Source organism: Tyto alba, unplaced genomic scaffold (assembly GCF_018691265.1).
Source record: "Tyto alba isolate M040663 unplaced genomic scaffold, T.alba_DEE_v4.0 Super-Scaffold_38, whole genome shotgun sequence".
Classification (NCBI taxonomy): domain Eukaryota; kingdom Metazoa; phylum Chordata; class Aves; order Strigiformes; family Tytonidae; genus Tyto; species Tyto alba.
In genome coordinates, this window is record NW_024881313.1 from 4210689 (window position 1) to 4787404 (window position 576716).

The 576716-nt window shown below is 40.0% G+C and overlaps 4 protein-coding genes across 7 annotated transcripts; 2 read left to right on the forward strand and 2 right to left on the reverse strand.

Annotated features, from left to right (window-relative positions):
• Positions 1-58758: 58758 nt before the first annotated feature.
• JAZF1 (JAZF zinc finger 1) lies at positions 58759-267618 on the forward strand. Its single transcript, XM_032991773.2, has 5 exons — positions 58759-58985; positions 170544-170616; positions 236131-236327; positions 257854-258023; positions 265236-267618. Exons 1-5 carry the CDS (start codon positions 58871-58873, stop codon positions 265410-265412), a joined length of 732 nt encoding a protein of 243 aa, XP_032847664.1. The 5' UTR covers positions 58759-58870; the 3' UTR covers positions 265413-267618.
• Positions 267619-268706: 1088 nt separating this feature from the next.
• TAX1BP1 (Tax1 binding protein 1) lies at positions 268707-332108 on the reverse strand. Of its 4 annotated transcripts, none has more exons than XM_032991518.2 (18): positions 332003-332108; positions 328853-329036; positions 313558-313660; positions 309910-310097; positions 308244-308402; positions 298593-298741; positions 298364-298454; positions 296888-297073; positions 293289-293516; positions 291806-291952; positions 290465-290558; positions 288953-289071; positions 287576-287701; positions 286919-286990; positions 280916-281090; positions 280418-280566; positions 270594-270679; positions 268707-269871 (listed from the first exon to the last, which is right to left on the reverse strand). In XM_032991518.2, exons 1-18 carry the CDS (start codon positions 332032-332034, stop codon positions 269670-269672), a joined length of 2490 nt encoding a protein of 829 aa, XP_032847409.2. In that variant the 5' UTR covers positions 332035-332108; the 3' UTR covers positions 268707-269669. The 4 variants fall into 4 exon arrangements, with proteins under 4 accessions (XP_032847409.2, XP_032847408.1, XP_032847410.1 ...); XM_032991517.2 differs by having other exon boundaries at positions 331999-332108; XM_032991519.2 differs by lacking the exons at positions 296888-297073; positions 332003-332108.
• A 17920-nt stretch (positions 332109-350028) lies between these two features.
• HIBADH (3-hydroxyisobutyrate dehydrogenase) lies at positions 350029-436629 on the forward strand. The gene is made up of 8 exons (XM_042802190.1): positions 350029-350160; positions 358664-358824; positions 363761-363870; positions 366344-366465; positions 422581-422714; positions 423285-423361; positions 430198-430354; positions 435643-436629. Exons 1-8 carry the CDS (start codon positions 350076-350078, stop codon positions 435799-435801), a joined length of 1005 nt encoding a protein of 334 aa, XP_042658124.1. The 5' UTR covers positions 350029-350075; the 3' UTR covers positions 435802-436629.
• Positions 436630-558898: 122269 nt separating this feature from the next.
• Positions 558899-562478, reverse strand: EVX1 (even-skipped homeobox 1). Its single transcript, XM_042802142.1, has 3 exons — positions 562043-562478; positions 560218-560468; positions 558899-559429 (listed from the first exon to the last, which is right to left on the reverse strand). The coding sequence occupies exons 1-3, from the start codon at positions 562476-562478 to the stop codon at positions 558899-558901; spliced, it is 1218 nt and encodes a 405-aa protein (XP_042658076.1).
• Between the last annotated feature and the right edge of the window lie 14238 nt (positions 562479-576716).

Below are 576716 nucleotides of genomic sequence, written 5' to 3' on the forward strand. Positions count from 1 at the left end.
AATACTTTTCAAGTAACTAGAAATCTGTTCAGTAATAGCAACACGACACAGGATAGGCGTCTACTACTCGTGTGGCAATTCATCCTCTGGAAGAGCACCACTGCCTCCACCAACTACAGAGGAGTCTGGATAAATAGCATAGATGAGATTTGTGTAGGTTTCAGACACACGGGATAGTAAAGGTGAATCTCACCTGTAGTTTATCTAATACTGGCAATTGACTCATCCGTTTCTTAAAGTCTGATCTCTCAGTACCAATAGACAGCTACACTTGGCCACTCTCACTTCCAAGTAAAAAAGGTTGGAAGACCCAGCACACATCTCCCCTGTGCAGTGGGAAGGCACGCAGCAGGCAAATCTGGCTAGCGTTAACTGAGCTGGTATGTCTGCACGGAGAGGTCCAGAGCCTGCGCAAGGATCCTACCTCTGTCTTGAAACCCAACGTAGACTGTGAGTTCAGCCTCTTACCAGGATGTATTGGCTCAGGCGAGACATAATGCTGACGTGACGGTGCTATCTCTGGTTTGGGTCACCATTAGACCAGGCATCTGCACGGTACCTGTCGCCAGTCTGAAACAGACACAGAGGTTTGGACCAGAATTTCTACCTTGAGTTTATGAAGCTGACTAGCTTGGATCAGTGCACAGCTGATCCTGTGTCAGTAACACCACAGAAAGCCACAGACGGAGGTACTCCAAAGACCATGTCAATGGCTTCATTGAAAGAAAGAACAAAGCTTCAAAAATAAGCTGAAGTGGTCCTAACTTATTTTCTTACCTGTGTTCAATTAAACAAGTGCAGTTATTTTCTATTTATTTATAGATGACATTTTTGTTATGCCAGAGTTTTATTCTATGTTGTCCAGCTTCCAGAGAACAAAGGAGTGTGTTTATAGAGCTCTTACCTATAATTAGTGTCACCCAGTTAAACAAGGCACCTCTGTTTTATAACTGCCAAAAGCTGTCACGCTTTTTTTCAGAATGAATTTCAGTGATGGACTACTTGAGCCACAGTTTCTTTAAAAAGTAGCATAAAAATGTGTTACTACTCTAGACCTGCTATTCTAACCAACCATATCAGGTGGCAGGCTCTGCCCACAGTGCCAGAACGCAGAAAATGCTTCCTCTATTATATTTCCACTTAATTATTCTTGTACTTTTCAATAACTTTGTGTCATAAAATCATGGCATATAGTCGATTTGGATTAGCTTTATCCTACCGAGTTATGACAGACTTTCAGCCTAGTCATTAATCTGTCGTCATAAGTTTTGGAATCACATAGACATGAGAGCCAGCCATATTTAAATTGGGAAGGTATACTTTTTTATGAGTCTACATTAAATTAGAGTTCCAATAAAAGTGACAGATCCATTTGAGGCAGGCTTAATATGCTGAGTTTTAACTTTTCTTTGAAACACCTTTCTCTTAAAGAGAAATGTCTATAAAGAAAAGCAGTATTTTCTCCAGACATAAGAATCTTCTTGGCCTTTCCCAAGGAAATACGGTCCCCAGGGAGAAGGCCCCAACTGATACTGCAGCTCAAGAGGAGACTTGCAACAACTCAGCTTGAGTCTATCACTTCCTCTTGGCCATTTACTCACCTGCTGTTACATCAGCAGTGTAAAAAGTGAATCAAGCTTCATGGGGACAAGTGTGACTGAGCTGTGTTAGGTGTTACCAGTGCTGCTTCTGCTGTGCAAAGGACGTCTGAGCAGGTGGTAGATTTATCCATGCCCCACACCTCCTCTTCTCCACTCTACATACCTCTCTGCTTCACACAGAGCTCAGAGGGCCCCTGGCTGATGTTGCTGCCATCACCCACTGCCCAGGATGCTCCTTACAGATGAAGGAGGGGGGAGAGAGTGATGAGGATGAATTTGGATGGCACGGGCCATAGGAAGAAGAGGCAAGCCACAGTCAGAGAAAGGATGCACAGGTAGGCTCTGCGCCTACCTGCTTCCATGAGCCACCAGGACCCTCACAAGGCATTTCCTTCTTCTTCAAATGAAGCTGTGGGTTGATTTCCAACCTGGTTAACCACTCCGTGCCAAGAACATGGGATTCTGATCCCTCCAATAGTCAAGGAAACAGCCTCTGCTTTTCATGGCCACTCTATCACAGCTCCCACAACACTTTCTTGTTTTCCTGGCTGAGGCAACAAATGGCCTCTCTGTCTGAGGGCTTCAACTCGATCGGAATCCACACTCGAAACGCCTACACCAAACTCACCTTCTAACCACCAGACCTGTAGTCCCTTGGATGGAAGGACACGGGATAGCAGCATCGCCAGCCTCAGCCAGTCTGAAACATTTTAATTTACGTGAGCCAAAATAACCTATCAAACTGATGCATTTTTAAACAATTCTAACAGGTCAGGTAACATTTGCTGCTTTATAGTAGCTAGTATTTTTCCCTATTAAAACATAACTTTATTATAAAAAAATAGGCCTGCTTAAAGTTACATTTGATTTTATAACACCCTACATTAAGGCCAAGATTTAATACCTGAAAACTGTTTACGTACACTTTAAAAATATACTGAATCAATGAGCTCTCCTTAAACTCCAATGAGATAAAAGGTGCTATTCTTTAGTTATATGTAGTTAAGGAAACTTTTGAGGTCAGCTCACCTTATAAATATGTTGCAAAGTCATGTACTACATTAAATAGTTACATTATTTTCAGTCTTTGCAACTGAGCAAGTTCTGATATTTACATTTCTCCTAACTGAAAGCACTTTCAGACTCTGTTGTACATTAAAAAAAAAAAAAAGTTTGCCTGAATTTGCCGTGAGCATTTAAGTTAGCTCAGAAAAGTGGGAAGAATCTTTATTTTATTTGCACTGCTGAGAAATGCATGAGACAGCTGAAAAAAAAAAAAAAACAAGAAAATGGATTTTCCTGTTGAAATCATTTCACAGAGAATATCCTTCATCAGGATCAGACCCTGGAGGAAAAGCACCCACTTTTCAAAGGCATGAGAAGATACCAAGGTTTCAGAAGGTGTGATACCTACTGGCTTCATCCCTCACTGCTTACTGTGAAAGCAGCTGGGCACTGAGCTGGCTGGGCACTTCCAGAAATCAGAAATCCTTCCAAGGACAAAGATTACCTTACATGGCTCTTAGATTCTTAGATATCATGTCTGTGGTGTACAGACCTAGTCTGAGAGATCATTGTGGCTTCTTTCAAAGAGTCATTAGCTCTATTAATTTTACAGGCAAAACAATGATTTCTTAAGTTATCTTCTTTACTCCATACTTTCTGAGAAGTGAATGACTAAAATGAATAACATCAGCTTTTGACCATTAACAGTCAAGTTACAGTTTCCACCTAAATGCAGCTTGATAAAATCCCCAGTAAAAATTACTATTCTGTAAATAAGACATGCTTTATTCACCATTTCTTAAGATGAGGAAATGTAAACACTGAGAATCTGCATAAACATTGAACTCTTTAATTGCTTAAATAAATATTTCTAGATGAATTGTGTTCTTTTTGGCAAAATAAAAAAAGAAGTACTGAATCGAGCATGAAGTGCTCATTTGGTTTAATTGATTTTCTAACCAGTAAAAATGAACCTTTTATAGGAAAAGCAGAAAGAAAAAAAAAAAAGCAGAACAAGTTTAAGCATCACTATTTTTAAAATAGAAGCTTATTTCTTATATCATTGTTAAAACTGGTGATTCAAATTACCAAGTATAGGATTCCTCTGATCAACTCTAGTAGAGGGCACTAACTTTCACTGGGAACAGAGAGGTGCTTTTAGGGCACAGTTCCTCTCATCTGAAAGTAGACATCTTAAATCAGATGAGATGTACAGCATTAGATATAGAGTAGTTCAGTTGGAAGGGACCTACAATGATCATCAAGTCCAACTGCCAGACCACTTCAGGGCTGACTAAAACTTAAAGCATGTATTAAGGGCATTGTCCAAATGCCTCTCACACACTGACAGGCTTCAGGCATTGACCACCTCTCTAGGAAGCCTGTTCCAGTGTTTGACCTCCCTCTCGGTAAAGAAATGCTTCCTAATGTCCAGTCGGAAGCTCCCCTGGTGCAGCTTTGAGCCATCCCCACGCATCCCGTCACTGGGTCCCGGGGAGAAGAGACCGGCACCTCCCTCTCCGCTTCGCCTCCTCAGAAAGCTGTAGAGAGCAACGAGGTCTCCCCGCAGTCTCCTTTACTCCAAACCAGACAAACCCAGAGCCCTCAGCCGTTCCTCACAGGACATTCCTCCCAGCCCTTTCACCAGCTTTGTTGCTCTCTTGATGCCCCCAGGGTGCGGTTTGCCCTCCTGGCTGCCAGGGCTCGCTGCTGGCTCGCCTCCAGCCCGACGCCAACCAGCACCCCCAGGGCCCTTTCTGCAGGGATGCTCTCCAGCTTTCCTCTCCCAGTTTGCACTTGTGCCCAGCGATACTCTGTCCCAGAAGCCCACATTTGTTCATGTTAAATTGATGATCGCCCAATGCTCCAATCCACCTAGATCCCTATGCAAGGCCTCTCATCCCTTGAGTCAACAGCCTCCCGCAGTTTAGTACCATCAGCAAACGTGCTGATGGTGCATTCATTCAGCTTCTGCATCCAGATCATTGATAAAAAAATTAAACAGAACTGCCCCTAGAATTGAGCCCTGAGCACCACCACTGGTGACTGGTCACCAGCCAGGTGTAGCCCCATTCACTACAACCCTTTGAGCTCTGCCCTTCGGCCCGTTCTCCACTCAGCGCACCATGTATCTGTTCAACTCACAGTTGAACAACTTGTCCAGAAGGATGCTGTGAGGGACAGTATCAAAAGCCTTACTAAAATAAAAAGAAAAGCTATACCCACTGCCTTTCCTTCATCTACTGATGCCTGAGCTGTTTCCCTCGGAAACACATCGCAAACACAAGCGCCTGAGCACAGCGCTGCTCCACCAGAGCAGAGGCCTCCAGGGCGGCCACCACAAACGTCCACAGAAGCGCAGATGAGCAGAGCAGCTCCGCTTCTGTCAGGGTCCCGGGGGGGCTCGTGGGCCTCAGGGGCTGGGACCGGCCTCCCCGGGCCCCCCCCCCCCACTCTCTCCTGCCAAGGGCCCCCGGGACGCGTCTCAGCTCGGCCGGAGGCCTCCAGCCCCTGCCCGAGCGCCGCTCAGCCGCATCCATGTGCAGGACACGGCGTAACTGTTCCGCTCTGCCCGAATTCCCTGCACCCCCGTGGGCGGGACAGGGACGGGACTGGTGGCTGCCTGAAGTGCCAGGGGTCTTCAGCTCCGAACATACTTTCTACTGCACAGGCCTGAAAGATTGCAAGTGGACACAGGATTTCATTCCACTTTATTTTATTGTATTCCATTTTATTGTATTTTAATTTTATTATTTTATTTTATTTTATTTTATTCCATTTTATTGTATTGTATTTTATTTATTTTTTTCCATTTTATTGTATTGTATTTTATTTATTTTTTCCATTTTATTGTATTGTATTTTATTTATTTTTTTCCATTTTATTGTATTGTATTTTATTTATTTTTTCCATTTTATTGTACTGTATTTTATTTTATTCCATTTTACTGTATTGTATTGTATTTTAATTTATTTTATTTTATTTTATTTTATTTTATTTTATTTTATTTTATTTTATTTTATTTTATTCCATTTTATTCCATTTTATTCCATTTTATTCCATTTTATTCCATTTATTTTAATTTTTTAAAAATTATGTTAGTTGATTTTCTATGATTTTATGTCATTTTATTTAATTTCTTTCTTTGTTTTATTTTTCTGCATCTGTTTCAGCGTCAGTACTCACTAACACGATGAGCACGTGCAGCCCGGAGGAGGCTGATGTTGAGCCTCAGTTTAGCTTGACAAAACACCCCTTGCAGCCCGGCCAAGGAAAGCCACCGGGGTACAGCCAGCAGCAGCAGAGCGGAGCCCAAGCGCTCCCTGTTTCCCGAGGAGCGGGAAGCTGGAGAACGAGGACCGTTCCCAGCCACACGCACAGGACGAGAAGATGGGGACGCGCGTGGTGCCGTGGGGTGTTTTCACCAGCGCACCACCCGCTGCCGGCCGTCCCGCTTTCTGCCTCCCACCCGCGGCTCCGCTGCGCCTCCGGGCCGGCCCCACGCCCACACCGCTCCCGCGCCGGCCCGGCGCGCGCTGCACCGGGGCGGCTCGCGGGGCTGCAGCGCGCCCGGAGCCCCTTCGCACGCGCCGGGACCGCGCGGGGGAACGGAGCCACGGACGGGCGGAGCTCGCTGCCGCCACGCGCGGGGCAAAGGGACCGGCGGGAGCCGGGGCACCGGGGGGGCCTGGGGGTGCGAGAGCGGCGGGGAAGGGCGGAGCCAAAATGGCCCGGACGGGGGGGGCTGGGGCGGGGCTCCGTGCGACAGAGGACGAGAAGCAGCCCCCGGGGGGCAGCTCCGGGACCCGCCCGGGGGGTCTGGAAAGCTTCCTGCCCCTGGATTCGGGCACGAGGGGCACCTTCGCGGAGCCAAAATGGCCCAGAGGAGGCCTGGCAAGGGGCCGTGCTCAGCGCTGCAGAGGAAGGCGAAAAACCCCGAGATGCTTCCTAGCCCACCTGGGGGCAAAAAAAACCCTTCTCCCCCTCAGCTGCAGGGCACGAGAGGCTGTCTTCGTGGTACATAAGCAGCAGGCAGTAACCTAACCAAAATGGACAACAAGAGGAGGCCTGACAAGTGGTCACGCTCAGTGCTGCAGAGGAAGGCAAAAAACCCCTGGGCACCAGTGCCAATCTGCCCCGGGGGGGAAAATTCCTTCCCGACCCCAGAGCTGGGCATCAGCTGCTCCCTGAGCATGGGAGCAATGGGAGCAAGACCTGCCCCCTCCTCCCACAGGTTGGTCAGGCCTCCCAGGAGGCCCTAGCACTGCCCATCCCCTTCCCTCCCTCAACCCGGAGCCACCTCAGCAGCTTCCAAGAGTAGCAAAATGCTCCCCCCCCCCCCCCCCCCCCGCCTGATCGACCTCGGAGGCAAGAATCTTTCCCGTGCCTGGCAGGACACCAGTGGGAGCTCCAAAGCGCTGGAGGAGGGCGCTGGGACATCTGTGCATCCCGTTTCTTAATGGCTGCTGCCACTGGCTCTGCAGGGGATGAGGACAGCGAGATTCTCCAGTGCTCCTCAAGTGCCAAGAAGGCATTCCCTTGGTCCTGCCACTGCTACACAGTGAAAAAGCCAGAGAGGCTCGGGCACCTCCAGGGGTTGGTGTTTCTTGTCATCCCCTGAGGAGCCTGCCTCTGTTCCCCAAAGGCTGAAGCAGGATTTCCATCCACCAGATGAGTTTTGAATGTGGCCCCATCGGGAGCCGGTGTTGGAGCAGAGGACCTCCGGCAGCCTTGTAAACTGAAGGAAACGACCGATCCAACATAAATAAACCCCCAGTTGAGGAAGATCTGCACAGAGGAGCTTTGACAAAAGGGGGAAAGGGACAAGGTCTATCCACAGCTGATCCACAGCATCTCTGTCTATCCTGCCGCCGTGCCTCAGCTCATTATGCAGAAGGTTTCATCCCAAGCGATTAGGCAGCAGTGACACCTAATGCACAAGCTGGTAATTCCTTTTAATACAAAAATACTGAAGGCCCCTCTGCCTGCCCATTTCTAGAATCAGGGCGTGCCTTTAAGTGCAGTTGTCAAGTTTTAGTGAGTTTCCAAGTGGCTGGTGGACACAAGCCCATCAGCCAAATTTCTGAGCACTTGCTTATTATCAAAGACAACAAAAGTCTATGAAAAAATAGCAAACATGCTTCTGCCATATAAACCTGGGTCTTATTTATCGCTTTCCTTTTAAAATTTTAACTGCTTAATTTGAAATTATGGTCACCTACTTATCTCTTTCAAATTCAGATTCTAAAAATTATTTTTAAAATAATCATAATAAACACATATTTGCTGCTGAAGCTTTTTTTTTAAAAGATACCAAGTACTGAGTTGGAGGAGTCTTTTCCTTACCCCATGGAAACTGAATATGTTAAGGGATAAACTCACGACCAATATAGGCTCTTTTACAGCTCCAGAGAGAACATCCTCCTCATTTCTATTTATTCAGTTTTGCCAAGTCAATAATGAGTTCATTCAAACCGAGAAACTGATTTGGATTTGAATAGTAGGAAAATTTGTTTTCCTTTTCCAAGCTATGAATAAAAAGTCTAATGGGCTTGGACGTGCTAGTTCTAAAATTCTGAAGGACTGAATGACCAGAAAGAATAAGTTGGTAGAATTTCTTTAAAATAAATCAGTTTTAAATTAATCATAATTTTTTCTATGCAACCAGCACATTCCACATACTTTTTTTTTTTTTTTTTGGCAGATCAGATTGTTTTCAGAAAGCTGATTTTCTGCACTGTTACTTGAATTTCTCTTTCTATCCAAAAGCATTTCTACCCAAAAGTGAATAAGAACAAGTATTCCAATAAATAAGAGATATCATTTACTATTTTTTAACATAATAACATCTAGGAATTTTCCTTTAGTTTTAAAAGGCAAGTTCTATTTTCACTTACATATAAAAATAAAGCATTCTGGTGGTTAGCAAAAAGAAATACTAGATGAAGCATAAAAGCAATCTTTAATTGTAAATCAGTATATATTAATGTTTACCTATCAAAAATGTAACTTTCTTAGGAAAATAAAATATACAGAGGCAAGACAGGATGAATGTTGCTTATTAAAATCGTGGTCTTCTGAAGGTTAAAATCTTTTATTTAAAACAACAAGCTCTGCTTATTACAGCTGAGCTATTTGGGAATAAAGGTATTTCTCTGGGCATTGCTATATCCGTTTCTGTGGTTCTTTGTACTTTAGTTTGGAATTTTGAAACCTGGTGGTGATTTTGAAGGTTGATCACGATACATGGTTTTCCTCCATTATGAACTATTATGTAAACCTAGCTTGAATAAGCTACATAATTTTGCCAAATGATTCCTGAACCTTAGCCAATAATCTGATTAAAGAGAGCAAGAACTCACTTTTTATATTTAAAAAGTGTGTTTGGAGAAACTCCACTGGTCATTCAGATTTCATTAACCTCCAAGTTAATAACTCACATTCTGTCCATTATATTACATTCTGTCTTCAGGCCAAATTTACCCCTGGTATGTTCAAACTTGGGGAAAAGTCACTCAGAATGACTCTACTTGCTCAGAAACAAGTAAAACTAGAACAAAAAGAATGAAAACACACTACATCGCAGGTCCTTTCCTTAAACTGCTATAAATGTGCTCTGCTGCTGCGAGTCTCCTCGAGAAGGTTTACATAGCAGCAGCTCTCAGATGAGAAGAATAATGTAAGAGTGAATTTAAAAACTAAGACATATAAGACGGCTGCACAGAGCAGGAACTGTAGAAAATAGCTTTCTTACCTAACGTGCACCCAAAGCATTACCAGCTATGCAGAACTGAATTCTGCACACTTAGAGGAGCAATGATGATTCATAGAAAGATAATACACTGAGCTATCTCCAGCGGAGTCCGTAGCAGATCTTAACAGATGGGACAGATCTCCCAGTGTGCTCCCCCGCCAGCATCCATTACCTCTATTGTAAATACTGAGCCAAAACATTACTCAGTGCGCGACCTGTCCATTCACAGAAGTCATATGCTCCTTTGAGAAGACCCAGGGAGTAGAAGCAGGAGGGAAGGCAGATTTTACGTAAGTCTTTTTTTTTTTTTTTTTTAAATGCTGGCTGCAGTTTCCTCTACCCTGAATCCCAAAATGTGCTGCTTCCGTGTTCCACTTATTCACACTGCAAGAAGTATTTGGCCTTAAAGGCATGCTGAGCCTTTTGCAGAAGAACAGCTTCACTAATGCTCATTTATGTGTACAAATAAGATAAAAGTCCAAAGGGCTCAAAGATTATTTTGGAAAAATATCTAAATATTTATATGCATCTCTAAAGTCCCAGACTGGGATATCATGCCTTATCCCCAAGGTTTGCTTGTTCTCACCCATCCCCATCAGTGATGCTTCGTGCTGAAAGTCTTCGAATGAGGGAACAGATTCAGTTTATCCGTTCTAACTCAATTGTGGTAAGAGCAGGCCAATTCTCTCCCTTCCTCCCTCCCCCCCTCCCTGTCTTTGAGCTTTATTGGTAGATACATTACAGTAGAAAGCAAAAAAACAAAAAAAAAATAGTCTTGATTTGTCTCAAGTAGGATGACTGACATCTAGGTGATAGATGGATCCTACACAGTTCTTCGAATGACTCTTGGAAATATTGTAGTCCTTATCACCTAGAAAAAAAGCAGTTCTTTGCTTATTTTTGTTGATCAGGTCACAAAAATCCAAGACGCTATTTCCATGGAGAAAAGAAATCAAATAATCTTCAACCACCATTTCTGAGAGCAGGCTAGACTTGAAATGGATAACATATAGTTTGAGGCTTGCAGTTTTTTTCACTTGTCCACTCCCTGCCCAAACACTCAAAGTCAAATGCATCCATATAATCTACTTATAAATGTTTCCAGACTTCCAGACAATGCAAAATGATACTCATACCCAGCTCTGACAGCCTTTTTCACAGATATTGCAGAACATTTTCCAAAATGTGCTGATTTGCAGACACTTTTCATATTGAAATATAAGCAATTTCACATCAAATATTTCTTGTAGGTCTAATTTTAGAAAAATTCCTGAAGACTATTATAGTGTAACAAAATCTAAAGTGAATTAATATGACCTAGCAAAGCAAGTACAAAAAGCCTGTATTAATATTCAAAAGCCTGGATATTCGGTTCTTAGAGGTCTTTCTTTCCACCAGCTTTTGCGACGCTTTAAAAAGTGGCAATAAGAACAATAGCCAAAAATTAGGTTGTTGGGGTTTTTTTAATAAGCTAATGTGTGGGAAAAAAAAAAAAAATACATGCCTAATACACCTGGATGACGTATTCATACACATGGCTGCCTTACGTTCCTCTGAAAGTGCTAATCTCATGGGAGTCTGTTTTACAGCCTTTTGCTATCTGGCTATTGACAAGTCTTAGTATCAGGGCAAGTCTGATTTACATTTTTAGTGCCAAATTTCTTAAGAAATCATGGGTGGAATCAAAGCAGTATGTTTGATATCATACAAAGTAGTATGTTTGATCTACCAACCATAAGAAATCTGTGTTGTTCTGCCTTTTTTCCCATGAAGGATGCAATGAAATGTAGCACTCACAAGAGTAAGCCATCAAGAATACTGTTTCATTGGGGATTTGTACCAGAAATTATCTGATTTGGATTGAACAACATTATTATAAATACAAAAGGATGATGAGTTGACAATATCATAAGACCATTGACAGAATCCAGCAAGTCAGCCATAAGCAGTTTCCAAAGATACTCCCTATCTTTTGTTTTTAATTTCCTGATTATGATATAGATACTACCAAAAAAGTAAAAAAATTAAGTCCAAGATCACCTCTATATTGCTGCCAAGGTAAGCAGACAGTATTTCATTGGAAATTGTTTTGTTATGGAAAGGCATACATATTTTGCAATAACTGTATTTTAGAAAGAGTTGAATAGTGGTCCTTCCTTTGTAATACTGAAGAAAGAACTGACAGATCTTTCACTATGAGAAGTCAGGGAAATATTCCTGAAGGGTGAAGAGGACTTCAAAAAACACGGGCATCTCTCGAAAAACTGCTTTTTCAAGCAGAAGGAAGCAGATGAATATGATTTACATGCATTCAGATTTATGTAGTTGACCCAGAATACCTTTTCTCAGAATACAGGGACGCAAAGCTTAAATTAAAAAAAAAAAAAAAAAAAACAAACAAACATAATAAAAAAAGGGAAAAACAAGCAAAAGCATCAAAGCTGCACAGCAGCCCTACTGAGTCAATTCTTATGGGCTGGAAACAGGACCCTATGTGCTAAACAAGAATTGACAGATTACCTGCTATTTAGACGAGACCTAAGAGCAGTAGTGGATCTGCAGATCAATTCACAATAAAAGTCGGTGCGCATCACTGAAACTGCAGGTGCCCGTGCAGCTGGGATTATCAGCCTCTGAGTGGACTGGCATGAGCAGAGAGCTGAGGTGCAACTCATGCTGCTGTTGGGCAGGGACCAGAATTAAAATCTGAAAGGTTGTTGGGCACCCAAGCCAGGCTGCTGCCGGTGTTCAGGACGTGCATAGGACTTCCCAGTTTCCTAGCTTTATACTTTGAACACAAGGTTTCTTCAGCTACTTTTCAACATCTGGACTGTCCACCTTTTTAAAGGGATGGGGGGATTTGTCTTGGCATATGGTGATATGATTACTTTAGCCAATCTCAGCAAAAAGAAAAGTCTAATACTGAAGAAGTGTTCAAATGCAGGGCTGATTTGATGTATGAAGAACAATAAAACAACAGAAGCTGATTATCCCAACAATGGAATGGAAAAAAAAATCAACACTAAACTAGAAATGAAAAAAAAAAAAGACCTTTCATTTGGCAATATGTCCAGGTAGTATCAAAAACTGTGTGCTAATATGTTATCTCTTTGATGGCACGCACCCCGCAACAAAACATGCAAGAATAATAAACTGGATGTAGCAAAGGGACCCCCCTAAGTAGTAAAGCTTTCATAAGACCTGACAAAAGCTCTGAGAAAGGTTCTGTTAAACCTAGAGAAACATTTTCACATGACAGAAGTTACACAAAGACAGCAGCAGATACCCTAAGTAGGGATGAAGAACCAGGAATTCCCTGAAGAACCAACCCTGCTCTCTTCTTTCCCCTGCGGGAAGATAAAGGGAAGAAGGAACAGGGACGAACTGAGGAATAAGGGAAATCTCCCTAGTTTACAATGAATATTCTAATGATCCCTTATTACTCGCCTGCTTGTCTACATGGAGTTATATTAGAAAGTGTCATTATAAGAAGAAAACAGGAGACAAAGCCATGAGAGATCATGTGTTCGGTAAGAAACACAATGATACTTAGGAACAGCTGGAAAAGATACTTACTGGAAAATAATCTCTCCATATATCATCTGTGTGTCTTAGTCCTAAGACAGTGCCCTAATAAAATAAAAATTTAAGTAAATAGAAAAGCCTAGAGAAAAAAAAAAAAGGATGTAGGGAAAAAGCTAACAATCACTGAGATAATGTTTGCTAGACAGAAGGGAGGACATATAAGCTAAGGAGTAGAATTCACCAGTCTTTACAGTAAAAAATAAGATTTATTAAGAATCAGTTGATTTTGGCTTCTTTTTCCGCAGATATCTATGGATGGATAAATAACAGGGTTTTGTGAACAGACAACATATTAACAGACTAGATCATAGGCCTCTAAGCAAAGAGGACTTCTGATCAGGTCATACCCATGTGGGATGGTCGTAATGTCTGGGAAGTGGGAGGACGGCTGTTCAGTGACCCAGTTCTGGGACAGAGAGAAGGAAGTTGCACAGGATTCCTCCATCAGACCGGGAGCCGAACCTGTTACCTGGGAGCTCAACTCCCAATTCAATCGAAGCTTGGTCTATAACTGTGGCATGCATCATGGATCAAGCAAGTGTCCCAGATATGACCCGTGCACTTCAAAGGCTTTGGTGCAGCTAACACATCACAGTCATTCAATAACATATTCTGTAGACTGGATTTCCAGTATAATCCTGTGTTTTCTTAACTTTCTGAAACCTTTGCATTTTGGGCTAATATCCGTTCTGGGGAGTAGTACTGCTAAAATAAAATAAAATAGTAAAATAAAAAAATAAAATAAAATAATAAAATAAAATAAAATAAAATAAAATAAAATAAAATAAAATAAAATAAAATAAAATAAAATAAAATAAAATAAAATAAAATAAAATAAAATAAAATAGCAAGCAGAATGGGTGTGAAAACTTTCAAAATGAAAAAAAAACGTTGCAGCACAGGACTGTATAGAACAGTCATGTTTTTAAATTTTGTATTTGGAGTGGTGTGGCACTAGTGCGTTGCTGGTTTGAAGAAAATGTTAGATTTTTTTTTTTCTCATATAATGTGAATATTGAATTATTACATACCAAGCACGCTCAATAAAAAGACTAAAATAAAAGAATCCATAGGATCACCTAGAAAGAGAGAGGCACCAGATAGATATTCACAGCTGGGAAAGCATGGACTAGTCACTAGTCTGTATTGGTATTAGGGGACTTTAAAACATGACAGGGTAAATTGGCTATCTTTATCTCAGCTAAGTGTGAGTGCGGGTAACTAGATCTGTGGCAGAGAAACAGAATGATCCCTACTGAATCTATGATTCCAACAACTGAAATGGACGTGTGTGTAGGCCTGGAGGAGGAGCAGGTTCAACATGTATACTGCTACCTCTAGTACCTGTAACCTTTTCAAAGTTCAGCAGTCTCTTGGAATGTACCTGGTGTCGCAGAAGACGATTAACAGACAGACCAGATGTGCATATATACATATGTAGCAATCACACTCTACCTGGCTCATACATATTATGCTGCATAGAAGCACTACTTGCTTATGAACCACAGATCCCCCAGGCTTCAAAAACTTCTGAAGGAAACCAGTACTGGAATTGTACAGGGGTCTCCATGTTCATGAGCAACACTTGCAGGTTGACAGATCAAAAAAGTTGAAACCCCTACACTTAGAGAACTAATGAACAAGAAGCATGTTGTCTTACTTTGTAAACAGAAACAGGTTGTATTCACCACGGCATAGCTTTCATTTTTATCTTTTCCTCTTTGTTGTTCTTTCCAGACAATAAATCAAAATATTTAAATAAAATTAGTTGGAAGAAAATGGGCATTTAAAAGAAGAAAAAAAAAGTAGCCCAGTTTTGTCACAGAGCTCCAATTCCAATCCATTATTGACAGTACCTTAGGTTCCAAATAAAACTTCGCCAAGAGTGTCCTTGATAGGATTTGGGTTAATGAGGAGAAAGGGACCTGCATTTACAAACCAGGACACACTGAAGATTGGGGTTTGTACTGCACGGAAATACAGCGGATGTTTGTTCAATATTTATACTCACAAAAAATGGTAACACTCTCCCTCTAGTATAGAAGTTGGTTAATCATGACAAGATAAATTGATCAAAGGTCTGCAGATCTGAGTCACTGGGAGCAGCTGGTGTTTAGCAGCCTATGTGTTAGATACCAAGGAAACCTTAAAAACAGGAAATATCAAATACAACTCAAGAGAGTAGAACTGTTGTGAATTTGTACTTTTCTGATTCATTCAATGATTTGCAGATGTCCTCCAAGACCTATGGCCAAGTTATAAGAAGCTAGGCAAGCCTAGTCTTTAAATGAAGCTGACCCATCAATCACTAACAGCAGATCCAAGCTAAAATGCTACAGATTTTCTTCTGCCAGTTAAGACAAATGAGTTTCTAAGAAGTTTCAAATTACTTTGTTCTTAAGGAAACCTACATCCCAAAATCTATTGGTTAAGGAAGTGGTAAAGCATCTGTTATTATTTTTAGAATTTCAGTAACTAATTACAGTACAGCGCATCAGCCAAATTCAGACCTGCAGCCAAAATCTGCTCGGCTACATCGGTGTAAATCTGAAAGAGCCGACCTGCTCTCAGGGAAAATTTAAACTGATTTCACAGAGATCATAATTTGGCCCCTAAAATCAGCAAGCACAACTCTTCATCAGCCCAGTTCGATCCTGAGGGCTGTTGGAAAGGTTGGGTGATTTACTCTTACTTTGCTTTCAGGAAATGTACAATAATGTTGAACAATTTGAAGGGCATTACCAAACAACACTGGTATCAAGAGTCTCAGGAGCAGTGAAGAGGATTGTTAATCCTTAGAGCAACTGAGTAAGCAAATACATACATGACAAAGGAGCTTGTTCTTCCTCTCCCCCCCCCCCCCCCCCCCCAAAAAAAAAAAAACAACACAAAAACCATTAATGACAAAATCCCTGTCTTAGGAGAGGGAATTGGTTCATTACTCCAATATTAAGTATTGGGAAGAGGAAGAGAAATTCCCTCCAGGAATGCAATTTATTTACTGTGCTTTCAGCTGGACAGAGTTTGTTTCACCCATATGCTGGGGAAAAATTAAAAAAGACTTTCTCTGTTCTATTTTAATTAGAGATATGTGCACGCACATGAAGACCTGCAAATCCAGCTGTCTTTTGTTCCTCCCCTCCCCTACTTCAAGCAAGCTTTTTTTTAAAAAAATGATAATTTTGTAATTAACAACTACACAGGAAAGCAATAACCTGAATGCTTTACTTTGCAAATGAGCTATTACTGACCTAAAACAACCTTTATTTTAACATCTGAGAGAACAGTATACTGAATTAGAGCCGAGCACAGCACTAGCACCCTCATATATAATGCTGTCAGAAAACTTCTTAACCTATAGAGAATAAAACATTCATCCTCTCTCTGGAGCAAGTTCTTCTCACCAGCTCAGGAGGTTTGTTGACTAGTTGTTGTGAGAAACATTAAAACTATCATGAAGCCTCTTAAGCAGTAAATAAAAGAAAAATCAAGGAATTTTGGAAGAGAGCCCACCATCCGTGGGCAGACAGATTTAAAAATAATTCCCTAAAGACTACTGGGTTCTAAATTGACAGTTTTATTTAAAGCGAGGGACCCAGACGTTGCCCTGGACAGCCAAGTCACTTTAATGCCCAGATAAGATCAAAAAAAGCAAACAAAAGGTAAGAGGGCACAAAAAATGGGGGGTGAGAAATGTTGCCATATGAATGATGCCATTATTTATATCAGGAGTTCATGCTCCTCTGCAAATACAGTCAGTACTATAAATGCTATCTTAATAAAGGTACTGCAAAATGAGATGGAATTAAGAACTGGAAGAGAAAAAAGTCATGAGGAAAGATCTCATAGAAAGAGAACTTGAAAATGTTGGAGTTGTCTGCTTCAAAGAGAAAACTACCTACACGCCATCATAATAAAAAAAACGTAGATATTAATTTACAGTATACATAAGTAGGCAATCAGTGAAAAAACACAAGGTAGTAAATGCAAAACTGCTGAAGCAGACTTTCTCCATGCACAATACATCTGCAGAACTTTCTGAAGCCAAATATTCAGAAAGGAAATGGAAAGACAAATGCAAGACAAAAAATTTATAGAAATATTTTAAAGCACAAATGCTTCATTGATACTCCAAAGAACACAGTACGAGTCTCAATTCAAAACTTTCTGAAGTCAATGGAATGTTTTTCCATTCGTCTTGAACTCAGATGAGCCTATTGTTATGAATTTCCATGATTTGTGAGAGAGGATATAAATCCCAACTTTAAAAGAATACAAATGTAGTTTCTGTGTTATTATTATTTCAAAAGTACTTGTCTTGGTTTCTCCCTTGGGGTAGATAATGGAAATGGTATAAAAGGAAACATAATGAAAATGAAATTTGGAAATAAAATTTACCAGAAAAAGAAGCAATATCAAATAACAGCACTCCCCAAATTGAATACAGTTATGGAAAGTTGCCATCTGAAGAGCTGACTTGTTCACATCCATTACTCAGAAATCACTTCGAAGATGGCAGATGCCTAAATGTGTGATACTTAGTACTTCATAGAAATCTACAGTAGACGCAGACACATGTAAGAAGTATTTCAGCTGTTTAAACAATCTGTTTTGCACAGAAAAGCTTTTGATCTTTTGGCTGGTAGTTTTCATGAAATATGGGGGAAGAACTTAAATGTAATAACACCATTAGTGAAAACAGTACTTGGAGGCACCTGAAACAAAAACATACTGGTAAAATCAACACACACACACACTCACGCACACAGAGAAATACTGGAATATAAAATAAAATAAATGTAATTATGCACCTCAATTCACACAGCAACTGGACCAAAACCTTCATTATTTCAAATACTTGCAGCATGGTCCCCCAGTGAGTCAGATGTGTGAAAACTGTCTTCATGAGAACTGGAATCTCTTTGCACCTTAGTGACTAATAACAAAAGCAATGCTCCTTTGTGCTTGTAGCAAGCATCATGTGGGCCTTTATCTCTAGCGCTGATCAGCCAGAAGAACAAGGTGGAGAAAGACAGCAGATGGAACAAAGGAGCCAACAGCACAAGAAATAGGAAATGGAAGAAAGTGAGAAGAAATGAAGGAGACAGCAACATAAGCAAAAGACATAAAAAAAGAGAAACTAATATAATATCTACAGATGAGGTGACATTTCATTTTAAACTCAATTTTTTGAGGTCAGAGAGGGATTTTCATGGCCCGTTGCCCTTGTGCTCACCTTTCCCAAAGGGCTCTGCTTCATTCACCATGCTCTAGAGCTACAAGGACCATGAAGTTTGCTTAACAAAATTTTGCAACAGTGCTAATTGCTTTGCAACTTTTTCACCAAATACTGAAACCATTTTTGCTACAGGTGTTGTTCCCCACCCTGACTTCTTGTCCTAATTCAGTATTGTGGGGAAAAAAAAAAAAAAAAAAAAAGATATAACCAGAGAAAACTGTTCAAACACATAAATTCAAAATATTTGCAGAAGAATGAACACACATATACCCACTCAATGAAAACTAGGTGGGCAGAAATAAATTAAGCTTATGGGATGGAAAGAAGTCTTGCATAGAAAGCAAAATACGGAAAAAAGACACAAGGTTCTGTGGAGACTAAAAGAAAAAATATGACACAAGAAAAAATATAAGGCAACAACTGCTGATTTCGTAAGTGTCTAGAAATATAATAAATATTGTAGCTACCAAAATCTGAGATAATCCTGAATCTGACTCCATAAATTTTCCAGCTTGATTTAGGAAATGCTTTAAAATGGATTTGCTGGCATTTAAGAAACATTTTCAATCAGTGCGAGGCATACCATCTTGAGTTACCTTGCAGTTGCAGAGGGACAAGAACAAACAGCCCGGGGGGTGATAATTTACTGCAGCTTGTTTACTCCCACCCTGCCACCCCAGCCAGGAGCAGGGCAGCTGGGGGGGCAGTGGGGACAGCCTCAGCCCTGGGCATGGGACACCTCCCTGGGGACTGAGGCTGGACCACCATGTCCACGCGTGGGTGGGGTCAGGATCAGCAAGGGGCTGTGACCCAGCAGGGCGCCTAGAGCTTTTCCAGGCCCTCAGCAATGGCTTGAGAAACAAGACTTGCTTCCCCTTAAGTGCCTTTCCTGGCCTTCTTCCCACCCCAGAGGAGAAGGGGTTGCCTGTGGAGGGTGGGCTCAGAGCAGGTGGGCTGCACCGGAGAGAAGAGAGAGTCCACTATCCTTGCAGAAAACAGACTAAAGAAAAGGAGGCTCCATGCTCGTGAAACAAAACTGAAAGGGCGTCCCAGAAGTAGAGGCAGAAAGAGAAAGCTTCTTGGAAACCCGCAAATCTGTCAGCTCTCTAATGGGCTCCCCCACTCAAAACACTACTAACTCCACCCAGCCCACACCCTCAGCAAAATCGTAACGCAAAATTTTGTAGCCTCTCCATGAACAGCACTACAAAACCCCTAATAACTGTTCCCAATCCCCCCTTCCCTCCCCCACTCTCCTTTACCTGCTCCAAAATTTCTCACCCACCACTGCAAGACTGAGTCATTATGCTGCTGAGAAACTTTGAGCCAGCTCTGGGACCGGGTCCAGCAGCAGTGCAGCTGCTCTCACACGATGCTGAACCTGAATCATTAAGCTCTGCCAGACATGAGCCACAAGGGTATCTCGGCACACAGATCCCCAGTGCTCCCGCTTGTCAGAGTTTATTAGCCGAGGCAAAGTGCCAGACCTTGGCAGACCCGTGGGTCTGTGGAGTGCAAAGCTTCAAGGTGTGGGAGCACTTCGTGCTTTTCCAGGTTTTCCATTAATTGAAGTTAAACTGAATTTGCCAAAGAGGTGACCGATCTTGAGCAATTTTTCCCTTTTGGTTATTTTCTCTATAAACAAGTTGACTTAACTCAGCACCTATTATAATTCTTTCCATAATAGGTTAGAAAACAGAATTCATGGATTATCACTGAAATGCTTTGGATCAGTCTTTCCACCTGCTGCTCTGGTACCTGGTTCAGTCATGCTTTTGATCAACTGGTAGCCAAGTTGGCATCTCCAGTTCAAACCGCTGCACCTACGTGAGCAATTCAGTTGTTCGAAGATAATCTAGAGACCTCCAGAGCAACCCATGTAACGGATCCAGTGCACAAATCTCCTCCTGTCAACCTGGTGATCATCAGCCCAGTGTCCACTCTCCAACTACACTCCAAAAAGAGGACCCTGGGGCAGCTTAATGACTTGTATGGGTATGATACAGTAAGGACTTGGGTTACCAAGCTGTGGTGATACTCAACCCTTTTATTCAATTTCTGTATCAGCCCAGTTGTATATTATTTGGAGTTAATTTGGTTGTAACATACCCAGGTCCAAAGGAAAGCAGCATCATCGTAAAAGAATGATTTGTCAGCATGCTTTCAGAGGTTAGTAGGAAAGAAGTCTTTAAACTCAAAGGATAAACACAAAAGATGTTTTGCTTCCTCCAACAGATAGAAAAGTAGAGACAAACTCAAAAGATAATCTGAAGTTATATAAATAATAAATACAACAGGATTTTGTGTTATGTCGGAGGAGGAGTATATGAGAAGCAGTGAGCCATTAATCCCTGGAAAGACTAAGGAAACCATGTATTTTGTTGATTTTATGAACTAGGCTTATGGCTTGCCTAAGGTTTCACTATTTTCATAGATTTTGCTTTACCTCGAGTGTTAGAGGCTAAACTGACACAACTTTGGAAAAGGAGGCGATGAGGCAGCATGTCTACCTGGTGAAAGAATGAAAATCTACTGGATAACAGCATTCATGTTTTAAAATTACTTCCGCAGTCACCAAATATACATCTCATCATTTCTAGAGCTTCCTCTTCATGTTCCCACCGAAAGCATATAGTTGAAAGTAACTAGCATTACCACTACAGAAATAGGATTCCCCCATTCTCAATGTGGAAAGTATTTCAGTGAGATTACCTAATCATAATGGTAATGACTGTAATGAGATTCACACTACATCAATTTAGTCTAGAAAAGTGACTTTACCACCTTTGTCTATAGAAATCTATTACAATTTCTTCTGTTGGTACCTTAAAAAAACCCCAAACCCTAACTTTTAGAAACTTCACACACTTTCTCTCAATGAAGTCTTCTATTACATTTATCACCATGGTATCCAAACACAAAAGACTTTTAAAATCTCTCTGTAGGAGCTCTGGTGTTCTGCAGACCAAAACGGACACCCTGTGAGTAGAGGAAGGGCAAGAACCACAACGCTAACGATGGCACAGGGGAAAGGTGGGACTGCAGGGCGGCATATCAGAAGACAGACTCTGCCGTGTGACAGTTTTTCCACCTGCATTAAGAGCTTATAGAGCACAACCATGTTTCTAGAGTGCTTTAAGCTTTACAGAGAAGAATTATTATGGAAACAAGAGAAGTTATTACCCTACCAATAAGAAGACAGTGACGGGAAAAAGGCATAAGAGCCCTTCTTTGTTGAGCTTGAGCTGAGTTTCAGGTTTCCACAGTGCTACTCATAGTGAATCTCCAGGCATCTACTCTCACTTTCTCATTTTCACTGTTTGCATTGAAATAACTGCTGCTGGCCATACTTTACATCAGACAAAACAACAAATCACACTAACTTTTCTATCTCAGTTTTTTCCTAAGCATTATACTCTGGATGACTACTGACTACCGGGTACAGAACAGAGTTCCAAATTTTTCACTGGCCACCTTACATTCTCTGACTTACTCCCTAACAACTGTCTTCCCCAAAACCAATAGGACACTGCGAGATAGTCCAGAATGTAGACTTTCTCAAACACTTCAGGGGAAGCATATTAAAATGCTTTTGCATGTCAGGGAAAAAAAAAAAAAAAAAAAAAAAAGTGTTATAAATAAAAAAGGAGGAAATGCGACTGGAAAATGTGCCAGAAATTGCCTCTCTCAAAGTAACCCTTGTGGCGTCCTTACATTTGGTGTTATAATCCAGATACCCACTTTTCAGTGGCACTATGCCATCTTCTGTGAAGTTGTAAGAGGGAGCATGTTTTAAACTATGTAAATAGTGGGCTCTTGGAACATAGGAGGACATCATTATCATTAAATAAAATGATCCTACTTTTTTAAGTTAGGACATAACATAAGTTAACACCCAATATTGTCAGAAAGCAGACCAGACAAAAATGTGATTTCTTACTGGAAAGGAAGAATGAAGATAAAAATAAGCAGGTAAGGGAATGGGTGCACTTTGTTTATTCTCTCTAGCAGTACTTCCATCTAGCTTTGACTAGTTACCTGGATAATTCTGGCAGTTTCTTCTTTTATTTAGCAATCATGAAGAGAGATCTGTTTTCTTTTCAACTCAGATTATCTAGGAGAGATTTCTGCTCGGATTGACTACCGGTCACCACGTACAGTCACAAAGCAGCAGCATACAAGCCTTCTTAACAACACTGTTCCACAACAGTGACTTTCAAGAGAAAAAGAGGGTGTAATTCTAGTCTTCTGTCTTTGCTGAGACTTGTAAAAGAGCAATTACTGAACAGAACAGCTGCCAGCTGAGAAATGGAACTACAGAAGCATATGATACACTACCCATACAGACAGCGATCATTTTATTCCAGAGATTAATTCAAATTAAGATATGGTTCCCAGGACAGACACAAACTGGTGATTTAAAGGTGAAAAGTTTTAGAGCTTATAGAAATGATGTACCTTTTTGCTGTACAAGTGATAAACTATATGTTGAAGATGTCTCTGACCTCTGGAGGGAGGACCAAAAGCGTAGCAGCATGTTCTGACCAAATACAAAATGCAGCTAATAGGAATATACAATTCATCCCTCTGTTGTAGTTCAGAGCTTAGAAGCATTTCAGGGTAATTCTCTCAGTATTCAATGGAATCAAAGGAAGTGTAATTCTTCCTGGTAAACCAGAGATCTCTTTATATTAGTTTGTTTTTTTGCTAAGCACATACTCCTGTCATCTGATATTTTGTTATTAGCAGATCCCAGGGTTATTCTGAAAAGGTAACTGCAAATCCTTCAAACTGATTTTTTTTTTTTAATAAGTAAGGGTTGATTTGATTTGTTGCAATTTTCTAATGAAAATGGTAATTTAAAAAATCTAAATACGTTTTTTCCTTACCGATTCTGCTTTATAGCTGAAATGATGCAGCAAATATCATTATCATTATATGTCTTTCTCCAGGTGATGTCTGAAAAAACTATAGGTTACTTTAACTCTGCACAAAATCAAAGTCAATGATAAAATGGAAAGTGGAGATGGTGGAGGAAGGAATGAGAGCAGATCAAGCCCGCTAAACCGTTGATTTATTAGCATATAATACTGAAAACCTTCTTTTTTAAAAAATAGCCCACAAGGTCTGGTTTTGATAATTTTCCCTAGAAAAGAAAATTGACATATAGGGATATGTTTTCAAAGCACCGCACAAAGTTTTAACAACATGATTCCCATTGACATTAATGAGTCACATGGCTGAAATCCTGCACACTGCTTTGAAAATATGCCCTACAGCCTTTTAAGCCTGCTTTTGGGAAACCAGAGCACTTGTCTCCTAAGTAACCTTTTGGTTGCAAGTCCCGATGACAACTACGGGCTCTGTTCTTCACCCGCCAGAGAAAGCTTCCCATGGTGTGTGAAGATGGCCGTAGCAGAAGTGTTCTGTGGGTGTGCGTGGAGCTGCTCCAGTGACAACCCCACTCCTCCGTGACCAGGAGGGGGGTGTGGGTAGGGAGAGGAATGTGGTCCGATGGCAGCTGCCATAATTGGAAACAGCTTCCAAAATGTTTTTAATTACGATGAGATTTGGCCTGGCGTTTACTGTAGCCAGATTCAAGACTGCCCAGACCTCTGTCTTGAGCTCTCACTCTTGTAGTGCAAGATCTTCACATACGTCACCAGGCTCAAGAATTGTGATTTTTTTTTTCCCCTCTTCTCTACTGAACACTGCTGCAAAAGGAAACAAACAGGGAAGTTTGCAGGGAAATGTGGCAATTGTATTATACCAGCTGCTAATTTACCCCTTCACACAATCTCTCCTACCTTATATTCCTTAGTCCATCATAGCAATAACCTCACTTCCTCATTACTTTCTCACCAATAAAATGAACATTTGAATTGAAACAAATCCTCTCTCGTGAGACACAGGAAGAAGTTTCTCCTCTCCTCTTAAAAATGGATAAATTTATTTTGGAAAGCTTAACATCTTGAAATCTAGAAATAGAGAAAGCCAGTAACAGAGCAAATTTATTTGCAACATGCCTTTGCTGATGTTAATTAAACTGAATGCTATTTATATCCTGTCAGACATAAGGAGAGGATCTTGCAAACCTTTGAAATGCTAGACCTGGACAATCCATAGACGCTACAGAGGAGTGTGGGTTTTGTTAAGCCTGAACACATTTGGCCATGCAAAACCAGTAAATACTTTAGATATATATCAAAAGATGATGTAGTTAATGACTAAAAACGATGCAGACTTTGGCTAAGCTTTGTGGCCAAAGTACAGAGCACTTTTGGTGAGCTGCTTGGTTAGATCCCTTAGCAGACCAGCTATGCAGAGAAGCAACATTGCCTCTACCTGGGACACCAGCACCTTTGAAAGGCTGTTCCAGGATTACTTTCTGTGAAAGGCACAGGATGGATTAAGGCAAGAAACACAAATGGAGGTTTGGATTTTTGCTGTATCCTCTTTCCAGCAGGTGGCTGACCAGTGCTGTTCAGCTATTAAAAACCTATTTTCTCTATTAAAAAAACAAACAAACAAACAAACATTAAGCTTGCATGATTATTCATAGAAAAAAAAAAATTACAGAATCAGTACGGAACACTAATGACATGTTTCTGTACGTGAACCATAAAATTTGTACTCTGAAGACAGACTAATGTTGATATGTTATATAGTTCTGTATACATAGCTTAAAAATGCAGCATTTACCTTCCTAAATGCACGTGAAACAACAACAACAAAAAAGGAATTCATTCTCATTCCTAGTCCACAGCCAATGCAGCATAAAGCAATGTAGCTTAGTTCTCAATAGGCATGTTACCTTCCATCTGCTGTGGTCCTGTGGTACACAAGGACAATCACTCAGACTCAGCTGGGGCTTGGTAACAGGTTACCTTGGTCATACATTTGAGAAACTGGAAAACAAATAGCAAGGTAGGTGCACAAAAGGGTAGAGGTTAGTAACAAGCATTCAGTCCTACTTCTTTGCCTTTCAGCATAATCTGCCCAGGTAAAGTAATGACACATAATTTTTACACGGCAGTGGCATTTGCTTGCATTGCAAGCGTTAACCCTTCCTGGGTGAACTTGTTTCTATAAGCTGCAATAAACACCCAGTAGCAATGTACAAATTAAAGCACTGCCTTCTTCTACACAAGTATTTTCCTTTTTTTTTCAGTTTTCGGGTGAGTCCGGTTTTATCTGTTCAATACATTCACTGGCATACATCACGACATACAAGAAGATAATACGAAGGATTCCATAGTTACTAGGAGCCTTCTTTAAAAACAAAACAAAACAAAAAAGACCACTTTCTATTTTAGCAAAGGTTCTATAATGTGACCATCTATTTCTTCATTTACGTGTTGGCAACACCATTTTCCCCAGCAAGCTGTGGTAAGCAAAATGCAAAGCAGACTGGGAGACCTGTGACATGACTTGGAACAACGTATGAAGTTACTCCATCTACCTGTTAATTACTGCTTTTCAGCAGAAGGCTACTGCTCCCCGAGACACAGGACCTAATAGCACGGATGCTCAGTCTTCTCAGTGGAGAGTAAACCAGGTTAATTTGGGTTGTCATCAGTGGAGGAGACCATGAAATTCCCACAAGTTCTGTTTCTGCTTTGCAGATAAGCTTCATCTAAGGTAACAGTGCCTGTCAGTTTTAATAGCAACTTTATAGCAGTACTGTGTTTAAGACCAATATGGCACAGATACATGTAATAAATAAATAAGTTAAGTAATAATTCTTCTGGGATAACATTATCTTTAAAATTTCTCTGAATTTTAACATGTTTTGGCAAAGCCTGGATGTGAAATATTTCCTTCTATTTTAAGACTTCTTTAATTCAGTATTCTAGGTTAGTTTCAGGAATAAACAAAGGAGAAAAGGAAAGACAACAACAAAAAAAAAAGTACTGCTGGTTTCACACTTGTAAATGCAAGCACAAACAACAACAACAAAAAAGAATTTGCTACACTGCTTTATACAGAGGACAACACCACAAAACAGATTTTGGAAATCATTTGTTTCAATATTTTGAGAAGAGTCAAGGACTTAGCCCAAAGTCATAATTTTGTAACAATGCCATAGCCTTGTGTAATAAAATGTTTAATTTAGATGTTCTAAATACAGGAAAAAAAAATATTCAAAATGATGGATGTTCCTAAGATGCCTATTTTGAAATAGCATAACAAACTTAATAACCCGTTAAAAGTAATAAGGACATCATATGAAGTAGTTGAGAAAACAGAGAGAACACAGCAAGCTCAGACTTTATCATCTGAGAAAGTTGCAACACATATTCCTGGTGAGCAAACTTCATGCCCCTTACCAGCAGCATTAACATATTACAGTGTAATTTTCTCATTTCTAGAGTCCCTTAAACAGCAAACAACAGTAGATACATTTGAAGAAAACTGGCTATTGAGTAAGGCCCCCCAATCTAGAATTTCATTAAAAATATTATGCTCAAGGATTCATACAAGGATGGCGTTACTGAATGTCTCAATGCAAATCAAGTTACAGAACCAATAATATTTGAAAGTAATAGCACAAAGCAAACAAAGAAAATTCACACAGTTCTGGAAGTGGCCAGTCCTGAGCTTTATCTGGCTCTTCTAAAATCCTCAGAAATAAAAAATACGTTGTATTGGCTTTCCTGCAAAACATTGGCTTAGACTATTCTGCAGTCCAAGCACTGGTTCATAGATCCCTTGCAAATCCCTGGGAAAAGGAAATCCCTGTGAGTACCAAACACCATCTCTGTGCACAATGAATGTCCGGCATATTACATGCACCGAGCAACTACAGTGAGCAAGCGTAGGCTGACACTGATACCAACAGCTGTGCTGACTTCAGATATCCACATCCTTGCACACATCATAAATCTCTGCATGGGCTTGAGCTTTTTCATGCAGCTGAAATGTGTTGTACCTGGCAATTTTGCCACTGCTTTGGATAGTAGCTTCATCTGAAACATTTTATTAAACGTCTGCGCTCACCAGTCACTCTAACAAAGGGTGCAGCCATGGGTGGACACCAGCTCATTCAATTTGACCCAAGCCTGTCCAACTCTGAGTCTGCTCTAAATCATTTGCAATACAAATGATCTACTGTAAAGTCAGACCTTTTGTCATTGCCCATCTACCATAACCTGTGGCCCACCCAGATTTCTGTTCCTAGCTAGGCAACTGTTTCCAATGGCAAAGTTACAACATTATAATGTACTGAATAACACATTTAACTTGTCTCAGGTGATTTATGACACTAATACTTTTGAATCCCTCTTCTCATAAATAGTGGAAATGGAAACTTTTTACTTTATTTTTCTTTCCTACCAGAGTTAACAACACTAATATGTACAAAGAACATCTGAACTGGTAAATAACTAGGACCTATTCAGAATACCATGCATTTTTGGTTTAGACTATAAACCTTTTTCTTTTAATTAAAATAGAAAGCAGACAGTTAACCATGTAGGTCCTGTCTGATTAGGTGCAGATATCGCTTAACAATTATGATAAAACAAGGGCTATGTTACAAGAGGTTGGGAAGAGAAGGCAGTGGTCATTATCCAGAGTGTGGTTTCAAGGAGATGCAAACTATTCATTTTTCCTGGAACACCAAATACAAACAGAGCAATACTCTTTGCCATATTAAACGGATATCTGTATGCTTTTCCTTACAGTCGAGAGCACTGCTTCAGAGCTGTACAAAAGAGAAGAGAATGAGAAAGAACACACAAGTAACCTGAGAAACCTGAGGATGGTTTCCCTCTGGCTGGATGCCCTCCATGCAGAAGGGAGTTCAGCAGTATGTCCCATCGAAAGCTTCGTGCAACAGACTCATGAAACAACATACCATCGGATGCAGACAAGAGGGGGCTCCATAATTTCAATAACTGTTCCAAATCACAATGAAGATCCAAGCCTTATTTGCTGTATAAACATATAATAAAAGACATTTCCTGCCCCAAAGAGGTCACCATTTAAGTAGACAAGACAGACAAAAGCTTCGGCAAGAATAATATTTATGTTTCCCTAACACAGTTGGGAACTGAAGCACTAACTGATGGAATCCATTGTAGTCCTAAAATACTATTCATATTACAGCCTACACCAGGTCAAAACTTCAAAGTAGCTTACCTGGGTTGTGGCACACAATACTTAAATACATTAATGGCACAACATTTAAATCATAAGTGTTACCTAGTAAATGTCTGTTCACAGACCCAAAGGGATTATGGCAGTGCACTGAAGTTCATGCTGTCATTCTCAACAGTTATGACTGATTGAGCTAATTTAAAGTTAGCCCACGTAAGTAAACCCAAGGTGCAATTACACCTCTAGATAGAAGTATACCTATTCTCAGTGACTTGCCCAGTGTAGGAAATAAAAAGACTGCAATAAAGCTAAGATCTGAACAAGGATATTTGAGTCCCCGCCCAGTGTCTCACAAATCTACCCTTACTCATTAAGGTCTTTTTAGGTGTAAAAGTTTGTTCTTATATCTGTAAAATTCATACTGCACTAATATCTCTGACTATGGCGTATGGGATGTAGAAAGCACATGACCTCAACAGCAGGAGAAACTCTTTTCCTTCCCTCAACATTCAAGACAGAAACAACTTCACTGCCAAGGAAGCCGTGTAAGACATGCCTGAATGCCCATACAATTTGGGTGCCTTGTCCCATGGCAGACCTGGCTCCAGATTTATATGGCATTAAAACAGGAGGAGGGAAAGACAACACAAATTAGCTTAGGTTGTCAGTGATGATTCTGGGCTTGGGCACTTGTACTCTTTATAGTTTGGTGTTACTTCTAGATATATTTCTTTTAAGTTAATACACTCAATAAAACGGCATGCCTTTTAAAAATAAGCTTCCTTTAAAAGAAATTAAATTTCATGGCAGCTTGTTGATTAAACCTTTAGCTTTGTGGAACACCTGAGCAAACAATAGCAGCAAATTTCTGACACTAACATAGGCAACTTTCTCCAGAATAGCTGCTGAACTACATCAGGTGATAAAATCTGTCTCTCCACTGATGGCAATAAAGGCATTTTCCTGTGCACCCCAAGGTGTGCCACCCAGTAGCCACCCTCTTTTGGTGAGACTCGAGGCCCCTGGCCCCCTCCCTGCCCGCACTGGAGCGGGAAACGTGCATTGTCTGAAGTGCTGTTCTAAGGTAGCTCACTGACAGCCAGAAGAGCTGTCTTGCAGAAATATCATTTAACTATTTATAGCACAGACATTTAGTTGCAACATTTTCTTCCCATGAGAGCATGAGGGGTCAGTATCTCCCATCAGTATTTTGACAGCTTGTGAGATGTGAATATAGCTGGATGACACATTACAATTCTGCACACCTACGTGAAGAGAAGGGATTTTACATTTTACATTCAGAAGACTGCACACTGCTGGCTAAAGGATTAAAATACAGATTAAATTTTGATAAAGAATGAAAATACTTTTTTCAAGTCTTCCCATCTTTGGATTTTAGAAAATTCTAATTGTCTCTCTGTTTTTCTTTCTTTACTTTTTCTAAAGTAAAATATTCATTTTTAAAATCATACTTAGAATATTTCTTAAATCATTATTTTTAAAATGAGCTCTTTAAAGATATCCACAGTTCTTTAACTTCAGTTAATTTCCTTCTAATATCCATCCCACAGAAGTAAGACACTAACAGAACTTTACCTTTTCAGTCACACCTTTGATAAAATCTCACCTTAAATCAACAGGAGACAGATCACCTACTCAACATGTAGTTCAAAGAATTTAACAGGGGTATCTTCAATTATATAAAAAAGAATTCTCCCAGAGGCAAGAGCCATCTTATTCCTTCTCTCCTTGTCCAGAGAACTCTGGTGGAGAGGTCTTCAACCACCTTTACAAAACAGCTCTCCAGGGATGGGAATTAGGCCCCTGCATCTGAACTCCTCTCCAGAGCCGCTTGTGATTTGTCACCCAAGTGAGCTGCATGCTATCTGCTCACGTTGCTGCAAACGGTGCCTTGTGAATATTATTCTACAAGCGTGCCTTGCACCTTCCACCTCTTTGCTCTCATTCCTAATCACGATGCCAAGTGGTGGGATGTGTTTCTACCACAGAGAGCAAGCGGCTCCAGCAGGCTTGGCCCCACACCTCACACGTGCTCTCCTGTTCACCAGGAGCGGCAAAATTCACCGAGGCCAAACATTTACTTGTCCTTTCAGGGACACTGGGGCATATTCAGTTTAGGACACACCTGTGACAGCCAGGAAGAATGATGTCCGTGTTTCTGGATGGAACTGCACGTGGACAGCAGGGAGAGAAGCAAGTGGACCTGGGGGCACAGGCGCTGCGTTGTATCCTCTCTCCGTTGTTCCACAGGCACGTGAATCATAGCAATGGCTTGTATTATAGAGGATCCTGCCAAGTGTAGCAGAAATCTTCTTTCAGACGTTTTTATAGGGAGGGAGGAAGGGCCAAACCTAGTTGGACTGAGACTAATTCAGGTGGCAGACTTAGGTCATTTAAAATCACAACTATATTTGATACTCAAGACCAGTCCATGGATTGACCTTATTGAAGCAACGGCAATTCCAGCTGGAGGTATGACAAGTAGTGACCAGATCGCTGAAGACTTACGTGCTTAGCTTTGAAGGCTATTATCCTTTGGGCATATTGCACAGTCTGACTCAAAGGGGTGGTTGTAAACACATACAATGAAGACCTCTGTATTGATTTTACAAAGCTGTTAAAAAGCACTAGAATCTGTTTTTTCTAGAAATACACTGTAAGGTAAAGTGATTTAATAAGCAGTAACTTCAAGACAATATGCTGCTAGGCACCTTAGATCACACTTGCATTCAGGCAGGAGCCATGCACACCTTAACTTCTTGTAAAGTCTCATGTGAAAGGGGAGAGTAGATATCTAACTGTCTCTGATGTAAGACAGAAAATAAATACAGCACACCCAAAGATTTTTCAGCTAGAATGCTGACATGTTCCTTAAGGAAACTGAGGTGTGACCACACAAGCATATCCACTCCTAGCCCTACCTGTCTGAAGTGATTAGGCTGCTCAGAGATCACTGGGCTCCTGGGAGAAGACAAGGGGAGGAAGCTGATGGCTGTAAGACAGTCATAGGTAGTGTGAACTGTTGTGTTAGTCTGGGCTCCTTCACCCAGGTTGCCCTTTCCTCTTAGGGCTGAATTTAGGCCCGAGATGGCCTCTTACTGACTGACCCTACTACTGAGCAAAGACTGGCCAAGGGAGATCCGTAGGAGTGAGAACTCAGTCAGATCTTCTTAGGAAGTGTGAAAAATAATTTGGAGTCAACCTAAGTGAAATAGGTGTGTCTGTCTTCCCCATTGGAGGCGGTGGCACAGTATCAAATACAGAAGGGGTGCATGCTTATAAAATTCAGGACATTTTCGTTGTAACTAGTCCAGTCATTATTACGCTACTTGTCTTTATCTATTCAAAACTGTGACATTTACAGTGGTAAACATTAAAAATACAATACTCAATAGTGACCAATGTTTGTGCCTCACAGTATTCAGAGGACAGAAGCTCCTTCAGAGGGTCTGATGATTGGCAGCAATAACACTTTCATTTATACTGCTTCTTTGTGTGAATATAGCAGCTGGAGAAAGTCTTTGACTGGTGTTCTTGAGACTACAGACACTAGAAGAGAAAAGCGTGGTCATATAAGGAGATTTGTTTTGCTGCCCTGCCAATATGACCATGTTTTACTACACGAATTGTTTATAGGAAAAGAAATGCCATTCTCGTTCCTTTGCATGAGACATGTGTGCTCCTCCTCCTCTCTCTGTAGGCAAGGCTTTCCAGCAGTTCCTCTTGGGCCAGCACAAGGAAAAATCTCCCTTCTTTTTCAATCTACTTCAGCCACGACCTGACCTCAAACTTTGATGAAAGAACAGTGTTTCTATGGGGCCCATTCTGTGTTTGATTTCTCTGCTGACACTGCTAGCAGCCATGCTCCCCATCAGGATGGCTTTTCCAAGGACACTTCTACGCTCTAGAATTGGTAAAACTAGTGTTGCCTGCCATCCTTTAGTTTGCTCTTGCTTGTTTTGGTGGTTTTAGACTTTTCTTGGGGTCTTAATCAACTTAGTCAAATTAATCCAACGTAGCCAATGCTGCATCATGCTGTAACTTAGGCGAACTCAAACAAGGCTGGAAAGCAAAAGGAACACAGCAGAGGTTATGGTGCCTATGCAGATGAGATACGGTCTTTCAACAGTGCTAGCCAGGCATTTGGGGAAGGTTATAGAGACAGGACGTGCTTTGCTGGTTCAAGTTACTAGGACCACAAGTGTTATTGCCAAAGGGGCTGCACCCTGCCTAACCTGTGAGGTTAGGGTGTAAGGGGATGGTTTTCATATTTCTCTTTAATATTCTGACCACTTGAAAAGAACAAACTAGCAACACAGTAACAGCTATGCCTTACTTAGCACTGAGGATGTTATTTCTCTGTTGGACATAAAGGCTTGATAATACCATTTTAATGGTTTTACCTACATTTTTAAGGCACTCACAAGAAGCCCTACTGCCGATCTTTTAAATCTCTGAACAGATGGGAGAAACCAAAACACTACAGTGGCAGTGGAAAAAGCTACTGCAGAAATGCAGTTCCACTAACTTTGCTGTTACATACCTGTGCATCTTCAAATAGTGAGATTTAAAAATTACCTTGACGAAAATAATTGGTTGCAATACACTTCTTCTAGAACTTATTGAAAACAGACTAAGTATAATTTAACCATTCCATTGCCAATCTTCTGAAATTGTTCCAGGATCATCTGAAAAGGTAACACAGAGCTGAGCTGAAAATATTAAATATTCCAACAACTTGATTGGCCCATCCAATTTAGGGTCTAGAAGGTCCTGCTTTGTCCCTCAGCCTCAGACTGAGGAAGGAATGAGTCATTTAGGAGAACTGAAAGGTTATGAGGAGGTGGGATGTAAGAATGAACTTCTGAGGATTGCTGGGAGTTAGGAAGTGTCTCAAAGAAATGGAAGAGAAAAAGGTGATATATGGGAACCTTTTTGGTTTTATTACAGGACATCTTATGTAGTAACATTTGCATCAGCCTCAGTTCAAGACGAACTCAAACCACAAGCAGAAGGCTCAACTGGTTGTTACACTAGGTATACAACTTGGTTCCTCTTAGCTACCAGAGTTATTTTTTATACTATTAGAAATGACACAAAACTGTCAAAAAGAAAATACATTTGGTTTTTAAGCTACCTGTCTTTTGATCATTTTCTTCAAGGTGTTTTTGAATCTCAATAAGCAAAAAACCCCACAAAAACACAGCTCATACTGTTAGTATTAGCTATTTTTTAATTTCCATCTATTATTACAAAAATGTATAAAACTACACCGATGTAGTCCAGTTCCTCTTAAAAACAACAGGAGTTTTCAACATTTGATTAGCTCACAATTTCACATGAGCAGGTTTAAAGAAGAGTATTTGACATATATTATATGCCAGCTAAATGTAAAGGCCTTCTGATGTAAATTACTGCAGTCCTGTCAAAGTCAGCGACACCAATTTAGGCTACCAGATAATAGAGCCTTTAATATTCTTAATAGTGCAAGCTGATGAAAACTGACCTAAAGCACCTGGTTTTAACTTTGCTGTTCTAAAATCACTCTAACTTCACTCTGATATGCATAATAATATGAATGAGATGGGTCCCAACAGTATCACACTGCTGCTTCTTGGGGTACCAAGGAATTGTTGCCGCTGCTGTTGGTTAGGCTGTTTGTGGTTTTCTTGCCTCAAGGCCAGCTATACTCCAGGTATACTGGTCTAGCCTGCCTTCAGAAACAGGACTTCTTGATTCCATACATATGCCTTACGAGGACAAGCCTTCTGATATTAGCAGATCTTATTAATTCTGTAATAATCTTAACAATTCTGCTCTATCAGTATTTGAAAAACCTAATAGTGAGCCATGACACTAGTGTGCATTAACTGAACACAACCGTTTCTGTACACCACAATCATCAGCTCTTTGTACCAGCAGTCAGAGAAGCAGAAGAAATATAAATCTAATATATCTTGGACTATGATATTATGATGACATAATATTTGTGACATCATCTGAGTATAATAAGCAACACAAGAGAACCATTTGTCACTTGCATTTTCTTAGTAAATATTACTTCTCCTTAAGCTCGGAAATATTGCAGTTGAAAACCAAACCCATAGTATAAATAGTTCAAAAGTCTTTAATTTTTCATGCACAGTTCCAAGCACAATGTAGAACAATAAATTGCCCTGCTTTATCATACTTTTTTTTTTTTCCCCCTCAGGCATTTCTTAAAAACCACAGCCTATACCTGGAATCCCCATTTACTCCTCTGCAATGACTTAAGAAAACTAACCTTCTAGTAACTAAATTTAAGTGTTATACTATCTACGTAACCACAGGTTTAGCCAGACTGCCATAGGACAAGTTAAATTTTACAATTCACTTTTGCTTAGAAAAAAAGTGTTACATTTCACAGAAGCCACACAAAGATTATTGTTTAAAAAATAAAATCAGGATAGGTTTTCATGGCAGTAGCCACCAGTGAGTTTTCACAGAAGTTACTAGAACTGTGCCAGTTACTTCATCACATAATTTAGCCCAGAATTTCTAATTATTACAGTAACTTTTGGGTAGCACTAGGTAACTCCTGCTGATCAAATTTATTCTCATGAATGCTGAAACCTCTGCAGGCTTCTAATATACTGGTTAAGTGTAAAATTTCATTATTAGAAAAAGTTTAGAGTATCAGCTGACATCATACTTTGGAGGCAAGATCTGGGACATAAAACTGGAGTTCTGTCCTAAAATGAACAGAAAAATCTTCTATGTCTTTCAAAAGTTAAGCTACACAGACTTTCAGAACAGATTGAAAAAATCAAATTACTTTCTTTTGGTTTCCTCTACCCCCTAACTGCTGAGGGACACAACTAAGGTTTAAGATAAAAATTAACTTCTGAGAGTCTGCAGAGTAGGATTTTTTTTTGTTTTTGTTTGCTTGTTCCACAGATAGTACACTTCTTTCCTACACCTACACAATTCGAGCACCTGTCTGTAGATAGAATTGGCTGCACTTTATAGCTCACGCCAGAGGAGCATCATTTAGAAGGGCGTAACACCCTGATGGTATAAGTTTATTTTTGCATTGTGGAAGAAGGGGAAGAGTAATAACTATGTTCTCTCCTTCTGGGTCTCAATATACAAGTCCTCATCCTGAACAATAAACAATCACAGATAGCAGACACCTATGATTTACTAAAGTTAAACTAAATTTGAGGCATGGTAGTATGTGTCTGCTAGTGCTCATGCCAGTCCTTGTGAGGCCAGGCACCATCTTCCGGGAAATTGTTTTTTGTTTGGTTGGCAAGAATTTGACTTTATTAATAAAGCAAGGGATAAATACAAATACAATATAATTATTTACTTATTATTTCTCTAGTTTCAGAAGTTCTTCTGTGTTAAATCACAATTCCCTGGTGAGTGAGAAACCCTGCAGTAAGTAAACTTCCTATTTCTATGGAGATCCTACTTTTCTGTTACTAGACATACTCTTTGAGATACATTTAGTGAAGCCAGAGTGGTTTTCATTGTGCAAGCAATCAGTAATGAAGAGCTCTTGCAGTTTCGCTTTCTGCCACAAAGTCTGAATTATATTTTTACTGCATTTACTGCAAATTCCGAGAAGGAAAGAAAGGCTTTGGATTTGTGATACACTAACAAGTGGTGAGAATTTAGTTTTCAGTGGCTGTGAGAGTAGCAACTCAAAAGAAGAAACTTCTGAAAGGAAACAATTCTTTCTTCCCACAGGAGCCTGTTGTCCCAGGGGCAGACAGCATGCTAGCTGAAGCCCAGCATGGTGCTAAAATAGCTGTACCTGGCCCTTGCTCACAGCTGGCTTGCAGCCAGTAAACTTAGAGTGTGGGATGAGCACCCTCCGTCTGTCTGCAGCTCTCTATACAGATATACCCTGAGGCTTCCTGGAAGCAGCTTCCAGCTTCCTCAATTTTCAGAGCTCATACAGGCTTAGAAATGGCCATGGGGTACTTTTAGCAATGATATTAATTATTCTTTTCAAGCTAAGGAATATAAAAATGTAGCAGTGGTCCATTCTTACTTCTCTCACTTTCTGCACTCCCTCCTGGGAACCTTTGATAAACACTTGGTTTTCAGCACCGAACTTCACGCACACACACACACACACACACAAACACACTTCACAAGTCTCATTAAGTGAGATACAGGGTCATTTTGCAAGACTCTAAGGAACTATAAAGAATGGGAGGGGCTCATGGCATCACGCATCAGCCAGCTCTGGCGGTTTTAAATAGAGCTTGTACAATGCAGTATTTGGAAGAGAACCACTGACAGACCTTGTCCCTTCTGAAAAGCTACAGAACGTTCCCTGGCTCTCTCCTGCCAGCCACCTCCTGCACACACCTCAGCTGCACCATCTGGGGGGACAGATCTGAAAAGCATTTAAATGTCAAAACTGCAAAAACCCAGGAATCAAATCCTTGATTTCTTTTCAGCGATCCATGTTTGGCACCAGATAACAGTACAGGGGGAAGCACTCTTCTCCTCAAATACACCTTTTTGTGATGAGGTTTAGTAATTACTCCATTTGAAGAACAAAGGATTATGAGGATGAAGGCACTTCTTTCCCCTTATCACCACCTGATACAATGGGCACCCCTGCATCACATGATACAATCACACAACACAAAGTCCTCCTCCTATTGCCCTAGAGAGTTTGATTTGCCAAGGCGAATGCAAAGCCACTCTTAAAAAGCAATTGTTAACAAATAGCCCTATTAACATCAATAATGTTAATGCACAGGATATAGTGTTCATCAGGCTAAGAGCAATGCAGGCTCAGAGACCATGACATCTATTTCTTAGTTAAAGGCTCTATTTCTAATAAAAAGTGTTAGGATTGCTGTGCATCTGCCGTGCATGTTTCTCTAATTCCACTGTTTCACCTCTCTTGGAACTGCACCCTTGAAATTCATTTGTCACCCCCAAAAAGAGATGAATCAGCTGAGAAACACCTTAAAAATCCACTTGGAACAGAGCACTTCCAGAATTAGGAGAAAGGACTTTCCGCTCAGACTGTCAGAACAACTGAGAAAAATCCTAAGAGAACTGACCATATTGTTCATGACACTGGATGTCTTTCCAGGGCTGCAACTAATTCCCAGCCTCATTTAACACTAAAAATGGATTTCAGAATTACTCAGACTAGGAAAATACATCGCAAGGTGAAACTTGACTCATGAGCTCATCCCACGTTTAGAGAACAGGAAGCATAAAATAGTCAAGAAGTCTCTGAAAAATGCAAAGTAGAAGTGGAAAGATCAAAAAGGAAACCACAAGAGGGCAGATAGACTACATAATGGATGATGAGATGATTAAATACAGAAAGAAAAAAAGGCAAGGTGTCCTATCTCTTAAGAGAATCCTGATCTAGGGAAACAAGTATTTTATGCAGACGACGACAAGTTAGGAGGATGAAGGGAATTCTACTTTTTCCACTTAAAGACTGCAGAATTTTTAGTAGCTTAGCAGTGTTATATGAATGCTTATGGAGATTTGGAGGTCCTCCAGTTATCCTTGGGAATGACTGACTTATACATCTTCGCTCCCACACACTTTAGCCTCTCTCCAGGGACTGGCAAGCAAAGTGACAATTAAATCCTTGGTCTTGTGACAGAGGCTTTTAAATAGTCACCAGCAACGAAATCAGAGCTCAAATGATAGGCCAAGTCTTTACTCACATAAAAAGTCACAGGAACCTAACCGATTGGAAGAAGACTAGTTAAGAAAGGGGCTACTTGAAGGAATAAAGCATACATAGCTGGGGCCATATGCTTACAGAGACTTTCTTCACTTATAGACAACAATGTGATCTTGAAGTCCATGTTAAAGCGCTCCCTTACTTCCATGGAGTAGCATTAACCTGTATTTACTCCTAGAGGGCTGGTCAACCGCTATACAGGAAGTTTTTAGCACATTTTGGCTTTATTGTGCTTGAGCTCTGGATCAGGCACTTTCAGATTCTGAATTCTCTAAGGGACACTCAGCTTTGGGGCACAGCAGCTGGGACCGTGCCAGTTCCCACTGGTGCTTGCTCAGGGAAATGGTCTGGGCCTGCAGCTTTCCTGCTAGGGCAATCGGGTAATTCTGAAGCTTTCTTAAAAGGGATAGAAGCAACATTGCCAAATTGGGTGGTACTAAGAGGAGGCTCATTTTATAACCTGAAAGATGTAGGCTAGATGCCTGCTTAGCTATTTCCAAGGTCCTTGACTAGAAAAGCCTAAAACCACCAGCTGCCACTTCTACCAAATGCAGATTGTTCACCTTTCATTAAGCGTGGCTATGTTCTCCACATTAAATCATTACAAAAGCCTCTCAATCACATTTCCTATCTGCTATGTAGCTTACTGTAAATGTATTTGAGTAATCTGTAAAACTTCTGATTTCAAAGGTCACTTTCTTTTGAACATTCACTCCACTGTCTTTTTCTTATACTTACTCCCCTTTTAATCTTAAAGACATACAATAAAAAAGAAACACATGCCTATGCTAAAGCTTCAGTCCAAGTTCTGCTTTAATTCACAAGAGTTTTCCTCTGACTTCAGAGGGAAGGGATCTGATTCCCAAAAAGAATGTTTAAGAAAAAAAAAAAAACATTTAGTCAGATTAAACCCAACATTTCTTGACATCAGTTCACTTTGCTACACAGATGATAATGTGAAGGTCATGTGCTCTGAACTGTACAAATATTCTCAGCATGACACAGCAACTGTGCTAATATCAAAATCTGCAGACAAATTATTTGGAAGGGCTTGTACCAGGTGTGAAAATGGGAAGTATCCTCATCAGGAATGTGAGGTGTCTGTTATATATAGAGATCTAAAAATCAGATTGCAAACACTGTAGGAGTAGAAGGCTGGATTCTTCCCTGGTTTATAATGTTTTAAATCAACAACTTTAATTTCATTAGTTATACACTGGCTTAATCAAGAGTTGACTCTGACACAGAAAATTTCAGGATGTAACACAGCTTGGTACTTTATAAAAAGATGCTTATACAATATATTCCTAATGTCACTTACAAAACCACAGCACCCAGTGGAATGAAGGCTTTATGTTACAGGTGATGGGACCTGAGATGCTTCAGCTCTCGCTGCTTGTTCCAGTCTAGCCTACATAAGTATGATCAAACCACTTACTAGCCCACAACTATCTCATGATCCCTGTAAAATGGGCTTGTTGTTAGCTCAGCTGCTAGCAGATACCTGACAAAAACACCACTGCACCTTAAGCTTTTATTGTAAAATCTCAGGTTAGCACTTCTAAATGGATAACCTTAGAGATAGCCTCCTCAGATATGATTTGAGATATACGCATGGGGCAACATAGAAAAGCCTAGACAGCTGATTTCTACATCCATACGATCCATGCCAGAGAATCTGAAATTTCAGGGACTATCACAGTGGCATGTCTGACAGAACTGATGAGAAAAGGTAGGTTAAATAGTCCCGTATATACTAGGGTAATGGAGGAGCTAAGGAATCGGAGATAGCTGAGCTTGCCTAAATGTTAGCAGAACAAAAGCAAGAGCTCCTTGGGATGTTGTGCCTCATACGTTGCTGACACATAATTTCCCCACAAGGTAGCAGAGCCCTCAGGAATCCCAGCCACCATTCTCTGCTCCCACACAAAGTGCTTCCTAAGTGGGAAGGATCCACAGAGATCTCTCTCTCTCCCTCTCTCCCTCAAGCAGTACAGAAAAACCATCGTAACTTCTGACCCTCCTTCCAAAGCTGAGGGAGAAGGAAAGCTGGGGAAAAGACTGGCAAGTGGTCACTTCTTAGCTGATCATACATGATTTTACTTCAGGAAATTAACTAAAAGGTGGATCAGTTCCAAGTTATGGGATATCAGTTAGGTGGTAAATGTAGTTTACTAACTGAACAGCTACATCAGGTACCCTTTCCTTTCTTTTATTCCTGCGGGGCTGTGGCAAACAAGTTTATATACAACCCTAATACTATGTTTCAAATTTCTGTTTTCAGTTGTTCATAATTTTGCTGCAGTCAAAACAACGTTAATTAAGTTAAGTTGCCTGTGTAATAAATACTAAAAATGTCAGAATTAACTCTGACCCTCTATGTATAGTAGAAAACAGGCTATCATATAATATTCTTTTCCTGTAATTCATTTATTGCATTGGGAAAACTGTAAGCTACTCTTTCTAAGGCACTGGACCGGTTCCAGGAGATCTGTTTCTCACCCTAATTCTGCCACAAAGATGGTATATGAAATATCATCATGAAGGTGCTTTTCTATGTTTTAGTCGAAGGACCTCCTAAGCTTCTTGAAAAAATCCTGGGACTGTCTTTTGCAGCACTTCTATGATTGTTTCACCTAAGTAAATAGCTAAACACTCAAAGTTTGGGTTTGGGCACTTTGCTTGCTTTGTTGTATGTACAGTAATACAGGTGAATAGTTTTGCAAGTCTTAATGTCCATCAGTAGATCACAGATCACAAGTTAAAAAGCATGGTACTTCAGGATTGTCTTAAGCTTGTTGTAGCCTTAATTTTGACATTTACTGACCGAGGCAAATGATTTTGAAAGCTTAACATTTTAATGTTTCTTTTTTTGTTGTCAGGAGGTTTGATGGCTGGGCTTGATCCCAAGACACTGTCTCTTCAGCTGCTTCACCTCTAAAGCAATCAGGGCAGCCATTTCCCCCAAATTCTTATGTATAGATGGAATCAGTTCAGCTTTGTGCAGTGTGGTAGCTATTCACAGAGAGTATCTTCAAAGAAAAAAAAAAAAAGAAATACTGCTGCTTTCCTATTGTTTCCTGCATTCCTATAATTTGCTTTGTTTTTTTTTGTATCTGATACAACTAAAGATTTTTTTTCCCAAGCAGAGGTGAAATAAGAATGAATCCCTGTGATTTTGCCTTGTCTCTGACTTCAAGACTCCTTGAAGTTCCTCATTCATGAGGTGAAAAAAATCTTGTCCTAGGGGGTAGACTGTATTCCCTGACCCACTGATCACAGAAAATCCTTCCCTCTCAGGGAGTTTTCCTCGTACAGAGGAAGCATCCATGCAAGATTCTGCTGAGAAGATCATTGGTATGCAATTTGTAGTGAAATCACTTATCCACCCACACCTCTTGAGCTCCCAACAACTTACACACAAAAGCCCTCAGGTAATGGTCAGGGGACACACTACCTTCTTCCTCACCAGCCATGAGTGTTAATTCTCATTCCCCTCTGAATTAAGGCAAGTATTTTGCTTATAGGAATCCAATCTTATATTTAATATACAAAGTTATGGCAAATTACTATGTGACTATCAGAAGGCTAATTTATCTCAGGCTGAAAGTATAACTTACAACAATTTATGACAACCTTACCCAGAATGTTGAAAATGGTCTTTTTGTCTATCACAAAACTTATGAAATAACATTTTCAGGAATTAAAAAAAAACCTACAAAACACATCATGCCTCTTTAAAAGTTCATGAATTATTTCTTACATCGAGTTGTAAAACAAAGTGAAAATTGGAATTGAAGTGCATGATCTCTAGTGTCAGACAGCTTATATTCTTGATGTGTGAATGAAAGGAAAAATAAGATGATGCAGTGCTTTCCTGATTCTAAAGGAGATTCCAGCACAGCTAGCATCAGAACTGAATTAAATTTAATTCTGTCATTATACTGTTTGAGTGTACCTAGGTTAGCAATTTTTCCACAGAAACTTTCTGTTTAGATTTCTATTTTTTATGTAGCCTTCCTTTTTGAAGTTACAGTGAGACATATACTGAATAATTAGTATACTACATAGTGAATACTGAATATATTATCTAGTTGAGTGTATAATTTTATTATTTTTATAAGTAATTTCACATCATATATACGCAACTCATCCCTTCAAGAATAACATGGGACAGCTGATTGTACAAACCATTTACAGAAGACAGAGTTATTTTACAAGGTCCTGGTTATGTATCCATGAGGTGGATTTTGTAAACACAAATAAAAAGGCAAAGTTTGATTTAATAAACCCATATTTCAAGAAAACAATGCAGAGAGAATAAAGTTACCATTTACTTGTGGGTGTTATACGTTAAGTACTGCAAGTGAGGTATAAATTACTAATCTGAGTCAAACCAGAACAACAAGCCTACTTTATTCATTTGGTGCTTTCTGTTCCATCTAGGAGATATGACTGTTGGAGAAGCCAAATCAGAGACTTACACAAAGTTTTGAACTCTGACATACTCAGCAGAGAGGCCAAAGTTCCACAGAGATTAAACTGTTCCCATTAGAAGGTTCAGGCATGCTGTCAAGGCTGGCAGTATAGGAAGTTCACTGCAACAGCTGTCCTGTAAATAAATAGAGGACAATATTTTCCAGGGATTTGAGATCTTCACCAACACTCATCAAGATGGACTTAAGCCCACAGAAAAGCAGTCCTCTGTAACAGTGATTTTTTTTTTGCTCTGGACCACGTGTATTTATTTACCCAGACAAGTTTAAGTTTCAAGTACCCTATGCTGGTTTTGAGAAATCCACTGAATCATCTGCTGTTGCCCCTCCAACACTGAGTACGCTTAAGTTGTTTCACATGCATAGATGACATCAGTCCATTTTCCTGCTCTATTCTTTTCACCTATCTTGCAGTAAAAATGGACTATCTTCTTCAGCAGTAAAGCTGTGGTCTTTTTAAAGTAAGGATTAAGTTTGCTATATGCAGTTTGTTTGCAAATACACAAAACAGCAATAAAATGGTTCACAGAAAAATGCATGGATCAGGAGTTATCTGTGAAACCTTGGGCACAAAAACGGAGCCACATTTAAGCCACAGCAAAAAAAACAAAGCAAAGTCAAAAACTTAAGACCCTAAGAATCTAAAATGTATCCCAGCATAGAGGCTGAAAGGTCCCATGGGCCTTGAATGCTCCGCAAGAGTTATAGAGCTTATTTACAGTAAATTACAGGTTTTGCTTCATTCGTATTGTCATTCCTAAATGAAGAAATGGGGGAGGTAAAAAGTATTGACCTATGAAAAGCATAGCCATTGGGCAAATACTGAAGATCAATAGGGCCTTACTCAATACATTTACAGACCAGTTTCCATATCACAGAAGCTCATTCAAAGATACATACACCACAAGAAATAGTCTTAACATCTTTAGAGAACCTATCAGAATTTTAGTTTTAACTGGTATTTGCAGTGAAAATATAAAAGGCAAAAATCTATGCTTATGAAATGTTCAAACTGATATTCTTCAGCCATATTGCAATCCAAACTCCTATGGTTTCCAGGGGCTACAAGCATGAACAACACTTAAGGAATGTGCAGTATAATGAAGGTACTATTTCAGCAGACATCTCAAATAAAATACCATAGGCCAGCTTTTCCACTGCAAGGAAAAAAAGATTTTTCTGAAGGAAAATAGTACTTTGTGAAAGAACTCTTGCCCAAACAACACAAAGGGTGCCATCACCTGTCTCAGTAACAGACTGGTAAAAGTTACTTTAGTAATTACAAATTATAGCAAGACTTTTAAAAATAACAACTAGACTTTTAAAGATAATAACCCTGTACTTTATGTTGTAAACTACTGTTCATATTTTTTCCTGGGTCAGCTTTACTGTACAGAGAAGAAGCACAATCTTCTTTGCAGCTTTTGAGACTGTAAAAGGCTTTTCAGAAAGAGAGGAGGTGAGTAGGATTGCCTAACTACTTAGGCTTAGAGTTTGATTAGAGCAATACGTCATGCATCATTAAAACCACAGAATCACAGAACGATTTAGATCGGAAGGGATCTCTGCTTAGCCCAATGCCCTCCCAAGAGCAGGTTTCTCGGAGCCTTGTCCAGCCAAGTTCAGGTTCTCTCCAAGGATGGAGATTGCTCACCCTCTCTGGGCACCCGTTTCAATGTCAGACTATCCTCACGGTAAAAACGATTTTCCTGATCGGCATTTCCCATGATCTGATTTGTGTCTGTTCTCACTTTTCCTGTCACTGTAGGAGGGTCTAGCTCTGTCTTCTCTGCACCCTCCCATTAGGTGGGTTGTGAGAGTAATAAGGTCCCCTGTCAGCTTTCTCTCTGCAGGCTGAAGAAAGTCTCTCCCCGTACATCATGTACAATAGTCCCTGATTATCTTGGTTGCCTTCTAGTGGACCCACAAGAGTATGTCAGCATCTTTATACTGGAGCGTCCAAAACTCAGAAGCGACAAGTAAAGGCTATTATGCATTCTATACTGTTCATGTACTACATATGCATACATATATAAGCATATAGAAAGAGACAGAGGGGAAAGGCAAAAATACTTTGTATTCCAAAGTACTATTGCCTTTTGATTAGACTTTCTTTTTTAGACCCTCATTACTTTTAATCAATTATTTTCACTGTAAATTTAATTACATTTTGATTGTATCTGAGAAAAAAAAAAAAAAGTCAGTATCTGTGGGTCTTAAACTGCAGGCACATTTAATTCTGGGTGAAAAATCATACACACTGTAGTTGCTTTTCCCTGTTGAAGGCAGAAAGGTAGAAGCCAAACTCTGAAAATGCTCAAATTATTTAAAAAACCATTAAGCGTTAGGGAAATTAGCATGAACCACACCATTATTCCAGAACACACACAGTGAATGTTCATACAGCCACCACACATAACAAACGAAACCAAAAAACCACCAATGTTCAGTAATGTGGGCTGGCAGTGACAAGCTAGAGCATTCCCCTGCGGAGAGAAGGCCCTTTCTGAAGCTCACTTCCTTCTAAGATAGGATGGCTTCTCGCCTCTGCAGGCTGCAGATGAGGTCTGTCCAAAGAGCTTGTTTTCAATTTTGTGGTTAATATACTTCCAAGAATTATTATCCCAACTGTGAGGGGGAACTCTTTTCTTAAGTGATATAAATTACCTTGTGCAAAAAGCGGTGAGGACAGTCCTATTCTGATCCAGGCTCAGCTTATTTCAGTTTGTGTTACATCAATTGCTTTAACCAAATGGAGACCCAAGTCATTTCTAAACCAAATAAAGTGCTTTGTAGAGGTTTGCAACTGCATAACCTAAGCAGAGCAGTTTGAGGTGGATATAATACAGCAGGCTAAATTTGTGTAAAATTTTAGATAGTATAATAAAAATATAAATGGGGGTGGGAGGTTGCATTAGGGGAGAAATCACTATTTTGCTCTTTTTTTTTTTTTTTTTTTTTTTTTTTTTCCCGCTATTGTCATTCAGCTTACCAATCAATCAGGACACTCTTCACACTGCCATTGTGAAAAAGTTGAGAAGCTTCCATGGATTTTATTTGAAGAAACATCTTTGTTCTTTCTTCTTTACCATCCAGGCATCACTTCCAGTGATTTAAATGGGGCCAGAATAATATTGCAGGTATTTTCAGAGGTGCTTGAGATAGTACTTTAAGTATTTTCCCCAGGCAGGATTCCATCTTCTGCATGTGTCCATTATTTTACTTCTCTAATGCCTTTTTCTCTTTCTGATCACACTAGTAACTAGTCTCTGTTCATTTTAGAAGGAAAAGACTTCTAAAGGATATTGCGCCTTTCCCGGGTGCTTATTAATGCCTGTTCTTGTTCTGTGATTATACAAAGATTGTTTGTACAAAGAAGTTGAATTGGCTTGAGTTAAATGTTGGGTTTATTTTTTTTTTTAACAAACAACAACAACAAAACCCAAAACAAACAAACAAAAACAAAACAAAACAAACAAACAAAAAAACAACCAAACAAAAAACCCCAATGTATTCAGGTCAGTACTCTTTAGCTATATAAACTTCAAATACTTTCCTGAAAAAAAAGCAGTGTCAACAAAAAAACCTTGTGCTAAAATAACAAAATTTTAAGAAACCCAGTTGCACTTCTGAGTAAGTCAAGCCTGGCAAATTTCCCCCACCTAGTTTTATTTTCAGAGAAGGAAGTGTCATGTTTAGAAGGAAGCACCTTTTCCCACTACTAAAGTTGCACAGCTGTAACCAATTGCTTTATGAGCATGCAACCTGATTGCTTTTCGTTTGCTTGAGATGGAGTTGAAAGGAACGGCTTCAACTGTAGGTGAACTAAATTCCTGTTTACGAAGATTTAGTGATTTTTTGCTTCTTGTTGAAGGGTTTGGAATCTTGCTGGAGCAATTTTTTAATTACTAAGGAAGAAAATAGGTTCCCAGAGAGACAACGACCAAGGTGTGTTTTATCTGTATTAGGCAACATATAAACCTAACTCAACATAATAGATTTGTAGTATTTTATATAATTTGTTAATAATTACATATTTTAGAAGTTTTACTCCTACACTTTTTGCTGTATAGAACCACTGCATCATTTTTTTTTTTAAATTCTCCTAGTCTCTGGCATTATTGAGGCCTTCTAATTATTTCTTGACTCTCCAGTTAGCACTGTGAGGAGGAGCAAGACACTGTTCTGCAGTCCTGAATTACAAACTATGATCCCCTCTCCCTGCTACGTTAAATGGCAGTTTCATCCTTGGAACACCATGCTGTCAGAAAACCCAGGCACTCCACTAAACAAATAAGCAGACCTATCAAAACCCCATTACAAATAATATAAGCATATATGTGTGTGTATATTTTTACACATATATATGTATATGCATGTATGTGTATATACACATAAAAATGTGTGTGTATCAAAACAATATAAAAAACATGACTTTGTGAACAATTCCCAGAATCCCAAACCTCAAATCCCTGCTCAAGCAACGCTCAGCTTCTATAAGCAAGGGAGAAAAGGTAGACCTGAAATATTGTCCTGGGTCTGAGTGAGTGGTGGGGTTTTTTGGTAGCAGGGGAGGAGGCTATAGGGGTCCCAAGCCTGGCTCATTTGTCCCTTCTCATCGCTGGAAGAGAAGGGAAGAATGAGAGGCTGCGTGGTGGTTGGCTGCCGACCAGGCTCAAACCATGACAAATATAATAATCTTGGTTTACTACAAACCAAAGAAAGAAGAAGATCCAATGGCCCAGGTCCCTACAGAAGACTGACTTGTCACAACTCTTTCTTTAGACCATTCGCTCTCAACCTGCTCTAAATTTAGGGATGCCAGAGAATCCTTGTGCTATTTCTGATGAGTCCAAAGTAAAAAAAAAAAAGCCTTTGTCTGAGCCTTTGTTAAAAAAGCTTTAAGGGGTCTGCAAACATTAAAAAATTATGGGTTTCAAGCCAGGTACCTCAGCTGGCCTCAGGTGCGTTAGTATATTATAGAGTTGGAGTAAATATCTCAGCTAAGTAGAAATCGGGTCATTTATAGTTTTACAGATCACAACCAAAAGTTAAAAATTAATCCACAAACCATAAGATAGACAATGCCGACCATAAAGAAGACTTAAAATGTAGCTGTGAAAGAGATGCTGCTTAATAAGCAAACCATCTATTTTTTCTGCAGTAGCTTCAATTTGTTTGAGATGAAGTTTTCTCACAGAGTAGTCCACTGGAAAATGACCAGCGTGTATAACAGATTATACAACTGCACTGTCCTGCTGATTTACAACACCCTCACAATATTCTTTGTACTGGTTGTCTGCTCCCCTTTGCACTGGGCCCTCTGCCCCATGGGTTCATGTCTAAAGATGGAATGAGATCGATTACCCGAAAAAACCAAAAGTACAGCCTTACCATCCTTGAACAGGCAGCTTCTACCCCTGATGACAAGAGAGGAAAGAACGAGCAGCTAAGTGTCTAACAGGGTAGTCCAGATGTCCTGAAATCAGTGAGACAGAAACCATCGTTATTTCTTCCAGTTGTTGTACCACCTTGCTCTTGCCTTGACAAAGACACAACTGCTGGTCCTTATCCATCCCAACCACTCTCTCCTGCCACTAATAGAGCCAGCTTGGTTGTCGGGTGTGAAAACGGGGTACTGAATGTGTACTCTCAAATGACCACTTAAATGCATTAAACAAGGGGAAACAAGCAGGTACTGTATGGCACTCAGTGAGGAGACAATCTTTGGCCATTGGAAATGCTCAGCAAGGTGAGAATACCACCATCCAAAGGGTACTTCATCCATTTTCAGTAGCAAATGAGACAAAACCATTTTGTGATCCAAGGCAGTGAGAGGCTTAATACCATCAGCATAGATCCTAACCCAACTCCAGGAGGAGATGCCAGTGTGCCTCTGTTCTACTCACCACTCAGAAACACGACGACACGGGTCAGGCAGCACTGTGGCCAAAAGACAGTATGTTAACTGTCCCCATACAGCCTCAAAACTGAAATGGAAAAACACTAGGTAACATCTGGTAATAAGAAGAGTACTGGGTAATAATTAGCAATAGATTATTACCAGACACTAAGGAAATTGTGTGCTTCTTCAAGTTGAAAGTTTATGGTCCTTAAAGAAACACTGACAGCTACTGTCACTATGGGACCTGACACTTCCCCATACACTTCCAGAAGTAAAAAGGAGACAAATCTCAAACATAAGAGGGAATTAGAAGTGCCCCCCAAACTTCTATTATTCCATTGAAAAATGCTGGCAATGAGGACGTGACCTTCCTACTCCTCCCCTGCAAATGAACTGTTCTAACAGAACTGAGTGGCATCACTCACAAAGTAAGAAGCAGTTTTCTTGCAGTGAAGGATATTTAAACAATTTGGATGAGCAATGATGGTCTGGATTTACTTAACCTGTCCAGCAAAATCAAATCTGCTGATTACAATTATGCAGATGCTGTGGTGACAGCATAAACTTCCTCACTTCTTAAGCATGAGAAGTCTATCCTGATGACTCCAGAAATAGATTTAGCCTGGAGCCTTCTATGAAATAGACCTCTCACCTGAAAATAGCCTGCACAAGTACCAGTCTACTTTGTAAAATGAAGAGGGGTACTGGAAATGTGCTTAAATCAATAATAATGGTAGTTTTCAGGGATAAATAGTACTTAGATTCACTAAGGTCCTTAAGACAGGTCTTTAAAACTCACTTACTGTGTCAAATGCTCCCACTTGGAACTTAAACAGTGGTGAGTAAAATAAAGGCCGTTTTCCTCCACTTGACCAAATTTTCTACATTTCTTGTAGAGCAATAAACTGCCCTTCTTTCTGGTTTTGATTTGTCCTGGCCTATTAAGGAGACATACTTACAGCAGAGAAATACTGTCACCTACACTAGCCTCCTCTGCCCCTCCAGAGATCATTCTTTTTTCTCTCAGATGCAATGCTGGGAGGTAGGGGAATACTGTGTGCAGGCCCTTCTCAAGGCTTATCACCATCTTTTCACCAAGAAAACCATGCTCTCAAGAGTCAGGTTGAGCCACCATCACTGTTCTGCAACATCAAAGGTGCACAAGACAGTCACTGAAGAATCAAGGGCACTGCCTGAGTACTAATAGACTTTTTAATATGTTTATCAAACAAACCAACATCCCAGAGGAAGAAGGAAGAAGTATTTGGCTCCTGCTTTCCCAGACAGTTGAAACAAAAGAAAATCAGAACAAAACCAAAACAAAGTGAATCATAAATTCCCCGCTGCCAATCTTGTTAGTTTGACACTGTCGATTAGACAGAAGAACTGTCCTCAGAAAACATTAATGCTGCAAAGCAGCTGTGAACGGCATGTAAACCCATGGAGGTGTTGAACCCCTCCTACTTCAGCTAGGGTTAGTGAAGGGATGGGGAAGGAAATCCATCTGCTTTCTATGATCAGGGCCTAAATCAGGAGTGGAAAACCTGCGGTGCGGAGGCTAGGGTATGGCCAAAATTCCACATCGCACGGTCTGATCTACTCTTTTCTCTGAAATTCCACCCCAAATGAAAGCTCCAACAACTTTTATGGATCTACGATAGATTACTTTGGCTGAAAGAGTCCTTCTAATCTACATAATACACTGAGTTTAAAGATTAAATTATTCTTTTATCCATATAAAGATTATTGTGACAATGTTCAAAGGACAAAGCAATTGCCAAAAAAAGGCCAACCAGCAACATCTGACTACTAAAGCAATAAGGAGATAGAAAGAAAATATTGTTACATACTAAGTTTTTACTTAAATTGTATTTTTAATATGTTTGTACATTAAAGAATCATTTCAAGTTTAAAATTTAAGAGGCAGTATTTATGTGTACTTCCAAGACAACACAATGTGAATATGCAGTTTCTCAAGCTACAGCTAAGCTGGAAATGTGCCACACAAACCAGATGAAGGCAAAGGGTGAACTTGACAATGCTTTTGAGTACATTTTTACTATCATCACAAGGAGTCACATCTGTTGCCCCTAAGAAGCCTCTAATTCTACTCTTCAATATATCCACACATCTGTATACCCCAAATCTATAGAAAATGAAATACTAAAAATAGATGTAGGACAAAAAAAATCATTACATGTACACACGGGTAAACCTCCTTCAGAGAAAACATAAGCAAGTTTTTTGTTTATTAAGCTTCCCAAGTCTTTTTTCTGGTACGATTTTGGGTATTCAAATTATATGCTGAAAGATTGATTAATACAGAGAACGAATTAACAAGAGCAAGAAGAAGTGAGTGAGCTCTTGCAATATCTGTTCTCTTTGGTCCATGTACAGAAGAGCCGGGATAAGGATTCTTGTTCCACTATGTTCTGGGATACTTTTGTGAAGCTGGCCATGGTCTAGTTACAACAGAAACACACAGAAGTGGGAAAATGAAGACGTTGGGACTGTTATCTGTAGATATACATGGAGACTATTACAAAGATATATTCCCATTAAGAGTTTTGTAAGAAAGAAACTAAAAATGAGTAGGTCTTAGGATACGCCTTTGTTTTTTTCTTCTGTAGGATTAAGTATCTCCATGCCCATTGAACATTGTTTCTCCTTTTACATACTGTAGTTTGAAAAAGTTGTCGGACAGTCAGTAATTTGTTTAGGTTGAAATATGGTGAATTTGCAGGATGCAGATATAAAAGCTAGAAATAAGAAGACACTTTAGCATTCTACCAGTGCTTTATAATACCTTATTAAAATACCACAAGTCTATCCTATTTTATTTTACACCTTTCCTCACTAGGAGTTCCTAGCATCTATAATGTAGAAGCATGTTAGCTTCTTTTGCTTCATACGAGGTAACGGAATCAGGAGATGTTCTGAAGAGTGAGTAATGTCCAAGTGTGTTTCCAAATACTGCATTATGCACAGGCATTTCTGTTTGTTTGTTTATAAAGCAGACCCATGACTTTCCGAGACTATGATGAGTAGTTTTTTGTTTATGTAAAGCAGAAGCTTCTGCAGCTGTTTACAGATGAAATTCTGCAAATCCCTGAATACCTAAAATCACACTGAAGTCAGTGGGTATACACAAGTCAGAATATACACAAAATGAGTGGGGGTTTCAAGTAATTACGTATCTTGCAGCTTCCAACCCTTATACATTGTTATGCAGATGAGGAAAAGGATAAATTTTGAGGAAACGTGACAACTTTTTTAACATACAATTTATGATGTAACATACATCGAAACGTATCGGGAGAATGCTTGAAGCCTTCACGATTATGCATTCCCCTGAAGGAAACAAGGGAGCCTTTGGGACGGACATCTTGGCACTTTTCTTCAGCAGGCATTCATGTTTTCTATGATACAGAATTGCACCTCTTGCCTAGGATGGCCGACAGCAAATGCTGTCTTTGTGGAAGTGTTAGATCCCCATTCTTGACCCTCTGTCCTTTCCCGTGTTTCTCTCAGATAATTGGTCACATATTTTCTCCCCATTCCTTTTGATGTTTTCTTACTTTTGTACTATTTACCTGCAAGTTTCCTCACTTTGGATTTTTTGCACAGCACCATTTTAATGCTTTGTTTTAGCGTTCCAGAGATTTTGCTTCTTTCATTCCTGTTCAATACCTACTTCCAACGATGCAACGTATCTGTGGATTTGAACAGGTGATTCCAAGTAAACCACCTGTAGCAATCAGCTCAGTGGAGGGCAGAGTCTCTTCACAGGTCCTCAGCTGCTACTGGAGAACTACATAAATTTTCACCAGTTGACGTTCTTCTGTCCTTTTGTTCAGAATTGTAGTGGCTATATTCAGTCCTCATGATCTGTGTGATGATAACAGTCTTGTTATTTGTACCTCCAATTTAAGCTGTCACAAAACCACGTTTATTCAATAAACCACCCTCAGTGGTGATGGCAAGTGTTTTGCAATATTCGTGCAGCTAAGCTTCCGACAGTTCGTTTGCCACAGAAGATCATTTGAGAGGTTTACTAAGATGGGGGTTTGTTTAATTTGCCAGCAGATCTTATTCTGAACTGTGGATCTCCTTTCCAATTATGTTAGGCGCCACAGTCAATGACTGCCAAACTCCTGTTAACAAAGTTACCTGATTTCCTTTTCTTAGAGACTGCAAACCATCCCTAGTGCTGTAAAAGTTAACTTTATGCCACAGCCGCCTTCTCCCTAACCTAACTTGAGAATGTGAGAAAGGTATGTCTTTTAAGAACAGGAAGAATTCCCTGTGTAATTGCCTGCTTGAACACTGGGGATTCTCCAACCCTGTGTGATTTAGCAAGTGGATTTTTGCTGGCATCTATGCCTCCGTGCAGAATTCTCCCTGTCACCGGTATTTTTGGCTCGGTGAAGAATATTTAAATGGGAAATTCTCAGGCTAAACAGAAGAGAGTCTGTTCTGAATTTGCAGGCTCTAAAATACACAGCTCCCTGCGACTGGGAGATCCAGAAATGAAGGACCTGGATTTTCCTAGGTAAATTTTTATTTGGGACAGAGGAATATGCGAAAAGGAAGGAAAACATGAGATGGCATGAAACCACGTGGGATTTGTGTCCCATGTGTTCGCACTCCAGATCAGATGCAAGTCAGAGCTGCTTTGTGATTGCTTTAAATCACCTTGTAACTATAGCATCCTAAGTGATCTTCAGGGTCAGGGGATAAGAGAGTTTGACATGCTGTCATTTGTGATGACACTTCTACTCCAAACAAAGAAAACTAGAAAGTGCTCATGCTAAATTAAGAGTTATTTTTGTGAAAATTATACTATAAATTCAATGTATTTTGGACTGAATTTGCCTTTTTTAATTGACTTCATGAATTACTATGTGAGTAGATGCCATGAAATCCAGTTACAAGTTGGGTACTCAACTTGGGAATTGAAAGTGGAAAAGGCAAAAATTTCAGAATTACAGACTTCTGCATTTTTGAGATGCTGTAAAAGCTATTAAACTGCAAGTTTCACCCTCTACTATTAACCTTCATTAAAGAATAAGTTTACCTTTCATTGAGATAAACTTACAAAATTGTGTTATTTTTCTAGCCAGTTATTTTAAGAAGTATATGTTAATTATCTCCATTTGTCTGAGTGAAACAACATAAAAGGTTTTCGTAAAGTATTTCACCATAACCTGTAGTAAGAATAGAGTAGGTTATTCAATACCTATGTAATTATGGGTTCTTACAAGAGACCACTGAAATAACTTGCATTTTATAATTCCAAGGCAGACTAACACTGTAACAGTGGTTTACGCTATATCATGATGTTAGCTCCAAATTTCCTGAAGGAGTCAAAACAAGACAGAAAATTCCTTTTTTTCTATGCTGCAGGTAACTGGAAACAGAGAAGCAGCTTTGATCTCCTGTTTATCTGAAGCTTTGCCCTTTTCAAAATGTGGAAGTCTCTCAGAAAGTTCAACTAAGAAGGATTTCTATCTATTGTTTTGGGGCATCTGGAACTACTGGGAAATACAGTGCTTTCCCAGCTTAACGGTTTGTTTTTCCATTGCACCCTGAAGCTACACAGTGCAATGCCAAGAGAATACTAATTCAGCAGTATAAATTAAAAATAGGATTCTCGTGACACAAACTGCATAAGTATGTTTTACTTGTATAATTATTTTGCAGCACTGATGTGTCTCTGTTATGAAATCTTTCCAAATTGTGCGACATTTCTTATATGGCCAGTATGCAGAGGCAAGCAGAAGTAAAATTATTAAAATTGTTATTGAAAAATGAATCGGTATTTTTTTTAGGGGAGGGTGTTGCCAACCATTTCTTTGTAATTATCTTTGATTTATTTTTTCTTTAGAACAAACATAAGTAGATATTTTCAAGTATGACTTCAATAGTGTAAAAGCCAGAACTGCAGTCAGACTGTAATTTAAAAAAGTTTCAGATTCATGTTGTCCTCATGCAAGAGTCATAACAATCTTCTCAGTAACGCCCCACTATTAGAAATGCAACTGAAAACAAGTACTTAAACTATGCTTTAAATAAGACTCTGACGCAAGTATTGGCTTTTCCTTACTATCGGACAGAGGGGTGGTGTTTTCAACAAAGTATTATCACCCTCAAAGCACCAAGGGCAGCAACTACCAAGTTTTTCAAATTCAGACAACTAGCCTTCCAGAGAGCATTAGGACAGAATAATCAGCTTTTGGGAATCCAGAACACTATGAGTGGCTGGTAGCAATCTATCCTCAGGTAAGGCCCAGCAGTTATTTACCACAATATAACTACTAAGTTATTAGTAAAACTTGGTTATTAGAAAGAACAGCAATCAAAAGTCATTGAAAAAGTTCTAAGAGCCAGACCACACAAGGAGATAAGGGATCCAAGACCATAAACCATCAGTTTAAGGAAGAAATTAATTAGAATTACTCTAAACATGTTTCTTACTTTATCAAAATGGACAGAAAATAAGGCACAAAGATAAGAAGTATGTGAAGAAAAGATGCAGTCCTAACATACGCATTTATAATCAGATGATCTAGAAATCTACTCAGTTAATCAGCTTTTTGTGGAGGTCTGAACAGCAGCATATCCTTCTTCTCACACTGCTCTCAGTTGTGCCTGAGTCTGCCTAAGCTGAAATGATTCTTAAACTAAGGGTCTTAAGAGCCTTCAAAATAACTTCTTCAAAACCAAGTAAAACAGGGCCTACCAGCCACCTGAGCTTTTTCTCAGCTCAATTTACTTGAAGTATTCCTTAAGATAGCTATTATCATCTCTGAAATGCGTCTACTCAGCAATTAGCCCTGGCCTGACAAATCAATGGGGTCTAATATCCATTTATTTCTCTCACAGAACAAAATGATAGGGGCGACTTCTGAGCACTTTCTCTCAGTCTGCCTGTTTGTCGTATGGATACTTCAGTTCCCTATCCTAGTAAAGTTTCAATAAGACAATGGTCATTCATAATAAAGAACTTTAAAATATATTGGATGGGGTAAACTACTGATAAGTTTGATAAAATTACTCTATCTCCTGCGTACTTGGATGAAAGGACAAGTACATGGGGAAGAGCACATGTTCTTTCTACAAACACCACTTATTATCAGGACATAATGTATTTTGTCTGTAATACACCAGTAGTAATGACAGCAATGGTGAAGCAGGGATGAGAAGAGTTAAATGTGGGACATTCTTCACTGGGTTTGTTCATGCCTGTCTGTCATGAGCCTGGTCTCTTGCCCTGACACCAAAACCAGGGGCAGAAGGCCCTTAACTATGCTGGGAAGAAAACTCTCCTGACTCTATGGGAGGAAAAAAAAAATAAACAAAACAGGGAGACTAAATCATAGGGAAAAAAAAAAAAATGAAGTGGTTTAACTATCCTGACTCCAAGTGAAGCCATCAAAGCTGAATATCTACAAAATCATGCCCTACAGAATGGGAGGAATAATTTCATCAAAAGATACAGATCTGAATCCTTACCTTATGGGATACTAAATAATTCCTGGCTTTCCAGCTCGTCCTTACTGCTGTAAGAGTTAAGTGCTCTTCCTGGCTCAAAAGGTCTCAAAAATTCAGAGAATTTAGACAACAATGAATGAAAAGAGACCTGCAGCTAGCTGAACAAGTTCACACATCAGAAACCAATCATTACATTGTCTATTACGCACCTGAATGTTTATTACTTGACAGCTATAAAAGTACTTTGATTTCTTTATAGGCAACCAGTGTTCTTTGTTAATAGCTATTAAAAGTTACTGATATCAACCCAATGTCCATCACAGTTTTATTTCATAACAAGTAGATTAAATCACACATCTACTGACCTTGATAGATCAGCCACGTGAAATTCTTATATTTAATACTCATTCTGATTAATCTTGATTTCCTGCCTTAGAAGTTTTCTATTTGAATTATGCTGGTCATCAACACTGAGCTAGTGCCTACTCATATGCAAACAAGAAGGTAAAATCTACAGTCCTGAGATTGTTAACAGTGCTGAGGAATCATGTTTACCAAAACCATTATGGATTTAAAAAGGCCTATGTGTTTGACGATACAGATTAGTCTCCAAAACTTATTAGGGAAGATGCTTATCTTACCGTTTAACTCCTCTTCCCCACACGCTATTTATTGCTTTAGGTCTTGACCACACAAACACTTGCATATACTTGATTTTGTGGCATTGTTCTCGACAGCAGCTTGAGTGGCACGAGTCTCCAGGATCGCGGTCTTAAGCAGGAACAACTCCTCCTTTGCTGAGTCAGCTCACAGTGAACAAGTTCCTTCGATAACATGAGAAAGACTGGAGAAATTAGAAGAATAGTAACCTGTGAAGTAACTATGCTTGAAACAGGTGGATCAAATGACTGATATCTGATATCAAAACCTTCTGTATTATTCAAAAGAATTACACATTTTCATGAAATGCCTAAGAGCTCCAGTTCCCCAACCCTCTGGACATGTTGACCGTAGTCAACCCTGAAAATGTACTGTGGATTACCATGTGCCTGTGTTACCATTTTTTCCAAAATGTAAAACCTACAACATTGCTACAGTTACGTGGTTCAGCATCTCATGGCTATGCAAACTCTTATCTACACACTCTACCTCTATGTGTTGTTCACATGGTATTTTCCTGGAAAGCAAGGCTTGTGCTTGCTTTGTTTTCTTTGATATAAACTAAGTGGAGTGGATTCATACATCAAGAAAAATATAATTGGATGAAGTCAAAACACCAGAAAAATAGTAAAGTGAACGTGAAAGAAAATGACTGAAATAACCTGGAAGATAAATCTTGTTTTCTCACCATGAATGATAGGTTCTGTGATATACAGGACACCAGGAACTAGCTCCAAGATTTTTCATGCTTTAAGCAAATGGGCAAATACTCATCTTTCCCTTCACTAACATTCTACTGCATTTTTTCGCTTTGCTATTCTTTTGCTCCCGTAGTAACGCTCAGAACATCCTCACCTGCAATATAGTTAATAAAACAGGCAAGGGCTCCGCTTCTTCTTATTCACATGTTTAATTTTACAGAGATGAGAACAGCCTGGGACTGTTACCATCAGCAGGATCAGTAGAATCACATCTGTACAATTACGAGAGCCTTATACAGATTTTGGTGGTTTTTTAGTCACACTTTTCCACAAAATCATTAATAATATTGTAGAACTGCATAAATATGGACAAAGAGATGATTATAAAACAGAAGTGGGGAAAAAAAAAAAAAAAAAAAAAAAGAACCTTCCTGACAATCAATCTCTCATTTCCCCCCCCCCCCCCCCCCCCCCCTTTTAATTTTAAATAAAGCTGTCTGCGAATTTGAGCCTAGGGAGACCTTCATTAAAATCAATTAATCAGTCAGCCTCTCTGCTGAATAGCTTTCTGGAGACAAAAAGTCAAAATCGGGTTTGAGAGCCAGGGTGGCGTTTGTGCGTGCGCGACTCGGGCCAACTTTCCCCCCAGGGCCGCAGCCTCACGCCCCTGCCCCGCCTGGGCGGGCGTGTCGGCGGCCGCCGGGCGAAGGCGGGAAGGATCCGGCCCGCGGGCGGCGACCGGCTGCCGGAGCCCACCGGGCGGCGGGGAGACCCCGCTGCCCCCCGAGGCCTGGCCGGCCGCGGGGCGCGCAGGTGGCCCGGGCCTCCGGCTCGTCAGCGGGCAGGTGAGGGCTGCGCCCGGCGGCCTCGGCTCCCCTCAGGGAAGAAGCGAACCGCCCCTCGCTTTAGCGACCTAGGCGAGGGCTGGCTGCTTCCCGCCCCCCCCCCCCCCCCCTCCGGTGCGGCGAAGGTAACGGCCGCGTTAGGAACCAACTCCCGGCGGTCGGGAGAGCCCACCCAGGGCGGCCACCACCTTCCCGGCCCCAGCACCTACCCCCGGGGGCCGCTCCCCTCCCCTCGCCCCGCCGGCCGCTACGGCAGTCCCCGGCCCCCCGCCAGCCCTAGGCTGAGGGGGAAAGTTAGCGGCGGGGCGCGCCCTCCTCGCCTCCCTCCCCACCCCCGCTGGGTGCCGGCCGGCAGCTTCCGCCGCCCCCGCGGGCAGGCGGCGCGGGTGTCCCCCGGCGGAGGGCGGCCCGGGTGCCCTGCTCCTCCCGCTGCCGGCGGCCGCCGCCGGGGCAGCACAGCTGTTACAGAGCCGCGCTGGTCCCTCCTCCCAGCTGCGGCTGCCTCATCTCCCCCCACCCAGCCCGTCCCTCCCCTCCGCCGCTCCCGACGCTGCTGCTGCCGCCGCCGCCGCCGCCGCCACCTCCTCCTCCTCCCCACCCCCACCCTCTCTCTCTCCCTCCCTCCCTCTCGCTCCCCATCTCTCTCTCGCCGTCCCGTTCCCCCCCTACCCCCGCCTCTCCCCGCCCTGCCGCCGCCGGCCCTGGCAGAGCAGGCACCGCAGGGGGATCTCCATGTAACACCATGACAGGCATCGCCGCCGCCTCCTTCTTCTCCAACGCCTGCAGGTTCGGGGGCTGCGGGCTCCACTTCCCAACCCTGGCGGAGCTCATCGAGCACATCGAGGACAACCACATCGGTGAGTGCCCGGCGGGGCCGGGGCCGCGGCCAGGGCAGGGCAGGGCGGGCGGCGGGGGCGCCCCGCGGCGGCGGGCACGGAGGGGGTGGGGTGGGGTGGGGTGGGGTGGGGGGGGGCGTGGGGGCCGCGTGTGCGGCGGCGTGGAGGGGGGCACAAGGTGTAGCGGGAGCCGGGGAGCGGCGGCGGCCGCCCCGGGGGAGGCAGGTTGGCGGGCGAGGAGTGGCAGGAGCGGTCCTGCGGGCGACGTGGAAGGGCTCCTCGGGGAGGCGGCGTGCGGCGCGGCGGCGGCGCGGGTGGGTGCGGGGGTGGCGTGCCGCCCGCCGGCCCTGGCGAGGGGGAGTTAGTTTGCATTGGCAGGAGGGAGCGCCGAAGCCCGGAGGAGGCGGTGGAGGAGGGAGGAGGACGGGCACAGCACGCCGCCTGCTGCTTCCGCCCCGGCTCTGGCTGTCAGGGCTCCGGGGAGGGAGGGAGGGAGGGAGCGAGCCGCCGCCGCGGCAGCCATTCCGCTTCCTCCTCCTCCTCCTCCTCCTCCTCCCGCCGCCGCCGCTGCGTCCTGTCAGCACTGTTGCTAGGTGTGGTGGGGAGGACGGGTCGCGCTCCGGCCGCCGCAGCGCGGGAGGCGCCGCTCGGCGGAGGGACGGCGTGAGGGAGGCCGGGGCCGGCGGCGCGGTGGGCGTGGAGGGAGGGCCCGCGCCGCCGGTGCACGGCCAGCGGCCGCGCCGGGACCCGCTGCCGTTAAGCCGCGGAGCCCGGGCCAGGCCGCGCTGTATCATCACCTGTAGGCTCCCGCCGCCGCCCCCCTCCCCTCAGCCGCCGGTCCCGCCGGGGCCGCGGGGGCGGGGACCCCGCCGGGCCTGCGGGGCGATGACTCGTCAGTGCCTTCCCGGCGAGGGCGCCTCATGGGCGGCGGGCGGGAGCGTGCGCAGGGGCCGCCGGGGCCGCCCCTCGGCAGCGCGGGCGGTGCCCGGGGGAGGAGGGGGCGGCGCGGCTCCCGCCCGGCCGCGGGCGCCAACTTTCCCTCTTCCCCGCTCCCCGCCTGCGGCGGGACCGGCCTGCCCGCGCCCGGCCGGGCCTCAGGCGTGCCGGCTCTGCCGCCCCGGCCGCTTCGGGCGAAGCGGCTCGTCCCCAGCCCGGGCATGGCGCTGCCGCCGCCCCGCGCCGTCTCTCCTCGGCCTCGGCAGGTGTGCTGCCCCGCCTGCTAGGCTGCTGCCCCTCTGAAACTGCTCGGCTTTCTCTCTTTGCTAATAAAAACGCAGTGCTGAAGCTGGCAGAAATCGAGCTAGTTCTGTGAGGCAGGCCAAGTTCTAAAATCGGGGGAAAGACACAAAAGTTTTAAGCGGCCGGGGACCAGAGACTCCCGCGTTTCACTAGAAGTATGAGGAAACAACATGCTGCTGCAAAAGCTAGCGTGCATTTCAGTTTATTAAGTTTTAATAGGCAGGCCTGAATGCCTGAAGATAATCACTGAAGCTTAAATTGCGAGTGTAACGTTACATTAATGTAATGTTACAGGTCAGCGAGATGAAAGGTGTGGTTCTCATAATTATCACGATGCCTAGTATGAGGTAACAAAACCACATACCACAAAACTCTGTAATTTATGACTCGACGTGGTGCAAGCGTACTGTTGTGATATTGTTGGGGTTTTTTTTTAATCTCAGATTCTTTGCTTTTCCTACACCGTGCATCACGTAACACCAGAAAAGCTTAGCGGAAAGAGGTTCCCAAAGTGAAAGTTCTAAGTCATCTTGTGTGTCTCAAGTGGATTATCAGCCCCTAGGTGCCACAGCCCACAGGATGTCAGGAAAGATACAGTCCGGCCTGTGTGGTCTGTGCGTTGCTGTTTAATTCCCGACAGGCAGTTCTGAGACTTCTCTGCAGAGAGGAGAACTTTATGCTAAAACACTGTCATTGCTTAATAACTGTATATTTAATTCTATAGCCAGTATTCATTACTTTTTTTTCTTATCTCAAAGTTAAAGTATTACAGGGTGAACACCCACATAGGTTCAACTGAGCGTGTCATTTGCCAGGACTTGCAGGACACAACTGAAACTTTGCACGTATGATGTCTCACATGCAGCTGATTGAGTGCAAGCTGGTGGAGAATGATGTCAGGTTGGTCGTGCTCCATCTTTAATGTTTATCCTCAGCGTGATGGCAGGTTAAACTCGATCTGCTTGTGAATACAAGATGCGGGTACGTTATGTTACTCACCTCTATCAAACACTGGAAAAATCAGTAGGGAGCTGCACCGGTGACACCAAGTATGGATCCCAGATACCACGTGGAGGCTCAGCTTTACGGTTTGGTGCATGTGAGGGGCTTCTGGCACAGCCTGAAGGATGAGAATCTGTGAAAACTCACCAGATAAGCGCTCAGCCAAAAGGTGATTAACCTTTCTGAAGGCAGCTGGGGAATAAAGGAGTAAACGTCTGAATAGGAGCCTACGTTGGAATTACTTTCTCAGTTATTCTGACACAAACAGCATCCAATTTTTGCTGTCATCCAGTTCTAGAAATGTGCACTGAAATTTGTTCCTTTAAAAATTGACTTGTTTTTGGCATACAGAGCAAAGAGTAAGATGCCATATAAAAAGTACATTGTTTTGGGCAGCCTGTGTGTGCTGCAGGAATAAAGAAAACTTGATTGAGTTATATTCTGTTATTAGTTTAAATTGAAGTGGGCGATTGCTGGGCAGACAGTGTTACAGTGCAGATAACAGACTGGATGCTGCAAACGGCTCTGTGTGGGGAGGCGTGTATGGCACGGGCTCTTGGTGCTCTGGCTGCTGCAATGCTGCCTCTCTGCTGCATTTCACAGGATGGGTTAATAATAGTTCACACTATCAGTGGAGTGCTGGTAAGAATTTGGTTGGTTTTCAGAGCTGTATCGCGTCTCTGAAAAAGTGGGAACAAACACTTATCAACGGATCTTTTTTGGTCAACCTTGCAAATCAAGCTTGACTTAGTATACGGAAACACTGTTCTGGGAATAGAATATATTTGGTTTCTGAGGGATTCTGTAGTTGCTTTCCTTACTCATAATACTCATGAATATTCATATGGTAATGAAATAATCCAGTGTACAGTGGTTTGGGGTTTTTTTTCTCCCACATTTTAGTGGCTGCCTGATAAATTACCAGTTACTTGAAAAAGTATCAGTGCAGATAACCCGAGAGAGTTGTGCCTATTGAAATATTCCACTCAGGTGGTGCTACACGTGCCCATCAGCATATCAGCTGCTTTCTGGGTTTTGCATTTAAGTATTTAAGACTTGTGAAGAATTAGGCTAGCTCAGGAGCACTGCTCTGGGGTCTTCTGTAAGGCCCTACTGGTGTCTTCTGCCACGAGACCGTGTTCTGCAGGAGGAACTCTTTAGGTCTGTAGCAATACCATCAAACAGTGTATTCATGTCTTCTGTGGCTCACAGGTGAAAACAGACATTGATTTAAAGCTGCTGCTAAGTAAATGCTTCTCTCTGAGCTTTTTCTACCAGCATGTTGTCCAAGCAACCTGAAGTGCTGTTACCTTCTCTGCAAGTGTGCCAAGAAGCGGGGGCTTTTAGTCTGCCTTGCTAGGCCGTCTCCCTGCCTCTTGGTTTTGGCTGCTCCAGTCCCTTGCAGGTAGTTTGTCTGACTTTTCTGATGTCTCTAGTCTGGGAGCAAAAGGCCTAATTTGCTTCTGTTTGCCAGATTCACACTGTAGAATGGAATGGACTTAATGCAGTCAATTCCCCAGAGTACTGTCAAGAGGAGGGCAAAAACCAACCAAACAAAAAACCCCCAACCCTGAACTGCTGAGTATTCAATTGTGGCAACATGGCAAATTTTACTGCATTTCTGCAGTCCTGGTAGTGTCTTCAGCTGTGATGTTAGGAACAGCACCTCTGGTTCCGCAGAGTGTTTCTGAAATGATGTTTAAGTCATAACTTGGTATAAGTAATCTTTCGGGGCATTTTCAGCTGTTCATGGAAATCTAGAGGGTCACACACACTTTGGTTTCTCATATTTTTTTTTTTTTAGGGGGGCAGAGGGCAGGGAGGGGGAGCTTTCTGTCCCATCCTGTCTTTCACCCTTCCTCTGCCACAATTTGATTCTTCCTCATTCTACCCATAGCTGAACTGCGTACTCTAGAGTGGGGGATCAAGTAGCTTCTTAAAGCTCATTGCTAATACAAAGTTTACTATGGTGCTGAAGAGCCAATATTTAAACTGAATCTCTTAATCAGATGTTGTGAATATCAGTTTAAGTTTTGCTTTGTATTTATAGCAGAAGGGTATTTTAAATCACGTGTGCAGATGAGACTGTTGCTTGTATGAGCCACTGTGCATTCACTTGGTTCATGGTGAGTACTGACATCCTCCCGCACCTGTGTAGCTGTGCGGCTGCTGCGAGCAGTCCTGCTTCTGTGAGGCTTCATCGAGCATTAAGGAAACGGATGTGAATGAAATCAGTGTCTGAACATATGTTGGCCTGAAGAGATGGAAGAGTGGATAAGAAGAGATACAAAAGATAAATCTGAAGACAGTATTACCTTAGTGGAAGTAGAGATTGTTAATTGTATTGCACTGAAGCTGCTAGAAGAATTTGAAGGGAAAATTAAAAAACAAAACAAAACAAACAAACAAAAAACAACCCCCCCCCAAAAAAAAACCAAAAAAACCCCAAAAAACCCTAAAACAACCAAACCAAAACCAACTGCTTACACAGTTATTATACAAACTGAGATGATCTACTGTCGTTGAACATTTCGTCTATAACTTTGTAGGAAGTCCTGGTATTCAGTAGCATCCAGTGAGCTCTTTGTGTAGTATTGCTGTCGGAACTGGGAGCTATGATGCTTCTCATCAAAGTTGACTGATTCCCAAATATTAGAATGGGTCCCACAACAAAACAGTACTTTCCGTGGGAGCAGAGGCAGCTGCTTTCCTAAGTGACCAGATTAGTAGGAAAAATAAAACTTCTGCAGTAAAAGAGTATTTGCAGAAGACAGACCAAAATCTTACATATAAAATACTACCCATCTGGAAAGCTCAGGTGATATGGAGGGTGAAAGAGGCTTCAGAAATTCCATGTCTGGTGGCAACTGTGACAACTGCTATCTTCAGTGACTTCAATTCTCATTCACTGTTAGGCAGTCAGGGGGCCAGATTCCACAGCAGAGACCTCAAGTGGTTTAATAATCCATTGGCTGAATGCATGCAGCTTGCTTAAAGTTGGCCCTTTCAATATTTTCTCAGAAATGCTAATAATGGTTGTGCTTTGTCCTCGCTTTGATAGTAAAAGGTGTTGAATTACAAGCTAGCTGTGAGCACATGCAAAAATAGCATTTGGTACTGCTAAAATGTGTGCTTTGCTCTCTCTCATGTGTTGCCCAAACTTCCACCAGCATGTTGGATAAAGTGCAATATGACATAGATGACAGCTTCTGTATTGGAGCCCACAGTATGTTGTGTAAAACAAGAATAAAAAGGTGCAGCCCTTTTATGTTGCTGAATATGAGGATGAGGGGCTATACGCCAGCATTTATAGAAGGCCTAGCAAACTTAAGTTTGTATGAAAGATTTTTGTTTGCTTAAAGCTGAGCTCTTCAGAAGAGTGTGATCGCCGTTGAAGTGGTTACCATCATTAGACTCTCTTTCAGCATTTGCTCAATGTGTAATTTAACATTCAGAGTTGAGACTGGCTGTTTTGAAGAGGTGGCAGATCTTAACCCAAGGGTTCTTGCACCCAGAGTGATATGGCAACTAGGTGTATGGGATACTCTGTTCAGTGTCTGGAAATCGGAGGACAAACCCATGCTAAGCTGTCAGTAACGTGCATGGGTGTGTAGCCTTGCAAAGTAAATGAACAATTATGTGTGTTTACCTCAGCAGTAGTACTAATTACTGTTCATGGAAAGCAACTTGCTGCATTTATGGCTACATTTATCTTAAGTTCATCCTCTATCCAGTACTTCTACAGCTGTAATTTTTGTTATTTATTGAAAATGCATTTCACAGTGATGTGGAAGGATGTATGCTCCATGGATGTTGGTTATTAGCTTTGCATATTGGTGTGGTCAGGAACAGTATTCTATTTCAGGAAGGCTTTTCTATCACATAGAGTCTTTTTTAATTAACAGTTCTAATCAGCACTTTTTTTCCCTACTTGTGATCTTGAGCAGAGCAGGTTTTTGGATTTTTTTCCAGTTCCAAGTCTGGTTTCCTTTGCTCTTTGGGTTTGAATTTAAATTGTGATAAAATGTAAGTGCAACATTTGTAACAAATTCTAGGCTATATTAATCTTGGGGAGGAAACTGGAACTGCCATTTAAATTTTAACTAAAACGTGATTTTTAATGCATCTGTGATAGGAAATTTGTTTCTGTTCTGAAGTTATCAAGTACATCGAGGCTAAGGCATGAAGTGTTTTTAATGACATAAAGTGCAAGTGGTATATTTTCTAGGAAGAAAGGGCTGAAAACAAGCATCTGTGAACTTATTGCAAACTGATTTTTTCCTTTTTAAGTTTGAAGGCCTCACATAAAGCCAGTAGGGATCTTTCCTTTTTCCTCTGCCGGCTTGAGTGGCTTTGGTTGAGGCCCATTGCAGGGCCACATCCCTGCCACTGGCAGGGATGGCTCCTCTTGTATGCCAACAGGTCTACACAAATACAAGTCAAAAAATGAGAAACTGAAGAAACATCAGGTAACTCGTAGCAGTAGTGTTGTACTTCACTTACGTATACTTACCTTTGGGGGGAAATTCATAGTGATTATCTTGTCTCCTCTTCAGGGCATGAGAGGATGTTTTCGTAGCTGACCTGCAGTCCTTACAAGAACTGTAAAATAATCAGGTGGCTGCCAGTCAAATTATCTTTTTTTCACTTGGTCATTTCTTGGGGAATGTGAAAAAGCCAGGAATCATATAATAAAAAATAATTTAAGGAAGAGGTGATGCTGAAAGAAGAAACATACTTCTTCAATTTGGAGACAATCTTACATACCATTCCTTCCTCTTAGATAATATAATGTAAATATAGACAATAATCAGAAGTATTTTTTGTTAAGCTGCAGAATACTTTAATGCAGAAGATAAGCACTGAAGGCCAGCTGTTTCCAGTTTACTCTTTATTGTTGCTCCTGAATATGCTTTTTCTTTTTTGTTGATAGTTTGTTTTTTTTTTTTTCTGAATAGGCTGTGTTTCACTGAGAACTCATTTTGCCTCTAGTAAGCACCAGTAATGCAAAATTTGGATGATAAACATTTAAGTAAATAGCAGCTATATATAATTTGAGAAAGGCAGAGACAAAGGTTTTAGCGTTATTTTGAAATGGTGGCAATTAGAGAATTGATTTGATAAATCAGCTGTGTTTAACAAAAAAAAAAAAAAAAAAAAGAGTCCTTGGTTTAAAGGGACTGCCTCAGTGAATAATTTCACAATTAAAATTAAACAACCAATTCCTGTTACTTAGTGTCTAATTCTGTCTTGAGACTTTTGGAAATGCTTTGGAGGAGTACATACGGCTTATTACACTGTCCTCTAGTTAAAAGAGGCTGAAGCAATAGTCTGATCTGTAGAATAGAAGAAATATTCCAGTTTATGGTTTAATGATTTTTCTTTGCTATTAATATTTGCATTTTTCACTCTGAATTTTTAGGAGGCTCCTTCTTAACTTTGTGCTGTGATAAACAAGGAGAATGGATTCCTTCACCAGAGATGCTGATGACACTGCAGTGCTCTTTGTGTCTCTGAGCGCCCAGGATAGAGTACATTACTGCTGTGCAGTTTCATTTAAGATATTGTAATTCATTAAAGATTGAATCGACTTAAATAGAGTTGTTAGTTATATCTTTTAAATGCTGCATCTTGTGCTACAAAGGATGGAGTAGACATAGAAGAAGAAATTTATCAGTTTAAGGGAAGAAAATTGAGTGTGATTCTGAAGCCAAGCTGGTCAGTTCTGTATGGCCAAAAGGATTAGAATTTAATTGCGGATGAATTTTGAAACATTTCTTAACAATTGCTCGAAAAAATTTCACTGCATGCTAATGGAGGCCTTCTTATTTTTTAAGAGTTTTTGTGAAAAGCTGAGCACTTTCATTTTGAAATGTTGGCATTGCTGAAGTTGCTCCAACAAAACATTTTTTTAATTTAGGAAATATTTGGACACTTCTGAGATTTTGCTCCCCCTTTTTCTGTTTATTTTTTTGTTTTGTTTTTATTTTTTTCCTCCCCAAGACTACTTATTGAACTCGACCGATCTGCACTGCAAATGTTTCTGTTCCTTCTGGAAATTTATTTTTTTCACAACATGTTTTGTCAGATAGTAAATATTCATTGAATAAAAACAGAACTGCTGAATATCTGAGTATGCTGTGGAAAGGAGAACTACATGTAAACTATCACTTATTTCTTCATCAGTGTGTAATATAGTCACCATCTTACTTTCTGGACATTATCCTAACAGAAGCAAGCGGAGCTGTAACCCAGAAACTGGAAGGTAGTACATTTAAGATGCAGGAGATCCAATTTCACTGCTGATTGCCATGGGTATATGAATGTGAACTCAGCCCCTTATGTGGTAGATGACAGTGGCACTCAGTGAATAAAACAATACTATATCATTATTTCAGTCATTTATTTTGATGCGGTCATGCTGTGTATCTTCATCAGAGAGCGTGTGTGTATGTGTAGTAGCATTATGGAAGTGGCCTCAAAATTAATTTAAAGGCTGCATGTAGACTTCAGATGCTTGCCTGCTTGCATGTGAAAGCTGCATACCAAATTACTGAGTTCTACCCTTGCTTCCTTTATCTTCAGATCAAAGGACTGACATTGACCCAAGTAAATTTGGTGACAGACTTGTAGGGAAACCCTGGAAGTTGACATATTTTTGTAGCAATATGTTGGAGAAGTGTTACAAGTTCTGTAAATTGCTGTTGAGTAGAGGAATGTCTGCTACCTCGCAGGCATCACTGATGGTTGTACTGGGTCAACAGGGGTGAGAGTTGTTAAGGTCCCCGTTTTGATGCAAAAAATAAGTGAAACACTCACATACTCACCTCTGTTTCAGTTTGTGGCCAGGGAGCTTTTTGTCCTGTTTATCCTGTTAAGCTCTTGCCATGCCCGTAGAGCCTTGCTATTGAGGCATCAGGTCTTCATTATCTAAACATTTATTTTTGCATAAACTAGAGGGAAGGGAGAGATACGTGGAATTCTAAGGAAGGCCCCAAATAACTGCTTTTCTCCATAAATTTGTTTGGGCCATATTGCAAGAGCTTCCTGACTCACTTAACGAGTATGCTAATGTGAAAAAGATGGATTTGTGGAATGGTAACAAAAAATCTCAGCAGTGACAGCACAGAACGGGGGAAGAGGCTCAGGAGTATGCTCTTGTGTGCTCAGGCTGGGGGTTATTCACTGTAAAACAGGGTACCATGGATGTGGCAGGGTGGACCAGGCAGTTGACAACTTCACTGAGGAATGAATTCACTAAAATCTGCTTTGAACTACTATGATATTTGGAGGGAAAAGGAAAGCTAAAAGGTATTTAAAATAAAATCCCATGGTTGCACAGCCTTCCAGGGAGTAACTAGGATGATCTGGGATTCTCTACTGTAGTTGTAAATGCTCTGTGCTCCTGGGAAGGTACAGGGTAAGGTAGTGGTGTGGTTGGGGAGAGTGGGAAATAATGTTACATGGAGTTTTTTGTATGCAGTTTCATTTCACACAGCCATGCTAGGGAGTCTTCATTTTCCCAGGCTCAGTGTAAGCACTTGCTGTAATTTAGAAGGACTTGCTACCTGTGCTGTAGGATTCTTTCCACACAGCCCTACCGTTGGTAATAACTGCATTTTCCTTACACCTCAGAAAATCTCTTAAATTGGCTAAATACTCCTGAACTATGTAAATGCTCTTAGAGATGGGAAATGCCAACACTGTAGCTGTATCTGTCCTCATGCTTTATTTTCAGCAGCTGTGCTTGAGGGTGGCTCCAGATTTTCATCTCTGTCCTAGGGCAGCTGAGAGTTGGCTAACTACCTTATATCTTGATCTTTCAGGGTTTCAGAATAACCCTTTTCTCGCTGGCAAGTTTGCTGTGAGATTGTGAAGAGCCTGTCTTCCGAACAGAGCAAATACCCTGTCTTTGCTGACAGTTACCTTGGGGCAATTACCCAGGGCTCTCTTTAGACCAGATTCAGCAGAGAGATAAAGTTTGTGTTGGGCACTGTGATCTGGAACATAGCTGTATGCCCTGGAGTTTTAGTGTCTCGCTGAACCTGCTTCCAGAGCCAGGGTAAATATCAAGAGCTTGTTCAGGTATACAACAGTAACTGGTTACCCAGGATGGGCAAAAGGTATTTATTACTGTTACCTTCTGTGGATATTTTTGGTTGTATTCTTGTATTTGAATCTTGAGTGGTTTATCCAAATTGCTTTTGAACCGCCTTTTCCTGATGAACTTTAGTTCTGTAGCAATTTTCATATCTCTGAGTTACAAATTATCATGAAAGAGATGAGTGAAAAATTCTACATATACTCTTGCTGTACCTGAAATGTACGTAGAGCCTCAAATGCATTTCAAATATTGTAACAAAATAAAAATGAACAATAATTTATAACGTAAGTGTTCTGGAGATATACTGGGTTAATTGATAGCTGCATTTTTTTTTTTTCCTCAATGGCAACCTGACTTTTTATTTTCTTTCCTTTTTAAATAAAAAGTGCAGTCCCTGCAGCAATATCACCCTAATTCTATGTTACTTCACTAACCTTGGAAACGTGGTGGGTGTACAGCTAGTGACCCCTTCTGCCACAGGATTGCTTACTACCACCAAGCATTCTGGAAACGAATAAATGCTTATTCTTCCCTTACCCTGCCTATATGGAAGCCATAACATTTGCATTTGGAAACCAGATCCCCTTGCTCCACCTCCCAAGCCCCAACCCCTTAATATTGGAAAGGAGTGGAGTTTTGCCTGTAGTGATGTAGGTGGCTTCTAAAGATACACAGTGCCCCATGAATTCAAGATTGAGCCCAAACACATAATTTTGCAATTGCTTGTTCTGTAGTAACAGGTGTGCATAAATATTGAAGGCATGTTAGTATTTGTTTATAATCTCTAGTGGTGTTGTGTGGCGAGAACCATGGCATGGAACTGAGTATACAGTTTTCTAGAAAGTCTTGTTAATTTATGTGGTGTAATAATTTAAATTTTATTATGCAGTCATTGTATTCCATTAGACTTGTTACATCAATAATTAGGAACAATAACTCATGCTGACCTTTCTGCATGCGTAATTTTAAAATACTATTTGTAATTGAAGACCAAGTAAGTTTTTCTTTCAGAAGTCTGCAGAGATACAGTTGGTTAGGATAAGAAGTGAGAACTGAAGAGAAGTGGTTAGGAAGAGCCCACATACTTAGTTTGGTTTTGGCAAATTGACACAAGATCGTAAACTGCAGAGGTAAGAAGTTAAAAACCTTCCAGTATCTGTATTTTGGGAAGACAGTTACATGGAATTAGTCATCCTTTCATGACTGAAAATACAAGAAACAAACTGGGGGTGGAATCAAAAAAAAATCTTTTTTTCTTACTCTGTGTTGACCTGTGGAGTAAAGACAGACCTTTACATCTTCTGTTGTGTCCTAGCTTTGCTTCTTCAACTCCCCTCATCACCTGCTGCCTTTCTTCTTATCTGCCAAGCCCTGACTGTTGGTGGAAGGAAAGTGATTATAAATTCCACATCTACCTGTTACTGACTGTGGAGGAAATTCTGCTCCACTGGTGTTTAGCTTTTGATAAGCAGTTATGTTCAGCAGAGCATTCTGCTACACATACAGACTGCAGACTTTGTTTCTGTGTGCCCCAAAGTGGTATTCCCTTTGCATAATAAGTATCCACCTAGAAAGGTGCTACACGAGTCTTCTGCGGTAGAGTTGGTGGGTACCTGTCTTAGGCTTTTTAGGGAAATCAGAAATTGCCTGCTGTTCTGTTACTGCATTTAAAAAAAAAAAAAAAAAAGCCTCCAGCCGGTGTCTGTGCTCACCTACTGCTGACCCTTCTGACTGTTTGTTCTGTTCTCCAGTTGCTCCACAGATGAGTGGTTTATTGGAGCTATTCTATCACGGTGGCTGCTGCAGCTCCTCTGTCCTGCAACCACTTAATCCTGTAAAATCTCAAAGCCTTCTTTTCTTGTGAATGCTGATTGTTCTAATTTATTTATTTTTGATGCTCTGTAGGGCAGGAGTGGCTTAGGAACAGGAAACTTAACACAGGCGTAATAGTATGATATAATGTACTTGTGTTGTTGGGCCCCTGTGTTAGTGTGTTAACTATATAAATACAGGAGGTGCCTTTCTCATCTTCATCACGTATGTTGTGTTTGTCTTGCAAACTGAGGAGCTAATGCTGAAACACCAGGTTTCAGGGTTGGGGAGACTTGGATCTGCACATACTGGCTTCATTCTTTACTAATGGCTAATAACTTTTCCCTAATTTTCATTCTATTCCTTCTAGAGGGAAAAAAAGAAGTGGAGTATAGCAAGGAGTAAAGAAGAAATCTGAAGTTGAAGCAAGGAAGGAAAGGAGTTTGTGAAAGACAAAGGAATCTGTGTTTTTTAATGAGTTCTTTAACAATAGGTCTTGGTTGGGATTTCTGAATCTCTGAAGCTGGGCAGAGTTATATGCCCAAATAGAAACCACGTTTTTTCTTGCTAGTCAGAGACATCCCTAATTCAGGAGCAAGCATTCAGGCCACCCCTTTTCTCCTGACTCACTTTGGGGTTGGATGCTCAGGGTTGTTCATTCAGTCTGTTTGAGGCATGTACCTGATGAGATTCACCGCTTTTAATGGATGCCAGAAGTATCATCAGTACACTGCCTACAAAGTCCTTACCTAATTTATCTTGAAAAACTCTCTTGTTCAGATTACTAAACACTTTCCTATACTGGATCATTTCTACAGGTAATTGTAGCTACCTTTTCAAGCTGTCTCAATTCTTCTCAGTATTTTGAATTTCCCTCCTCTGCAGGTCACCTGTTGAGATGCTGTTTTTTAACTCATTTTATGTAGAACATGCTCCTTAAGAGCAGCATTTATGACCTTGATGTAGATATTTTTCCTACTTTAATTTTTAAGAAGAACTTTACGTATCTGAGGCTTTAACTTTTTTGCTTGGCTTTGCTGCTCAAGATGCTTAGAACTGAATGCTCAATCCAAAGGGCAAGGTTCAAAGCGCTGGTTCTCAGTTACTGACTGTATGCTGAAGCAATCCTGGTGAAGAAATAAGCATTCTCTTTTTCAGATATGACATGCCCTCTCCCTGTTCTTCCAAGAATACAGTAGACTTAAGATCGGTTTTAAAGCCATCCTGTTTGGAGTCCTTGGATTTGTTAAACGTTGGGCTGGTGGCTGATCCCTCCTAAACAAATGTTGGTTTTGTTGCTGTTGTAGGAGAAATGCTGTTTTTCTTTCTTTTTTGTTTGTTTCTTCCCCTTTCCCCTCCCAGTGGTTCCACAGCAGAACAGATCTCTCTTCAAGATCATAAAGGCCTTCCCTTCTGGGTACCTTTTGGTTGCTTTCTACGTGGTTGTCATGGGTAGGTGGCTTAGTAGAACATACTTCTTAACAGTAGCTTCTCTGGCAGGCAGTCTGCAGCTGATTTTGAGACTGTTTTTGTGAGCCTCCTCTGCTGACTTGTGCGCTAATTTATTCACCATGAGCCCACTGCAGCTTCTTAACTTTGAACCTCTGGAGTTAAACAATCGCACATCTTGCATGATGGTAGTTTTTAGAGTCTAATAGGCAGGGCTAATGACAAGCACTCAAGAAAGCAAGGCTGTTGGTTTGTTGTGTTTTGTTTTGTTTTGTTTTGTTTTTTCCCTGACTTTTTACTAAGAGCAGAACATAAGAATGAAGATCATTAACAGAAGGCTTCATGTTTGTATTTAGGTAGATCCAAATCTGATTTGGTTTCCTTTCCAAGATAGACTTGCATCTCACAAGCATCTGAGAGAGCAAGTTGGCTGTCCCCCATTTTAAAACAATGCACCAAATGCTCTGTGTTGTATATCTTGAGCCCCAGAGTATCTTACAGAATGGTAAAGGAGATCTATTTTCTCTGTTGGTATCCTTGCTGTACAGTGGAGTGTCCTATGTTGTTGATTGTTAGGTAGATGAAGCTCAAGTCTCGCAGTCCTCCTGCCTCCTTGTTCTCTATCAGTTGATGCTGTGGTCTCATGGCTGCGCACTAGGACGTGGAAAAGGATTCCTACAAACAAAACTGCTAGTGAGTAATCATGTGCTAAGCAGTATGAGTTTACCTGGGCAGAACAACATACTGACACTTCTGGCTGAGCATACATCCATGTAAGTTTGACAAAACAGGAGTTTGCCTGTATGGTATCTCATAGAATGTCACGTGCTGGCTGACACTGATACACATGTTGTGTTTGGTGCCTTCAGTTGTATAGGTGATTGCTAGGCTGTGCATCCCTGAGAAAAGCACAACTGTAATACTGCTCTGTTTGTAACGCTTTAACTGTCAAATATCCATAGAGACACTGAGTTTTCTTTACTTTTGTAGAGGGGAGAACTCGTGATTTGAGGGGTGGTAACATGAATCCTAGTTTTTGCACAGTCCACATAAGATATTTTTCTAGAGGGGTTGATATTTAGGAAGTGCTGAGCTCTTCATCCTGTGAAAATTGATGGTCTTTTGCAGTGTCTCCTTTTGGTACTAGGTGCTTTTTAATACTGACATATATGGTTTAGTTAAACAAAGCTGATTGATTGTTACATGGAAAACATGTAGTACTTATACTGACTAAACCAAGCTTGGTGGCTTTTCCTACCTGATGGCTTGAGGAAAGAGAAGACGTGGTAGTGAGCAGTAGATCTGTGTAGAGGCAGTTCCATCCTCCCTTCTTGTATGCTGTTTCTGGAGGTGGTGCAAGGGAGAGCACAGAGCTCTTTCTGTGCTGTAGCACAGATTTGAGAACATTGCATTTCTGGTGATTTGATGGATTGTTAATATAGTAGGAACTTGTTTAGCCGTCATTTTTTTCCTGTTGCTTCGGATGTGTTGTAATATGAAAGACATCCAGTAATGATGACGTGACCTTACGAGAATGGCTTGAATAAGACATTGGCTGGCTTGGAGAGATGCAGACTTTAGCAGATATCTTGGTTGGAGGAGAACAGAGAAAAGCCTGTATGTTTGCCTGCCACAAAAATGTAGTAATAATGAGATATGTTGCTAAGTGCATGTTTGTCAGTTCTGTTCAAGTGCTCAGATAACTGCAGTGATGGTCACAGTTTAAGGAGTTAGATAAACGGCGTAGCGGCTTGCGGTATTTTAATGTTTGCTTAGGCCTTGAATTTGAGGATTGATTATGGGCATTTCCTGAGAAGAAACAAGTTCCTATCAGTTTTGTGATCTGTAGGTCTCATGCTGAGTGGGTTGCGTGAATGTGGTTGGCTGATTTCTATCAGTTCTAGTTTTGAGGGAGCAACTTATACAGAGGCCTTCTAAAAAGGAGTAAAGATTTTCATACAAATACACTCTTTTTCTGCTGTTGTACACTTGTGGTGTCAGCTTAATGGTACTGTTTTGAACTGAATATAGGAAAACAAAACCAGTACTCCTTGTTTCCTGAGCATGGGTTACCAGCACTGCACTCCATAGCCAGCTGTGAATACAAGGTGTGTGAATTTAAGTTTTCCTTTTCAGCATATATGCAGTGTTCCCAAAGAACTGAACGTGCCAAAGATGACTTCTAAAAGTCACCAGTGCCTTACCACTAGATAGAGATTTCTGCATTGTTTCCAACTTCCATCATTGCTTCTCTGCACCCAGCTTTAAAGTTAGTTGATCTGGATCAAGGACTTGGAGTCCTGTATTTTTCTTTGCCATTTCCCACTGATTTAGCTGACTGTAGGTGAACCCGTAAAGCATTGCCTGTAAGAGATAGCCAATGCTTTTCTGTGTGTGTATTGACCATAGAGGAAATAAATCTGCTTATTAAATAAAGTGTAGAAGTGGAATTTGCATGGTTTTGTCTTCATGTAACTGTGAACCACTGTTACTGGTGCAGATTTTGTCTAGCAGGGTGAGGGAAATAGGAAGGCCCTTTGAAAAGCAGATTGGAATAAGATCCAAACTACTTTTGTCTACACAGTGCTAATAGGTCTGGGGTTTTGTAAGATTTGTGTTACTGGTTCTGCCATCTGATATCCTCCTTCATGGCTATTTCATTTGGTGTAACAGACCTCAAACTTTTGCTTCAGCAGTAATATTGTAAAAAAGAAAGGAATAAAATGCCATCTCTGTGTGGTGGTATTGGTTGCTGTGTTTGGGGGTGTGAAGTTTTTTTTGGTTGGTTGTTTTTTTGAAAGCTCTGCCACCTTCCCCTTTTTTTTTTGCAAAGTCTTTCAACCGATCTTAAAACTGGTGAAAATCCGAATTCTCAGCTTTCCTGCATCTGGCCGTGTCACTGTGAATTTTCACAGAAGTGAAAACATTGTTCCAAATCTTAGTCTAATTCGTGAGCATTCACCTTGATTTAGGTGGGAGGAGGAAGGGAATGCTTTTATTATGAAAGAAAACATTTGAGCTCCTCAGTAATAAAGTAAACATATCTTGCACTTAAGCAGGAAAAGTGTTGGTGGATAACAATGGTAGAATTATAGTTCAGTTGATTGACTGCAATAATAAACATTAATTTTTGGCAATGTGTCTCTTCCATTTAGAAGTGACTGCAAGTATTAGGTGGCTCAGCAAACCATGGAGGAGGAGAACCAACCTGGAGAGGTGGAATCAGTCCTGGTTTGGTTGTAGGGCTGTCCCTCTTCCTCCTTACAGGAACTGTGAGATACTAGGAAGATGTGTGGACAAGAAGGGTATGTGCACGAAGGACATAAAGAAATAATTTGCACCTCTCAAAAGCAAAACCTTTGGATGATCCCTGACATTTTTGGATTGCACATGGGTGATTTCTCTGCTGAAAAGTTCCCAGTAAGCATATCAGGAGATGTAAGCTCATAAAATAAGCCTATACATAACTGTATAAAAAACAAACATATACATGGATGAAGGATGTTTATGCTTCCTTTGTCTACATGTAAATATGCTACGTGTAAATAGATACTTTTTTTTTGGGTAGGAAACTGAAATCCATTTCACTTTCAAGGAGGCGAGATCACAGAATTCAAAATGGGTTTTACTCTAGAGAGAGTACATAAATACCTTCTACTTCTGATTGTCTTTTTCTTTTTTTAAACAGATGTTTACAATAACTATTGCCATTGTTGTTTTTTTTTTTTTTTTCTATCACACAATTGTGCTGCTGAGGCTTTGATAACTACCTCCTCTCAGTTTGGTTGTGAAGGAGAAAATCCTAAATGGTCCAAATATGTTGGCAGGTGAGGTGAACCATAAATATTTATCCCAGCAGTCAAGTATTTTAACTTCTAAGCTTTGTGTTGTGTCTGTGAGCTTTAATTTCAGAGCAGTGTCTGTGAGACCATTTCTGAATTCAAGGTTTATTAAGGTCTCCAACGAGTTTCTATTTTTATTACTTGTTCTGTTTATTTCTCACTGTCTTTTGAATTCTCTATTTTTATGTTTTTGTTGATGATTTTTCTTTCATTTTTGATTTTTCTATTCTAAATTTTATCTGATTAGAGCTTTTGATGTGGCAAATGTTGAACAGCTTTGTTATACATCATCTGACTGATGTGGGACTTAATGAGTCTCTTCTATGTTCTTAATTGTGGCTCCATGGGTTTGGCAGTAATTCATTGACTTTTTGGCATTGATAACCAGAAGTTGCTGTAAGATGCGTATTAGTAGTACTTGAACCTGGCTTGAAAAAAATAATAAAAAAAAAGTCATACCCTGAAGGAGATGGAGAGTATGAGAGGGAAGTTACAGCAGCACTGTGAGGACCAGTGAAGTATGGTGTGTAGTGAGTAAAGCTCCTGAGACAGGCAGAGGAGGCAGGGGTGCACTGAAGGCAGCAAAGCCCAATTTGAAGGGGCATTATGGGTTCTCAGAGGAGTGCAAAAATGTCTGTGAGCTAGAGGTCAGCAAAGGGAAACCACCTCTCTCTCTGCCTCCGTTTTTTTTTTCTGTGAAGTGGTGGGATTGTGCTTCTATTGCGTGTGCTTGGACCAAGACACTGTGCCAAAAATAGCCCTAGGAAGGTGAGGGAGAGATGGAGACCCTAGATGGGTGACAAGGTGCTGTTTCTGACCCTGTTACTAGAGTTGGAGTAGTACTTTTATCTCTTACTGAATGATCCGGAATTACATTTGACTTTGTATTGAGTAACAAAAATGTGGTGCTGACAGGTTGTCTTTGCAGGAAGAGAAAAACCAGAGAAGAAAGAATTGATGAATAAAATGTGAGGAGTAGCTGTGCTGAGACCTAGGAGTGCTTTTTCCTGCAGTTAGCAAACCTTCTTCCTCTTTTCTATTTTGTTTTGTTTTTGTTTTTCATGCTTCATGCATCCTCTCTGTTCCCTGTAAACTTAAAGAATTGAGCTAAATGGAGTCTTTGATGCTGGGGTAAAGGATTACATTTGCTAGTAAGAACAGATTAGCTAATTCTTTTAAAACAGAGCTGTATTAAAAGATTGCCGAATGATTGCTTTTTCACCCAGAAAGTAGTGTTATGTTAAGTTGTGAAGTCAGCAAGGATCAAAGTGGGTGCTAATGAGTAGTTTGTCCCTTAATGAGTGTCACTTGCCTCATCCTTATACGCTTAATGTACTTATCCCACATTTGCCTTTCTTAGGGTAGCTGGAAAGGAGTGTGCCTGTGATACTCGGGTAATTTAAAGATGCTTACTGAAGCTGCTTATTTTTAAATCAGGTAGTTTATTTACTGCCCATAAAAGAAGCTATGGCAGAAATCACAGGCTGTGTATGTACTGTAGTTTCTATGATCCAAAACCATATTGTGATCTGGCCTAAGACCGCCTTAGAAACTGTCATGAAGAGGACCAAAGAGATAATGCTCAGGGGGCTGGAGCAGCTCCCCTGTGAGGCCAGGCTGAGAGAGTTGGGGTTGTTCAGCCTGGAGAAGAGAAGGCTCCGGGGGGGCCTTAGAGTGGCCTTCCAGTGCTTAAAGGAGGGAAGGAAAGGTGGGGAGGGACTCTTCACCAGGGAGTGTAATGATGGGATGAGGGGTAACGGTTTTAAACTGAAAAAGGAGAGATTTAGATGAGATGTAAGGCAGAAATTCTTCCCTGTGCGGGGGGTGAGGCGCTGGCCCAGGGTGCCCAGAGCAGCTGTGGGTGCCCCCTCCCTGGAAGGGTTCCAGGCCAGGTTGGACGGGGCTGGGAGCCCCCTGGGCTGGGGGAAGGGGGCCCTGCCCCGGGGCAGGGGGGTTGGAACTAGATGATCATTAAGGTCCCTTCCAACCGAAACCATTCTATGATTTTCTCTTCTGCCTTCCCCTCCTTGTTGTGTTGTTCCACCCCCACCCCCGTCTTCAACCCACACGGTCCCATTTTCTGTCAAGAACATGAATGGTGACTGGCTGAGGTCTTCTCTGTCGTGAGGCAGGGCAATGCTTCTGGGTCACCATTCTGTTCTCAACCAGCACATACAGTCACAGTTGTGTGGGTTTTATTATTTTAAATTTTTTTTAGTTCTCTTAAATCTAGAGGCTTGCCTGCAAGATAAAAGATTAACGAGCTTGCCAGGGTCATTTAAAAATGTGTGTGGTTATAACCAAGTTCTTATATAAACTTCCTCAATCCATGTCACTTTTTTCACATGAAGATCAAAAGAGGGTTTTCTATTGACACGTAGGTCATGTTAAAGGTAAATGTTGCCTCTGGTATTAGAGGGCATTATGTTGACCGTATTTACCTCCTGGATGAGAACAGGGTTTTGTGTTGATTCTGTTGGCTGTAGGTGCTTACAACAGAACTATTTTCTCTTATAATTCACTGGGAGAGTTAGGAACTTGCATTAGGATTTTGCAGTCATTTGTTTTATTTTTCCTCCAATCTGTCTTCCTCTCTCTTCTGAGTTTGCCGCTCCTCACCCTGAGCCGCTCCGTAGTCCTTTTGTGCCTCAGATTGTGTGTCATTTTGCACAGGACTGGATGAGGTCTTCTGGACCATCAAAGTGCACAGGCAATTGTGTCTCATTATCATGTTTATAATTGTTTTGACTTCTGTTTTAAACCACATTCTGATGTGGCCTCCCAGTAAGAATACAAAGTGTTAAAAACTAATTTTCTATGATGTTTTCAAATCTTACTCACATTTAATGTCCAAATCTGGGCTAGTTTGTCTTGTTTTTTTTCAGTTTTCCTCTTCCCTATTTCAACATTGAGCTTACCATGTTTTGCGCTCTTCTCTGTTACATGTGAAGCTTGAGGAGGAACATTTATCTTGACCTTCTCTGGTCCCTAAGAATATGACGAGTGCTAATAAAACCTTTTTTCAAATTAACTTTGACATCTGTCATTGTTTTAAGTGTACAGAATTGAATTCTGGCACTAAGCATATGTGAGAGGCAGTTATAAGTACAGCCATGGACTTCAGGTGTGTTTTATTCAGAATAAAATTTCTTTTTTTGTTTGTTTGTTTTTCTGTAGAAGTTGAGCTACTGATTAATTTAAGGCATTTTAATTTTCTTGAAATTTGGGACCTTAGCGCATTGTGCAGTTTGAATAAGCGTACTCTCAGTTTTTAGGAGTCCCTGCAGCACCTCACCTAAGGCTGAACAATTCCTTTGAGACTGTTTCTGTAAGACTGTTTCTTTCTGTTAAGGTCTCTGTACAGAAGTAATGGTTGGTTGTTGGTTCCGTGTATGCATTCAACTGATTTCTGCTGATTTTTAAGTTTCAGTTGTTTAAAATCTTTGTCTCTGGAGGTTTTTTGGAAGTGAGAGTCCATATGGTGTGGGATAACTTTTTGTGCATGTCTTGCTTTTGTTTTGTTTACATAGTTTTGTCCTGTAGCAAATGTTTCTCATGTTACTTGTACATGTGCCTTTTCTCCAGGAACTTTGTATGCTGCATAGGAGTCAATTACTTTAGTTCCCAAATGCAAACATCCTGCTGGTTCAACAACTACTGCTTTACCCCTTTCAGTCACTGTCCTGGGTATGAGCTCCCAACCTGTCGTGTCACAGTCTTGAGGTGAGAGTCCAGTTAGCTAAGGATCTCCCGACACACAGCTGTCATACTGCATACTCTGATGGTATATTTAATGGTAAATCATGCAGTCAGTGGCGTAGGTCTTTCAGATTATTTTTTTTAGGGTTCCAGCTAAAAACATAGTTTGGAAAAATCTGATTGTTAGCCTTCTATTCAGAGAGAGTCATAAGATCAAAGAGTATTTTGCTCTGTGTTTAATTACAGTACCATATGGTCAAACAAAGTTACTTTTTCAGTGCAGTGCATTGTTGAAACCCAGTGTGACCGACCTTTGCTTTCAGACTGTAGAAGTCAGTTGAAAAAATGTATTAATAAGGAGAGAACAGTATTAAGTTTCGTGTGTATATACTATACTAAAAGGATTTCTGGAAAATTTCCAAACAGAAATAAAATAGAGTATCTCAAGATTTTCACAAAAGTCTGCATTACTGTCCTCATTTCTCCTGCCAGAAGCTAAATGTGGATGGAGCAGCAAATGTTTAGCAAAAGGGTGAAGGATCAGTGAAGTAAGGTCTAGAGCTACTGCTGCTTTAGGCTGTGCTGAAGTGACCAGCTCATACGTGATCAGGATGCATCTCCAGACATGAGCTCTATCTTTGAAACTGGACCCTGGCTAATCCTTGTCTGGCTCGTTTAAGTTTGTAAGCAGTGGGGGAGCAGGCAGGAGTTGGCATGAGCGGATGAATTATTCTTGAGTGTTTCATCCTGGGTTTCCTTCCCTTCCCAGCTCTTGACCAAGCCCAAAACTCGCTTTCAGATCTGTCCCAGACCCATGATTTTGAGATGGGACTCATTTTTTGAGAAAGGGATGATTTGTGCTTAATATGGATGTAAGCAATTTTACTGATAGTGTCTTCTTAATATTCATCTGTTGTGCTCATCTATTTCTTAGAAAGTCTTCTACCTCAGCTTTTAGGATCTGACATCACTAAAGTCTGCAGCCTGGAGCTGTAAAGGAGTTGGGATTATGTCCTGTCTACTATACTTAAAGTAGCAACTCTAATCTGGGATAGAAAAGATAATCCTCAACAGGTTTGTAATAACTGTACTAAAAAACTGTGCAGTGGAGGAAGAAAATGTGTCTGCTTTTCTTTAAAAACATATCACCATAAAACATTAGAAGGTGGCTGATGCATGCTAAATTATCAATTTTGCACTGATGTAGCTGGTGCCATGCAAATCCTGATGGTATAAATGTGCTGGGCTACCACAAGTGTGTCACAGTAAACTATCAGGGCACCTGCCTGTATCAGTATGGAAAATAAAATCTCATCCTATTGCCAAGCACAATTCTGTGTAGTGTCTGTAGATGTAAATGTCAATCTTGTGTTTGAGCCTAGTGCCCTCCTTGAGACAATTAAGAAGGAAAGGTGGTGTTTTCTGCTAGAAAATACTCTCAGCTGAAGAGGTTAATTCTGAGTACTTGCTTTGTGATGAAGGTACACTGCATACATCTATTCTTAGCTTCCTGTTGACTTTTGGTTAAGTATCAGTAAATCAGCCTGATGTAATGCAAATATTGTAAAACAATGTATATTAATGCCCTTACCCTGGAATGCTGCAACAAGAACAAACGTTTGGCATCTCCTCTGAAGCATCTTCTGTATGTTTAATGCAAAAATAATCTGGCCCCAAGTGAATGCATACCTGACTAAAGTGTTTGAATCCTGCAGTTGATTAACTGTGCAAAGAACAAACTTTTAGACTTCTGGAGTAACATATGTTCATTTTCCCCTCTACCTCCTGTTTTTTTTTCATGCAATAATTGCAGCTAAAAGAGGTAAGAAAACTAGGAAGCGGTCAATGGGCTACATGGTATTAGAAGCTTTACAGTCTCCCCTGTGCTATATGTATTTCCTATAATTGGCAAGTTCTGTGACTAAGAAATAAGGGGAGTGAAAAATTCTGGTTTGTATTTGCTAACACCACCAAGGTATGGCATTCAGATATGGTTCATGCATTGCACTTTTAAACTGTTGAAATTTTGCATGCAATCCAAAAGGCTTTATATTTTTGTCTGTTTTGCTCTTAAACAAAGCGAGAAGGAAGGAGTTGATGGAGAAGGTGATTCTCTATCCAGTTTCCATTTCCTTCTGTCTTTGGAAGGTTTGTAATAATGTTGCTGTGTACATGCAAATGATGTTAATCAGGAGATTTTCGTATCAGCTTTGTCAACGTTTACATTCACTTTACACATTGAATTTGCATTTGAAAAGGGCTGTTATAATCAACATTTAAGGGATAACATAGTCAAATTTACATTTGATTGAGTAGAAATGTTAAGTAATTTTAGCTGAGCTGTTGCTAGGAAACAAGCCAATGTTTTTGTATATATTTTTTTTTCTTAATCCATACTGTCTTTCTATTTAATTAGCAATTCATCTGGTAATACAAGAACACCAACACTCAAGCAGTATAACTAATGTCTTCACTACATTTCTAGATGCATAGCTTTTCTACTCATCAGAACTTAAGGTGAAGTTTGGGAGAAATACGTTTGTAAATGGCCTAATAGTCATCCATGACTACTTTTTGTGTGTGTGATCATTGAAAGGATCAGCTGTTTGACTTTTTAAAAAACAAACAAACAAACAAACAAAAAACCCAACACACAAAAATTCGGAATGTTTTTATGATAAGCAGTCTTTTTGGATGTATACTAATGCATTTCCTTTTTTCATGGTTGATGTTTATAATGTTAGTCACTGTTCAAGGAACATCATGCAGCTGCCCAAGAATTCAACTGAGTTTTATGTATGACTCCTCAGGATTTGTGTAGTACACTGCTTTTGACCTTATCCCAGGTGATCATTTTGATAATTGCATTATTTTACTTCAAGTGTGCAAAACGAATCGTAGCTGCAAAAGGAAATCTTCTGATTTTGGGTATCCTCTGTCTGTCGGTTGTGTATCTCTTGGAACTTGCAGGAGGACTCCACAGCTTGGCACTTCGCAGCAGTGTTCATCTGGCAAAAATGCTAATTAAAGGGAAGAATAGTTCCTATTCATATCAGTCCCAAAGCATTTCAAGTGCATTATCTGTGTGGCGCATATAAATGTGGCTATCCCCTGAAACTTGTTACAAGGCAGTTGAAGGAATGTGGCTCCTTACAAGGCCAAATAGACTCTCGCCTCCCCACCCCGCAGAACCAGACAGAATACAGTTTTGCTGTAGATATACTGTCCTTCTCGCATCATGTACCCTAAAGCTTTTTACAGAGCGGTCGCTCAGAAGCTGGTGGTACGGCAACGCTGTAGGCAAAGATAAGCAGCTGCTACTCACACGTCAGTGGTTCATGGGCACCCAAACTTCTGCAAACCTGGGGAGAGAGCTCGCCTGATATTAGCCCTTTTTAATCCCTTCCAAAAGCAGTGGTCATTTTTATCTCTCCACCTTCACGGTCAAGTGAAGTGGGCAGATGGGCTTCAACCTTGTTTGCAGAACTAAGAGGATTTAAGTCTTGGCATGATGTGTAAACCTCGCAGCCTTCTGGCCGGGGCTAGGAGTGCTACTGGCTTTTGGCATATTGATGGTAGTTTTGGGGCTACTAATATTCTAACGCTGCGTAAACAGTACAGGCATTCCACATCCATGCTGCAGGAAAGACTCTGGATTCCTTATATTTTTATGGTCTCTCAGTGGTATGGGCTGCATTCCTCAGATTCTGAGTAATCTGTGCATGTGCAAAATATGTATTATAAAATCTGATCAGACAGGGCCTACTGTTGCAGTGAAGCAGATGTGGGTTTCCTTCAGCTTTTAGCACCTGTTGCATTCCTTACTGGAGAATACTGATTAAAATAGCTTTTTCTCACTACTCATTTTATTTGTCCTTTAAAAAAAAAAAAATAGGTAAAAATAAATTGGCCTCTGTGGTACAAAGTACTTGGAAAGAAAGCTCAGGCAGCTAATTCTTATTTGCATACTCCTAATTTTAACGTGTTGGTAGCTGTGAACATGCAGTTCTTCAGCAGCTTTTGGAGCTTCTGACTCCAGGAAGAAAGGCGTACGAGCTATGTAGTTTGAGCCGCACTACAAAGCAACTGAGAGCTGCATTTATGGAGGGAACATGGATTAACTTGGTGGAAGAAGGTGGAGAAAGAGCGAAGGAGCAGTAGGTACATCAACGTAACAGAAAGAGTTCTTGTTCATACAAGAGGAATAGGAAGAACAAAACCCCATGATCACAGGTAGCAAATCCTGGTAAGGTGGGATACTCAGAAGAACTCAAGATGCTTTTTAAACAGCGCTGTAACGTGCTTAGGCTGAGTACAGAAAACTAGCAGAGCTAATTTGAGTGGAGTATTGAGGACTCCTGTGGAGGGTGGGGTACAGCATGTGTGCACACACACGGGTGGGAGCCTGTGTGCGTCACTCCTTGCGTGTCTCACTCGTGCCTCCTCTCTCTCCAAGTCATAACTTCATTTAGCTTGCTCAGTACGAAATCTTGGATGGAGACAGAATGCATGTACAGACGTCAAGTACATCTATGTAAAACTTCATGTAAACGGCTGTCTTCATGTACAAATTACTTTTCCCACCCCCGAAGCCTTACAGCCTTCAGGTACGACAGGGTCTCAGGTGGGATGCATAACAAAAGACAGGAGCTATGGTTTAGCGAAGCTGTCTGGTAGTTCTGCTTAAGCATTTCTTTAAGTGACTGTTGTTTTCCGAGAAACTTTAATACCTTCCACTGCTCCCATGTTTTATGTGAAGTGTTCAAATAGCATCTACAGTTGCCTTTTGGGACGCTGGCCACTGATACTACATGTGTTACGTAGTGCAAGATCACAGTGCGTCGCTAGGTTGTGTTACCTGGTTGCTTAGAACTTCTGTTCCCCGCTTTTTATTTTTTTTCCGTGGAACAGTGACTACAATACAGAACAGGTGTGGGGTTTTGTTTTCCTGAGCAGTATTGTACTAGAGATTGAAACACTGATTTTACAGGCATAAAGATGCACAAAAAAATGTTCTTATCCGTATAACCCTGTATGCTAAACTTTTATTCTGGGTGCTGGGTTGAATTTTTTGTCATATTTGAATTTGTCTGTTGCCCACCTCTTTTCTGGGAACGGGGAGGATAACCTAAAGATGAATGTACAAATGCAATTTGTGTTATACTTCTCTTTAGAAAGGTTTCTTGAGCTACCAGAATCTCTTTAAGTAGGTGAATGAACCTGTTCCCCTCTTAATTTTCATTATTACTAATAAAATATCCCTGTTAATTTTATTATTTTTTTCTTAATTGATCTCAGTAACATCTCTGAACCTCTTTCTATAGTTCTTTTCCTGGGTATACAGCAGTGTGTATCCATCATGCATTCACTGTGGTTTATCTTCATTTTCAGGAAGAAAGCCCAGGACTTGGTACATTTTCTTAGTTGTGCTGATCCTTCAGTGGTTTACTGGCTGTATATTATTATATACTTGTACAGCCATTCATTTTATTACTTGCTGCTTTGTTTTAGCTTTAAAGAACTCTCCTTGTTATTCCTTTATCATATCAGTTAGCTTCTACTGCTGTAGTTATTACTGAAGTTGCTTAACTGCCAAATGATGCTAATGCATCTCCTTCGTGAGAGTTAGCAGTGATGGTACTGTTGCTAGCTGCTGGCAGATAAAGTTTACATTATTTTAGTAAGGCTAATTTCTTTGTGGGTAACCTTGCACAGAATGAAAAAAAGCACAGCAGCAGTGAGACAGCCAAAGGGGATTCCTAATACCGTTGAAGAAATTACCTAGAGTCTTGAATGTTTACTGCAGTAGTCACGTTTTTTAAGACTAATGACCTACTGGATTTATTACAATAGAACTTTAAATGTGAGGGAAGCAATTTTTAATTTTTTTTTTTATGAGTACACAATCTTTGTATCTCATCAGTGTACTCCTTTGTGTTAAGCGTCTTTATAGGAGGACGTAAGCATGATGGTGTAGCCCTAAAAGCAGATATTCATCCTTCTTGGTGATAGATTAATTGTTAACAGCAATTTAGATATATCATGGAATTGTGTACAGCTTGAGGTGTATCCAGCATATTTTTTTTGAATGGCTGCAACATAGAAAGTACATTTTTACAAGAAAGTAAAAGGATTTCGAACTTCTTTCCTCATAAAATGTTGCAACTTAATGGGTATAAAAGGCACAGCCTACCTTTCCTAACTCTGATGCGGCAACATTGATATTTCCATTTGAAATAGAAGTCTGTAAAATTCATTCAGCTCCATGGGTCCCTTCAAGGTGCATAGACAAAAAAAAAAAAAAAAAAAAAGGCAACACCCCCCACACACTTTATATCTCAATAAAGCCTGTAGCCGATTCTTGGTCAGAGCTGACCTCTCCAAAGCTATACTATTAATACTACAGGCAGGTTGTCTTTGGCCAAGGTCGTTAATTTACGGAAGAGGAGGAAGGCTGATTGTTGAAGGCAGGTATATTGAATCCATTATAATGGTGAAATTCCACGTGCAGATGAGATGAGAAGCAAAATTATATCAGTTCTAGTGATGTTCGGTTGATAGTTTTTAATGATCTGCTTGGGCTTCTTGTGACTCTGCATCTTCTTCCTTAGAAGGCAGCACAAGTGATTGAAAATGGTTGATAAATTCTAACTAGGTACTGAGAATAGGATCAAAAAAGGAGGAAGGAGGGGACAGAAAGAGGACTTTTGTTCTGTCTTTCCTCTTTTCATGATGTCACAAAATACTGTTCATCAAGTGTTTGCTGTATTCAAACATTGATGTGTATTTGTTTTTGGCTCCCTAAGGTATTGTTCAAAACTTAGTTTTTACAACTTCATTCAAAAGCATATTTTGCCAGTTTATATTTTAATGCATAGACGTGTGTGTGTTATGACATAATGTTAAGTCAGCATCATTATGTTTGTTTCTTTGTAGGAGCTCTAATTATAATCTGAACTTCTTTTATTAGAGGAATTAAGAGGTTGAGCTTGTTGCTGAACTTCATTTTGCTAAATCATTACTTATGTCATTCTCCTACTGTATTGCCAAGAGAGTGATTTTGGCACCCTGGTATGAAAATGATTATTTAACAGTATTTTTATATCCAGTTTCTGTATGAGGCTATCTGAAGGCATACTGTAAAGGTGAAACACTCCATAGTGTTTAAGGGAGACAGAATTGTATTTTCATACCCATGTAGCAGAAAAGGCAGCCTTTTCAATTACCTGCTGTTTTGGGAACCCTGGCCACTCCCGCACAGAGGACTGCTGCCTCTTCCACTTCTGCGTTGGTGGAGAGGGATGGTTCCCTGTCACCCCCACCTTGCTGATGTGGTTGAATTGTACAATTGGTCCTGACATGTGAAAGGACGACAGACACGTGAAAGTGTGAGAGTGAACAGCAAACCCCAACTCATTCACAGAATGTATATCCCTACAGATGTAACAAATACTGTCCAGGGCTTGAGGGAGGACCTTCTGGTCTCTGACTCCGGGGCTGGAGGCCCTGGTATGGTGTCCAGTTAACAATGACGATCACTTGAGGAGCAGAAGGTTTCTTTGCATCATAGGGTAGGCATAGTCCAGCAGCTTGTCTCCTGTATATCTTTCTGGATTCTGGGCTGGCTGTACCCTGTGTTTCAATGCATACCACTGTGCTGTGAGACAAAGATTGTTTAATGATTTTCTTCTGGTCTTGGCTGTGGAAATTAACTGGACCCCAGCACTGTACCTGACATCATCTCATGACTGTACTGCCTCACTTTCCTAATGCTTGGTTAGTGTGAGGATGAGTCAAGGTTTTTTGTTTCCTCTAGCCTGGTTTTACATGCTTTCTCTGGTATATGGAGACCACTCTTCTTAGGTCTTTTTATTCCCCCCTGGAATTATTGTTTAACTAATTTTCTCCACGGTTGTAACTTCTCTTAAAACCTTATAATTGGACTTCATGCGTGATGTGATGAGCTTCCGGTGGATGGAGTGGCATGCCCACTTCAACAGCATAATGTACAGTGTGAAAAAGGATGTGAGACTACAGTTTTCCATTTTATTTCCCTGCCAGAAAGGATTATCATGTTGTTCTTCATTAACAGCTACGTGTTGATGTATGGCTGTTCTGGATAGCCTACAGGCAGCAGCAACAGCTCAAAGTTGCTGCCTTTGATACTGTGCCACAGGCATGGGATTCTGCCAGAAGGCCCAACCAAATTCTCTCCTGCCTTCCACACTGTTTTTTCTGGGCCCTGCACAAAATATCATGTATATCAAACCAACTACATGTGTTGTGTGCCTCCTGCATGAGCTAGAAATGAGAGGATAACTGTAATAGTTTGCCTTGGAGCTGACACAATTCTGGTGTCAATGATATTTCAACTACTCAGTTGTCCAAACTCCTTCCATTTCCAGCCCAGCAGAAAATCTCAATTCTCACTCTGGAATGTAATTCTTATGTCTGCGAATATGTAGGAGACCCCGCTCTCAGAAATGTAGGAGTCTTCTGAGTCGGCACCATCACTTTCTGGCCCACAACTAGCCACATAAACTGTTCCTTCCTTCGGTTGGTTTTCAAATGTTTAAGGAGAGTATCTGATAAATTGTTAGCTGTGCCACGTGTATGAACTCCCTATGAAACAGAGCTAGCTGGGGCCTCAAGCTTCAAAAAGAATAACTGTTAAAGTATCCCTTCTTGTACTTGATGGTGTTTACTTCTGGACTAACTCTCAAAAAATTCTCCTTCAGCCCAGAAAAAAAGCCACCAGCCCATTCTAGAAGATCAGCCAGGTACCCCAAAGCGGAACTTAAAGCTTGTTTTCTGCCAAAAGAGTGCCCACAGGAAGCTGGTGGTGGAGGTTGCTAGTCTGCATCCTCTGACCTGACCTGAGTTTCTGCACCTCCTCTGGGCCAGACCACGGTAACCTTCAAGTCTTTGGCACAGACACTACTTTTATCCTGTCAAGGCTAATTGCATCCAAGGTGTCAGATCCAGGATGACATCTCCCTCGGTTGCTCGTTGCCTCTGGGAACCAACTTCTGGATCTTCTGAAGGCAAGAAAAGTATGTGCTAAGCTGGTATGGCTTCCTGGCCTGTGCCATGCCTAGAAAGGGATAGTGAAACCCTAAGGCACTTGTGAGATTGGGAACCTGTGAGGACTGGCTGAATGCCCTGTTGTCTGATGTTGGGGAAGTATGTCAGCTGCCTCTGCTTTAAGCTCTCCTCACTGGATCACCATAGGTTATTAAGATCACACAGTCTTTCAGGTTGGGAACTCATATAGTCCAACCTCCTCAAAGGGAATACTAAGTTAAATGAGGTTATTATGGTAGTATCCAAACTTAAGCAGCTGTCCAAATTGGTTGAGAGAAAGTTTTCAGTGTATCGTGCCTCTAGCCTTGAAATGTATCTGTCCCTCAGTCCTCTCGGTGTCTGCACCTGGGGCTGCCTTTTGCTGCTGATTCTGAATGCAAAAGCAAAATCCCAGACTCAAGGAGTTCCCGTGCTTTGAAACCAGCCCCGTCAACTGTTGTTCTAAACTACAGTGTGTTCTTCAAACTGGTGGTGGCTGGGCGCAAAATGTACTTCCTGCTTGCTCTAGCAGATAAAATTAATGTAGTACAGCAACACCTGCAGTTTCTGGTAGCACAGGCTTGTCGATAAAACACTGCCCGGTAATGAGGAATCCTCAGTAATTAAATGTCACAGATAGCAAATGGAATATAGACTTTTTTAATATGAACAGACCTGACAGACTTCAGTTCTGGATTACTGCTCTGGTTCGTTCAAATGTCCAGTAATGCACAAAACCAACTGATGGTCAGAGTTGCTGCCACTCATGTAGAGTAGAATGATGAGAAGAGTTGCAAAACAACGCAAGTGGGCAGGGGTGAAGTGAATTGCAGGAGGTTCATCAGTGCTCTGACTTTCTGACTTTGTTGCTGCTTTTATTCTTATCTTTCTGCACTCATCCAGGTTGTCATTGAGAAAGGCTACTGCAAATTGCACTTAGAACATAAAAGCTCTGCTTTTCAGTGTGGCTTCCAACAGCATATTAGCTTTTTTTTGTTGGGGGGGATGGTGTTCTGTTTGTTTGTTTTTAACTTTTTTACAATGATTGCAGAATATTGCCAGTAGAAATATGTTAAAAGAAAGGGAACTGTAAAAACAGTTAAATTTCCTAAATTTAAAAGCTAGGAGAACCCCTTACTACTTGCTGTGGCTCCCTGGCTGCCTGGACTGTTGGTCACGTTGCAGATGCTCAGTAAAGTAAGCATGAGGCGTCCACTGTAAACCACTTACTGAAACAGAGCTGGCTTGGACCTCTCCAGCATTATGATGACACTACTGTAAAGTGAGGAATTTCTTCAAATTACCGTTGGGATCTGAAGCCCACTCCGGCTGTTTTCTCCATTCTCTTCTCATTACTTTCCATTGTTTTTTTTCTGACCCTCTGTGCCCAGTGGGTGTCATGGAAAGCCATGAGTCCAGCTGTGCTGGAAACATTTCAGTACGGTTGTGGCACCCTTTATTCCTAGATGTGAAAAAATGCAGGTCCCCCTCAGTCTGGGGAGGAGAAGAGTCTGCCTTCCTGCTTCAGTACCTGCCCTTTTTATCAGCAAGATGTTTCAGGCAAAACCCAGTATTTTGCGTCTCTTAAATACAGTATAACCCTAACTAACCCTTTCTTCTTTGCAGCTTACACGATTTAGCCTGTACTGATCCATAACTGGATTCTCTCCCTGCAGCATGTGGTGCCGAAGCTGCCACTTGACACTTCATTGGCAGCATCTGAACGTTTTTGGGGGAGGTAGAGAAAGGGGGTGGAGGTGAAGCCTCTTTGACAGCAAAACATGCTTAAAACAGATGGTTTTATGGGGGAAGAAGCTAGCCTTCCACTGTCTGCTCCTGACATCAGTGGTCTGACTCCATGACTTAGTAGGGCACTGAACTAAATTGTTATGACAGGAAACTGATGTTCTTGTGGACAAGATCTTCATGTTCAGTTTGCTCCAGAGCGGTATGAAATAGTACACTTAATTTCTGGACCCTGTGCATGCCTACATGCGTTGCTGTGCCCAACTGTGTCTTGCTTTTCAGAGGTGAAGTTGGATAGTTTTTGATCAGAAGTACTTGGTTCCCATCTCTTTGATTTGATGCATTATTACTTTTCAACCTGGATATAGGTTATTGAACTTACAAACACACCCCACACCCTAAATCCTACTTGGTATTTTGAGGAGCCATAAACTGGCAGTATGAACCTCACTTCTTACCTTGCTCATAATGAATCATAGAATGGTTTGAGTTGGAAGGGACCTTAATAATCATCTAGTTCCAACCCCCCTGCCCCGGGCAGGGCCCCCTTCCCCCAGCCCAGGGGGCTCCCAGCCTCGTCCAACCTGGCCTTGAACCCTTCCAGGGAGGGGGCACCCACAGCTGCTCTGCGCACCCTGGGCCAGTGTCTCACCACCCTCACAGGGAAGAATTTCTTCCTAATACCTAGTCTAAATCTACTCTCCTTCAGTCTAAAACCATTACCCCTCATCCTATCATTACAGTCCCTGATCCAGAGTCCCTCCCCACCTTTCCTGTAGCCCCCTTTAAGCACTGGAAGGCCACTGTAAGATCTCCCTGGAGCCTTTTCTTCTCCAGAGTGAACAACCCCAACTCTCAGCCTGTCTCCATATGAGAGGTTCTCCAGCCCCCTGATCATCTTCATGGTCTCCTTTGGACCCGCTTGAGCAGGTGCATGTCCTTCTTACGCTGGGGCCCCCAGAGCTGGACACAGGACTCCAGGTGGGGTCTCAGAAGAGCAGACTAGAGAGGGAGAATCCCCTCCCTCGACCTGCTGGCCGCCCTCCGCTCGATGCAGCAACGTCTTGCCGATCAAGGTTAGTAGCTGAGAAATCCACGTGCGGGTCTTCGCTCATGTACAGCACCACAAGGTATCGCGCCTTTAAACCTGCGGGCCGCGATTGTCAGGCTTACCTCTCCCCCCCCCCCCCCTTTCCGTTGAACACCGACTCTCCGCGGGCGCTGCAGCGGCGGAGGGCGCGGCCTTCCCCCGGCGGAGGCCGGCGGGAGCCCCCGCGTGGCGGCCGCGGGCAGCGCGCCCGGCCCGGCCCGCTCCGCTGCGGCCCCGGGCAGGCCCGGCCTCCGGGCAGGCCTCTGCTCCGCGCCCCCGCCTGCGGGGCCCAGCTCCCTCCCGGCCGGCGGCGGGCCGGTAAGCCAGCGTTTCGCTGTTGTTGGTACTAATTTGTTTTTTGTTTTTTGGTTTTTTTTTTTTTTCGGGTCTTTTCGTTTGGCTCCGTAGTTCGTGATGAGGCAGGTGAAGAAAAACATCATTAGGGCACTGTGAGATTTATTCCCTTTGCTTTCCGAACAAACTGGTTTTACAAAGCGGGAGCATGTAATTTCTTCATTTCAGAATGCTCGTTATATTTTTGCCTTTGTCTAATTTATTGCAGGGCCTGTGCTAGGTATAAATATTAAAACAGTTTATCATAAATTGAGTGTTGTGGAGCTAACATCTGGTTTGGATAATGTTTTTTTGAGGCCAAACTTTGTACAGTTCATAAACTACACACAGGTTTTAAATCCCTTTTTTTTAAACTTGGGTTTTCATTCTGTTGTTGAGTGGACTGACACTTGCTATACTTATTAGAGCACTTGTATGGTCTATCCTGTCTTTAGTGTATATTTTTTGAGCTGAAATGTTAAAATTCCCCAGCTAATGTATGGGAGTAAGGATGCACTTTGTAATGAGATTTCTCAGTTCCTTACTGCTTTCTGTCTGCTGTGGTTTCATGTGAAGTGTTTCTTGGATAGTTGCTCAGGAGGCCAAGTACCAGCATTGTGGTAGGGTTTATGTAGCTACAGTGCTACCATAAAAACTGACACCACTACCCCCTGATTCTTTAGTTACACTGATAACATTCTAAGGAGACAGTTATCATGTAGCCTCCCATTTATATGTTGTGAATCTGTTCAATAGTTTAAAGAAAAAAGTAAAGGCTCTGCTTCTCTGTGTTTTCTTTACAGGAAGAAATAGACAGCTGGATTGACAGTTCAGTATGTTATAATGGGTTCTTCCCCAGATTTGAACTCCTGTAATATAACAAGTGTTTCTGTCATATGCCATAATCCTGCTCTCTCATGAGATATACTGAGAAACCTCAGAAATGGCATATCAAAATTGTAAACCACAAAGCATAACCCCTAATATAGCCCTGGGGCAAACCTCTGTCTTCTGAATTGCATGGCACAACGGAGATCATAGAGTAAAAAAAGCCTCGGAGGGTTTTTCCCTTCCTTTTTCCAAGCCAGTTATAGTATTTACAGTATCTCTGTTCTCTGCAGATTTAATTGAGTCAATTAAGATTCTTAGGCTTGATTCCCCCAGGTGTAGGTTAAAAGTTTTGCCTTTTTTTTTAGTCCTCCCCCTTCTTACCAGCTGCTGTTTCCTGTTCTTGACTGGTTCTAGAGAAAGCAGCTAGCTGGGATCTTGGTACAATTTGAAAAGCTCCTTCAATTGCAATGAGGTGATCTACTGTACATGCAAGTATGAATAATGCCTATCTTTATTTGCCTATATTTCTGCTTCCTTTTCTGTCCTTTACAGTGTTTTAGCGCTTTGATCTGTGTCTTTGAGGTTTTTTTCCTATGTAAAAAGCAGTCTCCGTGTCTTTTACTAGTCTTATCACCTGAAACTGTTGCTGATTTTTTTATGCCTTGCTGCAAGAACTATCAGTGGGCATGCCTATATTTCAGCCTTTCCCATATTCAGTTCTGTTCCTTACCAACACCATTACCAAAGAGCTAAGTTGGTAAATTCATGTGGCTGTTGGTGACATTGATGTTGAAGCAACAAACCTTTCTCTGGTCTGTACTTTGTAAGCAATGTAGACCTTTTAGATATTTCTCTTCTCCGTTAGGGATTTGGTACCTCTCACTTCTAATTTGGCTTTTTGCTTTGCTTTTGGGTTAACCGAAAATACCCAGGTACACCCACAGATTTAATTTTCTTGAGCATTCAGGCATGTGCCAGGCTCCTATTGAAGTGTAGCTGTCAAAGGTTTCAGTTTAGTTACTCCGAGGATGTTTGGTTGGCACCCATGTCTCATACACCAGATGGGGTGCTGCCAATGAGCACTTCCCTGGAAGCCCAGGGTAAGAAATGTCGTGACTGTGGGTACCAGGAACGTTTTTAGTTCATGCACACAAAAAAGCACTTTCTCTTCTCCAAGATCGGTCTTCTTCATTTGGCGCAAAGAACAACTGTTCTTACTGTGGTACTTTGCACATGACTCTTGAATTTGAACAATTATTTTATGCCAGTCATGATATTTTATGTTCCTAGAACTCCACAGTCACTTTTTTGGGGAAAAAAAACTGAATTCACATATGGTTTTCAAGAAAGTACTGCTCTAGGTATTGATGCTTATTTGGTATTACCTAAACTGATTGTTGATATGTTAAATTTAGCTGGCAATAATGTAACTTTAAAGAAATATTGGTGGGAGTCTGTGTCATGGCTTTAATCCCAGTAAGAGTGTCGTAAAGCAAACCTTGGTGGTGGTCTTAGTTTATCCAGTAGGTCCAGGTAATAATAAAAAGTCTGTTTATAACTTGGAGCCTTGTTTCAGAGGCCTTGTTTTCTGTTACTCTGTCTTTGGCTAAAGATTTGAGACCAGCTTGCTCCATCTAAATTTCTTGCATAGGCAAGATGACCAAAGATATTTGGTAAATTTGTTACTGGATTGGCAAGCAGAGGATAACTCCGCTCCATGTAGGAATAGGGGAAGAGTTACTACCTAGAAGACCCCTGGATGTGGTGGCAGTATGTGTAAAGACTTCAGGTTTGCTGTGTTCCATCTTGGAGTGTTTTTTTTTTTTTTTATAAATGCTAGCTAGACCTCAAACTTTGCTAGGGATTAGGTGCTGCTTTGGTACTTTCTTCCTGTGCCTAACCTGGTATGGAAATCAGCGAGGTTTCCACCTTCAGTTTCTACACTTGACTACTGTTATAAACAACAGCTGTCAAAATGAACCAGCAAAGGTACATTTGTGGTGGACTTCTCCTTTTTAATGGTTTGGGTTTTTTACTGTGACAGAACTGAGCTGCTAGCAGGCTTTTCTCCCCGCTTACTAATGAAGATTGACAGAATTTTACACCATATTAAAAATAAAACAAAACAAAACAAACTTACCTGATTTTGAGCAAATGATAGGCTTGAATATCTTTATGTGGATGTCAGGCAGCAAAATCTGTATGTTCTGTCTAGACCTTTAATTTCTCTTAAAGGACCAAATCCGTGAGAGTGAGATGACTTCTGGGGAAGAGAAACAGAGGTATAACCACTGTGCAGACAGCTTGGATGTATGTGGAAATGCACAAGCGGAAAGATAAATATTTGCAGTGGATTTTAGTCCCAATCAAGTACTTGCTTGCTTGTGTGCAGACATTCATGTGTCATCAGTGACATGGGAAGGGTCCAGAAGTGTGATGAGGTTGGGTAGGGTTTGCCTGCGTAGGGTGAGGGAGGAAGAGGTTTATGCCTGTGTGATGTGGGTTCTTCTGACTGTTTTTGTTGTGGTGATATCTCACATTGAGAGAAAACATTGCATGTTGCAGCTGGTAGACAAGTAAAATCGCACTGTTCAGTGGCATTCCCCATTCTGTCAGGTTTGCTTTAAAATGGCAAAGTCTTATCTATTTTTTTTTTTATTGGTTTTGGATTCCTGTTGCATAAGGGAAGTCTCAGCTCTTCCAGGGCTGACTCCCTGCTCCAGAGAAATGAGTTGTGGGGTAAGAATTTCCTGGGCTTGATAGTGTGTTTGTGCAGCAGACGTTTTAGCTCTGTTCAGTGTGCTTATGTAGATAAACCTGGCTCAGAGGCACAGATAAAAGTGACTGTGTACGACTGTGATTTATGGTTAGGCTTCAAGAAAAAGTATTAGCCAGCTGTCTGTTCTTCCCTTGAGTGCAGTGGCTGTTTCAATTTTGACATTTTTATTTTTAAAAAACCCAGCCAAACACTGCTATCAAAATTTTGTTTGCAGACCAGGAAACTCCACTGTCTTGATCTGCTCTGAGCCTCTTGCACAGCACTGATTACAGGGTTTATTCACCCTAATAGTTTTCTGAAAGCATGTATCCTCTCTGATCTACAGCTTAACATTTCTAGTATCCAGTCATCTTAATACTTGGTAATCTCTTCCAGTGGTTTGTTCTCACTATTCAAATTCCTAATAAAGCACATGATTTTGACTCCTGTGAATTAAAGTTTGCAATCTTTTTATTACAGCCTTCCCACCCTACTGCCCAGTAGCTATCCACCTTGATTCCTTAGTCTTTCCAAAGCAAATGTTTCCCAGACAGATAACCCTCTCCACCATGTTGTTAATGTTTGCAGGCGTTCTAGAGGTGACTTCTGATACACAGACCAGTTTTGGTTTCCTTCATCGTGATTCCCATCAGCAACGTTCTGCGATTTTTTTCCCTGTATCTCAGGATTTGTATCCCCATCAAACATGTCAGTAGTAACATGCTTAATAACATAAACTTTAAAATGTTGCATAATAAGGGTCTAAGAACTAGTGTAGCAATGATACAGCTAGAAGCTAATCTGCCTGTGATGATTTCTTGGTCACAAGAACCTTTTCAGCCTTGCAGCTGGTCTTCAGTTTGTTCAGTTAGTGAAATGGGGATTTTAATTTAAAACTTATTTGCAAATGTATATGGTAGGATGTTAGCTGAGTAGCCAGCATCCCCTAATGTTTTGGGGAAATACAAGTATTAAAATTTCATTATAGGCAGTTAGAGATTTTGGGGAGGAGGGGGATGTGTGTGTGAGAGAGAGAGAGAGAATGAAGCAGTACAGGCTGATACCAGCATGGGTGAAGTTAAGTGGTTTTTGACACCTTACTTCTAACTGATAGAGAAATAATGTGGTTTCAGTTCCTCACCCAAGAAGAGCTCTGTTCCACTTCCATTTGTGCTGGTGTGTGGAACAGAGCCCTCAGTGGCCATGCCCTTCCCTGGTGGTGGCCAGGAGCTCATGGCTGTATTGGATGTCTGTACCTGGCTTGGCTGTGACAAGTCAAGGAAGCAGGCAGAGTAGTCAGCCCCTTGGCTCGGGTTGTCCATCCCTGCTTTGGTTGGTGTCAAGGAGAGCAGCCACTGTCCATACATTGATTACACGTGTTACCCTTCTTTAAATGTTTTCTTTCAAATTTTTTGAAACTTCTTTCTATGTTCTTGGACTTGTTGAGAATAAATTTCATGAGCAGACATTTAAAAAAGGCTTGAGATGTTGCTGCAGTCTGATTCATTTCAGGTCTCCAATGAATACAACCACTGTATCGGTAGCAATTAGGAGAGTTTACAGAAGAAATTTCCTGAAGACTACATTGGAGATGAGTATTTATAACATGTGTTTCTATGGCTTTCAGCAAGGTTTCCACCACACAGTTTCTTGGTGATACTCGTGTGTTGATACAACAGGAGAAGGCTCTCAGTTGGGTCAAGGGCCACGTGCGGTGGTCACTGTGCTACCTAACTTCAGGTTTAATAGTCTTCTTTAATATGAATGAAATCCTATTTCCTCACTTCATATTAGTAACAAAGATGGTTAATGCTTTGCAGTGTTTCACGTGCAGCATTATAGAGCAAAGAGAACTGTTACTGTGTTTGTCAGCTTTAAGAATACATGGTTTTAAAATTGGTTCATATTTATAAATGCAGAGTTAAGAGCAGCCATGTGTTCTATAGGCATAATCTTATGGTAGCTGTGAAAATTGAGCAGGTAGACAAAACTTTCTCCTTGAACTGCCAGGGGGAATAAATGTTCTTTACACTGACATAGGTCCCATCTGTAGACTCAGACATGTACTCACAACTTTCTGAAAATACTTAAGGATTATTTATTGTTCAACTAAATTAGGGTGAATGTCTTTTTAAGTTATTTCTACTAACAGATGTCATGCATACTAAAGACCTGTGAAATAGCCTGGGTAGTCCTAACATTATGTTTAAAAAAAAAATTCAAAATACCATCCCTAATGGAATTTTATTACTAATAGTAAGACCAATTTATGTGTCACTGTTAAATGCTGTTAATCCTTAAGAAACTCACATGTATCCTTTAAAAAAAAAAAAAAAAAAGCCAAATAACTTTGCCCCGGAAGACCAGCAGACATTTTGGTAAGGAATTTGTATGAAGATTTTTTTTTGTTTGTTTCAGGTGTTGCCTTATTGCCATTTGAAGATGTAAAAATTTCAGTACTTTCTTTTAAAATTTCCATTTGAGGGATTTATAATTTTCATTAAAAAAAGAAATCCTGTGAAGAGCTATCGGGCATGTTCTTTTAACTAAGCAGCAAAATAAATGAAAGGCTACGAGAGGACTTGAGGAGAACAGACTTTGGCATCTTCAGGGATCTGCTTGGTTAGAGTAGCATGGGATAAAGCCCTGGAGGGAAGAGGGGCCCGGGAAAGCTGGTTAATGTTCAGGGATCACCTCCTCCAAGCTCAGGAGCAATGCATCCCAACAAAGCAGAAATCAGGCAAAAATGTCAGGAGTCCTGCATGGATGAACAAGGAGCTCCTGGACAAGCTCAAACATAAAAAGGAAGCTTAGAGAGGGTGGAAACAAGGACAGGTAGCCTGGGAGGAATACAGAGTATTTGTCTGAGCAGCCAGGGATTAGGTTTAGGTAGTCCAAAGCCCTGATAGAATTAACTCTGGCCAAGGAGGGCAACAAGAGAAGCTTTATAGGTACATCGGTGATAAAGGGAAGAGTAGGGAGAATGTGGGATCTCTCTGGAAGGAAATGAGAGACCTGGTTACCCAGGCTATGGAGAAGGCTGAGGTACTCAGTGACTTTTTTGCCTCAGTCTTCACCAGCAAGTGCCCCAGCAACACTGTCCAAGACACAGAAGGAAGAGGTGGGACTGGGAGAATTAGGAACCGCCCGCTGTAGAAGATCAGGTTTGAGACCATCCAAGGAACCTCAAGGTGCACATGTCCATGGAACCTAATGAGATGTATCCGCAAGTCCTGAGGGAACTGGCAGATGAAGTGGCTGAACCACTACCCATCACATTTGAGAAGTCGTGGCAGTCTGGTGAAGTTCCCACTGACTGGAAAAGGGGAAACGTAACCCCCATTTTTAAAAAAGGGAAAAAGGAGAATCTGGGGAACCACAGGCCGGTCAGTGTCACCTCTGTGCCTGACCAGATCATGGAGCAGATTCTCCTAGAAACTATGCTAGGGCACGTGGAAAATAAGGAGGTGGTTGGTCACAGCCAACATGGTTTCACTAAGGGCAAATCGTGCCTGACAGATTTGATGGCCTTCTACGACAGCGTTGGTGGATAAGGGAAGAGCAACTGACATCATCTACCTGGACTTGTGCACAGCATTTGACACTGTTCTGCATGACATCCTTGTCTCTAAATTGGAGAGGCATGGATTTGACAGATGAACCTCTTGGTGGATAAGGAATTGGCTGGATGGTCACACTAAGAGAGTTGCGGTCAACAGCTCAACGTCCAGGTGGAGAGCAGTGACAAGTGGCGTTCCTCAGGGGTTGGTATTGGGACTGGCACCGTTCAACATCTTTGTTGGTGACATGGTCAGTGGGATCGAGTGCACCCTCAGCAAGTTTGCCAACACCACCAAGCTGTGTGGTGCGGTCAACACGCGGGAAGGCAGGGGTGGCATCTAGAGGGACCTGGGCAGGCTTGAGAGGTGGGCCCGTGCAAATCTCATGGAGTTCAACAAGGCCAAGTGCAAGATCCTGCACATGGGTCAAGGCAATCCCAAGCACAAATACAGGCTGGGTGATGAGTGGGTTGGGAGCAGCCCTGAGGAGAAGGACTTAGGGGTATTGGTGGATGGAAAACTGACTATGAGCCAGCAATGTGCGCTCGCAGCCCAGAAAGCCAGCTGTGTCCTGAGAAGTGTGGCCAGCAGGTCTCTTGTGAGACCGCACCTGGAGTGCTGTGTCTGGCTCTGGGACCCCCAGTGTAAGAAGGACATGGACCTGCTTGAGTGGGTCCAGGGGAGGCCACAGAGATGATAAGGGGGCTGGAGCACTTCCCTGTGAGGCCAGGCTGAGAGAGTTGGGGTTGTTCAGCCTGGAGAAGAGAAGGCTCGGGACACTTTATGGCGACCTTCCAGTACTTAAAGGGGGCTACAGGAAAGGTGGGGAGGGACTCTGGATCAGGGACTGTAATGATAGGATGAGGGGTAATGGTTTTAGACTGAAGGAGAGTAGATTTAGACTAGGTATTAGGAAGAAATTGTTCCCTGTGCAGGGGGTGAGGCGCTGGCCCAGGGTGCCCAGAGCAGCTGTGGGTGCCCCCTCCCTGGAAGGGTTCAAGGCCAGGTTGGACGGGGCTGGGAGCCCCCTGGGCTGGGGGAAGGGGGCCCTGCCCGGGGCAGGGGGGTGGGACTAGATGATCATTAAGGTCACTTCTGACCCAAACCATTCTATAAGAGTTAAAAATCGTGGGGTTTCTCTCTCTTTTTTTTTTTTTTTTTTTTTAATAAATTTTGTTTTACCTAGTTTCAAAATATGATTCGTTGCTACTGTTTTGATAATGATGAAGCATCGTGATAGGTTTGTGATATTTTGAAAGATGCAAGCTTATTTGAATTGCCATACTATGTCTTTACCCCTTTCCCCCATGTCCCCCTCCCCATTTTCCGTGACTTCACTGGGATACTTTTTTTCCATAATTTTGCCCTTAAATATTGTCAAAGTAAGTGCTCAGCTGCAGTGGGTCTGGCAGTTACATACAAACCAGTAAGGGACCTATTATTGTAACAAGTAGATCCAGCCCCTGAAGTTACACTTGCAACTAGAAAAAAAATCCCAGTTTTCAGCTGGAGTATTGAATGCAGTGAAAAGCCTTTCCTTTTTCACCAGCTTAAGCTGCAGCCTGATCACAGTGGATTCCAAGTTCATCTCTATGCAGTACTTAATTTTTAACCTGTAGAGCACAGAGTGCCCTGTTCTTTTAGCTTAGGACATGAAGGTCAGGTAGGTCATTTCAGAAAATGTGCCCTGTCCAGAGAAGAGAACCTCTGCAGGTAGTTAAGGTGCTTAAAAGCAGGTGAAGAATCCGTGCTGTGTCCCCTCAACTTGTGTGTTTGCTCTTTAGGGCAGTGTGTGAGAATAAAGATTCCCATCTTCCTCTGATACAGTGTGGAAAAAGTGTCTTAGATAAAATTGTACCGTGTTCTCACTTGAAAGTGCTCTCTGTATACTTCTGATTACTCCTTGAACAGCTTCATTTCCACAAGCAAAACTTCCATTTTACAGAGGTGGAGGGGACTACCCTGCAATAGGCAGCTATAGAGACTTTGGGGTTGAAATACTGTACATCTGTGTTTTGGACCATTTGGTGTGAACAAGTGCAGTTTCAAAATCTAATGGAATCAGGAAGTGAAGACTATTGCGTGATAATGTAGCCAAGCAGAGTTTTAATCCATCCTTCTTTGGTATCAAAACTGCCAGCGCCATGGAGGAAATCACTTCTATGCAGCAAGTCCTCTGGGCACTCTCAGGACCTTCTCAAGCAGGGCAGAGGCTGGTGCCTCTGTGATTTCATGGCTCTTGCTACCCCAGGTAGCAAGGTCAGTGTTTGCTTGGCCATGTCCACATTGCAGTGCCACCTCCGATGGCACGTGTAACTGTAGTGACACCTGGCTAGCTCTCATATTCATGCAGTGGTTGTAAGATGTTAGGGGTCAGTGATGCACGCAATGCTTTTTTTTTTTTTTTTTTTTTAAATATATCATTTTCTGTATTTTTGCTCTCATTTCACTGCACTTTATCTTTTTTAGCAAAGTTACAGCAACTTTGAGGACAGAGAGGGAAAGACCCTTGGTGGTAAAGCTTTACATTACAACCATATGGCTATTTATGAATTACTACTTCCATGAGTTGCAGGCTGATGTACTTTAACAAAGAGTGAGAAACATCTTACCTGCTGTGGGTTCGGTTTGGGTTTTTGGGTTTTGATTATTCTGTTTATAAACTTTAGAAGACTGCTTCCAAATTTTTAAAGAACTTAATGAAAAAGAAGAAAAAAGTGAAAAACTTCCCCAAATACCTTAACAGTAACTGAATAGAGTAAAAGATGGGATAGGAAAATGCTGATGCCACGGAACAGATAGTGCTGAAGGTCCAACTGTTCGCTAGTCTTTCTGACAGTCATCCTCTGAGCAATGGAAAATAATCTGTCAATTTTCAGCGTTTATATTTCAAGCTGCAGTTAGTCACTGATATTTATTCTAATTAAATTCCTGCTCTAATAGTTGTGGGTATCATAGCATCAGTTTTATTTGCTTAACAGTTTTAAGAACACTGCTTGCAACTCCTGTTTTTGAGATTATTATTCTTCATGTGTGATGTTGTACTGTCTTCATGTGTAGTTTATAGCCGCAGTTTTACAGGAGAGAAGAAAAGGAATTATGGTGCAGGGCTGCTTTCCCACATTTACTCTCTGGGGAGGATGCAGAAAAATCTCTTCCTGCACTTTTTAGAATAATGTGTTTTGGTGAAATATGACTGTCTCTTCAATCATTGCCTTCCTCTCCGGGCTATAACTCTGCTTAGCCTGGGTTGGTGGCCCCTACCAATAAGCTGCATGTTGCACCTTGTTGCTCAGAAGGGGAACTTTTTGCACAGTCCTGCAAAGTGGCATCTTAAAAACATGCGTTTTAGTGCATTAGTGTTAAAATGTGTGCACTCTGTCACATAAATGATGGATTCTTTTATTTTACTTATTTTTGTTTTTTTGTCAGTGACCCACCAAAGTTAACAGCATTTTTTACATTTCATTAATAAGAAAAAAGGATCACTTTCTAAATTTTTTTTAATCTTCCACTATTGAACTGTCTGGATGTCCACAGTTATAAAATACAAATACAGTAACTGCAATTCATTTGACATTATTAGCAGTTTGTCTGTTTTATAAATATTCTGTCATGTTTTTGCTGTCTGGAATTCTGAAGAAACACTGAAATAATGCAGTTGAAAAGAACTATTATAAGAGGAAGAAACATTATTTGAAAATAGTGTAACATCTTTCACTGAAGTGGAAGAGGCATTTAATGGAAGTACTTGTGGCAGTAATTGAAAGACATGTTTCATGTTTCACTAGAGGCAAGTAAAATGCACCCAGCTTAGGAAAGGAGTACATTTTTGTTCAGTGTAGGAAGAGAACCAATATTAAGAGATAACCTAATAATTTCAATTTAGCTTGAGCAGTTTCATTATTCCAGAAACCTTAAATAACCGTGCCTGCCACTGCTTGCAGCTTCAAGTGCATATAATTTGTGATTTGAGAATCTTCGGGAGTAACTAAATTTAGAAACACTATTCTTTCTATTTAAACGCTTGTTCAATGTAATAAGCTTAGCCTTCTAGCTTAACGTTGGAAAAAAATACATGATCTTCCCATGTAGGTACAGAAAACTTGAGATACACAGGAAAGAAGTTATTAGGATATTATTTTTTTTTTTTTAATATGTCGTTGCTTTGGATGCTTATAGAATCATTTAGGTTGGAAAAGACCCTTAAGATCATCAGGTCCAACCATAAACCTAGCACTGCCAGCTCTACCTCTAACCATGTCCCTAAGTATCACATTTACATGACTTTTTGAATACCTCAACCGCTTCCCTGCGCAGCCAGTTCCAGTGTTTGACAGCACTTTCAGTGAAGAAATTCTTCCCAATATCCAATCTAGACCTCCTTGGCACAACTTGAGGCCATTTCTTCTTGTCCTATCACTTGTTACTTGGGAGAAGAGGCGGACACCCACCTCACTACAACCTCCTTTCAGGTAATTGTAGAGAGCAATAAGGTCTTCCCTCGACCTCCTTTTCTACACACTAAACCCCCCCAGTTCCCTCAGCTGCTCCTCTCAGGACTTGTGCTCCAGACCCTTCACCAGCATCGTTGTTCTTCTCTGGACACGCTCCAGCACTTCAGTGTCTTCCTTGTAGTGAGTGGCCCAAAATGTTCCTGACATTCCCTGTTTGTGGAGGGGGCGGAGGGGGTTCCCGGTAGCAATCCCAAGCCAAAGCTTCACCTGGCTGGATGTGTTGTCGTGAACATTTGGCCTGACTTCATCTTGCCTGCGGGATCTGGGGACCCTACAGCTCTGCGTCCTTGTGCTAGCAGCAATGCTGCCCTTGACTTTAAGGACTGAAGCACCAGCTCTGGCTGCTCTGAGTTTTGCCGTGGAGGTGCTCAGCGTAGCGCAGGCAGCCTTGTCTGCAGCGGGGCTGAGCTGGTGCCTCTTTCCCGGGGAGCCGGAGGTGCTTCCACGGGGGAAATGGACACCCGGGGCTGCTGAGCCATGTCTGGGTTTTTACCCTAAGACGTGGTGTGTGCCTGTGGAGTAAAAAGGTAAAAGCAAACCAGACTGAGATAGCTCCTGTGTGTGGGTGGGGGGAAGTGTACTGCATGCGGACTGCTTAATTAAGTCTTTCCAAACTACTCCGAAGGGGCTTCAGGAGAAGGACCTTCGGTGATGTTTTTTATTTGGAGCTAAGTGAAATTTATTATTGTCCCTTCATGTTATTTCAAAAACATCTCTTGTTGTTGTAAGAGTATCCTATTGAAAGCTTACATCTGTCTGTAATGCTCCTTTAAATTTTTTTTTTTTGAGGGGGTCCAAAAAACTACAACATGACTGGCATTGAAATAAAGCACTCCTAAATTTATGTAGTTAAGGTTATGGGTGTCTGTCAAGCTTTTAGCTGGGAAGAAGGGGATTGTGTTCTTTCTAGATTCCAAAGACTAAAGGAAATATGGGACCTGGAATTTTGTGAACAGGTGGAAATATTATTCTGACCTTCCCTTGTTGTATATTTTTATATTCCGGGATAATTTGCCGGATGCTTCTTTTTCAGGAAGCAGTGGTGTTGCAGGTTTTTATTTCCTTGTGGAATTTTGTTCAAGTGCCGCCTCATGCAATTTAGGGCTTTTTTTTTTCCCCACAGTTACACTCATTACATTAAATATGTGCGTGCGTGATTACACAGGGGCTACCGAGTTTTCCAACACGGGGTTGGGGGGTGGGTTCTTGACACCCGTGTTGAACTCCCCTCTTGCCCGGGAGCCGCGGTGGTGAGAGCCCCGAGAGGTTCCACTTCTGCCCGAGCAGCACCAGAGGGCACTGCAAGGCAGCGGATGGCCGATACCACCCGAGGTTTCCAACTTTTGTGAAGCTTCAAACCCAGACTTTGTAATTAATTCATTCATCAAATTTAATTTCTTTAAAACACACACACACACACACACACACACACCCCCAACCTCTGTTTGCAGTCCAGTTTTATTTATCCCCTCAAAATCTTATCCTGAGGCTACTGACAAAAAAAGGACTGGTAGGAAAAGGCAGACTATGCAGTTACAGCAATACAATCTTGAAAGTCTTAAATAACTGCCTCCAGTTTTATTTATGAACAGAGCAAATGTATGTTGTGTTTGTAATCTTGCTTTCTCTAAACATTTGAGAATCTTTGTGACTGAAAACCATGTTCCTTCCTGTAATGTTTAAGACAACGTGACTGAATTGGAGAATTAGTGAAGTAATTGAGGAAACCATCTGGAAACGGATACTTTTTTTTAAGTTATTTTAACTAGATTTATTTTCATGAAATTTTCTGACCAAGTCTGACTAAGCAATTGAGTTTTAAAATGTGCAGAGTTTTGGGGGGAGAGTTTTAGGAGTCACTTGTTTTGTCAAACTGATTATCTGAAAACTAAATATAATTGTTTTAGATTGGATCCTATTTAAAAGTGGCTATGTTTTTGCAGATTTTGATCATTGTTCCTATTTTACTTGTGTAATCAATATTAGATGATCTGTTTCTTGAACCTCTTGATTCAGTTAAGCACACTTAGAATTAGACTGGCAACAATTTTAGAGTGAAGAAATTCTGAGATATTACAGACGCTAAGAATTTGTTCCTGTTGATACTCGTGAAAACAAGAGCTTTGGCATTTTTTAGTGAGCTTTGGTTTAATATCCTGCTGTCCTTCTCGCTACATTTTATGATGATGTTTGGCTCTGTGTGTGTGGTACTTCACTAATCCCTTGAAAAGCGAGGCAGTTTTAGCAAAGCATGTGATTCAGAACAGTGTTCTGCGTATTTAAATATGTGCTTACATGCTGCCCTCCTCAGGGCACTGCTTGCTTGTGGGAAAGTAAGGCAGATCATTTTCCATGAGCTCCCTGTATGTCTGTACCTGTGTGCTGCACTACTGTTTCATTTTGCCTGCAAAGTAATGCCTTCAAAAAAGTAAATGCATGCTGTGTTTAATTTCAGATTATAGAGTCATAGGAGTTAGCGATGGCCTTTTAATTGGCACATAGAATTACACTTTTGTTCTGTTTTCAGAAATGCTTTTTTTTTTTTTTTTTTTTTTGCCTAGACTCAAATCTGTGCAAAAGCCACAGAAGGAACAGAGGTTGCAGTTGAGTTGTGACTAAATCCTGCCCATTTCAGTGATGCCTTCCCGTTAATGCTGTTGGACCTTCATAGATTTCCTAGGTGACATTTCTGACAGAGGCTTAAAAAGAGTTGAGAATACAAATCTGTTTATCAAAGAGGGGCAGAGCCTGTTATGTTGAACTTGGGGCATCGTGAAGGAGAAAAAGTTTCTCTACAGTCACCTATCCACTGGTGCCATGTGTCCTCAGCACAGCTGTGTTGTTTTGAGCTTTCCTGCAGAAGTGGCTGTAGTCAGACCTATCTGTGTTGTGCTGCATTTTTTCACAGGCTTCCTTAAGGATGCCTTTCTGGGCAATAGGAATGGGGCAGGATGATCCTGCGGGAGAACATTCTCCCAGTCACCTGGGAATTGTGGCTCAAGGCCTTCCTGAGCCACAGTGGCATCTCTTTATGGTTTACAAGTAGATAATGAAAATTAATGAATGCTGCTCTGAGCACCTGAAAAGAATCCGTGTTTCTGATTTCCATCTCCCAGAAGAAAAGCCTCATGTGAGAGAATGACTTCATAATGCAGTGGAAAAGCTCAGGGCCATGCAAGGCCGTGCGACTCATCTGTGGGGAGCAGGGTAGCTCTTCTGTCCCCAAGCTCCTCAAGTCCCTGGTGGTAGGTTGGCTTTCTGAGGAAATTCTAGGGGAGAATTAGCATTGGAGTTTTTCTGATGCTTCTGGCCACTGACTGCCTGATGCTCTCCATGCTGAGCTTCAGGCTGTGGTTCAGGCGTATTCACACATGAAAACATGCGTATGAGAGCAAGAAGGCGTGTGTAAATGTGCGTGTGAATACGCACAGAAGACTTGCAGGCTGATTGCAGTGGTATCAGTTCAGAAAGCCTTCCTCCTGTGACCTGCACCACAGGCATCGACAGCACTTTGCACATGCTACTTACACTTCAATAAAAACACAGCTTTTAAAATTAGTGTAAATGGTGTTAAGTCAAATTGATTTTTTTTAAAAAAAAACCCACACGTTTTCAGGTAATTAAAAAAATGAACATGTTAAGGAAAACACATTCACAACAGACTGGACTTTCAGAGGAATAGAGGGAGGGAGGATGAGATGGCTGCATTTCAGTTCTTATTCTGTTTTTATATATACATAAAAACTTCGAAAACCAACCCAGATTTTCTGTTTTCAGTCAAGTTTCACTCAAACCTGGCTACCCCTGTGACTGAATTGAAAACTCTTTCTGCAAACTTACATAATTTCTTAGTTTTCCTATTGTATAGCTCTGACAGATTGAAAAAGACATTGGGTCCAGTGAGCTGAGTGTGTATAAGTAAAAAAAAAAAAAAATTCTATGTGGGTTATCGGTCAGTAATAGTCAGACCATGGAACAGCTGAAAACATGGAAACAATTTCCTCCCTAATTTGGGCAGATTGGAATGCATCCCCAAAATCCAAACGGAAATAATAAAATTTAAAAACTTTTTATTAGTACCTAACCCAGCTGCACCTGGCCGGCCTAATTGCCTTCAACCTGGTCATTACTCAAAGGCATGAAGTTTAGCCACCAACAGCACTTATTAATGTATAATAGGAATTTACTTGTAAAACAGAATTATTGGAACGGTGTGATATCATAAAGACTGAGGTGCTGACATTTTAGATTGTTTTATATAGGGATGTTGAGTTATAATTTAAGAGTTGTATATTCTTTGGGTGATTAATCATTCTTATGTATAATTCTAAATGTCTGGTGGATGTACGTAGAATTAATGTTTGTAATGACCAGCTCATGAAGCATACTTACGTGAATAAGGTCACATTTGGTTTCTGGACAGTCTATTTTTCTCGCATTTTGCAAAAGGTTGGTACAAAACCTAGGAATGCTGAGGCAGCAGATTAATGAAATGTTTCAGCAAGACAGCCCCTCACTGATTTCTGTAAAGATGTCAAAGCCTAAGCCCATAAAAGTGCCTGCAAATTCTCCCCTTCGTATCGATGGTGTGAGAAACTGAATACATTAATTCTGTTGGACCTCAAACTTAGAATCTGTCAATATGATTCCAGTGATTGATGGTTACAGACTTTTACCTACCTCATAAATATAATGTGCCTTGATTACAGAGGCACTGCTAGTGCTGCTATAGTTAGTTATGTCAGCACTTCCATTGTAAACCCTGTTTCTTTAGGGGTTTATAACTCCATCATAAAAATTCACTCTGGGATGAAATTTATACAGTAGGCTTCTAGACTGTAAGCAAGTCATTTAAAATACAGATATACTGAAAAAAAAAATTAGTTGAACAAAGGCAAAACCCACAGACTTGCAGATTTTTTCATCTGTACATGGTATTTCTATAGCTGAGAAATGACTCTTTGGTTTTGAGATGAAAAGTTGCTACCTTTTGCTCCCTAGTGGAAGTTAGGCTCTGTGTGGGTGTCTATATATAGACACATACATACATGTATATACTTCTGTCATAAATATTTCTGAAACATGGTATGCATGCAATAACTTTTAAAGAAAATTTTTGTAGTGTTAATACCTTGAAGTTTTTATCCACAACATAAACCAACACTAAACACCAATTTATAGATAAAATATAATTGCTGCAACAGAGTGTGAAGGTCAGGGGGAAAAGCATTAAAAACATATTCAGCTAAATACAGGGATTTGGGTGTGATCCTCACCTGGGCTAAGTTAACTTCAGTGAACGTATATAGGCTTCTACTAGCAAAATATCACTGACCCCATGTGTGATCTTTTTTTAAAGGTATGATTTTTTGAAAGCTTATTTTAAACAGGCTCTAATGTGTTATCTTAAAAATGCAATGTTAAAAAAATACTTTATGATTGTCTACTAGAGGTTTTACTTTAGAAATGCTTTGTGTGTCTTTTGCCTAATGCAGTAGAACAGCCCTAGAGAGGTTTCTCTGCTGTTGGTGGTAAACAGCACTGTAAGATGTGAATTTTCTTAAATTACTGTAGAGTTTTGAATGCTTTTAATTGGTTTTAGTCATTAATTCAGTATTATTTTTTTGTGTGTGTTTTGGGTTTTTTTTAAAATACCCGTTTGTAGGTTGTTTGGGTGTTTTTTTTTTTTTTGTGTTTTTTTTTTTTTTTTTAAATTTCTCTTACACATTGTGAAGCTAGTGTTTGGATTTCAAAGAAAACTGAAAACAGTATATGTAACATTCCAGAATGGTGTTTCCATATTCAGACCTACTGATATGGTAAATAATAATTGGACCTTAATATGTGACACATCTTCCCATTGGAGATCTATTTACCGGTAGTGTAAAATTAGCCCAATGCCATATAATTAGTTAATGTGTCTTAAGTTTTATTAATCTTTTCTTACTGTGTATATAACTGTTTTTCAAAGACTACTGGAAGAGAGAAGGAAAACTTCATTACTTCTTTCACCTGTTCTTTACCATTGCTGATTAAAACAAAATTAAGATGTCTAGATAGCTATCACTTGTATTAATTCTGGGTAGAAATAACTGGGGACGAATCCATTAAAAGATATTTCTTCCTCTAAGTACCTAAATACCTTTTAAAAACAACTAGATGAGTCTGAGCTGATGGTTGTTTCCATTGCTAAAAGTCCTGCCGCTTCAAAATACCACAGCTTTTGATAAAGAATTGAGCTTAGGCTCCTCTTGTTTTAAACATCCAAGTTAACTTCATTTCTTTTACTGGCATTAGCTCTTTGGTTTGTTCATTATTGGGGTTTTGGCATATAATTTCTAGCATGACTGATTTTTAGGAGCCTACAATTTTTCCATTTGTAATACAAATTGAAGCTGCATAGCTTTGATTCTCTCCTCTCTCTCCATCCCTCCTCCCCCTACCCCCACCCTATCTGCAAATAAAAAGACCAATCCTCCCAAAAAGCAGCTTGCATATATCAAAGGAGGAACCTGGAATCTTAAATAACTTTATGAAAGAAGAGGGAGTGGGTGGTGGGACGCTAGCACTAAACTTTTTGAGGGTGGGCATCCGGCTCTCACAGTTTACTTGTCTGCTTAGATATCTTGAAAGCCTTAATTTAAAAGTCATCTTACAGTCCTTTTTAATTGGCTCCAAAGTAAGTAGTTGAGCATTTGTTCTGATAAGGAGGTTTTTGGCTCTACGTGTGCCATAAAATCAGCAAAAAAGAGGGATCTGTTTAATACAACAATGATGCTGGGCTTTTTTGTTTCTAGGGTTTGCCCTAAACAGGATTTACCCCTTAAGGCAGCAGTAGCACACCATAAAAAGGCCATTCTTTTACTCCACAGCAGCAAGGCTTTAACTTTCTGGTTTTCAGATTTCTTTTTTTAATAGGCAGCAATAACAAGACTTCCATAGGGTGATTGCTATAAGTACTGTACATGGTGTCTAAGATCAGAATGCAATGCCTACAATGTTTTATTGCTTTTGGTTTATAAAGGCCTGGGAAAGAGCTTCTAACAAACTTCAAGGTTCAGCTTGTGTTTCTGGAAACTTTTCTGGGTGAGGAAAACTTATAGATGGAATAAAGTCAACCCAGTTTTGCTGACTTACATTATTGCTCCAGAGTTTTCAAGTCTGTGTACTCCCAAACCTTGATGAATATCCTAAGTAGTCTGCATTTTAACCAAAAACACAAACAGTGAAAGCCAGAAAACTTAATTGAAAATGTGGAATTAAATACTTCCATGCACCATTAACTCTGCTGCTATAGAAATGTCAGCCTTTCTTTGCTCCCACATATCTATTCATTAAGTAGATGTGGTTTTTATCTGAGGATTTGTTTCTGCTTCCCCAGGAACTCAAAAACTAGTTTACAGTTGTGGAGGGTATTTATTTGGAGAAGCTAGTTACTTTGTACCACCCTCTCAGTTCCTTTTATCATCTGTATTTTCACAAGGTTTTTAAAGTCTCTTCCTGACAACGCTGTAGGTGGTCTGCCTTGATAGGTAGCATGTAGGGCAGACACACACACACGCGCACCACTGTCTCGTTCATGTGTCCAGTGTGTGTGATGTGAAATTTCATGCAAGTCCTCTGATGTTATAATTTACTTGTCTGCATAAAAAGATTGTTTTACGTTGCTTGTCCAGCAGGTTGGTCATGCTTGTTCATTACCTGTTCGTTAAAATTCCATTGGTAAACTCTTTGTCTAATAGCAAATTAATGTAGTGAATTGTATGGCTTTGAGAAGTCTGACTTCTGGAATTTCATGTTTTTCTAACACTATTTTAGTGTGATGATCATCATATTAGTCAAATGAACTGTCTTCAAATGCTGCTGAAGCACGTTTGAATGTGCACCCATGCTCCTGAGGATAGGGAACCTTTTTCCTCTCCTGCTGTGGAAGCCCATGGTGCTGTGTGCTCACAGTGCACTAGATAATGCTGATAGAAAGACAACAATTTTAAAAGGAAAAGGGGACATGCATTAGAAAGCACTTCTGACCCAAGGTCTCCTACTCTTCTAGATGCTGACTAATTCTTGGAAGTATTTCAGTTTTCTGGAAGCTACTAGGAACTCCCTGTATTGAAAATTGTTCTTGGCTGTACCTGTGAAGTTGAAACTGTATGAGCTCCTGTCTTCTGTTGCTTGTTTGCTTGTTCACACCCAGTTTCTCGTGGTTTTCATTTGTACTGATTGATTCAGAAAATGTGACAGAGTTTTTCTGATGTTTGTTTGAACCTGGTCATCTTATTGCCGTGAAGTTCTTTGTAAGGGAGAGACTAGCAGGCCAAAAGAAGGACACTCAGAGTGTTACAGATGAAAAAATGCATCTTTCCCCTTCTCCAGTAAAAATGGGTGCCCTCACCCTCCCTCCTGTCTTCCCTAATCCTCTTAAAATATTAGTGAGTCTGCTTTCTTTGCACCCAGAGATACAGTGGGCTTTCAGGAAGCAGTGGTTCTGTTCATTCTGGCAAAGTGAGCTATCTTGGAGCTCTGTGTGGAGTGTGCCCTGTTTTTTGCTCATGCAATGGGGTGTAAGCTGAGCCTGCTCCTCAGAAGAGATGAGATTATTCAGTGGTCGTATGCCAAAGCATGTTGTGAGGTCTGAGAAAATGGTGTATCGGTCTGAATTTGTTGAAATTGGTCAGTGAGAAAAGCTGGCCCTGTTTGGGAACCTGGGTGGTACTTCAGTCTGGGGAACTGCCCTCTAATGCAGCCCATGCTGCCTAATTTCTCCAGCTACCTTGATCGCTTTAAAGTGCTCTACACAATCGAGGATGCCAGGAGCCTCGAGCTACTTGGAGTAGTGTCCTCTCCTTCCTCCATAAGGCTCTGTGTATATGCTGACAACTATGCAAGATATCAGAAGTAATGGTGTACCTGACCAGGGATCAGATGATTTTTCTCTCTTTCAGTCCCTCACCCCCAGCATAACATAATCCTGTTGCTGTATCTGGCAACAAAATGGCCTGTCAAAATGTCTTCTGGTGACACTTAGCTTCAAAAAATGTTGGTGACATTTGGCATGCAGTGTTAACAGTGAGAACCTGAAGAGCATATCTGAAAGGTCGTTTAGATATATAAGAACAATGTGTCAGAATCTAATGATCTTTCAGATGATTGTGAGGGGCTCAAAGAGTCTGTAGAAAGGTAATTTGGGTTCTAATGAACTTTACAAACTGTCCAGCTCTGCGGAGGTTGCTTTAATGCCCCATTTAACTGGTGTATTTGTGTTAATTCTGAAGTATGGATGTCACTTGAATGCTGACAAAATAGAGGGGAGAACTTCAGTGGCTTTTGAGGCTTTTATTCATTCCTTTTGTGAAATCGGGGACTTTTTTTTACAGCAGTGTCCTTCATTAGCTTGATGGACTATTCTGACATTCTTAAGAATAACTGTGTCCTTTTCCCCTCTCAAAAATTGTTCATGTGCATTAGATTCACCATGACTTTTCAAGCTAGGTGTTTTTTGGAAGGCCTTGGGATATGGAATTCTTGAGATGGTGAAAGACTTAAATGCTGTTCATCTATCCTTTAAAAGGAGTGAGAATGTTTGTGTGCATATGTACATGCATGTTCATACATGCAATGTCCCATACAAAAACTGACTCACATCATTTAGAATATGGAAAATACTCCTTTGGTGACTGTAAAGTGCACATACAAATTTTGAAGCTGCTTCTACAGAATCACAGAGCGGTTGAGGTTGAAAGGGACCTCTGCGGAGAATCTGTTCCAATCCCTCTGCTCAGTCACCTAGAGCAGGCTGCCCAGGACCATGTCCAGATGGCTTCTGAGTATCTGCAGGGATGGAGGCTCCACAACCTCCCCGGGCAACCTGTGCCAGTGCTCGGTCACCCTCACAGTGAACAAGTGTTTCCTGATGTTCAGACAGAGCCTCCTCTGTTTCCATTTTGTACCCACTTTCATTGGTCATGTCACTGGGCACCACTGGAAGGAGCCTGGCTCTGTCCTCTTGGCACCCTCTCAACATATTTACATACATTGATGAGACACTCCTGAGTCTTCTCTCCTCCAGGCAGGTGATGAAGGTCCCTGCATCACCTCAGTGGACCCTTGTTGGACTCTCTCCAGTACGTCCATCTCTCCCTTGTACTGGGGAGCCCAGAACTGGACCCAGCGCTCCAGGTGTGGCCTCACCAGTGCTGAGCAGAGGGCAAGGACCTCTACTCAGCACCGCTGGCAATACTTTATTTAATGCAGCCCAAGATACCATTTGACTTCTTTGCCACTACAGCACGTTGCTGGCTCATGTTCAACTTGATGTCTATCAGGACCTTTAGGTCCTTTTCTACCAAGGTGATTTCCAGCTGAGTGACCCCAAACACGTTGGTGCCTGGGGTTGTTCTTCCCCAGGTGCAGGACTTCGTACTTCTCCTTGTTGAACTTCATGAAGTTAAGGATTCTGTGAATGACCTGTGTAAGTTTCATAAGCTGAAAATAATTTTCAGACTCAGCTATAGAGCTCTATTTGGCTTCATTTTAATATATCCAAATATTAAACCAGTTGAAATTTTTCAGTTTATCTGGGGGGTGAAGGGGAAGGCATGAACTTTCATAACTAGTGTGATTATGAAAGTTTTTAGCAAGACAGAAATATATACTGTTTGGTTTTGGTTTTTTTTTTTTCCTCATGCAAGTAGTCTGTACAAAACCAAATCCCATAGGATCTGGCCATAAATGTTTGCTTTTAAACTGATAGAGCTTAATATTTTCATCACACAGAAGTGAATGAAATATAGTCCTTCTCATCTTTGAATGTTCTTCATATTGCCTTTATTTTGTACCAGGGCTACTGGTGTTTTGCAAGTCTCTGAATTTTCTAAAAGCTGTGACTAGCAACACATTGTAGGCATAGGTCAAACTATGAGGATCAGAAGTCTTTGATTTTCTCTCCCTGCTGTTTCATCCTCCTGAAAAAGAAAGAAGGAGTGTCTGTTTGATAAACTGAATTTATTTAGAAGACTTCTAGATGCCACAGTAAAATTTGCTGTGTGTTCATTTGGGAACGCAGAGACAGAGCTCTACAGGTTTCGCCATACTGTGGTGTCAAAGGGGTAGATATGCCAAATGAAAAAAAGATAAATTTGGATACGTTTGTTAATACTGCTCTAGATTTAATTGCTTTACCCTTGAGCCCAGTGTTGGATTTTATACTGTTGTCATCATTCACAAGATGATGGCAGGAATCTTGCAAGTAGCTTGTGATCCAAAGTTCTGCTCAAAACTTAGGCTGAAGAGGACGAGTTGGAAATGCTGTAGCTGGAGGTGAAAATATGACATTCATGCTTTTCTCTAAAAAACACAGATGCTTTTTAAAAATACAGAAGATGAAACACTTCATTAAAAACACCTCAAACATATAGGTATTATATTGCAAGAATTTGCTAATGTGTTTTTCGAGGTACTGTGGCCCATAAGAATGTTCCTTGCAATTCTGAAGCGCATTACTGTTCATGGCACTTTTAAGAGTCAAACATACTAGCTACTTTAATCGGGATAATAATTTAGAGTGTCAAAAGGGTAGTGTACCTTCTCAGCATTTCCATTTGGTATTATTTTACTCCTTTAATAGTACTTTATAGTTCCCAACCTTACCTCAATTAGCAGTACTGACAGATGCTAGTTCAGCATTTTACCTCTAGCCAGTAGGGCTTTCTTTAGAATAAATGTCAGTAATTTTATGTTGCTAATTTGAGGTGATATACCTACATGTAAAATTACATTTTAACTTTCTTGTTATACTTGCAGTGAGAGATGGCAGCATAAAGAAATATAAGTGAATGCGCCTGAGAGATAGTTCAGGACTGGAAGGTTCATTATGGAACTTTTATAGCTCATTTTGAGGTGTACTGCAGTTTTTGTTAACTCTTTCTTCCACTATCCATCTATTTCTCCTGATATGTCTTTCCTCTTTCCTCATGAGATTTTTTGAAATTTTAAAATAACTGCTTATCTCATTAGAGGCTTTGGGGAAAAGTGGGTTTGGGATTTGGTTTTTTAAAGATCTTTAAATGCTATTGCGTGCCGCTTCTTAGTAACAATCATGGCTTGTTTAGTGAAAAGAAATTTGTTAGTACACTAAAGATTTCTATCTGAAAAATCTCAATGTAAGTGTCATGTAGGTAAAATAAGGCAACATGATGTTTCTTAAAGCCAGGCTATTATTGAGAAAGACCTTCAGGAAGTTTGTACCAGTTAATAGGAAAATATTTGAGAAGTATGCTGCTGATCAAGGACAATAGTCATGACAATACTAGTAATTGGTTTTAGTAGATGCCATCAAGAAAAGTCTGTGCTTGGGCATTGTTCTGTAATTCACCATGCAGAATAAAGGGGAATTTTCATGAGAAGGAAGAGCTGCAGTTTAAGATTACAAGTATTAACTGTTCCATAATTTACTTGGGATTAATTTTTAAAGATGGTGTATTTTTACCTGTATAGTTATGTATTCTGGTCTTTCTTGAATGAGGTCTTTTAGTTGTTTTGATTGTACTGGAGGTTCTTGCAGTCAGTTACTAAGTTACAGTTTTATCTGTTGGTAAAGAAAAATATCACATGTGACCATGCTAATAACTTCATAGGAGGCAGCAAATCTGGCCATACATACTGGTTGGAAAGTAAGCCACTAATTGCCAAGTAGGAGAAAAGAGATGCTTTCTACCGCAGTATACTTGTTAAAGTACAGTATACTTGTTAAAGAATTTACTCTCTTTTTTTTCAGTATGATCTTACACCTAAATAGAAATTTCCAAGGCATAGAACTCAGATATTTATTATAAATAGTATTAAATTGCTTAATGTAGAATAATTTGTTTCTTGGTTTTGCAACGCACACAATTCTTCCTAAATGCTGTTATTTATAAAGAGTTAATTGACACTTCCTATGTCATTGCACAGTTGTGAGTTTTTCTGTAGTCATCACTTTATTGTGTGGGTATGCATTGATTACTGTGAAGCAATTTCAGTGTTTCAATTTCTAAAATGAAAAAAATAGCTTAGTGCACTGTCTAATCTTCAGTCATTCTCTACACATGTAATCTTCAATAAATTTACATAGTGACTGTAATTTTAATTTAGTTGTAGCTGCAGAAGCAAACTTGGCCTAAATTTGAGTTGAACAAGAGTGTGATGTTCATAAAGGTTTGGTTAAAAATAGCAGTGGTACTTTTCAAAGAAATTAAGAAACATTATTAAAGCCTCTTTAACACTGTAATAAACTTCTCAATAAGTATTCACTCATCACTCACTGCTGATCTAAAGATTTTATAATATTAGCCTGTGTGTGTCTCCCCCTGACCTTCCAGTTAAGTTGATTTTTAACATTGGGGTGGAAGGAGGGGCACAAACCAGACAAGTCAACATAAAAAGTAGAAAAATTTGCCCTTTGTATCACTTGTTATTCTGCTAAAGCTGAAATGTGCCACCACTTTGGGTGAAGTGAGTGGTACTACTTGTCGTCCTCTAACGTAGGATGGAATTAAAGATGTCATTTTTAGTAAAAGGTTAGCATTTCTTTCAAAAAGTTACAGATTTTTTTTTTTTTCTTTCCCCCCCAAGGTAGCTACACAGATTTCTTCTTTTCTCTGCCTTGAACTTTTGGCCTTGCCCTCAAGAATATGGGTGGTATATGTTTTAAAATTGATATATTAATGTTGAATTTTTATTGTCACCGTTTCTGTTCGTGCGCCTTTCAAATCCTTCATTTGTTTGTTTCTGAACTTTGGACGTATCGTAAAAATGTCACCATTGTGGCTGAACATTAAGCACCTTCCCATTTTGCTCTGGGCTGTTGAAATAAATTTGGACCAGGTGCTCCTCTCATAACAGAAGTCCTTGATGTGCCCTGATAGCGAGCGGGAGAGCGGAAGCTGTCAGCCTTCAGCTGGCTTGAAGAATGCAATTAGAGCAGTTTTAATACTGTTGAGGGACCCCATCCAATCAAAGCTGTTTGAGTTAAGCCAAGTCTAGGATCCTAAACATGTACTTAAAGCACATCAACTCTGTCTTTTTAGTCGGAGCAGATCTGTCATTCCCACACATTATGTGAGGGTGGTTTTTTGTTGTTTTGGGTTTGTTCGTTTTTTTTTTTTTTTTTTTCTTTAATACTAGGAGAGATACTCCCATTCCTTACCAAGTCAATGTTATTTTACCTATTAGCTTTGTCTTTATGGCATTGTTAATAATTGTGGTTCAAAGCATTTATTGTCAAATTAAGGCTTAAAATGCATTTTTAAATGTCAAAGGTGCCTATGCCTTTACATAAACCCTAGATTAGGTAAATTCGTAAGCAGTTCATTACTAGGTTTTCCAGATTTGGCTGTTGAAAGAAAAGGGAACATCACTATGGATCAGAATACATGAAGCATGTAGGAAAAAACCTAGAAAGCAGGTGGTACTACAGTAAGGTACTATTTTTACTGAAGACTTAGCTCAAGTTAATTTCAAAACTGGGCATGATTCATTAATACCAAAAACAAAGGGTTTGAAAACTTGCAGGCTCATCCTTTTTTTTTTTTTTTTTTTTCCTTCTCCTTTGTTTAATTAGGATTTTCAAGTTTGCTTGTTGCTTCCTCCATTGCTCAGTGTTAAGAGTTGACTTCAGTGGAATTAATGCTTCCCTGAGGGATACTCCTCAGCTGGATGTTTCGTTTCCCTGCTTTTCCTATGTTGGCACAGTTGTGGCTCAGTTGCCTGTTTTGAGCCTCGCTAGCTTGCAAAGTAGATAATGAAAAGAGTTTTTTTGTAAAGTGTATATATTATGGATTTTTTTTTATTGGTTGGGGTTTGGGGTGGATGGGATGGTCTTTTGCATAGTCTGACTTTCAAGATCTACATAAAGAACAAAAAAGTAATCGCCTGCTCTGATGCCTCTCCAGGTAAATTGTAGTTTTTCAGATGAAGATGGGCAAAGTGAAAGTTTGTGTGGGATTTGATGGACCAAATTGTGTTTTGCTATATCTTTTGTTAAATCAATGGCATTAGTGGCTTAAAAATATACGATTGTCTTATGAGTTATGATTGCTTAGTATGAAAACTCTTTGTGTTCATAACTTACTGCATAAAGACATTTCCAAGGCGAGGTTCTTTATGTCATGAGTTGGCAAGGGAAGTAGTCTGTGATTTCTAAGTAACTGTTAGCCATTTCAGGAATTTTTATATATGTATATGTAAGCTAGAAAAAAGTCCAATTTACTGCCTACTACTTACAAGGCTGAAAGGAGGAATTACAGACGGGTTACCTTAATTTTGGTTCCTCGGAAGATACTGGGACAAATCATTGGATAACAGAGGGAGTAACAACAAACTGTGGTGTTCGTTCTTGGCTACTGTCTGCTGCTTCTCCACAGGGAGCATCTCTGCCTTCTTCCTTGTCTTGGCCATGCTAAGCCTTTTCATACAGCTTCTTGTGAGAGTGTCGTGGTGTAGGCAGATGTACTGTGAGAGGAATGCCAAACTAGAAGGGAACTGTCTCCAAGCAGACAGTGATGGGCAGCCTGGGTTCTGGAGAGCTTGCTTCTGGACCAAACGCTGATTCTATGCATACTGCAGGCACTGTGAATTAGTACAGGGAGCAAGGAAATAAACTCCTCTCCGCTATTAGTTCCTACTGCTGGTGACTAATTCTTCACCCTTTCCAGTGGCCCTTCCTGCCTCAGTCTGAAATACAGAGCAGGGTCTGTGTTTCACTGCTGTTGATGGTGCTGGGAGGGCCAGAGCTGAAATGGTTAAGTCCAGTTTTGAATTAACAAAACAAGTGAGCCAGCTGAGTTTAGTCCCAGCTCCCAGAAAAGCCCTCAGTGGGTCAGACCTGATGCTTTGTAAGAATCATGGAGAAATTTGTGTCATTTTGACCCCCTGCCAAATGCGTATTTGGACAAAAAGTGACCACCTAAATTTGCAGTAAGAAAGATTTGGGTGTAATGGAAATAGTTTGAGACTGGTATCTCTGTTTCTGGGGTTTATTCAAGCAAATGCTAGGAATGATACAGCTGACCCTTTTGGCAGATGAGTGGAATAATTAACCACCCGAGGTCCCCTCTCATCTCTTTTCATCTCATCTTTTGGCCAGCTGTAACCAAGTTTGCCATTGGGATGGAGATGTCAAAGAGGTGGTGTTCCTATTAAATTTTCTGGAGAAAGACTCCTTTTATGCCCTCAGGTGATGGAAAGGCTATACAGTGACCTGTCACCTTTGTTATCTGGTGTGATGGAGAGGTGAGGAGTGCTGTTAGCACAGGGAAGTATTCAGGAGGAATTAATGCTGTGTTAAATGGACTTTCCAAGCAGTGTTCCTCTTGGTACTGATTCTCTGGTGTTCATGTTTTCACCTCAGTCAAAATGTCTTCTGCCACTGGAGATGAGTTTGTGGGAGGTTTCTGAGCCCCACTGGAGCTCAGGAATCATGGCTTGTTTGCTTGTCATTGCAGAGAGCCTGTCTTTTGGAAGAACTGTGTGCCAGGCTGTACCACAGGACTGTCTTGAAACCAGTACTGTCAGCCTGGCTCGGGCAAGACTACAAAGTGAAGTCAATAGCCCATTTTAGTTCTTCTGGGTAAGGCACTGTCTGGCACAGTGCCTAATAGGGGGCTGTAGTAGCTGGAGAATTGTAGAAGCCAGCACATTGCCTGCAGGCACAGTGCCTAGATCAAAAAAGTGCTATCAATCTCCCGTTTAAAAAAAAAAAAAAAAAAAGTATATATTAAAAGTTCTTTACTTCTCCCTAAAGGAATTACTTTTTAAAGTCTGGAGTCACATTTTCATTTTTTTAAAAAAGATTAACATAATTTAAACAAATATTAAATTAAAGAATTGGATTAATTTTAGACAAGGGTGATATCTGTTTAATTTCTGTGGAAGAAAAAAATTACTTGGCTGCATTTGACTTGACTTCCTTCACTCCAGTAATTACTGAGTATTTTCAGTAGGCAAGAGCTGTGTCCCATCTGTAATTACAATTATTTGCTTTCCTGACGCATTGAGGATGGTGCAGGTAATGATTCTACTGCAAATTTAAAGCAGGTTCTGCTCATAAATTATTTTCCTTCTCTGTTGCAGATCTGTCCTTGCAAACCGTCTGCCGTTTGAGCATATTTTTGTCATCACTTGCAAACACTTTAATCAGCCCTAAGTAATGTCACTGGGGATTAGAATATTTGCAGTGCAGGAGAGTACAAAAAGAGGAAAGGAATTGCAGGAAAAATATTTGGAAGCAGCAGAGAAGTAGAAGTAGCACTGACACGGCAAGTTATCAGTTCTTCCACACTCCAAAGCAAATAAAGTGTTGGAGCTTTGCAGAGAAATACACTTGGATTCTGCTGACCTGACTCTCTCAGCAGAAACTGTACAGCAGAGAACTGGTTGCCAAACAGCTGCTTGTCTGATGCAGAGGTGGGGTGTTACCCTGAGTGGCAGAAAGGAGGAGGGTGTCCGAGGAGGCAGCCCTCTGTGCCTTTTAGCAAGTTAAAGTAGGGTAACAAAAAGTCCCTTCCTTGCCCAATATGACATACGGCTTAGGGCAGTCGTTTGCCTGGTATCAGTCGGGAGATGATGAATGCTGCTTGTACAGGGTTTTACTCTCATACTAGGGTTGGTTCCCGTCTGACAGGCATGTCCACATGTGAAATGGTTGACTGTCCTCTCTTAATCCCTTTGCCAAACTTGACAGCAATTAATACAGTCTAAGCAGTAGTTATATTTCATGGAGGATATGTAGGGAATAGCTTTACATAACATTTAACATTGCTTTTTCTGCAGTAGCAGAAAATCTGGCTGAGCCTTATGCTTTGTGCACAACGGTGCTAGGTAATTCTGTGCTCCTGCTGTTGTATAGCTTGACTTAACCATCTGCAGAAGCACTAGTGATTTAGCATTTGCAGGCCAGCCAGACCTTGATGAAATGTGCAAGCCCATCTCCTTAATACTACTGTGAGATGTATCTCTGAAACTAATATCTAATCTATTGACCTTTCTCCACGCGCATACCTACACAATGTTTTATGATACCGTTACAAAAAGCTGGAAGTTATTGAAATACTAAAGATAGAAATCCTCAGTCTGTATTTTCTAAGGTTCCACATTTATATCATGCCCTTTGTTCAGCTCCCTGTGCCACAGCAATTCAATGTCCTCATGCTTAAAATGTTGAGGTCCTGTTAACGGTGTCCTAAAAACATGGGGCTTATGAAGTGATTGCTTACCTATGAATAAATGTGTGCGTGCACATGTAGGTGTGTGTAAATGTATCTACATATTTTGTGTGTACACGTGTATGTGTATATACACAAATGTAGTGTATGTGTGCATATATGTAGGTATATCTATGCACACAGAATTTCCTACCTAGATGAGAGATAGTATGGTACTCACTGTTTTATATATACGTGTATATATGGGGCACTGAGAGAGAATACAGCCAGGGTAGTATATAAGAATATGATCATGTGAGATCACACTAGAAACCTTTCTATTTGTTGGCCCGACAAACAAGGAGCTTTACTTCATTCATCAGTGCAAGTTAAGTGGAACACAATGCCCATAGGCTTAATTTGGTGTCTTGAAAACTGGAATAACCTCCTTCAGCTGTGATACACCGTGCCACAACAAAAGCAAATGAAGTCTGTTGCTGTGTTCAGCAAGCCTGGTCTAGACCGTGCCATCGCGCATTGAAGACAGCTGCTGATGTGCAGAAGGGATGAATTTCTGTGTTGTTTTTTTGGTTCCCCCCCCCAATAAATAACGGTGACTTAGTAGCTGCCTGAACATCAAATGTGTTTTCAGTTCCTGGATTTCTGAAGTAACTTCTTCAGAAACGTCTTTAGATGCTATGAATCCAAGATTTGGAGAGTTTTGATCTCTTGAAACTATCTGAGTCTTGGAATTCATACCATTTAAACTGTGGAATCATGTCTTCTCCCTGATAACATTTTAAAATACTCCTGCCGTAAGCTGAACAAAGATTTCTGCATAGTATCTGTCAAATGACTGTTCACTCTTAGAATAAGTACCCTTTATTTACCGTTCAAAAAAAGCCAAGAATGAAAAATCACAGGCTTTGTGTGGTATAGTGGTAAATGACTGAGATTTTTGTGTAAGAACAGGTAGCAAGGTCTGTAGTTAGGTTTGGCTTAGCTGTTGCTGTTACTTTGCGACTCTATTTTACCACAAGAGTAATTTGATCAGCTATCAAAATAAAGTGATACAAATAAGAAAAATTCTTAACATGGTAAACCAGTAAGAGAATTAAATTAGGAGAATAGTAGTAAATATATAATAAAAATAAGATCTGTGCAAGTTGAAGAAACAAAACAAGACCCTAAATCCAGCAGCAGTAACCTTTAGCAGATTGTTAAAATATAAAGTTCTGTTATTTAAAACAGTAAATGCAGAAGTCCCATGGGGAAATATTGCTGTCAGTGTTACTCTTATGAAAAAAAGATATATGGTTATTATGCTCTATAATTTACAGGTTGAGGGTTGTTTTTTTTGTGTGTGTGTGTGTGTGTGTTTTGGGTTTGTTTGGGGTTTTTTCTTTTTTTTGGGGAGGGTGGTGGTGTTTTGTCTTTTTTTTACAGGGTCTGCTCTACAGCAAGTATCTCTAGTTTTAACTTTAGGAAAGATATTAAAGAAGTCTTACAAATTCTGGATTGATGGTATGTTCTTGCATGCAACCTTTTCATGCTCACCAGGCTCAGGGGTAGTGTATGCATGTGTATTTATGAAGAGACAGTCCATCAGTCTTATTGACCCTTCAAGATTAATGTGGACTCCAAAACATAGGGGGGTTGGGGGTGTTTTTGTGCATGTAGCTTGCTGAAAATAGTAATCTTTATGATAGGAAAAGTTCCTACTGGAACATGTAGAAATGGTTCAGTGTGCCTTATTAAGGTCCCTCAAGCATTTCCATTTGGAGAGCTTCAGTGTTTATCTTTTTTTTCTTTCCAAACAGAACAAGAGAAGGCTTGTGTTGTGTACCTTTGCCACGTATCTCATGTGAGCACACGGAACTCTGCTCCAGTGGATGGGAGCTGATCTTTTTAGGTAGAAAGTGCTCCGTTAGACTGAAAGGGAAGCAGCCTGACTATGGTGCAGGCAGAGAAGCTTGTGAGTTACAGGGGAGAGAAAGCAAGGAAGGTGGTGGTAGAGATCTGAATGGGAAAGACGTGCTGATATTTGCAAGCAAAGACCCATAATCAAGTCAAAGACATGATGGTTATTTTATGTGTAAAATGCTGGGGATCAACACCAAGGTATGACTGAACAAATATCAGTTAATAAACCAATTCAAATATTAAAGCTGAAAGACAGATATGCTTAGGTGTATAATGTTTTCCATTTTACCCAGTGTCTCCAGTTGGTAGGGGGTCTGTTAGCAAGAACATGAGATGATTTATTTTCTATTGACTTTCTTGTCATGTTCCATGATAGTGGAGAACTAACACTACTATCAGTAAACTGGAAGGCTTGGATGGAATTGGAGTAAGTGGTAGTTTAGAGGATGTCTCACTGGAAACAGTGTTTGATAGCCGACATGGGTCAAAGACTCTGGAAGCGCTTTGTTTTTGTTGGCAGCTCTTTTTAGAGGAAATCAGGTAATGATATCAAATAATAGCTTTTATGCAGGAAGGTACTGAAACATCATCAATCAGTGCCTAGCAGTCTCCTGTTTGAAAGACCAGAGGGTCTAAACTTCAAGCTAGAATGAGCAATGAAAATACTGGAAGAAATATATACAGTATGTGGGTTCAGAAGAGACATATTGGGATATCGTCAGTGTGTTGATGTTAAGGAGAGGTATGGCGTTGATAGATGTCACTCAAAAAGTTTAAGGAATTAATTTTGTGAAAACTGTTGCAAAACCAATTTGAAAATTAGATTGTAGAGAAATACATTATTCATAACAAAGTTTACTCCAGTTACCAAAAGATAGATAGACATTAATTAAATATATGCTCTTCTGTCAGTTGTCATAAAAATCTCTCAACTTAAGAGTCTACGAACTCCAAAGTTATTTCAAAATATCAGGAAGTATCAGGCTTGCCAAGATGCATTAAAGTGATAAAGACACTTGAAAGAAATTCAGAAGGAAAGATAACCTTCAAGGCAATAAAAAACATGCACATTGGTGTAACTCCAAAAATAGATCGTATGGAGATAAATATGTATAAGGTCTTTCACAAACCTGTGTGGACATGTGCTTTCGTGGGAGAGCGTTGGTATGTGATCTTTAAGTGAATACTCCAGATTGGTGCGAAATACGATTTGCCCTTTGTGAGAACTTTTGGTAAACGTACTAGCAGAAAATGAAATGAGAAAGAGGAATTAAGTACTGTCATCTCTTGCACAAAATTTGCTTTGGTAAAGTAAATGGGTACTTGCTCTCATAATTTCTCTGTATTGTGAAAACGTTTATTTACATATTAATTTGAAAAATACTCCTGGGAAGATAAATAGGCCATTAGGTGCTTGGGTTTTCTTCTGTTGAGTGAACACAGCATCCTGAACATTTCACTTTCCGTCACTGGTAAAACAACCTCCTGTTGAACTGCTCGATTGTTACTTCACTGCATCAATCTATTTCAGACAAAAATAAGCTGTGATAGCCATTTTTTGTTGTGAAATTTAAGTACTAACAGTATGTAGAGCAGCTGACTTTGGCCACTTTAGAGTGGCTGGCTTCTTCCTTGGTTTCATCCATCCATTTTCACCTCCTCATGTAGGAAGAAAGATAGAGCGGTGGATATGGACAGAAGGTTTCTGCTTCCTTTAAGAAGGAGTATTTATTTGGGTGAAATTACAGACTGCTTAGAATTTTGCATTAAATGGTGTGTGGTGTTAGTTGGTTTTAGTATTTCGCAGCTGGTTAACACTTAAACATTGCCAACGTTGTATTGTAGAACCTGAATCCATTGTTCTGTCTGGTAGTACTACTGAAAACTACCGGTCCTTCTGAGGAATTACCGTTTACCCTTAAACTACAGTTTCAAAGCTGTGATATTGCTTTGAAGTTCCCTGTTCATATATTATCACGGGGGAAGCTGCCATGCTGTTTGACAGGGACTGTGGAGTGAAGGAGTCGGGGTCGGGGGGCTGCTTTTTCTCTAGACACAGTTTTGCACCTCAAATGAACATTCTTTTCCTGATTACTTTTGGGGCACTTCTTTGAGAGCAATTCATAATAGGCATAAAATTTCAACAGGGGCTATTAAAAATACTGCTTTTATTCTTGCCTGTTAAGTCTCACAATTGAAACCCTAAGGAATATTTGGAAAGTGCTGGTCACAATTTTGCAGATAATAGGATCATAAATAAACATCTATATGCAGATAAGGACTTAACAGAAATCCATCCCTTGAAGTAAAGCATACTCTGCAGCTCTAAATTGCTGGATTTATCTCAGTAACATGCAAAGTACTACAGAATACATGTGCACAACACCCTCTAAATGATTAGAGATACCTGTCCTGTTGTAGTGGGGTTTAGGAGTAGAAAGTTGAGGTTTGATTGACTAGATACTGTGGAGGAGGGGGAATCTTGAGAATGTGTTATACTTGGAGTGATTTTTAAAATCTTTTTTTTTTTCTTTTTTTCCTTGAGGTGATAAGCACCCGCAGTTCCTATTAAGTTTCCCTTTAAGAATCACTCTAACCAAAATATGACTTGACTTACACACACACTCCTCCAAAAAAAAAGTTAAAGGTTTGCATAAATTTTAACTCTGTAGTTTGATCATATTAACATGCAGATAAGCATAAACTCTCACGTTCATACATGGACAAGTAGGTAGCAAAAAATTGTACCATTTTATTCTCAACTATATACTGAATACAGAGGGGAGAAAAAGGCTGAGTGGGCAGTGAGAAGCAAGAGTTGATAGAGGTTCATTTGAACCCACTGGAGAAAGATGACTAATGGGAGAAATAAATGTACAGTGCTTTTTTTTTTGGCCAAATTTTGTATGGAGAAAGTGGGTAAATTTTGGCTTGTTGCTGATCTGACAAAATGAACACCATGATTATTGATGGCCTATTTAATCAAAATATGGATGAAAAATTAATCTGACAAGCACCAATGTGCCAGTTATTTTGTGCAGAAGAAATTAATTGCTCTTAACCAGGGGGAAAAAAAAATTGATGAAGGAAGAGTAGGTCAAGGTAGCTCTGCCTGACAGTCTCATTTATGCCTAAAGAGAAGAGACAGGGTTTTTTTTTCCTGCATAAAAGCCTCAAAAAGATCATAAAAAGCTAAAGAAGGTAGAAGACGAAGAGGAGATGGTCTTGGTTTTTTTTACTGTTCTTCCATTTTACTTTAAAACACTGTTAGTTTGTATATAGCTTCTTGTCTGCTGAGAATTGAGTCTGTGTTTATGATTTATTTTTTTCTTTTCCTGACAAAACCACCATGTTAAAGACTCAATTTTGGTCACTGAGTGCATGAGTTGATAGTAGGCTTATTTGTGAACTCTGGTGGAGACCAATAATGTTTCCAAAAACATGCAGATGGAATTTCAAGGCCATCCTTTTGTTACAGGTATTGCTTAGTGTTTGGTATCTCAGCAGTGCTTGGTAGTGTAATTGCTGGGGTAACGTAGCAGCCGTAAAAGAGAAGGTGCTCACTTACTGAAAATAAATCAAATGTAGGTTTAACAAGTGCCTCTGAAAGAAACTTGTGATCTAAATTTGTAGGGAGCTAAGTTAGGCTGCTATAAAATCTGCCTTTGATTGTTCGCTCAAAAGTAATAGCAGAAATTACTGTTGCTCAGATTCTTTTGCTACATATTTAGAAACTGTTGCATAGCTGAAATTCCAGATATATTTTCCTTGATTTTTTTAAAAATGTATTTTAGATAGAAAGATAGATAGTATAAAATGACATGTATAAAATATATATTTATGGGTTATGTTTTGGGGTTTTTTTCTTTGTTTTCCTGCTAGCTGATAGATGAGTATATAGCCAGCCAGCCAGAAATAACTGTACTTTAAGTAGCTAAATCACACAGTTGGTCAAGTTTTCCTTAGCATTATTTGGTGAATATATTTTTGGTATTTTTTTTTTCACTCTTTGTGTGTGCTTGTTCTGTGCCTGTTATTTCATATACCACCCAAACTTAATCCTATTACTATTTTAAGTATGAATCTTTCCACTTGTGCTATCTTGAGAGGAGGAATTTTCTCCTCATTCTGTTTGTCTGAAAGCCAAAAATTTAGCAGCATTTGCCACCCTTTTTGCATGAATATTTCTAAATTTTCCCCCCATGTTTTTTGGTTTTGTTTTTATTGTTGTTGTTGTTGTTTTTGTTTGTTTGCTTTAGTTTGTTTTTTTTTTTTCTTTCATTTCCATTAGCAGAGGTGAATGGGCAGGAGGTCATATTCGAGTACCTTAGTAATTTCATCACATTATTTTAATACTGTTTACAACTGCAGTGATTATAAAGACCTCTGTAATTTGTAGGCTGATTTTCCTTTTGTGATTTCACTTGGTTTTGAAATACAGCAACTTCTTGTGTAACACGTCTAAAACAACTATAATTTCTGTATACATTAGATACCTAATGTTGAAGCCTGCAATATTTGTTGTAATATTTAGTACTTCTAATGTTTCTCTGTAACATAAATATTTACTTGAAATACCACCTTTAAGTTTAACAATGTAAGTACAAAATGAATTCTTTCAGGTTCCTTCTTTCATGCCGCAGTGGCACCTGAGCCTTGCAAAATACTACTTTTATTCTCTTGTTTCGGCTCTCTCTTGAGCAGAGACTGCCAAATAGTTCAAATTCCTCCTCTGTTTGACTGCGTCTGTAAACGTGGTGCAACTGCTCCTAGCTTTCTGCATTCTAGTCCTGGAAGGAAATTCCCTCCCTTCCTGCCCTTTCCTGGATACTGTCAGTACATGGATAACTGTAATATTTGAAATACCAAGCAAATCCAGCCCCTGTTAGGGGCTGGAGTGACGGGAGCCGTGATGGTAACTTTCAAGACACAGTTATCCCGTGCCCTTCTTTACTTAGCTGATCTGTGTTTTAAGAGGTAAAACCAGTGAGCCTCTCTCTGAATCTTGAGAAGATCTGCCTTCCAACTGCAGTTAGTTAACAGCTATTGTAAGTCTGTAGACAGTGACACTGGTGCTAACATCTGCAGTCAGGCAGCGTGTGGAACCCCGTGTTACAGTAGTTTAGGTACCCTTTGTAGCTTTCTAGTGCGCCGCATTAAAGTGGGAAGAAGTGAAGCATTAAACACGTCTGCCCTTGTGATTTAGGGCAAGTTTTGCCCCAAATAAATAAAGCATGCGTGTCTTGGGATAATTCTCCTACTACCAAGAAGCAGCATATTCCCTCCTCGTGTAACACCTCCTTTATTCGTGTGATGCTCTTTGGAACGGAACCCTGTGGGCTGGCTGGTTGGAGTCTCCCTCTTCAATCCTTTGAAAGCAAGTCGGACCTGGAATCAGAGAAAATACTCTTTAATACTTCACAGTACACACTTCGCTGTTGTGCTTTCAGTTACTTAGCAAACAGAACACAGTTTCTTGTTCTTCATAGTACGACTTACTTAACACTCACTGCTTCTGTCCATATGTTCTAAAACTGGGCAGGCTTTGCAAAACCGAATTCTTGCCAGCTTTTTTAATTGTTTCAGTAACCCCATCGTGCCTGGTTGCTCAATGTCTGTATTGCTAAGAGTTTCCCAACTATGAATTGTTCTTGCAGTCTTTCAAAATGAAGTCTCCACTACTTCTGAAGAGGGAAAAAATGGAATTAGAGGTCAAATCAGTCTATTTACTTTCAAGTCACAGCATACACCGGTAACATACTCTGAACATACCTAGAGTGATACTCCACGTGTTTGGGTTTTATTTTATGTATGGTGGGTTACCCAAGGATTTAAGTAGAAACAGAGTAATGTTCTGATATTTTTCTAATATTCTGATTTTAATATACTGAGAAGTTAGTTATTTCTTCTGTTCCACTACAGTTGCTGGGACTATTTTGAGGCATTGATACACTGATCAGAGTGAAGAGAAGCAATTTAAAATCTGAGCTGTCACATCAGTAGGAGAGTTCCCACTAAAATAGCTCCTCTGGTTTGACCCAATGTGTTTAACATACAGGGGATGAATTTTTTCTTCTGATGAAGTTAGCACAAATTTACTAGGACAATGTTTTCAGATGTATTACCAAAAATATATATATTTTTTTAATTGCTATTTCTGGTATGCCATGTGTGATCGCAGATTAAATAAATGTTTATTCTTTAATTTTTAAGATTTTATCCTTTGCTCTGAGATTATCAACAGTATTTTAAGAGAGCATTAGCATTTATTGGATTTTTTTTTTTAAATGGTAAGTCTATTTACTTGATGTACTTTATTCATACTATTTTCTGAATTCAGAAAAAGTGAATGTCTGTTTCTATACAATATTTTATTCTAAGAATTATGTTTCTAGCTGGTGAAATCCCCTTCTTGTCCCATAGGAACTGTAAAACTCCTACACTGTATGTAGTTGTCCAACACTGAGTAGTCATTTTGTATGTTTGACATCAACAACTGTTGGCCGTTTTCATATTATTACAGCTGCTCCAACTTCAGATGCTGATTTTTTTTTTTTTTTTTTTCAAATAACACTCATAGTGAAATATGTTGTCTTTTGATTTCAAGGAGTGTCCCTGTGTCCTGGTGAGGGGTGTGTGTAGAAACATATGTTTAACTTCTGTTGTATTCCTTATGTCCTCATCCCCTCAGTTTCTTCTTTGTTTGACCCTGTGTATGTTAAATAGCAACAAAATTACACAATTACATTACAAATTGCACTACATTATTATTTGCTTGGGTTTTTTTTTAGTATAGGGAAAGTAAAATTCACAGTAGAAAAGCCGAAGTTTTAGAACTGCTACAGTAGCTATCTTTCTGAGATCAATGTATTTAAGTTGTTAAGGCATTTCCATCCAGTACTTGTTCTATGATTTTTTTTTGTAATTTTCTGTCTAACCAAGCTCATTAAAAATACTTGCTAAAAAGCTGTGTTTGAATCTTTAATAGATGAACCTTTCAGATGTTTTTTAAAAGATTTGCAGTAACAGCAATCTCTTATGAAGACTGTGGAAAAACATAAAGATTTGTCTTTCATCATGATACGAAAATTCCAGTTATGGCAAACAACATTGGTAGCTAATTAATGCAAATTTCATAAAAAAAGTGGTGGTAATACTTGAAGTTACTGACTTTCCCAAGTTGATGTTGTGATGGATGGGTATTTTTGAGATATACATGGAGCTAAATGTCAATTCCTGTTGATTTTATTGAGTCTTTGGAATTTAATTAGTGTTGTGCCCTTGAAAATGTCCATAATAAACACTCCTATTCTGTACATGCTTTGCAAAGGGATGCATGGTAGCACTTATACATGAGATTACCATACCGTGTATAAGAATGGGGCACATTTAATACCAATGTAGTGATTTCTTTTTAAATTCAGCAACCTTATTCAGGATCTACATTTTGCCATTGTAGATACTAGAATTTGAATAGTTGTAAAATGGTCTGCATTTTTTTCACAGTACTTGAAGAGGAAAGTCCACTTGATATTAAAATACAGTGTTTCTGGAGAAAACAGACAAGTCTTTCTAGGATTACCTACCAAACAAAGCTTTTAAGATTACTGCACAGTTGTAATAAATTCAATGTCTGTATTTACATACATGTTTAAGAAGTTAAGCGACTTCCCTGTGGGGGAGATGCAACTGTTAGGTTTGTTCAGCAGTCATTTCCAGCATTAAGTCTAACCAGCTAGCTTCTCTATATAAATAACATCTTGGTTTTGTCTTTGGAGTTACTGCTGGGAAAAAATGGTTCTTTTTTGTCAGATCAGAGTGCCTACACAGCTACCCATGTACACCTACCTGAGCACCTAAGGCAGACATGTCCATGTGAGAGGAGGAGGTGGTGTAAATTCACAGCTAATATGGTGTGATGGCTTGGAAAAGCTCAAGACTGGGTCTTTTACTTCCATGGGAGTGATCACAGATTCTCTTCCTGAATCAATTAAGACCTTAAGATTTCCAGATCATTAAGGAAATGCACTGTTGGTATTCTAGTGGCAGAAGCATTCACAGAGCTGTTGTCTGGGACCAAAGTGATTATGGGTGTTATTATTTAACTTCACAGTTCTTGATTTCTGGTGTGTTTTATATATCAGAAGAAATAAAGAGCACAGCATTGTATAAAGTCTAGAGGTTTGATGGAACTCACTTGAATGTGAATTTGGAATAATTTAAATCTCCAAGGCTTGTAATATGTGACCATTGTTAATCATGCTAGCAAGCTAGCCATCTTTCAGTGTTGACATGATTTACAGTATTGGTATTCAGCTTTGCACTATACCAAAGGTAAAGGTGATTTACCAGCTTCTACTTAGGATGTTTCTTCTGATTATGCAAGAAATATTTCATATTCTATGACAGACCAGGGTGAATCATATTTATCATTAGCAAATATTTCTCTCTCAAGAGGAAGAGGAGACCAATAGTACCAGGAAAGAAACCCTAGCAAACCGGTGTAAGTGGAAAATGGGATATGAACCAAGATTCAAGGGAAATATTGGTAATTTAGAGATTAATGTGACTCACCATACCCAAATATGGGTTCCTTATCCATAAGCCGTATTGGTGCTCGGAATAAGATTAAAGGAGTCTAATAATGAAATTACCCATTTAGCAAGCTGTTTTTCAATATTAAATTACTCTTCCCTTTCTCTTCACTTCTCCTGAAGGTAAAATTTAAAAAGGTTGAACATTTTAGTTTATGAACAGCTAAATTACCATAGATTACTATTAAGGTTTTATATCAGGCCAAGATTCATTTTTACTTGATGTCTAGTGTTTAAGAACAGGAGATGTCTGATGGGGTACCCACTCTTTCTTGAGTGTCTGCCAAATCTTGTATGTCAGCATTCCCTCTGATCTTTTAATGGGGGTTAAAAGGAGAAAACCAAGATTTTTATTGCAAGTGGAAAGCAGTTTGCAATGGAGAGATTTAGTTTTCTTTTAGTTATTGTAATGATAGTAGTGCATCAAATACCATTTTATTTTTATAGGAGCTTTCTTCTCTTTCCTTTTAAACAAAACAAAACTGAAATATGGTAGAGAATAGGAAGAGGGAAACATCAGAATTTTTGTTAGATAATGAAATGCTTGAAAAATATTCTTTGAAGTTTACAAATGAATGTTGGACTGAGCTTCACAGTTGTTTTCAGATATCATGAAAGGCAACAGTTTGGCACCTTTTTAAAATACCTTTGTTAGCACTGGGGATGCGTTGTCTGGTATGTGCACCCACAACGGTCACGGGAGCTCTTTGACTCCTTCAGTGGAATGTGCTGGGAAGCAGTCAGTGAACTGCAATGCAAATCTCCGTGGCTTTTTCCTTTGTGCTTTCTGTTATGGCAAAGTCTTGGGTAAACTAACGGGACGTGTAGATGTACTTACTGAAAAATTATACTTTCTTTTTCTACAGTACTTAATTGAGACTGTAATCCCTTCAAGGATTTAGCATATTTTTTAATCTCTTAATACAATTTTCCATCCTACAACAGTCTCCTTCTGACTAATATTACTGTTTCATCTGAACTAAATCCTTCAGGTTTGGGTGGTTTTGGTTGTTTTTTCCCCTGCCTAACTATGGGAATTCAGATCTGTCTTCCATTGTACAATCCTGTCTGTCTTCACTTTCCTTTATAGCTGCCTCAGCTGTAGCAATAACAGTGCCACCAGGAAGAAAAGCAGACTGCAAGCGTGCAGCTCTTCCTGGGAGCTATAGAAATCAATGATCTTTTTCTCTGACCAAATGACCTGAAATGTGAGAGAGCTAAAGTTGCTTCTGCAAGTGTGTTTTTCTGTGGAATAAAACGGCTATGCTTTGTCAATTCAAAATTTACCTTTTCAGGCAAAAATGTGGTGGTTTGGGTTTGGTGTTTTTTTTTTTTTTTTTGTTTGTTTGTTTGGTTTTTTTTTGACTACCAGTGAAGAGTGGATGAGAGTTCACTATGTGCTCCTGGAGAACGGTTAATGCCAGCATCAGAATTTATGCCGAGTTTGTCAAACAGCAGTTGTTGTCAAAATCGCAATTAAAAAAACCCCAACTAAACCTCTGTGTTTAATGTCAGGAAAGTAATTTAGTCTCCCCTAGGTGGGTGAATGATGGAATCACCCACACATATTTCTTCCACAATTTTTTCTTTTTTCCCTTTGTCTTTTTTTTTCAGATGAGGTAGGAAAAAAATAACCTGGAAGAGCTATGTTCCCTAAAACTGCATGTGTATGTTCCCCATTCTGGTCCATTTGACCTGAGAATAAGCATGACAGGTTTCTGAGAATTTTCCTGAGCCTTTTCCTGTACCTTATTGATCAAGCCACTAACACCATAGAAAACAATTCAGATTATGGCATCTCTGGTTAAGCAGTTCAAACTATCCTTTCCATTAAATTTGTGTGTTTGAGAGGACTGTAGCCTTCATAAAGAGCATGTTCAAAAATCTGTTGCTACGATCCAGTAATTGTACTGACGCCCTTGGTGAACCTTGTCAGTTCATGGGGTTTCAATACCCATGCAATAAAATAATTCTGCCTAAATCTCATGACCCTACTTATTCCAGTAAGTATGACACGGAACTTGTAATACAAAAGAACATGGAATGCTGTTGCTGCTGCTGCCGTTTGATTTCCAAGGGTAGAGGGATGGCAAGAAGATTTAAGTAGGAAGCAGGCACACTGAATAAAACACTTGAAAATACCTGTGGGGGGCAGCAGTGGCTCAGCTCATTCAAGAATGGGGCCATAATTCCCCTAAAGCCTACATTTATGTCTAGCCAGAGTTTACAGAAAACACTTTAATTGGGGGGGGGGGGGGAAGAATGAAGAGCTAGACCAACACTGAGATGTTTTGTGTCTTGGGAAACCTTGACTTTTGGGCTCCCTAGATGCTGATCTGTGCTGGCCTGAGCAAACAGGACTTGGGCACTTTTTGCACTTGCTATCCAAGAAGCTGCTGGAATAGTTGCTGTGATGCCCTTCCTGCAGCTCTGGAGGAGATGGAGTGATTTTATTTTCAACGGCTGTTGGACTGCTTGAAGCTCTCCTGCTGTCAGTGGGCTTGTATGTCTTCCTTTGTTGGTAGACGGCTAGGCAAGAGTAATTTGTGTGGATGGAGAAAAAGACAGAAGCTGTGTAAAGTGTGCAGATGATGTAATGTGGGTCAAACCCCTGCAGAAAGTAGTGTCAGAGATGTAATGTTGATTTTATGTGCTATAGTTGATTGGTTTGGGTTTTTTTGTTTTTGTTTTTTTTTTTTTTTGTGGGGGGGGGGGTTTTGGGGTGGGATGCAGTTCCCATTGAACAAAGTTGAGAGGAGGAGATGCCTAATTTTTAATACGAGCAGTTTACAACCATTCACAGTTAAACAGTTTATAGGATTCTTGGTAACAAAAGGTGGTCTAATTGTAGAGGAAAGGAAAACAATATAGTGAAGATATTTACAATGTGTGACCTATTTGAATTATGATCTTGTTAACTATGCAAAAATGACAAAAAGCAGAACCATCCCAGTGAATTAAACGTTTAGCCTTTCATTAATGAACTATTTTAATATAGAAAATACGGAGGAGGCTAATTTTTCCCCTTTAACAACAAAAGAAGCTTGCACTTTGGGTGAACCTGTACTTTCTTAAGATTCAGCGCACTAGACTTCAGACTGGGGAAAAAATGACAATATTTTTTCTTTACAACTAGCCCACACTAGAGTGTTTAGTTTCTGCCAGTAAATCACATGCCAGAGTTTCTACTGCCCTTTTAAATCAATTGAAGGTGTGATTCCTTTCCCTGTGATTTTTGTTTAACTTCCCTTTTGTAGTTGATCTTAATTATTCTTATTTGCAGGCTTTAAATGTTGATGGACTGTGTCATTTATAACCCTTTTTCATTGCACAATGACCTTCATAGGGAAATCTCATACATGTTTTCATTGGGCTTTCATGGCATTTTTGTTTCATGCATGTAAGTGAAACTGGCAGTAAAAATTAGTACGCAGAAGTATGGCTTTCTGATTGAAATGAATGTTACAAAAAATCTCGTTGCACCACAGATAGAAACATTTAAAAACGTTTTGCAAACCTACACTGAAACCGTGGTAACACCAATTGCCAAACATAATGTCCCCAGTGAATGAAATTTTGGGTTTTTTCCTGGACAAAAGCAACGAACTGTGAATTTTGCCCCTAGCCATAACACTGTAATCTCACTTGCAGTACTTCGACCCATTGCATCTTCTTACTGCTGTGCTTGGTGGGAGGAGTCGTACCCCGTGCAAAGTGAGGTGCAAAGAAACCCCATGTCCCTTGTTAGAGGATTTATTGGTCACCCTGTGAAGATAAACAGCTTTCTCCCAAGATATGCTGTCTCTGCCATGAAGCTGTTGCTGAGCTAACAAGGCAGTAGGGGTGCAAAGAGGTGACGCAGAGACGGGAACGGAGTCTGTTACAATGCAGTGATGGTAGTGTGTAATAAAGTTAAAGCGGTTTAGGTGTGCTCAGCTCGAGTGCAGTAGCAGCAGTCTACCTGTGTCAGCATGTGGCTGGGCACAGGCTGCAGGAATGGAGAACAAAGCGGAGTCAACTAGATTTAACCTCCAGGGTAATCATAACCATCTACACATTGGCTCTTAGATTAAATTAGACATGGAAGTCTAGAACTAGTGGTTTGGTCTGATTATTTTCAGTAGCGGTGGTCAAAGACCACTTTTATATGTTCTTGCTTATTTGCCATAGTCGAAGTTGATCTGCCCTTTTTGAAATGATATGAGATAGGTAAGCATGACAGTCCTTTGTGTTTTTGGGGGCCTATCCACTTCATGCAATTTCTGAATCGCAGACTTTCTGGCATATAAGGCAGATCACGTGAAAGCTTTAGCACTCGGACTGGGATGTTGTAACTAGTTCAAATTTGCCTTCCTTGCTGAAGGTTGATAACATCAGCAGCTGATCTCCGGGAACAAGATGACCCTCTTCCCCTCTTGGAAAGATGCAGCTCAACAGTTTGAAGTTAAAAAAACATGAACTAATTTGAGTTTAGCTAATTTATGGCTGTACGAGAACAGAACTTTCTCATCTTAGTTCTTCTTTGCTGTACTTCTGAGAAGGCTGTTCCAACTTCCCCCCCCCCCCCCCCCCCCCCCATTTTGGCCAGGATGACATTAGCTGACTGTTTGTGTTCTCCTGTTTTTGTTTGTTTTCTATTTTTCAGGAAGCAAGGCAAATCACATGCTTTATCACTCCTTTTCTTTTTCTCCTTCCAATTTCCACTTTTAAATACACTGTCTGGTTTCAACCAACCCTGATTCAAGAGTAGAAATATCAGAGTTGTATCATTCCCTTAAGTTATGTTTTAAAAATTCAATTAAAAAACCGGGGGGGAGGGCACAGGGCATGGAATAAAGGAGAGAAGCTGGTTTTCTGGAGAAAGAGACCGTAGGAGAAAGGAAAAGATAGTGGCCTAAGCCTAATTGTATACCAGAGAATCTGAGGGGAGAAAAGCCCCTGTGGTAATTGGGATTTCTTCTTTTGCTTCAAGTGTTCACAAAAGTCTTTGGGCTTTGCATTTGTATTTTCCTCATGGCTGCTGTTACAGCTCTAGTATGAGCAGTATCTTCTGGGTGGCTGCTCCAAATAAAATCCTCACCAGTTTCTTTTTTAGGAAGTTCTGTACACTACCTGAGAATAAATCAGATTGAAAAGATTATGCTTTTGATGCTGGATTTTAAGTGAAAGTATCATCGGTAGCGGAAGTTCAGTACAAAAAAAGCAGAAATGGGCTATTTAGGCTGCACGTTATAAGTAAGTGTTTCTGTCCCACTGCTTAAACGGATGGCTGCTTTCTCGTGTATTAAGCAGAGTAACTTCTGACAGTAGTTTGGAAGAAATGTATCCATAAGTGATAGAAATGTGTTCTTTGATGGTGTGTGAGCTAAGTGATGAAGAGGCTGCAGTGTTTTCTGCTGGGTATGAATGCTCTCAGTAGGGCTCAGACAGCACGGTTTTTAGGTAGCAAAATACCATTTCAGTGCCCATTACTGCAGCGTGACATGCAGTTAGTCTATTTTTATTGCATTAATAAACAGAGCTTTGTCCTCCTGTGGCTGTTGGTGTTGATTCTAAACTTAATCAGAAGATATCCTTTATGGCTGAAGGGGAAATTAAGGGTTTGGGTGCTGTTGATGCTTAAACTGGTATTGCGTTTCCTGTTGAATAATATCCTGGTTTATCTGTTTAAAAGGAAAAAAGCTAGCCCGCTATTCTGTTACCAAGCAGCTTAGAGGGCAATATGAGGAAGCTCTATTTGATCTCTCTGCTCCCCCCATTCTCTCTGTTCAGTAGCTCCACTGTGTCCCGTTCTAACCTTTTCTGAGGGAAAATGTGAGCATGCTATAGGTGAAAATACTGTGCTCTGAGGATATAGGCAGTACTGCCAGCAGTTCAGCAAAGGTGAACTAACGTATTTGGCTCATAATAGCATTTTCTTCTATAATACAGTTTCACTCCATCCACCCTGTCACAAATTAAGGTTGTTTTGAATGGGATAGCTATCATTTACAACCTTTTTGAGGTAGGGCAAATACAAGCTGTTGTCCTAGCTGTTTAGTATGGGCACATTAAGGTCTTCTGATTTCCACACTGCTCCAGTCTCATTGAATGGTCTTTCTCTTATCTTCCTTGTACTGCTGTACTTTCTTTCATGCCGACAACTTTATTTTGCATTCTGCTGAGAGAAGGTAATGATGAGGATTGCATCATATTATTTATAAAAGGTTATTTCACCCCAGCTAAAAGACTTTACTGTCTATATACTGTTGTTGCCAGACTCAGGAGAATGACATAATTGACCAGGCATGGAAATGGCCATAAGTCCTTGTCCTAAACAGACTTACCTAGACCACAAGGCTGGATTTTGTTTGACAGTAGTCAAAACCATAAAGTTTTACACTGTCAAAGTGAGGTTGCTATAAGGAGCTGAGGCATCTCTGATGAACTATCTGAAATAAAGCATCAGTGCTTGGCAAACAACTACTCATCAGTAGTTCTAACTAGAAAAATCCTGTGGAGGAATGTAATAAATAATCAAAATTAAATACGTTTTAATCAGATTTCCAATTAAAAACATAGAGGGTTCATTCATGTGTATTGCACAGTAGAGAGGTTCTCCGCAATGGTCTTCTTACAAGCACTTTGCTATTGAACAACAGTGCAGAAATCAGTGTATAGCAAAACATCATAAGATGCAAGAAACTCTGATTTTTTCCGTATAGTTAATTTAAAAATCACTTAAAAATGTAGTACACGTTGTAGATCTTTAAGTGTTGTGTGATAAAGAAACAACTGAACATTGTTTTAATTGTTCTCTTCCTCGGGTTCTTAATTCAGAACATAAAGGAGTTTGCCTTAAGAGTTAGGTGGAATGGTTAGTCTTCCAGGTAATTTTATTTAAAATTTAATTGCTTTTGCTGCTTTGTAGGGTGCTGGTGGTATGATATTAGGTAGAGTCCTAATGGAGAGCCTTTTGTGGGACTCGAATTTTGACTGTGAGGTCTTGTGTTTAACCTCAGGGTCTGAATTGTTGAACCATTAACACAGATTACTTTCCCAAAATGTTGATTAGGTATTAGATTTGGAAAGAAGAAAGCAGTGAAACAGAGCTTCTTATAATTCACTCTGCTGCTCTTCATATCGCAATTCCATTGTTTTACTAATTTTTTGTCACTGTGGTCTTGTAGAATAGACAAGACCTGAATTTTAAAACTTGAGTCATGATCCCTCTTCTCCCACAGCTTTCATCATTTATTTAAGGGTATGAAAAAGAGATTTGTATTTTTTCCTTAGTGTATTGCTCCGAAAACTGAAATGTTAAGCAAGAGAAGTGAGATAGAAAAAACCTCTGCTGTGGCTTGTAGCATAAATACCCTATAACCTTTCACACAGTCCAGGTGTTCAGCTTCTCCCCTTTCCTCAAACCTATTTTGAAATTGTTCTGTTTGGGGTCTCGGTAAGGATCTGGTGGCATCCCATGTCATTCTGTAACCTGACACAGCTGGAGGCATGCCAGGGCTGTTAGGAATCATCTGCAGCTTCATAACCTTGGCATGTGTCATGCGTGTTTGTCCCCGTCAGCAGCTTCACATTCCAGCACCAAAAGGCTGAATTATTACAGGTGATTTGCAATGAGTTGCAGTTTTGTCATTAGGTATTTGTTCTGTAATTACAGGAAGGGGATAGGGTGTGTGAGGACAGCAAGAGAAAGTCACTGAAAATGGATAATAGCTGGTATGATTTCTCAGTTTTAGTGGGGCTGAACATTCTGTTCTGCTTGCCTTTAAAAAAAGAAAGAGTGGTCTTGATGCATTTGCACCGTGCTAAGGAATGAAATACTACTGTGTGCATGCTGCTAGAAATGGAGGCTTCCGCAGTACAGCAAACCTATGGAAAAGCATCCCCAGGATGGCAGTCATGCTGCTGCAAAAATGCATAGGAAAGAAGAGGCTGCCAGAGCAGGCTGCTGTCAGTTTTAAGGTTTTGAATGTTGCTCCTTTTGTCTCTATAGTTAATCTGCAATAGGTCATGGGGGAGTAGAAGCGGAGAAGCCACGTCAGGGTTAAGTCACCATTGCTTCTACATTCTCTACAAAGCTTATAGCTAGAGGAATTAATAAACCCTGGAGGTGGTAACATGTTAAACAATCTATTTTCTTTTTTTTTCCCTCTTTCCACCCCCCCTTTTTTTTTTGTTTTCAGTGTATGCACATATTTAGCTACCGTAAATCTTCCCCAGCCCTTCCTGGAAGATGACAACAGTAGATCACTTTCTTAGGTTCACTAGGAACAAAATTTAAAGACTACTGTATCTCTTTCTAATAGCTTTTGAATATGTTGTTGGGTATATTCTGCAATTCAGCTGTGGGGTTGAACTCTCAGATGGTAAGTTTCCAGAAACTTTATGCAGGCTTTGGGGCATGGGGGAGTTAAGTGACAGGGAGAACTGTTGAGTTTCCCTTTATTTTGCAGTCAGTTGATGTGCATGGAGCTCAAACAGGGCTGTTGCTGCCTGGCCAGTAACAGGTATAGGGTTGCATATTTAAAGCAGTGGGACATGCTGAGGATAGCATGTGTGGGATTTAGAGTGCGTGCATTGGCACTGGCAGGGAAGAGTTTGAGGACAGTAGAAGTAGTACTGCGGAAGGTAGGGTGGCCACTGAGGTGGAGACTGAAGGTATAAGTGACATATAACAAATCCAGCAGAAACTGGTTCGGCATTTCCTCATGTTCATAAACCAGAAGGTCTTCTAAGCTGAATTTTGGGATAAAATCACATGGGTTTAGGTCAGAGAAGTTTTATTTTAGAAAGACCACTCTAGAAGTAACTGTGGAGGTGCTTTTGGGAGGTAATGATGAATGAATGCATAATTTGGCCTCTGAAGCAAGAAGTGGGGGATATCTAGTGACTTTAAAGTGCTGTGAAGTTCTGCTATTGGGGGATGCAACTGTGCTGCTTGGATTTGACACAGTACTTGGAAACAAACTGTGGTGCTCTTCCCATATGATTGCTGGAGGTCTGCAAAGTGAGATTACTGGTTATAGTTTTTCTTAAATCACTAATAGAGTTACTGGATTTTGACTTAGAGTTCCCTGGTTCAATTTCTTGTAGAATCTCTGAATTACAAGTAACTTGCTAGACTGATGCTGTTTAATTCGTCTTGTATAAGAGAATTTGCAAAACAGTATCTTGAGAGCTGCTAGGGTATGGTTACAGAAGAGCTGAATCCATTAGGTCTAGCCCAGGTTTATGAGAGTTCATGGGGGTAAGGAGCAGTCGTTAATAGGAATGCATTTGTCATCTTCATAAAGTTTATAACTACAACTGGCATTTTTTAGCCTGTTGATACCTGAAAAGAGATATTATTTGTGACGCTTGTAGTTGGAGAGTTCAGGGTAGGGGAATGTAAACCACTTGATTAAAACCTGCTGTGCTAATTGTTTTACTCTTGGGGAAAAATACATGAATGTTTTACTTGAAAATATTTCCTTTAAAAATGTTAACTTTCAGAGGAATGTTGGAGGACTTTAAATAAATAAACAAAATGGAGCTGTGATGATTACATCTTCTACTTGGCTCTTGAGTGCGTGTATTTCAATTTAAAATGGCTACAAATTGAATCTGAGCAACTTTTAGCTTTGCTTATGGTAATAACTGTATCTTATTCCTTCAGAACTTTTATGCAGCTGGTTTAAGTAAAATAAATGCAGATTTCCTTTAATAGCCTCCCAGTGTATTTAACTACTATTAGACTTTCCTGAGGCTTCTTGATGTGAAGTTCCCTTGCACCATCATTAATATAATTGTTATAATTAATATAACAGAGAATTACTGTATTTAGTACTTTCTAAATTGTTTTAATAGGTTTAGAGTATGTATTTGTTCTTCTTGAAACTCTATTTGCAATTCTAACTTTCTTGGGCACCTGAAGAGAGACTTAATAACTATGTAAATCTCCTGAGGCATGATCCCAAGCTGATAAAGCACTTTCTGACTGAGTTTCAAACCAGACTGCTGTGGGAGAGTTCATTTTTTAGCTGATAGCTTTGCTAGCATTTGTGTGTGTCATGGCAACAGGTATGAGATTACTTAGACTGGAAAAAGAGACCTTACTCATCTGATATCATAGCTTTACTTCTGTAACATCTTTTCTGGGAAATTAATGCTTGTATTATTCTATCCTGTGTCACGTAATCAGAAGAAAATAGATGCATTTACTTTAGTAGTATAATGATTGTCTTGAGTCTGTGACAACTCAACCTGAAAACGTAAAGTGCTGTAATGCTAGTGGACGAGGAGCAGAGAGTGAACAAAAGGATCTCGGAGTGAAAGACAGTTTTGGTTGTTGTATCTTTCTGTGGCTTGTTCAGCAGATGTCTAATTTGAGTTTGCCTTTGTCTGTCTTACCTTGTGTCCTTTTAATAATTGTCTGCCCTGATTCAATTTGGAGTCATGCGCTCTGATGTAGAGCAATGTTTCTGAAAGAAATGCTGACAAGAAAGTTACAACTCTGAGTATGGGACTACTTTGGAAATTGAGAGAATTTTAACCTTGGGCACCATATATTGTATTTACGTAAGTATATTATTTTCTCAGAGATGAAACCATCGTTCCTTTATACACATACTGAGAAGCATCATGTTGTGTTTGTGATGTGGCTCGTAGCTCCATTAAATTACAACTACGTGGTTTATGATATGTACTTCTCTGTAATCTGTGTAGAACAGATTATTTGGCTCCCCCAAAGAATATTTTGTACAGATGGTGGGCTATCTCTACATCATGATTCTTAAAAAATAAGTCTGTTGAGCATCCTAAAAGGTTTTCTCATTCCTAAGAAGGAGAGCGGATGGTGTTTGTAGAACTGGTTGTGTTTACTCATTGGTAAATTCTCCAAATCAGGTATTTATCTTAAAAGAAACCCCATATAAAAGAGAAAAACTATTTCATGTGGTATTACCTCTAGATTACTTTGCAGAAGGGTTAATGAAGTTCTTTCATATGTAAAACTTACCATATATATATATTTTATATATAAAAATATCACAAGTTATGGAGAACTACAGATAAACTTTTTTTTCTCAATAATCTTTTGCATTACACTGGAGTTCAGAGTTTTGACTATAATTTTGAGATTTCTGTAGGGGTTTAGCATGTGAACTGTAAAATAAAATTAAATGCTAGAAATATGTATGGGGAAAAGAGGGGGAAAAGTGTGACAATAAAATCCAGAAAAAAATTGTCAGCCTCATAGAGTAGTATCTGACACTTCTGTTAACACAACTCTGAATGTTGTCACTTATTCCCTGAAACATTGTTTTCCTGAAGAAGTTACCTTTGGGACATACTCTAGCATCTCTAGATGTGTATCACAGATCTGCCTTTTGAAACGTAGCAAAGAAAAATGGCTAATCACTTGAACAATCTTAATCTCCTTTTGCTATGTTCATTAAAACAGTTTTTTGCTCCAGAGGATTTAACTCCATGCTTCAAAAGCTGATTAACAAAGCACCTAAGTGCTTATGTTGTCAAAACATCATCACCAGAGTCCATTGCTAATTGCATGAAAAACTGTAAGTCCATTTTCTCTGGTGGTCCCCAACTACTTCTGTAGTTGAAGACACCTTTGTATCAGTTGGGTTTATACTGTTTCTTAGCACTGTCAAGTTAGTATTTATTTTTAAAAGTAATAAAAATCATTTAAACACCTCATGGCTGTCTCCCTATCTTGATGATGTATTTATCTTCATCCTTCTTCTAAAATACTACGCGCTCATCATGTTTAACTCGTCTAAAACATGGTGTTACCATGAAGACATCCTTGCTAGTGGTCTCTGAGGAATGTCACCGCTTCAGTGCTCTTCAGTCTCCCAAACAATGTCTGATGCAAACAGAGATTGTTGGAACATACCCATTTACGTTATGTTCATAAAGAAAGCAAACAAGTTAAAATGAGGTATCATTTGTATGGCAGTTTTTGCCTGTGTGGAAGTCAGGCTCGTGTCGAGGGGATGTGGAGCGGGATATACGTAGCAAGATGTCTGATGGAAATCAGATTGATGCCCCTAGTAGTGAAAATTCCAGTAATGAACCTTTCTGAAAAGAACATAAGCAATTGCAGTGAAAACGCTTTATTCATCTAGGGTGTGTGGTCTTGTGACTTCCACAGCTGCTTGTTTTCTGAGCCACTGGCAAAGCAATGCAAAGTGGGACCACTCGGGATCCATCTGTCCTCTGGTTTTATGTGAAACAGTTGCAATCTGATTGTTTGTTGCCAGCAGGTATTTCCATCTTTGTAGTGATTCGTGAAACCCTGCCGTTCTCTACTGAGAGCCTTATGACAAACCATTGAAACTCAAAAATGCTTTGCTGAAAGATGTCATAATCCTGTACTGGAACGTCTGAGGCCACAGCAGGAGCGCAGGCAGCTGTGGCGTGCTATCATGAACCACGTGGAGGGGCTGAATAGATGGACTTTCTCACAGCCACAGAAGTGGTTCTGTCAAATACCTAGGCAGTGGAAAGTATGAAGGTGGGACAAAACTTAACACTTTGTGCAAAAATCAAGGTCATGATAGCTGATGAGCTCACAAGATTTATGGGCGTACTCATATATCTCGGTGCTTGTATTATCCCGCTGTTGTCCCTAATGGTCATTTCCTTGATGTCGTTTTTGGGGCTACTGGTTTCCTGTTCCTTAATAATGACATGCTCTCATTTTCTTTCAAATTCTCATCTGCATCACCTTTCACTGTGCAATCACTTAGCGCAAATGTAAGCAGGTGTAAAAATTTTAACTTTCATCTTAGTTGAAACTTTGAGTGAATTCTGACTCAGAAGGAGGCTTGTTCTTAGAGGCACAGCCACCTTTGTCCTCTCTTAGCCACGGTGTATTATGTATCACAGGTCTCATTTTTGCCTCATGAACTTTTCACAGAGCAAATTACCATTTATCTGAGGCTTCATAGGGTACAGTTCCTGCACGCTTCATTTTATCCTGGCTGGTAAACTCCGTAATGACAAATTAATTGCTTCCACTTTCAAGTGCTTCGCTGGAGAGGTCTGACTCCAGAGTCCTTTTGCATGACAGTGGTAATATTTTGAAAAGTAAAATCTCTGCTCTGTTTCTGTAGCCATGGCCCAGTGCAGTCTACCTATTTTCCACTACGGCAGCTATTTCAAGAATTGAACTTTGACTACATTGTTACCGATATGCTACAGTGCTGCCTGGCTTGCAGTTTGTGGAAGGTAGTGCCTGATTTCACAAGGGCAGCCTACGTCTGTCTGCCACTACTGCGCTGTGATTATTTCAGAGTGGGAGCATCTGATAAGGGCGTTCTCTAACTTCATCTTCTGTGTTCTGCTGCCAGTGCAGTCATCATGTCCTGACAGCCCAAAAGATGAATGTAACACATCACAGGAATTCTAAAAACAAATGTCTTCAGTCCTATTTGCACATAGTTCTTAACCAGTTAGACTCGGTTCTTCTAATCCTATTTCACTTTGGTATCTGAGTTGTTTAATCTCAGGGCCTCCACTGTTTACCCTCTTATCATGTACGTTACTCCCCAAAGGTAGTAAGATTAAGCTGTGTGAAGAAGGGTTGCAGGATCAAGCCATTTGTTCGTCCAAGCCTATACCAGAGGCTATAGCATATAAACCAAATAAATCTTAACAACTGTTTAAAATACCTGGAAAATTGTTTTGTAAATACCTGTTCCTTTCTTATATCTCTTATTTTCTGAGTTCATTTTGGTTTTGAATAGTATTGCTTACTCTCTCACATCCTAGGCAGGAAACAGCAACAAAGACAGAGACAGTTTTCCATGTGACATACAGAAATTTATCCCTATCTATAGCTTGCTGTAAACTGAATTTGCATAGTTACATTCTTTCCAAAATCATGATGGGGAAAGTATCAAAGTACAAACAGTTTTTCCTTAATTTGTTCTGCAGTTTTGAGTTGGTATGATGCACTCTGTGATTTCCAGGAGTCACGGAGAATGAAGGGTGAAATCTTATGCTCAGCTTCAAATGACTTACTTTTTCGAGTTACATTTGGCTTTGCAAAATTATTAAATTCAGAAAGCCTTTTTTGTGCCCCGGTTCGCGTTCTTATCCTAGGCTCAGCTCTTGCACACTGTTACTGTACCTTTTGTTCCTGTCCAGCATTTTATCTGGTTTATCTCTGAGGTCTCAAAAGACTAGTTGCTCATCTGAACAGGCGAGCTGCTCCCTGTCCTGGCAGTATCTGAGAGTCCAAATGTCTGGCTTGTCTTTTGGTGAAAGTACCTGTTCATTTGTCAGGTCAAATACAGATGTGAATTTTGTTACCGGAGATAATTTCTTGTTGGTCTTCAGATTTCCTCTGAAGTGAAAAACCTGCTGCATAGCTGCTATAAGCAGGTTGGAGGGGGGGGAGAAGGAGAGAGAACACGTTAGAATGGGTAAAACGAATCAAGAGTTATAGCAGTTCTCACATACAGCAGTATTTTCTGGTTGAGCTCAGAGCCAAATGCCGGTAGCTTGTCACGTCCATGAAGTTCCAGGCATAGCAAGATGGCAGCAATCATGCTGAATGCACCAATTCCTCAAACTGGGAGTTCTCCCAGAAACAGCTGTGAGATGTGGCTGAGGGCAGGAGGGAAAAAAATGCTGCTGCTTATCCAGTGGAGGGAACTGTTCCTTATGGCCTTATATTGCTGAGAACATGAGATACTGCCACCTGGAAGAGGCAACAGTCTCCTGGGACTGCTGTTTTCAGGAGTTCTGTATGTTTCAGTGGGCTGACATTCCTAGCTTAAAATTTCTTGATGATCTTGAGCTAGTTTCAGGAGTGTATGCATTTTTAGGATTTTGGTTTTTTAAAGTTTTGTATGTGTGTGGTCAAAATACACAAATAAATAAGCTGATAAATACACAGCTAAACTACTGTTAAAAAGCATTCCTTTTTTTAACTGAAACACTGATTTTTGAAAAAAAAAAAAAAAAAAAACCAAAAATCTTTTTTTGCTACTAATTTATGACTGGCTGCCCTAAGTGGAGTATTGAAGCTGAGTACTTTTTTGAAGAACATGCCATAATTTTGGTATTTGAGATACAATATAGTTCCTAGCTAAATCTCTTTGTGCAGCCAAAAATCCTACTCAAAATACTACTTCCATATTAGTCTGTTTTTTCTTTTTTTTCCCCCACATTTTCTTTCATTACTTTCATTTCAATCATCCTTCCCATACATAGGTGGATGGTGGTAAATTCTGCTCTGTTGCAGATTATTTGGGAACCTCATTAAAGCTTTGAAGACAGCAGGACTTGTATTAAAATATTTAGTTGATCCTGATATTGCGGAAGTAGTAGTGCAGCTGGTTGTGATGACAAAAGTAAACATCAGATGAGATCAGAAAATACATACATCATAGAACTTGCTGTCCTTTTGGTGTGAACTGATTCTCTTTGTCAACTCTGTACTTCAAAGAATGCTTCAGACTGTGTGTATGGAGGGAGCTGAAATTATGGGTCTTGCAAAAAAAACACTTCAGGGAGCAGTCAGGAAGTTAAAGGAAGTTTGGAAAAACAGATCAAGAAATAAATGCTGATGATGCCAGAGACTGGCACAAACTAAGCTGGGAAATTCTGAACTGGGAAGGGTTTAGTTTTCCCTTTCAGAGGTTGGCTTCTATTAAATAGATAAGGTGCAAAGTTGCCTGTCAGGTTATTCTCTCCATTCTTGTTTCAAAGTAAAGGAGAGGGGTTAAAGAGAAATACTTAGAAGAGCAAAAGAAAGAAAGGTTCTGCTAAATAGTATGTCCTTCTGTGTTCATGTTGTCAAGATGTTCTTGTTTTGTCAGTAAGGCTATTTGTTTCTGATAGTTCCTTCTTCTACACCTGTTCAGCAGATAACTTAAAATACTAAACCACCTGTGATCTGTAAAGCAGTTGCAGTAAGACCTCTCAATGAACTTACATTTTCTGTTTCAAAAAATGTTTTTAATTGTATCTGTTCCTCTCCCTCTGACCTGCTACGCAGCACGTTTGTTTCACTTCAGAGGAAATTTGAAGACCAACAAGAAATTATCTCCAGTAACAAAATTCACGTCTGCATTTGACCTGCCAAATAAACAGGTGCTTTTACAAAAAGACAAGCCAGACATTTGGACTCTCAGGTGCTGCCAGGGCAGGAAGCAGCTCGCCTGTTCAGATGAGCAACCAGTCTTTCGAGACCTGAGTCAAAACAGACAAAATCTTAGATCCTTTCCACATCTAAACCATTTGGACTGGCATTTCAGTGTTCCATGTCTGCTTTTAGACATGTTCTTTGTTTGTAATTTTTAATAAAATGTTCCATGTGACTTTTAAAGAAAATTAGGAAAAAATGTTCTTTCCTGATGTTAAAGAAAGGATACCCATTGCATTCAGATGATCCATATCTCCATTTTGGAGCAAGTTTTACAATTTGACAGAAGGCAAAGAGGACTTTTTTTAATGAAAACAGTTCCGTTTTGGCAAGGTGTCTGAAAATTGTTAATTGTTTTAGCCTAGATGTTTGTTAAGAGATTGTAAAGTATCAAAAGTTTTCCTGAAAATTCTTTGGCTTTGTTGAAGGCTGTTTGTTGAAGAGGTTGAAAGGTAATTTCCATGCAACTCTTCTTGTAGGCTGCTGGAGTCTCTTGGGCTGCAAGCACTGGAAGAGAGAACTGAAGGCATTCTCTCTTGATTCTGCTTTCATATGACCAAAACATGCATGTAAGCACAAACTGCCTTTATGGACTGCTGACAGGTGAGAAGGAGAGGATGAGAAGTTTTTCAAGCTTGGGTTTAAAGGTGAATGGAAGTCCAAGGAAACAGGCCAGGGTTTTCCATTTAATATAGTGCTTTTCAAATCATGATCTTTGAGATTGGTAGGCCCATAGCTTCCAAACTCTATACATAGTCTCGATAGGTCAAACTTACGAAGTTGGTTTCACAGGGATAAGAATCGAGGAATCGGATTTTTCATTTGACTGATTTCCAGATCTGGCAAACGGGTAGGAGTGTGTGTGTGTGTGTACATATATGTGTGTGTATATTTATATATACATACACACACACACATATATATACACAAATATATCTCTGTGTGTGTATATAGATAGATAGATAGATAAGTAGATAATTTTTTAAAAAATTATTACCTAAATAGGACAAAGTTGTGGTTTTAATTTAAAAATACAAAACATAAACTTTTTCTGGAGCAGTCAGATTTACCTGTCTAACAGAAGATCTTAGAACACAGACTATCTCTTATTAGTAACTCTGAGTTTTCTGAACAAAATTAAAATTTACTTCAAAAAAAACCTAACCCAAAGAACAAAAAAAGAAACAAAGAAAAAAAAAAACACAAAGCCACGAACCGATTAAAAAAACAACACATCAAAACCATACCCCTGGTTTCAGGTGTGTATTTATTTTATATCACCGGGTATCAATACCAAAACAGATCGAGAGTTTTGTCTGATTCTTCCGGTCCTTAGAATCTTTCCACCTATCATTTATGCATACAAAGGAAAATGTATAAAATATGATGGTATTTCTAATTTCTGTGTGCCTAATGTAGTAACTGTGAGGTCATTAATGATGGTTGGTTGTTTTTTTCCCCACTGTAGCATAAGTCACCAGAAAAACAGCTCTTAGCTTAAGAAGTCAGTTGACACAAGGAACACACAAATGAGTTGTGTATCTGTTCTGTCATGAAAACTATTCACATTTAATTGTGTGTACTCAGTGAGAAACAGCTTATATTCATTGCTTATCAAAGAACAGTTCTTCAACTGAGGAATACACAAACTGATTAAAAGAACAATTAGCAGTGCAGTTTTTCAAGACTTTTTAAAGTCTTCTAAATATCATATTTGATCCCTTTGGTTTTACATTAAACTCATTGCTTGAAGGTATTTTTGCAGTCACACAATATAAGAACACTTCAGGATTTTGTGGCAGATGAAAGTTTATAACATAAAACATAAATCTCTCTGCAGACACCCACACCCTCAAATACAAAATAAATGAAAACTGAAGGTTAGATGCAATAACAGCCATTACTTATGCAGACGTATCCATAACAACTAGTACTTACCTCAGTGCTTTCTGCTCAAGAATGATGAGCCTGTATATACACTGGTTTTTCTCATCAAGGCATACTGTATCCCCTGTGTTTTCATAAAGTACTGTGATTGGAAATAGTGTGACAGAAGCCTTCCAAGTCTTCATCTTGGCAAGGAATCTGGCTGCAAAGTGATCCTAGTTGTATGAAGCATTCGAAACTGTTTATCTCTCACTGCTGGTATTCATTGATTTGTTTGTATTTCTTCAGTGTCTCCTCTAGGCCTATAAAATTCTCTGCAGTGCTTCAGCAGACATTTTGCCAGGAACATGACAGTGAATTCAAACTGAGTGCTTCTTTTTGATTTTCAGGGTGGTAGTGGTGGTTTTGGGTGTTATCCTCCCCACCCATCCTGTTCCCTCCATTTTGGTGGCTCCCAGCACTCGCAGATCATTGAATGTTTGGATGCAGGCAGTGTCTAGTGTTACATGCGCTGGCAGGGTAGAACCTCTTGCGTTTTCTCCTCAGCCTTTCACCTTACAGCTTGAGTTCTTTGTGCCTTTATTTACAGTGGTACACTGTAAACTATGTCTTAATACTACTGGCAATAATGTAGACAAATGGCATGTTGTTTTTGTTGGAACTGTGAAAAGAGGTGTGTTTATGGCAAGATTTTTAAGTACAGTTATGCTCACATCTCCCTGTCTGTAGATACTCAGTTGTGCCAGCAAATATAAAGTAGCATAAGGAATCTCATTACATTGTATCCACAGCAAACAGAAGAAGGGTTGAGGGTGTAGGGGAAAAAAAAAAAAAAAAAAAAAAGAGGTTGAGCAAAGAAATTAATTGAGTTTATCAGGACTGTTAAGCAGTCTGTGGCTGAGCTGGAAATGGAACTGTAGCCTTTGATCCTAGCCAGTGCAGAACATTCACTCCGTTATTTAATATTCGGACCAAAATTTTACTTTGGTACTTAATAATTTTCTTTAACATGAGCTTTACCATTGGTGATGGTGGGCTAAAACAGTCCTTGGTGTGCAATGTTTTTCAGTTACCTCATGAAAATTCCTTTTCATCTTTGCTTTAAACCTGGAGGGTTGAAGCTGGTCCTTGTTATATGAAGATCTTTATGCCTGGACAGAAAAGGAGATCTGGAATGTCTTGGTTATGCTGGAGACCAGGACTGTGTCTTGGCTTGCTGTAAGAAGCAGAAATGGATATAATATTCTATGTCACCTCCTAATCTGTTCAACAGAGTCCATGAAACTCTCAAATCTGCTTAACTTCTTAGGGGTCCTGTCTTAGAGATATGTGGCATAGCTTGTTACTGTCCCCATGCCCACTATTCCAGACAATGTGCTAGCTAGTGGGCTCCCTTCTTGGTTTATGTCGAGCACGAGTGGGCTTAAAGAAAAGTAACTGTGTTTCTTTTACTGTTGGCATCCATTCAGATTTCATAACATGCTTTTCTTCTCACATTGAGAGTCCAGGTCTCACTGAATGCACTGAGTAGTAATTGCTGCTATTGATCATTGTTAGCCAGAGAATTCAAGGGTCCTTTAATGGTCATGGTGGATACTACAATGTTCCTTTCCCCTTCCACTTCAAACCTGCTCTTAAATAGCCAGGTCTAGTGTACAGCAGAGATGTAATTTGCATAGGTAACACAGGAGGGGAATTATAGCTGCTGTTGTGTTGTAGAAAAAGTAGTCTACTTTCCTTTTTGCTAAATTAAGTGATCATCTGGAGATTAGGAGCCATTTGACTTCATATGAGAAAAGAAACTGATTAGCAATGACCTTCTTCCTGCCAGTGTAAGGAAGGGCGGTGTGTGGATTCCGCAGACCTCTAGTTAGCATGCTGATCCTTTTGACAAATACCTCCAACTCTATCCCCACTGTCAACTTGATATGCATTAATAGCAGCTGAGAGATGAGATCTGGAGATGTTCTTCAACCCAGGTTTTCGTCTTAATTCAACTCAAAAAACATCACATATAATATAAAATGTAATCTTTTTAAGAAACAGTTAAAAGCTTGTGTTAAGAGCTGAATTTTTTCCCCATGGGTCTTACTGTCTTGATCTGTTAATTAAATAGTTCATACAGGTCTTTTCCATCTCCTGTAGTAGAAACTAAATTTGAAGCAGCTATTTTACAGCTGTCCAGCATTCTCAGGAAAGCCTTGCTACTGCCCGATGCTGTGCATTGAAAAGAATTTATGATCTTGGTTCCTTTGCAGCTGGAGTGGCTTTTAATATTGCAAAACATGCTGATTTATAATCTTAGCTGGTAGCTGCAGAGAGAAGGCCATTTATTGCATGGACATGGAGAATGGACTATTGTCTTTCCAGCAGACACTACCTCAGGCTGTATCATGACTGTGGTGCAGTCTGCCTCCTGTCATCTACCTGTCCCAGTCCACTGATGATTTAGACTGGGGGATGTTAGAGCATGTTGTACCTTCCTGTGACTTCCACAGCCCGCTCCACCAGATTTCTTTCTGTTGAAGTCAGATTGCAATGGGTCGTCGGAGTGTTTGGGTCTCATCCTGTCTTGGGATGATAGATCAGTACATGTCTTCAGACTTGGAAGCTGGAAAGCAGTTATGTCAGTGATAGAACAACAGAAATATCTGTATTTTGACTGCTCATATTGAAATTCTGCTCACCGAGGCAATACAGAGGGCATTTTTGGCAGCTGTCAGTCTGATACATTTAATTGTTCCTAAATTTAGTAAAGTGGTTTCCAAGTATGTAAAGGAGAAAAAGGTAGATCTAATTAGGAGAAAATGCTAATTACCTCATCAAATTGGCAAGCTTGGCTTCTGAGCTGATGCAGTGGAGAGCCTCTGGAAAGGCGTGTCTGAAGCTTTTTACAAGTCAGCCAAATTGTAGGACTCTTACCCCTTTCAATCAAAAAAAAGAAGAAACCTTCAACCCCACCACTGTACATTAGTACTTGGCATGAACAAATTTCAACTAGCAGTATAAGCAATCTTTAGATACTTTTGTTTGTTTGTTTTGATTTCAACTCCCTTCTCCCCAGAAAGAAGAAAAGCAAAAGAAAAGTTATTAATGTTTCTGGCTTCAGGGGTGGTGCTGACATGGGAACCCTCGAACAATATGCAGCTTTTTCTTTGTTATGGGACTTTTCTAAGCATCTTGTCTGCAGTTCATTGGCAGACAGACAATGTCAGTCTCCCACTGAGGTGGTTTGTTTAAGGTGTTCATTTCCATACTCTAATTCATGCCACCTTCCCCACAGTTTTCTGTCACAGAAGATGTTTGTCTTCATTTTGACTAGGCTATTAGGTAGTCTACTGACTAGTGAAAAGCTTTAAAGCTAGAATAAATTACGGAGGAGTTACTAGGCATTTTTCTGCTTCTCACTGCAAATCAATACCACTCTGTAGAGCAAGGGATGAGCACATTGAAACTGCATTAAGCAATGAATATTAAAAGCTGCTAAAATGCAAACTGAATGGAGAGGGAGATATTTCACTTAGCCTTAGTAGATGTATTTAGAAACAGAAACAGGGAATAGAAAAAGGCTTATTGGGAGAGGCAGGGAAAATGCTTTGGGGGAGGAGAGTATTCTTGGTGGTGGTCTTAATGTCTCTTGTAATCCAACCACCACATTTACTTACTCCATGTTAGTCCTGAATACAAAGAGAGTTCAAAGAGACTTTAGTTAAATATTGTGAACAAATCCCAGCAGGACTGCGGTTATATTGTACTGATGCTGATATGCAGGTGTCTGTTGAACCTGGAGAAAGATTTTGTTGCCAATTGGATTTTTTTATTAGTTTGTTAGAAACATCAAACCAAACAAGCTCTTCCTCTGAACAAGTACCCTGTTAATAGCGCACACCTTTTCAAAATAAGTGTTCAATGGAAACATTTTAAGGAGTTTGGTTAAACTTTTTAAGCTATTTCTTGAGAAGAGAAAAATAAACTATAAATGGGAAGCTATCTGCTGTTGCTTGCAGTAACATACTTGGAAATATGTTAGTTTTAAAATGCTATGTGCAATTACATTTGTAAGATTATTACTGAAATATGTTTTGAGAAAGAACTATTATTTTTAAAGTTGAAAGTGTCTTTCTATAGTCTGGTAGTGTTTGGAGGCCAAATTATTTAATGCTCTTCAGAGAATTAAACAAAAAAACAAACAAAAAACAAAAACAAAAACCAAACCAAACTCTAGCAAAGTAACAGCGTATCTGAATAACTTTTGAGCCAAATTAATCAGAGTTTAAATTGTCCTTAAATTTGGCATCAGAACCTTTATCTACTGAATGTCTCCATTTTATCATATCCCTTAAATCATTTTGATAAATGTATGCTGTGCTTTTTATGTCATAATTGGCTGTTGATCAGAGGAGAACAGTACAGAATAAAAATAAGACTAAGATTTATTGCTGTAATAATGGATAATGCTATCAACTTCTAACAGTTAATTGCTGTTTAGTAGTAACAATAGAATTTAGAAGGTACTAAACCGTCACTTTTGGAAATAATTTTTTTTGGCAGCAATTAAATGTAAAATTAGCAGCTGAATTGTTTAGAGGAATGTGCAACTTTGAGATACAGGAAAGGTGTATACGTACTGTACATACTTACGTATCATGATCTGAGATGGCTTTGCTTGAGTTTTCAGTATCGCTGATGTCCTCCTTTCCTCCCTACCTGTTTCCAACTTCTTCTTGATTCTAATGACTTATAAAACATAAGAAGAGCAAAATAACTGATGTTTTGTTGATTCTGAATAATCCATTCTTCAGATGGCTACAGACTTGTAAATACAGTAAATTTAACACTGTTTTGAAACAGCAGTACTACCTTCTGAAGTTGTACTGACCTAGGAGTGAGGCATTGCTTGTCTGCATTCTTGATCTTAGCCTAACTTAATTAAAACAGATTTTTGACATATGAGTGCATTTATTAGATTGCTTGATACTCTTAGGTGTTCCTGAGCAGAAAATGAGCTTTCTCTGCTGAGAAGCCTTCCTGAGCTTGACTGGTACAAACCTGGAGCACCACTTGCACCTGCCAAAAGTCCAGTGTGCTTCTGTTGCTTTCTGTAGCCATTGATCATTGGCAACTGAGCATTTCTCACACTTTCTATTACATGAAACATTAAGGAAGTACAGGTGCTTCAGCTTAACATAAATGTCAGGCAAAACTGTAGAAGCCAAAGAATTGCATGTGACGTTTTGTGAGCTTTTTTAGTCAATAGTTTTCCTGTTGTCTTAAATACTTTTTTTTTTTTTTTTAATGGTAAGCTAACTTTGTATTCATTGATGTGACTATTTGATTAATAGTTCTATATTGAAATTCTGTGTGAGGGCAAATAGAGTATTAGAATTTTATAGGAATTGGTAACTTAGAAGGATTTTGCTTTTGCTAAAAGTAATTAAACAATTACTTTTATTGAGTTAGGCTAAAGGTGTTATTAAGTTAGTAGTGTTAAAATTATAAAAGTTAAGCAAGCCTTTTTTGATCACAAATTAGGCATATGGTTGGTCATTGTGTGGAATTGCGCAAGCAGTAGGATGGGGGGGTGGTCTGTGGTTAGGTGTCATGTAAAGGGGAACCTGGATGGGGGGGCAGGGGCGGGGAAGAATGGAAGCCAGCAGAAAAGGAAGCGAAGAACTCCTGATGAAGAGCAACCTGGACTTTGCCGCCCCTACCCCCCACTTCCAGGGCCGTGGAAAAGTTCTGAGAGGGAGAGACAGCCTCGCAGAAACAAAGAAAAAGGAGCTGCGCTGGTGTAAAGAGCAGGAAACCCGCCATTTTTTGCTTAACCAATAAAATCTGCTGGTTGCTCTATAAAAAGAAGCCCCTGCTAGGGCGGGGTGCGCGCCATTCCCCCTACCGCTGTATGGTTTGCTCCACTGACTTTGTCCCCAAATAAAATATATTTTGGATATACGTGAGCTTGTTTCTCTCAGTAACTTACAGCATTTCCTTTTTGTTCATACTGGGAAAACTCATTTTTATTTGTTGAACACAGCATGTTTTTGATTGGGATAATAAATGTAGAATGTGTAAGAACATGTCTTGGCCTTAAAATATTTTTGATTACTGAACTCATTGATTTTCTTAAATCTCTACTTAATGTCAACCTTTAAGCATACCTGAGTTTATGTTCTATTTTAAACTGATGATTCACTGTTTTTTTTTCCTCTACCTTAAATTTTTCCTTTCAGAGACATTGAGGCTTAGCTTAATTGAATCTGATTTGGGTTTTCTCTATCTCAGAGCTATTAGAAGTAGAAAAGAATCTCGATACCTTTCTGTTTTTAATAAATTGCAGGAAAGAACTATCTGTAGAGACGTGACACACTCGGTATTTAAGCAGTGGATAATATTTTAAGTTCTAACGGGGGTGTTTTAATGGTACTGAGCGGCAAGAAAGGCTGAGGCTGCTGCGTGCCCCTCGTTCTGTGGAGGGGAACCAGCGTACCTGCCAGGTTCCCCAGGGAAGCCATTTTGTGCGCCGGGTTTCGAAGCACAGCGGCCCTGAGCCGCCGGGCCGGGCTGTGGCACTCGCACTGCCCCGTGTTTCCGTGGTCGGTTGTCACTTGCTGGTTGTATCTCGGTCGCTTGCTCTGGCTTCCCCTGACAGGTTTTTAAATTATGACTGTTATTATCATTGCTGTTGTAAGGGAAAGAGTGAGTGTCTTTTTCACAGAACGAGTCTGATAAAGTAGGCGCGATTCACACCTAGCCTGTGGCCAGAAGATAAGCGGTCCTTTTGCTAAGTATGATGACCCAGTACTTGGAACTAGTTTTAGGTGGATGGAGATACCAAAAGGCTTGGGGAACCTGAACTTTTGAACTTTTCGTCTCAATACGCTTGCGTGGTGAGCTCGTGCATATTAACTTCTCCGCCCTGGAGAGAGACAAGGTTCATTTCCATGAACATGCGATGTATGAACACATACATGAAGAGGCGTGTGGGTAGGCTGTTTGGGAAGTCTGTACACCCTGTAGTACTCAGCCAGTGAGGAATCAGGGGAGGGAACGTGTGGTCGGGAGACAGGGAGATAAACCATCGCATGATGGCTGCTTGGTGCGTCCAGGTGGTAGGGTGCCCGGTCTTGCAAGGATGTAGTAAGTGCTTCACAACGCATTCTGTCTGAGCCGTTGAGGATTGGCAACTGAGCATTTTCTCACACTGTTGCTGTTCTCATTAAATGCGGTACCTCCCTACCACCCTTCAGGTCACCACTGGCGCAAAGCTCCTGAGGGGCTGCATGCCTGCCAGAAACGACAGGGGCAGCACCGCGGCTGCCGCCGGTGCCTTGTGAGGAGAAAACCCGGACGGCGAGGAAGGGCTGGAAAACCCCTCCGAAACGACTTCTATCAACCGGCAGCCGCCGGCCGGCCCCGCAGCCCGGGGAGGGAAATGGCGGCGGGCGGGAGGCGCCGGCGGCCGCGGCCGCGCTCTCGGCGCCGCCACGCGGGGGCGCGGCGGGCCCGGCGCTCCGCGGGGCTGCGGCCTCCGCCGGCGGCGCCGCTGGGCGGGCGGCAGCGCCCTCCCCGTGCGCGGAGGCGGTGGCGGTGGTAAACCCAGTGCGGGCCGAGCCTCGTCGCTTTAACCACCCGCCCCCGGTGGAACGGCCTTCCACGCCGGAGCGGAATGTCTCGTTTCGCCTTAATCTTCTCCTAAGGACGGGTACGAGGCGTTTCTTTGCGCTTGTGTCTCCCCGTGAACGAGTGGCCCGTTGTGGGAAGGGTGTTTCCCCTCCCTGGCTGGTGGGGGTTAAGAGTTAAAAGCAACGTTCTGTGAGCTACAGCTCTCCTCCCGCTCCTGCCCCTGCGGATGACACACCAGGGTGAGTCAGCGTGTGGAAATCTGCACTGGGTTTAACGATGAGGAAAAAGTAATTTCGCCATGCTGAAAACTTGGAAGTTTTCTTACTAAGAAAACTGGCACAGTGTTCGCCGGGACAGGAGATGTCCCCTCTCATCCTTCCGCAAGCCTCAGTTCATGGCTGGTTGTGTGAGGGTAAAATCTCAGTTCTGTCTTTGTGTCTTACCAGTTCAGACCGTTGAGGTAAGACTGAAGATGACAGGATCCAGTTTCAGTCAAGATGCGAGATTTCATCTCTTCCCTGCTCTGCAAACTTTTGTCCTCTGGGCGCTCAACTGAGGTAGCCAGATGGCATTCAGTGGAGGGCACCAAACCACATGCCACACTTGGCTTACAGTGATTAGAGATACTGCAGCTGAAGTGGTAACTTGGGTGTGTGAAATACTATTTCACCTTACTAGTTCTCAAGAGAAGATGATTTGAAATTCTCTTTCGAGAACAGATACCCAAATTACAAAACTGCTCCACTGTGAGTACTTAAGGGCAAACAAAATAGTCTTGTTGCTCTAAGTTGATGGTTAACAGCACTTTAAAACTTCTTCCATACCAGCCCTTGTTATCCCAATGATTGAATGTTAGACTTTTAAAAGGTACAGTTTGGGATAATTATGAAAGGATATTGTCTCTTTGTTTGCAGAGAAGTAGAGTTTTCGTCTCATGGTATTAGGTTCACATTTGTGCACTGTTTTCAGTGATGATGTCTTCCTCTTAAAGAGAGGGACAGCCCCACCCCACTCCCTGCAAGAAATGTACTGATACATGATACGCATATGCGTGAGTTTGTTGTTCCCTGTGGGGTAGGCTTGTTGCTGGGTATTTCATGTATAGCATTGGTGACAAATGTGGAGTTGCTCATAGTCTTCGTTAAGGCACAGTGGTGGTGAAATTATTTCCAGCGAAATAAAATAATTGTGTAAGACACAGGATGTCTAAATGAATTTTGGAAAAGACATTTCAAGGAGATAAAGGTTATCTGAGCACCTGGCATTCTTCTGCAGCTGGTTCCCATCCTTGCTCCACTGGACTGGACATAGCTGCCATCTTCTGGAGGGAACTTCTCTTGAGTAACACTAAGTAACAATGCTATTTCCATCTTCTTTACAAGAAATTCCTTACTTCCGTGCAATCCCTGTTCCTGTCAGCAGGAAGTGAAGGTAGGAGTCTGGTCTGTCTCCTACTAGACTGTGCAAAGTAGTAGCCCGGCAGATAAGCTTTTTATAGCAATTTTAGTGATTCACAGGAAAAATATGTATTATACCCTTCTAATACAACCCTCCCTCAAAATAAACCAAAAAATCCCACAACCACTATTTGCAGAGGAGTGAAGACACAGTAAATAACTTTACAGTAAAAAGCTTTCCTTTTTGATTCCTGGTAAAGATGAAGAGGTTTAACTTGTAAAATACTAGCTGTGCTGCCTATAGTGGTCCATTTTAGTGTTGCCAGCCAAAATTAGAAGTGGCCTGTTTTCAGTGACACTTGAAAATTTAGTGCTATGTTGATAGTCTGAAATGGAGATCATCTGACATTGCAAATGAAATATGTGCCACTGCAGTTCAGTTGTGGTTTAGCTGGCTATGGAGTTGGGATATAATCATATTATTTTAACTCCTGGAGATCATTACTACTTTGGGAAATAAAACCCTCAAGCATCAGAACTGTCAAGATATATATTTTGAAGTTTTATTTAAAGTAATACTAGGTTTATTTATTTTGGAATGTTTAGCCAGGTTTTCATTATTAAAACTAGATGAGAACAAGGGTTTGAGTATTTGAGTAATAATAATAAAGAGGCAAAACACAAACCTATAAATTTAATTTTTTTTTTTAATAGGAAAACTAGATGTTTTGAAATAACTGCTTGCTGTATGCAAAACTGTTTATCCTAGAATATGGATTTAAGCTTGTACTCACCTCACAGGCTTGGTTTGAAAAAGCACTGACTTGTGGTTTATATGAAGATTGCTCTTCTACTACCAGTTACCAAGTTTTGCCCAAAAAAAGCCAAACCTCCCAGTGGATTTGCCCAGGCCAGGCCTGAGTTCTCATAGGAACTGACTAAACTTAAGCCTCAAGCAATCCATTGCCAACCCCCAAAATTATTTCCTCATAATTTTGGCAAAAGGCTGAATACAGGGTGAATGCTCCTCATTTTTCTTTTTTGTCGGCTTCCAAATGTAGTGGGTAATGATATGTATGGCCTTAGAGAATGGAGAAATGTGTGAATTTTGGAAACAGGTTTTTGACTGAACACGTAGAAAATCTGCGTGCAGGGCTGGGTCTGCACTGGAAAGCACCCTCCAGCCCTTTTCGTCCGTTCTCTCCAGTCTGTCAGTGCAGGGAATGAAAAATGCTTTCCCTGCCAGGCATCCCCACAGCAGCTCGCGGCCGGGGCCGTCACAGCTATGTAGGCAGAGTGTTTTTATTGGCCTGGCCTGTCATCTGGGGAGGTGATACAGCTATGTTGCCCAGAGAAGCCCTTTTGATGTGCTCTTGCTGTGTCCCTGTTAGGGGGCTCTGCCAGCATCGCCGTGGTGTGACCACTCGTGCAGAGGGCACCGCGTGTAGTTGGGGCCTACAGAAGTGATCAAGAAGACCCTTGTGCTTGTGTGTGTGTTTGCGGGCAGTGCTGCACGGCACAAAGGTGGTTTTGTCACTTTCAGTATAGAATAATATCCTTAAATTTTGGCCTTTTTTTTTTAAATTAATTTTGGGGCCCTTCCCTAATTTGAGTGAATTAAAGGTGAGTGGTTTTCCATAGTAGATGAGTTTTTAAAACTTGGACAAGAGAAACGTCATAGTATGGTGAGGAATTAAAATACTCATTATTGAAATAGGATAATTTTCAAGATTACTAATAATATATGTTATGTACTGTGTGCTTGATGGTTAAGTGCAAATGGACCTTTTGCTTTAACATTCTCCAGTGGCATCTCATGAGATTATTTGACTTGAATTAAATGTTGGGAAATGCTGTGAAAATGGCATCCTAATTTTTCTCTATTTCAAGCTTCATTAAGTATATTTGCACTTCGAAGTTCCAAGCAAGATGTTAACATTTCAAATGCTTAAAAATTGACTACATCTCACAATTTAAAAAGTAAAATAAAATAAAGTAGCAGCAGACTTTTTTTTTGCCTTCTCTAAAGGACCTTTCCAGCGTTCTGCTGATCTCCTGTTGATTTGATTAATTATTATTTTACCTATTAAAAATAACCGTTAATTATTGCATTCAGTTGCAGCAATAATTGTATGTTTCAAATAAAAACTAATTAACATAACTGGAAAAGCATCACAGCACGTGAAGTGTGCTTACAGTTCACTACATCTGAAAGATCACGAGATGCCTCTGACATTTGTAGCTCTGCAGCTAGTTACCAACAATTGCATTCTGTTTGAATAGAAATAAAGTATCTGATTTACGGCATTACTTTTTCTACTCTGAGACATGAGCTACTGAGGATATTGTGAGTGTGTCTGCAATGACAGTGCACAGTAATATTCTCTTAATGAACTGTGGTTATGCCCTCCTGCACAGCTCCCTGCTTTGTAGTTGCTTCTGGAGTTTTGGTTGGGTTTTTGGAGGAGGGGAGCGCATGGGAGATGGCTTAAAAACTGGTTGGTCGGGCACCATCCCTTCTGCCAGAGGCAACCTCTGGCTCTAGGTGGTAGCATGTCGTTGAGCTGTGCTGAAGGTCTGAGGAGGCCCACATGGACTGGGCTGTGGCTCTAATCAGCACTGCTTCTAAGGGGACCACGAAAGGCCAGAGCTTGAATTTCTCTGCTGGGAGAGGATGGTTGTGCTCGCCTGCTGGAGTGAGGGGCTTTGGCAAGGTGATGGAGAATGCAGGGTGGTACACAGAGAGCTCACACACCTTGTAAGGATGGGAAGGGAGATGCGATGTTGTTCTTCACAGGCTGCATATGACTTCCAAGCTGAGAACGCTTACAATGTATGATCTTTTCCTTTAAAATCTCTTAAAGAATTTCACAAATTCTGCATTTGGTTTACAGTACTGTAAATTGGTGCAAAGCAAGAAAGCGACTCTCAGGGCAACCTCAGGCCGAGTTCTGGTCGACCAGATTGCCTCACTGAGGGACAAAGGAACAGGTCACTTGCTTGGATCTGTCCACTACCTCACAGTTAACCTAGCACATTTGATACTATCCAACTTCAGTTAATGCAAAATTATTTCGGCGGCAAAGGAATGGAAAGTTCTTTTAATTTCTGGCAAGGGAAAACTCTTCTTAAGGCAGTAGATTGTCTGTAGTAAGGACCACAAAATAATGTATTTTCAACTAAACAAATGAAGGCATGACTAAGTTGATCAAGGGTTTGCGCTGAGAACAACTCTTCTTATTTGTGTTATTTATATATAATGTATGGCAATGAAAAGTTATGCATACTCTCATTTTTCACTTTAATTGCCTATTTGAAGGTAGCATGACAGATCCAAAGGTTACTTTCAGCAACTGAAGAGCACTGTGGTCACTTAGTAGTGTGCAATAATTAACTTAATTGCAGAAATTAGAACCTTTTAAAGATTCAGGATCCATGATTGGACTCCATGCATTCTTTCTGCTATTGTCCATATCTGAAATACCTTTTTTTTACATATCACAAATGCACCTTATCACCCAGCAAGATACCATTTTCTCATATGACAAAGTTCTGAGTTTTTGTGTCTCAGAGTTTGTGTTAAAAATTGGAGTCTCACAGGTGCTGATCTGCAGCAGTGAATGGATGCTCTTGGTTGTGGTGTTCTTGGAGGTTTGTGTGCTTTAACATCCAGCATGCTGCTTTTGAACTTCTGGGAGCCCCTTTTTTATACGAGCCATCTTGCAGTGCCGTCCTCTGACTGCTTCTTACAGGTTCTGCAGTCAAAACACTCAGCGAGGGTAAAATGTTGGAGTGGCATCCCAGGGATCAGGCTGCATTTGCTATGAAGAGGCAATTTTTACAAATTCACATTTTCTTCAGGAGCTTCCATGAAGAACTGCCTCACTTCCTTGTAAAGGGTACCTAGATGAAGGGGCTAGCGGGTGGTAAACCAGGTTGTTAAGTCAGCAGATGCTTCTTCCTATTCCTTCCAGCTGCCTGTGTGCGCATTCCCAATATATACTTGTTGGCTTTATTTCCTGAGGCAGCCTTCATTGAAATAAACCTTCTGTTTGATATTTTTTTGCTAACCACTTGCTTACATGTCTAATATGCAGTTGTTAAGGTTAGTGCTAACTTCTTTGTGTCTGCAGGCCTTAGGAGAAGTCCACAGTAGTCTGAACTCTGGACTGTGACCTGTGATGCTTTACCTTGGCTTTGGACTCTTGTTATCCTTCTGCAGTAATGCAGCCATTGCAATCAGTCAGTTGCTGAGTGGAAAGTACAGGGGCCTGGTCTGAGCAGCAGCAGAGCGCCGGTAGGGCGCTGTCAGTCCAATAGATTGTCTCCCAGTGGGCCAAAAAGACTGCAGTTTCATGAGCTTCTTGTAATATTTTACTGGCCTGTGTCTTTCAGGGGGGTTTTTCATGGCTTCATGCACTTATGAGCAATTTGACAGGGGAAATAGCTAACTGAGAAATTTTTGCTACTCTGGGATGGACTGAGCGGGGAGAATTTTGTACTGAAACTGGGAAAGTGGAAATAAATACAGTTCTCTTATTTGTGCTTGCCTGAATGTATCTTTCTTAGTCATCTATTTAATGAGAGCTTAATCTGAAAACGTGCAATTTTGATAAGTCCATCTCTGTGGCATTTAACGCCTTGATTTGGAAAAAACTTAAACTTGTGCGTAAATATTAAAGGTATTCTAGAAGTCAGGTATGTTTAAAACTGTTGCAGAGTCGTGGTATTTATCCTCCAATGTTCTGTCTTTGAAGTATAGAGCATCACCTCCTTTTTGTAGATGTGGGAATTTTTTTTTCCATTCAAGATGTAATTAGGGGATGGTGTTAATATCTGTAAAATCATAGTTGTCTGCGATCTTATTCTTTAAATTCCTAAGAGACCTGAATAACACTGCATTTGGGCTTGCAACTGTGAAATTCATAATGGCTTCCTTGTAATGGAGGTTTTGGGTTGGGAACAGTTTCCAGTAACATTGGATTTATCTGTTTCTGGCTTTTTAAGCTACATCCATGTAAGAACAATTGTGGACTTTTGAGGAAGCCAACAGAAATGTTTGCCTTGGCATCATTAGTGAAGCGAGCTACTTTCAAGGGAAGTGTAGGTTTTAATTAACTAGCTGAGCTGACTTATATCAGGCACTTTCAAGGCCAAGTGAAATACAAGACAGGCACTCTGTGAATCTGATGGTGGGCGAGCGGAAGGTGTGTACAGATGTTCTGACAAAGCCCGTTGTAAGTCTGGGGGACCTCTGTGTTGGCAGTTCACTTCAGTGTGATCTTGTCCAAAAAGGTGAGATTATCATAAACGTCTCTGAGTAACCTGGGAGACAGATCATACTGTAAGTCCTTGGTCCTTCTAAATATGAGTTTTAGTGCTTTTAAAATTCTTTGCAGGGCCATTATATTCATAACGCTTGAGGCATTTTGTTACTCTTGTTGAGATTAAACAGAAACAGGAATAACACCCTTGGGTTGACAAGGGGAGTTTTGTGGTTTTGTTTTGTTGCAACTGTTGAGTTTAAGTAATGGCATGGCTGATAGAAGACATGTTTTTCCAAACCTTAGTTTTTTAAAGAGATGGACACCCCCCTACCCACCCTGAAATGTAATATCTACAACATCAGTGAAGTCTGTTGGAGGGTTACAGCTACCAAAAAAATCCTGTCAATCCAGTCACTTCATCTGTATGTGAACAGGGATTCATGTGTCCTTCTTTAGGTACCTGGATTCTTGTCAATCTTGACCTCAACTTCTGCCTCTTAGGTGGTGGCACAACAGGGTAAAAGCAACACTGGCTACTTCAAAATATTGAAGAGTAGTTTAAATTTTACCTCCTTTAAGTCATTATTTTTTCTCCTGAGACTATCTTTACCGCTTTGCTAGTGGTAGTGACCTTTTCTAGTCCCTGTAAGAAGAAAGCTTGTGGCTGTAAAATAATGCCACTGAAATTTCTTAGCACTTTTCTGTGTGCCCTTTATAAGGTGAAAAGTGATTTTTCACAGTGATTTAAATGCAGGGGCTTTATGAAAGTGAGGCTTTCTTGTGAAGTTGCTTATGATAACTTTCTTGTATCTTGCAGGGCAAAACTTACTGCTCCATTATATAATAACAAAGATGTGGCATGTATTTTTGTATAGAAAAACTCGTGTAGAACAGAGTTATATAATTGATGAAGACCGTACTTACACATGATGCATGCGCCTTTTTTATTATTTACTCTCTCTAGAATACTTCACCAGGTTAGAATTTTGCTTTTTTCAAACTGCAAGTTATTTCACCATGAGTGAGGTGATTTAATAATAGTAGCTTGGTTCACTAGTCAGTGATTCATTTTGTTAGAACACGCTCCACAGAAAATGCCTGTCTTCATCTGAGCAGTTCAAAGATGGTGCAGTGCAATTTATGGTCTTAGCCTTAATTTCACACTCAAAGTACTTGTCTGGTTGCCTAGTATGAAACAGGTTATGGATATGAGAAATTAGAGGTGTCTAATCCTATAGATGATTAGTTGAGTAACTCTCTTTTGTGGATGTTAGCACCACACTTCAGTCTTTTAATGGTGAGGTGGTGGGACCCAGAACAAAACCCTGGGGTTGTTCATATGAAATAAAAATTTCATTTTAATAACATTTAATTAAAAAAAAAAAAAAAAGATAAAAAAACAGGGTCTCCAAAATCTAACACCATAGTAAAATAAGAGGACATAGTTAAAAAGCCCCACAGCATTACAGAAACTACGTAGTGCCTTTCTTCTTCCCAATGTGGAATGAAATCAGTGGGACATAATGCTTATGAGAAGAGACAAGTAATGAAGGCAGGTAGTGTTACAGCAAAACTAAGGAAGTAGTGAGTCTTCAGTAGCCCATGTTACTTGAAGAAGCGAAGGTAACTAGTTAAAATAATGCTAATCAACCAGTTGCTTCAAAATACGTAGTTGTTTGTGTGTGTGTGCTGTCCGGATATTTTTCTTATAAGAAGGGGAGCTCAGATCAGTCCTAGGTTGTACTGCTTAAATACTTTTAGATAAAAAGATTTGTCATCTGTCAGTGTTTAATCCATTATAGGTGTCTGTTTGGAAACTATTTAGGCTACTTTTGACTGCCTTTGACCAGCCTGTGTGTGTTTGAAGACACATTGACTAAACATTTAACAATATACAGGGCCATTTCGTTATTGACAACAGATTTTTGCCTCCTTTGCTCCTCATTCCCCAGTCAGAAAGTTGAGAGTGTTGGCAGAGATGTAACATCCTGGTCAGTGGGGTAACACATCTTTGGAGACTGTGGCTTTGGGCAGCGTGTACGGTGTTAGAAAGCAGTGCCTAGTGTCTGCTGGAATGTGCTGAGGTGTGAGAGAAGCAGAGCACTGGTAGACTAGGCTGGAAGGTTCAGCATCAGGGAATACTGCTCCTTAATCTCACTGTAGCTGTGTTAACAAGCTTTTTTTTTTAAAAAAAAAAAGGGGGGGGCGGGGAAGAAATGTTAATAATTGTCTTCCTGTTTTGTTTTTTTTTTTTTTAATTAAGCAAGCGTGGGATGGTTGTGATCTTTCTGTGGTTCTTAACAATAATGTATATTCACCCTGTGAGCAAAAGTGTGCTAACTAATATCAAAAAAAATCAGTCAAGACTGGCTAAACTGGAAGTAAGACACAGTAAGGCCACAGGGAAGAGGGTGGTACAGGGAAGGAATTACATATATATTCAGTCCTGTGGCATGAGAGTGAACAAGTGGTTATAGACACCGTCATGTGATTTTTAACCTTTTTTTTTTGTGTTGGGACACGTTGAAGGGAGAGGAGTGGGCAGTGTGACATTGAGGGCAGGGGAGAGCGATGGGAGGCAGGATGAGGAGCGAGAAGTGAGGTTCAGAAGGGGCAGGAGAGGGGAAAGACGCTGGCTAAGGTTGGGCAGAGGATGAGGGAGAGGGAATGGAGGCGGGAAGGAACGGGCTGGTGACATTTTAAGACCGTGAGACAAAAGCTGGAGGTGGTGAGCCAAGTGTACACGTGGCCTGTATAGCGAGGCTGTGCAGGTTTTAGGTGGGTGCAGCAGGGCGGCTGCTGCGACCTTCGTGCCCTTCCACCTGGGGAAGGGCTGTGCCAGGGCCGTGGGGCTGCTGGCACTCGTGGCACAGCTGGCCTGGTCTCTGCTCTTTTCTGCTTTTCTCCCAGGGCCATGTGGTGGCCCCAGCACAAGTTCCTGTGCTTTCTTTTAATCTTCTGTTATTATAGCTGGGAAAGAGAAATAATATCCAACAGTGTTATGTGTAATTCCTGCTACAGTGCAGAAGTGAATGCGGCGTTCTCATAACCAGCAACCCAGCAGATGGTTGCAAGAGGAATAAAAATGTATCAAGCATTCTGAGTGCTAAATTCATACAAGATTTTCTTGACCACCTCCTGGATTATTTTTGTTGGAATTGGTATGTACAACCTGAATTACGTGTGAAGTCTGATACGTGAAGGAGGGAAGGGGTAGATACACAGAATAGAGACTGTGTGCAGTGTGTTCCTCGTGTGTCAAGCAGCACCTGCTGAGAGACAGGACCCTGTTTTGTGCAGGTGCCAGCAGGCAAATTTCTCTGTGCTTTGATAACGTGCTCTTAGAAAAGTTATTTGGCTTTTGGTTTTGTCTTTGCATTTTCTTCTTCACCTGGTGTTATAGGTGTTATATGGCAAGCAATGGAAATGTGATGGGCTCTTCATTAGAGCTTTCCCTTGTCCTCTCCCACAGATACATGCACCACTCTGATGTAAACCAGGCCCAATTTTGTCTCCTTCTGTCACAGAAACTGTTGTTTATAGATGGAGGTTAATCCCATTTGAGAACTGGATTAGCAGAGATGTAGTCATTTAACCACAGAATCCTAAATTTGGGCTGAGGAGGTTCTTAGATAGTCCTGGATGGGACTAATGCTCTGCAGACATTCTGAATCGAGACAGTTTCATGGCAGGCCACGTACCACCAAGGTATAAATCTAATGGAGCTCACCATGACAGCAGTTATATGACTGGCTGATAAATGACTGTGGGTTTTGTAGAAACAAAGGCAAGTAAAAGATCTTTGTGTGTTGCATGGACCTAACTTCCTCAGAGAAGTGAATTATAAAGATCACATGGAAGATTACTGATGCTTTACTGTTAGCGTGGTGTGCTGGTAATTACTACAGAATTTCCCGAGGCACCAGCAAGATCTGCTCCTTTTAAGGATAAAAGGCTTGGGGTTGGTGGTTGGATTGGCACTTGTGCTTTTATCCCTCTTCTCTGAATTTCCTTAAAGGTATTTATCTCTTTAGGGACATATTGATAAAGGCATGTTAGCAAATCCTGGAGCCTGAGCTTTGTAGGAGCAAACCTAGGAAGAAAGATTAGGATCAGTTTGAGCTTTAAGGGGGTAGAACAGGGAATTCCCTGCTCACTGAATAGAGACATTATCTGCTTTGGGCAGTGGTGTGACAAATGCATCTACCTCAAGCACAGTCCCCATTCAGTTCAGTTAAAAAAATCTTCCTTAAGTCAGGGCAGCAGAGGCAGATTTTGAAATAATTGTATTGTGTGTTCAAAACAAAACAAAACCCACAAAACCCACCAGAAGCAATTGATCAGATCAAACAAATGTGGCTATCGAGATAATGACCTTTTAAATATTAACAGTGCTTGAAGTTGTAGGACAAAGCAAGAACAATCCAAAATACGGGTTTTGTTTAGGGTTCCTCTCCCTCTCCCAACTCAAAGTAGACACTTCTCAGATACAAAAGATATAAAAGCAGCAGTGCTGTAGGGAGCCATTTAGTAAAAGCAGTTTGTTTTGTTTTGTTTTTTTATAGCTAAAATGCACAAGTTGCACCCAGAATTGCTTTTAAAGTAATGCATAAAATCTGTTGTTAATGACTATGTAGTAATCTGCACAGCCGTGATGCACATTTTCCATTGGGAACTTTTGAAAACTGTTTATGCTCAGCTCCTGAAGGTGCATTTCTACAATGTAGGGCAAAGCTGTGTTTGAAACCTCAATATCATCCTATTTTTTTGTGTAAGAAAGCTACATAAACTATGAGCATACTCCCTTGGTTTTGGTTTCAGAAATTTAAACCAAGATTACTTCTTTGTTAGATAGAAGCAAAACTTAACTGAAAAGGACAATGAAAACAGTGATTGAAAACATATTCTTTCATTTGAGTGAGAAAGTTAGCACTCAAGGGAATTGGACTGTGTTTGTTTCAGGGCTTTTGGTGGGTAGCACTCTGCTTGGCAAATGTTTTGCTTCAAGTGCATTTCTGTATGATTTTTCTGATTGAGAGCTTCAGAAAATAAGCTGTAGAGAAGGGAGAAAGCAAAACTCAGAGATCTAGAAGAAAAGTATCAAGTCCCAGCTGAAGAGATCTAATCACTCCCAAAACATCTCAAAATGTGTCAACCATATTTAGAAATAGCTACATTAAAAAAGAAGAAAGCTTGATCCTTTTAACACTGTAAATCACGGAAAGCAGTGAAAACTAATATTTATGAGGGGGATTGTGAAAGCTTGTGTGACAGTTGGAAATTACATCACTGTTGATGTTTCAAATTCTTGTGTAAAGTAATGCAACACTGTGTTTATGAATGAATGAACAAATGATTGTGCTGTGCTAAATGTACTCTATATGGATAAACTGGGTTAAGCTATTTTCTGTCTCTTGTCTTCACTTATGTTACTTTGCAATATACTGTCCTATATGTTTCAATGTAAATACAGAAAACTCAATTCCGGGTATTTATTTTTTATTCCAGATACAGACCCACGTGTCTTAGAGAAACAAGAACTTCAGCAGCCAACCTATGTTGCTTTAAGTTACATTAACAGGTAAGTGTGGTTATTTTTCGGGTATAACTGATCTTGGTTTGCACAATATGTGTATATTTGCATATGCCAAAATGGTATGGTTGTGTACGCACTCTGTTTCATGTTCTATGACACTATGATAACACCTGTTTTGGAAAGACAGTTGAATTAAAATTTAACTAAATTTTAATCACTTTTACACAGGGCACAAGCAGCCGTTCAGCTGTACTGCTCAAATACTTAGAGGATGATGTTTTCGCCTTTTATGTTTAATAAATCTTGTGCAAAACTAGATAATTCGTCTTTGCTTGTATTTCCATTTTCTTGGACTCCACACAACTGAGTGGAGAAAGAATATTTTTTTTTCAATCAGAAGTGAAATGTAACTGATAATAGATCTATACATAAGAGATTTTTTTACAGTACTTTGGAATTTTTTCAACCACAGTGTATATCTTAAAATCTTGTTTACCAGCCCTATATAACCTAAAACTTGAAAAAATTAAGAAATTAAACCAATTTTTAAATCATTTATCTAAATAACAAAGCCTTGGCTTTTCAGTTATTGACTGATGGCAGAACTGAAACCTCCAGAGTACTCCAGCATGGAGGAGTGGAACGGCTGTTTGTGTCTCAGGCTGTGTCACAGTAAAGAGCAGCCTGAGAGTTGCACTTTATTTTCCCTCTCATCTAAACATATCGCAGAATTCAGTGGAGGTAGCTCAGATTACTCTTACTCTGGGAGGAGAGTGACCCATGGAACATGCTGCATGGAAGGGGAAGATGGCAAGGTTTTGTGCAGTTGCAATGCCACTTTTTCAGCATGTTTGCCAAGCTGTCTTCTAATTCTAAATAAACACTGTACAGGAAGTGTAATTCCTCACTTAAAACACTTTTTTCTAGGTAAATCAGCGTGGTGCTATTGTGGGATTATTTTGCCTTCTTTTACATCATAGTCTTTTTGATCAGGTGTGTTGTGGTTGAAAGTTCCAGTTAGTTGCATTTTGGAAATGCATTTCTCAAAAGAATGTGTGGTATTACTGGGTTTTATACATGGGACACCCGTGTCCTTTTGTATCTTTGCTGTCTAGAGGATGAGATGCAAACTCACAAGCCTGGAATATTAACCCAGAATTTACTTCAGGATAGACTGAGTTGATTCAAACTCTCATTGGCCATACACAGTGCAAAATTTTTCTTTCTAATACCACTTCATGTTAAAAATGAAAAAAGAAAAAGGAGAAAAAAAAAAAACCAACAAACTTTTTCAAACACAGAATCCACCATTTGGCTTTGTATAATATTTGCTGTAGAGAAGAGGTGTCAGTGAAGAGGAAAAAGAAGACTTTGAGTTATGAAAGGAAGAAGTGGCGTTCACTTGGTGAAATGACTAAATTTTCTCCACTACATGAGACTTACACTGATTAAGAATAGCTGCTATTGACATGATTTCCTACTTGGCAAGTAATTCCCGTTCTTCCTGGAGACAGCCCTACTCTTTAAAGCCTATTTTGAAATTAACCATTGACCCTTTTTAACACTTACTTCTGTTGATCTCATTTAATGTAAAAAACTTTTTCTTTTTTTTTTTTTTGATATGTAGGCTTGGTATGTTGTTGTGTATGGTGGTATGTTTCCCTCGTTCGGTTATATACTTGGGCGTTTTCTCTTGTTGCTTCTGTGCTTATTTTACTTAATGTGAGGGAGAGGGAAGGGGTTTTTTGAAAATTGGGGAAAAGATGGTTTAAGACCACAGAAAGTGCCACAGGACTTGATTGGCCAATTTGGAATCAGACTACATTTAAAGTAGTTTGAAAGTGATACCTCATCTAGATTTCATGATTTTGGTACCCTTTTTAACTGAGTTCTTTGTGACTGAGACAGTTTTAGTTACTCACTGCATATTTTGTCCAAACTTTCTTACCCTTTCGCTTCTGCGAAATAATTCTGCAGAACTGAATTGAGTTGTTCTTACAGTAAAACCCAATCTAAATTTAAACCAGCTGCAATTTAATTGCTCTTTTAATTGTATTTTAATTTCTTCCAAAGTGCTGATGTCTTTCATTGAACCACCTGCTCTATGCAGCTCAGGCTCTTGAGGGAGCAGCAATATCCATTACACTTACAAGACATGCCTTTCTATTTCCCACTACATATGCCAGATCTGAGTTCTGCTTTGTTGTCCCAGGCTATGAACTCAGATTTTGTAGCCTAATACATGTCATAAACATGTTGCATACTGTTAGATATCAAACACCAGATACTGCTGCACTTTTTTTTAAACCCATGCTTTTATGGCTTCCAAGTGGAACTGAGCTTAGCTCAGTTCCTGCTGTGAGTTCCAGACCTTAAAACAATCTTCCTCTGCAGGTTTGTATATCCAATATGTTCTGTGTGGGCTGTACGCTTCTGTGGAGCCTGGGAAAATAGGGACTTCTGATTCTCAGGGACTGTCAAAATTGCATGATAAGATGTACGCTTAATATATGTTGTGGTATAAAGATTAAGTGGGTGTGCTTTGTGCTCTGCCCATTGCCCTGTTGTATGGTGGCCATTATAAGCTGAAACAGAACATAAATCTGGGTTGTCTGGTTTGATAGCTTGGAGGATAAAGTATCAGTAAAGCAGATAGAAGATACAGAAGGGTACTAGAGTCTTTTGTTTACAACCTGAAGCATACTCTTGTTTCCATTTTCCTTCTACTCCTGGTTATTTTCTCAGGCATATTAATACAGCAATACTGTATGTGCTCTTAAGCTCTGAAACAACCTTCAGATTGCGGATGCCTTGAGCCTGTAAGGCTCCATCTCTTTCTCTGCTGGAGATTTACTGCCATTACAGCTTTCAGTAACTGCACACAGATGCAGCTTCCTTAGTGTGTGATCCTCATGTAGACAGATAACATTCCTTTAAAAACTGGTGGACAAAATATAAATTATAGGCCTTAATGGTTTATTATCACTACATCAAACACTTGCACCAGGCACTGACTGAATTGCTGCAATTCCATTTGTCAGACGGAGTTTAGTGTAGCCTTAATGCAGTCTCCAGTATTGAAGGTTGTTCCCTACTAACTTTTGGGTTGCTTTCTTACAAGTCAGCATTGGAGTCAGTAAGACAGACTGCTGCCAAAGCAGATGCAGTTCATCTGCTCCCATCCTATAAATACAGAAGTGGTTTGTCTGGAAGTTCAATGGTGCTGCTACTACAGAATGGGATACTGGCTCTGATATATCAGGAGTAGTTGCAAATGACCACTGGAGCCAACAACCTCTAGTACTTTCTAGAGGTATTTCCTTCATATATGGGTCAAGACACATTCGTATTTTGTTTTGCATTGAAATGCAGTGTTTAGCAGCAATAATTAACATTGCTTATACTACTACTTAGATACAGTATTTGTAGCTTTAAGTTAACTAACATGACTATGAATTTTGCTTGGTGTTTATTGGAACCTACATAGTGCTGTTTGTGCCCCTGAGCCTCTCAGTCGGGACTTTGGAGGCGATGGTTCTTGTTTGCTGTTTTACCGTGGAAAGTGAAGCCCTGGGGTTCCAGCATACTGTCAAGGCTTTTAGGCTTGTGCAGTCTAATGGAGAGAGATTCCTCAGTATTTTCATACTCAAAAATTTGTTTAATATGGACATTGCTGGCTACTTGTTAGTGATAAAAGGAGCTGCTGTGGAAATGGGTTGGGTTTCTTTAAAAATCAAACATCCCAGCATTATTAGCATAAGTGAGAAGACAGCAGAGGCATACAAATACTTCCACTGGCTAAAGAAGGTAATACTAAAAAAAAAACAAAAAAAAACAAACAAAAATACTAAAAAAGTTTTGATTCTGAAACTTAATGAATGCAAAATCCTTTGCAGTTAAGTTTTAAAGCAGGTCTTTCAGCTTCCAGATGGTAAGTACCAGAAATAGGAAGAAAGCACAATTTATTGGAGTAAATTCCTTTCACCTTAAAAATGGAAGGTGGGAAGTGCCATAGTAACTTGTATTATTGGAAGCATATTCCATAAAAAGAACAATTAAATGTGCATTTCATACAGCTTCTATAAAATAAATTTTCCTTAGATACAGAAATGGGTTTGATTAAAAAAATTTCATGATGGTGGGGAAAAAAAGAAACTAGAATGCACCTACAACTGAAACTAAGCTGGCTGAATTGTATAGTGTTTCAACTGCAAATCATATACTAGGTATATTAGGGAAATGTTGAAAGCAAGGCAGTTGTAATCTTAAAATTTTTTTAAAAGCTACCCAAATAATTTTAATTATGCTAATCCAAGGTTCTTTTTTAATAGCAGTTTTCTGTTGATAATTGAGATCATACAAGAAAGGTTATATAATAAAATAGGTTTTAAGCACTGATCCTGCAAGCAGTTACAGCACACTGGGGTGAATAATTTCAGTATTTCCTGTTGAAGGAAGTTGTTGAATGTCTTTAAAGTTTATTGTTATGCATAACTGGGAGCACAAATGAAGCCTGTGATCAAAACTGGATGGCATTCTTGGGTTGTCCTTGCACATCTCTGAGCCAGTCCTAACATTTTTGTTCTTCCCTCCAGATTTTATTTTTAACCAGCAAGATATTGCCTCACTGTTACCGTTATAAATTCCTGTAGGCTCCAGGCTTCTCCCCCCGTTTCCCTTTCCTTTCAATGGTCATTGGCTTCTCAAGAACAAATTTCCCTACTCTGCTTCCTTTTTTTTTAATACCACAAGAAGTAAAATCAGTCATTTCTGTGAGCATATGCATTTGTGAAAGGAATTAATTGCTTCCTTTTTTTTTAATACCACAAGAAGTAAAATCAGTCATTACTGTGAGCATATGCATTTGTGAAAGGAATTAATTGCGTGTAAAGTTCTAACCACTGCAAACTGTCCCTGTGTCTTGTCCAGCTCACTAATTCTGGTTCTATTGCTATTACCTATTTTTTCCAGAAGTAAAATTAACAGCCAACACCATAGGATTTAATGATCACTTGAAAGTTATTTTTAAAAGTGGTTAGTCTTTAGGTAGTGATATATTTAGTATGTACTATGTTACTAATGCAGTAACAAGAAGAAGGTTTTGGATTTGGAGACAGTGCCCTTTGACTACATTCGTGAGGTTTCTTAGCATCCAAGCCACATGATACTTCATTTCTGTGACTTTAACTTTTTTTCTTTCAAGGTACTTTGCTCAGTGCCTGATAGAAATATAAAGTGCTTCTTACTCCTTTCTATACAGGAGGTTCACTCTTGCCATTGGCCACTTCCATTCATATCCATTCTTTATCACTGGGGATATTTTCTGATGCGTTCAGTGGGTTTCCTCTGACAGTTGGTTCTGTGTATGCGTTTAGTTATACCAGTTAAACGTGCTTTCAGTAAGTATAGTGATTTATGTTAAAGCTACCTAGCAGCATCCACAGCTTTTGCAACACATTGCACTTTTGCCTGTGGTTCTGCTATGACAGATTTCCCAGAGGTAAGCTATCAGCAGTAGTTAAATAAGAAGCTAATGAAGGACTGTAGCTTGTCAGGAGTCATACCCAGTAACTGGATGTGCCACTAAAAAGCTCCATAGAATGTTTTACCAGCAGCAGTGCAAATCCTGTTGCTTCCTTTTTTCTAAGAGCTTGAGCATTAAGTTTTTTGTATAACGTGTGGGAGACCAAGATTCAGTTTCCTGCTGTCTGATCCCTTAGGAGTGTTTTAATCATAAGACTATTAACTGGCTTGGGGTAAGACATCATTTCTCCTCTTGACGTTTCTTCTATTTGCCTCTTGATTTCTCTGTACCATCACGGGAGTGTCTGTTGGGACATAGTTTGGAATCAAACTTAAAATCGTGAGACTGGAGAGAGATAAGTTTGTTTCTCCTTACTTGCTTTCTTAATGGATGATTTTTCAGGAGGTATATACAAAATGGAACAATTCTGAAACAGTGAGCATCTACCTCTAAAATAAGTATTCACTGCAGCATTCACCTGATAAGCAGATCAGACTTCAAGTCTTTCTAATTCAGGTTTGAGTTTTCAACTTTGAAGGTGTATTATTGGTGGTACATTATAGATTAATCGAGGCATGTGACAAAGAAATATATGAAACCCCTTAAAAACTGATTTTTAATCTCAAAACAGTTAATTTGCCTTTTTGATTAAAAGACAAAAAATTTTTTTAAAAAGTAACTAAAAGAAGACCATCCTAACTTTTTTTCAGTATAGTTTGTTCAGTATACATTGTCTTAATTCTCATGTCATTCAGAAGCAAAAGGGTAGAGACAAGGAAGACTTTTCAATTTTAAGAATCCTACTGCAGATCAGGTTTTCTGCATAAGAAAATCTGAGCCAGTGAATCTGATAAACTATTGCTGTGCCACCTGTTCAGACTTGCTACATTTTATAGTGCCAAGTAGCACAGTTCTTGCCCTTTGTCTTAAAATTTAACTTTTCCTTTCTGTAACATGATACTGTCTTATTTGAGTTGAATATCACGTCTCTGTGAAAGTGCAGTGTTTCCCTCGGGCTGTTGATTCTCATCATGTTGAAGGGGCATGCCAATGCTTCCAGTAGCTGCTGGATTGAATGCATGTGACAGAATACAGAAACGAAGGGATCAAAGTAACATGTCAATTGCCAGATAATATTTTTCTGTCTGAGCTTATTTTTAGGTTTGCAGTGACCAAGTAGATCATGTGTTTTTATTCATGTAGCCATATCTTTATGCTCTGCTGTTTGACTTGTTCTGGAGATGGAACAAGACAAACTTCAGATGATAATTCAAACAAGATGTGCAGAAATGAATGTTAGTTAGGGTAAGGGGAATGCCTTTTGGTTTGGAAGGATTTATGCAGTTGGTTTTGTTTTCTCTTTTTATCAGCTTCAAGCTATGTGAAACTGAAGATTTATATAATGTACAGCTCTTTTATTTCTTGTCAGCAGTAAAGATCAAAAAGCAGATTGGCATTTTGAGGAAAAGCCCTAATGCCATGTCCTGAAATAAAAATTGTATCATGAATTAAAACATGTAGGGCACTGAAATAATGTGTATTAGTTGTGGGGTTGTTTTTTTGTTTTTAATTGAGAGGTAATTAGCTTTATTCTGTCAATGCTCATATGAAAGAGTAGGAGACAGAAAAAATTTCTTCTCATGAATCTCAAGTAAAAGAAGTGTTGCCAAATCAGCGTTGTTCTTTCAAGTGCACACATACACATCTCTGTGTGTGTAGTTTAGTTAGCAGACACTCAAGCCACTGGTATAAAACCTCAAGACTTTGTATTTCTTCATCTTTTGTCCATGTAGTGTGCCAAAATTGATAAAAAAGTCGTCTTTCTGGCATTTTTTTTTGTCTTGGCTGGTCCTGTTTCTGCATATATTTTCCATTTACTCTTGCACAGGTTACTTCATTTTGGAGAGGGAGGGGAGAAATTATTTGGTCTCCTTTGCTTTAAAAAGGCAGGCATTTATTTTCTGTGATGTTTAAATTTGATCATAAGCAGTAATGCTTTCAGAAGGACTATGTTTGCTGTATGAAAAAAATGTATTCAGATATTTCATTGTCAGCTATGTGAGGTAACAGCTCTCTCAGTATCTGTTTCTGTGAATGACAGCACGGCACCCTTATTCTTACTAGACTCTGGTAATAACATGCATGCATTCTTCATATTACAGTTATTTAACATACTCGCAAGGCTATATGAAAAGCACACTCATGTGCCAGTTTCAGATCCTCTGCAGAAATAAGAATTTGTGGAATGTCTATTATGCTTTGATTTCAGAGTGAAGGATGAGCAAAAATTTTATATTTGTGAATTAGTTTTCTTCCAAGTGCAAGATGAGATAAAATGGCTGAAAACAGTGGCTGTTCTTCCTGTCTTTACTACTCACAGAAATGCCTGCAGTGTACAGCTAGTTACCTCCTATCTTGAGATGTTTTTTTGTATTAAATAACAATCAACAGCAGCAACAAAACATTACATGCACAAGAGAAAATGACAGTCAGAGTAGATAACTTTCTAGGAAAGGTCCTTGCTGTCCAGTGTTTTGCTAAAGCTTGTTGTGACCATCTGAACTACATGTGATGACTTACAGATTGGCAAGCTCACCATCCCTCGAATCCCAGGGCAGTCCAGACTAGCTGCTGGTAATATTCATTGGCTGTGGCCTGATTTTTTTTTTTTCAATCTGAAGTGTACTTCTTGTTGGTCTTTTGTGCAAAAGTAGTTGTGCTGCTTTTTCTAACTTTCCTGATTTTTTTTTTTTAAATAATGATACTTCATAGTAATGCTACTCATTTAGATTTGTTGGAGAAAGGCATGCACAGGTTTTATCTACAGTAAGACTAAAATTGAGATTTTTCAAATAAATTTAGCAGTTCAAAATGCAAATTATTGCATTACTTTTCTTTTTACTATATTAGCTTTTAGATATGTTAGTACATTGTGTATCTTAGATTCCTTCCAGTAATGAATATCCCACTAATTTGTAATTTATTACAATACAACAGTCTACATTCTGGAATAATTCTTGAAGTATCTATGGACACTCGATGTTTCCCTCCCTTCTCCCTCATTATAATTTTTGCATATAACACTTCCAGGTAAGGGCTCTCACATATAATTTGCAGTCATGCTGGTATTCAATGAGGGATGGGAACTGTGAGCATAAAGGCCACGTAACAAAATAGATTTGCAGCAGAAAGTATGTCTTTGTATCTTGTTGTAGACACTCAGAAGTAGGGCTGTGATTTGGAGGTTGCATACAGAGGCCATCCAGGTCATGCTTTAGGACAGCCTTTAGCCTAGCTTAGCGACTAAGTGCAGATGAGAGAATATTCTTAGTGCTGGAGAACTTGACTCGTGAGGAAAGAATATTGACGTCATCTTCCGCTACATAAAATCTACTCCAAAGTGTTAGTCTCAGCCTTAATTTTCATTAAATATTTTTGCGGTTGGGTTGACCTCTCAATATGATTTTGAGCCAGAGAGAAAGTTTGTATATCCTGCAAGGATGCATTCATTATCCCACCACTTCCTCTTCAATACTCCAGTGTCCCAAGAAATGGAGACCAGGTGGAGAGTTTGACAGAGTTGGCTTCTTCCCTTATGTTCCTAATGAGGCCGTGGGTGAATTCAGCAGGCCAACAAGGGAGTTTTGCAGTCCATCAGCAAAATGCTCTTGGAAGATGGTTCTCCAAGATCTAAGACTAGAATAACACAGGCTATAACAGTCACCAAGCACTTTCAATCCAGAGCTTGAAGGAACCTGTGTTGTGCACTGGCATCCCAACTGAGCTTTATGCCCTGGAAATGCAAAACAAAATGAAGGTTAAAAGTGAAGTCACCTGAAAGCAATAGGTGGATACGAAACATGAGTCAAAGAGAGCAATGAGGATATATATTATGACGAGGAATTAGTAAGTGAAGCTTGACTGCCCTGATTGTGAGCAGACATTGTATAGTAAACGAACTTTTAATATCAAAACAGAAGAAGAAAAGGTTCCTGTGTGACTGAATTTTATTTGGCTTTTAATTTACCTTTGGGGCTGCTCTCATAAACTTGCAAAGTGCTGTTAGTTCTAAGAGGAGGAAGCCCCAGTGCATCATCTGTGAAATTTTTTAAAATTGGGTTATTTTTGCAAAGGTAGTATGGCATCATGTAATCAGAAAATAATTTTTCAACAGTGTAGAGACATACGCAGAACCATAGGACTACCTTTTGTTGTTGTTGTTACGAATGCAAAACCAGAGGATAGCTTGCTCTGATCTTGTCCTTGGATCTTTCTGAAACTTCTTGTCCCCATCCCAGAAAGTGAAGACAATTTACAAGTCTGTAAAAGTGAGAATTTGCACAATGAAGTAGAAATAAAACCCTGAAACTGGTGTGTGTACATGGGCTGCTTCACTGATATACAGCTGTTTGTACAGCTTTGTGAATACAGATGGACAGATACATGCCTTTGATTTCTGAAAGTCTAGCTCTGAAGTCTAATCCAAAGCATTTTAACAATAGCTGTTGTGTATATTTGCATTACATATTGTTTGTGAAATCTATGTTGGATTAAGGTGGCCTGAAACAGGTGGTCAGAAAGCTTGCTTGGTACAGCAAACGCTACTGAAGGGAGTCTTTATTCAATTAATTTGGCTCAGCTATAGTACAATTAGTCAGGCTGATATAATACTTTCTGAGTCTTGGTTTCCCTGAAGCAATACTCTGGCAGACATTAGATTTCTTGTTTTAATTTCTGAGAAAACTGAGAAAGATTTCCTTTCTTTGTTATTGTCGGGGTTTCATTTATTTATTTATTTATTTAAAAATCAAGCACATCTTTTTTTCCCCAGGTGGTATATGAGGATACAGGCAGAGATGGAAATAATTACAGCAGTAATTCCATCTATGGGTGTAGATGGTCCACAGGGGTAGATACTGCTGATTTGTCCTTGATTTGCGGAGGAATTGTTGTGGATTTGCCTTTCATGGTTGTTTAATGTCACATCATTTCTAATTAGAATAGCTTTTGTAATGGATGTGAAAGACACCGTAACAGAGAGGGAAGTAGCTGTGGCTTGGGGTATGTGCTCTACAGGCTTGCCACTACCATGTGTACCAACATGGAGAGGTATTTCTGTGAGACTAGGCTCATCATCATAAGTTTGCATGACAGCCCATCTTAAACTCTTTCCCGTAATACTGTGACCTTTTTCAGCATACCATTAAATATGGTCTCATAATTTGCTAAATATACTGTAAAAATTACGTTCTGTGGGGGTTTTCACATACATGTAGGAGAGTACTTAGGTTTCCTGTTCCCATTAATTTTGCTATGTAAAACAGAAACCTTTATTTTTTATAGTTTTTCTACTGATTTCTCTTTCACAGTTCTTAGTCATTATGCACCCAGGGGTTGCCTGTTTTTTGTTGTTGTTTGCCATTTAACATAGAAAGCTGGAAAAAGGGTTTGTAGAAACCTGTAGTGTAGCTATAGAAAATTAATGTAGTCATCTTTGTGCTAGTATAAGAAACATACAATCAGTAGGTAACAAGTCCTAATTTTTCTTTTAATGCTCCATGTAGTGTAACCTCATTTATTCTTATTAGCACCTAAGGTCCTGTGCACATAATTGGTCATTTGCATCGTACATTTTAAGGGCCTGTGAAATGGTGCTGGTAGTTTTGATTTTGTCCATCTGGTTCAGTTAGAACCATGTAACTTAGCACAGCCAAGCTGGAAATTGTAGACACTACCACTGCTCTCCTGGAAACCAGCATACAACCCTTTCAGTCAGTTGTGATTTCCCTTTAGAATTAGGGCCAGTCCAGTAAGGGCCCTTGACTGGAATGGTACATTGACTTCAGGTGTATCCACCTCAAAATCTGTTATGGGAAGCCTCCTGTCACAGTATCTAATTGACTTTGTCACATCTGCATAAGTGAGCATGAACTTCAGTCATCTCAGCAGCGTGTTGCTTGTGAGAGATTGGAGTTGACTGTCTTCCTACATGGCTTGGACCATTAATATTGTGAAGGTTATTTTTTTTTAAACAATACTGTTGTGCAGGGATTAAATCATTCCCAAAACAAAATGTAAAATGGATTTAGTTCTGATTTCAGGCTACAGAATTTACACGATTTTGCTTACATGGTATGCAATATAAAATAACAACCTACGTTGTTTCCCAAAAGTATAGTAAGTCTAGGGAGTTTTTATTTTAATTATTGTTTTAATATGATTGAGAAATGAGGAGACATTGGCAACAGTACAAGCTTTATAGGAAAAGATGTCATATGTTCAGTGAGCTAGGCAGTTTTGTGCATTTTGGCTTTGTATTCATGTGATCCATAAAAGATGTTCAGTTTCTTCTTTACTATTTTTCCTTCCCCTTTGCTACCTCAGTGATGGTATATGCAGGCAGAAAATACTGCTTCAGTAAAGTGTGGGCTTAGTTATTTCACATTCCAAATATCTAAAATTCATGCTGTGGGTTTTGCACATGTGTTGTGAAGAAAAGTCTTACAGTTTCTTAGTAAATTGTTATGATGGGGAGAGAAAAGAGCTGTGGCTCAGAGGTATTCCATACACATTTCTTGAAAATAGTTTCTTGGCAAAAATTGTAATAAAGTAGAAGTCCATTAACCGTCAACAATTTTTGATTTGTAACAGCAGTAATTGTATGCATACTGCTCGTCAATGCATGTTCTCACAGATGGTATAAAACTAAAACATTGCTATCTGAAAAGTTCTTCATTTTTGCTGATGTCCTCATTTTGTTTGAGACATCATTTATTGGGGCAGCATGTAGGGCACAGTGAAACTTTCACGATGAAACCTGAAACTGGATGAAACAAACCTGAAGGTTGGATCAAGTTCACAAGAACATTTGCTGAGGTTTGTAGGTCTGGGTTGAATTTGCAGCCAATCTGTGCTCACTTACTGTGCGTTGAAAGAACCACAAGAAATATATTGGTTTCATATGCTTTCAGCCTTCAGTCATTTCACACTACTGGTGACTTCAGTAAAAGCTGGACACTGCTTGCTCAAACTCCAGTGGAAGTAAACTGAGGCCCATGTCAAGTGATGTAAAAAGTCAGGTATGGGAAGTGGTTTGACGGTGTCATCGGGTAGGAAGGAGACAGGAGGCTGGAGACTTTTGTGCTCCCAAAAGCACAAAGAGGAGAGGCAGACATAATTGGGATCGCCCATCACACTTGAGGAGCTCCCACTTGGTCATTATTGGGCTGCAGTACGAGTGTCAGGATTGGACCGTGCACACGAGGTGGGGTTTTTGTTGACAGGGAAGTGAGGTCAGGGAAAGGCTGATGAGCAGAAGTGAAGATAGCTTCCCCTTGTGGGTACAAACATGGAAGTTTTATGGAGGATTTCTTCTGGTCAGGGGAGAACAGGGGAGAGATTTTAATTGTGGGATATGAATATTTGGGGGGAATAAAAAACTGGATCTGCTAAGTTCTAGGATGACAGAAACATATAAAGAAAGGGGAGAATTCAAGGGAGAGGGTACACAAACTGAGTCCTGGAAGAGTCCTTCAGTGTGATGGGTGGGGGCCAGTATCTCATTTTGGCAGTTAGAGAAGGGAGGCACTAAGTTTCTCATTGAAGGGTTATTTCTGGATCCTGGTGAGTAAGATGTAAACGAAGAGCCTTCTATTTTGAATCATCTCTAGTCAATATAATCTTCTCACTGCTGGGCGTCACTTAAAAACTTTGTTTCTTCATCCTCAGAAGATACGTGTTGATATTGGTGCTTACAGCCTTTCTTCAGAGCACTGTGTCACAGGGGAAGTTGCATGGACACATGTTTGAGTATCTAGGACTTGGTATCATTCTACTGAGGTAATGCTGCTAACAAATAGTTCCCTTTTTATTTCTCTGTCAACAGTGCTGTAGGCATATTAGCTAGCACTTGAAGCTGCTGAACTTTGGGTTTAGTTCCAAAGCATGCAGAAATTTATTTGGTGAAAGAAAATCCAATAACAAATAAAAAATGATCTCCCGCAACATATGTAGGAAGCCTGGTTTCTGGGAACCCACCATACTTCATGCCAATCAGAGCTGTGGAACCTGCTGGCCATTTTTTACTAGGCTTAACAGTAGAGTAGAGGTCTTAAAAGTTAGATAAATTAATCTAATCTTCATCTGTTAAATTGCTGGCTGAGCAGGAAGGACAAATGAATGCTCTGGGTATTGAGGGAGAGGACTCAGCTGCTAAATGCTGCCTGGCAATGCGGCCCTGGAATAGCCTTGGCATGTAGGAGCTTAGAGAAAGTAGGTTTCCATTATTTTTGCTGGTCATAGGCAATTTGTCTTCTGCCCATATCATCCAGTGGAAGACTGTCTACGGCCATCTATTTGGCGCTCAAACACTTCTCGCAGTACTGGTTAGTCCTTGGGGAATTCACTAAACATCTATGAGAAATGAAGTGCCCTGCTGTAATACTGGCTTCAGATCAGTGGAAGTTGTAAAGATCAGCATAAGGTAGTAACAGTTCTAGGAGGAACTTTATATAAGAATAATCACCCAGACTTCCAAGAAATCTCCCAAATCAAATCTTCCAGTTTTGTCTCTGGCATCAGTTCTCCTGAAGCTACTGAGTGCTGCAGACAAAGGCAGGCAAAGTCTGTGGAGCTGAAATTGGGACGGGGGATCCCACGGCAGTCATGACAGAGAGTGGTATCTGAAGAGACAAATGCTACTGATCTTGAACAGTGTGTCTTCAGATGGGTCTGTGTGCTTATTTCATTTGTAGCCAAAAGTTTTCTGCTGCCTTTCAACAACTAGTCCACAGTATCTGAACTATAAACCCAGTTTTCAAGTGATAGGTGCTGAAGACTTGGCTATATAATTACATTAACATTAACGTTTAGGTATCAAGCCTAAAACTATACATACAGAAAGAGGGCATGCTGACCTCTTACATGAGAGCACCAGGTCACAGAAAGTAGCATTTTCATGATTATGTCTGTGATACAGCTTTGAGGAGAACAAAACTGCTAGTCCCTGAGGAGCAATTCAGCCAAAGCGGCTCAGAGTTGTAAGAACTGGCCACCATTAGCCTTGTAGCTTTTGCTGCCTCGCTGCCTATTTGTATTCTCTTTTTTCCCCTCCTGATTTCCTGTGAAAATGAAATTAATGCAACTCACACTGTGCCTCTGTGGGTTTTTTTTCTGTGAATAACTTCAGAGCATTTTTAGTTCTCAGTACATTGAAACAATAGGGACAGAGCTGATGACTTAGGTTTAATTTGGTGAGATGCTCTGTGATTTTAGAAGCGTTATGTAGGTTAAGAGGTGGTGACAGGATATTGAAGACTCATTGCTGTGAAGAGGAGCGTAAGATCTCACCAGATAGGAGAGAAGAGTGAAAGGAGAAAAGAGTGGGATCTACAAGGAGGCCATGGTCGCTCTTTACCCTTGTTCATGCATTTTAACTTTAAGACAAAGAATATATGTATTTTTCAAACACTGCTAGGTGAGCTGCAGAGGAAGGGAGGTGTTTTGCATTAAATCCTTTCTGTTGTGCCTCTTTTGTTGACGATTGTTTCAATTGCTATTACTAAAGAGAAAATTACTGATAGTAGTCAAGTTAGAATGAATGTACACTTTCAGTTCTTCTGTTTATCTCATGTGCCTATGAAATAGGAATTATTTTCTATGGAAATTAGAGGATCGGTATAATAAATACTCCCAATAGCATGTAAAATACCTAAATATCTTTTTCCTCAACTACGGTCTCAGTTAATGTAGCCCAAGTTACAAACTGCTCTTTGCTTGCATCATTTGATTTTTAGGGAAGCCATTAGCGAAGGCATGAAGCTGTGAGTCAAGATGCAGAGGTTCTGCTCCCTATCCCATCCATTACCTGCTTCGCGATCTGAGGCAAGTCATTTTCCTGCCCATGTCACTTCCTAATTTGCCCGATGCTTTGGCTGACTGTTGACAGATCCCTCCATGTCTGATAAAAAGTACTTGTATCAGACAGGTGGTGGTGTCAACTGCATCTCTCTAGCTGGTGTCTGTTCCTGAAGCATATTGAGAATTACAGTTAATAAGCTAATCAAATAGAAGTATGTTAATTTAATTTCAACGAAACAGATGTTACTTTAAATTCCATAATACGTAACGTAGAGATTAGGTTTTCAAGACTGGACGGGATGGGCACTTTTATGTGAATTAAATGCAGAAATTTCCACAAACACAAGCAGAGACTCTGCTGTGGTTTATAAAGGTTTAGTTAGTTTTTCTGCCCTCAACTGTTCATTCTCCTGCTTTGGTAGTCTGGTTTAAAGAAGAAACAAAATTATCAAGGTGCTCTGTCAAGGGCTGCTTTCTAGTAAAAGCCTGCACAGAAACATGCAGTACTGACAGCTGTGTGAAAATGTATATGCTGGCAGACTTCTTTCAAATTTCAGATTCTTTGTGCTTGGCATTCATGTAATAGCTTAGTTCTGTTGGCTCCCTGAACTTGCCATTTGTCGCAAAATGGGCATTTACGAGCTTAAATATATGGTATTGTATGCAATATGACTAAAATTAGGGTATGTAAGCTTCAAAAATTATATTCCAAGAAAATACCATAATTAGTTTGTAGACCATTCTCATCTTTTAATTTCTTTTTTAAAATGGTGATTGGTAAAAAGCCCACACCTCAAAATATCATTGTCCACACTTAATATATTGTCCTTAGTTCTGTGGAAGTAGTGAGCTTGAAATCCTACTGACAGGAGAATATTTTTGTCCAGATGGCCTCAGCTTTGTGTAATTTACCTTTTAATGTATGGTTTGCCAGCTGGGACAACGTTGCTTTGGGTGAAATTTGCATAGCCATCAGATATTTGTTACATGACTGGAAAGAGAAGTGGGAGCAAGTTCTGGTTTATGCTAATACTTTGCTATCACCACATGCTACCACTAAAGCTGCAAAAAAGAATTACACTTTTCATTTGTTCTCAGCAGTTAAATTATGAGCCTCTGCTTTATAAAGATTAGATACTTTTTTGTCAGCTCTTTAGTACTGATGAAGCAGGCAGCGCTTTAATCGTGAAATTGTTTCACCTTGTTAAAATACTGCCGTTCTTGTTGAACAAATTAAGTTACAAAATACTGAATACGTGTACCAGGCATTTCCAGACTTCAAATAAATTTTCAGACAAAACAAACTAAAACATTATGGGAATTCACTTTTTAATGCTTGTTTTTATTCTAGTTCTATTTTTGTTACAGTAGTTTTAAAAGATTAGACATTACTGGTTCTAAAATAGTGCCACGCTATTCTTGTAAATGTCCCAATAACAACAATAATTAATATCCCCACATTTGCATTTTAAGCCACTCCATTTCCCTAGTCATCTATTACTTGGATGTAAAAATTCATTTCTAGTCAAAACTTGGCACAAAATACCTGAATTCCATACTTTTCACCAGATGTAAAAATAAAAGTGAATGAATTCGTCTTTTTTACCCCAATTAAAGGGTTCAATAAAGTATGAGTTAAATTTTGTCCTTGTTTTGATAAATCATTTTCATTTTTGAAAGTTCAGAATAGGTCTGATTAAAAAAAAAAAAAAGAGTAAAAAATTGAAGAGGGGAGGTAGAGAGGGATGGGGATCTACCTCATGACTATTACTAACATGAAAACTGCTGCCTTCTAGCATGCCGAACAGTCTCAGCAACTTGGTGATTTTGGAGAAACACTCACTTTGTACAGTGGAGTACTGTGAGAAAACAGTCACCGTCTCCACTTGGCCACCTCTTAGAAATGTTTGGTCGCAGGCTGTGGCAGGGTGCTCGTCACATCTGTCTCAAAATGATTCCGAGTGATTAATTCATCCCTAGAGCCCTGTCAGAGGTACAGTTGCTTCAGAGTAATGTGTGTCATTGTCCTGCCTGAGAAAGATTATAAATATTTTTCACCTACATGCATTTCTTATGAAGACCCTGGTTTGCCCAACCCAAAACTTCCTACAAAAGCCTGTAGTTTCCTATTGAACCTTCTGGAAGGAAACTGTTTGAGCCCAGGGTGAAATTTCTGGATATTGAGAGGGAGATCCGTTGAATGGTGGATTTAAATTTATACTTGTTGAGATGCAAGTTTTATTCTGTTTTTACTGTTCTAATTTTAGTTTTCCAAGTTAAGAAATTTTGAGAAAATGGCAGAAACATCTCCTGTTTTGGGTTAGTGGTGTTATAAATTGAGACCACAATGGATCATAATCCAATTATAATTTTATTAATTATAGCAAGTAGAATATGAGCAAAGACAGCGCTGGACGACAGGGGAGTCTGCGCTCCGCCAACTGCCGTCCTGATCAGTTCAAACAGTTCCTTTTTATACATTTTTACATTCGTGGTTGTCTTTGATCAGTACCCCTTCTGCTTGCACAAGTATCTGGTTTGTGTAAGCAATTGCGGTTATCTTGTCTCACGCGGTCATCTTGTCTCACAGGTTATCTTGTCTCACACAAGCGGTGTCTGGCAGCTATTTGCATAAGCAGTTTTTCTGTCTTTTGCCGCCTAACCTTTACATTGAGCTTAACATAAATTTCAATAAACAATACCCTTAGTTCATAGTTTCTTACAATCCCCCCTTTTTCTTTTATCCTATTATTGTTTATTAGATGCTACTTTCATTTTCGTCACTGCAAACAAACCTTTTTCCACAATTCCAACATTTATCATAACACTCTCAAGATAATACCTTACAATTACAATCATAGTTTTCACGTGGCATAACGCATTCACAACAATCTTTTCCACCAGGAAGCTCCTAATAGATCATCCCACCATTCTGAGTCTAACATTGAGGGTGTTTTCAGAGCACCATAGGTAAAACAGCTCTTATTCTATCTGCTATGTGCAGTTGTCGCCTTAATGTTTTTGCCGTGTGTTATTTATTCCTTGCTTTGTTCAGTTAATCCAACAAGTTGTGACCAACATGCAATTTGCTACTACTGTTTCACCTGTTGGTGTTAAGCAAATTCGAGCTGTGTGCCGAACTGCACAGTCAACCGTACTATCAGACACTCTGTAAACAATAATCAACAATTTATTAGCAAACAAGAACCTGAAATAATTAACTGTATAACAATCCAGCAAAGTCCCACGCGACACAATCAGAAAGAGAAAAAGTAAGAACCAAAGATATCAGCACTGTCCTTTGGATGTTGTCCTTCGATGTCTTGTTACCCTTACTCACGGGGCGATAGCGACAGAAGGATAGAGTCCAAGAACAACAGTCACACGCCGCGCGGTAACTCCTCTGATCAATAACATTTTCTTCTTTGAACTATAAGTCTGTTTCCATCACCTCATCACGGTTTCGAGGGCGTCTTAGTTGTCTTCGTGATCTTGGAGGATTGGGGGGAGGAGGTGATCTTCTCCAACACCAGCCACGAGACATTCCCTCGCATACCGCGATGGCAACGACAGTCACCACCAATATAATGAAAAATCCCAACAGCAGGCCGGCGCACACGGGATCGTCCCCTACTCCCATCTTCCCAAGATTGCAATCCAGCGGGATCAGTAAGATTAGTGGGATAGTCCAGCCCCAGGCTAGCGGCTTGACCGAGGAAGGTCCAAGTGCGCAATGAGCGGAAGTTTCTCTTCCACCCAGAATGCCTGTGCTGCCTAGATCTGGGCGGGCCTGGCAGTTGTTTTTGCCATCCGGGTATAGCCGAACTTTCGAGACCCTCCAACAACACATGCGCTTTGGACTGGGGGCGTGGAAATCCATTTTCCTGCTGCGTATGTGGACCCTGACTCCTGATCCCTACGGACCAGGCAGGTTCACCACTTGCGCTCTCACTCTTGTACCTCCGATACCGCGAAAACAATGGAGCGTGCTTATGCATGGGCAGCAATTTATTGTGCAGCCTTGATGTTGGTAGCCCTCACTTTGTTTGCCTTTTTACTACATATCTTTTGCCCTTGTAAATGTTCCTCTTTCAAGTGCCCATGTAGTTGTATCTGCTTATGTAAACCACCATCTCCTTTGGTTAACCATGTCGAAAATTCTGTTATAGGTCTTTTCGGCGGTTTTGGTACTGGCTGTTTTACTTCTGTCACATCTTTTACTTGGATTCTCTTCTTCCCACTAAAAATATCTCCATCCACCCTTCTGTCTTTGGGAAAGCAAAGCCACTCTGATGTTGGACATAACAGTAAAGCACTTGCTGCACAAATTTGCCACTATTAAAGCAAACCATACCAGGATGATTAGCAGAGGTCCGGTATAACATATGCTCCCACCTCTCATGCCTATGGGGTTGCAGCCCACAGCTGAGAAAAAGGTCTTCTTGGTGGCGAGCACAGAGGTTAACCCGGTCTTGCCCTCTACTGTTTAACAAATCCGTGTGTTAAGAGTTAGTCAATTCAAGTGCAGCTCCTTTGTAGCCACTTCCTTTGTTTCTAAGCAAAGCAAAATTTTGGCACTTTCCGATAGTGTCCTCCCATCAACTCTCAGGGACATCACAAATTCTGGGGACTAACCTCTTTTTCCCCGTAAATCAAGGTTACAGTTCATGCCCCTTCCCTATACAGTTATAAGACAATTTTCTCCATCTGCAAGAAATACCACATCCGGTAACACATTTCACATTCACACAAAACCCACGCTTCATGACATCCATGCATACACTCGAGACAAGGTATTACTCAATTAGGTTGATTTTCTAGCAATGCCTAATTGACTCCAAAATGCTCATAATCTCACATGTCTGTCAGTTAATGCTCGGTAAACGCCAGCTTTTCCCTGACAGTTTTTTTTTGTTTGGTTTTGTCTGTTTTTTTTGTTTTTGTTTCCTTATACAGCAAGTAAGTAAATGAATAAGTAAATTTTCACAGTGTTACCTCTGAACCCAGTCAAAAACCCAGTCAAACCACTGGTTAAGAGTCATTCAATCCCCTCCTGATGAATTTACTTAGTCCTTTGAGGGTGACTTGTAGTTGGTCAGTTGATGGTACCACAGTCCACTCCTGAGGCTTTTCCACCGGTCCTTTTCCTCAGGAGGCAAGAGTCCACCCCTTTTCTTTTGTTCGGATCGCTGTCTCGGTGGTCAGCAGACCTGAAATGGACCTTCCCACTCGGGAGTTAATGATTAATCTTTCCACACTTTTATCAATACCCAATCACCTGGTTTTACATTGTGGATATTGAAAGCCAATGGTGATATTTGAGGCAGAAGTCCTTTCTTTCTCAGTTTCATTAAAGTGTTACCAATGTTTCATTAAAGTGTTACCAATTCTTATTACATACTTTCTTACATACTGATCTCCTACTTCAGGGATGACAATATCCCTGTCATTACTCATACATAGTAATCCAAACATCATTTCATAGGGAGAAATACCCAGGTCTGTTCGTGGCTGAGTATTGATCCTTAATAAGGCCAATGGCAGGCATTTAATCCAAGACATCTGAGTCTCAATCATTAACTTAGTCAAGGTTTGTTTTGAAGTTTGATTCATTCTTTCTCCTCTTCCAGAACTCCGAGGATGCCATGGGGTGTGCCATGCCCATTTGATCCCTAAGGCTTCAGATAGCTGTTGTATATAATTTTTAAAATGAAATGTGTTCCTCCGCCCAAGTCTATTCTTTCTATTAATCCATATCTGGGGATAATGTTTTCCAGTAACACCTTGGATACCATGCTTGCCATTGCCCTTGGTGTGGGGGATTGCTTCCACCCAATGAGTTAAGTGAGCCACTAATACCAACAAATACTTCCACCTTTGTATTTAAGGTAGCTCTGTTAAGTCTACCTGGAGGCTTTGTATGGCTAGCTCCTATTCCCCAGCCACCCTTTTTTTTTTTTTTTTTATCTCATTACCTTTTTGTTCACTTTTTAACAAATCAAACATCGATCAACTAGTTGTTTAGCCACCATATATATATTCCTATACACCCATATTGTCTAAGGAAATGATCACAAAGTGATTGTGTTCCCCAATGTATTTTCTAATGTATTAATGACAGAATTTCTCATGATCTGAATTTCTCATGATCTTGTTTTGTTTAACATCTGCCTTCCATCTGCTAAAGTCCATTTTCCTTCTGAATCTTTTCCCCCCTTATTTTTAAGTATATCCTTTTCTTGTTCTGTGAAATTTGGGGCTAAATTCTCATAATCCCCTGGTATTATTACCAATAAAACTACCAATGATGATTCTGTAGCTGCTTCTCTGGCTACTTAATCTGCTAAATTATTCCCCCTTATTTCCATTGATGCTCCCCTCTGATGTCCTTTCACATGCACAATTGCAATTTCTGTGGGGAGCTTCAGGGCTTCTAAAACTTCTCTGATCAGCCGCTCGTGTACTAGCTCCTTCCCTTTTGTATTTATAAGCCCTCTTTCTTCCCATATTTTTCCAAATGTGTGGACCACTCCAAATGCATACTTTGAGTCTGTGTACACTGTCCCTTCCTTATCTCTCAAATATACCAATGTCTGTTTTAGGGCATAGAGTTCACAGACTTGTGCTGACCACCCAGCAGGTAATTTCCCCTTTTCAAACACTTCCATCTTCTGCCTCTCGATAATTACATAACCCAATATTTTTCCTTCTAGGCATCGAGAGGACCCATCAATAAATAGTTTTTCTCTATAGGGCAAAGGTTTATTTAACAGATCTTCTCTTATTTTCGTTTGATAATTTATAAAATCCAAACAGTTATGCTCTGGTTCCTAAATATCCTCCCCGATTCTCCTCCCATAATTCTAGTAATTTAACCACTAGTTTTCCTTCACCCAGCACCACACCTATTCCTAATTGCACTTGTAAATCTCTACCTAGCAAATTACATCCTACCCCTGGCATTAACAACAAATCATTAACAGCATATTGATCTTCCCCTTGTATTAACACATTCTTTATAACTGGGACCAAAAACCCCTTCACCTTTAGCCCCTACAGCCCAAGTTGTATCTTTTACATAATCTTCCTCCTGGGGTCTTAATTTCAAATTTATCAAGGGCTCTTCTGTTGGTATATCCCCCAGGAGGTAGAGTCCCTGACACCCCTAGTGATTACCACCCTCATCCTGTTGGGTTACTTCAAACACCAACAGGTCCCGTATTCTCTGGGGGCATTCTTGTTTATAATGCCCCCCCTCCCCACAATAAAAACATTCCCTTGTGATTTCCCTAGCCAGTGGTGCCTCTTGGTTCCACCTTCCCTTTCATTCCCTTGCCTGTTTCAAATTGTGATTTCCCGTCTGAGATTTCTTGTGTTTATTTCTAACAGCTTCTTGTGCAGTTATCATAATTTTAGCTTTAGTTTTAGCCTTTTCTTCATCCTTCCTAATATCTACTTTCTGTGCTTCTCTCAGGAGTTCCTCCAGACACTTATTATAATGACCTAGAGTCACTCATATCTCTCCTCCGCTCTTGTTCATTCTGATTCCACTGCAGAGGGGTTACAGGGAGTTTCCTTTCCCCGGGTATCCCCTGCTGATTTTCTCTCTCCCATTTCCACATTCCAACCGTTCTGATCATCTGTCTTTCCTCAGGAGAGAAAAAAAATTCCCGTAATCGACTGCATCTCCTCCCATGTATATATATACTGGGTCCCAAAAATTGATCAATCTTCTCTGACAGCCCCACAGGGTCCTCTAAAAACCTCCTAAATTCATTCTTATACGCCCTCACTTCTACATTAGTGAGCGGCACATCCACAAATCCCATCCCCCCTTGAATTCCTGCCGCTGGGACTTCCCCGCAAGGGATTAACCCTAGCCGCCCCGTGCTCCCTTAAACGATTTCCCTTAAATCATGTATGAGCCGATATTTCCCATTTGGTTTCTTTACAGGCAGAATGGGGGTGTTAAAGGGTGACATACAAGGCTCTAAGATTCCTTGTGCTAATAATCGATCAATTTCTGGTTTTAATCCTCTCCGTCCGTCTAGGGAAATGGGATATTGCTTTACCCTCACAGGTATGTGGGGTTCAGAAACTTGGATTTTAATCGGTGGGATTTCCAGTCTACTAATTGTGTCCGGAGAGTACCAGACATCGGGGTTAATTTGTTTTTGCTCATCCACGGTCAAAGGATAAGTAGACACTGTTAGCTCTTGATTTTTCACTTTAATTTCTAATTGTAATTCAACAATTAAATCTCGTCCTAGCAGATTAAATTCTGCTTCAGGGACGAGCAAGAGTTCACCCATTCCAAATTTATTTTCAGTTTCGAATACCACATTTTTGATTTTGTTTACTTTAAATGGTTCTCCTTTTGCCCCAATTACTTGTACTTTTTCCGGGGAAATTTTACATCCCTCAGGTATTTGTTTAATAGTCGATTTTTCAGCCCCAGTGTCTACTAAAAAGGTGAACTCTTGTTTATGGGGACCTATTTTTAATTTTATCAAGGGCACATGATGACTCCGGTCCCCTAAGATATAGAGCCCCTGGCTCTATTATTCCGTTTTCAATATTTCCTCATCCCTGATCCTTTCTCTGCAATTCTTCTTTATATGTCCCTTCTTTCCACAGTAAAAACAACATCTCTGTTCCTTCTTTACTACTACGTTCCCTTGTTTCGTTCCAGCAGATCTGTGTTTACCAGTTCGTCCTTTACGATCCTCTCTGACCGCTGCTACCATCATTTTTACTTGTCGCTTGCTGCTCTCTTTCTCTCACCTTACATAGACTTTCTGAGCTTCTCTCAATAATTCATCCAACCCTCTATTCTGCCAGTCTTCTAACTTTTCAATCTTCTTTCTGATATCTTCCCATGATTTTGCCACAAACTGAGTTTTGAGGAGTGCTTGCCCTAAAGGGTCGTCTGGATTTACCCCAGAATACAGCTGAAGGGCTTTCCTCAGTCGTTCCAGCCACTCAGTAGGGCTCTCATCTTTCTTTTGCATTTCATTAAATGCTTTATTAATATTCTGGCCACAGGGTACTGCTTCTCTAATTCCCTGAATTACTATAGTTCTCAGGTCCTGCATATGAGTTCTATGCACCGGATCCTGATTATCTCTATTAGGTCTTTGGAGTGGCCATTTAATATCCGCTTGAGGTCCCTGGGCATGTTGAGCATCCCACAGTCTCATTCCTGCTCGTCTAATCATATCTCTTTCCTCGGTAGTAAATAATTGACCAAGGATAGATTGCATCTCATCCCAAGTATAAAGGTTTGGTCCAAAAAATTGATTTAATCTTTCTGCCACTCCGAGTGGGTCCTCAATTAAGTTTCCCATCTCGGTTCTGTTAAAATCTCATAGGTCAGCCGAGTTTAGGGGTACGGAAATATATCCGATCACGGGTTGAGGTCCCCCCATGGGTATTTCCCTTAGGGGGTACATCTGAGCTGCCCCTTTTTGGCTTCTAGTTACACGTATAGGAGGAGGGGGAGACTCTTGTTCCGACTCCGGTGGGGGAGTGGGCGCTCTGGGGACCTCTGGAGGGGCTGTGGGAGCAGGAGGGGAAATGTAAGGAGGAGGGGTTAGAAGGGTTTCGTCTAACCCTTCCTTCTTTTTCTTTTGTTTAGTTTATTTCATTCAGCGGGTAAAGTCTAGCTCCCAGTCTTTTTAGCCACACTCCCGCATACTGACTTTCTTCCGGGTTAAGGGGTTTTTTATTATTAACCCAGAGATTTAATTGTTGCCTTATCCAATCTTCTTCTGACCCGCAGACTGGCCAAAAGACATTTTTAGAAATCTTCTTCCCTCCCCATATCTTAGTACAATATTCTATCATTTTCTGCTTATCTTTCCCTAGTGTTCCAGGGAAATATCTCCAATTGTCTAAGATATATGCCAGAGGGGTATTCTTAGGTACAGTGGGTACCCTTCCCATGGGAGTCGAAGGCTTGCTGCCCTTCGCCCCCATCTTCTGGATTATCCACAAACACACACTCACTTGCTCCCCTTGTTCCTGGCCCAGTCCCTCGCGGGAAATGGGAAACGCAGTACTTAAGGGTCCGCACTCGCTTGGTTCAGTATATCGAACCTCTCATTCGTTATAATCCAGGAAACCCAATCCCGCCCGAACGGTAAACCCGCGAACAAATTCGCAATATACTTACGCATCCTGCGTCTTCGTCCGGACTCCCGTGCACAGAATTTTTATGGGATTTTACCGGTTTCTCCTTTGCTCATTATTCTAGAATTTAGGTTCGTCGGTAAGGATGGGGTGGGCTATCAGTCGCGGGGCCGCGGATTGCCGCGGGGCGCCTCCCCGGAGGACAGAAGCCCACCGTTCCTTATCCGAGTCACGGCACCATGAAATTGTTATAAATTGAGACCACAATGGATCATAATCCAATTATAATTTTATTAATTATAGCAAGTAGAATATGAGCAAAGACAGCGCTGGACGACAGGGGAGTCTGCGCTCCGCCAACTGCCGTCCTGATCAGTTCAAACAGTTCCTTTTTATACATTTTTACATTCGTGGTTGTCTTTGATCAGTACCCCTTCTGCTTGCACAAGTATCTGGTTTGTGTAAGCAATTGCGGTTATCTTGTCTCACGCGGTCATCTTGTCTCACAGGTTATCTTGTCTCACACAAGCGGCGTCTGGCAGCTATTTGCATAAGCAGTTTTTCTGTCTTTTGCCGCCTAACCTTTACATTGAGCTTAACATAAATTTCAATAAACAATACCCTTAGTTCATAGTTTCTTACAGTGGCCACACAGAGCCCACCAGTGTGCCAGCCAGAGCCCTACCCTGTGACACTGGGAGCGGATGGGTGGTTGTTTCATACAGAGCTGAGAGATGATTTTCCTGCTGGTTTGGTAAAAGTCTGTTGCAATAATACTGGGTTTATACCAATGAATCATCTCTATTTAGTTAGAAAAACTTTCTCTTCAAGCCTGACTTCAACTCTTGCAAATGTCCCAGCTGTGTCTCCCATCAGGGGAATTGCACAGTTGTGTCAGATTTCTGTCCAAAAGTGCTAGCTTGCCCAAGGCGGAGGTGTGAAAGTTGCTTGTGATTCAAGTACACGATTTTCTCTCCAGTTAATGTGCGTTGCCACCACCTGAAGGTACTGGGACAAATGGTGACATGTAATGACCAGAGCAGGTTTGAAGCCTGCTGTCAGTTGCTGTTCTTATTACCAGCACGGATTTTTGTAACACTTTGGCTTTGTTCCAAACTGAGTTGAGGTTTCCGGTCTATCTGAAAGGCATAAATGTGTGGATGTACCCCCATGCGTTGGCAGAAGAAGGGGCAGGGAGGGTAGGGAACATTGTCAACCCGTATTGCTGGAAGCACATTTCCTCTGTGAAGTACAAGGTGCTCTGCCGTTCAAGTCGCCACTATGTGCCTTGTCAGAGGACAAGACGATCACCCTCAATGGCTGGTCCCTTTCATGCCTTGCATGAAAGAGGACACAGGTCTGTTAACACTGTGCTGCATTGACACAATCTTAGCAAGAGTAAAATCCTCATTAATTTAAGTGGATGAGGAGTTAGGCTGATATTAAGCCTGAAGAAGAAAGGAAAAACAAAACAAAATGAAACAAAACAACCTCCCCTTGCCCTAAATACATAAATATTGGCATAGAGGAATAGACATTTAGAACTTATCACACAAGTGAGAGTACTTTGCAAGGCGGTGCCCCATCAGAATGACAAAAGAACAGGCATGTTTTGTAACTTGAAACTCAGGATTCCTTCCCATTTCTGTCTCTAGTGGTTAGAGTTCTTCACTCTTGCTAGATTACAAGTCCACAGGGACTTTTAAAACTACTTATTCAGACTTTACTGTTTTGGATGTACAAGAGTTCGTTGCATTAAGCTGTAGCTTGGAAAAAAAACTGAAACCATTTTTATAGCATTTTTAAAATAACTTTATTAAAGGATAGCATAAAAGATCACAGTTTCTCTATTTTTATAGCTCTGCTTTGAAAAGATAATAAAGCTACTACACAGGACATGTATTAGGCTGGTGATTAATGTGTCTGTGTGTTACAGCTCCGAATACTCTGAAACTTACTTTATATTGGAATGAATGAAAGTGTCACATAATGAAACCGCAAAGGAGGAGTACAGTGCTAAGAAAATAATGTACACTAGTCTCTCACTAGGTAACATTTTACATGCAGCAGAGCAGGCTGAACTTTTTTTGCCATCCATATGGGGGAATCTTAAAGTACTTACCATCAAAGAGGAGCTCTGTTTTGATAGAATAATTGATAGAGCCTGGGTAATCCTATTACCCAGACCTTAGCAGGAAGCTGGGGCTCTTGACATACTGAAGAATACAATCAGAAGTTTTAAAGTAGTTTTTCTAGGACTATTCTTTATTCACAGATCTGTATTTCAGGCACTTGAGTTTTAATAGCTTGGTTTAAGATGAGATCCAGCATTGAATATCTAAATAAATGTTGTTATCGGGAGGGAGATGCTAAGACAATCTTTTTTCCTCTAGGGAAGAAAAGATACCTGTCCTCTTTTAGACACTGAATAATTTAGGTTGGAAATGATCCCAAGAGGTTTTGTAGTCCAGCACCTGGACCCCAGTAGGGTTAAGCTCAAAGTTAGATGAGGTTGCTCAGGATCTTGTCACTCTGAGCAGTCTTTTCCAGTGCCAGGGTGCTCTTGTGAAACCTTTTTTCTTTATATAAAATTGAAATTTTCTGTGCTAAAACTTCTGTCTCTTAACTTCTGCCCTTTTGATGTGCACACACCTCTGAGGAGAGCCTGGTTCCACCTCCTGGCTAGACAAAACCAGGCAGCTTGCTCAGCTTCTTTACATCTTGCATGGTCTAGCCTCAACCATCTTAGTGCTTCCCTGCTGAACTGGCTCCCATTTATCACTTTCCCACTTTGTTAGGCTTGCAGAAGTGGATGTGCTCTTCCAGATCCGTCCTCGTGAGTGCTACATAGAGGGGAGTAATTGCTCTGCTCAGCCTGCTGGCTGCCCTCATACTAAATGTGACACAGGCCATGACTAGCCTTCCTTGCTGCCATGTTGTACTGCTGGCTCATTTTCTGCTCCCTGACCACCCCAGGTGCTTTTCCAAAGAGCTGCTGTTCATCCAGTTAGTCCACAGCCCGTACCTCAGGATAGGGTTCTTCTGTCCCAGATACAAGACTTTGCAGTGTTTTTTGCCACCTGAGAAACCTGCTGGATCAGTGGGAGGAGCAGCCTCTTTTAGAAGAAAGCATGTCCTTCAGTGAAAGCCAAGGTTAGGACTGTGTGAAAGTGATTGACAGAGATTTATTGAAAGTACCCAAGCTCTGGTGCTGCTGCAGAGGGACTCTACCAGCTGTGGCTTTTTCCAGATCTCCAGGGAAATGCTGCAGACAGCAGAAAATTGCTATAAAGAAAAGCTGTGGTTTTATAAGCAGTCAGTGGGAGAAATTCGATGCCCTCCAGTCATTCTCAAGATGATGTCCTGTACTTAGCAGCCATAAAGACTTTGTGTGAGAGGTGGAGATTGCTGCTGCTGCTGCAGGGCTGTGGTTATTTTCTTTGAAAGGAGAGTGTTGTCACTTGCAGAGGGATAAGATGCTTCTTTTCCATCACCAATTCTTAGCTAGGAGGTAGCACTTCCTAAAACCTTACTTGCTGCCATGTAGTAGCAGTGATGTACTTCAAAAAAAAAAAAAAAAAAAAATGAAAGAGGGAGCTCAAACAGGTATAGATGATTTGTTGTCTGTCGTATGTGGCTGGCTGTTAAACACCAGAAGTTAGAGTATCAGTCACCAAATATTCAGTTGCCGACTAACCCAAGTTCATGTGAGGAATTTTTCATGGGGTAGAGTGTGCCTCTGAGAGTTTGCTGTAAGAACAGCTCAGGTAACCTAGTCAGCTTATGTCTTCAGTGAAATTTATCTCAATTACAGATACAACCATTAAGTATTTTAAGTAGTATATCACTAATAGTTTAAAAAACCACGAAGGATTAGGGGCCATATGTTCTCCCAGGCATGTGAACTTCACAAATGCAGCATTTTGCTATAAAACCTTTTTCTGTTGGGTTTGGGGTTGTTTTTTTTTTTTTTTTTTTCTTGGTATGTAGCCACTCCATCCCTTGGCAAGAAGTATGATTCTATACAGCAGATCCACAAGCTACAGGCGAGGGTGTGTGGTCTTACAGCAGCATGGGAGGAGTCAGGTCAAAGGCAAACTTTTATATATGCACTGTGCTACTAAGGGGAAAGGAAGCAGTAAACCCGAAAGCACTGCCTTCCTTCAGTACTGGCTCTTTTGACTTCCCCTTCTGCAGCTGAGGAATCCCCCTCCCTTCCTTGCTTCTCGTGTAAGAGCAAGATGCAATATTAGAGAACCAGTGGAGCTGTGCTAATAGGGTTGAAGTCTAAATGAAGAACCCATCTTGCAGATATGACGCTGTAGTTTCCATTGCCTGAGATGCATTATGTGGAGTACAAATCATGCTGGATATATGCAGTATATTGTATATGAAAAATAAATCGAGCAACAAGGGGAACAGCGTGGTATTTTCTGGACAGAGCTGCACTTCTGGATGCCAAACGTGGTTATAGTAATCTCATATTTAAGGAGTACAAATTGAAACCTGATTTGAGCATAGCCTGACAGTAGAAGTATTTTAATTGATGCAGCTACAGTATGCTGCACAAATTCTTCTCTTTGCAGTATGTGGGTGTGAAGCAAAAGCACGTTCATTATTCCCTTTGAATGTGTGTAAGAACAAGAGAAAAGGGAAGGACAGCATAGTAAGTTTAGTCTAATCTTTGATGCTAAACTTGCAGATTGATACATTCTCAACAAGACTGTGAAAGATCCCTAGTTACATGACTTCCATTTTTCTTTCATACAGAATGGTTTTATACTGTCTAATATTCTTTGGTCAGCTATACTGGAGTGTATGTAAGTTCTATAATATTATCACGGTAACTAGTTCAGCTTCCAAAGAACAAAGAGAAGGGGAAGGCAAAATGGTGTGCATCTTCCAGTCCCCATTCAACTTCTTCAAGTGCAATGGTTGTGCTTGAACACCTCTAAAGCTATAGAAAACAGCTAGTAGTTCAGCAAAGGAAGCAATTAGACAACCATTAAAGAACATTTTCTTCATAGGGAAACAAAGGGTACTTTTAAAGGATGATTGCTAAAGGTTAAGTGCAGCCTGAAAGAAAATCAGACCACGTAGATTTTGTGAAACACTTGATTTCAGTATTTGCCGTACTAATTTGACATACTATTGGCACAAAGTTCAGGTCATTACATTCGACTTGCTTATGAAAGAAGAAATAATGCCATGCTGAAATATCTTCTTTCAAAGCTTTTTATATTTTTTTCAAAGTTTTTGGAGTTATTTCATTCCATTTGCAGCTGGGATTGCAATCTTCTTGCTTCACTTCAGAGAACCATCATGTCTGAACCAAATATTCCCCTCTGCTGTGGGACTGTTTCAGAGGATATGTTATTGGAAGAACGTTATGCAACTTGATATAGACATTTGAATCTGTTCCATATTCTTGATTTATAAACTGACACAGTCTTCACAAGATTCTCATATACAGTGAGATAGACGCGTTTCTCAGCATGCGGAATCATTTAACTGAGTGAGGAACTTAACCTATAAAATAGTGTGCAAGACAAGTATTTTAGTTTTTCTTCATGAGTATGAATGTTGGTTGTCAGCCCGTTATGGTCTATAATCCTGCAGTTGCTGGAACTACAAGTGTTTTGTAGGCTTAAAATTTAACAATGAAAGAACAACCCAGATAAAGAACACAGTTACGTTAATGAGAACTGCCTTGGACACAGTGACGATCACAAAGACGGCTGTGGACAAAAATGTAGCAAAAGGCTTTTTTTGCATGTCAGGGGTTTTTCTTAAGCCCACATCTTGGCTGAAGTGTTCAGTGTTCACCTTTTGGCTATCTTTTTTTCTCATATGCTTCATAGGCTTCCCACACACCCTGTAAGCTATCTTTTTCTCTTGCTTCTATTTATGGTAAGAAAATATATCATAGTTTACCTCTTTATCATTCAGTCTGAAATCAATCTTTTGCTTTCTTCAAGAAGATAAGAATTTTAACCACTTCAGAGTAGTAAATGCATATTGGGAATGACTGAACGGAAACATTTTTTTTTTCTTATTTTTTCTCATTACTGTGGTGCACACACCTCTTTTGCAGGAGCTGATGACATGGGAGTGCCGGTTGTCAGAGTCACGTAAGAATATCTTCCCAAAATGCAACACATCATCATAGTTCTTTCTTGTACTGTTTAAACAGCCATATCCTTGGTAACAAGACTGTAGGAGTCACTCTCCAAATACCTCACTGCATGCAATTGAGAAAATCTGAAGTAATTTTAGTGGCCAAGTTGTGCTTTCAGAAATAAACTGTATTGCAAGGCAAATGTGCATCAGCTTCTTAAATGACAGGGTTTTGACTGATACTGCATCCTGCAGAGCCTGATGCCTTTATCAACTGCAGCCAGTCAGAAGGTAGCTGGAATAGAGTAACTAGCGCCAAAATCAGAGCAGACTTTTCCAATTTTAGATCTCTAATGCAACATCTGGGGGTGCGTTGTAAGCTTCTTGGATGATATTCTGGTGTAGGGGGTCCCTGGAAAGCTCTCAGGGAGCAGGAGGGTTGAACTGTGCTGAACAGTTTTTTTCTTGTTTCTCTCTCTCTACCTTACTTTTTAGCCTTATACGTGTGTAACATTTTAATGGAGGCACTGCAAGATGTCATGAGTTGGCAGGATGGTTCTGGAGTCTGAGCCGTATTTATCTCCAAAATACCTGCATGCACAAACAGAAGCATTTGGCAGAAACCTAATCCTGTTAAATAATCTTTGTGGGTGAAAGGGTTATTTGGTTTTCATGCTTTTGGTACTTACCTGTGTTCTTTTTGTCTGCCTCAGTAAGTTGCCAAGGATAGATGTCCTGGAGTGTGAATCCAGTTTCATCTGAAAGGTTTCAGTTCTGATTACGGTTTACAGTATGGTGAGTCAATGGGAGGGAGTTCTGTGTGGTTTCGATCTCATTGATGCTCTCCTGTGGAGGGTATCTCGGTTTGTAAGTTCTTGAAGCAGATCATTCTTTCCCAACACTTGTATTTTTTATATACCTGTTTAAAAAGTATATAATTTGTTTAATGAGTCTTTGTAAAAACGAATGACGAGCATTGTACTGAAGAGGAAAAACAAAGGATGGAAACTCTCCTCCTGTGGGTCAAAATTAAATTGCTGTCCCCTTCTGATGTGAAATAAATGCCTAACCCTACCGGTTTGGATGACCTGTAGGGTCTGTTAGCAGGGGAAGTCAATAAAATGCATCACAATTAACAATGTCTTGTTGATCTCCCATGGACTGGAACTGTAGTGGATAATTGTCTAGTAGTGGGAGTTTTGCCATGACTAGCTTTATCATTTTGTCAGTTTGCTAATAAAAGGTCACCAAGGGTACAGAGCATCTGAGATTTACATATGGCAGATAAGAAAGTGTTCTGGGGAGCCTGCTTTGGAGAGGGGCCTGGGCGTTTGTTCCAATTGACACCCATGCTGTGATTCCAGAATTGACAAGAAACGCTATTACTAAGCGGATCTGCCGAGATAATTAGGATTCAGGGTTGCATTTTTAATCTGACTTGAGTCAGATAATTTATCACAGCAGTAGCAAGCTGTCAGGGTCACACAATAAATACTGATTATGGAAGAATAAAGATTAAGTGCGGCCTTGCAAAAAAATTAGGCCAAGTAGTACTTAAGAAACATTTTATTTCAATATTTACCATGCTAATTTCATGCAATATTGGCAAAAAAATCATGTCTCTAAAATGAGCTTATTTATGAGAGAAGATAATGCTGTGTAGGAGTGCCTGTATTCAGTATCTGTTTAAATTTTAAATTTCATTCCTAATTGATTGCAAAGAAATATTAATTTTGAAAAGCTGATTTAGCATGACTGTTCCATTCTTATCACCACCATAATAATTTGACACTTTAGAGGTAAATACTCTATTCTGAAGTTAGACCTAATTTGTTAGCATTAGCAAGATACTGCACTTCTAATTTGACACAGCTCTTGTTTTTGATTCACACATGGACAGTTTATGGTGCTTTCATTTAATTAAAGAAACCCATTTATTAAAACATGCAACTTTGAAAAATGTTTTTGAAAGCCATTTGCAAACCAGTATGTTAAGGATTCAACACTTCCGTATTCATCTATAGCTTCTTAAGGACACAAAATCAAATGAGAACATAGCTTTTATGAACATAGTATGTTTTCTTGAAAAAAGCTAGTGCAAAGATGAATAATAAATAGTTGTATATTGTATTCAAAAACAAATTTCAGGAGATGCTGAAGTGCAGTAGCTACCTATAGAAAAAATATGGTTTTCCAGTTAGGCCCCTCGTACCTCTTCAGCAATACAAAGCACCTGTACCATCCATGTTTCGATGATGTGTGCTGTGTGTTACATTGCTTCTATGAGATACTAACTTACTATTCTTTAAATAAGTAGCTGTTATTACTGAAATATCTACAATTGAATACTGTCAACTCAGCTGAAAAAATGTATTTTGAGACTAGCAACCTTACCTTTTAGAGTCCTTCTTGATTTGCTTTGTGGCATTGAATATTTCATGTAGAGTGACTGATGTTTCCACTTCTCTGTTGGCAGCATTTGTGGTGAACTCATTATTTTGGTTCTGGAAACAGAGTTTGTGGTCCTTTTTTATAATGATAGGACTCTAATATTTGCTTAAGGAGAGCACTGATTACTGTCAAATACCCTCAGGTAAAATTGAGAGAACGAAGCATGGGTGAATGATACTTTAAAAAGTAATATTATGAAGTCTTAGGAATATATACATTTTAAGGATAACTGTAGGAAATGTAAAATATGTTGAAGCATTATTTCAGTTCCAGAAAGTAAGCAGATAATTCTCAATTATCAAAAATCTTTAATAACCTTTGAGCATAGATTGTCTTCTAAATGGGTATGTGTGCCCATGTTTTTCAAGAGATACTCTGCCTTTGTCTTAGGAGAGAACAAGGGAGGTGTTTGTTACTAGGTGAGAACACAGCTTTTTAATCAGGAATTGCAGAATTCCTCCATATTGACTCTAAGGCATAGTTAGAAAATGCTTCCCCTTGAAGGCATGAAAGTGATGAATTTTGGTAGATGCATCAATAACAAAGTATCTTGTTTATGGAGAATGAAGTACTCAGATCTCACTTTGGCCAGGCAGCTGTCTCTCATGGCAGGCACTTGAAATAAAACTTCTGTGCTACAAACTATTCTATAATATGCCTATAGAAAGCTTTAGTCTTTAATCTTTTGAAATATCCAATTGTAACCAGTGAACAAGTTAACCCTTTTGTGTTATCTGTATGACTGCTGGGAAGACATTCCCATCACCATCATCATACATGTAAGATTATTTTCTGGGTAATGAAGTGACCTGCTGCCCTACTTGAGTAACAGAGAGCAGATGTGTATATGTCTATAGCATTCAGCTTTTTGCTTGTGGGAACAACACGGTGTATGAGACTCCAATGTTTGGGCCACGGGATTTTAAAGCTGAAATAGAGGCCAGTGGGGAGAGCAGAGCACTGTCTTGACTGCAGCATGTAATAGTTTGTTACTATCGCTGTCGGGGAATGAGTGCTGAGGACCACTAACCTAAGACACAGATTTTATGGACCCAACGGTCTACCCTGCCCAAGTCTGGGGTAGAGTTTTCAAAATAACATTGTTAATGTATTGTTAATTTTGTGTTAATAACATAAACAAATCCTGGGAAGGTGTGAGCTTAAATTCTACACAGCGAAAAAGATGTCTTTGCAGGCAGGTTGGGAATCACATCTGCTCAGAGGGCATTATTTAGGAATTTGGTTTCAAATAGTTCCTTTCATAGTCTAAGTACAAGGGACAGTGGCTGGAGTTGTGCCTGGAATAAAATAGGAAAAAGAAGGGAGGCTGCTCCCTGGAAGCCTGGCAGACCCGCGCCCTGCAAAACCTCTGGGCTGCTGTTTCCTAGGTGCGTATCTGCGGGGGAGGGACAAAGAGGGGCAGGCAGAGAGGGCTGCTGAGTGCCTGGGCAATGAAGAGAGCATATTAGGTTGGGTTTGCTTGACATAAACACCTCTCTTGGGCATCTTTTTAAGGAGCCCTCTCTTCCCATCCATGCAGCTCCTAGAGCTGTCATCTGTGTCCAGCAGCCCACAACTTGTGTGACGGTGTGCTGAGTACACTACCTTGGCAGTGGTGTGGACAGCTGCCCTCAGCGACTCTCCTTTCTGCACACAGCCATCTTCTCTGCAAGAGCTGTTTCTGACGACATGAGATTTCGCAGCTGACAAGCAGAGCGACGTGCTTAACCTCTCCTGGACAAATATTGGCAAAAGATGTGGTATCAACCTCCCTTTTCATTGTGATTATCTATTAATACAACTCTTACATTAGCAGAACTCTCTGAAACTAGTTACATCCTTTACATGCACGTTTGTCAGAAAGGTTGCTTGTTTTTGGTAGTGTCGTGTTAATTTACAGACAAGGAAGGAAGAAGGTCAGAGGAAGAGTTAACATTGTCTGTCTTCTGTAGTGGTCTTGCGCTGATTAATTGATGAAGTCTTAAACTTACATGATACCATATGTTATGACAAATTAATTCCTTATAAAATAATAGGAGAATAAAATAAAAAGCAACTCAAGCATGCTTATGTTCCTCACTAGGAACAGGCTTTAATCATATTACTGAACACTCTTCAGTTGTCCCACAGTATAACGATCGATATAAATGTGCAAGTCATAAAAGACCAAATGTGATGTGTTGGAAGAGTTATTTCCAGTGGAAGTAAGGTGAGACCATTGCTCTTGCAGTCAGTACTGGGACTCATTTGGGGTGGGGTGCAAGGTGGCAAGGTATAGTGAAGGGAATAAAGTCATGTGTAAGGGAAGGTTAGACCTCCTCTAGAGGCTAAACAAGTCTAGGAGAGAACAGCTTAGTTTTCATAAATGCTATATGAAGAGTAAACAAGCAGAGAAGGGAACTATCCGAAGTAAAGAATCAGGTAGCTAGCAGAACAAATGGTTATAAATTTGTTCATGGATCTACTGAGGCTGGAAACTGGAAGAAAGTTCTTCACTTTGAGTTGTAGTGACCTTGATACTTTAGATACTTGAGCAAATAGAAGTTCCGCATCTGGGGGCACTTGTGTGCTCCAAAACTTTGCCAGCGGTTAGATGATTTGTCACAATGGTTTAAAATACTTTTTCAAATTCTCTTGCCCGTGATGTGTTTGAAATACAATATCACTTAATTTCAGAGTGGAAAAGTCAGGAGTATAAATGTTTTAGCAGTTGAACCCACGCCCTTTGATTCATACAGTACTGTGAGCTGTCTGGAAATCTAAATGTGAATAAATATGTATCAGGATTTGGTTAGCCAACACTCAAGCCATGAAGAAATATTACACTACAATATTGTAATGTATGTTACAGCTGTATAAATACGAATAAGGAATCTGTAACATCTCGGATGTCTTTTTGCACTGTCTTATACGGGCCTTAGGTGGTGCTGTTGCATTTTTTGCTTTCGGCTGTTGCTCTTTCTAGCGTTTCAATCGTTTTTATTCTGCTTTGTTTTCTAGATCATGCTAGGAAACTAAGAATAGTTGGCTACACCATTATTTGTAAAATTTACCAAGGTGGAACACTGAAGCATAGCCACTCATAGGGTGCACTTCATTTCCTAATTTGAAACACTTTAGCACCTTTATATAAGAACTAAGTAATACTGAACTATGCTCATAGCATAAGGCGTATCTTGTTCTACGTGTGTTATTTTGTCTAACAGTGTATAAATGTGAGTATAAAAATAAATTAAAGACACAAGATTGAGTAAAACCTCTCAGAAATTAAGCTCAACATGTGGGATCGATGCTGTAAGTTCACAAGTCTTTCAACTTTCCATATGGCTAATTAAAAAGAAAAAAAGTGGCTGAATTTTAGAAAAGAAATGTGTATGTCACATTGGCAACTTGCAGAGTGCCTCCTCTGTTAAAGGACCTATGCACAAGTTTTACATCCAATTTCCTGCCCTTATCTTCCTTATGCCAGCTCACAGTGTGGTTCATTGGGAAACAGTTTGCTTTTTTTTCCTTCTTCTTTTTTCACAACATAAAAAAAAATTCCCATGAAGGTTTTTTCCACTACAACTGCCTACCCTTTATGTTCTGCAGCCTGCCAAGCTTGCCAAAACTCAGCAGGTAGCCCACATGGTATGCATGTCTGTGTGAGAATGCTCCCCTGATGTGGACAAGATGTTGGTTGTAAAATGAAGCCAACATCTTGTCCACAAGTGTGCAAAAAAATATCCTTAATCTGGACAGACATGTTTTTGTAGGCTGAATGCACTGACTGTACTAATTCAAAGACTAAACCTTTTAAAACAGGGAAAAATAATTATATAGTTACAGTACCAATAATGCTATCAGTAGGAGTAAGCTGCAGACCTATTTGTTAATATTAGACTGCTTGGTTAGACTTTTACTGCCCCTGTATTTACAGTAATTCTTCTGGCATCCATAACTTCAGGGGGTTTATCGCTCCTATTTCAGTCTCTACTACTTGGGCACCTTATGCCACCCCAAGATTGTGGGCTAGGAAAGAACAATGCAGGAATTAGTAGGAGAGATGCTGTGAGTTCAGTCTGTGGTTTGCCCCAGTTCCCTTCCAGGTGGGTTTTTTTGCTTTGTACCTATGCTTTATGGGTTGGTTGTACATGAGGAGTGAGGGAAAGAGTAAGGTGTAGATAGAAGGGATAGCAGTGACAGATAATCTTAAACCAGACTCCCTTACTCCACACTCTGACACAAATGCCTGAGGCAAAGTTGGTTGCATAACCAAAACAAAAACAAAAAAGCCCCGCAGGGTTATTCCCTGCAACTGTGTATGCCTCATATTTTCCAAACTAAAACTGTCAGAATGTTCTGATTGGTTTAAAACCTGGAAGTATTAAAGTTAGGTTTTCTTATGGGAGCAAGCAAAAAAAAAATGGCACAAAACTTAAAGCTAAACTGTGGTGTTTTCACCTTTTTTAAGCAGAATTATGGAAAAGGGCAAAATTTGGTTTAGTTTTCATCGATCTTTTCAGTTTAGGTTTGTGGTTTAAGCTTTTTTAAGCTATTGGATTTTGAGCACTCGTCTAAGTTGAAGGTGTTCTGAATTGCCTAGGTCTGTCCAAAACTGTTTCTCCAATCCACGTTAAGGATTTTTTTGTCAGAAATTTAAAACATCGCACTATTAGATTATACCTAAGGGTGCACATAGCGATTAAGCACAGCTACACTTTAGCTCAAGACCGAAACTCCTGTTGATCCACACAGCTCACCTGCAGAGCCCATTCTGGTGGAAAACCAGGATTCACCCTTTGCCTTAAAGGATGCCTTTCCCTGTGACCTGACAGTACGCGCTTTGCTTAGGTACTTCTGTTCCTCCCCTCTGCCCTTCCAGCGTGTGTGTTAGGGCTCGGGGCACCTGGCCCCCGCAGCAGTTCCTGCACTAGCGCGGGTGCTCGGCACAGGTAACCTCAGAGCTGCAGTTGCTTCCTCTAGATTCCCACTTGAAGTTAGTGGAATACGGGGATGCTTAGCATACCTGGACATATTCCAGTAATACAGATTCATGGCGCTTACTTCAGGCATTTCATTTGCTTTTTTTGTTTTGATGCCTTTTTTTCTTATTTTTCTTAATAAAAGTTACTTGCTTTTTACCTGGCGAAGTACATAGTGCATATTCTCCATTTACTTGCATCATTGACTAAAAGCCCATCAAGGTTTTCTGAATGCATTCACCTAGCATGTACACGTATCTTCTTTTGTAGGCATAATGGTCAACAGCTTTGAAAGAATGCTTGGCTGTTTCAGATTTGCAAATTAATATCTAGTGAATGTTTGGGCATGTTCTTTCACACAAGGCTTTTCATATCTAGATCATCAAAGTACATGGGTGGTGCGTGTCTTGTTTAAATAGGTTCTGCTTTTGTTTTGATTCATTTTGGTTTGAAATTTCATGTTATACAAGATTTAGAAATTGAACTTCAGCATAGCTTTCTAATGGAAAGACAAGATTAGGTAGAATTCTTATTGTTTTGGTTTGGTTTTTTGGAAAAAGGTGAAACTATCTTATGGATAGTTCATGCTCTGTTTCAGGGAGGTAATTTTTTTCATTCCTTTAAGAGATGTTTCTTGATGCAGTACTATGCATGACTATCTTGAAAAATGACTGCACACTAATGTTCAGTATGCAAGAAAAAATGATGCTGTGGGTAAAACTCCTTCTCGATCATGCATGACATTGCCCAGTTTATGAGATCTTGCGACTAAAAAGTAATCTATTTTTAAGCATGTAATTGGTTTTGGCAGACAGATATTTCAAAACACATAACTTAAGCTTTCTTCTGTTCTGAGTCTGCTGCAGGCTCTGTGCTATGACCATTCTCATGGTGGAAAGGACTTTTTCATTTTTCTTCATAAATGTCAATTTTGAAATTTAATTTCAGTCTATTACAGGTGAACATGGCTTATAATTTATGTGTTACACTGACAGACTACAAATAATAATGTCTCTTGGAAGAGCAAGTCAGAAAATCACCCAGCATGTTAATTACAATTGTCAAGCAATGTCTGGTCATAAATTTAATATCAAAGACCCAGACTTCTTAAGAAAGCATCTTAAATGCTCCATTAAAAAAATTGCCCTTGAAATTGCATATTAGATAGTAAATGTAACTGATTCCGCGCCCCCCCCCCCCCCCGCCCCGAAACATCTTTTTAAATAACAAATCAGTAGAAAAGTTGGAGGGTTTTTTTTTATCGCTTTGTTATCTAAGCAGTATAAGAATTCTACACCTACATGTCAGTAAGAACATATCATTAATTACTGGGTTTGGATATTTAACATCACTTCAGAAGCTAGGCAGAGAAGTGGACAGCGCCCTCCATGACAGTGTGCAGTCGTGGTGTGTGGCACGAGGTGGCTAAGCCACAGCCTTCTGCAGGTGCCCTGTTGTCTCCAAATTCACAGCCTGTAAACTGCACATTTTTGAGAAATGGCACGTGTGCTCTGCTAGAGGGGCAGTGGGTGTTCGGGCATCCTACATATCTGCTTGGCTTCAAGGCTGTGAAAGGTCAGCTTCTTCAAAGAAAGATTCCAGCTGGACTTTTCTGTCCTGCGTAGAGCATTTGATTTTGCACCATCACATGAGGCAGTACAACGTAGAGGATTCAGGCGCCGTGTGCCTTGACAACCTTGCCCATGCCTTGCAGGTAAGTCACACTCGAGTATCTGTGTGTGAAAATTGCACAGGTTTGGTTTAAACTTTTCCCTCCCTGAGTGGGTTGGAAGCTGCCTGCTGCCGTATCCACACTGTTTGCTACACGCGGCCAGGATGAGAGATGAGGTCTGGCTGGAGTGCAAACCCCAGCCCATCCCCAGAAGGTTTTCCGGGGGTACTGGCTGAGATGGGTGGGAGTTTTGGGCTCAATAGCAAGAGTCAGGGGTTTACATGGGGATTTTTAAGTGACTAGCAGTTTGGAGAACCCAACTGTAGATGCTTTTGCATGGGCCTCATTTTTAGAGAACGTTGTAGCTATTGAAAGTCAGTGGGATACAGTGAGTATTTAGAGATTTGTCTGAGGTCCAGTCGTGGTTGAAACAGCTATAAACACTGTGAAAGAGGATCTGGGCCTAAATGTGGAGAGAAATGGGTCACAGAGGAAAATGAAGACAAGAGAAGGGAATTACAGAAGACACTGAAGGAGCTGGTGTTTATTGCAGTAGGAAGTTGAAGGAAGTGGTTTGCATGTCCTTAGGAAATCCAGCTTCATTAGTTCTGTTCTTTACATAATTTTTTCATTTAAGCTGGATGGGTAGTGGACTCACAATTGGGGAATGACATGGTGACAAATAGCTTTTAGGTTTTTGCACAGTTGAAGTACTTTCCTTTTCTCTAGTGTATCTCAGAAATCATTCCCATGGTGTACGTCCAGCCCAATGTCTGGATTAGTACATGGGAACAGGCGATGGAAAGACTTGTCATGCACAAAAATTTATTTGAGGAATATTTGGAGAGAGTCGGTGATGAGGCAAGTCGGTCTGAAGTTGTCATCGCTTTCGTTTGGCATAAGTCAGTGCTGCTGCAGAAAGGGATGATTGCCTCTCCCCGCTCGGGATGCTTGTTCCCTTTGTGTGCTGGCTTTGTGCATCTGACGTGGTTTTGGTTGGGTTAGCTTTCACTTGGACCAGGCCCATGTTCCAGCTTGCCCGCAAGCGCGCAAACACTTCTGCTGGGAAGAGACACTGGTGAGAACAGGCAGGTTGGAGTGGAAAGAAAGGTGGAACCGTCCGCGTTGCCTGACAACAGCCGGGAGTTAGGCCAGGCAGGCAGAGGCATTGCGAAACCATCACCTCCACAGGAACAGCGGGAGAGTCAGAGGCTGGGTCCGGGGAGGGCAATCATCAGCAATAACGTTTTTAAGGACTTCTCAGAACCATTAAAATAACATGTTGTGTCACTGAAATTATTCTTCAGTAATTACAGTGTCACTGACTTCTGACATTTAGTACTGATAACATAATACTGGGCCTTCCCCCCCTCTCTTCTTCTTTCTACTTTTTTCCTTTTTTACTGGGTCCCATCAGAGCACTCCTTTAAGATTTAGGACCGCTGCACTTGGGGGTACAAGCCTGTGTTAAGAGACACTCCTTGCCCTCAGAACTGATCGCCTCATGTAAACCAGTGCTGAGGGGGGCGTGGGAGCTGGATACGAGGCACTTGGAACGTCCATATAGGATTACCAGCAGGCGTTAAACAGAGACTTCTTTTAGGTTTTACTGGGATGAACTAGTTTGCAATAGGCCGTGTCCAGGAAAAATACATAAATCTGCAGATGTTATCGCTTACCTGGATCCAAGGCATACTTGACAATGAGGCTGACTTTTTGGAAAAGATAAACATACTAAATTCAGTGTTAGCTTTGAAATTCAAGCAAGCAGACTTAGCTTCATCATGTTTGGAATCCCAAACACATCACAGAGAAGTGCTCCATGGTTTTTACTGTCATTAACCAAAATACGAAGAGCAATTTGTAGTAAAACAAGATACTAGCAGGACACTTATTTCAGCTAGTGTTACTCATTCTCTATTTCCACACCCATATGAGATGTTGGTCGTGGTACAGATCTCTGGCTTCCACTCCTGATAACACTCAGGTTACAGGTGGGACAACCATCAGATACTGGACACTGTCCTCACCTGGAAGGGATTTCTTTTGGCCTGATGCTTTCCAAGGGAACAGCACCTTGTTACAGTGACACTGCATCTACAGGGACGGAATGAGTTTGGGAGCTGATGTTATTAAAAATTTCATTAATTTTGGCTGCCTCATTATGAAAAAAATAGCAGGCCTGTCAGATGCAAGGCTTTAGTAAAACCCCAGATTTCCACAATTTAACCTCATGGCAAGACAGAGTTACAGTGCAAGAATAGCTTACATGGGCATGTAATTTTGCAATTTTCTTTCTGAAAAGCAATGTGGAAAAATGTGTGACTGGATGCAGAAACCTATACCCTGTTTCCAGCTCTTGAGTGACTTTTTGCAAGCATTCATCTCATCTGCAGAGCAGAATGCCAGTTATCATGAGGCCTTGACTGATAATAAAGATGCTGAAGAATGAAAAAGCAGTAAAACTAACACAGTGCACAGGAGCAGCTTGGTTTGATACGTTGTTTTTCAGATTTACCCTTGAAGTTGCACAAAAGCTGTTCAGAACTCTCTGGGAGCTGCGGGTCGTTACGTGGCTATAAGATGCTCGTGAGGGATGAAATTGGGGAGGACAGAGACAGTCCGAGGCTGTGCTCTTACCTTTCCTGTGTTGCTTTCTTACGTGTGCTGACTGAGGGAGTTTACATGAGGAATGTATAACTTGTCCTGTAAAACTGTTTCTTCTTGTTTTCCCTTTAAGTAGCCTGCGATTCTTTGAAGATAAATGGTTTGGGGTTTTTAAAGTCAGTTTTGGTTTAGCCAGCCCAATTGCGTGGGCAATGGTGAGAGCCCTGCCATGCTTTGGGGTAAGTGGAGGACCACGTGAACAAGTGGAGAAGGAACTTGGGATCTGAAAATGGATATACTGTTGCCTAGTTCCAGATGCAATTTATAACATATGAGAATAATCAAGTCCTGAAAGGGTAAAAGTAGAACGAGAGGTCCCCTTGCATTCTTTACAGAAATCTGTTATTAGTGTGGTCTTTTGCATGTAAATAGCTGAGGGGTTCTAGACGGGAAGCTCAATACTTAAGAGCCAAATAAAATCTGTTGTAGTGGATTAGGCTAAAATGTACTAAGAGCAGCCCCTGTTAGAATTACATTTTATTTCTCATTAGAGTGTAAATTGCAAAGGATTGTCAGCAATAAATTTGGAGTTAGTTTTGATAAAAGACATCTTCTGCAACTTGCGAGCGCTAATAAAATTCATTAATATGCCATGATTCAAGATTTCTATAAAGGTTAAGAAAAATATGGCTAAACCTAAATAAAATATTATTAATCATGTGTTTATTCTAAACTTAAGCCATGTTAGCAATTATATTTCACTTCATTGTTCAGCAGTTGCAAATGTACCAAAAAATACTGGCAGAAGATCGTTCCTTAAGTGAAAACAGATAGCCTTAAACTTTGGAAAGACCTGGAGAAAAGCTATTTAACTGTTAAATATATACATAATCCCATTAACATTTGAAAGAGAAATCAAATTATTCTTTTCAGATTCTGTTATGACCTTGCAATAAAATGCACGATTTTAAGCACTGCAGAAACTGTTTGTACAATGCAAGTTGTGACTTGAAGGCCAAGGAATTTCCTGAAAGCTTGTTATTTGGGCAGTAAGTTTGTTGCCATTGAAGGTGGTAAGTTGTCTGGCATAGACCCTGTCTTTTTGGCTTTTAGAAGTGAGTGGCAGTGGGTTCCTAGATAAGAAGGGCTCTACTGAGGAGCCAGAGGAAGCCTAGAGCTGCATAAATAAACAAGGAAAATGCATCTAGTTTTATGAGGGCAGTACAAAAGTACACAGGTGTGTTTGTTGGGCTAGCAGCTACACCCAAAAATTTAACTGAGTGGGTTATTGCTGAAAAGCAACGAACTAAACAGTGGGCAAGTCATCCCAGAGGTTGGTTGGAGTTGTTGGTTTTAATGTGGTGTTGCCTTCCCCTGCCATGTTTCTACATCATACTTGGAGAGCATTCCCCAGTTGAGTTCAGTGGGCAAGAAAGAGAGATTTAGATGCTTTCTTGTATTGCAGTTTTGCCTGTAGGTAAATAAAATAGAAATTAGCTTCGTTTGAAATATCAACAGAAGTGTCCTCCAGTGAACATGAAGTTACTTGCTTCTTTCTCTGAACTGGCATCCCTCACACTGTAAGAGGTGTGCCCCTGTTTCACTGGTATATGTGAGAAGAAATTCAGAATTTCCCAGATTCAGCTTAACCTTTATACCAAATTTCAAACTAGTCCTCCCCCCACCTCCCCTGCCTTCTCTCATCAGTCCTACATGTCCTGGTTTTAATTATTTCATGTTTTTTTATTTTTAAAAGAAGACAGTGAGATACTATCTTAGGAACCCAGAAGTGATGATTATCCCATCAGAGAAACCAGTTGTGGGCTCTTTCGTCAGTTCCTGCATGATGATGATAGAGGAATGGGAAAAGTACGTTCTGATTCAGTTGTTTATTCCCACATGTAGTTACTAGTTTCTTAGTGATACGCGTTTCCTTGACTAAGAATTGCAAAACCAAGAACAACAGTGGTGGAATAGCCAGAATATTTGAAAGTACTTTATTCCAAAGTGGGAACAAATAAGACATGTAGAGAGCAAAGTCTTTATGGTTCTTCATGCTGATTGTCTTGATTATCCCCAGGTTTTCAATTAAAAAAAATAAATGTGAAACAAAACCACCACGGAAGCAAATATTTATTCTTCATGTTTCTTAAAAGGCTAGGTTTTATACATCAAAACATCTCTTGTTTACCTGTTAAGTTAAATTCTTATGATTACAACAGAGAGCCGCCATGTAGAGACAACTGTAGTATTGATGTTATACATCTTTTATGGTTTCTGATTTAGCATTTTTGGAATGGAAACTCTTATTGTATGCTGTGCTAGAGGAAGCTCTCTGAAATTTGCCTGAAGTGCAAACATATGTGGCCTTGTCTTTTACAGTTACATAAGGACTTTTTTATAAGTATCTGATAGCAGGAAGGTTGCGTTTACTTGTGGCCTCATGGGGTAAGCTGTATTCAAAGCAGCACATAGTTTAGAGGCTCTGTCAGCTCTTAAGAGTGGTGATGCTCACTGCTTGTCTTATGTATACTTTACCTGAAAAATTATTTAGGAGGTTCAGTTTTCTCTTTCCTACCTTCTCCCATGCCATTTCCCTGGCAAACTGACTCAGAGTTTTTTGATAAAGTGGGGGTGGGGGTGGGGGGTGGGGAACCCTGCTAATGTCGAGGGTAAAATGAACTGTGATATGGAAGATTGCTAATCTGATCAGTGGTACCTTCTTGATCAGTATCTGGTAGTTGACATTGAGAAGGTGTTCGCAGAAATTGGGGATTAGACTTTCTAGGGAAGGCTGAACTTCCTCCCCCATTAATCAGTGGAGGAGAGAGTTGGTTCTCAAGAAGATAATTCAGACTAGACAAATTAAGCTCTTCTCTCTGCATCAAGGGCACTATCAGTGAAGTGGTGTAAACCAGCAAGATTAGGTGAGTGAAGTACAGTGGGCTGGAAAGGTAGATTAGGAGGTTTGGATGTATTGCGTGGAGATGAGTTGGTGGGGACTTGGAAAGATTAACTTGATCTTGGAAGGAGGTTCTTCCCAACTGCACAACAGTGGTTTCCTGCTCATCTCATGGAGTAGCAGCTCTCTCAAATGGCTCTAGAGCGATATTCACAATTAAAAGCTGTGAACAGGCTCCTGATCAATTATCTGTATCAAGGATTACAAAGTTTTTGATAGCACAGGATGGATCCTTACAATTACCTAGCCTTTCCGCAGGCGTAACACAGGCAAGGAGGTTCCCTCACCACTTCTGCAAAGGAGTTGTACTCTTCTGCAGCGTGAGTGAGCATAGCCCAAACTCTCTGACTTGTGATTTGAAGCAAAGCACACATTTTAGAAAAAATCCAATATTGGTTTGAAGCCAAATGACAAACTTCATTTCACTTGGTAAATCTTCCTTACTGTTAACTAGGTGTTGGGGTTTTTTTAATTTGAAGTCAGAATGTTTCTAACTCCCATCCATTACTTAATGTTAGCCCTCTGTTTATTTAAATGTAAGGGCCTTTATTTATGTTTATAACCCACGGCAAATGGATCATTAAGTTATTCTTTGAAAAGTTAAGAGCTTTTTAAGATGCTCATGTAAAATAAATTTTTGAGACTTCGTTGTGGCTGTTGTGGTGTTTGTGTGCTCTGGAGAAGATTCGTTTTTTTAATGGGTAAAAATTATGAAGAGTTATTTTCCAATTTCTAACTTGCTGTGATAGCCAAAGGCTTAAGAAGACAAGTCAACCACTGCTTCAGCTCTTGGAAAGGAAATCAGCAGAACACGTCTATCTGGTTTAGCACCACATTTTGGCAGAGAGGCAGCATTCTCAGTAGTAAACCAATTAATATGGATAATAGTGTTTAGCTTGCATAGATTGTTTTTTAGAGTGTTACCAGCTAATGATAGTCATTAATCCATTGGTAAAGTGAGTCTTGAGCTTTCTGTTCTCAGTCATTAATCCATTGGTAAAGTGAGTCTTGAGCTTTCTGTTCTCATCTCTTATTTTTGTTTTGTTTACTTCAATGGACTTTTAGTGTGATAATGGCCGGACTGTTTTTGATAGCCTGATGTCACGGCTGATTGAACTGTTCTGTTTCTTCCATTAGCTCTCGTCTGCTCCTCACTGCCAATATTACTCTGAGCAGCTTCCCTCCTCCGCCCCTACATCACTTGTGTGGGTTGGGGGACAGGAGGGTTGGTGTTCAGGGGTTTTGGTAATTTTCTGTCAGAGTTTGGTTAAATTTTATACTTTTCGTGTTCATGTTTCTGCCATTAAATCATGACACTGCAGTGTGGTTTTCCTCCACCATGCTGAAGATACTCAAATTTTATTTTCTTTTAATCCTCATCACCTGTCCTCCCTCATATTCTGAATGAGGAAAGCAGTGGCATTGTTGAAATCGGGCTCTGGCCCATAAGAGTTAGCAGCAATACCCCTGGGAGCGTGGAGAAGCAGTCTGTAGATGTTGCTGGGACTTTAACCCCATAAACTGTGCCGGCTCTCATGCAGCTCCCGTTTTCCTGGCTGGCTGGTGCACTGAGGCATGGGGTGTACTGAAGTGCTTCCACAGTTGGGCGGTGTCAGATCAGACTAAGCAAGGGTGATGCTCCCCTCCTGTTGGGAAGTTTCTGGGAGAGTCGAATGGTCATGAGCTGGAGAGAGTTTTCTCAGTGAGTTCACAGGCGTACATGGACACGCTGTTGTTTTTAACTAGAGAACTGGGCAATGTCTTACTAATCTTGATGATTTAGGGACAGTTACATGAGTCTAGCTGTTTGGAATTAGAATGTCATTTTATATACTTATTTCTTAACACTGAGCTTCCACTGTGGTAGTTGAGTAGTTTTGACCAACCCTCCTTTTCTTCCATCGGGGCCTACTGTAAGTGAAACACCCACCTTAACTACTCCTAACTTCTCTATCCTGCCCAGCTCTGCACATTTTAATTAACCTTTGCTGCACCCTGTCCCATCAGGTTGCCAGGCGCTGTTTTGAGTCACTGCTGACAAGAATGTGAGCACCCCCAGCATCGAGTCCCTCTGCAGTTGCACGCTCGGCTCACCTTACAATTCAGGTGCTGCGCTGACCCTGATGGTTTCATGCCACTACATGCAGGATTCAAGCAGCGCTGAAGCTTGCTGGTGTTTGTATTTGATTTTGCAAGTTGCTGAGCACCTAGTGCAAGTGTTTTCAATTACTCCAGGGTTGGTGGGAGATGAGGATAAAAATGGTGTGGAGTAGCTCTAGCAAGCTGCTGCTATGTCACCCCTGAAAACAGAATAGCCTGTATCACTGTGAAGTTTATTACCTAAGAGGGAAGGAGTTAACTTGGGGGGCGTTAACTTTTGGTGCTTAGTGTCCCAGGTTTTACTGCACATAAACTTTTTTTTTTTTTTTTTTACTTTTGATTTTGGTAGACTACAGTGCTTCACGATAATTTGTAGCAAAAGCAAATAAAAATAATGCATCTTTTCAGTCTTTTGATGCCGCTAGGGTAAAGAATGCTTTAGCTCAGGAGTATATTAAGCAACATCCAGCTTAATTCTGATATATTTAATCTGAAAATCTCATTTAGGGTTATCAAAGTAGGGTCAAGGGTTTGACAGCTTTTGCAGTAATTACTCCACAGCTATTGAAGAATTCACTGAATCTGTTTGTTTTTAAGGGACAAATAGGGCTTTTGGACAAATAACAAAAACAATGTAAGATTTTTTTTTTGCATATAAATTCATAACTTTTATTATTCTTGTTTTCATATTAAAATAATATTTTTATTAAATTCATATTTCGCATTTAAAAAATTCAGACCTTTATGAGCCTTCCCTTTAAAAAAAGGTATGGATCCTGCATATAGGATTTTGTTATTCTTCTTTCTCAATTATGCAGCACATTAGACATGATCTATTATGGGGGTAGAAAGGGGTTTAAGTATTCTAGTTGATTATATGTGAGCAGTCACATGCAACTCACACAGGAAAATACTATAAGGGCAATTTCAGAATTCTTCCCTTTATAGAAAGGCGTCTGCATCAAGGGGCAAGCCTGCCTGAGTGATCCAGAAAATCCCAGTAGCTTTAATAGTTCTCCAGTAAAATTCATTGCAAAGCACTGTTCCTATATTGCTGAGAGTTTATAATAAAGAAGTGACAGTTCAAGTAAAAATCAGATTCCATGAACGAAAAACTAGTTTATAAAATTAGTTTGGACAGAAAAAAGGACACTAGCATTGAAATAAAAAGATAATGATAAAAGATAAAGGGAAGACAGTTCATCACACAAATTCTGCATTTGCAGGTGCTAAAAAATTCCTCTTCCTTCTTTGAAATGTTTCTTTGTCCCCCTCTACTTGTGAAAGACTGATTAGAACCATCTTTCAGAGTTTCTAGGAAGTCGGCTCCAAGAAAAGTTGTGAAATATTTATTACAATTGTATTTCATCATTTCTGTAGAAAATAGGTTTTAAAAATCCATTCTTGAACCATGATCTGAGCTCAACCTTGATCCTATTAATAGAGCAGCCTTTAGAATATTTTTGATTGATAAATACAGAAATGGAAAAAAAAAAATACCCATTTTAAGGACCTGGCTTTAGAAACAGCTGAAATATTTTTTTGAGGACTTGGATTTAAATCATTTGAAGATTAAAAGTTCTTGCTTAAAGATTTGCAAGAAGCAAAGTGTTTTGTGTCAGTGCACTATACTAAAAGTGTTTTTTTACCACAGATGTCAATCAGTGAATGACAGGCATTAGGGGTAGCTGTTATTGACTTATATTGACAGCAGTCCATAGGTTGTATTCCAGCCTAAGATTGTAAAATGACTCCTCTGGTGCTTGACATAAGTTTAGGGGAAGAAAGAAAAGGACACGTGTCTCTCCAGTCTCTGAGTATTTGGTGGGTAGTTTATGTGGTAGGAATATGCCAAAGCAGACTTGGAAGGTGGCCAAGAACAAGAAGAAGAATGGAGAGGTTTAATAGATTTTTTGCCCCAGTGGATGAAATTAAATCTGAAAATCAGTATTCTACAGACTTTTTTTTTTTTAAAAAAAAAAAAAAAAAAAAAAGCCCTCCCATCTCCAAAGAGAATACTATGTTAATATGTAAAGCAAAGTTTGTGGAATACTTATGACAAGGAAGCAACAGGAAGATATTATGGTGTCTGGCTGTTAACACTCTTTCTACATGACATTGTTGCTGTGAGAGGACTGCCCCTCGCCCAGGGGCAGCTTGGCCCACCTCAGGGGTTTGGGTGAGATGAGCAGCTGAGAAATGCCCTTGAAAGGCTCATTTATGATGCTCTGGGCAGAAGCGGGAGCAAACCCTGGCCCTGTGCCTTTCGACCAGGACAGTGGTTCTCCAGTGTAGCAGTTCAGCAGAGCAGAGTCAACACTCGGTATTTTCTTAGACCATAATGCACCAAATTTTACCCTCTGTCTTCTAATGAGCTGCTGTTTAATAATTTTGTAGACCATCAAGGAACCACTAAGCATACGTTTGTGGGAATCGCTGTGCTAGCTGAGAAGGAAGGAGGTTTCAAGTCTCTGTAGTTGGTCGGATCAGTTATTAAACATGGCTAATGTTTGCACAGGCATTGTTGGTGTGGTTTCGAATCAACATAGGTATGAGCAGAAATTTGCATTTAAAGCATTTTATTAGACGAGCTTTTTGCAGGTAATTGAAACAGCTGAAAAAGGAATTTGAATATTGGAAGATACTATGGCATAATGGCTTAGGCACTGACTGAAGAATGGAGATAACGGTAGCTGTGTTTTGAGGCTGTTCCTGAATTTTCTCTGCCACATTCCCTCCTTGCCAGCCTTTCTGGAAGCAGAAGGGGATTCAGGAGAGTGTTTTGCATGATGATATTTCAAAATTCAAGTAATAGTTAAGTTTCTCTTTTCTTACTTCCTGGTTTGTGAGCTTTTAAGATGTTCTCAAAGTATATTTGCAAACTTCTCTTGCGTTTAAACCACATTAAAAATAACTAAAAGTACAGGGATTAGAATATGTTGTTCTTTCTATAAATGCTGTGGTCGTCTTCTCAAAACAGATTCTTTCATCAGGGCTTACCTTAGAGAACCATCAGGAGTCACATGAATTGATAATTCTGCTGTGTGTGCTGAATCTTGTTAGGTATGTGCTGCATCACTAAGAGCTCTCCAAAAGCCGTATGATCTTGGCCACTAATTTTTTAAACGTCATTAATTATTTTGGCCCTCAAAAGCAGTGATTTCACTTGGCTATTACAATGAAAAAAAAGAATATACATATATGTTTAATATATATCTATTTAATTCATATATATGCGTATAATAGTGTATATGTGTATACATGTATGTGTATGTGCATGTGTGTGTATATATATGAACACATGTACAAGCAACAATACACTGCTACTTAAATTCAGGACATGGATTCTTATCAGGGCAGACCACCTAAACCAGAGCAGAGGTGCAAAAGAATGAGGGCTGAGATCAAAAGGAGTGGTGGAATGATGTTGATAATGCACAAAGTATGCATTGGGGTGTAGCAAAATTGTTTGAGAACAAGGCAGAAATGCAAGTATGGATTGAGAATATATGTGAACATAATTGGAGTGTAAAGAAAGTGTAAAAGGTAGTGCTGTGATCTTTCCCAGAAGGCTTGTAAGTGAAAATGATGATTGTAAATCTACCGAAAAAGCTGTGGAGATTCATTAAGAGAAAGCTCTCTGTTTATTAATCTTCCCTTTACATATTCATACAGTATCATAAACTGCGGAAAGATCAAGGAAGTAGATAAATTGTATGTCTTGGCATGTGAACCAACTTAATATAGAATGTATCAGTCCCTGGATACCAGCTGGAGTTTGAGCTGATGTAGATATTGCTTTAGGCAGCACCATGTGCACATGCCATGTGTGTATATATTTTATACACTGACATTGTAGGAAGACATATTTTATGTTGTTGAAAATAAAAATTGAATGCCAGTGCTTTTGGATTCCTCTAGAGGATGTGAGAGGTCAGACATTTTTGCAGTTCCCTGTGACGGGTGCTGCTGGTGAAGTTTCTGAAGGCAAAGGAGGTGAAGATTTTAGGTTTTGCTCCTCCTTACTGTTACTGTCAGAGTTTCACATTTATGGAGTTGCAAGAGGCCAAATAATCTAAAGCATCCTTGGGGTGTCCGAATATACTGTGGTATTTCTGTGGCATGCAAGCTGCTGATGGTTAGGAGACATGGCGCAAAGGGCCTGTCGGGGATCTCCACGTCCCTCGCATCGCCTGGCCTCCGAAATCCACACGTTGAAAAAGTGAGATCTTCGGGGCATCCCGAAATCACAGATGCTGTTGACGCGGCCTTTCTGCCTTCCCGTGACAAATTCTTTCCCGCCTCGTGTGGCCTTAACAGTCTTTTCCGGAGCCTTCTGGAAGAAGCGATTGTTAACACAGGGCGAGTAAGTGGGCGGCGAGGCGGGGCCGTGAGGCGGGTGAGAGGGCGGCGGGGCCGTGAGGAGGAGGGAGGGCGGCGAGGCGGGCGGGGGGGCGGCGGGGCCGTGAGGAGGGCGGGAGGGCGGTGAGGCGGGCGGGAGGGCGGGAGGGCGGCGAGGCGGGGGCGGCGAGGCGGGCGGGAGGGCGGTGAGGCGGGGGCGGCGAGGCGGGCGGGAGGGCGGCGAGGCGGGCGGGAGGGCGGCGAGGCGGGGGCGGTGAGGCGGGCGGCGAGGCGGGCGGGAGGGCGGCGAGGCAGGGCCGCCCGCCTGCAGAGGGCTCTGTGACACCGCGTTTCCCCCGGCACAGCCCAGTCGGCGGCGGGAGGGGGGGAAGGGAGCGCGGGGATAATGCTTCCAACAGTCTGGTCTTAGTCTGGTAAACAGACTAGGAATTGTGGGCTAAGTCCTTTTCCTCAGGCTTTGCACCAAGGCTGAGATCAGATGACTCAGTCCGGACTCATTATTTTAATAGCCTACAGCTAGTTCACATAGCAGCGGGAGTCCACAAAAAAGGCATTTAATTGTTGAAACTCAAACTGGTACATTGTAACTGCAGATTATAGTATTCAGATTTAAGTGATTCAAGTAATTTATAAAGCTTTTGCACAAGCAAACTGAAAGTTAAAATACTGATATTGTAATAAAAAGTAAATAAAATATACTTTTGTATATTAAGACCCAATTAAGGCGTATGATTTCATTTAACAAACTTAGGCAGGTGATATTTGCCAACATTACTACAGCTGTGTTTTACATTAGGAAATTAATTAAAATAGTCATTTATACTTTTTTCCACTTGCAAGTCTTAGGCCTTTCTGTATTACACCATCTATTTTCTCTTCAATCATTGTGTTACCGTGCGTTTGTAATCTCACTTAGCAGGCTGCATCACAACTTTGGGGCTTTTTTCCTACCTAATGAAAAAACGGCTTTCTGCAATAATGCCGGCAAAGCAGATCAAACAGCGCTGAAGGAACTTCCCTGCTGTCTGCCTGAGAGGCAGCGCATTGTTAGTTATTCAGATGTCAGTCCTTTTCTTCCGCATCCTAGCAGGGTTTCACTGGTTTCATCAGATCACTCTGAGCTGGAGGTGGGAGGGTGGCTGCCGGCAAGGGACGCGAGAGAGTGGTTTCTGTTAGACTGAGCCAAACTGGGGGATTTACTGCTCTCACATACATGCCCGGGTCTGGTACAATAATAGCATACCCCGAGACTAACGGGGACAGAATTTCAAAATGCAAATCAGTGTTCTGCTTTTATACCTCATAGCTGAATAATGGGACCTCAAGAGTTATTCTTGATTCTTAGGTACTTTTTGGTGTCATCCCCCACCCCAAAGTACTAATACAGTGATTACATAATGAGCTTAACTTTGTCAGTCATTTGTTCCTCCAGGCAAATCAGCTTAAAGTGTAGAAAGGTACATTTTCAAAAGAGCACGTAATTACGGAAATGGGAGTTCATTCTTCCTTTTATATGAAAGAGCAAAAACACATATGATGCTTATCTTCCTTCTCCACTTTCTCTTGTCTACCTTCACCTGAACTTTTTTGCCTTTAGGAGGAGGCTCTCCTATCGGCTATTTTACAGATGTGTGACTCGCTGTAGCAGAGTCTGGAGGATTGGGAATGTTCAGTTTGCCATTTTAGTGGGGCTGGGTTGTTTGTAAGTTGCTTTCGTCCTTCCAAACAACTCATGATGCCTGAAAATTTGGTTTATTAAGACCAGACATTTCACATTCCTAATGTTAAGATTGATGCAATTTTCCATTATAAGCTTTACCCCACCCAGTCCTCTGAATACAGATTTATAAATCAGTTTTAAAAAATGCTTCTCCATCTAAAACTTCACTTACATTTTAAGCTTGGGAGAGCATCTTTTGAGCTGAATGCTCTGTCTCAATAGGAGGATCGTATTCTGTATCAGTGTTCTCTCAAACAGATTTAGAGTTTCTTCAAAAATAAATTCAAACAGTGAATGCATTGTAAGTGACTTTGGTGTTATCATACTTGAAAGAAAATCAGCATCTGTAGGTTTTAAGAATTCATTTATTATGCAGCTTATTACCACAGTTTCTTTTTACCATATTTTTGTTGAAAGGTTATTCTAGATTGCTTACTTTACCCATGCTGCTGAAGGAGACACTGCAGACAATATATGATACATTTCTGAAAGACTGAAAAATGTGTTGGTTAATGTGTTTGACTGCTCCTTTGTAAAATACCGAGGATTGGCAGAATAATATTAGACCACCTTATAGCTAATAAGCAATGCTTTGTGATATTATCTGTTTTTAAATTCTTGCTTGATTAATCTGTCTTTGGGTGTTGACTTGAATTCTCAGAAGAACTCAGTATGAAATGACACAAGAATACCCAAACATAAATGGAACATTACAGGAATAAAATATCAGACATTTCAGCTCCCTGATTCTTAAAGCTAAAAGTCCTTGAGGCACCAATAAAACCAAACCAAGTCCACAGTAAAAGTGCGTGTCATGCGTACACAGATCTATTTCTATGTAGGGCTGACTGAAATAAATTGTTTCTACATAAATAGTTATAATAAGCTCTTCAAGAAGGAAAGAGGGTGGACCGCTAATGGAAAAAAATACGGTATTTTAGGTTAAGCACATCTGAGAGTAAAACGTCCTACTGGAACTAGGCATTTTGACAATACTGGAGCCTGTGCAGAGAGCCAGAGCAGGGCTGGTACACTACTTAGTCCCACATAACTATTTTGAGATTCGACTCAAACTTAGGAGATACAGACCCCTTATTTTTATTCTGTGAGCAACTTAATTCCATCTTCTCCAAGGAGATGGGAAATTTATTAAAGTTTACAATTTTTACAAATAAAAAGGCAAATACAATTTAACTCCCCTGACATTTTTACTCTGCCTTCAGGAATTTTGCACTTCCTTCGTGTGAAAGCACAGAGTAGTCTAAGAAGTCTTAAAATGTGAAAAAACAATATTTAAAATACTTAAATTGAATAACTGATAGGTTAAGTTAGAGTATTACTGAAAAGATACCATCAGTACTCTTTCGTGTGAGATCATCTTTAGTCATTATAGTAGCTTCATACTTAAGAAAATTAATTTGGGAATTCTGTATATGTGATGCAAATATAAAAACTGTGTTTTCGAAATTGCATTTTAAAAAACACTTTAAATGGACAAACACTCCTTTGTATTTTATGTTTTTGATGTCTGCTAAGATTCTTATTTTGGTCTCTTAATACTTTATGGCTGTGTGACATTAAATTATTATTGTGTATTAACAAGGATATGAAGTGAAATGTAAGGATTCATGAAGTTATATTCAGTAATTAAGCAGTAATCCATAAGCATCTGTTAGCAGCAGGTGATGACTGGTTTGTTCGTTAATGGCCGTAAGCAAAGCCAAGGCTGATGAATGACCTAGGAAGACTGGTAGTAAATGCAGGAAGGACGATTTCTGAAATGACAACTGCTATGTTACACTAAAGGCAGGGGGTTGCAGCAGCATTTTGAAAATCCATCCTAACTGCAAGAAAGCCTGCAAGTGTTTTTCACCATCCAAATGCACCTTTGTTGCCAATGGCAAAACTCTGGAATTAGTTTGATAAGAAATGTTGATATAGGCAGAGCACAGCATCATGAGCACTTTGATCAGACGTGCTTGAGAAGGTTATCACAACTTTTAAAACTCTTACTTACTTGTAACAGGTGACAATATCGTGCCAAACAGCAGTTGCCTTCCTGCTAATTACATCATTGAAGTATCGCTTTTGCTTAACTATTGCCTCTCACTCCATGGAAACTGCATAATTCTGAAGTTACAGGTATAGCTCCTTTCTGAAACTCACTCATTTACTTCAAAATAGGGTGGAAAAAACTGGCGGAGGAGTGGGAGGGGAAAGGATGAGAACTAGCAATATGTTTCTAACGGTTTGGAAATTACCCTTGCTTTCTTAAGTTGATTTCAGTGAGCTCTTAATTTTGTTCCTTTTAAACACAGAAATGTCATTTGTTTGTTTTAACAACGGCAGAAAGATGATGTGGGCTTCTCCTCAAGTCCCCGTCATCAGTCGGGTGGATAAGTAATGAATTAACATTGTGGATGAAATATCTAAAATAAGACTTCATCTGTCCTGATTAAGTTACTGTTCTAATGTTATGTATCCGGTGTGCATTTTTTCTGTCAATTTAAAAAAACATACAAAATAAAATGCAGTCCTGGATTTTGCATTTGCTGCATGACCTATGCAAATTCAAGAAAGAAAAGGCCAAACCACCATGTTGTTTAAAAAGCAAACAAACAAAAACCTAAAAAAAAACCCAGCCACCTATCTCTGGAAGATTCAGAACAGGACATTCATTTCTAGGTAAACAGCTGTTTTTATGATGGGGGGAATGTACAACACTGATTTAATTTTTCTCTTATTTTTTTTATTTTTAAATTAAAGATTACTTTCTTATTTTATTTTTATTCCCCAAATCAAGAAAGATACTAAATTCCTTTCCAGTACTTTTAACGCTACTTGTATTGATCAGCAATGAATAAACACACATGTTTTACTGTAGGCAAGTATATGGTTTGGGATGGTTAGATAATTGCTGCTTTATTCCATTTGAGTGATAATAGATTATTTGGCATATCACCATCCATTAGCTTCACTTACATATGTTTAAATATGAAATTACTCAATCTTCTGAATCGGTTTTCCATGCGATCAGCACAGAATATCTACTTGGTGGATATTTTATTGTGTCTTATTGTATCTTTGAAGAATGTGTGAAGAGCAGGCAATTAAAGTAAACTCACTGAACTCTTGCTCATATTGAACAAATTTCCTAGGGTTGCAGCCTTGAGTCTGCTGACAGCAGTAGGAGTATGACTGCATGTTAGCTTCAAGTCTTTTCAGCGAAGAGGCAGAAAGGCACTGTGAAGTCTGCTTTTAACTTTTTTTTTTTTTTTAAGGTACATGTGCTTCATAATAGTCTCTAATATATCTGTTGAAGACTCACATATTCAGAAGAATGTGTATTACACTAAAGCTTATTTTGTGGTGATAATATTTTTACATCTTGAGAAAACAGGTTGAATAATTGAAATGAAAGAAAAGTACCAGCAATAAATTATTCCTAAGAGTAATAATAAAAATAAATCTGATTCTGTCCTGTCTCTCTAAAATACTCATGGGTTTGTCATAACTACTGCTTTTTTAGGACAGAGGGAAAGCTTTCAGTAGATGAGTCTGAGTACAGATGTTACTGAGAATGAACACTGAATTCTTTTGTAAGACCTGCTCTCAGATGAATGGACATGTTGAGGTCCAATTTATATGTATGGTGTATTTACAAAGTATGTTGGGCTGAAACTCTTCTTTCCAGAAACTTAGAAATGCCCTTTAATGATTTGTTTGATCTGGTTAGGGCCTGTTGTGAAAATGTGATGTAGGTTTGGGGGGGGAATAATTGAAAAAGGATTATTATTTTGTGCTTTCTTCCCCATTTTTGATGGTTTTTTGTGAAATCAGAAAAGACAAGCAAAAGGGAGTTTTGTTAAATGATATCTTTTAACACTATGATAATAGTCTGTAATCTAAATAGTGAGGAGGAAGATGTGTGATTATGCACACATCTTAATGGGGCTTTTTCACACTGACATTTCCTTTTAGGGTTTTGCTAAAACCATAATGGAAGATCTCTGAAGAAAAAAAATGCTTGATAGCTTCTGTGAAGCAAGAGAGGTTTGTACAGAGCTGCAGAATACTTCTGTTTCCCCACACTACAAGGAATGGTATGTGAGAAAGCTCACGGGTATTCATCAAATAATCTGAGTTAATGGATGTTGTGAAACTTGCTCATATATTTCTTTCCTCATTATCACATAAATAGCGTGGCAGGGCGTTACTGTGGACATCGATTGTCTTTGCTTTGGCCCAGTTTTGTGAAGTTCAACTGAGAAAAGCCTGTCATCCTTCCCAGGAGACAAGACAGCCCACTGCTGAACTCCCACCATTTAGATTTCACCAAGTTTCTCCTTAACCTAATAACAGCCCAACTATTGAGTTATCTCCTTTTCCCAGCATTAGCTAAACCAAACCATGTTATTTTGTCTTTGCTTGTAAAGGCAGCAGAAGGTGTGGAGGGCAGTTCCTGACTAAGGGGTTCACTAGTGCCTTTCACTGTCCACAGAGGGCCAGCTTACTGAAACAGAGTCCTGCCTTGAGAAGTGGATCCTCCTCATCCCTCTTCAAAGTAGTGGTCTCCTAAAGTCTTAAAATACTGTACAAATGGAGTTGCTTTCCATCCTAGCTTTTTTTTTTTTTTTTTTTTTTCCCTAAGCACTGCTAATGTGACAAGCAAGACTGGGAGCTAAACTTATCATTCCTTCCTCCTTATTTCTCTTGGTACAGCACTGACAAAGAATTGCATAAACATCTTGAGACAAAAGTGGGAAAAAGATTGAGGGGAAAAGCAGATTTAACCAGCACCTTGCTCTTATAGGTGTAAAGAGTAGCAGGAGAATTCATGTGTGGTGTTCATGTATGTATGTAGTTAAGCTAGTGTGTGCCTCATGGGTCAATTACGTTTGACCACTTTTGATCTAAATATAATATAACCAGAAGGTAGCACAAATCTGCCAGAAAGCACCATGGATATTTTTTTTTTTTCCCAATCAATCTTGAACTTGACCAAGTGTTGGGTTAAGGAGAAGTCTGCTGAAATATGAGTGGTGGAAGCTCAGTAGCATGATTTCTCATGCTGTGGTAAAGGTGATGGAATTTTCCCAGTGCAGGTTAGCCAAATTAGGCAAACATGAATACGAGCTGAGTGTTACTATCAATGTTTTTCCATAATTTTCTGTGTGATAATGAGAAAAGGTCAGAATTCATTCTGTCCTGCTACCTTTTCCCGTTGCAGTTTAGTGCATCTTGTCAGTGGTGAGGCACAGGACAAGGTATATATGTTAATATATGTTACTGTCAGGTAATGCTGTCTTGTTGGATTTTTCGCTGGTGTGCAACTGGACTGTTCTGGAGCAGTCCTGGGTTTGAGCACCTCCACAGTGTAATCTGCTTGTTTTGCAAGCTCAGAATAATCCCCATCCCCTCTTTACTGTGCGTATGCAGTAACTGGATAATGACAGACTTGTAATTGCATCACCTCCTCTGTTTGCATATGCTTTAGAGACGAGATTGTGAAGAAACCAAATGTAGCAAATTAATATTCACATTCCACAAGGTAGCTGTGACGCACCTTTTTCACTGTCTGTGGAAATGTCTGTGGACATAGAAACAGATCTGATCCAAGCCAGGCTCACTTCCTACATCAGCAAGCTGTAACAGTGAGGAGGAGGAGGAAAGGGCACCTCATACCCTTATGACTGTTACTAAGAAGATACATTCTGAAGGGCAATCTGTTTTTTTTCCCGTTCAAGTGAGATTTCAAGTAAAAAGTTCTAGTTTATTTGCAACTCACACTTCTAACTACCCTTACCCTCAGCCTGGGTGTATGAGTCCAGAGCTCTTAGACTGTCTTAGAATTGTGTGTAGTAAGAGTTTTATGATAAACTAACTCTGACATCATCACGTGAGTCATACTGGGGCAGCTTAAGGAACTTTTTGGGAGAGTATGTTCTGTTCATTCTTGATTCCAAAGCACTTGGGGGTGATGGAACTTAGAAATATTGCAAAGGTTTGATTTTAAAAGGCTTTTTAGAATTTGAACATCGCCTCTGCTTTTTTTGTGACTTTTTATGTTGGCAACAACAGCTAAAGCTGTTTGTATTATATTGCCACCTATATGGAAGGTTGTGCAACACTTTCCATTATAAGAATATTTCAGTTGCTTATTATGTTGCCAACATTCAGCTGTTTGGGCTGAAATTTTCCATGCTGGGTGTCTCCTTCAGGCTGAATTTCTTGGGAAAGTTTCAATAAAAATACTTGAACCATTCCAGGGAATGAGAGGAGGGGGAAATACTATATTTTGCTCATGTTTATTAAAGTTGCTGCTAGCACTTGATTCAGAAATCACTGCACCTACGTGTTTTGGAGCGGGGAGCTGAATTATTAGGAAGGTGAAAGGGCGAGGAAAGAAAAAAATGGGGCTAGAAGAGGTTTCTTCCTAAGGAATGGGCTCCTCCCTGGCATTAGGAACCATCTGCAAGAAAGCACACAAACCCCATGCTTGTCAAAACAGGGTCAATGAATGGCTGGGAACGGAATGATTCTCCTTGTTCCACTGCGCCTACGTGGTGTATTGGATTTGGAGAGAGAGGCTTATGAGGTGCAAACACAATCCTGTGCAACAGGGAAGATGACTAAAATCTGCGTAGTGGTGGAACTAGAGAGGCAGGGTTATGGACTTAATAAAAGTTGAAAAAAGCAGAGGTAACTTTGCTCAGCAAGGAGGTGGATCTGACGATGGTGAGAGAGACTGTTAAGCAAGGAGATGGGATTTAACCTAAGTGGTCTTACAGCAGCCTTTTTTAGTTACAATTCATTTTCTGTTTCCCACACATCTTGTGCACTTAAGTGAAGCAGGGAAAATTGTATGCCAACGTGTAATTTAGAGACCAGTATTCAACCTTAATTCCAGCATGTTTCATTTCTGAGCACTTGATGTTGTAACCGTAATGTACTTTCAACATGAAAATTAAAGCCTTAGTTGGAAATGTCATTCTATACCCATCATTAAAATGCTTATATTGTAAGCTTTGAAGAACACCACCATACTTAGGCACAAGTATAATACTGCATTTTAATTAAAATATTGAAAAATGTTTTATTTTAATCCATTTAGAAAAGTTCCTTTTCAAAACCGTAACACTGCCAGTGCTTCAGCAAACCTGTATGGGACTGTTTGGATCTGATAAATTTAATTCCATAGTTGAGATATCAGGAACTCAACTTCTCAGCATACTCTGCCTTCCATTTCTCTCAGGTTCACAGTGTAGACAACAAATGACGTTTTGGAATATACCCAACGTGCTTAGCCCAAATGGGAGCGAGTCAACAGGACAGGGAGAAGTTTCAGCTATAACATCAGATTTTCCTGATTTTTATGGACTTCAACCAGACTGGTTATACCTCAATATTATTTTAACATTGTTATTTGTGGCTGAGTTTATTAAATAGCAGTGTTCATACTGCTGCTTTTAATATCTCACGCTTGAGGTTATCTTCCAAGTTTTCAAGGATTTATAATGTTGCCATAACATTTTCTTAAGAAATAAGGCTTCCCATCCAGAAGCAAGCATACATCATAGAACAAATTCCAAAAATAGTGAATTAGACGTTTCCTAGTTAGAGGAAAGCAAATGTATACTGAATGCCCATTTTATTAAGATCCTTTTACTTCTTTTTTTCTTTAATTAAATTTAGACTTCTATTTGGAGACTATTTTGTCAATAATATCTGCACCCTTGTTTAGAGAAGAGAAATTTAAAACTGAACTGTTACTATGGATACCTGCTTTTTAAATATTAACTTCATAAAAATGCCGTATCTGGGTTTGACATGATGTATTGTCTCTGTTTAAAGAAGATAAGCTGCCATGTCATATACATATTAATGTCTGCAGATTGGGTGTTGACGTTATGTATCATGGCAAAGACCCACTTATTAATGCCTTCATGGTATGGATGGACAGGATACATTTTTATTGCTCTAGTGGTACTTAAAATTTTACGCCATGGTGGTTTTGAGGCGACAGATCTGTTTTGAAAGAGCTGGGAGTTTTATATCTAGGCCGAATTTTTCTTTCATATTTCACACAGATGCCTAAACCCCCATTTTTTCCTTTCTCCCTTCCCTATGCACCCCTTACTGTTCCACAAGAGCTGTTGTTTCTCAGTGGTCTCACCATAAGTGCAGTCAGGTCTGGACTCACAGCCAGTAGAATCTACCCATCTTCCATCCAAACAGCCCATGTCTTGCAAGCAGTCACAAAATTTCGGGTTTCCATGGAGCCTAAACAAATACAGTGATTCATATTAATTTAAACTGTTGGTTGAGACCCAGAGAAGAAACTAGACTGTCCTCCAGCACCATGTTGCAGATGCTGTGACAGATACTATGTATTGCTGTGAGAGTCTGTATGACCTGATGGCCGCATTCAGTGCAACTGGTGTGGTGCTGTGGTCTGCAGAATCAGTTTGTCCAGCCAGCCTGTGGCCTGATCCTTCATACGATGGCAGGACACAAACTGTGAGCCAGGTGACTGGTGTGGCAGCATTCCCTCTGCCTCCCTCTCCTCAGGGTCTGCTGCTCTTCCTTGGGAGCCAAAGGCAGATCTCCCAGTCCTCTCTTGGATTCTGGATGTATGTCAGGGTTGCTTCCGTGTCTTCTCATATGTTAAGGAATGTCAAGTTACAACACAACAGGCAGTTTGGTCACACAGCAAATACAGTTGCAGCATGACAAGAAACTTGGTAGAGTGATGGGTTGGCCCCAGCAAGCAGCCAAGCACCCCCATAGCCGCTTGCTCACTCACCCCCACGTCCCCAGCCCCAGTGGGATGGGGGAGAAAATAGGAGGAACAGGAGCGAGAAGACTCAAGGGCTGAAATAAAGGGAATCACTTCCCAAGTACTGTCATGGGCAAAGCAGACTTGACCTGGGGGGTCTTTAACTTAATTTATTGCCAACTAACATAAATATTTAATTACTGATTTGGGTATTGGTTGTTGAGAAACAAAAGAAAAACCCTAAAACACTTAGGGGGGGAAAAGCCATCTTTCCACCCCCTTTTCCAGGCTCGCCTTCACCCCCAGGCTCGCTTCACACCAGACATCTTTCCTCCCCTGCTGCTGCTGCAGGCCACACTCAGTCCCTTCAGAGAGGCACTAAGTGGTGCAGGCGTTGGGGTCAGGTTGCGGCGGTTTGTCTCTGCCGCCCCTTGTTTGTCACTCTTGTCTTGTGCTCCAGTGTTGGTCACCCACGGGCTGCAGTGCCTCTGGGGGTGCACCTGCTCTCCACCACGCAGCACCTCCTACTCCTCTGACCTCCTCCTCTGTTCCCTCCTCCTCTCCCCCTCCAGTATTTTCTACCCCTCCTTAAATACGTTGTCATGGAGGTGCCACCAGCTTCACCGATGGGCTCAGCTGTGTCAGTGGTGGGTCCGTTGTGGGTCTGGCTGAAACCAGCTGTGTCTGGCACAAAGCAGTCCCTGACCTCTTCTCGCCCTGCAAGCCCCTCCACTACCAAAACCTTGCCACCTACACCCAGCACAACAACTCAGTATCTCCATTATTTCTTCCACAGACTTGTTCTCTGTGGCTGCTTCTATCCCCATGTCTGCCTCATTCTCTTTCCTAGGCTCCTCTGAGGAGTGTGACTGTTGAAAGCAAGCCAGGTTACCCCTGCTTAGTCCAATACAAATAATTGCTAGTAATTTTTGTCATTCTGTTTCCTTACTGGATTGCAGATGTGAGTTTCTAGGTGGCAGCTGGCTCCGAGGCGAGAGCAGCGTACCGGCTGCACCGCGTTCTCACCTCTCTGAATGCACCCTTCACGGTTTGCCAAGGTTGCAAGAGCTCATCATGTAAAGCTTGTGTCTCAGCTAAAACCTGGTTTACTTTGTCTAACCTGGTCAGACAAATGTCTCGGTGTAACTGAACTTCTTATTCTGCATCTTGTGCTAGTGCATATTGCTTTACTCACTGACAGGCGTAGTTTGTACTTTAGCCTGAAGGACAGAGGACTGTATGGACAAGGTGACGTACTTGTGCCTGTCTTCTTAGGAATCCTTCAAGATGGCTCCTTATGCGGTAGAGGGGAAAGGCAAGATATTAAAATATTGCTTGAATGCTAAGTTCATGAAGTCTGAGTTGCAGAGATCCTGTTGTGAGGGGATCCCAATCCTTTCAGATGTGGGTTACTACAGGTGCCAGAAGTGATTCTTTGAATGTCAGCATAATGCAGTATCAGGTGTTCTAGTGTAACTCTGTGTAGGCACTTGGAATAAAAGTGGTCTTTTTCACTTCGGTTGTTAATTTTTGGAAGGAATCGGAATAAAAGTAAAAAAAGATATTTTTATTCCACGTGAGAGATCTCATGCAAAAAATTGAACTGCTGGAATTACTGTACACTTTGCATCGTGCTGGTGGAATTCCCTCTCAGCATCCCACAGAGATGAACCTTGAGTTGCATTGGGCCTTCAGCAGCATGTACCAAAGCTCTACAAAGACACCTCATTTGGTTTTCAAGAGCTAGGAACTCCATTTTGAGGAATTGCAGTTTAATTGGACATCTTTTATGTCAGGAAACATTGTCTAAAACCTTTAGAAAAAGGATGTGATTATCCTAAATTGGAAATGATGTATCTACACAATGTAATTCATACCATCCCTTTGACCTTCAGATTCAATACATTTGCCCCTAACATTTTCCTCCATTATAGCTACTCAGCTACTTTTTCACAGAAGGATTGAGTGCAGTTATTGTAAGGGATTGAGTATAATTATTATAATATTGTGTGCAATGTGGATCTCTGGTTGGAGTTTAAAAAAAAACTTGTGTGTTTGCACATGATGCAAATGTCTAATGTAAGTTCTACTGAAATCAGGAGCAAATGACCCAGATCTTAGACACTGGAATAAAGCTGTTGATGGAGAAGTTTGTATTCTTCAAATCTGTGTGTTGCGGGGGAACTTGTTATGGCTGAGTTTGAAGCTCCATTTGGTCACCGAGGGTGAAAAATACTTACTTTATCTTTACCTAAAGCTTGCTTGCAGACAGTGTCTCAAGCCTCTCATCCTCCTGATTGTGCTTGTTCTAGATTTATGACTGATGCAGCTCGACGTGAGCAGGAGTCTTTGAAGAAGAAGATTCAGCCGAAACTTTCTTTGACTTTGTCAAGCACAGTGTCCCGTGGGAATGTATCTACTCCGCCTCGCCACAGCAGTGGAAGCCTTACTCCTCCAGTCACCCCTCCAATCACTCCCTCCTCTTCATTTCGCAGTAGTACTCCTACAGGTAAGTACCTACTGTTCGGTTTATCCCAAATAAACTAGCAATTTTGCTACATGACATTTGGAGAACAGTAGATGTACTGAGGCATTGGGAAGAAGAATGCCTAAAAATAAGACAGAAGAGCTTCGGGCTCTTTTATTTGGATTTGGCTTGCAGTCCCTAAAGCATGTTTGGGCATTTGTTTCCAAACTCTTTACTAAAGCAGAGAAGGACACTAACTTTAAAAATTGCATCTGAAATTATTACATGAAGAAACTAACCTTACCAGAAATACCAAGTGTGCAGAAGACCCCTGATGTATCAGTAGGAAAGCTCTGCATGTGGTACAGGGCCAGTTTAAGATACAAGTAAAAGTGGTTAGGATCTTGCCCTGCCCCCCTTTTTTTTTTTTTTTTTTTTTTTTTGAGGGGGATTTGAATTAATAGATAAATAAGTGGACAGAGAGGAATGTTCAGCTGCTGTCATCATGAAGACATAACTTTCATTAGGAAACTATGTTCAAAAAAAGTAATGTTTGAAAAAAGTGATCTGTGTTTTCTTCAAAAGCAAGTATTCAAGTCGTTTTCCCAGGTATAAAATTCATAGGAATTTTTTTGCACTGATTAGAGAAACTGAAAATTGCTTGCTGTGCTGAACCAGAACTCTTGACCAAAGTCAGTCTGGTTTACATTACACAGAGATCTTGTCAGGTAATTCTGATACACTGCAGTTTAAATACCAGTATTTCCTTCAGAAAAGCTAAATGCATATAATACATCTATTATGTTCTGTAATAAGTAGGCTCAACATATTCTTAATAGGAAACAACATGAGCATCCCTGCCTTGATAAACTGTTACGCCATCTGTTTGATATAAGCAATTTAAGTATTAATGATTAAACGGAAAAGTTGTAGCAGTCCTGGCAACACTGTCTGGAAGTTCTGAAATGAATTGGTTGTTCAGTGTGTCCCTGGATATGAAAAAGGGAAGCATGTTAAGAACAGCTAAATGATAAAAGTCCTAATGTAATTCAGAAGATTTTAGAAGATTTTCTTAATTATCTCCTATTTGAAACAAACTGATTCATTTCCTTGACATCCTACAGATGTCAAGGAATTTCTGCTTTCTTTTGTTTTACTTTTTGTACAGCTCCTCCTGAGAGGGCTAATTCATGATGTGGTCAGGTAGTATAACTTTGCACATCTGTCAGGAACATTGGTTAGCAGTGCGCTCTTTGAAACACGTTTCATCAAATATTAAAGAAAACAAGTCAGCATCTGTCTACTGAAATACTTTTATTTTTATTATTTATATGTTTTTCAAACTTTTGAAGTTACTCAGAATGTTGTTTTACCTGTAGTTAAGGCGAATCAGCTTGTTTTGGCTAACCAAGTTTCTGGGAGTCCTGCCTGCCAGGTTATAAATAATACTACCTTCCACTTTCTGCACCCTCTGTTCCAAGTTCCTCGTTCAAGCACTGTTCCAAGTTTAGGGTTTGTAATAGCCTGGTAGCAAAGCCCATATAGTCTTTCTTGCATTTTTTTTTTTTTTTTTAATTAACTATCAAGTGAGTTGCATTTCAACATCCTCAGCCCAGAATTTCCATTTTTGCCATCTTAGAAGTTTTTCTGGACCTAAAATCAGCATTGAGATTTTTCTGATAACTACAGAATTTTTTCCAGTGTTTGCTTGGCATAGGATTTTGTTCTCCATGATGTTTCTAACTTACATAGATGACGTTCTCACAGTCATGCTGTGGCTGACTTTCTCTTCCTGTCCGTGCAGTGCCTGCAGAGGGAACCCAGGAGGGCCAGCAGACTAATTTTAGATAGGCAGCTCACATGTCTGTTATTGGCTGATGTGAGTCTCTTTCCCTCAAGTGCAAGTATATACGGCAATTGCCTAGCAAGGTGATAAAACCAAGGATAGTTGGGTAAGATCTGTTTCAGGGAAACAATTTAGAATATGTAAATCGTCCTGCATTTCAGCCTCACAGTGCCTACACAACTTTCAAGCCCTACAGGCATACCCTCCACTGCATCCAGTGAGAATGAAGAATATTGCTGTATTCCTTCTGTGCGATCCTGTTTGATTTGTACTCCGAGCAAACTCTTGTTAACTCGTCTTTGAATACAGGTAAACATGTATGTTGTGGTAACTTAAGAAAACAAAGAGGATGTTTTTCCTTAGGTTGCCTGAGAGGGCATCATCTGGGTTGATGTTAAGTATTTGTTATAATCCAAATATAATTGTTGTTCTCATCCTCCTTTAGCCCTATACTTTTGTCAAACATAGAATGGGGTTGCTTTGACCCAATCTATTAATGAAGAATTTAGAATGGCAGTTTCTCTTTTATTATGTCCCATCTCGGTTGTTCGATACTTTGTTAGGGTGCCAGACTTCAGCAGCGTGCCTGGCATTACTGTTACTGCACAAGGTGTAACTCCAAGATGGTGCCGCTTTAGATGCCAGAGAGAAAGCACGCCTTACAGGCTGGTGAGTTGGCGTACAACTATGCATGTCCTTCAGCAGAGAGTGTCTGTCCTGTATGGCTGTTGGCCATTCTAGTTCCAGGTAGAAAGCAGGAACCTCACTAATCTTTCGAGTCCCATTTTCCATGTAACGCCCTCCCTTTAGGAAAGCTGCTCATCTTGGCTTTGCTGGGTGTGGTAGTCTTATCCTGGGTAAAGGCAGCAGCCTCACCTTTGTTCATGTCCTTACAGCTAAGTCCAGCCTTTTCCTGATGCTGTTAAGCTACTGTTGTCATTTTTCAGCAAAGCGTAATTTCATATAATGATGTCTCATCCATGTATTGACCAGACTCAAACCCACATAGCCTGTGAAATTTGATAAGAAACAGTTCAAGGTGGTTTGGCTGCAGTGAATGTTTGTTAAGTTTTGCAGTAAAAATCCGTGCCAAAAGACTACGGGCCAAATTTGCAGACAGAGCTGAGCAGCTTCCAAGCTAACGCACATACATGCTGCAAATGTTACATGTGTATGTATAGCACCTTCTTGTGCGTAAATGAGATTATTCATCTAGAAGCAGAAATATTCAGCAAAGAAGTATGCTCTTTAAGGCTCTTCTCAGGTAATGAGGTAGACATGTATTTATCTGCAGACTCTGTATGTGTTAGTCCCCTGAAACGGCCCGTTTGTGGTTTTGGTGGGAAGTAGAAATGCAGCAGTTAATTTTCTATACCTCCTCTCTCTTCCCTCAGGGGTGACTGGCATGGTCTCTCTGCTTACATTTAGCTTTTTGTTCCCTCTCCTGTAACAACTTTTCTCTTCTTAAGACCTGCATCCTCTAACGATTGTAGAAAGTCCACTTTAAAAATTTGTTCCAGTTTTGTTTTAACAATAGTGTCTCCCACGAGACTTTGTTTAGTATGCTTAAATGCCCTTGTTAGAGTTCACAGGTGGGATTTAGCAAAAGAAATGGCTTCCATCAGCAACACAGACTCCTCAGGGTGATAGGGAAGTACAGCTAAGTAGCACCAGCACACAGCTTATTTTGGAAAGACGTTAACAGTCTGCAAACATCGAAATAGCTCTTCAATTAAGGAGTGCTCAATTAAGGCACAAAAACTTATGTTGCCTTTATTTTTAAATGTCAATTTTAAACCCACAAAACTAATGAAGTCTAGTTATGGATGAAAATGAGGCTGACATAGCATCTTTAACATACGCTGTTAATTTTTTAAATGTTTTCATACATCTGTGTGGCTCGCAGATGAAATTTCCACCCCTAACTTCCTGGCTTTTGAGTGTAAGTCAGAGCATTGACATTCCTTTGAAAAACTATGATATCTCTTTATACTGAAAAATTTTAGAAAAGATTCAGTGATAGTAACTTATTGGTAATTCATTATTAAAATAACCTGGTCCCAATTTTAGTTACAAAAATAATTTCTAGTAATGAATCTCAGACTTTAAAAAAAAATATATTAAAAAAATAAAGCCACTTTTACATTGAAGGAGTGCCAAAAATCATCTGAAACCACTGTTTTGTGTTTGTTTAGTTTTTTCTTCTATATTTATGACTACTCTTCTTTTTTTTTTTTTTTTTTTTTTTTTTTTTTGTTAAAAATGATTCCAGGCCTGGGATAGTAAATTTCAGCCTGGAGTGAATTTTTGGCTTTCTTATAAATCCTAAAGCAAGAGTTTAATACTACCAACTGGCTTTTTAATGGCTCAACTCTAAGTCTTGCCCACTCCCAAAAAAAAGCTGGAATATTTGAAAACCTCATAATTAGCATTACATTTTGCTCTGAAGAAACTGGCTCTCAGACCTCCTTTCCTGTTTATTTTGATTTTAATAGATTACAAGTTATAACATTTATGCTGTTTTAATAGGTTTATAGACCTACTTACTGCCTGATCGTGTTGGGCAGCGGATGGCAGCCGGTCCTGGCAGCGAGGATTGAGGATGCTATGGTTGGCTGGAACAGCCGTGGCCGTCTGTCAGTCCTTCCACTTGTAAAGGAGATGAAAGAGTGAAGTTTTCATGGGTGGTCATATCTGACCCCATGAGAGAATTGGCAAAGCCCATTTTGATTTGCAGCTGTCATTTAAGTAGGTGACTAACTATTGGTTTATCTTATTAATTAGGATAAATGCCTTTCTGGGGAGTCATATTTGTGCAGACATTTTTGATTGACTGCATTTGAAAGATTTTACTTTCCTTCATATGGCAAACTTCCTTGAAATTTCCACTAGCCCAATCTCAATATTTATAAAAGTGACCCCATTTTCTACCCACAGAAAATGGCTAACTTTTCAATCTCTTTTTTTTTTTTTTCTTTCTAGTAAAACATGAAAGTAATAATTAATTTTAATTTGGAGTAAAAAATACTTTGTAGGATTGGCCTTAAACTTTAAGGAATCTAAGATCTAAACAGTGATATTTAAATCAAATATGCCTAAAAATTCAGTGCAGCAGTATTTTAAGACTTTTAAAAAAACTATGACTGAGCCTTTCAAGTTAGTACTGTTGATGTAGAAACCATTCCGTTTAGCATCTGGGGATACTATTCGAATGATGATTTAGGAGATCTATAGTAACTGAGTAGTTTTTTAGGTATATAGAGCATATTCTTAAACTGAAAGCGAGACTGCTTTGTAGCTGTGTCAGTAATCGTAAAGCTGCACTGTTTCAGCCAGTTAGAATGTATCATGTGAAATGGGCCAATTTTCTTCTAATAAATCATACTCGTGGTGAACCATGACTTTATATAATATGTGATTGAAAGAGAGAAAGTGAAATTCAATATATTTTCAATCAAAAAAAATCAGTCTTCACCTAGTGTGTATTTTCAGAGCTGGGTGTAATAAGCAGCACTTTTGATACCTAGTGTGACTGCATTCTTAAATATCTACAATCATGTGTTTGTTGTAGGTTTAGTTAACAAACTAAATTCGAGACAATCATGTCCCACTTACATCATTAGGGAATGTCCTCTAAGATTAAAATAGTGTATATATAAATTTTTATTCAAGAAAATTAATAGATTCTTATAACTCAGACTGTAAATGTTTTCTCTTATTCAGCTGGATTTTGTTCAGGATTCAAATGTAACTACTGGCAAAACAGTGACCAAAAATTTACAGCTTCCTACTTATGTTAACGGGGGTTCTTGCTGCTGATGAAATAATTTAGAGCTTCATTGTTCCCTCTATGAGTGACTAATTTACGGGGGAGAAAAGTCAGTGTATTAGAACTAAAGATCTCCTTTCTGCTCCTGCCAAAGGCAGTGGCGACTCAGAAATTCATCTGTAGGGATCAACCTTGCTTGTGGTCCATTAAGGACTTGTCTGTTGTGGAAGCTTTGGTTTGGGGAAGCGAAGCGCTGTGTGGCAGCTTAAGACTTTTCCCGATAAACTTTGTTTTCTCAAGTAATGTTATCTCAGTGACATGAGGTATCATCCCTGTATCTGTGCTGTGTTGCATTTGCCTTCATGGGTAATGTACGAAGGAATCCCGAGGGCCTTCTCTTCGGTCTATTCCCTTTTCTTTGTCAAGAATACAGAAGTTAAAAGAAAACCACCCATTGTTTGCTGGTAATAGCAATCAAAAACACAATAGTAACCAGCCATTGGAGTTGGGTATTGAAATAGAGTAACACATTGAAATAGAGTAACACAAATAGAGTAACATAATAGAGTTGGAAACTAACACAGCTTAGATTCTAAATGTGTGTTTAATTTTTATTACTTTAAGTTGTTGAAAAAATGCATTGTCTTGTAACGCGAGAGCTCATTCCTCTTCATAGGTATCAAAGCAGCTAACGTTTCAGTACAGTTTCCATATGTTATGCTTTCAACAGTGAAGTAATCGTATGGTGCAGTGCCATATCATATGCAGAGTGCTATAGCAGCATGTTAAACAGAATCCAGCAAAAAAAAAAAAAGAGGCCTGCTCAGCTAAACTACTTCATAAGTTTAAAGTGGACAATAGAAATGTAAACTAACAGCGTGCGTGTCCCCCCCCTGCACAAACAAATTGAAGACTGAGAGGAGGAGGAGTTAGGTGCTCAAACTTCTTTTGTTTATGGATGTGCTATTAATACATAGCCAACTGAATCTGAATTTGTAGCAGAACAGCTGTTTATATCAGAATCTCGTCGGCTTCTGTCAGCAGGTGGCATTTCTGAACTCCATGTTGGGTTGAGTCAAGAGTAGACTTGCTTCTGCCATTAACTCTGCTGTTCATTTGATAATCTGCAACAGCTTCTTCTGTGGGCAGTACAGATTGGCTCAGTACTGCTATGGCTAATGAGAGCTTGCTCTTTTGTGGTGGGCTTCTCTTTTTAAAGATGGTGCACTGCAAAATGTTCTTCAATTAAGATTTCAAAGGTGCTTGAAATTAGACTTGGGAGTCAGGACAAATCAGTGGGAAGAAGTACACATTGACGGCTTTTTGAAAGTCATGCTACAAATTCAGGTCACATGCACTGAAGTACGTGATTAATGTTAAGCACCAAATACTCACTGAGGAGGCGAATGCCGAACCTTGAGCACATAACAAACGTTTTGTCAGACTGGAATGAAGTATTCTGCACTTGCAGAGTTGCAAGCTCCACAATTTATGTATGCGCAGAAGCCTAACTTTAGCCATTCACCACAAAAACTCTTTACCTGCGTTAGTGTATTGTAAATGTTCAGGTTTAACTATTACACCTTATGTTAATGTACTGTAGTATTATGCAGATGTATTTGAAAAAATAATGGGAAGTAGAAATATGAGATCAAATCCCAGGGCTCTTTTATTAAGTTGTTCCTGAGAGGAGGGCTGGGTGCTACATTTTTGTGTGTTTGACTTACAGAGCGTCTAGCATAGTAAAGCACGAATCAACCAAGTTCTCCTGCAGCTTGAAAAAACGCATTTTCAGATGTCCGAGGAACCATCTCATTAGTTGTTCAGATTGACAGAAGTTTCTGCTTGCTTAATTGCCTGTTCAGAGACTGAAGAACTTGTATGCTATGTTTTTATTAAAAATTAGATATACAGACCTACTCTTGTATAAACAGTATGGGCAAATAACTAAGCCATACTTCACAAAATGAAGACTAAATTCTGTTCTCCAACATAATGAAAGTTTGTCTGAACGCATTCAATATTTCAGGCCTGCAAGTTATGATAAAATCTGTGATAAAATATCTTGAGGCAACTGTATTGTGGTCTGTGGCAAAACTTCCCTCTGAGGGACTTCACTGGTGCCAGGATTTCACATTTCCGTGCAGATGACGACAGAGAACTTTCTTTATAATTATTGGAGCCAAAACGGTTCCATCTAATTGCAGGTTTGGGGGCCTATATTAATCCTGCACGCTAATTAATATATACGTATGTTTGCCCAGCATTTAGCAGTCTGAGGCACCTATTCTAACAGACCCTTATGGGTGTTCTTGTAAAAAATAAATACATAAATAATAATTAAAAAAATAATGAATGGCATTGTGCTAAACAGTTGATCAACATATGAGTTAACTATAATATATGTGTGTGCTTAGACATGAGATTTTAACATGAGCTTTTGGCTGAGGTCGTGACTGAGCATGAATAAGTAAAATCTGTGGTAGTTTCTAGTTTCTGCCTTAAGGAATAAAGCTATAGTAAGAGGTTTCAAATAACAATGAAAAATAATAAGTAAAAGTGCAATTATTTCCTATAGGGGTTTTCTTAGCACAGGTGGGATTTGTTCCCAGCAACAGCTAAAAGATGTTTTTTCAGAGCTAGATGCCACATTCCCTTTCTAGGGAGCCGGACTTTAACTTCATACACATTCATCTCTTTTTTTTTTTTTTTTTTTTTTTTTTTTTTCCAGTAACCCAGAGTGAAAAACGCTCAAGTGCTTGTCAATAAGTGCTTCAGAGTGGATCTCTTCTTTTCTAGCAGTCATCTGCTGTCAGGTGGCCATCAGGGTTCCTTAGAGAATCAAGAGTATGTATTATATTGGCTACTCACTGACAAAACCAAACCAAAACAATTACATTCCCAGAACATGCTGAAACTTAAGCTTGCAGCATCTGTGGAGCAAAGATGATCTCTTATTGCATGCACAGCAATAGTGCTGTTGTTATATCTTGGGCATGACTGCATGGCAAATAATAATTACTAACTTACAGCCCCAAATCAAACAGCTTGGTATTATCGTGGAGACCAAGAGCATTATCTTAGTCAAACCTGCACAAATTGATGGTTCAGTGATTTCCAAGTACACCTAGATTGTAAGGAAGTAACTGTATCTTGATGTCCTGAAGCGGTTGGGGGCCTCTTCTGGTGAGGGACCACCAGCAGACTGCTGTAACTCTTGTTCTCTTTTCTTGATCAGTTTTCATGGAATTCTGATAAAGCAGTGGCAGTAAGTAAAAGGAACTTCCAGTGACAGATTAGTTCCTCATATTTATTGTTGGAGATAAAAATATCATCCTGTAGGATTGCAGAGAGGGCTCTAACACCAAGGTGTTCCTGAGGGTCAGGAATCGGGAGGGGAAGTGGAATAGGTGGGCAGAAAGGAAAAGGGAGAAGGATTTTGCCTAAGAAATCTAAATAGGACAAGTGTTTACAGACAGAATTTTTCTATTTAAGTTATTTCATTTTTATCTTTGATCTACCAAAGAGTAGCTTGAATGTTCTCCTTTCTATCGTTTTGTTACACGCCATTTATTGAAATCTAGCGGTGTGATTTCCTGGGCACCTGCTCTGCAGTTTGGCTGGACCCTAAAAGGAGAATGAGAGTTGGCCCAGGCTTGATGACTACTTCTCTTACAAGGGAGACCGTGGTGTCCTTTTTTTTTTGTCTCCTGAGCAACACTGGAGTCTTTAAGGACTCTGCAAACCCCAGCCTCCATTTGCTTTACGGGAGTTATCTGGTTTGTTTTACAGTGGATTCGAGCCTCCCCAGAGGCCACCTATTCCAGTGCAGATGGACCAGGTGAGAGAGGAGTGTCGGCTGAGTGTTTGCAAGGGGCACGGGGCCCCAGGCGTGTGACTACGGTCCTTTCAAAGTCCTGTAGCTCTGGGGTACAGACCCTGGAGTATTTCTGCAGGGCTGTGCTAGTCAAGCCAACACAATCCATAAGCATCTTTTTCAGAGATTCAGGATTCCCACTGATCCAAGGCTGTAAGCTTGTAAAGGTGGAGCAAAACGACGGGGACTCTCCTGTAACTAACCTTTTCTATGCTTTTCACAAGGACGTGTATCATGATCACCTCCCCTGTTTACTCATTTTTTTAACTCCATCCTAAACTAACGTATAACCTAAGTACCCAGTGAAATTCACAAAATGAAATTACTTTAAAGTGGTGTTTATAACAATTGGAATTACTTCTGAATTTAAAAGGTCATTTATAAGTGTATTTAGAGGAAAGTAAGATTGAGGTAAAAATAACTGATGGGGGAAAATAGGGTTGTGTTGTGAGGGGAAAATACATGAAGGCTTTTTTTTTTTTTTTTTAAATCACAATTCTTCTCATAGCTTTTCTCTGCATTTTCTGGTTTTTCTTCTTTTCCTGCTTTATGGGTGCATTTCCCTTATAATTCTGTTAAATTTCTCATTTGCTCTTTAACTTGGCAGTAAAAATGTGTTGAGCCCAGCTTGCTATAAAAATATATTCTGGGAAGGTTGACTCAGTTGCCGGATTTTGTGCTTTCCAGTAGAACTCTGAATCTTGCCAGAGGAGAAGGCACATCAAAAATTTAACGTTGCATCTTATTTATCTCCTCTCATGCACTACAGGTAGCTTTACATGTAACCTCCTGGTTCTTGTACTGGGCCTTCCCAGCCCCTTCAGAGCATTCTTGTTTGATACAGACATAAATTGCACCGGTAATTGTAAAGCTACTGTGCTGTAGAATTGTATTTTAGTTGCACGTACCTGTAATTAATTGTATGGGAATTTTCACAGTACTCTCCCCAAGGAACAATTTCATTGAAAAGTAACCGAGTTGTCTAGACTATAGCAACTCATAAAATCATCACTAGTTTTGGTTTTTGAGCTACAAAGCAGCAATAGAAACATGGCTTGTAGATTTAAAGTACTTCCAAGCGTAGGAACTGTTTTATAATCCCCTTCGTAGTAGTCTAACCTGGCAAACTGTTTTGAACAGGGTCGAGAACAAAAAAAAAAAAGGTACAATAAGCTTAAAGTGAAGATTATCTCTGTGTTAATTTGTGGTAGGGTTTTTTTGGTGTAGAAGCACACCCGCTGTACATGGACCTTTCTTCCTCTAAATATATAAAAAATACACATTTTGTAGAAAGCACGTTGTGCCTGCCTTTCACAGCTTGTGGCATTACTGGTTTAATGTAGGAATAGCTTGACACTCAGAAAGGAACGTCAGTGGTTCTGGGTAACAATGACGGCATTCATGTTTGTGTGTTTATACTGCAAGGGCCAATTGGTGGAAGGATTTTTATTTTTTCTTTTTACTATTTAGCTTTATAAGTAATCTGCTAATTGCCTTGAACATTACAAACTGAAAGCACAAATGTTTTTCAGAAAGTTAGAAACTGTAGTTGGGCACATGGAACTTTTAGGCTCTTATTTAAATTATGTATATGTATATATGAATATATAGATATAAAAAATATTACACTGCAAGATTGGACGGGATTTATTTGTACCGTTGTAGTGCCTCAAGAACCAAAAAAATCACGCTAGCTGTACCAGTGCTGTATGTCTGCATACTGAAAGCAGTTACAGTTTTCAACCGACAGTGCCTAGCAGACAAAAAAAAAAGCATACTTACTTAGGCCAGCACTTCGGTGTGCTGAAGATGGTGAAACTTAAGCAAATGTTTGAGTTTTCCTTGCACTGTAGCCAAAGCAAATCAGAAGTAGAAGAAAGCAAGGACTAACGTACCATTTCACACTTGATGACTTAAAACACAGAGAGGTGTATTTCACAGGGGAAATGGTGTATTGTGGGTTGATGTTAGCCAGTACATCATCATCAAAATCGGGGTTGTTTGTAGCTCTTGCGTATTACCAAGTGAGCTAAAGGCTATGAAATATTTGCTCACCCCCCAAACCACGTATTCTCTTGTCTTTTTAGCACTTGTGGCCTGGCAGGTGAAAGACACAGACCTAATTCTTGCTGAAGATGAAGGCGGGTGCTCTGTCCATGCTAGCGCAGGCTCCCTCTTGCAGAGTTTTTCCATATATAGTCAGACAGCATCATTCACAGCAGTTTCTCAGCACTTCTGCCTCTAATGCCAAAGGATACAAGAAGCCAAGGAGCAATGGAAAATAACAACTTGAAAAGTACTTTCATTTAAACTTCAGCAGAGTGATACATCATTTGAAACAACTCACACCTGCTAACATATGTTTTGTACACCTGACTGAAACAGCAATAGCCTCAAAGAAAGGTTTGCAACAGCATACCAGGCACAGTACAGAATTTATCATAATCTTTCTTTTTTAAAAAAAGAGAGAGGACACACGACTCCCCACTCAATGTGTTCTTATGTTTGTGTGTGAAAAATGCATTTTTTCTTTCTCGGAAACACGAAGGAGGATTAATTTAAAAACATATCAGATTTTTCCTGTAGAGATTGTGCACAGGCGGGATGATAAAAGCCTTAATTCTGGCTTAGTAATCAATAGGCAATTTAGTCCCTGCTGGTAATTCTGAGTATTGTCATTAGGGCTGTCTTTCAGATTACACTGATGGAGTTTCTTGAATCTAGACGGTCAGAGCATTTAAAAGCAGGTAGAGAGAAGCGTTAAGTATATATTTTCGTGCAAAACGAATCCTCCCACCCTTCAGTGCGTGGAAGCGGAGAATCTGCCACTGCCCGCCTCGTTGCCGGTCAGGGCTTTGTAACCCCCGCGGGGCTCGTAGGCGTGAGCTTCCCTTGGCCCGAAGCTGCTGAAAGAGCGCTAAGCCGCCCCGGGTCCCCCACGGGCAGCCAGCCGCGGGATCCCGTCGGTGTGCTGCAGCCCGTTCACACGGGGGGGTCTGAGCTCCGGCCCAGAAGCATCCGCGTGGAGCCGAGCCCCGCCGAAATGAGCGGCGCTGCTGGCGTGGCAAGGGCTGCCCACGCGGCGGTAGCGCTCCCGTGGGTGGGAGCCCGCCCGGAGCGCGGTGCGGCCCCGCGGGGTCCCCGCGCGGGGGAAGGCGAAGCGCGCAGCAGGCGGGGGGGGGGGGCAGGACCCGCCTGCGTTAGCAGTTTTACGGCCTGTGCTGCAAGTGGCTCAATCGCTTTTGTACAGCTGTAAAGCATGTTTAACCCGATGTTATAAAACACGTCTCAAATGTATTTTCATAGCTTCATAAACCGTAGTTCATTTATGTAGGTACTTTTTCTTGTAATCCTTTATCTTAAACATGAAACTGTTTCCTGATACCGCTTCTATTTTTTTTTTTCCTTTTTTATGACAAAGGGGGGAAAGAAGAAGAAAAAAAAAAAAACCCACCTTTTTGTTACATGCATCAGGAGAGTCCTTAAGTACAGTAATAGTACCCTGAACTTGTATTTTTGTATTGCTAACCTCAGAATGCAGGCCTAGCAACTAAAAAGCCAAAATAACATTAATTATGACTGTTCTTCGCTGTGGTTTTTGGAGTATAAGTTTGGAACAGATGTTTCGGGGGAGAGGAAGGGGGAGGAAGGATGGATTGTTTCTTTTTCTCAGCCCCAACTGGTTTTAATTCTTTCTTGAACATTTTGAGAATATCTTTAAACATTTGCCAGAGTTCAATTAACATCCTGTGACTAAAGGTGGAAAATGTCCTACTTTGTTTTTCTTCAAACATATACCTGCTCTTGGTGCTCATGCCAAAGCCAGAGAAAGAAGGGATTCCAGCTGGCATAGGTTTTATTACTTCTACATTAATTTGCAGGTTAAGCCTCAAGTTGGGAGGGGTCTGCTGGATTGATTTATTTACTTACTTTTTTTATTTTCATGATTTTAAAAAAGTGCCATGTAAAACACTGCCATTTAATGACAGGAAGGTTATGCTCTTTTTTGGTGAGTGTTTAACAGCTTATTCTTGTTTACATGAAGTTGTAGAAATCTAGTTTTAAAATATGTTTAAAGTACAGATTGTGTTCTTGGGTTTATCATGTTTTTCCTGTGCTATGTATAAACAGAAGATTGTACGTTATTGAAAGCCCTTTTTTGTGGAAAACAGGATTGGGAAAAAAAGTTTATATAAGAATGCAAAATAACTTCCCGAGACTATTGGCGCAGTGTGACCATAAAACCTCAACGGCACATTGTGCAGCGACATTATAACAATTTGCTTTAGCACCTCTGCAGCGTTCTCAGAAAGTCCTGTTCTACAAAACACATGCCATGGTATCAGTTGACTGTTTTTTCCAGAATCGGTTCTTTACATGCATGTTTTTGTGATTAGTTGCCGTTCCGCAAGTATTTGGAAGTGGAGAAATTTTTTTTCCTTACTTCACTTCTTACATACATGTTTTATTTGCATACATTTATACATTCAGTAACTTGTAATGTATCTGCTTATGTAGGTATCAAAGCTCCTTTTAGTGGATTTACAGTCTCTGGATTGGGATTTTCTGTGGTTTCCAGACTGTTCTTTGATATACAGATATCAAGATACAGCTGTATCAAGATAGAAAATGGCACACAATTGCTCCTAAGGCTGGATAGAATCCAGCTGCTCCACCAACCCCTATATTGGCTCTGGAGTGCTGTTTTTTTAACCTGGGTGTTAACAGTTCCGTTTCTCTTGTAGCCCAAAACAATGAGCAGATCTCATTTGTGAATAGTTCCCAATTTTACTGACGGTGAATCAGAATATATAATACTAATGGTATTTTAAATAAAAACCTTTATTTTGTACCTTTATCGTCTTAGCTTTACCTCCAGGATTTCAGAGTGATTTCCCGTATAGGCTAGCTCAGCTGAAACCATTCTATACCAAAATGCAGTAATACTCAGTTCTTGTGTTTTACCTATATGATCTAGAAGTGCCCGCGTGCTTTCCGTGAATACATCTTCAGTCACTTAAAATTCGGCGTGAGTTTACACTGAGCATTTAAATGAAACCTAAAGGTGATTTGACATGTTGGAATCAACCCATCTCCCGTTTCCTTTAAAGCACTGAGGTTGTCCGTGGGTTGGGTGCGTAGCTACTTGTGGGTTCCGCCAGTTTGAGGTGCCACCTTCCAGAATAACTGTGGAAAGAAGCTTTTCAGACTGTCCGTGTGACAGTCCAGGTTACAGTTGCCATTTCTGTGGTGACTCTGCGAGAGGGTAGAGGATGTCCAGAAACTTCTACCTATATCCCTGCTTGCTTAAATGTTCTCTCCTTCGGTACAGCAGACCTTACTTGTTGAAAGCTACTCTTGCAAACAAACAAGAAGTAGTATTTTTTTCTGTCTCGCTTACTCTCTCTAGTGCTTTCAAGTATCTTGTGCATAAAAATAATGTTTGAAACCATATTGCTCTTTCTATTTGAATCCCTATTCAGATCATTACATGAAGTACATTTTTGAAATTCTCTTGGTGCTTATTTGCTAACCAAGCCTTGCTTCAGCAAGAGACAATAGAAAATTAGTTCTTCTGAGTAGTAATGTTCCTAAACAGCTCGTTATTTAGCGCTTGATACTTGATCTGAGCTCGGAGAGGACTGGAAGGAAGGGTGGTTTCTCCAGAAGACATTTTTCTGGCCAAATCCTGCTCTGACTAGCATCCCAAGGAGGAGGAGGAGCGGCACGGGGCCAGCCCGGTAATAAGTTGTAATTGCTGTTCTGATGGCTCTTCTGTGATCGGGCAGAGGGAGGGAGGTCTCCGCCAGCCTTGGCAAGTGCCCACTCGACAAACCATAACCGTCCCAAGCAGCTCCCTCGAGTGACAGCAGGGCTGCCAAGCATGCAGTTGGCTTTGAGAACACATTTGCCTCTCCTCTCCCAGGAAGGAGATTCGGAGATGTTTACTGGGCTAAGAGAGAAAACTTCTATTAACAGCGTGGGCTTGCACGCGTGAAGAAGCCTTCACCGTGGCGAACCTGGTGCTGGCTTTAGGTAGGTGCTTAATCCAAACACTGGAATTGCACTTGCGATCTGAAATACCAGTGTCTGTAGCGCTACACAGTGCTCGGTTCAAACTACCCCGGGCTTTCTTCAGTTATATTACCTACGTGTTTACATCATCTTTGTGGACGTGAATGATAAAAGTAGTTTTGAAAAGACAAGGAATTAATCTGAGTGGACCTTTCACAAAGGCTGAAATTCACATTCTGTCCTCTGAGTCCCCTTCTCCCCTCACCCCCAAAACAAGCAAGCCAGCAAAGGGAAAACCCTGGCTCAGCCTGTTTGGCTGGTCCAGCCTCTGAAATCTGTTGCTTGAGTTTGCAGAGCCAACGCATTGTGCCACTCGTACCAGCTCGCAGGACAAGAGACTCCTGCAGCTTCTAGACTAAAGACTTGTGAAGCAGCCATGGCTCATACTAGAACCGCTTTGTATTTCATTGCCCCTAGCATTTATTTCCTGTGCTTTATATAAAGAAAGAATATTTCATTTTGAGTGATTTCTATATCTTTAGATCAGCAGTGAGTATCAGCTGTAGGAACGTTCTTCCTGCTGGTAAGCGTGGAGGAGACTGTGCATCTGTGGGCACAGAGGGGAGAAGTTTGACAAATCCATAAATGTACTTTGGTGTTACACCAAAATTCACATAATATTAATAATTCACTTTTTTTTTTTTTTTTTTTTTTTAATCAAGGAAGCTGCCACAGTGTATGGGAATGCAAACTTCTTAACATAAGAAGTGCTCTCATAAAACTGTTTCTGTGAAATACAAACCGCAAGTCCCGCACGGGACAAAGTGTGAAGCTGAATTTTTATGAGAGATCATTGGAATTACCATGAACTTTCAGTGACACCAGCAATGTCAGTTCCCCCTGCAGTAAGCTATTTGCTCATAGTTATTCATTGTATACTTAAATGTATGCTTTCTGGTCGCAAAAATAATTGGCAAGGATGTTTTGGGTTTGTTTTTCTTGATGGGAGGAGAGGGAAGAACTCATAATGTTCTTGATCAGAGGTCAAGATAGATCATATTCGTTGTAATGGCACACACAGCTTGTGCTGGTTTTAATTAGCTTTGTCTTTTTTATATTTCAAGGCACAGTATAGAAGTCTTTACATTTAAATGTGACATAACTACAAATGATGCGCACCTGCTTAGAACCAAAAATCATTCAAAGTTGAGGGAAAAAATCCTTTGCAGATCTCATAGTGGGTTGAATTCATTCATGCAGAAGGCAGAAATTGTCTCAGATGCAGTGGTGTGAATACCGAATGAACCCCAGAAAAATAAAAGTTAAGGCTCCAGATTTTCAGCAGTGTAGCTGGGATGTTGTCTATTCCAGAATGTCACATGGTTAACTCTGCAAAATGTGTCTGAGCTGTTTAAATTACTGACTTCATCTGCTGGAAAAAGAAAAAGTAGTAAATGGGCATTCAAGAGGTGAGAACTTTGCTGTAGGATTAAGTGATGTTATCACTGATTTTCATAGAAGAACTGACTGGAAGAAGATGTAGAGCAAGTCTTTATGGTGCAACTTTGCTTTTCATCACACTACAAAGACTTCTTACCGTGCAGGCAGTAATCATAATCCCTTTTCGTGCACGTGTTTACTTTTGGCAAATAAACTGCTGTTGATGCAGACAGCCTTCTCACTGGTCAAGGGTTATGTCTCAATGGAGCATAACAATGAAAAGATAAATAACTTGCTGGAATACTTTGTGGCCCTGCATGTTTTCTGTCTTTTCAGAATTAGTGATTTTATGTAACACCTGGCTCCTAGATGGCATACCATGCAAACTGTGCCTGGTGGTGCCCACCTCACGTCCATCTCCACCGGTGGAGTCCACCTCCTCTTTGAGGAGCAGTGGCACTGTCTCAGTATGAAAAATTCCAGGGGGGGGGAAGGGGGTTGGAAACACAAAACCAAGAAGTGCTAGCATTCTTTCCTTGCCTTTGTTTTGTTTCATTTCTTAATCTGCTGGGGGCAGCACAGATGAAGCGAGCCTTTTTGGGCAAGGCCATTGGAGTGAGGAGAGGGGAAATGGATTTGTGGGCCAGGGCTGAGGGAATGCTGCATGCAAGGGCAGGGGCAATGTTTTGAAGATGGTACTGAGTCATTTGGACAATAAAGCAGTGAGTTTAGTTTAGGCTGAGGTAGGACCGTTCTGAATGAAAGCCAGATGATTAAATGGGATATGGTGAAAAGCAATGAGCTGCCAAGGAACCTCAGAAAGAGCATTGCCAGAGGAGTAAAGGTGCTATTGTGGAACTAGTATTTAGTCACAGTAATAATACTGTGTATTTGCACACTGCCTTGCTGCAAGCATACGCTTTGCCATCAGCCTTTCCCTTCCAGATATTTAGATGCTTCATCTTAGAGAAATGTGTGTTGTTGACTTTTGCGGGAGGTTTTTGCTATTCAGACTGCTGGAGCATTATGCCAATATTTTTCCTTCGAGAACTGGTGGGGGGAATGATCAATCTGCCTTCCAAGCACGATGAGAAACGGTAAGGCCGTTAGCATACGTGCTACAGGAACCCTAGAAGGGCAGCGTGCCCCAGCAGAGCATCCTGTTTTCCACGTGCATGGCAACCTCCGAGTGGAGAGCAGAGCGCCAGCTCTCTCGGAGCTCTCTGAGGAGTTACTGCAAATCCGGGTCCAAGTCACGCAGTTGTTACACCCTGGAACAGGCCGTAGATTAGATGCAAAGGTGCTTCGTTTTTAATTCTTTTTTTTTTTTTTTTTTTTTTTTTCCCCCTTAAAAATTATTTGCAATTGCCGCGCGCTTCCCCGCCGGCGCGGGTTGCCGTTCCTACACCTGACGCGCAGCTGAGGGCCAGGGACTCCTGCCTGGCGTGGGAATGGCTTCACAAAGCCACCGTCCTCTGCCTTGCAGTACTTAATTAAAATACCTCATCTAGGAGATGTTTATTATGGCAGCGCCAACCTGTGTGTTGTGCGTTTTGTTTTTCCTCTTCCCCCCCCCCCGCCGATGTGTCGCACGCAGTCAGTGAGGCACCACATGGGTTGCTGCTCTCAGACACTGACAACTGAGGAAATTAAATTCTGAGGCAGAATTGGTTAAAAGCCTGACTAAATCAGTGTTGTTTTTCTATGGCAACTGAAACAACATAATTATTTAAAGGATAAATTTTTATTGCTAATGAATTTTTTTTTTCAAGACAGTAAGTTTTTTTGCATTTTGTTTATACCAGGACACTCTTAAATACATTTTGGGATTTTAAAATTTTTATTCTATTTTTTAAAGGGAGTACAAGCAATTGAGTTCAGTAGAACACTTGGATAAAAGCAGTGATAGACCGCAGTTCCAGCTTTGTATAAAGTAAAATGCCTTTCAGGTACTTGGCACCATTATTACAGTTTTGTGTGAGAAGAAATATATATTTATAGGGTTATTTATACTTGAAAAAGCTCATCATATTTGTAAAATCATAGTGACAAGTCTGGATTTAAAAACTTAAGACAATGGAGCATTTGTTTATACTGTTCAATGCTTTTGTCTATACTAGACAAAAATACTGCATTTTTGTTCAGGTAAGCTAATTAAAAAAAAAACAAACAAACAAAACAAACAAAAAAAAAAAAACAACACACCCCAAAAAAAAAAAAAAAAAACAGTAAGGATGGTCTGACCTCACAGATGCTTACGCACACATTCTGGTTTCTTCTGTCTCTCTTCTTCAGTGTGTCTACCTGTAAGTGAAGCGTGGGCAACAGTTGTTACAGAACTGGGTCTAACTGTATGAAGTTATTAGAAAACTTACAAGGCTGCCCTGCAAATACAGGAAGACCTATGGAAATGCATAACTGCGGTGCTTGCATCTTCTCCCTACTGTTCTGTGTATCTTTTCCCTTACATACCATGTTGCATATTAAGTTTTATAGAGCACTGATTGTTGTTTTATAAAAGCATGTTCCTTGTTATCACTAAAAGTAGTGATGTCGTACAGTCTCAAATGATGTTTTCTTTGGGAGAACAAAATCCTATTTGGGAGGAAATCACCCCCTCTTAAGGGAGCTTACAAGGGGGGTGATTATACCGGCAGAAATTGTTGGTATATCAGTGTTTAGAACGGTTGTATATTTTCTCATCCTGGGAGTGCATACGTGTATTTACAATAGGGTTTTCTGTTGCATTTTTTTTTTTTTTAAACCCACTGAGCTAAAAAGTTTGAAAGGAACAGCTTGAGGAATTTTTTCCATCAAGATACAATCAAGGGCAGGAAATCGTAGAAGCAGAGTTGTGGTTTTGCCTCCATTTTTTTATTAGTTAATTAAACTATAACAACTCTTAACTTCGTTTTAGGTTAACTGTTCCTAGAGTTCAGGCATATTTTAAGAGGTCAATAATGCTTTCTTTGGCTTTCGCTCATTCGGTGTGGGATAAGGAGTGGCAGGCAGCAGGGCAGAGTTTTCCAGATGTGCTGCAGAGCATGTGTGCGTGCACTCATGTCGACAGTTGTTGACGGTGGGAAACCATCCATCTTTCCTCATCTGCGCACCACCCTGTACGGATGAAAACCACAGGAAAGAAACGTGGATGGCCTGACATCTGTAAGCGAACTTGCAGTATCTGATTAAAGCTCAGGAGCTCTGAGTACTTGCAGCTACCAGTTGACATGCGTTTTTACGGAGTGAGTGATGGAGAGATGCCGAGACTGGGGCAGGGGGAATCCAAAGGGAAAAAGTGGAGACAATAGGTGTGTATTTCATTTCACTGAAAGCAAAAAAAAAAAAAAAAAAAAAATCACACAAAGCAGGAAAAAACACACCGAAGACCCCATTGTACATTGCAGCATGGTTTTTTTCTGGGATGTTTCTTTTTTAAAGTACTTTGAGGCATCTGTCTGCGTTTTCTTCTCGGCGTGTAGAGCCGCTTAGAGGCGTGCACTTAGAGGGCATATGAGGGAAGCGAATAGAGCCATGCAAGTGTCACATAACTGTCTTTAATAACGGGAGCTGTTCCAGCACTTGGAGCCAAATTGTCTTTCAGCAGAGAGGATAAAATTTAGCAGAGCTGGAAAAGGGAAAGAAGAAAGGGGAGGGGAAACACAGCACCACCTCCTGCTGACACCACAGAAGTTTCCCTCAGCTTTCCCTCTCTCTCCCTCTGTGCATATATTTTCTTTTTAATCAGCTGGGGCTCTTCCCTCCCCTGCCTTTTTTTTTTTTTTTCCCTTTTTTTTTTTTTTTTTAAACTGTATTTTTATAGTTGGAATTCTGCTTTCCTAATTTCTCTTGTTTCACATTTAACTTCTTCAGAGGATTTCATTAATAGTTATTGCAATTAAAAATAATAAATAAACTCAGCACCAGCTGCTCAAATAGCTGTCGTAGCATATCTGGAACATAATGCAGTCTGTTCAGGGCAGCCACACAATGCAATTTATCCCCACACCTGAGGGAATGAATTTCACAACTATAATTGCTACAATATAATTCTTATTAATGTTGTGCTATAATTCCTATTAATTCCAAAGGGCTAGTAAATGCATTAGGACTTGTCAACATATTATTTTACACTGTTTATGATCTGTAGAATTACGCTCTTCAGTATTGTATTGCATAAAGAAAAGCCTTAAAATTAGCTTTAATTGCAGGGGGCAGGGGGAAAACACATTTTCTGTTCAGGCACTGGGAAAGACAGAAGGATCCTGGTGTTTGAGGAGTAATGAAACTGCATTTTAAAATCAGTCCTTTGAACTTTCTGTGCCACGCAGTTAACAGTTTATGAAGATATATTAATAATGCCTGTCCTGGTTGTTAGGAAAAAACAAACAAACAAACAAACAAACAAACAAAAAAAAAACACAACAAAACAGTGCTGTCTTTATGAAGGAATAAATAACTGTAAGAAAGATAGGTTTATAAAATTAAAAATAACTGTCTTCCAGCAAAGACAGAAGTGGGGAAATTACAAGTCATTGTAACTGATGTAATAAATGCAGAACGTGTTATCTTGCTGTGCTCTTATTTATTCTTGTTTTATCTCACTACCCTGCTTTTCTAGGGAGTGAATATGATGAGGAGGAAGTAGACTATGAAGAATCAGACAGTGATGAGTCCTGGACTACAGAAAGTGCTATCAGCTCTGAAGCTATCCTTAGTTCAATGTGCATGAATGGAGGGGATGAAAAACCTTTTGCCTGTCCTGTTCCTGGATGTAAAAAAAGATATAAGGTAAGCCATAGTGCAGACCTACCTTATTTCCTGCTGATGGGGGGGGGGGAGCAGGGGGGAAGCCTCTAAAATCAGTTTGCACCTTTCTTGTTTAATAGACTACACGTTTATTTTTGTGGCATTTTAGCAGAGTACATATTTTATTCACTAGTTTCCTCTCCAGCAGAGCCAAGTTACCAATTTTAAAAACGATCTAGCCTTTTGCATCCCTGCCTGTCAGGAGAGATCAGGTATAGTTACTCTTTTGCTTTATACATTTTAACTAGCTTTCGATTATTTAGACAAATTAACTGCAGAATGCAGGAGGTACTACCAGCAAAATAATCTCTCGAGTCCCGTTCAGAGGCACTAAAAAGCCGCTGTCCATCAGTGCCGGGTGAATCCCTTCTGCTTAACTGCTAGAGCTACTGCCTGTCCTTTAGCAAAACTGTGCCCGGGGTACTTTTCCTGCTAAAGGGGATGTGCGGAGGGCGGTGGTTAACGTTTTGCCAGTCAGAGGTCACCTCGGGAAGGCAGAGCCTGCGAGAAATTCTGGCACCATTGTGTCCTGGGTCTGAGTCCCCCTGAGCCATCCACACATCTTGTCAGCGCGTCTGGCCCCACGTGCAGGGCTTGCACCCCTCTGCATGACATGCTGGGAAGTAATTCCCCCACACACCCCCACCCCTTTCATTACTCTCCATCACGAGGGATTTTTGTCTGTGGGAGTGAAACATCTTCAACTTTGAACCTTGAACTGGCTGGTGCAGAACGTGCTATGATGTTGTGAGGAGTACTGCTGCATGTGAATTGGTGCAGAGACAGATGAAAGTGTATTGAACAGCTTGAACTTCTGTGTGGTGTTCTATAGTCACTGACATTGGGGAACCGAAATAGCGTGTTGCGCAGTTCCTCTAAATCTTTTTCTGAATTTTTTTGCATGAAGTACTGGAAAATTCAACCGCTGACCTATACCTTAGAAAAAGCAGTGGTGGTTGGGTCGGGTTTACACTGGTTTTATTTTATGGCTTCTCCTTTAAATAACTGGAAAATAGGGACTTAGAGGAACGCAGAAGTGCGAAGGAGAGCTATAGGAAGACCAGTAGCATTTGAGATAAAACAGTTGTGACAAGAATGAATAAACTGTGCGTGACACTGTGTAGTGGAGGAAAACGTGTTCCAGTGATGCCGCAGCTGCTCTGGGCTGCAGCGGCTCCCAGAGCTGCAAATCACAAGGCTTAGATCCCCATGCAGGTCAGTTAATACTGACAGTACTTACTTAAAACACGAGCAAGGAAGCAGTGCTCTTGTTTCGCAGTGACACACAGGTCTTTTTTTTTTGCAGAGGTTGGCCTCAACTACATAAGGGCTGTTCCCCTCTTCAGTTTACCGAAAAAACTGACCACCTCCTCCAGGGGCAGGGCAGAGGGAAAGACGTTTTCAGACCATTTGCAACTGTTACTTTGCAGATATACCCACGTTGTTCAAGATTAATGCTTTCCTTGCGTGTGGTGGAAGTTATGCCAGATGAAGGATATAATATAAAAGCTAAATCCCTAGCTCAGGAAGCAGACAAGCCGTGGTGATTGTTAGAAGTCACTGTGCCCACAGGGCATCCATGCATTGCAGAAAACATTCACTTAATGGCAAAGGCTGGAAGGAGAACCCTGTAATTTGCTGTATCCTGTCTGTTCTCTGTTTGACTGCCAGCCCTCTGTCTTTTTATTGCCCAAATAGGCAAGCTGTTTCTGCCTGCTTCTGCTATCTCACTACCTTCATCTCAAATGCATGAGGACTGTCTGAGGGGGGATAGCTTATACACCATTAATGTTGGGACACTCGGACAGGGAACAAATCGGCGATCCTTACAGAGGCTGACAGAGAGCAGCAGCAAATAAAAAGTACCATATTTTCCTAAGATACTCACCTCTGTTTAGTCCTGATAGGAAAACACATTTCCTTAAACTCTGCCTCACCTCATTTCTCTTTTCTGTGGGCTCTGTTTCCTCCCTTTTTTCTTTTCAGCCTACATTTTTTTTTGCTTCTTACATTTTTATCTTGGTTTCCTTCCTTTTAGCCTTGTGTCAGCTGTGTTTCTTGTTTCCTCTTCATCTTCCTTCTGCTTAACCCCCTTCACTGATGAATTATTTGTGGAGTCTGGGTAGGGAGTCCTGTGATCAAAGCACTGGGATTTTCTGGTGGGCACTGGATAATCACAGTCAGGGCTGTAAAACAATTATAGAGCTCCAAACAGGAACACGGACATGCACATACAGTAATTGCCAGGCTCACTTTACGGCTGAGAAAGGATGCATTCCTTTAGGGAGAGAGGAGGAAAGGAGGATATACACAGTTTTCTTTTGTCTGGCCTTAGGTGACGTACGTTTGAGAAGCAGAAACATTATTTTTAGATAGGTTATTTGTATTACAGCACTGCTTAAAAGACCCAGTTGGGATGGGGCTCCTTTTTGCAAACAATGTACAAGGATAAAAGATGGCCTCTGCACTGAAAAGTCATTACGGGAAGGTAAATAAGACAAGAATGAGTACAACAAATACTCCCAAGGAATGGGCTGGGGCAGACAATGAAAACTAATGAGAACATGTTTATACACCAGCCCAGATGAGTATCAGAAGACCCTCCTGGCCTCCTGCCCAGCTGCTATCTCTTGGCAGTTTCCCATAGGCGGTGCAGTAGAAATGAGTCATAAACGTTCAGTTGTTCTTCAGGAACTTTATTTTTTTAAGAAATAAAATTGCTTGCCTGGACCATGTTATCGGTACTAAGCCCTCTGTATGGTATGAGATTTTCTTGAGAAGCTGAAGTTTTGGGGGGAAAAGAGTGCTTTTTAAATGATTTGTAAATTTGTTTGTGGGATAGTCAGAAACACCTAAATGAATCTGGAGCACACTGACTTCTAATTGCTTAAAACACGAGCCTCTGAACCAGTTTCTGAAGCTTCCTTTCTTTTTATCTAATTACGGTTACTGACCTAGAGAACAAATTATTATTATTTTATAGTTTGCCGTCTATGGATCGCTTTTTGTTCGTATGATTTGTATTTGATGCCTGAAATTTGACTTTGAAAAAATCATCTGTGTGATTTGAAGGAACCCAAAGACCTTGGTTCTGTTTCTTTGGAGTTCACCCTCACCAAAGTTTGGCTTTACATCCACATGTAGAAGACCTGTCCAGAAGCCTCTGCATATTGAGTTGTTAACGTGCTTTGCAAAATGCCACCTGTAGGAGCTGAAGTGTGGATTTATGAATCTGGCAGTTTTGGTGTTTTATTCAATACCACCTGTGTGTGTCAGTTATTTGGTCTTTAGCTCTGGAGAAGGACATGCAAAACGTGTACATGTAGATAAACATATTTGGGCAACTTCCAAATAGCAGATGAAGTTTGATACATAATAGATATTAAAAAAAAAAAAACAAAAAAAAAAAAAACAAAAAACTTATAGATACTGCATATATACTGTTATAGAGAAAAACACTAGAGTATTTGTCACAATTTTTCTCGTTTGTGCAACTACAATAGGACAAAAATAATAGATTGCTGGACATATCAAATGTAGCTGATATGCGTGACTGCCTTTTGGTCTTGGGCAAGAGGAGAAGTGGTACATTCCAAGAATGCCAAGATTGGGCTTGTCTTTCTGGCAGGTAATGGGACAAGGGTCCTGTCGGGTGGGCAAACCCCTGGGAAGGCTGATCTAAGGGCAGTGACACTCAGCAGAGCTTTGGGAAGGAGAATATTGACGTGAGAGAGGGAGGGGAGAGAATTTACTTGAAAGAAAGGAGAAAGCCAGAGCTTGCAAGTTGAGCAAAGAGGAACCGGTCCCACAAAGGAAAGAAACTTCAGGAAGAACAGCCAGGGGATACAAAACCGTGTATGAACGTCCAGGTCCTGAAACAAGAAATCCTCCCAAGCCACCCTCGATGCCTGCGTGGAGGGGGTGGCCCGCTCGCACACCTCCAGCAGGGTAGCAGCCCCCTGTGTCCGTGCAAACCAGGTAGTGCCACTCTGAACTTCTGTATCTCCTCCTGATCTAGTCCCAGGTTAATAATTATTTCCTCCTGTTTAAGTTTTTAGGGTGCCCTTCTCTACTGCCATCTTCTTCCTCAATCATCTGTGAAAGTAAATAATGAGCAACCTAAGTAACCGGAGCAATAAATTTGATGTATGAGTTTGGCACTGGCTTTTGCCATACCTCAACAAACTCCACCCAGACATACAACGAATTGTTTACATTACAGCAGTGGAAAAAGCGCTGAAGAGTCAACTGTAATTCTACCAACAGTTTTCTTTTAGGCAGAAGTACAGGTCAAATTTCATGTCATACCAGCTCCTCATACTCTGCATGGTTTGCTATTTTTCAAACCTTCCGTGGCCCAATTCTTTCCACATAGGTTTCTGGTTTGGCATTTCCTTAAATTGTTCTGCCTGAAAGTACTTCTCCCCCTTCATCAAAGCACGTGGTGCACTCTCTGCTTGAGGCTGGATGATGGGTCAGTAAAAAATGTGGATCGAGAGAGTACCACTGGCATGGAAGAGTGGGGATTTTTGTGATTGCGTATTTATGGCATCTGTAGCATTTGCTACTAGTTTAAAAGTATCTCAGAGTGATTTCTTACAAAAATTAAAAAGTCTCAACAGGTTTCTGTAGTTTCCGAACTACGTATTGGGTTTGGACATAACTTTGTTTTTAAAATCTCACTGCAGTAGCAAAAGTTGAACAGATCACCCCCAGATTTTCTCTCCTTTGGAGGAGGCGCAGGTCCTTAAGGGTACTTGGCTTTTGGCAGATGCCAGTGCCAGTCCTCATGCCCCCCGGTGACAGCCGCAGCCCCCTCGCCTTGGCAGTCCTGCAGGCTGCTGGAGGCTGTAACTCTGCACAAAACCACCTCAAAGCTGCCCCAGGATCTCACATAACTTGCGGGGAATTCACTTGACTGCTCTCGAGGATGATCTTGTAGCTTTGGCGTGCTCTCGTCTGAGCGCTGCAGCCTTCTGCCTCCTCTGAACACTCTCCACCCAGAAATAACCTGCACTAAATCCCTCGTGTTCTTACGCCTGGTCTGTACAGGAGACTGCAGATTCTTGTCTCCCATGCCTCAGGTGAGAGCTGTGCCGTTGTTGTCCAGTATTTTTGAGGACATAAAGGACAGTTTGGGGGGCTGGATTTGCAATGTCAAGTGGGGCTTTGGGCGCTCTGGAGGAGAGAGGCACGGATTCCTGCAAAGCAGTTGCTTGCAGTCTTGCACCGTACCCTTTTTCCAGGGTGGATATTTTAGGCTGAGTGTTTCTTCCTAAAGGATTTCCACCAATCAACCTGCCCAGCCACCCTGAACCGCCAGCTCAGCCCTACAGACTGCCCTGGGCCTCACCGGGCTCTGAGGGGAACGGGACCGCGCTCAGCTCCGGGATCGGAACCGGATAACTGCTTTTGTGTAAAGATTAAAAATACATTGCTACACGTGGCACGGTTAATGCGTAACAAATAAGGACCAGTATTTGACACTGTCAAATGAGAACACCGTAGCTATCTGGGGGGACCGAGTGGTTTCTCCTGCAGTTACATCCCTCCCAACTTTCCTGATGGGAGCTGCGAGTTCCCTCCACGCGTTTTGCTCACTGTGGTTGAAGTGGGGCAGTGGGGGGCAGCACGCAGCAGGACGGTCTCTCTCAGGAGTGGAACGTGACACTTGAGCTGACTCCGAATAGATTGGATTAGGAGGTGGGGGAGGAGGAAGGGAAGCGTCGGCAGAGGGTGGTATTGAAGGTGTTAACCTCGTGCCTTTCTGGGGTTTGCTTTCGGATGTATATCGGGTCTTCTGAAGTTTTAGGAGCTGTAGCTCTATTCTGTTTACTGAAGGCTTTTGCTTTTGCTTTTTTTTTGGTTTTGTTTTTGTTGGGTTTTTTAAACCAACTGTCTAACTTGTCCGTTCTGAGCTGGAGCTTCCCTTTACTGTAAGCTGAGCTTTGATAAAACTGAACTTGTGCCTTAAAGAGCCAAGGGGACATTTTATTATCTGTAAGACCAGGCAGTGGTCCAGCAAAGACAAAATCCCTGAAACTTAATTCAGTGGGTTAATTAATATCCAGCCTGTTAATTGGCTTTAGATTTTTTTTAATAGTTTAAAAAAAAAAAAATAACAAACGAACTCTGAGCTAGCTATCTGGAAACTTGAGAGAGGACACGGTAGAGCCTGAGCTGTATCTTTTTGTCACAGATTGTATTGGCATCTTCTTTGGTTTCTTCCTAGGGGAAGCTTTTATTGAAAGACAGTTTCCCTTTCCCCGTTTATTCAAAAATGCCAGCTTTTTTAGTGGCAGCCGGATAAGCGAGACTCCAGTAAGACAAATCCCACATAAAGCCCTATCACAACAATCACAACTCTCACAGCAGCTGTTGGGACCACAACAGCTCCGCCCGTTTTTACCAGAAATAGGTGAAAAGGAGGACGGGGGGGGGGGTGAGATTTTGATTTATGTTTAGTAAGGTTCTTGATTAACCTAGCCAAAGCGCTGCCGGTTGCCTGACCTTGCCGCTGTAAGGGTGTGTTGTGGTGCTGCCTGTCGCTCTTCCTCTCCAAAGGGCTGTGGATCAGTTCTCTAGTTTTCGCTGCAGAACGTTCCCAAACAATAGCTGTTTTGAAGAGAGCTGCTCTGGATCATTTTCTAAGCGCGCGCCCTGTGTAACAGTTTGAGTTCAGTGTTCCCTGCAGTTAATTCTTTGGAGACAATGTGTAAACTATCAGAATTTGCTGGTGCCTAAAGACATATTCTAGAAACAATGACACGGAACGGAGCAAACGCGCCATGGAGGGGAGCTTCAGCTTTTTGAAGAAGTGTGACTCGAGTCCTCGTGCCAGTTCTTTGTTTGCTTGTAAATGAACCTCTGAATAGAAAGTGTCAGTGCTGTGTGAAAAAATGTCAGGGAGCAAAGACCGTCCGAGGCCGTTAAACGGTGGTTTTGGGGAAAGTGCCCTACGTTGGGAGGTAGAGAGCAGAACTCCCCAGGGAGGTAAGTTCCCTGCGTTAGAACCGCACAGCTCGTCCTCCTCCTTGTCCCTCCTCCGATCTCGAGAGCCCAACACGGGCGCAGCACCTGGTGGGGCTTCCTCTGATTTTTGCCCGCCGCGTTAAATCGGTTTTCCCTTTTTAACCGAAGCGAAGCCATTCCCAGCCCGCTCAACCCCCAACGTTTTCCTTTCTCACCCTGCAGAATGTGAACGGTATAAAGTACCACGCCAAGAACGGGCACAGAACGCAAATCCGCGTACGCAAACCATTCAAATGTCGCTGTGGAAAGAGTTACAAGACAGCTCAGGGCCTGCGGCACCACACAATCAATTTCCATCCCCCCGTGTCTGCTGAGATTATCAGGAAGATGCAGCAATAACGTGCTGGTCACAAACGTGCCAAGAAATCCTCACCAGCAGTTGCTGATTTTGAGAACAGCCACCTTTTTCAGGGGAAGCATTCAGCAACCCTTTCAAAAAGTTAAAATGCATGCTTTAAAAATTTTCTGTAATTTTGGAATGATGTATCTTTGTAGAGGTAATGATTTTGTACATTTGCACATGTAATCATCATACCCATTTTCATTACTTTGAGATAAGGTGCTATAAAAGCTACAGGTTCTTCAGAACATTTTTCTCCGAAACAAACAAAAAAATCGGGGGTGGGGGGTGGGGGTGGGGGGGAGTTGCATATTTAGTTGTACTGGAGCGTCGGATAGGAGCGAGAGGAGGAGAGCTTGGCACTGACATCCTTTCAAGATTGTAATGTGATGAAGACTTTCAATGCATCTGTCAATGTGTGTGCAAAACCAAAACAATACCACCCTCGTCAAACTATAGTTAACATGCCTTACATAATGGAGTTATCAGTGGAGTAGCAAGTCTTTTAGGTAATGGAAATATAAATAAGAAAGAATGTTTAACATAATATGCTAAAAATATTTTCATACTTAAATAACATACATAAAAAGGTGTGCTTGCTGTATTTTATATTATCTTGCAAATCTTTTTTTTTCCTCCCTCTTAAAATGCTGAAAATCTTGCCATTCGAACTAGTAAACAATCACCTTTAGTGTTAGCAATTACTACCTTTTTTTTTTTTTTTTTTTTTTTGTACGAGATGTCATATTATGTTCATGCCCATCAAACGTTTGAGGACCAATATCCCAGTCCAACTAAATATTTACCCCTGAAGTATCTGTTAGAAAGACACTTGGAAATACTTAAGTGCAAATTTATGTGTGTGTGAGAAACAATTATCTTCATCTCAGATGAAGTTTTAAAGCACTTTGTAGTTCTCTATTGCCAACAGATTTAATGTTTTATGTGTTGCCAATTCTTGCAACTACTGTACGAGCATGTGCCTGTGGTTGCAAATAAAAATTAAAAATTCTGCGCATGGTTTAAGGAGGTCCATTACTTGTGCTAAGGGAGTTTCTAATGCCTCTCCCTCACGTTCATTGTATTTTGAGTTTTGCTTTGCGCATTTTTCGCTTCTCGTCGTAGGTCACCGCCTTCCCTCTGGAAGTGTCTGTTTAGCTTTACAGTTAATTTTGCTGAAATACGACATATGAGCCTTACTGAAGATTAAGTGCTTCTTGCAGCAGGTGGTCAGAGACTGACTTGAAACAAAAAGCCAGCGTGAGAGCGCTCCGTGTCCGGACGGTGCCCGAGGGCGCGTTGCTCTACCCCCCGGCCGGGCACATTCTCTCCCAGGTGCTGTTGCTGGAGCTGGGCTGGCGGGAGCCCGGCCGGCCCGGGCGCCTGCCTCGGGCTGGGGAGGAACTCGCTGCGTTCAACACGGTCATTGCCTTCGCTCAGCTCCTCGTCCTTTAAGTGCAAAAGCGAGCTCAGCTAAAGGAGGAGCGAGCTTTCCCTTCGCTTTTTTTTTTTTTTTTTTTTTTTTTTTTTTTTTTTCCCAAAGCTTTAAATGCGAACTTTGTAAGGAAGGACGACAATTACCTCTTCTCCAGCAGAGTAAGAGTCTCCTTAAAACACTTAGGAACCGTCCGACGAAGGAAACGTGACTTTTTCAAATCCCAGAGAGGCGACAGTGCTCGTTAGGTCGGACGGTGCTGTCAGCCAGCTTTAAAGGATGATCCAGACATGGGAGTTACTGGGACACGAGGGGCCCCAGGTGGCCCCTTCCCACCTTCTGCAGTTTTGGCAACAGCTCTGGCCCACAAATACGTTTTGGCTCTGCTCCTGGTGCAAGAAACTCCAGGCTGGGTAAATTTGTTCAACAGCTAAACAGTCGTAAAACGTCATCGTTGCATGTAAATTCCTTTCAACTATAAAAAATGAAATTCCAGTTTCTATTTACCTATTCATTGTGACAGTATTATTAAACAGGTAAAGATGGGACTATTTTGTTATACTGTGTATAGTGAATGTATTGTACTGTGTCTGTGAAAAGTGTGCTTTAAATTATATTTTCATATGTTTTGTTGGGGACAAAGTACTTTAAGTTTGAAAGTGACAGAGGTTTGTTTTAGAACTGAAGGCAACTTAAAGAATTCTTGTCGAGAAAGCTGCTTATAAATGTAAATCAAATCACATTTAAAATAAACTGCCTCTGACCTAAAACGACTGCTCTTCACTCATTCCTAACCTAAAGAGTTAAGTTCTCAAACTGCGCGGTCTTGTATTTGTACATTTTACATTGGTATCATCAAACTCTGTATCCAGTAAACACCCGAGGCAACTTGAGCACATCGCCAGTAACGCGCAGGATCCCGCGGAACGCCACAGCCTGGAGAAAAATGGGTATTATTTTGGTTTAATTGGTCAAAAAGGATGTCAAGATTTCGTAGGCTGTTTACATCCACCATTGCAACAGGACTCCGGTTAGCAGGTAAAATTTGGACCGATGCTACAGAAGCCCCCTTCTGATGGCAGGATGGGGGGTACCATTCTTCTGAAGGTCGTCAGGAATTAAGTGGCATAACTTTATGAAAGGGGAAATCATCAAAATTTTCATTCAGCGAGGTTTTGGTGTAGGCATTTGGCTTCCCACCTGTACCTGCGGACTCAGGGGGGAGGTTGATTTAAGCACCCGGGTCAGGGTGGCTGCTCACCAGGGAAACTACTTCAGTGATTCCCTGTAGATACAGACACACATGCACACACACACACACCCCCGAGCGAGGGCCCTGCTGTGGCCCAATCAGGTTTTGAGGTTGTCCTGCCTCCGGGCAATACCAACCTCTGACATTTCATAAATATTTAATAATAACAACTGATAAGAGTTTGGTTTTGCAGCCTGTTCTGTGTTCAGATGCTGTTGAGTTAGGGTAAGAAAAAAAAACCTGACAAAATATTCTTTTAGTACTTCTATGCCTTACCTTAAACCATCTCCTGACATGAAGTTCACCGTTCGTTAAAAAACAAAAACAAAAACAATCTAAGATGTAAATGGGAAACAGGACTGACGCTGTCCTGACACTGGGGTCTGTTTGTGTCACGCGGCTTCCCGTGAATCCTGCGCGTGTTCGCAGGAGAACTGCCAGCAACAGCAGCCACTCCAAACCCCGACCCCTGAATCTTTCCAAGAGCATCAGAAATAGCTGTGAGCGACAGCTGCTTTGTCAGACAGAGCTGAAACATCCCTGGCTGTCAGCACGTGAAGCCTAAACTCACTTCAAAACGAGCAGCAGGAAAGAAGGACCACTGACTCCAGCAGTAATTTTGCTTTTAATGTAACAAGACTACTGTACAACAAGTGGAAAGCAAATTTACTTAATACAGTTAAAGTAAATATAAAATGTTGGGATATACACACGTGGTTTTACTTACTGGAAAGAAATACATAAGGTTAAAATGCAGGTTTTAAAAGCCCTAAGCCAGAAGGAACACAATTCACTGTTGTGAAAATAGAACAGTATTTTCTACTGACTGCAACTGCAACATAATGGCAACGGGTTTTTTAAACAATTACTTTCAGGCATTTAAGCACAGCAGTTTCTTTCAACTCAAAAGTCCTGCCTTAAGGTATAACGTGTGGAATTCAGCATTATCCCTTAAGGCAAACGTTCTCTATGTAAAACTGAAGTATTCGCCATTCCTTTTGTTGCAAGCATGTAATCTCACAGTACATGCATCTACATTTCAGAGAGGTACTAGAAAACTAGATTTTCATCGGGTAATTAAGGTAACTTTCTGATTTAACTGTTACTCAAAGAAAAACTACACAAATCTGCTAGGAGGAGCATCTGTTTATTACATTTTTAGTCGTGCCTCAGTGACGGTCAAGAGAAGCCACAGGTGCTTTGGTGGCTTTTTAACGTAGCAGAAGAGCATCATGAAGCTGGTCTCATTTTTTCTGAGGCTGAGTCATTCCCGTGTCCTTACAAATTCCACTATAAGTAGGGGAATAAATAGCTACTTACACAACAAGGGGGGGGGTTGTGTTTTTTTGTTTTGTTTTTTTTTTTTTTTAGTATGATGTTAGGTAGAGAGAGAAGATAACCCAAGAGCAGCTCACAGCCACGATTTATCACAGCTCCCATGAGAGTACGTTAGCTTTTAATCAGAAGTTTGCACTGATACAGAAAAGCTGCATTGTTTTTGTTCTGTAGGTGGACTACTCAGAAGTGGGGGTGTTGTTAAGTGTTCAGCTACACTGCAAAAGGGAGTATTTAATCAAAATTTAATACGTTTTGATCAAAGTGCGTCTGGACGTGCCTCTCAAAGCCTTGCTGATCGTAGTCAGGCGGGAACTGCTCGCTGCACATGGGGCACACCTTCCAGTGGCTCTCAACGTGCTCCTCAAACTTGCTCTGATCGTAGTTGGGTGGGAACATCACGTCGCAGAGAGGGCATTTCTTGTGCACATCAAAGCTTCAAGGGGAGGCGGAGAGAAAACCAAAGGGCAACAGTTATTTGATCTGTTATTGCCAAAGAAAAAAATAAAAGTAGGATCCTGTTGCGACCAAACTTAAGATCTTTACTACAAATGGAACTTTGAGCAGACTCTCTCTCTACGCAAGTATCACACAGTCCCGTTAAACATCTTTGCTGAAGCGCTCAATACAGTTCAAGTAGTTTTACACAGGAATTCCAAAATAACCTGGCGTTTTAAAAGCTGCATAATTTTGACATAATTCCAGCTACCGCTGCACTGAATACAAATCTACTGAACGCCTTAATGGCCAAGCAGTTTCATGGGAAACCACTCTCCCCGCTCATAAATGCTTGCTCTTAGCAAACATAACACTTTATAAAAGCTCTAAACTTAGGTTCACAATTAGGTTGGAAAGCGAGGAGAAAACCCCAAAGTTATTCATTCATTTACTGAAGCAATTGTCCGCGTTCGCTCAAAGTGAGGTGGAGCACAAACAGTCCTCCCCAGTCTGACAGCACAGTCTCTGTCAGTTAATCGAAAACCAAACATTCACTGAAAATGCTTAATAGTTTTGCATCTCCACCCCCCCACCCCTGAGTAAAAACCTATCTAGAAACATACCCACGTTATATAGAACATACCCACGTTATATAGAACATACCCACGTTATACAGAACACACCCACGCCATTAAAGACCAATAAAAGATTAACTTTTACCTGGAATCGAAGCAGAAACCTGTTCCGCGTTCGTGCAAGAGGAGACTTGGAGGATCAGGAGCAGAAGGTACAGCATTGTCATCATCCTATTAAAAGAAGTATTTTAAACAATATTAAACAATACCCACTAGAAACAGCTGCTTTTTCTTTTTTTTCCCTCTTTTTTCCTCCAAACGCATTTCTGTTGTCAAGCACAAACACGGGTTTTAATTCCCCTTGGGTTTTATAATCTCGGCAGCGTAAGTTTTACTTCAGTGTACAACAGGGAGACGTGGTGAATGAACGTGAGGAGCTGCACCCAGGCTGCCTTCTGGCCCCGGAGCAGAACTCCGCCCGCGCGGCGAGGACGCTGCTGCTACCACAGCAAGCTACGGAAACGCGGGTCCCCCCGCCGTTACTGCCTGGGGGCCGAGCCACAACAGAGAAACCCGTGGTAAAGTGGATGCAGGGCACCCCACTACAAACCTAACAGCGCTTTCCCGGGAGCCAAACCCCCAAAATAAATCCCAGGCGAGGATGTCAAGTCAAGGCTTTAAGAAAAGACGCTCTGGTTAAATTTCAGCGAGGGGGAAAAGGCGGCGCTGATGTTGTTTCCCACGCTTGCCTCCCGAGGGGCAGCTCGGAGGGCTGGGCCCGGCCGGGCTGCTCTCACCCCGGGGGCTGGGGGGGGATTGGGGGGGCTGCTCCCCCCGCTCCGCTCCCCGCAGCCGCAGCGGGGCCGCGTGAGGATCGCTCTGCTGGCGGACAGGCAGGTTTGCCCCGGGTTCTGTCGGGTCGGGAAGGCAGGATGGGAACACGCTCCTCCTCACTTCTCGCGGAAGGAGAGAGAAATCTGCCTGCAGTGGGAAATTCTCAAGCAAAAACAAAAAATAAAATAAAATGACAAACACCCGCAGTGACTGGATTCTGAGAGTTCCCTTCCGACAAGCAAGGGGTCAGAGAACTTAAACTTTGCAGGTCTTGGTGGTGTCTTGTTGTTTTTTGTTTTTTTGTTTTGTTTTGTTTTTTATTCTGCTATGACATTATTTAAATCTTAATTCATAATAAAGACAGTGATGTAAGCAAACACAAATTAAGGGAAGAAAACAGCACAAAAGGAAAATAAACCGAAGAAAAAAATCAGAACTGTGTTTGCCAACCCGCTCTTCATGCGGTAACAAACTACTGTACAGAACCTCAGTTCTTGTCTGCAATTAGATAACGCAGCAAACCAACCTACTCATTTCAAGGTGGGAATACAGGTAAATGCAGCAAGATTTTTGAAACTCCAACTCCTAGATAATATTCCTCTTCATCTCAAAGATCCCCTACGTGCAAGAATCGCGAATGATTTAGCTGATCTTCAAAAATGGCTGTGGAAGGGACCGTGTGTGACAGCATGTATGCTGCCTGCTTTATGCAGACAGCTAATACGTGTATTTAAATGTATTTCATTCCTAGGCCAACATACTTCATCCTTATGAAGAGTTAATGGAAACAGGGCAGGATGGGAAGATCCCTTAATATTTTTCCTGACAACAGCTGTTTAGTTTCAGCCACTTAACATTTCCATTAAGCAGACAGTGGGCCGTGCTGTGACAGATGCTAGCAGCAGCAGACCTATTTTTCCGGTCTAACTTGCTTGCTTTGCACCTGCAGTAAAAAGGGCATATGGGTATTAAAATATTATTTGTTCCTTTTGTCACGGAAGAGCTAGGATGTACGTATCGAAGAAGAAAAACTATTTAAAATACTCTTGTGCTACAATGCTACAGCTTATGTAGTGCCAAAAACAGGACAAATTTGCCCAATACTGGACTATCAACAGACCAGGACTTATATGAGAAAACGAATGTGCACCTTCCTTCAAAAAAAAAAAAAAAAAAATAGTTCCACTACAAATACAGGTCTAATTAACATTTAAAGCCTTGGAGAATACTTTTTTATAATTCTTTACTGTTTGCCATTCAGTTACTCCTTGAACACCGGGCATTTTTGTCACAGCGCTTGGTAATACCTGGTTACAAATGACAAGGCGGGGGAGGTAAAAGGGCTCTTCAGCCTCCAGTTCCTTAAGGAAGCTTTGTTTAAGACAAATTAGCAGACCCGATGACAAACGCATAGGTTATTCTTTATGCCAAGGGCTGTTAATTTTAGTTCAGTAAGGAGTCAAGATTAACTAACACTAAATATTCATTTGGTATACAAGGGCATTAACCCCACTTACGGGGCTGACGTGATACAGATGGGTCTCTTCTCCCATTCAAAATTATTAACACGTTCAACAAACCCCAACTTTTTACAAAGGGTCTTTACACAGACCTGAAAGAAACTGCTGACCTGAACACCCAACTGTAGGAGAACTCAGAGCTCATCGTTCCTGCAGCAATCCATCTTACACACAAATGTTTGAATACCACAGAAATTTTAGCTTCCCTATCAGAAAAGGAAACCTCTCAGTCTTTAGGCACGCATCACACAAAGATTAAAGCATACCGAGGGGCAAATGAAACATGGTCATGTAACACATTATTCAGGTAGAAGTGCTCTTACCAGTGCCCCCCACCCACGTACATGAGCTGTGTCAGCAGCACCAGACTGCCTTAGCATCAGCTTCCCACACGCGTATTTCTGCTCTATTGCCACAGTCCGTGGGAAGCCAAAGATTTTAATTAGAATCAACAAAATGCAAACTGATTTATACAAAGGTTTGCCATTTTAAACATTTCTTTTCGAAAAAAATCAGCACCGCCTGTCCACCTTATATAGAGCTTTAATAAGTTAATAGGTTGGGTGAGGTTTTTTAGTTTGTTTTGGGTGAGTTTTTCCACATTATTTACTCTACTTAATGTAGTTATGTAGTTACTTGTTCAATATTTTTCCACACGCACCCTTTTTTTTTTTTTTTTTTTAACTTGGGTTACTGCTAGTCACTTGGTAAGGTAAAATTGTTTACATCTTTTGTCCTTTCTTTCAGCTTTTGGCAAGTGTGATACCTTACCATATACAAATAAAACATTCCTACTCATTCCTTTTCGAAACCCTGATTTGAGAAAGAGGATGATGCTTTCCTCTGCATGGGCACACATGCACTACCCTGCATTGCTGCCTTGTGGACACTAGCTCCAACAAAAGGCAAGTGCAAGTTATTAGCAGTTTAAAAAAATGGTTTCTCTGATGTCAAAGTAACATTAAGTTTGGTATTGTCCTAAGGATACAGCTTTCTCATGGCTCGGTTCAATCAGTTGTAAAAAACACACTGTGTGTTCCTTATGGTACCTTCTGACCTACGCACTGTGTAGGAATGACAATACTGACTATGTACTAATATTATGCTGATAAAATAAGGAAAGTCTGTCTCTGCAGTGTACTTTCGCTCTTGTCCAAGTATGTTAAGAAAGATCAGTTCTTAACCTTTTGTTAACACTTAGCCCAAACGAGAAGAATGCAAATTTATATTGAGCATACCTCAAAGTGCATACTACAGAAATCACTGTATAATTAAAAAATGGTCAAACGGTAACAACTTTCTATTAGTCAGAGTATTTCACAGCTATTCTAATTACGAATTACAGTAAACAGAACACAATCACCAACGAGTAAAAATTCTCATGCGCTGCCCTGGGGTAACTTGGAACTTCTGGAACACACAGAAAATGTCCCATTGTATTGGACTCTGACAGCTGTCTCCTCCTGTCACTTCAGATGGACAAAACTCCTAAAGCGTACCCTGTAAAACGGAGACCCATACGAAGGGAGGACAAATCTTACTCATCTTGGTTCACAATCACTCAGGGAGCCATTTCTTCCAGCTACTGTAAGAACAAATAACGTATCGTTGGTTATAAATGATGCTGCATATGCTTTTCAACCTGACAGTTAAAAGCTGGTCACTCTCCCATGGTAAAAACCACCATCCCCTGAAGACTCAAATGCGAAATGAGGCGGCCAGTTGAAGCTGCTTTGCAGGAGGAGTTTGACAACAACCGCCAGAAGGCCAGGCCCCAGCGGGCCGGGGCTGTATTTTAAGCATAGGCATCAGCTTGCTCTCAGGACCCCACGGTTGAGTCATCCAAGTTATCTGGACAGAAGCCCACACTCTGCGTTTTGAGAAAGAGACAGTTCAATCTGCCCTTCGTGTAGACCCGGCGCCAGGTTTCCTGCGCTCCCGAGCGATGCCACGGGCCAGGGCTGCAGGTGCTCGGGCCGAGCCCGCCCCAGTGCCGGTACACAGCCGGCACGCGGCCTCGGGACCTCACCAAAAAGAGCCTCATACGGGGCCTTTCACATCACGGCTGCCCTATTGTCACTGGACTGTAACTCTGACTCTCTAACATTGCCACAGTGAGTTCCACAGACTGTACCGATCAGAAGGACAGATGTAGTATTACACAGCAGAGCATGGTAAACAAGAGGGGATTTTTCACTCGAAGAGGAAGAAGGGAAAGCCAGACGTTGACTATCAGAAACAAGTGCAACTCCCCTCGTTTTACCAGAACCGACCAGCTTTGTCTCAAGTACTGCTTTCGTAATTACAACTGGAAGCAGTTCCGAGACTGCCGAAATTAGAAACAAAGCCACGTGCCACTGTACAAAAGTCACGGAGGTGAACGATCCCCGCCTTGGATTTCTACACATCATTAACGTGCAACAGTAAGCGAACCAATACCCAACTTAAGGCTTTAAACAATAAACGAACAGACACGCTGCTCGGGTATAGTGTGGGCAAACTGGAAAGAAGAGTACGTACGTTTTCTTTCTGTGATTCAGTTCTGCTGTGGGAGTGAAACCAAACAAACTCTTTTCAGGTCTCTACCCCTCTGCAAGCAGTTTGGTCTCGCAAGAGCTACCTGGATACCAGCTCCTCCTTTTACACCCATCGTGTAAAAACGACAGTAACTGGCTGCCAGGGTAAGATCAGGCTAATAAAGTGTAGTGGGGTTTTTTGCTAGAAGAAAGGCCATTATTTTGGATTCATCTCAAAAAAATATCCTGACCTGGTTGTCAGTTGCCAAAAGTTACACTCTCCATCCCCCCACCAATTTACTGTGACTAACAACACTGTTTAAGAGTCTCAGGATAGTTATTCTGGGCTTACTGCCAACTGTAATCAGGATTACATTTCTAAAACTCACACTTTAGTATTAAAAATATATATATGTTTTGTTTATGGATCTCTCCCATACATATCTGCGTCTAGAAATTATTTGCTCCAAATGATTACAATTTGGGTCAATTAAGGGAACATGAGCAAATGGAAAGTTAGCGCCGAGCAGATGATGGCAGGAATTTGTCGCAAGTCAACTATGCTACACAAAATCACCACTGTGTGCATGCTCGTCTGGCACGATGAGCACAGAGCAGCCTCTCCCTCTCAGAAACCATGGTTTAATTGGCCCAAGAGTCCCAGAAGCCAAGGCCATGAAGAATTACAGGAAGTCTTCGAGTCATACAAAACTGATGACTTTTAATGTCAACCAAATACACAGAAGTGCCCATTCCCAAAGAACAAAGTTTTGGGAGAAACAAAACTGGAACACAACAGCAACGCTGAACAGAAATTCTGATGCATTTGCAGAGGAACTGAAGACAGTAAAGGCTTCAGTATAGCAGGCGTGTCACCATCACCTGATCCTATACTGCTAGTCAAGATAATGGCCAGTAACACAAATGTCTGCACTGAGAAGTGGAAAGGGAAGCCTACTACACTTGGGGTGAGAGCAAATAATGTTCTCCTTAGGAATGTGGAAACTGAGTTTGGGTAACATCAGGAGGAAATGCCTCAGCAGAAGGATCGTCTCAGTCATGAGCTTGAGAGTTTTGTAACTTCCCAGTAGGAAAGACAAAACAACTTTGTAGAGGGTTACAAAGATACCAGCAGTACTCCATGGAACTGAAGATCAAATCATTAGTTGCAGGAACAGAAGCATCCCCAGGAAAACAATTCCATGCACAACTTCAGCATGAAAATAATCATCTTCAAGTGAGCTTAGGGCATCTGTGATGTCTTTCCTTCTATGAATGGGAACGGTACACATCCTAGCACCCATCCAGTACTTCTAAGGCTATGCAAAAATCCTGCCTCAGTAGGCCAAATGTGCTCTTAAAGGAGTGTACGGAACTCCTGACAGTGGGATGAGAAAGCAGTGGCGAGTGAACAGAGATCTAGCTGGCACCCTTCTTCCCCGTCACCAACCAAAAGGATAGTTACTATCGTGTGGCAGAACTCTGATCTATTTATATAATTGAAAGACTCATATTTTCTCCTTGGGATTGGTAGAAAGACCAAACAAGGCTGTCTCACTGAGATATTTACAAAGTGTGTTGCTAAGAAGCACACATGATGGTAGTCACATTAGCTCACCAGGCTGAGTTTTTCTTCACTGGGAAGGGAAATGGAGAACCACCTTTCTGTTGATATAGAAAACTATGGTTGATCCATAATTGTAAGCAATTTACAGTTCTAATGACACAGAAGAGAAACGTGATCTTTTTCATATATTGCAGGCAAGGTACCCCGAGTTAGATCTTTTTCAGTACAAGACAGAAAGCACCTAAATGGATCATTACCAAGGAACACAAGATTCCTTTAGGCAAAAGTAAACTCAGCACCTCAGACAACTCTGTTACAAGACTGATGAAGAAAAAATTTGTGTTAAAAAACCCCAAACAAGTAAATAAAAACACCTTACGAAGACTTTTCAAAACTAAGGAGACACATGGGACTCCCATAGAGAACATTTGCAGCAATTCAGACAGTTCCAAGATATTTCACTGAAAAGGGCAATTTCAGTTCAAGTAAAAGAATCAAGTTTTACCACAGAAAACCAAGCAGACCTGATTTTCTTTTTGTTTGCCCTGCATTCCCCTAACACTTCTCCCCCCACCTCATCTCACATTCTCTTCTTGTGTAGTCAGATTAGTGACCAGTTTGCAGCCATATGCAGGCTGATTAGCCAGCTGTTGGCTGCCTGTTCGAACAAGAATTTATTAAGGTCTCTCTCTTATCCCCAGCAATTGTCAAAAAAACTGTAGGAAGTCAGTATCTAACACCTCTACCACATGTGAAACATGGCTGAAGTTAGCAGTAGAAAGCAAAAATAATATCCAGAAAGAAATAAAAAGTGGAGGCAATAAGGCAAAATAAAAATCTGAACAATCTGGAAGAGATTTCTGTTTTGAGTAAATGCCAGAGTAGACGAACACAAAACGGTTACCCCACCTAATGTCAATTCACAGCACAAATAATGCCACATGAGTTTAGTGTTGGAATGGTCCAATGAAGGCAAAGGCTTTAAAACTTGAAGACTATCAACATGTAGTGTGAAAACGTGCAAATGGACAAATGCACAAATTCTAGATTCTTTCTCTGGCGCGAAGGAAGGCATGCTGCAGTTGGAAAAAGCATTACTCAACATTTACGATGAAAGAAGGTCAAGGCAACAACAGCAGCAGAGATGTGGTTTGTAAGTCTGAAGCAATTCTACCTAATTCCCTGTCCAGAAAACACTTCTGGCTGAAGCATTCAAGTTTTCTTCTGTCATCCACATTGTTTATCGAGTTACACAACTGCACAGGAATGTAAACAGCAACTACAGCAGGTAAGTTTGACATGCCAGACACACCCCCTTCGTAGTTTGCCAACCTATTCCTTAGGCTGGATGAATATCTTAAAGGAAAGAAGGTCACGTTTCTGGCTTTCATTCTGTAGAAGCAAGTCACAAAGCTTTTCTCACACATGTGTGCGCACACTTCACAGACTGAAAAAACCCCCTATTTTAGTCGTACCTGAAAGTCCATTTACAGTTGTGCGTATACAACCTCTACATCATTCTCCTGTGTATCATAATACTGGCTCAGGGTCTTAAAGATCTATCATCTTCTAATGTAGACATGTTAATTAATCATCCTAGGTAAGCCACCATAAAGTGGTGGAAGTGACTACAATACCCTCAAGTTGTTAAACTAATATAACATGTAGTAATAGGAACACGGAGAGAAAGATGACAGAAGTCCACAGAATGGTAATATTTTAAACAAAGCACTAAGACTACCTTTTCTTCTGGGAGGGAATCCTCCTCCAACAAAAGGCTCTACATCTTACTGGTTGAAAAATGCAGAGAACTACATCTTAAGCAGCTTATTTTAAAAAACAGTGCAACGAATGGTAACTCGGTATTACCCTTTTATATTTGCTGTTTCTTCTGCACAAATGACAGGCTCTCCTTTATAATTAGTTACCTACATATATGGACGTTTTTCCTGGCTATTTCTTTAAATACTGCATTTAGAACTATTATCTCTGGCATATTACTAAGTCTCTTTAGAAAGTCCGTTGCAACTACTAATTTCCATGTAAATTTGTACACTACATATACAAGCTATTTTTGGGAGGAGCAAGCACCCGATTTTCACTTCAAAGTAAAAAAATAAAGATATAAGTTATTTGATTTAAAGGCACCTTTTCTCAAGTTGAACTTTTTTTAAGCCTGTTATATTCCATCTTCTTACAAAAATCCAGTGTGTGTCAGCAAATGAGCACAAGACTCTAGCACTGTTTCTCTTGGGTTTGCAAGAGGGCAAAGCACATAGATCAGAAAGAACACTCTGCTAATTAAACTGAAGCAGATGACTAAAGAAGAGAAGAACTTGTCAAATGTAATATCGGCGTCAAGAATGATCAGATTAAATATGCAAAATGTGAAGTAAAGGTGGGCAACAGCATTAAGCTCACATTCTAGATCTTGAACAGGCTGCAAAAGTTCTGACAGTTTCTCTAATTATTCACAGTAATGGACACTGGGGGCAAAAGGTAGGAGGGAGAAATACATTTTTCTCCATTATAGGTGCTGAGCACCAGGGCTAAAATCATGCCTGCCTGAACACTGATCAGTTTCTGCAAAGGTTAATAGCAATTAAATGTGGCAAACTAGACTAAATGAGAAACAGGTCATGATACCACTGTACTTGCAAAGAGCACAATACTTTGCAGAAAGGTATTTCTTGTTTAATATTTTTGAAGGTGCAAAAGTACTTAGAATAAGAAAGAGTAGTAAGTCTGTTCCTGTTCAAATGAAGACATACAGTCCAGTTTATTACAGAAGGCAATTTACTAAAATAATGTTTTGTACCAGAACGTGCAAGTTAACTGTACTAAAAAGCTAATCAGTTTCCACTTAAAACACACAAAGCCCTAAAAAAAGAAATCAGAAAGGATCTGTCACTTCCTGTTTTATCAGCTTTAGATAACAGTTAATTAGCTCTTCCAAATACATGTCTAACAGCAAAAAAAAAAATCAAAGTGGAAATTAATAAAAGCAGCTCTGAAGAAGACAGAACAGAAGATTAATACATTAGAATAAAGTATCTAATACGACAAAAAATTTCATTCAGCATTTAGCTGAAGACACTGCTATCAGAATCCTTTAAATTATTTGTTACAATTTAGTTCCTACATGCAAATTATAAAGTGAGTAAGACATGGTTATATTTTGCACCCTTATTCTTCCACACAGTAGAGAAAAATCACAATGAATTGAGATTACCTGGATTTTTCTACTTTAGTATTTAAAAAAATTAAGAAGCTACTATCCTAATACCAAAACAAGCTGTCAGTAACTCAAGAGACTGGGGGAACAAGTATACTATCATCAATTGAAGAGTGGATTTTTGTCCTTCAAAGCAAGTAAAATTCACCTAAAACACTGTTCAGGGAAAGGAAACTTAATTTTGGATTTACATAACAATAAATTAGGTTTATCAGATACTGAAAACCTATATTCAAATCTTAATTACTCATTAGTAAACATATCAAGGGAAAAAAAGTAATAAAAAGGGTAACTTGCATTGCTATCCTCAGGATCTTCTAAACCGTCAGGCCGACTAAGATTGCGCGAAGGCTGACTACACACTACATCATCTTCTAGCTCCCAAAAGGAAGTTCTAACAGGTGGTCTTTGGATGTCATCGGGATTAAAAGCGCCATCTGCCCCATCTGAAGAAAAATTAATTAGATTATCTTTGTTCAATAGGGTTTGTATTCTGAGATTATAGATGTGCTACCTACATTTAAAAAAAAATCCAGGACTTAAACACATTTTCAGTTTAGGTAATGTAAAGCAACAGAAGACAAATCACCTTTTTCAAAAGGTGTTTCTTTAAAACTTTGTTTACCTTATTGAGTCTCATCAGTAAAATAAAGGCACTTTATTGATTCTCAATCAATCAATAAGGGCCCTGTATATCAGTATAAAAATTTTGGTCCTGAACTGGCATTAAATGAGCCATCACTTTTGAAACAGCGAGAGAGAAATTACATTGGGGGAGTGGTGGAGTTTTCTTACCTCTTCTTTCCTGAATTGCATAAGGGTTTCCAAATTGCAATACTGGTAGTCTACTTGGCACTGCAGGAACTGGTCCATTTTCCTCTGAATACGGGTTGCGAAAATGTAATGTTTGTTGTGAAACCTGTCCTTCCATCATCCTTCCAGCTTGATTTCCTGGTTTCCTGCCAAGTTCCTAAATAATGCAAAGTTGAAAATGTACTTAACCTGTGGAGTCCTAGCAAAGTTTGAAATTTTTATGGAATATTTAGGTTTGTTTTCAAAAATACATCTGCTAATCTTCCCACTGTCTTTTCATCTTGATCTAGTGCCAAATATACCATACATATCAAAAGTAGTCAATTAAGAAAATGCAAAGAAGATATTTTGAAGAAATTCCTCGTTTTGTCATCAGTTAATTCAAATTACATAAACAGAAATGCCACGTTTTTCAATAAATATCTGCATCAACAGCAACTAAAGAAAATGTGCAGTGAGAAAAGTTTTTAAAAGTTACAACTAAAAATCAAATAATTCTTTTTTCCATATCATACTATGTCATGCAAGAATGTACCATTTTAGTATGTGAGGTACACATATGTACATACTTGACATAATTCCCTATGAATTTGTGAGTGACATATTTTAAAAACTATTAAGTACATTGCACTGGATCCTTTCTGATATCTAACAGCAAAACGTTGATCTACATGAAGCGTAACTTAACATTAGCTAAGTTCTGCTCAAGGCTGTCACTCTCAGTAGGAAATGAAGAAATGTTAGAACAAACTTTTGCTCAATGTCCTTCACATGCACACACACATGGGGTGAAACGAACCAGCACAGAGAATTTAGAAGCGGTCTCGTGTGTTCCCTACAATGTAACTTGCATACGCAGTCAAGTGTGCACGGGAAGCTCTGCACATTATTTGCGGGTGTGTTAGATGTAGCTGTGTTTAAAACGGGAAAAAAATTCCTTGAACAAAGTACAGAGATCCCGTCAAACACATTCACCCAAAACTACATCTACAGAGGCAAAGACCCATTACTTTTACTTGTTCTCAGTTCCTTTAAAAATCAATTTCTGAATGCGTGACGAAATATGTTAAACTAGTTGAAACAGTTTTTTCTCTTTTGTGATTCTGCTTCATGATCACGTTCCACTTGCAATTATAAGCTTTTTTTTTTACTTGTTATTATGTCAAAATACTTCTATTACCTTTATACCAAGCATAGCCAAAAACTTCCTTGTCCTAGTTACTGCTAACAGCTGAAATTTTTGCATATTTCTCCTTTTTGTGAACCAAAAGAAGAAAGAGGAATGTTTTGGTTTTTCAACTAATACACAGCATTTTCTACAACGTAGAGAAGCTGTTTGTGGCTTGCAATGACTGAAGATATGAGGATACTTCTGAGCAGCACTGCAAAGCAGGCTTAACAATCCAGTTGGCACATTTTTGTTCTTCCATTCAAAACAGACAGACTGAAGTTTATACAAAAATTACAGTCTAAATGTAAGTCAAAGGGAGAGGGGAAAAAAAGAGAACAATAAAGTAATGCAACAGGTCAACATGTCAAGCAGTGGCTTTTACATCAATGGCATGAAGCTGTCAGCTTCTTAGAGGGCATGAGGGAAAGGCTAGTTTGCAGGAGCACCCTGGAGAAAATATTGTTACTCAGTGGAAATCTCTCTCCAAAACATAACAAAATAGAGTGGAAAAAAGTGCATAAGAATGCACATTTGAAAACTTAACAGAAAAATGATGAAGCAGAGCCTCACAGACCAATTCATGACATCTGAATAAGATGACAGAATAAGAACATAGAGAATGGTAGGTCAGGAGAGATCTGGTAAGGATCCTGGGAGCGTAACAAGTAACTGCTGATAAATGCAGTGGAGGGGGACAATCAAAACAATGGGGTAGGAAAATGCCCTGTACCCTACAACACTTTGTGAAAACAAGTGAGAAAAGGTTTTTCCTGTCAAGGCCAGAACGGTCTACAGCAGGTGTGACAATTCCATCCAAATTCCAGGCAAGATTTTTAACCTGATGGACAGTTGGAGGAGACCACATTACAGATACTTTACATCAGCAGGATTCAGGTAAACACTGGGATAATAAAATTTTAAAATTGGGTCACACTGAAGACAATTTGCTCTACCATTCTGTACTATAACCTAGGTATGGCGGTCACGCCACTAGCCATCATGAATATATATGTAAACTCAGCACTAACTGGTTAGTTCTCGATCTTTGATAACATTCAGACAATTGATTCCAGGGAGTAAAATTATTACTCGAGGTTGGTATTTTCCACTTATATTAACAAATACAAATTAGTGCTATTTTTCACAAACGTAATCCATACCAGGTTACCCATTTCAAAAAATATTTATACTACAAGCACCATACAGAACAAAACTGCACTTGCCTAATTAACAATGAGGAGATTTTAGATCCATGAGAAGTTTTATTTTCATACATAGATTTCAAAGTTATTATGTTTTCTGTGAAAAATAATTTGCCCTCTATGAACTTAATGAGCAAAGTTCTAATTCATCTTTCTTCCTCCTTCATATCCTCACCTACTTTATACATGTATCTTTACAGTTTAGCAAGGGTTTCTGTGTACCTTTCAAAATTCAGTGTTTTCATCCAAAATATAAAATTGTTGAATTTGAGGGGCTTAAATGTCCTGCTTTATTTAATTCTGTTCTTTAAATATTTGTATCAGAAAGGCAATTCATTTTTTCAGAAAAGCTCAAACAGAACTCTTCAAAATAAATTAATACTTAAAATTCCAGATTCTTACATATAATCCATAAAGAATTATAAACTACTAATGGGTTTTTATAACTTGCAAACCATTAAAACTCTAAGCCTATATATATCTATATATCTATATATCTATATATCTATATAGATATATATATAATGTTAACAGAGAGTAATTGCAAGTGACTTAAGTGTGGTCAGTGCATCATCTGTAATTTATCCAAAGACAAGTCTTTCTCATTCTTCCATTTAATAAAATGGGTTAAGGAAGACAGAGCATGTATGCCAAGAATATCCAAAGGAATACGCCATTTACAATTCAGAACCAAACAAAAACATTCAGAGATGGAAATATTAAAAGATCATTAAAAAGTAGAGATTGTTAAGAGATATGCTTTCCAATAATCTTGTTCTTTCTGGTTAGCATTTTCTTCTGGGTTGTCTGGGCTCATGTTTAATATTTGCCAGTGAAATGTTAAAAAAACCTCAAAGATGGAAGTGTGCCTTTTCCTTAAGAAGCTTGAAATTGAAACTTAAAACCAAAGACTTCAACTACCAATTTAACTACATGAGAAGTTTAATGCCTCGGTTATTAAAAGGCACAACTCAGTATTATCTTTCTTAAAAAGAGGTAAACTTCAGCCCAAACTCTAGAACACAAAAATGCAAAAATCAAGTAGCAATAACTATTCTGAAAACAAAACACCATTCAAATGAAAAAAAGACAGAAATTATATATTTATTATTATATACTTACTATCAAGTTTCAGACATAAAAGATTTATACTCCAACAGGCAACATCATAAAGTCATTTTCAAACAGGAAAAAAACAGTATCTATAAATGGTAAGGCAGCTTACAGAAAGTTGTTTTTTTTTTTGGAGCACTGGCCATAAACACAGTAGTGTTTATTTTCTTTTAGAAAAACCTTCTAATACAGGAAACACAATTTCTGCCTAACTCCATACAAGTAAAAAATGCTCATGTAAATATGATCTAAAACTGCTAGCGTTAGTTTAGATGTACAGACTAAATTGCACATAAGATTGAAATGGTTAGGGTTAAATGGTTAGGATTACATCTTAAAGTTTTAGTGACCATATAAGATCTAAATAATTCGTCTTTACTCAATACAAACCAAGAACAATTAATTATCAGTGAAATTAAGATTTTCCTTTTTAAAAACAATTTCTTCTGCAATATGGAGACAGTTTAGAATGAGAGGCAGTGGTATTAATACTTTAATTTTAGCATCACGTAAGATTAAAACCGAACGTAGATCGAAGTAATTGTAAAAAGGTGCTGTAAAACAGCCTTAACTAGAAGTTGGATAGCTAGGGCAGACTGATCAAAAAAAAAAAATCATATGGTATATAAGTATGTAAAAAAAATAGAAACCAAGTAATTTTACAGGTTTGAAGAGACAGCAAATGAACACCTTTATCATGCTGTGTTTGGTGACATTTATAAACAAACACTCATAATGCAGTATACATTGAAAAGCTGTTTAGTTGACCTTTTAAATCATGGTTGCAGTCTAGCAAGGCATTTTGTCTACCAAATTTATAGATATTTACATTACAAAGAAGAATCAAAGTTCCAAACTTCTATAAGCTCCATACATTATTATTACAGTTTTTCTCCTCCTTATGTGTGGTGATTAAAATTACTCCATCCAGCAAAAATAGATTCATCAAAACTCAACTTTTATTTTGCTTTCTTTTGAATTAGAAAAATATAAGAGGCATCTATTAAAAATTGCTTCTTTGGTTAAAAAAAATATTTAAATACTAACTACTCGAGAATCTAGAATTTTACAAAACATTTAACTAGCTTAATCTGAAGTTAGTTTCATTTCAGTTTATCAGTATGCAAATTCTTGGGTTTACTAAGTATCTGTTCATACTGGATTTTTTAAGTAATCTGAACAATCCTAACATTTACTACCTGAATGTAAAAAAAACATTTTATCATTTCATTTTTCAGTAAAATCTAGCTTTGATTAATTACCTTAGAGGCACTTCCGACGTTAGAACATTAGTATTAATATTTCAGAATGTCTGGTTTAACAGCAGTGGTAATGAATTTGATTGGATAGTGAACTCTTGAAAGTAGCAGTCCCTTTTTTATCACATATTTAAAAATCAGAGTATTGTCTGTGTATCCTTCTTTTCTGATAAAGATATTTTTCCAGGTGTAGTTTACCAAAGTCACTACTGTCACATGTCAAGCTGCTCTTATTACAAGCAGTCAATAAGAGAACTGCAGATGTCAAAAGGATTTGGTTGTATGCACACATCATGAAAAACCTGGAGATTATACTGCCGAAATGTCTACATCTCTAGTTATAGCACAACACTGGATAAAAGCAAAGATAATGCTAACCAGTGATGGGAAAAACAAACTGTCAAGCTAGGTACGTACTATTCACGTCTTATGCAAGGATTCCAAAAGAAATTAGGTTTACTAATTGTGCTGCCTGTCAGCCAGTAACTCCTGAAAATATTAAGGAGAGTCTCTTGTCTGAAATAAATTAAATTCCTCCAAGTTTTGTTAACTGATACTCCTGCAGAGCACAGAAACTGCAGCACAAACTCAGTAATAATTTTTCCTATTTGGCCGAGCACCACGTGCACTAAACTGCTATAAGCCTCTAGCCACAACAGGGCTGAATCTCTTTCACTGAGAGGTAAGAGTAAAGCAGGAAGGCAGCTATGAGGGCACTGCAAAAACTGCAGAAAAACAGTGATGCTTCTGAGATGAGAAAGGAACACAGGACAAAAACTGGTAGGAATTCCTGTGGTCTGTGAACTGTACAGCTAGCTGCAATCTCAGATTATGAATTTACAGAGTAATCCCTATCTACAAACAGAAACAATTATTTTAGGTCCCGGATGGAGTATCGTTCTAGACAGGAACAAAGACATAACTTTTGACACCATAGCATTTTTGTTAGATCATATGTAGAAAATATTCTAGAACACTATTACAGAACAATAAATTACAGTATTTTCAAAGGTTGAGTCAGTTTTGGCAAACTAGTACACTATGTTGTACATTTTTTTTTTTTAAGTATATTAGTATTATAAACAGAACTTGTAGTTTAAAATGCTAATTCATTCTGGCAAAATATGCAAATATGGAAAAGCATGATTCAAATTCTCACTTAAAAATAAATTGCATTTCCTCAAACCAAAGAAGGTCACAAGTGTTAATTTGCATAATTTAACAGGAATCCTGACCATACCTTCTCACTGGTAAAGAGTTCCAACTGTGATGCCAGTTCCTTTATTCGTCTCTCTTTTTCTGCCAGCTGAACCTATGTGAAAAGTTTAAGGTTCCTGTATTAGTGAATAGAAATTCACTAGTGAAATTCACTAGTGAATAGAAGTTCCCTGCATGTTATATTGTGAAAGCATGAAGTTCAGTGATTAAACTCGTCTTTCAGACAGAAATAATCTTGACTACTATAGTTACATGCACCATCTAGTACTACTACAAATCAAACCCAACAATTCTCCCTATGTTTATCTACTGAGTAACAGCAGCAGATTAGCGCCCTTTTCTTGCCAGTTTTCAGAAAACAGTTGTGGAATTTATAAAATCCTAGCTTAAAAATGAGGAGTAGGATCATTGATGCTGATGGCAGGAGGAACATCACTGTCCAGAAACAGCTGAATGTCTGCAAGTCTCATTCTTTCTGAAGGAATCTGTTGGCATTTCAGTGATTTATTTCATTCACTTCTCTCCAGCTTTTATGTCCCACCACAAAACTGAGAGATCCAGAACCTCCTCCTCCCTATTTTTTCCCTATTAAAACTCTTCATTACTTGAACTATTAGAAATAAGCAACTACATTAAGAACAGGATACCATTCATTGTCATAAACAAAATCTGTACTTACTTTATACTGATCCTCCATTGCTGCTAGCTGTAATTTTATACTCTCATTGATTTTCACTTGTTCCTTCCACTTCAGCTCCACTTTAGCTAGTTCATCAGCATAAACACTGCATTTCATCTTCTCGTCCTAAAGTAGTTTATACCACAGTGTGAAATATTTACAATTTTAAGAGATGTCCCTTCCCACCCCAACAATGATACTGTATAACTCATGCTTTTAGAACTAGACCACTTACAAATGGCTTTCCCAAGAAATCAAGCCTGACTCAAGACTCTGAAGAAGACAGAACAACTGAACACTGCTTAAATGATGTTCAATACATACTCTTCTCTTGACTGAGTTTTCAACAAGCTGATATTCCTATTTAGTTTCACAGTTTCAAGTTTCTTTGTATCCTAATACTACACTGTAACCATAGTTATCCTTTCAAGTGTCTAATTTCAATACAAAACCCTTCCCCATGCAACTTTTACAACCTAAGTAGCTTTCATCCAGAAGGTCAAAGGCAAAGCTTTCCTCAAGCATCACTATAGAAAAAATAGCCAGCAGAAGCTAACACGGGATCTCCACACACAAGGTAACGAGAAGAATTACAGGACAGTTGTTATATCCCGAAGAGCACGTATCAATACAATAATCTCATTGTGATGAACAAGAGAAACAAGATGAACAGAGACGAGGTAACATACAGAAAGTGTTTCTTAAACAATTCTACAACAGTCAACTTTTCATCAGCACCACTGATGCAATATTCCATCGTCATACCTACATCCAAACTGGTTAAATGAAAATCAAGTCAGGACTGACAGGTGTTAATATTTGAAGGGCATTACTACTGTGGCTACAGCACTACTGGTGTCAACTTTGGTCCAGATAAAAACACCTCTGTGGATGACTGAGCCCAAGTTAGTAGGCAGCACCCACTTGGACATCAAAGCAGTCATAAAAGCCCAGGATAGTCAGGTCTGGAGGAGTTATGACACTTGAACAGCATATCAGATAAACACTGCTAGCTATACCTGTTCCAGACATCAGCTGACTCATAGCAACATGCTGTATTTCATTTATAAAAGCAACTGCACTTAAAATATAATGCAAAAGTATTCAAAACCTTTAACACAGAAGTAGCAGTAGTTTTGTTCATTTGTTTTACTGCAGCTAGCTTTTCCTGAGAGGTCCTTCTCTGGAATCTCTGACACCACAAGTAATCAAGAGCTAACTTAATAAAAATGTGTTTTCTAGTATTAAAATTTCTACCATAATCGCAGTGTATCACACCAACAAGCAAGACAACTCAGTTGGGTAGGCTTTGTGGTTTTAACACTTAGCACCTATAGCTACTTTCTGTTCAGCTTTCCAAAGCAGCCGTTTACTTACTGCCAACATTTGCTTGCATTTCTTATATTTCTCTGTTTTCTCAGCAATTTCTTTATTCATTTCACGTACTTGCTCCTTTACCATGAATTCCGAAACTATGTCAGATGAAATGGGGCTAACTGTGAACATTGAAGAAAAAACAAGAAAATTGATTTTTTTGTTCCATAAATAAAGTCTATATAAGAGAGATGACAGGCCAAATTTGACAATGCATCAAGAACAGAGTCCTCCATGTTATCCAAGCAAATAGTTAATCAGAGACAATCAGTATCACGTGCATAGTGATACTGATGAAGATCAGCAGTCATACTAGCATGTCTGTGTTCAGTTCTCTCATACACTGAAGATAAGCATAAATACACACATACATTAAAAAAAAAAAACAAACAATAAAAAAAAAAAAAAACAGACATCTCTCCCCTTACCTCCCAAGAAAGTAAAACACCAGAATATATATGTTACGATATCGTGCTAGGTATTTTATTCTTCTGTAGAAACATGAAGTGCCTCAGCAATCTACTTCATCCCATCGCACGCTGTAAATGAGCTTGCTGGGATTTCATTTGTTTCAGAAAACACTTGTACTTACTTCAAATAGGACTAAACTGACAGAACTTACAACCTATAGTCTCTACAGACAGAAATCACGTGTGGATTATCAAGTAACACAAAATTAGGTAGCATTTACTGGCATTTATCAATTTAAATTGAATAACAGAATCATAGAACGGTTTGGGTTGGAAGGGACCTTAAAGCTCACCTAGTCCCACCCCTCTGCCCCGGGCAGGGCCCCCTTCCCCCAGCCCAGGGGGCTCCCAGCCCCGTCCAGCCTGGCCTTGAACCCTTCCAGGGAGGGGGCACCCACAGCTGCTCTGGGCACCCTGGGCCAGCGCCTCACCCCCCGCACAGGGAAGAAGTTCTTCCATAGTTCTAACCTACTATATGTTTATGTTTTAGAAGATTGGTCTTGTAAGAACTTAATAGTTCATCAAAATTATAACCTAGTTAAACATTTTTCTAATAAGCCACTACTGCCTATAAATCATGAGAACAGTCTATAGACTTGACCTTGCCATCACATAATCAGAACTGTTCAGTGGATTTGATTTTACAGTAGAATGCTACTGTGGATAGTCATTATAACACAACTGCAAAATTCCCATGCTATTGTACACAATTTGCAAATTTGGGGAGGATTTTTTTTTTTTAAAAAAAAAAAAAAGGAATTGTTTATTAGTCTGGCAAAACCAGCTCTGTGTTAACTATCAGGCAGATATTCAAGAATTCAGTCCCACTGACATTGACAAATACCAACTGAACTGTTTTGAAAAAGATACATGAAGTTATTTATGAATGTTACCACTTAAAAAAAGACACAGGATTTTTAGATCATTGCTTTAACTAAATCAGAACAAGTCCACCTACTTTCTAGTATAAATGCTATTAGGGACTACTTCACATACACAACACGTTCAGGCTGATACAAATAGATAAAATTTAAGCTGTGGATACCTGGAGATGCAGACAACTTTTTGTCTGTAACAACGGCAGTAGCTGTCTCAATGTTAGATGCATCTGTCAGTTTCTGTTGATGCCCTGCAATTTTCTTTGTGAAAAGAAGTTTTGGTTTGGTACTTAATTAAATGAAATCCAAAGCACAAAGTAACGTATATCTTACAGTAGTATCTCCTCCAAAATTGGACCAAACAGAATTGCTCATTAAAACAGGAGGTAATAATAAATATGTAAACATATTTAATTCTATTACCACTGAAATTGCTTCAGATTGTGACATTTATAATCTTACTTTATAGTTCTTTTTCTTTAGAAACAGTGATTTCTAAGAAAATTATTGGAAAAATCTCATTTTCTAGAGAATCGGTTACTCTTAAATCCATCAATTTGAATCTAACATTCCATTAGAAAATGGTGTCTGTATTACTAATGAGTGCTGGACTTTTGTTGTCAAAGTAGTGAAATCTGGTGTTTGGTATCAGATGTACAACACAGCCAAAGAAGTGGAAGATTTTTAAGGAAAAGCCACAGGTGTTCTGATATGACACTTTATTCACCATTGACCTTCTGGATGAGAAGACAGCTTTGTAAAGTAATCTGTAGATCAAAGCTGGGTAACTACCCCATTGGTTCCGTTTTTCTTAAGAATTCACATTTGCACATCTTGCCATTGTTCATACACCTCCCCCATTTGAGCTCCTCTCTGAGTCAGCCACCAATTTTCACAAGATTGTGAAGAACTCTGCTCTCAAATCTGTTTGAAATTCACTAACAGGTTCAGTTACTAGGTGGCACAAGACTCACATCATCATCACAAAAGCCTCATGTATTTATGGAACAAAGCTTAGAAGAGCGGTGAGAATATAAAATATGTATGGAACACAACTATACACTGTGTTGTAGAAACTTTCTCCCCACCTCACTTCGAAATCCTCCTCCAAGTTCTCCATTTCCCCCACTTTTGACTTTGGTTTTGTTTTGGTGTTTAGGTTTGGGGGTTTTTTTCTGTGGTGGTGGTACTGTATAGAGGTAGTAATTATGGATCTTTTCCTGCTTCAGTTTCAAAAATCTTCCTTGAACAATGTTATGCTTATAGGTTCATCCAAACTCTCAGCTTTCTACATACACCAGTGACTATAAATCCTATGCTTGGTTTCAACAACTATCTAAAAAGAATCACAGAATTAATTTAGCTCTATGGAAGAAAATGGCAAACTAAAGAGTCATTGCTTACTGTGTATTTTAATTCTTTTGAAAAGCACTGGTTTTTGCAGAAGGAAATTAAATAGTTGCTGAGAAGTTACAAAAAGCAAGTGCAATTTCTCCCATTCTACTTACTGCCTGTTCTGTAAACTTGTTTACTTGTTTTTGAAGTTTTTGACATTCTTTGAATTTTTCCTTGTAATGGTCAGCAGCCATTTGCAGACGAAGTTTCAGATCTTCAACTTCTCTGCGCAGCTCCTGCTCCACTGCGTTCGAAGTTTCCTTAAAAAAAAAAAAAAAAGAGAAACTGTTCTCCCTTTTGTTCAAACACCACTACTTCCTAAAAAGCCTTTTTTCAATTAAAGAAAGCATCATGCTCTGTGTAAGTACAGAAGTAGTTCCTATTTTCTTTATGGGAAGGAAAGGAATAGAGCAGTAGAGCACAGAGAGGCAGCATCTGTGCTGAACTTCATTCCCAGCAGAACACACTGATGGAATAAATAGGCACTGGTAATAAATAACACCAGAGGCAGGTAAAGAGGATTTGTATTCTATGGGTTGATTAATTTATACCAGAAGTCTGAACACCTTCCAGAATGTGGTGTAGCTATCGTATAGACAAGCATAGCCACATGGCAAAAATGGACAGATTACAACTGTATTCCATCACACTCACTATGTTTCTACTGGAAGAGGTTCGTTAGCTCGTGTATCAATGTTACAACTCAAGCAAACTAAATTTACCAGCTGAATATGCGCAGTATTTGGATACTTTCTGGTAACTTGAGTCATGCAGATGATCTACTACTACTTCCAGGATGCATTTCAAAGACATTTTATATAATTTAAATTCTTAGAAAAAAAATCAGGTGATTATTGGATATTTTAAATATAATAGTTCTTTTGAGGGTTGTACTATTCACTTCATATTTACTGCACTGCTTTAACTACTGTTCAACTCAATATATTTTTTCAAACTGTTACATCGTTACTGTAATCCTAGTAGCAAATTAATACAATACAGTTGCAGTCACAAAGGATCCAGTACAAAGCTCAATTAAGTCAGAATGATGAAACTTACATTAGCTCACTAGATTTTTACCCAAGACAAAGAAAGTCAAGATAGCTTCCATTACATTCATATTTTTATACTTACAAACACTAAAGCAAATTAACTTTGACCACAAATACTGGAAGGACTCATAAGGATCAAGAAAGAATCAGTAAGGAAAGAACATTATTAAAAAAAAAAAAATCTATTCCAATCAATAACAAATCAATTTTCTTATCTGAATTAGTTTTTAATGCTACTGTGGCTCACATAAAATAATTAAGACAGGGAGAGGATTCAAAATCATACAGACAAATACTGTATTATTCTGTGAAATAATGTGGAGGGGAGTTGCTCTAAGTAGTAGCAGAAACCTTTCCTACCAGCCTTCCAAATTCAGCTAACATGTACTTGATTTAAGGTAGTATCCTGAGTGCCAAAAAAGAATCTGATAATAATTTGTAGAAATCATCCAGAAACATATTTTATTGGCCAACTTTAGGAACACTACCTCTGATAGATTTTATAAATATGGATGAATGTCCATAGTAAATACTGACAATTTACCTGTTCATTTTTCAAAGCTGTGATTTTTTTAAGTTCAGCTAAAGCATCAGCAAGCTGCTTTTTCAATTTTTCATTTTCCAGACGTGCACTGTGAAGATCTGCCATCGTCTTATCTCGCACATTTACTGCATCGCTGAGCTCTTTTGACATTAGGACAGCTTCCTGTTTGCTAGCCTGAATCTGATCTTCAGCTTTCCGAAGCTGTTCTTTTAAAATACTTGCATCCTCCTAGGAAAGAGAACAGAGGGAAGAGGATCCATCATTTTTTAACTCAAAGCTTAAATAAGGGTTGGTATAGGAATTAGAAACATTTGTAAGAAAAATCCAGTTTTCCTGGTGGCTTTAGCAAAACCATTAAATGAAGAAGCTAGTATATATACTAAGTACCATTCTCCCCATCTGCCTTTTTTATTAACAATGGTGTGCAAACTTATTTCTTTATGAAATAAAGGCAAATTTAAGAACTATTATTTTCTCTATACTGGATTTTTGTTGCATTTTCAGCTTTAGATTTAACCATACATCAAAAAAAGTCTTTCTGTTTTCCAGAACATCTTTGTTCTTTATCACCATAGAACTCTTAACGGGCACAAATGGCCATCCAGCTTCAAAACCAAAGTTCATCCCACAATAAGACACTGCAGGTAACAGAGTAAGAGGTCTTAAATGCCTACAACTGGTTGACATAAGACACTGTAAAGCAGCTTTGGGATGTTTTTTTTCACAGCTCCGTTTCCAAAGATCTTGCACAACAAGCTTTTCAGAAGGAACCAAGAACAAAATATAATGAAGAGCAAACTGCAGCACACAGCACTAAAACTCTCAGCACTGCTGAGACAGCTCCATGGGGCAGTCCAAAGGCCAACTGATCACACTGCACTACTGACCTCATGCCTCAGAGAAGCCCAGGATCACAGTAAAAAAAAAATAATAAAAAATTCCAAGCTACTATAAGCCACTTGCAACCTATGGGCTTCCTGAAAGCATAATCATCTCATATTCTTGAGTCTAGACATAAATTCAGGTATTTCTAGTCCATTCTTTATTAATTTTTGAATAATCACTCAGCATAGCAAATCTTGAGAAATACTAATATATTTTGTAAACATTTATGAGGATGGATGGACTAGGAAATGCCCTGAAGTCCCATCCCTTAGCTATTTTTGCTGTACATGATGCATCAGTTACATATTTCAGTAAGTATCTGCAGTTTCACAGTGTAAGACAAAAATGTTAATGATCCCACCAGAAATATCACAAGCACTACAGATTAATAAATGACATAAATGTTTGGTTGCTTCAGGACTGACACACACACCCCCTAGATGTTTTTACTTCAGCTGAAAATACAGTAATTTAGCACATTCAGAAACAGAACTGCAGAGCAGTCAAAAGACTAAAACAAGATAAACTGTAACTTAAAGCAAGATAATACGCCCTTTTTGTCCTCTTGCTATTTCCATGCTCAACAGCACTACTTTTCTACTTAAATTTACATGCATAACTCACATTACTTTAACGCCATTTCTATTCTTTCAAAACCTAGATTACTTTTTCCGTGAGAAGACTGGCAAGACGCACATGATAGTCACCTGCATAATCCAACTTTTCCATGCTGGCCTCAAAGGCTGTGTCTAATTTAGCACTCTTGTTTAGATCAAGAGCACATCTGTGAAGCAAAACTCCAATTCCACTATTACCTATCACACTGTAGATTACAGGACAGAACAACTCTCAGGGCACAGAAACCGCATTCCTTTTGGATTAAAAGAAACAGAGAGATATACTTCAGGAACAAACACCTAACGGGTACTCTACTGCAGGGGGCTGACCCTGGCTGGACACCAGGTGCCCACCAAAGCTGCTCTGTCACTCCCCTCCTCAACTGGGCAGGCGACAGAAAATAGAACAAAAGGCTCATGGCTTGAGATAAGGACAGGGAGAGATCATCCATCCAGTTCCATTCTGGGCAAAACAGACTCGACTTGGGGAAACAATTAATTACTGCCAATCAAATCAGAGTAGGATAATGAGAAATAAACCTTAAAAACACCTTCCCCGTGCCTAGCCCTTCTTCCCAGGCTCAACTTCACTCCCAATTTTTCTCTACCTCCTCTCACCCAATGACACAGGGGGATGGGGAATGGGGGGTGCGGTCCCTTCATCACCCCTTGTCTCTGCTGCTCCCTCCTCCTCAGGAGGAGGGCTCCTCACACTCTTCCCCCGCTCCAGCGTGGGGTCCCTCCCACGGGAGACAGTCCTCCACGAACTTCTCCAACATGAGTCCTTCCCACAGGCCACAGTTCTTCATGAACTGCTCCAGCGTGGGTCCCTTCCACGGGGTGCAGTCCTTCAGGCTGCTCCAGCACAGGTCCCCCATGGGGTCACAAGTCCTGACATCAAACCTGCTCCAGCGTGGGCTCCTCTCTCCACAGGTCCTGTCAGGAACGTGCTCCAGAGTGGGCTTCCCACAGGGTCACAGCCTCCTTCAGGCATCCACCTGCTCCAGCGTGGGGTCCTCCACGGGCTGCAGGTGGAGATCTGCTCCACCATTAACCTCCACGCTCTGCAGGGGCACAGCCTGCCTCACCATGGTCTTCCCCATGGGCTGCAGGGGAATCTCTCCTCCGGTGCCTGGAGCACCTCCTCCCCCTCCTTCACTGACCTTGGTGCCTGCAGAGTTGTTTCTCACATATTCTCACTCCTCTCTCCAGCTGCAATTGCTTTTGCCCAGGGTTTTCCTGCCTCTTCTTACGTATGTTATCCCAGAGGCACTACCGCTGCCGCTGATGGGCTCGGCCTTGGCCAGCGATGGGTCCCTCCTGGAGCCGGCTGGCATTGGCTCTGTCAGACACTGGGGAAGCTTCTAGCAGCTTCTCACAGAAGCCACCCCTGTAGCCCCCCAGCTACGAAAACCTTGCCACGCAAACCCAATACATCTCTCCACAACTCCACTCTAAAACTCGTCTGAAGTAACCCCACCTGGACAGAATAGATACCAGTTCTTCAGTAATTTCACTCTCCTACTATACGACACTGCTTGCTAATTACCACGATCCTACCACACTGCATAGCCAAGGTCACCTCCTCCTCAGAAGTCCTGCTGGCACTCTTATTGCTGCATCCTTAGTCAATTTAGTCCATTTATATGGTATCTTATCCTTTCTCAGTTTTTATATCATTATATCTTGACAGTACATTCACTTAACAAGACATCTTTCAATGTCACCTCTTTTCTCCTCCATCACCCTTCTGCGGTCTCAACACAGCTACTTTATTAACTTTTCTCTTTTCTTCAATCTCCTTCCTTTTTCACGAACTTAAAAGCAACTGAGGAGTGTACCACTTTTACAGAATTCACAAATACTGATTTTTTACCTGTAGTTCACCTCCCAGTTCATCACAAGTGATCTCGAAAAGCTCAGAATATGCAAAACTAAAACCAAATTAATTTTCTGCATCTACTGAGAATACCATAATCCTCTTGCCTCTCAGCCTATACCCTGGTGACACCTTCCATTTCTTCCTTTCTCTTGTGAAACACATACAACCTTAGATATGTTTATTTCAAACTAGGCCAATTATACAGTAACGCTTACCTTGTTTGATGAGGAGAGAAAAAAAGCTTTCTTCGTATTTTCTTTTTCAGCTATAAATAGCTGTAATCTGCCAACCTCCTCTTTATAATACGATATCATGTTTTCTTTGTTTGCATCCAAATTCTTAAACGTCTGGATTTCTTTTACTAGTTTGGTGTTTTCTATTTCTGTATTCTTCAAGTGTATCTGTAATAATGCTAAAAAATGTCAAACTCTTCTTCCACGTTATGAAAACTACTGCTTACCTGTCTTTTTAAGTGTTCGCTAAATTCTAACTCATCTCTGAGACAAATTAGAACAAGTAAAGAGAACATTTGCTAATATCACTGCCCTCCAGCACAAGTTTTCTGGCTAAAATTCTTTCAGCTTGATCATCTAACAACTGCTCCACTCTACAGCTAGAAGTAAGACCCTGATTTTTGTCCACATCACACTCAGCTATTCAGAATTCACTCCACAAATGCTGGACAACTAAGGACAAGCAAAAAATAAATTACCTGAAGAAAACTAAAGAGAAATTAAACTTCTGGTAGTATCTACTTGCAATCATCTAAGCAAACGGGACTACAGCAGCAATATTAGTTTCCAAAGACAGCAAGCTAACAACTCTAGAGCTGTTTTTAAGGTGTCATCAAGTCTATCACATTATGCCTAATAAAGGTTAACTGTTGCACTCAAGTGTTGTCCACTCAAAGTCTAGATTTGTGTTGCTTGTTTGCAAAGGGAGTCCACGTTTGTGAAAAATGTTTTGAGATTTTATAACTTTTGGTGTGTATCTGTCTGCCACAGAATGACATTTTCCTATGAACAGAAATAATCTTTAAAACGTATTTGTTTCATAAAACCTAAGGATTTAATTATTTTAGCATATAAGACTTATTTTGCCTTTTTTTTTTGGGTGGGGGGGTTGGGGTGGGGTGGGCAGGCAGCAGGGCCCAGGACAGGGGATGACACACAGACAGAACACTTACTTAAAATATGGGTGTCTCTCAATACCAGCAAAAGAAATCGGCTATGCTAGTAAAAATCAATGCAGTACAATATAGATCCTACTAAAACTTCTCAGAGTTATGCACAAGACTCAAGAATAGGGATCCAGAAAAGTCTGGAGTGAGAACTCAGAAGAGTAATTTACGAAAACAAGTTACTTGGTGATGCACTGTATAACTAAAGACCTGCGTCACTAGTATCTATCATTTTTTGCTACTATGCCTGCATTTTAGCAAACTGGTGATCCATTCTCCATTCTTGGAGACCTTTTTATATCATGGGATGAATTCAGATGCTATTTTCCTCATTCATTAGAGACCATCTGTAACTGTCTACAAAATCTGTTCACAGAAATTGACCATTTGCAATTTCTGTGAACAGATTTTTTCCTTAACAAATTCAATTTATCAGACTTCTCTATAAAACATTATTACCTTTGTTTCAAACCACTTCATGTCAGTGTATAGAGGTACAAGGAATAGTTACCTTATAAAGCTCTTTTTCATCCTTTTCTGTCTTTAACACACATTCAAGTTGCTCCTTCTCAAGCACCACTTTCTTCAGTTTGTCCTTCAGACTAAGACATTGACAAATTAATAGTACAGAACTATTAATACAGAAAATCGATGCATTCATTAAAAATTGTAAGTTTAAAAAAACACCTATAAAAAAAAAAGGTAAAATAAGGAGGGTAAGGAACAAAATGATTAAATACCTGTCCAACTCAGTTTCTTTTGCAATGGCTTTCTGAGTTACAGTCATGATATCTTCTTCAAGCTGCAGAACTTTTGAAGCAGCCTCATCATGCTTCTTCTTCAAATCATCGATTTCAGTTTTAAGAGCTTCTGACGCCTGAATATTATTCTTTAAAAATATTTCAAATAGATGTCATTTAAGAATGTGTATCTTCAGAACAACACCACACTATTTTAATTAATGCTAAAATGCGGTCATTAGATTTCTTCTCGTCCTTAAAATGTATGACAAGACTATTTCAAGTATATCTAAGTACATATACTGAATATATAAAAATATTAAAACTTGCTATGTGCAGTTAATATATTAATCAGTCAATATGGAGTTTGTTTTGGTACAAGCATTAAGTTACACAGAAACTACCCAGACTTCAGAGTATATGACAAATAAAGCTGTGTCATATCTTTTACCCATCTCCTTTCTGCACACTAACCATCATTTGCCTAGCTTAGAAAACATAAAGAACTTCTACTTCTCTTTGCATTTTCTTGTACTTAAAAAGGAGAGCTTGCATTTGACCAGTTACACCACTCAAACAAGCCACAGCAAAGACAACTACAGGCAAAAAGCAGAAGAAAAAAACTGAAGAACTCCTGATGAAGAGCTAGTCACTACACTGCATTCTCCTAGCTAGAATATGTAGAAAGTCTCACAAAGTTCAGGGAAACCAATGAATCGGTTGCGGGATTTAGGTCTTGGATACTGAATGCTGAAACAGACGATGATGACAACACACGACCCAGATTCCTTTGTCAGAAAACTGACAGATGCAAAATGGGAAGCCATTTCTAAGTATCACAATCATTATCTAATTACAGTAATGTACGTATCATTTTATGGCAGTGGACAGTTCAATGTCATTATCACCACAGGAAAATGGCCATTTAAAGTCAGGTTATCTTAAATAACCCGGAAAAACATTATTTTCAATATAACACTATTTTCTTGAGAAAATAAACTAATAACACTGAAGTAAAACACACATACCAAGATAATATGCTACTATTTATGATGTCGAAATTCAATAAAGCCTAGCTTGTTATCAACCGTGACAGTGGAATGAATCAAACTGTAAACAAGGTCAAGACAGACTGACCAACATGCCTGACTGCAGCATGACTTACAGTGTTTGTGCAGATACTAAGGTACAAATTGTCTTTCTGCTTTACATTTGCAAGATTAAAGCACTAGTTGATCTATTCATTTTTAAACAAAGCTTAATGCCCTGAAACAACAAGTCTGCACTGTTACATCAAGAGAAACACAGCCAGAGTTTACAGAGAACCCCTACTGGCCAGATTCCAACCTAACTAACAATGTTTTAAGTACAATAAAATATAATGAGGACTGTTTTTACTCATTAATTGTCAAAATACACTGTTTGCAAGTGTAATTAAGCCACGCTTTTACAAGCGACTAAACAGAAGTTTGGGCATTATGATTGGGGGGGGGGGGGGGGGGGAACAGGGAGGGGGAACAGGGAGGGGTGTTGAACTGTGAGGAGTGGCAAATGTAATGATGACTCAATCACTTCCTAAACACTATACCAGCACATAAAGCAGATTTTTATTTTTTTTACATATACTATAAAAAAAGAAGGGTACTAATACATTACAACTATTTAAACTCTAAATGCCTTTTTTATATGTCTTAATATAACTAAGAATTTCAAGGCATCATGAATGTACCATGTTTTTTGAAAACGTCATTGGAGATGATGGCCCCCAAATTTCATAAGATCTTTATTTTTGAAAAGCTATCAGTTTCTTGCAAACAAAAATATATGTATTTGGTGTATTGAAAGCAGGATATGTTAACTGAAGTCAGTATTCCAAGTAAAGCTTGGTATATAACCAGCAGCAACAACACACATTCTAACTGCTTGTCCTTCCCTAGTGCAGTAGAGACTAATTAATTGACCCTGTTTTGAAAGTCTAGTATAGTAAAAAGTCTATTTCAATGCATATCTGTGTTTTCTCTAAACACCACTTCGGTATAACTGTAACTGTTGTAACCCAAGTGCCTTCAAAAGAATTTAATCTGATACATTATATATACAAACTGTACAAACAGTTCAAACAGGCTGCCAAAGGTAACATTTATTAAAGGGAATTAATAGGCTGAAAAAAATTCACTCCACAAACAGCATTACAATTGATGCTGCTTTGCTAGTTATTCTAAAGGGACATGGTATTAAAATGTAAAAGTTCCATACTTAACAGATTCTCACCTAATAAACTTGCTTAGATACAACTAAAGCCTAGTTTTGAAAGAAAAAAAGGATTAATTTTTAGAGACGACTTGTTATTTACAGAATTCTTAGCAATTCAATTTAGATGCTGCAATCTTAGTCCCATACACTCTGGTTACAGCAGTTTCAGAGCCTGTAAAATTTAAAATGAGCGCTCTTAGACTACTTTACAGGTAAAAGTCAACTGTGTTTTAGGAGGAATCTAAAGGGGAAGAATATAATAAACACATCAACTATATGAACAACCTCTACTACAAAAAAGATAATTACTTTCTGTAATTACTGTTTACTTATCTGGTACATCCACCATTATTATACATTTTCTTCCACTTTCTTAACAGAAAGAAAAGCACAAGAGCATGAATCATTTTAATTAACTGGCTTAAAACACCCAACAATTTTAAGGTTATTTTTACTCCGTATTGTATTTTTAATCCAGTTACAAATGCAGCTTCCCCGCTCCCTGATCCCTAGAGTTGCAACAGCCTTGTGGGCAGAGGGGGGAAGCAAATCACACCACAAAGGCCAGAATAATCACCCAGAAATTACTTAGATCGGCTTCACTGGTGCAAAAAAAAAAAACTCCTGTAACTACTAGGAGTCTCACTACTGAAATGAAACAAAGAAAATTTAATGTAGTTGTCAAGTGAATTTGTTTTCCCCTGAATCAAAATTCCACTTTGAAAAACTCTGATGTACCTTCACATAGGGAACAATAAGAGGTACCAAAATCTTCATTGCTATTCTAAAATGGCAAAATATTTAAGACTGATTTTTTCAAAAATCATTTTATTGTAATCACATGAAACACTGTCCTCCCCCTGCGAGGAACTGCCATTACACATAATGCAATTTGTTTACAGTGGATTATAAAGAGCTGCCACAAAAACAGGGGGTTTACATCAAGAAGTTCTAAATTACAGATCAGTTGCTTTATGTTTATGTAACCTAATCGTAAATACACTGATTGAAACCTCATAAAGCTATTATAAGCTCTATCTAAAGGACATGCGAAGACCATGAATGTGCTCTTCCTTAAAACATGTTTAAAATACATTTACTAAATTTCTGGTGCAAAAGGACTAATAATCGTTCATTTGAGAACGGAATAGCCATAAAGTTTGTAGATCCTAATTTTTATAACAGAAATCTATGGCAAAAATCTGTATGTACAACAATGAAGAACAACACACTTGCCCTACTTATTTCTTACTTCTAATGCACACACCACTGAAACATTTCAGAGTACAGTCCAGTTAATGGAAGCAAAGTAGCACAGACTGTGCCTGTGAATCAGCATAAACAACACATTTTTCAAACATACCTAAGGCAGAGAGACATCCAGCAGACAGAATAAACACTTGAAAAATAGAACTCAAGACTATTTCCAGCTGTGACGTCTTGCAGTATGGCAATGGACAGCATGGCTTTTTAGGCTTCATCTTCCCTTTTCATAACATGTTAAACTCCCTACCCACTTTTTAAATGCTATTCCACACCTAAAGCATTCACCTTTGATTAATGGCTAATATCTGCAATCTTCATTTTACTTTATACAATGCATACATTGTAATGAAGAAGGAAAGGTTAAAAATGAGCTATGCAACTCTGAAACCAAAGAGGTCAATTCAACTAATATAAGGCGATTTATTAAAAAAAAAAAAAAAAAAAAGCAGCAGCACCTTTCAGCTGGATTGATTTATCTGGATAAAATTTAATGTCAAGGCAACCACTACTGTTCATATCCTGTAGAGAATCTGGGGGATCTAGATGAATTACCTGCAGAAACCTTTTGTTTATCACACTGACATCCTAGTAGCTCCAACAGAATCATGGAAAACACTCTGGCTGACATCATACTCTATATTTAAAGGACATTCAAGGAGAAATTATGAACACAGCATAGTACCACTGCAGTCAATAACACAGGGCCTGAATGTTCTGAAAGGAAACCTCAAGTTGTAATTTTTCTTTCTAAAATAAAATTTAAATAAAACAGTAAACCAATTCCAAATAAACTTAATGATATTAAGCTTTTATCTTTGTGACTATGAACAAGAATAGAAATACTGCTCTAAAAACACTGAAGTCTCTCTATTCCAAAAACCTAAAATAGCACAGTGGTAGTAATTTAATTGCGTTAATCTCTTCAACTAACATTGTTAAACTCTACAAAACCAAAGCCTCACTCTGTAAAAGTTCATCTAAGTAACATCAATCACTCAGTTACTGTCATGAAAAGTACAGACATGCAAGTTTTTGCAAGAGACAGATGAAATTTTTTTACACACAATTTACATTTCAGAATGTTAATTTCTTAAAACAACTTCTGATAAACTACCATTTTTGCAGTCATTCTCATGAATACATATTTTGAAGTGCAAAGTATCTCAAATGAATTTGTTCAATCATCCAGTGAAATAAATTTCAATTAACCAGTTTAAGAAATATTCTTACATAGAATAAACACTAAAACAATAAAACAGGGTTTTCTTTTCATAGGATATTTATAGCACCCTTGGGTGCTGTAATTCCTGGTGCCAACCTGAGCAATTCTGGGTATTTAACTTGTACCTTTAAATCACTATTTACATGAGTCTTAGGGGGTTTTGTGTGTTCTTTTGTGGTTTTTTTTTTTGGGTTGGGGGTGGTTTTTTGGTGGTTGTTTGGGTTTTTGCTTTTTGGTTGTTTTTTGGCTTTGTTTTAGAAACAGTGAATCTCCCCAATCATCAGATTTTCTCACACACAGCATATATAAACAATATCAATACAGCATGATTTAAAGAGGCACTGAAAAAACACCTACTTTTATGCACGCAGTCTGAACTGAGCACTTGCACTGCTGACGTATCACACTGCACAACAGCATTTTGTCACTATCTAACCAGAGAAACTCTCCTTCTAAAACGGCATCAAAAGCCAACTTAAATGAATCCCTGATATTTGAATAAAAATCTCAAATGAATAAAGCTACTGTAAAGGTAGAACCTGCCAGCAGAATGTGGATTTGATGGATGTCCTATTAAAACTCCCCATCAGATAGATGAATTAGCCTGCTTTTTAAAAGCTAAATGGTGAACTAAACTTTCAAAAAGCATGAAAGAACAAGTTTATCGAGTCAAATTCACTTCTGCCTTAATTTATGACAATGTCGTAACAGAAACACTATTCAAATGTTCACAGGATCAAAGGGTGAGCTGGTAATCCGCAAACCTGCTGCTTCTGACTCAAGCTAAACATTTCTGGAAACTAGTGCCACAGGAGTAACGCTTGTCACCCCTGTAACAGTAAAGAAATCTGTTCAGAAGTACTCGCTTCCCACTAGAGGGAGACAAATGATTGCAAAAGCATCATTTGCAAGCTCTGCTCTCTACACAAGTGTGCAAACCCTGCATTCACAAAATTGAATGGTCGCGGTGTCAGAAGAGCAACCGATGAAAGCCTGACACAATGATTACCGCATACTGCTCCTTAGCTGTTAGCAAACCCAAATCGGTAGTTTGCTGTGGCCGTTACAGTCTGAAGTGCTACAAAGACTGGAACTCACCTGTTCTTAAAACTCAAAAAATGGGAATCTTTTCACCACTTAAAAACATCCATAGAGCCCAATATTAAAACTTTGTGGAACACGCTGTATTACACCTGAATAGATTGTTTAGCGTGCTATGTTCTTAAAAGACTGATCTACTTTTAGCTTGTTTCTTTCTAATATTTTCCCCAAAGGGACTCTAAAAGCATCCCAACTAGACAAAAAACAGACAGACAAGACAGTAGTTCCACTGCCCAGAATTCTGTGAGAGTAACTAGGTGGGAAAGAGAGATGAAATAATTAAAAGTGAGAGGGACACACTAATTGGGAAATAGCTGTGACAATACAGACAGGATAGCTGTTGACAGACAATAAGAAATCAATGTCTCTACGGACATTTCTCAATGATACAGACTACTCCCAAGCTATGTGTGTAAACAAAGAACTGATAAAAGTCAATACCAAAAAGAAGAAAGTAGCCTAAAGGCATACAAATAAACATTAATAAAAGGATTTTAAAGAAAACTGTGTTTTAATAAAACAATTTCATATTATGAACTCTGACTTTTTCTATCATTAATCTACCTTCTATTTGTTACACTGTACCACAGTGAGATAACTTATCTACTATGACCTCTAACCACACCATGAATATTCTGTTATTCAATTATAAAAATATGAGCCAGGTTAATAATGTATTTGATCAAAAAAGAAAGACATGAACTCTGATATCCATATTTGCTCCAGAAAAACAGTAAGATTTTTGGAAGAGGGGCACATTGACAAGTATTTTGTATATAGGGGTTCATAACTCCCTTACCACAACACAAATGGTAATATAAAAATAGTAGTTGCCAATACATTAGCAGCATAAAGAACTCTGCACACAAATAGAATCAAATGCATGTGTCTGTACAGACATATCCACCTCCTTTGCTCATGCAAGTGCTGCTTTTTAAATGCAGTACTTTATACTACTGTGGTTTTTTAGAGGCTCCTTTGGACAAGCAGAAATATTATCTGTGCACTTGTTGGAAGTATTTGCAAAAAATTAGTGCGTTGTTAAGAGACTGTACACGGGTTAAATGTAGTTTATTTTTAACAGAAATAAAGATTTCTATCACTTACATCTTCCTCAAACTATAAAAGTAGTGTTTACAGTAACTTTATTCTCTTATATGGGCTATTTTATTAATTTTCTTTAGCCTAATACACCCTAAAGTACATTAAAAGAATTTTTTAAATAGAACTCCAAATAGGTCAATCTTTACCTAAGTTAAACATTTTTAAAAATACTAATTTTAAGTTTAACTCTACTTTTATTTATGTATCAAAAGTTTAGAGCATAACTACAAATCCACCTGTATGTGACAAAAGCTCACTATGAATAAAAGAAGAAAATAAAAACCCCACAGAATTACTTAGTTAAAATAACCATTCCGTAACTTAAAGGCAAAAAAACCCCAACAAGCCAAACCAAAACAACCTAGCTCATGCTAAGCACAGGTAAACATTCTGCTGTTATATGAAATACAAATATATTGTGATTACTTAGCATTTCAAGGCTATCCCTTGTAGTCTTACATAAAAAACATCCAAATTAATGCATTGTTTAGGTTTACTGCCAGTAACAATTATTCACATCATAGGAAGCTGACTAGATTAGCTGGGGGGTTTGGGGGAAAGTGGTTTTGGAAAGTTTGTTTTGGTGGTTGGTTGGGGGAGGGGGTGGTGGTATTTGGTTGGGGTTTTTTTCTTTGGTTGTTTTTTGTGTTTTGTTTGTGCTTTGTTTTTTAAACAAAAACCACAAAGAAAATAAAACCTAGGTACTGTAATGCAACTGAGTGCTGTGTATCTGCTGCTCAGGAATCTTTAAATCAATCCATTAATGCACTGTACATGTTCCCAGAAAAGATAAACCATATAATCCCTTGACCCACTGCTGTATTTCATGTATTGGGGTAGGGAGGCAAGGAGAACAAGAAGGGAAGTCGTCTTTGACACTGGAAAGTTTAGAGACAAAGTTGTATATAAAGTACTGTTTATTAAATTTTCTGATGATGAAAAAGTTAACTTATTGCACCTGATTTAGTAGATATTTGTTTTAATTTTCAAGAGTAACACTCAATTTGTATTCTGCTTTTGTATATAAACAAATTAAAGATCTTTTTCAACTCGGCAGATTTGCGTTTTTGGTTTTTTTTTTAAGCAAGTGAAAAACAGAGAATAGAACATAAAATACCTAAAATAAGACCATGTCAAAGACTTGAGAAAAAGTAATTGCATGAGTTAGAAAACTTTTGTAGTATTCTAAACAAGTGAAGCACTGCATCAGCCTCAGATGTCTTACAACTCAGCTAAATACCAGTGAGAAGTTCTTCACCCTGCATCACCACTTCAGCGAAATACAAGGCCAAAACAAACAAACAAACAACAAAAAAAGCCACAAACATTCCTGAAATTAAATTCTAAGTTCTAGTATCTTAAAGGCAAAACTATTTCTGATTATACAAATTCACAGTAAAGTGTAAGAAAGTATCAAGATATTTTTGTTCCTATACAGTCTATGTATAGGACTGTATCCTTGCTGGAGAGCCATCAAAATCCCATTGACAGATTGTTCTAAAATGGCATGATAAAGCTAATGCGGATCAGAACTTGCAGTTTACTTTCATGTATTTTTTTAAATGAGAACCTCAAGTGACAGTGAAAAGGTATCTGTGTAGCTCATTCATGGATTCTGCAAATCCATGAAATGCATACTTAAGTATTTTATTCTCATCTCATTGGTTTTAAGCTAGTTCTCCCATGTACTTTAAATTAAAATCATTCTTTTATAGGAAAAACTCTTCTAACCAAGATCTTATCCCTTCTTTTTTCCTTATCCAACATCCTAGTCCATTTCACTATGACCATTCAAAAATAAACTACAAAGTTTCAACAGCTTCACATTCCCTCAACAAATTCCTATTAAAGGTGTATCACACAGAACTGTTGACATATACATACTACTACTTAGAAATAGCCTATTAACTGCTGTCCACAGCTAAATTATATAGGCTTCATTACTTCAAATTTGTTCATGTCACCACCTCCCTCCCACATGTTTTTAATCTTCTCCTAAAAGTTGATTTTTAAAAAACAGCAGCTTAAAAATAGATTAGGTCCAATTTTTTTGTGTCTTTTTTTATATTAGGTTTCCTCCTCACCATATGAAGAATTCCAAAATAAGCTTGCTTTGTTTTAGGCTAGATTAATATTTTCACTATCAATTAACACTGTAAATTGATTTTTAGGTCTGTGCATCTTTTCCCTTTGAAAATCTTCAGACCTTTGTGAAGCCTTTGAGAAGTGACTAGTTACTTTTCCCTCTTTGTATGCCCTGGCAGTAGTATTCTCTGTTAAGTCGAGATCTTTGCTTTTAATATCAAAGGGGTTTTTTTTACCATTTTCAATGCCCTGTGTTCTATGTAGTTGTTCCTTAATGGAAGTTTTTTGAAATGTCTTCCTCCATTTTAAGTTAATGTAAGCAAACTTTAAACTACCAACTACTTTCCACTATGAATTCCACGCTTAAATGTCAAACATCTGCTAACAGTTGTCATTGATTATCTTACCAAGCCTGGTACCAAAAGCCTTAAATATTTTAACCATTTTACGACATAAAAGGAATAGTGGCAGGAGGTTAATAGGAACTGACCTATTCTAGTGTAAATGTCTATCTAACTGCTGAGGGGTTTTGATAGCTGATTTTCACACAGTTTAACTGGTTCTTGAAAAAGGAGGATTACAGACATTATGAGTCAGTTTTAATCAGTTCAACAACTAACCTTCTGCTCTGTTTGCAGTTGGTCACATCTCTGCTTTTCATGGTTAAGTTCTTTTTCCAGTCTTTCAACCTGATCTCTGAGTTGTGTCGTTTCCTTTTCCAGGACAGAAGTTACCTTTAATAGCTCTTCTTTTTCTTTTATAATTTTTTCAATTTTAAACTGTAAAAACAGAAACATTGTGTTTTGGTAACTATTCTCCCCTTCATTCCTATCAAATAAGTGGATAGCAAATTACTCCAGTGGTTGAGCAGAAATACAAAATGTGTATCATCTGGTTAGGTTATTTTACAATTTTCCCCTTATTCTCAAATTTCCGAAGTTTCATTGCTTTAACTGACTGGTACTACATTACCCTTAGACAGCACACTTTGCAGTGTCTTGATTTATACTCAAGTTTTCCCTCCTTACGTGAAGTGCCTTTACTGTTCCCAAGTGACAGCAACTATGGAGGAGCTAATTATGATAATGACAGCTTGGTAAAAAATGGCTGCTGAGTGTAGTAGAGACATGGGCACACACACACACACTCTAAAGTGATGTTTGAAGGATTTCACCAAAAAATTGAAGGAAGAAATTTTTTATGAAGAGGGTGGTGAAACACTAGAACAAGTTGACCAGAGAGGTGGTAGATGCCCCATCCCTGGAAACATTCAGGGTCTGGTTGGACAGGGCTCTGAGCAACCTGATCTAGTTGATGATTTCTCTGCTTACTGCAGAGGGGTTGGACTAGATGACCTTTAAAGGTTCCTTCCAACCCAAGCCATTCTGCTATTCTATGAACCAAGATAATCAAAAACATTTGAAAATTTGTCTTTAATTTTGGTACTATGAGCACACATCTGAAAAGCAAAATTATCCCAGATATATCTCTGTACTAAGTCTCTTAACCCTAAATTTTAAAAACTGCAAATAAAATGCATGTATGTGCCTAGATGCAGCCCACAAACAGATAAAACATCTGATGACAAGGTAAGGAAACTGTACTGAGCAATTTTCCAATAAGGAACTCATATAATCAAGTTGGTTTGGTTTCAGGTTTTGGGTTTGTTTTTGTTTTTGTTTTGGTTTTTGTTTTTTTTTTGCTTGAGGCTTTTTAAGTAGTTTTTAGCCTACAAAGTATCAACAAGCAAATGGACACATCCTGACTCTGGATGTAAGCATACAAGTCTAACCACATCCATCTAGCAAGCAACATGACACACAGAACACTGCTCTAAATAAAACATGAGCTATTCTAATATACTTAAGCACCTGCAATTACTGAGCTCCATTTCCAGGGATCTTCACTTGTGCATAAATGAAAGTATACTGGTTCCATAATTTTTTTTTTTCCTTACAACAAGCACCATTTCACACAAAGTGTATCTCCCTCCAATTAGCTGAAGAGTACAGATGTGAGAGATGGGCAACCATCTATTCTCTTGTGGTTCCCCAGTCTATGCTTAGTGCTATACCATACCTGTAACTAGTTTAAAATCTTTACTTATTTAATATGCAAATATTCTAACTCAAATCAAATACTGCAGAACAAACCAGAAATATACACATTGCACAGACATATGTAGGTTTTTCCCTCCTGCTTTGTTCTTCAATACCTGCGAATGTATGTATATATAAAAAAAAACCACAAGAACATAACATTTTAAGAAGAACTGTTGAATCAAACCTCAAGTAGTCCAGCTTTTGTGGTGACCACTAACATATCAGAGTTTCCTTCATCTTCCATAGTGAGCAATTCTTCAACAGGGGAAGAAGTACGAAACTGGAAAGGTGTGCTTGCTCCACGGATTTCTCCTTTATGAGTCACATAACAGAACTGGTAAAATTCTCCATCATCATTTGGTAGATAATATCCTATCAAGATAAATTCATATTTGAAGAAGCATTCTACACAAACACACAAGTCTCCATCTGGAAATAGATTATCAGATCGTGTTTGACTTACAAATTTCATGCTCATTACCCTCAGTAAGGAACAGATAAATCATCACAACAGCAGAAGGGGAAAAGTCATTCTATTTAGTAACTTTCATTCCCCAACAATTTCTCCTGGCTTTTAAGACAAATGCCAAAACAGTGTTGGGTAATAGGTGCTATATGTACACATCGCCTTACACACATTAGTTAATAGCTGCTGTTTATGTATTTATGAAACATAGAATTATTAGCAATCAGATGCCCTGAAGCTGGATCAGGACCATATTATTATGTAACTGTGGTACATTCACAGAAAAAAAATTTAAGCAATTTTTTGACCTTCGAATATCTATACAACCAAAGACAATAGACAAAAACAGAGTAACATTCAATTACACGACTTCTGCAACTTTACCAAGTTCAATTTTTTAGCATGGTTTTTGTGGAGTAACCAGAAACTACTTTTGCTATTTTTAAATGCCAAAGCAGGGGAATGGTCTGAATGGATGATACAATATTAGCGAGCTGCAAGTACGAAGAGGGCAGAGGGAGTTTAACAAAGCTCATTTTTTAAAATTAAAGAAAAATAAAATTATTCTAGACTTTGCAAGGTGAGAATAAGTCATCTTTCTTACAGCTATGTAATACTGCATGCTGCCAGCAAATTATTTCAGAAGAATTTCTGTGCAACTATTTAACTGAACTGTTGCGCACTAAAGCTTCAACATCAAGCCCCTTACATCACCTGGATTCACATGGCAATATTTGTGGATGTTAAACAATCATTTCCAGAACTAATGATATTTTTAACTTTATTAGCAAATGCAAGAAACCATGCCTTACCCAGTTTAATGGTAAGAAAACCAATTGGTTTTACTCAGAACACTTAATTATCAGATACCCTAGCCTACTCCTTGAGTAGGATACTAGCATAAGAAATTCTAACCCAATGTTCAATCCTACAGGTGATGTCACCCATTTCTGCTCATATTTCACCACAATTCAATCTACCTCCTTTCTAAAATTATCATTAATTTCTATTTATCGACTTTTATTCCACATTCCTGGACAACTTTTTCCCATTACTCTTAGCTACTTCTCCTACAAATGGTAAGACATTACATGTGGTATACAGACAGTGCTTGTATCAAGCACTTCCCGTTTCCATTAGTCTTAGTCTTTATTAATTGTAGCTCAGGGAATAGTATCTTATTCTCAAAACCTCCAGATTCTGTACTTTTGGACTTGGCTACACTTTCCTATGGAGCACTGCAGTTCAGTTTACCTGATTCAATGCTTAAATAAGGTGACACTATGCAGAAACAAATTCAGAACAATCTACTTCACAGCTCTAGCAAGTTTTAAAATCAGCTCGTCTGAACCAATATTAAAACTACTTTAAGTCTTTTTTCTTATATCTAACACGCACTGGAGAGAACAGACTCCTGATTATTTTCTTCCAGCACACCTACTTGATGATTAGAAAAAAATAATACTTAAAGCATGCTGCACGACATTTACTGTTTATCTCGGCTAATTAAGTTCCTGTAAGCTCTACTGATTTCATCTCAGCAGCACTAAAATATCGTGCCAAACACAACTGGGAGACTGAATGGAGATTAAATCTGGCAGCTCTATAGAAGCAGAGGACTGTCAGCATGGAATGTAACAGATGGGACGGAGTTACCTGGTCTCTTCATGCGTGGTAAAACTTCTAAGTACAAAGGACTGATAATGGCATGTAGAGTCCTAGGTTTCTAGGTCATTTTTAGTTTGAGTCCAACCCAAATTAATTCATTCAGGGGAATTTTGGTAACTGTAAAAGAAACTAATGACTTCCTTCCAGTTCCTATAGAGCACATATAGTTTTCACAGATTTCACAGTTATAAAATGGTTGGATCACATGGATATCACCATCGAAAGTACCAGAAAAAATTCTTTGCACAAGAGAAAGAACAGTAAATTAATCCACGCTAACACTATTTGCAGCTACTATTCGCAGCTTTAACAAGACAACAAGCTAACACAGTGGTCATTTCAGGACTTCCATTATTATTGCTTAAAATATATAGAAAAAACAACGACACATATACACAAAGACTAAAGCTAACTTGGGGAATTAAAAAAAGAACTTAAGATGGTACACAGAATTCTGTTGGTAAGCAGAAAAGCATTAAACAAGTTTAATGGAGGTGCTCTTCTTATATGCAATTTTGAATGTGTGTAGATTTGACATTCATAATGTCCTGTGGCAAAAAGTTCTGTACATTGAATGTGCTATACAGGTATCATCTTCATCTCCATTTTAAACCTGTCACTTGTTAGCTTACATCAATGACTCCTACTTCTTTAAATATGAATAATAGATAATCCACTCATGCCATGGGTAGCTGATTTTACAGACATCAGTCACTTCCCATTACTTCCCTTCCCCAGGGCTGAAAAGTCTGGCAGCAGGAAGTTCTGAAGGTCACCTCGTCCAACTTCCCACTCCAGAGACTGCTGTCAGCCCCAGTCTGAGACTACACTGGCTGTGTCTAAGCAACTGTGTGGAATTCTCATCCTTCCAAACTAGGGATACCTGTTCAAGTGCTGCACGACTGCCTCTTGGTAAAAAAGTTCTTCCTAATGTCAGACATAAATGTCCCACAACCCACAGCCATTGTCCGTTTTTGTATTTAATGAGAAGAGTGTGGCTCACACCTCTATACAGAAGCTATTTCTTAACTCTGATCTTCCTTGTTGCGCTTTGTAATTTGTTGTACTAGATCTTTATTGAGATTGTGAAGGGGAGGGAGAGGACCTGATATCCAGTGTTGAAAATGCAGTTGTACCACAGATTTGCACAGTGGTGTAACATTTTGTTTTGTTCTTTATTCTTTCCATAAAATTTCAGTCATTTTCATCAATTCCTCACTGTCAAAAGGTCCTCTGCAACTCTTGATTGTTCTAAACCTTCACCAAACCACCATCTACATTATTTATTCTTTGACAAGAATCACTTCACTTTGAAAATGTTTCAAGTCCAGAGACTAAAGACAATGTAAAGATACAACACATTAAGAGATGCCAAGAATAAAAAACCCTGCTGACTATTAAACAAAGTCACTTTCTGTATTTTAATATTTTCCAACAGAGCCACTCTTTCTAACAGTCATGAATATTGTCCATTACTATGTAAAAACATAGTAAGTCACATACTTGTCCTTACAATTTCCTTGACATCTAAAATAAGGCTTAACTTCACACAGTGAATTGTGGAAGATTCTCTTCCAGTTTAGTTTGTAAAAGCCTAGAACTGTTACACAACCCTCAGCACTGTAATCAACAGATAAGTATTTTAAAAGCTGTACAGGCTGGAAAATACAGGTAAGGTAAATACTGCCTTATATTCACCTTGAAAAGTCAGCACAGAGTTAACAGTTGATCCTTCCACATAGTTTTCTGGCATAGGTGACCAAAGAAACGTGTAATAATCTCTTGCAGTACTCCAACCAACCTAAAATAAAATAAGCCACAACAACAAAAATTAAAAGGAAAATATTTAAGAAGGAGAATTTGTTATACAGTTAAGATATCATGGTCTGGCCTTTATAACATACTGTAATAAGCATATTTCTGCTCCAGCATGCAATAAAAAGATACTTAACAATGTTTACAAATCAGGAAGATTTTAACAAGCATGTCAAAGATTTAGCATGAATTTTGTTAAGCTTCTTACCTAAGGCAATAAATGGGTCGAAGGCAATAAAAGGGTCTATATAAATTAAAACACCAGTTTTCACTATACATTAAACTACTATTTGGTACTTTTTTTTTTTTCCTATAAAGATACATGTTACTATATTAAAAACACAGAAATATTAATTCTGAATTTTATAGTGAGATTTTTCTCAGTGTAAATTCTGCCAATGCTGACTATTTTGTGTCCACAATCCCTCAGGTTCCTTGGAGAACAAAAAGGAAGGAAGAAAAAAATAGCATACTCTTCCACTGAAAAGGCCAAAATTGACAGGGCTAACCTAGCACTTTTTGGACAACTTCTACAATACTAAAGACCAGCATTTCACTGGAATGCTAATTCTCTTATATATACATGCTATGTCTGCAAGGAAAAAAAGTAAATTTGCATGAAAATCTAACTCAGCTAAATTGGTGCAGTCTCCCCACTAGCTTCAACAAACATCTGCTTTCAGACTTCTCTTAAAGAGTACAGTTCTGTACAGTATCAAATGCTATCCTTTGAAAAAACAGATCCCAACAAGCTTGAAATACATGCATCTAAACCTGAAAGCATCTAAATCAAAGCAACTACTGTAAAGCAATGGATATTAATAATAGCATAACGGTCAAGGAGAATAAATATATCTGTTTTATTCCACTGAGTAAAAAACAGTAAGATACCAAAAACTTTGTCAAAAGCTAGGTGTAGTATGTTTTATCAATAACTAGGTGGACTGTCTTGGAAGAGATAGGAAGAAGAAAGGGCACAAATTTTTTACCAATTTTCATCAGGTAAGACAGCATTTCAAGAGGAAGGAAAAAAAAAACACACCACTAAAAAAGACCAAGTTACCAATCATGATTTCTATTACTTCATTAGACAAGACTTCTAAACTTCAAGGTCATACCAAATCCTCCTTTATAAAGGATACATTGCAATAGTGTATTTTAAAAACATTAAGAACCAAGTTTTTAATAAGTTATTATTTAAAAAAATAAAAAAAAAATATAAAACATGTTTAGATAGGCAAAGAGAACAGCAGAACTGAAACTAACTCAATAGTAATTATATATGTGTACAGGAATACATTTCACATATGAAAATTAATAATTAGCATTAGTAAAAACAATTATTAATATATTATTCCATATATTTTTCATATATATATTTCCCAATATTTTTCATATTATTAAACAAGGATGAATGGACAGCAAAACCAGATGACATTGTCATTTTCCTAACTAGAGTTACTTCTGTAAGGCAACATTCATTACAGAGAAGCAGTGCAGACTCTTGAAGCATCCACTAGAATGGAATCACCTACTCCATCTTACGCTGATTCTTAGCCATAATTTTAAAGATTTCTATAATATCTCCTATCAAGGAGCTTTTAAAATGTCAATGAAATGAGATTTCCTGAGGTTGTTATTCTCATACTGTTAAACATCTCAGAAATAATGAGAGCTCTTCCAGTAACTTAAAGAGGGGGTAAAAGCAATTTTTCCTCAATAAAAGGTTACAGGAAAAACATCTTGCAAATTTTCATATAGGCCATGTCTCCAAACCCCACTCAGATGTTAATACCCCTTTTTTGCTGAACCTGCTTCTACCTCAGGAAAGAGAAGCACATCCCATTACTTGATGCCCTAAAATAAAGAAATCAGATAACTTTTTAAAGGTAGTTCTCAGTAAGTGAAAAGTCTCCATCTTGTTCTTTTTAATTTCAGAAGGGAAGCTGAATTACTATGCCCAGAACAAATACTGTATAGAACTGAAGTAATCTTTTCATCACACTCCACTTTTCTTTTTTTAAAAAAAAAAAAAAAAAAACAACAAAACAAAACAAAAAAAAAAAACTACACACACTCCGACTCTGATCCTATTTTCCTGAGTACAATAGCATCTTTCCTTCTGATAATTAGCACTTTGGAAAACACAGAGAAGGAATAAAATCCAGCAACTGTAAAAACAAAAGTGGTCCCTCTGGAAGATCAACTCGGCTTCTGATTCAATTTTTCTCTGGGATTTTAGCATTTTATATTTTTTTTTGGCTATCACATGTTGATTTGTAAATTGGGTAATCTATTAGGAAACCAAAAGTTACTATTATGAATACTTTACCTGTAACAGTAATCCACGTAAGCATTTTTTTTTTTTTTTAAGGTCCCTTAAAACTTTAGTCATACTGATATAAATGAAAAGAGTAATTATCTAAAGAACAAATAACTCTCCTGGCCTGTTCCTCAGCAGATGCCATATTTTCAAGTGTGACTCCACTCTTCGGGCTACTGGTGAAGAAAGAACTGTGACACATCAAGAGCTAGTGGGAGATACCCTGGGAAGTTTACCCTGCATGTATTTTCTCCAGCACTTCCCCCTATTTCCTGTCACCCATCACCTGCTTCCCCTGCCAAAGCTCCCCATCTTACACTCTTACCATGACAAGAATTCATTTATTGCTTAATGGGGCACATGCAAGTTACCAGCAGGTATAGACTATCCAGCGGCTCTTTTCACTGCACAGGATTTCAGAAGAAATTCTTCCCTGATACAGGATGCACACGTCAAAACATGACGATGTCGAGAAGGAAATATGAACAAATTTCATCTTCCTTGCAGCTGCATACACTTGAAAAGGGGAAGTTTGTGGATTCCGCAGCAAAGCCAGTTAACCTCATTACATTATTCACTGTCTTTCCTACTTAACAATCATTATCATTAACTTCCAGAGAATTATTTCTCAGATAACATAAACAAGGAGCAAAACCAAAGTAATGATATGCTGGGAAGAAAATAAAGACAAAATTAATTAATGGATGTTTTAGTTCTAGGATGTAGATCTTTAAAGAAAAAAAAAAGTTTTAATGAAACCTTTATTTTAGTACTTTGTATCTTCTGACAATATTCTCTTTATTAAGCCTAACAGAAGTACACAGTGGTTCAGAAATACAAAATACTCCTACACAGTCATAGCTTTCTCTGTAGAAACAGATTATACTATCACAGATATAAGACTATAAACAGATATTGGATGGCTCAGCAATTATCTCAATGTGACCTCTGACAAAGATATTCCTTTCAGTTAAAAAGAAAAATTAATAGTTGCCAAAAAATAGGATTAAAAATATATAAAGAAATTTTAAGATTGCTTAAGGGAAATAAAAATTTAGATAAACAAAAACTAGTGCCAAATGTTGACAGAGGAAATTAACAAAAAGTGAAAGTGATGATGAGGAAGATGGGAATACCTGTGAACAGCCTCAGCATGATTTTATATTTAAAGAAAAAAAAACAAAACAAAAAAAAAAAACCAAAAAAAAAAAAAACAAAAAAAACCACACTGCAGCTCTGGAAGTAAAATGAACAGCATCCTCATCATCATCAGGCATATGAGCTTGGAAAAAATATTTTCATTTCAATTAAAGGAAAAGGTAGACTGTTTCTCTGACTGCTGATCAAAGCAACAAAACTTAATACAATTAATACAGACTATCTTCCAGGTTAGTCTCCAGAGGAGAAGAGTCCAGATCACCTCCAAGAACCTGCCTGTTGTGAAGACCTTACCCGAACTACAGAGAGGAATGAAATTGCTATTTAATGTAAATGTCCATGTATGGGTTTTGTTGTCTCTCTTGTTTCTTTGGTGCTTTTTTTGTTTGGGTTTGTTTTGGGGTTTTTTTATGTTTTTTTTGGGGGTGGTTTTGGTTTTTTTTTTTTTTTTATTAAAAAGATCATTACAGCAACTGGCCCATACAATTCTCCTTGGGGCAAACTGAAAAAGGGCAAGTTAAAGCTTTTTTCATAAACCTAAGAATTTGTGCTTTGTGCATCATCCTGGTAATAGTGCAGGATTCAAGAAATCAGATGATTCAACAGATAGGTGTTGTTAAATATGGTTAGCATGAGGTAAATAGTACCAATCAGTAGTGTACACTGAAGAAAAACTTAAAGAGCATTTAAAAAAAAAAATATTTACTTATTGCATATGCAGTTTTAAAAAACTGCATATTTCAGTTACTTAAATACCACTTTCTGTGAAAGCTATAGAATCTGGAGGTAGAAATACCTGAGTGAAGACTAAAAAGAGTTCCCTTGCCAGCATATTCCTTAATTTCATACTTTGAAAACTCAAAGGTAAATTTTGTTAAAAGTAGATTAATTAATCCTAGTCTTTTATTTTCAGAAATATTTTCTCCATAGAACGATGTTTAAATAGCAGATAAAAGTTATCCTGCCACTTCACAAAACCATTTGCAGTTGATGCTCCAGTTCTTGGGGTGATGTGACTCCTTTGACCCCACTGAACCTGCACTGAAACAGTGTTAAGCGTTTAATTTACTTCTATCTTCCAGTATTATTTCTATTCAAAAAATAAGAAAATTGAAATAACAACACTGGCACAATGCATCAGAAACAAGGGCAGACAAAGGGCAAAGTCTTTTACTGTTATCAGAGAAAAATCTTCAGGCCTGTAAGAACAAGAGTTTGACCATTTCAACTGCCAAAACAGCTGATATGTCTAACAGTGAGCACCCTTATTAATTAAAACATTACAGAAAACAAACAAATGCTTGTAAGAAAGATTTGCAAATTTGATTTCCATATTTGAACTATGGTAACAATGAAAAAGAACAGTCATTGAGAGATATTATATCCTTTATAAAAATATTTAAAATTAAGTCTTCGATTAGTTTCATTTTTCATTTCTTTCATTTACTGACCAAGTTCTAAAAATTTATGATCTAACTACTCAAGCTACAAGCATATTTCTTTACATTAATAATTAGAACTTAAAAGCTGTTAAAAAGCTGAAAAGTTAGGGAAACATGGGGAAATCCACACTTAATCCCTGTTTAGGCCTCATGTGAAGTTACAGTCCTATATTGTAATGAAGAATATATTCTGACACACTAAAATGTAAAAACAAAACAAACAACATACACACACACCCCCCCCCCAAAAAAAAGCAAAGGAAAACCACACAACTTCCATTAGAATGCTAACTAAAATGGCATACAAACAACTCAGCTACAAATACTTTTATAATATGCTGTTTCCTTTTTAATTGATACTGTTAACTGGAAGAGCATTTGACTTGAGAAAAAAAAAAGTACTAAAAAATTAGAAACACACTTCCAAAATGAAAGCAACTCAAGTGAAACAGTATCTGGATCAAAACAGCTACATTCTTTGTTGTTGTACAGAAACTCAGTTGGAAATCCTTTAATTAAAATAACTTCACATACCAATTAAAAAACAAAAAAGAAAAAAATACCCAACAAAAACTATTGTCAACTACTAACATAAACCCAAGTTCCAATCAAAGTGCTAAACCTGAAGCAAATACACACTAGTACATTCTTACCATCAGAAATCTTAAATAAATGAGAAATTTCAAAGGGACACACTGAGACTTTCTGTGAGCCAGGAGGAGTACAAGTGGCACAGTTTACTAGTCGAATTTAAAAACCTGGCATGGGTAATGGCAGACATTACAATATCCACATTCCGGCACACAAACATTACAAATTACACAAGAACTTCAGCACAAAACCTTCTGAAGTTCAGGAGAAAAAAGTTGAATGACCTGTCAAACTATGCACAACATTTGTGAACTCTGAACTCAAATTCATCATCTGATGCATTGACTGGCTGTGCTGGTATCTTTACTTTTTAAGGAATTAACTTAAAACTTCAAAAACATTTTGCTCAGAATTAAAATCTCAAATATATTAACGTCCTTATTTCTTAGAACAACACATAAAACTTCAATGGTGCAATTTCCCTAAACCAACAGGAAAAAAAAAAAAAAAATCCATGTTATTATCAGATTTAGAAGTAAAATCTCTGCTAACCTGGTATTCAACACATTCTTCTATCTTCTCTATTGCTCTATGTTTAAGTCTCACAAACTCCACTCAGAAATCCATTTTTAAATTTGAAAGCTGTGCACAAATTCCAACACTCTTGTTTTCTAGATGTTAACCATCAGATTAACAATCCAGAAACCAAATCCTACTTTTACCTTCTCAACTCATGTTTTTAAACCAAAAACTTGGCTAAACATCATGTCTCCTACAAAATGTCACACCCTAGATCAGTTATTATGCACAAACAATGTGTTACTCAAACAAACCTCACTGTATTTAATTCTGCCTCCATAAAATGGAAAGCTTTAATAGGCCATTACAGAGTAATCCATTCACTGTATTCCTATTTCCTACTTTGGAGCAAAAAGGCTTATTTCATTGTAGGACATCATGAACTACTTTTTAGTCATATAAACCAACTCTGTAGTCCCAGTGGAAATGTGGAAGCCTAGTACAGGTTAAGATGTCTAACACCAGGTACTCTGCAATTTGGCTGGGCAAGTTGGGACAACTCAAGTGTCCGCAATACTCACACCAGACAGGTTTTCCTTCTACTAATAAACAGGCATGTAGTCATCATGAAAGTTTTTTCTTCTTCTATGTTGCTCCACACATACAAGCCCCTTTCTTACTGAAATGCTACACAGTACGATTAGTTTCCCCACATTTATATTTCACCCACAGTGTATTTCCAAAAAATAACTTGAAGAAAATTGACTAGAAAAATAAATTGGGAGGATAGGGGAGGAACACAAATATATGTGCCTGCCTGTATGCCAGTAGTGAGTTATCAAATATATTACGGAGGAAAAATAATAACCATTTTATTTTGCTGTATCTCCTTTAACTCTCATCTGATTCATCTTACAAGGAATGTAAGCTCTTCTAAGAAAAAAGTTCTGCCTTACAACTGCACAGCACTTGCAGTCTAAAAATTATTTCAAACTTCATTTTCAATTTCTTGAGTTTCAGATGAATTTGGAAAACAAACACTTCTCTGTTTTTCTATTTTGTTCAATTTCTTTCCTTTTACAATGCCTTAGTAAAGTCAGTTAACTCAATCTTGAGAAAGAGTGCTTTAGAGAAACACCACTGTAAGGAAAGCTCACTTGGCATTTTCTTCCCGGGCCTCAGAAAGCTGTTACACAACTGGAAGAACAGCAGCGTTCATTCTGCTGCACCAAGAGTGTCTTACCTATCTATACAACACATGCACTAACATCAGCAAACCACAGAAGCAAACCCAGGAAACAGTTGTTTAGCTGAACCAACTTTGGCATAACCAATGTGCCTTTATTGTAAATACCTAAAATGACTCAATTAGAAAAAAAAAAAAAAAAGGGAAAAAAAAAAAAAAAGCGCCACACAACAACTCAAACCACAGAACTCTTCATAATAAATATTACTCCCTTTTCATACTTAAAAAGGTAAATTGCATAGTTTAGAAAGTAATTTGACAAAATCCCCTAGGTACTACAAAAAGACAATAAACTACCACTGAAAGAAGCACAATTACAGACAGTAGATAAGGCTTTGGATACACGTTATACAGTATCATTATTACTGGCAACAGTAAGTCAACATCCTTTACATATTTCACAAGGTAAGAAACAGTTATTTTGACCCAAACCACAGAAAACACAGGTGTCTAAGCAAAATGCAATTGGGCTCAATATCCTAGGAAGTGATTTCTCCACAGCAGGCTTGGTTTCTGCCATAACCCCTGAGTTCAAGTCACACTACTTGCAAGTCACAGTAGTTCTAGCATTATTGTAGCCTGTAACAGCCTACAACAGGCAGCTACAGATAACAATTTCTTCTAAGTGAATTAACAGATGGAAAAATTAAAACATCTGGGGGTAGTGAAGCTCATACTGGGCAAAATTACTGATAGTTTACTGTTAATACTGACATGCTGCTGATGCGATATATTTTTGAAAACATGCATCTTCATCAAATAATGATAACTAGATGCCAATTCTGAAAGAATCAAACTGTACAAAAGCTTTCAGAACATGGACATGAGGAAAAATACTTTAAGTATTAAGTACATTTTAGCAATGTTACGGCATAGACATTTCAAAATAAGTAAACAATGAAGTCAAAGCTACAATCTTGGGTTTTTTAATGTCTGTGATCACCTTATACCACATGCAGCTTTGACTTATCTCAGTCCAAGCCATTTAAGGCTTCACTTCAGACATGACCTTGCTACTCACACTGAGATAAAAATTTGTTATACAGCAGAAGCCCTAAAGCTGAAACATTTTTAGGGTAGAAGCTGGCTGCAAGGTACTCTCGACTCTGTGAAAGGCTGTAATCTTAAAATGTTCTCTCATGCCCAGACCCGATGAAGTCCAAATCTGCTCAATGTTACAAACACATACAATCTTTTAACTTGGGCTATTGAGAACATATGGTATTTGTTGCAATATCAAGGTACTATCAGGATCCTAACCTATCATCATCTCCTGTTGGTTGTATTTCTACCTCACATTTCAGAGGAATATGTCAAAATGACATTGACAGAGTGCCTAGACCATAGCATCAACTTTCTCTCTTATTAGGTATAAATCAAAATAAATATAGAAACAATATGAACTCTCTAAAAGAAAACTTGTTACATATATAAATGACTGTCCAAGGAAATGTTATGACAGATCAAAGAATAACAATGTTACTGGTTACATTAAGAGTTAATCATGAAAACATATTTAAAAAGCGTAGGTGGGGTTTAAGTGAAATATTCATTTACTATCACATTTCATGAGAACTATAAATTTGCACAATCTTTTACTTCAAAAATGTTAGCAGCTACTGACTACTGTGTTATGCCAATTCTGCCTCTGACCACAGAAACCTAACAGAGCAAGTATTTTTAGAAAGTTAATGACACTTGGAATTAAACATCAAAATTTCTTGTCAAATGTAACAGCATGTAAACCCAGATTATCCTTCTCCTCATCTGGTATGGAAACAGCCATCAATATTGCCATGGACTTTTTTTTAAGCAAAATAGTATCTGTTATTTGCAATATGCTTTTCCAAAGAACGTAAATCAGAAACCAACAGAATCCTTCTAATTCATGGACACAACAGATCTCAAAACATTCTGCATTCCAATAATTCTATTCCCAACTATTTTAACAAAAGGACAGACTGCCCACTACACATTCCTGCATCTATCAAGCCCTGTAGCGATGATTCCATGCCAGAAAAATTGTATTTCCATATGCCTGTAGTCAATAACACACCCGGCTGTTGCACTATACTTCACAACATGATCTGCATATATGGAAGTAATTGGTATCTTTAAAAAATAAATAAATAAAATCTACAATAAAATCAGGACATTTAAATGACTCACAAGTTGTACTGTTATTTGCAGTCCAAAGGATACTAAATAACCCCGAGTACTATACAAAAATATATCTATATGGCCTCAATAAAACACAACCACCAAGCTATTCCTTAGTTATCCATCAAACTCACTGTTAAATTCTGTTATAGAAGTTTTGACCACAGACAAGTTAATTCTGAGGTTTGCTGTAAATCAGTACATTGAAAAGACAGAAATTAAGCTGCATGTAAATACAGGTACTTCACTGTGTGACCTCCTAAATATGGAATACTCTCTCAGAGCAAGCAGGCACTTCTTATGTTCAAACAGTTACTAAGATCTTCCCAATCCTCGTTATTCAGTTCTTCTATATGTTAAGTTATCACAACATCAGATCACCATTTTTAAATTGTGAATATTAAAAACGTGGACATTAAGAAATAAACGATTTCCTTTTCTTCTCTATTGGTACACAAAGGCAATCAATACCAAAGCACGTCTATAACTTAAACCAACATCCTAGAAGAACGGTGATGTAGATTACTTAGAAAAATATACCAAACTATAAGTGAGGAACAGAAAAGTTTTGAGGGAGTAGTTAATTAATGACACAGCAAGACCAAAACCATTAGCTGTAAGATTAACTGCTGCTATCACAGTTCTTTCCAGCATGCTGGCCTCAGCAAAATTAAATCTTCAGAAACCCAGAAAGTATTACGATATACCCCACAAACACCCACACCTTTAACGCCACTCTCTTGAAGCAATATCTTTTATTATGCTCATAACATTCTTTCCTTGGGCCTCTGAGATATATAGTAAACCTGCCTCCCTCGTATACCGAACAGCTGTCAGTCCTGTTTGCACACATAGGTCCTAGACAGAGGGTTAAACACTGCTTCCTAAAAGACAAGCAGGTTTTTCGAACACTTCTGCAAATCTGGACATTATGCATTAATAATGTAAAAATATCACATGGCCATATGATTAATCCACTTTATTGTGAAAAAGTCACAAGATGTAGACTTCCCCCAGACGGACCATTTTTGCAACCAGATGTAGTGCACATATTAATTATTTTTCCTCATTTCAAAGGTTTAGAGGGCCTCTCCAGATTTTGATTAATCAAAGATAAGCAGGGAAGAATAAAGAGGGGCCACTGGTCTTGGATCATTCTGGGAGTACAGACCTCCTATGAAATCAATCAAGAATGATAAGCCTTCTCCCCTTTGACTCCACACTAAGAACCATCAGTTTCTGCAAAGAAACCTTCACTGGTGGGAAAGTTGATCTCAAATTCTACTTCCCATAAAACTGCATGAAAAGGGAGTCAGGGTCAGGATGTCCATGCCAAGTACTAGACCAGTACTTATCTGTAAAACTGCCCTTTTTTTCCCTCTTTAACAAGGACGGACATAACTGATCAAGACCTTTTGGCACTTGATTACAAATGACCCTCCAGAATGTCACAAAAGCAAAAAGAAATAGCAGCAATGAAAGACAACAGATTTGAAGACTGAGTCAAAACCTGGTTTTAAGCCTCCTGTAGGGGATAAGGAAGAAAAAGAAAGATAAATATACAGAAAAAGAATAAAAATGCTGCGTATTCAGAACTGCTGCTGTGAAGGGTAACATCATCTCCATCATTGTACTTCTCACCCCTCCAAGTTTCTGCCAAAGGTCTAATCCCAACACTAGCATACACCTTTAGATATACCTAGTTTGTAAGAAAAATGGTATATCTTAAGTAATTCTCCTATTTGCAATGTTACCCTTTCAGTTTATGAACACCGGGTTTGCATTTTTATCAACAATAGAAAATTACTTTCTTGGGAACAGTTTTAAATTTCCTACCACCACCACTAAGTACCTTACACTCAGCATTACAAAAGTTCAGTGTTTAGCAACTTAAATTATGCTGGGAAGAACAAAAACATGTTTAATCTACAGCATATGCAGAGAAGTTCGAATAACCTGTTAAGTTTTAGATGAACTGTTATTTGTTTGCTGATTTCCTTAGTAGTTTGTCATAATGCTGTATGACACAAATCCCTAGCTTAGGTCTGAAGTTCTAGACCTATTCTACCTCCCAACAAGACCTTTTTCATGCCTCTGATGGAGAACATGGAGGTGGTACTTTATCTTGCTTTGGCTCCTTATTTGAAATTGTTTTCTAAAATATCCTTGCGAAGAAGATAACTGCAAATAAACAACTGCAAACATCAAAGAACCTGCTGAGGTACCTTCCACTGAGGCCATTATCTTTTCATAGTACAAAATATACTCAGTAGACACAGCAAACTGCAAATATTCCTAGTGAGGACAGAGAAAATAACCTCACAAGCTTTAAGTCTAGCAAGTGAAAAAGAATGTGTATCAAGTGAAAAAGACTGGTATAATGAAGAGCAAAATGAATAAATAACCACAATAAGACACTCAAAGAAACTCTTATGAGCAATTTATGGCTCCTACCAAGGATTCCATTTCTAACATCACTTCTTCACATAAGCTGCACAACACTAATGGCAACTACAACAATCACAAATGCAAATGTAGATGGAACAAAAAGAGTCTATTAGACATGTAGTGCATACTATGGTAACATTTAAAAACTCAAGCTAGAAATTAAAAGTCTGTATATGAAATCAGGTTTTGCTTCTGGAACTATCAGTTCTATTTCCATTTTAAAAAGAAACTGACAAACCAAACCCCTAAAACTTGCTCCTCAGAACAGAACTTTTTAAAAGAAGCTTCAATTGTCATTCTACATTGAACAGTCATGGCAAAAAAGTAGGTATAGATCTTCTCCCACACACCTTCCTCGTCCACTTGTTTCCATCACTGTGATGCCAGCACAGCTGCCCATTGCATCACACAGTGATCAAATTGAAGAACCAAACCAGTTACGAAATAAGATGGTAAAAGTTGGGGGAGGAGGGGCTGTATTCTTCTGGCAGATCACTTCCCTAATCCATTTCACTGTGCACAAACAGCTGGACTAGCAAAACAAACAGGATAATACAAGGATACAAATAACCTACTCAAGACATCATTGCTGCTGAAGAAACGTACCTGGACTTGCAACCTAAACGCAAACCATTCGCTTAAGAAGGTACCTATAGGTTTTGTTCACTTCAATAAAAAAAATTATTAGCTAACCAGTGGAGCAAACACAGGACAGAATACAGCTGAAGGCATTGCTCCTGAAAATGGAACGAAAGTCAACATTTAGAACCAAAAATAATGTACGGGAGGGGGGAACCAAACAGAAAAAAACACACACAGGGAAGAAAAAAAAAAAAAAAAAAAATCTTACTCCATACTTATTTTCTATACTAATCTGAAATTATCAGTAAGTTTTTTTTGGCTGGAGGGAGGTGGCAGGGTGTTTCTTTTTAAACTATGTGCCTCTGTCCAGTATTCACTATTACAACACTAGTAACTTTCTGTGCAAATCCAGGCAAAGGTTAAATGTTATCAGCTTAAACAGGTTTGTTTTCTAAGCAATTTGTTTACCTCAGAAAGACCAGGTGGATTTCTATTCCAGATACATCAACAGTCAGTGAATTGATACTTTGAGTTTTCCCATAGAAGCCTCACTTTCCCTGCATGCTAGGCCAATACCAAAGGCCATTAATTATTGTTCTCATAATACGTCAATATTTGCTTTCTTTTAAATGCTGAAAATCACTTTAGTAAACATGCATCACATACTGCAGATCCTTCTTATGTGTTTTAGAAAGGTAAATGATAAAACCCCTGACTATTTTACCAGTTTTCAAACCACCTCCAGGTAGTTTGTTGATTATACAGTAACTATCAGTTCTAAAGAAGTCACTCATTTTTACACTCAGATCACAGTATAGTACAACTTCTGTCTATTATCTATCCCAGTATGATTACATTTTCAGCATTTATTTTACTGTAAACATTACACTGTAAACATTACTCATCCAGATGCATATTTGTAGACACAGATACCATTGGGCATCAGGTTCCATTTAACTCACTGTACTAGAACTACACTAAGACAGTGTATTTGTAACACTCAGTATAAGCTGACCTAGTCACAAAAAAGAAAACACTTTTTATCCTTTTCCTCATCTCACAGTGCTTCCTTCCCTCGTGTTGATGAGAATTAGGTGAACCGAAAACTCAGTTGGGGAATTCCATTAAAAAAAAATCCAGTCCCAAAATGTTGGTCTTAACCTCAATCAATTCCCTGATTTGATTCATCACACAAGAGCTTGTTTCACATAAAGGAGAGGAAGAACAAGAAATAAGCCACCCTGTGTAAAAAGATGTTCCTTTCAGCAGCAGTACTACCATATACCACCTCAGCATGTTCCTCAAATGACTGCCAAAGCTGTATTACCTGCCACTGTTAAGACGGAAAACTCTACCTCAATAGTTTATGAAATCTATCATCACAGTCAAGATGAAATCAAAGATACCTGTACGTAGCATTTTGCGTAGTCAATGAAAAACTGGTTCATACCTTTTTTTTTTTATTTTCCTATTTAGTAGTCTTCAGGTCCTGTCTGACTGCCTCCCTCACTTAGATCAACAGACAAAGCCACAACATTGACTTCTCAAGTTACATTTAAATAATTTCAAAATGCTTATGCATAATATGAACAGCACCCTCTTTAAAGATTTGATAAAGATTTTTTTAAAGTTTCATTAATGCCATTAAATAAACATTCAAGTGTGCTCAGTTACACTATTTGTCAAAACTTTGCAAATAATCAAGGTATATATTTACACAAATATTTCTTAAAACTTCCCACTAGAGAAATGTGTCTGTACAATAATGCTTCCCTCGCACAATTCAGTGATTGTACAGGCATTACATACAGCATTAAAAATGTTTCTGCTTTGTTACAGAGCATAGTACTTCTGTTTTGCAGAAGAGTAATTTATCTTGAATAAAGACTAGCAATCCATTGGTGATCTGCAGATTACAATGAGGTCAAGCATTTACACTCTTAAACTGTGGACAGTTCTAAGGGAAAGGTCCTTCAGTACTGAGATAGCCTGTTACCTTTCCCCCTTTTCCACTGCCAAAGCATCCCTTCTTTAAAGCCCAAATCAAAACTTCTATTAACCATTCAAGTAAGGAATTTAAGCATCATCTCCTAGGAGCTATACTGATAAAGAAACACAGATCAAGGTTTTAAATACAACCAGATAAAAGAATTAATCAATTTCTAATACCATAAATGAAACTTTATTAACATTTAAAAATAACTCCAAATAACTTAGCTGTGGCCTCACCCCTCTTTCGTTTTTCAAGGGTCTGTTTTGAATAATTTCAGTGATTTATACAGCTCAGTCTGTTCTAGCAACAAAAATGAGTCAGGGATGTGGGTCAGGATATCTCCAGCTTAGTTTTTGCTCCTTCCACACACATTTCACACTTACACTGGCTCACAGTCCTTATATAGTCCTGCTCACAATGTCACTCTGTACCCACGCACCTCTACTCAAATCTTCTCCACTTACTTCTGCACAACACCACCACATCACACCTTCCCTTTACTCCAGCAGACTTAGTGTATTCATTCCTCTAGTTTTGATCTCCAGTTTGATCTCTGTTACAAAATTCACTCTCTAATAGCAGGAACGAATACATCACTTCAGTGACATTCCATTTAAGTTTATGAGAGAGCTTTTACTGTTATTTGAATTGTTTTAACTGGTAAGAGAGAAGACAGTAAACATTTGAGAAGTAGCAATGTAACAAGCTTTACCTACCTTGAAAATGCCAACCCAGTCTTTCTGATGAGGATGGATGAACTGGGTCAGGGTATAGTGACATTCAAGATGTGTGTTCGGCAAATAACTTTTTGCCACGTTTTGAAAAATCACATGTGCAAAATTGGAAGTTTGCAAAGTATTAGCTGAAGACGGAACTTCTTGAAAGGATGACATGTTTGATCTGTAACAAAATTGTAGAAGTTGGTATTTTAATATAGTGGAAAAATTAGTTACGTTACAAAAATTAATCTATTTGAAATATACAAGACAGAGAAACCTAACAATTAGTTCCATTGTTCTGAGAACAGATAACTATAGACCAAGTCTACCAAAGTGCACTGCCTCAGTATCACTCCAAAACAATCACCTCTCAGAATAAAAGGGCAGTTATTTCAGCAATGACATCAAGATGGAGAGAAAGCACTGCTTAGCTGAATGCCCCTAGTATTATATCTCAGATACAGCAACAGAAAGTGGGAAGTAAAAGAGTTTGTGTAAAAACAAAGCAGGGTTCTAACTTGATGAAATATTCTTAATGGTTCTGGATGTGCCAGGGAAGGAAAAACACAGTTCTGTAGTTCCGTACTTTAAACTTTTCTCAGAATCTGTACTGCTCAGTGCTTTTCACAGCATTTTTATACATGAAGTTTTTCTTCCCTTCACAGTAAAAGTGACAAGTTTATCTAAACAAGATGGTTTTGTCTGATTTTGTTTAGGTTTTTTTTCCTTCTTCTTCAAGAGTTCTCTTGCCTCTGTTTAGCAGTTTGTGAGCATCTCTTACCTTTCTCACCTTAACACATATGCTCCCAGCCCTGTATGTTTAGCTTCATTACCATAAACAATGGACTTGACTGATAGCAAGAACATTTAGGTAAGCATGCAGTTTGATGGATTAACACTACTCAGTTGGACTGCAAAAGCTTTTAATCATGCTTTCCATTCATCACCTCATTCCCACCACATTACTAAAAACTACAGCAGTGCATGATGTTTCACATGCAGAACAAAAATATCCCTTCCTCTGATTCGGCAACATCTGCCAAAAATGTAAGATGGGCAACTGAGAAGTTTCAAGTGTTTGACTTCAACGTACAATCACAAGTTTGTCAAAACATTTGATATCAGGAGGATCGGAGCCTTATATATCCAACATATTTCTAGAAAGATGAGCCATCCCATTCTTGTAATTGCTATTATAAGTAATCTGATACTCACCAAGCAAATTCACACCTCAAATGAGGTAACTGCCAATATAATATACTTAATGGCATAATATATTACTCTCATTGAAGATACGTGTAGAAACCAATCCCAAAAAGGGACGGGCCACTGCAAGTCTCAGGAAGTTCAAAGATCAAAGGCTATTTTTGTATTTTCTATGGCCTTTTAAAATTTCACCAGTTAAAAAATAAGTAGCAAGGAATTCACATTTTCTGAAACAAAACGTACTCTGAAGTAAACATGTATTCATCACTCAAAACAAGGAAAAGGTAAACAGGCATTTTTTTAGGTTTAAGCCCTCGACGTTTTAAGCTTATTACTGCCCAATTTTGCATAACACATGAAGTTCACATGGGCAGCCATGATATTATTTTGACGTATCAGATGTTAAGTAGAAAGCAGTTTTGTACCCCGAACAACACAAGTAGTAAGATAAAATGCCAAGCTTGTGAAGATTAACAGATATAAATCACAAAAACAAGAACCTACAGAAGCAAGAAATCAAGGAAAGATCGAAAGACAGCTTTTGAGAGACAAGAGGGTACACATAAATCATATCTGTTATCTTGCTTCAGAGTCCAAAAGAGCGTAGGAAATTTTATGGCATAGTAAACCCTGAAAACTCCCACACCTCTCAAAGCAGAGGATTACATTTAAGACATTTCTCAAATCCACTCAGAATTATAAGTGGTATGAAGCAGCAGTTTCTATAATTCTAAAAGAAACAGAATAGACTTAATTTTTTTCAAGTGCAACACATTAAATCATTTTTAGTAACTTAGTAGTACTTGAAGCCAAATATTGACACAAAACAGACTGTTTAAGTTTTCATTATCCATTATAAGTACAGAAAGAGTAAACAAAACATTAAGTAACAAAAACAACTGAATTTAATTTTTCTAAAATATGTCCATTTTTAAAATTGGATAGTTTATTATAAGCACATATTGCAAATCAATAAAAAATAACAATAATTTTAAAAACCACACACCAAAACCACCCCCAACCCTTCATTTCTGCACACTGGTTGCTAGCTATCACAGCCGAGTACTAGCCTCAGTGAAAACAGCAAAGGGAGGCTGGTTTCCAAGCCCAAAGCAGAACTAGTCACAAATCAGAACTTGTACAGACCAGCAGAATCATTTGGGATTACTGTTCTCCAGCAGGAAAATCCCCAGAGCTTAGGTGAAGCCGAGATCTACTTACAGTTCAAGGATAGTTTAGGGGATGCTGGGTGCTTGCTTACTTAGCTCACAGCTACCGGTTGGGAAATAGAAGAGGAGGAGGAGGAGGAGGCGGAAGAGCTACGCTTAGGCTTCATTACTAACATGACAAGCGATTCCCTCGGGGAGGCTGAACGACGCGTTTGGTTTGACGCACCGAAAAGGACGGAGGGAGCAAAACCTCGCCAGGCAGGAAAAACAAAAGCAGGACGAGCCGCGCCGCCCCAGCCAGCTCCTCCCGGCACCCTCCGGCTGCGGCTCCGCCGGGCCGGGGCGCACCTGACACCCGCGGCCCCAACCCGCCCCACCTTCCCCCCGCTCCGCGGGGCCGGCCTGCGCCCCGCCGCCGCCCCCCGCCCCCGCCCCTGCCCTGCCCTGCCCTGCCCTGCCCGCCGCAGATCACCTTTGCCCCGGGCCTTCGCAACGCGCTCGCCGCCGCGGCGGGGGAGAGGAGTCCCGCCGCCTCCCACAGCACGGCCGCCTGGGCCCCGCGCCCCCCCGAAACGGCCGCTGCTCCCCCGCTTCTCCCCTCCCGACTACGACTGGCCCAAGACAGAGGCCGACTTCCCTCCCGGTGGCGCAGAACTGAGGCCCGCGGCCTAACGGCCCCGCCCGCCCCGGCAGCTGCCGGAGGCCGGCAGGGAAAAAGGTGTCGGAGCTCCCCGTCCCCCCTCAGCCCGGCCGCGGCGGGCCCCTCACCTACAGAGGCGCGGAGGGCGCCGGGGACATCAACATGGGGCCTCCGCCACCAGCGCCTCGCAGCCCCGCCTGCCCGCCCGCGTCACTTCCAGCCGCGGCTCTGCCCCCGCGGGGGCGGGCCGCCGCCAGGGAGCCGCCGCCGGAGCCGGCCGGGGGGGGGGGGGGGGGCCGGGCCGGGCCCGCGCCTCTCCGCCCCGTCCCGCTTGAGGCCCCTCAGGCCGCCTCGCGCTGCCGCAGCCCGCACGGCTGCAGGGGGGCGAGAGGGCCCGGGCGGGGCTCTGCTCCCAGCGCCCGTGGAGCCCTGCAGCTGTTACCTCCGTCGAGCGCACCTACCGCAGGTCCCTCCCTTCATCTTCGTTATTACAACGTTACAGTACTCACGTACCCTACTTTAGTCGTCTCCGTCTCGGTCCCACTTCCAAAACACAGGCGTCCTTGCACCTCAGAAGCCGCCACCATTAATCTCCCAGCCTTTGCGAGTCTTCCCAAGCTGACGGAGGGGTGAGATAAGAGCGACCATAAATGTTTACACACGGTTCTCCTGCTTGCTTACGGTGGCGGATCTCCGTGAACATACAATACCTCACAAATAGACTGAATTTACTTGATTTTCAACCAATGTCAAGTCACAGATCACTTACCAGAGTAACAGGACTGAGTAACGACGAACAGTGATGAGTAATGGTCACCGGTTCTGTGGGATTTCTCCCAATATGCCCAACGTTGGCTGCTACCACAAACTCTCTTCAAGATCACCTTTAACTCTTTGCTACTACTGTTTCTTACATGGTTTCATGTGTATTCCCATCAAACAGGTTATCTGGAGAGACATTATAATTAATATTATCTAATATTATAGAATTAATTATTAGAAGTTTTGACTTAGGTTTTTGACAAGTTCACCAGCTTTTTCATGGGCAGTCCTAACAGAAATTAAACTAAGCTGGAGCATAAAAATCGTCTTTTTAAGTAATAAAGGTTATTCATTGTACTGGCTTCTGTTTTGTGCTTCTTGTTTCTGAAAACAGTCTTATGTCTTCAGGTGTATCACAGATTACTAAGTAATCATTTGATTTGTATACACAGCTAATAATCTCCTGTATCATCCATATACTCCATTTTCCCTGGAAAGCAATAAATTTCCTACACTGTACTAATAGATCATTTCAGAAGACACAAGAACTGTATGTGCAGCACTCTCTCCTTTAAGACCAGATCAATTTTTGTAGTGGAAAATGAAACTAGTACATTAATCAGAAAAGCAATAAATATTTTTAAGGAGGTGGGGAGAGCTATTTCTTCTTATCTCTACCCTCCATTTCTTCTCCTCACTGCTCTTTGCTCTGTATGACCTGATAAAGGGCTGTCTAAGAGTCACAAGACACTGTTCTCGCGTGGGCTGGGACTTGGGAAGAACTTGGGGTTTGCAATTATTAGCTGGGGAGTATCAGTGTTGGTGAGACTAAGTAGTTTTGCTTTTATTTAACACCGTTATAATGCTGGTTTATGGGAATATAATGGTAAGTTTGAAATAAAGATGTTCTTTGGCAGCTAACAAAGTTTTTACAATGAATGCCTTGAAAAAAACTCTGCTTCCTAATTTAAAAAAAAAAAAAAATCCCCTATTCTGAGGGTTTTAAGAAACTTGAGGTATTTCTGTGCTCAGTCCATAAATGTTTATTCAGTCAAAAGAGTTAGTTATGGTTTAGTCATAATTCAGTATTAAGTTACTGCTTCTATTGCTAAATGCATATGTAAAAGGTAAAACAAACTACATATGCTGGTTGTCACATGTACAATGTAAATATTTGGACAAACAAATCAAGAATAATCTTGTATTTTCTTGTACTTATATCCACAGTTTTCAGGAAAACATGTATTTTTAAACTCTTTATCTTAACCACATATATATAGTGGTTATATATATATACACACACACATATATATATATGATATAAAAATATTTAATCAATTATTCAAATTAAGAACATTTCATACCAAAATAAATGTATGTTTTAATAAGTGTTCTCATGTATGTATTTGTATCCTAAGGTTAGATATCAATTTTATCCCTCTAGAATTTATAGCTATTTTACAGAAAGACGATGCAGAGCTTTTTTTTCATGTTATTATTGCACCTTTGAGAAATGACGGACTTTACCCAAATGGACAAGTTGTGCACTGTGATCCCAGGATCAACAATCAATATGCTTGTACTAGTACAAAGAAAGATCTGAATCAAGAACAATGTGATTGGAACTGTCACGTGAAATTTGCACTTGCTCTGAAAAATAATGGTTGAGTGCCTTAATCAGTCTGAATTTTCTAGACAGGGATCATGAGACACTATCTCCTGAAATGCATCCATGTGATATAAATCTTTTGGAAAATTTGCTTTCAAGTAGGAAAAAACCCACTACTTTTCTATATTTGCCTACATTCTTTACAAAATATTTAACACTGTCAAATAAAAAGGAAGTTTAATATCAGCATTTCTAGTGAATCCCTAGTCTTGTGAGACACTCTAACACTAATACATTAATTCAATTAGAAAAGCTTAGTACAGGTATGATGGCAATATTCCCATCTCCTTCTGACTTGATTTTCACCTTTCTAACCCCACTGATTTCAGTAACAGGAAACTGTTTTCATTCAAGTCAGTATTTTACAACAATGGTATACTTTCCATGTATACTAGAATTGCATTCTAAGCATGCAGGATCAGTGTTTAGCCAATACTGGCAGGGGTTTTTAAGGAAAAAATGGTGAATGATGTCAAGTATCTTTTTGAAGCAATTCTCCCTATATATGACATAAAATCAGAACCATGGAGGTTGGAAGGGACCTCTAGAGCAGGTCAGAGGAAAGCATGTCGCTCAGGGCCTTGCCCAGCCACGTTTTGAATGTCTCCAAGGATGGAGGTTCCACCGTCATGTAGGGAACCTCTTCCAGTGGTTGAAAACACCCACTGTAAAAATGTTTCTTTATATCAAAGTGGAATTTCTCACGTTCCAATTTTGTCTCTTGCCTCTTGTCCTTTCACTGTGCACCTCTGAAAAGAGCTTGGTTCCATCTTTTCTACACCCTCTGCTTAGCTGGGTGTAGGTAGCAACATGATCTCTCTATGGCTTTCTCTTCTTAAGGCTAAAAAAAAATCAGTTCTCTCTCTTTTTGTGTCTATATGTACAATTCCCAAGGAATATATGTCTCATTTTGTTGGCAAAATACATTTCATCAGGGTATTTATTTGGAAATAAAAATCTGGGAGAACCTTTTTCTTAGTGCCTCATTTTCTGAAGTGCATAAATATGAGGACAAATATACAACGGCAAATTGTGATTCTGGTTTTGACATAAATATTAAATAAAGTAAAAATGTATGTGAAAGCAGTAACTGGATTTGAACTTCACTGGATTCCAAAGAAGTTTGAAATCTAATCTGGGACGTAAAAATTTCCCTGCTTTGTAATTATACTGAGACTTTCTTTGCCAGGATGAGACCAGTCCCTCTTCAGGCAGGAGATGAACGAGGAATAAAAACTGTAAGCAGCTTACTGGAATTGCCAAAGGAAGTGTGGGGCAATTACAGACTCCCAGGGAACAGAGTTTTGCATGTTTGGAAAACATTTACTATTTTCATAACTACACTATCTTTTTAAACCTGTGAGCATCTTTAGCAATTTATAGCCTTGGAATTAGAAATGGGTCCCCATCACATCTGTTTAACCTTGGATATATTTGAACTCTTATTCAGATCCAGAGCCTAACATTTTTTCTCTATTTTCTGTTACAGCCTGAACCAAAGCCATGATGAGTTTTGGATCCAGCTCTGAATTCTCCCCCTGAGGCCCATCTTTGCTTTGTGTGAGTGACAGAAAAATTATATATTTCTAGGTTTTATTACCAGAGAAAGGTACTTTATGTTGTGGATGTTCAATCTATTGGCGTGACATGATGATATTGATGAAGTGTGGTAAAGAAATGCTTCGGTTCTAATGATTTGATTTCGTTTTGGTTTGACTCCTATTTCAACACTCCCAACTTTTAAAAGTATGGCCCATGTGAGATGTAAAATATATATATTGATGTCACTAATCGGAAGCTCTTTCTGGTCACGTTGTAAAGCACACTTAATCAACTTCCTTAAGATCATGTTACAGAAAGCTATTAACTATACTCCTAAAACAGTTAAATAGTTATAAATAATGTTTTATATTATAGCTGACAACACTGAATTGCCCAGCGTTTAAGGAAATCTAATCACAGGGCATGCAGACTTTGCCTTCCAGTAAGATGGTGTGGCAAAACTTTGGAACATATTAGAAATCACATACTATTGCTAACATTTCCTATTAAGGAGAAAGTCTCTCTCTGTATATTTTGGATTTCTTTTCCAACACTTAATTGCAGCTGATGAAGAAAATCTATTCAAAAGCTGCCAGGATTTTTAAATCTGTATGAGTGAGATTGATGAAATTTGTAGGTTTTCCCAAAAGAGTATAGGTGAGAGCAGACATGTAAATTTTGTATGTGTGTGCATGTATGTGTGTGACAGAGGAGAGAGCAAGAGCTTACTCCTAAGGTGTGAGACTTGGCAGCGCTGCACTGTACAATGGGCACAAGAAACCGCATGTCTGTAAGTGACCGCATTTGAATTGCTGTTATTTCACTGTTGGGTTACTGTATTGTTAAAGTGAAAAGGAATGTTTTTAATAAATGCAAATAATGAATTAAATGCTTGCACATACTGAGGCTTTACTCTCTGGTGTGTAATTAATATATGTGCACTGGAGACCCGGGTCTGGGGGAGTGTTTCATTTCTTATTTATGATGTTTGCAAGGTTTTTTTTTTTTCATTCTAGCATACCTCTTTCTGGCACACACATAACTGCATGTAAATGACTACTGAGTAGGTGTCACTTAAATCTTAGCAGATATAGAACAGGTAAATACCTTTGTTTGGTATGCTTTGGTAGATTTACTGTTTCTCCCAGTCTTTTATCTTTGCTATCTGAAAGTAATAGGAAGCTCCCAAATGACCAACATTTTGTTTTCAGAGGCAGGAAAACTGCGTGTGGCAAGAAACAAATAAGCAATGAGATTTCAAAGTTTTTGTACTTCGGGGCACAGCACTTAACCCTGAGGGACTGAAAGTAGAAAGACAGTTTCCACAGCTACCTACAGCATGATTCTTGTATCCCCTCCAGGGTCCCCCTCCAGCACTGGCTGCCACTGCTGGCAGAGCACAGAAGTGTCTGTATACTGTATCTGCAAGAAGCTTGGCAGCTTTCCTATTTTCTCATAATGCTATGTGTTTTTCTCAAAGGATCTAAGAACACTCCCATCCCTGGAAGTGTTCAAGGCCAGGTTGGACGGGGCTTTGAGCAGCCTGGTCTAGTGGAAGGTGTCCCTGCCCGTGGCAGAGGGGTTGGAACAACATGATCTTCAAGGTCCCTTCCAACCCAACCCAGTCTATGATTCTATGTCTGAGTCGTCATACTAATGCTGTCTCCTGCTCCCCTATCCTGGCTCTATCAGTTCCTGTGTCTCCACGGCTTCACTAGTTTTTCTTGCTCCTTGGCTCCCTGGGCAGCTGCATCTGTTGCATCATGTGCTGGAACTGGGGAGCTTGGTGCTGCTCCACAGCTCCCCGCCAAGGCCGGTACCGCACAACTGATGCAGGAGTTCATGCTCACGCTTGACTCAGCACCGAGGAGAAGGGCTGTCAGGTTGTACAGCACACTTGTGAGAGGTTGTACCTGACCTGGGTCTTGAGACAGATAGTCACTCACCCTGCTTTTCCCCATAGTACCACATGCAGCTTGGGGAGAGGTCTAAAACTCTTGTGTTGCTATTTGTACAGAAAACTTCTCGGTCAACAGATCTTGAGTCCGGGTTCTCACGTTTTTCTTCTGCTTGAGTTCTGAAACTCCTTCATTATGAGTTCTTAAATTCTATGAAAAAATAATAACCCTATTGTTACATACATTATGTACAAACAATTACTAGGAAGTACAGTGCTGAAATGAAAATTTGACTTTAATTCATCCCCCAGATTATTTGTTATTCTATTGTGTCTATTAACATTGTACAGAGAAGAGTATGTTGGATCGGCTGTGCAAATTTACTTGCAGAAAGTAATGCAGTCTTTCTGATTTTATTTGATCAGCACCAGTTAGAAATGCAAACTATATTTTTACCACACATATTCTATCTTTTTAAAAAAAAGTCATACCTTTTCTTAATATGCAAATTTCCTTGTATATTGAATATTTTAAGAAGGCAAAATACCGCAGTGCTTACATTTCTACAGAAAGAAACATATTTAATAAATGGGTCTCTGTTTTACTAATAAGTATTTTATATTATAAGGTAGCAAAGTTAGCAATATTGTTCAAAGCATGGTTGTGTGTTGTTGTGCTTTGGAACTGGAATCTTTTAATTAAACTATAATTTACATTATTAATATGGGTAACAACTCTTGCTCTTTTAAAAACACTGTAATGTCACAGCCATGACATATGGCTTTAGTTCACAACATCACAAAGGATTTGTTGGGCCTATAATAAGTGTTTTGTACACAAACACCATAGTTAGAATCTGTTTTTACAACATGTATTTCAGTTATCTTTACTGGTACATGTCAGTGGGCAGCATTTGGTCTGCATATCTGCATATTTTGAATATACCATGTTTGTGCCGAAGGAGACTTTTTAAGACTTTATGAAACTGCCTGCTAAAATACTACCACTGAGACCTGATTGGGCTTGTCAACACTGTTAATAATACTGCCTGTAAGTAGTGCAGTGTTTCCTTAAAATAGGGTGATGGACACCAAGTTATCTTACAAGTTTTTGAGAATTTTACCTGTAACAAACTGCACATTGATCGACTTACCTGTCATCCATCCATCTATCTATCTATCTATCTATCTATCTATCTATCTATCTATCTATCTATCTATCTATCTATCTATCTATCTATCTATCTATCTATCTATCTATCTTTCTATCTTTCTATCTTTCTATCTTTCTATCTGTTTATTTATTTTCGCATTACCAGAATCCATGCATTTCTCTCCCTGTTAGAAGAGATGCCAAAAGCAAATTCAATCTGTGGTTCTCTCTCTCTCCTTCCCAGACCTTTGTTGACTTGCAGTCCCTCTTCTGCTGCAATTAGTCAACTGCCAAGGGAGAGTTCATTGGCTGAATATTCTTCCTAGTCCTCTTCTAAATTCAAACACAGTTAGCCTTAGTTTTTGATGTACTAATCACAGGGTTGCTGAGGCCAAATCAGCTCATTTGTCAATGGGGTTTGCACAAGCTTCCAAGTGGGATGCATTTTTCCCCACAAAAGAACAGATCTTATGAGCTGCACCCATTGGATGTCTAACATCATCCTGATTTTCCATTTACATATTGCTTTTTGATCATTTTACACTCAATATTTCACTTAGAAATCATTTGTATCACAACTGTACTTGGCCCTCAGTATTATTAGGTAGCATGAAATATACTCAGAAATGGTATGAAAGTTATTTCCAATAGGGCTTATGAAGAACAGCTGAGCAAGTACGACCTTCTGACCACAAAGTGTTTGTTTACTGGGAACTCTATTCCAGTTCTCTACATTTAATCTGTCTTGGACCAGGCTGACATTCCCCTGCTAGATTTATTGTATCTCTAGAGGCTATTACAAACACAACATTGTCACTGCTTATCTAATAAAACGATAATAGGATTATATTACTCTAGTGATAATGATACATTTATGTTCATTTTTAACAGTAACAAGCCAAAGTTTGATTTCATGTTCAGTTAAGATAATGTGTTATTGAGGGAAAAAAATTAACCGTTCAAAAAGTATTTTGCTTTCAAACAAATCAGTCATATAAAATATTCTGTATTGCATCTTATTTGTAAATCAAAGCATCAGTTTTTATACATGAGCAGGCATACTATGTCAGTTTTACAGAAATAGTAATAATGAGGAAGTCTGACTCAGAAAACTCATTTTCCTAAATCAACAACTCTGGATTTTGGAAGCTTGTCATGGTGTTTTTTCTTGTGCATCTTTTCCTAGAATTTGTCAGATATCAAAAGGCAGGCACAAAAAAACAGATTTACATTTCAATTATATTTAGTTATATTCAAGGTGTCCAGAGTAAATTCATTTGTTGTTAGTGGTGATATTGTTGTTATTTTTATTGTTACTAGTGGTACTAATTATTATTACTGGTAGCATTAGGCTTAAAATTGTAGCCCCATTTTAGTTTAGGATTGCATGCTTTTAGGGGAGACTCTTAAATGTCTTTCTTAAATAGATTAACTTGGTTACATTTAGTGTAAACAACATCTCCCTCTGTGTAATATAAACTCTTAATTTATCTCCCAGCTCAGACAACATAAATCAAATTACTTTTTAACTTCTTTAAGTTGTACATTACAAAAGCCTTTTCTTATTTTAAGAAAGGAAATTACTGCACCTCTCTCCTTTTTTTCCTTTTTTAATTTATTTTTTTTAATGTTTGTTTTGGTAGAGCTATGATACTATAATACTGACCTTTACCAAGTGATCCTATTGTTTTGGTGACCAATACCCTAGCGGCTCTGTTCTACTGGAATTTATATCAGAGCTAGCACAGATGAAACATGGATCATTTTTTATGAACAAGCAGCATATTCCTTCTAAAAAGTATTGTTATCTGATAGTTTCTTCTGTAATTTTTCACTGAGGCCATTACTTTTCTTAAGTGCTGTTACTTAAAAGTAACCTATAAAAATAGTCTGTAGCAGGGAAATGTGTTAATATATAACAGAGATTTTAAACAAAATTAGTAATAAACTATTCCATAGGTATGCATGCTACATGGTGAAATTATAGTACTAGACTTAAACTAAATGTGCAGTTTGTATTTAGAACTCTTAAATGTTACTTAAAGCGTATTCATCTTAAACTTTCAATAGGGCAGAATGGAGATTTGTTAAAATAAAGATTCTTCAACTAATTGCCTCAAGTTGGTATACATTCCAAAACTTTTTATTACAAATTCCTTTCAAAAATCTTTCAATAGACAAAACAGTCTAGGCAACGCGGGCAATACAGACAATACAGGACCACAATAATGGCAGTAGTTTTGTCTTTGTGTGAAATGGAGATATTTTGATCCAGGTTGATTTGTGTGCTGCTTTTGTAAATGTCTTCTCTGCCCTTTTGCGCATTAAATTGATATTTCCTCTATCCTCTATATAACTAAAATCCCAGAGGAATTAGATTTATTATTAATTGAACGCACAAAACATAAAATTGAGTCAAAATTTTGCAACAAAGTATAGAAAATAAAAGCTGGTTCTTTTATGTTGAATTATATTACTTAAGTAACAGTGTCTCTTTGTCCAAATTAATTGCTCTCCTGATCTGCAGTAGGTTATGTTCCTGGTTACTAATTCTTCTAGCAAAGCAGTGATGAGGAATATCCCCTAATGCACCTTGCTCCTCTGGGGACCATATGTTGCTCCCTCTAAAATCAAGAACAAACTCTCAAGAATGTCAATAGGAGCAAGATCACCTCCCATTTTGGTAAAGCCAAGACATTGCTCAGAAGCATGCCACACAAAGAAAATGCTTCTGAAGCAATGGTAGGAAAACCCAAGTACTCAATTAGTGCCCAGATTCCTCCTTCTGTATCATAAGGTTAGTTCAGGATTTTATCAGAGTAATGTGAGGTTGATGCTTTTAGACTGATAAACACACGGTGGCTGGAAAAAATGTAACTATTCTTTCTGTGGTTTATATGCGTGCATCTATTCCCAGCCAACAATTACCTCATCCTTACTTGGACTCCTTAAGTTTGAGATCAACTTACCATGTAGCTTTTCCACATTATTTTTCCTTCTTGCCCTACCATATTAATATTCTCTTCCTCTGTCAATACCCCATAACTGGCAGAAGGAGTGACTGGTTTTGTGCAATTCCCACATTAACCAGTATGTTCTATATGTAGTGCATTACAGGTAGAAGTAAAAATAAAATGACCATGACTTATAGCAAATATTTATCATATGTAACAATACTTCTTTTGGAATTTGTTTCTTTCTTCAGCTGCTTTTACAAAAGCTGTTCATCTAAATCTGAACCAAAGTCATTCTCTTTGCATTTCTGTCATGTGAAATAAGCATGTAAAAATAAGCTATTGTACACAAATATTGACAGATTCTAAATCCATTAAAACAATCTTAAGCATATTTTTCAGTTAAAACACAAAAATGAAATCAACCCCAAATTGCTATGAGATGCTACGCAGGTAACTGTCCTTACACTTTCAATTTTTTTGTGTCAATTCTCCAAATCAAACAGCTCCATATTGTTTATAGTACAACCTATATGCAATCACCCACATACAACATCCTACTCCTACTTATTTGTAAAAGATAGTAGTGATTGAAGTTGCCCATAACCAGAACTGCAACACATTTCATTTAGCAAAATGCTGTGACTAAAAGGACTGGTTCTCTGAATTAAACCTCGTCAGGGACTTTGAAAAATCCACAGCACTTTCCACGAAATTCAGCTAGATAAAGTGTCTCTATTGCATTCTACTTGGGTGGAATTTTGAAGATAACTTGATGGGGATGATTGAATTCTAGGAAATAGGTACTTGAATCTTTTCAGCTCTTCTAAGAAACCGAGTCAGCAGTCTAGCCTAAACATCCTAATGGGATTTATTAGAGCTAAAAAGAGGGCAAAAGCTGTAGTGCTTAACTGAACTTGGTATCAATTAGTACAAATACATATGCACTGGTACCCTACGGTAACCTGCCCATTCTAACATTCACCTGATGTTCCAGTGAGATGCAACCTCCTTCCAAACTACAAATGCTTCTGACAAAACAGTAAGTCTTCATACCAAAACAAAGTTTCTGGGTTCCCCCCAGGGCACTACATTCCCACAGAAGCCTGGAATTTGCTTCCCTTTAAGTACATGCAACATTCTGAATATTGCACATATTCAGCTCATGGTTGATTACTAAAGTACATACTGCTGCAGAATATATAATACAATTCAGCAAGAAATAAAGCAGTTCAGATTACACAAGGTTTTTGGTTCGGGGTTGTTTGTTTGTTTGTTTGTTTTCTTCTGTAGTCAAAAATACCCACTTGCATTGCTGCATATACATTCCAGTGTTATCTAGCAAAGTGCACACAGCTAGGAAATGAATGCTGCCCTGAGAATCCCAACTCAGATATTTACAAGTGTGAAGTATGTCGTATTATGTTGGACTCAGGATCCCTCTAGCCCAGTAGTCTGTCTCCAGCAGTGACCAGTCAGAGAGGAAATATGCAGGGATATTTCTCTGGAATGCTCTCCCAGCTCCAACTATCTGCGGCTCAGGGCTTCCTGAGCAGCCCCACTATGGTTTTATTGCATTTTACAAACAGTATGAAAGCTCTCCAATGCAGAGAGGTAAACGCAACAAATGCTAGATGAAAGGTTAAAAGGAGGAATGAAACACTGTAGGCTTGGCTGCCAATTCATTTTGATTTAAGTCTCAAATGTGCTGTTGCATCCACTGTAGTTTCTTTTGGCTATACTTAGTAGTGTTAATGTTGTATTTAAATATCACTCCACAATGAAGGTCCCATTTTACAGGTGTCATATGCCTATAACTCTCACTAAATTCAGTGAAAATTGTGCTTAGTTATCAACCCAGACTATAAAACTCCATGTCCTGAAAAGGAGGTCTCCCAAAAGTAATGGAAAATTTTTTAAAAACTGATCAAATGTGATTATCCCGCATCAATAGAGGTAAAGTCAGGGGCAGGCTCTGAAAGTGAATCCAGATACCCTCAGCATAATTTAACACAGTGCATGTATTTCCCTTTGCTTTCAGAGGTTCCTTATTAAGGGAAAAAAAATCCTTGAATCTAAGAAAATGCAAATTGACAACAAGATACTATAAATGCTCTGTGTTTGTAGGGAGGGGGTTTAACTCTTTGTTCTGTCTTTTTAGATGAGACCTTTAAAGCAAATGAACATGGCCATATTTTCAGCACTAAGAATGAAAAGAGTAGCCTTCATTACATTATTTTCTGTTTATGCAGATGTTTCTTTATATATCCTGGAACTTAGTAGGCACAATGTACCAACAGGTAGAGAAGTGCTCTGACAAGTTCTCATATTTTAACATCCACGTTACAACATCGTGAATGTTATGGAGCACACCTAAGGTCTACACATACTTCTTACAGGGTAAGAAAATAAATCTCAGTCACTTAAACACAAAGGTCTAGATTTACAACATCACTAAGCATTCATTGGGTATGATGTAAGTAAATATACACAAGTTTTTAATGATCTAACAAGCTGGGATACGGGACCATGCAGTATAAAGCTACTGTTTCTTTTTCTCCACATTTCTCAGATCCTACAGAAATATGCCAACAGTAGTCTACAAAGCAAGATGATAGGGTAACTATATGTTAATAATAGCAAGGCAATGTGGCTTAATGAACATGGTGATACTGGTAATGGGTATGACATGGTTATATGACAATGAGAGTCAAAAAAGTTTCATTTTCATTCCCTTTTCTGTCACTGATGTGTTGTATGACACTGGGAACGTCATTAGTCTTCCCATGTCCAAGAATTTGGTTTTACATTACCAATACCCAGTAGTTTAGGAGCTGATTTAAGAGCTTTCTGTCTCATTCATTGCACCTTGGGCTGTTCAGTCCCTCTAGAGCGAGGACCAGTGTGCCAGTGCAAGCATTTGTTGGGGCAGACTGTAAAACAGATGCGTGAAAGGAGGCTGGTTAACAACAGTTACATCAGCACACCTGAGAGGGCCGTAAATTGTAATGCAAGGATGGGGATGAACAGCTGGGGAAAAAGCAGTGGGAATTTTAAAAAAATCCTGCATGTTTCACAGGTCCAATATAAAATGCTGTCAATAAGCAATTGAACTGACTGGACTGACTGGGGGAGTTCCAAGTATACCTAGGTTTGGAGAGCAACAATGACTTAGATGGGCTTGGCAGATAAAAGATCAGTTCTTATGACATCTGCACTCTTTTTTATAAAGCACTACAAGATCTACTGATGAAAACAGATACATACCAGTTATATGTTTACTACTTGTCATTCTCATATACGATTTTTATACTGTTCTTTGTGATATGTTTTACAAACCGAATTCTGCTAGAGCAACAAGCAGGCTAGCAAGTTTTCCTTCAGAAAATAGTTCCTTCCTGCTATAGCCAGTCAGATAACTTGAGGTCTCATTTCATGCCTAAATCATTAGGTTGGCATTATGGCTTTTAAGACACAATACACTATTGACAGAACAAAACTTTAAAGCCAATTAAATGTTGGCAAACATTCTACCATTGGCAAAAGCGCACTTGTTAGCAGTTTGCCTTTGTGGCATGTTTGCAGTGTAATCACTGATTTCTGGAAAGCTTTTTTGGCACTTCAAGATATTTTAAAATATCTAATAAATTTATTTTTGTAGGCAATTTTAGACTTTACACACATCACTCTAAAGCATTTTACTTTAAAAAGTAGAGGTTGCATGCACTCAGATGAGGTATGTATCCCCAATCTTAACACAAGGAAAAAGTAACGATTTGTAGAACCAAGATATACAAATAATTATTTATTTACATTTTAGCTAGTTAAAATTTTCAGAAATCATCACATACAAATCTTTATGAAACACGATCTTATTAGGTGTGAGTAAGGAGATACTGCTGCCTTGTTGAAAAAAAAACATAACATTTTTATCCTGGGTTTTAATATAAGTAAAAGCTTTCATGTCTATTTACTTAAAACAAATGTATTTTGAAGTTAACAAAGCTTTTTCCTTCATTTGCTGTGGAAAGAATGTGATTAGGTTGGCAAAGAGATAAACACACAAACCAAAATTAACTAAGAAGGCTTAATTTATAGTGAGATAAACTTTTACAAAAGGTAAAATTATTTTTAACAAAATGAGCCAACTTTACTGTAAGCCTACTGAGAATTCAAACATCAATAGAGGGCATTTTGGAGAAAATAAAAAACACGGCAACACAATTAATTTAATTTTCTCCCTTCTGCAAATGCTCTGCAGTATGGTAGCCCTGTACCATCTAGTCCTGCAAATGGTTCCTTCTCATACTGGCTGCCTTAGAAGCACTAAACTACTAATATCAGTTGTATCAGTGTTCATCATGTGAGCAGAGATTCCATTTAATCTAATCTGAAGGAATTTCATCTGTCCGCAAAGCACATTCTGTACAAAAGCAATGTAAAAACTGTAGTAAGATAACAGTGGGCATGTCTGTTACAATGGAGTGTATTCACAGGTGTGTTGGCAAAGTAATATAAGGTTGTCTACTACACTTTTATCAATAGGAACCTCCTTTTTCCAGTTTCTCTTTGCTTGGAAGTGAATATAGTGTATTTTATTATGCTGGTACAAAGTGAAATCCTCATCATATACCTCTTAAACAAAGAATGCTTCATTTATACCTACACAAATAAAACCCTCTTAGACATGATAGAAGCCTAGAGAAAGATGCAGCTATGTAAGTAAAGTTGCGTCTTGTAATGAGAGTTAAAAATCTGAATACAAGGACCACACTAAGCGTAGCAATAGACACTTCACTTGATCCACTTAGCTGTTCTTAACCCATCCAAAAAATAAAATGAATCACTTCTCTAACTCAGTTCAGACTTGATAGCAGTCTACAGCCAGTTGGAAAGGGGTCAATGATTCTGAAAATGTAAGGCAGTGAGGAATCAGGCTGGAAGGCAAAACCCCCATGTTTTCAAAGTTCTGTGTAAAATTCAGGTTTTAATGACTTCCAGAGACCTTATTTGGACTACACCTCAGTACTAACTTCTGCCAGCATAGCTGGCTCGATGAGGAATCACACCTCTTCTCATCCCAGCAAAAATTGTGCTCAAGATGGTTGTCAACCTTGTCACCACTGAGGAGAAAAGTAAACATAGTTCAGGAGCTTCATTCACTTGGCACTTTTCAAATGACATGGTGGGAGAGACAAGTGAGCTTATAAAAATATTGGTATATACGAGTCTCTGGGGCTTCAGATGTTTTGCAAATTGCTAGCAAATGAAAGAGTTTCTGGGTTTGTGTGTCTCTTTCCACTGCCTTAACTGCAGGGATCTTTTTTTCTTCTCAAGCCATATTCTGTCTCAGTGTTGAGCTGAGAGGCAATGAGAGAAAGAAGCAACTAGGTGAGGGTATGTGTCAGGGGAGACAAAATGGAAATGCATGCTAGGCCTTGGAGCAGGTCCTTCAGCTTGAACACAAGTACTGAGAGGCTCCTGCTAAGTCGACCCTGAGAAAAGTAGAGTTAATGTTTCTTTTTGGTAGCTAGAAGAGTGCTGTGTTTTGGTTTTAACATGTGTTTGTTATGAGAAAAATGTTAATACGCACACTGATGTTTTCGGCTGCTGCTGGGAAAGAAGGAAGCAAGAAAACTGCCAGGACTGCATGATTAGTGCATAAACACCTGATGTTGTTAAGCTGGTAGGAAAGTACTGTAACATGATGGAAAAATACTGTAACTTTCAAAAGGTATATAAGCAGCCTGCGTGCTGAAATAAAGTGTCTCAGCATCACACATGATCTGAGCCCGTGCCTCAGTCGCCACAGTATGAGATCAGCCTGTTGTGTGGTAGCACTCACACATGCAAGAGTACAGCTACTATATAAACACAGCCATCTTCACTGCCCACAAAATTCCTTTATGTTGAGCTGAGTTAATTTAACAGTGTACCGTCCATTGCTTTCTAGGGGCAAATATAAAAAAATATATTATGGTATCAAGAGAAGAGCCAAGCTCATATACTGAGCCTGTTGTTTCTGTGCTAACGTATAACTGAGTGAATAGCTGAATTTGCGAGACCCGAGATCTACCCCTGATGACTACATTCTCCCAGAAGTTTGTAAATGATACCACATAACAGCTAAAAAAAAAACTCTGACCTAACAGGAGTAACCTAATGACTAAGGGAGTACCCAGCATTCCTTCACAACAAACTAAGGCAAGTTTTTCTGATAGGAAAATAAATTAACTATTTTGTTCAAGAGAGACGAATGTGGCAGTTGCAGAACTGGAGCTGAAGCCTTGCTCTGAGGAGGCAGCGTTCACCCGCCCCCAGCTTGCCCTCCCTCAGAGCCTGGCCTGCTCCCTCACACCCCTGAAGGGCCTGAATTTCCCCCCAAACTGCCAGCGAGGTCTGCAAGCCCTGTCAGATGCTGGGCTGTGGGTGAGCAGCACAGCTCTCGCTAACTTGTTCGAATACAGCTATTACTGATGTTGATAAACACTGTGCCAGGCCATTGGGAATTGTGCTCTGGGCACAATTGTATTGGGTTTGCGTGGCAAGGTTTTCGTAGCTGGGGGGCTACAGGGGTGGCTTCTGTGAGAAGCTGCTAGAAGCTTCCCCAGTGTCTGACAGAGCCAATGCCAGCCGGCTCCAGGAGGGACCCATCGCTGGTCAAGGCCGAGCCCATCAGCGGCAGCGGTAGTGCCTCTGGGATAACATACGTAAGAAGAGGCAGGAAAACCCTGGGCAAAAGCAATTGCAGCTGGAGAGAGGAGTGAGAATATGTGAGAGAAACAACTCTGCAGGCACCAAGGTCAGTGAAGGAGGGGGAGGAGGTGCTCCAGGCACCGGAGCAGAGATTCCCCTGCAGCCCATGGGGAAGACCATGGTGAGGCAGGCTGTGCCCCTGCAGAGCGTGGAGGTTAATGGTGGAGCAGATCTCCACCTGCAGCCTGTGGAGGACCCCACGCTGGAGCAGGTGGATGCCTGAAGGAGGCTGTGACCCTGTGGGAAGCCCACGCTGGAGCACGTTCCCGACAGGACCTGTGGAGAGAGGAGCCCACGCTGGAGCAGGTTTGATGTCAGGACTTGTGACCCCATGGGGGACCTGTGCTGGAGCAGCCTGAAGGACTGCACCCCGTGGAAGGGACCCACGCTGGAGCAGTTCATGAAGAACTGTGGCCTGTGGGAAGGACTCATGTTGGAGAAGTTCGTGGAAGACTGTCTCCCGTGGGAGGGACCCCACGCTGGAGCAGGGGAAGAGTGTGAGGAGCCCTCCTCCTCAGGAGGAGGGAGCAGCAGAGACAAGGGGTGATGAAGGGACCGCACCCCCCATTCCCCATCCCCCTGTGTCATTGAGTGAGAGGAGGTAGAGAAAAATTGGGAGTGAAGTTGAGCCTGGGAAGAAGGGCTAGGCACGGGGAAGGTGTTTTTAAGGTTTATTTCTCATTATCCTACTCTGATTTGATTGGTAGTAATTAATTGTTTCCCCAAGTCGAGTCTGTTTTGCCCAGAATGGAACTGGATGGATGATCTCTCCCTGTCCTTATCTCAAGCCATGAGCCTTTTGTTGTTTTCTGTCGCCTGCCCAGTTGAGGAGGGGAGTGACAGAGCGGCTTTGGTGGGCACCTGGTGTCCAGCCAGAGTCAACCCACAACGATTAAGCCTGTCACAGGCTCCAGCGCTTATTTGCCATCGGAGTGGACAAAAGCAGTGCAAGGCGGCCTTTCCCCTCACCCCGAAGGCGCCGCTCCCGCTCTGCTACGGGCACCGCAGCCCTCAGCAGCCCGGGGCCGCGCCTTCCTCCCCTCAGCCAAGCGTCCCTCCCGGCGGCGCCGCGGGAAGGGGAGGCAGCTGCGGGCAGGCGCAGACCAGAACGAGAGCAGGAAGGAAATACTTCCCCCCGGGGAGCCTCCGGCACCGGAATACAGCAGCCCCCCGGCCCCGCCGCCGCCCCAATAAGACGCCCCAGCGCCGGCCCGGCCCCCGTCCCGCCCCGCGCTCCGGCCGCGGGCAGCCGCGCCTGCCCCATCCGTCACGGGGCGGTGGGCGGGGCCGTCCGACAGCGTCGGTGGTTGGGAGGGGGAATGGCTTTTCGCTCCCATTGGCTGGGTCCCGCCCAGGAGCGCCTGTGGTTGACTGCAGCCGCTGCCGCTCAGGGCGCGTGGGCGGGGCGGTGTCGGGGCGGGCGGCGGCGGCGGCGGCGGCGGGCCGGAGGTCACTCGGCGCGGGGGCGCAGCATGGCCGCGGCTGTGGTGCTCGGGGGACCTGCGGGCTGGTGGCGCTGGCACCGGCGGGTGCGCGCCGCCGCCCGAGCGGCGATGGGTAAGGACCTGCCCCTCCCCTCGGCTGGAGCGGCTCCGCTCCGACCGCCGGGCGGTCGTTGCCGGGCGGGGAAAGGCCCGGCCTTTCCCAGGGGCTCGGCCGGCGAGCGCTGGTGCCGCGCTGCCCTTGGCAGCCGCGGGCCCTCCGCGCCCGGCGGACCCGGTGCAGCGGCCGGCCCCGCGCCTGGCAGGCCCCGAAGCCCCCTGGCCGTGCAGCGCCCCCGGTGAGGGAGCCCTCGGGGGAGCGCTGGGGGGTCAGAGCTGGCACGGCGTGCTCCCGCGAAGCGGCTCCCGCTCCCGCCTTATTGGGGCCGGAGCGGAGCTTCGGCGTGGCTTAGCTCAGTAAATGTTTACACTCGTTGGCTTAAAATAGCGTGCTTGGAAATTATCAGAGCCCACAAGTGTTTCCTGTGGCACCGGTGACACGTTAGCAGTACCCGTTACCCAGATTTGGGCTGTTCAACCCTCTCGATCATTGTACCCAATTGTTTTCCTTAAACTGAAGGTAAATCCAGCGGCACTTCCTCCTGTTGCAGCTCCACAGGCACTCACTGGCATGTATGGTTGATTCATGGGCAGCAGAAGGAGCAAACACCTTTAAATGTCCTGTCAGTACAAGGGAAGGAAGAGTGTATTTGCAGAACTGGACCTAGACCTTTTCCCTTTCCAGAGTCCTGAAAATCACACTACTGTTTCCAATTAGTTTGACTGTTGTAGTAGATAATTGAAAATATACCTTCAGTAGTCTTTTCAGTGTCATTTTGATAGCAGTCTGTTGCTTGTGTATGTCACTGTATAGTTAGGCTCCCAACAAATAGGTGAAGGTTTTTCAGGTGGCGAAGTGGAAGAAATACATTGTTTTAAATGGTATATGGTTCTAAAATCTTGACACTTAACAAAGCATTTCCAAAATTAATTACTTTTAAGTAAGCAACTTTTAAAAATTTGTAATTCCCCTTTAAACCTCATTTAAACTGATCAGTGAAAAGTGTTTGATGCTTAATTTTGAAATTAGCTTTCAGTGTTATTTAAGCTTGACTGTCTCGTTTCCACTAATGCATGATTTTTATTTTATAGTTGCAGCTTTGGTGTTGTGCTAAGTAACAGCTCAGGTGCAGCAGCCATATTGGTCACATGCTAGTAAAGTTAAATACAGGAGACCTGTTTGTGTATTTAGTACCTTTTGTGATACCACAGTTGAAAGCAGTAGCTTTCAATGTGTTTCGAACTTTCTGTGCACGGTAGCTGTCAGATATTTCTGTAAGAGATTTGAAATCTGCTGGCTTGGTCAATATTCCAATGGTCATGTTTAATGGAGAGAAGATGGAAGGGATCTTGCTTCTTGATGGTGTGCACAGATGTGAAAAGCAACCCCAAACACTACACTGGCCCTTAAAGTTGAAAAATATAGTTTGTCTTTGCCTGAAGACCTGAGCAAGAAACTGTGACTAAGGAGAAATTGTGACTCTCCCAAGAAACTTCCACAGAACAGAGTTTCACGGACAGCGATTAAGCTCTGACTTACTTAGTCAGTAGTGACTGTGCTGAAAGTCCTGTTGATTCTGAGAAGTGTTTATGGGATGAAGGTCTAAGCATTAAACCTTCTTAACTGCTAAGCTCTACTGCTTAGTTATATGTCAAGGTTTCCAAATCTCTAATGCGTTTATTAGGTTTGCCATCATTTTCTTTAGGTTTGCATAGTCAAAAAGTTGTCTTTTGTGTAGTGATTTCATCAACTGTCATTCTGAGTGAAATGCCATCCTAGCGAAGGAACTCTGCCAGCTCCGAGAGCTGTCCAACACCACGGCTCAGTTAGCGAGCCGGCTGGCTTTGTTACTGATTGCTGAATGCTCCTTAGTTGCTTGGTCAGTTGCTCTTTGCAGCTGGTGCAGGCCATGATGGATTATTTCTTCTGTGTGTTTATACCAGAGGCTGTTAAATCATCTGGGAGGAAAATAGCCAAGGGCAGATTTTGAAGGAGCATCTTGGGTATGTATGTTTGTGTATTAGCAGTTGCATAGAGACCGTGTAGTCTTGTGATCCACAGCTGGCAGTCGCTGGCAAAGGTGCTTCATGGAGAGGGTGTATATGACTTTACTTAAAAATACATTTTTAATGGATGTGGAAAAATCCTTTCTGGGGACTGCTTGGGGGGAATGAAGGAAGGGTTAGTGAGGTATTGTGGCTGAGAAAGGAAGATTTTCTGGTGAATAAAGATTCGTCAACTGAGGGAGCTGTTCATCAAAGAAGATGGTACCCTGCTAGGGGGGGAAAATGTCCTTACAAATACTTTTGAATGAGTAATAGGAACCCATTCAGTTAATAACTAAATAGTACTTTAGTTGATGCAGGAGCTGTGTTTGAACTGTGGAATGATTCCATGCTCTGGTGCAGAGAAGCATTAATTACTAAGCAAGGATTATGACAGAAAGACCTGCTGATCAGAAGTCCATCACATTACTCAATTAAGGGATCAAGTGTACACTTGATATTCTTTTTAGATGAAAAGTACTTGCTACATGTTTTTGTCATTAATGCATTAGCAAGCATTTAATGAGATAGCTACAGATAAGAAAAATGAGGTAAGAAGACTGACTGTTACAAGATAGTATGTCTGTTTTAGATCAGGAGACCCTTATAGAGGCAAGGAAAAGCAAGTGGGATGTTTTCAATGTAAAGCTGGCCAAATTTAGAGTCTTGTAATCTTCCTAAATTATGATTTTGGCAGAGTGCAGTTGTCAAAATCATTGTATAACCTTTAAAAGCCTGTGACCCTGGGGCAATTTAAATTCCATTGGCAAAGCATCTAGGAGCAGAAAGACCTGATTCTGCCTGTGTACAGCTGGCCTCTAACTTCTGTGTTTCTCCATCTAGTTCCATCCAGGATCTAGTTCAGCAGAGGTTTTATGAGTTTCCATAGAGAAGTCTGCACAAAACAAAGAAGCTCTCTCTGATCCTTTCTTTCAAAGCAGGAAGGAGAAAAGGGATGGTGTCTTCTATTGTACTTGTACCAGAACTTAAGATGGTAAATCAGTGGTAAAATTCTTAATTTAGTGGCTCATATTGAATTGTCATCATGTTTCTCCTCTCTCCTTGTCAAGTTATTTCATATGCAACTGTACATTCTCATAAAGCCCTGAGCAAAACCAGCAACTTCAGTAGTTGAGCTTCCTCTGGGCATCTTCCCATGCTCCTGTTAAATCTCACCTACTGGGTTGGAAAAGAGCTCAAGATTCACTCACCCGGAGAGAACAAGAATGTTAATATGACTTGCAACCACTGTGATTAGGAAATACATATGGGACAGGAGTATGTGGGCTATTATCCCTTGTGCCAGATTTATTGGTTTCATTTGAGTGTGGAGCTAGGTATTCCATCCCAGGAGCTAGACATTTTGGTGAACATGGTTCAAAATAGATTTTATAAAGCCAAAAAATAAGTAATATAATTGAGATTACAATTTGAAAGTTACTGGTTTCTCAGTTCTGTTCTTGGCCAGTTAGACTGTGCTTTCCCTCAGAGTACAAGCATATTGGACCTTTTCCAGCTCTACTGTCTGTGGTCCTATCCAGCTATTAGTTCCTTTTTCTTTGAATACAAAGAGATGTCCTGTGCACTGCATGCAGTTTAGTATTTGCAGTGAATTCAAGCACCACTAGAGTTGAAATTTTCTTGAAACTGTAAGAGCCATTACTTTGGGAGATAGTATAAACTGAAATGTAAACATCTGAAATGATCTAAACTTGTAACCATTGTCGTTCAGGTTAATAAAAAAATTGTTTCCAGTATCTTTATGTAGAAGCTTGAAAAGAGCAGTTTTAGGTCATCGACAGGCCAGGTATTCTAAGGACAGGACTGGAATCTGTGCATCTCTGAATTTACCCTCTTAATGGATGTATTTTGTTCAAGAAAAGGCATTCAGAGATTCATAAACTCTTGCTGATTTTTTAATTAGATTATTTTTAAGGTAAAATTCTTGTGAAATTGTAGATTACCTCAAGTGTTTCTATTGTGTGCTGACTTTTCAAAGCAAAAGATTTTTATCTGTACTGTCTGTAAGCCCCCAATATGGACAGAGGGTCATAAATTGTTCTTCCTCATCAATGGAGTCTTTGTAGGTATGGGGCTCTGCAAGCGTGTATTTCCTCAAGAGAATAATGAAGATTCTCCTGGGGAAGGCCCAAAATCTTTGGAGTCAGTGTAGCTGTAGCTGGTTTTGCTCACAATTAACTTGATCTACAGATTAACCTATTTGCTGGTTCTGTTCCCAGTGAGGTAGAATTAGTTGCACATGGTATCAGTGATTTAAAAGTAGCTTCTATTGCTGTTACTTCTGATGTTCTGCCCTCTGTTAGAAGCTGAATGTGGACTGGGCATTTTTCCAGCCATGTGATTGTAGAAGGTTACTGTAGATTTTATGGCTGAAGTAAAATGGACTCAATACCACAGGGACAGTTTCTGCAAATGCTTATACAATTGATGGGATTAATTAAGCGTACGTGTATGTGGGTTTGCAGAATATCAGTCCTTAGATGTCTGAATTATACAGTTATTTAAAAAACAAGTCTGTGCCTTGTATCAAATGGTAAACAGTGCCTAGATATTCAAGCTGGACATCACTTTCCATGATAGCACCTGTGGAGTTTCATCTAATATGAAGATGTGAAAAATCATGTCTTCTTAAATATCCTCTGTTTGGCAAACCCCCACTGTCTGAAGTAGTCATTAAAAAATATGCCATGATGCTATATGCAGTTGATTCAAATTTAATTGAAATCAGCTCTATTAGGTATGTCTGTGAGCTAATTTCGTCAATCCTTTAAAGCAGTTTTCCTGTATTTGAATACCGGGAGATCTGGAGGTTTTTCAGAGCTGTTAATCAAATGATATCATTTTAAAGTGACTAATGTAAGACCGGGCCGTGAAAAATTACAACAAACTACTAAGTCAGAAACTGAGTCAGGAATTGGACTATTTCTCTAACAGGTCCCAATTCCTGTGGATTTGAATACGTTCTAGTCAGAGAGGAACAGAAATTGGTCCCTGATTCATGAACTAAGAGAAAATTGACAGGGACAGACAAAAGGAGAAATAATAGAATACAGTAACACAAAACTAATAATACCGATCAGCATGTTGCTTTGTATTCCAGTGTAACTGTTGCTATGCCTTCTGGGGATATTGAAAAATGAAGATTTTTAAGGAAGGACTTATAGTAGAAGAATGAGTTAGTTTTATGGATATTTGCATTGTGAAGAGCTGCCTTAGAGAAATAATAGAAATGCTTGTTGGCAGTAGGTCTGTCATTGCAGTCCAATTACTGGTTGATGTCTTAATAGTAAGATGTGATGATAGTCATGAAAAGTCATTAAAGCAAAGCAGTCTTGTGGGACATGGTAAAGAAAAGTAAGGCAGGATGCAGAGAGGGAGTGACAGAAAGTAGCATGGGCAAAATGTCCTTCTTAATTCCCAATATTTCCATGAAGATCAAGGCAATATTATGTCTCTTAACTTGAGGCAGGTGGCCAGGTTCTGAAATAGCTGAGATCTCAGATTTGATGAAGGAGGAATCAGTGAGATTTAAGCAACTCATGGGTGGGTCTTCTAGGCTGTAGGTATGAGTGACAGGCATCACTGCTTGTGTCAGAACTGATACAGGAAAAATGTATCAAGAAAGTTTTCTGAAGATGATTAAGAGATTTCCTGATGTTTTGTTTGAGGTGATGGTTAGATGTCCATGAGATGGTGTGAGAAAAGAAGAGATGAGGATAAAAGTGAAGAGTCTACAAGAATGAGCCTAGAGGTGGTAGCCAGATGTATTCTTCTGATGAGGTTACTTAGAATTCACAGAAACAAAGAAAACTGAGGTTTGGAAGCAAGGCTAACATTAAAGCTAGATCAGGTTGCTCAGAGTGCTCCAAGGTTGCTCCAAGCATGGAGATTCCACCACTTCTCTATGCAGTCTATTCTGGTGCAGAACCTTTCTCCTCATCAGGGATGCTTATTTCCAACTGGAATTTCCCTTCCTGGCTTTTGGCCATTGTCCCGTGTCCTGTTGTTGTGCACCTCTGTGAAGAATCTGGCTTCATTTGTTCTGTAACTCTTCTTCCCTCCTACTTCACAGGTATTAGAAGACTGCAATTAGCCTTTGCTTCTCCAAGCAGAGCAATAACAGTTCTCTTAACCTCTGCTCATATGCCGTGTTCTCCAGCTCCTCAGTCATATTACTGGATGTCTGCTGGGCTGTCTGCAGTTTGACTGCATTTCTTAAGTATTGTGCTGTGTAGAGTGGAATTGCCAGTGTCTTTGACTTGTTGGGAATGCTCTTGCTAATGTAGCGCAGTACGTCATTAACCTGGTGCTGCAAGGATGCACTGCTGACTCATGCTTGACTTGTTGGCTGTGGGAATCCAGAGGTTCTACAGAGCTGCAACCAGTCTAGCCATCCTCAGCCTGCAGTGATGTCTCCTGCGCCAAGTACAGGACATTGTATTAGTCTTTGTTGAACTTCTTGGGGCACTTCTCAGTCGAATGATTCCATGCTCTGGTCTTTCTCAGTCTTTCTGAATAGTAGCCCCGCCCTGTGGTTTTCAGCCATTTCTCCCAGTTTGGTGTCACACATGATCTCGCTGAGGGTGTTTATGTCCCATCATCACAGTCATTGATGAAGTTTTTAAACAGCAGCAGCCCCAGTATTGACCCATGAAGAGCATCACGCATAACTGACTCTTCCTAGTCTTTGAACCACTGATCGTCGTTTAAGCCCAACAGCCCAGACCGTATTTCTTCCATCAGGCAATGGTGCAGTCCAGTCCAGTGCATGCTTTCCCCGTTTGGCTACTGGGATACTAGAGGAGGCTGTTTTGGAAGCTTTACTGAAGTCAAGGTAAATAAGATCCACTGATGCGAAGGGGTAGAGGAAGAAAAGTGCTGGAAACCAGGACCTGAACCTCCTCGGGAGACTGGAAGCTTTGGGCTAAGAAAATTTTAGATTAGTATAAGTGATGTACTGGGGAAGACTGACTCATAGAAAACATGAGAAGAATTACTATGGCTGATGGTGGGTTTTAGGCTCTTTATTAATTTGTTCCCTAGATTTGACATGTAGCACTTCTTAAAAAAGCAATGTGCTCTTTTCCTGACTTATCTCAGTTTGCACTAAGCATTTTCCCAATGCAGTTTTCTTTTAAATCGTGCTACTTCTCTAGCTATGTAATTGCTGCAGGCATCTGTGGAAACTGTCTCAGACCAAAGTTCTCTCAACGAACCTGATTTATTAAATGTGGCACTTCCAAAATAGTGCTGCAGATGAAAGAGTGTGACCACTGCTGGCTAAGAAGGAGCTTAAAGTCAGAAAGACTTTAAAATGATTAATCAAGTGTTATTGGCCTAGAGAGGATTCTTTGCTAAGCATTGAGACCTCTTAGAGTCTCGTTCCAGCTTAGGCATCTGTATGTGCACTTCAGAGTTACAGTAGTTCCCTAGTTAGGTTAGCCTTGTTTCTGGCTGCTTAGTTGCCACATGCTTTAGTGTTTCTTCTGCATTACTTTTTCCTTTGTTGTAAAGGAGAAATTATTTTATGTAATTGGCAAAGAAATCTCCGCACTGCCAAGTTGTGTTGCCCGTGGATTAGGAGTGTTTTAGAGTGGTGAGACAGTGATTGCAGTAGATGAATGCCTGCAAGGCTACTTACTGCCCAGCACTGGATACTTGCTAACTACTTGTAAAAAGTAACTGATGGTAACTGTGGGGTTTTCAGCAGATTGTAGGTTATGCTTTATAGTTCTGTCTTGGTAGTACAGCAAATAGAATACAGGAGTTATTCCTGCAAAGACTTCATCTTTTTGTATTTACATTATAGTTTGCTCTAGTTTTCAGTATTTGCTTTTAAACTGATTACATGGCTCAAAGAATTTGCAGTGATTCGTTATGGAGACTTTCACCTTCAGATTACTGGTTTATATCTGAGTGCAGGATCAGAAGAGTCTAGTTATTACCTGTGAGGGGCTGCATGAAATAAAGTGGCAGCCTCAGTCCATTTCTGGAGAACAGGTGCTATATCCCAAGGCTGCAACCAATGTTGCAAATAAGGAGTCTGTAAATTATATATAAAACTTTATTTTGCATATCCAGTTTAGGATTTAGACACATAACAAAATACAGACAAACCTCCATACTTTAAGTCTGTGTTTGAGCTCTTTTCAGATCTTAGCTTTCAGGGATGTTGCTAAGTTTGATTATTACTATACTTTTTGAAACACATTTTCCTAATTAAAATGATTTTCTTTGATATGTAGAAAAATAATTCTGTGATGGTATTTGTGGCCCAATGTGAGCTATAACTTATAGTTTAAATTCTGTAGAATAGGATTCACATTTCCACAATTTTTAAGCATGAAGTTGTTTAAATCAGTGAAAACAGATTACGTGGTAGCTTTTGTTACATCATTGTTACGCATTACTCTAAAATACAAATATATTGATACTTATTGTTTTGAAAACAGTGTGTTCTAGGGCAATGGCTTCCAAAACCCCAGTTGGATTCATTGGGCTGGGTAACATGGGAAATCCAATGGCAAAAAACCTGGTAAAACATGGATATCCAGTTATTGCCTATGATGTGTTCCCAGAAGCTTGCAAAGAATTTCAGGACTTGGGTGCTCAGGTACAGTAGTGAACTTTCTTTATTCCAACAATAACTGTATGTGTTGAATGTGTTGAATGATTCTTTCATGCAATGCAATTAAATAATCTGTTATTTTCTCTTGGTTAAGATCACAACCAGAAATAAAACAGCATAGTGAATACAGTCTAAATCTGAGAGGTTTCACTTGGAGCAAAGACATGATTCTACCCCAAGTAATTTTCATGCTGTTAGCCAGAATTGCTACCTTGTTGGACTTCTCTGGCTGTTTTTATGAGAGTAGGTTGATGGCCTATTCTTTCACCTCCTTCTTTCTCCTGCTTCCTCCTCCCCCAGGTCTAGATAGCCAGTGGGCTGCTTTTCATCTGGTTCCAACTTTGACCTTTTCAGGTTAAATGACCCTAGTTAAAAATTCCTGCTGGCATAGCTGTAAGGGTTATAAGGACATATGAGCTTTCCTGCTGCTTCAAGGTGCAGTCCTCAGGGGCAGGGGAAAAATCTAATTATTTAAGTGCTTATTCTCTTGGAGGTAAGGAAGGTTATGGTGAGAGAAGAGGAAGGAATGAAAAGGAAAAAGGAGGGAAGGAAATTGATCACATTAAGGAGGTTTACCTTCCTGCCATATACCCTGCAAAATCTTGGCCCTGTTCCAGTCAGTTCTATTGCTTTTGTTGATCCATTAATACACCCAGAAATCCATTCAGTCTCTCAGATGGTTGGGTCATTTCTAAGTGTCTGAAATATGTTTGAATGTTTTTGACATACTTCAAAGCTGTAGCAGTTTAGATAGTTGTGGGTGGATGGATAGGTGTATAAAACACTGAAACAAAAGACTGAACTCAAGTAAGGAGAAACCAATGCAAAAATAATACTCTGATGTGACAGTGTAGAGGATAGAGGGGAATTTTCCAGCAGTGGCAAGGAAATTGTAGGTAGATCTAGATAGAGAAACTGTATGCCTTGAAAGTCTAAACTGTTCGAGCTAATTGCAGCTATTTTAAATAATGAAGTAACATCAAGATTCCTGAAAGATAAAATGATAAAGTGCACTTGTTGATAATTAGTTTCAGCTCCCCTTGAATAATTACAGAATCTTGGCCTTAAGTGGGAAAGTAAGCTTTTCAGCTTCTTTTCCTAGCTACTGTTTTTATTTTGTTAAAGCAGCTGAGACCCTCGGGCATGAACTGGACCTGTCTTGAGTAAGAGGCTGGGCAAATGGAGAGGAAGTCTGTATTGAACAATTGGTTGTATTTTTAAATCATGTTCTGTACTGGGATCTCTTTGCTGTGGCTGCCCATTTGGATAGCTTATTTCCATAGTAATAGAATCCTTGGCATCTACTGCAGGACTTAATATGTGATACTAAAGGTGAACTGTAATGCTTTCAAAAATAAAGCCAAAAGTATGTTTCAAGGTCGTAAATCATGAAGAGAATACATGGGTAGGCTTAAATACAAATAAAACACACTTAAAGAAAATACGTGAACATAACTTCCTCTTCTTGATCTATAGGTGTAAATCCTATCCCAACGTTTTTTTCAGGACTTGGAAACTTGTGGGTCCAGGGGGCCTTGTAGAAACTGCTGTAGAAGGAACATTGGGCTCCAAGGGCTGCTTTCTTTTTGGTCTGGCTGGTAGGGTAAAACCATCAGCAGTGTTACAGAGGTGAAAAGATGCCCCCCAAGAGACACTAAATGTTGTCAAATGTTCATTGTTTAAAGGCAGTGCTACTACCAAGGTATATGGAGAATGAGGGATGTTTGATCGTAAGTCTGCATATTCTGTGACTCCACTTTAGCCTCCGAAGTAAAGGACTGGGAAGTAGTGTATGTTGGGAGGCAGCCACCTGCCTGTTGGTGGTGAATAGTAAGGGGAAAACTGGCTGAGCAGGAGAATATGGAACCACTTGGGGTGAAACTTGGAGAAAGTTGTAAGGCTACAAACAAGGGACAATACTGAACAGTGCTCTAAGCAAGTGGGCAGCTTCAATATCCTACCGTCTTTCCCCTTCCTCATAGTTACCACTTTCTTTTTCACACAGCAGAGTGCATATGTGCCATGTAGTTACTTTGCTTCAGTTTACATATATTTGAATCTTATCTCAGATCTGGAAGTTTGAGAGTGTCACTGAAATCATCTGATGCATAAAGCAGCATAAAAATAGAGCTTTCTTCAGTGTATTCAGTAAGAATGGCATCTCAGGCAAGCAGAATTATTAATTGACTTACTGTAAATATAAAGAAAAAAATAGGGAAGCATGTTGGAACAAATATCAACAGGTGTGCATATTGAAGGGCATAAACCAATGACCAGTATGAAGAAAAGTCTGCAGTGTCCAGTTGCATACTGCAAAAGTTTACTTGAACTGACAAGTATCAGAATATGTACAGAACCTGGTAGACTGCTACTCTGAGCCACTAGGGTCTATGTTAGTAATCAGCAATTAGTATTTGGTATGTTTTTTAAAGTTACACACATATTCTTAATGATTTCAAATGCTTACTGTTTCTTAATAGCTTTCAAATCATTCTACTTTATTTCTGAGACAGAAAGTCCCAAAAAATAAAAAAATGTTTTATATGCTGCCTGTTGAACCAGGTAGGTAGGTTTTCTCTGGGATTATTAATCATATTTGTTAACAGTACCAAAAAGCCAAGCTTACAATTCCCACTTTAATTCCCACTTTTTTTGTTACTTACTTTAAGGTAGCAAAATGATTTTCCTTTGTATGGTTGTGGAAGTACTGTCCCAGTCTGTGTACATTTTTAATCTAATTTTCTTCATGTAAAAGGCATGTTAGTATTTTGAAAGACCTGGATGGAATAAATTAGTTTCTGTGTAGATGGCTACTGTACTGTGTCTTCTATATATCTGTGTTGCTTAAGAATTGTTTAAATCTGTAACCAAAACCCAGCTATATCCTATCTACATAAGCCAAGTGGAAATGTGAGCCTGATACAGCTTTTGTGTGCCCAATAGAGTATGTTTTTCAACTTCTGGTTGAAAGATGAAAATGGGCTACAGAGTCTTCAGCTGATAACTTGCAAACCTCTAAGAATACTGGAGATAATAGTTTCAAATAAGAAGATGTATATAAATTCAGGTTCCAATTACGCACTTCCTTTCTTCTCCTCTAATAATACACATTGGGACTGAACTGAACCAGAGATACTCAGAACTAAAGACAAAGGTGTCATGCTCCTATATAAAGAGCTAGGCTCTCTGGTCTCCAAGGAAGCAAGTCATAAAATTAACTAATCAGATATAGAAGCTTTTCTGCTTATAATTGCCTCATTTATTCCTCCTAACCTTTGTTCTTTTGACTAGGGTATGTTTCCTTTTATAACTGCGTGGTATACCAGATGTTTTGTGCAATATTAACTTATTCTTTCAAAACAAAAACTGCATGTTTTTAAGCTCCATCTATGCCAGTTCCTTTACTTTTTTTTTTTTGAGAGCTTTGTTTAGTAAATATATAGTCTTCCCTTCTATTTCTCATTTTATAAGTCAAATAGAAATCAAGAAGTTTCTCATGCTGTATCCCATAAGTCCTTCAAGATTTTATTCAGCATTTCTTACGTATGTGTATGTACCATGCTGTCTTTGATGCCAAGACCTATAAATGCATCGTAGATAAAAAGAAAATATATTTACATAAGTGCCTTCAGTATCAAAACTAACAAAAATTAAAACAAATATCTGTAGTTATAAATAGATAAGAAATGATGAAATGAGGTCATTGATTTGTTGATTTGTCTGCATTATGGAAAGGAACTGGATTTTCAGGTAGCTGTTAAATTGCTATTTCTTTAACCCTAGAGCCACGTGATGTGGAAATTCTAATTTATTCACACTAAATAAGAAGTACATATAAAATTTTGCTTAAGACATTTCTTAAAGTTTAAAAACCCAAGGCATATAATATATCTAGGAAAATAGATCACTGTAATACTAAGGTTATTATTCATCATTCAGCAACAATAACTGGAAAATACCAGCCTTATCCACAAACAAAATCTACTTTCTGCTCATCTTGCTTCCTGTTTGGAACATAATTCCTTTCAGGAAAACTAGTTGAATGAGTGAAATCAGGTTTGATCCTCATGGGCTAAAGATAAAAGAATAAGATGTATGTTTTTTGTTGTTGTTTTTCTTGATCTATGACTGTATTAAGAACGCATTTTAAAAATAAATTAATTATTTAAAACTCGTATTGAACAAAAATCTTGGTGGCAAATGCCTTCTGGGTAAAATGCACTACTTTAGTTGTTAATATTTTACTTGTGTGTGAACCTTAAATGCCACACTACCTGCCTCTGAAAATAGGCTGCAGAAAGTAATACACTTTTTAAGTTAGGTATGTTTATTTAAAAACTAGTATCTAACAATATATTTTGAAACTTGCTCAGATCTTTTTGGTGAAGAACGCTTAAGCTGATAATTTGCCATTTTTAAAATATCAACAGTAGTATTGTGAGAAACATCAGTTAGTTTATCTGATTTTTTTTTTAAAGTGAGGCTCAGATGTGCATTAATTAATTTTTTCTTTTTTCCTCAGTCCTCCTGTCTTCAATGTTGTATATAAGACAAGGAGAAAAGTGAGATTTTTGTGATCCTTTGTGTTGTCCCTCATTGTAGAGCGATATTTTGTATAGATGCGTGCTTAATAGTGAATTGAAGATTGATGAATGGGTTGATGGGATGCAAGCATCCCTATTGACAGATGTTCTGGAGGAATTTCTGTGATAGGACAACCTTCTCAATTTTTTTTATTTTTCTGTTACTGAATCCAATTATCAACATTTCCATTAAGACGGCAGTTTTTCTTGTGTTCTAATTTTTTACCTAGCTTAATTGTGACCGGTGACCTGCAAAGGCTAAAATCAAACTCAGCAAACATGTCTTGCATCTCTTTTTCAGGAAGTGTAAGCTTACCTAATTTTTTTTTCTTTAAAAGGTAACAGATTCCCCAGCAGATGTAGCAGAACGAGCAGACAGAATTATTACCATGCTGCCTTCTAGTCCCAATGCGAAAGAAGTTTACACAGGAGCAAATGGAATTCTAAAGTAAGAATTTTTTGTAGTTTGGAGAATTCCCACACCTACTCAAGGCTGCATTACATTGTTTGTCAAATGATCGCTGTTGCTGCAACTGTTGCTGTGTGTTCAGGGCACTCAACTTGATGTTCTCTGTTTTTTCCACTATTGATATTTCTAATTACACGAGTTCTCTTAAACGGTGATTGCTTTTGAATAACGGTGATTGCTTTTGAATGGCTTTTGGCTAAAGCCGTCATTTTATTTTCAGTAGAATAATAATTTATGTGAATTTGAGGCAACTTAACTATTATCTACATTCTTAGTTGCATGTTTCTTTTACTGTAATGTAATGTACTACAGGCAAGTATAACTAGAATATTTGCTGGCAACAATTATTTGCTCAAATACCTTTTTCTTTAACTTTAAATCCTATAAATGAAATGTTCTAAAGAGATGCCATTGTGTCTCATGGTATTAAAGTGCATTAACATAGGATAGCAGACAAGGCTTTATTGATTCCTACTCTTATTGTCTGTTTATTACACAAGAAAATATCTGAAGAATTTGTTTAATGTGAAACAGTGTTTTTTAACTTTTGTGGAGGGATTTCCACTGAGCCTAAAATCCATAATTTGAAGAATTCTAATACTCAGAATTTTTGGACTTGCCAAATTGAAAAATAAAGAGTGTTCAAAAGGCTCTTTTGGCCACCTGTACACTGCTCCTGGCAGGCTGACTTAGGCTACTCAATACCTTTGAGGATCACATAGGATCTTACTGCTATCCAGGTTAATAATATATAGGAAGAAGACAAAAGTACAGTGGATTGTCCAAGACCAATGATATCTTTTTTAGGTATTGATTGTAGTCAATATTATGCTGCAGTGATAAGAAAATAAAACAGAGGGATTACTGTTCTCTTTGCAGTGTAGGAAATAAAGGTTGCTTCCTTCCCTTACTGTCCATAGTTTAATTCCTCACAAAGTAGGACCGGGCAGATCTAAATATCCGTAGCTTAGACCCTTCAGGGAAAAGAGGTAATTGGATCAGTCCCACAAAGCTGGGCAAACAGCTGAGCGAGAATTACATCCAGGATGGCAGTGCTCTGAAGACTGACTGGCAGTACTTACTGATATAATAGAGCCAGTTAATCTTTTGAGTACCAAGATGTGGAAAATACTGCAGGAACAAAGGATGTGGAAAGCAGTCCCTGTGCTGCTGCAGTTTCTCAGCCTCTGTATTCAAGAGAAGGAAGTGTAATTTGACAGCAGTGGTTAATTGTTGCTCCGAGTGACCTGGTTCTTGGTTACTGGTTTGACTGTGAACATTTTCTGAAGCTTTTTAAGCTTTACTGAATCGATGCTCTGGAGTGTTTAAGGCTTAACTTAGTTGTCCCACTGTGTTACCAAGGAGCCCATGCCACTGCTCCTTGTTCTGAACATAAGGGGAAATGATGTAGTTCTGTATCTGCCACGCTGGTTTTCGTTTGCATGTGTTCAAACTAACTGCAGCAGCTCATCACTTCTGTGAAAAAGGACAAGTTCTGTGTGTGTGGCACTGTTTGAGTCGGGAGCTACAGCGGGGTCCCCAACGGTATGTATATGTTGAAAGGCTATTTCCAACAATCTAGGTAATTCAATTCAGTAAAATTCACTGTACTGCAAGTAGCACACAAGGTGCAGCAAAGCTTTTCATCTGTCATGTGTAGCTTTAAATTACTCACCTTTTTATGACTGAAAAATTAAGTTTCATTTCATGGTGTTTGCTGGTCCAGTGGACATGAAATCATGGTGCAATTGAATGGAAAGAGGGATAAAAATATAATCAATTCTTTATTGTTGAGGGCATTAAAAATTTTTACTTTACTTGCATTCTTTTAAATACATATACAATTTTTTGTGTTCTATAATTTGGGATATAATTCTTCTGCCTAAATTTACTAGCTATCAGTGGGAAAACTTAACATTTTTCTCCATGCTTCTTTAAATCTGCAGTGGGCTTTTGTGGTGTTAGTTATGATCTTTATGTAGAATAAATTGCAACAATGATTAAAAGAATGCAATCGAGATATTCCAATAAGAACTTAAAGGTATTGTATATAGAGAGAAAGAAAATTGTATTGTTATATATGAAATTTTAGGCTGTATCAACATTTAGTTCAGTTGCTTAGATCTGGATATGATATACTGCTCAAACTTGCATGATGGCAGGTTTTCTAGTGCACCCTTTTTGTGTAACTTTTAATAATAGTTTTTAGGAAGAACATAATATTTTCTGTCCAAGTTTTATTGTGTTTTGAGTCATTCGAAACTGTGCAGTATACATACTCAGCAGTATACATACTGAGCAGATCTTGCTGAATAGAGTTTGAAACTTTGTATTTATTAGTGTACCAAAAAGTATCTGCTTTTATCATGCTGAGAAAAGCCAGTGCTGTGGTAATAGTTGCAGATGTCTTGTGCAACAAATACTGAATAACAATAATTAATCTTTATTTTAGGAAAGTGAAGAAGGGCTCATTGTTAATAGATTCCAGTACTATAGACCCTGCAGTTTCAAAAGAATTAGCCAAAGCAGTTGAAAAAATGGGAGCTGTTTTCATGGATGCCCCAGTTTCTGGAGGTAAGTCTTCAATAACAGTTTACCTTGTACTGGATGTTTTGTCTCTTTGTTTGCAATCTCAGCCACCAGTTTGTACCCTTGTTGGTACAAGTTGCTTTTCTTTGCTATATGTGCAATATTTTTTTTGTTCCGTTACATTAGCATAATGTATGTTATTTTAGGAATATTTTTAGGGTTTAGAAACACACTTATGTGTTAGACCTGGAGAAACTTAGCTTTCATACGATATGGTAGAGTAGTCCTTTTAATTTAATTTATTTCATAAGGTTGTATTTTTATGCAGGTATCCACATCTCTTCAGTCTCCATCTGTTTGTGTTACAAAAAGACTGTTTGGTTAGCATTAAGCAGTTATGCTCCTTTTTCATTAATTAAAAAGGAGAGAATGAAGTGGGGAATAAAAGATTTCATTGTCAAGAAAAAACCAGAACTTTCCTCTGGTTTTATAACAGCTGAAGAATGCAGGTGATATTTGTCTGTCCTTGAGGTTGCTAACTGTTGATCTCTGAGAATTTAATCTCTTGTAAGAAATAATATAGATCAGGGAAGTCTTCCATTTTTGTGAACAGAGGAGAGCAGAAGCATAAAATTAATGCTTTGAAAACAAAACCATAGCTGATTGTTACTATCGTTGAATTCTTCTCTAGAACCCCTGGAATTAGAAGGTGAGGAAAACCCATTTTGTGTAGGAAAATCCAGGGTCTTTTACAATCCACTCTAATAATTAATGTAAGTGGTGTCATGAGAATTCTTTATTTTCCTGTCTTTAATGAGGTATTCAGATAGTTAAACCTGAAAGAGAACAAAAATGCAAAGGATAAGAGAGAATTTGGCCTTACAGCATTTGTAAGAAGTATGATGCACTAACTAGAAAGGGTATAGCCTGAATTTCAGATCGTGAAGATGAGTATGGGTGAAGAGCAAAAATTAACCATCTTTTTAATTTTCAACTGAAAACTAAGGTAGGATTTGGCTCCACACTAGAAGCCAAAATTTTCATCCAAATTCTAATGTGAACAGAGAGTAAGAAGACCTAGGTAGGCAATATTGAATAAAATAATGGGAAAGACAAGATTCTTGCTTCCCAGCCAAAATATTAGTCCTTGTTTTATAAAGTTAGACAAGTTGTCATCCTGGGAATAAAAATAATGGGAAAAGGTATGTTATGGGTGAATTATATATCTATTTGATCCTTTTCTAAACACAGCACGACCTTCTACTTACCAGTTGGGCAATTCTGACATCTTCTATGTGGTTCTTTTAATCCCTTTCCCCCAAACATGTTGTTTACCTAAGGAAATGATTTACTTTTTATAAATGTCTGTAATTTGGTTTTACCTGTATGTTTTTGCTTTAAGGCTGACTATGCTATAGCTACAAAGAAAGGAATAAAGAAAAGTTTGATTTCTGAAACAACCCTAGCTGTTTTGGGGGTTTTGTTCCTTGAGAAAATGGTAATGACAAGACTGGGTTGGTATGATAATGTACAGTTGACTGGTCTGAATACAAATGGCTTTTCTGGTGTTAGTGGTTTATCTGAATACAAATTATTTGGTGTTTAGTGTCAGTTACAGATTGAGTAATATTCTGAAGGAGTGGGAAATAACTGAGACTTAGCTTTCTAGTACATAATATGTTTGTGAATGCCAAGGAGCACTCTCTACAAATCATGCTTAAAGTGGGCAGTTGCTAGAATTGTGGAGAAGTATGTTGGAAAAAGCTTTAATGTTACGCTTTGTTCTCTCCACCTTTCAAGACCTAACACATCAAGTCTTTGGGGTATTTTTGTATGACCTGACTGCATTGTTGGCCTTTAGACAAAACACTAAATGGAGAAGTATGCTCAGCTCTTTAGAAACTGGCAGGGATTATTCTGTTGCTGTGCACTGCAATAGACTTGGCAGGAGTGTGAGGGAGGGTGTTTGTGGGACGTGGGGAGGAGGAAGAGAAAGCAGCATGCCTGAACTGTCATCTTTAGGTCTGTCTGTTTACTAGCTGCTATTGGCAGACAATTCCACTTGTGTTTTTAGGTATTTGGGTGTTGCCTGATAGATGTTAAGGTTCATCTGCACTGTGAACAAATTATTTCACAAACAAAACAGTATTGTGAAAATTTTTGCTATAAACCCTATGGAGAAATAGTGGTGATTTTAATCCTGTCCTGACATTGCAAATTAAGTATCTTAAGGCCTAGCATTAGTGCCAGAATTTAGTGCCTTGTTTGTAGCCTTACCCCTGAAAGATTCTTTCCCTTCATCTTTTTCAGATGGGCCTGTGTGCCAGTGTAGTAGTGCCATCTTCTTCCTGTGATTGGCCCACAGCATTTACTTGCAATTTACAATCAGGAAGTTGATTAACTTGATTAAATTATTGCAGTCAGGAAGTTGATTAAGTGGAAGTTGATGCACCAAACTACTATTGTGTTATTTTGTATTAACTGATTTTGGAAAATACTTCTAATCCCAGTAGTTGCATGCAGATTATGCTGCTAATGCTGTCTAGAGATAGCAATCGCTTTACCCTGGGATTAGGATCTCTTGCAGGGCCACATGAGAAAGTTGTGTCACAGTTCCCAGTGCTGCCCTGATTTGGAGCTCTTTGTGAGTATTTGACAAATGAGGAAACATCTTCAAAATCCATGGTTTGTGGTTTGTTTTTTTTTTTAAATCTAGAGGAGTAAATTTATCTTTTTTCAAAGATTGAATCCTGCATCTTTGTATGTATAAAAGGCTTTTAAAGCACACGTTATCACAGAAGCGTGTTTAAAACTGACTTCTGGCACTGAAAACACTACTAGATGAGTAAGAGATTTAAATTTAGCCTTTCAAAATTGTGTCAAGTTTGTCCTCCCACTGATTTCACTGAAACTATGATACAGATTCCCACCTTACAATCTAGAGCAAACTTTATTAGTGTTTTCACTGATGCTGCTGTAGCATTTCTCTTCTTTTAATTCAACATACAACATATGCGTTGTCTAAAGTACAGTGGGTGAATTTTTTTGTTTCTGATGTGATGTTTTCTTCACTGTAAGCATTGCTAGTGTTTAGATACTGCCTTTTCAACTTATTTTCCCTTTCACTGACTCTTGGAATTATATCAGCTCCTCTTCTGCTCAAGATATGTTGTACTGAATTCTGCTTGAACTTCACAAAAAGATATGACAGCTTGATTTGCTTTTGGTTTTGGAGGTAGAGATAAACTGCTTTCAATTACTGTGTAAGTATGGTTCTTTAGATCTGATAATGAAACTTAGGTAGATCTTTCCCCTCATAGTCTACTTTAGCTAAGATAGTCATCAATATAAAATTCAGACTGCTAATTGTTAATAGCAGTTGTCACGTAGAGAACTGTAGTTGTGCTAAATGGTAATAAACAATAGAATAAAACACTGTTCTGTAGGAACCATGAGTTGGAGCTGGTTAGAAAAGGTTTGAGTTTAAATTCCAGCTGTCTTTTCAAAATGTTCCATCTTATAGTACTACTTCCATAAGTTCCAGCTAACCATTAAGTGATGGAAAGAACGCTGACAAAGTGGGACTTCAGCTCTCTGGTAATGTAAAGTAAAATGTGAGTCCTTGAATGGTGAATTGCAGATTTATTCCCTGTATGGCCATATCTGTACTTAACTTGGAGCAAAGAAAAAGCATGTCTAGAAATACTATGCAGATATATTTTTTTTTATTTCCTTTCAAAGAACAATATGCTTCATGATTCCAGCTTTTAAAAATAAAAAATAAAAAGAGGATACCTTCTCAAAACTGGAGAAGTGAATGTATTTCAATGACATGATCAGACTGATAGCTGAGATTAAAATGGGCCAAGCAGAGTAATTGGTGAATGTGTTTCTTACTGGAACACTGAAGGCTTAGTGCAGTGTCATTTCCAAGGGAAGAAAAGCGCCTTGCAGAAGAGTTAAGACTGTGTCTATGACCCTAATGCTTGCAAAAATTAGTTGAAAAATGTTTTAAGACTAGACCAAATGATAAAAAATATAATGAGTGGTTCGAACGTTGCATCTGTTACCTTGTAAATTCTATTGTAATAAGGTAGCATCGTTGGTATGTTTGCCAGAATAAAGCTGGTCTAATAGACCTCTCTTGTTAGAGAGTCTTTGTAGAGATACTTTTTAACTGGCTTTCCTAGACTGTCTCTGCTTTGTTTCTTTAGCTTTGTGCGTTTTGAGAGAAATACAACCTTATGATTTTGTGGGAGTGGAAGAGTTGGCTGGTTAATTCAACGTCTCTAATTTGAGAGATTATATACTTTTTTAATAAACAGAAGGCATGGAATAAGGAACCTCCTGTATTCAATGGTATAGAGTTTTTGTTTGGTCTTGGCTTTTTGGCCTGCTCTGATGAAGTGATTGGAAAATCTGTAAAGATCCTTGAAACACTATCAAGGCAAAGCAGGTTCATGAATTTAGAACTAATAATTCTGACCTATCCCCCTCAATGGCAGGTGTTCATGTTGGTGAGGGAAAAAATCTAAAGGCATATCAATATTTGCTCCACTGTTATTTCTGGATTTATTCTTTTATGCTTTATTTTTAAAGCCTGAATGCATGTACTCAGAATGGCCACAGTGTTCTCTGTGCTCCTGGTACTGAGCATATCATTCTCACCTCACTTCTGTTTTCCTTTGACTCCGTGTCTTGCCTAATCTTTTCTTTCCTGACATGTTTCTTAATTTCTTTGTTTACATTTTTGCTGAATACATCTGATCATACTCATTTTTTCCAAAGTTTGTGATCTGGGTTTGGTGGTAGAAATTACAATGTACAACCGTAATGTTAAAGGTAGCTTGAAAAATGTTACAGAGTTATTCTGAAGTTTAAATGAGGAAAAAGTAATACAGGAAGTAACTGATAACAAAAAAAGAGAAAAATCAGGTGAACTGATTTAAGGAAGCTGAAATGAGGATAAAGAAATACTTTGAAATCTGAGATACTTAAAAAGCTTCTGATTCTTAATGACTTATGTTTTAAACTATTTACCAATACCTATGTTTGTCAAGATAAAGCTGGCTTAATGGACCTCTTACATTGGAGAGAAGATGGAAAGGAATGAAGATCTTGGGAATGAAGATCTTGAAAAGGTTACACATTGGCAAAATCCATATTTTGACACTAGGGAGGGAGGAAGTATAAACCCTGTGCAGAAATCATGATGTTGGCAGCAGCTGTTGTTGCAGAAGAGTTAGATAGTACATTTACTGATGTGCTGACTTTGTGAGGGTAATTTTCTTCTGAGTCTTTTTTTTATTTTATTTTATGGAGAATGCAAAAGGTAGCAGAAGGCAAAGAAAGAATAAGCAGATTTGTTGAGAGTACCATCTAAAAATGTTGACTGGGGTGGAGACAATTATCCTACAATGACTAAAAGGGTGGAATGACTGATTTTATTAAAGTATAGCGTATATTTTGGCTATAAAACTGTGTGTAGTCTGGCCAACTAGTGACCGATGTGTAGGGAAACATATCTGTCTCCATTTATTCGAAGGTGTAAAGATGAGTTATTCAGGCTGGCCCAATGGGATATAACCAGGAATAATAGGCTGGAAATTATTAAGGAAAGAAAAATGCATGCTGTGTCTACCAGGAAAAACTTCCTAACGACATTCTTCATACACTGTGGAATAATTTTCTAAAGGAGATGGTTGAAGCCAAGCATCTCAACATGCTTTAAACTGTACTGGGCAAAGTGCTAGGAACTATTCTGAAGGGAAAAATCTTTAACTGGCAGGAGGACGGCCACATGATCTAATAGGTCTTTTCCATCTCTAATGTCTACAATTCTGTTGTGTTCTCACACATGGTGTTCAAAAACAGTTAAAGGAAAACTGTCCAGATGGAAGTTAAAAATCCCTGTGGCACTCTGTGAAAAAGAGTAAGGGATAACTGCAGAATTGGAGCCAACATTCCTTTTCTCAGTAAAACTGGTTCTAATATCCATGTCTGTGTGTGAGCTGTTACCCCATTGCTCTGTTTTCTTGTGGTTCCTTTAATGCTGGTATCTGGTTCATCCTGTCAAGTGTTCTGAGATACACAGAGTAAGAAAGATATTCAAATTTCAGCCTGTTGTAAGTCCTAGGGAATAAAAGTGAATTTAACTTCATTTTTTAAATTTTGGTTGCTTCTTCTAGAGAACTTTTAAATTTAAGGAGTTGCAGGTGGTATTTGGAAATGTTTCTGGAATGCAGTGATGACTTTGAAGCTCTCTACGAAGTTTGGTTTTAAATGTTCATAGGTTTCTTTTTTTCTCTTTGTGCTCTTAAAACGGAGACTCTTGTTCAAAATGTGTATTTTTCATTTAGTCAAAAAAATCAGTGTGACTCCTGTGCTTAGGACAGTGGGGATGGCGAGCACAAGACCATAATAACCCCGACTGCTTCTGAGTCCTAATTCCATACTATGCTAAATGTGGGTGGCACGTGTCAGCACCGAGCCCAGCACCGTGCGCACCGGAGCAGAGCTACAAACTGGAAGGCGCAGCACAGAGTAGAACTGGGAGTACACTGTGCCAGCACAGCAGCTGCCAGTGTGGGGACAGTCCCCACCAGCTGCGAGCACTGGAGGTGCCACTGGAGAAAATGCAACGTATTCTGAATCTTAATGCAAAACAGTTGTACTTGCAATTCAGTGTTGCCTTAAAAAGGCTTTTTTAGTCTGTGGGTGCAACTCTTGTTTAAAAAAAAAAAAGTCCAGGGAAACCTGACTTACTCAAATGGGTTGGGCCACTGAAGACTTAGGATTCTACATTTTATTTTGTCTCTTATTAAGCAAGGAAGATCTGCAGATCTTACACTGGACACATGAGAAGAAACATTGATATCCTATGTACCTGAACCAAAGTCTTAGGACACTACTCTGTGTTAAAGGAGACTCCTTTGTAGGCCCATTAAACACGTAAACAATTTTTAAAAAGTAAAAGAAAACAACCCAGATGGGGGAAACTTTGCAGGCAGGGACAACTGCCCTTGTCTTGTAGTGCAGGCCTTTTGAAAGTAAATTGTTGATGCCCTAAATGGCTGAATCCAGGATCAGTAGGAATGAAAACTGATCTTCTGTTGACCCCCATCTGGATGATGCTAGTATTCTGGGTTACTCATGTTTCCTTTTCAAAGTCATGGTGATGAGTTGGGCAAGGATGGGATTTATGTGTGACAATATTATTTGATGATCCAGTGTCATTCTAATCACTGGCTCTTTGCAGAAAGTTCTCTTGTATTGGAGGGCATCTTTATGTTTTGACAAGTCTCTTAAGTTGTGCTAATAAAAGAGGGGAGAATATTCTAGCAGAAGTACTCCCTCTGTGCTTTAAACAAATACCTGAAAATTATTCCATGTTCATAGGGCTTACTCTAGTATTGCTTGTTGTGAGACAATTCAATAGCTTGAGCTTTTGTCCTTAGCAGGACTGCTGCTGGTTAATCCACAGAGAGCACACAGAAATATCAAGATTTCCTAATTCTTCCTCCCCCAACCACATTTTAAAAAGACATGATTTATATGATTAAATAAAAGTGTAAGGGAAACAGTATTGCCCTTTACTGCTGATAAACATTTAGAATTCAGCTGTGACTGTACAAACTGTGTAAACATTCACCTTTCAGTTTGTCCAACAGTGTTCAGTCCGGTTGCCTCACCACTTCGATCTACTGAAATGCAGAGGACAGAGGAGAGTCGTGCAGTTCCTGATCTGAAGAAAGTGTTTTTAACTACAGTTCTCTTTGTGCCAAGCACAACATAGGACCTGAATTGAAAACAAAATTACTTACTGCACTATGTTTGACCTACAACTTTAACCCTTAAAACTTAGTTATCGTTTTCATTCCTGTAGTTTTGCTGGGACACAGTGTGTGGAATTTCCTAGACCTTAGACAGCTTTAACCTGTATCTGTTCATAAGAAGAGTTAAAGAGTGGCTTGACAGGAACAGAGTAAGGCATGGAAATTTCACCCTAATGCTGACCCTTCAGTTTCTGTTCCTGGTTCTGTTAGCAGTTGTATTTTAATTATTCTGTATTGTGGAAGAATATTAAATTTGTCTGCCGTAAAACTGGGGGGGGAGGGGGAAGGGGGGAAAGAGGGAGGGGGAAGGGGGGAAAGAGGAAGGGGGAAGTGTGAAACACTGTGTAACACTTTATTAAAACCTTTAAGTTTTTAAATAAATCCACATAATGATTTAATAGTATCCCTTTATGTTGTTTAATTGTTGGCAAATTAATGGGGTTTTTTAACGTGTAGTTTAGGTCATTGTCAACAATGCTAATCTGACATGTAATTATTATCTGTTTGCTTTATTTGATGTGAGTTGCTGCAAACTGTGTAAGATCCTAGTTACTGAGCAACTATATAGTTTGACCATATGCAGTCAGAAACAACACATTTTTGCTGTCGTTTTGTTTTCAGTCTGTTTCCTTTGCTTTCTGAGAATGTGTGGCTTGTGGCTCTTAGTGTATTTGCCAGTGGCAGTACAAAGAAAGTCACATTGACTTTTAGCTCTGGCTGAGGAGCACACTACTTGTGTTTTATTTGTGATAGATTTCTTGGTTTTGCTTAAAATCATGACTCTTCAGAAACCAATATAAAAGTAACCTGTAAATAATCTGTACCAGTATATGACTATACATAGCTTTTCAAATTTGGTTGATTTCTGATTTCCAACATTTTTCCGTTTAAACTATTTCTCAGAATGCTACAATTTCTAGTAGTCTGAAGGCAGTATTTGGGAACAGCTAAATGCTTTTTTGTCTTGAATAAGGCATTTTGTGTTGCGTGTCCTAGACTAGAGATTTCCTCTCTCTTTCAAAAGTTGGGAGAACAATTGGAGAAGGGAGTTTGCAGTAGCATTATCGGCACGTGAAACATTGTAGTAGAGCTCTAGTTTAGAGTAAACTAGGACTGTATATAGCCTTCCTATTTCTGTGGATACTCATCTTAGAATTTATTATTTATATCAGTGGGGAGTTAGGGCTGATGTTGGGGCAGTGGGAAGGCTTTGTAGCAGAAGCACTAAATGAGAAGCTGATGTGAATTTGGCAAGCAGGAGTGTTTCCTGAGATGGAGCATCCTCTTAGCAGCCTCAGCCTGAATCCTGGCTGCCTCTGAGGGCTCCCACCCTGTCCAAGATGGAAGTTCCTGCAGAGAGCACTAACAGCGTCTCTCACTGCCTCAGCGTATCGTGGTAAGGTGTGGGGCTTGAATGCTGTGAAACAATGCAATAAATGCCTCCCAGGGCCAAAATGAACACACCGGATCACCTCCATGCATCATTCCTGGACTAGAACAAACTGGACTGTAAGAAAGCATTTCTATTAGTGGTGCAGTGACTGTCACACCTAATAAAGAAGGTGATTAATCTGTTACTGTTTGGTCACTGGCACTTCTTCCCCACTGTATTAGTATGCTTATCAATTCTTAACACTAAATCTGACTATATGCACTTACTTAGTATGTTGTTTTACTTAGTAGACAATTACACCAGTCTTGAATGGAGCATTTTTTGCTAACTGAGCTAAAGGATTCTTAGAAGATTGAAACAGTAGGCAGCAAAGCTTGTTAAGGAGTTTTTATTTTACAAGCCCTCAAGAATTCAGAATATGGCTTGCTTACTACTTAAAAAAGTCCAAACGTCCCTTATAGACTCCATCTCAGAGCCAGCATCAAATCTATGCTATACTTGTCTGAAAATCCAAACATGCACTCTTGGCCGTTACTGTTTACTGAATCAGAACCCTACTGTTTCCACTTGCACTGTATCTAATTTATCGTAAGTGACCACAAAAACTAAAATTATTTATATGTTGGCACCTAACAGCTCCACTATAGTTAAGGGTCTGTTGGCATTTCCATTATAAACCTTCCCTTTGAGAGGTTTATAACTTGGCGGTTTTACTTTTGCTTCAGGCTTAAATGTGCCATTTTCATCCAAGCACAAATTCTTCTACAGAATTTCATTTAAATCAGTTTGGCCATTATTTATTTTAGAGTGTGTATGTTGGGGAGTGGAAGGGAACACACTATTTAATTTTGGTTTCAGAAGCTTTTTGGTCAGACTATATAATGAAAGAAAAATGGTGCTTTTTATTTTATTTTTAAGGTACTTAACCCTTCCTTGGATGTGTCAAAGTTACTAAAACCATGCTTTTTCAGGTTGCTTGCAGTGCTTACTCTCACCCACCCACGCGTCTTGCCTGCCCCTACCCAATGACATGCTTTGAGGAAGCATCCTCGGGCTTCTGGCAGTGAAAGGTTTTGGGGGGAGCGGATGCAATAACATACAGTGGATGTTCTGTTGAGAGGCCTCAAGCCAACCAGTCCAACTGAGGAAACAGATGGAGCTTAATTGGAAAAAGACAGGCCGAATGCAGTTGTCAGTCAAATGTAACCCTGTGTGGTTGAGAGTGGCATTTCCCATGGCTCTGCCATTTCTTGTGGGATGTGTGTAAATTACTGCTTGGGTGCAGTAATCCTCTGAGTCTAAAAGTGGTGTGAGTTGCTGTTTTCCCCTGCTCCTGAATGCTGAACCACAGAGGAATTTCAACTCTTTTTTAGTCATAAATGCTTGCCATAGTACTGTATTATTATGCTAATTAAGTTCTTGCCACACGAACAATACATATCTATAATGTTTCAGTACTAATCATAGTAGCATAGTACCAGTGTTCTTTTACATGGTGGTTTAAGAATACAAAGAAGGGAAATTGTATACAGAGAGGTGGAAGCTTTTATTAGACCAAATAATACAGCTGAAAATAGAAAACAAGTTTCTGAGTCAGTTCTTTCATCACATTGTGCAAGAAGCAGTAAACTACAATAGTTGGAGCGTTTTTTTCCTTTGCTATTGAATTACTCACAAGAAAAAGCTACTTGATGGAAAACAAAGTGGGGAGAGAATATGCGGTTTGACAGTTTCTTGTGTACTCATTTTGGGATCTTCTTTTTTCAGGTAGTTCATGCAGATTACTCATTGGACAAACAAGTAATAAAACTGCTTTGTTGTATTGTGTCTTATGTTTTATTAACAAGATGGAGAAGGGAAGCACGAGTATAATTAATTATGGCAGCAGATACCAGCAGTTTATTGAACCCTAGGGCATTAGATCCCATTGAAGCATTTGAAAGTCTTCTCCATCTTGCCTTTTTTTCCCCCTAATTTCAGATGTTAATGAATTTATAGGTCAGACATTCCAAATCCTGACTGTTTTAGAGACAACTCATTTTAAATTTTATTAGGTTATTTTTAGTTTGTTGGCAGTAACATTTAAAAGCACTGAAGGCTAAAACTTTAGTTTATATTAAAACTTGCTATTTTCAGCTTTGGACTCTGGAAACAGAAGCTTCTAGAAACACCAAATGTTACAAGATACATGATTAGTTTATCACTATTAAAGCTTTATTTTTAGTAACATTTTCACTGTTATCCCTTTATTGCTAAGGATCAAGAAATTTAAACTATATGCAGTCATGGGAAAGAAAATCGTTAGAAGTACCTTAAGAGAGTACAGCTATAAAGCTCCAGTTCAGGATAGAACACTTAAGCATCTACTAAAATCCATCCATTTTAACAGGAAACTCAGGGGTTTCAAAGCACAATGTAGAGCTGACGTTCTGGGCATGATTTTGCTGGACTCTTCATGCAGCTATAAGCTAATTGTTTTAATTGTTTGGAAATATCCTTCATCCCAAACTAAACAGAGAGGATTTATTATTTGGTATCACTGAAGATCAAGGATTTATTGTTTGCTATTTTCAGCATCTAATCTTATTGATATTATTTAAATCTTGTGGAAATAAAACTTAGCACAGTGACTTACTCATCTTTCTGCCTTTCTTGGAAACAGTATAGTATTGAGCTAGAATGTTTTATCGTTACTTTCAAAGCAGCGTCTCCTGCAAACATGACCTTGAAGTACAACTATGTAATTTAGGCTTTGCAAGTTGTTATGTGTCATTACTACTCTGTTAATGTCTCTTCAGTACAACTATGGCCGACTCACTTTAAATGCTGCCCCTCACTTCCTAACTCTCTAATTGAAGCAGAAATAATGTCCATTTTAACTATCCTTTCATCCACTCTAGTAGGAATTTTGCTGTTTCTCATGAGGTCACAGCTGGGAATGAGCATTCTTGAATCTCTGTCACTTTAACAGCTTGAGTGTCCTCTACACTGGCTGATGAAATAAAATACATTTTCTAAATTCCAGTTGTTGCCATGGATTTCCAGTGGCAAAATATACAGGTTTTAGGTGGGAAAAGAGAACCGAGGGAGGTTTATTAGCTGAACGGTACCTGTCTGTAAGTACCTGGCGTAGACTGCAGTTGCACAGGAATGTTTCTTTTATTGGTGCAGGGACCTAGTGTACAGTTTGAACTGTTCCTAATGCTCATGTGGGTTGCTGAAACCACTGAACTTTGTCTGCAACTTTGTCAAGTGTTAATAGAATATGTACCTGTACTTTCACTAGGAGAGTATCTGCCTGCTCTTGGTCACCTGCATGTGTTGCTTCAACCAGATCTGAACTTTGCAAGCTGAGGATGTGTTTTTGGAGGGCAATACCTTAGAACTTGAGCTAATTTGTGCAGCTCATCATTACTTTGTCTCCCTAATCAGATAGTTCCTGTGAAAGCCATCAAATTTAATTGTTGCTGTGAATAAGTACTCGCTGTGATGAGATGGAACTTCATAGTTTTTATGTATTTAAATAAACTGTATGGAAATTAAGCTTAGAGAGGAGGAAAATTAGCTTGGAGAAGTCACAGTTCAGGCATGAAGGTCCTCGTTCTAAGTGTTGCACAGATGCTCTCAACATTTTTCTTTTCCTTATAAAACAAAGCAAAGAAACTAAAAATGGGCAGAAAGATGTAAACAGGCTCCCAAAAAAACAGTCCCTGATTTTCTTTTCTTGTGTTAATTTTCGTATATTTGTGGAAACTTCTGTAATTTTTCCCACTATTCAGAAATTGTCCATACTGGCTCACACTGCCCTGTTCTGTATTGTATGTGTTCGCTATAGAAAGATTTTCAAAAGTGGACAAAATATATTACATGCAGGTGTTCCTGTTAACTCAAATGAGAGATTATTTCAAAAACTAAAAGCTGTGGCTTAAATCTGAAGTTACAGGGAAGACATACAATAAATCGGTTGTATTTAATTGATGACAGTGGAAATGCTATCAACAAATATAAATAACTGCTGCCTCTTCTAAAATACACGAGATTATAAGAGAGTGACTTGTTATTACAATACTGTCAAATCATGTAACTTTATATGAACTAGTGTTTTAGTTATTAACTGCTAATATTTGAATGTTTCATTTTTTCGTTCCTCCTTATATTCACTCCATGTACAGCTCAGATAGCAGTAATTTCTTAGTATGAGCTTCTTAATGAGCAGAGATGTTGCAAAATTAGTTTTACGGACTTTTTTCTTGCTTTCTCTAGTCCTGTAGTATATTTTAGACCTCTTATTTGTGTAGAAAAGTAAGTAAGGATTTAATTGCAGTTCTCCACTCAATGCTAAGCCAGATTCTTGGCATACAACTGTCATAAGGATTTCTTTTCTCTGCCTTGCAATGACCTTAACTTGACCTAAAATGACTAGTTTCTGTAGGGATTGCAATGGCTCAGGCTCAGAAGGGTTCTTGTCTGTCACTTGGTGGTTGCTTTGTGTGTGTGTATGTTTTACATGACATAATATTGTCGTGTCAGTACTCAGTTCCTAATAAAGACAGGAAAACTAGTTCCACATATTTGAATGTAATTTGCATTAATCTGCTTCCATGTACACAGTGGCACAGCAGAGACATCTAGGCACCATGTTTTTCTTTTTAAATAATATATGCTGGAAATACAGTAAGTTTAAGATATCCGTCTGTCTGTTTCATTACAAATCCATTTAAAATACTAATCATAACTCATATTCCCTCATTCTTTCCACATTTAGGGGTGTTACCTGGGTTTGGAATAGCCAGCTGTCTCAAACACTATCCGCATTTTTAAAGGAATAAGAAGTCTTGGCAGACACTGGAACAATTAATTGGCTTTTTCAGCCAAGTCAGGTTAGGAAAGTATTTTGCGGGGAAAGGGCCGGCTGGGAGGGGAATACAAGCTCCTGGTTTCAAATTTGAGGTCTATTAACCCTTTAGAAATGGTAGTCAGACTTTTTCCTAAGCACAGTTCCCCATCTCTGACATTTGTGAAATTTATTTCTCAGGTGAAAAGATTCTAAACTATTAATATACAGGACAAATATGTTTTATTGGGGGGAGATGCCTGGGATGATGTGGCAAGTGCTCAATCTAAATCATGATGGACTTAAAAATCTCTGAGGTGAAATAAGCATTAGAATCTGTGTTAAAGAACTCTAACCTTCTAGGGAAGAAGGAGGAAGGTGGCATCTGAGGCACAGGATGATGCTTTCTTCCTGTTGAGTTAGGACAAAATATTTCCTGGCTGGACTTGCTCATCACACTCAACACCTTGGCTTAACCACAGATGCTTAGTTAGTATTTAATTTCCAGCTCCATATCTTTGCTTATTTTCATTCTAAAACCAGAACAAGCACTAAACACCAAATTTTAATTACACGTATGGCCTTGCATTCCTGAAGTGTTTTGTTTGAAGTATTAGAATTGTTACACAGTCTGCTTTTTCACAATTCTGTGTACCTTTGGGTGCCAATATTTCAATTTATGGAAAAGAATTTTCAACATAGTTGCCTTTAACAGTCAGATGCTCTTGTTCTGAAGATTCTTTGTTTGTTTGTTTCAATTGTCCTTTATGGAGTAAACTACTAGTAGTTTAGACTGGAAACTGTAAAGTTAAACTTTTTGGAATCGTTACTGCCCCAAGTGGGAATATAAACCATATTGAACAAAATTTATTTAGCCTATTAAAAAGTCAGCCTAAAACTACATTTAATTAGTTTACACTATTACATCACTTCTAGTGGGGAGTGCAACTTATGCAGGGTAAAAGGAGCTCTATCAGGTGAGCTGACTGTGGCCCATATGGGGCTTTAAGATAATGATGAGTTTAAATTTCCTCTTAGAGCTAAGTGAGAATAAAACTGGAGGCAATAAATAGTCTTGGCCAAAGCCATTAAATGAAAAAGCTGGGAATTCTCCAGCTCTTGACTTAAATTGTTTGTTTATCAGCTGGCGCCTAGTCTGGAGTCAAGAGCTGGAGATTTCTATCTGTGACAGAACTTTGAAACTCTTGCAGGACACTTTCATTTTAACTTAAGGTAACTTGAGTTTATAGCTTTGGCTTTAAAGATTACTAATGATTTACTCATTTCCTTACCATTTAACCAGAGAGGACTTTTTCCCAGGAAGGGATCTGTGTTTATTTAGGGCCTTTGTCTGCAGAGGGATTAAAAGGCAGCCCACCAGCATTGTGAACTTGATGGTAATAAAAGGTCACCAACACACACCATAAAAACGTTCTTACTATGGAATTAATTATACAGTGTAATTTTACAAAGCATTTCAGTAACCTTCCTTTTAGACTTCTGCTGTGTTTGATTTTTCCTCAAATGGAGGAAAAATCAACTTTTGGCATTAATTGTGCGAATTAGACTCCATGTGTATGTGTACAATTGTTTACAGTATAATACACTCATCGGCAAGTTCAACTCACAATTGAAAACAACTGTAAAACTCCTAACTGAAGTTAGATCTGGACCTGTGAACTTTAAAACTTAAAATACTGCGCACTGGGAACAACAGAATGAAAAAAGACTTGTTAGCTAAGAAACGCAAATGGTTAACTTGAACATTGTTGCCATGTTTCATATTTTTATAGAATATTGCATATTTTCCAAGCCATTAAGAACTGTTCAGACAAAATCCTGTTATTTTTTCTAAGCCACCAGGTGGCATTGCAGCCCAGCCTGCTCAAAACAGGCAACTGGTAATTTATAAAGATTTGTACAGAAGGCATTTCTCCCCTCCACCCCATTCATTTTCTCTAAGTTTTAGGGCTTAATTTAGAATACCTCATAATGTTGATTAATATTTCTAAAAACCAAAGTGCCTTAATTCTAAATTTTGTTTACAAAGGTAAAAAGTGTCAAAATTGCTATGTCAGGTATTGACAAAACTCTTTTTGCTTTGGTAAAGTATTTGCAGCATAATTATGTTCCTGTTTAACCTAATGAATGAGCTTAGATTCATCCACAGTGAATGTCACAATAATTTCTTAAAAGCTGCAGAGTGGACAGGTATAGGAGAATATGTAGAGATAGTCATGTGGTTTTCTGTATCAAATACAAAGATATCTTGCTATATTCAAAATAAAGATGAAGAAGTATAAGTATAATTAGTTGGTTTTTTTTTTCCTCTTTTGCCTTAAAATATATATCTTTCCTCCATTTTCAATTACTATTTAATCATACCCTCCTTACTCTTTTATAAGTGGACAAAAGATAGCACATACCCATGAAAAATAACTAGAAAATCATCTTTCACCAGTTAACTAAATTATTAAATATCTAGTAACATGTGTCATGTAGTCTGTTTGAGAAATTTAATACAATAACATGGTCAATAACATAGTAAATCTCTAATTTGAGAAAGGGGGGATTTTCTTCCCCAGTTTTATATTTTTTGAATGTGTGCTTTTATGCTTCCTCCTGAAATGAATGAATTTCAAGTGCTACTGGAGCGATTTATCTACAGTTTTACTAAGTGCCACTCCTCTTGTGCTGTTGCCCTTTTTCTTAGGCCATTTAATGGGCATAACCCATTTTAAGAAATGCATATGTTTTCAAAGTGTCTCTGACCTCCCACCTTGTTGAAGTCCAAGCATATATATTTTGCTGTAGTCTGAGTATCTGAGATGCAGCATAACCGAAATACTAAAAACTCAGATACAGAGGGAATAAGAAAAGCCCCATATGATAACTTAGGTAATGCTTTCAGCAAATCATACTTTAACATTGATTTCTTTACTAAGAAAAGTAGTAGTAGAATAGGTAATTGCGGCTTTTGACCCTGGATATTAAACTTTTAAACTTGATACAACAGTCTGCCTCTAAGCTTTGTTGTACACTGATATTGCTACTTACTTAACATCAAAAAGCTGTGGTAGTTTGCCTTTATAGATTGCGCCTGTGTTCTGGAATGGCCTCCTGCTGTCCTTGAACTGTTTCTTAGTTTAACGTGTTAGATTTTCTCATCAAAGCTTTTAAGCACGACGTTTAGTTAACACTTGTTCTATCAAATCTGATACAGTAGACTGGTTTGGAATAAAACTGTTCTTTTCATTAACAAACACGATAGCTTGACAGGCCTTTTTCCCAGCACATCGTGGGTTTTTTGTGTAATGATATGCACATGCAGATTTTACATTGCATGTAATCTTTATGTTTGCCCAGTTTGCAGTCATTGCTCTAGGACTAGAGTAAATGACTGTTTTTTGCCAAGATTCCAAAAGTAAACTGGCCTCATTAAAAATAATGGTTGCTGAGAAAAGAATCTCTGTAAGTTGAAGCGGTTTGCTTATAGACCTGTTTAACCATAACGCAGTTTTGATTCCCTGTCTACCAGTTCAGTTCAGTGTGACACCACTGCTGCTGAGAGCTGCTCTGGGATTCACAGCACAGAGGTGAAAAACAAGAACGTCTGGATAAAGACAAAAAAATAGAATAGTAGTTATCCATTTAAGGTCTGATATATTTCATGAGCTAGCGAGATAAAAATTGGGGAGTGGGGGAAGAATGGTGAAGAACAGAGTAATAAAATGTCTTTTAATGACATTAGAAAACGAAATTCTCTTTGACTTTTCATTTGATATGAGTAATACGTGTGTTTATACATATTGTGTGAAAACTATGGCCTTTGCCCATTTTTAAAGTGGTTTGAGAAACATATTTTTTAAAATAGAGAATTCAATAAAAGTGTATAATGGGAATGTTTAATTACTATAATCAGTTACAGCTACAGTCATTTTAGAGTGGCTGGATTTTATAGTATTTCTGTACTTACTGCTTTAAACTTTACAAGAGTTATTTCCTACATAGACACTTCTAATTTTTTTTCATCCTTGTGTTTGTAAATGTTTTTGGCGTGGGTCAGTAAAAATGGAAATGCTTAAAAATGCAGCATGTGGTCTTTAGAAAATCTGAAAAATGTTTGGCTACTTTATTGTCAACAGTTGGGGGTTTTTTTAAGTTACATCTACATGTATACAAAGGATGTGCCTATGCATATGATTTTTTGCTGTTGTTCCTAGTCATATTTTGTTTTAACCCCACGTGAAGTATCAAAAAGTACAGAATGGCCTTTTCTTAAGAGGGCAAAAAGCCTGCATATTCCCAAAGACTCTCAGATTTGTAGCAGATTCTTTACTAGAGTCCCAGTACTAAAATAAAACAAAATCCAATATTTTATTTTATTTTATTTTATTTTATTTTATTTTATTTTATTTTATTTTATTTTATTTTATTTTATTTTATTTTATTTTATTTTATTTTATTTTATTTTATTAACAAAACACTAGTTAGTGGCAAAGTAAAGATACCACAGTAATGATAATATATGAAACTCCTAACCTCTGGTTTATACTCCAGCTTGTACCTGCTTGGGAGTAAATGTAGAAAAAGAAATTAAAGCTGCTTCTATAGAAAACAAACTCAAGCTTTTAAAGTAGATGCCTGGGACTATTGTTTTCACCATTTGCTGGGCTTAGAGAATTATAATTTCTTAAATTTGGTGTAAAATAGATAAATAAAAAGATTTTAAGGCAAAAACCTTAGAAACCCCAGCAAGTTTCATAACCAAAATCTGCAGAATCTGCTTTAGAAGCAGAATTCACCGTTGGCATATATTGGATAATAGAGCAGGACCAAGAACAGGTAGGAACAGCGTCTTCAAGAAGTGTAGTAACTTTTCAGAGGTCAGTCCTGTTCCTCATTTTAAAAGTCTTTCTCCTGTAGTTACACTATCCTTTACCTTTGTTCATGGCTGTGCCTGACCGGATAAAATGTGGTGAAATTGCAGAACTTCTGCCTCCTAGGACACCAAGTAACTCTAATGAGAAAAGCTGTTCTGTGGGGAAGTGAGGTGTAGGCTGGAGTGTTTGTGAAACAAGTGGCTGCAGGGTTGAACAGTGAGGGAAACACGGCTATTGGAGTAAAAACTATTCAAGAGCAACTGGAATATAAAATCCTAATTCTTTTGGGGTCTTCCTGTGGCCCACCTCATTTGACGAGCAGGAGGAAAGAGAAGGTGTGAGAGAACATCTTTTATGTGTCTGCTTGGTTGTCTGCTTCAGATTATTACTCTGTTGAAAACACCAAAAAAAAAAATACTCATAAGAGCAACAGGCGAGGGGTTTCCTCTTATGGAGGAATAATAATACATATCCTAGAAAAGCATGCATTTCTGTCCTTTGCTGCTTTGTGAACAATGTGGCTGATATAAATAATTCTGGATATTTTTTTTGTTTTGTTAAAAATAAATCACCTATTAAATAAGGTGACAACCAGTAAGCTGAGAACATTCAGTCTTGAAATTTTAAGTACATCGTTCCTTGTTTCTAATTTGGCTTTTTTTTAATGACTTCAGAAATAATGTTTCAAGCAAGTAGTAGTGTACATAAACTGTTTAAAGTTCTCACCTACAGACTATATACTTTTTAGGTGCTAGTAGATAGGACGTATTAAATAGCGTTCATGTGTGCGTTTATATCTGTGTTCTTTTCTCTTATCTTACAGTGCCCTACCTTACATATCTGGAATGACCCAATAAAATGAACAACAAAAAGAGTAAAATTTCCTTACAACAACAAGAACCTAAAGTAACCATTTTATAATGCCAATGAGGTAGCTGACTGTGTGCATTATTGTGTAATATGATATTCTCTGATGTGTTTACTGCATTCAGCCTTCCACACAAATATGTATTGAAGCCATAAAATGACAGTAATTGTAGTAGTGTACACCTTACCTTCTTGCTGAATTATTTCTGTTCCATTAATGATTATCTAGTGAAATAATTTTTGTTGCTACTCTAAAATTTTTATAGAAAGGAGAATTGATAGATTTTCGGTTTGTCAGTAACTTTATTATGTTGTGATCCCAAATTTTGTATATGTGTAGGATCACTTAATGGTTAAAAGTTGCAACACTGCAATGCTTCACAAGACTGAGGTAACTTTGAAATTATTTACCTGTAAATAACAATTATTATTTATATAGTGTACTATAGGAAACTCATTTTAATATAATTAGACAGTGGAAGAATATTTATTACCATCTTTGGCAAAATTGACATTCTTTGTCAGTTCCACACAGTATGTTGAATGAGGGTGGTTGTGTTCTAAACTTAGTATCAACACTTTGTCTTCTTCGATAGTGTCAGTTTTTATAACATTTTAGATAAAAATCAATTAATTTTCAGTTTAAAATTTTTTTTTATCCATATTGCTAGACTATAGGAAACTTGTCATTTTGATGGTTTTGAAGTAAAATTAACCAGCATAATACAAATTGTATCTGATACATGAAAGTATACTTTATCAGAGAATTAGAGTTTATTATGTAATATTTAACAATCTTCCTTACGTTTTTCAAGGCTGACTGATCTGACTTTAGAATATGTCTGTGTTCATCCATTGACTTTATTTTTCGAGTTACATACTTGTCTCCTATATTATGAAAATAACCTGTATCCTTCCTTTGAAGACCAATAGAGTAACAATAAGAGTAATCAACAGCAAGAGTATCAAACGGGAGGAGTAATCAATGCTTTATCCAGGGTATGCATGGGAAGCAACTAGATGATAGTAATTAAGAACTGTAAGTATTGAATGAAAATGAACTACTGAACAACGTGGGTTTTTTCTACTGACAGGCCAGTTTGAATGACTGAGGGCATGGATGTGTGTGGTGACAGAAAGTGAGGATGGAAAAGTATGTGCTTCCCAGTAAAAATGGACAGGCCAATAAGGTGTTGGAGATTGTAAGAAGAACATTCTTTCAGGGCAGGAAGTCAAAAGGCAAGGAGAAATAAGACTGTTCTAGAAGTCTTAGCATAGCCTAAAATTTTCTTCTAGAATTTCTTGAAGAGCAGGGTGTGTTTGATTTCTTGGGGGGAAATTTTTTCTAAAAGTGAGAGCAGCATGCTGAAGATGCTACTTTACTTCACATCTGGGGTTTTCTTCATGTAGTCTTGGAAGCATGCAGCTCTCCCAGTCAGGTGGACTCTGAAGAAAAATATCTAAATAGAAAATGCTTTAATGAGTACTGGAGGGAGAGTGTGACACTGCTGGACTGTGGACTGCCCAAGAAAAAACTGAACTGTCATCCACTTAGATGAGACAGATCCAGAGTTACTAACTGGAAGGGGGTCTCAGGGAAGAGAGGGGACTGCGTGCATATGGGTGCTGACTTGGAGAATTCTGTACTGGACTCAAAGTGCCAAGTGGTTTTGTCTTGCTCCAAATGAACAATAGGAAGCTTTCATGTCTCGTTTGTGTGGGAGGAGTTTGTCTGAATGAATATAGTATACCATAAAGGAATAGCTTTGTTAACATTAAGCTTTCTTTGGCTAACAGAAAAACTATAGACCTATTGGATAAGGAATATGATTTCCTCAAGGCTTTGTCATGAGCACAAACAACCTGAGAAAGCATTGCAAAACTAGAAAGTCTAGAGCTGTATTGGTTAGCACATCCCAGACTACTCCTTGCATGCCAGGGGTGTTCTGAAATCTGGTCTATTTAAAGAATATGTTTTCTATGCTTCATTGGGAAGGAAATACCAGCGTATTGTCCTGGTGTGTCATTTTCAGAGAAGTCGTGTTTTATAGGGACTTCTGGATGTCATCCAGTCCAGCCTCCCCCCTTGAAGCAAGACTACTAGCAAAATTGGATGAGGTAGGCTTTGGCTTTCTTCTGCCAAGTCTTGAAAACTTTCAAGGATGGAGATTCCACCACCCTTGTTTGGTTAACCAGGTTCAATGCCAAACCCCTTACCAGCAAAGAGGTTTTGTAGCCAGTGTGCAGAGGTCAGATACAGATGCCAGAGTTGTATCCCAGAATTCTAGGAAAAAGAAGCACATGGAAGAATGAAAACTCTTTGTGGGCAAACTTTTCTAGTCAGTCCTGATATTTTTGAGGTGTAACAGATCTGAAAATTCTAGGTCTTATTATTGGAATTTTAAACATAACAGTTCTGAGAGGCTCAGAATTGGTCTAAAAATATTTAACAGTGCCAGTGATCCAAAGACACATGTAGCTGGACTTAAGATTCTTATTATCTAAGTAGTTTTGAAAATAGGTTTTGCATGTCAAGTTGTGTTTAGGATCCAGAATTCAGACAAGTTGATACATGATCCTATAATTTCTCTGAGCATGTGGTTTTCACTGCATGGATTCATTCACAAATTCTGTGGCTTGTCTTTGCCTGAATAGATAGTGACAAAGCCAAAGCTAAGTAAATAGGCAATATGTAGGGTTTTTTCTAACTCTGCAGCCTTCAAGAAACTCTTGACATATTTAGTCAATCACTTCCTTGGATGCTTCTGTGAAAATGAAAAATGATGATATGATTAGAACGTCGATAGCAAACCCATGACAAAGCAGTTGTTAAGTGGGTCTTTTATTATCTGATCATATGTAATCTTTTCCTTAGAGGTGGGTCATTTTATCTCAGTGAAAAAAGCTTCTATTCTTCTTTGATTGGGGCTTTTTTATGTGCTAGCATTAATAAGTCCTGGGAATTCCTTAAGACTGGAAGCCTAATAATTATCTCTTTGCTGTCAAAGAGCTAGTCTAGTTGATGCTTGGTTTTTGCAATGTCTAATGTCAAGGTTCTATACCAGTAATTAGTACCAACACTTCCCACATACTGAATTTATGGCACTGTGACCACATTTTTACATATGTTGAGGATTACTTCAGTAACCCTCTTAACATGAGGATATTAAGAAATATTCTCTGTTATCTCTCCCTAGAAATTTAGTTTGCTGCATTTTGTTTTTTTGCTGTCTGGGAGCAAGTGTAATGAGACCAAATTGTGTTATTCTGTAATGCTTTTCATCTAATTATACATGATATTTAAAAGAAGCATCCTTGCTGTCCTGCCAATATAAAGTGGAAATGCAAAATAACTTCCTGTTGAAGACCCTTTTAACTGTTACAAGATATTAAGTGGCCAGATGCAGTGAAAGCACTGTCCTGGAGGCTTGCCAGAATGCAAGTAAGCAATTGATACTGCATCTTTGACCTTACAGTATTCTAGGAATGGATGAACAAAATAATAACTTTTTCTCATGAACTGGCACATGAGTAATTGATGAAAGTTGGATAAAAACAATATTATTTTTAAATGCTGTGTGGGACCATTTCTAATAATGTCTCATAAATTAATTTCTGTTGATTTTTGACTGAACTAGAGTTAGAAGATTATAAGAACCTATTTTGAAAAATGCATAGCAGAAGCACAGTCTGCAGCGCACATGTATGTGTTAGCAGTCTTACCAGCAGTACCAATGTATTTTGCTACTGGTCAGATAGTCAATCCCTTTTCTGACTATGAACAATACATGAGCCGTAAATCCTTATGCCCAAATTTCAGTGTTACAGAACTCCTCTGTCCATTGCCATAATAACTGAGCTGCTTCTGCTTTATTTTTAAAGCAGAAAATACATAAAATATCTTCGTTTGAAGATCACTTAGTCTATAAGGGTTTATTTTTAATTATATGTGGGGAAAACCACACAGTCTGTTTTAGCTTGGAATGCACTGTAGCTAGTTGGTGACTTCATATTCTTTCCTTTAATTTTCTTTTCACACGATTGAAATCTGTAATCTTGGAGTAACTGCCATACAGTTTCCATAACTTGTATATATACATCTACTGATGGTAGATGAATACAGTAGATGGTATTTCTTGGAAGCTTTATTTATCAATGGAAGGGAATGTCTCTTGGATAGCTAGATCCACAATTAGAAACATTTCTAGAAAAAATGGTAGACTGTGAAATCAGCTTTGTTCACTGAGGGACTGATGCAGTAGGGTACTACTGCGAGAGGGATGGGCATGTCTGCTCACAGGGTCTGTCGTGGTTTGAACTCAGAGGGCAACTGAGGACCATGCAGCTGCTCACTCACCCCTCCCCCCTCGGTAATGGGAAGGAGAAAATAAAGCACAAGGCTTGGGAATCAAGATAAGGACAAGGAGAGATGACTCACCCATTACGGTCATGGGAAAAGCCAGACTCAGTGTAAGAAAAAAGAGCATAAATTTAATTCAAACACTAATGACAACGACACTTAACAGACAGAGTAGGTCAGTGAGAAGCATGTTAAAAACATGTTAAAAACATGTTAAAAACACCTTCCCCTCCACTCTTCCCTTCTGCCCAGGCTCAGCTTTGCTCCTGATTTCTCTACATCCTCCCCTGCAGTGGTGCAGGGGGGCAGGGGATGGGGGTGTGTGGTCAGTCCCACTGCTGCTTCCTCCTTGGGGGGCTTCTTGCATTCTTCCCCTGCTCCAGCATGGTGTCCCTCTCACAGGAGACAGTCCTCCACGAAATTTTCCAGTGTGAGTTCCTCCCACAGGTCGCAGTGCTTCCCAAGCTGATCCAGTGTGGGTCCCTCTTGCATATTGCAATCTTCCCAGTGCCAAACTACAACGGCAGGGCCGCCTTCTTCCCACAGCGTCCCAGCTTCGTTCGGGTACAGTCACCTGCTCCCAAGTGGAGTCCTCCACGGGCTGCAGGTGGGTCACATCCCCCTCTTTTCATCCTTTCTTCCACTGACCTCGGTGTTTGCATAGGTGTCTTCCTTGCAACTCCTCCTCACAACTCCAAATCCTCCTTCCAGGTCCTCTTCTCAAATACATTATTGCAGAGGTGCAGCCTCCGTCGTTAATGGGCTTGGCCTTGGCCAGAGGCGAGTATGACTTGAAGCCAGGGGAGCTTCGAGAAGCTTCCCACAGGGCCACCTCTGTAGCCCCCTCCCCTGCTACCAAAAACCCTGCCACACACTCCAAACCAGCACAATGTCTTATGCTACTATATAATTTAAGTGTATTTGGGTGTTGGAGTTTCTGCACTGTGGTGTGGTGGGGATTCTTTCTGTGGCTCTGCTGTACCTTGCTCTTTCTTTGCCATCACATCACTTCTCTGACATGAGATTTCTGGCCTGATCTGTATCTGCAGTGTGTTATTACAGTGTGTCCAAAGCCTGGTAGACCAGAAGACTTCTGGCTAGCCATACATTGTGTGTATATGTTCTACTGCCAGAGATTTGGCAGAATTTGGTAGCTCTGATACACTCCTTTTCTTGTCTCCCCTACTGCACTCATGCTGTGAAGTACAGGTTCTTCAGATCATTTCCATAGTTTGATGACTGTGAATACTTCTTGCTAGTGACATTTATTTTCAGTCATCTGTTTTTCATTTGAGCACTGATTCTGGTTTGTTTCCTTTTAACTTTGAAAAGATGGGTGATTGTCAAGAATAAATTTAAATAAAATGTAGTTCTGAGCTTCACTTCACATATTCCTGGTGCTTCAGCCTATGCTGTTTCATTGGCTTTCCTACAGGTAGCAAATACGGCTTGAGTGAGAACTTTAGAAAATGGCTTTTGACATCTTATATAAGTAGTTAGTGCCTTGTTCACTGAAAAGACTAAAGAATAGCAGGAGATAAGGATCAAACTCATGAGCCCTTTCCAACTCGAGTTAAAGTACAGATCATAGAGATTTTTTTCATACCTTGTGATGAAAAGAGTTGATGTCTGTCTGGTTTGATGACATCAATACAGCTCATTCTTGTGGGAAATAATCTCCCCAACAGATCTGTAGGAGGGAGTTTATAAGCTTCTTCAGCTTAATATAGTCAGTGCTGTGCACAGATACGGAGATTACTGTAGGAGTTCCAGTAAAGAAAACTTTGCTTTAGGGGTTTAAAACTCTTGCTGGGGAAGTAGTGCTTGGGTGAATCTTGTGACTCATTGAGGTGATGAATCTTAAAGAATATTTCAATTCATTCTTCCTGACATAGCCTCCAGTTCTGGTACCTGAGGTTTAGCAGCATTTCCAGAGTACCTAGAGCAGAAGCACCCTTCTTTATGTAACTCATACAGTTTTGCTGCAAGAGCTAAGGCGACTTTACCCAAGTTCACCTACTCCCTTTTCTGGTGGCTGGGGAGATGTTTATAGAAATGTGCCTGTGGGGTGGCAGTGGGTCTACCTTATCAGCAAGACCAGCACTATCAACTTTGGGTCATTAAACATGAGAGAAGTGGATTCAGTATGAGGGCAGATTTGTAATGTTGCTCTCGAGAACAAAGGGAAATAAGTAATCAATAAAATGGCCATTTCCACCTTTGTCCTTGCTAGGAGTGCAGGAGAGCATTTATTCTAATGATTACTATCCTCTTGCACTTGGTGCAATTATTAAAGTATCTGATGTGGCTTTGGGGGGGCTGGCCAGAGCAGCTATTCTTTTGAGTAGATCCCTCAGCTAATACAGCTAAGGCAGGGGCTTGATCAGCACACACAGGACAACAGAGTGACAAGACAAAAGGGAGGATATGGCTGCTCTAGTGGAAGGGGTAATATCAGACCACCATTATGGTGGGCCTGTTGCAGTAGAGGTTGGAGGAGAATTGCAGGAGATTGGCATGTGGTTCGTTGCACGGTACTGCTATCCCAAACCTATGACCCACAGTCTGTGTGTTCAGCAGAACCTTAAAAGGGGCAAGAAATTTAATACAGTGCTTCCTACTTTGAAGCTAAGAAGAGCCTACTGTAGGATTTGATTTTGCTTGGAAACTGATGCAGCAGGCTGTACCCCACAGCACAGTGGAAGCAGCCAGAGCAGAAAAACTGCTTGTAACATGTGACAAAGCAAACTGCAAAGAAGCCATTCAAGGGGCCAGAAGGAAGCTTTCTTTATCTAGAATGATTGAAAATTGTGACTAAAAAGTTCCTGCTTGTCATTCCACAAGATTAAATTCTCTGATCCACCGTCCTCTTTTTTTTTGTTTTCCTACTGGGTTATCTTAACTGTGGTATAGCTATTGCTTTGATGGTTTAATTGTATGTGTCTCTTGACCTCTTTAATGATAGCCTTCTGCTGGCCCACTCTACCTTGCCTTGACCAGGTGGCCATATGGTATCATCTTAACTTCCTCCAGCAAAGTGTTTCAAGGGAAAGTGCTTCTCCCATGCCAGAAAAAATTCCTATATGGTATAAATCTCTCTCCTTGGTCTCTTTGCATCTCCAGTTTGTGACTTGGGTCTCCTGGTCTCATGACTCTGCATTTTCTTCCTCCCAGTGTCCCACTGTCCTATTGTAAACCTGTTTCAAGCCATCCCTCTAGTTTGCCATCATCTTTTATTCCTGATATTGCAGATTGTTTTTCCATGTTTGTCTCCTCACTCATAGGCTTTGTGACTTGTAACTTCTTTTCTGCAGTTCATCAAAGTTCAGTGGCATATGAGCAGTGGAGAAACTGAGAGTTTCTTTTGCCATAAAGAAGATACGGCTTGTCAGGACTGGGAAGTATGCTGATAGTGGCTTCACTTAAATCTTCCTACTTAATGCTGCCCATTAAATGGTTGAAATACAAATCTGAGATAACAGCCACATTTGGCCCAAGAATGCTCCCGTGTCCCTGTATGTCTGCTCTTCTGTGGTTTATTTCTTGATGAGAATTACAATTTTCTCAAGATAATTCTTTTCAGAAGGAAACTAAATACATTTTGGGTTGATTACATTATTGGTACTCTGGAGTTGTACTTACATGTCAGACTGTGTTGTACTACATAAATACTTGAGTTAAATGTAAAAAGGACCAGGAACTTCATGTTGCTCTGGCTGTACGTTTTGAGTTTGTGAGTTAACTTGTTTTGTAGTTGGCTTATTTGTCTGACATGAAGTGTAGATTGTGCTGTAGATGTGCTCAAAGAGGAAACATAGTGATACTGGCACAAGGTTAAAAACTGGAAAATAATTCAGTATGATTATGGGGTTTTTATTACCCGGTCTTGATAGTATTTAAATGTAAAATCACAGGGGAGAGCTGAAAGAAATGAACACTCTGTGTACAGAGTGAACTAGTGTATTTCCTGCCCATACTTCCTTTTACAAAGTAATAAAGTTGCTGTATTGGTCAACTATTGTCATGTCAAAATTATACAAATAAAAGTTTAGGACAAAAATAAGTCAAATTCAGAATTTCATCAGGCAGATCTGCATCAGAAGAGTACATTTTTATTACGTATTCATTATTGTAATAAAGTCTGTATCTGCAGAACTATTTGCAGAGATATATCTGTAGCAAATGTTCTTGTACCCCTGTGTTTTAGTCTTTTTAAATGTTCTTTTTATGTAGGTGGAATGGAAGGTAAAAGTGAATAGAAAATTTTATGGAGAAAAATACGGTGAAAAAAATTTTCCCTGGGTGTACACCTAATGATAAAGGAGGGAGCAACACCTTATTCTTTTGCATATTAGAGATTTGTATATCTTTTGGAGGGAGCCATTGTAAAATTTGGGTTTGTTTTCTTCATTGAACTGTACAAATATTTTTTGTCCATTGCCACTCTTTACAGGTGCCTCTGTTAGGCCATGTCCTTGCCCATGTCTGCAATTATTTTTTTTCTCCTTTCCAAAGTCTCAAGTCTACAGTTTATCTTTTGGCAAGTTCTGTGAAATATTGGGAAGTGTTTATTATTTATTCTTTTGCTTGTATCACATGTTAAAATCTCGCAGATTAACTATATTTGTGTTGTTATGTTGTGAGAGTTGGATGGAAGCTTGCTATATGGAAATAAGGGCTCCCATCTGTTTTGGAATAAATTACTTGTCATAGTGTCTTTACAAGGTGAACACTTGTCATAGATATCCTTCTGTTTCTATCTTGATTATATTTCTGACTTGACCACTTCAGTTTTTGGAGAACTTGAAAATTGCTGAAGAATGACCTTACAGACTCTGTTATTAATCTCGCATACATACAGGGATGGTTTTCACAGAAAACAATCAGTACACTGCTCATAATGAGCTGAGGCAAGGAACGTACATGTTCCTACTTCGTTATCTTCTTCCTTTGGTTTATATTTCGATAGAAGGGGATTAAATTTTGTAAAAGCAAATGAGCTAGGCTTTTGCACCAAGTTAAATACTGCAAGAATTGCATTCAGGCCCACACATATACTCTCTTCTTCTGGGCCCATTTGACGTCTGCTCTTAATATTTACGTATACGTTGAGTCTATTCTTAATTCCTTTATGAGAATAGTCTCTGAGAAGAAGCATGGTGGTTGCTGGGAATGCGGGAGAGGCAAGCTACCCAACAGCTGCTGTTGAAAGGATTCCAACACCATGCCAAAGCCACCTTCCATGCAAAGGATCTCTTCTGTCTCAAGAGTATTCCAGTGAGCCCGGGAAAAACCCTGGCTGCCATCAGTAAGTGACTGGATGCAACAGGCTGGGTAGCCAAATTGAATCATTACAAAAGGAGAGAACCAGATGTTTTCTGGCAGCTCAGATGAATGGAAGATCATGGTAGACATAAAGGTTGCTCTTTTTAACCCTTTAAAATGACCTTTAAACTGTGGCAGCGGCCCTAAGTGAACCAATTCTGATCTAATGAGAGATCTACTTCTCTAATCTCTCTGAGTTCTGTGTCTGCTTTCAGAACAGACAAACTACGTCTATCTTATTCTTCCTTTCTGTTCTGCACTTTTCACTACTTGCTCCCACTCTGTGAATCTAGAATTACTATGGGTGGTAGAGTTCCCTCACAACCCCACAATTTCATCTCTATATTGTGAACTGGATATCTGTAAAAAAAGAAAAAAAAAATGTATCTTTTACAAGTCCTTCTAAATTATTTTCTGCACTTGAGAGTAGAAAAGAGGAAGATACATTGGCTGTTTTGTGGCTATGATGACAAAAGTACATTCAATTAAATTGTAAGACAACAAATTAAGATACGTGATCAAGCAGCATGGAGTCAGAAACGGTTCTGTGTTGATAAATATAAAGTGGTACTCACTAAGGAAAAAACACTTGATTAACTCCTCATTGCTGCCTGATTTTGAATTAGCTGAATGCACTTAAGACATTTTATTTTTTTTAAACCACTCACTGTATATCCTTGCATGCTAATTAGTGAAAACTTCTGCTTAATATGGATCAGCATACAAAACAAATAAAAGTTAGCATATATGAGAAGCAGGTCTGAAAAAATACTACTAAAATGTAAATCCAATATAGAAATTAGTGATGTGCCACACAGCTTTATGGCTAACATATTGTGGTTGTACTGCTTTCACAAGGATGCAGCTAAAGCGGGGAGACTGTTGAAATGGAATTTGAAACAAAGGAAAAGGATTCAAATAATAATAGTTTCCTTTATAAAAATAAACCTCCTGAAGTAGGTAGTGGTGGAAGTATACACTGGCACAGTGTCGACTGAATAAAGAGCTCATCCTTGTTTGGCTTTTCTCAAGGTATGATGATACAGGGTTATTCAACCAAATTCTAAGGCAACAAACTAAAAACCAGCACTCAATTTTTTTCTAATGCAGTGCAGTATTAATATGTGAAATGAATACACTGATGTAAATTATCATTTAAGGCAGAAGCTTGTTAGGATTAAAGAATTAAATCAGTATATATATCTACCAAGAACACCCACAGCTTCATTAGATGTGATTAAACAGAAATCTAGGAGGCATATATATTTTCATACTTCACTGCATCAGGTACCTAGGAAATGACAGAGGTTAAGAATAAATTATTTTCATGTTAGTCTCATGTAGGACTTCAGCCTTTCAGATTTGAAAAACAGAACCCCCTGATTTTTCTTCACTCTGGATTTTTTGAATGTGTTTGTGGGGGTTACTAAGCTGTTCAACCAGTTTTAATGAGAACCTTGAACCACATGAGCTTTAAAGCTGATGTTTCATATGAAACATCAGTGCAGAATACTGCATAATGCAGCAATAAAACTTGCTGTGAGAATTGCATGAACAGACTTTCTGATTTCTATGTCATTTCTGGAGGGAAAACCACAGTACTTTTATAGCTTGGTCTAGAAATACCTGGGCAGTGCACCTCTTCTTACTTCTGATAAGGAACAAGAGGTTGGGATAAAAGAGTCAACAAAAGGAGTTATTTCTCCAGTGTCTGCTCGCATTCATTCTCTTGATGGGCAGTAGTTTCTTTGCAAGAAACTGAACTATTAGGAGCTTGGTTGTCAGTTCTGTGACCAAGGAATACAGAAAGTGAAATAACTAGTTAGGATCGATCAGTACTGAATAATAAGTGGTGGATCCTATCATCTTATCCTTGTTTCAGCTGGGAAGGAGTTAATTTTCTTTTAGTAGCTCGTACAGGGTGTTTTGGATTTAGTGTGGAAATAATGCTGATAACACACTGATGTTTTAGTTGTTGCTAAAGTAGCACTTACACTAAGTTAAGGATTTTTCAGTTTCTCATGCTCCACCAGTGAGCAGGTACACAAGATGCTGGGAGGGAGCATGGCCAGCACAGCTGACCCAAACTAGCTGAAGGGATATCCCATACCATAGGACATCATGCTCAGTATATAAACTGAGTTAGCAAGAAGGGTAGATCACTGCTCAGGGACTGTCTGGGTATCAATCAGCGGATGGTGAGCAATTTAGTTGTGCATCACTCTGGTTTTGGGGGGATTTTTCCTTCAGTTTTATTTCTCTCTCTTTTTGTTATATCCCTTTTCATTGCTATTATTATTATTATTAATAATAATAATGTTATTATTTATTAATGTTATTTTGTTTTATTTTATTTTAGTTATTAAACTGTTCTTATCTCAACCCATGAGTTTTACTTTTTTTCCCAATTCTCCTCCCCATCCCACTGTGAGGGGGAGGAGTGAGCATGTAACCGCATGGTGTTTAGTTGCCAGCTTGGCCTAAACCACAACACATCTTGAGGGCATTTCTCAGGTGACCAAGTTAGCTGACATTAGATTTTCTCCATTTTATTGAAATACCTATCTTTGGATTATCTGTCCATGTTGTTTTTGCCAATGGAACATGGGTCAGTATTGCTTCTTTAACTTTCATTTATATGGTTGTATCTTGATTTGTAATAAATATTAATGTCATATAAATAGAGAAGATTATTCTGAATCTGACAACTTTATTTGCATTATAGTTACAAAAATTTTGTGGCAAACTTGACTTGATTTTGTCAGACACCAACAGCCTGAAGGTGGTGTCATCAGAGCTGTCCATATTGTTTTGTCTGGAACGTCATTCAGGATTACTTCAATGAAACAGAACTTTCCCAGAGTGCTAATTTATCCCTGAATAGGGACACTTGTGGTTTTTGTGGATAGAAGGTAGAATGAAACTAATTTTAGATTTTGTATTTTCTCAGACTTTTCTAGTTTCCCATTAAAATGCTTTTTCATGACACCTCCTTAAGAAGGAGAGGATAGAGAGAAGAATGTGAGTTCCATGCACATGCCTCAGTTGATTTTCACAAGAATATCTTTGGCTCCATTAGGAATGAGGCTCTTAAAGCTCCTTCAAAAGCTGTGCTCCTAAATCAAAACCAGATGTGCCAATCGTGTGCATTTCTGTTATACTTTTCTTTCATTCTTTTTCCCATCTATCCCTACCCAATTCAACAAAAATAATTTTATTTGGGAATGGTAATCTTTCTGACTTCAGTGGTGTTGTTTATACCATTTGTTAGGATCCTTCAGTAAGGCTATTAAGTTTTTGCTTAAGTTACCTTGCCTAACTGAATTTAGGTACCTTTAAAAAAACTGAAGGATAAACATGAGGTTGTTTCAAAATTATTCTTTTCTGTCTGTAACAATTTTGTTCTGAATTCAAGCATCCATTTTCTGGTGTACTTGCAGATGTGTCTTATTTTCTTTATCATGTGCTCTGTTTTGTAAAAACATCTTTCCCTCTCCCTCCCTCCATTTTACAATCTTAGAAAGGTTTTACCCTTGTACAATTTTAGTCAGCTGTGTCCCTCCCCATCACTAGTACTTTTCTCTTTCACACTCCAGTCCCACTATCATATTTGTCTTTTGTTTCTCTTTTTCAAGAAATTGGGTGTGTTCTAAATATTGCAGATGTTTTATTTAGATTTGTTTGAGAATCTTCCTGTACTGTTGGTATGACCATGGTCCATGACCCAGTTATCTCAGGCCTTGGCAAACTGAGTATTTTAACTTCTCCTTGGCCTCTCACGATCCTTTGTCTCTCTGCTATTACCTTTCACCTAAAGTCTTAATTTCTTGCAGTCTGCTGGAAATGTCTTCCTGGAATCCTTTTCCTGGTTTCTGATCTCTGTCTGCATCGCATATCTTCCCCTTTCAAGACTTAACACAGCAATGCCTCTCTCTCAAATGTATCTTTTTTCCCATCTCCCTTGCTCATGCCAAGTGTTCTGCCAGCACAGTGTGCTGTGCCATTTTTCCACTTTCTCCTAAAGCTTGACTCATGTCTTCCCTCACAACAGCTCAGGTTCCTAGGCATTAATCAACTCGTAGTCTTACAATTGCATCTTAATATTTTTCCTCATAGTCTTCCAACACAGATTTTAAAAAAAAAATTGTTTAGCAGTCATTTTTTAAGACAAAACCTTTTGAGGGTAAAAGTTTTTTAAGTAAATCTCCCTCCAATCCTTTTCTCTTTACAGAAACTCACTGTTGAAAGGAGTTGAAAAGATGAATCAACACTTAGAAAGGCAACTTCATTCCTGTGAAGTGAAAGAGAACTTGGCTTGATTTATCATCTGCCCTGAGACCTGAACTGGTTTTAAAACACACTGCATGTTGATCTAGTGAAGTAACCGTGCTGTGTGTACCCCAGTACTCAATATAGTTGCATTCTTTGCTTTAGAAAACCTCTCCAGTATTCTTACTAACAGTATTTCTTTCGCTTGGTGGTAGTTTGAAACACACAAATATTTTAAATTTGGCCCATATGCTAGATATAGATACTTAGACTAGTTGATTCTAGCTAACTGTTTTATCTGCTAACATTTCCTATGTCAGCTTTTGAATAACTTCTAAAAATGAAGGCATGCAATTTCACAATGATGTTCTGAGCAGAAACTTCTATTTATATACTGAGCAAATCGACTACATGATGCTTAACTCTTCCTCCTAAATCTTCACCAAACTTTTCTATTATACATTGTTGCATTTACATAATTCTCTAAATAAAATCTTTCATATCTCTGTACCAGGGAAAGCCACTAATAGCTCAGACTACATCTAAATTAGATTCAGTAAATAAATACATGAAAGAAGTAGGTGGTTATTGCTGCAGCAGTCCTGCTAGTTGAACAAATCTAAACACCAGCATGCTAGATAAAATGAGAAATCTTGCTTTTCATTACCTGTACCCATGTTAAAGCAAATACCTCAAGCACAATTCACTGCTTTCCTGAATATTCTGTTTCATGTTTATTTGTTTGCTTTATAAAATACTCATCACATGAGCTAGAATTCTGTCAAAGTTTTATAATTCCTGTTTCTAGTGGTAAATTATGTAGATATTGTGGCTTTAACTCATGTTTGATTAGATGCCGTGTGTTTTTAAATTAATTTATCTCTAAGCTCTTTGCAAGGAATAGTAACCCACTGCAGAGAGGTTACAGTACTATGGACTCTGTCTGTTCTGCCTTAATGATACAAGGGAATAGTTGAGCAAGAATAAATGAGGTACTTTTGGTGGGTAAAATGTGAGCTGACTGTCAGTGTGAGATTGGTTCTAGGAGCAGTTAGCCAGCAGTAATAGGGCACACTTGAGTAATTGAATTTGCATAACAAGGCGTGCTGAAGAGATCTGACAGGCCCAGAGATTTGTCTGGCTGGAGATCTCCAGATGGACGTGACCACACAGCAGCTGGGTGGCACGTTTCTCAGCATGGTCAGCAACACCCAGACTGTCAGCTGGCCGCTGCAATTGCAAAGCCCTGGCAGGCCAGCTGGTGGCTTCTGACAGCCAGTGGCCCCGTTAGAGAATCTTTTCATTCTGCCTGTCAGGGTACAGGACCTGCAGGGACCAGTGGTAAGATGTAACAAGTCACCAGTGAGAGTTGTTAAGATGCTTCAGAAACCTGCTTCCGTTAAATAGCTGCTGCTCTACCACTGAGACTGAACCTTCTGAAAGCTTTTTCCATCCTTTAACAAGGACAGGACTAACCTGTTCTCCAGCATTTTGTTTGGAAATCTATCACTTGGTGTTAGTTTCTGCATGTTTAGTTTCAATACCAGCATTTCTGCATCTAACCAAGCATGCCTAATCAGTGTCAGAAATGCATTTTAATGTACTTAATACTTTTGTAAGACAATACTAGAGCTTTTTTCCCCTATACCCCCTTCCACAGGTATTAATATTGCTGTATTCTAGATTTAGCAGGTTCAGTTAAATGGAGCAGTTTATGGAAATGCACTGTAAAAGAAAGTGTTAGTAACATTCAAGGCAACAACTATTTTACTTGGGTAGTGTGCACAAATATTCTGTATAGGTAGGAAAAGAATACGCATAATACTAGAAATCTCTTCCTCTGCCATCCTCCAAGAAATGATGTAAAACAATTCCTCTCTTGTTCCAGATTGCTTGGTCCTAACATCACTGACCCCCAGACACTAAGCATTAAGCTGTTGGACATAAAACTCTGTCCCCTCTCCCAAACTCGGGAAAGTTCCTGTTCACCAGTTTAGAATCCAGGTCATTCCACTCCCAAAACATGAATAAATCCACTAACAGGAGTTACACACTCTCATCCACTTACCATTTCTGTCCTCATTGATGTTACTTTTCCCTGTTTGCAAGGTGACATAGTAGAAACAAGTAGGTGCCTGCTGTCTAACTTACAGGCTACTGATTTGGGCAGTTGCTTTGCTGACGTATTTCCAACCCCCACAAACTGAGGAAACTAAGAATTTTTTTTATTGGATATAGTATCCCTAGCCATCCTAATTTCTTAAGGATCTTCTTGCTTCACTGAGTTTCTTAATTTACTTTCTTTCGGGAAGGCTGGAGGAGAGACCTGTTTCCTACTATTCTTAAAGTGCCGGTGTCTGGATTGTTCCTATGGGATAGTCATCCATAGACTTCTGTCAAATCAGTAGCCCTAATTTTCACCTTTTTTCTGAAAAATTCTATGTCAAAGTTGAACATTAGTCCCTTCCTTCTTAAGGTGTTCTCTTTCTTTCTGGCAAGTAGTGTTCAGCCTTTATAAACCTGACCAGTCGATTCTGCCACCAGGTTTTCTGCCTTCCTTACTTGATTAGTCTTGTCACTTATGATCATGACTTACCTTATCACAACCTTCATCTAGTCCCTACCTTCCACTTCTGAAAGCTTGGGTACCTTTAACTGTCATGCCTAATTCTACTGTGGCCATGCTCTGTTACCACTCTCAAGTCAGGGCAACCTGGCTGTAGGCTCTTCCCTACCTACTTCAGAATTTGAAGGTAACAGGGGGACCCCTACAAGACTCCTCTAATTTAATGCTTCATCCCTCTGCAGATGGGCTGGGCTTCCCAGCCTGGACTTCAGGCTGGAGTCTTTTTTTTTGATGAAGAAAGATGTTGTACCCAACTGTGTTCAGGATACTTGGTAGCAGCAAAGGCCTTCTTGTGCACAGAGGACTCTGTATTGGTGAGAGCAGTGTGAAACAGCCTTATGAAGCATTCCATTCATTCAGTCTTCAAGTCTGCTCTAGCACATTAATTTAATGCTGGGTTCCTATTCCATTTCTCTGTAAACTGGCTCAAATTCCCTGCCTGAACAACTGCACCCTGGATTTAACAGGCTGGTGTCCCTCTGGCACTGTCTGGAATCAACTGTATAATGTCCTATTGTAATTTATCTGTTTAATCCATCTTGTTCTCTTGCAGAATGTGTGAGTTCCCTTTTGTCTCAGGAAGAGATAGCTTACACTGTTAAAATAAGACCAAAAACCTCACAATTTGGAGGGATGGGTGGGTTTCTTTTCATCAAGAGCATTTTGATACCACCACAGAGACTGTCCAGAAAAGATTCACTCATTTAAAAGGACTCCATATGAATGGAGAATTAATATGAGAAATTGTCAAAATAAAGACCACTTTGATTTTTTTATAGCCTTTAGACATTTTTATTTGTAGTTTTTCAAATTGACTGTAATAAATGCTTAGCATGCAATAAGTAATTTACAAAAAGTTCCACTTTGAAAGAAGTGGAATAATGCCATTAAACATTTTAATTAATTTTTATATCTATTCATCAAAGAAGGCTGGAATAACAAGTTATAAATTTTGTTGAGTCCTGTGATGCTGCAATATAAAACTCACAAGATTTGGCTTGTAGAATGGGAACCTCAAAGCATTTCTGTTCAAACAGCAATGGAGACTGGGAAAATCACTGGTTTGCGTCCATCACAGTAAAAAAATAGGCATGTAGAGAACATTTTCAACAGAACTGTCTTTCCTTGCCACCCTGAATTTTTTGTTACATATATAGCTTTGGGGTGGGGGAGTACTTTAAGTCTGATGTGTAGATAATCCCTGTAAATCCATATGCTAAATAAGCAGAAACCTTTTGAGTGGATTTTCATCTGATTCTGGAAATGTCCTTTTTAGGACATTAACCTGTCATTGAAAATTTTTTCACATTAATTTAAATACGATATTTCTGAGAAATACCATTTATTGACCAGTTTCTGCTGGCACAACAGTGCAAATCTCTAATCAAAACATTGAACAGCTATCTCAAGAAGAGACACTTAGCAACATTTGGAGATGCTTATATAATCATTTTGCTGTTTCCTGCATTGGGTTCTAGCTAACCCTTGACACAAGATGGAAAATAGCCTTTTTGAAATCAAGTGCTGCACCTTTGCTTCATGTAGGTGATTTTGATCCCTTTCCTTTCTGTTTGTGTGTATTTTGCACAAAGAAAGTGAGGAATTGTACTTGATATAAATATATAGAGGCTGCACAGAGACAAGGAATATAGTTTGAAAAAGCTGTACTGTACATATAGCAAAATGAATTGTTGAAATGCCAAAGTTCACTGTACATGTTTAGCCAAAAGTGATTAAGGGGCTGGTATTTCAAATGTTGTAGCAGGTATGATTACCTTCCCTGATAAGAGTGTAATGTTAGGCTATGTTTAGCAGATCTGATTACTGTCTGTGCATAGTTTGTGCCAATTTTAGTAAATTCTGTTGTGGATGCTTTACTTCTAAGCCAGTTGCTCAGTAGCTGGTTCAGGCATTTAATTTTTTATGGCATTTTGAATATTAAATTAAAATTTAGAGTAGTTATTTATTTAAAATTATATAGAATTAAATATTCTTTCCAAGTTTTTCAATAAACAACTGTCTTCCTTCTTTCCACCACTCTCCAGGAAAAGGGAGATACAAATGTCATCGAAGCCTTTTGATTTTTGAGGTTTCTCAGTACAGAGAGCACAGATTGACTTCCCACTGTGACTCTGGATGTGTAGCCAAAAAAGTTTATATTAAGTAATCATATTTCTGTATTTTCCATACTAAAGCCCCCACTGAACTATATTATGTTGATGAACAAGGGATACAGCAAGAGCCAGAGCCATACTTCATGTACATGATCCCCTGTTAATCTAAGAGAAGAGACAGAATACAAAAACTAGGAAAACTTTGCTGTTTGAGAGTGTTTGTTAGAATTAAGTTTGTATTCTGAAATAAATCACTGTAGTTTACTTATCCTTCCCAGTTTCCTTATCATTCTTTATGAATGATAGCTTATATCTCTGATTGAGCTACATTTGAGAACAATAATAAAAGAATACTTCATAATTGCATATTATAAGTCCAGAATAAGCACAGAAAAATTGCAGGATAACTTCTTAAAAACCTTATTTTCTGTGTTTATATCAAGCAAGTGCTATTCTTTCTTCATCTACATTCCTGTGTACTTAAAAGGTTAATTTGAAACTGTAATGTTGTCTCCCTATGAAAGCAAATGTATTTTTTAATTTTCATTTAAGAGCTTTTAAAACCATACTTTAAAAAAATATTCTAGCCACTGTTTTCTCTTTTACTAACATTTCAGAATGATCTTGGGCATTTTATAGATAGCTATAAACCAAGTAGAAGACATGCCAAATTACATTGTTTATTCCTGGTTTTTGCTTCCTCATTATTTTTTTGTGAGTGAGGAGGAAAAAACAGTGAATCTACTGAAGCAATTACATCCATGCTAAAATATTCTAGAGAATACTTGAAAATAGGAAGTTTTAGGCTATTCTCTGACTTCTTTCTTCAGTATTAACAATAATTACATCTTTTCAGTGTATATGATTCAGTGCATTTCTAATGCAATCTGATTTTTCTAAATCAAAAATTTTGAACATAGAAAATATATGTGGTTTCTTTCCTTCCAGTGTAGGAATCGTGTAAGTTCTCTACTTCATTTTTGGTCCTTCCTTTCAGCTATATTCCTGGACAGGATACAGGTCTGTCCTCCATCCTTGCCTCTCCACCTTGCAAACCATGGTTATATCTTTCCTTGATTACTACATGCACCTCCTCTCTAGTGTTGATATCTTCAACTTTACTAAGTTCATTTACAATGCTTGAGTTGCAAATAACATCTTTCTACCGTATTTTGGTTGGTTTGTTCTCTTATATGCTCCTCTTACATGATGAGAAAGAGTAGAAGTAAAAAAAACAAACCAAACCAAAACAAAAAAAAACAGCAGGAAAAAAAACACAGCAGGTAAATAAAGTGGACTGAAATACACAGGGTTTGGAAAATTGGTTTTATTTGTTTGTCATCTGCCTGCCTTTAGGCAAAAATAGCAGATCCCTTTTTTCTCTTATTCATTGATGCTGTCTTCCATGTTGCCAGTGCTGTGATAAGCTGTCACCACCTTCAAGATACTTCTAAGATGGTTTGGGATTCTGTCTGTCCAACATAGGAATTCTGGTTAAACTGTTACTTAACACATGTTGTATCTTTGAAACCCTGTTTGTGTGCAGAATCTGACACCTGATGTGACTTGTAGTGTCTACCCAACACAGTCAGGACTGTGGAGGGTTGTTACCTCAGTCTGAATGGACTTCTCTCTATTGCTGGATGTTGGTTGTATCAAGGAGCTGTTTGGAAAGGGGAAGAACAAGTTCCCACTCCCTTGTTCCTCTTCTCCTCCTGGAGACAAAAGTGGTGAAATGGGGTTTACTCGAACAGAACAAAAATGATTGTGGCAAACAGAGTCTCTAAAAGGGCTCATAGAATGAGTGGACAGCGAGGAACCACGGAGGCAAAGCAGCTTTTGATGGCAGAGAGGGCAACATAGCTTTGTGAGAGCAGAAGATGCAATCTAACTGCAAGACTTGTAGGTGAGCTGATCTGCAATAAGAGGGCACCGTGATCATGAAGGTGGTCATCAGTTACAGATAATGGAAAGGATCTGGGGCGTCCCAGCAGACAAGTGTACAGTTTGTGCTTGATGGAGACCTAAATACAGCCTCTCTGTGTTTACACTTCTTGCTAGGTCTGATGCTTCCAAGAGTGAGCGCACCATGATGCTGCATGGCAAACCCCTCTTTGCCTCTGTGAGTTCAGAGGAGGGTGCAGAAGAGGTTTTAAACTGCTGTCAGATCCTGTTTCCCATTCAGGCACACTGCAGCTAGCAATATTTGCAGCTACATGGGACAGCCTTTGCAAAACAAGCCAACTCTTATTAGTCAACTGGCATACAACCGTTTGGTTTCTGAATGGAAAAGCAAAGCTTAAACATATGTCTGTGCTGGCAGCATGAATTACTTTCCTGCGTAAGCGTCCAGAATTCCTTTATTCCTTCTTTACATTTCCAGCAGAGCTCTGAGCTGGGAGTTCAGACATGAGGGTTCATGTTTTGTCCAAGTTTTAGTCAAGTCAGTTTGACATGTTCTTCTTTCCTTCGCTGCCAGCAGTTATAAGTGAATACTTTGAGTGATCTTTCCTATCTCACCCACGGTCATTCCATTCATATGTGGGCAGTTTTGGGGATTTCACTCAGTTCTTCTGCAGTCCCTTGTCCTGAAAATCCCTTAACCCTTTCAGCACCATGTGATAACAATAAAAAGTGAGGGGTGAAACCACTGTGGTTTTCATTTTAAAAGTACCTGCAGCAGTTTTCACATGTTCTGCAGTACTATGTTTTAACAATAAACCATAGTAGTTACTATGCTTGTGCCAGTTAATATAATTTGACAGATAAACGCTATGTAGTCCTACCAGTTTCAGTCTGGGTTATTTAAATACCGTGCTGTACAGAATCCTGAAAAGCTGGTTTAAAAGTTCTGCTTTTTTTTTCTGTAAGACTCCTAGCCAAGTTAAGTTAAAAAGAGATGTGGAGAAGATACAGCAAAATTGTACTAACCTCATTGTGACTGGTAAAAAGTGGAGTTTTTTCTTGTTTTCATGGTTTATTCTCCACAGAGAATAGATAAATTTATGAAAATTGTATTGAGTGGGGCTGTATCATGATACTGAATTACAAAAGGAAAAATCCTCACTTTAAATGTAATAAAATGTGGGGGGTTTCCCCTTTATATTGATAAATATAACTGGCACAAGTTTCTAATCTTGAAGTGTATTGGTTTTACTGAGCTAAGGTAGCTTTCTTCTATGAGCTATGCAACATCACTCATACAAACTATTTGCAGATCGGTATTTTTATTGCCTCATTGATCTTAGAAAAGCAAGAACAATTTCTGATCATTTCCTGATATGAACTGACAGTAGCAAGTCCTACACTAGCTTATTCTAATTATTTTTCTTATTTTTATCAACCTGGGGTTTGTATTTGGACAGCCATTTTGAAATGTTTCACTGTACATCAAAATAATAGGTCCTAATGGATTGCTTCCTGCTTGACTAGACAAAAGTATTTATTAAAAAAAAAAAAAATGTACCTTAGCATGTTTAAAAGAAACAGTAGAGCAAAATAAAGTAGATTTTCTGTTAATGGCTTTGCTTGATCAGGTATTTATATTCTGTGTATGGTTTTATTATATATTAAATTCTGACAATAAGGTAGCTTTTCCTCTCTGAGGTCAGTGGTGTTCAGATTAATCAGGCTGACATTTCATGCCAGTGGGTCATGAACTGTTGATAATAGCATTAAATGGTGATTCACTTGCTGCGGGGAGCACAGCTCATTATCCAGTCACTATATTAAATCATCGCCACAAACAGCTAGAATCCTCTGTGCGCACACACACACACACACACACGCACAGAGGAAAATCAGGGTGGGGATCTCTATCCTGTAGCTATCCATTTCTCTGGTTTTAGCAATTGTTAAAGCTGTTTCCAGCATACTTGGGAGACTGGAATAGTTCTCTCTGAAAAATCTGTTTATGTATGAAACAGGACTATGTGGTTTATTTTCCGGCTTTCCTCTGATAAAGGGACATAATTTTTGTAGTCAATTCTGTGTTAGACAAAAGCGAAGAAAAATCATGTGCATAATTTCTAAAATGTCAGTGTTGGAAAAAGAACAAGATGCAAAATGAAAACAACTGAAATTGTTTGTATTCATTGAGTATGGATTTTTATTTAATACTGTGTTTTAAGGGCTTTTATATTAGTTTCAGATGTGCTACTTCCTGTTAAAAGCATTTATACTTAAAAAAAAAGAATTAGCCACTGTCCTAGTGCAAGAAAAGGCGTATCTATCATAATGGAAAATTTTAAAATAGAAGTCTGTCTAAATAGTTTAACAGTGGATTGATTATGTTGAAGGGGGGGAAATTCCACTCGATAATGCTTAAGAGATTTTGCAGTTAAATGCAAATCTTACTTAAATTTAAGTTGCATTCTTTAAAAATGAAATTTTAGTTCAGAGTATTACAAGGCATATGGTTAGCAATTAATATGAAATGTTGGGCTTTTTTCTTCTACTTGGAGCAGAGAATTGGGAAGTTTTCTCCCTTCCTGTCCTCTGCCCCCTCCGTCTGAGCTAGTGTAATTTGTTTTAATGCAAAAGTGACTGTTGTTCAAAGGCAGTGCTTAGAGGCAGTTCACTTTAAGATACAAAGGCTTACTTGAAGTATGAACTTCTCACAGTCTTTCTAACTGACATTGGACAAGTGATTCTTTAATTTTTTTTTTCTATAGGATATTATGTTTAATCATTATATAATTGCTAATTAGCATAAGAGCTGTGTTAACCTCGGTATTACCTTTAAAACAGAATGCAGGGGGGGGTTCACATGTATGTACAATTTTATACTTTTATATAAATGATTACAGAAATCGAAACCTTTTTCTGAAGCAATTAGCACACTACATACTTTAAGAGGAGAAAAAAATTAAGGGAAACATTTTATATTCCTCAAATTGCTTTTTTTTTTTCTTTTTTTTTTTTTTTTTAGGGCAAATAGCCACTGAAACTGCCAGGAGAAACGAGATAACATGAAAAAACTGTAGGCCACTAGAGGTCACTGTTTGGTAATCAACTTCTAATGAACCAGAACTGTCAGGAAGGCCAATAAATTACACTGTGGATTTTTCTAATTATGAATTCCTATTTAATCATTCAATGACAAGTTAACTGTGGCAGCGGTTCTATGTACTTTGCATACACAGTTATGTTAATGCACTATTATATTTCTTAGGATGGAGGTCCTCCATCATTAGAGCAGTTCATTACCAAAGACTCTCTTATCTAATCATAATTACTGATTATGAGAAATAATTAACTTTGTTACCCTCTTGATTCTGTTCACCCACAAAATGCACTCGTTTTCTTTTCTTTTATTTTCTTTTCTTTTCTTTTTTTTTTTTTTTCAAGTGGAAGACCAGGGCAAGTATTGACTTTAGATACCTTTACATTAAAGAAAAAAGGTTAATTTGGTTTTGTGCAAAATTGCTTAAGTTGTAGTGTTGAAATAGTTACAGTGAGTGGGGAAAAAAAAAGAGGTACACGAATTATTTTGTAGTGGGTCTCCTTAAGTTGTCATTCAGTACAGTTAAATGCGAAAATGTGTTTTGTTTCATAAAAGTGCAGCATTTGGAGCATGTAAAGATTTGTAAATCTAAACCGTATGATTGCATATTTCCTCATCCTGAAACAATAAAAGTAATAATAAAAATAGTATCTCTTTTTAAAAATATTTCCATACTAAACTTAGAATTAGTTCATACACAAAGAAGTATGACGTTTAATTAAATTACAGGGGTTTGAACTCATTGGATAAGTGGCATCAAGCACATGTGAGAACACTGAAAAGTCCGTTGCGTTTTAGGCTGGAGGGCAATGCTAAATCTAGTTCTCTGAAAGAGATGTACTATCTGTTTTGCAGGGGAGTAATAATAGAATTATGTGCGAAGGATCTCTAAACAGGAAATAGAACTGGGAAAGGCCTTAAAACAAGGGATTCCTTAAATGGAAGCTCTCTATCTTTCCAATTTAGGCTGCTCTTCTAGCAGTTGTTGTCATCCTGCATTGTTATACTGCTTTGCCTTTTCAGTGCCAAATAAAAGCTTCAAGAATTAACTGTGAATATGCTGTAATTGGGCAGCAGAAAATGCTTTGCTACTTTATGGTTACAGAGTTAGGCATGCTTAAAAATAAGCATGTATTTTAAAGGAAAAGCTGAAAGATACACTCTATGGACTGTTTAATGTATCCGGAGGCAAGATTCAATGCTGAAGTGCTCGCAGAAAGGACAGACATATCTGAGTCAATGCACTCTGGTAGAGGTTCAGATTATCAAAAAAAATTCTTGGTCTCATACCACTGATGACACTTAAATGGACAAGGTTCAGAAGTCCATTCAAAAATGTTCAATGCATTCTTCAGTCCTATTTTTAAGCATTTCCTTACAATTTCAGTTGGTAAAGCCGTATCAGTTGTCCTGTTGTAGACTGAACCCGAAACAGATAAAATTAAAACTCACAGCTGAGAAATTCTCCAGCAGAAAATACTGGAGATGGATTTCTTTTTTAATTACCTGCCTGACACTTCTTTCTGGCTATGTGTTGCTATGTTATTTTAAAATTTTGTTAGATTCCTGCAATTAAACACAAGATACTTTTTAAATGTTGTGAATATAAATATGCCCCTTCTGCTTGGGATTGATGTACGGCATTGCTGCACCTTCAGGTCTTAGATAAACCATAAATGCTTAGGAATAGGTATGCTGTGCTGTTCCACCCCATTTTAATGCTTTTTGTTTTATTTTTCTGTGTTTACAATGTTTTTATTTTCTTATATAACAGGAAAGGACTAATGAATACATCAATAGAAATTTACCTGCATGTTTTTAGGCTTCTGCAGCTGGCTTTCTAAGAAGCAAACCTTTTATTAAGAACATTTGAACACATAACTGTTGAGCAATGCAGTTTAAATGCATACCTTAGTGTGATTTTTTTTTTTTTTTAGCAATGTGCTTAATGCCTTCATTATTTAGGAAAAAAAAACATGCTGCAGTGTTCTGTTGTTTTGGGGGACCTATATGAGGGTAACATGGTAAAGAAAATCATAAAGGACTAAAGTATTTCAAGTATTTTGTTTTCTGTAAGAGGGGATTAATATTTTGTTACAGTTAGTACTAATACTGGAGAAGTGTATAAACAATAATATTAAAAATTCCTTGTTTATTTTTCCTTCAGAGGTTCTTGGTTTTCTGTTATAATAAAAAGGTTTCAGTTATTATATATGTATATATATATTACACAATGCTGTCTAAACATATTGTGGAGTTAAAGTAAAATGCATGAGTATTTCATACTTTCCAGATAGAGACATTCAATTCCAGCTAGCAAAATCTGCATACATGGTGGCGTATGGCTAACTACATTTTGTAATTTACAGAGCTCAGCAAGGTTGGCCACACATCTGGTTTTGTTGGTCATGAATTTGCATGTATGTTTCTCAGTCAAAACAGATGAGTTGAAAAGCCATGATGCCAAGGTGGGGACTCTTAGCTCTGTTTGTGGCTTTTGCTATCCCACACAAATGTTAAGGGTCTGGGATTTTGATGTTCATTTTGGTATTGTCTGTGGATTCTAGTTAGAGCTGATAGAATGGCTCTTCTGGGATTTTACCTTCTCTTTTTCTAAGGGAACATTATAAATGTTCATCCCTTTGAGCTGTTTCTCCTATAGTCCCCTAACAGTCTATTTGCTGGTTGCTGAGTGAAAGCTTCTGAAGAAGGTAGGGTTGTGATGACCTCAGTGGGTATTAAATATGCAGCTCTGTCACCTTTCTAATGCCATACAAAAATTATTCTTGTGTTTGCACTATGTGATTGAGATTAAGTTTTACTTCTATTACTTGAAGCCTTATCCAGGAGAGATGGGAATTGTGCTAGATCCTGTCTGCTGGATTTTAGTTGTGTGGAGGGTTAACACTGGCCCACATTGTTGAGAAGTGGTGTGAATGTTCATGTTTCATTTTGGACTTCCCCTGAAAAACTAGAAATTAGAACAGTAGTGCTAGGCAAGAAGATGATGGGTTATTTTCTTTGTTTCCCTTGTATTTGATACAAGCATCAGATCCAAGCAATGGCTAACCAGATAGCTTAGTGCCATGTGCTTTACATTAGGACTGTCCCGAAGTCTGCTTTGAAACTTTGGTATCTTGGATGTATGGAATATACTGCTTCTGTTCTTCACTGGCTGACCAGACTTCTTGCTAATGTTCAGATGAAAAATTAAATACTTGTTTTGAACTCTGCTGAGCTTTATGCAGTTAGTTTTGCTGTCCAGAACTGTAGATACTTGCAATTGTAGTTGTTAAGTTTTAATATTTCTCTGTAGGTCTGTAGCCCCAAATGAGATTTAGACCATATATCTAAATATTAGGGATGGGTAAAGAAGTAGCTAAATCTGGTACTCCAGCAAAAATAGCTAAGGGCTTTTTCTGTTTTCTAGGGCTTTTATGGTGGATTGTGGATTAAAGGGAGAGAATAGGAAAGATGACTGATGTGAACTACTGTTTTTAAATGTTTTTGATACAGTGTTTTGGGTATTAAAAATAAGAAAATAATTTAATCAACTGTACTTTATTTCCTTTCTTATTGCAGTGCTGTTAGCCTTCTTGGTAATTTTTAAGGTGCTTTGATATTTCTCTTTGGCATTAGAATGACTAGAAATAAATGTAATGCTTTTTAAAAAAACACTGCAGACAGAGCAATCTTATCAGGCCTTTCAGCTTGTACTTCTGTTGGAAAAGTTAAAGTATCTCCTGTGTGTATTTGCCTTTTGCAACTTATTTTCTTTGGCTAATCCTTTTGGAGGCATCCGTTGCTATTTAATACCATCTCATAAAATTTTCTTGGTGCATTCCCCTCATATTAAACTGCCTTAACAACAGCTTCTACTTCATTTTTGCATGATTTATTGAGAGGACATATTCTTTTCTGACGTTCTTCTATAATACATCTAAATCAGATTGAAGATTTTTATTCTGGCATCTGTGGCCAAGTTCAAGTACTAATCCCTATACAATTCCACTCAGGACTTCCTTTAAAATCATAAAGATTCACATTACCATTTTACCTATTTTGTTTAATCAGTTCTTTATCCTTCCTCTACACTACTTTTTGCCTTCAGTTCCTGATGATGTTTACATAATTTTTTCTGTGCCCAAAAGGAATATCCTCTGCTACTATAACACATGCGTGTACCTATTGTTTATATACATGCATCCTCGTAAGTCATGTAAATCCCAAAGTGTGTTGTCCTTGAGGCTCCCGAGGACACTTGTATGTCCAGCAACACTTTCTCAGATTGGTATGTGGGACTGGAGAGTTTGGTACTGTCTTTTGTCTTCGGGCAGCACCTAGCAAAATAGGGACCCAACGGTGACAGCAAGGGAAGTGCTAAAGAAAGGCTATTAAAGCAGTCTCTGGCTGCATCTTCTGCTTTCATATTATTCTAGGAGGCAAAATCTGTTTAATTACTCCCTCTCATGCTGGGCTGCCCAGAACAGGTAGCATATTGCACACCTCTCTTGCATCTTTCTTTCAGTCTCTGCTACTGCTAGGAAAATAGCTGCATGGAGCATTAATGCTGATGCACACAGTCTGATCCACTCGTCTTCATTCTTGCCTGTGCTTGTGGGAGGGGGGGTGGAGGAGGAGGAGGAGGGAATTATTATTCTGCTGCTGACACAGGGAGAATGAGAGTGGCTTGATGCAACAGAAGATTATGTTCCCTGAGGATAAACAAACAGAAGGAGATAAATTAGGAGAGAGGATAATCCTGTTAATATGTGCATTCCTTAATTCTGATTCAGTTTTTCAAAACGTATGATTTCACAGAGGTTAGAGATTTAATTAGTACCTGTAAACCATCTCTTAAAGTTTACCTTTTAGATTGTGGAGTAACGCTTTGAGTTGGCATTTGAGATGCACAAATTTGCCCATAAACAGGTCGTGATATGAATATTGCGTGAGGGAAAAATAATAATGTGCACATCATCATCCCTTCCTCAATTAAAAAAAAAAAAAAAAAAACAACCCACAAAACTTTTGTTCTCTAGACTTTTTCACAATGCTGTTTATTAGGAAGTCAGAGCAGCTTATTCCTTGCAGTCTCTCTGTTGCTTTTTCAGCAGAAGCTGGGCCATTGTGATATTTATCTGAATTCAAACAAGGCTAATTAAAAATGCTGCTGACAGTTGTTGTGATCTGACTTTGACTGGAGCTTGATGGTCATTATGGGTAAATAATGAACCAGGTCTGCAAATGTAGCAGCTGCCAACTTGGGATAGAAGAACAGCTATTGCGTCCAATTTAAGGATCTATCGACCGCTTCCCTTCTCCCTGCAGATCTTCTTCCTAGCAGAAAACTAATGTTTTCTACCGCTTTGTTTTGTGGTTTCAGCTATATCTGATATAGTCTATAATTTCCTCTTAAATATTTAACCTAGTCCATTATTAGCTTTCAGAGTTAACAACTTTTCCGTTGGGCTTTCTTTGCATTCTTATTTTATTTTGTTTTGTGGGTGAGTTTTTTGCAGTTTGTTTTTATGTACAATGTAACTGCTTAAATAATGATGATAATGTGTATTTAATTTGCCTGTTGCTGCAGAATAAAAATCCACTAGGCTTTTTTCTTTGTACAGTCATAATCTAACAAATTGTATAATTGGATTATGCTGTAAAAGAGATGCTTCTACTTCCTTAAGTGTGCTTTTGTCTAGAGCAATACGGAGTGCTCACTGTATAAATCTTCAAAGCACTGACCTGAACCTCCGTTTCCATTTTTGTTCAAACATCACTAGTTTATGAGGTATGGTGATTCAAAGCTCTATTTATCAGAAGAGTGAAACGGCAACGACTTTCATTAAGGTGTACTTCCAAGTACATTGTCGCTTCATCATGAGCTTTGCCTTGTCCCATTACCAGGCAGGAATGTTGCGTTAAAGGGAAAATGGCAAATTTGAATAATAGATTAATTCAACTTTCTTCTAGAATCCCCGCCATTATAAATGCAGTACAGGCATTTAAAAGCCACCACAGAATTTGATATATGTAAGAACTTAGTGCATCTACCCAGCATTTGCTCAGCTGCCATTAGAAAAGGCAGCGTGTGTTATGTAAAATGTACGAAGGCGCTTGTGCATAGTGTATAATATGGCAGAACTAGGAATCTTGCTGGGAAGAAATGATCCCAAGCGTGCCCCTAAAAGACAAGTCTTGCTTTGAGATATAATGATGAAAAATTGCCCGTTTATTTGTGTCTTTGCGTTTCAGCAAAAATGAAACTTTGACTCGTTGTCTGTGGTGCTGCTGCAGGGGTTTTGTGCATGTATGTGTGCGTCCGCATCCGCGGGCGTTTCTGTTCTTGCTCTGGAAAGGCCAGTGATACGTTAACAAGGGGTTATGTTATGCTGGTTTATGTTAAACCAGATCACCCCCCTAACATGTGCAGAGCCATTCATCTGTGTCACCAAAACCCAAGAGAACATCTGACATGGACTTTGAAACAGAAACAGTGATCACTTACAAATCAAACATGGCACGCTCTAAACCGATTGTGCACGGCAATCTTTTCGAGAAAGGACAACTAATTGAACATGATAAAGTGTAAAGTTAATTAACACCCTTAAATTTGTTGATTACTTTCACGGGATTATATTGTTCGTTGAGGAGCAGCTTTCTGTCCCAGCTGTCGCCTTTTTAGCGAATGTGGCTGGTAAACAATAGAGACACCATAACAAGTCGTAAATGGTCCCTGTGACAGCAGCCCCTTGTGAGGCTGCATCTGTAGAAAATGATTAGAACAATTGCATTTTAAAGACGGCTCACATTGCAGCCCGGTCCCATCGGCCCTCTTCTTTATCTCTGCTGATGGCAGACTGGTTAAAACATTTAAGTTCTTTTGAGCAAATTAAGTGATTTACTATGTTTTAGTTATAGGGCAGCAGAATAGCTTCATAGGTCTAGCTTTGACGCTGATTTTTATAACGGGGAGAAATACAAGCCCTCTGAGTGCTGATGTGTTGGGAGGAGGGGAGTTCTGAGACTGTTCCGTTTACTTGTTTCCTGGAAATAGATTGAGGATGGCAGACTTTGTCTATGGAGCAAATAGAAAAAAGAAAAAAAAAAAAAAAAAAGATACCCTATTTATATTTTATAAAATAACTAGTCTCCTTCTGCTTATTTTAAATTTATAGTATGATTTTAAATATTCTGGTTTTATTTCCAGTAGGGATTTGTAGCTGATTTTGCCTATACATGCCTTTTAATTGGTTTGGGATTTATATATGTAGCAAAACAATAGTAACCTTTTCAGTTAGTCTTTCCTTGTGTATCTTGGTTTAACTTTTTGTGTGTTGCAAAAGACAAAGTATTTCATGCGGGCTGGCAGGTACTTAAAAAGAACTGCTTAGTCCTTGAAAACACACGGGCACACAAGATACACAGATGCAGGCTCTCAAGTTCAACCTATCTGAAACAGAGCAAACATGACAAGAAACTGCTTGTCTGAGGCAACTACAGTCACTTAAGCTGCATTTTTGCAAAAATATCTGAATAAAGGAGCAGTGTTCCCTTGCAGTTCCCAAAGCCCAACAAGCAAAGCCTCTGCTCTTATGCTTGGGGGTGCAACATTGTAAAATTGGAGAGAGGATGAAAACTCTACCACTGTTTTTCTTCTTTATTTTTTAATCCAGTTTAGATCACAAAATTAGTTGTTAAAATTGCTCGATAGACTACGTGTTGAATAGAAAAATTATGATATAGGTTGGTTTTTGCATAAGCTTCTTGATGTTATAGCCATCATCTCCCGCTTGTCCTTTGGAATCTCTGAAGCAGCTATATTCACATTGTTTCAGTTTTTCTTCTCAACTTTGTCAGCAACAATTTTTTTTATCTGCAGGTGCAGTGCAACAGTGGTTTAAATATTTAGCAGAGGGATATGCTTGGGTGCTCTGTGTTTTCAGCAGTGTAACTGTTTTCAGCATCACCACTGTGATGGTGCTTTAATGTGTAGCCTTATAATATCACTTCTTTTTAACTCATCTGCACTCTGCTCTTCTTACGGAAATGTAATAAAACTGAAACCAAAAGCAGATACTTTCATGTAACATCTTTACATTAACATCTTTTTTCTAGCAAATTGTATTCTTAATACTGAGCAAAGTGATTGAAATCAAGCTGCTTTAATGAACTAGCTACAGAGGTAAGATTTTTTTTTCAATTTTTTTTTTTTTTTTTTTTTTTTTTTGGAACTGGAAACATCAGTGACAAATTACAAGACTTCTTCCAACATGTTAAGTACCACTGTAATAAGAGCAAAAAAGTGAACGTGGAAGGGCAGAGTGGCTACTGAAGTAGGCTACCTGTCCTGGAGGCTAAAACTTGAGTTCATGTCCAAACTGTCCCAGGATAGCTGCAACCAGTTGCTGTTGTCATATGAGGGCTCCGTTAACTTTTTAATCTAAAATTTTGAATTCAGGAACTGCTCAGCATCAAGTTCACTGAGCAATCCATTGGCGATCAAAGCAATAAGTACATGGATTGAACTAATCCTTGCCCCACAAGTAACTCATCCAGATGTGACAGGATGCTTTGAAAAGCAGTTCTTTATGTACCTCTTCTGATAAAAGAAGTTAATTTTTCAGATCTTAGTCCAAAACCTTCTAGTATCCAAGTGGGAAACCCATCCTCAAGTGAGCATGCCACACTGCAGTGCTAGTCTGTGACTTCTCACTGTGCTTTTTCCCAGATTCATTTTTTTGCATGCCCCACCACTAGCTAGATCTCTTACCGTACTTATCTGCAAACCTGTTCCTGTCAGTTTACATCTGGGAAAAACTCTGATGTGTTATGACCTACTGACTTGGAGTTGAGCTAATCTGTGGGATCTGCTGGTGTGATTTCTTTTAAAGGATTCTGCACACGGGTGGGGGGGGGATCATCCTAGAGAAGCTGAGTGTAGGACTGCAGCTATGGACTCCAGCAGTCTTGCTTTGCAGCAGAGGAAATCTTACACGTGCTAATCACAAATACAGTTTCTCAGAAAACCATTCCCTGAGGATGAGAAGAGGCTTTTTGTATTTTAGAGAGAACAAATAGATTCTGGAGGACTTTTGACCCTAATCAGCAGTGGTACATAAAGCACTATCTTAGGTGGTAAGAGATCTTTAAAAAAATCAAAAGATTAAAAATAATCATTAGCTTTTCAAAATTACATTAGCTGCTCTGCTTTCTCCATTGCTCTCTTCTACCGGTTTGTGTTGTTGGTATGGAATCTGTGATTGTGAAATAAAGCTCTGCATTCTTATCTAATGAATTTTTATTTCTATTTTTGGCTGAAGTTACAGTTCTTGTACTCCTAGACTCCCTGCCAAATTTTTTTTTAAATTGACAGGGTTACAGATTTTCTGTGTTGCTTGTTTAATTCTGATAAAATAGCTGATAGTTGGCAAGGACCCTAGGTGATAAAATTTACCATGAAGTAAACTGGGTTTTGTTTTTAAAAAGATAATTTTCCAAGCCTTCTGCATTATACAACAAATTGCTTTTTTTTTTCTACTTAACTAATTTATTTTTTCTACTTGAAATATAAGTGTTTGAACAAGTGAGAGAGTGCAGCTGTCAGAAGATTAACCAGCTGAAAACTATTGTCAGCATTAATTTTGCTCTAATAAATGATTCTCTGAAGCTATTTAGCAGTCTGTAATCTAGATACAAGGCTATTGACCTGTGATGGATAGTACTGGATTTTGTTTGTAAGCTTTGACTTAAATTGTCTACTTAATTTGCTGCAGGTCAGATCACAGGATTAGACCTGTAAAGGCCATTATGTGGTTTGAATAAAAATAGCTAGGGGAATGGAATGAAAATCATTGTGTTTATTAATGTAGCAATCTTTGCGGTCATGTACATAGTAAACTGGTAGCCAGCAAGACGACAATGACCTGTTTGTGTTAGCTCTAAATCTAGGCTTTGCTCTTAGCCCAGTTCCTGGGAGCTGCCCAGGGAGGAGTTGTTCAAGTGAGATTAAGGGTTGGCTGCAAATAGGGTGTCTTGCAACCTGAGCAGGAAGATCTTTACCACTGTAGATATTTCAGTACCTCAACAGTGTTGTATATACAGTCTGATTTTTTTTTTTTCTAAGTTTCTTTTGAACTGTAGGTCTGACTGAGTTCTTCTGGATGCTCCAGTTCTGGACTCACAAGTACAGGAAAGATACAGATATACTGGAGTGAGTCCAGCTAAGGGCCATGAAGATGACGAAGGAACTGGAGCATCTTTCATATGAGGAGAGACTGAGAGAGCTGAGACTCTCTAGCAGAAAGAGGAGGCTTGGGTGGGATCTTATCAATGTGTGTAAAAATCGATGGGAGAGAATGAAGAAAAGGGACCTAGACTCTTCTCAGTAGTGCCCAGTGACAGGACAAGAGACACTGAGCACAAATTAAAACACACAAAACTCCTCCTGAAACGTAAGGAAACGGTTTTTAATGTGAAGGTAGTCAAACACTGGAAGAGGTTGACTAGAGAGGCTGTGGAGTCTACATCTCTGAAGATGTTCAAAAGCTGATTGGACACAGTCCTGGACAACCTGCTCCAGCCGACCCTGCTGGAGCAGGGGGATTGAACTACATGATCTTGAGAGGTCCCTTCTAACCCCAGAAATCCCGTGATTCTAGATTGTAATATAGCTCGAGCAGCTGCTTCATCAGTGGGAGACTCTTTCCTCTACTCTGTTGCCTATCTTCACATAAATGATAGGTATTTGCTATTTTTGAGACCTTGATCTGTCAAATCTGTCAGAAATTATTCAGTGGCTTCAAAAGACGGTGCATGTTAGAAGGCAGGATGAGGGAAATAAATGCTTGACAGATACAGAAAGGGGCATTTGTAGACATAGTCACACAGAGCAGTTGTACAGAGACAGTGCATCAATTGAAATTTTTATGGGAAAGCAAACAAATATTCTTCAAATTCTTCAGGGTGAGGAGCTGCAGTGTAACTGTCCTTAATGTCAGAAAGGAAGTCCAATACTGACCACTTCATTCTTTACCTGCAGCACAGCACTTACGTGAGTTTAGGGCTCTGATTATCCTAGTGTGGTTGCCCACTTTATCAGAACATTGTGTGCACAAACTTGGTTGCCATGGTGCCTTAGTTGTGGCCTTTTTTTTGCTTTTCTGTTGTTTTTTTACTGCATAATTTCACTTATTAATGGGGAACGATGAAAACAGAAGTGTCCTGTTTAAGTGGGATGTATTTTAAACAGAATGACTTTTTTGCTATTTGAGGTCAGATTGTATTTTTTGTTTGTTTCTTTTTTAAAAAGCCCTGTCTTCAACTGATAAAATGTTCTCTTGAAGAGCTTAACATCTAGCTCAGTGAAGGTAGTTCCGGTTACACTCTGGAAACTATTTCAGTAGAAATGTTTATAATGGTAGCTAGTTGGTGACAAAGAACAGTGAATCGTAGCTGGAGAGCAGCCTGACTTACTGCAGAAACAAAATGGTCCACCACATGGAGGAAGAACAAGCTGTTTCACTTGGGCATGCTGTTTGTAAGAACACTGTACCTAGTTTAGCACATTTTATTTGAAAGTAGGCTGTTATCTGCAGCTGCATGTTTTAACAGGCCGAAGTTTGATGCATAGCACAGAAAATTTATAGGGGCTATGCTTCTTGATAAAATGAAAAATAGTGAGGAAACTGATGTGTTCATCAGTTTGGGCCAAATTTTCTTAGCAGTTCTGGCCATTAAATGTTGGGGATGAGGAGATTAAGGGTGCGTGAGTAACTCATGTTAGAATTAGGCTTCTTTTAAGGAATAGAATATTTCACAGAGGTAATAAATAACACATGAAAAATTTGCTGGTTTTGTGCTTAGGAAATGTATAATGAAAGAACTGTGGTGTGTGCTTACTGACCTGTGGTAAAGACAAGACAGTTAATAGGAATAAAACTGGGAATAGTGTGTTTGTGTGTGTGAATCATTTTCACATTGTTTTTTACATGGTTCTTGACATCATTGTATATATGTAAAGTTTTATGTAGGAAACTAACTCAGAGTTTCTCAAATTAAGTAGAATTTTGCTTCAGAATAGAAACGTAATAAAGTTCAGAGATTCAGAAGGCTTGATTTTATATGCCTATGTCTTTTAGATATTCAATTACATGAAAATCAGGAAGCACTGATAAAAATTAGCTTAAGTTTGGAAAAGCTGATAAAAGCAGAGTTAACTTTAAGCAATAGTTTGTCAATAGTTGTATGCAAAGAGTAGTTTGACAAAACAGGAATTTTATTTAGTAATTCAGATTCAGTGAATTTTGTGGGGTGCAAAATTGCAGGAGGAGTTGATTGTTTCTTCATATGAAACTATAAAGAATGACATTTGTCATTTTTCTGTAAGTCTTGTGAATTATTTATCCACTAGTGTGCCTGAAAGATAACATGGCTTTATCTTCATCAGATGTTTGGGAATTAAGATGTCTGATCCTGTAATTACTGGGACTATAGGCTCACTTTTGCATAGACTTTGAGAGGTTCATCGTAACTGAAGTATTAAGCACATAAATTTACATCATCAGACCCATACTGGTAAGATAAACTACTTAAGGATTTTTTTTTTTTTAATAGTGATATTAAATCCAATGTTGTCTTGATTCAGGTGTTGGAGCTGCTCGAGCTGGAAACCTTACTTTCATGGTTGGTGGAGTGGAACAAGAATTTGATGCTGCCAAAGAGTTGCTGACATGCATGGGTTCTAATGTGGTCTACTGCGGAGAGGTCGGAACCGGACAGGTAGTGCTTCCTGAGGGGTTACTAGTTATCTCAGTCATATTTTTGTTGCTTTGTATTTCTTTAATGATGCCTACTCTGTTATTCCAGAAATAAATGCATGATAATATCTTTGTACTTGTTTGCTTGTGTACTTGTCTTCAAGCATGTGTTTATAAAATAACCTCATGGCATTCTTCTCTAGCATGTTGTATAGCTTAGCACCAAAACATCTGACTTGGTGCTTCTTCACATTGGATTGTTGAGATGACATTTCTTAGAGGACACAGATTTTGATTCCTCTAAATTTACACTTACTGAATATCCTGAAGGACAAAGAGCCCCCTACATGCCATATATACTAACTGAGGTACTGTACTAAGGAAAAAAAAGTATTTCCTAGTCTCTGAAGGAACCATAGGGCAGCTTTCTTTGACTTTGTACTATTATAGGTCTGTGCTTCCTGGTGCTACCTTTAGAAGAGAGCTGTCAGAACATACTTGATCATGCTGTCCCAGACCTAGTTAAAGAAGATTCCTACATGTCATGTCTATGAAAATGCAAAAACTAATTGACGGTTTAACTTATTTTCAGGCTGCAAAGATCTGCAACAACATGCTCTTGGCCATCAGTATGATTGGAACTGCTGAGGCTATGAATCTTGGAATCAGGTTTGTTTGATTTTTGTATTAGATTGAAGCATTTATTCTGTGTTAACAGTTTTTGTGCTTTATGGTTAACTTTCGCTAAGACAATGATGATTAGATGGCATAGATAAACTTTAGCCAGAAGTTCTCTTATAAAGCCATTAACATGCTTAAGGGATTATTTAACTAAAGTAGGGCTCTTCAGAACAGAAATATTCGCTTGTATTTGCTGTATAGGTTGTTGCATTTGGCATCTGAAGTTAAGATTTTATTTGTTCTGCTGTCGTGCGATGTACAATAATGTTTGTCATGTATTATAAACATGCAGAGGTAGTATAGAGGTAACTTTTTTGTTTGTACTCTAAGCTAATGTACAGTGTGTTCAGAGTATTATACTCCCATATAGCTCTTGTTGTCTTTATTTACTTTGTTAAATTGTTCCAAAATATCAGTGTGTATATCAAATTATGATCAAAGCATAAAAAAAAAAAAAAAAAACCAACCTACCTTTCTGTTTGACTTTACCACTGTAGTTTGTCCTAATTGTCAGAACTACTTTGTCAAAAAGCTGGAGTATGCTCCACAACACTCTTGTCAATGCTAAGAGTACCATTTCTATTCTAGGAGGTGGTATGTTTGACTTGTAAGTGGCAGCATATTCAAACAAAATTATTTTCCCTTTCCAATCGTAACCTATTTATTTTGCTGCGGTCTTTGAGATTTTGTTTTGTTTTCCAATAGGGTATGTGCAAGTACCAGTTCAGTATCATAGTATTTGAACCTTTCATAAATTCTTCTAGCCAAATCTAAACCATTTGTAAATTTATAGATAGAGAAGTCTATGTTTGAAGAGATTATCTTGCAATCGTGTATCTTTTAAGGGCTCCTCATGAATTATTTATCCGCACAGTAGCATCCTTAAAATTGGCCTGCTAAAACTACAGATACTGTAGATGCTTATCAAGTGGGCTTTAGACTGTGTGTTCATGTGGATTTGATACACTATAAAAACAGCAAGAGGGCATCAAATGCTTAAATAAATAAAAAAGAACACCTACATATGCACACGTTCACGAGGCAATGTAATGGATTCACATTTCCTCTTAATTACCATATCAAGATGCAGTTGTTTTATTGAATTGCCCTTGTCTCAGATGTTAGACTATCTTGACCTATTAAGTTGTCATGTTGTAATTGAGATAAAAGAGGAATTTGCTTTGCATCAGTGCTAATTGGTTTATCAATATCCCGTACCATTTACATTTTAAAATTGAGAGTCTGTAAGATACTGAAGCATGTCTGCATCAAGCCATAATAAAAACAGTAGCATTGTTTACAACTATTGTAATCCAGTGTAGTGTAAAGCTTTCATCAGGTTCTGTTTTAAGTCATGGTTCACTTAATAAAGCATATGCAACTGATTTTTCATTATGTTTTTATCTACATTTGTAGGAATGATTAGAGTTAAAATTGAAGATAAAATAAAATCAAGACGTTTGGAAGGCAGATATTCTGGGCATGTAAGCCCTGTGCAGAATGAGTTGATGTCTGCAGTAACTGTAGCTTGAAGGTGTTTAGAATTTTCGTTTTTCATTTCGTCCTTTTCCAGTTTAAGTTTTGGCTGAATTTGTATACACCATTTGTAAGCAAAAATCCAGTGTGAAGGTGACAATATGCAAAACTTCGTACCCTACAATCATGATAATCAAGAGGGAACCGTACTTATTGTAGAAGTAACCTGCTGATTGTAAGCTGAATTATACAAATAGCAGAATCTCATTTAGTCTGAAACTGCATGAGGTTTAAAACAGGGGCAGTAATTTAAAGCCTTATGAAGTAATTTAGAACCCTTGCATTGATTCTAATGTGCTGTAGTTTAAATTCTGGAGGAGATGACTTCTGCTTATAACTAGAATAAGAGCTTTCCACTTTTGGTGTGTACAAATTTCTTTTTATCAAGTCTAAAATTCACAGGATATTCTGGCTGCCTAGTCTGGAGAGAGTAGAATGATGCGTATCTGGTGAAGAAAGTCTGACTCTGACCTAATAATGGTAAAGGACACTGGAAATCTAAAAAATTCATAATAGGAATTGTGGAGCTTAGGCGCATTCTTAACTTTTAGATAGAATATAAAATATCATTGTGTATATCTGCTACATCATTTAATTGAGTTTTATGGACTTTGGATAATTAATGATTCAAAATATTGCTGACTGAACTAGATGTAACTGAAAAGTCATATTACAGCACCTTCCAGAAACCAATATATACTCTGAGCTTATGTCTTCAAAACAGGGTGATATTAATTCTATTAATAAACCACTTCTTCTCTGATGTTTTTAATAAAACATGCAGCCTAGATTTTCATTTTCTGAAGCAAAGAATTGCTCTTTTATTCATTTCAGATTTTTAAATTACATCTGCTATTGTTTTATTTATTTTATATTTGAAATTATAGAAATTTTCCAAACTTCAACATAAGTAGCAAATAGAATGTGGTGAGAAGGAAACTGACAATAATGAGCAAAAATTCCACAATAAACTCTCAGAAAAATAGTCAATATTGCTATGTAATTTCTGCTTTAACATCACCTTTGTTTACTAGTCCATTCTCACTGGAAGTGACTTGGTTTAGATTTGTAACTAATTTAAAAAAAAACATTCTGAGTTGTGACCACTGAAATGTTTGTTTTGTTATGCTTTGTTTTTTTTCCATTAATTTCCTGATGCTTTATGAATGTTGCTACTAAAAGAAAGTGTGGCAGACATTCTGGAAATGAATTCATATTGCCATTTATATTGTTGTTTTTTTTTTTCCAGCACGATAGTGCAACTTGTCAGTAGAAAAATCTTGAGTAGATTTTGCTATACGGTTTTATGGATAATGTGCATGTTGCAAAACACTGTAGTGACTTACTGTGTCAAACCAACACACAAAATGTGTAATGTCAATGTAAACTTCACAAATGAGAAATAAAAACATTAAGTGATCTAGCCAGAGACTATTTTTCTTTTTGCTGATCATCTCGGTGTCAGTAACTTTCTTTTACTGAGCCCTCAGTTCCAGTGAAACAGTGTCTAACACTAGCAAAATAAAGCTCAGAAATTAAATATTGCTGATACCTGGTTTGTGTTTAGGTCAGATGGAAGTTGCTGCCTGTGAAGTTTGCAGTCTCTTCAGAAGCTGCCTGCACAGCCTTGGGGAAAGGCTTATGTGGTGACACAAGACAGGGCAATATCCCTTAATATATTTGGGATATAAGGATCCAGGAGAGCAGTAAGGGCTCTATGGCAATAACCTCACTGCAAAATCACTTTCGTACTTCCAACAGCAGAAAAAGTCATCTCTATGAGGAGGGACTGCAGTGGCACCCAGATTTATGCCAAAAGCTGCATATACAGCTCTTCCCTAAGCAATTTTGCTGTATATGGATTTGTGCCTGATTTTTTAGATACATGAAGTGAAAAGATGGTAAAAGAACTTTGCCCACTGATGCTGAGTCCAAACACAGTTTCAGTCTCTACATCTGATTTCTGTGGGCGCCCCTGGGCTGTATATGGAAGGTATGAGCAGAAATGGGAGTCAACAGCTTAGAGAGGAGCGTATGCTGCAGGCTGAGGGATGGTTTGTCCTGGGCACATCCCCACTGCAAATTTTAGAAGAAGTGCCTTGAAAAATAATTACTCCAAGAGCACTGTGGCTCTGCTGTCTTCGGCATGGAGCTGTAGCTAAGTCTTTTGAAGGTTAGTAATGACACTTGAAAGCACTTACCTTGTTTAAAACGCCAATGGCAAAGTCATTTTTAGCTGTGATAGAAGGGTCCTAAGGTCCTGCTTGAATATTTTCTATTTCATACGGTATTTATCTGAAGCACCTGGAGATGGGAAACTCTCAACATTTCAGCTACTTCAGTTGTTACACCTTAAAATGAAATCAGGACATACCTTTTTTGTGAGATGCCATTTCAATTTTTCTATCTGTTCCAGACTGAACTCTTGGAGGAGTGTATGAAAATTTCAGTATGTGGTTTTATCAAAGCTCAGCGAAACTTGAGTTTTGAACAGTGGCTCAAAGGGATCCTATTTTAACCATTTGTTTTGGTACGTGTGTCCGTTGCAGAGTTTCTGCTGTTCAGTTGATTAGGAATGTTACTGAAAAAGCATTGATTTGAGGGAAGCGATTGTTTTTGCTTTATTATAAGTACAGTTAATACACAGGCTTCTTTTCTGCTTATAAGGGAGAAGAACATTTTGGTAATTGTAAATTCACACGCGCATGCACAAGCTCTTGCCACATCCAATGGCAAGTTGTTACGGGGACTGGCAGACTGTCATCATTTTGATAGCTTGAGCCGTATATCTCTTGAACAGCGATGGAGCTCTTATGCAGAGAGTATCATATGTTCCCAGCCAATTTACAGGGAAACAGCAATAACATTTTATCATGGTTGAGAGCCCAGTAGCTGCTTCCTATTAAACTTGCCCTTTCAGATACCTGTCTTGGATTAATTTGTTGATTTCAAATGGAAACTCAGTCTTCTCCACTGAAGCATGACTTTCTAGGATAGACTCTCACTGAATGACAATTACTGTATATTCTAGCTGGTTTCAGACCATTACAAGCTTTGGGCACTGTGGAAGACAGAGGACTTCTTCAGTAACTGATTTTAATATATGTCTAATTTTAGCTGTCAGTTATATATGCACCAGTGGATGAATCCTCAGAAAGATGAAATGCAAAGCACTTCTAACTTGCTCTTATTAATGATACACTTGCTGCAAAGGAGAAAAAAAAATAGGTTCAGGTCTCCTGAAGAGAATCTGCATGGTGTTTAAGAGCAATGAATTCTGAAGGATTTAAACTGACACTATCTTCCTCTTCTTTTCCTAGAGCAAAAGTATGGCAGATCTAGCACAGACAGTATTTTACATATCTGTATAATATGCACATATCTCTTAAAGTGTACTTAAACAGAGAGCTAGTTGGAACACTATGAGAAGAGCATTCTTTGGGAGGGTTATACGCATTTTGCGGTATACTCACAGCTGTAATTATGGGCCTCTGCATGCAGCTGGGTATGGCACAAGCCGGCACTACGATACTGATCTGGATGTAACAGTGACAAGGAAACAAACAAGCCAGGAGGTTTGTTTTAACCAAAAAAGCAACCTCTGTATTTGAAAGCTCAGGCTTTGTCTGCTCCCAATGCAAGTTTTTTGAATGACAACTATTAAAGCTGTTATTCAGAGTGGCTCTTGATGAAGACTTTGATGCACTATGCAGGATAAAAGTACAATTTGAATACTGTGAAAACATATTGGTGCTGGTAAACACTTTTGTTTTGTTTTTAGTAAATGCCATTAAAAGCATTCAGTTAAGTCAGAGGGTTGGAAAAAAATGGGAAGGAGAGTAAAGCTTGATCCCATTTAGGCCAGCAGGGGACTTGCTATTGAATTCCAGCGGCAGCTGCAGCAATTCATAAATAAGAGTGTACAGGAGTAGTGCTAAAAAGCTACCTTTGTGGTATAGAAAGTGATCTTGTTTTGCATTAGGAGGGCAGAATTGCAGGACACGTGTGCTATTATGGGAACAGGAACCATGCTGCAGGGCCCACTCTCTTAAACATAGTTTTTCAAATCCTAAATGCCTGCTGGAATAAATAGACATAAATTTTAGCATCTATTGCACTGGTAATGAGCTTTTCCTATCTACGAATTAAAGCCCTGAGTGCTACAGCACTTGGAAGCAGTGTTAGGATCGCCATGGCTATGCAGATCTGCAGAAAGTCTGAGGTATGAGAGCTATTGTAGAGTGTTGACTTCTGTAAAAAGCCTTTATAGAAGGCTGTGATATATCCCTTTAAAAATCTCCTTGTCTCATCTTGGATTGTTACTGGAGATAATTCCCTTGCTTTCTTTTGTCATAACTGAACTTTTGTACAGAGCCAGATAAGCTGCTGCTGCTTGTCATTGGTATAAATGCAGTTGGTGTAAAATTACACTTGCAACTTAATATCAGCATAAATGTTAATTAATAAGAGGGTATATTTCCTATAATATTTAAGAACTTTCAGGGTCTACACTGAGCAGCAGTGTATGCCATCAGCTCCGTGATAGAACAAATTACATTTCTCCTTGGACAAGCTTTGTTTTATCACGATCAGTAACCTTATCAACAGTTGACCCAGAACTATAATACATGTTTGTGAGTAGATAACATATGTCACAGTGAGAGGCACACTTGCCTCATAAGCAGGAGTATATAGTGAAGATTTTATAATAGCAAAACAAAGAATATACAGATGTATACAATAGTAATACTTTTTGAGAAGTATAGCGGTTTTATTCACATTATTAGAGCAGGATTATTTGTATTACCCTGCTTACATCGAAAATGCACTAGCGTTCATGTATAAACACATTGCACAGGTACTTTCACGCTGCCACAGTTGCTTGTGAATTTTTTGCTTTGTTCCATTTTAGAGAATATAGTTTTGATATGAAGAACCAGTATGTGACCTAGTAGGTAGCAGAACACAGAATGCCTTTCAGTAATTGAAATACAAGGGAACTACTGTTCTCAGAGGATCTTTATTTTGCTTGCACTTCCAAAATTGCTAGGTGAAGGGGATTTGCTTAGTGCAAAAGGAAAAAAGCTCTGAAAACCTACTCCTTAAATGGTGTATTGATGCTCTTTAATTTAGGATACAGCATCTCTACCCCCAATATCAATACTCTGTCATTTTTCATGACTTACAATAAAGGGAGAGAAATGATGTTAGAGTCCTAAGATGTAAAACAAGTCACCCATGTCTTGTGCATGTTGACATTAACACTTCTCTTCCTTGACCTTTGACAGATTAGGCCTTGACCCAAAACTGCTGGCCAAAATCCTAAATATGAGCTCAGGTCGCTGTTGGTCAAGCGACACGTACAACCCTGTTCCTGGAGTGATGGAAGGAGTACCATCTGCTAATAATTATCAAGGTGGCTTTGGAACAACACTCATGGCTAAGGTACACAACGCTGGCATGTAAAGTACATACAGTTGCTTCTCTCTTGGCTTCTAGCAAATATTCTTAGTGAAAATTTATGATTAAAGGGAAATATGTGTGCATGAACAGAGGGGAACCCAACCTTTTACTGTAGCTCTGAATTAATGAGTTGTGTAGGGGGGCTTTCCTTAGTCCCCAGCCTCTTTCTAGCTACTATTACTGCTGAGCCACTCAGTGAGATTATATGCACTGTCTTTTTGAGTTCTGCCTTAATCCAGGAGTCCTGATGGACTTGTATGTACAGCAAGCATTCAGCAAGCCATTTAGGTGCCTCTTTCATGACTGCTCTAAAATTTAGGTGCCTAAGCTCAAGAGAGCAATTTTGGGAAATTCAGGTGACCTAATTAGATGCAGGTAGTGGCATAAGCATCTAGGATTTTGGGCCCAATCTCTTCCAGATACCTTAAACTGTGCTACTGGATGTGCTCTCTAGCATGCCCTTCCTTGCTAAGCCAACTGCAAATGTGCTTGTCTTTCTGCCTAAGGCCATTTGGAATGCAGAAAGCAGACAAGTTTAAACCCACACCCCCGCAGACTGATTTTCTGCAGGTATCTGCACCATGCTGTGAGCTGTCCTGAACTGTCATTGCTGGTGGCAGAACTAGTGTTTCTTGTGAGTAATAACCTAGTAATCTAAATTACTTGTCCACAAAGTAGGAGATCTGGGGTTTAGGTCCCTCTCAGCACGAGGAAGTTGTAACCTACAGTTATCCCATCCCAGGAGAGGGCACTTACTGCCATGCTCTTGGCTGTTCTAGGAAAAGCACTGTTCTGAGTCACTCTGTGGTCAGGAAAGCAAAGGCCAGAGGAAAGTAGGCAAGGAGGTCAGGGCTGGCTCAGCATCCCACTGATGAGGACACACAGTTGGAGGAAGGAGCCGTAGAACTCTGACTCTTGAACTACTTCTGCATTTAGCACAACAATTGCCTAAGGTAAATTATAAAACCAGCCCTGGAAGAGATCTCTCATCTAAATATGTAAGTGCAGGAAATATTTTCACACTGAATTCAGTGGGGATACTGTCCTGAGGGAAGCATTTGAGTTCATACAGGACAGGTTTTAGGCATACCAATTTATGAGTGCTCCCAACTGGTTAGGCATTCTGGGCATTTTCAACTTTTCCACGTACAGTTGAAATTAAGCACTTAAAACTAAAACAACATTCTGAGAGCCAGTGATCAAACTCAGATACTGCCATGCAAATCTCCACAGTGCTGGAGTTCCTGTATGTAATACGTGCTTACTGATACTGTTTCTGTTGTTTTGCAGTTGATTCATGTCAATTGGTATGTTTGCACGTTCAGTGGAATTAGCCAAATTCTGTCCAGTGTGGGTCCAAGAGTGTTTTGCATGTGGTAGCACCAAAAAATTTTGCTAGTGCTGCTTGGCCTGCAACATTTTATGTTTATGGATCAACAACCAGGAGCTTTCATTTCTTTGAGGGATGTGCTAAAATATTGGAAAACAACAGTTTTTACGTCATGTTCACGTCATTGAACATAGGGGACAATAAAGTGTTATTTAAATTATTGATTTGTGAAATGTGTTAGGTTATTGTTTGGAGTTTGCCAGGGCTATCGATTAGAGATAAGCAACCTGATCTTGGCCCTGCCTCAAAACTCATTTCCATCTTGTGTGCTGTTTTCAGAATCTGTTCTGCCTGTTGTGCCCTGTTTCACACTGCAGTCTCTCTTCTCATGAGTCGTAATTCTTAGTCTTGTCCAGAATAAGCTCATAGTATAAATGGGATGGGGGACACATATTTCCTTCACTCCCTTTTAGATTTCTTTAAGGATTTTTTTACTTTTGGTCTGCTTCTAAGAGAGACCTTCATCTCCTCTGTAAGCTGCCTTGAAAGATCATCCTTTCATTGGAGGAATAGCAGCCTGGCTTGTGCCTGTTGAAACTGCCAGCTTTCAGTTATAAAGCATCGGTGATAACTAATAGAAATGTTCCTCAGAGAGGTTTGTCATTGCTGTTCACCTCTTCTGACTATGCCTCTCCCCCCAGTCCTGAAGAATGCCTTCTTTAGGCTGGAATCCTCAATAAGAAGGGAAGACACTAAACTCCTCCCTTGTCTCTGAAAAATGCTATTGTTATTCTATATAGATAGAAGATTACCTGAATGAGTAATAAGCCAAAACAGATGATCATGTTCAGGATATTATGTGGTGCAGTGGTGACCTCTTTTAAGACACTGCTCCTTAGTTTGTGGAAAGACTTTTGCTACTATCCATTTCATCCTGGTATGTGACATATCATGCAGTTTGTGAATTGTTTGAGTCGAGGACTTTTTTTCTGGGAAATACAGAGCATGCTTTTGCCACTTAAGAAAAAACAAAAACTATATTCAAAGAAGAAAGAGGTAGGTACAACCATGAGGTTGAGAAGAATATACTGCACAATGGAAATATCGTAAGAGTGACACAGTAGCGCAGTCACTAAACACAGTTACTAAACTTCGAGTTACTGCTCACATATCAGATATGGTAGAAGTCAAAGGCTTTCTTAAAAATATTTTGTCAGCAATAGATCTCTCAAAGCCAGAGGATCCTTATTTTAAGTGTTTGGAACAGAGAAGTTTGTCAGACACCTCTGAAAAGCTCTTCAGTCTTGAAATCTTGATATCGACACATAGATTTTAGTCAATTTAATGTGAAACCTGCTCGAAAGATTTTGCATTTAAAAAATCTAATTTACTTCCCCTTGCCATCTTTGTGTCCGAGGCATCGCAGGTCAGAAGTTCTGTCTTTCATTCACAGCAAGTTGCTAATTAAATGTCTTCTTTGAATCCTGAGAAGAGCTAGCTTTATATCATATTATTCTTGACTCATGTCAAGACAGCCTCTGAGCTTTATTCCAAATGGCAGTTTCATTTATGTCGACTGCAAAATAAATGTAAAGAAACAGGTGTTTCCACAGTGAGCACTGGAAACAGATTCTGAAAGAGAATGTTTCGCTGTTCCAAGCTGAGAAAAAGTGGTTGGAATAGTCAGTACAGTGAGACATCTGGAAGATGTTGTTAGTTCCCAAGAGTATGAGAGGTGCCATAAACTGTGCTCTGATTTTTACTTTTCCAAAGAGGTCATCAAAGGACAAATTTATTTCAGAGCTGTTCTGTACTATTTCACTCAAGGAATCTCCAACCTCAAGAGAAAAGGTGCAAAACAATTCACAACCTGAAACTAAAGATAAGCTTTACTTACATTTTGTATCTTTTTTTCCTTCAAAGCTCTAATTTATAGAATGAAATTTTAAAAGCCAAAACAACCTTCCTGCACCTTGGAGTCAGGCGTCCTTGTCCATTTAATTACTGAGATGTTGTCTGATGTTTCAGCCATCTTGGAGCCGGAGTTTCATTATTAAAATGAACAGACCTGCTTTATGAAATTGTGTTTATGCTAGCAGTCTATTCAGAATTTTCAGGGATTGCTTCTGTGAATGCCCTGTCAGCGAGAAATAGATCACGATCACCACTACCAAAATCGAGCGCCTTCACTAGTTTGGAGTTAGATGATTTTGCCATTCTACTATTCCATTACATGATTTAAGCTTTGTTGAATAAAATGGATAATATGGCAACAGGTTTCACTGAGAGGGTTTAGAAGAGGCTAGGAATATGTCATGGAATATCTTATTGTAACTGAGGTTAAAGTAAGCGTTCCTAGACTTGTCAGGTCATAAGTCTTTCAACAGAGTTGCTAGAAAAGAAGGAATGATCTGCCCTAATGCAGATGAAGAATATTTTGGATTCTATGACATCTGATATGTATGTTTTTCCCATTTTCCTAGATCTTGAAGTCATTCTAGGGTAATAGGAAGAGTAACTATAATTCTGATTTGTATCAGAATGACCTTTATAGAGCGGATTTACAGATCGAAGTGACATTTAGAGAGTAGAGTAAGATCTTGAATTTTCTTGTGCTAATTCAAATCCAGACACACAGAAAGTAAAGACCTGTCTTGTAAGTCATCCCTTAGAAGCCAAAGGTGCTCTCAGCAGTACTACAGTCTCTCAGTTCTTCTATATCAAAGATTTGTTATTTTTAAAAAAAAATGAGAACACAGCAAATTCTATCAACCACCGTAGTCCTGGATGGACAGAAAATCCAGGCATTTCCTAGTAACACTTGAGAGGTTCTTTTTCAACTTTCTTGAAATGTGGACTGCAAAATTGATTGCTTTAGCAAGACCTTATAAAGGCAACCTTGAGTGAAGGCATTATTTTCATACTTAGACAAGACATCTGTTTATATATCCAGGCCCTTGTTAGCTTTTCCTTCTTTGGTTGGTTTCATGCCTGATTCGACTTAGAATTCAAGACATCCTCCAGCCTAGCTTGTCATTTCTGTCCAGCATGATGCAGCTGACTATTTCTAGCTAACTATGGTTAGTCAATAGTACCTGGTACTTGCCTTTGAATTCTGTCCTATTTATTTCAGATTATAGCTGTAGTTGACCAAGGACTCTTGGAGGACAGGTTTCAAATTCATCCTCTTTGCAACCTCCCCTCCTTTTTTTATCCCAAAATGTAGTGTTTAAAATGCAGTATCACTTTATCTTCAGTCATTAAAGAAAACTTTGAGTTGTAGCAGACCCAGGACAGCCACCTAAAGAATTCTTGAATACGTCCTTCCAGTTAGGCTGCAAACCTTTCATATTCACAAAGTGGCCTATGTCTCTAATTTTGCTATTAACTGATCACATTACAGTAAATGTATGCACACTAAGTGGCTTCAATTCTGTTATTATTCAAAGCTCTCCTGCTTGATTTTTAACCTATTTTTAGAAAGAAAGATGTCCTCTTGTCCAAACAAGCAAATGATGCCAATAAAACCTATGTGAAATGCTTAATAGCCGGGGAAATCTTATTTTGTGGAGATGACCTAGCAAAGTGGGGACTAAGAGTCTGAGTCTTGCTACCAGATTGTATAGTGATATAGAATCTTAAAATTCTTCCTGTCCTGAAGGAGGTTGCCCGCCTTGCAAAGTGTGGGGGGTTTTCTGTTGAATAACATTGAGTTATTGTTTAAAAATTAAAAACTAACCAAGACTCCCTTCTTCCAGGACTGAACTTTTAAGACTGAAGTATTGTATTTGTTGGTGGTAGAGTTCTCTTCACAATGGAATCCGAATAACCTATAGTATGTACATGGCTATTTATATCCTCGTTGTTTCTCCCCTGACTTTTTCTCTTTCTTTCTGTTCTTCCTCTCTGCTCTCTTTCTCTCTCTTCTCCCACCCCACAGGATCTTGGCTTGGCCCAGATTTCTGCCACCAACACAAAGACACCAGTTCCCTTGGGATCCCAGGCACATCAGATCTACAGGATGATGTGTGCAAAAGGCTATGCCCTGAAAGACTTCTCAGCTGTGTTCCAGTTTTTACGTGAGGAGGAAACTTTGTGAGCTGTCCTTTGGAAATGGACACAGTAACAAACCACATTTTTTTATCCTTATAGCTCATTTGAGAAGTATGTGAGTTTAATCAAATACTGTGCATCCTGATCCCATACAGACTAATCGTCTTTGGTTGTCTACATCACAACAAACTCCAGTGTTTTTCATAAGTCTTGAAAAATCAAGCCAGAGGAAGAGATTGTTTGGCAATTAGCCAGACAGTGATTTATTTTTTTTTAAGAACCATCAAGTTTTTTTTCACTAGATGCAATAAAAAAAATATTTTTTTTATGAAACATTTAACTGTTTGCATATAAAATATCTTACATTATGGTTACAAACTTAGGTGAATCTTGAATAGTAAGAAAATGTTATATAGTGATTTTATGATATGTAGTGATCTATTAAAAATAAAAACTAATACTTTATGGAAAAAGGGAAGATTCATTCAAGGAGGAAACACAGCTTGAGATGTTTTTTTTTTTTTCCTTGGACCTACTAGCCTTGAGATGATCAGTAGTGAATTTTTCCTGGGATTCAGGTTGCAGATTAAGTTTATAGGCACACATTTCTAAGTGGAGAGCTGTTACAGCATGTTTACCTGATAGACTTAGTTAAAATAACATAGAATGTGTGTCCCTCTTGTAAAGCTGCGTTATTGTATTTTGCTAACCCAATTTTATATTTTCTTGTATTCTGTCATGCATTTTCAGAAGTCAAGAACAGCACTTACCAGTTCTAACAAAGTGTACATTTGTTTTAGGTAATTACTGAAGTATTTTAAATCTAAACAAACCCCGTTATTTTGAAAAGAAATAAAAATCTATACTGATAAATACTTGCTGTATGATTATTTGCTTTTTGTTATGTGCACTCTTGCACACACACAGTTAACCAAAAACTTGTACTAAGTGGTCTTATTTTTTAAGTTGTATGGTTTTCTTCAGATTATCTTGCAAAACCAAGCTTTTCAAGCACTTGTTATGAATGCAGATGGTAATGTATTTGCATATGTATTACCTTAACCATTCACCATCTCCTTGGTCTTGCAAAGGTACAGGTACACACTTGGCTTTATGAATATGAATGCTTATGTTGATTTTGCTAGAACTACTCACATTCAGACTTAACTTGCAAGCTCTGGGCTTAATGGTCAATTATGCATTTACATTCCTATTTTGGTTATGTGATGGATCCTTTTATATAGGCACATTTTGGATAACAAAACTGTGTGCTTGAATTAGCTCAAGTCTGTGACTAATCTTCTGAGAACCTGGACATTATATTTTAACACATAAGTACCGTCATACAAAAGTCACTAAACAGTACTGGTTGATCAGTTCTCCTTCCAGTTTTCTCTCAAGACTCTTCGACATTCTAGGTTATTCGGGGTTTGGGGGCTCATTAATGTTATATATTAAGTGTATGGCTACCAGAAGCAATTTTACTTTTAAAAAATTGTTTGTCTCTCTTGATAAAACTTGTTTCTACAGGTTTGCATTCATTCAGAAATTAGACACAAAACTACCTGCATTAAAAACTATTAAAATTGCAAAGTCAATCACTCAAGTGCTGGAAAACACAGAAACATGGAACCATAGTTACATATATGTGGTTCGACCTTTGATAACAAGATCACGTGCTGTAACATTTTTTCCTATGGGCCCCCTGCCTCACATCATACACGGGATGGATCTAGTCTCATAATGAGTTTGGGGTCAAGTAGCAAAGGATGTTTTTGCCAGTAGAATCCTTGCTCATTTGGAAGCTTTATAATGGATGAGGTAAGGAATTGTAAGAGAGTCCTAGTTAAGTTTCTCTCCTCTGTATTTGACTTGGAGATCAGTCTGGCATCAGCAGGATTGCTGAGAGATGCTTCCTTCTACTGTCCACCCCAGCCTCTAGCAGCGTTTTCTGTGAGTGAGTTTGCTGGTAACCCTGGGTTTACCAGTAACCCTGGGCTTGCAGGAAGCATAATAATTTTTTTTCTGAAGACATTATATGCACACATAGATACTGGGAGCCGTCAGGGAAGAGAATATGCTCAGTGAGACACACTCTTTGAAGCTTTTTGCTTCTGAAATCATAAAGTCTCAGTTAAGCATGTGGAAACTTCGTTGTTATTTTTATGTTTCTCCCAAAGGCTTGTAGCTTAGTCTTCCTTGGGTTCATTTCTCCTCCCCCGCAACCTCTGATCAAATTTTAAATTCCTGCTCCAAAGCATAGGGTGCTCAAGTTGGAGGAAAGGCTGCCAGAATGCTATTTTGGCAAACCAGCAGATTGTTCTGTGGTCTTCTTCCTGGAGGAGGATTTTGGCTGAAATTAAAAAAAAAAAAAAAAAAAAAACAAAAAAAACAGCGTCAGGGCAGACAGCCAGAATGTAAAATTTTAGAACAAACAGTTAGTTTGGCACAGTTAGAAACAACTTTTTAAGTAAGTTTTATTAGGGAAAGTGCCTTGAAACCTTTAATGATGTCCAATACCTGAAGCCAGTAATACAATTTATATTAGAAAACACATTTTTTTCCTAATTCTGCAGTGTGACTGCATACATATAATGGTTGTGGTATTCATGCTAGCTGTGGCTATTCTGCATGTGCATATGTATATAATGTATCTTTAGCTGGCGGTATACTTCTGGTCTACGGAAATTAAGCAAGTACTAAAACTATTGTCACTGCCAGAAACAGGTGTTGAAAACTGTAATTTGTTGAGTTGAACAGAAAGATTGTAAAATTGGTTGAATTTCTACGCTAATTGCCTCCCAGTACATACACACAAATTAGGTGCAACAAATTAACTGCATATTTTGTAAATGTCCCAAAGGGAAACTTGAGGTAACTTCTTTTTAAATTAGTTTGAATGTTAAACTAGCCCTCCCATCATGCTTACTTTGGAAACTCACCTATATCAAATGCATTTATTGACTAACAGGAAAACATTGACAACCAATAAAAGTAGTGATGGTTTAAAAAAAAAAATCCTAAGCAGCCTTCTCTCATTTATGATTCAGTATAACTCGTCTTAAGCAACTATTTTTGGTGGTCGTTTAACAGAGGAGGCCTTCTATTAAAACTGCTGAGTACTATATTGCTTTAACTTTATTTATGGCTCTTACAAGCCTCGGGAGGAAGAGGAGGTATTCTGACCAAGTAAAAGTATTATACGTGATATTCTGGCTCTGCTTTAATCAATGGGAATTTTGCCAGTAAGTACAATACTGCCAAGATTCCACAGCGTGTGCTGAATGCCCACGTGATTCCAGTGCAGAGGTGGCCAAGATGCAGCTCTGGAGGAGCTCAGGCACATCCCCCTGGCAGGGCTGTGCCACGCTGCTGGCATCAGGATTGCGAGAAGTTGGGGCGGTGGCTGTGGGGGGAAGGAGCCAGCACAAGCTGCTGAAGCCGATACTGCCGGGTCTCCATCCCAGCCTCGTCCCGCAGAGGATGGGAGAGGTGCTGAGGGGGACACAATAGCTGCTGTCCCTGCCTGCCTGAGAGCAGAGCTACCTGTCTTTTCTGCTGTTGAAACCTTACGGCTCTTTGCCACAAGATTTTATTAAATGGTGTATGGAACAGAAAGACTGGGGCTGCCCCTGGAGCAAGCGCAGAAGGGCTGCCATCATACGAAGGCCACTGTATTTATGCAGTAGATGTCCTTCTGTGGTTTTAGTCCACCAGCTTGATTTGTAAGACCAGATCTATCCAGGGATAGCTCTGAGGGTGCTAACTTACAACAGGTGATGATACCTGTTGCTTTCAATTATCATCATCATTTGTCTTACCCTGTTTCATATAAAAATAGACGTAACTCAGCTTTTCTCAAGAAAAGTTGAGAATATTGTCTGTGTTTACAAGGCTGGCTAATAAGTTGTGGGAACTTTGCAGCAGTTGAGAAACCTCTGTTGTGTTTTCTTGGTGCACTGACACATGCGGAGCTATGGTTCTCTGCAGGATTTTAGACTTAAGGTTTGCTAAGACCCTCTTAAAGTTTAGGGGATTTGCAGAGGGGACGCATTTTTATTGACTTCAGTATCAAGTTCTTAGAACTCTTACTGCAAGCTTTACAAATTTGAAAAATTGTATTTTAGTAGTGGCAGAAGTTTAGTTCAATGTCTACAAATTAGAATAAACGGTGATTTTGAAAAGCTCAAGCTTTTGATAGGGTGTCTTTGCCATTCTGTGCAGCAGCATAACGGATGAATGGTCTTTAGAGGCTGCTGGTATTTTTAAGATTTGTTGCTTTCTATATGTGATTTGTCACAACCCATCCTGCCTGCTGGCACAGTTACACATTAATTTTTTTCCAGTAAGAATAATAGCAACAGTTACAAAGTTTTCATAGGTGGACAGAAAATTAATATTTTTATGGTTGGTGTGTTCACTAGATGTATGACATGGAACTAGGCATCCATATGGCAGTGATTTTTTTTTGTTGTTTTGGCATTCATCATGGATTGTGAGCACTTGGGGTAAATTGAAACAGGTGGATAAACCTTTCTAAAGTACTAAATGTCTCATAATAACTACTGTATAATTAAAAGCCGTCTGGCTCTTTCTGCATTTACACCCAACTCTTCCTTTTGACCTTGACCCTGAGATGAGGTCTGGATTTTTGTTTGAGGTCGGAGATAACTGGGTCTGTTTCTTCTTTAGTTTTACTGAGCCTCCATTAGTGACGACAGTGTTCTGTTTGTTAAAGTAAATGCTATATATGGAGATAATGAATGTGCTAACATATGTTTTATGAAGTTCACTGATTTCAAAAAGGCTTGAAGCGCTGGACAAAACCAACTGAAATACAACTGGTTAAAGATAAGCTTGCATGTACCTGAAATGCAGCAACCCTGGGAAATACTGTTACAATCCAGTATTTTTAGAAAATAAATTAATTGTATTTTGTCATGTTGAAATTCAAAGGAGGAACCAGACAAGTTAAAAAAAAAAAAAAAAAAAAAAGTAATAGCCTTCAAATGTAGCCAGACATAAGCTTTATTTGGCCGGAATCAAGTGTTGCTGCTGTCTTCCAGTTTGAGACATGTAACAAAACTAGCTTGGATTTATACAGACAACTTAAAGCACCAAGAGCTGTAGGGAGGCAATACTTCTTAAAATCTCTGAGCTGCCTACTTTGTTCTGATTGCTTTCTTCCAAATGACTAACGGTGTTAACTGGGCTGTAATCACTGGTTGCAGGCATACCTGAGGCAGCTGTAAGCTAGTTTGTTTGCATATCTGCAGCTCTCTAGTCCCAGCAGCTTTCCTAGGAAACTGGGTAAATACTGGGGCAGGCAGCAGTGCTGTGTAAACAGGCTGTTTCCAGTAGCTAAACTGGCTAGTTTGTGGCTGGCAATAGTAGGCCATTTCTGCTTTCTAGTCATGTTATTCCCTGGCTATAGAGCCTTGAAGCTTTCCGTGACTAATATTTAGTAGTATAATGCATTGGATGTTGTAGCTGTTGCTTGTTCTAGAGCATCGTCTTGGCAGTCTGTGCCATTTTTTTTCTTTCTCTGTTTGTACGATGCCTAGGACAAGCCCTCTCGGTGTTGTGTAATTGTGTCAGGCAGCTGTCAGTCTGTAGTCCACAAAAAAATACTTGCTTCAGTCGCTCACTGGTGATTGAAGCCAGAGGTTCAAACACATGGATTTGAGATATGCTTGGATTCCTCTCCATTTCTACATATCAGGTTCTCATACAAGCTCTACCTTGTTTGAACCTATATATTGCATGGCACTGGGAGCCCACAGTATGTCACTTGGTTATTTTTTTCCTGCATTTGACTGTGTTAGAGCTACCTTTGCTGTTCATGCTCAAAAATAGCTAAATTCCGGTGTCTGTCAGGAGAAGGGGAGAAAAACACTGCTAAGCAAATGGATATTGGTAGGTCACAGGACCTGATGCCAATGTGTTATTCTCACTGGAAAGTCATTGGATCCTGTCCCCACCTCCCATTGCAATGACTTTTTCCCTCTGCTTGTCTCTGGGTAGATAGCTGTTAGCTTATGTGGATGCAAATGAAGTCTGTGCTTAATAAAAGAAGAGAAGTAGGCAGCATCTTGTGCTGTATGACCTACTAGGTCTATCAGGGGAAGGTGATCCCTTGTAAAACAGATAAGGGACCTGCAATCTGCTCCCTCCGGCACCATGATAAAGATGGAGACACCAAGTCCACAGACATCTTTAGATACCACCACTAAAGTCACAGCCAGCAGAATGCAGTTCCTGTCCCACATCGCACCACCCAGCTCTGCTGTCTGAGCAATAAACATCACACCACCCTCTCCAAACTCTCCCTGGGGCCGCTTGTGGCTCTAGTTTTGGCAGCTTTGTCTGCCTTGGCGCTGGCTGCCTGGAATCTACTTCTGTGCTTCCTCCCGAAAATTCCTTTTCCAGTGCTGTGCCCGAGCTGACTGTAGGCTTTCAGTGTGCCTGCAAATAAGATGTTAGGTCTCACTTGCTTTCCATGTGCTCCCAGTAGTGCCAGAAAGCACATAATGAATGTGTCTCCCTTGTTTCTTCCAGACTTAATAAGTAAACGGAGCTATAAACAGTAAGCCAAAAGGATGGGGATGGCAGGCATTTATGGGGTAATAGGAATTTGTTCATTGAACTGGTCGTTGTGCTACTTCATGACTGCGGTATCTCAGCTTTTTCTGAGAGCAGGAGCAATGTGTGTTTCTTTTCATATGAAGAGGAGCCAAAACTGGCTCTGTCCACTGACCTGTGGCTGTCATTTTGAAACAGACTCATTGTTTACTTTTGCAGTAAAAAAGAAAAACAGCCGTTTTCTTGTATTAAAATATATCTGGTTTGCTTTGTTGTTGTGGTTTGTTTGTTTTTTTTAATCCTTTTTCTATAAGTGGATGTTCTAATCTGTTTGCTAGTATTTTACTTCCTTCTCCATCTATGTAACAGCCTGCGTATTAGAGGCTACATATAACTTCTAAAATAGCATTCAGGAATCTATGAGAAATTCGAGTCTTAAGGTAACCCTGCCATGGTGCTGTTAATAACACATTGCAAACAAGAAAGTAGTAAGTGGAAATAATGCACTCATTTAGAAGTAATAAATCCTTTGATCTTTCTTTGAAGCAAGGGTATATGCTTAAACTACCAATTCAGGGACAACCAGATGCCCATAAAGAATGGCTCTTTGCTTTGATAGAAAATCGTTGAGGCCTGCCCAGCAGCTCTGGTCTGTAAACAGATTAGTTAAGTGCTCATCAGCTCTGATTTGCATAGGACAGTCTTTGCACACAAGCCCTACTTCCAGCCTTAACGAGCTCTTTACTTGCAGGAAAGCTACTGGGTTCCTTTTAGTTAAAAATCTCGGGAGAAAATGGCTTTGTGAGAAGGGGCAGGATCCTGATTTGGAAGTAGTGCCTTTCCTGTACATAGATGTTAATAGGCGAGTGGTGACTAGCAGTCTGGGATGTTTGCTGAGTCTCTTTAGTGCCAGAGTGTGGGAATTAGAAAAATAACTCATACCTGGAAATTTGGGGAAGAGTTACTTCTCTCTGCTCATTGGTGGCTTTCATCATTGGCTGGATAAAGAGCATACACGAGAGAGGATTGGGAAGCATACGCTTGTGTTTGCGGGAGAAGGATCTCAGAGCTGAAGTGTTCACTGAAGAGGATTTCACTAGGCTGTAAAATGCTCATCGCCTCTGAATAAAAATAAATGCCTCATGGATGCTTGCTAGTTTCTGTGCAGAAATTATGTGCAGCCTGCAAATTTGGCACTTACATTTTCCCATTTAAACTTCTTTTGATCCCCACAATTACTTTTGTCTAATACAAAGGGAGGTCAGTCTCAGCCACAAACATAGCAGATGGTGAGATTCACCCCAGAGTATAGGAGAGCTGCAGTACTTCAGTGCCTTTTGCATTTTAAAGTGCATTACTTCTCAGCGGACTTCAGCCTGGCCGACAGTTTGCTTTTCTTCTGAATCAAGAAAGCAGCAGAACTGCAACTTTTTCTGATGGGGAGACAAAAATATCAGAAGGGGAAAAAACCACAAAGTGTTGCTGAAACCAGTATGAGCAGTTTCAGTGCAAACCTGCTGCAGCTGGAAAGGTCTTAAAAGTGATAGACTAGATTCTTTCTATATTAATGATCTCACAAACTTTGGGGTGACAGGAATACAAATACAGGTATAATGTAGGTATGTATGTTTTAAAACAGAATACTGGTGTTAGACACAGGAAAGTTAATCACGTAGTTCTGCCTAACAGTGAAAAATGTTATGAATCTGTTTTTTCACTGCTTACACTATTTCCATTTTGTGTCCCCGTTCGCTTGGAAAGTAAACTTAGATTAGTGTCTTTGTACCTGAAAACATAGAGTGGAAGGCTGGACTGAGGAAAATACATATCACTTTCATGGACAGGTTAAATATAGTTAAAAACTCTTCCCTGTAAATCCCTGCTTGGATTTAATTTATTTATTTAATCAGCCAGATGCTAGTTTTTCACTTAGGCTATGATAAGAACATTACCCAAACACTTCCTGAAAAAATAAAATCTAGATTATTACAGGGCACTCTGTATCAGCCCATCAGCCGTCTACCTTTGAAGGCTTGTGTTCAGCCCCTCAGTTTTATAGTGCCAAGATTCAAATATGGGATTGCTAGAGGAAATTAATTACTAGTAAATTTAGAACAAAGGCAAGAACCTGCAATTTCACAGCATATAAAACACCTTTTGGAATTCTCTCTTCTTGGAAACCACTGTGTCAAATTCTTGGAATTATTTTAAAGGACTTGGTAAAATACGTAGCTATACAACAAGTCATAATAAAATCTTATGTTTAAGGTTATAAATAGCAAGCAGAAAGTTATTTTGTCTCTAGCCACTTTAGACCATGATTATTGAACATGCATTGCAAAGCGCTGGGGGGGCTTGCTTTTCTGATGCCTTGGGTGCTGAGCATGGCTGCAGGCAAAGAGTGGAACCTGGTGGGACAAAGTTGTGATCCAAAATGGGGCATTTTCTATTGCTGTGCCTGACCCCTGAGCTCTACAGCTGCTGCCTCCTTCCCTTCCAGCCCAACTTCTATCAGCCACCAGAGTCCAACCAGGGGTGGCAGTGATTCCTAAATCACTCTTCAAGTCCTTAAGGAGGATGGATTTTATGTCACCACATTCGCTCTTGTTTTCACATCTTGTACCTTGCTCCTGCTCCCGTGAATTGACTTTTTGGCTAAGTTAGCATCAAGTGTCCTCTCACTTCTCCTACGAAAACAGCTGCGTCAGTGCCTGTCTCTAAGGCTGTGCCTAAACCAGTCCAGAGCAGGAACCTGCTTTACAGCATATTTTCTGACCGTACCCATTTACCAAACTTGGATTCACATTGCAGAGCTATCCCAGAGTGTGCGGGTGGGTTTTCTTCTGGATGAGGCAACAGAGCAGGATGGTGCTCCAGGTCTCTCTCAGACACACTGACTTGCTCATGGGCCTTCTGTGCACAGGACCAGACTGCAGCGGGTCTGGAGAAAGCTCGATATAAAATGCATACAGTGTGGGCACTCCTCAAAACCAGCTGTGTAGCTTTCCAGACTTGCTCCTGCTGTACTGCTGATATAGACAGATCCTGTACATCCTTTCAGATGAGCTGATTTTTCACTGCTGCTGTAAACCTCTGTCATTTTAACACTTTAGAACTACCCATGCCACATCAGATCAATGTGAGATTGCAAGCCTTAGCCCTCCAGCAATGTGGAGCTGGTCCTTTTCTTACTGACATTGATTCTGTATCCAAGAACATTTATGAACTTCTGTGGGGATTCTCTTTATGTCATCCAAAGTGAGATCCACACTAAAATGTGTCTTCTGTTTGCTGAAATGTCATGTCCATGACCATATTCCGCATATTGTAATTGTTCACTCTGGGAAGCATACTGACACTGGCCTGAGTAATTGTTTTTCTAATACAGGAGTTGCAACACTGAGCTAGCTTTGCATTCTTATGGAGCTAACCAGGTTATTATTGTGGAAACAAGATATATTAACTTGTTGTAAAAACTATTCTCTGTGGGGACTTGTTTTTATGACCCTGGATTTTAAAAGATTTCAAAAAACATTTGCATTCATGAAAAATGTATTTTAACAACATAATGGCTGACAATCCTGTCAGTTGTAAAGAATTCCTTTGATGGTGAGCTACAAAGTCCTCAGTAGCCCTGGTAGAGATACAGGGTTTCCAACCCATTAGTCTCCTCTTTATTTTATTTATTTATTTTATTTAAAAGCTTCCCTTTCTAAAACCCACAAAGGAAGAATAGGAAACAATCATCAGTGTGGAGGTGACTTTTCCACTTCCTTCTCTCTCATGTAGTTGTTAACAGTAATTTACAGTTGCTCAGTTATATTGAGAAGGCTGTGATCTTTCTACCTAAAGTAATAAAAATCAGTGTGTAGGTCTTATTAATTTACTGCGTGCCATAAAGCCTAACAAATTGTACTGTACTAAAAGAATATTGCCAAAGTATTTACTAAAAAGCATATGATATTGAAAGTAATTCTGTTTCACATGAACTTCCTTAACTCTATGGGAAAAATTGTCACAGCATTAGGCATCATACAGCTGTGCTATATGACAGACCTGAGAAGTATTGTACTTTTCTGAATATGAAGAAGAACCGCAGCAGGTATTTTTGATACATTCACACATCTTTATTTCCATTTTTGACTTGAGTTGTGCCACTTAGATATGATTCTACCTTAAGCAAGTAAAAAAATCTGAGTGCTTTTGGAGTCAATGGAAATTTTACCATTTATTTCGGTAGGACAGGACTTTTTCTCCCATATTAATTTTTTGGCACAATTCAAATTGGAAGGTGGCTCTTCAAGTTACAAAAAGTGTCAGGTGTTTTATAAAAATTAGATTGTACCATTAAACCAAATAATTTTGTAAGAAATAGTGAATATGAAGTGTGTAGCTGATTTCTGAATTGTGTTACTGTATGACAGGGTCTCTCAAAAATGAAGAGAGGGGCAAAATGTCTGCAGTTGAAAGTTGAGTTAGGATCAACAAGTTTGTTGATGAAAGGTAGCCAAATATTAAATAGCTACAAGTCAGGCATTAGAGGTTCACAGTTAGGAGCCTGGTCTCTTGAACATTGTCACAGATGAAGATGCAAACAAGGACAACCCATTGTTGAAACTCGCAGTCACCGCTGTGCTGAGTAGCAGTCAGTCATCCCCGTGGCCTCAGGTGTGTGGAAGAATCACAGAATCTCAGAATGGTTGAGGTTGGAAGGGACCTCCAGAGACCATCTGGTCCAACCCCCCTGCTCAGCCAGAGCCACCGAGAGCCGGTTGCCCAGGACCATGTCCAGATGGCCTTTGAATATCTCCAGGGATGGAGACTCCACTCCCTGGGCAACCTGTGCCCATGGTTAGCGAAAAAGTGTTTCCTGATGTTCAGACAGAACCTCCTGCTTCATAGTGTGCCCATTGTCTCTGGTCCTGTCAATGGGCACCACGGAGAAGATCCCAGAAGCTCCATTCTCTTTGCACCCTCCCTTCAGGTATTTATATACATTTATAAGATCCCCACTCTGGGCTGAACTGTCCCAGCTCCCTCAGCCTTTCCTCACAGGAGAAATGCTGTGGTCCCTTCATCATCTTCATGGCCTTTTGTTGGACTCTTTCCAGTATGTTTTTTGTCATGTAAAAAAGCACATGTTAGCATAATTCCTGAGGGCAGAGTTTCTCTGGGGCGGGACAGGGACCGAGCCCTGGTTCTCTCTGCATCCTCTGCTCAGGTGTTGACCCACAGACACCCAAGCACGCTGGTCTGCAGTGAGATGGCTTCACGCTCCTCTACCCTGTGCTGAGGTTAGACATCTGGGGCTTCTCTGTAGCGTTCTGCCTGCAAAAGGACCACTTCACAACTGCAGAGATCCCAAGCCCTTAGTGCAAGAGGAAGCTATCCTTTCTAAAATAAAACTTTCTTGTTCTATTCATGCTATAATAACCAGAACAAACAAAAGCCAGGCTGTAGGTGAAAGATCTGTGCTGGTGGCCAAACCAGCTGTGTAAAAAGAGCCAGAGTGAAAATAGTTAGAGGTCTAAGTCAGAAATCCTTCCTAGAATGCAGTGGCTTTATCTGTTAATTTAATGCTTTTTACTGCAGGAAAGAGCTTATGTCTGATACTGTACAGAATGCTACAAATTTGTCTGTTTCCCTTTGTAGGGTGGCCCTGTGAGTTGTGATAGTCTTCAACAAGGTGAAAGGCAAACTTTGCCTGAATGTAGTGAAGATGTCCTATTTGAAACTTCTTCTGCTAATGGGCAGAAGAGTAAACTTAGAATTCAACTGGCAATAATTTAATTTTCTGTAACTTGATGAAGTACAATGATTTTGCATGTGACAACCTAAATCTTCCATTAATCTAGGCTGAACTACTGTCCCTAATTTGAGATAAGAAATAGCAAGCTGATCATAAACATATAATGAACGGAAGGAAAATTTGAACTGACTGGGTAGGCTATTTGCTGTGAAATATTCACTCAACTCTATAAATAACATTTGGTTTCCATCCAGAGGAGGAATGATTTACTTCACTGAACAGGTAAAATAGAATAAATAACAAGACCCCAATACACTGAATCAAATGAGAAAATAAAACCTGTGATAGGTGTGACCTTTGGAGAAATGTTCAATTTTGTTTGTCACTGCTTGGAAATAATACAATGTACCTAACAAGAGGTAAGAGCCAGGCAGGAGGAATGTCACCATTTTCTGTTATTATCTTAATGTGGTATGCAAGTTTTTTAACAGATTCAATACAGTTTAATAGATTGCTTGCTTTCTTTCATTCATAGAGTTTCTGTATGTAGGATCACAAATGGGTGTATCCCTCCACCCCCCTGCTTTATAGCTCACCACTGTCTCACATGACATCAGTATTGCTATAACGTATGAATGTGTCCACAGTTTTCTCCACAAGATTCCTGAGCCTTTAGTGTGCTGATAAGCTGGGTTTCTACTTTGTTTCTTCTGAGTTAGATCAAAATACGACTTGCACATGGATGAGTGCCTTGCAACGCACTTGATGCGCTTCCAAATCAGTGCCAGGTGACAAATCTCATTTTTATTCCACTGTTAGACTGCATGTTCAATATGTAGGGATTTTCCAGAGTCTTTATTCACAGGCCTTATTCCCCCCAAAATTAAATCACTGTTCTCATAAAGACCCTCCTCAAAAGTGCCCCTGGTTACCTTATGTTCCTGCTGCAGTTACCATCTACCTTTAAGGAGGGAGCATGCTGTGTATTGACATGCAAAACCAAGCTCCAAAGAAGTGGCCTGCTGTGTCTCACAATTTCTCTACCAAGTAACTTTTAAATTAGAGTTAACCTGAGATTTCAGCCAGTCTACTCATTTGCACATCAATATCCTCATACTCCCCCTTAGCACTGGTGATGTCCTGGTGTTACTTCTAGGATAAGGTGGCTAGCTTTGATATTTAGAGATATGCGCACATTAGAAAGCTGGATGTGATCCTGGATGAAGTACCGGGAGTGTTTTGGCCAACTGTGCGGGGCATATGTTAGTGATGCCAGTGAAAATCACAACATGGGAAGCACTTACCACACGCATGCACTGTCGCGGGCAAAGACATGCTTTGGACATGTGTGATTACACCAGCAGAAGTACAATTTTGCTGCTGGAACATCACCTGCTCTGGAGCTTCTCCCAGTGCTGCTATGTTGGCCCAAGGCACCTGTGTCCCTGACCCTGCCTGGCCTAACCATGCCAGTGCCACCCCGCTGCACAAACACGGTCTGGGTGTGTGGAAAACATACCTGAAGAGCAGTGCTGAGGAGGCACGAGGCAGCTGGCTTTCCAAAGAGGAGGTGAAGAGCAGACCTGGTTATGATGAGAGAACATGTCCAAGACTGGCCAGCCCTTTAGCGCAGCAGAGATGCAAGCTCTAGTTCCCTTCCAGCTTTCAACGTTGAAGCCTGAAAAATTCAAGTGAGGGAAATAAAAGTGCTGTTTGCTGACAGCGGCAGTAATTAAACACCAAACAGTTCACAAAGAAAAGTGACAAATTCATCCTTGGGTATGCTTTTAACAACCATATTCTAGCGCAGTCACCCAGTTACTGCATTGCACAGTCAGGATCGCTACAAGCTGCCTGACAGCATCTTTGAATCTTTGTCTTCTTTGTATTCAATATTAAACAGAGGCTCTGGCCTTGTAAAGATGCAGTAATTACTGTTCAATACATTTGTCCTTTAGGATTTGGGGTGGTTTTTTTAGCTTTTTGTACTAATGATTTGTGGTACTAATGCCCAATGATAGCTAAATGTGAGGTACAGGTGCATTCCTGATGGATTCTGGCACTTACCGCTATGTCATAGCTATAGAAGTTATTTCTGGGTCTATCTTCTCAATGATGTCAAAAACTGAAGTTGTTATTGACATGAATTATGTTCTCAGCTGTGTCTCCAGTTCTTCCTTCCTCCCCATTCAGACTCAACAGTGCTTGTAGAATTGTTTGGAGAAGAAACCTTTAAAAATTCAAAGTTTGCACCTCATGAAAATATGGCTGTTAATAGATGCTGTGATTTATTTCCTGTGTCAATGTCTGCTCATATAATTGCAGTGAAACAATTCCTGTGAAATAGTTCTCTCTGAACTGTAGTCTTGTGTAAGAATAGAAAAGCACTGGATCAGGTCTGACCATACAGCTCTGCCTCCCATCGTACACAGCAATAAGTGATGGATGTGGGGGAAAGAGTGTGACAAGGAAAGCACACCATGAAATTTCTCCACTCTGCTCTCCTGCTCTCTTGCTGTTTTGTACACTTTTTTTCCTAGTTTTCTACTGGCCTGCTCCAGTGAATGCAGGGCACTCAGCACCTCTCACAACATGCTTTGCATGACTTTACGAAAGATGTATTAATCTTGTCAGGTCCCTGGCATTTGAGCTGAAAGCTGCAGAGAAAGGTGGACCTCACGGGCAGCTACTGGGTTAAGATGAGCTTCCCTTGGAGACAAAACCCACAAAAGAAGTGGCCATGTAAGTTGTGGAGGAGGGTAACATGAGTATGACTATTTCAATTTTTGCTATCAGGGAAACTGCTTGTTCTTAATCCCATTTGTGTTACATGTACAGAAATAATCTCTTCAGACTCTGGAAATGTTAAATTTCCTTTTAAAAGCCCGGGGGGAGAAATCAAGTGCACAATCAATGCTTGTATTCTACTGCTCTCAATTTCCAGACTGTGTTTCCAACTTTTAAACAACTGCTTCTTCCATTTTTCCTCCTATATCTGCTGAGCAAGGAGTGACCAACATCTGAGTGGAGAAAATGTTAACCGATTCCACTGGTGGCCCTCTTTTGTCTAGAATTGTAGTTGCTGGGTAATATTAAAGTAAATTAACCCTTTTAAAAAAACAACCAACCAAACAAACAAATAAAAAAATCCCAGCAAAACCTCAAAGGTTCTGAAATTCAAATAATATCTTGATATTACCAAAGTATCATGGGATTGTACCTGCTTTAATGAACCCTGTTGTTGCCAATGAAGGGCCTTATCCTCAGTCGAGAACCATCCCTAACCCTCTGACAGACATCCTTTGAGCATGGAAATGTATGTTACAATGTTTTGCTATTTAATTGCTCCAATTTTATTTAGGGAGGAGGTTAGGGTATTAAGAAACACCTTCAAAGCAAGTAGAAAAGATTAGTTGTGGGATAGGTAGGAGGTTGTGTTCTCACTGAGATCTTCAAAAAGCAAAGCTTTGTAAAGCTTTCAAGATGACTAGGGACAGGATTGACTTCTTGTTAAATCAGATAGGGACCTAATTAGAGATTTTTGAAAGCAACAAAGCATCCTGCAGCAGGCAGTTTCCCTGCTGGGAGAAAACTCACTGAAACATGAGGGTAAGGCTAATGGCAGCTACTAAGAAGAAAAAGCAAGCAAGCAAGCAAAAGCAAGCAAGGGAAGAAGGAAGGAAGGAAGGAAGGAAGGAAGGAAGGAAGGAAGGAAGGAAGGAAGGAAGGAAGGAAGGAAGGAAGGAAGGAAGGAAGGAAGGAAGGAAGGAAGGAAGGAAGGAAGGAAGGAAGGAAGGAAGGAAGGAAGGAAGGAAGGAAGGAAGGAAGGAAGGAAGGAAGGAAGGAAGGAAGGAAGGAAGGAAGGAAGGAAGGAAGGAAGGAAGGAAGGAAGGAAGGAAGGAAGGAAGGAAGGAAGGAAGGAAGGAAGGAAGGAAGGAAGGAAGGAAGGAAGGAAGGAAGGAAGGAAGGAAGGAAGGAAGGAAGGAAGGAAGGAAGGAAGGAAGGAAGGAAGGAAGGAAGGAAGGAAGGAAGGAAGGAAGGAAGGAAGGAAGGAAGGAAGGAAGGAAGGAAGGAAGGAAGGAAGGAAGGAAGGAAGGAAGGAAGGAAGGAAGGAAGGAAGGAAGGAAGGAAGGAAGGAAGGAAGGAAGGAAGGAAGGAAGGAAGGAAGGAAGGAAGGAAGGAAGGAAGGAAGGAAGGAAGGAAGGAAGGAAGGAAGGAAGGAAGGAAGGAAGGAAGGAAGGAAGGAAGGAAGGAAGGAAGGAAGGAAGGAAGGAAGGAAGGAAGGAAGGAAGGAAGGAAGGAAGGAAGGAAGGAAGGAAGGAAGGAAGGAAGGAAGGAAGGAAGGAAGGAAGGAAGGAAGGAAGGAAGGAAGGAAGGAAGGAAGGAAGGAAGGAAGGAAGGAAGGAAGGAAGGAAGGAAGGAAGGAAGGAAGGAAGGAAGGAAGGAAGGAAGGAAGGAAGGAAGGAAGGAAGGAAGGAAGGAAGGAAGGAAGGAAGGAAGGAAGGAAGGAAGGAAGGAAGGAAGGAAGGAAGGAAGGAAGGAAGGAAGGAAGGAAGGAAGGAAGGAAGGAAGGAAGGAAGGAAGGAAGGAAGGAAGGAAGGAAGGAAGGAAGGAAGGAAGGAAGGAAGGAAGGAAGGAAGGAAGGAAGGAAGGAAGGAAGGAAGGAAGGAAGGAAGGAAGGAAGGAAGGAAGGAAGGAAGGAAGGAAGGAAGGAAGGAAGGAAGGAAGGAAGGAAGGAAGGAAGGAAGGAAGGAAGGAAGGAAGGAAGGAAGGAAGGAAGGAAGGAAGGAAGGAAGGAAGGAAGGAAGGAAGGAAGGAAGGAAGGAAGGAAGGAAGGAAGGAAGGAAGGAAGGAAGGAAGGAAGGAAGGAAGGAAGGAAGGAAGGAAGGAAGGAAGGAAGGAAGGAAGGAAGGAAGGAAGGAAGGAAGGAAGGAAGGAAGGAAGGAAGGAAGGAAGGAAGGAAGGAAGGAAGGAAGGAAGGAAGGAAGGAAGGAAGGAAGGAAGGAAGGAAGGAAGGAAGGAAGGAAGGAAGGAAGGAAGGAAGGAAGGAAGGAAGGAAGGAAGGAAGGAAGGAAGGAAGGAAGGAAGGAAGGAAGGAAGGAAGGAAGGAAGGAAGGAAGGAAGGAAGGAAGGAAGGAAGGAAGGAAGGAAGGAAGGAAGGAAGGAAGGAAGGAAGGAAGGAAGGAAGGAAGGAAGGAAGGAAGGAAGGAAGGAAGGAAGGAAGGAAGGAAGGAAGGAAGGAAGGAAGGAAGGAAGGAAGGAAGGAAGGAAGGAAGGAAGGAAGGAAGGAAGGAAGGAAGGAAGGAAGGAAGGAAGGAAGGAAGGAAGGAAGGAAGGAAGGAAGGAAGGAAGGAAGGAAGGAAGGAAGGAAGGAAGGAAGGAAGGAAGGAAGGAAGGAAGGAAGGAAGGAAGGAAGGAAGGAAGGAAGGAAGGAAGGAAGGAAGGAAGGAAGGAAGGAAGGAAGGAAGGAAGGAAGGAAGGAAGGAAGGAAGGAAGGAAGGAAGGAAGGAAGGAAGGAAGGAAGGAAGGAAGGAAGGAAGGAAGGAAGGAAAAGGAAGGAAAAGGAAGGAAAAGGAAGGAAGGAAGGAAAAGGAAGGAAGGAAGGAAAAGGAAGGAAGGAAGGAAAAGGAAGGAAGGAAGGGAAAGGAAGGAAGGAAGGAAAAGGAAGGAAGGAAGGAAGGAAAAGGAAGGAAGGAAGGAAAAGAAAGGAAGGAAGGAAAAGAAAGGAAGGAAGGATGGAAGGGAAGGAAAGGAAGGAAGGAAGGAAGGGAAGGAAAAGAAAGAAATGAAGGAAGGAAGGGAAGAAAGAAAGGAAGGAAGGAAGGAAGGGAAGGAAAGGAAAGAAAGGAAGGAAGGAAGAAAGGGAAGGAAAGGAAAGAAAGGAAGGAAGGAAGGGAAGAAAGAAACCCAAACATGTGCCTTTTAACTGTTTTAACCCCCCAAGCAAATGGATATCTCTCGTCAGGGTTTAGAGGAGAAGATAGCCTAACTTGCCTGATATGAAGACAGGAGACACAAATCTGTTGCCAGAGGCCACAGGGAAGGCTTGAGAAAAAGACTACGGTGGTCAACAGATGAGCAGATATCTCTCCTCCAAGCAGGGGTATGAATTAGCCTTACAGTTGCCAAAGTCTGGATAACAAATCTGCTTAAAGCTTTGCTTCCTCATTGGTGAAATAACCTTTGAATGGATCTCTGGAGCAAGAGAAAGAGATCAAGGAAAATGTGTCAATTTGGGATAATAAAGGAAGCAGAAGGGCCATAAATAGAGCAGATATGCATCCCTAGGCAGCAGCCACCTTATTTTCTTTTAGCAATTGACAGTGGCCCTCAAGGTGTTGTTACACATGATGAGTTCTCAAACTCAATACTGCATTTCTTCGTACTGCCATTTGCATAATATATGACCCTTTGCTTTTGTGTATATGAAACAATCTTGTGATAGAAATGTGACCACATGGAGGAAAACTATCCACACTCCATCTGTTTTGGTGCATTCAGGTTTGAAATAGGTATTTTTCAGCATTCATTTTTACAAGTGGAATACAAAGACTAACCTGAAATTTTGATTTTGCATTTCCTTTCTCTATTGCAACCAATACAGGCTGAAATCTGGAAACTGAGAAAGATTCAGGGCAGAAACCTAAACAGCTTCACTTAGAAACATTCTCTCATAGAAACAGGCATTCATAGCTCAGAAACAACATTTCTGTGTTCAGCACAAGTTAGGCACTCTGGCATGGTGGACCTTCTTTTGCACTTTCTGAGTGAAAAAAGTGCTGTTTGTTGTTTGCATGGGTAAAATTATGATTATTTCAATACATTGCAGCACAAAAAATAATGTCCTGAAAGTTTCTTTAATGAGAAATAGTAAACAATGAAAATTACTGAAAAATCATTTGCCACTAAGTATGATAAGCTCACTTTTTTAGCACCAAAGAGGTGACAGAGGTCATGCCTATGTGTGATACTATTTTAGATTAAAACAAAACTTCCACTATTTTCCATAATAAGTGTTGAATACTTTAGTAATGCTTCCATGCGTAAGTAATATATGCATGCTCTGCTAGCTTAATTTTCATAAACTTGCTTGATTCAAATGTTGACTTTACTACCACAGCTTTTATATCCTTATCTAACCAAACTACATGTTTATTATTTCAATTTTACATATTTTAGTAATTGGATTGCATACCTGAAGAGTACAGTAAACTTTTGCATAGTTTATGAAGGAAAAAACTGACCTGGTATTGTTTCTCCTATTTTAGTGCAGTATTCTTAACTTTTCTGGGCTGAGCTAAACTCTTCAAGAATTATTTTATGGGGAAAGTATATGATCAAGTTGAAGGGAATTAAATGAGACTAAATTCATTAACTCCTGCACCCCAGTGTTACTCCTGCTTATTGCTTAGGACTCTTCCTCTGAAACTGCCTTTAGCCTCAGGTAGTGGTCATAGCTTTCCAGTTTCATGCAAGTGGACCTAATTCCTGTATTATTCTGATGGCCTTCTACTCAGAAAATTGAAATGGCTGAGTTCAGAGCTTGCAATATTCACTTCTCTCTGCTCCTTTCACTTTCTCATCATAGATACAATCCACAAAAATAATTATTTTTTTTCTTTCTTTTAATTTCACTTTCCAGATAAAATATTCAAATAGCATTTGCAATTTGGAGTGTCAAATTCAAGACTCTCTAGTGAAAATTAGAGGTGTCACTAGCTGGACATATAAAAAATTAGACTTCCCAACTTGCTAGTCAGTCTGGAAGAACTTAGACTTCAGCTTTAGCAATTGCCAGCTTTGTCCTTTGAAACATATTTTGGTCTTGTTTCCTGGTCTCCTTATCTGCCTTTACAACAAATCTTTTTTTCATTTTTTGCTCTTACATAATCAGACTTGTATACATATAAACCATAAATATTGCAAAGATTGTTTTTCATCTCTGCATATTTTTAAAAGGTTGATAATTTAAAAAGCTAAGGACCTAAGTCTGAGTTTTATTGCAATGCAAAAAGACTTTTTTAGATAATTTGTCATCAAAATATTCAGGTTGTTTCAAAACTTTATTTTTCTGATGTATTCTATGAAAAATAAACAGCCTCTGTGAATTGCCAATGATGTTGGATGAGTCTAGGATTTCTGGGGAGAGGGATAATTCAGGTATCATTTGAAATGTATACTCTTTTTGTTGATGTTTTCTATTAACAGAGGAGCTGTTATGCTTATTTTTAGAATAGATGATGCGATTAGTACATGAATTAATGTAATTCATTGATCAAGTTTTATGTGTTAATAGTTTGACTTCTATGCCTCAGTAGTATCATGTTTTCAGCAAGTTCCTTTATGTGTTTTTTATAAATAAGATGATAACTGAAAGTAGATGTGACAGGTAGATTTTATTTTGGCAAGAAGCTTAGATTGGGTAGCAAGTATTTTTTCTCTGATATGCTTCTCCCCTTTACCACCCGTTCTTACACTTTCCAGCGTAGGCATATTGCATCTCATAGGTTGGAGTAGATTTGTGGCTGACAAGGGCTTGAGCAGAAGGACCCTGAGGAATGTGTTGGTGCTGCCAGGAGTGGCATCCATGATTTAGTAGGTGGCAGTCTCTCTTTGGAGTCATAATTGAACTGCCAACCCAGTCTGGAGTTTAAGAGACTGTCCTAATGGAGCTACTGTGTTTTGAGTGAAACTTAAAACCAAGGTCCTGTCTGTTTGTGGTCATTAAAGACTTCTGGCACACATCCTCTACTAAGCTGCTATATGGTATTGCATTAAGAGTTGTATTTCAGAAGTGGATTAAGAGATCCTTTTGTATGGTTTCTAAAGCACTTTAGGATTTTGAGGATAAAAACATACTATATAAATGTAAGTTACTATAATAATAAAATTAAAACACTCTTCTTCACCTTTCAAACAGGAGCACATCACCTTTAAAAAGAACAAGACCAGCTCGAGGTTTCTTTAACATGTAAACTCAGATGATGTTGACCAAATGTGGGTCAAGATCAGCTTTAAAACTTTTTGGGTTTCAAGTTGAAGTCTGAACCTTGGTTAAGTTTCAGATTCTGGCTTAATGGCAGGGAAATCCCATAAGGGTCTCCAGCAAGATTTCATCTCAACATTGTGAAAATTTCATTAAACCATCTATTCTCCTGAGATTCTCATATTTGCCGTCATCTTCAAAGAGGATCCTTTTCCCCTGGTTGTTAAAGACAAGGGAGCAGAGGGGCTGGATTTAAGTCTTTGAATATGACTTCGTGCTAAGAGCTGGATGGCAAGGGTTCATGCCATGTGATCTCACTGGGGCTTGGTTCTAATGCCAGACATAGAAATAGGTTTGGAAGAAGAGAGAGAGAGGAAAGAGCTATGGAGTATCATGCAGCTTTACTGCTCTGTATTTAGCATAACTCTGCAAGTCTTCACTGGTCATTTATAAGAGCCACTTGGTAAGCAAAACTGCGTAGGTACTTAGGCAGCACTAAGGCTTAGATCTAAACTATCCATGCATCATTTACAAATATTCACAGTTAGCACTTTGGGAACCGATGGGAACACATGCCTTCAACCCATCACTTCCTAACTCTGCAATAATCCATTTTGCTGAGTGCTTAACTTATCTTTGCACAGGTCAGCACATTTCTGTCACACAGGCTGGCAGTACTCATGTGGGCAATATCATAGTAGATCGACATTATCTGTAATCATGGCATGAAAATGTCTGCATGTTTCAAGTCTGTCTTTGCCTCATCTCCTCCATTTACTGTAGGGTCTGTTGCTGAGGAATTGAAGTTTTGGGACAGAATGGAAGTACTTGCTAACTGGCAATTGTAAAAGGGGATCCATCCAGGTGAGCATGTCAAAGAAAATTTCCCTCCAGAGGTTAAAGACCATGCGGTGGAAAAAGCTAATTTGCAGATAGCTCAGCTGCACCATAAATGACATTTGTGCTAAGCAACTGCTAGCAGAAATATTTAGCTATTTGAAAGCACAAGTGACCACTGATCATGAGCTACAGGGATCAGCTCAGGAAGAAATACTGTCCAACAAAACAATTTGATATGAAATCAGAAAGCTCATGCAAATAAAAGACAATGGGATCATAAGTTTTACTCACTCAGGTAAGGGTGGCTGGGAAACAGGAATTCAGTCCTGGAAAAAAAATCCTAATGTTTGACATTAACTTTTGTCTTGCGATGCAATGAGGCCTCAAGATCAACCAATTTTAAAGGACAGAAAAAAAATCCAGCTCAGAAGATCCAACATTTCAATAGCTGAGGCAAACCCAGGAAATGTGGATGTTTGGGAATTTGACCCTGGGTGTTCACAACTTACTCTGTTCCCTCTGACCAGCCATTCCATTCTGGATCCCCCAAACCTTTGCAATATTACATAAATTACATCTTTTCATAAAATGTTCTGATGGATGAATCTGCATTTTTCCATTGAGAAATAGTTTAAAACATTCTTTACCTGATCTTACTTTCATTTTCATGAATAGGTGAGTAGGTGTAAAGGAATGTTACTGTTTAGACAGTAGGACAATATTTTGTAGGAGAAGCTAGCAGTAATAAACCAAAAATTATATAGCTCGTTAAATATGTAACAAATCTGTGTCTGCCCACTGACAAAATCATGAACCCACAGAAGACAATAAAAATCTTCCTGAATGCAACAAGGTCTTGGTAGAGTCTTAAATAACCAGTTTCTGTTAAAGCTACAAATTTCAGCATTGTGTCCCGTGTATAATGGGTATAACCTTGGAATATTTGCACGACCTTTTCTGTGTCTCTGGAGTCAACGAGACTATTTGTGCTGAGAACATCACCAGACTGGGACCAGGAACATCAAAATATATGCATGTACTTTAAGTTGTTCCAGCAAAGGAAACTTGCTTTCATTGAAGTACTGTAAGTTGATCTAAGTGAGTTTTCTGATGTAATGAACTTTATCACTTTGATCCCCATGAAGAATCCATCTGGGTCAGAGCCAGAAAAACATATAAATCTTACACTACAATAGGAACATTTGTTTAAAATGAGTAACACATCTTGATAGTTTTTTTGATAGTTAAAATAAACTTTATGCAGTACAGCCTTGAAAGCTTGTTGAAAAAATGAATGGATAAAACATGTTTTAGCTCAGGAGTCAGATATTCAGTCAGACTGCTTCTTTCTTTTTGATTCAATATAATAAAAAGTTAAATCCTCTGAAGAGTCGTTGTACCAAACTGACTGGGTCTGTTACGGTAAAGCACATATTATCATAAAGAACTGGTTTCATACAGATAATTGTCGTGGCAATATAAACTGAAGCAGAGACACAGATGCTTGTTGTGTTCTGCTCGTCCTGCCAATGGTAATTTGGAAGTCTGCAATCAAACAGAAAGATGAGAGTGTGTGTTAGGTTGCTGCACAGATTTCTTTCCTACCAGAGTTTATGCAAACAATTAAAAATATATATTATCAAATAAAGCTTATGCCGCTTCTTTCCATCTATTCCTTCCATGAACATATCAAAACCAAGACCCTGGCAACTGCAGATTTTGATAATAAAATCTGATAGTCAATAATATGTTTAGCATATTTATTTCAGAATATTTAAATGTCCATCAGTTTATCAGCGTTCTTTACAAAAATACAAAATTTGAAGCTTAATGCACTCATAATGGTCATCACAGCTACACGGCTCCCAACGAGAGACATCTGCAGCCAGTTCCCCTGCAGGCTGTCAGCTGATATATTATCAATTAGCCAGCAGACTGACTGAGCACATCTGTGCTATGTTTTGCCTGAAGATTGCTGAATCACATTGCCTGGTACTCTAAAAGAGTGATGACTAAGTGTATTAAAAAGGGCAAGATGGTGGTCAAGCAAATATAGAGAAAAATCTGCTCCCCATTGTGGAAAAGACCATTTTTCAAACTGCTCTGCACACAATTATATTTATGGTCTTTTCTGTATGGTTTACATTGAATTTCCAGTGTGAATTCTTACACAATTTAGAGAAACCTAATATGTAAATACATTTTAGAAGGTAAAGAACTAAGAGATTATGATTTCTGGAATAATCTGTGTTAATCATTTGTGAAATAACTCAGTGAACTGAATTAGTTCAATAGCTCACGTTTAATAAAAGTGTGAGGCTTGACTGAAAAACTGGCGGAAAGAAAATGTAAAAACTTGAATTAGAAACACCCATTTGTGCAAGAGGCTGTGAGGAAAATGTCATTAACAAAATTCTAAGTGATTACTTTGGCTCAATGGTATATGAACCTCTCTACATGCCACAATTTATGATTTCTTATAGGGAGTGTGATGCTGGCATAGCAAGAAACAGCAACTGAGGTGAGTGGCTGGCTGACAAACCAATTTAAGATGATGATAAGCACAGCAATGACGAGAGGATGTGCAGGGGTGAGACTTCCCCACATCTTAACTCCAGAAACGCTGATTAACGAGTTCATTGTAAGCCCCTTGCTTTTGCAAAAGCTTTGGATGAGATGAAGTATGAGCAGATGAGTAACAGAAGAGGGCAGTGAAACAAGACCATAAAGAGACTAATCTTCCAGCTGAGATGAGAAGGCTTTGTGGAAGGACTAATTTCAGGCCAAAAAATGTTATGAATAATAGATCTTATTTCTGTAAAGAGAACATTAGTTTTAAGTCTACAGGGACTATTTCTAATAATAACACAGGAAGAAAACTAACAGCATCCTAAATTTATTTTTTTTAAGACATAGAATCAAAACCATCAATGAGTATGAGCAAGAAGCTGATGAAAATGGTATCTTCTAAAATCTGAATTTACTTCTTGTCCCAAAGAGAAAATAAAACTCAGAAAAACATGCTTTATTGATTTCTGCATCTCTTATGTATGGTATCTAATTCATGTGTGGTCCTGTCCTTTTGGTTTTTGAAGAATTTGGATTTATCAAGTCCTTGGTCAGCACCATAACCACTGTGCCTTCTACAGACAGGAGCAGGGTCAGACACGGCGGGGATTAAGACCCCAGCATGACTGTGGGGACACTTGGTTCATGAAGAGACTTAGGCATTGTTTTTTGCAGAACCTGTATGCTGCATATATGTTAGACGGCTCTGAAGTTTTACCAGGCACTGTCTCTTGGTCTGCCTGGTAAAACATGTGCATGCACGTGTGTGCGTGCGCACAGCAATCTCTGTGTGTGTATACATGCACGTGTGTGCACTTGGGGATCTCATTTGCAAATCTAATGAAGCTGATCCTGGATCCCATCTTTTTTCTTACATTACCCTTTCCCGACCTGGGTGACAATAGTGCTCTCCCTGATCTGGTCAAAGTCTTTCAGAGCAGAACGGCAAATATGCTGGGTCACCACAACTGAAGCAGTTGGGGACCTACACAGATGCGGAATGTTACCCATCTGGTTTGGCTTGCTGTTAAAAACTGAAATGCCAATAGGTTTAGATGAGACTTTCGCGGCTCGTATTTATGGACTTGGATGCTCGTGTTCTGCCGAGTCCTCTTCGGGTCTGTAAAAGGACACAACAGCTCCTTTTGCCGTGTCTATCCTGACCGACAGAGGAGGGCGGCAGCAGAGCCCGGCAGTTGTCCATGCTCTTTAATTGCTAGCACACGCCCAAGCGCGGTCCTGGCTGTGCTGATTGCTGTTCTTCCAGACAACACACAGACACGCTTCAGGGGAGAGCATGTGCCAGGGACGGTTCCCAGCAGGCAATTTCATCTCAAATACCCTGGGTCTGAGGGGGCGGGGAAGGGAAAGAAGAGACTATGGTATGTAGAGCTGAGCCATGCTGTGCTGCCTGGCCTCGGGGCCAGAGCATGGGCCCTGGTTATTTTACTTACTAGACATTTCCTGTGTGTCTCAATTCTCTCTCTGTTCAAGAGCAATAGCAGCACTTCCCTGCTTTGCAAAAAAATAAGTGCTTTTTTTAATATGCTACAGGAATAGGTGCTATTTTAAGTATTCACCAGAGATGAATCCAGTGTTTTTGCTGTCTGCTGGGAGGGCGGTTCCATGGTAAAAAATATTTATCCTGCAATCAAGATTTTGACTGGGCTTCAATCTGCAGTGATCTGCATATGTGTGGTTATTTGAATTTGCTGTTTAATTTTGACCCACTGTGGTGATAGAAACTGTGCAAAGTTCAAGCCTGAAACTAAACTGGAGTGGAAGGCAAGAAGGGTTCGACTTCATTTCTCTGCCTGTTGGGTTGCTTCCTCTCTGGGCAATGTAAAAAAGTCAACTGTCTTATTTTTCCTTTTCCATGGCCAGGGCCAAAGAATGCAGGAAAATTAGCCAAGAGTAGAAAAAAAATGGAGCTTTGCTATAGCTTCAGGGATCCAGGATACTTGCCTCTCTCATCAGAGAGCGAGCGACCAGACTGATATACTATTTTCCATCAATCAAGTCAGCAAAGCCAGGCAGAGCACTTCCTTTGACATCAATGCAGTGGTGACAGTTGTAGAGTTAATGCATTCCTTCTTAATGGAATACCATAAATCTAGGTTCAATGCTGCCAAAATAATGGCTGCAGTTCTCACTGGAGAAGTCAGCTCTCTCCCTGCGTTCCCATGGGTCTAAAACAGTTTGGTTATAGAACTAATAGTAATTATTTACTGTTATTAATAAGGATCTCTAAGACAGTTTACTGGGATGGTTTACCTGTTCAAAGTGATGCTATTGCCTCTTGGTTGAGTACACCACAGCCTTTTAATAATTGCACCATATTTAACAGCTTCAGAAGAATTATATTTCTGGTTTGAAACCATAGGACAAATTTAGAAAGGAACAATTTATATTTTTCCAGGAATGTAATTGATTTGTGTCAGAGACTTCCTAAAGCAATCATGGCTTCCCCAGGTTTAGTGTTTTATTTATAAGGAAATATGTAAGGCAGAATGCAAATGTGACAGTGGGATGCAGTTTTGATATGGAAGGAAAAAATTCATTTCTTAATTCACTAGCCACATTATATTTAGGTACCAAGGGGGGAAAAAAAACAGGTATACCTGGTCAGGAAATCATCAGATCAGGTTTAGAGATACTTTGGATGTTCAAATGAGAGTCAGAAGACATCTTTGCAATCTTGGAGAGCTGCTCTGCAGGTGGGGTGCATAGCCCAGTGGCCTGCGGATAGACAAGCTTTGGGTGCACACTCTGTGTTGCAGGCAAAAGTCGTGACACTGCCGGCAGCACGGCATCTACCGAGCCTTTCCCTCACCATATCTTGATCCTCTTCCTCCTCTCTCATAAGAATTTACTCAGCCCCTAAAGGGATATTATTTGTGATTGTCTAATTTGCTAGAGTTAAACAGCTTTATAGCACTATTCAGGCTCAAGGCTTTACTTCTCACAAGTTTATTTCACTCTGCAGGGATCATAAAGCACCTTTTAAATTACCAGCCAGCACTGCTGGGGCATAGCAGAAACCATTGTGGTACAAAGTCCACTGAGCGCAGGATGTAAGCGTAGCAATGCTTTTAACCCCTCTCTGCATGGGAATCTGGAAGCAGATGGTAAATGCCCAAAGGGTAGGTGGTGCTGGCAGGAACGGAGGTGGACCGTGACCACCGAGTAACCTGCAGTGTGGTTCAGTGCACTTCCAAAGTGCAAGCAGATGAGCAGGGCTTCCTCGGAGGGGACCCTCACAGCGAGAGCAACGTCACCCCTTGCCTTCCAACCCACATGAGAAGACCTCACCAATGTACAGGTGGTGACAAGAGCAACGCCCTAATGCTGCCCACCCCCCAAAGGAAATGAACATTATTGCCCATATCTTACAGTGGCCTATTAAATTTGGTGTTCAGTTTAAGCATCCACAAGTGATCATATGAACACCTCAGCTTTGGTTTTGTTTGCAGACCTAGACACTAACTTACAAAGAAAATGTGAAGGATACAAATAAAACATAAGCAGAAGGTAGCCTAGGGGGTCCAAGCCCTGAAGGCATATAATGTGTTGATTCAGTTTTTGGAAGGGATTTCTTGTTTATTAAACTAACCACTTGAATTTAATTGGGAAGTAAAGGCTTGATCTTGGCACATCTAAATCATAAATATTCAATTTCCATTTAGTTCCTAAATAGAGCCAACAGTGAAGGTCAGGCTTGGAGAGGGATAACAGGACCGACATGCTGTGGATCAGGTGAAAACTGTTCATGTTGGCTCAGATCATGGGGCATGAATGGAGGAAGAGTGACGCTGGCTCTAGTTGCCAACGCTTTGGTCCGGTTGTATGTATGTTGGCCTTTGGTCCAGAGCTATGAAGACATCCTAGCAGAGAGGCAACGCACGTTAGGTTGCTCATGGTGCTGTGCTGATGTGAGCGTTTGGCTTCTGGGCCAGACAGGCATGCGTCTGTCCAACTAAGAGCATGGGCTCATCCAGGCAGGCATGCACTGAATCTGATCCCAGGGCCGTTCCCCGACAGAACCGCAAAATAAACACATGCGCGTTCACTGCTTTCTAGAGCATACCGGATGTTAATAGGCAGAATAATTGGCAGTGGTTTGACTACTGCCTTCTTTTTTTTTCGCTTGTAGCTAATGCATGAAGGCATATCTGATCATAATTTTGCCAGTGACCTATTGTCACGTCAGATACTGCAAACTGCATTTACTCAAACAAAAAATTGATGGTGTTCTTTTTTATTGGACTGAAAAAATCAAGTGGGCAGGCTTTCAAGAATCACAGTCAGAGTACAGTATGTCTGCATTTAATTATGGCGTTGGAGCAATTAACACTTGGGCTCTGCTTTGTTCTGTATTCCATGGCTGGTTGTTGAGAAAATACAATTCTCAAAAGCTTGCCATTTAAAATGTATTTAGCCTATTTTTAGTTAGCGTGAAGGGGTTTACATGCAACTGCTTAGGGCTGTGAAGGTTGGGCTAGGACTCAGGAGACCCTGGTTCAATCCCAAGTGTTCTTTGTGACAGTGTAAAAGTCTTAATTTGTGCTGATATCTCACTAGCCTGCTGGAAAGTAATTCTTTGCTGTAAGGCAGGGACTCCATTAGCTGTAAGGTGCTTGCAAAGTGGGTTGCTCAAAGCGTGTCAGGCCTCTCTCAAGTTTTATTCTTAATGTATGTGACTAACAAGATTTACATCAGTTTTGCTCTCTGATAACCAGAGACCTTTAAACCAAAGCATTACACAATGTGCAGTGTATAGAGCCTTGTCCCTCATTTATGAATTCTCTTAAACATCCATCTAGGTCTGACTTAATTCAAAACAATATTTCTCAAGCATGTACCTTAGATTAAAACATATGCTTCAGACCCATTGAAAAAAAAAAAAAAAAACCAAAAAAACTAAAGACCTCTTTTTATTATTTCCCCTCACAACTTCACCTTGCAACACTTTCTTAATTGCAAAACAATTTTGGCTTGAACTTCTGTGTCTCAGTCTGCTGTACTGTGACCTAAAGAACAGTACATACACATGCAGAAATTAACTGGTCCCTCAGGAGTACTCTTGCACTGGAGAGTGAAGGAGGAGAAGGCATATTTGCAAATAGCTATATTTTCTTTCACCAACTTAATTGCTTCTGTTTGGAACTTTTAAAATCTCGCCTTACCATGCAGTCATTTTCAAAGCGAACACAGCATGACTGACCCAAAAAAATCTATTTGCTTTTTTATTATAATTTTCGTTGTGATATTTTATTAGTGGGGACTGCAACACCCCAGAGGAGTAAGTCGGCTGGTTGTGGCACCTCTGGCATTTCCTAGCTTATACTCTGATTAACTCTGCTGTATTAATAAAGTCCTTTTAATATGCTTTTGTGAGAGTAATTTCCTAGGGCTTTCAGGAAAGCATATGGAAAAAAAAACTCCATCACACGGCATCACACTGACACTCCTATGGGTCATCAGTAGAGCTAGACCTTTGGAACTCTAGTAGGTGCGTTAATGGAGTAACTGGTAATAGTACTAAACTGTCATCGTTCTGGGATATTAGTACTAGAAATATTTACCAGTTTTCATAGTTATTTGTTGACAGAGGAATAGTGAGACTTAGGTTGGGGATCTCAGTTACCATTTATGGCTCTGGAAAGATCTTCCTCTCCCCTTCTCAAGCACAACCCTTTGCCGGGTCTCCTACAGCCTCTCTGTCAGAGTGCAGTACCCTCCTACCCGACCTCCTTTCCCCAATGAGGTGGGCAGCGCCTCCTCCTTATGTTCACCATTCAATCCCACCTCATACCTGGACTCTTCTTTCTTGTCTCCTCGGTCAGCCAGACCCAGCCTCCCTGCTCAGCACCTTGTGTGACCCGCCTGGTCCCTTCAGGCACACTTCTGTTTCACAGCCTCATAACCTCGGTGGTGCCTCTGATGCAATCTCTCTCCTTTCTCCCATCCCACATTTCTTCTCAATCTCCACATCCTCCCTCCTCACCCAGCCAGTTGCCTGCTGACTGTCTTGCCTTCACTTTTGCTTTTCCATGTTTCCTTGCCAGACTCCAATGACAAATTCTCTGTATTAAAACCATTGGTCCACCTTTCCCACATCTCCCATCCTTCCCTCTTCCTTAAAATCAGAAAGGACAGTTTCTGTTGCTGAACTGGCCTAGCTTAACCTTTGCCCTTAGCTTGGTAACTGATGCAGATCAGCCCAGTGGTAGGAATTTTGGGGAAATTAGATGATAATACATAGTATAAGGTTGTTGAGTCTTCATGACAGTTGCTAGGAAAATTGTCCATTTTAACAATCCTCCAGTATTTTTTTTCTATCCATAATCCTTGACGTTTCAGTTCAAAACAAAGGTAAATTGATGATAATGGTGTTACAAACCAGGTTAACACAATCAAAAGGAACTCTTTAATTTTTTTTGCAGCCATGCTCACAGCATTTCTTATCCAGCAGAGTGCATAAACTGCACACAGATTCCCACATATGCACAGCCCTTTGCACAGTCCTTTGATCTTTGACAGGAATCTTCAGACACCCTTTGGACTGGGAGACACTCTCACAGTCCTTTACAGTTGTAGATGTATTTTTGGTCTGGAGTAAACACTTGATCTAGTTAGGGGAGGTTTTCTTATTCTTAAAATGACTTGAAGTCCTCAGAAGGAGATGAAAGTACATCACTGTAGCTTTGTACTTCTGGGAAAATTAGCCTTTTATAGTTATCTGGAATAAAATAGAAATGAAAATACAGGGAACATGGTGCATAGTAAACAATCACAGACCTGTAAGACATGTATTACTCACGAACACAAGATCAAACAGCTGCCTTTCCTGCCTTTTGCAAAGTGTTCCTGACCTAATATTCTCCTCGGTGAACAATTACTGTATTTACTGCACTAGTATCTCACTTGATGCTGTTTCCTCACCTCTTTCCATGATATCTTCTGTTAGAATTCAAGGATTGATTAGGACATTTTGTCCTGTAATATCCTACCACACTTTTTTCATCTCTGGGGGTCTACATCTACAGAAATTCCTACTCTTGTCCATGCCTACCTCCCAGTTAGTGATGATTTTTTTTCTAGCCCTCTAAAATGGACTTTTCCTCCCAGCGTGGGAGGCGTGAGACCCTGCTCAAGTTAGGAGTGCAGCATCAGGAACCATAGTTTGCAAATTGTCGCCTGATTCCTTTCATCAGATCTCCAGAGCTTCCGTGCACCAGAGCATGACCAGCGCTGCCTCTCTTGGACCCAAAAGGAACAGAGCTACAAGAAAGCAGAGAAACAAACCTCTGTTGTCTTCTCTGATTACAGCTGCAGAATGATTTTGAGAATTTGGTATTGAGAAATACATCAACATATTGTTGAAGCCTTTGGCCTAGTGAGTGATGATCTAATTTCTGTTCAATTGACCAGCAGTCGATTTATATTTGAATCAAAGTTTAAAATGTAGCTTGTTTCTTATTAGGGTGAGCTGTTCATTATAAATGTGAATCGTAACAGCCCTCAGTTAGGGATTAATCCTGCAAGGTGCTGATCACTCTGTGTGGAAGGGCAAGTTGTCACTATACCACCTACCTTATTCCTTGCATCATCAAATCACACCATTTCTCTGAAGTTGATCTGACAAATCATTCAGGAAGCCCTATCCTGTAACTACAGACATTCATATAGACTGCTCACCGAGGAAGCAGAAATTACGTATACTCGATAACCCTCATTCATACCTTCATTACTGCAGACTTAGGTCAATCTAAATCCGACACTAAATCAAAACTGGTGGGAAACGGTTGGTCATTCAATTATTTGTCTATTTTACTCTGATTTCTATCAATTAGAGATGGCAAGTATAAACCAAGCGTCTTGGTCAGTCACAAATAGGTCTAACCTACTTCTTTCTAAGAAAAAAAAATAATGGCATTAACTTAATCAATAGTAGCATACTGCATGACACAACTGAGAAAATAATTGTAATTGGTTAAGATAATAAAAATACTCTGTGTCCCTCATTAAAAGTCTTTACAAGAGTAACTAAAATTGAAAGGAACAGTTGAAAGATCAGGGTCAACAGCTGTTTCATTTTTAGCTATTTTAACTCTAGTTCTCAATTATTTTAGATGCTATCCTTAAGGGTTAAAGGAGAAAGAGCGATGGGAAGAAGACAAGAGTTCTTCAGGGGAAAATTTATCAGTTAATTCAATATATGGTGTATGAGAAAAGAACAAATAGAACAGAGTTCTCTTGGTCATAAGCTAATAATAAAGTCTCTAGCCAGTGTCCAGGGTAGGGTCAGGCCTTAAGCGCTTTGAATTTCTGACTGGTGACACACTGCTAGAAGTTCAGCATGCATGGAGAAGAAGTTGTTTTCTTCAGCAGAAGTAGCCCTGACAAGAACCACTCACAGTATCCTGGTGGGTTGCATTTTCTCCCACAGTGTCCCCAGGTTCACAGCACCTTAGTTCGGCAGGTAGCTAAGGGACTTCAGTGATGAAGAATAGCTGATGAAGGCCCTTGCACAGTCAACAGAGGCAAAGACAGGGAACCCTCCAGAGGATCAGTCAGATTTCTTGTGAGCTAAGAGTAGCTTGCTTTTTTTAGTCCATAGCCAGTGCAAGGTCATTTGACTTACCTCAGTGCACAGTAAAAGAGCTTTAAGAGAGGTCAAACGACCCCACACTTATGGCCAGCCCGAAATGAAAGAAGTAAACTCTTCTGTCTTCTTATACTAACTTCTGCCTTGGCTGATGCCTGGGGCCTGAAATCTCTGGATTCAATAATGGAAAATGGAGCATGTTAAAAAGACAAGTTCCTTCTTTTCTTTCTCTGTGGGGACTCTTCAGGCTCTCCTTCACTACGTAAAGTGGAGCAATCCAGCTACCCTTTTTTCATTACAAACTTTACTAGTAAAAACCAAAATCAGACAATAAAAGCACACTTTCTCCTGATGCTCTGTTTTCTCTTCCCTTCCCTCTCCCTGGCCCCACCTGTACTAACACAGTCACACTTTCAGTAGCCCTTACTGGAAGCAATGCCAGCTTTCAGTTTTTATTAAGAAGGCTAAATCAGGAGTTTATAATAGTCCTTTTATACTTTTAATGTTGCCCATTTTACTGCTGCTTTAACATTCACTGCCCAGACCTGGCTTGTATTCCATGTTCCCAGATCTGAACAACAGAACACCCCTATTAATTTAACCATGTCCTTTCTATTCCTACATTTCTTAAGCAGTACAGCTGTGATTTTGTCTTAATTTCCCTGTGGCCCTTAAACATCTTTTGAATCCATACATGCAATCACTGCAGAGGGAGAAAGTCAGAGAGGAGTTTGCAGTTCCCTGTGCTTTCCAGATATCTGCAGCCGTACATTGCCTTTGCATTGACAGTGGGGAAAATGTGCTCTGTACCAAAGGGGAATAGCTGTTGGGTGCACTCAACACCTTGATATGCCCAAGACGAGGCTCACCCAGCTGTATGGGTGCTCGAAGGAGAGTCATGGGCTTTTGTACTTATATTCCACAGAATAAGAGGGTCCAGCTGTTTTTCTTCCTGATTTTGGTATCTGCTTTCAGAATGCAGGCCACACAAGGACCAGCCTTCTTCCATGCACCCATCTCTCAGATTTGGGTATCATTCAGCTGCTCATTGTTTCCTGAAGCCTGGTGAAGATGTCAGAGACAGGGAGATGAGAAGGAAGAATGATAGAAAATCTTGTTCATGTTGGGTGCTTGTGGTTTGGTGACAAGCTGCTTCTATGTGCAGCTGGTTATGGAGCCAAATTTCCAAAAATATTTAGGGCCCTAAAACCAGAAGTGGCTAGGATCTTTCTCAGAGCTACCTGCTACTAAGCCGTAATTGGTAATACAACTAGTGGACATACCAGCATCCAAACTTCAATTCAAACAGGAATTCAGGCCAAAACTGAGATTCAGAAAGCCCCAGTTCAGATGCTGCTCCATGAGGTTCCTAAGCTTCCACTGGGGCTGCACTTTTCTGCCACAGCCCTTTCCTGAATTTAACTCTAGCCATCTACCTGTGTTTGCTGGTATTCACAACCTCAGATAACTTGCCTGTCTCGACTAAAATGCCTGAAACAAATATTGATTGAGTTTGTGATGTAAGCCACTCCTTAGGCACACTGTTGCTTAAGGCAGGTCAAAGATTCATCGTGCTCATTTTAAGGTTAGAAATATCAGAGAGGAAAACATTTGCACAGCACTGTTCCTGAGTGGAGATTGCTCCTGCGCTGGGGTTACACACTGATCTACCTCTCCGCCCTCAACACACTAATGAAAACAAATACCGTGGTACAGTGTGACCTCCCTACAAGCAGAAAACAAGCACCATCGTGTACCTAAATGACAATATATTAAGATCATTATCGTATTTAATATACTCAACACCATCACTAATCAGTAAAACCAGCTGCGGCATTATGTTCTCTTCTAAGTGACAGGTTTGTCAATAGAATAAAAAAAGGATTTCTACCGAGACATGGTGACATAAATACAGGCATCTTAATGTAATACCAAAAATAACAACAGTCAGAAAGGAGATCTTTTTTACCAAAAAAAAGAAAAAAGTTCAGTTATTGACTAATTTGCTGTAAATCTGTCTTTTGCTTTCTAATCAATCGTTAACAATCAAAGGCCACCTGGCTTAATTGAGCCTAATTTTCAGGAAGCCTGATCTGGCATTCCTCGCACACTGCTTGGTTGAAGTGAATGTAGGGATAGGAAAACAATAGCAGTAGTGAAAAAAACCCTGACATTAAAGCATCTTTTTAAACATCCACAAAAATGTTTTTTTCAGTGTCAGATGCAAAATATGACAATTGGTTCAATAAACTAGCAAGAAAGTTATGTTTTTCTTCTCCTAAAGAGTGCACACACGCATACTAAGTCACAGCTGCATTTATTTTTTAAGGCTGAAAAGCAACAGGCTACAAGATGACCACTTAGCTACTGAAGTGGGTTGTTTTGCACAACTGTCTTAAAGACATCCTCTGGCATGTGGGCCATAGAAAGATTTTGGAGGATTTCAACCTAATAGAATAAATCAATGTGCTAGACAACACCCTTCCTCTTTGGCAGATATTTTAGTGGAAGGCTAATTAGAGCCCTCACAGCTTTCTCCCTCCTCTGCAGGAAGATCTCATCTTGTTCAGACTCTTTACCTGGCTCCATCTTCCTTGCAGAAGCAGAAGAGCAGCTCTAACCCTCGCTTCTGATGGGACATAACACCATTTGCAGGGGGTTTTGGGGGCCTGGTCCTGGTGTCATTGCAATGGTCTGCCTGCATGCTGCTGATGGATGAAGCCTTTGTTTTACATTCTGCCTGAGTAATTGTAATAAATATTGATAGGTGTGCTCTGTTATTAATTTATTTCAGGCAGATCGTGTCTGTGAACCTGTGGAATGACCTTGACAGAAGAAGCAGTTGCTTACCAGGCATAAGTATCTCTGCTGAGGGCACAGCAAAGACCAGGGGACACTGTCAACACAGATGAGAGATACCACTACCCAACAGTAGCTTCCGTGGTGCTACAGAAAGGTAAGTTTTTGCTTAAAGGCAGAAATTTAGAAGTATCACTTAAGTATTTTTCAGGATTCCTCCCAAATGAGGTCATCAAAAGATGCAATAGCACTGGGGCATCGGTACTGTGAAATAAAACATTTTGTTCCTTTACAAGGAGAGGATGTGTCATTCCTGGCCTGGTCTTCTTATTTGGGATTGAGCCTCAGGTCTGGGTTTTCCTGCAGCCGTGGCGCTGGTCCCCAAGCCATTCGGGGCCGTGCCATCCATGCAGGCACGGCTGTGCTTGTGTGGTGTGCCACAGACAGGTCCTGTCTCTTTAGGCACAGAGCAGTGCTTGGTCTAGTCTTTTTATAAGATCAAGGCTTTAATCTCAATTTTTATTTCCTCCATAAAATTTGTATGCAAATATTTTCCTAGCTCACAGACCTATTATGAATGGGATTGCCCTCCGGCTGGTTGCCATTCAGCTTGGCTGCCTTTCGTATAGACTTTACTGGTTGGCAGCAGGGTTGCTCTGCACGTACAGACACATCTGCAGCTGTAGCAGCAATATTTTCCCCAGACTTGCCAGGTATTTTTGCATTCCAGAGGTGGCAACCTATTTGTAGTTCTTTGTTCATTAAGGTACTTAGAATACATACATAGCTCATTTATTTGTGATATCACTGAGACTGAGCTGAAACTCAGAAACATATTTGTTTCCTCCTCCCCTGCACCAAAGAGGAAACACTTTGGGAACAGCCTTTTCAGCCACAAGTTGTTTCTCTGTTGGTTAATATATAGTGAGGGGTTTGATTTTTCTGCTCTACCTGGCAAGATCTAAGTTACTCTTAACTCATACGTCATCTCCCCAAAATGACTGTTAATTTAAATAGCCAAAATGATCATGCTTTACATTAAGGGTCTATTTATGAGTAACTGATAAAGGACTAATAAATGGTTAATAGATGTTGTAATAATTTGTTAATTGAGTATTATAGAGTCCAACAGGTTAATTGGTTTCAAATAACCATGGCTTAAAACTGTATATTATTCTTTCTACTGATGTTCTTAGTAGGCACATTTAGTTCAAGCCATAATACATAGTTCTAATGACAGTGATATGTGTGTGTATGTAATCTCACCTCTTAGTGTCTCAAATATGGAACTCTACAACTCCAAATATTTTAAAACACCACCACACACACACACACACAAAATAAAGCTAAAATATTATGAAGCTAACGGAGTTTTGTAGAAACCTTTTAACTCAGATTCTTGATGGTAGTGAGGCATTTTTGAAAATGGGCAGTTTGTGGCTTCTCACTTCAAATATATCAAGTGCATTTTCTATGTGAGGCTTTGCAATGCCAAAGTGTTTTTCCAAGACCTGTGTCATTCCTTTAATGACAAACTTCTGAATGCTCCAGAGAATCATGGCTGTTGCACCCTCTCTATCTGCTAGATATCTAAGTGTACTTTAGGCTGATAAATACATACTATTAAAAAAAATATGTTATCAAATGTCCCCCTCCTCTCCACCTTTTTTTTTTTCCATAGCAGGTTTATTATAGGAATGAAGCTCAAACCTCTGCATGCCTGTCAAGGGAGACCAAGTTGGCAATGGGGCAGGATAATGTATTTCCTGAACAGAACTAATACCAATGGATATCTGATCACACAAAAGTCTTTTATGTACCATCTCCAGTGCACCTATGAGTCTTACTGTACCAAAGATGCTTCTGCTTGCTTTGTGTTTCCCATGTCTGGGTTTTTGCTGTGCTGCGCCATTTTACCCAAGCAATACAAGTAAGCCATATGATATTCAAAAATCTCATTCATACCCTTTCACCTACAAAAAAGAGCTGTGGCTATATTATGATCCTTGGCATGAGTAGTAAGTATCACTTAAGCCAGCATGATGACACTGTGGTCACAAAGATGACACTCCAAGGTGGTTTTGACAGAAACAGAGCAGGTAAGACCCAAAGTTACAGAGTAAAGGTTTTGTGCCTGTGTTCACAGAAATTATCCACTGTTGATGAACTATAACCAGCTAGCACTTGCTCACTATTGAAGATTTCCAGTAACCGAATGCCAACATTTATTCCTATTCTACTAGTGAAACAGTTCATTAATAGCAACAGGGATGCTGGGACACTGGAGCAATCATGGTAGAGTTCTGCAAAAACCTCTAGGAAAGCACCTCAGCATGCCCAAACCAGCGTAACTGATGGAGGGTAATTTCTATGATAAAAAAGACTACTGCTCTATTTTATGACCATTCCTATAATTCTAATCAGAAGTAGAGAAGTTTTTATTAAATAAATGCTCGCTTTCTTCACCTCCCTCTTCACATCAGTCACTGTCAGCTTGATATAGAAAATATGGCTGTTAATAGCTTGCAGTGGAACAAACATTTGCATAACTGTTACCTCAGAGCCCATAACTCCGAGCTAATTGGCTGATGGTGATTAAAATGATTAAGTGACTGTAATTTATATGATTAACCAATTAAGCCATTCTCTTGTGATTGGCCCGGGGTAGGCTCTGGGATGTGAGCTTGTTTCCCAGCATGCATGCCGGCAGTGGATGGTATTAAATACTCTTTTAAATACTTGCTGTTGTTCCTGCCAACAGCACTCAAGGTGCTCTAAAGGTAGTTTAATTACTCCATATCATTTATGTAGCCCAGAGATTCATAAGTTGAAGGAAACCCATGAATTATTAACAAAATAAATCTAGCACTGGCTAGGATAGCACAGAATTACTGAAGGCAGTAAATAGGACAATGAATTTGATCATCCAGAACTGATGGATGACTGACTGGTGTAAATGCAGACAATATCAATATCACTGCCTTGAGCAGAAGTTACGCTGATTTACCCCAGCATGACATCCAGATTTTGATCCTTAAAAACTGAAAGTTCACCAGCAGGTCTGAATAAAAGGTAGAGGAAAATAATTGCAACTCCTTCTAGGTAAAAGAAGCAAACCGACCTGGTTAATTTGTAACTGCTTCCATTAGGAGTGCATTTGCCAAGGGAGTGAATGCTATTTAAGTGAGCTCTGGTTCTTGAAGGAACTAGGCAGGTGGGCAGGAAGCAATAATTAAGCATATTCTTTGTTAATCTCCTGCTAGGTACACTGAAGGGAAAACTTGCTGTGGTTTCATCCCCCTCTTTCCTTCCCCCTCCCACCTTCCTGTGGGTTGCCAAAGCAAGGGACTGCTGCGTTTCCAGCTTTTTCCCCTCTCACCTCCTACAAGCAGACAGTTTAATTCCATGCTTCCTGAGGCTAAACACATCACCTTCATCTGCATTACTTTCAATTTCAGCTGCTGTGTGTCCTGAAACCTCAAATCCATTGCCAGTTAGCCTGGGCTATCAGTTCTGATGCTACAGCATGGTAGTCTTTTAAGAGATAAGAGTAATATGCTTTTCTTTTCAGCATACCTAAGGACAAGCTGTAATTTCCTTTGTGTTTTCTCATCCTTCTTGACTGGTTATTAAATGTCAACATCGTATAGATTGCTACTAGTTTATTATCACACAGGTTAACTAGTTCCATGTGCAGTTATGTCCCGGACGGTACCTTGGCAAATGAGCAAATATTACACTTTGTTGTTGGTGCTGCTACTTAACTGTATTAAGCATCCTTGTGATGCTGACAGGTTATTCCCAGTGCTTCAGTGGATGGTTTCCTGGGGTACGGCATTGTATTTTTAGGATAACAAGGTTTGAAAAGTCAATTGTTTCCTGAAGGATATCAAAATCTGAACAACTTCTTTTGATCTGAGTGTTTTGTTCAAAAAGGCTTTGGCAGGATGGCTTTAGTGGCAGAATGTCTGTTTTACAGTATGCTGCAGAAAAATTACGTAAATTGCCAATAGTGCCATCCTGAGCCTATGGTGGAGTCAGAAATTCATCCTCCAGCTTTGTATCTGTTGGATGACCTTGTCTCAGTACTGCTCACACAGAGTGCCCAGCAGAGCTCTAGAGATGTCTGTGAAACCACTCATGAAGCTTCAGTCCCAAAGTTTGTGTACATGTGTATCCATATGTCTGTCCGTCAATCCCATTACTGATATGTCATTTTAGACTTGATCCTGGGAAGTGTCATGAAAGATTCAGCTCCCACTGAAGTAAATAGCTATAATTTAACCAAAACCAAGAGCAGTAGTTAAGACTGAGGCTGGGCACAGGAGACTCTGCCTCAGACTCTGTGCTTGACCTTGGCCCACCACCTCATCGCACTTTGTATCAGTTGTCTGTTGTCAGAGGGAGGAATCGCACTTTCATCACTCCTAGCATAGCTTGAGGACAAGGCCATTAATATACATAATGCACTCACATAGTACCAGGATGACCTCCATGGAAAAGCTTATAAATAAACATAAATAAGGACCTGATGAGTAAAAGGCTGGGTTCTGCCCAGGTTTCAGTGAGACTTAAAAAGACCACACAGAAAATGCATCTTAAAATAGACTATTTGAAGGTCATAGCCTCCTACCCTTACCTGTCAAGACCTGAGTGGAGGCTTTGCCTGCGAAGTGATGGCACTGCTGATGACATCAGCACTCTCCATGCAGGTTTTGGCAGGTGTTAGCCATTCGTTTCACCTTTGCTACTGTTCACCCAGGAATTTCTTCAGAGTCATGACTCGCCGTGTGCTTTTGTGGCAACTACCATTTTGTTGTATGATAAAATGTATTTCTGCTGAAGATCTGCTGCCGTGATATCAGAACTTGAGAAAAGGCAGAGACTCTAACTGATTTTTTTTTTTTTTGACAGGTTATAAAATATTAAGACACGGTAAAGTTTTAAAACTCATTTTTAGGTATCTATCTACAGCCAAGTCCTCTTGGCCTAAGGGATCAATCAATGAAACAACATTACACAGAAATGCTGAATTCATGTTATCCTAGATAATCTATATTTCAAAAATGAGACTGAGCTCTTAAATGACCTGCACATGGATTTGATCTGCTCCTCCCTTTTAACTTGCACTTCAGTAGCCTGGCTTTAAAAAAATTAACTGTTTCAGTAATGTGGGAGTCCTTTCATTCCTACAGTCTTCTGATTAGTTCCAATAAAACTGGATAGTAATAAAGTTAAAATCCATTAGTGGGTACAAGACACACAACAGAACATGTGCTGGTATTTGAAAAAATGTAGAGCCATTATAACCTCCTGTGCAAGTTTGAATTTAGCACAAATATTCCTTGCTTTTTGCTTTTTTGTTTTCTGGGGTTTTTTTAAATTTCAAACCTTGTCAGAGTGGCCCTCATTTCCCCATGTAGTACTATAAAAACTATTCTGGCAGACTACTGCACCAGTGGCTCAAAACATGACTGATGAAAACCATTAAAAAAATGATGGAGGTACCTTAAATAAAATTTAGACTGATTTTGAACATTTAAGACCTCATCTGCATGTAAAGTGGTGCAACAGGAGTGAATCTGTAGATGGAAATGTTTGGTACGGAGAACCCCATGTCCACGTTGTGTATGTTAGGGCACACCAGCACCAGTAAATGTCCACGAGTGACTGGAGTGTTCGGTGCTCTCCCAGAAAAGATCTTGCGGTTTGGTTTCACCCAGACTGGTCCAGATTTTGCAGTGAGTCAGCACCCTGATGCACCTTCAACAGCCTGTGCTGGAGCTCAAATTCACACCTAGTGGCGCTGTACAAAACGGTGCAAAATGTCTGTCTTCAGCTCCTGGTTCCTAATGGTGCTTCCTAATTACCAAATCGCAATTCTCCTCTGAAACGCAGCACAGCTCTGAGATTAGCTCTGGCCTAACATGGCATTTGCACCATCTCAGCTCCCTAAGTCAACAAGGAGGCGTGACCTGATGGGCATTTCCAGACCCCCAGCATTCAGCAGCAGGGTCAGGTCCCACACAAAATACTTTTTTTCAGAAGATGTTACATGGAGGAATCTCCACTTTTATTCCACGGGCTAGACCCCAGGAGTGACAGGTTGAATGGCCATCCCAGTCCAAAGGGCTCAAAAAAACCTCATCTACCTCATCACTGGGCAGCCAGCAGGGCTGCAGAGAGCACTTTTCTGGGCTGAGGAGGAAACTAGCCCTGGCTTTCTCCTTCTCTGGTTAAATGCCCTAACCACAAAACACCTATACAAAGGACAGGCACTCCCAAACCTCTACTAGCAGCTGGATTTTAAAAGGGAAGACAGATTAACACAGTGCATAGATGAAGTACAAACCTCTGACAAGTGCTTGGATCAGAGGGTTTCCTCACAGGAAAAACAGTAGACTTTCTCCTCCTGAGGAATAATTGGAGGCCTGGCAGGTGTGCCTGGTGCTTAAAATAAAATAAAAAATTCCATGACTGCACTTTTCAGTGAAGTCCTCTTTTCCTGGATGAAAATCAATTAACTCTTCACTGTGCCTTGAGGCTAACAGACAGGAAAGAGATTAACAACAGGAAAAGCGACTTCAGCTTTATTGTACAGCAGCATAGGGCTCCCCATGCTTGATCCACGAGACCTCTAATCCAGGGTCCCGTCTCTACTCTGAAAGTCCAAGGCGTCTAAGCACATGCTTAACTTCAGGCATGGGAAGACTTCCTACAGCCTGGTGGAAGTCTGGCATTCCCCTCTCCTCCTCCCCCCTCTTTGGATGGGAGTTACACACCTAATTGTTTTCTACCCCTTTGAACATTTCCACTCAACATGCTTTCCTGACCAGTGAAGAACTGCTGAGCCTTCTGGAGTAACTGTTCTGTTAGGGAAGCTGCTCGTTAGTTCTCTGTCGTCTAGTAGCTGGCTTTTGTCCTCAGGCATGATGGTTTATTTGAATGCTTAGCAAAAATCTTTTTAAAATTCAGTTTAAGATAATACTAGCCATTCTTTTAGGCAACAGTCTTACCTTTTTTATTCCCATTAAGTACTTGGCTAAAATGAGGGTCTGTGTCACACTGGTAAGTCACTGTTAAAAAAAAAATGTTTCCCTTTATATTGACTGCCTTTCATTTTTGAATTAAGATAGAGGGTAACCAAAAGTGCAGTGTCCCATCTTTTTACTGGACAGGATGCTGTATCCTATTATTAGCTGTTAAATTCCTCTTATCTTAATGTAATTCCTCTCACAATAAGAAGCATTTACATACTCCTTATCATCCTTAATTCTTTCCAAGATCTCCAATTTCTGTTATGTCACCTTTGAAGTAGGAAAACAAAAGAATCTTGGTAAGATTTACATCATACCATGTAGTCCCTGGCTTAGTTTCTGTTCTTTTCTTTATTTAATCTTTTTTTTTTTTTTTTTTCACTATTTCAGGTGCTGCTGACAAGTGATTGCAGAGTAGCTGTAGTGAGATTACAACTAGATATGGTTCAAATTAATGTTTCCAGTGTGGATTAATTTCTATTTATCACTTAGAATTAATACCAACATATTGCTTTTTCACCTAATTTGGATAGGACCCTACCTCAAGTTCCTAAGCCATTTTGCCTTCTCTGCAGCATTGCTACTTTGCTATCCACTCTTACAAAGAGTAACAATTATTCTGCCTCTCCCTCTGTACAATGTTATCTGTAAGGAAATATGACCTTCTACCTTCTCTTTGGTTTCTGTACCTGATAAGATCAACTTCCTCAGATACACTCTGGGGCAGCCTGTTCCATGATGTGCTGTGTACAATGGTCCTCTTCTGATATATCGATAAACAGCAAAGTCTATACAGAGCAATAAACATCAACCTAACAGCCTGTTTGCATAGACTGTAGATGCTCAGCTGCTGATACCCACTTTTAGTTCAACTACAGCACAAATATTAGTGGACAATCTGATCTTAATTTAAAAACGTCAGGTTCTGGAAAGCTTCTTCCTCTATTGTCAGTCTTTTGTAAGAGCTGTCTTGTTCACCTTGAAACCTGCATGTTTCTAGTTTCAATTCTTCTGGCTTTGGTTTCTGCTGCCTGGATCCTGTTAAGCATTTGTTATTTGAGAAGCATCAGAATTACTTAGGGCTTCTTTCTTTGGGTGGATACTTATAAACCAGAATTAAGTTAGCTCTTAAATTTCACCTTCATAAGATAAATATATAGAATTTCTTTCATAAAAAAAAACTTTCCAGGTCTCAGATTACTCTTATAGATCTTTTCTCAACCAATGGTTTGATATCCTTATTGAGGAAGGAGACTAAAAAAGCAACACAGCATTCTACTAGTGAATTAACTGATATTGTCTTTATAGACAATATCACCCTCCTATCCTCAGTTGTATATCAAAACATCACATAACCCTTTTGGCCATAGTTTTACACTGAGAAATCATATTTAATTGTCTGTCTGCTTTGACCTCTCAGTCCTTTCCCAAATCACTTCTTTCCCAGTGTTAATAGTATACATTCTCCCTACCTATATGATCTTGTAAATTACTATGTTAAAATGCATATTGGTTGACTGTTTCCAGTTCATCACATTGCCAGGATTATAATAATACCTGACCTATCCTCATCATTATTTAACCACTTCCTCCATCCTTATCAGACATGCTTCATAACTTTTACATTCCATATAAAATGATTAATATTTCTTTTTAGCAGAGAACCAATCTCCACAGAGCCCCACTAGAAATACTCTCACACATTCATGACTTTCCATTTATAATTATGTTTTGAGATATAACAGTTAGGTAATTTTTAACAGTAAGATACAGTTTAGATTTTAATGAAAGAAAAAAGCTGGTAATAATTTGTCCTTTCAAAAGTTTGACAAACATAGAAAAAAGTGATTGCTGTCAAAGTTTTCTACTGAACAGTCTTCATTTCACAATGAAAAAAGTTCAGCAAAACTGAAAACTTACAGTTCAAAAAACAATTAAACAGGAACATTGCTGTGGTGCCTTCTGGGAGTCATCGTTGAAATGCTTTAATTTTTCTTCTTAACTCCCTAACTGGACCACATATTTGGCCTTACAGAAGGATCTCTCTCTGAGGTATGATGGTGCATTTTGAGACTCCTTGCTTCTCTATATTACAGGCAAAACTGGTGAATCAACACTGGAAGGGAGGAATTCAGGTTATGAATAGCATGTCTACAGAGACACATTTTGGGTCTCAAAGGAAAATTTATAGCCTTTCTGTGTTTGTATTTTTTGAAGGAAGGACTACCTTTTCTATGGAAAGTCTTTGAAGCCTTAATTTTTATAACATGCACCACTGTCCTGTATAGAAATGCATTTAAATGTTGCATATTTTCTTCTTTTTCAGTAAAGCACTTAATCATATTTACTTAAAATGGAGCACCTGTCTGCTTTGTGAGTAAAGCTGTCTTGTTTTGTGTAGCCCCAAAATTTCTAGTCTTGAGGGCTGAGTTACTTTATACTAATTTGTATTTTTTCCCACTTATTCCCCATTACCAGCTCAAACCTTTAAGTTTTGGTTAACTCAATAGATTTTCATTACTTCCACCAAATAAACATCCTATTCCTGCTTAGCTGAAACTCTCTTGTGCCTGTCCTCTGAGTAATTCCCCTTGCATAAGACTTCTCTCAGAGCACGTGTGCGCATACACAGACACACACGCACCCTCTCCTCTTTTCCTTCTGGTCTCTCTCCACTGCTTCACTCCTGACACAATTCTTTAGTAACTAATCATGAATGCAATTCCCTGTAAATTTGTCAAATGCCCTAAATGGGGCAGCATTTTTCTCAGTTTCTTGGTGGGACACCAAGACACAAAGCCACATAGACTTTATTGTGCTACAACATTGGGTCAAATGTGCCTTCTGAAAATGCTACCCTCTACTGAGAATAGGATGCTTAGCCAAACACATCTGTGTTATTTGAACAATTTCTCCCTTCTTTAAGGAAAATTAGACTTCAATCTGTATGTTTGCCTGTAATGACTGTAAGAGAGGATTCAAGTGGTTTCCCACTCTGCAACTGGCACTTTATGTGGTGTTTAACAGGGAAAACATCTCATTGCAAAGGCAAATATACTTTCTTGGTATGCACAAGAAAATTCAAATCCTGATATCATCTTATGTGAAACCAGTTTTACAACCATCACTACTCAGCTGATTGCATATCTCTTTTGTAGTTCCCTTCCTCTTAACAGAGACAGGACACAAGCTTAAATGAGAAAAGGTAATTTATCCAGGCAAAATGTTTTATTGGTATAAATCAAGAGGACATTGGTGGTACTGGAACTGTGGTGGCTGGAGCAACTGGAATGGTGCTAGTGAGAGTGCATCCTCAGCTGTGCTAGAGGAATGTGCAGGTCTGTATGAGTAACACTAGTGCCTAAGTCATGCCCTTTCTCCTTCATCTGGACATCATCTGTCTCTTCCTCTTCTCTTGCAGAGTATGTAATTTATACAAAAATACTGCTTAGCTTTACAGTATATCTTCATTAAAGAGGAAGGTTATATTCAAAATTTTGATGTGAGTGTAAAGAGAAGTGCTCAGTGAATTAAAGTAAGTGGAAAGTAGCAGGGAAGAAAAACAAACACTTGCCATGTTTTATAAGCTAATTTGATTGCACCGTTGCATTTTACCTGCTCAGAAAAGGCTTTTAACCTAAGCTCTTATGAAATTTCCTCCTAAATGATTGTCTGTGTCTTACCTAATAAGAAAGATGTTTTCTTCTTTAAATTATTTTTAAATAATTTTAAATCCTGCTTAACGTTTAATCATTAGGTCACACCAGCCAGAAATACAAATCTTTTTAAGAAAGCCCTTACCATCAATTTGCCCTTAAATGTTTATACAGATTATTGTTTTAATTAATCCAATCCAAAAAGCCTAGAATATGGGAACAGTATTCTCCTTTATAAATGCAGATATTCCTGCCAAGATTGGAGTTGCCCATGATCTTTATAGCTGCTCCCCATGCTATGGGAGACTTGGGTCTGAGACCAGCTCAGCCAGCCTGGATGGTTCAGAGTTTACATCTATATTCTGAGCTTTTAAATGCACAGCTAATAGGACAGAATGAGATGATGTTACACCTTAGTGCTTGGGGTTTTTTCTGGCATTGGCTATCTAGAACAAGAAGGGTTAGAAATGACTCTTCTCTCTCCAGGTCCCTTATAAACTTTGATTGCATGGATTACTCACTGTGGCAGATGAAGATCAATTAAGCTGTCACAACCAAATGGTCAGAGAAGAGCTCCCTGAAAGATAATGACCAAAAAAGTATCTTAGAGACTTGCAGCATCTTATAAAAACAGCAGTACCACCACTATGCCCAAAATACATTTCATTATGGTAGAGTCAGGATTAATATCTAAGAGGCAATCACTGCAGTGTCTACTCCAGCAATTATTTGTATATGCATACATGTAGGAGAAGGAGCAGGAATAGTGGAGAAGTGGCACACAATGCCTCTTTGCTTTCCTAGCTATGTCACACTTGAAATATGAAGCACTTTCTGAGCTGACGACTTCCTTGTGCTGCTTATACATTATCTTGCCTGGGCAACAACCAAGTTCTGTGCAACAGTACTTCATTATTTTAATTAAGCTTATTGCAAGAGTAATCATCATTGCCGTCAGTATCAATCACCAGTAATATTTCCAGTGATGTCTGTAAGTGATGAAGGTCCTAACTGACAATAAATAATAATGCTCCTGGCTTGAATTGACACTTCATTGGACTTTTCTGCGTTGCTCTAAATACTCCAGAGCTTGCTACAAAAATAACTATTTATCTATGACAAAAGCAAGGTCTACATCATATTTGTTTTGACTTCCCAAATGGCTATGTTCATAATGTTTGCAAAATTTATCCTTTTGCTTATGGCAGCTACCATGTCTGAAACACATTTTAAAAGAAATTAGAGAGGTCTCACTCCTCTGCTGCAGAAGTACTTTCTCATATATCCTTAATTAATATTAATTTGAGTAATTTCTTTATTTTCTTGGAAGAAGACAAAGTCATTTGGATTATAGACATACTTTTGCCATTAGTAGGGAAAAGTCTGAAGGGACATCTTTCCACTTGCATCTAAATAATCCCACAGCATCAAGATCTGATTGAAATGTATTACTTACATATTTAGTCCAAACCATCAGTACGCTTGCTTAGTCTTGTCATTAAACTGCTATGGCTTAAATACTCTGCCTCTTCTGGTTTGTGCTACAAATTTTCTTAGTTGGACAAAGACATTTCTGGCATTTTAGAAATGGCTTTCCTATTCTCATTTCTTTGTGTGCTTGTTAATGCTCTGAGGATGATCATTTGGAATTCCACAAGAGGAGATATATACAACTGTTCCGGAAACATAGAACTTAAAATATCAGCATAATATTTCCAAGAAGTTTCAAAATATTAATATCATGGACATTAACCCTAAATTATCTTTTTATTATGTCTCATAAAAAAGCAAAATCCAGGACTATTCAAGAACAGTCATCCACCTCAACAATAGCCAAGCTCAGCTGTAAGATCAATAGCTGATAGTCCACCCTTCTTTTTTCTCTCTCTGTCCTTCTTTCACCTCTCTCTCTCCCCTACAACAGGCAAGAACTGAGCAGATATCACTGGTGTCTTTGATGGGTGATAGCAGAGAGGCTTGTTTAAGAGACCTAACATTAGACAAGAGTGACATTTTCCCAAATCAGATTTTCAGGAAATTGAAAGTTTTATAATTTGTACATATTGATAGGTAACGCCATGCAGAAATTCTCTTTAATGGCACAAAACAGCAGAAAACACAGCACACAGCATTTTTCAGGACAAGAGCTCCTGTAAATGCCCACCTCAGACTGTGGGGGGGATGTAATTATTCAATAAGCTCCAAAATAAAATCTGGCCGAAATAGCTATCCAAAGGATCACGTTAAACAGCACTTCGACCACAGAGCCATCCCGCAGAGCCCCTCTGGAGCTATGGGACTGTGGAGCAGCCCGGCTGTCCCCAGAGTTGGGCTCAAGGTGGTCTCCTGCCTCCCACCCAGCACCGGCTCTCCCCAGCCAGGGACTGAAGGCAAAGGAGCGTGCAGGAAGGGCTGCAGGGCCTCGTCATTGTAATGGCATGAACATATTTTTAATGATCTGTGTTAGATGAAGCTGAAGATTTCACTTATTTTCAGTGCTCTCCATGGAAGTAGCCCAGACAACATAGTTTTGAATCCAAAACATCACAAAGAAAGCCTTCTGAAAGAGTGAGCAGTAGAGAAACTGGAGACAGAGCAATTAAAAGAAATTGTACAATTCTCCTGGGTGAAGTGATTGCTTCTTTCTCCACCACACATGCTGCAAAGGGACACTTGTATGCATGAAGCATTGACGACACTGAAGGACATTTCCACATTTCTTTCTTGCCCCCAACGCTCATTTCATGCATGCTGCCATTTTCCACATGCATTTTCCTATTGCCAAAATTTTATACCTGTTTTGTTTAGGAAACACATTCCTCTGTCTGTCTGTCTCTCTCTCTCTCTCTCTCTCTCTAGTCTACCTACCTATCTGCCTACCTACCTAACTACGTAACTATCTAACTAACTACCTGTATCTCTCTTCTTACTCAGTCACTCCCAATGTAAAAATGCACACAGTGCTCTTTTTCACTTTGAAGGGTCTGAACTGACAAAACATGATTCTAAGATCAGACAACTTGGCCAAAAGGGCACTGTTGTGTCCCTCTGTGGCTGCTCACTGCTGGAGAGATGCAGCCTGGTCCATCTTGGGTGCTTATGTAAAAGAAAACCCTCAGAGGTAAACCTCCTGTGTTGCATCAGGAGCGTGTCACACTCTGTTTTCTGAACATGAACACAATGCAATTTTGCTACAAGAGCCAGCCTGCTCCTGGCCAATCCATCCCTCTCAGGACTGAGATACAAAAACATTATCATTATTATTTTTAAACTTTGTTCAGTGCATAAAGCTATCATCACTTCTCTGAATGGGAGTTGCTCTTTCCATTTTTTCTGCTTTAGTACAGCATCCCATCTTCACAAAGATGTCTCACTCTCCCAGTTTCTTCTCCTTACAGGTGTTAGATATGCCATATATCTCCTTCTATATATCATGTTACAGCCAGTCACGCTCCTGGTGCTTTGGGCTCTTTTTAAAATTACATTTTACACATCAGTAAACTTGTAATGTAAGAACTGCTTTCTTAGTGTTATTTATATCCCCATGTAGCAAAAGAATTTGTCAGAGAGTAATATGAATGTTATTTATCTGACGGCTCAGCTTTATTGACTGCTACATTTCATATCCTTCAGTACTTTTTGGCAGAGGAGTAAATAACAGTGCTATTAACCTCTAGCACCAGTATAAAAATAGGCAGTTATTAAGGGGTAAATATTACTTTGATTATTATTGCCCCAGTTTGCTTTCTCTGTAAAAAATGAGATCCCTTTGTGGATCTAAAAAAACCCCAAAATTTATTTAAGTTGTAGACAGTTATCTGGCCACTTGCTCTGGATGGTTTCTGGTGCCTTCAGCAGTAAATAAGGAATATATCATGCTTCAGCCGCCTAGCTAGATAGGATTGAAATAAGGATATGAAAATAGTAAGAACTGTACAAGTTAAACCAATGTGCTTAGGGCTGCACTGACACCTGTCTGTGCTGAATCAGTGGCTGCCTTCTGTGACCCATTCTAACCTCAGATAAATACCAAACAGACTTATGAAGGGATAAGACCTATTACTGGTTAAACAGCAGAAGTCTCAGACAGCAGCAATGGGAAATGAGTTAAGTCCTAAACCCTCACCCCTTTCAGCAAGAAAAGGCTCACAATGCTCACATCCTCAGAAGTCTTTTTACATCAAGCTTGCCTTTGGTTTTGAAAATCAATAGATGTGATATATGCAAATCCCTCGGGAACCAGGGTCCCAGCACCTCACCAGGGATGTTCAGCACCTTGCAGGATCCAGGCCTTTGCATGTGACCCTCTAAGTCCCCTCAAGTGGCGATATTTCATTACAGAGAAGGGAGAGCAATGTTAAGCGGCATTTCTGTTTCTATGGCAATTGCAGCAGCAGGAAGCACTAGGGTTCATTACTCCAGAGAACTCTATCTTCTGCTGCTGAATGCAACTTTCCTTTTTAAAATCTCATCTGCTTCACCTAGAGGAAAAAATAAATGACTGGTAGCATGAAGAGATTTTCAAATATCTAGTAATTAAACCATATTTGTGTATAAAGTGTAAGTGTACATATTGGGTCACATTAAAATGATGTAATGATGTAAATAATTAGTATACCTGGTAACCAATGGATGTCTCTTTTACAGTCTCAGGTTTAACCCTTCTGTGTAAGAGAGCAACACCAAGTTGAAAGTATCATTGCTTCAGACTACAGAACATGCTGGGTTTTGTCTTATGGAGTATCTTTGCTCTGGTAGGTAATTTCACCCTCTTTATTTCGTTCCTCAGGTGGCTTATGACAACTACTTTAGTGATGGCTAAAGCCAGTATCTGCCTGGCTCCACGAATCACCTCAGGAAAGGAATCGCTGTCTTTTCTGAAATGTGGGACAATGTGCAAGCTGTTGTGAGCCTCACATGGGGCTTAGCAGCATCTGCACTCATGGCGGGATGGAAGCAGCCTCCATGCTCTTAACCATGGTCCTCCCTGATGCACCAGTGAAAGTATTCAAGCTTTCAAGGTTTAAGAATAGCATCAGCATGAAGCATTGGGGCTTAGCCTGAAAGAAAACAAAGGAAGAGCTTCTTTGTTTGACAGACATGCCAAGGTGAGATGTTTTCTCCAGTCAGCCTCCAGAGCCCAAAGTGGCACAGTAGTCCTTTTTTTTCATGTCAGCAAGAGCTGAAAGGGGCTGGCAGACAGACCACGGGCTCAGCCCCCGACCACAGTGGCAGTGGTGAATGGTCTCGTGCTTCAGGTTGCAGCTAGCCCTCCCATCCCAGCACCAAATAGGTCATAGCAGGAACATGCTTCAAACGGTGTGTAGAAAGAAAGGCTTGTTAATCCTGGCCAGAAGAGCATCAATATTGCATGGCCGTTAAGGTAACATATTAATGGGTTCGCTACAGTAGGAAATACATGAGGCCATGTCTTGAGTTTCTTGACATTTATTGTCAACGAAACTTAATTTGGTCTTGCGAAACAGAACCACCTCTGTTTAAAAGGAGTATTCAAAGATCTTTGGAAACATTTGTTGGGGTTTTTTTAACAATGGGGAATCAAAATTGTTTGGTGTGCCTATTGAAGATCACAGTCACTTAGAGCCAAAACTGATTCAATATTGTGATCAGGCTGAAACAACTTAGAGGTTTAACACTCAAAATTCTGAAAAATAATTTAGGATAGAAGAGTGGCTAAGAGAAGTGAGAATTTGGAAATGGTGATTTTGAAAGTAACAATGTAGAATGATGAAAACTTTTAAAGTGAGACCTTAACACTTGGCCCAATATCCTGTATCTTTTCATTGGGGTGGAGAAACTTTTGCTACGTGCCTTTCATACAACCAGTCTCATTATGTGCTTGCTGATCAGATAAGAAGCAGATTAAAAACAAAATTAACTTGAAGAACAACACAACTAAAGCACAGTGTTCTTTGTATATACACTTGTTTAATTAGGTTATATCTGTTATGAGTATAATTGCTACAAATTTGGTCTTCATCCATTCCAAAAAATTAGTCACTACTAATAAAAAACATGCATAGTTTGCAGTCTTACTGAACATGTCTCCAGAGACATTTTTGCAAATTTGCTGTCATATGTTTAATTATAATTTTACCAGCTTATTTTGAGAGGTGGTTCCAGGCTTTATCCATGCATGCTACTTTAAAATCACAGAGAGAAAAATATTTCTATATTGAAAATTTTTATTTTCTCTCTCCTGGTAAGAAGGCAGGAAGTTAACATGTATTCAACAGGATTTACAATGGAAATCACAATGAAACATGCTATATCTTAAAATCTAATTTAACTTAATATTTTTAAACAGATAAGGACAATAATCCCAGAGCTGAAATAAAATCAGCATCTATTTCCCAAATAATTGGGTGCTTACCCAAATGGATTACAGCACTGATCCAGATAACTGGATTGGGTATAAGGTGGCCCATGTATGATATGTATTATATTTTTAGGTTGCTATATCCCAAATACAATATTTTGTTGTAAATAAGATAATGAGGTCACATTGAGAGAGGAGATTTTTAAAGCTCAGGAGGACATTTATTCCTGTAGATTTAGGAAGGTGTCTTCCTCCCTCCCTCTCTCTGTTCCTCTCTCTCTTTTTCTCTCTCATTTGAAGTGAGACTCAAATCCCAAATCCTAGAAACACATTATTTTTTCACTTGGCTGTTTATCAGATGTGATTTTTATCTCAATACTCTGCACGTTGACTTTTTTAGAAATAATAGGTCGTGCAGAATGAGTTACTATGCATGTGCTCAGCTGCTGCACCCTGGCAGGGCACTGCAAGAAGCTCATGCCCAAGGACAGATCATCTTCAGCTCAGGGGATTGCTGCGCCCTGACCTCAGGAAAAAGTTAAATACTTTCAAAGCTCTGGATGTCACAGTTTACCCAAAAAGTTTTGACCCACATGAAGTTGATGGTGTCCAATGTCTCACGGATGGATTTTGTGTACCCACCAAATTTGAATCTCTCTGTCTCCACTCACGGAGGCAACAGCACTGTTGCAGGTGTCCCCATTGCGGGCTCCTGTTCTTAGACATGACCAGTGGAAAGTGGAAGTTCAGAAAGAAGTTGCATGGAAACTTGTGCAAATGCTGTAGCTCCATTTCTAAGAATGAGATCTTCAGAACAACATTGAGCTATAGTCTTATGAATTTTAATACTCCCCAGTAATATTCATAGTCGCCTGATACCCTGATCTGTTTGTGCTTCCTTAGAATCTGATAACCCATTTTTGTTATAACAAGGAAGCTACATTCACAGGGAATGTTACAAAGGAAAGAGTGTGAGGCAAGATAGTTATTGGTACAAGGGACTCAGCTCTGCACAGAGATTTTATGTCTGCAGGTAGTAAGGACATCTTTGTTTCAATCCTTTGCGGCCATGGCAAGATAAAAGAGATACAGAAAAAGAAAGTTGGAAGGAAAAGGTAGCAAAAAGGAGAAAAGATACAAACTGAGGCTCATGGAAGGAATTAGAAGTTAGAGTTTTTTGTGTGTTCTATTATTTGTTCGGTTTTGTATGTGGAATTAAGATTTGACAGTGAAAAGGGTCATAGACCAAGTCCAGTCGAAAGAGAGAGATTAAAAGACTTCACAGAGGTAAGCAGATATGCAGAAAGGGACTACAGATTTACCTGCCAAGCTTAGGGACCATTTCATAAAAATTTATCATATCAGCAAATTAACAAGCAGAAAAGCAAACAAATCTCATAATCACCAATTTCCCTGCCATTCCCTAATACGTCATATACATTAGTTCTTATACATCCTGTCTTGCAATATGAATAATTTATCTTTTAAACTCCCAGAGCATTGGTTCTAAGAAATGTTCATGTTATTTATTTAAAAAAAAAAAAAAAAAAAAAAAAAAACACAACATCCAGCAGCTACAGACTTCTCAAGTGCCAAGAGCCCTTTAAAGTGATCTTGTCTTTTCAGAGTGCTGTCTTTAGGAATGAACACAGTATATTGACACAGGAAACCCATCTAATGAAGAATGACTTAGAGGAATATTACTTAGATTTGCATACAGTGACTTCCAATCTTTTCCTCTACGCAATTTTATCATTGCATTTTTATGATACAGACAGTTATACAATCAGGCCAGTCATTCAGGAAATACAGTACTGATTATATTGATGTAGTTGACTCAATCTTCAGAACCATCTGTAACAGCATGGTCTACCCACTGTTTTACTTGTGATGAATAGACAAGGGCATTTTAGGCAGTTCCTGGTAATTTTAAACTTCTACATTTATCTGAATTGGTATCAAGAAGTAATTAGCAGTATAATAAAAATACATCATTTACATCTTCCTACATTTAGATATATTACCCACACTGAAAGTTATTAAGAGCAAGTTATTTATTTCATACTCAGGGTTTCTGAAATCCGCAGAATCAGCAGTATGGAAATGAGTAATTTTTGTTCATCTCGCATTGTTTAACAGGTTAAACTGAGCATAAACTCAATGGCAGCATTGTGATTCACATCTAAACTAAGCCTTGTTTCTGTTATGATACAGTCTTCTATTCCTTAAGGTCCTCCCTGATTCCCACAAGTCAAAGAGAGTATCCTCCTTGACACAGGATTACTGTATAAGATTCTATACATGCATTGTGTGTGATAGCTACCACAGATGCACATGCCACAGCCCACAGAACTTGGGTATACTACAGTGTGTACTCATTCCAGGGACTTTAAAATCTCTTAAGGCAAAATCTTCCTGTGGTAGAAAGCATGTAGTTTCATTGGAAGAATTTTTGTCATCCTAATGCATTAAGCAATTTTACATCTTTTTTTTTTTTTAATAAAAAAATGTTCATTAATTGATTCTTTAAAAAAAAAAATAATTACTTCTTTATTTCCAAGACTTCTGAACTCTTAAAGAATTGATCACTTCAGAAAATACCTTTTGTCATGCGAGTCATTCCTAATACAGAGTTGCTTTATTGGTTTTCCCTCTGGAAGCTGTAAACACATGTATAAGTACTGTAAATGTGTTTGTTTTTCAGCTAGTAGGGAATTACAGCTGGTTCTGCAAGAGAACTTAGATGCCACCATCACATTAAGTGCCTTTGCTGTCTCAGGCCCAAGGGGATCTGAACACGTAGTGTACAAGGGCATGCTCCGCCTGTCTGTTAGCTTTTACAGAGCTCTGGGGTGGGAAAGACTTTCTTTCTCCTACTGAAGCTTAGTCACTTTGTGTTTGAATTAAATATTTTTTAGAATAAATGTTGTGATCACCTGTAGAGATCTTGAGGTAGGCTGTCCAGTCAGGGAAAAAAATAAAGGGCTTGGAGCACCTGAAGACTCTTCTTCTCCCTGGCTGCTGCCCACCTGTCTACAGCACATCCCACACATCTCACTCAACTCCAGTGATCCCCTGGATATCCAAGGAGCAGTTATCACCCAGTGTCAGGGGCCAGAGAAGGACCTCCAGGAAGAAGAGATGATGGTGACCCTGTGGGGAGCAAGTAGCACAGGGTACACTGATCTGCTTGTCCCTCTGTGGCCCCAATGAACCATAGGCAGTTCTTTCTCTCCTCTTCCTCACCATGAATATTTAGCTATCCTCCATGTAGCAGAGCAGCTTCAGCAGAATTGGTTGAATCTAACTTCCCCCATTCCCTGGGGCAATGGGGCTTTTCAAAGAGGACATGCATGTCTGTCCCAGGAGGTAGAAGAATTGCTCCCAGATCTTTCAGATCTTAGAGGAATGCCATAATTGCCGGGTTCCTGAGCAAAAGGGCACAACATGACTTTAGCAATCCTTGCCAGCTACACAGAATATGCTCAGGCACTACAGGTGTGTGCCTAAACATTACGCATTATAATACCCACCTATTAGGAGACCACAGACAGGGCACTGAATTCGCCTGGGAAATTAAAAGTTCCCCAAGAACATTTAACTAACCTTTAATTCAGAACACTTAGTATCCTTGAGAATGCTAGGATTTTGCACTGGTTCCTAGTCCTGGGTCCTAGCTGAGCTCACCTCATTCAAAGTCCAATAACTGATGGTCTCACTACGTTTTATTTTCTGCTGTTCCTGGATTCAATTAGAGAGCCAGGTTGGTCTACAGAGTGAGAGAGTATCAGGTCTTCTCCCACTAGTGCCATCTGGAAGGATTATTACAAGCATGAATGGATTGCTAAAATATTTTTGTTACAAATTTCCACTGTATGCTTTAATGATTGCCACGGAGGGACACTTCACTGGCATGGACAGTTCAGTAAGACCTGATAATTCCTGGAATAATCAGAGAAAAAAGGTATGCTGTCACCACACAGGACCTGCTTAACATGCACATTAGCAGTGGCTTGACAGCAGCTGGAAGCCTTTGCCCACTGAGAAGTGCAGTGAGGAGATGAGACTCCTCCCTGCGCCAACATTTTCCCAGCGTATTCAAGACACATGGTAGGGAGGAGGTTCAGGATGCCTGGCACTGCCCTTCACTTTCCAACGCTGTAAGGATCAGCCCTCCTCGGGAGAATGCTCCCTAGCCAGGGACAGCCAGGTGAGATGACTTTGCTTTGTGAACATGGGATGCACCCCTTGCAATGGCATTCATGATAGAAACACAATCTAAATTGTTCCTTGCCTTGCTGACAAAGCATTGAATGATTAAGGAGAGCAGAGATACTGCTTGCCTGGATTTAAAAAACAGAAAAAAGTCTATCGGAGTATTATGACTTTTTAATAGTTCCTATTCCAGTACAAGTGAGGTTTTTTCCACCCTTTTCTTTTTCCCCCAATACAAGCATTCTTCTTCTTCAGACTGTCTATATCACTTCCACATTCTGCTTCCTCTGGAAGATAAAGCTTTCTGTCTTTAACAAATTGTCAGAAATATGATCACTGAAAAGTACAATCAATTACTTCAGAGTTTACCTCTTTCTACACGAACCTTTACCCCCAAAAGAATGGCTATTTCCACAAAAAGGCAAAAAAAACCCATAGTTCTTTAGCTGTCTGGATAATCTTTTAAATTTGCATATAACAAGTGAATAATGTCAGGAGTTGTGTCTTCCCCTGCCTTATCCACTTTCTTCTTGGTGAGAGCTCAATTACAGAAAAGCTTTCTCTTCTTTACATGGGAGAGTTATTTGCTGTATTTGATGTGCAGAGTAAATCAGGTCCTTGGTACTTCTGTACTTAACATTAAGCCATGAGTTTTCAGGGAAAAGGTAATGCATGAGCAGAAGCTGCAAATTAGGATTTTTTTTTTTCCAAAAAAATAAGCCTCTTGGGCTAGTTTCTGTCTTCCTTTCTTCACTTGTCTCTTATATTTCTAACAATTAATAATAGTACGAGTAAGGTAAAAATCACACAGTGAGAGTTTGCTGTTGAGTTTATTTACTGTTTAGAGAGCTGAGGTATGTGGTTAGGAATTAAAAATCAGCTCATCAAAATTTAACCTTCCCCACCCCTTTTATTTTTATCAAACTAACTTCCTAGAACCAAACCTAATTTCTCCTTACTCACCTTCCTTATGTGAAATGGTGTGACAGAAAAATAGCACAGCATATCACAAACACAACATCATCATTTTAATATATTTACTGACTTGCGTGTCTTGTTTCAATGACAGAATATGAAGTTACAATGAGGGCTCACATACAGCAAACACACGGGATATACCAGAGAAGGAGAAGATGGCAAATAAAAATGACAGACACTTGTCTGAAGGGTCATCGTTTACTCTTAGCAGTTTGTAGAAAACCAAAGTGAGGTTGCTGGGTTGGAGGAGAGACCAGGAGGCAGCCAGTCAGCCATGTTCCTCAAGGCGCGTCCATAAATCTGTCTGCAGAATATACTAAATGGTACAATCCCAACAGGTGTAAGCCTACACCACAAGATATCTAAAAGCTGTGTCACCCCATCTTAGTGGTGATACACCTGTCTCTCTGAAGGGTTTAATTAGCTAGGGCACTACCCTCTTGTAGCCCCTGCAAGGCTGTAGTACCAGTTCAGAAGCTGGTTGCAGCAAGCTGGCAGTGGCTCATAACACAACAGAGCAAATGTGTAGATGCTCCCTGTAGATGTTCCAACATCTGTTGGTTAACAGAGCTGTAAGAGATAAACACACAGGTGTTGTCTCACAGGTGGGTCCTTTTCTCCTCCTACATGATCTTCAGCAGTGAAAAACATCTTAACTATCTTGTGCTTTGTGGGGTTTTTGTGCAGCCCTGCTGATGTTTATACCTGAAGAAAAAATAACCAAGTTCTTGTGTCTCACTTGCAGAGCATGAACAATGAATTTTTCCTTGTGAGTAGTCCAGTGTGGAATAAATGATTGAAAATGAGCACCTGGAGCCCCACCATGCTATTTTACTGAGTCACCTTGCAAGGGTACAGCCATATTTGCAAGCAATGTTAGGTCCAAAGCCATGCCTCAGGCCCCACATCTTGATCCTGTTTTTATAATGTTCCAGATCTGAACCTCCAAAATCTGGGAAAGTTCAAATCTGGATTCAGATTTTATGGTACAGCCATAAAAACTAATAATAACAAACTCATCGGAAACAGGATGCCTTCCAAAGACTGACATGGTTAAAACATTAACAAAATATAAAAGGAACAGTTAGGAAAGATAAAACTGTTACTAATAATCTAAATTAATCTTTTGCATTTGTGGTCACTAAGAGGACCTCAGCAAGGTTCTTACAATAAAGCTGTTCGTTAAAGGGAGGAATATACAGAGAGGTGGTAGGTGCCCCATCCCTGGAAACATTCAAGGTCAAGTTGGACGGGGCTCTGAGCAACCTGATCTAGTTGAAGATGTCCCTGCTCATTGCAGGGGGTGTGGACTAGATGACCTTTAAGGGTCCCTCCAGACCCAAACCATTCTGTGATTCTATGATTCTATGAATTTAAGGATCATTTTCACATTTTAGTGTTAATAATACAGGCTGTAGGATAACTCAATAAACAGAACAATAAGAAACTGCCAGTCAGACAATATTCACACAATAGGTACAAATGAACTTAAGTATGAAAATGCTTTATTAATTGTGGTATAGGTAACTTACTGATCAAATATACGTTAGTATCAGATGAATATAAAGTAACAAAAGTGATATCAAAAAGAACTCGGGGGGGGATTATGGGAATTATAGATCAGTAAATCTGACTTCTCGGCCATGTACCTTGGTAGAGATTGCAGCAGAGAAGAGAGCTAGTAACTATATAGGTAAATGTGCCCGCACAGGGAAGAATCAAAAAGGCTTTTGTTAACAAGTCACATCTCACAAATCTTTTAGAGTTCTTTGATTTGCTGAAATGTGGGAGAAAAACACACTGCTCAGTCACCTGCCAAGCATGCTCAGGACAGCAGCACACCAGGGCAGGATACCACTGCAGCTCTGAGGGCTGCTGGAGGGATTTCTCCCACTGCAGAGGTTTGGTGCATGATGATTGTCCCTTGCTTTGCTAATGCAACTTCATAACCACAGCAACCAGGATCGTTCCAGTGCAAAAGACATAGTTTCAAGGGTGGGGTTTTTTTCTGGGAAAGGACTCTAACACACACTGGGCACGGACATATGAATATAGGAACCCCACCTTTATGTCTGTTTTCACGGCCTCCTTATTTTGAAGGTTTAACATATCTTCCATCATTAATACTCTAGTAATTTTCCTTCTTGTCTCCTTCAGGCTCAATTTAGAAACAAGTGAAAAGAAAGACACTTTTAAATATGAAGAAAGGAGAAGGATGCTGAAAGTTAAAAGGGGATGTGTGGATCATTAAGTTTCTGATAAAGTAATAATGTCCTAGTGTATGCTTCATGATGGGAGAATTCAAACAAGGGTGGGCAGTTAAGATGGGGGAAATTGGATGGGGAAAATGAAGGAAATTTAAACCTGAAAAGGAAACAGTAGCCTCTATAGAAAATAGTCTTTAAAAAATATATTTTTAATAACTTTTTCACTTTTAATCAAAATCCTTATTTCTTTAAATATCACAATACATGCTCTCCTACAATTTTCCATTAAAAGTAAATTGCACTTTTGATTAACTGCAGCAAATATAAAGTATTTATAGAACATAGTATAGAAGTATCTTGCCTTGCATTTGTGGTCTATCTTTTTTTTTGTTAAAGCTCTAGTGAAGATTTCATTTGCTTTATTTACTGTAACAATACACTGTGCACTTTTGAGTTATAGTGACACCAAGCACAATGTTTGCACCAGTGTTGGCATCTTACTGTAACCCATTTTCATGCATACACATTTGATGCTCTCTCACCGGTACCAGCCTGAATACAAGAGCCTTGGGAGTGGGAGAGGGGTGTCGGGGAGATGAGGGGTGTCGGGGAGATGAGGGGTGTCGGGGAGATGAGGGGTCTCTGGCCAGATGATGGATGGGAGTACAGCTCCACGGTTACTATTCCAGCCTGGGAGTGCTGCGCCTGTTCTCTGCTAAAGGATTTGGTCAATAATCACAGACTCATGTGTCCTGTCCTGGCACAATTCCTCTACTCACAGTAGTGCAAACAGTCCCCAACAGAGGTGTGTTCTGTGGTTTGGGGAATACACGGCATGTGTTTTTCTCTTGCAGTTAACTTGTCCTTCACTGAGTCTCTCAGCTCAATCATGAAATTTGCCCCTGCGTGCCGGTTCTAAAACCTTGTACAGAATTTATGACTCTGATAAACATGCAGTGTGCTTCCTCCCTCCGAGGTGCCTGCTTTTCAGTAAGGAGGGAAGTGATCTGTTTATATTTACGGGCTGTTTCCTTGCCAAAAATATCACAGAAATGAAGGGCAGTTTTAACAGATACCAAGCCTGTCGATTTGGCACATTAATACTCCCACGACTGAACTTGGTGGTTTCACACGATTCTTTTTTGACTTTAAGCTGTTTTGCTGCCACTGATAGACAGCAAATACACATACTCTGCCTGTCAGGCAGTGGCCAGATTTTTTGGCTGAGGTTACGGAGTTGGCGGGTTACCCGCCCTGTGGCTGTACTTGCGGTGTGCACAACACACATCACACCCCCCCCATGAAACTCAAGCTGGGGCCTTTATGGTTTGTAAGCAGTAATTCTAGGAGCTGAACAGCTATCAGCAAGCTAGCCCGAGCTGTGTTAAGCTTTCCTCAGTTGGAAGTTGTTCTATGTTATATATCACTCAACAGATCTATACACTGTGGCGCTTTAAAGAACAGAGCTCTGTCTTAACTTGTAATCATTTTCTTTGAACTCAGATACTGTGAGAAATGCCAATAAACCCAGCAGAGACTATTTCTTACCGAGAAAGTGGGACTGTACAGGAATGTGGATTTGAACAACAGGCTCACAGATCTCATAAGCAGTAGGGTTGCTGGAGGAGGTAAAGGGGCACACACAGCATTTTGGTGAGAAACAGACTAATTGCCCTTATCCAGATCACTGGCACTATGTAAAACAAATGTGTAAAAATGGAAACATGCAACTGCTGTGTCGTTGCATTGTGCTAAACTACATTCAAATTTTTGGCACGAGAGCATCTACTTGGGAGACACAGAGCACTATTGTACCTGTGCTGGGTCTGTTGATGCACTTCATCAACAGCCTAAGAACACAGAGGGTTACAAGAAAACAATAGCAAAAGGGATCAAAAAAGTCTAAGCCAAACTGATTTGCAAATTTGCATGGAAGTGCACACACAGGCAAAACCATACAACATTGAGAATGGGGAGAGAAATACCTGACCCCCAGCTTAATTTCCCTTTTGTATCTCTAATGGATCCCAGCCAGAAACACTACATCTGATCCTCCTTCAATTTTTAAAGGGTTTTCTAACCAAACTCACATCCAAATGTCATTTTTCAGACCTATGTTAATACATGACTGTGTATATTTACAGTAAAGCTTCATAGCTGTTCATATTCACATGAGCAATGCCTCATAGCTGGCTGACAATTTAATGAGACATTCTGAATTTTACCTAAGGCATTCTCACCAGTAGGAAATCCTGTTAGATTTACAAGTGTCCATCTGTTAAAATCCTCCAGAGTCATTTTAGATGCTACACTGTTTGTTGGGTTTTGACCTCCTTTGCTGTGATTGTTCAATTAGTTCTGTTGTGTTCAGAGCACATTTCTGCTGTGCATCTTGGAAAGCACAGTAGGGAAAGAACAGCCATTTTTAAAGCTCTGCTTTGATGAGATTAAAATGCCAGCCAGGATGTGGCACACATTCCAGCTTATTTATTTTCCAGGGAAATGCAAGTTCCTTATTTTTCTTTATGTGGCTACTCTTGTAAGCAGAAGGGTTACAGTGCCTAAACTGAGTTTGATGCACTTTGATTAAACTTCTTTTTGTCCCGTTAATGCATCTTGAACGCATTAAGTGGGATCAAGTGGATTAAGATTTCAAGGGTCTTTGAATCTATTCATAGGCCTGCAAATGACACTCTATTTACTGTTCATTTTCTGAATCAGTTAGTTTATCCATAAAATGGGTGTAATATATATGAACTGTGTGAAAAAAATTGTGAAGCATTTGAAAATATTTGGGTGAAATAAATGTCAAATTCCAAAGCTGCCTCTCTTAAAAAAAAAAAAAAAAATCCTATTCTAGTTTCCTTTATGCATTAATGACACCTACTTCCTCCTCCAGCTTTCCTCCCCTCTGAAAGTGCAAGAACAAAATTCAGCCCCTGCTGCCAGAGAAAACAGGACGACAGATCAGCATGGCTTACACCTACACTTCAGAAGCTGTTTTGGTGGAGACACTCATACCCTGCCAATACTATATGGCCAAAATGGCTCCACTGTGCCCTGTGCGGAGACCTCTCTACAGCTCTCTTATCTGCTCTCATGGCTTAACTAGAGAGACATCTGCACAGCTCAAGCAAACACTGCAGCCATAAAATACACCCCCTCTGTATGTTCAGTATACTCTGCCTGAAAAGCATATTGAGCAAGGGTTACAACAATTGCATCATAAAGTCATAAACTTATAATTAACTGTAACTAAATACACAGAGCTGGTTCTTCTCTTCCCCCTGCCTTACTGAGGAACCCTGCATATACCCCTTTCCCCCCCATCCTTCCCAGCTGCTGTGTGATGGCTCAATAGCATGGGAAGACCCTTGGGCTGGCATGTAATTTTAAATCTTATGGAAGATGGACGTGGCTTTTGGGGAAGATACTGTTACTTGCATTTTGTACGGCTAGAGCAATGAGGTCGGTCCCAGAGTGCTAGGAGTTGTACAAACAGTAAAAAGATAGTATTTTCTCTCTCTTAAAAGAGAGGAAACACCAGAAGGGTAGATGCTAATGGAGGAGCAGGGGTGCCCACGGTAGGCAACAGGTCCAGCGGCCTTTTCAAGGGCAGTGTGGCATAGCAGAGCTTCAAGACAGCGTTCGACTGCAAACAATGAGGTCATTTGGTAAGGGTTTAGGGATGTACCTTCCATATCTGAAGGTAAATAGATGAGAAAGCACAAAATATTTTGGGGGAATGCATACTGGTGGAAACTGGAAGCTGAAAGTACTAGAAAAGGATATGAAAGAGGGTGAGCACATGATGCAAGGGGGCCTGTAAATGCAGACATGCCATGAGTGGGAAGTGACATGGAAAAGCATGATGAGCACCAAGTGATAGGCTGAGAAAAGGAACCTGACAGCAGCATTCTCGATGGCTAACAACAAGCCATGAGTCTGCTAGCCAAGGCCAGAAAACAGAACAGTCCTCCCATGACTTCCATGCCTATGCTGTTAATGGGGAGTGTTTGGGCTTGAGCCAAAACCGCTGTCTTAACAGTCACGAGAGCTGGATGAGAAAAACTGGTTCTTAGTTTTTTTCTCTGCATGTAGCCAGGATGCAAGGACTCAGAGAAACGCCCAGTAGAAAAATAGTGTCTGAGTTATGGACTAGGGTGCAGACAGGGTGGTGACGTGCTTCATGGAAATTAAATAAGGAGATAGAGGGTAGAGGTTTGATTCCAGAAATATACTGAGTATTGGGTGTTCTTTTCATGTTGAGGACAGGTTTACTGGTGGGATAGTTCATGGAAAGCTTCATATAAGGTTATCATGATATTGTTTTGCCTGTGAACTTTGTATTCCTGGAGAGCTAAGACCTCCATGTTATATTACCAAGTATTGCACAAAGGTTTCTTGAGTGTGCTAGGAGTCCACAAGCAACTCCTGACTGAGTCATCATCCTTTTTCATTGAGAGACACCTCAGTTTCAGAAATAATTTATAGCATTTAAAGAAACCAGGGAGACACAAGGTCACACCCAGGCTAAACTGACTGAAAGTAAATGAGGGTGGGGTCAGGAATCTTATCTTCCATGATCCCTTTATTCATTACAACTCTCTCCCTAGACTTTCTTAAATTTACTCCTTTCAATCCACACTACTCTGCCAGTTGTGAACTCTACATAGATTTCTGGATATGTGATCACTGAATTTGGTCCAGTGAATTTAAAAGAGCCTAAGTAGTTACCCAGGCGCCAAAATATAAGAGTTAAGCAATAAAAGACGTTAGTAAGTGAACATTAATGCCAGTAAGTAACAGGCTACATTTTTATTTCAGATTAAATCCCCCAGGGAGCACATTACATAGCTGTGCCATTGCAGCAGGAGCCCCCCGAGGCACTGTAACACAGTGGCACACCTTCTCCTCTCCTATTCCCTCCGGCAGTCATTTACCCCTGGCCTAAGCCAGAAATAAAATAATATTCCAGCCTTCCTCCCCCCAACCCCCTCAAGCGCTCACCAGCTCAGCTGAGCTGGCGAGTGAGAATGGACCCCAGGCTCTACTCATTTCCCACCCTCCAATTTCTAATCCCCAGAGAGGAAATAAGCAGATGTGTGGCCCTGCTCGTTTCATGCACCTGGACAAAGCCAGGGTAATCCATGCGGGGTTGTAAGTGGGTTCTTGCTCCCTCAGGCAGCAGCATACTACACACATGTAAAGCAGAGCATTGAGTTTTTCTTTCTTCTGGTTTCCTCACATATAAGTTCCACCAGTGTGTACCATTTCTCCTACAGCCAAGGGACATTTTTTATGTCTGAATTTGGGTACAACAGCACTTGCTTAAAACCCCTAACCCACATCCCACCCTACCACTGTCTAAAGAATACTGGACTTTCCCCTCACCCCCAAAATATTTTACTCTGAACCTAGATCTGGGCTCCAAAATGCTCATGTGGCTGCTAGGCGAAGTGCTGTCAATCTAATCCATGGGGCAGAGTCCCAGCTGGGAGGGGGTTGACATTCCTCAGGAAACAATGGAAATATTTTGAGCAAAAATAACAACCATTTTTAAAGGAATTTATTGGGGAGGGCAGGTGGAAAATGGAATCAGATGGGAGTCTCAGGGTTCCTGTAACAATAGGGAAGCTGATGGCAGTGGCCCAGAGCAGCTGGAGCAAAGCTCTCCCTTTGCTTATCCCGAATGTGCTGTACTCCCTCCAGATTTGCTCCTTTACCTCTATGGCCCTTACCTTGGGTCCAGTATATGACTCGGAGTGGTATGCCATGTGTTTCATCATGGCATTCCATCCTGGCAAAAAATTCTCACAGAGAAGCACTAATGCCTGCAAAGTCCTCTGGCACTCTGCCTTATATCTCCTGGGAAACTTGTACAGACTGTACCAGCAAAATAACTCTGCTGCTAGCGTGAGCATCCAGTGGGAAGCTCTCCAAGGATGTGTGTATGAGGAAGCACCACCACTGCCTGTCTAGAGCATAATTCTTTGCACAGTAGGTTGCTGTGGATGACTAAAGATGAGAATGAACGAAAGCAGGTCAGCAGGAGCCTGAATTCAAATACACCTCCCCTTCCTATGAAGAAAGGCTGAGAGAGTTGGGGTTGTTCAGCCTGGAAAAGGCTCCAGGGAGACTTTATTGTGGCCTTTCAATACTTAAAGGGGGCTTATAAGAAAGATGGGGACAGACTTTTTAGTAGGGCCTGTTGCAATAGGACAAGAGGTAATGGTTTTAAACTAGAAGAGTGTAGATTTAAACTAGATATAAGGAAGAATTTTTTTTACAGTGAGGGTGGTGAAACACTGGAACGGGTTGCCCAGGGAGGTGGTAGGTGCCCCATCCCTGGAAACATTCAAAGTCAGGTTTGACAGGGCTCTGAGCAACCTGATCTAGTTGAAGATGTCCCTGCTCATTGCAGGGGGAGTTGAACTAGATGACCTTTAAAGGTCCCTTCCATCCCAAACTTTTCTATGATTCCTCTTAAAAGCATTTGAACCCTTTAATCAGTGAAAGTCAATGCACAGAGAGACCACAGCACCCCTAATGGGAAAAAGAAAGGCACATTTTTGTCCCCTCACTGCTCCAGCAGAGAGATGGAGAGTCCACATGAGCATCAAATGTATATGAGCCTGTACAGTAGTGCCACAGTCACCCAAGGAAATGACAATAGCTGGGGAGGTGGGTGGAAGCTCCCACTTCTCTTCCTTGGGTCACAAGAAAGGGTGGTGGGAGTATACACCAGAGGTCTGGATTCAGAGGAGAAATCTAAAAAAAAAAGCAAGTGTGATGAATTAATAATAAAATCTTCTACATTTAGTAAATCCTATTCATGACTCATGGGGTGCTTTGGAGGGCAGGGTCAACCAAGGGCCTGGATGGAATCTCAAAACCAGATTTTCAATATCAGTGGATAGCAAAACTCCTTTAAAGCCAAAATTCATTTGCCTTACTGCAACTACCCTGAGTTACGCTGGCCAGTGAGGTGGTCATAAGAATTTTTATAAGCTTGTATAAAGCTGCCAATCCCACTCTTACCGTGATCACTGGAATACACATTAACTACAATATCTCAGTCTGTTTTGTGCTAGAAATGGATTTAACTAACATTCAAAGTTGGGCTGATCACTGAGGCAATTTCATTTTAGTTTTAAGACTAACACCAGCTGAGCCATGCCCAGAAAAGGCATTTGATTCATTCATGCTTTTAAACAAACAAATGAAAATGTCAAAAAGAATGTAATTGACTGACGAAACAAAGATGGAAACAGGCTATGTTTGCAGAAATATAGTGACTTATGAACATTCACTGAAGTTGGAAAAAAATACACACGGGGAAAAATTCAGTCTGTGAAAAATAAAAATAATGCAAAATAGTAAGCTATCAAGAACATGGGAGAGTGGCTGGTCAATTAAGTACTGTGTAAAGATTTCCAATTTTCTTGTAGTAAATTATTTATTTAGCCCTTGCATGCCATCAATATATTTTACAAGTTTAATACCCAAATTATAGCTACCCACCCATTTATGGCCTTGTAAATGAGTCCTGACTTATCAATGTGAATTCTTGTTCTAGGCAATGTCAAAATTAGATTGGATTTGGATGTATTGCTTTTACCCTTATCAAAAAGGTTTGCTAGTGTGGTATTTTATGGCTATATTTAAAATGGAAAGTGCTTTTAAATAGACTTGCCTGGATAGCACAACTGATCACAGCTCAGATATGTCATTTCCCAACTTAAAAACCTGCCCTAATCTAGGCAGGAGTCTTGGAGATCCAGCAGAACCCATTTATACTGAATGTATTTCTCTGCAAACTCAATCCTCTGCGATGAAGTGGAAGAGCTATTGTGTCAACAATGACTTTAATCTTAAGTAAGGGTGACTGGAGCTCTTAAGTAGTAAAACCAAATGGCAATCTGCAAGTTTCCTGATACTTCATAAGAAAAACAAGCAATAAAGAATTTAAATGAACAGGTGTAATGACTTCCTAAAGTACATTGTGTTATATTTGGTTATGCTTAATGTCTCTTATTCATGTTTCACTTTTTAGTAAAGGTAGGAAACTATACAGTAAAGGTGAATGAATTATCAGTGAAGGAGACTAATATGTAAGTGACCAACTAATCAAAAAGGCACATGAAAATAAGAACACTTTTGTGTAAAATTATATCAAAGCAACACAAGTATCTGGAAAAACCGAAATCAAGCAGAAACATTACTTGCATTTGACTAACAAAAAGCAGGATGTGGCCCAGTGTAGCAGCCATTTGAAAGGTTAATAAAAACAACATTTGTATTCATGACATCAAAGCTATCTGAGATTTGCATCTCTGCACCAAAGGGTGTATCTAGTAAGAGGACAAAACAGAGAGGGAGCCACTAGGTGATAGGTTTGAAACAGATGAAAAGGATGGCCATTTTGTTATTGGCTGCAGCCTGCTACTAAATTTTTCTGGGCCACAATTCTTTAGAGCATTAACTGTCACTACTAGAAGACCCTGAGGCAGCAAGTGGACAGGGTTGAAGGCTGCCAGGCAGGCAGTACAGTGTGGTAGGAAAGCCTCGAGGAAGAAAGGGAGGGCTGAACAGAGAGACACTCAGGGAGATGCAGAACTGGAAACTGCAGATCGCATGTAGGGCTGTCCACCAGATTTTTGCACTCTGATGCTCCAGTGCTTAGAAATTCTAAGTGCACTCCTGGGGTTCATCAAAGACATATAGCTCCAGCAAAGCATGCTACATCCCTATACAGATCAACGATGGGGAAAGAGACTATCAGACAACAGCACAAAACTTTTGTAACAGACCCACCTGCTGATGGACAAACAGAGGAAGGGTAAATGAGAATTGCAACACAACAGCACAGGTTTGGCTCCGTAGGGCAAACATAATGGATTACATGCAGGGGTTAAGTGGGCATGAAGGTAATACAACTGGGAAAGCAAGCAAAGCCAGGGATCTAAGCAAGCAAGTACAGATGTAGTTCTCTAGCTGTTCAGGCTCAAGTTGCCCACTAAAAACATATGGCTGCATTAGAGTAGGTAAGCATGCGTAGCAAGGGAGAAGGGAGCTTCCAGGCAGGTGTTTTGAAGCCACGTGCATCTCAGGCACCATGATCAGTCCACAAGCTTGGCATCTTGGCTGTCTAGATTCCTGGACTTGTCCCTGGCAGGAGACAGGCTCCTCCAGAGAAGATTTCATCACACCTCTTCTCACACTTGTCTTACAATGGGATGAAAAACCCTCTTTCTCTCAATGGCTAGCTTAGACTAGGGACCTCATTTTTTCAGATAGGTGACAGTACACAGTTAGGATCCCTCCCTTAGTACATATATTTGTCCTGTAAAAGAGGTCAGAACCACTGATAACAGCAGCCTGCTACTTGCCATTCTCCTAGACCTGTGCCCAATATCTCTGTCGTGCATCTCCCAACTTGCATCACCCAGACAACTTTGAAAGCACTTTTACTTGGGAAGACTACTGTGCTTCTTCAGCTCTATCATGTGCAATACCTTTTCATGAATCCATAACAGTCTCTTCTTACTGTTCACATGTGCACTTGCTATCTACCTCAGCCTGATACAACTGTTGTCTGTTGCAAAGTACTTCTAACAGTAATCAGCATAAATGATCCCTATATATTGCAATAATTTCTTGGTAGAGCCATTTGTCCCCTGCCTCTTACATTGCTATATTATTTTGAGGGGTCTGAAATATAGATGAAGGCAGGTTAAATTCCTTTTTCTGTCCCTATCTGAAGATTCACAAACACTCAGCTTTTAAAATAAATACTATAAAGCTTCAATTTATTTTTTTTTCTTTTTAGCTACTCACTTCAGTTGGAGTACAGCTGGTGCAGCATTCAGTCCTTTTAATAACTTCATCCTAAATCAAGATTTTATGCTGGCCACTTAGAGTATTCCCCAGTTAATTTGTTATGGGCACTGTACTATGTCACGCTGATCTCTCTTGTGAGTCTACAAATGCATCATAACCCTGTTATCTCAGTCAAATTCCCTCTTAGATAACTATTTTCCAGGCTTATTCCTGCTCTCACTGAATTCAGTCTTAAAACTCCCATTTGTTCAAGGGCAGAAAGATTGGGTCATTGAGTCCTACTGTAATTTCAAGTTCACGTTTATTCTGTAATTTCTGTCCCACATGATTTTGTTGTGTTTTGGAGCTGCTAAACAGCATATTCCACTTGAAGGAGGCATGTTAGTTGTGAAAGCATCATACAAAGTTTTGTCAGGATCTAGTCCTAGAATAAAATTATGTTGCATAAATGCAGTGCATTGTTCATATGTTTCTAGTTAGTCCTTTTTATTTCATAATCAGCTCTTTTTTTTTAATTACTTAACATGACTGTATAATTGTGGTCACATGTTAAGACTAAAATTGTGCTATTGATGCAATGTAGGAGTGGGAAGGGGTGGGGGGAAATCTCTTATTGAACTATAAATAGCCCTTACAAAGTGAAAACAACCTAATCCTTGTTAATCACAAATTAGGAAGGAGCCTGCCAAAAATAGCACAACTATGGAGTGTCAAATCAAACGCCTCTGTGCAGGTAGTTTGTACAATACCAGGTGACTATAACTGTTGTGGGAATATTCTTGCTCAGGAAAACAGTCTAACTCGGTGCCAACCAGCCATAAATGACTGGCTTTCTCAGCGACTCTCTTTAAAAAGCATCTATGCAACAGAAATTAGTGATATGCTCCATTCCTCCCACGTTACTTGGTCTCACTGGCAGTACAGTATAGTTGTTGTAATCTAAAACCAGGCAGTTGTTTATACAGTAGTTAGTGTAATATGAATCTAACAATGGCTGTGCCAGATAACTCTCCTCCACAACTTCTGAGAGTGCTGTGAATATAAGTTTGTATCAAGAATTCACCCTGTAGGGTCTGCTAAAATGCTTCCTCTCAGCAAGCTAAAGGTCTCCTGGATTTTCAGGCTTCGTGACAAAACCTTCTGGCTCAGGCAGTTTGATCAATTTCTGAAGTCTTGACTACGTTCAAATATTTTATAATAAGAAACTGCATTTTTTCCACTCCTAGACTCCCCTCAGAGTGTTTATTATATTAGATACATTACATAAGCTGGTACTTTAGGTGCTTTATGAGTTTTCCATAAACCCTTATTTACTAATGGCTAGCCTGACTTTCTGATTCTACTGTAAGATTTGACCTTTTTTAGTAATGGGAAGCTGGTTTGAATAATGTTTATAGTACCTTTAAAAAAAGGCATCATAGAACTGCAAAAAAAATCATAATAATTACGATAAAAATATTTCCTCTATATCATACTTTAGCCAACTTTCTTTCACAGGCTCAGTAGCATCTTTCCAGAAACTTTTAGCATGTACCTTTATTTTTCTCAGCTGTGAATCCTGGGTTGAGATGTAAAACCTTTGGAGTAAAAGCAGAAATAGACTAAATCTGGCAAGCTCTGCTGAAAGGTAAAACTTGTCACCTTTGCTAAGAGTTCCACGCCCAGCAACCAGGCTCATTAACTCCATCGGGCTTAGTGACAGCCTACTTTTTCATGGCTTAAGAACTTCAAATGTGCAAAATCTCTCACTGTCTTTTTGAGTTAGTAGCCCTGATTTTGAAAGGTGCTGGCAGACCCAGAGAAGTAGCTGAGATTTTAGTCTGAAGGTAATCCTTTCCAGCTGCATAGGAAGCTCTGGATTGGGGATCCCATCCTGAGCCATTGTCAGCCCCATCAGAAGTTTTATCAGCCTTGCTCAGGTGAGTGAGAGATGGTAGGATTTAACCGCTGCTGTATGACATGCTACCATCCCTGGACTTTACTTTTTGGGGGGAAGCAGTTTAAAGTATTTCTGGTGATAGCCAACTGGAAGAACTTTTATTGGTACACATGCAGAAGTGAAGAATTTAGAAAAACACTTGGGAAAAGTTTCCCACCTCACAAACAAGCATGAATATTTACTAGGTAGGCCTGTGCCTTAATACACTTGTAGTTACTTTACAAAGATGTACTACAAGGAGATCTGCTCTTAATTACCTTAAAATACAGCCACAGGAAATGGCATAAGGCTGTGATAGGCTTTGCAACCTTGAATTCCTACTTTTAATCGGCATTAGTCATTTTAAATTCAGCTTTTTAAAAGTCTTAGTAAAATTGACCTTAGGGAACAATAAAATGGCAATTACGTATGACAAAGGTATGAAGCAGAAACTATTAGTTATTACCTAAATAAAAAAAGAAAAGATGGGACCATGAACCTACTGGCCAAATTTCAGGAAACAGGATAAGCTGCTTGATCTTAATGAAAAAAAAAAAAAAAAAACAAACAAATATTTGGAGAAGGTATTTTTGATGTATCTCTCTAAAGTAATCAGGGCGTTTTTTTTTTAATTACCCAATTTACTACTGATACGGTTACATATTAATTTAATGGCACTGATCAGTCACTTTGATAAATCATCATTTATTTGCTTGTCCTATTACATCATCACATTGTGCAGAACATGCTGCAATGTACCCTGAATAGTCACTAGGTGGTAACATATGCAGACTTGAGCATGCCTGGCCAAATCCTGCACATCCTGATGTAATGTTTGTCCACACTAGAGAAACCTGGTCTGTCTTCTGATGGAATGATGTGAAGTTTTACGGTGTCCCGTAATGTTTGATAGGTACAAAACCTAGAGAGCTCATTAGATGACTAAAGCCGACCAGGGGGACGGTTGGCTTTCATGCTGCTCTGAAGAGTCCTGTAGTCATGTTCATCTCCATGCTTGCCTGCGAAGCCCAGTCTGTAGGAACCCCTATGAAACTTGATAGGAGAGTTCAGAAAGGTATTTGCTTTCTATTAAATGCTATCAGCCTTTCCCATAAGGATAAAGAGGCTGCGGTTTTCAAGTTTCTGCCTTGGTGCTTTTGATATATTTACTAAGCATTTCCTGCTAATATAGGGCAAGGTTGCCCCACGCAACCACACCAGGGAATAAGGAACTGAAAGGCTCCCTGGGTGGCCCCTGCGCATCCTCCGTCTGTGCCTGACGGGCAGAGCAGGCTGCCAGGGAGCCGGCAGAGCCCCAGCCCTCCACTCCCCCACCCCAGCATGCAGGGGGAAGTAATTTACTGGTGATCTGGGCCAGGAGCAGTCTGCTTTGCTCTCTGATTAATGGGAGAGCCACAGACTAAAGCATCGCGCCCCAGCTCCTGGGGCAGGGCAGCTGGGAGCAGCACTTCGGCTGTGTTTTAACAGGAGCTCACTGTCTGGTGAGCACCGGGGCAGAGCCAAACAGATCTAGATGGAGCTGTGCAAGAGCTCCGAGGCTCAAAATCTGTTTTCCCCTCTTTTGGGACACAGGGGGAAGACTGTAGGCCATATTTGCTGGTCCTTTCTGAAAGCACATAGCAGCTTTCCTGCAAAATAATAGCAAATAGGAGAGAGCAAGAGATACATGGAGTCAGCTAAGAAGCTACAAGATGGTCCAGGTAGAGACTTCAAGAGGGAGAGAGGCTGATTTACAACTTTTCATCTGCGCAAAGCTAGAAAGGTTTCTGCTTCTAAGTGTGTAGCGCTACTTTAAACCTTGGTCTCCCATTTCTGAGTTAATAAGCCTGCCCTGAGGAAAGGGAGGTGACTGAAACAGGAGCATGTGGGCTTTATTTGGATTGTCCCAGCTACTGAGTCTGCCCTGCAGCTTACTAAGTGATTGGCACATTAATTAAAAAAAATCCCCAGACATTTCTAAAACAAACATGCTTTGTCCTTTCTCCCCCTTCTTTGAGATATTTGTTACCTTCTCAATAAGCTTAACAAGAAAAGAGGAATCAAGAGAATGAGCTGTAGAAATGGTAATTCTGAAGGCCTGTTTCCTTACCTTGATTGTGTACATCTGTGTTGACTAATATAGTAATATAAGAATGACATTTTCTTAACCATCTGAAGCAATACATGACACCTGGCATGCTGAAAACGAATAAGAGAATCAGTGCAGTTTTAGTCTGTATTTAATCATCTGTGAGATACATCTTTAAGAACATAACAAATGCTCATTCACTTATTGTCTTGGTCTGCAGTTGGAGTGTTTTGTCTGCAATGCAACTGGAATAATAGAAGAGCAAATCAAGAACATCAAATAGATCCACATCGCTATTTATGGAACTATGACTTCATGTTGACTGAGTATAAGGATTTTTGCCAGACTTTTTTATTCATGTTGGTTTCCTCTGGCATCTGTAATAATTATGAGATTTTTACTGTAATCCTTTATTGTAACCATAGTTATTCAGTAACAAATACGGTGATTTAAGAAAGTAAATATTGATAGTTCATGATGACTGATACAATTTGAATGGATAGAAAAGAAAATGCAGTACCTGAAACACTCACATTGAAGAACTCAAATATGGAGTAAGTTCAAGACAGAAACTGTTTGACCACACAGAACTTAAAAAAAAAAAAAAAGGAAACTAGTATAATCTTGTGAACAGGGAGAACTATCTTAGAAACCATCAAAAAACTGGGATAAAACAGACTCTGAAAATTGTCTAGTTCTTGTCCTGACAGTTTAAAAAAAACTCCAGACATGATGTTTCCACAATTTCCCTCCATGACCAACAGTAATGCCTAACTATCTGTACTGTTAGATGTCTATAGCGCTTTTTCTTGATGTCTAATCTAAACCTCCTTTGCTGCAATTTAAACCAAACGCTCACTGTTCTATCCCCAGTGGACACAGAAAAGCTTATTTCCTTTCTGTCTGAACCACCGTTTACATATTTGAAGACTGCTAGCGTTGCTTTAGAGATTAAAAGAAGTAAAAAAGTATACATCCAGTGGAACTGCAAGGTCCAATTGAACATTTAGCAGGACATCCTTATTCAGGATAAAAGATTACGGGGATTACACTGAATTTTGCCTAAATCCTGAAAGAGGTATGACACTGCCCAGAAGCAGTTGCCAGCCGAGGAGATGAAGGTGCTATACACTTGGCTATGACTGCACCTGAAACATGCCCAGCAAAGCAGGGGGATGGAGGAAGGACACAGGCAGCTCTGAAAACATCCTGCCAATTTCTGTGGCACAGGAGGAGGTCCCAGCTCCTGTGGTACTTGAGGGCAGGCAGACGTGACTGGGACAAGCATCCTGCTAGCACCTGCAGGGACCCAGCTAGCCTGCGCCCTGCTTCTCTGACGGTGAGGGACAGGCCACAGGGCAGAATGAGGCTAAGAGTTAGGATGCATCTGAAGCACTCGTCAGACTTTCAGGACCCAAAAGATGAATTCATTCAGGATGATTTTGGTAGATTTTTGTGGCTCTGATCTAAACCTTCTACAGTTCATACCGCTGCTGATTTGGAGGGGGAAGTTGGCACTCCTCAGAGAGAGCTACATGTGATAATGTTCCATTTTAATTATAAAAAAACTTGCGGCATCACTTTCATTTTGTAGTATCTAGATTGTATCTATCCTCACATGGAAAATAATTCTTTTAACAAGCTTTAAACAAGAGTCAAAAAAAAAAAAAAAGATGGGTTGGTGTATTCTTGTCCACATTAAAAGGAATTAGCATAGATCTACATTTTTAAAAACAGTTCTTAAAAAATGATACAATAATTCTCCCTCAGAATGCAAAGATAATTACACAGTATTGTTGCACCAGATTTGTTTATTCTGTTCACGTTCCAGATAATATTAAGAGCCATTCTAATTGTGAGTGTTCATTTATGCTTAAGTCTATGTGAAAAACTCCATCATTAGGAAGAAAGACCTAGCCTGGAGTGTTAACTTAAGGCTAGATTCTTATGTGGCTGCTAGAGAGGAAAGCAAATTGGTTTCTTTTGCCATATGATTCCCCACCTCTTCTTTTTTTTTTTTTTTTTTTCCTTTTTTTTTAGTTCCTTGGATGTCTTTGATTTACACTCTTGCTGGTCTACTGTTTTGAGAAGCCGATGTTGTGGAATCCTTAAGTCATCTGTGACCTAGGTCACTACAGACAGGAGCAATTTAGTAAAAGTATTAATTGAAACTCTGCTGGCAAGCCCTACTTCTGTAGATGAAGTTACACATCAAACCTACACAGACTGCAACTACACTTCCGAACAGACTAAGATTTTCAATATCTCATAAACAGGCTCCTCAATCACCAGAATCTAATAAGGCTATAATCATCATTGACACTATAATGATTAAAATGAATAAAACCCATTAAGAAAAGTCATGTTGAGTTATTAAAAGTTTCGCTCTGTGTGATATGTAATCTTTTATCCATTTTTTATGATGAAATCTGTAACCATCTATCCACAAAAGACCATTAATTTACTGCTCTGTGGATGTTACCATGCTCTTTAGTTTAACAGCTTATCATTGATTTCTTGAGGGAGATATTATATTTGGAGAAATACACATGGAACAAAAGCCAGTATGATGCTGTAAATTTACCACTGACAGGATGATCAAAGTATTTTGGTCTACTCAAAGCAGAGAGCTGGTGAACAAGTTCAGAAGAGCCTATGGTCATATCCCTGCTGTTGTAAGCAGACCCCGAGGCAAGGCAGCAGATACATGTTTTCAAGAATCACAAACTCTTGTAAGAAAAGGTCATGTGCACTGCAGGGGGAAAAACAATAAAATTTCCATTAACTAGAGCCTAGTTAACCGGCTTATTGGCATCTATTAGAAACAAATTGCAAACAAAACTGATCCTATTATAAACTTCCCCATGTTCCTCAGTAAAATAAAGTCATTGAATGGCCCACAAAAGGCAGGAGGAACACAGTTTGTCAGATGACTTGCTTTATTTTCAAGGGAAGTATTATGTTTCACCCACTGAAGGGTCTACAATCGTGACTGACAGAAAATTACATAGTTATGGGAAATAAGTGAATCAGTGCATCAGAGTAACCTGGAGAGGGGAGGCAATGCACTCCTGCTCACATTCTTTTAACAGGGACTTTTTTTTTTTCTCCTAGGCAAACAGCAATAAAAAAACGTGAATGGAAGGATGTGTACACAAACTTTCAGTCTAAGTGGTGGGAGAGCACTCTTCCTGAAGTGTACTTTTTCTCATAATAAACTCGGCTCCAATATCTTTATTGCTCATCTCCTTTTTAATCTTATTAACAATAAAGCCTAAAAATGTTTTGAAGAAGTCAAATAAAGGGTGTAGTCTTTCATTTCTGAGCATTCTTTCCATTTACCTGAGATGACTAATAAACTGTCTTTCCCAACATTATTAATGCATGGGTCAAATCTTCAGCTGGTGCAAAGTCACTCAAAAGCAGTGAGTGATTTTTACTTGCTGAGAGTCTGACCCTGTCTGTATTTTCCATCTTTCTTGTTTTTTCTTTTAGGCACCTTTTAGCACATCAGATATAGATATGATTCAAATAAAATTCCTCTTGGTTTACCTGAACAATGTGCCACAAACCAGTATCACAGAAATGTATGTCACTTTGCAAGGGGAATAGCACAAAGAATATTTGTTTTTCAAATAAATATTGGAAAAGCAATTATAAAAGTCAAATATCACCTCCCCCTTAGCAAAAGAAAGTAGGGGACGGAGGATGCAGGAGCACAGAAAATACAGTAATGACTGTGGATGTCACTGACACAGAATAGAGCTGTTGTGAAACTGCTCTTATTTAGGCACACAATTCAGAGACAAGGGTGTGCTGAGAAATTCACAGAGAAGAGCTCTGCTCTGGCGAACCCTGCCCTTTCACATGCTCTGCCAATGCAGGATGCTGCTTATCTGAAACACCCAACCCCCCCAGCAATGATATTGAAAGAATAATAGAAAAGTTTCTGAGTAATTGTTGTAGTAGGAGTTTTGGAAACCACCTAAAAAGGTAAGTCTCTCTCTTTAGAGTAATAACCAACCCTTACTTTGAGTGTAGCATCAAATACCTGTCATAATCACCTGGTTATGTACAACAGCTATCTGCCCTACTGAAAAAAAAAAAAAAAAAAAATAAGAGATTAAGAGGACCACCTGTTCTGACATCATGAGTCATTCCTGAAGCCTGTATCCTGGATTTAGTGAATCATCAATGCTAGGTTCTACTGCAACATTTCTTTGGTCCCTATGATGCTATTGTTCTTCCCTTGCAAACATAAGCAAGAGATTAACTTCTATTGCACAAATCCCCCAGACTCACAGAGCCTCTTGCCACGGGGCGGGTTTTCACATTGTTCAGCCTGACCTTTTGCAGAGCACAAGCCAGGCAGTTTCGTACAGTTGTTGACAGATTGAATCCAATGACTTAGGTGAACCTGAAGTATTTCAGTTTGTCAGTCATACACTGATTGTATGCCATTAGTAGAAAACGGGCAGTCTGAGGTATTTATGGTGAACTCCTCAACCATCTATCCACTGAAGAGCTTTAATTTACTGCTCTGCAGATGTGACCATGCTCTTTAGTTTAACAGTTCATCTTGCTGCAGAGCAGAGAATTTGTTAGATTCAGATTATTCTGACAGGTGATCTATATTCTATGCTGCAAAAAATGGGGCTCCAGCCAGACCTTCCCTCACTCCAAATCTGGTCAACAGATTGACTATGAAAAAATCATAGCACTATGTACCAGGAGCCACCTGAGAAAGGAGGCTCAGAGTGCTGTGCTGTCCTGCTTAGTGTCCCAATCCCAGCTCTTGCCAGAGAAAGTGTCTAAACAAGAAAAAAAACAAATCCAAATTCAAATTCCAGTTGAATACCAAGTGCCAGGTATTCGTTCCTGTTCCTTGTAACTAATTCACTAAAACCCTGAAACATGACTTGACTACAGTCATACAGTAATACAGAGCTTTAGCTGTTACAAAAGTAAAGATTAAGTCCCGTGTCCCTGGACTAAAAATGGAAGAGAATAAATAGGAAAATTTTGGGCTTCACATATGTTTGGTTCCTTAACAAATACTTCAGACCATAGTGAGTGATGTCGGTTGTCAAAAGGGGAAAAGTTGCTAGGTAGGTGAAAGCTTGTTAAGAAGTATTCTATAGTAATGAATTGAGAAAACCAGAGGGAACTGTCTCCATCCATGAAGGAATATTTATTTTAATACATGTTAGACAAAAGATAAACTGACTGCTAAAATGCATATAATTTTTTAAAGATATAAATTAATTTTATCTTCATGTTATTAAAAGTATACATCTTTCTCTCAGCAAGGCAGTGAAGAATTTGTTGCATTAATGTTTCCATGGTATTTATCTGAACTGTAATTAATTATAACCTTTTGAGAAGACTCTTTTATTGACCAAAAAAGTGAGGGGGTTGGGCAGGAGAGGAAGTGCTTGCAAGAATGACGAGAAAACAAGTCACTTTGAGAATTCTAGTGAAGCTGTTCATTGGTAAGGGATGATTATGGACTGATGAGTCAGCTGTTCCACAATTACAGGTGGAGAGAGCAATAAAATCTTGCTGAGTTTGGCTATTGAAATTATATGGTTTCATAAATAGTATAATGTTGTTCTCAGCAGGTAAATGTTATATTTTAAGGACAGCCACTTTACAACACATAGAACTATCCAGTGGCTGAAGGTCAACAGGCTACCTGCTAAATGATAGTATAAATCCACAGAATTACTTGATAGGAAAGTAATTGCTGCAGCTTTGTTCTTGTTGTGAAATTATGGTTTACTGAATAGGCAGTATTTTCATTGTAAATATTTTCCCACAAATGTATCAAAGGATAGAGGGCAGAAGGAATTTTTGCCAATATGCACATTTCAGCAAAATGTACCATATTTTATGATAAACTAGTCATAATGGTTGGTCAATTTTTCCTCCAGCTGGTACAAAAAAAAAAAAAAAAAAACAAAACAGTTTTCTTTTTCCTTTCTTGCTCAAATTTTACTTTTAGAAACTTAACTTCAGCACTATCTTTAAGACGGTGATAAGAGTATGCATCTATAGATTCCCGGTTGTGGCTGCATCAGGAAGACATGCTTTTGAATGATGACTTTTTCTAAACACGGAATGTCTGCCCTTAACAAAACACAGCCTATGAGGAATATGAGTCAGTTTGGCTTTCTTTAGCCCCCAATCACATGTTTTGTAACTGCTCCTGACCCTTGTCTGGTGGGACACTCCTTCCTTTCTCCTACCTGACTGTATTTATAGGCAGAGGCAGTCGAGTGGTTTCACAAACAGCCCAGTGAAGTTGGAGAAGCCTCTCAGAGAACTGGCAACACTGCATGGAGGATTGGCATGCCACACTCCTGCCCAAGGTAGTCAAAAGATAATTTCCTTATCAAAGCATTAACCAGGTCTTGGGATACCCTCCCAGGTGATAGCCCCTTAGGAGCAGGTCCCCAGACTACATCCCTTCCAGTCAAAAAATCAGCTAATGTTTTCTGAGGATCAATCTGTAAGACTGCTATTATTTCAGAGTAGTTTGAAAAGTTATCAGACTAAGTTACCTTTTATCAATCATCATACAAGTGACCTTTGTTCTGCAAGTCCAATGACATCTTAATGATTTTTTTTTATAAAACATTCTTTTTAAGGAATATTTTTTTCAGAAGGACATATAACAGATACTCAAGAGTATTCACCAGGTAGCAAGTTTATTTACACCCAACATGATGCTAAGTGTTATAGTCCTCAAATTACAAATGTCTTGTTCTCACAAGGGATGCAAGCAAGGTCCAAAAAGTTCTCAACTAAACCCAGACATTGCAAAATGTAATGCAGATTACTACCCCAAAAAACTATGCCAGTATTTAAAATGATTAAACAGAAGGGTCTGGGATAGAAAGTCATCTTTGAATGCATATTTACACAAATGTAAAGCGCATAAGCTTTCAAATGAACTATTAGGAGTTGTCTAGGTATAATTAAAATGCCATCATTCATAAATAATAAATCACTTTTTTCAATTACTCTTCTATCAAATTATACATCAGTGCTCAATTAATATTTAGCAGTGCTGTGCTCTGTCTGTACATAGGTCTCTATGTAAAAGTACGAAAAATATTTTGAGTTGAAGACCACTTAGCTAGCATCTTACTTGCATTCAGGTATCTTTCTCACTCACAATAAAATATAGATAATCTAAAATGAGAGCTTAAGTTGTCTCTCTCACTATGTCACCCATGAGAAGCAGGTATGTTTGAAGGCTTTGAGGGAAAAAGTTAAGCTAAGCAGCAAGGTCTTACCCACATTTCACAGTCTGATGCTAGGTATGCAAAAGACCTTAAAATATGAGTCTAAAGGTTGTAAGAAGGAGTACCTACAGAGTGGCTATTGGTGTAGTCTAAAGCACTACATACTAGAATAATTTTTTGTACAGCTCTGCTGGAGATTAGTGTTATTTTTAAGTGGATAACCAAGAATCATTGCTTTATGTGAAGACTCATCTTGCATGGACTACCATGCTCACAGGCAATATTTGCCTCAGATCTCTGTTGATAATCTGTAATAGCTTTTTGCTGACCAGAAGTTGTATTGCTAATTTATTTCCTGTCTTTTAAAATTTGTCATTAGTTTATATTTTAGCATAATAACAACATATCTGCCTGCATATATATTATATTGGCATGCTAAATTACTGTTGCAATGGCTGGATTCCTCCTGGACTCTTAAACTGAAAGGTAATTTTTCTCAGATTTGCCGTCAAGTCTTGAATTTGACCTCTGAACTCTGCATGACCACTTATAGAGTCAATCAGATGCGAAAGTTGCACCATTGACTGAATCTTCCATTATGGTTATTTCAAGGTCTGAACAATCTCTGTATAGATAACCCACAAGCAAACCACATACCCCTTTGGTAGCAACACTAGAACTGTATTAATTTACAAAGTTGACACTGAATTTGCAGTGGTGCTTGGTACTTGGAATCTAATTTGTTTTCATTTTACTACTACAACGTTATACTATTTATGAAATTATCTATCTCTACACATATCTTTACTAATGTGCAGATACACATGTTTTATATTTGCTGTGTTTAACATAGAAGATGCACTCTCTTTAATACCTGATTTCCCTGCTACCCAGGTTAGGAAAAGAATAGCAAATATTCAGAACAATTCTGTTTTCATTTAATTTGGTCTATATCGCGATGTAATATCTACCTGTTCCTATTCAAAATTTAACTTCCCACATCAATAAAACATTTTATTGTGAACATCTTTCCATGCTAATTCAGCTACTGCATATTAACCTATGCATAGTGAAGTATGTGCCATCCCACTGAATCTCAAACACGTGCTTATAATTTGAATGGAAATGGAACAAATGGGTTTAAAATGACTCTAGTTCTGCAAAGACAAGTTCTTTGTGTGAAGGATGTAAAATACTTTTTACCTTTTTTTCCATATAGTAAGGTAAGGGGAAAAACATTCAGCGGCAACACGCGAAGGTTTAATGTCTGCACCTTTGGTTCAGTTTATCAACATTTTTAACTTTCATCTTTCAGTAAAAAGTGACATAGGTCTTTACATGAGAAATCCTAGATAATATCTTTGCAATATATTTGAGACAGATCACTGTTTGCAACTGTTTAAACAAAATTTAATGCAAACTAACTTCAGCTAGTCTGGCCTTCAAGCATCACATTAAAATAATCATTGAGATAGAAACACCATTATTCATAAAAACAGCAACGATGGTAATAGAAATTATGTGCCTGGTAGAATTTGCAGTATCTTTATTGCACATAATTCCAAAATCAGAAATCAGAAGTTAGACCTTAAAAATAAGGAGACTTGTTTAGAAATCAGGGTATTTTAAAACAAAAAAGTCTAGTCTTAAGCTCTGCACTTTGTGTTTGCCGTTCAGTTACAATTTCAAGCTTTCCTCCACAAAGAGGAGTTCTGGAAACTCATTTTCTTTGAAGAAAAGCCAGTATCCTCTTGGTCCTAGGATCTGGGCCTTCAAATAAAAACCAAAACATTACAGGAATCACGGTATAGTCAGAAAAGTTGTCAGCCCTGTGGCACCACAAAACGGTTACATTGGCTTGCTTAATGTAGAATACAACTTGCTAGCCTGGACTTCATGTGACTGAAGAGTTTGTCAAGCACTGCTTAGCCCTGAGAAGGGACCTGGTTGTCAAGAAGAGCTACAGGCACTCACACAGCCTCGCGTCAAGGCCTTCTGCTGCCATGGCTTGCATATGGAAAACGTTAGAGAACCCAAATGACTAAAGCAGGCAAGAGGAACACAAAGAGAATAACAATGACTTTCACATGTCCCATAAATATACCTTGGCAGTGAATCCATTTGCAAGCACAGCATACTAGACAATTAGGGGCAAATTTTCAAATGTGTTCTCTTAACTTTTAATGCAATATTGCATGCCTGGTTTTCATAGGAAAATTTTTGGCCTGTGTAAAACGCATGTTTTTGAGTTGAGTTGCATGTGAAAGCTGGCATGCAACCATTCCTTGTGTAATTTCAGAGGCTGTGAAGAGGGGCCTTTGAAAACTGAACCTACTAGTTACCATTCTAGTGCAGAGATAAAATATTTTTTCTTTCCCTTGATCTCGCAGGGTTTTCACAAGCTTCAAGTGAAAATAAGTGTTAACTCCTCTAAGTAATTTTGGCAAGATGTCTCTGGTGAATTATCCACAAGATGTAAGTAGGTTCATCTGATAGCTGGAGACCCTTAAAGTGTCTATTAGAAAACTATACCGATGAAAGACTTTCTTATTGATTGCAATCATTATTAGCTCAACTGGCCTGAGACAGAGAATAAATATGCATTATATCTCTTGAGAAAACAAGTTTCACAATTATACAGATTTTATTAGACAAACAAGATAAAAAAGCATGTATGGTCAGCTTCTCTTTGGAGAGGCCTGTCCAGCTTGGAATCATTACAAGAGCTAACAGCAGCTCTCTGTTTTGTATGATTCATCTGTCCCTATAGATAGCCCTATATATCACTGCAGAGTGTGCTGATTAGAAGGGATGTTACTAGGACCCAGAGGCCTAAATTGCTGTTTGATACTGCATTAACATTTCACATTTATTAACTCAACATACAAACTATTGATCTGAAAATAAAATTAGTGGTTGCTCTGGCATAGTAGTGAAGAATAGCTCTTTGTAATGGAAGAAGTTCTTGTTCTTGATTGCATAACAGTAACCATTAAATTTCCTTATTATAAAGGTGTCTAATTAGCAAAGATTTTCATTTTTTCCCTATACCACAGGGGGCCAATCACTATTCTGAGCACATATCACTTAGGTGCATAAAAATTTGCATTGTGCTGTTGGTTTTCATTTTGAGAGAATGCCTGGGAATATAACAGAATATAGATATGGCACAAGTATTTTCTACATAAAATTAAAATTCAGTTCAGCAGAAGGTGGGCAGGAAGGAAATGTATTTGTAGGTTCTGTTTCCTCTCTATCTCCTTGTTATTCACCACTCCCGGCTCTGGAAACTTTGTAGTAGATATTGTTACCACAAAAAGAAAATGGCTTTGTTATATGATATAAGATTTCCCTGCAAAACAAATAGACATTTTTAGTAGGGCTCTGTTTCTTTTGAACATCCTCTTGCCTCAGATTACAGATGCCATTTAAAACCATAGCTTGCATTTCAAGGATGCCTCCATCAGAAGACGTGACTCAGTTTACTTCAGTTCTCTCTCTGCCATGCAGTCCAATGCTGTGAAACAGAAGTGAAAAATTATAAATATATTGGTATACACAAACATCAAATGAAAGGCTTTGACGTTTGCTTCCTGAATACTTGTGCTGTGTATGTGTTTATAACTATAAGCCTTGTCAGGCTAATCGTTACGGCTGTCTTGTTGATCTGATTCTGAGAGACCGCTATCAGCATCTCGCCGCTCAGTTATGCTTAGGCCAGCAGGTTCCGTAAGTGCAGCAGATGCACTGAAATGTGAGCAAACTGTGTTGAAACATAATGCAGTGTTCTTTCAGAGATCCTGCATCAAACTTAGAATTATCTCAAGTGATGCTGAAGTGTGTGTGACACCTGGTGAGGGTTGATCTGTGCACATGCCCAATCTCTGTATGTGGAAGAGTGACAGGAAATATTTGTATCCTGAGTGGGTCCTATACATTTTTATCTGAGTGCAAATCAGTTTCCATCCTCAGAAGAGAGTTTTTTGACACATTGACAATGCATATAATATAGCACCTGCAATTTAAAAGCATGATACCATTTGGGCTGTTAGAATGGGTTGGGGTTTTCTTCTCCTAGTAATATACACTTTTCTATCTTTATAACTGTACTAAATTTGTATATAATAAGTGAGATCAGTTTTGTAATGCTTATATGAGTCTGGGATATGGACTATTGTCAGAATATATACATTTTAGCTCTGGACTAAAAGTAGCTTATTTATCTATGCCTGCTTTACGGAAGGGCTGAATGGAATGAAACAGTGTTATGGACACAAGCACAAATTCCTAATTATTTTGAGGGGAGAGAAGGAGGAAGAGAAGAGCGGAAAAGATTATTTCACCTATACATTATTCCTTCAGTCATGGTTTGTAAAGGCTAAAATAGATCCACAAAGCCACAATCCTGCCAGTTGCTCCCTGAAGCTGTATTGATTTCAAGTGACAGTTCAGCAGTATTTGGAATTAGGAAAAAAAAAAAAAGAAAAAAAAAAAAAACTGAAAGTCATCATGATTAAACATTTCCATTCCCAACTAGAACTGCTGTTTTGACTACAACACCAAGCTATTTGGGTCAGTATTTGAAACTGAATTTCAGCTCCTTACAAGCAGCCTCTGAATAATTTCTTGCTACTTACGTGTTTCTTACTGTTTCTGGCCTCTGTTTGGAGAGCTGTGGAAATGCAGGCTTTCTCTCCATATTTTTATGTAGCAAACCCATACCCAAAATGTAGATAGGGTCAAACTGGTGGTTAGATATATTGTCTTTCATTCCAGGGCTGCTTATAAAAGTGCAGCTAAGACAGCTGTGGTGGAATTAGACTGCCAAGAGCGCCTTCTAACACAGGGTATACCCGACTGGTTTATATAACCTTAATTCAAGCAGCACAACTAATGATAATGATATGCTACAGTATTATTATACCAGGAATGTATGAAATCAAGAGAGAACATTTCATTTTAAACTTTGCTGATTTTTCACATTTGCTTAGCATTTTCTCTAATGATTTCTTGCACTGTTTTTATGCCACCTCAGATAAAATGCCATCATACATGATATTTGCACCATTGGGCACAAAGTAAGCATTAGTTATGATTAGAGGCAACTCTGTGAAGCATTAAAAAATGTAAAGGAAATGGTTTTCAAGCATACTTGCAAAGACTCTGAAGCTTGAGTGTCATTTGCTTGCACTATGCCAGCTGGGTGATGTTCTGCATTTCAACAAAGCCAGCTACCATTTCCAAACAGATCCATACAAGATTTCCATCGTTCACATTTGAGTGAGAGGTCCAGTAAAAAATACATTCACACACACTCATACAGAGCAGAAATCCAATTAACCTATCTACAGGGAATTAAGTGAAACAAAACACAATAATTACAATTAATCATCAGTGAACACGATCATAATGACATCCTTTTCAAGGAAAGGAAACCATTTTCTGTCATAAACTGCATCTTGTCAAACAACACCTCTAATATTTGGTTTTTATTAAGACTCTTGTCTTTGTGGAATATAACAGTGATTTTGACTTACTGCATAGATAAGGGGTGAGTAATGTAATTAGATTGAATTAATAAAACTCATGCTTTTGCACAATTCACATGTCAGTATGGGAATTTTTCCCAGCTATTTCCTAATGCTGGAATCTAATGGAGTACAGTTCCATGGGATTAAGCCTCTACAATTATTGTGTTCATCCTCTGGCTTGTGAAGAAGAAAGAACAAGACTAATTTTGAACTGTGTGAACTGTTCTTCCAATGTTTGGCTAAGTCAATTAGAGTGCAATAAGTAAAACACATGGAAGAAATGCTGGAACAAGATAAGATCAACTGAAATCAAGTCCTTTGGCGTATATTTATCCCAGACCTTTTGATGTACTTGTTCCATGTAAATTATTATAATTTTTCTTTGGGTTATGCTTTCTTAATTTACTTACCCAGAAAAGCTGACCTAATGTCCAGAATCTGATTTTCTGTGAGGTCAGTGTTTGTAATACTCTAGTGGCTCTTTTTGAACCCTCAGAGACATAAAAGGCATTCCGATGATTTATTGGAGTGGATCTTTCTGCCAGCATCTACCCTGGTGTGAATGATACGCATGATTTCATCACAGTCCATGACGGAAGACAAAAATATTGCGTGTGTAAAAAACTTTCAGGTCCCATATATCCACACTCTCTGTGCAAGAGATATTTGCCATAACTTCACATTTATTCTTTAATCTTTATGTTGATCATTTTAACAACAACAACAAAAAAAGATTAAACATCCAGTTTAGAAGATAAAATAACTTTCAGTTTAACATGATTGCTTGTCCTCAAAATCAAAGTGATTTTGTAAGGTGGGAATGAAATCTTAAATTATCCCTGCATAAAATGAGTACACCTATGCCAAAATCTTCTCACAGAATGGCTGAAGTTGGAAGGGACCTCTGGAATTCATCTGGTCCAACTCCCCTGTTCAAGCAGGGCCAGCTACATACAGCCAGTTGCCCAGGACCATGTCCAGCTGGCTTTCAAATATCTCCAAGGAGGGTGATGCCACAACCCTCCTGGACAACCTGTGCCATTGCTCAGTCACCCTCACAATGAAATTGTTTCCTGATGTTAGGCCAGAACCTCAGACTCCTTTCCTCTCTTTCTTTTCTTCCTCTGAATCACAGAATCATAGAGTCACAGAATGGTTTGGATTGGAAGGGACCTTAAAGATCATCTAGTTCCAACCCCTCTTCCACATGCAGGGACTCCTTCCACTAGACCAGGTTGCTCAAAGCCCCGTCCAACCTGGCCTTGAACCTTTCCAGGGAGGGGGCAGCCACAACTTCGCTAGGCAACACATTTCAGTGTCTCACCACCCTCACAGGAGAGAATTTCTTCTTTATATATAATCTAAATCTACCCTCTTTCAGTTTAAAATTGTTACCCTTGTCCTATCCCTACACTCCTTGATAAAGAATCCCTCCCCATCTTTCCTGTAGCCCCCTTTAAGAACTGGAAGGCCACTATGAGGTGTCCCCAGAGCATTTTCTTCTTCAGACTGACCAACTCCAACTCTCTGAGCCTGTCCTCATAGAGGAGGTGCGCCAGCCCCCTGATCATGGCCTCCTCTGGACCCACTCAAAGATGTCCTTGTCCTTCTTATGCTGGGGGCCCCAGAGCCAGACACAGCACTCCAGGTGGGGTCTCACAACAGTGGAGTATGGGGGAAGAATCCCCTCCCTTGGTCTGCTGGCCACACTTCTCTTGATGCAGCCCAGGACACGGCTGGCTTTCTGGGCTGTGAGCGCACATTGCTGGCTCATAGTCAGTTTTCCATTCACCAACACCTTCAAGACCTTCTCCTCAGGGCTGCTCTCAATCTACTCATCACCCAGCCTGGATTTATGCTTGGGATTGCCTTGACCCATGTGCAGGATCTTGCACTTGGCCTTGTTGAACTTCATGAGACTTTCACGGTCCCACTTCTCCAGCCTGCCCAGGTGCCTCTGGATGGCATTCCTGCCCTCCAGCGTGTCGACCACACCACACAGCTTGGTGTCATCAGCAAAATTGCTGAGGGTGCCCTCGATCCCACTGTTGGTTCCCAACAGGAAAAGCCAAAACACCCATGTTTTCTATGAGTCAGACAGATCACTGATGGCAAAGCAGCACTGGTTTTTCTTCAGACTCCTGGAAGCACTGGCTTCTGTAAAACTTCTCCCATCGTTAATATGTTAGTCTTTTAGCAGTGGTCCACTGAGGGGAAGGAGGCTGTGGAAGAACCACCCACAGCCCTACCAAGCTAAAGATGGCCCATAAGCAGCAAATCTGAAATGGCTACTCAGAATTTCAATGTAGATTAGGGATTAGGCAGTAGGGTGCTGTTTTACATGTGAATAGGCTGACAGCAGTACTAAAAGAGAGCCAGAGAGCTTGGTGTTAGCCACTTGGGTTTGAAGCACAAATGTAACATCTAAGGGGAAAATATGGACAGTTGCCAGTAGCATGGGTTCAGATAAGTCACATGGGGAATTTATTTTTATAGAAACAAATTCTTACACGTTATTTTATTTGAAACACTGATACTTGAATTACTTGTAAAGTCTTTAAATTTATTTAGTAACTCTAGGCTTATCAGAATTCATTACAAGATATTTCATTTTGGCCCAGGAAATGTCTTTCCTTTTTTAAGAGAGAAGATAAAAACATACCAGCCCTCAGTATTCTAAACATGGAATTAGTGTCAGATAAGTGATGGTCAAAATCATCCCCTATCTGAGACTCTGGAATGAGAAGATGTTCTTCAGGCTTTAAGAAGGCCATAGCATCCCATGGCAAATCAATAGCTGTAAACTGATTTTTTTCCTTCAAATGAGCTTAGACAAAAGTAGTCAGTCACATGCAGAAGGAACAGCTGTGTCATATATCTTTCAAATCTACAAAACATTTGCATTAAATCACAAATGAACCTCTAAGAAATAACTTCAGAAGAGCCTGAATTCATCCCTTTCAGGATATGCAATCTAATCAGCACCAAGGGAAAGGAGGAATGGATTAGAAATAGCAGGCTCTGTTTATTTTTGTCTGAGAAGTATGGAATGTACATTTATGGCTTTGTTTGAGAGCTCAGAAGTTATAAACACGGTCTATAACTCAGTATTATTGCCTCTGTACTCCCCAAATAACTTACATCACCAAAAGAGACATTTAGAAAGAGACTGGTCAAAAGCAAAACTTCAGACACAATTTCATCTGTGTTTTAGGGAGCTGAGATATTTTACCTGAAGACTCTCAGATATGAATCAATTGGTACTGGTCCAGTTCTGAATCACATTTTCTGGTTCAGATTTAGATGCCCCTAATGTCCTTCAGTGAAAACAGACTTTGTGAGAATGGTGCTGTTTTAAGCAAAAGTCTCAGAAATACACTGCAAAACTGAAACCCCAATTTAAATTTAGAATATGTCAAGCCACACAGCCTATTTTCAAAGGTGTCCTAAAATATAAGTTGATTTAAGTGAACTATTAGTCATGTAGCTGGTTGATAAGTATGACTCTCTCGGCCTACCTGAAGAAACCAAGTGTACTAAATAGTTTCCTTTTCCCTGGTGTGAAGGAGGAGAGAGAATGGACCTATTTGCTCAGAGATCCTAGTAACCTTGGTGGTGAACTGTTAAAAGAATAGGCTTTCTTGACAATGCCATGCTGATGTGGCCAGAGGATAGGCTGGAGGCTGGCATCACTGGCTGTCTGCGCACCTACCTGCAGAGCAACAGCTCTGGTTTTGAGCCCATATGAGAACAGACCTTCCAATCCTAAAACAGCTTTCCCTTTCTCACTTCCCTGCACTTTTTCTTCCTTTTCTTCCATTACTTGCAGGCACACTCCCTCTCTGTTGTTGCCTGTCCTTGTTTCTTTGCTGCTCAGAGAGTTCTATCATTTTTTCTCTACATCATTTGATGCCACCACCTTCCTAGCTCCGTTCATAATCCAACCTAAAGCCTACAGTCCTTTCCCAAGGTCTCCCAGAAAATCTTGCCCATTTTAACTTCACTATCATATGGTCCTCTCTGGCAGTGCCCTCCCCTGCCTCAGAGGGCAGGGGGAAATAACATCCTCTCCTCACCCCATCATCCTCTGTGTGCTCCTTGATGCTGTCCCCTGAGGGAGTTAGCAAGAGACTAGTTTGTGCTAACAAAAGGGAAACAAGTAAAAGCAGAATTTTGCTTGCCCTGATTGTGAATGGCTTTTCAGTTGAGTGGGGATAAACATCTTAACTAGGTTTGGCTCCAAAGTGGGAAAGCAGGCAGAAGAGCAAATAGCAGAGGCCAATACAACAGCCCCACTGCCTGCAATTAATGACAGAGCCCAGGCTGGCTACTGCCACATGGGACAAGGAATGAGACTGAGACTACCAGGAGGCTCATGGCATCTTGGCCCCAAGGCCTGCAAGCTTTGCCCTCATGCCTTCTCAGCCCTCAGTAAGCCTCTGCCTCCTTCTCCCCTTTCTCTGCCAGGAGAGGCTGAGCCTGTGGTTCCAGCTCAGCTCCATCCCTGCCTGACAAGCTTCTTCTACCCTGCCCAGCATGCCACACACAGTGTAGAAGGACAGTATGCCCAAGCATGAATGGAAAGAAAATATTTCTCAAGAAGACTTCTGGCATGGAGAGTAATTATTTGCATTTCGGTTTGGGAAAATGAAGGCACTATACTAGTCATATGGAGGATCAGGAGAAAGAACAAATTTTAAATGGCAAAGTTTTGTAACTAGGACCAAGATCACCTATCAAACAGATCATGCTGAAATGGCTGATTACTTCTGACCTCGTGACTCCTTCCAGTAGCAGTGTTCCCCTTCCCACACAACTTACCAGTGGAAAGTGTATTATTTTTGTACATCTCATGCAAAAATGTAGCTTTTATTTTGCTCTACAGAAAATTAGCCAAGGCTAAAATCAGGCCTAAAATGGAAATTATCCCACAAATTGGATTAGATATACATTTTGCTGACAAACTCGTGAATGCTCCTTTTATATTATTTTAAAATTCTCCAAAGATAACATTCAGTCCTAGAGTGGCTGGAACATATGATGGGAAAAGTCTGATCAGATGTTGCTGGCCCACCGATCTCAATGAAACATGAGTCATCTTTATCACTATAGAGAGCATTCTGGGGAGACTAACGATTTGACATGGATGCCATTCATCCATGCACATGGAGAGAGCACCCAGCCAATTCACCGTATGAATTCCACATAATCCCTCTTCTGTAGGCTTCAGGGGTATATAGGATTTATCCAGACCATAGAAAGCCAAGACTTTTACCCATGGGAAGTCAAATAAAAACAATTCAAGACAAACTGTGAGGAAAATGTCGCTGATAAAGGATCGCAGGAGTATGTTTGGAGAATGCACCTACTTCATTGAGCACTGGGGAGTTGAAATGTCAGTATAGGGAAGATCCAGACCACTTAACAAATGTTGAGTTTGAGCCTTCAAGCAATTATCTGTGTGAGTGATTATCAACAGAAGTAATTCCATGAAACTCATGTCTAAATATTTGCAAATATGTCCAAAATTCTTCTTTCAGTCACCAAATAGAAGGATGTTTCCAGCACCATCCAAGGACAGCAGATGAAGTATAGACAGTCTGGGTAGGTATTTTTTAGTTTGTTTTATTTAAAAGGTATTTTAAAATGTGATGCTTTGGCAACAGTAGAGGAAATAATAGGAAAGAAGGCAGAGTGTAGGAGAGAGTTCATGTTCAGAGAAATCCTTCATATAAATTTGCTGCTAATTGCTTCTTTCTTCTTAAGACACCAAATGATGTCATTGATCATCCGCAAGTGCTGAGAACAGCACAAGGATGGTTAAATGTATCAGTAAAGAAACATTCTTAATGAGACAGAAAGCAGAGTAAATCTTGACTAGCAAATTTCACGACTTTGTAATTTAAAGGAATATTGACCTTATCTTTAGTTTTACTTATTTTTTACCTCAAAATTTGAAGGAAGAGTGAAAATCAGGTTACCATAGGGAGCTGTGAGTTGCTGTCATTCAGATATGTCAGTGGTCCTTAATATAACAGCTAAAATACCAACCAGAAAAAGGATCATCTACTTTTTCTTGCTGTTTCACAATATCATGCTGAGAAAGTTTAGTGAGATCATCACACAGGCACGATTTTAAAAAACATTCATAATAACAAAGACAAATTTACTCCAAAAGTGTTCATGCAAATATTTTAATTCATGTTTTGTCAAGCTGCTTTAAACAGCCAACCCTTGTTGTAAGAATATGCTAATATGTAATTAAACTGCACTCACGTCATGCCATATGGTACATTTGAAACATAAAACACTGTTCTATTATTTGGGGAGGGTCATTTGAAAAGGAAAGGAAAAGAAAAAGAGAGAACCCAGGGGAAAAGACAGTTTATCTGTCCTCCCACACTTTATAAGCCAGCTTTAGCATTAGGCACTGTTATTCTGGATGAGATTTGATGGGTTTGGTGTTAATGGATCTTAATCTTTTATTAAAGAGAAAAGCATGTGCTGATACGCAACAAAGACCACTGTATGGGTTGTGGGGTTTTTTCTTTAAATAAGGCATAATTAAGCTTTTAGGGAAAATATTTATCTTTACTATGAAGCCATGAGCAGGTAAACATGTACACAAGGGGGAAGTAAGCTTTGGAGCCAGTGGGAGTTTTGCCATTGGCTTCTATGGGAGCAGACCCTGGTTCTCTGCCATTTTCCAATCAGATATTAACATTCAAGTCAGGATGGGTGAGAGGGAGAGATAAAGAGAGAAATGCTGGATTCAGAAAGAGATTTTGGCAGTTAGGTGCTTAATTACACAGTGGCATGTGGACAATTTTTAAGCAGGAGTGCAGACGCAGGCAAAAAAGATTAATCTCTTGTTTTAATTATACTTGATCATTTGATTGTGTGGTCATTATTGGAAATGACCTGGCATTTCATTTGGGAACTTCAGAGTTACAGGAAGGTGATGAGATGCTGTAGTCTAAAGCATTAGCTTCTTACTAGTAGATGTTTGGTTTTTAATGTGCTTGACAGGTCACAAGCGAAATGAGTGATGGGCTCAACCTAACCTTTGCCAGATGATCACCTGCATTAAAAAACCCTGCATAATTTATTAAAATCATTCAAATACATTTCTCAGAAGAGCATTCATTGTCTACTTTTCTTTTTAATGATAACAGTCCGTGATGCTACCCTCTGATGGCTATTCAAAGATATGTACATGAAATTAGTCAGCCAGTGTTTGCAGCTTAGTTCCCAGAACCAAAGGCCCAGGTCCTCAGAGATATTTCAGTGTCTAAAATTAAAATAACTCCTCCTTAGTGCTCCTCATGATTTGGATACAGATACTCCCAAAATCCAGCCTACTTTGAATCTGGCAGGTACCAGCAGAGAGGCCAAAAACTCAGCAGTGTTCTGCTCAGTGAGCTGGTGAAAAACAAGCATCTCTTGAAGTGAACACTTTAAGGAGAGATTGTAGGAAGGAGCCTGAGCTACTATATAGAGAATTTTAGTTTTCAGAGCTGGCAGGCAGTAGCCTTCCAATTCAGGGTTATTGCACTCAGAAATATGTTTCTGGCCTCATGGGAAGAAACATTGTGTTAAATTCTGCTGCAGCATGAAAGGGTTGACAGGTTTCTTTCACATGATGTAACCTCTGAGGAAATTTACCCTGACAAACAAAATAAAATTACCCTGTCCTCTTCTTCATCAACAAGAAAATAACCACCTTGTTAACCAGCTGAGAGCGTCATATGTTTTATCTCAGCTCTGCAAAGTACTTGCTTACCTTAAATCACTTATCAAAACCCATTCTGGATCTACAAGGCAAGAAAATAGGGTGTACAGCTTAAAACATTGAAAGCCATCATGTCACTTGAAAAAACAGTGCTGGTGAGAACCATGTGAAACTGTTGTTGGCATGAGGCTGCCTTAGGACATTTTGGCATGTGGGATCTACCAGAGGCCCACAAGGACAAAAGGGCAGAAGAATATTTGGCTGTTGTCTGTCCATGGCTAACCCTATTTTTCATACGCACCCAGATTAAACTATTGACCCCACTGAAATCAAGAATATTTCTCATTTACTTGAATGGGGCCAGGCCTTCACCCGTAGACTTTAAGGATAACAGTTATCTTGTCTGATGGTCAGTTGTGGAAACTCATCCAGAAATCCCTGTGTTAAACTCAGAACTTCTGTCTGAAATAGGCTACATATATAACATATCCAATCTTGATATAGAGGTTTAAAATAAAGAAGAATTTATTGCATACTTATTAAAGTTATTCCAAAAGCTAATTACTCTCATTCTTAAAAGACTGAATCTTATTTCCCATCCTAATTAGTATATATTAATTTTTTGGATGTTGAAAATCACCATGTCTGATAGCCTGAAGAACTCACTTCTATTTAAATACCTCTACCCATTTATAGATCACAATCAAAACAGCTCTTAATATTTTCTTTAATAAACTGAGGATACATAAGCTTACACAACTTTCAACAAGAGAAAAAGTTTACTGACCAGCCATCACAGAGAAATATTTTTAACTGGAAAAAAAGTAAATTACAAATTTGGATTAGATTTTAACACAACAATGCCAAAATGCTTTTATTTTAACATGTGTATTAATGTAATGGAATTATATATTTAAATAGGAACCATTGCATTGTCCTGATAATAAGACTGCCATTGTTGAAAGAATTATAGCAGTTTTCAAAATGTAATAAAATAAAGATCAGCAAAAAATTCTAGGACAGTTGCCCAAGGAAAACAGAATTTTTAGTCTGCTGGCCCAGAGAAATAAATGATCCTTAAAAAAAAAAACTTGAATGAGAAGAGAGAATGAGGAGTCTGGCAGGAGGAAGAGGAAGGTGTTCCCTGCACTGGAAAATGTGTCAGAATGATTGTGTTCCCAAAATGACAAAGGTAAAGTAGTCTTGGTTGAAAGAGGAAGAGTGGTAAGAAATAAATCAAGAAGCCTAAGAAATCCCCACTGTATGGGGAATAAAGATCTTGGATAAAATGGTTTCCTTGCAGAAAAGTGGATTACAGCATAAATTGAAGGGGATTAAGAGGACGGAAGAAATGTATGTCATTGGGATCCCAAGACTAAGAACATTTTTGTTGACTTTACCGTTGCCAACATTTTAGCCAGAAAAGCTTTTGCACAGATAAAGGAAGCTTAGTTATCCCATTTCTCCACCACACTCTACTGTTTCACTGTCCAAAATAGAAGTCTATTATGAACCTGTAAAATGACATAGCTACAAGACATTACTTCTCATTCTGCCAAGATTTCTGGAAAGACCAGGCTCTGTGGAGGTAAGGATAATAATGCTTACTTTCCTTTCAGGGTGGTAAAAGGCTTTGAAAGCTTCTTAAAACTGAAATGAAAAACTGTAAGCAGGAGAAAATGAATCTGTTCAGTGATGAACTAGTTTAATTTTCTTATGGATTATGTTACCAATCAATCTCATCTGAACATATGGTATGACCTACCAATATGGAATAAATGAATAGCAGGAGGTAAAGATATTCTTGATGTTCTCTATAAATGCATTATGTTTACACATTATTAGATAGATCTATAGGCAATATACTTATTCAATTTGAACATTACAAATGTTTTTTATCTGGATATAACTTGAAGCAATAAACCTTAGATATTTGTCAGGAAGGGTGGAAGTGTGTGCCTTCCTGGATCCTTTTTAACAGGTTCCCAGACCATTGTCCTGATTTACCTTTAAAAAAAGCACCAGGCACTTATCAAGTATAGCAAAAAGGTTGTCAAAAAGAAGTTGCTTCTTTGCTATAAGTGTTAAAATAGATCTCTTCCCTGCCTTTTTAACTGTGAAGTGCTGTTAATTCATAACAGTCATATGTGCGTGACACAGTAGTTTGCATTTGTTATTATCCAAAACAGATTTGGAAGGAGTGAATGAAGGTATCTTGAGAGAAGCCTGATTGAAATGTGACAGAAGTGCAACAGATTTTGAAGTTTATTGCTCCACAAATAGTTTTCTTGATTTGTAGGATATATTTCTAGCGTAGTATGGTTTGGAAAGTTAGGTCACAGCTTGGGATTTGGATAAACTGTATGAATAGTGTGCTTTTGTTTTGTTCTTCCTCTGCATCTCCATATTTCATCTTGATTTGAGCTTCATACTGAAATGCAGGTAAATAGGAACATGTTGCTCTCAGCAGTCTGTGAAAGGCTAAGACTATATCTTGCTAAACACTGGTGGTGAAACATTGCCACTGACCTCTCTCAATGTGTTGTCTGTTCCCTAGACTTCAAAGAAAGAAGCAATTTCAGTTCTAGAGATTCCTTATGTCAAATCTTATTTAAGGGGAAGGGGTCAGTTCTTCGTCACTCAAGCACATCTGAAAAATGTAAACAGTAAATCTATTCTCAAACGGTATCAAATTATCTTCGTAAGATGGAAAAAAAAAAAAAAGAAAAAAAAAAATTTCATTTGCATGTACTGTGAAGTCAAATTTTTTGTATCTTTCTAGATGCTTTTCTTGAAACTTGTAGTGACTCACCACAAACTACTCTCCTGAGTAGACTGTCTGGCCTTGAGAGCCTGTAGGTCATCCTAAAAGTCCCAACTAATGCAGGAATGTCTTCTGCAAAGGGTTAATAAATGCTTTGTCTAGTCTAGTTTTCAGTTGATTGGGCAATGACAGTCTTACTGCTTCCCCTGAGAGATCTTTTCACGTAACATCAATTCCACCGTAAGTCATTTCTGTTTCTCATTCTGTTGCCCTATAAAACTTTCTGGGGGGCAAGGGAAAAATAATCAAAATGAATGAGTAAGGCCTGCATCACATTTAATTAAAAATATTTTTGCCCTTGGAATGAAAAGGTATGGTGATAACTGGAATCACTGGGGAGTCCTGCCTAAAAACTGTTGGCATCCTATCACCTTATTTCAGTACAGATACAAAATTGAACAAAATGTGCAATTATGTCTTAAACAAAAATGTGGTGCTAGACATCAGATGCATGTAGCTGAAGCAACATATGAACACATGGCATCTTTGCTAAGTAATTTGCTCTTAATTGTCAGCACATTTAGTACTGGCATTTTTAGATACATTTTTGGTTCATTCTCTAACAAATGACTCTACACTAATTGTTTCTCCCAGCAATTTATTGCACAGCTGGGAGACCAAGTTGCAGAACTGCACACACACTATCTTGTATTAAATTCATTTCTTTAAAATGTTTAAAATTCCATGAGGTAGTCAAGAATTATTTTAATTGCAGTGTCTACAATGAAAGTACGGAATTAATTAAATGTCTTGCAGGGCAGGTAAAGTATGGCTTTCAGAACCTATTGCTTAAGAATGTTTCAACAACTGTAATAGAATAAATCAAGATATCTTTTAGTAATGGGGATAACTGTGACATTTCATAGGATCTCTTAAAAGCATATTTTTATTTAAAAGGTGAACATCTGCTAAGGTAGCAAACTCATCTGTATGCTAAAGAATTCTCTTTCTGAGGATCTTTCCATTATGAAATACCTGTCACGATTCTCTTGTACAAATCTGTTAGGTCTCACAAATCTTTCTCTCATGTCTCTCCTAAGGGACACTTATCTTCTCTGATGAGAGATAAATGTTCATAATTAAAAAAAAATGTTTTAATCTTAAGCAGACCAAAGTCTAAAGGCTTACTGAGGAATATTAGCTGGAACAGTATAAATGGAGATGGATCTTTAGAAAATGGGATGCCTACTGTACATTGGATTAGCTTTCAAGAAGCGCTGATGTCACATTATAAGTTGGGAACAAATTGCTAAAAAGTCCTTCTCTCTTAGCTGATGAATCACACTGCTCTGATGTGTCAAATCACATCAGTGTGATCAGACAAATCAACCGATATCATGAAGTGCTTAGTGAATTTTATTTTATTTTTTCCATAGGCGAATGATCTCATAGCTCTCCAACTTTACACTGGAAAAAAAGATCTTGAGACATTCAAGAAAAAGTGGTTGTATAAAGTTGGAATATATTTTAAATCCGAAATGAGCAAATTCCTGCCAAATTCTTCAGGGTTTTATTTTTTAAATAATCATGTTAACAACCTTTTGCCATTGTAAAATTATTTTTATAATTGAAAGTACTCCATTCTTTTAGTAGTCCGTGAAGTGTAAGTACCATGTATTACTGCAGAGACTTAACATCATCTGTATACCTTTGAATGCAGCGAGCCCTTTGAAATACTGGCCTCATTTTGAAGACCTATCTTGCAAGCTGTAATTCTTTTGTAAGGTTTAAGCACAAGGACTTGGCCAAAACAGGATGAATTCACCTGGTCATGTTTGATCTTGGCAGCTAAGACCTGCTCCTGTGAAATGCTTGGACTGGAAACCCCAGCTACTGATTGCACAAGCCAAGGCCTGTTTTCAGACCCACAGCAAACACAAGGTCGCAGAAGCTAAAGCTGGAGTTGGAAAGCTCCATATGGTTTCACAGCAATGACTGAGAGGATGGGTTGGGAAAAGAGGGTGCATCAGGGTCTCACCCATCATTGAAGGGACTCTGGTTGTAGGCAACATCATAAAATAGATCTGCAAGAAGGTTAAGTTCTATTCATACACAGCCCCATAAAAAGAGAAACTGGTTTGTTGAGGGTTTTTTGTTTGTTGGCTTTGCAGTTGGGTTTTGGTTCTTCTTTTTCAGGAAATGCCATAAACACCCATGCACCTATATTCTGTGTGCAGTTTCCAAGATGGTGCATGCATACAGAAAGTGGATATGCAAAAAACATAGCGAATCAATTATTTACACATGAAAACTCCAATTCTATGCACATTCAGAGTAAAAATGTGTACAAATTCTGCTCTTTTTTTCTATTTTATATCACGCTCATTTATCTAAAACTTAAAAAAATCTTTCTGTAGTCAGTTAACTGTACTCTTTTAAGCTATTTACAACTCTCTGAATATACTGTTCCTTCCATTTTTAACCACTTAAGGAAGCAATTAGCTAGTATATTTTTACATTTTTGTTTCAGTTTGGTTCTCATCTCTGTGTATTCTCCTTTTTCACACAGGACAAAGACATCCCTTTTGATTTTAGCTATGAAGAGGAGGAGAGCCTTGCAGTCTAATAGAATAAATGCAGCCCAAGCTAAATTGGCATAGCTCTGTCAGTGTTACTGAGTGGTGTCTGCTTAACCTAGAGTTGAATTTCCATTGATTTCAATTGAAGAAGGGCTAAGGTCCCTAATGAAAAAAGAGTAGAACCAAATCATTCTTAGCCGAACAGTTTTGGGGTTTTTTTCTCATAAATTTTCAGGCTAAAATACTAAATCGTGTAGATTGCTTATCAGATTGTATTATCCGCTGGTGTTCAGCCTCTGCTAGCTAAATCAACACCTCTGAACAACAAGACTGCAATGTTCTATAAATCACAGTTTGGTTAAAACAGCCTGTCTGTGACCTGCATGCTACTGGGACAGGCACAGTACCTGAATAAGTGGAAGGGGAAATGGAGGGGCTGGGCAGCCCATGGTGGTGATGACATCGTATGACAGAGTGCACACTACTAGGGAAGGACTAAATAGCCTTTCCCTACCCAGTACTGCTGTTCTGTGCCAGCCGAGAAGCTAAAACACCTGATACCATTTTTAATTTAAGAAATTTTTGTAAATTACTTCAGCTGACAGAATGAAGGGTTTGCTCTTCTGATAAAAATACAATTTTTTTCCAGCCGTATCAGCTGGACCAGTAAAAGACAATCTATTCCTACAAAACTTACCTCTCATCCTCAGGCCAGCACCACTACCTTAAATAATAAAGGTAATGCTGTAGTTGGTAAGCAGTAGCAAGTACCTTACTGGATCGGTTCATTTTAGCAGGCTACAAGTGATAACCATCTTTATCACCTGAGAAGTTATCATCTACACTGAAGACCTTCACTCTCTTAGCATCCTCTCAGGAAAAATCCTACAATTTACACACCTGCCAGATTAAAATGGAGAATGTGAATAGCTAAGCACCTTTGTTTGCAACAGGGAGCTAATGAGAGGCAAAACATAGCAAATTTGTTCTGATCTGCCTCTTGAAAAACAACACCTTAGAGTAGTTGCATGTGACTGGTCACATTAGGGCTGCCAGGGGAGAGAACCAGGTTTGTGGCTCCTTTGGCTTATATGTTCTGGGACAGCCTGAGAGGTGCTGCCCACAACCCGTTCACTGTGAGTGAGTGAGTCATGTTTTGCCCCAAGAGGTGTTTGGGCTCTTATTCAAGCAGCCCTTTCTTAGGTTACCCCAAAGGTTACTTCCTCTATGGCCACAAGCAGGAGCAGCAGAGCTGGAGACAGCTCCTGCTCACCCAACAGGACCACATAGCCCTTCCTCTCCTCACCACCAAAAGTCAGTCAACTCCAGACCAGCTAAGGAAGCTGCAGTTACAGTAGGGCCAGGACTTAACCCAGAGACCTTTATTAAATGTATTTTCTTCTGGAATTAGAGTACAGTAGATGGTATTTTAGTTAACCTTTCCAATGACATATTTATTCTGGTGTACCCAATAATTTTTTATCACAATTTTTTTTCCACGTGGAAACTTTAGACATTTCTATTTCCAAAAACGGCCTTGAAAGGATTCTGTTCCCACTTCTCTATAGAAGTGTGATTATATTTGTAACAATTAAAAACGCAGTTCCCCTTGGGGAAATGTCAGTGGTAATTATCACACTGATGATTCAGAGAATGCTTCCTTCTACAACAAGCTCTTGATAAATTGCTGGTTCTTGTCTGACACTCTCAGTTCTCCTGTTTGATTAAATAATCATCAGGAAAATATCCACATCATCACTTAATAGTCAGATGTCAGTCTCCTTTCACGCTGAAGTGCATCACTTGCTGTTAAAAATTACAACCACATCACTATGTAAAAGCCAAAAAAGCCTCCAAGATCTGATGTGTGGCTCATCAGTGTGCATCAGGGGTAACTAAAAGAGCTATACACCTAACCCCACCTCTAAATGAACACTACTTGGGTGGAAAATGTGGGGATAAAATGCTGGCCTTAGTTAGGCAGCAATACATACCAATAATTGAAACCTTTCATGGAGCTGCTGGTCTTTTCTCAAGTCTTTTCATCATTGTCTGTGTTTTGTTGTGCATTTGGCTTACAAATCACACTGACCACATTTATTATACCCTATACCACTGGGCCAGGAACTAGTTGATAAAAACATTTCCACTGACTTCAGTGGGTGCTGGATCAAACTTTTCATCTCTTCGTGAAAATGGATCTCACTTCTTCTCCATGTGGTCCCAAATGCTACGTCTCACATCTTCACTCCCTCCTTGAGACCTGGCTCACTCAGTCATTCCTCAGTTGATGTTCTCTGTCTTGGCCTTCACTGCAGGCACCATGTGCAAATACTAACACATACCAGTATCTTGTTACTATACCTTGCAGTGGTAAACCACTGTAAACCTTATGGTGTCTTTCCTCTTCTTTTCATTACTGACATGATTTCCAGTGTTGTCTAACTGGGACCAAAAGAATATCAGATCATGTTCTCAAAATAAAATATGTTGGAAAATAATACGACTTTATCCCAAATTTCAATCCTTTCAGTAGCTGACTGCAGCTCTAGTTTTCTCTCTCCTTCTGCCTTGCCTTATCTTTGAGTTCTCCTATTGCTAAAGATGCAGTTGTCTCTCACAAACACGTAAGAAATTTTCACATCCCAGGCAAAAGCCTTCACAGTTCTGATTCTTGGGTATTTTTGTTTGTTTTCTCAGCCACAGGCCTATCTGTATACTTTATTCACTCTGACGTGCAGTGAAGCATGTTGGTAGTTTCTATATGCTGCAAATCATTTTCACTACCTAATATTAGAACACAACACACTGGCCTCTTTTTTTCTTTTTCTTTTTTCCCCAATCCCTCCCAGTAAACAAATGTACTATGTCCTTAACCTCTGACAAGCAACAGTCTTTCATGGAGCAATGAATGGATCAGCTTTCCAAAAGTTGTTCAGCAGCAGCAATTCTGGGTTATGGCCTTCTTTGAACTCTTGGTCCATCATATCTGATGTGCTGTCTAGCCCCTTGACTGATTTTCAAATCAGTCTCTAACTGTGCAGAAGCTACCTATGTATTTGTCCAGACAAATCATGTGAGCAGATGTGAAGTGACCCAAACAAGGTACATAAATGATGTGTTTGGGATCAGATTCAGTTGCCCACTGTGCTAGATGCCACATAGACACTAATTAAAGACAGTTCTCACTCCAAGAAGCTTCAGTACTGCAATAGAGGAAGGAAACCAACATCTAGGAAGTGGAAACAACAGATGACAAAAGAGGCATAAAAGAGTGTTTGGAAACTAGGAGAACTGAAGAATATTTAAGAAACGGCTTTGAAGTTGCAAGGTCAAATAACAAAATTTAGGAAAAGGCAAAAATTAGATTTGGTGGAAGAGTAGAATCAGCAGCTCTGTGTCACAGAGGACTGAGCAGTAGAAAGGCCTACAAGATGGAAAAGTCACCTGAGGTCAACTCCCTGAAGGGAGAATCTTCAGGAAATTTATAGCCAAGTCCAAAGAAAGACTCTGGCTCTTGAAGTAACAATTAGGCAGAGTCTAAGCACTAACACCAAATCTGCAGTTGTAAAAGTCTCTGCAAAGCAATCAACCTCCAAACTCGATATGTGCTTTTCTTTTTTATTGTAAAGCTTCCCAGGTGCCAAGAGCTGAATCTGCTATCCCAGAAGCGTCACAGGTCAACAGTTCTGAAAAGTTCATCACGTATATGACTCCTACACTAGAACAAGAACTAGAAACTCTGCCCATGCCCACATCCTCCAAAACACTCAGTCAGGAAAGTGTTGTAGATGTATTCTGCAATCACCTACAGGACCTGGATCCACCTAAAATGCCATAGTTCATCTCAAAATTTAGCTGAAAAAGAACTGCCAGCTTATATATATATATATATATACACATACACACACACACACACACACATGCATGTGTGTGTAGGTGGATGTACTTTACTTCCCTTAATAGGATTTACAGCCCCTTTCTCATACTTCTTATGCTAGTGTCCTCATTCCCAAGCTGTAGAATGTTCTGGGGTAGAAGGACTTTCTTGTGTCATTGTCCAGGGAAGAAGTCATGATTCAGTGGGTCAAAGACTGAGAACACAAGAGAAATGATGGCTTTGTAGCCCACTCAGCCTTAAAATACTCCTACAGAGCTCTTGAGAGCCATAATTTTTCAAAGACTTGCATGATGGCAAGTTTGGGGAGCGTCTCAAAGGGATGGTAAAAGGCGCATCCCTGAATAAAGGCCATGAATGAATAAGGGCTGCCAGATTTCAAGATAGGGGAGAGATGACCTATGTTTTTCCAAATAAAAGGTCAGCAGAAATTTTTAGCATGGGAAGAACACCACGTTTTTCTCCATATTCTTTCTTAGAAGTGACAGTTTATTTTCTGCATAAATATATGTGTGTGTATATATATAAATTCACCACGAAGTGTACACCCAGCATAGAAAATTTCTATGGCGTTTGGCAAAGTTGTAGGTTACTCAAAGAAGAATCATACCATGGGAAATATCAGGCAACCACAGTAACAGGCAGGGTTATCAGCCTGGCCTATAACAAAACATGGCTAGAGTGCATCATGCAATGGCAGATTTTCTGTTTCACATCAGTGACCACATATTTCAGCAAGGAGCTGGTGTGAAAAAGTAAGTTGGGGAAGGGGGAATGAGTAGCATATCTCTGCTTCTTAGAAAATATGTATTACTGCTCCCTGTAAGAAAATTTGACCTGTGGACCAGCAACTTGACTTCCAAGAAGAGAGTAACATTTTTTCCTGAGCTTAAGCTGTGAGCTGGGACAAGGATCTCAGAAGTGGGAGCAAATAATGTGGAATGATTGGGTTTGCCCTTGCAGTGCCCCTTACGCCTTTCTCAACTAGTCCTATGGCACACAACTGGTTAAAGATCCCTTGTAGTAAGTGGGAGGGGGAAGAGAAGGCTTTAACTCAGTTGCCCGCAAGATGATGAGACCAAGCTGAAATTCTGTATTAAAGGTATGTGGAGAAACCCACTTAACCATTAAGTAAAATGCAGGCAGTTGTGAAGAGGGGCTGCACTTGCAAGGGAAGCCACTGTTTCCACTGGGCTAGTTCAAGGAGGAAGGGTTGATCTGTCAAGGAGGTGCTATAGCTGATGGTTACTTGTAAAAGTCTAAAGTCAGTTAACTGTTCACAGTTTAGAGGAAAACATGTTTAGGGTTTTATTGGCATATACAAAGACAGCAAGTCATTGAGTTATGAGTCATGGAACGCCTTTCACTGCGATACTGCAGGCAAGTATTACATTGTTTAAGTGTTTCCAGGCTGGATTGCATAATTTCCAGGTAATACCTTGTAGATCTTCCCCAGGTTGAAGTGTCACAAGATGAACCTAGTTACGGTTCTCTTTCTGGTTTGTCTTTTGGGAAAGATTTGGGGAACTGCAAGTGTTCCTCCTCGACACTTGAAACAGGAAAGCTGTGTTTTATTGTATCCATCAAACCTATATTAGTTAAAAACAACTTTTCTGAACTTTTAAATTTTTATGAATTCTGCTGTAAAAAAAAAAAAATCAAAATCTCTTCTACACATAGATGGTAATACAAAAGCTACATACGCTCTGTCTGGCATGTGGTCTCAGAAATGTGCTGTATATATTCATACGCACACATAAGTAACATCTGTAATGTTATATTTACTCTGATTAACAAAGAGGAATCCTGAGCCCTTGAATGCTGTTCTGCAATTATGTCACAACTGATCTTTATTGTTTCAGCTGATTATTCATCTAATTTCTTCATGATTGTCTTAAGTTAGCTCCTTTATAAATTAAGTCTTGCTATTAACATCATTAGTTACCCTTACAGAAGGCTTGTGTCTGCAGAGGGAGATGTTGCACTTACAAGTTCTGATCTATCCAACTTTGGTTTAAATTGTTCGCTGCTGACATTTCTGTGCAAGCTCCAGGGACAATCCAGGAACTAGTGTGTTTATCAATAATACTTCAGAATTTGTTAGGTGTAATGCTGAGCTTTGCAGATAGACTATTAAAGGCAAACCATTTAAAATCCAAATGTTGTCAGAAATAAGAAGAAAGTTGTTCTAGACCCAGCAATTTGGACTACAAACTCAATGTTTTTCAAGGGAGGTGAATGAATATTGCACAAACCTGAATCTGAAAAGGATGAAAAAATCATGACTAAATTCTAAAGTATATATCTACTGAGAAGAGCATTAGTGGTTGCAAGGCACATACTTCCTCACTACAATTTTTAAAATCCTGCCTCAAGCATCTGTTAAACCAGGGAGGTTCAGCATCATGTGCTTTGCTACAAATACTGTTTGCATACTAAAGCCACTGTAAAAAAAAGGTAGCAGCAACTCTAGAAGTACCTCAGGTCCCAGCAGTGAATTCAGAAGCTGGCATTAGGCGCCAGAACTCCCTCTCCAAGAGCAGAGAGGAGCAGGCCCAAGCACAGAGAGCCATCCCTCCCTGCAGCGAAGTCTACATCCTGGGATGGGGCTGCTGCGCAGTTGTGTCTCCCCACTGGGGGCCAACTGGACCACACTGTAAACCCTTTCTGCGTGCACATGAGGGTTTCCTTTAGAAAAGAAGAAAAGCCAACTGTGTAGAGCCTAGTCTCTCAACCTGTTTGGGATCCCTAGTTCCTAGTCCTTGTTCCCTTGATCCTCTTTGCATTACTGATTGGAGTCTGGCAGCAGCCAAATAAAATGTTTCTGGGGTTAGGCAATTGCTGGACAGAGCTTTTTGCGGGGGTAGGTACCTTGACTCTGCTAGAGTTAAGCCTGAGATACCTTTATCGGCCCATAGGCAAGCCTAATGTGAGGGACAGAAGGGATGAGAGAGAAGTGGTAGTATTGTCTTACCTGCAATATTGTGTTACTGCAAAGAGGATAGCAGAAGAATGAAACACTAATGAACGATTAGAAGTATGGAAAAGTTTAGTATATATTTGTGAAGGGAAGAAGATAAATGCAAGGGGACTTGGATGTGTTACGCAAAGCAGCAGAAAGAAGACCCACACAAAAACAGCTCTTTCAAATAAATAAATTTTGTTTAGCAGAAACCACCTCCTTGTTGAAATGATTGTCCCATTAAGTCATCAGTCTGTGTGGTAAAGCCAAATCACATGAATATTAACAGACTAACAGACTAAACAAAACTATCTGTGACAAACTAAAGGATAACTAAGCCACTGCAACTTTAATGTGAGAGACAAATTCAAAGTTGCAAAGGTATTTGAAACACAGCAGAAAGCATGTTTTCTTAATCCAAGTATCTAATAAGTGCCAAAAGAATGAAGCGTACAATTGAAAACACATGCCCAAACTGAATGTGAGACTGCAAGGGGAAGCATGGTGCAGAGACCAGCTTTGTTTGCGATAGCCCTGGAGAGAACTGACACAATGCAAAGGTGTTGGCATGGGTCTCTGATAGGAAAATTCGGCTGGAGGATGGAACTCTGTTAATGAAACAAAGGTTTTACTAAGTCTCTTAATTAAATCTACACTGGTATATTCTATAGCAAATTGGCTTCTGACACTGGAAATAAATGGATAAAAAGTGAATTCCAAACAGATAGTGGAGCTGAATGCAACATAATCACAGCAAGCGCCGTGCCCAAGGTTAAAATTCAAAGCTCTGCACATTTCAAATAGCAAGATCAAAATGAGTCCATTTGGCAAAGCTGTTCTGGCTTGCCTGCTAACAGATAGAAGAGTTTGAAATAGTGAAATAAAAAGTCCCAAGTGTGCTTGATTGAAGAGCAGTCTGCAAATGCAGATGATCAAATTGAGTAGATAACCTATCTACAGAATTGAATTCTAGACTTCCTTTCAGGGAAAGCGGTAGGACATTGAAGAATACAGGGTGCGTTAAGGGTGTGTAGCAAATCTTATAATTCTGAAGCAATGTCAGAGGGTGGAAAAAAATCAGCATACCAAAGTTAAAATGAATAGTTGCTCCCAGGCAAAAACATAGAAAAAATAATGTAAAATGCAACCAACAAAGAATGAAAAGATGGCAATACAACTAATTGTCACCAAAAGTGGTTTTTTCTTTGTCTGCTCTATTAAGGAAGAATCCTGTTAATAAGATCTGCTGGGTTTTTTAATGATAATGTATTTGGTTGGCAAAGATATCTGTATTTCTCTAGCAGACTCTGAATGCCTTTTGATTTAATCCAGATTCTGATATAAAAAGTAATACTATTTGAATATAACACATATAAAATGGATTGAAAACCCATTAACTAATAGATCAGCAGAGGGGACAGTCCTCATCTAAGGGAGAACTATCACAGATCCTCTAACAGTTCTCCTATGGATCACCACTGTTCATTAATTTTATGAATATTTTTAGGCGGGGAATTGCTGAAAAAGAATGTGAATTTCTTTGAACATAAATATCTTTTAAGGACATGTCACTGACTAAATTACCTGGATCACATGGTAAATGTCCCCACATCTGATGCTGCATTTGACTTTATTACAGGATGTGGATCTGAGGCAGCCTGGGGTTGAAAGGGTTGAAACCTCTAAAGAATTGAGCATCACTAAACATGAATTCCCAAGGTGATGTGGTAGCTCATAGGGGTAATTTAAATGGAGGTAGCAAGCGCAGAGAGTTTTTTTAACTACATGTAGCACAAATCCCTCATTAGAATACAATCTTCACGCTGGAAAGGATGCAGACAAATCGGGAAAAGCTTCAGAAAAGTGCTAGAAGAACTATTCAGATTCAAGGATACAACTGAAGATTTGTTTTACTTCATCCATGTACCTTCACTTCTAATTTGTCATCACTGAGCATTGCACTAAAGGTCTCCACGGTGGCACAGAATGGCATGAGATGACTGAAAGTTCTGGGGAATGTAAAACTTTTCAGAAAAGGACTGAACTGAAATAGAGTGAGATTAACAAACCTCTAAACTGTTGACTAAGGGCTGTGGCAATGTAGCTATCCTTGGCTAAATCAACCGCTTAGTGCCATAGGCTTTCCAAAGCATGGGCTTAAACAGCATGCAGAGTTTAAAAAATCACAATCGGATACCTGTCAGATTGCAAACAGGCAAAAAGAAATTGAAGTGATCAAAATGATTATGTTAAAAATATTAGAAACAATGAACTATATAAGCAGACATGTTTGTGAAATCATCCTGAAAGTGTCCATTTTGACGCTCACTACAACTAGGAGCAGAGGGTTAAAGAAAGGCTTTGGGGATTTGAGAAGGAAGCAAGAGGAATGGCTAGATGAATATCCATACAAACCTTTCCGAGATCCTTCCACAACACCTAGAAAATCTGGTGTCCTCAGGATTTTGCTTCTGGTCTGAGGCTGAACTTTTGCTTCAGTGAAAGAATGAGACATGTACTAATAGGAAAGAAGCTGTATGAATAGTGTGTCTTGTTCATGGGTAAGGGAGTGGCTGGGAATTGGCTAGAACAGCAGGAGTCTATTAGTACAATGACTCCAGGGGAGACAGCTGAAGATACAAACATGGTTCCAGCTGCAAATATGGTGTAATAAACAACAAACTTTGAACTGATGTAACAAAGAATGTGAAGAAACCGAATGTTTCAGATTCTTCTACAACAATGGTAGGGTGTGTGGATAACGCACTCAGGGAACGGGAAAGTCTTATTAGCGAAAAGATATAGTCAGCATCGCTAGCACCTGGTGGGATGAGTCGTGTGAGCAGAGCATCATATTCAGATTATAACATGGAGAAGCAGATAAAGTAAGTAAAAGCAGTGAGTAGAAGGGGAGAAGACCAACTTAGTAATTATAACTCACAACTAAAAGGTCTCAAAAGCATATGGACTGATGTACTAACTAACAAAGACCAGGGATGCTGACAGGGATGTGTCACAAACTGCCAAATCAAACCCAAGAATGGGATGAATTACCTCTTAAACATTTGTCTGCAATATCTAGGAATAAAAATAGTAGCATCTGGACAAACTCAGTTCAGCATGTGTGCTACTTTATCTCATGCAGCTAGCAGTAAACCATCGCTGATAGTTTCTAAAAATCATGAATAATTCCCCAACTTGAAAGGCATGTTGTCCAGCATGGAAAAAATTGGGTTTTGGACCTTGTTATGATAAATTAATTTTTAGACTGGAAACTGGTGGGTGGCTAGAGACCAGAAATTACATTGCATATGAGCAATATCTACATGAAGAGCAGCTTCTTCACTTCAGAACAGCCCTGGGAGAGAGTGAAATAAAGGAAAATATCTGAAGTAAAAAGATCACCATTCAGCGTGCAGAGGGAACCATATTACATAGCAATTAACATACATCAAATCTTATAAAATGCAGAAAGTTGACAAGGGAAGCTAAAGACAACAGGAAAAATCCAGTGGTAACAAGCACTACGAAAAAGTTCTAAAGTATACCGAAAACAAAAGAGATCCTCTCAACAGTGTGGATCTAATACTAGCTGGAAGTGGAAAATCGAGTGGTTTAATCTTTATTTGAAAATCAGGGTAATGTAATCTTAACAAAAGAAGATGATTAACTACTTTTAATAAGATTATTAACTAAAGAGGATATGAAACAATGCCTTGTGGAATAGAGAAATAATACTAATCAGTGAATTTGCAAAGTCTTTAGAGAAATGACTGAGGAGAACTGATGGTTTTTTGCAAGAAATCTCAGAATATTGGTGAAATTTCAGAAGAGATAATGTTATTTTCCCGGAAAGAAAGAAAGAGGTGACCCACTAACTGTGGGCTGATTAGCATGGCACTAATATAAAAGAAAATAACATGAAAAATTACATGGGATTAATTTAATAAAGAATTCAAAAGAGGAATATATGTTATGTCAATCGACATAGTTTTATGAAAAATAGGTCTTGGCATTGCACATTTAATTTATTTTTATGAGATTATGGGTTTAGTTTATAAATGTCTCAGCCTAGGCTTTTGTGAGGAAGTTACCCCGTGACATTCTAATCATAACATATTATACAGTATCCCTATATTATACACTATCCTAATTAATAGGTGTCAGAGACTACTTAAAGCAAGTGAAGAATTGGCTGATTTAAAGAGCACAAAAATTATTGCCATTATAGACATCATCATGAAATGGGGTTACGGCTAGCGAGATTCAGCACAGGCTGTTATGTTCAGTACTACTGGCTGTTGTAATCAGGTGGCCAGAAATATGTACATACCCAATATTGATCAAATTTGTGTCAAGGATGCATGTGCCACATTGCATATGTGGCACCTGCATACCTACATAGCTGTTACCACGTCTATGAAAGGAAGATGATGTACAGAGCAGAGCTATGGGGGGCTACGATCCTTTGGGGGTTTTTTTCCTCTAATAAATCTGTTCTTCTAGGTAACAAGGCAGTCCTACAGCTAAGGTGCACCAATGTCACAGAGAAATTTGACCTGACACAGAAACAGATTCTAAACATTGCAAAATATAAAATAAGACTTTCAGGAACAATGGATGCAAGCTGTTCTTACAGACTGAGGAACATATCCTAGAAGACAGAGGAGAAAAGCAGTGTTATAGTGGAGAAATGTGTGAACATGCAGTACCATTGCAGTGCTGCAGAACTCCGTTTCGGCTAGTGCAGTTATTGGTTGCCTGTACAGGAAATATTATATAGAAATAAAAAGACAGGCTACTGCTGGAACAAATGCTAAATACCCTCACACTCTGTAGGTAGTTATGATTTCCATGCTTTGAGAGAGGACACTGAAAAATTGTAGATGGTGTAAGAGAAAGCCTCCCTCAGATATCAATAACTGCCTCACGCTGACAAGTCACACAAATTTCATTTGCTTAGGTTGTCAGAGTGAAGACAGAGAGGTACTTTACTACAATATGTAAACTTTTTCAGGGAAAATATTGTATAATAAAAGTTCAATAATTTAGCTGAGAAGAAAAGAAGGATAAATTTCTTAACAATTTTTATCAGAAAGTAAGAAAACTGGAAGTTTTGTTTTGTTTTGTTTTGTTTTTCCCCCTGATCTATTCTGTTTGCTTTTGCCATTGAATCATGGTTGGCATATACTTCCAAGATCCTCCATAAGCTGCTATGTCAGGTCACATCAGGCATCTGTATTGAAAATCTTCTGCTGTCAGATGTATCATATTGGGCTCAGTAAAAATTAACTGGGAGAAATCTAACAGTCTGTGACATACAGATCAAGCTGTAGGTTCTTCTAGAGTTAAATTATCAATTTATAAAGCAAAATTTTAACAAGTCTGGGAAATAATTTCTTGGAGACTTATTGAACAAGCGTCAGTATGATGGGATAACAGCAACTCTTTAATTTCTACTGGTGTGGCAGATTACAGTAGACATCAAGTAACATCCCTTGCTGAAGGAGTGATTATGATAAAATGAAATTACATGCACACAGATGCTCAACTTTGCAGCTGTTTTTTCAAGGAAAGGCAGTTGTGAGAACTGTGCTCCTGCATAAAAAAAAAAGGTGATTTGGTCTATCAGGGTAGATAATTTTCCCTTGGTGGAGTTATATACCAATGATATGGAGTTGCCATATCACCATGAAGCCATGCATCACGGAATAGAAATGTCAGCCTAACTTCTTTATTGAGAAGTTTAAAATCACACCTTGGAGTATCTTTCTTTTGAGTAAAGAGGGAGTCTGGAATTGAAGACAAAGTACAAAATTTGCATTGGATGTAGGAATCATGTAAGATTTTGAATATGCTAAAGTTGCATGATATGGCTGATCATCACTTGCTCCAAATCTCAGGTGACTCAGGTGACTATGTGGTATTAAGTGCAATTTGTGTTTGACTGGGGAATGTTGGTTTGGAATAATGCCAGAGAGATCAGCGCTGTGAGCCAGCACAGTTAGTATCAGCATGTCTGATTCCTACACCTGGATCTGGACATCCCACACCAGATTCCCACTGGTGAATATGGCTTTTCCTCTGTGGAGCAGCATTAGAAAACGGAGGTCATGTTGCCCTTTTTCCTGTCTGTCTTGCACTATTACCATACAAATGCTTGAGATACAGTCCTTGAGATACAAGTGGCCAAGTGGAATATGTTATAATACAAAAATCGGTGGGTGCCAGAGACATGGGTATCAGCTCTCCTACTGACATCAAAAGTTGGGAATCGTAATTAGTGATGCTACCGCCTTTTTTTCTGGAGGGCCTGATGTCATGATCTGCAGTTAGATTAGATTAAATGGGCTAAATAGATGCGGGAGTAACTACCTCCTTACCAGCGATGCACGATTCAGTTGCTCAGTGCTGCAGTATAACTCTGTTGTAAAAACCTGCCTTTGTGACCCAAATGACATGCAGGCTTTCAGGTGGGAAGCTGAGACTGCCAAAGCAGAGGGAGAGGGGTATAGGGTCATTCACTCTCTATTTTTTTGTATCTCGGGAGCCAGTGTTAATGAGCAGTAATGCACTGCTTGGGGCTCAGACACTCAGGCGTGTCCACTTGTCCAAATCCACATCGACACAGAACCAGGAACAGGTTAGGAGTTTGGCTCATCTGGAGCCAAAACAACCCCCATCAACTGGTCGAGTGCTCTTCTGCCTCCAGAATAGATCCCGGTCCACATTTCAGCTGCCTGAAAGGGGGGCATAAACACTGACAAAGCTAGGGGTTTCCCCCCTCTTTTTTTTTTTTTTTTTTCTCCTTCTCCTTTCTGTATAATTTTCTACTTAATTTGCAGTTGTTGGAGGAGGCAAATCTGTGCTCCTTTCTAGCCACAGGTTTAGTAAATCAGACCTTTTGGCTTTGGGTTAAATTTTACTTCAGATCAGGTCATTTGTGGAAAGTGGTTTTGGAACCTATGACTCAGTATCTCCACGTTAGAGAAAACTTCCCTTCCTAAAGTACACAGGCTTGAGTAAACGTTAGAATAGTTGTAGGATAATTCCCAGGAGTGGATCACAGTCTATGGGAGTACAAGGCCACATATTAATCATGTGGATCTAGTAATAGTAGCTGCTTTATTTGCTCTGTAACTCGTCTTTGATCTTGTACTGCAATAGCAGTAAGCAAACTTCCCCTTAAGCAGGCAAAATGCATTTTGGGAAGGCTTAAGACCTTCAGAATTTGGTCCCAGGCAGGCAAGGTAGAAAGTGTAAAAGGTTTTTTAATGAAAATTTATCAAGGTGAAATCAAGCTATTGGGAGAACTAGCTGAACAGACCACTAGGGTCTTTTCTCTTGGATAAGAAATTGAGAGCACTCATTCTGGTGTAAATTAAGGTCTCTCTATAGAGTGGAGAAGTGGCATTTGGCTGCTGTGACTTTTGGTGGCAATGCATGACACACATATAGGACTTAGCTTCTGGGGACTGGACATAAAAGATGCCCCTGGTGTAACACTGTACTGCCACTCTAGAAGAGCGTGGGAAAATGACAATATTTTAACACTGAAAACACAGATGCAGAAGAGCAAATGAAATAGTTCAGCTTACAAATATTGATCAGAGATGCTTTCCTGTAAAAAGTCTGGTGACTGAGTTTCGAGGTGTACCCGGATACCAGGGATTGATGGCTCCCGAGACAGCCTGGAACTGCTTGCCTTCCCCAGAGACGCCTCCGTTAGCACCAGATTTGAGAAGTCAGCATCGCCTTCCATTCTGACAAATTTATTTCCTTATTAATCAAAAAATCCCATCTTTTTCTGGCTTCAGGTTTTAGGGTTTTTTTCTCTTAAAACCTTGTACGACTAACCGAGGTAACAGAAAAAGAAAGGGAAGAAGAAGAAAAAAAAAAAAAAAAAAGAAAATAAAAAAGAAAGAAAGAAAGAAAACCAGAATTTTGTCAATTCTTCCAGTGACAGCTGTCTTTTATTCCCTTTTTTTTCCTAGTATGCCCCTTTTGGGGGTTCTTGTCAAGTACGAACTTTCTCCCAGCCTCCCTCTCTGTCTTTCCGAGAGACTTCTGATCTCAGAAATGTATTTTATACGTTTGATGGATGAAGCGATCAATTTCTTTTTCGACCGAGTGTTTTTGGTTTGGAATAAATTGGCGGCGCTTTTCCCTCCCTTGCCTGTTTGTGTATTTGTTTTGTTTCCTCCTCCTCCTCCCCCAAGGTAAAGCTAGACCGCTGTAATGGCATCTATATATACAGTACGTGTCATTTAAATAAGACATTTTATCAAGCGTCTTTAAATCTGCAGTCAGCCTCATTTAACCTCTAAAATTACGTTTAACAGGCGACCTTCATTAGCCAAATTGGAAGGAACGTGCGGTATGTTTTGAGCAATGTCGTTTCCACGCTGACGACCCCCCCGCCCTCCGCAGCCAGAGAGGGATTTGAGTGCCGAGACTGGGATAAACGTGGGAGCAGCTCCACTCCACACCCCTCCCTGCCTGGCCACACGGGTGTCCGTGGGCACGGAGCCCCGCAGGGCGGTTTGCGAGGAATTGGTCTCAGGTTTGCGAAATCGTTTTCCCCTCCCGCTCGGAAGGGATTCAGGATTCGTGCCGCCCGGCCGGGTTATTTCTGTGTTACCTTGCGAGCGGGCCAGGGCTCGCCGGGGGAGCGCTGGCGGCCCCGCTCCCGGCTTGCCCGTCCCAGAGGACACCAATTAAAGGCACTAATTGGACAGCGATACATCAAAGTCCGCCGCCGAGACTGGCTCCTCCGAGCGTCCTGCAGTCAGGCTTTTGTTTTAGGTACCGGCGTTGCTCCAGGTTCCTGTGTCGGGCGGTGAGAGGAGGAGGAGTAGGGACACATACCCACGCGGAACACACCCACGTACCCGTACGGCTCCTTCGGTCCCCGCCTGATGCCCGAAATCCTCGCATTTCCCCGCCCCAGCAGCGGCCGTGAGTGGGTGCGCCCCACGCTCCCCTTCGAGGTTCGGGAAAACTGCATGGACTCGGGGCTCCCGGCTCACCGGGAGGACGTGTCACGGCTGACCCTCGCACGCTCCCACCCAGAAAACACATCTCTCCGCTGGCAGCCTGACCAGTCCTCTCGGTGGCCAAACTTCGGTGGCTCCCAGGGGGTCTTCGGTGACTCCTCGGCCCTAGGAGTTAGATGGGGCCGGCGGACCCGCGCTGCCCACGAGTGCTCGGAGCTTCCACCCTCAGGCTCCCGGGGCTGCAGAGACGCGGGGCTGGGCCCTCCCCCTAACACACCCCAGGCGCTCCCTTCGGGCTGCCCTCCCTGAGTTTTGGGGTGAGCCTCTTTGGGGCAGCAGGTGTTTCTCCGAGCCCGGGACCCCCTCTCGAGTTTAGGTAGGAGCTTGAAACGGCCCTTCCAGGCAGCGTTTCAGAGCCAGGGGGGGGATGAGGGCTTCAGGTAAATAGGTCTGTGTTTGGAGAAGGGGTGAGGAGAGGGAGGACGCGGTCACACACAGGGACGCTGATGGGTAAAGCCGGTCTTTTCCCTGCTTTCCACCGCTTCTTCGAGAAATGCAACAAATCTCCCCGTTACCGAACAGCCTGCTTCAACTTTCGGAGAGGATTCTTTAACTCCGAGTTGTTTGGGACCTCGGGCATTTCCACGCGCGGCTCGCCCAAGCCCGAGGGAAGAGCCGGAGAGGAGCGGGGATGCTCGGCCGGCTTCTCCCCGCGCCGCCGGGCCCCGGCCCGGGGGGGGGGGTGGGGGGGGTCGGTAACGTGCAAGGCTGGGCTGGGGGAGACGCAGGGCTCGGGCAAAAGCAGGGCCGGTGGCACATATACATGTATACATCGCGAACAGGCAACCAGAGGCAGAAAATGAGAGCCCCCCCCCCCCCCCCGCCGCAGCCGGGGTTGGCACACCCAGGCTGAGCAGCAGAGCGGTTTGCGGGTTACTGCGTGGTTAAAAGGTGCTTTTTAAGGGGTTCCTTTCTGCAGGCACGGCTCTCAGGAAGCAAAAAAGCACGGGCTCCGCCGAGATGGGACCGGGTGGCCCACGAAGGAGAGTTGTCAGGCGCGGATGGTTTGAGCCGGCACGGCAGGGCTGGAGTTTGGCAGCTGTCCCCTTTACACCCCACCTGCAGCTCCGCTCCCTTCCTCAGGCTGGGGAGGATGTGCCGGGAGAGCGAGGAGGTGTTTGATCATTTACTGCCCACAGAGGCATTTGTTTTTCATTTTGCAAACGCTTCCCTTTAAGTAATTGTTCCTGTTAAGAGCGTATACCTTTCACTGGGCTTTGCCGCGCTATAAATAATCTCGATGAAGATGCAAGGATATGACTTTCACAAGATTGGACAATTGATTAAATCTGTGACCTGCAATTGCGAATAATCTTGGAAGGCTATTTAAACAGATGAAGGCCTAAATTGTCTTGCTTGTATCTGAATTAATTTCTCATTCATCATCATTATGGAGTGATTGGTTCTATTCAGGCTTTGCAGCCTGCTGGAACGAAACTGGATTTAAATGAGACTGTAGCACAATTTAAATGCTCCCTAGCTTTAACGAGGCCAATCGAGCAGCTGCAATAAATACAAATATTTTTCCAAACAGCCTTGTTTTAAATAATTACTTAATACTTTCATGTGATGTTCTTAAGTGGCAATTTCTGTCTCTGAAGTACCAGGCACTTCTTTGCAGAGAGGGCAGCAGGGAAAACCACTTCGTGTGTTTGCTTTGCGTGCATATGTGCATGCAATACACCGATGGGGATTCTTTAAAGTGAGGTTTGTAAATATTAGTGTAAACCTGCACTGTGTTCTTAGTCGTAGGTACACTCGGTTTAAATGATTTTTTTTTAAAAAAAAAAAAAAAAAAGGCAAACGCTGAATTGGAGGCCAGAGGTTGTGATATATTTGTATATTTGTTTTCGTGTTTGAAGATTCTGAGCTAGCTACATCCTCTTCCCCCTACTTAAAAGAGAGAGAGAAAATAAGAAAAACTTTCTAAAAACAGGGAGCAGTTCTGTCGGGGACCTACCCTTACCGACCCCAAACGCACCCCTCTCCGGACCCGCACGGGAGTCAGCCCATCCGCGGGTGCGGAGCGGGGACGGGACCCTCCCGCCTTACAAAAGGAGCAGCGAGAAGATCTGGAGGGTGCAGGCAACAAACAAGGGGCTCTGGGGAGAAGGATGCAGCAAAAGGACGTGGGACTGGTTCCCCTCCCCCTTTTCACCCAGCCAGGAACCTGATGCGTCTAAATGAAGCCATTTGTGTTAACGAGACTCCAGCTCATCCTGACGCTGGCTTTACCCCAGGGTGACACTATTGTAAGCGGCAGGACAGCGGGCCTTGGGGTGACATATGGTGGAGGGTGTTTTCAGGGGCTAAATAAACTCAGTAGTAAAATAAAGTAGCCAGGCGAGCAGAAGAATAATGGAAAACAAAAGGATCCTTCAGATATACAAGCCGAAAAGCTAAAGGAGCCACATGCCTTTCTGCAGGTGCCTGCAAACGACCTAACAACCCAGCAGGAAAATGTGAAATATGGAGAGCCGATTTTCTAATGATTTGGGCGCTGGAGTAAAGAATAGTGCTAGGAAAGCAGATCCGATCCAGTTTAATCATACAGCCTTAATAAAAACATATAGTCTGAGACGGGAAAGTAAGCGGCAGTCTCGGTGTTATCTCACTTAATGGTATAGGAGGTGACACATAAAACACAACAAAGATGGGCTGAGTGATTTGATAGTAACGGAGCAATTTAATGCGCGAGTTACGGCACTGCTCCCCGGGATCGTTTAGGCTTAACCCGTTCTCTAGAGCTCATCTTCTTCCTCTTCTGGTCCTTTTTTTATTAGTATTATTATTATTCAGTTGTTTAAAATGAGCATTATCCCAAACATATGCAGTGCAATCAGCTCGGTCACACTTACAAGAACACGCTTTAATAAGGCAATCAATCAAACGCTAACAAGGCGGGGAAGGCCTTTAGGAGCTGAATTTGGCTGGCTGGGAAGTGGAGCCGATGCGGCACATGGGGTACCCCGAAGACAACTCCTGGCCCGCCAGTGACAAGGGGGCGGGTGTCCACCGCCGGCTCCCCCCGGGCCTCACCCTAATTCCACGAAGGGTCGCATCCCTGGCCGGGACGAGGCGAGGGGACCCTGCGCCTGCCTGGTGGCAGCGGCTCGGGGCCGGAGGGAGAGCCCGCTGCCGGCTGGGTGCCCCTGTGTCTGCCCCCGCCGCCCGCAATGCCCCACGCGTGCCCGGAGCCGGCGCCCCGCGTGGGGCCGCGGGCACCCCCACCGGCGGCGAAGGCGTTAACGGCACCGGCCCCACGCAGCAAAAGGAAAATTTCATTATGAAGTAATGACTAATTCCTCCCAGTGAGATGTATTGTTATATCTTCCACTTCAATTTAGGAGCACAGCGGCTCAATTACCTAGAAAATACAGTCAATTAAAGGCTGCTGATTGGACACGAGGACGGATCATCGATCTTGTACTTTCCAATATCGCTCCAGACACCTCATTTTCCCTCCCCTATTAACTGAAAATACTCTTGGCATTACTGCGACCCACAGCCTATTTACCTGTCGCAGGCAATCTCTGCCCTGTGACCGAGCCACGGAGAAATTCACAGCCACCCTTTGCCGCAGCATCCTCCAAGAACGGGCTGTGGGGAGGGCGGCGAGGGCCGCCTGGAGCAGCGGGGGGGGGGGGGGGGGGGGTCGCGCCGGCTGCGGGCGAGCCGTGGCCCGGGCTCCCTGGCTCTGCCCCCCCCGCCGCCCGCCAGCTCCTTGCGGGGGGATGTCCCGTTCACGGCTGGAAGAGGCACACAGCGAGTTAAATATTCTCCCTCTCACACACACCTAGATATATCTATACAAAAGATATGTCTTTTAAAATATATATAGAGAGATATCTATTTTGCCCTGCGCCCCAGCCGACGGCAACTGGCGAACCGGGCATTTTTGCAAGAGCAAACTGGTGCCGCGGTTTTTCCGCGGGCGATGCCCGGACCCTGCCCTGCGGCCGCGGCCCAGCAGGTGCCTCCGCCCCACCGGGGAAGGGGGGGCCGGTCGTGGGCCATCTAGGACCCCCCGGTTTTGCTGGGCAGCGCTCAGCTGCCCCCCGGCCGCTTCAGTGCTCCCCTCTCCCGGGGGCCGGCGCGGCGGGGCGGGTTGCACCGGGCACTGGCTCCGCAGCTCCCGTTCTGTCGGACTGGTTCTTCTCCTGCCTGCTAAAAGACAAAGTAAGAAGGGGAAAGGCTTGCAAAGCTCAGATGTTGTTCGGCGCTGCCCTTGTACGCTGTTTACAATGCATTTCCGGGGGGGGTGGGGGGGAGAATCTATTTGTGAGTGTCCAAAAAGGGCCATCGGTTTCCACGTCCATGAGGACATCTCATTCAGAAAGAGTGGAACAATCTGCCCTTAATGATTTAAAGATGGTGACTTTGGATCAGTTTTTAGAAAGCGCTAATAAACAGATTTTTTTGATTGGAAAAATACATCCTGGCACGCCCGTGTCTCTTCCCTGCTCTCCATCCGCCATAGGGAAACGCTGCTATTCACTCCCTGTCCTAAGAACAAAAAGTCTCTGGTGTGACAATAAACCAGAGGCTCCTCAGCAATTTAACACAAAGTAGATAGCGGAGGTGTCAACACGTCTTTGTTCTGTCCAGCATTTATTTTCCTGCTTGTTGAACTGTAACTATTAGAAACTGCATGAAGGTGAAATTCGTCTTAAGCAACACTTTACTTTAAAAAAAAAAAAAAAAAAAGAAAAGAAGAAAAGCAGAATACAAATATGGGCGGTATGTTGTTTAAATGTGTGTTGTTATTATCACTGTTAGTGATTCTTGTTGTTGCTATCAAGTTTCATTCCGACATAGTAACAAATCATGTCAGTGTATTCTTTGGGCTATTTTAAAATAGGATGAAAGAAACAATTCCGATTTTGGAAGAAACTACTACCCAGCTACCCAGCTCGATGACCATGTTTTTTAAATTTGAGGTTGACAGAAATCAAAACAAAAGCAATGATGCTACCTCCTCAGAAATACCTGCAAGAGGAGGTAGTGGGCGGGGGGGGGGGGCACTTGTGACAGAAATACTCAAGAAGGAAGAGGGACCAGTGTGAAGGACACATACAAATACAAAGATTTTTTTGGTGGAGAAGGAAACACAAAACCCAATGCACGAATTTAACTAATTCAAATAAAAAGAAATAGAGAAAGAGAGAGTGAGAGAGAGAAGGAGAGGAGGAGAGAAGGAGAGAAGGAGAGGAGGAGAGAAGGAGAGAAGGAGAGGAGGAGAGAAGGAGAAGAGGAGAGGAGGAGAGAAAGAAAGAAAGAAAGAAAGAAAGAAAGAAAGAAAGAAAGAAAGAAAGAAAGAAAGAAAGAAAGAAAGAAAGAAAGAAAGAAAGAAAGAAAGAAAGAAAGAAAGAAAGAAAGAAAGAAAGAAAGAAAGAAAGAAAGAAAGAAAGAAAGAAAGAAAGAAAGAAAGAAAGAAAGAAAGAAAGAAAGAAAGAAAGAAAGAAAAGAAAGAAAGAAAGAAAGAAAGAAAGAAAGAAAGAAAGAAAGAAAGAAAGAAAGAAAGAAAGAAAGAAAGAAAGAAAGAAAGAAAGAAAGAAAGAAAGAAAGAAAGAAAGAAAGAAAGAAAGAAAGAAAGAAAGAAAGAAAGAAAGAAAGAAAGAAAGAAAGAAAGAAAGAAAGAAAGAAAGAAAGAAAGAAAGAAAGAAAGAAAGAAAGAAAGAAAGAAAGAAAGAAAGAAAGAAAGAAAATGAGAGAGAAAATGAGAGAGAAAATGAGAGAGAAAATGAGAGAGAAAATGAGAGAGAAAATGAGAGAGAAATAAAGAAAATGAGAGAGCAAGAAAGAAAGAAAATGAGAGAGAAAGAAGGAATGAAAGAGAACGTGAGAGAGAAAGGAAGAAAACGCAGCAAATAAAAGTCAAATGAGAGAACTGAAGGCTGAAGTACAAAGGAAGGGAAATCGCCTTTGCTCCAATTTACAGACTGGTGATTGTCTGAAGGAGTTGTGCTCCCTGTCACCTAATCTCTTCCCTTGGCGGCTTGTTAGCGTTTGGCACGGGGTCTCTGCTCACAGAGCATTATACATTCGATATTCAAAACCCCTCTTTACATATACATCACTTGCTAATTTCGTCAGTGTGTGCACATTTCAGCGACTGATAATAGGACATTGTTATTTAAAGGACAAATAGCTCTGACCCATAAAGAGGCAGGAGCTCATATTTTTTCCCTGCCAATTCCAGTCTGCCTCTTGAAAATAAAAGTTAGAATGAAAGAGGAGATGAAATGATGGATTTCTGCTCAAAACGAAGGAGGAGACAAGGGAGAGTAAAGAATGCAATTCAACCACAAAAGTAATGTACAGAATGACAGTTTTTCTTTACGGTAAAGCATTGGTTTTCTCTATAGAGACAACTGGATAATACTGTTGAGTGGCAATCCATAAACCTTTTGGGCTTGCTGTTTGCTCGTTGTTTTTATTTTCTGAACACTCTGGTAGGTTACATCTTTGCTTTCTTCATGCGCACGAGCCATTTCGTTATCAAGATAATGTTTCTTTCAAGTATTTCAGATTTTCCTTCTCCGTCTCGTAGGTCTGTGCATAAGGTTTGTTGCTGTGACCCCCAGAAGTCCCAGCCCTTGGTAAGAAGTCTATCCATGGAAAAGAATGTCCCAGCTCATTTCTATAGGCTACCGAAGTGTGTTTCATTCGGGTTGGTTTTCTTCCTCTTCCGTGCCTAAAATTCTTCTCACAGATAAATCACTAGTTATTTCTTTCTTCCTTCTTTTTTTTTTTTTTTTTTTCCTTCTCCTTCCTTTTGGAACGTAAATCCTTTTAAGACTGAGCTATTTTTAGTCTTTTTTTTTTTTTTTTTCCCGTAGGTGTCCACTTCTGGGGAGAGAACACGATTAAATAAACATCGGCTGCAGGTACATGAACTCGAAGAGAAGCCCGGGAAAGGGGCGAGTTTTTAATAACCCTGAGACGAAGGTTTATCTCGTTAAAGGTACTTCTTCTCGCTGGTCCATGGAGACTGAGGTGGCTTTGCTCAGCACAGAGGGCGTGAAAGTGAGAAAAGAGTCAGTCCTGGTTGTGGCTGAACAGGTAAAGTCTGATCCGGAGGGTCTCTGAGCCAGCCCGTTGGACTGACCGCTGTGGCAAGCCAGGCAGGAGCAGGGGTTGCCCCCGGCGCTGCTGAGTCCATGAGTTGGGGCAGGGTAGAGAGAGGGATGCCTGAAGGCGCACAGCAGTTCTGGTCTCGGGTAAGGGTGGGAGAGGACCCTGAAGGTATCCAGCGGCCTCAGGGGGGTACTGAAGGGGGTGGCGGCCGAAGCCGATGTGGCGCCGATGCCCATGTGGGAGTAGTAGGGCAGGGGCAGGTGGGACGGGAACGGGTACGGCAAATTGCCGGTGGCCGCCGCGTGGCTCATCATGTAGGTATAAAACGCCGGGTCGGCCGGGTGAGGCCAGGTCATGGCCAGGCGCTGCCTCTTGTCCTTCATCCGGCGGTTCTGGAACCAGACCTGCGGGGAGAGGGGAGGCCAGAGCCGTCACCCGCCGCCGCCTCCCGCTCCGCCCGACCCCCGGACCCGACCCCCGGAGCCGGTCCCTGGCGGCGAGGGCGGGAGCGGGTCCGCCGGCCAGAGGAGCCCGGCGCCAGCTCTCCCTCCCAGAGGGTGTTGTCATCACGCACGGAAGGATCAGTCAAGCCCCTATAAATCTACAGGGAGACCCAGGGGAGCAGCCCTTTTAGGGTGCTTGTTTTCCTTTCTTCTTGCTAGGACTTGTCCCGCTGACACACACTCACACACCCCCCCTCGCTTCCCCGCCCCCGATTTGGGGCAAACCCGGCAGCTTGGCTTCCTTGCGGAGGTTTTGCAGCCAGAACTACCTGGGTTTACTGTCATCGGATTTATTTTCATGTGCAAATGTTTTTGAAAAGGCAAATCAAAGCGAGATGAAAACAAGAGCTGTTACTGGTTACATCTTCCCTCCCCCAAGATCTGAGCCAGGTTTGGACTGGGTTGAAGGGAGGATTAAAAATAATCTGCTAGGGAGAGGCCGGATTAGCGGTGCTGGGTGGGATGGCTCCGAGAGCCGTGTCCCCTCTCCCGCATTGCTGCTTGCTGCAGGGTGCGGGCAGGGCCAGGAAAGGGGCGGGGGGGTGGGGGGTGGGGGTGGGGGTGAGGGGGTGGGGGCGAGCGGGAGAAGGAGGGTTGCGCTGGCGAAGTGCTTTCCCGAGTTTTGCAAGGAAATTTGGCCATATAGATTTATATCGTGCTAATTGGAAACATGTCCGAGCTGTGTGTACCTTGATGGTGGTTTCTGGCAGATTTAGAGCAGCCGCCAGTTCACATCTCCGGGGCCTGGACACGTAGTTCTCCCGGTAAAACTCCTTCTCCAGCCGGGCGATCTGCTCGCGGGTGAAGGCGGTGCGGTAGCGGCGCATCTGGTCGCTGGCGCTGCAGGCCAGCGAGCCCTGGGAGCCGCCGCTGCCTCCGCTGCCCTTGGGGTGATCCCCCCCGCTGCTGGGGCTGCCAGCCAGCGCCTCGGAGCACGGCCCTGCGTGGGGAGCCCGGAGCAGAGACACACGCTCGGAGGCGGGAGGCCACGAAGGGATGCTCGCCGCCCCACTCCCCAGCGAGCTCCCCTTCTCCCCCCCCATCCCTCCTCATTCGCCTTTTCTGTGCCTCCCCGCCGAGGATGCTGCGGAGACACCCAAGAGGGACCGGAGGGGAGGGCAGGGAGAAGGGGATGCCGCACCGGTTAAAGGTTTGACGGGTGCTTATTCGCTCTGGTTGGAAGGCTACCTTGCCTCCTCACCCCCCACGCCCCCCTCCCCAGCACACCCAAACCCACACACGCCGCCCTGGGGTTGTCTGCTCGATGTCCCCCCCCCCCCGCTCGCTTTCCGCAGTGAGGCCGGGGGCGGCCGCCGCAGCATCCCCCGGCCCTGAGCGGCTCGGGAAGGCAGGTGTGCCCGCCACCCCAGCGCACGGCTCCGCGGCCCTTCCTCCGGCCCTGCAAGGGCCCAGGAGCGGAGCAGCCGGCAAGCAGCGACCCTGCTCCCTCCGACGGGGAGGTGAGGCCTCGGGGAGCCTCCGCTCAGCCTCGGAAGCCCAGGATGGGATATTCTCAACGAGCCTCTAAGGGATGAGAGAGGTCAGACAGCGCTCGCCGCGCTTCCCGGCTTCTTCTTGAAGTGATGGAGGAATGGGGAGGAGGGAGAAGTGGGCTGTTGTCGGGGTAGGGGGGGGTTCCGCCGGGATAGGAAGGTGGGAATAAGGAGTGGGGGCAGGGGGAAAAGGGGCCTGGCCGCTGCATTTGCTTTCAAATGCAACTCTCCCTCATTGTGCCCGAGACCAAAGGCAATTAATTCATTGGGACCATTTCCGAGCTGGCGCCACCGAGACATAGAAGTGACAAGGTAATTTGGACCGCTCCTCTTTTTTTTTTTTTTTTTTTTTCTCCCTTTTTTTTTTTTTTGTGTGTGTGTGTGTTTTAACTCAACGTGCAAACAAGGACCTCGCTGCCGCACTTGGGGCAGGCAGGAGTCGGCGAGCGATTTTACGGTCTTTATGGGCGCTTCCGCACTCGCTCGGGCACATTTCACCCTACAAAACCACAAACAGCTCTCGGCCAGAAAACCCGTTTGATCTTGTCCCCCCCCACTTCCCCGCGCCCTTCCCCGCCAACACATACAAAAAAAAACCGCCGGTGGGGAGGATCGGAAGGGATTTCCTGGAGCATGCACTGTCCAGGCGATGGGGAAGAATAAAAAAATAAAAAAGATGGAGGGGGAGAGTGGATGGTGGTCTTCGCCAAGGGGGTCCTACGGGACAAGCTGCAGACCTGATGCATCCCCGGCGGGAAGCCTGACTCCCCTCCAGGGACGCGGGGGCTGCCCGGTGTCGTGTCCTCTGATTCCCAAACAAGCCTCCCGGTGGCAGGGAGATGAGGAATCAGCCAAGAAAGGAGATTCCCCACACAGACCCCACGATTTCGCTGCCCCTCGCTCAGCTGGAGAGGGGAAGACCCCCTCCGGCAGCTTTCCCCTCCCGCCCCCCCCCCCCCCAGTGCTGCCCACCAGCCCCGGAGCGGGCGGGGGGCTGGAGGCATGGGAAGGAGTTGGGTACCTTTGCTGTGCTGGTACTCGGCGCTCCCCGTGGCGCAGTCCGGGGTGCAGCTCACCTCGATTTCCTCATAGAAATCCGACTCGGTGTCCGAGCTGCTCTGCTGCCCTTTGCTGGAGGGGGGCTCCGGGGCGGGGGGCTGCTGTCCGGCCGAGAGCAGTGCTGCCGCCGCCGAGCGGCTCTCCGGCACCGTCCCTGTCCCTGGCAGCACCTCCACCTCCTCCTCGTCTTCTCCTCCGCCACCTCCTCCTCCTCCTCCTCTCTCCCGGGACGACAAGGGGCCAGGTCTGGGGCTGAGGCAGTTCCGATGGATCATCTTCTCCTGCGGATCCGGAGCGGGGCTCCCCACTGTTTCGGACAAATTAGGCACCCTCTTGCCAACTAGAGCGCCAAGTTGTGTCCCTTCCAGAAACATCACCATCTCCTTCCTGGTTTCCATTGCGGCTTTGCTTAAGGGAGGGGGGAAAAAAATCCAGATCTCTTCCCCCCCTCCCTCCCTCTCCCGCCCCAGCCTTGTACAAACCCAGCAGCCCGCTCCTGACAATGCAGAGGAGCAAGCGGTGAGATAGGGTGACCTTGTGATGCGAGCGCTACACTCTGCTGTGCTGCTCTGGGAGGGATCACCATTGCCCTCTTCTTTCTAAGCTGTCATCCTCAATGGTGCAGTCGTCATTACAGTACCACCGGTGACGCCACACATTGATTGCCAGTGGATAAATAGAAACGTCTGCCATGGGGAAGATGAAAGGAAGAGCCGGAGCTAATGGGCTAAATGCGTGATGCACCAGGTGTAGGAGCCCGAGATGGAGAGGGAAGTGTGAAAAAGAGATGCATATGGAGCTGAGCTGCAAAGAGGTTGTAACATGCGGGGAGAGTTCCGCAGGGGGAAGCCTTGCCTGACAATTAAATAGCCTTTTGACTGCTTTAAGCCACAACCTTGATGTAGAATTGAGGCGAAGATCCCTAGCCGCATCCTGGAAGTGAGAAGATACGTGCTCAAGCCTCTTCCTTGGATGCATTATTTATTGCTGGCAATCAGCTTCCGCATAACTGCATATATAAGGCTTTAAGAATCCTTTGCGAACTTGAGGATAAGGAAATGAGCTGCTGACATTTGAATGTAGAAATAGCTTTGACTTGTTCTGGTTCAATATCGGTTCCTATTCGTATAACTGTTACTGCTTTCTATTGACTGAGATTAAAGCAATAATTAAAATTTGGAAATGCGGTTACCTATTTATTGCGTTTTACAGCTGAAAATACACAACTACTCTTCACTTTTCGCAATTGTATTTATTCTGGCTATCTGCTATTGATCGTTTACTCTTATTTCTTCCTTCACAGTTTCCATTTGTTCTACGATTCTCGAGCTTTAAGAGGGTCTCGCGTCTCCTCTCCTTTCTTCCTTTTAACTAATTGTTTTGTATAAATTATTATTTCAGGAGGAAAAACTGCACGAAGAAGGTCTGCCAAGAATAATTCAGGCTCGGAGAAATGCAAGTTATCAAGGCCAGAGCTTATGCTAGCTAGCAGATGTTGTTAAAGCAGAAAAGACAAGGGCAACCATTCGGACAGCACTTGTCTGAAAATAAGGACCTTGTACAGTAAATACAGCGGCACAAGTAGTCTCTGGCATATTACGGTATTTCTAATGAATGCGGCAAGTATCTCATCTCTAGTTAATATTGACTCGCACGTGTAGTGTCAACTCATTTTCACCATCTGTCGTAACTAGGTTGTTCTAAATTTTTTCTCGGAGTGTTATTGGCTAGTCAGGTTACAGAAAACATTCGACCAATTACGTTCCCAATCCGGTAAGGAATTTACTGGCATATTTGAGGTGACGTTGCTTCGGTGGGGAACAGGCAGCGCAATAAGGAACACGCTGGGATTTTCTCTCCAGCCCTGTGAGCAAGATGGGCACGATGCAGGGAGAAAAACAAACAAACAAACAAACAAGCAAACGGGATTCCCCGTCCGCTGGATGCATGGATTAAGGTGTGCTCCCAGCAATAAGCATGCTGATTTCAGGGGGATAAATCCGGAATTTTGACAGGGCTATCGCCACCAATCTCTCTTTTTCCCTGTGTAGCCACGCACGCATGTTTCCACGCAAACGCACATCATGTGCACGCCACGCTCCGGACCGCGCTGCTTCCCATGACACGTGTGATGCATGCACTTGCTCCGAGGCTTGCCATTTTCTTGCAAACTCACTGCTAAATTCCCTTTTCTCCCTTGCCAGCCTCTTGACCGGCGTGTGCCCTTCCAGCTTCGGATGAGGACCCGCCGCCCACCCCTGCCGCAGCCAGGCTCTGCTCCACGGGCTGTGCGAGCGCGGAGCCGGGGGAGCAGGATCAGGTCCGGCTGCGGGAGGAGCAGGCGGTGGGTGGGTGGGTGGGTGGACGGACGGACGGATGGTTGGATGGATGGATGGATGGATGGATGGATGGATGGATGGATGGATGGATAAGACAGTCCGGCTTCTCCGCCTGCCCGGCGGCCGCGGCTCTCCTGCTCTCGCTGGGCGCAGGGCCAGCGCTGCTCCCGCTGGGCGGAGCGGCGCGGAGCGGCGCGGAGCGGTGCGGAGGGGCCGAGCAAGGCGAGGCGATGGCGTTCGGGCAGCGCTGTGCCCGTGTCGCGCTGGCGTCGCTTCCCACGGTGGGCGGCAGCGTCGCTGCGCTTTGCTGGGGGAGCTGGTTTCTGGTCCCTGTCACCTCCGGGTGGGGGGGGGGGGGGGGAGGGGGGAGCGGCAGCTCGGCCTCCCCCCAGGCCCAGGGTAGCCTCAGCCTCCCGGGGAAACTCATCTCTAGCATCCTTCCCGTCTCGGCCAAGGAGCCGTGTCAAAGGAGGCTGGCTGTTGTCTGTGGCAGACAGAGAGGATTTCCCCGTTACTACGAGTTTGGGGGCAGCAAGAAGAGGGATATTCATGTCTCTTTGTAAATGTAACAGTAATCCGGAGCTGAATTCAGAATACGAGGAAGCGCTCCCAGGGCGGGCGATGGCGACGACTGCGGGGAAGTTAACGGGAAATCCTGTTTCTGGCAGACGGGAGCCCTGGTGATGGTTCCCGTGGATTATGATGGCCGATCCCCACAAATCTTACCATTTTCGTTTACAAGCCACTGCTGCCTTCTTCCTCACCCCATTCTTAATCGCTTCCCACCAGGATGTCACTCGTCATGTACCTCAGGTGGGAGGTTTTGTTGAGCCCGAGATGATGATCATTAGCACGGACGGTCTGACTCAGCCCGCAGCAGCACAGGCTGCGGTACACCCACGCAGGGACAGACGCACACCCTCGCACTCACACACACGGAGTTATTTGCCAAAGATAAACACAGAGAGTTAAAGGCCCGAGTGGAGTCTATGGGGAAAAAAATAAAAGAAAAAAAAAAAAAAGGCTCTGTTGGACTCAAAATTTTGGGGTCAATTTAGATGGGTTAAGTAAAGATTTCTTAAAATGTCTATTTTTACATCCCCCAGGAAGAGTACTGCCGCGACAGCTCCTCGCACGTCGACAAGCCGGTGGCGCGGCGTGGCGCGGCGCGGAGCCCTGTCCCGCTCCCCGCCGCGGCGGCAGAGCTTTGCCTCGCCGGGAATGCGGGGTCCGGCGCTCTGCCTTCTGTCTAGTGTTTCCCACAGATCTGTCAAGCCCGATTTGGAAGGAGACTCCCTCATTTGGGATTAATTTTCAGGCAGATTGGAAAGTGTATCTCCACGGGGTTTTCTTTCTTTCTTTACCCCCCCTCCTTTTTTTTTTTTTTTTTTTCCCTGCCTGTTCCAGACCGAGATTTAAAACCTATTAAGTCTCTCTCGCTTGGTCACAGCCAGGATGTCATAACTATCCTCGAAACTTTTCAAACTGATTTATTTCTCCGAGTTCACAGCTTTCCTTGCTGATATACGGCCGAGGCGAGATCAGGGCGACCGCGTTCAAAAGGGTAACACGCGGGTTTCAGCGTTACCGCTGCTGAAAGGTGCCTCGTATACGAAAAGCAAACGAAACACCCCCCCTTCCCAAACCAAGGAAATAATAGGGGAACATGAAAACATTGCTAGAGTGATATGCTCATAAATCAAGTATTTTCCTTGAAAGTGCTAAGCCTGGAGAAGGAAAGACACATCACACACCCCTTACCCGTGGGATATTTATTTTCCTGCGCCGGTCAACAGGGTGTCAATAACTTTTGAGCGATACTGTCCAATTACGGCTGGGAACCCACGATGCGCTTTCACTTTCCCTAAAAAACAACAAGTCTTGTCTTTAAAAAAGGAAGAAAGTTTTGACAGATCGCGGAACGATTTAGTGCCACAAAAACTGAAAGGTGGTGCAAATGGGTGACCAAACCAGAAAGCCGATTTTTAAATTTTTAATGGGTAGTGTTAACAATAATGGCGTAATTATCACTGTTTTATTAAGGCTATTTTTTACGACATGGTTAGAGGTGGAAGCTTTGGAGAGAAGAGAATAATAGGCACATTATTCTGGGGTAAAGAAAAGCTGGCACAATGACAACACATAACATGGAAGTGTCGTTGAGGAGAGAGAAGACCGAGCCGTGAGAGGGATGTGCCTAGGAGAGCATGTAATGGTATTTACAGGGTCCGATCCAGGACACGTTTCTGTCTCCTTATAGCTCTGAATGTCGGATCCCGGCATCTCTACGGAGGGCATCTGCCTGTTCTTGATTTTTTTTTTTTCTTTTTTTTTTTTTTTTTTTACCTGTTGGCTGCCCGAAGCAGCGCTTCCTTGCCACCGCAGCAGACTCTGGAGATTTTTACCTTGTTAGATCAAAACCTGGAGGGGAGGGAGGGGGAGGGGGGCAAGGGCCCGTTCACTCTCATAGGACATTCAGGACAAGTTTGCCCGTGGAAACTAGATCTGCTGCTTTACTGGTTGCAGTGAGTAAATCGTGCAGGAATTTGGGCTTTCGATTTCAATTGCTATCGCTTCCAGATTCGTCGAGTGCCATAAAACTGCGTCAATCTTTTTAATGTTAGAATGAGCAGGAGAAACACAATCTGCGTGGCAAACTCCCTGATCTGAAAGCAGAAGAGTATTTATGGTATTCATTTAATTCGGTGGAAGACACAGGTAAATGAAAATCGACAGTATTTCTCCGGTGACGAGTTTGTGGGTTGTTTTTGTTGTTGTTGGGGTTTTTGTTTTGCTTTGAATTGTTTTTAGATTTGATTTAGCTAGAATTGAGCTGTCAGCCCTCCGTGCTGTGTATCTTCGCGGGGCCAGCCCACGGGTGAGACGTGGTGAGCCTAAACATCTATTAGAGAAACACTGAGGGGCTTCAGGGGTTATTTAGGTGCCCAAAAGAAGAGCCATAAGTGGGGGTGTAGCATCACCGAGAGAAACCAGCAGGAATGCCGGAGGCGGACACCCAGCCTTTCACCTCGTTTAGAGTTTTGCTCCAGACGTGCAACGGTGTTTGGTGTTTTGCTCCTGTACCCAAACCCGCCTCTTTTATTCCCATTGGATTCCTACCCCTCGCCCCCAGCAGGAGCTCACCTGGGGGGGGGGGGGGGTGTTGTCCCTCCCCGAGCTCCTGTTAAGGCTCGGTTTGCTGAACCTCCGTGCCCCGCTTTATCACACCAAACCGGCGACCCAGGAGGGGCCGAGAGGAGTGGGGCTGGCGGTCCCGGACGGGGCCCCGGTACCGGCCTCCCGGAGGGGGGGGGAGGGGGGGTGCGGGGAGGGAAGGGGGCACCCCGCTGTTCGCCCCGTCGGTGGCCCCGGGCAAGCGGCCGAGCACCGCAAACCCCGTGTCCCGTCCCTCCCCGGAAGGAAATGGCCGCAGCGAGGGGCGTTTGCCAGGGACGGTGTCACCCGTGCCTGCTGTAAACACGCGGCCCACGGGCAGAGCCGGCGGCAGTCCGCGCCCGCCCCCAGCCCCCCACTTTCCAGCCGTGATTTCGGCCGGGTTCTGCTCCGGTGGGCCCGGTCACGGTTATTTCTGCGCCGGGCGGAAGGTATTTTTTACCCGGAGCCTTATCGGCAAGTGTGGAGAGGGTCGTAGTGCGGTGGTTCGGAGGGTCGTAGTGCGGTGGAGACTGACCCTAAGAGGTGGGAACCGAATCCCCATCTGCTCTGATTAGAGAAAATGGATGTCAAAGTCTCAGCTCATATACTGGATCCTGGGGATCCTTTTCATCCCTAGAAAGGGGAGGGGGGGGAGGAGGGCGGGGAAAAATCCCTACCGAAGATTCCTTTGGAGTGTTCAAGGGGTACAGGATCTGCTGAGGGGCCTCTCTCTATTAGGGTAATGCCAGAAGTGGGTATCTTACTCCAGAGACCCAACTGTGCACTTCTTGTAAGGAGAGGGTGATTTCCTCTTTGATTTGAAAAGGAGAAGATTTGACCCCATGGGAACAAGCTACAGACGTGTAGACTCCATTTAGGTTCACAAGGAATGGAAAGTTATATACGAAACAAACAAATGAAAAGGAGGAAAAAAAGAAAAAAAAAAAATAAAAAGAAAACCCAGCCACCTAAGACAGGCATCCCAATGGCAATTCCCTCACTCCTCACATGGGCTGAGTGTCCTGAAAAAAAAAGCAATTGCACTGATGCAGAAGTCTTGTTCAGTTTTTCATCCATCCCCGCCACATTCAAACTCTTCCCCAAAACAAACACACATCAAAACTCAAATATGGACTCAGAGGGCATGCTGAAGGAAAATCTTACCTTGTTTTTACTATAAAGGGTCAAATTTGAATCCCGTAATCTACAATCCCACCTACATGAAACTTAATCTACAGCTAGCCAAACTAAGATAGTACTATCTGTTGTCACAGTGCATCCTAGCATTAGGTTTGGCTGCCTGGTTTATTTTTGACTTGCACCTCTGTGTATGGACCTCGAGGATGGGGATGTGCCACAGGCTGGGTCAGTCTGACAAAAACAAAACATCCATCCCAACCCCTTGAGCAGCACTGAAGTGTTTCAGCACTGCTGCCTGACTCAGGAATGCCCAGGTTTGCATCCTGGGCGCTGAGTCCCCAACGCCTGACCACTAACTGCTCCATCCCCTGACCACTACCTCTCTGTCAGTGAAATCTGTGGTCCCTTGGACAAGGACAGAGGTGACTAATAGGCAAGGTGAGCATGGAGCAACAGGAAACGTGCACTGGGCAAAGCTGGTGACCCCGATGAACTGTGCGGATAGGGACCCATATCCCGCGGCTCATTCTTGCCCTCTGCACTCTCGGAGCTCAGCTCTGGGCCCACCATGCACGTCGTGTCTCAGATGACTATTGGGCCTATGAGTAGTGATCGGGGCAAAACCTGAGATGTAGGAAACTTTCACAGCAAGTCATGGGATTCTGCCAGACACCACCGAATCCCAGCCCAGGAACAAGTAGGAAATTCTGAGTTTGTCTAAAAAGAACTTATAGCAGGCAGGGCAAATAAAATTTCTGATTCGTTTATACTCCTTTTTTTTTTATTTATTTTTTTTATTTATTTTCCCCCTCCTTGTTGATGGGTATTTATAAAAAACCCACGAGTTTTGCTGGAGCTACTGACTGACTTTTGATTCTATCTACCACAGTGTGGTATCTATAGTTTCTGATAAACACTGCAGCTGAGTTTTTCAGACACTGAGGGCCAACAGCAATGAAAGGGTGAAGTGGGCAAGGAGGCAACCTGAGTTGCCCTCTGCTGCAACAGAACTGCCTTAACCCCTTGAGGCACACATACCAGCAATGCAGAATGTCACCCAGGTGTACACCCCCTTGTCCCCCTACCCCAGGCACAGCAGCACAGCACTGTGAGGTGTCTGCACCCTTCTCCAGGGAGGGCCCATATTTTAGGACTCCTGCTTCCCAGGCTGAGCTGCATAAGGAAAAAAATCAGGCTTCTCATGGATCCTGAGGCAGGCCCGACCTTGACCATGTTGCTCCCAGATTTGGAGAGAAAATTGTGGCCCATGTGGGCGACCCGAAAGATGGAGCTTTTCCCCAGATGGCCCCATGGGATGCCCAGATTGCGGGAGGGGGGATGCTGGTCTGTGGGAAGAGGCACTGCAGCCACAGGGAGGCTGAGAGACAGATCGTCATGTTTCTGCTGGAAATTGGGGGTTCATCGGCATTGTGTGGAGTGAAAAATCTGGACATGTTCATGCAATTGCCTGTTGTGTTGCTTGAGAATGGGCGTGAGAAAAGATAATGTTAGAAGCAAAGCCCAAGTGCCCGGGTGTTCCAAAAGAGGAAATGGGAAACCCTGGCAGAGAAAATCAAGGGCTTGTTTCTTGGGCAGGGCATCACTGGGCAAGTCATGGCTAATAACATGAAGGCTGCAGCAGGTAGCCATGGCACAGAGATGGGGTCAGCTTCTTGCTTCCCTGCCCTGCGTGTTCCCATGCCGGGTGGCTCTTTCCTGCCGGCTTGTTGCACACGCCTTCAGAGACTCATCTCCCAGGAGCTAATCCCGAATTCCCAGGCAAGTCACATCGACAAAGGCGGCGAGGCAGGAACACGACCGAGCCCCGGGCGTGGGGGGGGTCCGGGAGAGGACGGGGTCCCTGCCTTCCCCGGCCAGCTGAGACCCTCGCACGGCCCCCCCGCTCCCCCCCGCCTCCCCCGGTCGCATCCGTCCTCCCTGCAGAGCCGATCACGGCATCTCCCCCCTTCCCCGTCTCCCTCCCCCCCCCACCCCGCCCCGTCTCCCTCCCCCCTCCCGGCCGGCGGTCCCTGGCTGTGATCACCGCGGCCCTACACTAACTGCTGTCTTCTTGCGCCCCCCACTGCTGATGGGCCGCAGAGATGAAAGGACCCAAACCAGCCCGCTCGCCCTCTTCGGCTCTTTATTTTTAATTTCCCCTTTTTTTTTTTTTTTTTTTTTTTTTTTTTTTTTTTTTTCCCCGTGCCAGAGAAGCGTGTGGGAGAAGGAGTAAGGCGAACAGGCAGCACCTCCGGCGGCTCCCGCCCGGGGTGCTGGGACGTGGGAGGTTCCCCCCCGCTTTCCTCCCGTGGGCAGTGAAAGATCCACGGAGGCAACGGCCTTCCGAGCTGCCGGGTGGCATCAGCGCCGCCCTGCGCCCTCCCTCCCGGGGGCACGGCTCCGCAGCCCGCGGTTAATTCGCTGCTTCGGTCAGACGTGACATCACCCTCACCCTCCTCATCCCTCGAGGTCAAGAACAGTTTGCCCAGTCCAACTTTAAACTGTTGGAAAACACGCCCAGGGAGAGGAATCGCTGTTGCAGGTAAAACCTGTCGGCGATGAGCTCAAGCGGGTCCTGCTGGGCGGTCCCCGGGGAAAGTCGCGACACACGGCAGCAGCTTGGCCGGAGCAGCCCGGTACCCTCTGCTGCCTTCGGAAGGGCTCCGAAAAAAATCAACGTTTCCCACGGGAGGCCAAGGGTTTTAGGTGTGCGGAGCCTGAATACATCGAAATTAATATGCCTCTGCTTTAATCGCGTTCGGTGACTTCTTCTAAGACATAATATGCTCCCCCCGTTTAGATCCGTGGTGTGTGCCGTATACCACATTTTATCCCATATGTATATATACACGAACAGGCACATATTTATGGCACATCTGCATAGAGACACGTTCTTTCCGCCCTTGTTCTCCCACTAAAATCCAGTTTCGAAAAATCTGCTCAAATCCGGAAAGATTACACCGATGAGCCAGTACATGCCTCCTGCCGTGGGTACCCGGCAACCTGTAGGAGTTTTTCATTTCCAGACCACAAAACTCGTTTTGAATGCCTTTAGTCTTGCTGCCAACCAGCAGTAAATAAATAATAATAAAAAAATAATATTAATAATACTCAAAGCATGTGGAATACATCCCATGGTCTGCTCCTTTCCTGTTTGCTGTGCGGATACGCCTTTTTTACATTTTTTTCTAGCTAGCCCTGCAGGAAACACGAATGGTTTTACTGGATTAGCTTTCCTCCCTGGGCATCACTGTGGCAGAATGGTTCCGTAGGGAAAACTCTGAAACACCTTTATATTTGAGGGGTTCCCCCTCTATAATTCATCCCCTAGAAATGGACCACGGGATTCAGCCCCCGCCAACGCTTTGGGAAGAGCGGACGGCAAGCCCGGAGCCCTGAGGAAGGGGGGGGGGGGGGGGCTCCCCCGGGCCCTGGGGGCGATCCGAGGCCGGGGGGGGCGATGGGACCCGCCACCGCCCACGCCCAGCCCCCGGCGGGAGCCGCAGCTCAGTCCCTTGGGCAGAGCCGGGCTCCAGCAAACGCGAGTGGAGGCACTCACGCCTTAAACACGTTTTCAGCCTTTTTTGCATGTCAGCAGGTTGATGGGCCCTTGAGACGCATGAAGGCCGCCCTGCCTGCCCCGGTTTGCGGGGAGCCACACTTTGCTAAAGCATCCCGGATCCTCTCCCTGTTCCCCACCGCAAATAAGCACTCTGTGAAGGAAAAAAAAAAAAAAAAAAAAAAAATGGGGTTACTTCTGCTTCACAAATATGTTTCATTTCAGACACTGCAGTTCTTCAGCAAAAGCCCAAGCTATCCTTCAGAATCTGTGTGTTTGTTGCGAAGAAGAAACAGAAAAAGTCAAATAAAATAAAATAAAATTTAAAATAAAATAAAATAAAAATAAAATAAAAAATAAAAAATAATTTAAAATAAAAATAAATAAAAATAAAACAAAACAAAATAAAATAAAATAAAATAATTTAAAATAAAAATAAATAAAAATAAACCAAAATAAAATAAAATAAAATAAAATAAAATAAAATAAAATAAAATAAAATAAAATAAAATAAAATAAAATAAAATAAAATAAAATAAAATAAAATTTTACAAGCCCTCACAACTTGGAGAGAAGTGGAATAAAGCTTTGTGAAGAGGGAAACATTTCCTGGCATCCAGGGTGGGTGCAGGAGAGACACAGAAAATGGGATAAAGCTGAGAGCCTGTGCTCCCAAACACCCCCCCCAGTGCGGGAAAGGGGCATACCTGAGGGCTGCAGGGGGGACAGTCTGCGGGGTGGGGGCTCGTGCGTTGCCCCCTCACTGGAGGCTGAACCCACATGGGTTTTTCATGGGGGAGATCAAACCACAAATCCACTCCAACCGAGCAGCCACGGCTCCAAGCCAAGTGAGCTGAGCTCGCTGCCCGCCGTGCTCCACAGGACAGCCTCTCCTGGGGCAGTGGGAAGGAAACCACCCGACTTTGCAGGAGACGGGGTATTTTTAATTGTGTGGAGGTTATTATTTCACACATTCCCCCCAGCAGAGACAGCGAGATGGTTTGGATCCTGCCCCTGCCCCCGAAACTGCCCGGGCTGTAGGCAAGAGGGTGCAATTAAGTCCCTGTCGTGTTTTTTTTTTTTCCCACCGGGCACTGGCACAGAGCGCCCCGGAAAACTGGCTTTGGCGGGTGAAAAATCTTCCAGCTGGGAGGGAGCGGACAAGCCCCAGACCCCACAGCATCTCCTGGCCCTGCATCCCCCAGCCCCGGACACCGTGCCACCGGGCCAGCAGCCCCTTTGGAATTGGGACATTATCCTCTATAAGGGACCCTCTTGCAAGAGGGGAGAGAGAACCAGCTGTGGTGACCTTGGAATGGAGAAGAATAGGGAGAAATCTCTTTCCTCAACCCTTGTCTCAACCACCCGGCTGTTGCTGGAGCTATTCCCTGCACCAGTCCCCCACCCTGGCAGCCAAGGGAGGATGTAACTGTCTACCCAGGGCCATATTTTCCTCATCGGGACCCCGATCACTCCCAGTGTAGAAAAGAGAATCACTGATGTTGTAAATGTAAAGAATCCTACAAATGTTCCATTCCCCCGAAGCTATATGGGAGCACCCCTGGGCAGACAGTCGGGGTTCAAAGCCCTCCACCTCCCTTCAATAGCCGCATGGCCCACTTGGCTTGTTGGCAGCATCCTGCTGGCCTAGGAGCACCGAGGGCGATAAGCCAGGACCCAGGCCCTGCAGTTGGCCCCAGCACCGGTTTGCCCAGAGCCTGATCTCCATGACCCCCTGGTTTTGGGTGTAGCAGCAGAAATGACCTTCCTCTCCTGCAAGCCCTTCCCCAAATACCAAAGACGCCAAGTCAGAACTGGTTTGCTTTACGCTACCCAAGAAAAGGCTGATTTCCAAACCACTGGTGGGGCTGGAAAACTTTCTGCCCTTGGGTTGGCATCTCCTAGCAGAGCATGGAGGGGAGGTACCAAAACCATATGTCCGAGGTGGCTGCCACACGCAACACAGAGCAAAACAACCATCCTCCCTTTTTTTTTTTTTTCTTTTTAATGACAGCATCGCCGTGTGTGCTTATATAAATCCTCGGTGATTTCACAGCTCCCTGTGGTAATATCACCAGGCTGACTCTTATGATTTCCTCCACGCCTGCACAGTTTTAGATTTATAGGTCTCTTACATACTCATTCACAGAAATAAAAAGGGCGGGAGTGGAGAGGACTTGATTTCTGGCTGCTCCCTGAGGTTTCCATGCCAGATCCGTGCAAGATCGAGGGCTTTGGAAATGTGGGTTTGTAAACCAACCCCTTAACTGATTGCACCCATGTTAGGGGGTTAGGCACACACTTACAAAGTCACACATAAAGAAAGGGTTAACAATTTTTAAAGTACGTGCTGTAAAAGGGAAAAGGAAAAAAAACAAAAGAGACCCTCAACACACCCCCCACCCCCCCCCCCCAAATTCATAGTCTTGAAAGAATCTTTGCACGGCAGATGCATTAATCCCATATAATAACCACTCTGGTGCCTGCTAGGTCAAAACTCTCCCAGCACTAAGAAATCCGAACTTTCTGTGGATTAGGATGAAATCAAATGAGTATACCAGCATGAAAATTGGACAGTGGAAGAGCAGCTGCTGGGGGGGCCAGCGGGTCTGAGTTATCCAAAGGTTAGGGCCCAATGCAGCCATCTCCAGCTGAAGGGAAACAAATGCAAATGGTGACAACGACAGGGAACCAGGAAAGAAGTGTCCTAAACCTGATAGCTCTTTGAGTAGGGGGGAATTCTCAACTCATCTCTCTCTACAGGGATGTTACTCCACTCTACTCCTCCACAGCTGTGCATTTGTCAAGTATTTCCTTGCTGATAGCATGACATTTTGAAAGAGTCTGTCTCTACCTCCCCCATAAGAAATGTCTCTGAAACAGAGCTCCATGGGGTAAATGGTCAATAAGGCAGCAAGTGGGTCTTCCTCAGACCTCTGGCAGATAAGAGGAGGTCTGCATGTGTCCCGGTGAAAGCAGTTTGGAACAGAAGCTAGTTCCCCATTTCTGAGACAGGAGCACATGTATGAGTTAAGGATGTTCCAAATTAAAATATCATGTCTTCCAAGCCCTGCAGGGAGGTGAAAGGCAGCAGCACTACATGCATGTCAGATGCGCTGCCCACAGACTGTATTTTCAATGGCATCAAGCCTTCACACTAGTAAGAGATCCTTCCTAAAGAGCAGTAATCTATTAACACTAAAGAACTGGAGATTCAGATGTGGAAGTACCTGCCTTTAGATGCACATTGGGTGCACTAATTAAAGGCTTAGGCCTTGCTCCTCTCTCTGCCTCCTGTCTGGAAGGCTTTGCACACCCTTTGTACAGCAGAAGTTAATCAAAGCAATTCTCATGGTTGATACACCTCTCAATCACCGTAGTGGTGGGCATTTGTATTGGGCTAACTGACACCTTTCAGGGGGTTTGCATATAGAATTACACCAGAGCACTGACTTTCAGGTGCCTACCTAGCATACAACAGAGAAAGTGGATCTGATTTATGAACGAGGCAAGTTCACAGAGAAATTTGTACTTTGTAATCTGTAGAATTTAGGTGATACAAGTCAACATACAGTGCTATTCTTGATGAAGTCTGTGGCTGGAGGGTAAGGACTTGTTCACACATAGAAATGCTTCAGAAGGTCCACACAGGGCTTGCTGCTCCACCGCAGATCCACGCCCCATCTTGGCCCAGATGAACTTCCTGGTTAGACAAACCCAGGTTCCCAATGAAGATAAGGAAGAACACAGGAACTTGCTCAGAACAAGAATGATCACGTTTGGAGGTACTCGGGGAGGGCCATTGTATTTTAAATTCAGATCCTACCTTACTTTTCATGAGCTTTCAAGAGTAGATGCTCATTAGCATGGTGTGACCCTTTCAGTAACTTCCTCGTTCAGGGTGAGTGTCTCCTGTTGGTTTGCACTATGTCCATCTAATCTAAAGGTAACTAAATGAAACTCAGCTGAGATAAAGGGGTCCCACAAGTCTCCATGTAGATTCCCAGCTCAAACCACAACCCAGACCACTTCCAAGTAGATGTTGAATATAAAGTGTTGAAACTAATTTCCTTTGAAATTGAGGAGGCCTCGCCTGAGCAAGGAAGACGAGGTCACCCCCAGTGTGCCTGACAGGCAACTTAAGCAATGATGATGTGCTCAGCTGTAAGTTACCACCTCACAGCCATGAGAGCACAACTGACGGGCACAGCACCTCTTAGTCCATGGTAATGAAATGGAAAGTAGGCTTATAGAAACTGCTGCTGGAACACATTCATTAGTCTCTCTGATTCCTGACAGCTTCGCTGACAAGGCAGAAGATATCTCTACCTTCAGCTGCTTCATTCACAGCTACTGTTATTAATTAACCTAACATGATTTCAGTTTAAATTAACGCACCAGACGCCACGGCTGAGGAGTGGGCACCCCCGTTTTTTGCAGCT

What these genes read in the sequence shown, in the direction of transcription:
- HIBADH (XM_042802190.1), top strand. Translation starts at nt 350,076, where the DNA reads ATGGCCGCGGCTGTGGTGCTCGGGGGACCTGCGGGCTGGTGGCGCTGG. An exon ending in CGCCGCCCGAGCGGCGATGG is followed by an intron (nt 350,161 to 358,663) that starts GTAAGGACCTGC and finishes TTTTGAAAACAG; the next exon opens with TGTGTTCTAGGGCAATGGCT. An exon ending in GGAGCAAATGGAATTCTAAA is followed by an intron (nt 363,871 to 366,343) that starts GTAAGAATTTTT and finishes TCTTTATTTTAG; the next exon opens with GAAAGTGAAGAAGGGCTCAT.
- EVX1 (XM_042802142.1), bottom strand. Translation starts at nt 562,478, where the DNA reads ATGGAAACCAGGAAGGAGATGGTGATGTTTCTGGAAGGGACACAACTT. An exon ending in CGAGTACCAGCACAGCAAAG is followed by an intron (nt 560,469 to 562,042) that starts GTACCCAACTCC and finishes CTCCCCACGCAG; the next exon opens with GGCCGTGCTCCGAGGCGCTG. An exon ending in TGCCAGAAACCACCATCAAG is followed by an intron (nt 559,430 to 560,217) that starts GTACACACAGCT and finishes CTCTCCCCGCAG; the next exon opens with GTCTGGTTCCAGAACCGCCG.
- TAX1BP1 (XM_032991518.2), bottom strand. Translation starts at nt 332,034, where the DNA reads ATGTTGATGTCCCCGGCGCCCTCCGCGCCTCT. An exon ending in ACAAGTTTACAGAACAGGCA is followed by an intron (nt 290,559 to 291,805) that starts GTAAGTAGAATG and finishes CTTTTCACAAAG; the next exon opens with AAAATTGCAGGGCATCAACA. An exon ending in AAAGTTGTCTGCATCTCCAG is followed by an intron (nt 289,072 to 290,464) that starts GTATCCACAGCT and finishes CAATGTTCACAG; the next exon opens with TTAGCCCCATTTCATCTGAC.
- JAZF1 (XM_032991773.2), top strand. Translation starts at nt 58,871, where the DNA reads ATGACAGGCATCGCCGCCGCCTCCTTCTTCTCCAACGCCTGCAGGTTC. An exon ending in CATCGAGGACAACCACATCG is followed by an intron (nt 58,986 to 170,543) that starts GTGAGTGCCCGG and finishes TTTTTATTCCAG; the next exon opens with ATACAGACCCACGTGTCTTA. An exon ending in GATGTAAAAAAAGATATAAG is followed by an intron (nt 258,024 to 265,235) that starts GTAAGCCATAGT and finishes CTCACCCTGCAG; the next exon opens with AATGTGAACGGTATAAAGTA.